This window comes from Callithrix jacchus, chromosome 13 (genome assembly GCF_049354715.1).
Source record: "Callithrix jacchus isolate 240 chromosome 13, calJac240_pri, whole genome shotgun sequence".
In the NCBI taxonomy this organism is placed as follows: Eukaryota; Metazoa; Chordata; class Mammalia; order Primates; family Cebidae; genus Callithrix; species Callithrix jacchus.
Window position 1 is genome coordinate 56728667 of NC_133514.1, and position 576480 is coordinate 57305146.

General features: G+C 39.9%; 2 protein-coding genes and 1 long non-coding RNA gene across 23 annotated transcripts; 2 read left to right on the forward strand and 1 right to left on the reverse strand.

Annotated features, from left to right (window-relative positions):
* The first annotated feature begins 20119 nt into the window (after nt 1-20119).
* Nucleotides 20120-484486, forward strand: L3MBTL4 (L3MBTL histone methyl-lysine binding protein 4). 20 transcript variants are annotated; one of them, XM_078347776.1, is made up of 20 exons: nt 20120-20201; nt 123729-123787; nt 124117-124219; nt 135384-135438; nt 175704-175795; nt 193536-193640; nt 194696-194831; nt 196686-196777; nt 198255-198409; nt 199481-199557; nt 218364-218449; nt 220865-220975; nt 259306-259420; nt 285201-285303; nt 290298-290366; nt 337391-337564; nt 350105-350175; nt 467299-467468; nt 479280-479342; nt 482817-484486. In XM_078347776.1, the coding sequence occupies exons 3-20, from the start codon at nt 124148-124150 to the stop codon at nt 482961-482963; spliced, it is 1893 nt and encodes a 630-aa protein (XP_078203902.1). In that variant the 5' UTR covers nt 20120-20201; nt 123729-123787; nt 124117-124147; the 3' UTR covers nt 482964-484486. The 20 variants fall into 20 exon arrangements, 18 of the variants coding, with proteins under 18 accessions (XP_078203902.1, XP_078203900.1, XP_035126495.3 ...); XM_078347774.1 differs by lacking the exon at nt 20120-20201 and adding an exon at nt 20245-20336; XM_078347773.1 differs by lacking the exon at nt 20120-20201 and adding an exon at nt 20628-20738.
* On the reverse strand, nt 445536-451689 carry LOC144579008 (uncharacterized). Its single transcript, XR_013525733.1, has 2 exons — nt 451598-451689; nt 445536-449881 (listed from the first exon to the last, which is right to left on the reverse strand). It is a non-coding gene; the product is annotated as an uncharacterized LOC144579008 (long non-coding RNA).
* Nucleotides 484487-547819: 63333 nt separating the features above from the next.
* Nucleotides 547820-554740, forward strand: TMEM200C (transmembrane protein 200C). Of its 2 annotated transcripts, XM_078347787.1 has the most exons (3): nt 547820-548346; nt 548732-549175; nt 552028-554740. In XM_078347787.1, exon 3 carries the CDS (start codon nt 552122-552124, stop codon nt 553976-553978), a length of 1857 nt encoding a protein of 618 aa, XP_078203913.1. In that variant the 5' UTR covers nt 547820-548346; nt 548732-549175; nt 552028-552121; the 3' UTR covers nt 553979-554740. The 2 variants fall into 2 exon arrangements, with proteins under 2 accessions (XP_078203913.1, XP_002757122.1); XM_002757076.7 differs by lacking the exon at nt 547820-548346 and having other exon boundaries at nt 548698-549175.
* The last annotated feature ends 21740 nt before the right edge of the window (nt 554741-576480 follow it).

A 576480-nucleotide genomic window follows, 5' to 3' on the forward strand; every position in this document is an offset into this window, starting at 1 on the left:
TGTTTCTGGTCACGTTGTCAATTATTTTAGTTGTTCTAGGAAAAAAAATGTGACGAGCTATGAAATTACTGGGTATGATTTGGCACAATAATCTTACTCTCTGGAACATTCTCCAAGGAAATACACATATTTAGAAGTTATTTACTTAAAAATATTTATAGTAATGCTATTTATGATTGCAAAAACAAAAACACAGCAGGGAAAAACCCAAATGACTAAGAATAGGAGATGGCAAGCAAAAAAAATCTTATTACAACCGAAGTTCACTGCAGAGCTAGAAAAATGTCAACCATGGGGTTCATGCTGATGCATAAAAATATGAAATAAAATTAATTTTGTCAAGCTGAGTTATAAAAATGTCAACCTTGAAAACCATGTTGGTAGATAGAAATATAAATTAAAATTAATTTGGAAAAGCAGCACACAGCATTTCCTGATTTTTTTTCACTATGTGGAAACAACAATCTTTGGTAAACGTAAGAGAAATATTTGGAAATACATAAATGGAGTAGGATTTATTAGATTCTTACTCATTTCTTTAATTTTGCCGAAGTTGATATGTTTTCTGCAATAAAACAACACGACAGAGCTTTTAGCAGCAGCGCAAGGGTTTGATGAATAAACAGATCTGAACCCACCTGGTGTGGTTAGTAAGCACTTGCATTCTGTCTTCTAACATCGTTCATTCTCCAGGCCTCATTTTTCCCACATGTTAACATTTTTACAACACTAACAGTTTTCTATCAACTTTCTTATTTTGGAAAGAATATGGCACTATACAATAAAATGTTCAATCCATTCATGTAAGACCAACTTGAATAGTTTATAACAAGCATGTCACCAGAAGCCACAAATCTGCATGTCATGAATAGCACCATGGGTCATTCTGTATTATAGCAGATGTTAATCTTCCACCCCAGTCAAAATACATAAGTCAAAGGAACAAATAGCCCACAGACAATCTGGCTTCAACCACTAGCCACAGCTCTTCTGTTGTAAATGACTACATGAATGAAATTACAAAGGAGGCAAAATCCTAACAGAAGGACAATATTAGAATAATAAAATCAGCTTTCTAGAGATAGACAAGATGTAAAACATAATTTTTCCAGAAGAACAAAATTATTTGTGAGGCTTCCAGTTTTATCTTAGAAATCCAGGCATATTTTGCCTCTACTCTGTAATATATCCATGTTTATTTTAATGTAAAAATAATGCTTTCGATCATCAGGTAATGATTTTAGTCTCCCACCTGAAAAGCGAGAGAATGACAGTATTTCAGGAAGTTGCCCATGAGTTTATGTACTTTCAGCACATGGAAGCCCACTCCTGGGGAAACAATTCCCTAATCTGAGAAGCATGGCACAAGATGGGGAGGATCTGAATTAGAACATTAGTCATGAAAGGAGGAGAAAGAACTGATGTTTGCTTTGCTCATAAGACTGTTTTTGCACTTCAGCCTTTTTTTTTTTTTTTCTGAGAAGAAAATGAAATCAGTAAATCTTTTCCAAGGTAAAGGATGTTTATACTTATTATTAGAAAATAGTTTGGACACAGTTTTGTAAATTGTTTTCTAAATGTTGAGTTGGACTTGCACTTAGGGAAAAACAATATATAGTATTAACATTCACCTCATAATATTACACTCTTTCTTGACCTACAAAAATTTTTAAAAGATGCCGCTAAGCATTTTGCCATCAAATAGCTGGTTATTTAAGACAGGATGTCCTCAAGGTTGGATCAGCTGGGCGCAATGGGAGACTGAGGCAGTAGGATTACTGGAAGTCAAGAGTTTGAGATCAGCTTGGCCAACATAGTAAGACCCCTATCTTTGTAAACTTTTTAAAATTAGCCAACCATGGTGGCAAGCATCTATGGTCTCAGCTACTTAGGAAGCTGAGGTGGGAGGGTTGTTTGAGCCTGGGAGCTCAAGGCTGCAGTGAGCTATAATCATGACACGCTCCAGCCTGGGCAACAGAGAAAGATGGTCTCTAAATTATTTTTGTAAAAAGTTGGATTGTCAGAAATCAGTGAAACCTAATTAATAACAATGTAGAAAATAGAAATAATGATGATTTTTCTATTTTAAAAATAAGAAAAATGACACTAATTGCATGGTGAGAGCTGATGTGAAGGTGGAGAGAAGCATTTAGAAGAAAACGCTAAAAGAGCATTGACAATACGACAAAGGGCCAACATTGGACAATTGCAATTTGCATAGTTTTCTACTTAAAATTTTCCCTTAGAGTTTAATGCAAAGACAATAAAGAAGAATCATCTAGATAAATGTTTACAACACCTCAATGAAGAGGATTATTGCACAAAAATCTTAAAAATCTGATTAGAGGCTAGGCGTGGTGGCTCATGCCTGTAATCCCAGCACTTTGAGAGGCTGATGCGGGCAGATCACGAGGTCAGGAGATCGAGACCATCCTGGCTAACATGGTGAAACCCAGTCTCTACTAAAAATATGAATATTAGCTGGGCATGGTGGTACATGCTTGTAATTCCAGCTACTTAGGAGGCTGAGGCAGGAGAATTGCTTGAAACTGGGAGGCAGAGGTTGCAGTGAGCCAAGATCACAGTACTGTACTCCAGCCTGGCGACACAGCGAGACTCCATCTCAAAAAAAATCTGACTAGAACAAAGTCTGAGTATAGCAAAATATAACTATAGTGTAAGACTTTATCCACATGCTAAGTAAAATATGGAACAATTCAATGAACATGAATCAGTGAAAGGTATTCTGGCTTATTAGTACTTGTCCACATGAAAAATTTATGTTGATTATTAAGACTCCTAGTGATAAAGTAGGAATTCCACCTTTGGATTTCTGCTTGCTGTTTCTTTTGGTGGTCGTTCATTTCCAGGTTTAAATCAGAGCCTGTGGAAGAAAGATGAGAGCACAAGACTATCCTCCAGACTGGAGTGCTATAATAGAAAACCAATGTGAGTATTGCGATGTATGTGTTCAGTTATAACCCAAGGTGAGATAATTTAAGATTCAAAAAAGTTGATCAGGCCGGGCACGGTGGCTCACACCTGCAATCCCAGCACAGGTTGGTCGGTGGATCACCTGAGGTCAGGAGTTCGAAACCAGCCTGGCCAAAATGGCGAAACCCTGTCTCTACTAAAAATACAAAAAATTAGCCAGGTGTGGTGGCGGGAGCCTATAACCCCAGCTACCTGGGAGGCAGAGGTTGCAGTGAGCTGAGATTGTGCCACTGCACTCCAGTTTGGGTGACAGAGTGAGACTCAGTCTCAATAAAAGAAAAAAAAGCAATCAGACTTTGTTTTGGAAGGTGGAGATTATCAAGTCACATGTCTAGAGCTCTATATAATAGCTCTTCTGGGATACTCTACAGCCAGAGACAAAAGAGTTGGCACTAAACAGAGGCAAAATTTAAAAGCAAAAGAAATGGAAGGTAGAAGGGAGGGGAAGGTGAGGGTCATTTACTAATATGAGACCTGGGAGTTATGACCTCTGGAAGGAATCTTGGTAAATGAAATTGTGATGAAATAGGAGACTATAAGGTCAGGTAAATAGGCTAGTTACTTGCATACATTTCACCGTAGCAATGATAAGTGAAGGCAGGCAGAGGAAGTATGAAGCTATAATAATGAACATATATGTAAGAAATATTAAATCGACTCCTTAGAGTTGAATTGTAGATGAAGCAACGCTTCTTATATCATCCTTGTTATCACCAACTATTTATTGATTATGTGATAATTGTCTATCCTAGTAATTATCTGAATGTAACTACCTTTCTTTAGAGCCACTCTATGCATGTGAACAGGGACTGAATCTTGAAATTCTTCACACAGAAAGGGTTAATTCATCTAGATCAAAATGGTATTGATGAATGGACTTCCTCCACAGTATATTTCCAATGAGACTTTACTCAGTTTCCAGTTGGTCATGAAATGGTTTCAATTCCAGAAACATTTTTGGAGACTTATGTGAAAAGAAGTAGGCAAGGTTCTGATATATCAGAGGTGAGTGGCAGTTCCATTCCTGCCAAAGAATATTTCCCAATGATGAAGGACTGGAGCCAGGCTCAACAGCTAAAACTGGGCTTTGGGTGCTGTTCTCTTATCTCTGAAAAGAGTCTGAAAACAGCAGCTTTTGCTTCCAGGGACTACTGCTGATGTAAAGTTGTATTCTTGCTATGCACTCAGAGACAGAAAGGCACAGTGCCTGGGCCAAGTTCCTCACTGTCTCGGTGGCTGCATCTGCAGTACGCTCAGTCTCACTATAGAATGAAAGGCCAGAGATGCCAATTCAAGGCCTGAAGTTGGACTGGAAGAGGCAGGCCAGGAGAAGGCAAAAGAGGGAGGGGAGGGAAGTGGGGAGAGAGAAAGCTCACTACAAGGCCCCAGGACTATAAACACTGAGGAAAAACAGTCAACAAATCAAAATGGGAATATGAATATACAGCAATAAAGCAAAAATAACAGAAGAATATCAAAATGACTTTTAAATAAATGTTTATAATCCATCCAGAAATAAACTCTACAAAATAAGTTATTATGAAAGGAAAATGAAAGTGACTTGTCTCAACAGAAGTTGAAAAAGCATCTGATAAAATCCAAACATATTTATGTAAAAATAAAACCCAAAAAAACTCAAAACTGTAACAAGAGATAATGGAACTTCCTTAACCTGAAAAAGCATCTTTACCAGAGCCCATAGTAAACATGGTAACTTTAACACATTCCCCTTAAAGTCAGGAGCAAAATAAGGCTGCCCACAATCCCCTACGATTCAATGTGTGCCAGAGGTTCTAATACACTAAGATTTTAAAAGTTAGGGTTCTCACCCGTAATCCCAACACTCTGGGAGGCCAAGGTGGGTGGATTGCTTGAAGCCAGGAGTTCAAGACCAGCCCGGCCAACCTGGCGAAATTCTGTCTCTACAAAAAACACACAAATTTGCTGGGTGTGGTAGTGAGTGCCTATAATCCCAGACACTCGGGAGGGTGAGGCAGGAGAATCGCTGGAACCTAAAAGATGGAGGTTGTGGTGAGCCGAGATAGTGCCACTGCACTCCAGCCTGGGTGACAGAGTGAGACTCTGTCTCAAAATGAATGAGTGAATGAATGAATGAATGAATAAATAAATAAATAAATAAATAAATAAATAAATAAATAAATAAATGTGAACAAAAAGAATTAGGCCAGGTGTGGTGGCTCATACTGTAATCCCAGCACTTTGGGAGGCAGAGGCCAGAGGATTCTTGAGGCCATGAATTTGAGACCAGTCTGTGCAACATAGCAAAGCCATATCTCTACAAAAAAATTTAAAAAATTATCTGGACATGGTCGCATTTGCCTGTAGTCATCCTAGCTACTCAGAAGGGAAGGACCAGGAGAATGCAAGGTGAGAGAATCGCTTGAGGCCAAGAGGTCAAAGTTGTAGTGAGTTGTGATCATGCCACTGCACTCCAGCCTGGGTAGGCAGAGTGAGACCTTATCTTTTAAAAACAAAAGCAAAACTCTAAGCCCCAAGACAAATGTGGTGGGTGAAACATTTCATGTGTAAAGCTCACAGCCTGCATCCTTGCTTCTGCCCGATCAGCTCCATCATTTTATTTCCTGCCCAACCCCACCTACCCAGGAGGGGAAGCTTTGTCCCTGAGGGCGCTGGTCTTTGGGTATTTGTAGTACAAGATCAAGAGGACAGAAGGAGGGATACTGAAAGGGACAGACTGGAGGTAAAAAGCACAGGCTCAGATTTCTTAAGAGGTAAGTTGATGTCCATGGCAAGTGCTGACTTGGGAAAGAGAATAGATGAGAAAAGAAGGAGGGAGGGAGGAGTGTTTCAGCTGGTTCGAAGGGCTGGCGTAGATGGAATATTTGAATCTCTTCTACTGTCCTTCCACAGATGAAATAATGAAATTTCTTTTTAATTACATCTACCTTTTGAATTCTTCCCTAATCCATTCCAAAAAGTAGTTATGTGGGTGTCCAAGGTAAAAATGTTCACATAAAACTGTATGTCAGGCCAGGTGCAGTGGCTCACACCTGTAATCCCAACACTTTGGGAGGCTGAAACAGGTGGATCACCTGAGGTCAGGAGTTTGAGACCAGTCTGGCCAACATGGTAAAACCCTGTCTCTACTAAAAATACAAAAAAATTAGCTCGGCATGGTGGCACAGGCCTGTAATTCCAGCTACTCAGGAGGCTAAGGCACAAGAATCGCTTGAACCTGGGAGGGGAGGTTGCACTCCAGCCTGAGTGGCAGTGAGACTCCATCTCAAAACAAACAAGCAAACAAAAAACCAACTGTATGTCAGGAGTGCTAACACAGTTCTAGAGAGACATGATCAAGGCCTGATGTAGGTAATGGGAGAGGAGGGCAGAATTTGTTTTAATAAAGTGGAGCGGGGAGAAAATGGTAATGTAGAAAATGTCAATCACAGTTGGCAATAGAGTGGGCCTGCAGGGATCAGGGAGGAGGGAATGGCTGGGATGATGGTGGTCTCAAATAAGGGCAGGGGGAGGAGGATGAAAGAAAGAAAAGGATCAGAGAGCAAAAAATGAGGGAGGATGTGGATATGTCAAATGCGGTGGAAACTGCATGCAGAGTTAGCAGGCACCAGGATGGAAGTTTGAGTGTGCAACTGCAGAGAATGTCGGGGTAAGATATATAGATTTTGGAGTAAAACAACAACAATAAACCAGTTAATGTCGTATCAATGGAACTGAAAGTTCAGGAAAAGAGCCCGGATTTAGAAGGAACGGAATCTTACCAGCCAGTTGTTGAGGAAAACGGAAGAAGAGGAGATCAGTGAAGGAGACTGAGAAATGGTCAGAGAGGAAGGTGGGGAGTCCAGACAAGAGTGCAGCATTAGTGGGAACCAGGCGAGATGCTGGAGACGTATTTAGGGATGCTTGCCATTCTATATGCTATTATGCCAGGGTGGGCATCTGTGGCATTCTGAATGTGTGTCTCTGCCCATTTATGGATTAACAGGAGACACCTGAGTCAAGCTGAGCCCATTAATCTTTCCCAAGAATGAGAGACTGGAATTCATGAAACAAATATGAGGGGCTTGAACCGGGCTTGGAGTGGCTGGGTTTGGCCATGGTACCTGCTGAGGCAGAGAAAGACAGCACACTGAGAAACAGAGAGGATAGCATGAAAAGGACTGAGAAACAGGAGCCCCTGGAGTGAGGGAGGGTAACCTCAGCCTCAGTGCGGTGCGAGCTTCCTGACTTTGTGTTTTGGGAAAGTCTTCTGATTCTGCCTGAGAAAGTTATCTTTTTTTTCTAAGCAAACTCAGAGGGATTTTGTCCCTTATCAAGTCCAAAGGAGAGAATTTAAAAATTGTGCTCGGTATCATCAAATGTTACAGAAGAGTCTGGTAATAATAATGATGTGATAAAATAAAGTTGGACGAGGTGGCTCATGCCTACAATCCCAGTGCTTTGTGGGGCTAAGGCAGGAGGATCACTGGCAGCCAGGAGTTCAAGGTCAGCCTGAGCAATATGGCGAATCCCCATCTCTATAAAAAATATGAAAATTAGCTGTGAGTGGTGGCTCGAGCCTGCACTCCCAGCTACTCGGGAATCTGAGGTGGAAGGAACGCTTGAACCCAGGAGTTCAAGGCTGCAGTGAGCTAGGGTCCTGCCACTGTACTCCAGCCTGGGTGACATCACGAGATCCTATCTCAAAAATAAATAAATAAATTTGGACAATTCAAGGGCCATCTATGACCTTTCGGAGAGCTGTTTTGGTAAAGTGCAGGGAGCAGATGTCAGACTGCAGGGAGTTAAAGTGTAGGTGTCTTCTACAGACAGATTTCTATAGGGTTCTTGTAATTAAGGGAAGAAGGTAGGGCTGAGGAAGACAGAAAGGAAGTCAAAGAGGGCTTCTGTTGCTGTCAGTCAGGGTGGAAAACATTTGCATATCTTCGTAAACTGAGGGGGGAGAATTAATAGGAAGGAGAGAATGGCTAGTTAGGGAGAACATAAGAGAAACGTTAATGAGCCGACACTGTATACTGCCCTACATTTGTACAGAACATAGCTGCATTTGCTTCCTATGACTTTGTCCCTGAAATCACAAATGTTGAACTTATACAACCTTCGAGTTTTAGGGGAGCAGAACACCTAGTTAGTTACTCATTTTACTCTAAGAGAAAAGAAATCACGTTATTTTTAAAGTTTATTTTATTTGTGTAGTGACGAGGTTGTGCTATGTTGCCTAGTCTGGTCTCAAACTCCTGGGCTCAAAGGATCCTCCCATCTTGGTCTCCCAAAGTGCTAGGAGTACAGGTGTGAGCCACTGCACCTGGCCAGAAACAACATTATTTTAATGTAATAATAAATAGATGTATTGTCTCTCCTAAATATTGTTGTATAAAAAGACATCTCATTAAAATAATGTTATTTTAATGTAATAATCAATAAACCTATTGTCTCACCTAAATATTGCTGCATTAAAAAACACTTAAAACACTTGGAGATTTAACACTGTAATCTATTATTTCCCAGGAGTATTTAGGCTGGCAGGATGGTTCTGCTGATCTGAGCCAGCTCAGCTGACATTGCTGGGCTCCTTCATTTATGCTGACCACAGATGGCCAGCTGGTGGGCTGGCTGAGCACTGTGTGCTCTCTCATATTAGAGCCTCACATGGAGCAACTGGCCGTACCCCATTCCCCAGCAGGCATGCTTATTCTTCTGGCGATCACGTAGAAGCATGGCATAAATAGGAATATGTAAGGCCTTGGGAGCCTCAGCTTGGAACTGACACACCATCACTTCCCCCTTTCTATTGGCCAAAGTAAAAAATAAGGGCATCAGTGATTCCTGCCTTATGATGGGAAGAAATGTGAAGTAACACTGGAAGGGGTATGGAAAAGGGAGATCACTAATTGAGACCATTAATTACATTGATCTACCGCACTTACAAAGACGTGGGTTATTTTCTGTTTAGACAGAGTTAAGTGTGATCTGGGAGGCCTTTATCAACTAAGATGGGCCCTAAGGTTAAAGCTGGCCTGGCCACTTTCTAAATTCTTACAACTATGAGAAAAATCACACTCTTATAAACTCCCTAACAATATGAGCCATCAGGCTGATTTACAACTCACCACAACTCTGATGGGACAGAGGACTGGCCCTACCGCGTACGTTTCTGATAAACGATTACAGACCTCATACCAGTTTCAGCGTGTATAGAGGCTGTACATAAACTGTCTTTGTGTCCTCTAGTTTACCTTTTGACACAGAAAGTGTCAAGTTCCACGTCATTTTAATACTAAAACTCTGCCCTGAAGTGAACATGGGGTGTATGCTACATATATACTTACCCATTGTACATGTGCATGGCTCCTCTCATAAATATGCATACCTGCCATAAACCTGCTAAATCTGTATGTCACCAGGCCTGTGAGGCATGAAACCTCCCCCCTCAAACCTGCTACATCTGTGTGACACCAGCTCTGTGAGGCATGAAATTCAACCTGTCCGTCTCTTGGGAAAGAGAGCACCTTCCAAGGTGGAGACTTTATCTTCCCAGCTTGCAAGCCAATATCACCATTAAAGCACTCCTTTCTGGCTGAGGTGCGGTGGCTCACGCCTGTAATCCTAGCACTTTGGGAAGCCTAGGCGGGCAGATCACAAGGTCAGGAGTTCAAGATCAGACTGGCCAACAGGGTAAAACCACATCTCTACTAAAAAATACAAAAGCTACCTGGGCATGGTGGCTTGTGCCTGTAATTCCACCTACTCGGGAGGCTCAGGTAGAATTGCTTGAACCGGAACCCGGGAGGTGGAGGTTGCAGTGAGCCGAGATCGCACCACTGCACTGCAGCCTCTGCTACAGAGCAAAACTCCATCTCAAAAAAAAAAAAAGTACTCCTTTCTACTCTCTAGCCATCCTTGTGGACTTTTGGGTGACAAAGGTCAGAAATATCAACAGAGGTTTCTTAAGGAGATCACAAGGAGCTCAGTGGTTTAGTGCTGAAATACAAGGTTGAAAAGCTAAGAACAACTTCCTTACTCATATTTTATGTTGTTAGCTCAAGTAGATTAAATTGGTGAGTTTAGTTCCATTCTGGGATATTACAGCTGGGGTGCTTTCCAATACCAGCAATGAATTCTCTGATTCCTCTAACATCAGCTGGATGTTTAACAATTCAATTCTGGCACTAACTCCATGGAGTTGATGCAGACCCCACAGCTTAGAAGTTCAGTTCCATGAGACTGCCCTCCACTCAGACACTAGTCGTAAGTCCCAGGCCTCCATACTTCTGACCTAGTGAGTATAAATCAGGGGTTCCTGTGACCCCTTCCTCAAGCTCCCATAATTTGCTAGAATGGCTAACAGAACTCAAAGAAGTCACTTTAATTACATTTACCCATTAATGATAAAGGGTACAAATGAACTGCTAGATGGAGAGGTACTGCTAGATGAGGTCCAGGAGAGTCCTCAGTGCAGGAGTTTTGGGAGGTAGGGGGAAGGGGGTGGCTCCTTATGAATACAAAATGACATTCCTATCACTCTGGAGCTTCTGAGAGTTTTAGGTGCTCTGTGCCAGAAACCAACAACAAATATATTTCTTGTTATAACACAAGACAGTCATGCATCCATTAATGATGGATCCTCAGGCAATTCGGTCCTGGAACAAACATCACAGATTATACATACACAATCCCAGATGGCAGAGCCTACTGCACACCTAAGCTTATTGCTCCTAGGCTACAAGCCTGTACAGCATGTGACTGTACTGAAAAGGCAATTGGAAAACACTGGTAAATATTTGTGTATCTAAACATAGAAAAACTACAGTAAAAATACGTTATAAAAGATAAAAAATGGCACCCCTGTATAGGGCACTTACTGTGTATGGAACTATAGGACTGGAAGTTGCTCTGTGTGAGCCCGTGGGTAAGCAGTGAGTGGGTGAATGTGAAGGCCGAGGACCTTACCATTTGCCACTGTGGACTTTATAAACACCGTACATTTAGGCTAAGTTAATTTATAAAAAACATTTTTCTTTCTTCAATAATAAATTAGCTTACTATCGCTTTTTTACTTTATAAACAGCTTTTATAACTTTTTGACTCTTTTGTCATAACACTTAGCTTAAAACACAAACACATTGTACAGCCGTATGAAAATATTTTATTTCTTTATATCCGTATTCTGCTATTTTTCCTCTATTTAAACTCTTTTCAAAATTTAATTGAGTTTAATTATTTTTTTGGAGATATGGTCTTGCTCTGTTGCCTAGGCTGGAGTACAGGGGTGCAATCCTGGCTCAGTGTAGCCTCAAACTCCCGGGCTCAAGTGATCCTCCTGCCTCAGCTTCCTGAGTAGTTGGGACTATAGGCATGTTCACCACACCCAAGTAATTTTTATGTTTATTTTTGGTAGATACGGGGTCTCTCTGTTGGCCAGGCTGGTCGGGAACTCCTGGCCTCAAGTCTCTCAAGCGATCGTCCCTCCTTGGCCTCATTTCCCAAAATGCTGGGAAGTAGAGGTGTGAGTCGATGCACCTGCTCCTTTTTTTTTTTTTTAAACTTTTATTTCTAACTTTTTTGAAAACAAAGACAAAAACATGCACATTAGGGTCACCAGTGTGACACAGGATCAGGGTCACCAACATCACTGTCTTCCACCTCCACATCTTGTCCCACTAGAAAGTCTTCAGGGGCCATAACACGCATGGAGCTGCCATCTCCTAGGATAATAATGCCTCCTTCTGGAACCCCTCCTGAAGGAGCTGACTGAGGATATTTTACAGTTAGCTTTTTAAAAAATCAGTAGAAGTATGCTCTAAAACAACAACAAAAGTATAGTTTGCTAAATACATAAACCAGTAACATAGTCGTTTATCATTATTGTCAAGTATTACATACTGTACATGATTTGTATGTGTTATATACAACTGTCAGTGTAGTACATTTGTTTACACCCGTACGGCAAACACTTGAGTAATGCATTGTATGCTACATTATGGCTATGAAGTCACTAGAAATAAGCAATTCTCAGCTCCATTGTAATCTCCTGGGACCACTGTCCTATACGCAGTTTGTCATTGACTGAAACATCATTATGCAGTGCATGACTGTATATATTTATGTATGTAATATAATATACCCTATTTTCCGGGTAATATTAATAGCTCAGTAATATAAAGTAATTAGTTGTATTCAATACAGAAAGAGGGGAATCTAGAGTATTGGAGTTCCATACAAGTGCATAATACAGTACTCTCACTGTGTATGGGTAATCTGAATATCTAGAGAAACATGCAACTTATATCTTTATGAGGATGCATAAAGCCTTTTTACTTTTTCATGGAAGTGTCATGTTAGCAGTTTTAGATCAACTCACATTTCTAAAATTAGAAATGAGTTTTAGAATGATTTACATTTTGGGCATCAAAATGAAAAAGAACAAATGCATATTCAGTCTAGAAAAATTGGACAGTATTTTTATAATGAAATATGAAATGTTAAGGTAACACACTAAGCAAAAAAAACTAGTCTTTTTTACTTAAAGGTTTAATAAAAAGTGGAACATTTTAAATTAAAATAATTTGAACAAGTTTGGATTTAGGCAGTTAGTACATAAAAGATCAGTCAGATGCTTTTGGATTTTTGAGATTGGTTCAAGAAAAAGTAAAGAAAAAGCCATCCTCTGAGAGAGCCAAAAATAAAACACAAGAGAGCTTATCATTCCGCAGAAGTAGCTCTCCCCAAGAGATGGTTTGATATTGCTGATGGAGTCTTAAAAAAAAACACCTTAATCTAACCAAGTTGGTGACTAGGGAATATCCAAAGATTAGAATGCAAAAGAACACTGGAGCTCCATGAATAGCGTAATATTCAGCTGACACAGCCCTTGAGTTTCTCGGCTGGAGACATCCCTCTGTAACTGCTGTACCAGACAAGTTGTTCCTTGTTGACGCTACCCGTTAAGAGCAACCAGCTCTCCTTGTTCTGATTTCATGGTCACTTGGCAATCTTTTAACGTAATTTGCCTTCTTTTGTACACTATGCTGGTGGGAATGTGCTGACCAGAAAACACTTATCTTCTGGGCATTTGCGTCTGTCAGGATAATTAGGCTTCTGTTTTCAGCTCCTTTCCTTAGACTGATCCCGTTTTGGAGAATTAACAAAGTTACATTTCTGGACCCTGCAATGCTGACCTTGGTGATCTCTGAAATAAGTGCTGTACCCTGAGACACATCCCATGGAGCCAGCTAGTTTCTTTCCATGATGGCTCAAGGACAGAGATAGAAATAGCAGCCAACTTTGCTGGCTCCTGGCATGTACTTTATATACAGGAGTACCTCATTTTATAGCATTTCACTGTATTGTGCTTTGCAGATATTGCCTTTTTTTTCTTTACAAACGAAGGTTTGTGTCAACTGTGGATAAAGCAAATCTATGAGCACCATTCTTCCAAAAGTAGGTGCTCACTTCCTGTCTCTGTGTCACATTTTGGCAAAATTTCAAACTTTATTATTATGATATCTTTTAGGATGATCTGTAATCAGTGATCTTTGATGTTACAACTGTAATTGTTTTGGGGTGCCAGGAACCAAGCCCGTACAAAATGATACACTTAATCAATAAATGTTGTGTGTGTTCTGACTGCTCCCCTGACCAGCCATTTCCCCCACCTCTCTCCTTCTCCTTAGGCCCCCCTACTCCCTGAGACATAACAATATTGAAATTAGGCCAATTGGTAATCCTACAATGACCTCTAAGTGTTCAAATGGAAATATAAGTCCTGTGTCTGTCAGTTTAAATCAAAAGCTAGAAAGGATTAAGCTTAGTGAGGAAGGCGTGTTAAGAGCTGAAATAGATAGAAAGCTAGGCATCTTGTGCCAATTAGCCAAGTTGTGAATACAAAGAAAATCTTTTTGAAGGATATTAAAATGCTACTCTAGTAAACACATGACTGTCAAGAAAGCAAAAAAGTCTTATTGCTGATACAGAGAAAGTTTGAGTGGTCTGGATAGAAGATCAAAGCAGCCACATCATCCCCTTAAGCCAAAACCAAATCCAGAGTAAGGCCTTAACTCTCTTCAATTCTATGACGGCTGAGAGAGGTGGGGAATCTGCAGAAGAAAAGTTTGGAGTTCGCAAGGGTTGAGCCATGAGGTTTAAGGAAAGAAGCTGTCTCCATAAAATAAAAGTGCAAGGTTTGGCAGCAAGTGCTGCTGGAGAAGATGCAGCAGGTTATTCAGAAATCTAGCTGAGATCATTAATGAAAGTGGCTACAGCAAACTACAGATTTAAAATGTAGAAGAAACAGCCTTCTATTAGAAGAACATGCCATTTAGAACTGTCATAGCTGGAGAGAATGTCAATGCCTGACTTCAAAGCCTCAAGAGACAGGCTGACTGTCTTGTTAGTGGCTAATGCAACTGGTGACTTTAAGTTGAAGCCAATGTTCCCTTTCCATTTAGAAAAATCCTGGGGCCTCTAGGGTTGATGCTAAGTCTACTCTGCCTGTGCTCTAAAAATGGGACACCAAGCTTGGATGACAGCACTTCTGTTTACAGCATGTTTTACTGAATATTTTAAGTCCATTGTTGAGACCTATTGCTCAGAAAAAATATTCCTTTCAAAATATTACTGCTTATCAACAATGCATCTTGTTATCAAAGAGCTGTATGGAGATGTACAAAGAGATAAACATTGTTTTCATGCCTGCAAACACAATATCAATTCTGCAGCCCATGGATCAATGAGTAATCTGGACTTTTGAGTCTTTTTATTTATTTAAGAAATACATTTCCTAAGGCTATAGCTTCCATAAATGGTGATGGATCTGGGCAAAGTAATTGAAAACCTTTGGAAAAGATTTGCCATTTTAGGTACCATTAAGCACATTTGTGACTCATGGGAGGAGGTCAAAATATTAACACTAACAGGAGTTTGAAAGTTTATTCTAACTCGCATGAATGAATTTGAGAGGAAGTCAAAGTATCAACATTACCAGCAGTTGGAAGAACTTAATTCGAATCCTCATGGATGACTTGAGGTATTCAAGGGTTCAGTGGAAGAAGTCACTACAGATATGGTGGAAATAGCAAGAAAAGTAGAATTAAAAGTGGAGCCAGAAGATGTGACTGAACTGTTGCAATCTCATGATAAAACTTGAATTGGTTAGGCATTGTGGCTCAAGGTTGTAATCCTAGCACTTTGGGAAGCAGAGGTGGAAGGATGGCTTGAGCCCAAGAGTTTGAGAACTTGTCTCCACTTAAAAACAAAAAAATGAGACAGGCATGGTGGCACTTGCCTGTAGTTCCAGCTACTCAGCAGGCTCAAGAAGCTGAGGTGGGAGGATTGCTTGAGCCCAGGAGATTGAGGCTGAAGTGAGCTCTGTTTGTGGCACTGTACTCTAGCTTGGGAGATAGAGCAAGACCCTATCTCAAAAAATAAACAAAAACAAAACTTGAGTGAATGAGGAATCCCTTCTTAGGAATGAATAAAGAAAGCAGTATCTTGAGATGGAATCTACTCCTGGTGAAGATGCTGTGAAAATTGAAATGAAAACAAATGATTTAGAATATTATATAAATGTAGCTCATAAATCATTGGCGGGGATTGAGAGGATAACTCCAATTTTAAAGAAGTTTTACTGAAAGCAAATTTCTATCTAACTGCATCACATACTACAGACATTTTTTTGTGGGAAAGGAAGAGTCAATTGATGCAGTAAACTTCATTTTTGTCTAATTTTCAGAAATTCCCACAGCCACCCGAGCCTTCAGCAAGCACCAACTCGATCAGTCAGCAGCCATTAACATCAAGACAAGACTTTCCATGGTCAAAGACATTAGGACTTGCTAAAGGTTCAGATGATCATTAGCATCTTCTTAGCCATAAAGTGTATATATATATATATATATATATATATATATATATATTTTTTTTTTTTTTCTTTCAAGTCAAGTCAAAGTCTCACTCTGTTGCCCAAGCTAGAGTGTGGTGGTGCAATCCTGGCTCACTGCAACCTCTATCTCCCGGGTTCAAGTGATTCTTCTGCCTCAGCGTCCTGAGTAGCTGGGATTACAGGTGTGTGCCACTACACCTGGCTAATTTTTGTATTTTTAGTAGAGACGGGGTTTCATCATGTTGGTCAGTCTGGTCTTGAACATCTATCCTTGTGAGCTACCTGCCTTGGCCTCCCAAAGTGCTGGGATTACAGGCGTGAGCCACTGTGCCCGGCCAAGAAACGTGCCTTTTTAGTTATAATGCTATTGTATACTTAATAGACTATAGTATAAACTCTATTTTTATATGTATTGGGAAACCAAAACATTGTGTGACTACTTCATTGCTATATTCACCTTATTGTGGTGGTCTGGAACCAGGTATGTCTTTATTATATCATCTGCTATTTTTAAGAGAATTTGTGTCCAGCTACATTTAATTGGGGCATATTGCTATTCAAGAATTTCCACCATCAAATTTTCAACTTTCTTCTTCTAGATCTTGCACTTTGGAGATAGCGTGGTTGTACCATCAATAACTATGAAAATAGGATTAAAGAGATTGCTATCTTTCCTTCTGGAGTTTTCATGCCTTTCTTTAAATCCCATTAGCTTATTTGGTATTGGTTGTAGTGGGAAGTGAAGTTTTTTTTTTTATTTTTTATTAACAAGAGGATTCTTATCTTCTTCAGTTTATACAGATGCTAAGCATCATCAGAAATATTATGTCTCTGCTGGATTTTTAAAAAGTCAAGGAAGTACACTGGAATGCAGTATTTTTAAGCTACTTTTTGATAACTTTGTTCAACTAAAAGAAAGCACAAATGTGCAAGTAAGTAGATTTCTATATAGACTTTAAGTCATTTGTTCAAAAAAGCATTATGCTTTTTGATATCATTTATGTAAAATTGGTTTTAGACTGGGCATAGTGGTTCATGTCTGTAATCTCACACTTTGGGAGGCCAAGGCAGGAGGATGTCTCGAGGCCAGGATTTTAAGACCAGCCTGGGCAAAACAGTGAGACTCTGTCTCTATCAAAATAAATAAATAATAAAATTTGTTTTAATTATACAGTATAATTTACACTCCTTTATGAACTAATATTTGCATTTAAATAGTACACTATGCAATTATACCTCAGTCCATTAAAGGAAGCTTAATATTGGACAGCCCATGTAAAAAAACACAACTGTAACATAGAAAACTATTAACAGTGGCATTAACATGAAAATAAACTTGATGATAAGAGTTGTTGAAGATCGTGACTAATAAAATGTTTTCAGTTGCTGTGGACAATTTGCTTGTCCAAGCAAATACAGAATTCTGTTAAGATAACTTCTCAGTTATACCAAAACGTATCCAGGAATTCACTCTGTGTTAAACTCTCCCAAATGGTCACATTCAAAGTATAAGCTAAGAAACAATTTCAAGTCTTAAAAACATAGTAAACCGCATCTCTACAAATAATTTAAAAATTGCCCTGGCATAGTGCTGCACAACTGTGGTCCCAGCTACCCAGGAGGCTGAGGCAGGAGGATCACCTGAGCCCAGAGGTCCAGGCTGTAGTGAGTTGTGTCACACCACTGAACTCCAGCCTGGGTGACAGAGCGAGACCTTGCCTCAAAATAACATACAAAAAAATCCACATTCATATCAACAGCCAATCCTGCTATTGATCAAATAATAAAGCAGTGTAATTTAGTCCTACTTAGAAACGAAATATAGGACAGGCCTGGTGGCTGATGCCTATAATGCCAGTGCTTTGGGAGGCTAAGACGGGAAGATTGCTTGAGCCCAGCAATTTGAGACCAGTCTAGTTAACATAGTAAGACTTCCATCTCTACAAAATATTTTTAAAAATAGCCAGAAGTGGTGGCTGCCTGTGGTCCCAGCTTCTCTAGACACTGAGGTGGGAGGATCAGTTGAGCTTGGGAGGTGGAGTTGCAGTGAGCTGTGATCATACCACTGCACTCTAGCCTGGGCTACAGAGCAAGATCCTGTCTCAAGAAAGAAAGGAAAGAAAAGAAATATAAACAACCAGCCAGAAAAATGTAAACAAATTTGGCAAAATTTTTAAAATGATGAGTTCCTTGAATAAAACCAGTCACTATCTTAGCAGGTGGGAAGGTTTCATTTTCATTGACAATAGATGGACACATTATAGGACTGCTGTGCCTCTGTTATGTTTTGATGACCTCCAGAAAGGGGTTCTCTATGTCACACCATCAGGAATTTCTATCCTGACAATAAATCATCCTTATCTATCTGGATGGTTTATAATAATTCAGCTGAATCCAAGCAACTCTACATGCAAACAAACAAAGTTGTTTGCATGTAGAGTTGCTTGGATTCAAGTGAATTATAAAAGTAAAATGCCTAGTAACTATGAATGTTATAAACCCCTTTGCTCATGATGAATCATTGGTAAAGTTATAAAAATCAACAACATGTCTATTTCGTTTTAATCTGCAGCTATCCTAATAAAAGGCATTTACTACAACAGCTTTTCAAATTTTGAAAGAAGTGTACTAATGTGTTCCTGCTTATTTATATTTCCATAAAATTTGAATAAGTGTAGTTTAAAACAGATGTCAGCTTCTCTGAACAGAATCCTCTTATTGTCAGCACTATGCACCTATGCATTTATGTTTAAGTAGCCATAGATGAGGCTTCCCACCTGTTTCGACCTGTTTTATCGGTGTATCCTTTTCCTTATTTAAACTCAGCCCCCGAAAACAGTGTTTCTGCTTTCATAAACTTAAACTAAATATAATCAATAAACATAAAAATAATTTCCCCCCCAAGAAGTGAAGATAAGCTGATGTAAATTCACTTTATTTGGGTTTCAATCCAGCTTTCTTCTTCGATTTCATATATTTTAACCTCAATATTCACTTCTCTGAAGGGCAAGTGAAACCAGAAGTGCACTTAACTCTTTCAGTGCTACAGGCATTTTGATATCTCTGTTACTAATATCTAGAATCTTCAATGATAAACAAACACCACTGAGATGGACCGGGGATACACTGCAATAATTGAAGCATTTTTGTGCTTGTGGAACTCTCATCTGCTGAGTCCCATTCTCATTTCATCCAATCTGGTGAGCAAGTCTCCAACCAAGGGTGGTACCCGCAGGTGTGCCCGTTATCACAGAAACGCAGCTCTACAAGGCCTCAGCACAACGTTAAAATGGCCTGGAAAGAAGTACATTCCTTCGTTAACTGTGCTTCAAATGTTTTCCTCCCGCTACTTAAGTCTTTTACTTCTTTCTTTTTTTCTTTGTCTCTAGTATCTTTATCTTTTTCTTTTTCTTTTTTCTTTTTCTTTTTTGAGATGGAGTTTCACTCTGTTGCCCAGGCTGGAGTGCAGTGGCGTGATCTCAGCTTACTGCAACCTCCGCCTCCCAGATTCAAGCGATTCTCCTGCCTCAGCCTCCTGAGTAGCTGGGATTACAGGCACGCGCCACCATGCCCGGCTAATTTTTGTATTTTTAGTAGAGACGGGGCATAATTCACCATGTTGGCCAGGCTGGTCTTGAATTCCTGACCTCAAGTGATCTTCCAGCTCCTGTCTCCCAAAGTGCTGGGATTATAGGCGTGAGCCACTATGCCTGGCTAACAACTTTTTCTTTAACTGACTAGAGCACAGAACACAAATCGTGTGTGTTTGCACTTACAAATTTCTATGATCGTTGTTCTTGATTTTAAAACTTCATTAGCAAAGGTTTATATATCTCTTTTCAGTAAGAATATGAAATTATGTTTCTACAATGCCCAGTCTTGCTTAAAAAGCAAGTTTTCATTCTCGGTTTATGGTAGTCCACGATAAACCAAAAAGATCATTTTGGATGCTATTGTTGTTAATCCTGCTAAATTATTCAATTTCTTAAAGAAAGCAACAAACTAATATTTATATTGTACATACTAGCTATTATTTGCATACTAGGGTTTATATACAAGGCATGCTATGAAATAACATTTCATTCAAAAGTCACAAAGTATAGTCCTCAGTTACCAGCTACCTTTAATTATAAGCCAAATAAACGATTTAATACAGTCCTCCGAAACCCGGCGACAATGCTTTGAGAAAGGCCAAAGCATTAAGTTCCAAGAGGGCAGGATCTGCCCAGCTCCTGCTTCCTGCTCAATCCCAAGCAGTTAGAACACGGCGAGTAAACACTTCTCGCCGCTTGGAAAGAGTATTCTTTTATTTTGAAATGGTATCCAGGTACTCGTGAGTAGCAAAGTCAAGAGCGGGAAAGGGGAATGGGGGAGGTTGCAAAATCGGAGCAGCGGGACAGGGAGGGAGATCTGGTGGAGGGAGCCTTCGGAAGGTGAACCCCAAGAGCTGGGATGAAGCAGGGTGAGCGCCTGGGACACGGCAGTGGGGGAGGAGGCTGGCAGGCAGGAAGTAGCCAAGATTTGGGGGAATCCTTCCCAGGGAACAAATGCAGAGAAGGAGGCATCTGAAAATCCAGCAGCAGCCAACCCCCTCCCACGGGAAAGCCCCGACCTCGGCGGGCCCAGCGCCACAAGGCTCCCCGGGGAGTGGAACCCGGAGCGAGGCAGGTGCGGCGGGAGCATGCGCGCGGGGCGGGCAGGGGGCGGCTCCCGCGCCCCCACCCCGCGCGTGCACCCTCGCGCCCCTCCCGCCGGGCACCGCCGGGCAGAGGCGCCGCAGCCTGGGCCGGCCGAACCTCACGCTCTGACTCGCCCCCAGCCTATCGCCCGGTAGGCGTTGCGGGCTGGCGCCGCTCCGCTGGGGGTAAGAAGGACGCCGCCGCTCGCGTGGGATGGTTGCGAGCCCGCGTGGGCGCCCACGGCCGCCGCCGCGGGGGGTGGCCCCGGTCCCGGGGCGGGCGGAGGGGCCTGTGCGACTCCCGCGGCGAGGGCCGGGCCGGGCCGGGGGACTGGGGGTGGGGTGGGGCGGGAGGTGTTGAGGATCGCCCCAGCGTCGGCCTCGGCTCTTTCTCTTTCTCTTTCGCCGCCAGGGCGCGTGCCGGGCTCCCCGCGAGAGGCGCTGCCTCACTTGTCGCCCACTTTGGACGGGCGCGGCCGCCGCAGAGCCCCGCGTCTCAGCTAGCCGCGAGGACAGGGTCGGAGTGCCAGGCGCGGCCACCCGGGCGCCCCAGAGCCAGCGCAGCCGGGGTCCCGGGCTAGGGACGGGGCGGGACTCCGGAGGGCTCCCAGCCAGTCTTCCGGCCACCGAACTCCTGGCTGTGGGCATTTGGCTTTTGTTTTCTCTGGGGGCTGACGGCTCCCTTCTGCCCCCCTCAGCTGACAAGTGTCGTGTGCCTGGACTGGCGAGCGCTGCATCCCTCCACCCGCTTTCTGCCCTATCTTCCTCTGCGAGTTCTGCCCAGACTCGGGAGCGGCAGCTCAGGGAGTGCGCGCAGGGCGGGCAGTCGCCTGGCCAGCCTGGGACGGCGGCTCTCAGGTTCTTGCCACCGCCTGGAACTGCGGGAGGCGCGCCGGCCACAGTCGCTCTTGCCTGCTCGCTGGGCCTTCTTGGGCCAGTTTGGTCCCAGGTGGACGCGAGCCGAGCTGGGCACACCTGGGCCAGCGCCGCAGTTTCCTGCGGGATTGGTGAGAGGTTTTCGCGAGGTCGAAAACTCCGGGTGGTTTTTGTCCCCTGCCTTTGATCTTCCTTAGTCACTGGTTAAAGTGCAAAGTGTGCTTTATTTTATATACGCCCTTAGACGGACATTCTTAATGTGCCAGTGCCCGGTGGTGGAACTAAATAGAAGGAAGGCCTGGTCATTGGTACTGTTGAGACTGCTGTACTTAATAGCCAGAGGAAGGAAGCCTGGTCGCCGTGACTCACCTGGCCATTCTCATGTTGAAGACTCCTCTCACTTCACTCTGGTTTGGACTCCGCTATGACTTGCTAGTGGCCCATCTCTTAGATACCCCTGTTGAAGCTGTTCTAGAAGATGCTTGTGGCAGGCTCCAGCTTCAGTCCTTCGCTGGAATAAGTGTAGTGGGGACTCTTCTGTTTTCTAGTCTCTTTCACCTAACAAGGTTAAAATGACAAACAGGTGGTGGTGGTGGGGGGGGCGGGTAGTGCTTGTTTTCCGTGCGTGGCAATATTAAAAACTTGGAATGCTTTTAGCTCTTCAAAAGATGGTAAAACTACCAACTTCAGCTCTTCCTTATGATACTACAGCATTAGGAGAAAGGGTTGAAAGAGGAGAGGCTTTTTTCTTAGAGTATACAAAGGGATTGGATTCGACCACACTGCTTCCTTGGTGTATAATGGTTGAGTAGGAAGGAAGATGAACATAACACTGCTATTCATTATGCTCCCAGATGTGAGGCAACATTGAGGATGTACTGCATGTAACCCTTGACTGTGGAATTACTTAGCACTTTGCTGCTTAATATTTCACAAGAAATATTAAGCTTGGTCAACCTCTGCAGTGTGCTCTCACTCAGTTTCCAAAGAAAGGGTATTGGTGGGAAGGTGATCTGGTGAAGACAGAGGTAAAATTAAAAAAAAATTTTTAAATTTACTTTAAAAATTTTTTATTTTTATTTTTAGAGACGGGGTCTCACTCTGTCACCCAGGCTGAAGTACAGTGGTACCATCATGGCTTACTACAGCCTTGACCTCCTGGGCTCAAATGATCCCACCTCAGTCTATTGACTGGGAGGACAGCAGTTCACCACTACGCCTGGCTAATTTTCTAATTTTTTTTTTTTGTAGAGCTGGAAACTCACTGAACTTTCACTTTAAAGAGAAGTAAGTTTGCATATTGTAAAGTTCAACATAAGAATCTTAGGTGCTCTGTATCATCTGCATAACTTCATTGCAGTACCTGTGTGGTTTATATCTTAAATTACACTTCTCATCCCTCTTGGGTGGATATAAGCCGCCTGTGGTTGGCGTGGGAATTGACACGTGGGTAAGTGCATGCTTAACAAATACTCCTAGGACCGAATCCACATGTGAGCAGACAACTGCTGAGCAGAGGCAGGAGGTGATAAAAGCAGTATCGAGGGAGATCAGGCTGATTGTGAAGGAAGATTTGCAGTTGGAAAGCCCTTGAATTTTTCCTATGAAGAACACGCAGATCTGAAAGACACCTTCAGGAGGTTGTGTAGGAAGCACCAGTACCCAGTCTGACCAAGGAAGCAGAAGCTTCAACTCCTCCTTCCCCCATCACTCCTTCAAGGGGGTCAAGGTTTCCTTTCTCCAGAGAGCTGAAGGAGAGACTGAAAATCACCATTAGATAAGTGTTAATTCTTTCAGTTAATTATTTTAAATAAGAAAAAAATGGGCCGGGTGCAGTGGCTTACGCCTGTAATCCCAGCACTTTGGGAGGCCAAGGTGGGCAGATCACCTGAGGTTGGGAGTTTGAGACCAGCCTGACTGACATGGAGAAACTCAGTCTCTACTAAAAATACAAAATTAGCTGGGCGTGGTGGCAGGTGCCTGTAAACCCAGCTACTTGGGAGGCTGAGGCAGGAGAATTGTTTGAACCTGGGAGATGAAGGTTGCGGTGAGCTGAGATCGTGCCATTGCACTCCAGCCTGGGCAACAAGAACAAAATTCTGTCTCAAACAAAAAAGAAAGAAAGAAAGACGAAAGAAAGAAAGCAAACAAGCAAGCTGCTGGTGAACTGAGAGAGTGAGCAGCAGGAGAGGGAGGTTTGGTGGGCTGGAGGCAGGGTGGAAAAGATAAGTTCCGTTTATACAACATTGGATAGAGAAAACCAAATACCTCATGTTCTTACGTACAAGTGGAAGCTAAATGATGAGCAGACATGGACACATAGAGGGGAACATCACACACGGGGGCCTATCAAAGGGTGGGAGGAGGGAGAGGATCAGAAAGAATAACTGATAGGTACTAGGCTTAATACCTGGATGATGAAATAATCTGTACAGCAAACCCCTGTGATACAGGTTTACGTATGTAACAAACCTGCACATGTACCTTGAACTGAAAATAAAAGTTAAAACAATATATTTCTCAAATTACTAAAATATTATTTTAGTAATGCTTATATCATGTATTAATATATTATAGAAAATATACTTTGGTAAAAGAAAATGGCTTTGCTTTGTGAAAAACTAAGCATATTATTTGGCTCATTCTTATTAGAAATAAACAACATAAAACCATTGAATTGAAGGAGGCCGTGTAATGGCTTTTCATTGGAGAGAGAAACACTGATGTTGGTTCAGGGAAAAGCCGGCTAAAATATACTCAGCGACTATGGGGGTGACCCTAAAAACGTGATAGGGTGAAATAAACTAGCACCCAGAGGAAAGAACTGTTCCATGACTATAGTCCATGTCCAGGAAGGGAGTCAGTGAGAGAAACTGAGAAGTGGTCCGATGGGGAGGGAAACCAGGTGTCACAGTCACAGGGAAGCCAGTGGAGAAGTAAGGGAGGGAAGAGAGGGAACGGTGTGGTAAGCCTTGTCGGTTGTTAATAAAAAATAGGAGCTGAGAAGATGTGGTTGAACTTGACTTAAAAAGAGATGATCTCAGTGGTAACGTATCAGTGCGAGCTCTGAGTAAATGTTTTGCTTTCTGTTTTAGTAATACAGATGTCCTCCTTTCATTCGGATAGCGTTTTACAGTTTACAAAACATTTCCATCTTGTAACATTGGCAAAAATATTTTGAGGATGGTTTATTACAGGAGCATACTTCCAATTGAAGAAAACTATTTAGGTCCATTAAAAAAAAAAACAATGCACTATTTACTACACTGAATAAAACAGCAAGCAGTGTAACTATCGGCATCATGCACTTAAGCAAAATAAAGCAGAACGATGAATTAGAAGATGCCTGGGGGAAATGAAGCTCTTCAGTTCACTCATACACATATAATCTTTTGTTTAAGCATTTGCACGAATTTTTTAAAGGATAGTGCCTTAGGATAATCTGTCTGTATTTTATTTTGCAAATAGAAACAATTTTTTCTGCAGTAACAATGGAAAAGAAGTGAAACCTTAACTCTGTGCCCATTAGAGTTGTCACAGCTCCATTCCCTTGACCTTTGTGTCCCTTTCGGGGATGACATTGCAGTAGTAGGGGCCCTGCTCAGTGTCACCTGGTGAACCTTCTTCATTTTGTGTTGATTTGAGCTCATATGGGAAACACTCTCTTTTTTTTTGAGACGGAATTTCGCTCTTGTCACCCAGGCTGGAGTGCAATGGCGCGATCTCCGCTCACTGCAACCTCCGCCTCCTGGGTTCAGGCAATTCTCCTGCCTCAGTCACCTGAGTAGCTGGGATTACAGGCATGCACCACCATGCCCAGCTAATTTTTTGTGTTTTTAGTAGAGACGGGATTTCACCATGTTGACCAGGATGGTCTCGATCTCTTGACCTCGTGATCCACCCGCCTTGGCCTCCCAAAGTGCTGGGATTAGGCTTGAGCCGCCGTGCCCGGCCGGGAAACACTCTCTTAATAAGGCAAGCTCTGACAATGCTGATGTATCCCTCCTGAAGATGGATATGAAATGATAAAAGTGTGGTCACTGCCACAATTAATAATTGATTAATAAATTGTTTGAAAAGTATCAAGTGGAATCCTCAGGAGTTGAGCAGCAGTGCATGCATCTCAGTTTTTTTCACTTTAGCCAGAGAGAAATGTGTTTAACTAGAGGGACAGATAGACAATACACTTTTACACCCAGTATTTTAGTTATGTAAGCTATTCTGATAGCTTTTAAGATGATCATGACATGAGCTTTTTAGATTAAATTGGCATTGCCTCAGTTCTTGTTTTATTTTTTTGAGTGAATTAAGGAACTTAAAGATGAGGCATTTTTGTCTGGTGTCCACCTTGCATCAGCTGTGTACTGTGTGTATGGGGGTGACTATGCAGACATGATGCGTGCCTTCATGGAGCTTGTAGTCCAGTGACTTTAAGTAACTCTGAAAAAGACCCACATGAGTGCCTGATGCAGACTTGTGGGCTAGAAAAGGCACCTGAGGATGAGTACCTGCTAGCCAGGTAGGGAATGGAAGCAAAAGGAAGTTCAGGCAGAGAGAAGCCCCTGAGGCAGTTTTGGGGAAAGAGCTCTGTGCCCTGGAGGAAGGAGAGAAGACCTGAGGCAGGAGGGCAGGGCCTGGGTGGGAGAGTGGCTGGAGGCCCCAGGAAGGCCTCTCTGAGGACTGTGCAGCTTATTTAGATGGGTTAGGACACCATTGCAGGTGTCTACATGGGAGTCAGGGAGGTGACCTTAGACCGGGGAGCAGGGCATGGAGATGGGTAGAAGTGAAAGGACTTGGATATATTGGAGATATAATGTATGGAATTGCTGATGGGTTAGAGGGTAGGTGAATGGGAAGAATCCAGGATTACTCCTTTGATCGCTAGCATGAGACATGGAGTGAATTTTGGAGTTGGGGGAAGAGTGGGGAGAAGTGTACCTGGTAACTCTGCTTGGCTCATTTCCTTGGTGTAAGCCCTAGGGGAAACAGGTTATTTTTAAGAGGACAACTTGGTGTAGTCATGGTGTGTGTCTGGCACTCAGCTCTGTGCTAGGCAGACGATTTTGGAGCTTACCAAATGTGGGCATTTCCCCTTTTCTGTGCTGGTGGGTTTTGATATTCTGCTTAGGCAGTAGGCCTAACGGCCCTCCTGAATTTGAACTGCCAGTGTGTCTGTACATGGGCACATGCACCCAAACACATGCAGTCTTAGAGTGTGCCATCATTTCAGTCCTGACCAGATGGTCTAAATGATTGCATATGTCAAATGGACCATTTTTTACTTGTTTTCCCCTGCAGCATGCGGCCCCAGCACTGATCCTGACATTGGGAACTTCCAAGTTCCTGAAGGGTCAGTGGTTCTGTAATTATGAGCCATTGCTTAATTTTCATCCTTCCTTTTGTGAGTACCTTCTTGAATGACAACATATAAAAAATAGTATTTGGTCATTATTGTTGTTACGATGGTTTATTTCTAAATAAAAATCAAGGACCAGATTATAGCCACAATTCCAGGCCTGTATGAATGGATGTAGGTTAGTGCTGATGCCAATCAAAGCCCAGGTCATACACAAGCAGCTTTCTGACTCCTGGCTTTGATTTTCTAATTTGGTTATACCTGGTATACTCACTTGGTACTGTGTGGTAAATGGGGTTAAGATCTAAATCCAGGGCCAACAATTTAATGCCTAAAGGAAGGTAATAAGGGAAGTAGGCAGATAGAAGAAAATTAGAGTTCTCTTGGTCTCACTTTTATTTTCCTTACCTTTGAAAACTGGGCAAGGCTGGGCATGGTGGTTCATGCCCGTAATCCCAGCACTTTGGGAGGCCAGGGCGGGTGGATTGCCTGAAGTCAGGAGTTCAAGATGAGCCTGGGTAACATGGTAAAACCCCATCTCTACTAAAAATACAAAAATTAGCCTGGCGCGACACGTCTGTAATTCCAGCTACTCAGGAGGCTGACGAAGGAAAATTGCTTCAACCCGGGAGGCGGAGAAGATCACGCCACTGCACTCTAGTCTGGGAGATAGAGTGAGACTCCATGTCAAAAAAACAAACAAATAAAAAAAAAAAAGAAAGAAAACTGGACATAAGTACTTGTCTACTATGAGAAATAGTGAGAAAATCCTCTTAGTGCTTTGGAGGCAGTAGGAAGTGGTGAAGACTATGGCAAATTGTGGATCTTATATGTTTTAAAGGAGGTGGCTATTATTTAAAAAAAAAAAGCAAAACTGAAGTTGGAAATATGCAGTTTTAAAAATGTGAAATCTCTGTATTTAAAAACACTGCCTTAAATATTTTAGGACACTGCTAAGAGAAATAGAAATGTCTGCTGACCAGATGCAGTTTGTGGTCCACAATCTATAAGCTCTCGCTGGTGGGGTCAGCTGTGTAAGTAGCTGGATGAACTCTACTTTTAGTTAGATTGTGTTTTTCTTATTTACCATGAATGTGGAGTGTGTGCAAACATACTAGCTTTTTATGCTGCTGATCCTGCCATTTAAGTGTAACTTGATTAAATCTGGGAGTTGGGAGTGGGAAGCTTGGCCAAGCCTGAGACTCAGTAAGCACATTACAGTGCTGGGTTGAAAACAACGTAGACTTTATAACACTTTCATTCATGTTTCTGTGGATTTTTTCACAGTTTTCATTGTTTAAGTCTGCCTTTTTTTCTCCTTGTCTGATGGTTTGTGCAACTCATGGACATCCTCCTTTTTGTGTGATTGGAGGGGGATGGTAGACTTTTGCACATTTGTGTCTGCTTTTCTTGTTTAATTTTGCTCCTCAAAGGAGCCTCCAAGCCTCCTTGAAAGTGGATTATATGTGCTGTGGAATTTCCTACCACGATGTACTACTGTTATTGTCCATGATTGCACTCTGAGGTGTAGAATTTTACTTTCCTGTGTTCTTCAGAAAAACTTGTCAGGTTGAGTAAAGGCTTCCTTGTTGCCATATATTTCCAGAGCCTAGCAATTGCCTGGCACCTGTTAGATGCTCAGTGAATAAAGGATGAGTAATTTGTGTCAATTAGTGACAAGCTTATTCAGGAAGGAAATCTTACAAAATTCGTAACATTTTGGGATTCTGTGCGTAGGCTTCTAAGACTTTGGGTTCTATTGAAAATGTAAGCACTGACCTTTCAGCTGTTCATTTTATTATAATTATGGTTAATATCCAAGAAAATGCAAAGAATATCCTTTAATTCCCTATCATTATAGCCTTTAGTTCTGGCCTTAGATATCATAAAGGTGAATTATTAGAGATGCCAGTATAGCACTTTCAAGTCTATATTTTATGCACTCAATTTCTGAGAATGGTTAGACAGAGATTTTTTTCCCCTTTCTCTTACAAAACTATGAGCTTGCTGTGATTTTATTCCTAGAAGATATGTGACTGTTTTGGGGCAGCTTCACACATGCAATTCAGCTTAGAAGAGGAGCTGTTAAGGTTAACAGACCAAGAACTCAAGGGTGCATCCCCACTTCAGCAGTGGCTGTGGGCTTTGTGTTTTTTGTGAATCAGTGATGCCCATCTATTTTATGGCAGTCAGTCATTAGTAATCTTTAGAGGCACTTTATTCTTTTACTATGAGGACAAGGAGAATATAATTGTCAGTCTTTTCAGAACTGGCTTGCATTCGTGTCTAAAACAAACAATGCCCATCGCTGTGGAGTAAAAAGAACAAGAAAAGGAAGCTGTGGAGGGTCCAGTTACACATAACCACCGCCATGCGCAGAGTGTGAGGTTAGTAGGCACGGCTTGAAGGGTTTCATTGCATTTATTTCCAAATACACTGTCTTTCAAGATCTTAGAACTTTCATCCCAGAGTAGCTGTAACTTCTATCCTAGGCCAGCTTCTGCTTACGGAGAGGCTTCTGATGTCCCACATTTAGCAACTTTGTAAGGTTTTTCCATTGTTACACATTTGGATTCAGCATTTTTTGAATTTTAGGGAGTTTAAAAATAATGTCATCCAGGGTTTCTCAGTCTCGGTACAGTTAACAGGGAATTTCTTGTTTTGCATGCTGTCCGGGCCTTGTAGGGTGCTAAGCAGCAGCGTGTTCCTTGCCTCACCTCAGGAGACATCTGTAGCACCACCCCCTCCTTAGTTGTGACAGCGAAAGCTATCTCCAGACACTTGTTCCAGTCCCTTGAGGAGAGGCGGAGGGGTAGAATCACCCCAAATCATGAGCCACTGATTTAATCCAGCCCGTTTCACAGATGGTACTGTAATATTGGGGTTCACTGGTTCAGGGTGCCCTCAGTTCCTCTGAGAGGACGTTTCTCCAGGTTCTTGGTCTCTTGCCCTCTCAAGAATGAGAGAGGGGATGATGGCGCAGTGCGCAGTAAGTGCGGGACTCAAAAGTGTTTGTAGAAAGTGATTTAGAGAGAGAGAGAGAGAAACAGGAGGAGAAAGAAAGAGCTAACTCTCTCACCGAGTGAGAGAATCCAGAAAGATGGAATCCAGGAGAGGAAAGCAGCTTCCACACTGAGTGGAAGGGAATAGAGAGAGATGGAGTTTAGGAGGGGAAGACAGGCTTCCACGAAGGGAGTGTTCGTGAAGGGGACTCCAGAGGGGAAATCCAGGATAGAGAAAAACAGCTTTCATGAGCACAAGAGTGTTTATGGAAGGGGACCCAAACATGGAGTCCGAAGGGGTGCGGAAGAAGGGGACTTTTAACTTGGGAGGAACCCCCACCTTCTCGAAGACCCTGGGCCAATGAAAGGAGTTCCTTAGAACTTCCGCTGGAGTGATTGACTCTTAGTTTCTTCCCGCAACCTGGAAATTTAAACATTAACTGTTAAATCTCCCGGATGGAGAGAGATGGGAGGGGGCATGGCGCTGGGAAATTCCTGCCCTTAAAACTACGCGCCTTCATGGACCCAGAAAGAGAACACATGCCCTCAGTACATCAGAGTTCTGGTTGTACTAAGCAGTGTTTCCAGGCTGAGAAGTCACTATGTCAGAATACAAATTGAAAAGCGCATTATCCACCTGGAGGGAACTTCTTATCAATTTGAAACTCCTTTTCTCTTGTAAAATGTTATAATGGTAGTAGATAGTCCCTGTTGATTCTTTCTTGCCATGCCTGGCCAAGTACAAGTGTCATTATTGTTAACCAAACTGTGTGAAGACATTAAATTATTAATAGCAGTTTGAAGGCAGATTTGCCCACATTTATCCATCTGAGTAATGGCATGGTTGGAACTGTGACTTGGCCTTCCTCTTCAGGTTCCAGCCCATGAGGTTTTCTATGATGTCATGGCAACCTTTGCTTTCAGAGCGAGGTTTTGCAATGAAGTTTTGTTTAGTAGCTTGGCAAATTTCATTCTAGAGTAATAATTAATATTTAGTGTGCTTGCACAGTTAGGAATTATGAAGCCAGCAATATAGACAGCTGCTAAGTAAAAGTACATTCATTCATTCCCTGAATGCTTACTTAGTGTGTACTTTGGCTATGGCTGTGGTGGGCCATGGAATGTAAGTGGTATTAGAAGGACCACACAGCCACCCAGACTGGACCTGTTCCAGGAAACTCATAACCAGGTGCAAATTCAGATTTGAGGCTTCTTTGCATGGTAGTACAGGAGACTCACTGGCTTATTAATAGGTTTCTTCCTTCAGCCGCATTCCTCAATATCTGTGATGGGTGCTGGCAGGAGGCACTCAGACCTTTCTTCTTAGAAATGCCTTATCATTCACAGTGCCTCTGGGAAGGGATGGAAGAGCTGTTCAGTGGGTCCTCAGGCTCATCCCCTGTGTTTAGCTGGCCCTCGGCCTCAGCCCCTGTATTTAGCAGGCACTCAGGCTCAGCCCCTGGGTTTAGTGGGCCCTTAGGCTCAGGGCCTGTGCTGCCACTGAAAGGGAGTGGGTGTGCTTTCCAAAATTTAGTGAGAGTGAGAATATCCTTGTCAAGGCCCTAAGTGACTGGCACTATTGTTCTGCACCACAGATGGTACATCAGGATCTGTTTGTGGAGGTTGCAGAGCGGCAGGACTGTGTTACCTTCACGCCAGCTTTTGTTTTTGTCAGCTGTATCATATTGCACTCCCTCCAGAGACCATGTGTTACGGAGGGAAGGAAAAGTGCAAGGTTTTAATAAGTCCCTTGCAGAGATGAGCTATCTTCATGGTTATATTATTTCCCTATTGTTTATGTGGCCACTGCTGGCATAGGGCACAAAAGAAAGATACGTTTTACTTTTTGGAAATTGAAAAATCTCTGCCTTGCTTTTGCATATCCTAGTTGAGTGTTACACTGAAAGCGAAGATCATAAATTCACCAAAACATGTATGCTTTTGTCTAAGAGCAAAAGTTCTTCAAATTTTCCCGAGCCTAAGTTGCATTTAAACATGTCAGTAAAACTAAAACTAAAAAGAAATAGCTAGCTGGGTGTGGTGGCTCTCACTTGTAATACTAGCACTTTGGGAGGCTGAGGTAGGAGGATTGCTTGAGTCCAGGAGTTCAAGATCAGCCTGGGCCACATAGTGAGACTTCATTTCTCCAAAAGAAAAAAAAATTAACCGGACATGATAGCACACACCTGTGGTCCCAGCTATGTGGGAGGTTAAGTCAGAAGGATCCCTTGAGCCCAGGAGGTTGAGGCAGTCGTGAGCTGTGTTTGAGCCACTTCACTGCAGCTTAAGTGACAGAATGAGACCCTATCTCAAATGAAGAACAAAAATAAAGAAAAAGAAATCGCTTATAAATTATTCTGAGATTATTTAATTTACTGACCTTGTTGACATTTTCCTGATTTTTATCTGATCCACTTCAAGGTTTCCATAATGAAGGTCCCCATAGTTAAATAAGAGCACAGGGCTAGTGTGTCCTTCCGTAGGATGGTGCTTTTCTACAGGCCATGACAAGCTTCTCGGACTGAAAGAAAGGGAACAGAAATCGAGCTTTTTATCTTCATCCCCAGAGTCTGAGTTCCATGCTCCCCTGCCAGGTATACAAATAAAAGCGTCAGTGAATGGCTTGGGGTGCACCTGTCCGCTATGCTCCTTTTTCACTTGTTTGTTGAACCTAATATGGAAAGAACCAATGTGGAAGGACATTCCTGAGTGTCTGTGGATGGAGGGTTCCAACTTAATCAGACTCTTTAAAAAAATTATTTCCACAGTTTTTGGGGGAACAGGTGGATTTTAATTACATGGGTAGGTTCTTTAGTGGTGATTGGTAAGGTTTTGGTGCACCCTTCACCTGAGCAGTGTACACTGTATCCAATGTGTAGTCTTTTATCCCTCACCCTCCTCCCACCCTTCCCCCTGAATTCCCAAATCCATTGTATCATTCTTATGCCTTTGTGTCCTCATAGCTCATCTCTCAGTTAGAGGTGAGAATATTTGATGTTTGGTTTTCCATTTCTGAGTTACTTCACTTAGAATAATGGCCTCCAGCTGCATCCAAGTTGTGACAAAGTGCCTTATTTTGTTTTTGTTTTATGGCTGAGCAGTATTCCATGGTATACATATGCCACATTTTCTTTTCTTTTCTTTTTTTTTTTGAGACAGAGTCTCAGTCCATTACCAGGTGCCAGGCTGGAAGGCAGTGGCGTGACCTCGGCTCAGTGCAACCTCCGCCTCCTGGGTTCAAGCAAGTCTCCTGCCTCAGCCTCCTGAGTAGCTGGGACTACAGGCATGTGCCACCATGCCCAGCTAATTTTTTTGTGTTTTTAGTAGAGACGGGGTTTCACCATGTTGGCCAGGATGGTCTCGATCTCTTGACCTCATGATCCGCCCGCCTCAGCCCACATTGTCTTTATCCACTTGGCCGTTGGGCATTTAGGTTGGTTCCATATTTTTGCAGTTGTGAACTGTGCTGCTATAAGCATGCGTGTGCATGTGGCTTTGTCATGTAATGACTTGTTTTCCTTTGGATAGATACGCAGTAGTGGGATTGCTGGATTGAATGGTAGTTTTAGTTCTTTGATAACAAGTATTTGTAACATTTCTCTAAGTACCCTGAAATGAAATTAACAGATAAACAACTCACCTATACATACCGTCAGAAAAGTGAATATAATATGCACCAATAATACAATGGAAAATATATGTAATTTATGATAATATGACATATACTTCAAAATGTTCGGATATGACTAACCTAGGAAATAAAATCAAGTAGTTAAATGCTGGTACCTGCATGTGGATTCACCATGAAAATGAATGCGAAAATGCTTTATAGGTGGACTATACTGGGGAGGGAGAGTCATTGAACAGCACTGGGTTCCATGATACCATTTTCTGAAATGGTGAACAGTATTTGCTAAAGTTCTGCACAAAACAAAGCAAAGCCTTTACTCAGTATACAGAGTTGCATTCCTGGGAGAGACAGGAACTAGTTAAATAAGCAAAAATACTTTTTGATTATATGTAAAACAGAAATAGGTTTCAGGTTTAGAGAAGCATAAATAGGTTTTTCATACACATAAATGTCAGGTGGGTTGCTCCAGCTGTGCAAAAGGCATGATGATATTTTGCTGGCAAGAACTGTCCCACATGTGGGAATTCTAGCAAGACTGGCCCTGTGCCCTGTGTCCCTTAAATGCCACTCAAGAAACACCACACATATTTTTAAGAACTCCCCTGGGGGTGATCTACTTCCCCCTTCTTTCCTACCTTTGTCTCTGTGGAGGACTACTGTTTTGATAAATAAAGTTGAATAAATTCTACTGATTATTTGCTGTGATGAAAGATGGAGGGTTTGCTGAAGGGCAAATTAATTTTGTTCAGAATTTAGAATAACTATTCTTTCCCTTTAAGAATTTTTTAAATATAAATTAACCGTTTTATTCCGTAAGAATTCTGACACTCTCAAAGTTATCATCTTAATTCTTCTAAAACCTCAGCCTTACAATGAAAATGGGAGTGGATATTCTATTTTTCAGTGAATGACTACGCAGTACTTAGCCCACCAAGCAATATTTGCATTCAGTATCGATTAAATTTCTGATTTGTGTACTTTATATTTAAACCTTGTTCTATATGGCACCAGAGGTTAAACCTTTTGTTTTTAGCTTAAAGTGAGTAAATTGAAGATGAAAGGGGCTGCCTTGTAGATAGATTTTGTAGAATAGAGATAGGTGTGTAATTGAGTGACCACTTGTATGGATGTTATATAATATTTGATTGTGTGTGTGTGTAAAGAGTTGAACTTGTTATTTAAGACTGAGTTATATTTTATTGTATTGTAGATGCTTATATTATTCCTAGAAGGCCAGAATAATTTATTAGAATTGTAAGGGTACTTAGAAACTTTCTATCTTAACTTTCTGGCCAATACAGGAATCATTTCTACAGTGTCCTTGAGAGATGGTAATGTAGATTGTGCAAGGAACTTAAACCTTATTTTTAATAGTGAAACATCAGTGGAATAAATGTGTATAGCTCCCCAAGGTAATGCTTTTGAAGAGATGAAAATAATCTGAATACATAAACCCTGGAATTTTGTTTTAAAGAAAATCCTGTTTAGACATTTTATGCTTCTATGCTGATGCAGGTATCGATCATTATGAGAAGAACAAATAACATAAATTCATGCCTTATCTGCCTAGGCTTACTGCCACTTGAAGCCATGGGCTTAGAGAAACATAATACTAGCTTGAAAGTTATCTCTCCACTTTCTTGATTCCACAGTGACTTCTTATTGCAGAGGTTTGGGTCAACGTTGTAGCCGGCCCTTGCAGGCGCTGTGCCCCTGGTTCTGGTTATGGAGCTCTTTCTGCACCCTTGCTTTACTGCACCCTTGCACACTGCACACTTGCCTTTACGTTTCTTATTGCCTTTGTGCCCACGTTAGCCTGGTCTTGGTGATGATGGAGGTGTCAGCACACGGTGTGTGTGTGCAGATGCTTTCCAAAAACTAGAGCCACCTTGCATGTGTGCACAGGGCACACTTTCCCTACTGACTCTCACCTTATTATCCCAGAGAAAATTCATTGTAATATATGAGGCTTATCCATATATAGTTTGACTGTAATACACTAGTCCTCATGTGCTTTTTGCTTCTCATTTGAACTTTACTTCTTATAAACTGTACTTTACATTCTATAAGCTGTCTTCTTGCCCAGTGCATTTTTTGCCCTGGGCACTTTTTGTGGTTCAGGAAGAGGGTAAGGGTACGATTGGATTCTAGTACATTCTTACTGTTTGAATATGCTGTAAGAAGCAGCAGGGACTTAGACTTCCACGAGGTAATATTTTAATGGTTTTTGACAACTAGTCAAAATCAGAGTCTGCAGTGGTACATATAAAATGAATATGTGGTGATAGCTATAAATGGTGCTTATAAGGTTTAAAAATTAGTATGTGCCGTGTGCTGTTATTAAACACCCACACATCCTCATATGAATATGATCATTTTATTATTGATTTGATAGTCATTATTGCCCATGAGATACATGAAGGCATATTTCTCTTAAGTTCAGTTTGCTTGCTACTGTATAATTAGAACCAAATATAATGTCAGATTGTGTTTAAAGGGTGGGTAGGGCATGTGGTTTTATGCAGTCCTTTGCTAATGATGGGAAATGGAAGTGTGAGTAGGCTAGCAGCATCGGGTAGCTTAGGATGGTGTCCTACTCCAGGAGTGCACATTGAGGGCACCTTGTGAGTCTTAGCTTTGACATTCAACAGTGCCCAAGAAGAGAACACAAGAGTCAGGTTTTGCCTCGGTCGCTGTCTGCACTGCCCCTGGTCAGCACCTGAGGCCTGTAACAGGTGGCTTGTCTCTCTCTGAACCTCTTTGTAGATTACAGTTCTCGAGGTATGCCTTGCTTGATTTTGGGAGGGGGCATGAAGCCATTTTCTTGATTATTGCCTGTATGAGCAGAGATTTTGGGATGCCTCCCAAATAGTTTACAAAAACCTGGGCCAGGCATGGTGGCTCACACCTGTAGTCTCAACAGTTTGGGAGACCAAGACAGGTGGATTGTTTGAGTCCAGCAGTTCAAGACCAGCTTGGGGAACATGTTGAAAACCTGTCTCTACTAAAAATACAAAAAAATTGACCAGGCATGGTGGCATGCTGTATTCCCAGCTATTTGGGAGGTTGAAGTGGGAGGATCACCTGAGCCCGGGAGGTTAAGGCTACAGTGAGCCACGTTCATGCCACTGCACTCCAGCCTGGATGACAAAAGTAAGACCTGGTCTCCAAAACAAAAACAAATCTAACCCGTAGATTTTTAGTCACTCTTCTTCAATATAATCCCTGGACTTTCTGTCACTTTTTGTCTCTTATTTAACTTTGTATCTACAGGATAAGTGTAAAAACACTCCGGCAAAGTGCATTCAATGGTTTATCAACTAATTTGGGCCTACACTTAAACCAGATACAAAGGGAAGAGAGGAAATTGGCATATTAAACTGTTTTAGTTTTAGAAAACTTATCAGTAGTGTAATTTTTGAAACATTTAACATAAAATAACTTCTTAAGATCATGATGCAGAACTTCTTAACTTTTAATTTTCTACCACATTTTTTATAACACTATATTGGATGTATTTTTAAAAGCTTGTTTTATATTTCTGTAGCACTTAGTGCTTATAGAAATTAATGTGAAATTTAGTTGCTTTTCTTCTTTTTAAGCATGTCCTGATATTGCTACACAGTGATTTCCCAAGGTCAGAGTCATTAGTGGTGGTGAACTCCTAACCACGAGTTTTGAAGATTTCTGTGTCTGCTTTTATTTAAGAAAATTGTAATTGACTAAAACCATTGTGTTTTGCAGGTAATCAAAAACTCAGAATTTCTGTAATAGAATAAATGGTTTGGGAAGGAGCCAAAATTATTGGTATTCTGAATATTTCATTATATCATATAGAGACTATGAAGGGTCTTATTAAGGTTAGCTGAGCAAAATTTACTCTGTTAATTCTCCATTAGCTGTATTACCTAAAAATAATTAGAGTTTGCTATTTTCTAAAATATAAGTATAGCGACACTTGACATTTTGCTGGCTTTTGAGAAGATGGCAACTGCTGAATGTTCTTTGCTAATTTATATCATCAATTGAGATGAAAATGAGTTGGAAATAAATGGTTATGGCTGACAATTAATATGCAGGTAACATACCCATAAGAACAAACCCACTTATACAGTTAGGTGCCACTGTTTCCTTTCTCTTTTCCCTTCCTCCCTCCCCCCCCTTCCTTCCTTCCTTCCTTCCTTCCTTCCTTCCTTCCTTCCTTCCTTCCTTCCTTCCTTCCTTTCTTTCTTTCTTTCTCTCTCTCTCTCTCTCTTTCTTTCGAGATGGAGTCTCTCTCTCTCTCTCTCTCTCTTTCTTTCGAGATGGAGTCTCGCTTTGTCGCACAGGCTGGAGTGCAGTGGTGTGATCTTGGCTCACTGCAACCTCTGCCTTCAGGGTTCAAGCAATTCTCCTGCCTCAGCCTCCTGAATAGCTGGGACTACAGGCGTGCGCCACCATGCCTGGCTAATTTTTGTATTTTTAGTAGAGACAGAGTTTCACCATACTGGTCAGGCTGATCTTAAACTCCTAACCTTGTGATCCGCCCACCTCAGCCTCCCAAAGTGGTGGGATTACAGGTGTGAGCCACTGTGCTTGGCCTCCTTTTTCTTTCCAAAGGTTTGGCTAAGTGTAATGAAAATATAAAGGGATGTCATGTGTCAGATTAAAAATAAATAGGAAAAGTACATTAGAAACCAGTTTGAGGTGATGTGTTTTGATATGTTTGGTGTGTTATTGAAGCATATCTTCCAACCCACCCGCAGAAAGTAACCGGTTGTTTTAGGATAGCTGAATAAACACTGGGGTGCCCCCTTGGGGTCCTCAGAGGCTGGCTTCTGGGTCTGACAGATAGCCCGAGTAGGTGAAGTGGCCGTAGGATGAGAAGGTGTGGTGGGCTTATGGTGCCTGGGGCACATGTCTTCAGGGCCTCTATAATGGATTGGTGCTATTTGGGAGTTTGAGTCCTGTGTTCCTTTTTCTTTTCCTCAACAGAAGTCTGAAATCCAATAAGAAAATACGTGTGTGTGTAATTTCCTGGGTTTTGGAATAGTATGAGGCACAACCAAAACATCTATAGGCTGAATGAGGCACGATCGCCAGCCTGAGATGTCTGGCATATGCTTTTATCAAAAGCAAGAAGGTGATAGTCAGGCAGAGGAAAGGACTATTTCAGAGGCTTTATCCATTCTCTGCCTCTGTGTTGTGCAAAGAACAGATTATGAGCTCAGCTCTGCAGAGAAGGCCCTAAGCCTGACGTGATCCCAGGCAGCCCTTTTCCTTGCTGTTGGTGTTCTGAACCTGGGATGGAATGGTGCTCCACTCTGCACCTGCTTGCAAATAGTACACCTCTTCCTGCAGAGGAGGGTGCTATCTAGCATTCCATTGTCTTAACCTGCCTACGGCCATTCATTATAGAGCCATTTCTCCCTTTTCTGTCCTCTGACCTCTTAACACTCAGTATCTGAAGCAGAGATGTCCGCATTTGGGGATTTCTATACCCTTAAAACTGTATGTGAGCCTATAGAGACTTTACAACTTTTTGTTTGTTTGTTTTTGGAGCTAGGTCTTGCTCTGTTGCCCAGGCTGGAGTGCAGTTGCGCTGCCATAGCTCACTGCAGCCTTCAGAGAGTTGCCAACTTTTCATTTTCCATGTGCAGACAAAAAACAAACAAGCGACCATTTATTACTTACCCTTAAGAAGATCACCTTAACAACAAAAATGTAAGAGGGAAACTCTCAGAATAATGGCTGTTTCTTCCAAAGAAAGGACAGGTAGCAATGTTGACTGAATAGACACAGTGAAGAGGGGTTACTATCGAACTTCTCAGACGTGAGAAACTTTTTATCTTTTTATTTTTTAATTTTTATTTGAGACAGAGTCTCCTTTTGTTACCCAGGCTGGAGTGCAGTGGTGCAATCATAGCTCACTGCAGCCTTGACTTCCTGGGCTCAAGTGATCCTTCCATTTCAGCCTCTCAAATAGCTTGAACTATAGGTGCACACCACCATGCCTGGCTAATTAAAAAATTTTTTTTGTCAAGATGGGGTCTCACTATGTTGCTCTGGATGGTCTCAAACTCCTAAGCTTGAGCAATCCTCCTTCCTTGGACTCCCAAAGTGCTGGGATTACAGGTGTGAGCCACCATGCCTAGCCTGAAAAATTTTGATATAAATTTTATAGTGATTTTTACAGATACCACACTGTGAGCAGTTGTTTTCATGATAGAGATTTTTCAATTTGGGCTCTTTGGACAGTGATATTTGAAATAAAGATTGGGTGATAGATTGTCTTGGTACTTTGATTTTTTGAAATAAAATCTATTAAAAAAAACAAGTTATAGACAGAAAAGGACAACAGTTAACATTAGTTTTTTCAGATTGTTGTACTCAGCATAATATAGGCTGCTTGTAGCTCTTAATTTTTTTTCTAAATAAGCTAATGTGCTTATTTACTTTTTTTCCTTTGAACTCTGCAGAGAAGTACATTTACTGTGTGTAGTGCTTGTCCCCGGGTCTTGTGCATTGCGTGCTCAAGATGTGACATGCACGCCCTGTGCTTTGGTCCTTCTGCCTGGCCAGTGAGGCCACTTGCTGCACTCCTTTCCTCTCTGTCTTTGGCGTCTCAGTTCATCTGCATTTCATCTTAGTCTGTATATTTGGTTTCTTTACTCGTGCTTCATCAGCATTTTTTGCTTTGTTTCTCAGAATTCCTAAACATCTATTTTTACACATAAAATGTTTACTTCTTTGATTGCATAAAGAAACATTTAATAAGTCTTGCCTGGCTTTAACTCCTTGGTTAGCCTTTTGTAGCCGTGTGAATGGAGGGAACTTAGTTGATGCGCCTCAGATCCCTGTAGAAGAGGGTTGTTTTGAAGATCAAATTACTTTATAAGCATAACATACTTAGAACATAGTATGAAGATAGCTACCATTAAGTAACTGTCAGAAACTGATTTTCAGTTGTTAGAAACACTTTTATGGATGGTAATATTACTCCAGTGGGCGATATAGTTGCAGAAATCATGTGTTCATTCCCCAGAAGAATAGACACACTGAGAGGTACATTCTTTTCTTAGGAAGACCAGTGCCACTGTTTGCCTTTGCCTGTCCACGTCACACAGGTGGTGGTTTCCACATGGTCACATGTTGCTTCCTTACTAGTTGCTGGACTTGCACACAAAATCCACACCCTCTTGAACCTTATTTGTAGAGAGAAACAATTTGGACTATTCTGGGTGGTTCAAGAGGTGCCAAGCACAGGCCAAGCACTTTCCAACTTGGTGGATGGTGGCAGAAGAGTCTCCAGGTGTCTGGGCTGCAGAAGGGGCTGTGTCATCCCGGCCAGGGGCGCCTCCCACTGGGAGCCCGAGGTCCTGCATGGTCAGTCTGACACTGTGTAGTCAAGAAGTCAGATTGGTCTACCTGACAGTGGTTCCTAGGAGCTTTGGATTACCCATAGTCTGTACAGTAACTGTTTGTGCATTGTTTGAATGAGATTAAAAGAATGATTTAATCTTTATAAGAAGAGCCCAGTTTGAATCTTCATTTGGGAGGTGTTTCTTATGACTGAATACTTAAATACCAAAAATTCAGTTTCAGAAAGTGAGCTAGCTTCGTTTCCTATAAGATTAAAATAGCATTTTCTTTCTTATTTTTTTCTCACCTATACTGGCCATGCAAACATTTTATTTCTTAATTCATGTGGATTAGATTGTTTTTTTTTTTAACCCCGGATGGAAGAAAACACGAATAAAGATGCATTGTGAACATGACAGTTTTAGTACTAGAAGTGCTTCGGTTGACTTCTCAGTCTTGCTCAGTTCTTATTATAAGACGTTGGGAAAGAATTATTTTACAGTGGTTTGTTCTTGTGCACTTCTTTACTGTAGATAATATCCATGTGAGTTAAACTGTAAAATGCTCAAAACAAAACCGAGTGTTGAACACCCATGCAATATGGTAATATGTTTGGTTGTTGTGGAGCAAAAATGATAGCAGCATCTCAATTTTTGCAGGTTTAATTGTGAATTTACTCCTCCCAAAGTGGAAGTTACTTTGGCTTTTCAAATTCTGCTACTACTAATCATATTTTCTGAGACCACGATTAAAATTAATACATCATATGGCACTGCCTGTTTTTAGGACCGAGAATAGCAAGTTGGGTATTTAGGCACGTGTTTTGTGGCAGACACATCATTTTAGCTAGTAATACACTTTTAAAATAAAAGAGAAGCTTTCTCTTCCTCTTGTTTTTTCCCCTTTATATATTATTAAAAGGGGGCAATTATTTTGGTTGCCTTTGCCAGGAGAAGCCAGAACATTTGGTGAAATAGGTGGAAAGGAAAGCAGAATGTGATGGATAGGGGTGGGACCAATGGGCAGCTGACCTGCTGCTGTGTGATGGGAGAAATGAATCTCTGGGTTCATGGATAATGATCATTTGCCCATATTGAAGGTGGTCCTAGAAGTAATAGTCTCATATATATATTATATTTTGAGACAGGGTCTTATTTTGTTGCCCAGGCTGACATGCAGTGGTGCCATTATGGTTCAATGCAGCCTCAACCTCCTGGCCTCAGGTGATCCTCCTGCCTCTAAAGGTGTTGGGATTACAGGCATGAGCCACTGCACTCAGCCTCATAATATTTTATGAAGTAATGGAACAAGATATTAGGGAAAGACATCTACATGTATGTCAAGGTATTGAGAATCATTATATTTCTAAGGAAAGATCTATATTCTTTTGTGTATTGAAGGGAGGATAAATTTATTTTTATGAGATTATATTTGCAAACTGCAAGTGAATGATCTTTCCCTCTGCCTCATATAGTCCCATGGCTGTGTGCTGAAGAAAGTTAAAAATAGTCTCATATGGGAAATTGGGGACAGTTTATTCTTGGTGGTGAGGTGGGATCTCTCTTTTTTGGGGGTTGTTTTTTGCTTTTAGTTAATGTATAAATTTTATTTATAGTGGCATTATTTAAAATTAAATCATACAGTATTTGGTGTATGATGCCTAGGGTTGACAGGGCTGGACCTATGCTTTATGATTATCACTGGCCATGGAGGCCAAGGGACATCTGCTAGGAAGATCATGTTCACAATTCGGTGGGAGACGATGTCGCGCCAGACAGGGCAGTAGCAGTGTCTACAGTGACAAGTGGCTGTATTCTAGATTTATTTTGTAAGAGAGCCAGTGGGATTTCTTGATTGATTGGCTGTGGACTCTGCCATGGCTCCAAGGTGTTTGGTTTAAGTGACTATCCTGAGAGTGTGGCCAACTGAGATGGGATAGTCTTGGGTGGAGAATGATGTAAGTTAGCCTGCAGAAAGTGCTTAGAACAGGTCTGCATGCGGTTGGTACTCAATAATGTTAGCTTCTAGTGTTAACATGAGTCATCAGAGCATTGCAGGCTTTCATTTTAAGCTTATTCCTGATCCTCTCTTGGTGTCGCCACTCAATGCTCCCTGTGAGAATTGGGTGGCATAGAACACAGTCCAGTAGCCTGGACCAGCAGGAGTCAGGTGAACTGGGCTCATCCTTTCCTCCCGCTAAATTCCGGTTTGGGGCTGTGATACTAGTAGCATCACAGAAAGCTAACACGAGATAGTACACATAGAAATTAGTTGTGTATCTAAAAAAGCAAATGTGTGTGATTCACATAATGTATGATTATATTTGGCCCACTGCTTTTGCATAAATTAAATATGATGTATGGTAAGCTCTATAGAGGGGTTATTATTTTTATGGCTTATAATTTTTTTTTGTTTAAATTTCAATCACTTTTGGGTTATAAGTGGTGTTTGGTTACATGGATGAATTGTGTAGTGGTGAATTCTGAGGTTGTAGTGTACCCATAAGCCAAGTAGTGTACATTATATCTGACATGTAGTTTTTTATCCCTCATTCCTCTCCCACCCTCCACCCCTTCTGAGTCTCCAGAGTTCTTGATACCATGCTGTATACCATTGTATACTCATAGCTTATCTCATACTTATAAATGAGAAGCTATGGAATTCGATTTCCCATTCCTGAGTTACTTCAGCTAATTCAGTTAGGTCCCATTTACTTATTTTTGTTTTTGTTGCCTTTGCTTCTGAAGTCTTAGTAAAATAAATTCTTTTCCTAGGCTGATGTCTGGAAGAGTTTTTCCAAGGCTATTTTCTAGAATTTTCATAGTTTCAGGTCTTTGATCCATCTTGAGTTTTTGTATATGGTGAGAATTAGGGATCCACTTTATTCTTCTACATTTGGCTATTCAGGTTTGCCAGCACTATTTACTTATTTATTTAATGAGACCAAGTCTCTCCTTCTGTCACCGAGGCTGGAATGCAGTGGCACAATATCGGCTCATTGGGACCTCTACCTCCCAGGTTCAAGCATTTCTCCTGCCTCAGCCTCCTGAGTAGCTGGGATGCACAGACATGTGCCATCATGCCCAGCTAATTTATATATTTTTAGTAGAAATGGGGTTTCACCCTGCTGGCCAGGAACTCCTGACCTCAAATGATCTGCACACCTTGGCCTCCCAAAGTGCTGGGATTAGACGTGAGCCATTGTGCCAGGCCCCAGCATCATTTATTAATAGGGTGTCCTTTCTCCAATTTATGTTGCTGTTTGCTTTTGCTGTAAGTATTTGGCTTTATTTCTGGGTTCTCTATTGGTTTGTGTGGCACATTTTTACCAGTACCATGCTGTTTTGATAACTATAGCCTTGTGGTATAATTTGAAGTCCAGTAATGTGATGCCTCCAGATTTATTCTTCATGCTTAGGGTTGCTTTGGCTATTTGGGCTTTTTTTTTGTTCCATATGTCATATGAATTTTAGGATTATTTGTTCTAATTATATTAAAAATGATATTGGTATTCTGACGGGAATTGAACTGAATTTGTACTTTGGGCAGTATGCTTATTTTCACAATATTGATTTTTCCAATCCATGAGCATAGGATGTGTTTCCATTTGTTTTTGCCATCTATTATTTCTTTCAGCACTGTTTTGCAGTTCTTGTAGAGATGTTTCAACTCCTTGGTTAAGTATATTCCTACTACTAGTAGTAGTAATAATAGTTATTATTGTTGTTTTGCAGATGTTGTAAAGGGATTGAGTTCTTGATTTTATTCTTGGCTTGATTGTTGTTGTTTAGTGGTGTTACTAATCTGTGTACATTGATTTTGTAACCTGAGACTTTACTGAATTTGCTTACCAAATCTCGGAGTCTTTGGAGGAATCTTTAGGGTTTTCTAGGCATATGATCATATCATTGGTGAACAGTGTTAGCTTGACTAACACTTTTCCAATTTGGATGCTGTTTATTTCTTTCTCTTGTCTGAGTGCTATGACTAGTATTTCTACCACTATGTTGATTAGAAATGGTGAAAGTGATCATCCTTATCTTGTTCTAGTCTCATGGTGAATGCTTTCAACTTTTCCCCATTCAGTGTGATGTCTATGGCTTTGCCATATATGGCCTTTATCATTTTGAAGTAAATCTCTTCTATGCCTTGTTTCTTGAGGGTTTTTATCATAAAGGGATGCTGGGTTTTATAAAAATTCCTTTTCTGTATTTATTGAGATGATCATGTGGTTTTTGTTTTTAATTCTGTTTGTATGATGTATCACATTTATTGATTTATGCATGTTGAACCACTCTTATATCCCTGGGGTGAAACCCACTTAATCACAAGGTATTATCTTTTTGATGTGCTTTTGGATTCAGTTAGCTAGTATTTTGTTGAGGATTCTTGCATCTGTGTTCATCAGGGATATTGGTCTGTAGGTTTTGTTTTGTTTTGTTATGTCCATTCCTGGTTGTGGTATCAGGATGGTAATAGTTTCATAGAATGAATTAGGGGGGATTCCCTTTTTCTCAACCTTTTGGAATAGTTTCAGTAGGATTGGGACCATTTGTTCTTTGAATGTCTTGTAGAATTTCGCTATGAATACATCTGGCCCTAGGTTTTGTTGTTGTTGGTGGTGATTTTTGAATGTTATTAGTCTGTTCAGGGTTTCTGTTTCTTCCTGATTTAATCTAGGAGGGTTGTATTTTTCAAGAATGTATCCATTTCCTCTAGATTTTCTAGTTTGTGTGCATATGGGTATGCATAGCAGTCTCAAAGGACTTTTTTGTATTTTTGTGGTGTTGGTTGTAATGTCTCCATGTTCATTTTGAATTGAGCTTATTTGAATGTTCTCTCTTCTTTTCTTGGTTAATATAGCTAATAATGGTCTATCAATTTTGTTTATCTTTTCAAATAACCAGTTTTTTGTTTCATTGATCTTTTGTATTTTTGTTTTTCTATTTCTCTTCATTCTGTTCTGATACTCATTACTTCTTTTCTCCTGCTAGCTTTGGTTTAGTTTGCTCTCGTTTCTCTGGTTCCTTGAAGTGTGACAATAGGTTGTCAATTTGTGAACTTTCCGACTTTTTGATGGGCATTTAGCATTATAAACTTTATGCTTAGCATTGCTTTTGCTGTATCCCAGAGGTTTCGATGACTTGTGTCACTATTATCATTCATTTCAAATAATTTTTAGGTTTCCATCTTGTTTCATTGTTAACCCAAAAATCATTCAGGAGCAGATTGTTTAATTCCATATTATATATATATATATATAATATATATACACACATATATATATAGTTTTGAGGGCTCCTTTTGGAGTTGATTTCTAGTTTTATTCCACTGTGATCTGAGAAGATACTTGATATGATTTCAGTTTTTAAAAATATATTGAGACCTGTTTTTTTGGCCTATCATATGGTTTATCTTGGAGAATGCTCCATGGGCTGATAAGAATAATACATATTCTGCAGTTCTTGGGTAAAATGTTCTGTAGATATCAGTTAAGTTTATTTGTTCTAGCGTGTAGTTTAAGTCCATTGCTTCTTTGTTGACTTTTTGTCTTGATGATTTGTCTAGTCCTGTCAGTGGAGTGTTGAAGTCTCCTTATTGTTTTGCTGTCTGTCTCATTTTTTAGGTCTAGTAGTAATTGTTTTATAAATTTGGAGCTCCAGCATTAGGTGCATATATATTTTGGATTGTGATAGCTTCCTGTTGGACTAGTCCATTTGTCATTATAAAATGTCCCTCTTTGTTTCTCTCTCTCTCTCTTTTTTTTTTTTGTAGAGATGGAGTGTCACTCTGCCACCCAGGCTGAAGTGCAGTGGTGCGATCTTGACTCACTGCAACCTCTGCCTCCCAGGTTCAAGTAATTGTCCTGACTCAGCCTCCCAAGTAGCTGGGACTACAGGTGCACACTGCCAAGCGTGGCTAATTTCTTTTGTATTTTTTAGTAGAGATAGGGTTTTATTGTGTTGCCAAGGCTGGTCTCCAACTCCTGAGCTCAGGCAATCTGCCCTCCTCAGCCTCCCAAAGTGCTAGGATTATAGATGTGAGCCACCATGCCTGGCCCCTCTTTGTCTTTTTAAACTTCTGTTGCTTTAAAGTTTGTTTTGTCTGATATAAGACTAGCTACTCTTACTTTTGGTTTCCATTTGTGTGGAATATTTGTTTCCACCTCTTTATCTTCAATTCATATGAATTCTTACATGTTAGGTGGGTCTCTTAAAGACAGCAGATATTTGGTTTGTAATTTTTTTTTTAATGCATTCTGCCAATCTCTATCTTTTAAGTGGGTCATTTAGACAATTTACATTCCATGTGAATATTGAGATGTGACGTATTATTCCAGTCCTCATGTTAATTATTACCTGGGTACTTTGTTTTCTTTGTTGTGCTGTTGTTTTATAGGTTTTTTGTGAGTTTTATGCTTTCAAGAGATTCTTTTTTGTTGTAGACTGAGCTTTTGTTTCAAGATTTGGAACTCCTTTTAGCATTTCCTGTAGGGCTATTCTGGTAGTGAAAAATTCCCTCAGCATTTGTTTGTCTGGAAATGAACATATTTCTCCTTCATTTGTGAAAGTTAATTTTGCTGGATACAAAATTCTTGGCTGACAGTTGTTCTGTTTTAAGGAGGCTAAAGATAGGACCCTAATCCCTTATGGCTTGTAAGGTTTCTGCTGAGTTTATTATTTTTTAAATTTATTATTTTAAAAATGATGCCTGTACCTTGTGACAAATCAGAGTCCAGAAAAGCTTATGATCGCAAACAATAGTTTCCTGCCTGCTTTTCCCTGTCCCCAGTTCACCCATTCCCTAGAAGCAAACTCTTTGTTTTAAGCACCTTTTCTGGTTGTCTCTGCTCCTCCTTCCTTTCTCCCATGCCCTCCCCTGTTAAGTAGTACTGACTTCACTGCTCCATTGCACATGTTCGGACCTTAGTAGCCTGTTTGGAAGGACCTAGGGTATCTCAACACAGCAGATGTCCATCTGCCCTGGGCCTAGCCCTTTAGTTCCACCTCTGAGCTAAGAGTCTGGCTCAGAAAAAATAACACAAAACAAATATCCATGAATTTTTTGTTCATTACACAAATAAACCCGTATATATCATGTTGCTTAGTCAGATAATTGTATGCTTATCTTTCTGTGCATTTTCAATTTCTTTTCCATTTTACCTTGTTTCCTCCCTCATCCTTTCCTTCCTCTTTATTCATACCAGCATCCCCTGGTTCCACTGGAACTCACTTTTCTCACCTAGTAGTTCTCTGAAGTCAGCTGAGACAGGTTCAGTTCATTGTTTATAAGGGCTGCTAATATTTTATGATGTGATGATGTACCGTAATTTATTCTGAAACTTCTGTATTGTTAGATATCAATTTTTTTACTCTCAAAATTTGACTTCAAATAATGCTGGCATGTCTAGTGACATATTTTATTCAGCCATTCCCATGTTGTTGAGCAGTATATTTTTTCAGATTTTTCTTCTTGAAATAATGCCAGAATAACCATCCTTAATACATTTTTCCTACATCCTAGTGCTTTTAGTTTTATGGCATAGATTCCCAGGATTAAATTTTTGGTACTTGCACTTTTTATGTTGATATATCCTTTCAGGTTGTTTCCTAAAATTACACATAAGAAAGTGCCATTTCCCTCACGTCATAGCTCTTTTTAATTTTTGAACAATCTGATGGGTATAAAAGGGTATCAGATTGTTATTTTAATGTGCATTTGCTTGGGCCTAGTGAATTTCAGCATCTTTTTTTTCCTAATTACTGGCTATTTCATTTACTTCTCTATAACTCTAGATAGTGTGTCTATACCTTTATGACTTGTTTATCAACTTTTATGCACTATCTGTTGATGTTTGCATGGGAAAGGTGCAAGTGTTTGTACTACTTCTGCTCCTCTTCTTCTCAGGATAATTGTCTATGTCTTTTCCCACCAGCTTTTGACAGCTTCTTTGGCTCCCTACTTATCACGATTAGGGGCTTTGTACCCCTCCTTGTCTTGTACCTTCCCCACTGCCACTGTCCACCTTCTCTTGGCTGCCCCTACATTGTGAAAGATGCTAACAGTTAAATTTTATTTTCCAAAATCACATCTGTGTTTTGCCAACTAGGTGCCTTTCAGGGTTGAAAACTAGTAAAATATACTTAAAACACAGAATGTTATAGCTGAAGGGCCCAGAGATATATTTAAATCAGAACATCTCAAACTCTTCCATTAAAGAGTGCCAAATGCCAGTCAAAAACATATGGGACTTGAGCTCCCATAAGTACTTCAGCTCCCATAAGTCCCTTTTGGGTAGATAGTTAGGCAGTGTTTTCTCTTTCACTCATATTATACTAGATTTTTGTTTTAATAAATATAGCTAGTGAATACAAATTACCCCTGAGTCTGTTAATATAACTAACTTTCTGGGAAGACTGGTAAGATTGTAGTGTGGCTGCTCATATGAGTATCCTAGTTTGAGAAGTACGAATCTAACCATTTACTTCATTTTGTAGACAAGGGGATTGTGGTAGCACAGATGACAGCCTTAGGTGAGGGTGGCGTGTTTCAGCATCCCCTGGAGGTTCCCAGACCTCAATTTCGTAGATGATTTGTCATCAGGCCCAGCCTGTATTTTTAAGCTAATTTTCTCTTGTGTGTGTTTTTGCCAAAAACCTAGGAGTCATTTTTCTTTATCTGTAACTCTGTCTGTCACCAGTCCTGGCTGCTGTACCTTCAAAATGTGTCTGGATTCTGGCTTATTCTCATGAGCTCTAATGCTGCTCCCTACCCTCAAGCCACCATCCTCTCTCCCCTGGATCACTGCTACAGCCTCTTGAGTGGCCACCCTTTGTCTACCCTTGCCTTCTATAGGGGCCCTTCAGAGCTTTCTTCTCTTCATAACCCTTTAGTCTCATTCTTATGTCATTTATAATAAAATGAAAGTCCTTTCCAAGATCTGCAGAGTCGCCTTCAGTCTGGCTATTTCTTGCCTTTCTGGTCTCATCTCTTGCCTTCTTCTGCTTTGCACATCCTGCTCTGCCTCATTGGCTTCTGTCGTTCCTTGAGCAGCTTAATAAGCAGCCACCTCAGGACTTCTACACTTCTGCTTACCAGGATCACGCTTCACACCGCTCGGTTTTCCACTCCCTCACTGCTTCGTGTTCAGACCCTTCTGTGGCAAAGGCCTCCCTGACATTAGCACTCATCACTACCTGGTATAGATATTATTTGTGTGTTTCCTTAGGTTCTGTCTCCAGTTTGAATGTGAGCTCTGTGAAGACTGTGACTTCGCTTTGTTCACTGCTTTATCTGCAGTGCCCAGCACAGTGACTCACATGTAGTAAGTGCTCAGTGACATTGTTGGTGAGTGCATGAATGAATCTTGCTGTGTTGCTCCTGGCCCTTGACATGTGACTTTTGTCAGACAAAACTGTTTCCAGTCAGTCATCCATTCCCCAAACATTGATGGCAGGCCATCTGCACCAAGGCCTCATGCTCTTCTCCCTGTCATGCCTTTTCTCAAAGTGTTCACATTTTCTCAAATGTTTTTTGCCTTTCTCTACTTGTTGAACTCTTTCCTATTCTTCAAGCTCAACTCAGATGCAGTGAAACCTCCAATCCACAAGTTGCAGTTCAGGCTTTCTCCCCTGTGTGCCCAGCGTGCTATCTGTCATTCTGCCTTGATTGCAATTATTTATATACACAGCTTATCTCTCCTACGGGATGGAAAATGCCTTAGGAAATCCTTATCTTCCCTCAGTGCTTGTTTTGGTACTTTTTCATGCCACATCCTCATGAAATGGTTGTTGAAATGAATTATGGATGATATTTATGCCATTATCCATGGCATTGACTCAAATTTAGAGACAGGTTCAAATTCTGATTGACTGAGGGAGATTTTGGTGTTTCCCTAAAGATAATAAGAGAAAGGGAAGGACTAGCAGATGGACCATATAGGAATTGAGTTCATTCCTCTTTGGCCTTTCAGAGAGAGATTTAGGAATAAGGAAAGGGCATTCTAAAAGTAATGCTGGGCAATCATTCTTGCCTTCAAGAGGATAAAGAATTAATTTATATGATTAATAATCAAGACTTAACATGTGTAATAACTTTGAATGATTAATTTTAAAGGTTTGAAATATTTTCTTGGAGTGCTTGAAGAGTGGTTAAACAAGTGTTGCTTTGAATAAAGGTGGTGGTAGTTTTAAAGGGATTAATTCTAGAACCTCATTGAACATGTTGCTTCTGAATGATTAAATGAGTCATCTCTGTGTCCTCTATTTCAGTGACTGTTGGGAATCTTAACCTCTTCTGTTAAGCTTGTCTAATATTAATTTTAATTATATTATTTATTTCTTTTTGACACAGGTCTTTCTCTGTCACCGAGGCTGGATTGCAGTGGTGCATTCATAGCTCACTGCAGCCTCAAACTCCTGGGCTCTCGTGATTCTCCTGCCTCAGCCTCCTGAGTAGCTGGGACTACAGGCATATGCCAGTATGCTCAGCCAAATATATATATATATATATATATATATATATTTTTTTTTTTTTTTTTTTTTTTGAGATGGGTCTTGTTGATATGCCCAGGCTGGTCTTGAACACCTGAACTCCAGCAATCCTCCCACCCTGGCCTGTCAGAGTGCTGGGATTACAAGCGTGAACCACTGTGGCCTGCCCTTTTAAGCTTTTTATCGCACCCTAATGCCACAGAAATAATGAGATCTTTTACTTTGAACTTATCAACTTCTCTCTCTTCTATATCGAAGTTTCCGTGTCATCTTCTTCTTTGTTCTTCCTTCTTTATTCTACCTAAAGGAAGACCTGTTGTCCTTCTTTCCAAGGCTGACAGAACTCCACCTTCTCCCTGTCTCTAGGTATGTCTCTATGAGTTGTCCCTTCTGTCAACATTGCCTACCTCTTGCTCTTGCTCCAGGTGAGCCTCTCCACAGGCTGCACATACTGTTGAGTGTCCTCATAACATGGTGGCTGGTTGCCCCCAGAGGAGACCATTCATGAGAGAGAGGAAGCCAGGCACAAGCCATTCTTTTATTAACTAGGCTTGGAAGTCACTTCTGCCACCTTTTCAGGAGAAGAAGCAGGTCACCGAGTCTGGTCTACATTCAAACCAGGGTTGGGAATTAGAATCCACTTTTGTTGCAAGAAATTGTTAAAACATTTGCAGACATATTTTAAAATTATCAGAGCATTGTTAGAAATAGTGTCCCAGATTCAGTGAAAGAAGAGAGTTTTTATAAATTTGTTTTTCAAAAGGTAATGCACAGGGTACACAATTCAAAGGGAAATGTGTCTGCCTTCTGTCCTGCTATGGCTACCCAATTACACTCCCTAAAGTTAGCTGTTAGTACCACTTTGTGTATTTCCTTTCAGAGAGATTCCAATTCCATGTGACTACAGGTATATGTATATGCAGGTGTTTGAATAAACATCTGTATGTATGTTTTTTGTGTATACATATATATATATATATAAGTGTGTGTGCATAGTCCTCTTAGGCATGATTATATATGCAAGAAGAAATTTTTGATGAGGTCATGGGGCAAGGCCTCTGCCTACTCAGGTAAACAGGTCCTGCACAGTAGGGCAGTAGTGGCTTCCTCCCTCTGATGAGTAAAGTGTTCCTCCCTGAGGCAGGACAGCTGTTCCCAGATATAGTTGAACATCACCATGACAAAGGAAGCTGTTTTTAAAAATTCAGTTTTTGGGCTTCCACCCTTAGAGATTCTGATTTGGTAGGCTGGGAGTAGGAATTTTTATGTTAAATATTTTCCAAGGATAAAAAGGTACACCCTCTATGAAGGCAATTTGGTAATATCTTTAAAAACTGTACCTGATTCTAAAGTCTTACAAGTTTTTTATCCTACAGTTAGAGGAGCCAGTGTACAAAATAATACTCATGCAGGATGTATGAGAAACTTACCAAAGCAAAAAACTCAGGACACTCACCAGTCAAGGGTGTGCACGTAGGTAGTATGGAGAAGAGTGGATAGGCACAGGAGAGGAGGTAAGATTTCTTCACCTGTACCTATTTATGTGGTCTTGACCTGTGAACCAGATCAGTGTATAAGTTACTCAATATGTGAATGGATGAATCTGCAACCAAACAAATAAATAAAACACAACAGGGTGCTCCTGGTGGCCAGCCAGGTTTGTGACCCTTGAGACAGGAGGCCAGGTGAGGATCGTAGAAATCCACTCCCTCTTTTTTCCTTTTCCTGTTTGTGCTCTGTGCCCTCTTCCAGAGCTTTATTTGCTTTTGGTTGATAGAACTTTCTGGAATTTGTGAGAATCAGCATTACTAGTGTTCTTGTATAGCTGGCACTTTGTGTCACCTTTTGTATTTTCACAACAATTTCAGTGGGAGGGCAGGAGAGGGCAAATTGCATCTTGCTGCCTTCATTCTTCCATTCAGATACTCATTTAACAAGACGTGATGAGCTATTAGCAAGGGTCATACATTGTTCAAGTGCTTGGGCTATGCTAGCAAAGAAAGTGGTTGAGGAACCTGACTATGCTTTTTGTTTGTTTTTTGAGAGAAGGTCTCGCTCTGTCACCCAGGCTGGAGTGCAGTGGTGCATTCATGGCTCACTGCAGCCGTAACTTCCCAGGCTCAGGGGATCCTCCCATCTCAGCCTCCTGAGTAGCTGGGCCTACAGGTACACACCACCACACTCGGCTAACTTTTTTTTGTCATTGTTGTAGAGATGGGGTCTCCCTAGCCTGGGCTGGTCTCAAACTCCTGGGCCCAAGCTGTCCTCCGGCTTCAGCCTCCCAAAGTGATGGGATTATAGGCATGAGCCACTGTGCCCAGCTGGGGCCTTACTTTAGGTACCCTGTAGATAGGATAGGCAGACAACAAATATGCAGAACAAATGAACAGAAAGTGTAAGTTCATTAAGTGTTTAGTGATGAAAGTAAAACAGACTGATGGGACAGTGAGTCATGGGGTGCTACCCTGGATGATTTTCATGACTGACATGAGGAGGTGATGTTGGAAGAGGGACCCGTGTTAGGACAAGCTGCTGTGCTCTAGGTGGGCTGCAGTGAGTGCACAGGTGCTGAGGAGTATCTTGTCAGGCACCCTGGGGGACAGTGGGAGGGCCACTGTGGCCAGTGAGGCGAGCAAGGAGAAAGCAGATGGAGAAGATGTGGTTGGAGAGCTTGATGGGCTGGGCCCGGTCCACATAATGCCTCGCAGGACTCGGTGATGAGTTTGGAGTTTACTTAATGTGCTGGGAAGCTATTGGCATCTTGAGCAGTGCAAGTTCGAGTTATTAGCCACAACCTCATAGGCACATGTCTTGGGACACCTCATGTTCAACATGTGTAAACCTAAACTTGTGCCCTCTCCTGAGTTTGCATTTTTGCCTGTTGTTTGGTGAGTGGTTCTGCTCACATTGCTGCTCAAGTGGAGATTTGATATCCAGGCCAGACTCTTCTTTCTTAATTATTGCCCAGGCCTGTTCTGTCACCAGGTCCTACTGGATTCCACCCCATTCTTTTTGGGTTCTTCTCTATGTCTCATCCTGGCTGTTGCAGTTAATGCATTGCCATCTCATTTACTTAACTGATATTTATTGATGACCTCTTGTGCCCAAGATGTTATTCCAGATGTTGGAGGTACAGTGACAAAGAGCCCTCCCAGAACCTGTAGTCTATTAGGGAAGACAGACAAGGAAAGGAACTAGGATGAAAAGTCCTGAGTGTCGTGCTGAGGGAAGAGCTGGCTGTGGAGTGTCCCTCACCTAGACTGAGATCGGGGTGGTGGTTGCAGGAGGCATCCAGAGAAATGACATTTACACAGAGGCCCGAGGGGCAGTGAGGTGGTGGGAAGGTGGCTCCAGGTAGTAGGTGAGAAGAAAGTGCACAAGGTCAGGTTGTAGCACTGTCTGGCTGGGAAGAGAGGTTGGCTGAGCAGGTGGGGAGCCAGGTCAGGAGGTGCCTCAGAAGCGGTGCCAGACTGAACTTTGTCCTTAGGGCAGGAGAGCCACAGAGGGGCTGTAAATGGGGGAGAAAGAGCCAAGTCATAGAGGCATTTTAGGGCTATATATGGACAGTAGGTTTGGGAGGTACAAAGACCGGAGTTACTGTACTGACTGGGGCAAATGCAGTGATCTAGGCAGCTGCCAGTGGAAGGCACCTGTGAGTCAGGGTTTGCGGTTCCTGTGTGGACATATGAATTACTTCTGCATATCAGACTGCGTTATACTGCAGGAGCAGCCCGAGTTTCTCAATGCACCAAAGCAGAAATTTTTTGGAAACCTACATATTTTTCATATTATTGGGATTTTCTTAAGAATATGAAGCCTTTATTGAATTGTGTCTGAAATGAATTTCATTTAAATACTGAATTAATTGAAAGCTTTGGTCTGAGGTTTTTTCCATAGATTTCACGGTGCTTTAGAAATTTCATTTTGCCTCATGTTTTAGTATTGGCAGTAATTGCCAATAATAGAAATGGCAATGTTGAGGGAAATGGTGGTGGTGAGTGTGGTCTCAGTGGGCAGCTTTATTATGGTGAGGAGAGGTGGGGATGACTGGTTTTACGGTGTCATTGGGACCAGGACTCACTGTGGAAGGGGAGGAAGCACCACTTCATGGTGAGAACAGCATTCAGGCTCCAGTTTACCATCATGGTGGTTTGAATTTAATGAAACTCTTTGGAATTTTGGCTGTAATCATGGAAGAGGTCATTTGTTTCTTTATTTGTACAACGTTTTATATCCATCTGTCCCACGAATATTTGTTGACACTCACTGCCTGTTAGGCAAAATCCCACAAAAGAAATGTAGACTTTGCTGATGAAATAGGCCTCAATGTTGCCTTGCATCTAAAAGGAGACATTGCCAGGGAGTTTATTTTGTAGCTCTCTTGATAAAATGTTTTAGCAAACACTAGTGTGCCAGGCTTGATCCTAAGCCCTTTGCCAGCATTGACCCATGTAATCCTCATGAGGGCTCTGTGTGGTTATTTTGTTATTGGCAATTTTTTTGTTGTTGTTGAGACAGAGTTTCACTCTTGTTGCCCAGGCTAGAGAGCAGTAGCATGATCTTGGCTCACTGCAACCTCCACCTCCCAGGTTCAAGCGATTCTCCTGTCTCAGCCTCCCAAGTAGCTGGGATTATAGGCATGCACAACCACTCCCAGCTAATTTTGTGTTTTTAGTAGAGATGGAGTTTCTCCATGTTGGTCAGGCTGGTTTTGAACTCGTGACCTCAGGTAATCCACCCACCTCAGCCTCCCACAGTGCTGGGATTACAGGCTGAACCACCACACCCAGCCTTGTTATTGGCATTTTAGACACAAAAGAACCAGAGAACAGAGGATAAATGACTTGCCAAAGTCCCAGCTGTTCAGTGTCAAAGCTGGATTTGAACCCAGCCACTGCCATTCCAGAACTGGATTTTCAGGAAGATGCAGCAGGGGTGTGAAGGGCAGCTGTGTGCATCTGCTATTCGTGTGTTCACAGGGGAAATGTGGGTGACCAGGGAGGGTTTTTATTTTGCTTGAATTCTTCAGAGACTACTGATACACATGGAAGATGAAAAATTAGAACAATGAAGAAAAGTCCTCTCTTAAACCGATAAGTTTTGTTTTTACTATGATTTTCTAAGACTATCCTTTAAAAAAACCCAATAATTTAGCTTTGTTAGTTTCTTTAGACCCAACACAAAATGAAATAACAGAGTTTCTGCTTTGAGTAATCTGTCACATTCAAGTTTATTATTTTTTTAACATTTTAGTTTATGGAAATGGTCAAGTGGGGGTGTTTCTTTTTATCAATTCACTTGACATTTAGGCAGATCTGATGGAGTTTGTAAATCAAGGCCTGCACTATCATTCCCTCGTACTTTCTCTGGGATTTTCCTGCTGTGATTCACTAGAAGATGTGTTTTGTACGGTGCATAATCTGTTTAATTGAGAGCTTGCTTTGCCAACACTGGGTTGGCTTCCTTGTTGTGGCAGGGTATATTAGGGCAGAGTGACTTCTCCTTGCACTTTACCAGAGCTCTACGATCTCACTCTGTGTAGGGGTGTGTGCAGGGCAGATAGGAATGGGGGTTTGGTGACAAGCTGAACACGGCTGCTGCCCCTACAGCAGATCCAGTAGAGGGGAGCCAATGTCAAGGACGGCTAGTGGAGTGTTGGCCTGCCTTTTTATGCAAGTAGGAATGAAAGGTACCTTACTCTTGTTAAACCTGTTGGAGAGCACGCACAGGGTAGCTGAAAGCCCATGCCTTCTGGCTGCCCTTTGGGAAGGTTTGATAGAGGACTACTTCATTTCAGGTTGTCTCTTTACTGTGCGGGAGATAAGCTCTCCAGTTCCCAGCATGGATGAGGTTGCAGAGACAAGGATACACAAACTGGATAGCTTCCCAGAATCTGCAGAGTCACAACTTCATGGTGCAGCCTCATTATATTTCTTAGAGAAATTTTTCCCCAGAATATTGTTGGGGAGGGAAACATGTTTAAATATTAACATAACATTTAATGAAAGATCAGCTGTATGTGATTTTTTTGCATCATTCTATTTTGGATGATAGTTTTCAAAAAGGAAAAATACAGTGCAATTTAAATGTGCTTTGCAACAATAAAGCACTTAACGACAACTTATTGTCATCTTGCTTCAAGAGGATACTGAATTTAAACTTTCTTCCCATTATTTGCAAAATATAATTATGGTGGGTTAAGTTCCTGGAGGAAAAATGCGTGTTAAGTGAAAGAACTGAAGTCAGACTGTTCTTCCTTTTTTAGTTTTTAAAGACAAATGATCACAAACAAAATACTGAAGCAATTTGCCTATTTTCAGAAATTACATATCTGCACATTGGGATATAAATAGGTGATCATATAATTTAAGGTACAGGTGAGGACACTTTGAAGAGTGAAAGGGGGCACTTATTGGATTGGAAACAGTAGGTCAGCAGGTGTGAACTGGTATTACTTTGTGCAAAACCAAGAGCTTTCACCATTCATCATACAAGAAGCTTTGCTAAAGAATAGATATTAAAAAGAGGATAATGAAATGAAGAGTTTCAAATTTTTATTCAGTATTGAAGAGAATTATAGTCAATTCTGGGATTTGATTTTACCTTGCTTTCAAACTAATAAGGTGCTGTGACAAATAAGCCTGTTATTTTTCATGGGTGCTGATAGGAGACACAAGACTCCTGGGTCAGAGGCAAAGGGTATCTAATTATTGGCACAGCAAGTATGCCATCATCGGCGTATTTATGTCAATTTCCCTTGCGCCACACATCCCATAGGGCAGCTTGCTATGGACCAGGTGGATGCTGTGCATGCAGTGTGTACGTCACAGCAGAGTTGCACCCAGGCAGGGGCAGCCACCATTTTTATAACGAGCAGTAAATAAGCCTAGTCTTTTCTGGGGACTGGGAGAGGGAGGTGGAGAAAGGAGGAAAGAAGTTAGCTCATCTCTCAAAGTTACCAGCTGCATACACAACCATAGGAAATGGCCTGGGTAGAAGGGTGGTCAGGGCCTGCAGTCTTGGCACCCCTGACAAGACGTATAGGGGTGCAAGAGCCCAGGATCACTGTCTCTCCTAACAATTCTGAGTTATGACATGTATCCTTTTTATGGTTTCAGACCTATATTAATTGCATCAAGGTAGACATTGAAGAGAGGCTATTGTAGAGAGCCTCATGGAATTCATGGATGAATTTATGGTGATATTGATCAGCTTCTTGAGAAACTGAGTCTGGAATTAAGATAATTTCTTACAGTGTTCTGAAACCAAGAACAAGGTTAAACTATTAGGCTTTCTACTTTATTATAGGTTGGCATCTATTTTCTTAACAACACTTCAGTGACCTATTCATTTGTAGCTTAATTAGGGAAGCTCTGTAAGCATCATTTATTATTACCAAGCACCAGTGCCCTGCCTTAACAATTCAGTAACATTTGGGGTGGGAAATGTGAGTGAGGCCACTTTTGGAAGATATGATCTGCAGTAGTCAGGTTTTGGTGAAATTGTGGAGGATGATTTGCCAGGCAGAGTTAGCTTTGCTCAGGATCCTGCAGTGTTTTATCCTTGAATTTCCTGGGTGTGTCGCTCTTTCCCAACATGAGGCTGGGCTGCCCTGGGCACTTAGCATCCTCCGAGAGGCTCTTTCCGCAGGGTCTTGCTTACAGGGTGACCAGCCCTGATGCTCTTTCACCCTCATCAAAGCCTGCTTTTCACAGGCATTTCTGGAACTCCACTCTGCTCTGGGTGTTCTGCCGAGTTCTCTGATGGTTTAAATTCTGGTTTATCAGCTCACAGTCAGGTGTTAAGTCGGGGGTCGCAAGGCATAGCCTAGTGGCCATATCTGGCCTGCCGCCTGTTTTGTCAGTATTATTACTAGCACACAGCCATGCCCATTTGTTTTCATATTGTCTGTGGCTCCCCTTGTGCTCTGATGGCAGAGTTTAAATAATTACTGCAGAGGCTATGACCCTCAAAGCCTAAATATTTACCGTCTGGCCTTTCAAAAAGAAAACTGTGCCGACCCCGAGTCTAAGTTAATAAATCAACTGGACAGAACCCGTTCCAAGGCTTGCTCCTGTGCATTCCCCACAATCTCTGTGCACAGAAAGATTTATCAAATGGGTCTGCATTTGATAAATGAAGAAAGATAAGTTCTCCTTGGTGAAATGTGCGTGAAAAGCGCTGACCTCCAGTTACCTAAACCCAAACATCTTTTCTTAAACATTTTTAGTTTAAAAAAACGTTTCGGACTGTGCTTGCTAGGGAGAGCCTGTACATCTTAAGAGAGCATTTGGTGGGGGCAGCGCTTCAGCCCGGTCCTTGTCAACTGGGGGCAGCGTGGCCTGCAGGTTCATCAGAGCAGCTGCGTCTATCTCCCAGCTCAGTCTCCCGACAGGGAGGACCCTTGGCCACTGCGGACCCTTCGAATCCTACGCACGTTTAACTTAGGTAACTTTATCACTTCGGCCACCGGTAGTGGGTGTGATTCTGCTGCCCTGCTGCACTCTCATGGGTGCAGGGTTCCGTAGGCCTCCAAGGGACTGTGCTGTGGTGAACAGGAGGCGAGGTTTCCCACAGCCACGCATAGACGCAGCGATTCCATCCCGGGTCCCATTCAAAAGAACCTGCACTGTCTCACCTGTTGGAACAAAAGCTGACTTTATTGCTCCTTTAGAGGCATTTATCATTTTCCAAGTTTGATTTTATGTATGTAATTTTTCCCTTTGCATGAGGATATTAGAACCTAACTTTTTGTAACATGCGAATCTGCTGTGTTTATGATTCCTGTATCAGGATTTATGCCTGCTCTCTGCTAGGCACTGTCCTGGGTGCACAAGCAAGACAGGAGGACAGCGTAAAAAAACCTCACCTACGCCTTCCCTTCACCCTTGTGTCCAATAATAAGCCAGGTTGGTGCTTTCGTGTGTGTGCGTGTGTTTGTGTGTGTGTGTGTGTGTGTGTTTTAGACATAATCTCACTCTGTCACCCAGTTAGGAGTGCAGTGGTATGATCTCTGTTCACTGCAACCTCTGCCTACCATAATCAAGTAACTCACGTGCCTCAGCCTCCCGAGTAGCTGGGACTACAGGCACCACCACACCCAGCTATTTTTTGTATTTTTATTAGAGACAGGGTTTCACCATATATTGGCCAGGCTGGTCTCGAACTCCTGACCTCAAGTGATCCACCTGCCTTGGTCTCCCAAAATGCTGGGATTACAGGTGTGAGCCACCACACCCAGCCTCCAGGCATTGCCTTTTATTAATATTAATAATTACACAGCACTGTTGGCTAGTGCTTAAAGTGAATTAATCTTGTTGCCATAATTGTGTTGTAGGCACCTAAAGTCAGGGACCACATGTATACTACTTTTCTGTGACTTTTTGGAAGTTTATTAAGCTTTCTGTGGCTTCATTTTGTCATCTGCAAAATAAGGATGATAATACCTATACCCTAAACCTCCACTTTCCATCCCCTGCTCAGTATGGAAAGCGCTGGGCAGGGCCTTGGCAGAAAGTAAGCACACAGTCAGCAGCTGTCTCCCTGCTGTGACTACTCTTCATCACCCAGTGTCTCTAGCAAAGTAGGTAACCCAATTGGTAGTCAAGTTAGTTCACTTTTACCTCTTTAGAGAAGTGACTGGAATGGGAGCATGTGGGCTGTGGCCTCAACAAAGATCTTCTGGTGTTTTCTCCCCTCTGCTGGCACCCCAAGTATTTTTATGCTGTTGACATCAGTTAAAAGTATCCACTGATGGCCGCCCCACTGTGAGTCAGGGAGGAGCAGCACAGAGCAGGTCATGGTCACTGGAGAGAGTGTAGGGGTGAGGGGAAAATGGCGCCTCCATTGGCTTCGCTGAGGGGAATCCTGAGGCCTTTATGCATTTGTATGTTTACTGTTTCATGTGGCTTTCCTGAGCGCTCCAGGGAAATCATGCTGGCTTGGTATCCAGCAACTCAAAGCTGAAATATGTTCAGCCATCTTCCTTCCAAGCGTGTTTCTCCCAGAACTTGGTTTTGAATTCCTGTTTCACTTAGCTTTGTGACTGTAACTTATAGAACGTCCATTTCTTTATAAAATGGCAATGATTCTAATATCTCCTTCCCAGGGTTGAAGTGAGGGCTAAAAGAGGTAATGCTGAATCTGTATCTGGTGAGTAAAGCTGATGGCATCTGTTAAGAGACAAATCACCATCCTCTGTGACCATTAGTACTATTTATGATGTGTTTTCCTAGTGGTCATGGGAAATCTGGAAATGGGTGGCATTCTGACAGCAGCCTTGGCCTCACAGTACTTTATCTGAGTGCTCTGTCTTTAGGTCAGGTGGCTTCTGGAGCCTTCTGAGGAACATGCACAAGCTGCTACAGCTACTGGTGAAGGAGTGTTGAAAGAGGTTGTCAGGGATTGCCTGAGAACAGGTGCAGTGTGTTTTTCTGATTCACCGGGCGAGGCCAGGTGAGAGGGGCTCTGTGTGAAGACACTCTCTGCAGGCCAGGGTAGGGAGCACCCTGAGGAGGTGGCACTGATGTGGTTAATTCTTTGGCCTCCTAGACTCAGTGGGAAGCCTGTCCTCAATGGGAGGCCACTCATTTTCCAGGAAGGACACACTCACCAAGTAGCTTAGGCCTTCGGCAAGAGTTTATTGTAAAGTGAGGTTATGGTGATGGTGACAGGAGTGTCTGTGAGGCTATCTTCTTGGCTTTCACAGTGAGGGTTTCTAGGTAAGTTTTGAAAATGGGACACATCTGTATTTTACTGCAGATTGAAGGGTGTTCTAGGCACATATGTAAGGAATAAGATTCCTGCCCACTCAGAAAAGATGGTGTGGCACAGAATCAGAGGCACCTGACTGAAAGGTTAGCTCCAGGGTTAGGCTGTTGGGCTTGGGATCCTCTTAGCTCCTGCTGGGGAGCCTCTCTTCTGGCCTTGCCTTCTGGCACCTGCTGTTGGCTCTGCTAGGACTTGGGTTTTGTGCCCTGTTTGGGTTCAGTGAGTCAGGTCACTGCCGGCCCTGCTGCTGCCTCTCTTTCTAATGCAGAGATCTGCTCTCCAGACAGTCACTTTGGCTAGAGTAGAAGGAGATCTTCCTGTAGGTATACAATAAATTCATGTATTTCCTTTAAAAGCACTCGTTTGCATCCTTGAATCTTCTAGAAAAAGGCAGGTGAATGATAAGAGAAAGTCCGGCCTTTTGATGGCTTCCCAGTCTCCTTGGCATTAAACAAACGTCTGTCTCAGCAGTTTTCCTTTCACAACATAGTCCATCAATTAGATTCTGGCTGGGAATCGTCTTTTTGGGACTGTATGAAATTAGATGCCTATTTAAAGTTGTATTCACAGCTTTGCTTTACAATACTTAATAGAGATACATAGAATTCATGAATATCAATTCCTTGTATAGATATATTCATAAGTCTTCTCTAGTCCCAATATTACGCACTTCTTCCCTTCATTTTGTAAGAACTACTCCTAGATAATATCATTATTTAAAAAGACTTAACTTTTCTGTCTTAAGAATCCAGTGATACTGTGAACACTTTTAAAGGTTGGAAGATGGCCTTAAAGTAGACGTTGATTCTATTATGTCATCATTCTTTAGACGTAGTAGCCACAATTTGTTCTCTGCCATGAGCACTTGTCTGTATTTTCTGTATGGCCACAATTTTAGGAGCTCCGCGTATTGCAAAGTTGTGCAAAGAAGAATGTGCTGATCATCTGTGGACAGGCATTTTCAAGTTAATACTCTGTCAGGGAATACAGAGTAAATTACTTATCTGTTCTATATGGAGAAATTATTAAATTTAGTTATTATGTTTATGAATTTGATACATGATGTTTACGTTTACGCATTTAGAGAAGGAGAAGACTATAGAATTAAATAAAAGGCTGGAAGTTTCTTTCCTTAATCTAGCCCAGGCATGTATATAATTGAGGTTACAGAAGTATGCTACGACCACCTTCCCATCTGTGCTCCTCACAGAGTGCACTCTGTCTGCTGTGCCCTTGTGAGGTGCCTTGGGCTAAGGCTGTGTAATTTTTTTTCAAAGCTTATGCATACATTGACAGTGTCTTTCCTTTTTATTTAATACAAGAGGGTAACATTGCTTAAGTGAATTCAGCTTAGGTAATTATTGTTCAAAAAAAAGAGTGACTTAGGGCAAACTCTAGTTGGAGAACTAGTGATAATTCGAAGATCATTTTGCTTACAAACAATAGTGTTTCAAGTCACTTTTTAAAAGCTGGCATTTTTGCAGAAGGTGGAATGGACTGTGGAGTCATTTTGCATTAGCGATAGTAGCCTGAATTTTGTTCTTTCCTTGATGTTACAAGCTCTTCTTGCTCTGTGGGTGTTGTTTTCTTTATCTGGAATGTGAGATCTGACGATTCAAACCACACTATTGTTGCTGCCTTATCTTCCTTTGAGAAACCTGAACCATTTTCTTCTTTAGATGGCTAAAATGTCTGTTTTCAAATAGGACAGGGCCAGTAGAATAAATCTTCCATTTATTTCTTTTGAGGATAAAGCAGAAATAATAATTTAGAGCATTATCATGTATAATTATGGTTAACCTACTTTTATTTCTTCTTGAGTTCATAATGTATGTCTTTATGTCACAAAGCTGGGAGGACAATAACAGCTCCGTGGACATTCCATTGAACTGTGACTTGTCCTTTTCCTCTCTGTTTTTCTTCCTCTGTTTCTTGGTCTGTGTAAAACATAATGTTTACGCATTTTGTAACCTTTCTAAAGCTTTTTGTGTGGAGAGAAGCATGTTTATTACATAAAACGTATTCATAGGTGCTTGATATGATATGATCATGTCAGCATTTAATAAATATTTTTGGTGATGATTTTAATTGCATTGATTATACATATAAACATTGAAGCTTAAATTTAAAATGATACAGAAACATATTTATAGCAACAGCATGGATAAACATTTTATTTAATTCAAAAACTTGCATTACAGTTTTGAGGACCCAAAGGTGCCTTTAGTATTATGTGTGTCTTACATATCAATATTTATGACATTAGAAATTACGATGAAAAAAATTAAGAATATTTATTAGTCTATTTAAAAATACCAATATAATCATTACATAACATAAATTATATTTTAATGAAAAATAATTAAATTCTCTAAAACAAAAATATTTAGTGACAAGAAGGGCATTGTTTCACATTTTTGGAAACGTCTTTAATGTCTGGCTTAATACAAGATATCCCAATTCTTGTATCTATTTCTGTATTGCAGTCTGTTGCAATGTGTTGTGTTGGTTGAAGTGTAAGAAGAAAATCCAGGCATGTGTAGATACAAGGATCAAAAGAGAGGATGTTGAGGACCTCTTGAAAATATCATGGAGACCCCCAGGGGCCCTCAAACCACAATTTGGGAATGAGTTTTAAGACAATGTGTAGAGTTTTAGTGATAATCTTCTTTGTTTTTTCCCAAATGTTAGAAGTCGAGAGAGTATAGTAATAATGAGAAGTCGTCTGAACTTGGAGTAAGGTATGCTGCTGTTAGTCGTTAGGTGAATTAAGGCATGTCATACCTTTGAAGCTTAGTGGCTGCTTTTGCAGTGTGATTCAGAACAGCATAGTGGTTAAATGGGCATGGGAGCTCCAGATGGAGACTGCCAGGGTTCAAAGATGGGCTTCTTCACTGAGTGGCTTCATAAGTTGGGGCAAGTTTCTTTATCTCTGTAAACCTCAATTTGTTCCTCTCTAATATGGGAATAGAAAGAGTAGTTTCTTTTTGGAATGACTGTGAGGCTTAAGGGGTTAACTCACATGAAGTGTTTGAAAGTCTGGCATGGAGTAAGCACTCAGCCAGTTAGCTGTTAGTATTTTTGCTACATATGGGTTTCCAAATGTAGTTTAATGGGTGTGGTAGGTAGTAAACACCATTTTCTTTATCTTTGTCACTTCTGACATCTTGCTTTTGGTTTGCTTTTTAATACATATACTAGAGTGGACTTTCCTTGTCAGCGGTCGTAATGTTGCAGTTTGGAGGTGGTGGGAAGTGGTTGAGAAGACATGGGGCTTCCTGGAGGGACACTGGGGCACTGGGGCACCCTCGGGGCCTGGGTGGGGTGTGTAGATGTGTTGTGAGCCATCAGGGGCTGCTCCTGGACGTTTCCTCCCTGGGTTTTCCTTGAAGGAGTTTGCTAGAAGAAATGCTTCCAAAGTTAAACCAGGTATGAAATCCACTTAGTGCCAGTTTATGAACTGAGGAAACGGAGACTTGACCGTTTTTGGGTGATTTTTCTCTCACTTTTTTCCATTAGGAATAGAAGAATGTCTGTGTCTAGCCTTTACCTTCATCCTTCATATTTGTTCTAGACTATTATCTCGGTAAGATTTCATAGAAAACAGCCTCTTCATTTTAACAGTAACTATGGAAAAAGTGTGCTGGAATGCAGACTTTTCCTCCGTGGTTCACGGCAGATGAGTGCTTTACGCAGGCATCAGTGTACTGCGACTGAAAGGAAACGCAGATGCGCGCACACTTCCTTCTCCCTGAAAAAGTCATCATAGCTGGGACTTATGATTTAACATTTCTTTCTTTTTTCTTTTTTTTTTGAGATGGAGTTTCGCTCTTGTTACCCAGGCTGGAGTGCAATGGCGCGATCTCGGCTCACCGCAACCTCCGCCTCCTGGGTTCAAGCAATTCTCCTGCCTCAGCCTCCTGAGTAGCTGGGATTACAAGCATGTGCGACCGTGCCCAGCTAATTTTTTGTATTTTTAGTAGAGACGGGGTTTCACCATGTTGACCGGGATGGTCTCGGTCTCTTGACCTCGTGATCCACCCACCTTGGCCTCCCAAAGTGCTGGGATTACAGGCGTGAGCCACCGCGCCTGGCCTGTGATTTAACATTTCTAATAAAAAACTTGCGTTTTCCCTATATCTTATATTGCTTTCATTACCACTGCTTTCCAATACTCTGTACAGAAAGTGCTCAGTAAATATTGGTTTATGAGTTATTACTCATAAGATGTTGTAAGTTACCAGGGAGGGAAAGTGTTATATTGGAAAAAGTGCACATTTTAAAGTCAGAGATACTTGGGTGCAGATACTGGCAATATCATTTCTTGGTGTTGTGATTTGTGGCAAGACACATAATTTCTCTGAGCCTCATTTAAAAAATAGTTATAATGAGATTTAACAGGGATGTAAGAATTTCAGATTATCTAAATGAAGGTAGCCATCCTCCACTAGACCCAGGTGGTTGGGGAAGGAGCAGTTTTCCAGCAGAGAAGGGTGCTGTTAGTAGAAGGAGAGAGGGCTATTGAGCAGACAAAAATATAGAGATGGTGTATGTGAGCTCTAGGGCTCATCTCTTCCTGCTCTCCTTTCTTTTCTTCCTTACTTTTTTCCTTCTTTCCTTCCTTCCTCTCTTCCTCCTCCTCCTCTTCCTTTTCTCTTTTTCTTTTTCGCTTTCTTTTCTTTCTTTCTCTTTTTTCTTCCTTTCTCTTTCTTCTTTTCCTTTCCTTTTTTCTTTTCTTTTCATCTTTCCCTCCTTCCTTCCCATCCCCTCTCCTCTTCTCTTCTCCCCTTCCTCTTTCCTTCCTTCTTTCCTTCCTTTTCTTGTTCTTTCTTTCTTACTTTACTTTTCTTTTTCTTTCTCCACTTCCCCGCCCCTCCTTTCCCCTCTCCTCTTTACTTTTCTTCTCTTGTTGGTAGTATTTTTTCCTGTCACCCAGGCTGGAGTACAGTGGCATGATCATGGCTCACTGAAGCCTTGAACCCTTGGGTTCAAGGGGTCCATCCACCTCAGCCTCCCAAGTAGCTGGGACTTGCAGGTATCTGCCACCATGGCTGCCTAATTTTTAGTAGGGAAATGTCACTATGTTTCGCAGGCTGGTCTCAAACTCTTGGAGTCAAGCAGTCCTTCTGCCTCTGCCTCCCAAAGTGCTGGGATTACAACCATGCCCAGCCACAATTTATTTCCATACTTAGGCCCCTCAGTTGCTCAGAGCAGAGGCCCATAGAGAAAGCCTAAGGAAAGAGATGGATGACATACATGGGAGGCTTTGGAGGTCATCTGTGGAACCCATGCATAGAATTGCAGCCAGCTGAATAAGCAGAACCTGACACTGGCACACTGTCCAGGACTGTCTCTTTAAAGATCTCCTTTATTCGGCTGGGTATGATGTCTCACGCCTGTAATCCTAACACTTTGGGAGGCTGAGGCAGGTAGATTGCCTGAGCCCAGGAGTTTGAGACCAGCCTGGGCAACACCGTGAAACCCCATCTGTACTAAAAAATACAAAAACTTAGATGGGCGTGGCAGCATGTGCCTATAGTCCCAGCGACTTGGGAGGCTGAGGCAGGAGAATCGCTTGAACCCAGGAGGCGAAAGTTGCAGTGAGCCGAGATAGCGCCACTGCACTCCAGCCTGGGTGACAGAGTGAGACTCCGTCTCCCAAAAAAAGAAAAAGACATCTCCTTCATTCTCCTTTCTCACAGCAGTCTGGATTCCTCCGTTTATACATGAGGAAAATAGGTTCTGCCAACAATTCTTAGCCTGTATATTACAATCCAGCCTCCCAGAAAAGGATTAATCGGATCTACCTTAGTTCCTATTACAGATTCCTTGATAAGGAATCTGATTTGTCTAGCTTGAGTCTGGAGGCCGCTCCTGGATCTGTGGCTGTTGCTGGGACTATGATCATGTGGGTACAGGGCAACTTCCCATGCAAAAACTTGCACGGTGGGAACAGGCGGCCGTGGGGAGATGCAGCACTTCCTGAAAAAGAGATGTTGGCAAGAGAGCCTGGTAGACTGTCATTACTATTTATACTGGAAAGAGAACTGAATTTAGTGTGAGAAGATCTGTGTTTGAGTCTTGGCTCTGCTGTTTTGAGCTACCGTGGTCCTGAGCATCTCTCTTAATGGGGCGTGACTCTCAGTGTCCTGCTGGGTGTCACATGTTTTACCCACCACAGTTAAAAGATCAGTGAGGCTTGTTACTATTGCTGCTGCTGCTGTTTCTGTGATTACTGGTAGTATTATAATCATTATTATTACTTACTTTGCTTACCCAGTATCCTTATTTTTTTAAGAGTCTTATTCTGTTGCCCAGGTTGGAGGGCAGTGGCATAATCACAGCTCACTGCAGCCTTGGATTAGACTCCTTGGTTCAAGCAATCCTACCTCCTCAGCCTCCCGGGTAGCTGAGACTACAGGAGTATGCTACAATGCCCAGCTAATTTTTAAAATTTAAATTTTCATTTCTCTTTTGTAGAGATGTGGTCTTGTTATGTTACTCAGGCTGGTTTTGAACTCCTGGCCTCAAGCAATTCTCTTGCCTTGGCCTCTCAAAGTGTTGGGTTTACAGGCATGAGCTACCACTGCACTCTGCCCCAGTATCATTCAAGAGAGCACCAGATCGGATAATGTATGGGAAAGCAGTTTAACCACATACACGTGCACATTAAGGGATTATGATTTAATCACCATCTCATAGTCTAATGTCATTCTGTTCATTCTTCCTGCTCAACCTTTGATCTCTTATTTTATCTCTGTGTAGCAGTAAAGTGATAAATCTCCTTTTAGAGTTAATTAGCTTTTGTAAAGTTTTTGGATGTTTGATTTATAAGATCCTAGAAAAGTGAAAACCTCTAGAATAGAAAATAGAGAAGTGACTAGTTTAATTTACTGTCTCATCTTTATTAAAAAAAATTCTTTTTGAGACAGAGTCTTACTCTTTCACCTAGGCTGGAGTGCAGTGGCAATCGTAGCTCTCTGCAGATTAGAACTCTTGGGCTTAAGGGATCCCCCCACCTCAGTCTCCTGAGTAGCTGGGACTATAGTGCACACCTCCATATCCTGTTAAATTTTGCAATTTTTGTCATGATGGGGTTTCACTATGTTGCCCAGGTTGGTCTTGAATTCCTGGCCTCAAACCATTCTCCCAACTTGACCTCCCAAAGTGTTGGGATTGTATGCGTGAACCACTGTGCCAGGCCTCAACTGGTTTAACATACTTACGGAGTTCTGTTTCTCTATGAGTACTGTAACCACAAAACAGAATTACCTTTTACTTGCCAGCTTGTTGTAGAATGTCATGTGGTGGTTCTGAATTATTAACTCATACCTAATTATGAAAACATGAAGAGAGGAAAAAAGGGAAGACCATGAATTTCCAATTCATACGCCCCTTTAAGCCATTGTGTCTGCTGCCTTTTGCTTTCCCCTCATACTAGGAGGAACATGACAAGTGAGATGCAGAGAACGTACTATCTCTTTCATTGAAAACATAAATCTGTAAAGCACTCACAGGTCTCCTTTGCATAAGGATCTACTTTGGTCACCTAGTGCTTCAACAGAGAGCTGGAATCTCAGTCTGTCCAACTCTCTGGGAATTTGTGAGAGGTTAAATTAGATTTGGTATAAAATTTCCCCCAGATATCTCTAGAACAAACAACTTATTTAGAATGCTTTAGAATTTTTATTTTTATTTTTAGGTATGCCATAGCTTCATAAGAATTATCTATGCTCAAATGAAGAAAAGGTTAATGAAAATTTATTTCTGCCATTTTCTCAGGATTATACTAAGTAACTGTTTGAGGTCATGTTTTTTGCTTTTTTTTTTTGAGCTGGAGTCTCACTCTGTCACCCAAACTGGAGTGCAGTGGCATGATCTTGGCACATTGCAACCTCTACCTCCTGGGTTTGAGTCATTCTCCTGCCTTGGCCTCCCAAGTAGCTGGGATTACAGGCACGTGCCACCATGCCTGGCTAGTAGAGACACAGTTTCACCATTTTGCCTAGGCTGGTCTCAAATTCCTGACCTCAGGTGATTTGTCCACTTTGGCGTCCCAAAGTGCTGGGATGACAGGCATGAGCCACCGCTCCCAGCCACATTTGAGGTTATAATGTATTATTAAGTGTTGGTCTGAGAATTAAGTAAGTTACTCAATTTTATACGTTTAAATCATTTCAGAATGTCTTAAATGACTGATTAAGCTCGTGTTGCAGGTCTGGGCTATGAAAATGGCACAAAATGAAAACATTAGATTTTAGTCAGTAAATATGGTATGAAAGACCCAAAATGTGATTCTTTGCAAGAACGTTTTCATAAACTGAAATTGTACCCGGGCAATCCACTGGAATATGGAACAATCCAGAAATAGGCGTGGCAAGTTTTCTACTTGGTTCCCATCTGCACAGGTCTCTTCCGAGGAGCCTCCATGCTGGCACTTCCTCTCATTCCTCTCCCCGCTGGTCACCTTGCATCAGGGAACTGGCCTCTCACTGTTTTCTATGTGCAAAAGGGGTAATCTCCTGTGCGTTTGAAGAGCTAAGTTTCCTGAGGGTGGACACCGTAAACCTAGATGACACAGACTTTCTGAAGCTTGAGCTGGTTAGATCCTAGGTCTTGGATTTGGTTCGAGGAGCACAGGAAGTTGGGCATGACCAGGTGTCACTTTCTTATCCATAAGCCTTAGACTTTTGCTACAGCTTTCTTTCTTTTTGAGTGACACCCTTTGATACCCTGTTCTAAAACTACAGGGTTTTGGAGGGATCTGCTTTGAAGTAGAGCAACATTGATCATTTGATATCTTTTTGGAGGGGACTTTTGACTATGTAGTGGGCTAAGGCGCAGGAAGCCCTGGAGTGTGGGCTCAGCCCAGAGCTATAACCCTGAGCCTGTAGTCATCTACATGTGTGACCTTGTCTCATTTGTTTGGCCTTCAGTCTTCCTTTCTGTAAAATAAGAAGGTTGGGTTAATTTGTGTCCATGTTTCAAAAAAGCTTTTTCATCAAACACAAGTTTGTTTAATAGGCACTCTTAGTAAAGTATAAGTTAGACCTGGAAAAGACCTTAAAGGTCATTTTCTAGGATAGTCTAATTCACTGATTCTACAAATGAGATTGTTGACTCCCAGAATTCTGAAGCACTTGGTTTAAAGCTGCATAACTTATGGTGTTAATTTTCTCCACCTTGATAGAGGGAAGGGTGGGCGGCAAGGCTGTGGAGGAGACAAACACTTTATGTGATGTGTGCTCTGCTTTGTCTTCATCTGTCCGAGGCTAGGTCGAAGGCATTTTCTAGTGGCTATGGTTTTGTGTCTTCCCAACGAACTGAAAGAGAACAGTGAGAAAATGAGATTATGTTCTGAACTTTGAAGCACTAAGTGAAGTCAGCATGGAGATAAAGCTTTTAATGATGCATGCAGGAGTAATTTCATTGTGATAGTTGTATCACAATTTATGCTTTTTACATAATCCACAAGGCTTAGGCAACTGACTTACCCATGAAGTGACCAGAAAATCCTGCCATTCTCTGTCATTCATGCATATGAACAACTTTTCTCTAATCATTTTTTTCAAAAGTCCTGATTGTGACAGTTAGGCCCCAATTGTGGAGGGGAATTTTCACAGTTGCTTATGTATATGTAATATCTTGATGAGACTGATTTAAAACCTGGCAGTCAGCATTTGGAAGACTCCTGCATTTCTGTTAAGAACAAGAGGAATCTCTTTTTCTCTCAAATATTCACTACATAGAATTAGAATAGATCATTGGTAGGGGATGATGAGGGTGGCTGGTTTTGTAGAAAAGATACAAAAATTAAATGAGCTGCAGAATGGAAAGAAGGTACTAGTTATTTTACTGTTCAGGATTTTTTTGTTTGGTGCTTTTACATATTACTATTTTTTTTCTTCTGAGGTTCCACCCAATAAAGACTTAGGAATTTCACAGAATGTTTCAAGATTTGATGAGAAAGTAAACAAGAAAATATACAGCAGTGACAAAAACTCCAGCCTGTTGTCACTATTTCTTTTCAAGATAAATGGAGTTTCTTAATTGCATTTTTTTGGAATAGACTTAAGCAGACTGAAACAAGGTTTCAGGTGGGAGCTAACTTGATAAGATATCAATGCTTTGGATGAGATATAGCAAAAGTCAGATACAGTCATGTGGTGCACAATGACGTTTCCATCAGTGATGGACTGCATCTATGACCCTGATCCTATAAGATTATAATGGAACTGAAAAATTCCTGTCACTCTGTGACAGTGGGCAGCTGTGGCGGGGTTGTAGCACATTGCATTGCTCATGTGTTTGTGGTGATGCGGGGCAAACAAATAATACTTTATACTTTGTAAAGTAAAAAGTTATAGTAAGCTAGACCAACTTATCACTGAAGAAAGAAAAATTATTTTTAATAAATTTAGCATAGCTTAAGTGTACAGTGTTCATAAAGTCTATAATCGTGTATGACAATGTCCCAGCCTTCCCATTCACTCAGCGCTCATTCACTGATCCACCCAGAGCTATTCCCAGTACTGCAAGCTCTATTCACTGTACGTGCCTCTACTTTTTATCTTTTACACTACATTTTTATTGTACCTTCCCTATGTTTAGAGAAATACTTACCATTGCATTACAATTGCCTGCAGTATTCAGTACAAGTTTGCAGCCTAGGAGTCATAGGCCATTCCATATAGCCTGAGTGTGTAGTGGGCTCTACCCAATAGGTTTGTGTAATTGCACTATAACGTTTACACGAAGGATGCATTTCTTAGAACATATCCTGTTAAGTGACACATGACTCTATGTTTATGTTGATCCAGACAATCAGGGAAAATACCCATCCTGGCAGAGGATGAGCACATGATGTGTAAGTTGTAAGACAAATAGAGTTTGGCAGAACGCTGGACTCAGTTATGTTGATTGCCTTCTCCTCTTTGAGGTTTGGCCTGTGAGTTCTCCATGAGGGGGAGCGGTGTCCTCTCCCTCTCCAAAGCATTATTTGGAGTGTAAATGTCATCTTGCACCAGGTGCTGGCATGCCGACTCTGTGCAAACACAGAGAATACTACAGAATTATTTTGGATTTTAAAAGGTACAGACACAGAAAGCCCAGATGACTCATAGGACTTGTATTAGTCACTAAAAAGAGAGCTGACATCATCATTGCTGCCTGAAGTTCAGGCCTCTTTTTTGAGGGCTGTGATTCAATTATAAGCAGTGGAGGCACTCTAGAGGTCTTAAGCCTGCTGCTATGGTGGCCTTTGATTGTGGTCTCACAGAAATGGAGGTGACAAGGCTGGGTGCGGTGGCTCACGCCTGTAATCCCAGCACTTTGGGAGGCTGAGGCGGGTGGATCACGAGGTCAAGAGATCGAGACCATCCCGGTCAACATGGTGAAACCCCGTCTCTACTAAAAATACAAAAAATTAGCTGGGCATGGTGGGGCATGCCTGTAATCCCAGCTACTCAGGAGGCTGAGGCAGGAGAATTGCCTGAACCCAGGAGGCGGAGGTTGCGGTGAGCCGAAATCGCGCCATTGTACTCCACACTGGGTACAAGAGTGAAACTCCTCTCAAAAAAACAAACAAACAAACAAAAAAGAAATGGAGGTGACCTGCTGGGGATGAATAATGCAAACGCCTGTGAATCACTTATCCTGGGCATAGTACTAGCTTAAGAGCTTACTACTTTGTTTTTGTATAAATTTGAATGAAAAAAGTAATTCAAATGAGGATAAAATGAGGGTGCTAAAGTTTATCTTTACTTAGCACATTGTTTACTCATAAATTATGTAAGTTAATGGGTTTATAATATTGCAGGAGGTTGACTAACATACAGTTGATAGATTTTAAGTCATTGAGATGAACTTATTGAAGCTAGCCATATGTCTTTAAAGGTAATCAAATGGAAATTCTTCAGAACGATTCTATTTTGCAGACCTTTATATTCGAATAATGGTTTCTGGCTGGTAGATTGTTCACATTGATAAGCATCTTGACAAGTCATCTATTTTGCTTAAGTTATGAAGTGCTTTGTAGACAAAGTAGTTGAAGGTTGTGGCTGTGATCCAGTAATTTGACTTTCAGTTTGGCTTTCAAGGTTTTCTTTTTTAAAGGAAAAAAAAAAAACTACCTCAACAAATATGCTTGCCTTATAGTATTATTGAAAACATTACAGGTGAATAAAGAGTTAATTGATTACAATTCTTAAATTTTTTATTTGAATTTTTGTAGGTACATTGTTGGTTTATGTATTTATGGGATACATGAGATGTTTTGATACAAGCGTGCAATGCATAATAATGACATCATGTAAAATGGGGTATCTACTCTCAAGCATTTACCCTTTACATTACAAACAACCCATTTTGGTTATTTAAAAAACATAAAAAAGCATAGTGACTTCCAGTTCCATCCACGTTGTTGCAAACGACAGCATCTCACTCTTTATTACGGTTGACTAGTACTCCACTGTGTATAAGCACCACATTTTCTTTATCTCTTCCTCTGCTGATGGACACATAGGTTGCTTCCAAATTTTGGCTATTGCGAACAGTGCTACAACAAACACAAGTGTGCAGATATCTCTTTGATATGCTCATTTCCTTTCTTTTGGGTATATACCCAGCAGGAGGATTGCTGGATTGTATGGTAACTGTATTTTTAATTTTTTTTTTGTGGGACCTCCAAAATGTTCTCTATAATAGTTGTACTAATTTACATTCCCACCAACAGTAATATGAGGGTTCCCTTTTCTCTACATTCTCACCAGTGTTTGTTATTGCTTGTCTTTTGGATAAAAGCCATTTTAACTGGAGTGACATGATATCTCATTCTGGTTTTGATTTGCATTTCTGTCAGTGATGTTGACTACCTTTTCATATGCCCATTTGCTGTTTATATGTCTTCTTTTGAGAAATGTCTATGTAAATCTTTTCTGCATATTTAAATTGGGTTATTAGATTTTTTTCCTATTGATTTTGAGCTCCTTATTTATTCTGGTTATTAGTTCCTTGTTGGGTGGTAAGTTTGCAAATATTTTCTTTTACTCTGTGGGTTGTCTTCACTTTGTTGATTGTTTCCTGTGCTGTGCAGAAGCCTTTTAACTTGATGTGATTTTATTTGTCCATTTTGCTTTGGTGAAAGATAGGGGTCTAGTTTCATTTTTCTGCATATGGATATCCACTTTTCCAGCACTATTTATTGAAGAGACTGTCTTTTCCCCAGTGTATGTTCTTGGGACCTTTGTTGAAAATGAGTTTGCTGTAGGGATATGGATTTGTATCTGGGTTCTCTCTTCTATTCCATTGGTCTATGTATCTTTTTTAATGCCAGTCTTTTGCTATTTTGATTACTGCAGCTCTGTAGTATAATTTGCAGTCAGGTAATATTATTCCTTTAGGTTTGTTCTTTTTGTTTACGATGCCTTTGTCTATTCTGGGCCTTTGGTGCTTCCATATAAATTTTGGGATTTTTTTTTTCTATTTCTGTGAATAATGTCAGTGATATTTTAACAGAAATCATTGAATCTGTAGATTGCTTTATGGAGTATGGACATTTTAATAATGTTGATTTTTCCAGTCCATGAACTTGGAATATATTTCCATTTTTTTGGTGTCCTCTTCAATTTGTTTCTCATTTATAGTTTTCATCATAGAGATCTTTCATTTCTTTAGTTAATTCCTACGAATTTAATTTTATTTCTGGCTATTGTAAAGGGGATTTAAAAAAGATTCTCTATCAGATTGTTCACTGTTGGCATATAGAAATGCTACTGATTTTTTTTATGTTGATTTAATATCCTGCAACTTTACTCAGTTTATCAGTTCTAATAGTTTTTTTTCTTGTGGAGTCTTTTGGTTTTTCTAAATATAAGATTATATATGGTTTTTCCAAATATATAATTTCCAAACAATGATAATAAAAATCTTTTAAGAAACTTGCTTAGCATGTGACAGAATTCATTTTAAAAACATATCACCGATATTTTTATTTAATCACATCTGCTTAACTAGTGTCCACAGAATTCTTGCCTTATCCATAATTTCGAAATTCTGTGATAAGAATGCTTATTGAAAATGATGAGTAGAATAATATATAAGTGATCAGTGGCAAATAAGTATATATGTTTTTTATTTTTTGCCTTAATCATGGTCTCTTGAAAGTTTTGGTTTTAGAGCTACCTCATGAAATGTCAGTTGTGTTGATTTGTGTCATACTGTATGTCAATGGCAGAAAGCCATTGTATTTTCCATAATAGTTTTTCGAGTGTGTGTTTAATAGAGATAAATATGTGGAAAGCTTAGCTTATGGAACAGAATGTGCCCTTTTAAAGAACCACTGCACTAAGTTGAATTTATTTGTGGTAAGTTATAATTTACATATGTTCAGTTTAGTTTATTGAAAAACTATAATTTTGTTCATTTAGTTTATTTTAGAAGGTTACAGGAGGTAATTGTCTTTTAAAACAAGAATTTATATAAACTGTATGATATTTAACTATTCTTTCAGATGGTATGAAAAAAATTTAGGATAAAAATAGAAGGAAAATATTTTTGACAGTTTGAGTTCCTGAAAAACCTCTCTTCAGTTTCTTCTGCTTTTGAGGCTACCAACTAGATCTCCTTTTTATTTTATTTTTAAAAGGTTCTTAGCACATAGGAAGGACAGTGAAGAAATGGAAAAATTGTATGGCCATGATATGGCATCCCTTTGCATTTTTCTGGCAGAAGCAAGGTCACTGTATGTAACCTACCTTCAGGGGAGTGTGGATGCAAGATTTTCTGGCCTATGCCTTGGGGAAGGCAGGACTCATAATGTGGTGAATGATCTAGATGTTAAGAAGCTGACAGTAACAGATAGTCACAATAAAGTTCATAGAAATCTCATCAACCACTTTTTATTTTTCTTCTAGAGCAGAAGATAGAGCTTGTGACATGGAAGTTTTCTTAGCTACCATGAGAATATTTACCATCTCCTTTTATCATAGTAGGCTCTCAAATTTAGAATGACTAATGATAAATGTTTAAAATTTATTGAGAGCCTGCTGTGGAATGGACTCTTGTAAGTGAATGCATCAATTTATAGATTTAAACTCAGCCAAAAGATTCAGCTCATAAAGATGAGGAGATTGGATTTGTAGAAGAGAAGGTAATTACTTTGAGGTGAAATGATCATGATGTGTTAGGATCTTTGGTTGTCCTTTAAGTGGCTAGGTGCTCCAGATTTTAAAAGATTTGGCAGAGAATGCTGAGAGTGACCACGTTTTGGGTAATTAGTAGGAGTGAGAAGGGAGAGAAGCAAAAAGATATAAGCCCACCTGTTTTTCTATTTTGGCAAGGGAAATTCACTTATAGTACCAGCAATTAGTATGATACCCAGCAAATAATATATAAGCACAATAAACTTTTTATAAAGAAATCAACTTTTGGCCAGGCGTGGTGGCTCACGCCTGTAATCCCAGCACTTTGGGAGGCCGAGGCAGGTGGATTGCCTGAGCTCAGGACTTCGAGACCAGCCTGGGCAACACAGTGCAACCCTGTCTCTACTAAAATACAAAAAATTAGCCAGTTGTGTCAGCATATGCCTGTAGTCCCAGCTACTCAGGAAACTGAGGCAGGAGAATTGCTTGAACCCGGGAGGTGGAGGTTGCAGTGAGCTGAGATTGCACCACTGCACTACAGCCTGGGCTATAGAGAGAGACTCCATCTCAAAATAATAATAATACTAATACTAATAATAATAAACTTTTGACTTGAGTGGCAGCTAATGCCTGTCATCCCAGCATTTTAGGGGGCTGAGGCAGAAGGATTGCTTGAGGCCAGGAGTTTGAGACCAGCATGGTCAACATATTGAGAGCCTGTCTCTTAAAAAAATCAGCTTTTAAAAATTGTGGGATAATACACATAATACAAAATTTACTTACTTAACCATTTTCAATGTATCATTCAGTGGCTCTAAGCACATTCACCTTGTTGTGCAGCTACCACTACCATCCATCTCCAGAACTTTTTCATCGTCCCAAACCAATTCTGTATTCAGTAAACAATAATCCCCCATTGCGTCCTCCTCTCCCAGCCACTGGTAACCACCATTCTACTTTCTGTCTTTATGAATTTGACAATTCTAGGTACCTCACGTAAGTGGAATATTCAATATTTGTTCTTTTGTATCTGCCTTATTTCACTTAGCATAATATTTTCAAGGTACATTCATATTGTAATGTATGCTTTTTTTGAGACGTAGTCTTGCTGTGTTCAGCGGCATGATCTCGACTCACTGTAACCTCCACATTCCTTGTTCAAGCAATTCTCCTGCCTCAGCCTCCTGAGTAGCTTGAATTACAGGCATGTGCCACCACACTCAGCTAATTTTTTTCTTTTTTTGTATTTTTAGTAGAGATGCGGTTTCACCATTTTGGCCAGGCTGATCTTGAACTTCTGACCTCAGGTGATCTGTCTGCTTTGGGCTTCCAAAGTGCTGGGCTTACAGTCATGAGCCACCAGACCCAGCCTAGAATTTCATTTTTTTAAGGCTGAGTAATATTCTATTGTATGTTGATACTACATTTTCTTTGTCTGTTCACCCATAATGGACTTTTAGGTTGTTTCTACTTTTTGGCTCTTGGGAATAATGTTGCCATTAACACTGGTGCACTAATTTCTGTTTGGGTCTCTGCTTTCACTTCTTTTCAGTAAATATCTGGAAGTGGAATTGCTGTGTCATATGGTAACTCTATGCTTCATCATTTTAGGAACCACTAGATTGTTGTCTATAGTGGCTGCACCATTTTACATTCCCTCTTGCAATGCACAGGGAATTAACTTCTCCATGTCTTTATCAACATTTTTTGTTTTCTGTGTTTTTTTTTTCTTTTTTGAGTAGTCATCCTATGTGTAAGGTGGTATCTCATTGTGATTTTGATTTGTGTCTTTTCATATGCTTACTGGCTTTTAGTCTATCTTCTTTGGAGAAATGTCTGTTCAAGTTCTTTGCCCATTTTCCAACTGAGTTGTTTGTATTTTGTTGTTGAGGAACCCTCCTATGTCGGCCTCCCAAAGTGCTTTGATTATAGACATGAGCCACCGCACCCAGCCAGTGTGTAGTCTTTCATGTTTGGCTTCTTTTGTTTAGCATAATGTCTGTAAGATTCAGCTGCACTCTTCTACATAGCAGTAGTTTAAAAAAATCTGTAGTATTTTATTGTATGAATACACCACACATTACTTATTCATTCTACTATAAATGGATGTTTTGATTATTTCCAGTTTGGAATATTAAGAATGATACTGCTGTGGACATTATTGCATATGTCTTTTGGTGAATATATGCATTTGTTGAGTTAAGAGCTAGGAGTAGAATTGTTAGGTCATAGGATATGTATATGTTCAGTTGTAGTAGTTACTTCCAAATGGTTTTCTGAACTGGTTGCACTAATTTACACGACAACTGCACTGTAGTAAATGAGAGTTCTAATTGCTTCACTTCCTATCTAGCACTAGGTATTGTTCATTTTAACCATTTTGGTGGCTATTTAACGGTGTAACTTTGTAGTTTTAATTAGAATTTCCCTGATAACTACTGAAGTTAAGCATCATTTCAGATGTTTACTGGCCGCTTGTATGCTTTCTTTTGTCAAGTTCCCATTCAAAGCTTTTGCCCATTTCTTTACTGGTAATTTGCTATGGTCAATGTCTGGGGTTTCTTGATATTTTGCAGATTAGTCCTCCATTTGACGTGTGTGTTGCAGATACCTTCCTCTACTTTTTGGATTGCCTTTTCACTTTCTTAATGGAGCCTTTTCATGAACAGCTAGTCTTAATTTTAATGTAATCTGGTGTATATATTTTTAAATTTTATGGTTGGTACCTTTTTGTATATTATTCAAGTAATTGTTGCCTAAGGCCATGAAGATATTTGCCAGTTTTGTTTTTTTCTATAAGCTTTGTTGTTTTACTTTTTAACATTTAGATCTACAATACATCTGGACTTTCTCTCAGTGTATGGGTTAGGTAGAAATTGAGATTCTTTTTATATTGTATAGGCATCCACTGGCCCCAGTACTGTTTATTCAAGATCATCTTTTTCAATTACATGCCCTACTGCATTTTCTTTTTTTCTTTTTTTTTTTTTTTGAGACGGAGTTTCGCTCTTGTTACCCAGGCTGGAGTGCAATGGCGTGATCTTGGCTCACTGCAACCTCCGCCTCCTGGGTTCAGGCAATTCTCCTGCCTCAGCCTCCTGAGTAGCTGGGATTACAGGCACGCACCACCATGCCCAGCTAATTTTTTGTATTTTTAGTGGAGACGAGGTTTCACCATGATGACCAGGATGGTCTTGATCTCTTGACCTCGTGATCCACCCGCCTCAGCCTCCCAAAGTGCTGGGATTATAGGCTTGAGCCACTGCGCCTGGCCTGCATTTTCTTATTTAAAATTATGTATCTGTTTCTGAACTTTCCAATCTGTTTCATTGGAGCTTATTTATCTTTCTATTGGTGTCATGCTGTTATAATTATTATAGCTTTGTAATATCACGCTATCTGGTAGTGCAAACCATCTAGATTTGTTCTTATTTTCAGCCCTTTGTATTTCCATATAAATGTTAGGATCTGTTTAATTAATTAAAAAAAAAACTCTACTGCACTGTAGAGTTTTGGGATTTTTAGTAGATCACTTTAGGGAGAATTGTTACCTTTGCTGTAATGAATTTTCTAATCCATGTATATGGTATATTTTTTTTACTTACTTTGGTGTTTAAATTTTTTTCTTAATGTTCTATATATTTTCAGTTTAAATTTCTCATTCATCTTTTGTTGGATTTAGTATTAGATCTTTAATATTAATCAATGCTATTGGAAATGGCATTTTCAATTGTTTTTGTTGTTGCCGATATATGGAAACAAGATTGACTCTTTGTATTGATCTTGTATCCAGCAATCTTGATAAATTAACTTATTTCTAGTAGTTAGTCAGTTTTCTTTTTTTGTTTTCAGATTCTGTTGTCTGCAAGTATTGAGAATTTTTTTTCCCCTTCCAATTCTTATGCTTGTTTTTTCTTTTTCTTGTATCATTACACTGGTTAGGACATCTAGTACAATATTAACAGAAGTAATGATAGTGGGCATCCATGTCTTTTCCGACTCACAAGAAAAGCTGTCAATAATTCACCATCATGTACGATGTTTACTGAAGGTCTATGATGGATACGCTTTATCAGAATTAGGTGGTTCTTGTCAATTTCTGTTTCATAACAGTATTTTTTTAAAAGTCATGAATTGGTGTTAATTTATGTCACTTGCTTTATTGTATCTGTTGAAATCATCTATTTTCCTCCCGTGTTTTAATTAATTTTAGAATATTGAGGTATGATTGATATATAAAAAGCTGTATATATATATATAATATGTACATCTTGATGAGTTTGGAGAATGTATACACCCATGAAGTCATTATCACCATCAAGGCCATAAACATAGCCATCACTTCCCCAAATTTCATCTTACTCTCTTTTATTATTGTTGTGTTTTCTTTTTTTGTGTGTGGTAACAACACTTAACATAAGATTTACCCTCTTAACAGACTTTAACTATACAACATAGTATTGTTAGTTATAGTAGCTAATGCTGCTATGTTGTATGGTAGGTTTCCAGTACTAATTTATTCTATATAACTAAAACTCTGTGCCCTTTCTCCATCACCTCCCAGTTTCTTCCTTTTCTCACCTCCTGGCACTATCATTTCACCCTCTGTTCCTGTGAATTTAAGTATTTTGGAACTCACATATAGGTGAGATCATACAGGATTCATCTTCCTGTTTGGCTTATTTCACTCCATGTAACGCCCTCTAGATCCATCCATGTTGTTGCAAATGGCAGGGTTTCCTTCATTTTAAAGGCTGAGTAATACAATATGTGCACCACATTTTCTTTATCCTCTCATCTATTGGTGGACATTTAGGTTGTTTCCACATCTTGGCTATTGTGAATATTGCTGCAGTGAATATGGGATTACAAATATCTCTTTGGATACTGATTTTAGTTTCTTTAAATAAATACTCAGATATGGGATTACTGGATTATATGGTAGTCATATTTTTAGTATTTTGAGGAGTAGCCATGCTGTTTTTCACACATTCCCACCTACAGTATACAAGGGTTCTGTTTTCTCCACATATTTGCCAATATTTATTTTTTAAAATTATGTAATAGCCATCCTGACAGTGTAAGGTGATATCTCATTGCAATTTTTATTTGTATTTCCTTGATGATTAGTGATATTGAGCACCTTTTTCTATACTTGCTGGATATTTGTATCTCTTCTTTGGATAAATGTCTGGTCAAGCCCTTTGCCAAATTTAAAATCAAGTTTTTAATTTTTTTTTGCAGTTGAATTGTATGAGTTGTTTATATATTTTGTATATTATCCCCTTATCAAATGTATGGTTTGCCAGTATTTTTTCCCTTGCATTGTTTGTCTCTTCATTTTGGTGATTGATTTCCTTCACTGTGTGGAAGTTTGTTGGTTTGAGGTAGTCCCATTTGTTTATTTTTGCTTTCATTGTCTGTGCTTTTGGTGTCATATAAACAAAATTATTGTCAAGACCAATGTCAATACACTTTTCCTTTATATTTTCTTCTACCAGTTTTACAGTTTCAGGTCTTATATTTAAGTCTTCAATTGGTTTTGAATTGATTTTTGTGTATTGTGTAAGATAAGGTCTTTATTTTGTGTGTATATATTCATTTTCCAACACCATTTCTTGAAGAAACTGTCCTTTCTCCATTGTGTAATCTTGCTGCCCTTGTCAAAATATTAGTTGACTGTATATACATGTGTTTATTTCTTGGCTCTCTATTCTGTTCCATTGGTCTATGTATCTGTTTTTATGCTAATATCATACTTTATGATTATTATAGTTCTGCAATGTAATGTGAATGCCTCTAGCTTTGTTCTTCTTGCTTAGTATTTCTTTGGCCTTTTGTGGTCTTTTGTGGTTCCATATAAATTTTAGGATAGTTTTTCTTATTTCTGTGAAAAATGCCATTGGAGGCCGGGCGCGGTGGCTCAAGCCTGGGTAACAAGAGCGAAACTCCGTCTCAAAAAAAAAAAAAAAAGAAAAATGCCATTGGAATTTTAATAGGGAATGCATTGAATATGTAGATCAATTTGGGTAGTGTGAAATTTTAACAGTATTAATTTTTCTAATATGTGAAATGGGAATATGTTTCTCTTTGTGTCTGTTTTAATATCTTTCATCAGTGTTTTACAGCTTTCAGTGTACAGATTTTTCATCTTTTTGGTTAAATTTATACCTCACCATTTTATTATTTTTAATGTTATTGTTAAGAGGATTGTTTTGTAAATTTTATCGAATAGTTTGTTGTCAGGGTATAAAAACAACTCATTTGTGTATGTTGGTTTTATATTCTGCAACTTTACCAAATTTTAAAAATTAGTTTGAAGAGTTTTTGGTGAAATATTTATGGTTTTCTATATATAATATCTCTGACTTGCAAAGACAGACAATTTTACTTCTTTCTTTCTGATTTGGATGCCTTTTTCTGTTTCTCTTTTGCCTAAATGCTCTGGCTAGGACTTCTAGTATCATGTCAAGAGCGGGCATCTTTATCTTGTTCCTAACTTTTCACCATTGTAAATGATGTTAACTGTGGGCTTGTCATATGTGGCCTTTATTGTTTTGAGGTTCATTCCCTCTATACCTAATTTGTTAATAGTTTTTTAAATCATGACAAATGACTTTTCTGCATCTATTGAAATGATCATGATTTTTACCCTTCATTTTGTTAATGTAGTAGTATATCACATTCATTGATTTTGATATGTTGAACCATCCTTGCATACCAGGGATAAGTTCATGGACCATATAATCCTCTCAATGTGCTGTTGAATTTGCCACTATTTTGTTGAGTATTTTTGTATGTATGTTCATCAGGGATATTGCTTTGTAATCTTTTATTGGAATGACCTTGTCTTTGCTATCAGGGTAATGCTGGTCTCATGAGATGAATTTGGAAGTGTTTTCTCTACTCTTCAATTTTTTGGAAGGATTTGAGAAGAATTAGTGTTAGTTCTTTTACAAATTTTTGTAGAATTTACCAATAAAGCCACAAGATACTGGGCTTTCCTTATTGGGAAGTTTTAAATTACTGATCGAATATTACTCATTATTTGTTCAGATTCTCTATTTATTTATGTTCAGTTTGGGTAGATTGTGTATTTCTAGGAACTTATCCATTTCTTCTAGGTCATCCAATGTGTTGGCAAATAATTGTTCATAGTAGTGTTCATCACTTAAATTTGTATTTCTGTGCTGCTTCATTCTGTGCATGCTACAACATTCCATCTGTTGTAATGCCTCTTATTTCATTTATGATTTCATTTGAATTATCTCTTTTTATCATTGTTAGTGTGGCTAAATCTTTGTCAAGTCTATCATTTCACATAATCAATTCTTAGTTTTGTCTTTTCAATTGTTTTTTATAGTGTCTATTTTACTTATTTTTGTTCTCATCTTTATTCTTTCATTCCTTCCCCTAAGTTTTGGCCTAGTTTTTTTTCCCCCTCACTCCTTGAAGTATAAAGCTAGACTATTTATTTCACATCATCCTTATTTTGTAATAGAGGCATTAATTGCTGTAAACTTTTCTCTTAGCACTGCTTTTGCTGCCTCCCTTAAGTTTTAATATGTTGTATGTTTCCATATTTGTTTGTCTCAAGATATTTTTGATTTCCCTTTTGGTTTCTTATTTGACCAATTGGTTATTCAGGAGTATGTTGCTTAAGTTATACATATTTGTGAATTTTCCAATTTTTCTCTTGTATTGATTTTTAGTTTTATATCATTATGGTTGAAAAAATTTCTTGACATGATTTACAACTTCTTAAATTTGTTAAGACTTGTTTTGTGGCCTAACATATGATCTACCCTGGAGTATGTTATGTGTATGCTCGAAAAGAATGTGTATTCTGCTGCTATTGGATAGAATGTTCTATATATATCTGTTAGGTCCATTTGGCTTATAGTGTTGCTGAAGATTGTTGTTTCCTCCTTGATCTTCTGTTTGGATGAAGTAGGCATTGTTGAAGAAGGCACTGAGGTCTTGAAGTTCCCTAATACTATTGCATTGCTTTCTCTTTCTCCCTTCAGTTCTGTTAATATTTGCTCTATATGTTTATTTGCTCTTATGTAGGGTGCATATATAATTCTTATATCCTCTTCATGAGTGGGCCCCTTTATCAATTTGTAACAACATTCGTTTTTGTCTGTGACTGTTTTTTATTTAAAGACTATTTTTTTCCTTATATAAGTATAGCTACTCCTGTTCCCATTTGTTACTATGCATGGAATATTTTTTTCTGTCCTTTTACTTTCACTTATATGTGTTATTCAAGCTAATGTCAGTCTCTTATAAACAGCTCATAGTTGGATCTTTTAAAAAAATTCATTCAGTTACTCTTTGTTTTTGGATTGGAGAATTTACATTGATATTTAAAGTAATTATTGATAGGCAAGGACTTATTAGAACCATTTCAGTAATTGTTTTTTCACTGTTTTTAGTTTATTTATTTGTTTCTTTCTTCCTCTGTTGCCATCTCCTTTTGTGATTTGATGATTTTTTTTGTGGTAGTATGCTTTGATACTTTATCTTTCTCTTTTATGTATCTAATATATCAGTTTTCTTTGTGCTTACCAAAAGGCTCACATAAAACACTTACAGTTAAAACAGTCGATTTTAAGCTGATAACAACTTTAGTTTAATTGCATTAAAAAAACTCTACACATTTACTTCACCCCACAATATTTTATGTTATTGGTGTCACAATTAACAACTTTTTTCCTTTTTTAATGTAGTAAGTCAATCTTTATTGCATTCTAACATTTTACAAAGTTTTATATTGTGTATCCATTAACAAATTATTGTAGCTATAGTTATTTTTAACACATTTTCCTTTTAACTTTTATACTAGAGTAAAAGTGATTTATTCACCTTCATTATAGTATTAAAGTATTCTGAATTCAATTATGTGCTTATCTTTACCAGTGAGCTTTATACTTTCATATGTTTTCACATTGCTAATTAGTGTCCTTTTGTTTAAACTTTGAAGAACTCCCTTTAGCATTTCTTGTAAAGCAAATCTAATGATGATGAATTCCCACAGCTTTTGTTTTTCTGTGAAAAACTTTCTGTCTCCATTTCTTAAGGACAGCTTTGTTGTATTTTTGGTTAACTGCTTTTTTTCTTTCAGCACTTTGAATATATCATCCCACTCTCTCGAAGTGCAAGGTTTCTGCCAATAAATTCATTCACAGTCTTATGATGTTTCCCTTGTATGTGATGAATTGCTTTTCTCTTACTACTTTCAAACATTTTTTTTCATTTTTGACAGTTTGATAATAATGTGTCTTGGTGGAGAGATTTTTATATTCTACCATTTGGGGTTCTTTGGGCTTCCTGAATCTTAATGTTCATTTCCCTCACCAGACTTGGGAAGTTTTCTGACTTAATTTATAAAATAAATTTGCTTTCTCTTTGTCCCTCTTCTCTTTCTCTGCTTTCTTCTAGGACTCCTATAATTTTTATAATTGTTCACATGGTGCTATTTCATAAGTCCTATAGACTTTCTTTATTCTTTTCATTCTTGTTTTATTTTTATTCCTCTGACTAATTTTAAATAACCTGTCTTTGAGTTCATAGATTCTTCTGCTTGCTTGAGTCTGACATTGAAGCTCTCAATTTAATTTTTCAGTTCAGGTGTTATATTCTTCATTTCCAGAATTTCTGTTTGGTTCTTTTTAAAGGTGTGTATCTTTTTGTTGAATTTCTAATTTTGCCTATGCATTGTTTCCCTTATATTATTTAGTTTTCTGTCATTTTTTACTCTTGTAACTCACTGAGTTTTATTAAAAACAATTACTTTGAAATTTTGTTGGGCAATTAATAGGTATCAATTTTTTTTTATTTGAGATGGAGTTTTGCTCTTGTTACCCAGGCTGGAGTGCAATGGCGCGATCTCGGCTCACTGCAACCTCCACCTCCTGGGTTCAGGCAATTCTCCTGCCTCAGCCTCCTGAGTAGCTGGGATTACAGGCATGTGCCACCATGCCCAGCTAAATTTTTTTTTGTATTTTTAGTAGAGGCGGGGTTACACCATGTTGACCAGGATGGTCTTGATCTCTTGACCTCATGATCCACCCACCTCAGCCTCCCAAAGTTCTGGGATTACAGGCGTGAGCCACCGCGTCCGGCCCAGGTATCAATTTTTTAAGGATCAATCTTTGGAACTTTACTTTGTTCTTTTGGTGGTATTCTGTTTTCTTTTGATCTTTGTTTTCCTGGAAGCATTACATTGTTTCTTTGCATTTGAATAAGTAGTCACCTCTTTTAGCCTTTACTGACTGGCTTCAGGAGAGAAAGACCTTCACCTGTGAGCTTGTCACTGGTGAGACCTTCTTTAATGAGTGTCTCTAGATTCTGAAGGTCTCTGAGACATTTTCAGTGGATGCACGTGCTCTACTGCTCTTGTTCCTTCTTATAGGAGAAGTCTTAGGATTGTGGGCCTTTTTTTTGATCCTGCAAAGCCAGGCCTGGGAGGAGGGCCTCCTATTTATTTTCCCTAGTACAGCAACCTGATGTATTCAGGTTGTACATATTAACCCAATCTAGCAGAGTTGGGTTGGCTAATAAGATCTGCACCAACTGTTGAGATGTGTGTGCTATCTTCAGGGGGCTTATGTGCATCATTGTGGGGATATATTGGGAACTGGGCATGGAAATGTGTGGGGCACAGGCCAATGGGGAGTATGAGGTGCTGGTGGTGTGGGTCAACTGGTTGCAGAGGTCCACAGGAGAGTCATTTTGAGGGATTTGTCAGTGAGTCTCTTGGTGGAGTTTGCTAGCTGAAAGCAGGATCTACGGCTGGCTGTTGTGATGTGTGCACTTGTTGCCAGTGAGCCCCTGCCCTTTTTCCATGCTCTCAGCTATTCCCAGATGATGCAGTTGTACTGATCTCCTCAGTATTCTTGGTGAGCAAGACAGAAGTGGGCCTGCTAGGCAGCATCCCACAAGGGTGGGGAAGCTGGGTGCTCACATTGCTTAGTTCTCCCTGTGGGAGAAATTCTGTGCCAAGGAGGTTTCTCTTGGTACTGAGCTGCGCCACCTTGAGGGAGAAGTAATGTGAGTAATGTGAAACTGCTTTTCACCCTTTTTAATGCATCTACTCTCAATTTTTTTTGCTTCATCAAGGTGCTAGAAACTTAGCTAGACTCTGGGGTTCTAACAAAATTATTTTTGTTTGTGGATAGTTGTCAAAATTGGTGTTTTTGTGGCAGTATGAGGGCTGGCATTTGCTATTCTGCCATCTTGCTTATATCCCTCCCTCATTTGAAAAGGATTTTTGCATCATGTTCATAAAAAATTGGTCTGTAATTTTCTCATAATGTTCTTGTCAGGTTTTTAGGCTGTTATTTTGGCCTCATAAAATTGGTTAAGCAGGTTAATTCTTTTCTGTTCTCCGGAAGAATGTTAGTTTGGTGTTACTTCTTTTTAAATATTTGGGAGAATTAACTAGTAAAGCTCTCTGGACTTGGAGATTTCTTTATAGAAAGGTTTTAATGAGGGCTTCAATTTATTTTATAGACAAAGTAGAATTCAGATTTTTAACATTTTTTTGATTTGGCATTTCATTTTTAAGAAATTTTATTCTATAATTTATTTGTCAGATTAATTAGTGAGGAGTTGTTTATGATGCTTTTATTATGTCTTTAATATATGTGTAATCTGTAGTCATATTCTTCCTTTCCCTATCTGTTATTGTCAATTTGTATTTTCTTTTGCTTTTTGTCTTGCTGTGAGTTTATCACTTTATTAATCTTTTAAAAGAATAAACTTTGGCTTTGTGTATTGTACATTTTGTTTCCATTCCATTGATTTTTTTAAAAATTATTTCCTCTTCAAAAAACTTTCTTGTATTTGATATTTGTTGTTTTTCTAGCTCTTGATAATAATCCACTTAAGGCTTTACTTTCAGCACCTGATTTAGCTGTATCTCACAAATTCTGGTTTATCATATATGAATTATCATTCAGTTCAAGCTATTTTCACATTTCTATTGTGATTTATTCTTTGATTATTTTGGTATTAGAAGCATTCAAGTTCCAAGCAGTTGAGGATTTTCTGGTTAAATGTTTCTTATTGATTTCTTGCTTAATTGCATTAGATAATATTTTTTGAATGATGATAATTAAACTTTTTTGAAGTTTGCTTTATGACCCAGCATACACAGTCAATTTTGGTAAATGTTTCAAGTGCATTTGAGACATTTCTTATTATCTTTGTTGGTGCAGTGTTGTATACATGGTCAAATTTGTGAATTGCATCGTTTAGCCCTAACGATTTGATGTTTTGGTCAGAGGTAGGGGTGGATCTGGTTGTTCTGTAAGCTATTGATAGTGGTATGTTTCAGTCTCCAGTATATTTATGGGTTTGTCCATTTATGCCTTTAGCAATCAATTTTTGCTTTACTTGTTTTGAAGTTCTACTAATAAGTACACACAAATAGAGAATTCTTATTTCTTCCTAAGGGATTATTGCCTTTATACTTATGAGATGTTCTTTTAAAAACCACTCTGGTAATATTTCTTGCCTTACAGTCTAGGTTTTCTTACATTAGTATAGTTTTATCAGTCTTTTGAAAAGTTAGGTTTTTTATTATTGTATGTGTTTTTATGTTAAAACATATTTTTCAATTCTTTTATGTCCTTACATTTAAAGCATTTGTCCTGTAGGTAAATAGGTTTAGTGTTTAGGTTTCTAACATCCACTCTGATAATTTTAGTTTTTTAATTTGAGCATTTGACTCCTTTGCATTTAATATAATTAATGACCTTTGTTCATATTTGTCACCTACTCTTTTTGTCTTCTACTTGATACGCTCTTTTGACCTGGAATTTATCTTTTTTTAACTAGCCTTTGTGTTTACTATAGTGATTAGAAATCTCTATCCTTTCTTTATAATTATGTGAAACAATTTGTTGCTTAGTTCACTTTCCTTCCTTTTCCTTAGAAAATGTCAATTTTGTTTTCCTTGTCATCTTTTGTATTATTGTTGATATGGATGTTAATTCCAGACATAAATATAACTCAGGACCAATATTATTAATCAGTATTGATTTATGTTTACCCATATATGTACTTTTTTTTCCATTTCTCTTTGCATTTCTGTGTTCTTCCTGGGAACATTTTTCTTCTACCTGAACGACTCTCTCTTCTCCACCATCCATTTTCCTTCTTTCCCTCCTCTTCCTCCTCCTCCTCCTCCTCTTTCTCCTCTATTTTCTTCTTCTTTTAGTATGGTTCTGTTATCAGTGGATCATTAACGTTTTTATTTGTTCAAAAAAATCTTCATTTAAATTTTATTTTTTGAGAATATATTCATTGTTATAAAATTCTTTGTGGGTATTTAGGTTTTGTTTGGTTTGTTTTAAAACAGTTTAACAAGGCCATTCTATTGTCTTATCACTTTCATTTTTCCTGTTAGAAATCAGCTCTGTGTCTTATTGTTGCTCTTTGAAAGTAATGTATTTCCTTCTCCATCCTCTCCCTCCCATACTCCTTTTTATGTTTTTCCTTTGTGTTTATGTTAGCACTCTTATTAGTATATGTTGAGATTTGGATTTCTTTACAGTTATCTTGCTTAGGGTTTATAGAGCTTCTTTAATTTAAGGAAACTAGTCATTGAACTTAAACATATATATGTAAAAGTCCACGTATGTGTTCAGGTTAGTGAGTTTTTACTAAGTAAACACATCTATGTGTCTGGCAACTATATTAAGAAACAGAACATTCCTAGAACTTTAAAAACCCCTTCTAAGGTACTATTGTCTATAAATTCTATTCTCTAAAGGTAACAGCTTTCTTAACTTCCCATGCTTTAGGTTAGTTTTGCCTGTTATTGAACTTTATACAAATAGAATTGTATGGTGTGTGTTCTTTCAAGTCAATATAATGTTTGCGGTATTTATCCATGCAGATACATGTAGTTATAGTATGTTTATTCTCATTAATATACATAGCTTGTTCATTCTGTTGGATGACTGTATTATAATTTATCCGTTCTTCTTTTGATGAACATTTTGTTATTATAAGTATACTATCAACATTCCTATGTATCTTTTGTTTGATATTTGTATGCATTTCTGTCCTAGGAATGTTGGTGAGAGTCTATTGTTTGGTGTTTTTCTCAGTTTTGGAACACTTTTGGCAATTTTCTCTTCAAAGATTAATTCACTAGTTTTCTCATTTTTTTTTCCTTTTTGGGATCCCAATTACATTTTATATCTTTTTATTGTGACCTATACATTTTATATTCCTTTTTTGTCCTTTTTGTTCTTCCTCTCTGTTTAGTTTAGATATGTTCTACTGACTTGTTATTGAGATTCCTGCAATGTCAATTTGATTTTAAACCATCTATTAATGAGTTTCATATACTGTATTTTCCAGAACTAGAATTTCCATTTGGTTCTTTTTACATATTCCAAATAACTGTTGAAAAACACTATCTTTCATTAATTTCATTTCATTTTCCTTAATTTTCCTGAACATAATGATAATTATTTGGTATTAGCTCTAGTACCAAATAGCTGAATCACCTATGGGTCTATTCTAGTTGTAGGTCATATTATCTTACCTTTTACTATGCCTGGTAATTTTTTATTGAATGCTAGCTTTGAGTATAAAAAGTTATAGAGGCTGTAAATGTTACAAATAGATATTATCTTCCTCCAGAGAGGTTTACTCTGTTTTTTACAAGGCAGACGAATTGGGGGATGTATCACCTTAATGTAGTTGAGGTGAGGTTAGGTTACAGTTTCTGTAAGCCCTGGTCTATCTCTGCTTGGTTCCTATTCCTCAGGCATTCCCCTCCATGAATTTACTGAGAATTCTATTGTGTTCACCTCCTCTCCTTGTTGAGTTTTCAGTGCTGATCTTTATTCTTCACAGTACTATGTGACTAGTGGGAAAGCTCTACTTTGCCTTATAATGATTATGGCTTAGCTTTTTGCTTACCTTGAGTAATTACTCAGAGTAATATTGGTCATGCATTTGAGGGTATTCAAGTCTCCAGTTTCGATCCTCTAGCCTCCTAGGATGACATAAGCTTTGCCATGGTCCTTTACCTGTGCAAATATAACCAGGAAATTATATATTGACAACTTACCTCTCTGAGTTTCTCATTTTTTTTTTTGGTTTTGGGTAATCTTATGCTTTCTCATTCTTATTTCTTTCATAGCTTTCTGATGCCTTCATTAGTTTAGTATTTTATGTAGGTCTCTTTTGTCATTCAAGAAAGTATTGGTTAGTCTGCCTTAAAGTATTATATCCTACTCAGATGCCCTCGAAGAATGTTTATTTGCAAAAATAAACAGCTTTTAGAAGCACTCGGCATCATAGGTCTGGCCTGTGACTACTTCTGACCTTTCTTTTGAACCTTTAACTACTAGATTTGATTCAATACATGAATGAAGGAATTAAGGAGTGACTACATGTGGCTGGTATTAGTCCTTTTTCACACTGCTCTAAAGATACTACCGGAAATTGGGTAATTTATAAAACAAAGGAGGTTTAATTGACTCACAGTTCCACATGGCTGCGGAGGCCTTAGGAGACTTACAATCATGATGGAAGGGGAAGCAGGCATCTATCTTCTTCACAAGATGGCAGAAGAGAATGTGAGCATGTGAAGGAGGAATTGTCAAACGATTATAAAACCATCAGATCTCATGAGAATTCACTCACTATCCAGTAACTTCCCACCAGGTTCCTCCCTAGACACGTGGGGAATTAGGGGGATTACAGTTCGAGATGAGATTTGGATGGGGACACAAAGCCAAACCATATCACAGCTGTTGGAAGAATAACCCAGACTTGGTAGGTGATCTTTAATGCATATCATTAGAGCAAAGAAGCATGCATTATTTTTAGTTTGCAAATTGGTTTTAAAGCAGTCATGACACTCTAATACCCATATAATTAGTGTGCTGTGATAGCATATTATTTTTATCTCTAAAAGAGCAATTGATTTCTGAGAGCCTTGATACCTTAGAAAGACAAAATTTGGCGAGACAAAGGTTATTAATAAATTAATTATTAATTATAGTTTGTTAATAAATAGTTCATGAGTGGTCTTGGTACATGCTTCTTTGGTGTTGCTAGAGTTATATTTTTGTTTCAGTGACTTTGGACATATATAAAGGAGACATTTCAGATATATATTTAATGATCTTATTTAAATCCAGACACAGATTTGACAGAGCAAAGATCAAAATACATAATTGTCAATAGAGAGTTAAAATTACATGGGCAATATGGCAAGAAAGTCAGCTCACATCTTTTTGGGAATCACAGATAAACCTCCTTACCCCCAAACAAACCATATCTTTCATAAACTAGAAGGTAGATTTCCTATGTATGACATTTCTGTAGAAAATACTGTATTTCCTCCACTAAACTATTGCATGTAAGCTGCTTCATTATTTTAAGGATGACTAGTAAGAAAAATGCCAATGAAACAATTACATTTTGATTTATTTAATCACCAAGAATGTACGCTCTTTTTTGAAGGAGCTCCCCTTTACTTTATAAAACATACTTTTATTATCATTTTTGTACATATTTAAAATTAAATTATAATCTTAATAAACTAGATATGTTTTTTAAAAAACTCTGTCAACTTCCAAGTCTGAATACTGAATCACTTTTGACTCAGAGTCATTGATGCCTGTGTTTTCCTATGCAGTATCAGCGTTTGTGCCCTTGGGGGTGTTGATGTTGAATCATTTCTTAAGAGGATGTTTTAATATTGCTCTGGGTTTTTCTTGCAAGCTATTGGGATGCATTCTGTACATGATGGTATCATCAGATAGTTTACCTGACAACAACTAGGACTCCTGTTCCTTTTTCAAATGGTCTGAAAATGGTTTGTTGACCTCAGCATCAAAAGATTACAGATGTTCTGTCAAGCTGCCAAGAGGCACAGACAAACCTGTGCATAGGTAGGCAGTGATGACTGCATAAGAACTGCTACCTGGTTAGCAGCACTGCAAGAACATCTTGATTTCATGTGTCAAAAAATGTACAGCATGTGCTTTCTCAGCAAATATGTCATACTTTGGAATACTTTGTGGCGACTTAGTATCTGGCTACTTCATGCATGATGTGTTCTATATTTCTGGATAGAATACAGGTAGCACAGATATATGTGACCTCTTGCAGAAAGATTGGAGAGAAATGATGAGTTTAGTGCACTTATTGGCATTAATATTTGATATTAGAGGGTTATGGGGAAGATCATTTAACATTATCGAATGACTAGGAACATAAAGAGACACAAGAGACCTTGAAAGTGGATGACAGAGAAAAGGTGTTTTTCTTTCCACTGATTTGCCCAAGAGATGTTTGTAGTTGTTCTCTGATGGCTGGGGCTGTGCTCCCAGTTATGTAAACAGGTATGTGTACATTTCTTCCCACCCTATGTGCATCCTGCTCCTCTATGCTAATCTTATTTATAAACAATGAGGTGTTTCCTTTTGGCACCAAAGCCTTACCTCTTTTTACTTCTTTGTTTTCTAAACCTATTCATTATCATTATTATTGATTTCTATCTTTGAAAGTTTTGATACTTTTATTTTGTGGCATCTCTTAATTTTCTAAAATTGTAAATGCCTTTTTTTTTTTTACATTTTAACTGATTAAAAATAATTTTGTTTTAAATTGTTTATAATTTTTTGAGGTCTTTTAAGGTAGTTGGAAGAACTCTAAGACATTACACAATGCAAATTGCATTCACAAAGTAGGGGATAGTTAATGAGTTAGAGTAACATTGGGATGACAATCCAAATCTTTCTCAGTGTTTTAAATTAGAGAACTATTTAGAGAGCAGCTATTCTCATGCTGTTGCTGCTGCTACTGCTACTGCTGCTTTCTAGCTTTCAAAATGTTCATTAGTCTGGATTCTTCTAGTTGCAAAGAACAGAAATGGCTGAACCAGAGAAGGGAAGTTATTAGGTCACAAAATTAAGCAGTACTGACTGGGGTGGAGTTGGACCAGTCATGGTTGGCTCCAGAGACTGGTCACTCCCAACACTTGGTTCCACCTTCCACTGCATTGTCTTTGGTCTGAGTGGACCTTTCTTTTACTTAGTGGTCCCTGCAGATCTAGGCTTACATTCTATGAACCTAACAGTCTTAGAAAAAAGGTTCTTTTGTATAATATTTCTGATAATAATTCTAGAATTGAATCTCTTTGTTTTTGGTTAGGTTACATGTTTATCCTTGAACCATTCGCTGTGGCCAGGAGGGTGAGTTTTATTGCATTGGCCTTTTCTGAGTTACCTGCCTACCCTGGAACCATGTGACTCAGAATGAAGCTACCCAAAGTAGAAATCAATTAGCTGGATAAAGAAAGAGGATGTTGGGCTGGCTAAACTGATAGGTTCTTCTTACCGCATTGTATGCTGTGAGCAGAAGCCCAGTGATCTCAGAACACGTAAACTGTTTGACTTGTCTGAACCAAGAGGGGATAGTTAAAATGGCAATAGCGAATCTGAATTAGATTCATCAGAGTAGATCCTTACCTCAGCTCTGACTTGCCCAGGGCTTGTAGGGTAACAATATTTCCCTGCTTTCAAATTATGTCAGTTCAAGCCTGACAGGTGAGAAGCTGATGCCATGCTATGAAGGCAGAATGTCAAGGAGGGGAGAGTTTTCTCCTGGGAATCGGGAGTCCTGAGTGCTACTTTTAGCTGAGAACATAGGCCAGTGATTTTTCTGCTGGACTGTGAACTCCTGGAGATCAGGTACTGTGCTTAATTTTGCTTTTTACATATTTCCTCTATTTTTATTTTAGTCTCACCTTGTAAATCTACTGTTGGATAAATGTTGGGGCCTCTTAATTTATCCTCTATATCTCTTCTCCTTGATAATTTTTAGCCCTTGGTCTTCCTGTGCTTTATTTTGGGTGATTGTCTCCAGTATACCAGTTTTTACTTCTAAAAAGTAAACTTGTTCGACATATCTACAGATGCTTTCATGCTGTAGTACACATTTTATTTTCAGATTTTGTATTTAATTATTTTCCAAATTTGCTCTTTTTAAAAACAAAGTTGAACAAAGTTTTGTTTTTGTCTTACTAAGTCTGTTTTTTCATGCATTTCATCAACAGTTTATACATACTTGGTTTTAAGTTCCTCTAGGCTTTTTCTATTATGAAGACTTATGGGGTATTTGTGCTTCTGTTTGTTGCTTCTTACGACACTTAGGTTGGTGATTTCTTTGTGGGCTTCCTAGTTTTACTCCAAGAGCTCATTGCAGCAAACTATTTTTTCATACAGATTTTGAGAGCATTCCAGGTTGCTGAGGTATTGCTGTGGGGTAGTATTATATTTGATTTGAGCTTTTTGCATTGCTGGGCAGGAGGAATTGGACTTCCACACCAGTGTTTAGTACAGGCTTGGGTCTCTAATTTATCAGCAATTCTTGTTCCGATGATGTTTTAGTGAGGTGGTCTTTTTCTATGATACTGCCTAAGCCAGTGAGTGAAGGTTTATTAGTCCTTAATCAAGGACAGGACATCCTTTTGGATTATAGAGACACTTTCTAGCTCAAAACCATGCATTTAGCTTATGGCTTCAATTCTATCCCCAGATTGGAATAAAAGCAAAGCCCCTAATGTGTATATCTGATTTAGTTCCTCAGTTGTTTTTGTCGTTGTTGTTATTTCTGACGTTTCTGTTTTTTAATAATCCAGAATTCAGTTGTGTAATATACATAATTTTGTTGTATTTTCCCAATATTTCTTTTTTTATTTGCACCTGCTCAGTTGACCTCTTGACCAGAAGTCACTTATTTTATATTTCGGTAGCCTCTGGTGTATTGTGTTGAGCAAAGTGGAAAATAATTACATATAGACTTACAACTTTTAAAATTTATCTTAATGTTTAGTAACTGCAAAAAGATTTTTTTTAATTAGAGAGAAGAATTATAAGTCCACCAAGAAACTAGATCTGCTACATAGAAAGGAAGAAGCCTGAGTTTGTTTTATTGTCATATAAAGTTTTTTCATCACAAGTTTTAAAAACCCTTTCAAAATATATGCATATTATGGGAGGTAGAATCTTCACCCTCAGAGATGCCCACATCTTTCTGCTTGGAGCCTCTGAATATATTATATTGAATGGAAAGATGGAAATCAAGGTTGCCAATGGAAGGAAGGTTGCTGATCAGCTGACTGTAAGGGAGATAGTCTGGATTATTCGGGCAGACCCATGTAATTGCATAGTTTCTTTAAATGTAGAAGAGGGAAGCAGAAGATTCTGTGTCTGGGTGACATCTCCTGAGAAGACTTTATCAGCCATTGCTGGCTTTGAAGTTGGAGGAAGGAGTTGTGAGCCAAGGAATAATGGAAGCCTCTGGAAGCTGCAAAAGGCAAGAAAATGCATTGCCTCAAGAAAGAACACAGCCTTGGTGAAACCTTGATTTTCAGCCTAGTGGAATCTATTTAGGACTGTTGACCTCCGTAATTGTAAGATAATACATTTTTGTTGTTTTAGGCCAACAAGTTTGGAGTAAATTGTTACAGTGGCAGTAAGAAAGTAATTCATATACTCTATGACCTGAAATTTCCACTTCTAGGTATGGACTTAACAGAAATGTACTGAATGTATGTTTCAGCAAAAGTAGTATAGTAGAATGTTTAAGTAGCACTATTTGTAATATCCCAGAGCTGGAAATCACTCAAATTACCCATTAGAAACAAAATGGATAAGTGCGTTGTACACACTACAATACAGTACAAGGGGTGAACTGTCTACATCTGAATACAACAGTATGGGTGAGTGTCACAAACATTATGTTAGTAAAAGAAATGAGACAGAGAAAACTATGCATAATACGATTTGAATGTTCATCCCCTCCAAAACTCATGTCGAAACTTAACCCCTTCTATGGGTGGGGCCTTTAAAAGACAAGGGCCTTGAATGGATTAATCAATTTGTGGATTAATAGATTAATGGGTGAATGGATTAATTGGTTATCATGGAAGTAGAAATGGTGGCTTCACAAGAAGTGGAAGGAGAACTAAACCAACATGCTCAGCCCCCTCACCATGTGATACCTTTGCCGCCTTGGGAATCTGCAGAGTTCCCACTGCAAGGAGGTCCTCACCAGATATGTCCATTCAACCTTGAACTTCTCAGCCTCCATAAGTGTAAGAAATAAATTCATTTTCTTTATAAATTACCCAGTTTCATGTGTTTTATTATAAGCAACAAAAAATGGACAAAGACAGATACTGTGTAATTTCATTTATAGAGTGTATAAGGCCAGGCGCAGTGGCTTATACATGTAATCCCAGCACTTTTGGAAGCCGAGGCAGGCGGTTCACGAGGTCAAGAGATGGAGACCATCCTGGCCAACATGGTGAAACCTCATCTCTACTAAAAATACAAAAATTAGCTGGGCGTGGTGGCATGCCTGTAGTCCTAGCTACTCAGGAGGCTGAGGCAGGAGTATTGCTTGAATCTGGGAAGTGGAGGTTGCAGTGAGCCGAGATCGATCACGCTACTGTGCTCCAGGCTGGCGCCTGGCGACGGACTGAGACTCTGTCTCAAAAAAAAAAAAAAAAAAAAAAAAAAGATACAGAAGTCATATATTGTGTTAGAAGGTAGGATGACCATCAAGATTTGCCTTGGTTGAAGTAGTGACTGAAGGGGTACATGTTTGCATGTTCTGTTTCTTGATTTGGATGATAGTTACATATGTCGAGTGCATGAAAATCTATTGAGCTGTGCTCTAAACTGTTATGCATTTTTCTGCATGTATGTTACACTTCAATTTCTAAAAATAATAATATATTTCCAAACATTTTCCAGCAGAGCTCTGCAGTGTATTCAGTGTGGGTGAGGCTTTATGAGGCTGTGATTTGCCTTGGTCTCCTTGCCAGCTCAGCTGAAAAATCAGACCCGGAACCTGTGACTGGATGACTTTTCCACTACACCATTCTGACTTCTCACTTGTCACTGTATCAGATTAGAGAAAGTTTCCCTGGTGCTAGTTTTTCATTTGCTGAATTAAAATTCTAATTAATAAATTCACACAGATCGAATGCTATCCTAAAATGCTCCTAGTAGAGACATGTTCTAGCAACAAAATGATTTTATTTTATTTATGCATGTGATGTGTTTTCATGTCATAGTATGTCATTTTGGCAGTAGTACTAGTTGTCATGATTCAAGTGCCAGTGTATTAAAGATATTCCTGGAAGGCAATTTATTTGAACAGTGCTTAGTGGTGTGGTATTAGGAACATTCAATTTTGGCAAGAGTTTAGAGAGGCATGTGTTGGAAAATCTGTTGTAATGAGTATAGTCTGTTCTTCTCAACAAGCTATGAAGTGGTCTATTGTTTAAAATTTAGATTCTGGTTCTAGCTCTGCTTATGAGCTAGTCACATGAGCTTAGGAAAGTCATTTATATACACACTTTCCCAGTATCTGACAGTCAAAAATATATGTTAATATTACTCCTTTGCCCGAAACACATGCTTTGCCACTATAATGTAGCCAGGGGCAGCAGATACATGCTTTTAGAAATGGAGCCATTACATAAGGTGTTAAATTTTGGAGATAGAAATTGCAGCTTTGCTGTTATGGGCAGTGCCACCTTGAGCTACTTCAGTGTAAAGGGGCTGTTGCCAGGCTGCCCCCACTTGCTTGGCACATAGTAAGAACTTACTTAATAAATGCGGTTACAGGGATGATGATAATTATGATTGGTTAAATGCTTTCATTGATTTTCAAGGTTCTGAGCAAATGACTGCTGTTGAGGGAGTACATAACTTGGTTACTTGATGATGGTATTCAGAGGCAAACGAGACCTCTAAAGAAGTAAATGTGAGAACAAATAAAATTCGTCCCATAACCTACCTTTAATGTTGAATTTTTGTTTTAAATATTCAAATTTGCAGTGAAGTAGAATAAGAAAATGAACAACTGTATGCTGGCTCTCCAGATTTAATAATCTCAGCATATTGCCACACTTGTCTCTGACTTTTGAAAGAAATAAAACATTGCAATTACACTTGAAGTCTCCTGTCCCCGAACCTGTGTATCTTCACCCCTTCTGAGATGGAATTGCTGTGCTGTAGTTGGTCTTATTCTCAGCAGTGTTGTTACATTTAAACTGATGTGTGTGTGTATCTGCGAGCAAATATTACAAAATGATGTATGGTATTCAGATGTATTTTATAGCTTATTTAAGTGCTATATAATATTCAGTTTTTGGATATATCACAATTTATTTATTCATTTTTCTATTGATGGGTGCTTGGGTATTATCATGTATTTCCTGTTACAGACAAAAGCCACAATAAACATTGTACCTTGTGCTCACATGCTAGAGGTTTTCTATCTATCTAGAAACAGCCAGATTCTAGGAATGCATAGTGCCAGCCTTACTCAGCTTTATTAAATATTCCTAAGTGCTTCATCAAGGAGTTGTACCAATTTTCACCTCCCCAGAGCTCCTGATGCTTGCTTCACACTCGCTTCAGCACTTGGTGAGCCTTATCTTTACTAGTCATATTCCTGGGTAGAAGAGGATATTTACATTTAGTATGCATTTCCTTGCTTTCTAGTAATCGTACGTTTCTTTTCCTGTGTTGATTATTTTTCCTTTTTCTAAGTGTTGCCTGTATTCTTTTACAGTTCTTTTCCCCTATGTATAACTGAAAGATCAGGTTTGTAGTTATTACTGTTAAAGCAGGGTCATTGGGAGGAGTAGATAAGTTAATGGACATTCAGTGCTTATAAGATGTACTGTCTGTCCTATAGCAAGCAGCAATTAATATTACCAATAATGACATTAACAAAAATAATACTTATCAGTGGAACAAGAACTTCAGACCTCGGCAGCTATTCTCCGTTCTCTTGCATTGCAGCCGTGCATGGTTATGAGAAGTGTGCACAACTAGATGATGACGTCTCATAGCCCAGAGTGGGAAGCAGCCTTTCCTCTCCTACTCATCATCCATCTCTCTTGCTCATAGAACCCTACTTTCCTTGAATTATGAGAGAGAACTTAGGGTTTTCCAGGGAGCAGATCCTCCATTTCCCCATTGTGTTATCCAAGAGTGCTGGAAGATTTAAGATTGGTCAATTGCATGCTCTTTCCTAGGACTTTTGCCCAGAGAGACTCTTGCAAGGAGCGAAGAGGTGGAGTAGTTAGTTCACTTATTGCAGGGGCATCAGCAGCAGAAGAAATGGGGTGCCACGCTGATGGGCTGGTTTGGCCATGGGTGTTTGGTCTGCCATCTGCTTTCTTGATCCTTTTGTTTCTGTCTGATCTTGCCACAGATGTTGAATCCCTGAGCCTTGGATATTCTCACAGTAGACACCTTTTTTTGCTTAAGAGAACAAGCGTCCGTTTATCTTCCTTGTGATTTCCATCTTTTATTCCCACTCAGATTTCACTCAATGGAGCTAGAAATGTCAGGGTGTAGCTTATGCTCTGTGTCAAAAAGGAGCAGTATGGAGGAGGCTGAAGCCTTGGTTCAGTCACAGATTCTTCCTTCCTTGTGAATAGTGTGATGTAATGAAGGTGGATGGGTGTAAGCAGTGCACACCCCACCTTCTGCCTTTTGCTGACTGTATATGATATATTCTTAGAAAAGATGTTTTTTTTTTCCAAAAAGAAAAGGAGTAAGTCTTACTGAAAAAGGGATTTCAAAGCAGGAAAAATAAACTGTTCAGTTAAAAGAGAATATACTGTGTCCATTCTTTTACCTGCATCAACTTTTCTTTTTTTATATTGGATGACTAGGATACACCATTTCAAAGGACTTTAAGAAATCCTACAATATTTTATTTATACAAGGCAACATGCATATTTTAATATGTAAGTATAATAAAATTATAGCTATAAAGCCACCATCCAACTTAAGAATGAAAACAAGATACCAATTTTCCTCCCCAACTGCTATGCTGAATTTTTTGTTTCCTATTTCCATACTTCTTCAAGAAAACTTTACTGCATAAGTCAAGGAGTAGTTTGCTTTATGTATGCTGCTTATATAATTTACCATATATATCTAAGTATGTATTGAGTGCTTTCTCTTGATTTTGTATTTTAAAAATTGTAGTATAAAGCTGGGCGTGGTGATGTGTACCTGTAATCTCAATTCCTGGGGAGGCTGAGTCAGGAGGATCACTTGAGCTCAGGAGTTCGACTTCAGCCTGGGCAACATAGCAAGATCCCATCTCTTAACAAAGTAGTATATAGTCTACTGGCTTGCTATGCTCATTCAACATTATTGATAATATTTATGTTCTTGCATATGTAGTTGCGGCTGATTTATTTTCACTGTGTAATGTTATATTGTCTGAATATTCCACCGTTATTTTTTCAGATTCCTGTTAATAGCTGTTTAGATTGTTTTCATTTTTTCCCATTAACATGAACTTATCTCTTAATTTTGTGTAATTGCTGGTGTCATGGGGTCATGGAATTTGCTGGAATTATCTTCAACTTTGAAGTTCATGCTGAGTTCCTTTTTATGGGTTGTAACATTTAATCTTCTACCAGCAGAGTATGAGAGTTGTCATTGCTCCTCAACCTTGCCAACATCTAGTAATGACAGACTTCTTAATTTTTGTCACTGTAATGGGGATGAATTGGTAGCTCATTGTGGTTTCTTTCTTCATTTCCCTAATTACTAATGAGGTTAAGCAACCTTTCATAAATTTCTGTGTGAAGTGTATATTCAAAGTTTTGCCTTTTTTTCTGTATAGATTGTTATATCTGTCTGCTATTGCTATAAAAAATACTGCATAATTCAATGTCTTAAAACAACACATTAGTAGATCTTTAGGCCACTCATGATTGGGCTGATCTAGACTGAACTTGATTGCATGGTTTAATAAAAGGCTTTAGGCTCGGGTGTGTTCTACCTGTGTTTATTCTGAGGCTCACTCTGAAGGAGCAGAGGCTAACTAAGGAATGGTCTTTTAATGGTAAGTAACTGCAGTGTCATGAGCTGAAAACAAGCTGCACACACACACACATTTTAAGCCTCAGCTTGCACTGTATCTGCCATTGGTCAAAACAAGTCATAGGCCAAGCCTGAGTTGAGTGCCTTTGGTCCAACAAAGAGCCATGTCGAGAGAGGATGCCTAATTCTGTTACAGGAGAGGCAAGAATTCAAATTGAGGATTCAGTCTACCATAGGTTTTTTTTTTTTTAACCATGGAAACAAGATACATTTATTAAACCTACTCTTAGCCAAGCAATTAGATACAAAGATGTCTATACAGAGTTCATAACCTGCAACACTTAACCAGAAAATGCTAGGTAAAGGCAACTTCAATTTAACTGGGTACTCCATTTCATGTGGGTAATGGGTCCTCTGGTTGCAGTTACCCAGTTTGGAAAACTGTAGGAGATGCTGTTGCTACCCAGAATGTTCTGTTCAACAAGTGGGCCCGAAGCCTGAGCACAGTGTAGCCTGCTGTGTGGTGAGCAGAGGTTCACTCCATTGCTTTGGCAGCCTCTTCACTTGACTCCTCCTCCTCCACCTCCTCATAAGCAGCTTCTTGTCAAGACTTCTGGATAGCTTCCGACTCTCCTTCATCAGTTTTTATTTCAAGAATACTTTCCAGAGGCCAGTCTGTGGCAGCAAGGCCTTCTTTCCTCTCTGACTTTGATATCCACTTATCAGTTGATGGACTGTGGATTGTTTTCACTTTTTGTGTATTATGCATAATGCTGCTACGAGCATTCATGTACAAGTTTTTGTGTGGACATATGTTCTCGTTTTTCTTGGGTATATGCCTAAGAGTGGAATTTTTGGTTTATTTTGTTTAACATTGAGAAACTGCCAAAGTGTTTTCCTAAGTAGTTGAGCAATCTATTAGGGTTCAAGTTTCTCCATGTCCTTATTACTCTCTGTCTTTTTTATTATAGTTGTCTTAGTATATGAGAAGTGGTATCTCATTGTGTTTTTAATTTCCATTTCTCTAATTACTAATAAGTGCTCACTGCTATTGAGGCATTGCTTCTCCCTGGCTTCTTGGTTGACCAAGCTGGGGAATACATGTATATACTCATCCTAGCAGAGGCTTCCACTCCTCATGTGGGGCTCCATTTGTTGACTATTTTTTCTCCAAGAATGGTTTTGACACTCTTGTTGAAAATCAGTTGACCTTAAATATATGAGTTTATGTCTGGAATTTCAGTTTATTCATTTGGTCTATATGTCTGTACTTATGTCAGTACCACACTGTCTTGATTACTGTAGCTTTATAATATGTTTGGAAATCAGGAAGTGTGGGTCCTCTAACTTTGTTCTTTTCAAGATTGTTTTGGCTATTCTGAATCCCATGCATTTCTATGAGAAATTTAGGATCAGTTGGTCAGTTTCTGCAAAAAATCTAACAGGGATTTTGGTAGAGATTGTGTGGAATTGGTACATTAATTTGAGGAATAGTGCTGTTTTTCAAATGATTAATTCTTTCAACACATGAACAAGTTACTGTCTATTTACTTCTCCATGAATTTCTTTTTATAATGTTTTATAATTTTCAGTTTATAAGTCTTACACTTCCTTTAAATTTATACTTAAGTATGTTATTTTTGATAGTATTATAAATATATATTTAAAAAAATTTATTTTTGGATTGCTAGTGTTAGAAATGCAACTGATTTTAGATATTGATCTTATGTCCAACAACCTTGCAAACTAATTTCTCATTTCAAATAGTTTTTTCAGTAGAATCCTTAGGATTTTCAAAATACTAGATCATGTCATCATAAATAGAGATCATTTCACCTCTTCTTTTCTTATCCGGAAGCCTTTTGTTTCTTTTTGATAAATAGACATCATTTCACCTCATCTTTTCTTGTCTGGATGCCTTTTGTTTCTTTTTTCCTGCCTATTTTGTTTTGCTGGAACTGATAGCACAATGTTAAAAAGAAGTGATAAAAGTGGACATCCGGCCGGGCACGGTGGCTCACGCCTGTAATCGCAGCACTTTGGGAGGCCAAGGCGGGTGGATCACAAGGTCAAGAGATCGAGACCATCCTGGTCAACATAGTGAAACCCCGTCTCTATTCAAAATACAAAAAATTAGCTGGGCATGGTGGCGCGTGCCTGTAATCCCAGCTACTCAGGAGGCTGAGGCAGGAGAATTGCCTGAGCCCAGGAGACAGAGGTTAAGGTGAGCTGAGATCGCGCCATTGTACTCCAGCCTGGGTAACAAGAGCGAAACTCCATCTCAAAAAAAAAAAAAAAGTGTACATTCTAGAATTGTTTGTGACTTTAAGGGGCAGGTTTTCAGTCTTTCATTATTGAGTGTGATGCTAGTTATAGGTGTTTCATAAATGTTTCTAATCAGGCTTATAAAATTCCCATCAATTCCTATTTTATTAAATTTTTAAATTATTAAAAGTTATTGACTTTTATCAAAACCTCTTTATGTATATTTTGAGATGACCATGTGGGATTGCTCTTAATTCTCTTAATATGATATACTATTTAATTTTTTTTATTTTTGTGGGTACATGTATATTAGTAGGTGTATATATTTATAGACTATATAAGATATTTAGATACAGGCATACAATATGTAATAATCACATAAAGGTATTGGGTATATATCACCTCAGGCATTTATCCTTTCTGTTACAAATAATCCAATTACAGTCTTTTAACTACTTTAAAGTGTAATATAAATTATTATTGACTGTTGTTTTATTTTGTTCTCACCCTGCTATAAAGAAATACCTGAGACTAGGTAATTTATCAAGAAAAGAGGTTTAATTGGTTCATAGTTTTGCAGGCTATACAGGAATTATGGTGGCACCAACTTCTGGGGAGGCCTCAAGAAGCTTCCAATTATGTCAAAGCAAGGTGAAACAGGCATGACTCTATGGCTGGAGCAGGAGGAAGAGAGAGAAGAGGGAGGTGCTACACCGTTTTAAACAATCATGTCTCATGAGAACTCACTATTGCCAAGACAGTACCAGAGTGGAATTCTTCCCCCATAATCTAATTACCTCCCACCAGGCCTTACCTCCAACACTGAGGATTACAATTTCACATCAGATTTGGGTGAGGACACAGATACAGACCATAGTATTCTGTCCCAACACCTCCCAAATCTCATGTCCGCTTCTCACAATACAAAATACAATCACCCCTTTTTAACAGTCCCCTAAAGTCTGAATTCATTCAAAAATTAACTCAAAAGTCCAAAGCCTAAAATCTCATCTCAGACAAAGTTAGTCCCTTCCACCTGTGAACCTGTAAAATCCAGAACAGTTAGTTACTCCCAAGATGCAATGAAGGTATAGGCATTGGGCAAATAATCCCTTTCCAAAAGGGAGAAATTAGCTGCAAAACAGTGGCTATAATCCCCATGCAAGTCTGAAGTCCAGCAGGGCAGTCATTAAATCTTAAAGCTCCAAAATAACCTCCTTAGACTTCATGTCTCACAGCTAGGGGATACCAGTATGAGTGTTGGCTTCCCAAGGCCTTAGGAGTCCCAGCTCCTGTGACTTTGCAAGGTTCAGCCCCTATGGTGGCTCTCGGGGATTGGTACTGAGTGCCTGCAGCTTTTCCAGGTGCACGGTGCAAGCTGTCAGTTGCTTTACCGTTCCAGGGTCTGGAGGGCAGTGGTCTTCTTCTCAAGGCTTCACTATGTAGTGTCCTGGTGAGGACTCTGTGTGAGGGCTCCAACCCCATGTTTCCCCTCTGCACTGCCCTAGCAGAGGTTTTCCCAGAGGGCTCTGCCTCTGCAGCAGGCTTCTGCATGAGCATCTAGGCTTTTCTATATATTGTCTGAAATCTAGTCAGAGGCTCCCAAGCCTCAAGTCTGTGCACCTGCAAGCTTAACACCATATGGAAGCTGCCAACACTATGGCCTGTACTTGCTGAAGCAGCAGCACAAGCTGTACATGAGCCTTTTTGAGCCAAGACTGGAAATGGAGTGGCTGGGATGTAGGGAGCAGTGTCCTGAGGCTGCACAGGGCAGCAGAGGCTCCTGAGCGTGGCTCTCAAAAACTCCAGGCCTGTGATGGGAGGGGCTGCTAGGAATGTCTCTGAAATGCTTTGAGGGCTTTTTCCCTATTGTCTTAGCTATTAGGACTTGGCTCCTCTTTACCATGTCAATTTCTTTAGCCTGCTTGAATTCTTCCCCTTAAAATGGTCTTTTCTTTTGTGCCACATGGCCAGGCTGCAAATTTTCCAGACTTTTACACTCTGCTTCTCTTTTAAATGTAACTTCCAGTTTCAGGTCATTTCTTTGCTCACACAATATGAGCATAGGCTGTTATATAAGCCTCGTCTGTTAGAAGCAGACAGGCCACATTTTGAAGGCTTGCTGCTTAGAAATTTCTTCCACCAGATACCCTAAGTCATATCTCAAGTTTAAAGTTCCAGAAATCCTTAAGGCAGGGTCATAATGCAGCAGCAAAGCTCTTCACTAGAGCACAACAAACTGACCTTTGCTTCAGTTCCCAATAACTTTGTTTCCATCTGAGACCTTTTCAGTTTGTATTTCACTGTCCATATCACTATCAGTACTTTTTTCACAACCATTCGAGAAGTCTCTAGGAAGTTCAAAACTTTCCTTCATCATCTTATCTTCTCAGCCCCCCAGACTCTTCCAACCTCTGCCTGTTACCCAGTTCCAAAGCTGCTTCCACATTTTCAGGTATCTCTGTAGCAATGCGCCACTCCTTGATATTGATTGTCAGTATTAGTTCATTCTTGCATTGCTATAAAGAAATACTTGAGACTGGGTAATTTATAAAGAAAAGAGGTTTAATTGGCTCACAGTTCTGCAGTCTGTACAGGAGGCATGGTGGCATCACTTCTGGGGAGGCCTCAGGAAACTTATAGTCATGGCAGAAAACAAAGGAGAAGCAGGCATTACTACAAGGCTGGAGCAGGAGGAAGAGAGAGGAGGAGGTGCTACACACTTTTAAACAACCACATCTCACGAAAGCTCACTCACTGTTGCCAAGACAACAGCAAGGGGGAATTCTGCCCCTGTGATCCAATCACCTCCCACCAGATCCCACCTCCAACACTGAGGATTACAATTCAACATGAGATCTGGGCAGGAACACAGATTGGAACCGTATCAACTGTAGTCACCTTGCGCTATCAAATACTAGGTCTTATTCTTTCTGTTTTTTGGTACCCATTTACCATCCTCGCTTCTGCACCATCCTCCGCTACCTTTCCCAGACTTTGGTAACTATGATTCAATTCTACCCATGTTGTTACAAATGACAGGATTTCACTTTTTTATGTCTGAATAGTACTCCATTGTGTATATGTACTTCATTTTCTTTATCCATTCATCTGTTCATGGACACAGGTTGCTTCCAAATCTTGGCCCTTATGAGTAGTGCTTCAGTAAACATGGGAGTGCAGATATCTTTTTGATATTCTGATTTCCCTACTCTTTCCCACCTCCCCTTCCCCATTCCCCTCCCTGTTCCCCTCCCCCTCCCCTCTCTCCCTCCCTCCCTCTCTCCTTCCCTCGCTCCCTTCCTTCCTTCCTGCCTGCCTGCCTGCCTGCCTGCCTGCCTCTGTTGGGTAGAAGGGGTAAAAGTGGCATCCTTGTTTTAGTTCTCAAGAGTAAATTCTTGCAACTTTTCCCCATTCAGTATAATGTTGGCTGTAAGTCTGTCATACATGGCTCTTGTTATTTTGAGGTGTGTCCCTTCTGTGTCTAGTTTGTTGAGGGTTTTTATCATAAAGTGATACTGGAATTTATAGAATTTATTATTTCTACCTCTATTGAAATAATCATATGGATTTTGTTCTTAATTCTGTTTATATGATATATTACGTTTATTATCTTGCACATGTTAAACCATCTCTCCATCTCTGCAGTAAAACCCATTTGTTCATGGTGTATTATGTTTTTGGTGTGCTGTTGAATATGATTAGTAATTTACTGGGGATTTTTGCATCTATGTTCATTAGGGATATTGATCTGCAGGTTTCTTTTCCTTTCTTTTCTTTTTCTTCTTTTTGTTTTGTTATGCCCTTTCCTGGTTTTAATATCAGAGTGTCACTGGCTTCATAGGATGAGTTATAGAGGATTTCCTCTTTCTCAGTCTTTCAGAGTAGTTTCAGTAGGATTGGTACCTTTTCTTCTTTGAATGTCTGGTAAAACTCAGCTGTGAATTTATCTGACTCTGTGCTTTTTTCTTGTTGGCATTTTAAAAATTACTGATTCAAACTCACTGCTTGTTAGTGGTCTCTTCACGGTTTCTATTTCTTCCTGATTTAATCTAGGAGTGTTGTACGCTTCTAGGAATTTCCTCTAGATTTTCTAGTTTGTGTGCATAGAAGTGTTAACAGTAGTCTCAAATGATTTTTTATATTTCTATGGTTTTGTTTGTAATGTCTTCATTTTGATTTCTTATTGAGTTTATTTGAATCTTCTCGTCTTTTTTTGGTTAATCTAGGTAATAATGGTCTATAGATTCTGTTCATATTTTCAAAGAAGCAGCTTTTTGTTTCATTGATGCTGTGTATTTTGTGTTTCTATTTCACTTAGTTCTGCTCTGATTTTTGTCATTTCTTTCTTCTGCTAGCTTTGGGTTTAGTTCTTCTTTCTGTAGTTTGATGAGGTATGACAATACATTGTCAATTTGTGAACTTTCAGGCTTTCTTATGTGCATTCAGCATTGTACACTTTACTCTTAGCATTGCTTTTGCAATATCCCAGAGGTTTTTTTTTTTTCCAGCTTCCAGTCAAGGATGTTTACAATCCCAGAGGTTTTAATAATCTGTCACTATTGTCACTCATGTCAAAGATTTTTTAAATTTCCATTTTGATTTCATTGTTTAACCAAAAATCATTCATGGGCTTGTTTAATTTTCATGTATTTGTATAGTTTTGAGGGTTCCTTTTGGAGTTAATTTCCAGTTTTATTCTACTGTGACCTAAGAAGACACTTAATATGATTTTGATATGTTAAAATGTATCAAGACTTGTTTCGTGGCCTATTATATGGTCTGTCTTGGAGAATGCTCCATATGCTGATGAGAAGAATGTGTATTCTGCAATTCTTTGGTAGAATGTTCTGTAAATATATGTTAGGGTCATTTGTTCTAGCATGTAGTTTAATTCCATTGCTTCATTGTTGACCTTCTGTCTTGCTGGTTTGTCTAGTGCTGTCAGTGGAGCATTGAAGTCCCTGGGTATTATTGTGTTGCTGTTCTATCTCACTTTTTAGTCTAGTAGTAATAGTTTTATGGATCTGGGAGCTCCAGAGTTAGATATTGAGGGGCATATAAATTTAGAATTGTAATATCTTCTTGTTGGATTGATCCTTTTATTATTATATAATGACCTTCTTGTCTTTTTTTACTTTTGCTGATTGAAAGTCTGATATATGTGATATAAGGATAGCAACTCTTGCTAGCTTTTGGTTTCCATGTGTGTGGAATATCATTTTTCACCCCTTTACCTTGAATTTAAATGAATCTTTACATGTTAAGTGGGTTTCTTGAATATGGATATTTGGTTTGTCATTTTTCTATCCATTCTGCCAATCTGTATCTTTTAAGGGGAACATTTATACCATTTACTTTCAACATTAATATTAATTGAGATGTAAGGTGCTGTTCTAGTCATTATGTTAATTGTTACCTAGATGGTTTGTTTTCTTCATTTTGTTATTGTTTTATAGGCTCTGTGAGGTTTTTTTCTTTTTCTTTTCTTTTTTTTTTTGACAGAGTCTTGCTCTGTTGCCAAGCTGGAGTGCAGTGGCAATCTTGGCTCACCACAATCTCTGACTCCCTGGTCCAAGCGATTCCCCTGGCTCAGCCTCTTAAGTAGCTGGGATTACAGGCATATGCCACCAAGCCCAGCTAAGTTTTGTATTTTTAGTAGAGATGGGGTTTCACCATGTTGGCCAGGGTTGTCTTGATCTCCTGACCTCATGATCCACCTGTCTCGGCCTTCCAAAGTGCTGGGATTACAGCTCTGTGAGTTTTATGCTTTCAAGAGGTTCTATTCTAGTGCATATTGAGCTTCTATTTGAAGATTTATAACTCCTTTTAACATTTCTTATAGGGCTGGTCTGGTAGTGACAAATTCCCTCCGCATTTGTTTGAAAATGACTTTATTTCTCCTTCACTTATGAAACTTAGTTTCACTGGAAACAGTATTCTTGGCTCTCAGTTATTCTGTTTAAGGAGGCTAAAAATAAAATCCCAATTCCTTCTGGCTTTTAGGATTTCTACTGAGAAGACTGCTGTTAGTCTGATAGATTTTTCTTTATATGTTACATGTTGCTTTTTGTCTCAATGCTCTTCGAGTTCTTTTCTTCATGTTGAATTTAGATAGCTTAATGACTATATTCCTTGCTGACCTCCTTTTTGCAGTGAGTCTCCTAGGAATTTTTTGAGCTCTTGTATTTGGACATATAAATCTCTAGCAAGACCAGGGATGTGGTCCTCTATTAGTCCATCAGAAAATTTTTCTAAACGTTTTGTTTTCTCTTCTCCCTCAGGAACACCAGTTATTTTTAGGATTGGACCTTTTACATAATCCCAAATTCCTTGGAGAGTCTTTTCATTCCTTTTGATTTATTTTTAAATTTTTTGTCTGATTGGGTGAATTCAAAAGCCTTATCTTTGAACTCTGAAATTTTTTCTCCTACTTGGTCTAGTCTATTGTTAAAACTTTCCACTGCATTTTTTTTTTTTGAGATGGAGTTTCGCTCTTGTTACCCAGGCTGGAGTGCGATGGCGCGATCTCGGCTCACCGCAACCTCTGCCTCTTGGGTTCAGGCAATTCTCCTGCCTCAGCCTCCTGAGTAGCTGGGATTACAGGCACGCACCACCATGCCCAGCTAATTTTTTGTATTTTTATTAGAGAAGGGGTTTCACCATGTTGACCAGGATGGTCTTGTTCTCTTGACCTCGTGATCCACCCGCCTCGGCCTCCCAAAGTGCTGGGATTACAGGCTTGAGCCACCGCGCCCGGCCTCCACTGCGTTTTTTAATTCCCTCAGTGTGTCTTTCATTTCCAGATGTTCTGATTGGTTTTTCTTTAAAACATCTATCTCTTTATAACATTTTTCATTTATATCTTGAATTGTTTTTTCATTTCTTTATGTTGGTTTTTATTTTTCTCTGGTATCTGCTTGAGTAGCTTAATAACCAACCTTTTGAATATTTTATCTGGTATTTCAGAAGGATGTGACTTTAATGTTTATGGTTTATTGTTATCTAATTTGGCTCTTGGTGCTTTTAGTGGTGAGGACTCTGTATAGGTTCCTTGGTTATAGTAAATCTTTGTATCATGGCTTTCCAAGATGCCTGTTGTAGGAACAATGTGCTCAGTGCATGAGCAAGTTCTGCATCTCCTATAGGGTTGGAATGGCAGAGATCTCTTGAAGCTTATCTTGTTTCCCCACAGTGTGCACTTATTTATTTATTTATTTTGTCCCCAGTATTTTATTTACTGGGTTGAATAGTTAAGGCTTCAGGTCAGTAGGGTAAATATCCCTGGGTAGAAACAGGTTGTGGCTAAAGCAGGTGGGTAAATGCAGTACCCAAAATTGGGCAAATGCCCCAACCTTGACAGAGGTGGCTGAGGGAGCTCTCTGTGAAAAATTGAGGTCTTATCGGGGGAAGGGTGGGAGCCACTGTAACTCTTCTTCCAGGCCCACAGGAAAGTGATCTAACTCCCAGATGCACTCCTGACCCAATGTTCCAACTACTCATATCAGACAGGTACCTGTTTTCATGTCTAGTAATGTTGATATTCCTTATAGAGAGGAATTGTGACTCTACTTCTTTTGCAAGCCTGAATATGGAGGGCACTCCTACTGTGAGGATACTCTCACTCTTAACTGTTCCAGAAAGGCTGTCTATATATACACCCATGTCAGGCTCTTATGGGAGAAGCCCCAGCTATGTTTGCAGTGATGGGTAAGAGAGAAAAGAAGTCTCCTCCAAGACCCTTCATGAGCACCAGCATTGCACTCATGCCTTTGCTGAGAGAAATTTCCCATAACCAGAATGTACTGGGATTGAAGATCTGGTACCCAGACTCTTTTGTCCCATGGTGTGTTCCCTTCATGTCCCATGGTGTGTTCCCTTCATGTCCTATGGTGTGTTCCCTTCATGTCCTATGGTGTGTTCCCTTCATGTCCCATGGTGTGTTCCCTTCATGTCCTATGGTGTGTTCCCTTCATGTCCTATGGTGTGTTCCCTTCATGTCCCATGGTGTGTTCCCTTCATGCACTTTTGTTTCCCCTAGGAGTTGGAGTTCCTGAGAGCCAAACCGCTGTGAACACTGCTATTCCTCTGGGTGTAGCCACCCCATAGGGCTGCTACACTTCAGACTGGTGCTAGGGATTGTCTGCAAGGGGTCCAGTGATGTGACCTGTCCAGCAGTGGGCACCAGTACTAGCTCTGATGGGGGTGGCATGAGAGTGACACAGACTCAGTGAGAGTAATGTAACTGTTTAGAACATTCAGAATTTCAGACAATCTCTGTGATATTCTTTGGACCCTGAATCTTGGGACTTATTGTTCTCTTCTCATAAAGTATTACCTGAGATGTATGGGTGCAGAATTAATACATAATTAACTATTAATATTTTAAGATTCCAAAATAAAAAATAAAACTGATAGCAATTGGCTGCCCTGACATAAGTAAAGTGACAATATGAAGCCAATATGCAGATGAGCTTCACATGATGGCCAGTGGTTCCCACAGGAAGTTTGGTGTCAGTTTCTGACTTAAATCCTTGTGTGTGGCAAGGATTTGGCTAGTGTAATGAGTGGTTAAGTTTCAGATGATGAACCTTATAAGATAATTACAAAAATTACAGCATAGTATAGTGTTCAAAGAGGGACTCCAGAATTGTACTATCTGATTATTTGTCTGTTGTATAACCCTGGACAAGTTACTTAACTCCTTGGTGTTTCCTATTCTGTGAAATGTGGGTGGCAGTGATACACATACTGTTAGGTTGTCATAAGTGTTAATTGAAATTGTATATGTAGAGGACTGATAGCTATGCCTGGTACATGAGTACTCAAGTAATGTTAGCTATTATTATTAATACAATTAAGAAGGATCAGTAATTCATGCATAAGTTATCAAAATGCATTCACTTGTAATCATTTATTAATTTATTCAAACACTATGTATTATTAACATCGAGTATCAACCAGATAAATAAATTCTAGGCTGACAATATCTTTGAAATAGTGGGAAATCAGTACAGTGATCAGATATTTGTATTCAATACTTTGATGATAAATTCATTTAAGATCTGTGTACTATCCTAGAACCAGCAGAAATGTTCTGTCACTGTGCATTTAATTGGATACATTGTCCCTCCCATGAACACCCAGGTCACTCTGTAATTTTTTAATGGCATGCACATTTCTTATTAATTTGTGTATGTTTCTTACCCGTATGGTGCCATATGATTTATTGTTTAAATTGGGACATTTTTGGGAGTGAAAGCAGTGCTGTTAATCCTTATGCTAGGATGAGTGGCAGAAGGCAGATGTACCTTGAATTATCCAGGACATATGGTTGCTGTACTTATCTCCCTTTAGAGAGTATGTGTGATTAATTGGCTTCATATTCCTCAAGGTACCTGTGACTATATTGGAGATTAATAGATGATCAATAAAATGTTTTTGAAGGAATTACCAAATAGCACCTGGACATAGATAGATAGTGAATTATTTTAGTTATTTATAGACTCCTTTAATTTGAAGTGTTCAGATACTTTCTAAGTATCAATCTAATTTATCTCCTTAGTATTTGGCAATGTGCAGACAGAGAATTTTACTATGAAGGAAAATCATTTAGAGAATTAAATTGAAAAATTAGTACACTATTTTTAATTTTTCCACATAAATACAAATCATTTACATGTACTTATCTATGTTGTTTTTTTAAACTATAAAACACTATTTAGAAGATTCCGTAATTAAAATCACTGAGCATCACCTTGTTTATGGTAGGTGGTGCTCAGGCATTGTCACAAAGCCAGAGGACACCGGATGCAGCTCTGTCTAGTTGCCACATCCCTTTACTTACCCTGGATAATGTGTTTTATAATTTGATATTCTTCTTTTTCTTTTTTTTCACTCTGAACACTTTATATATTTTTTCAAAGCTCAGCATGGAGGCATGTGGCTGATGTGACATTTGGGGCTTCCTGGGAGTAGGCCATATATCATGGACAATCATAATAATCCATGTATTTTGATACCATGCCAAGGATATGAAGTTAGGTTTATGTCAAAAGAAGTGTCGTATTCAGTTGGTTAGAATATGTTCTGAGAATTGACATTATAAAGGATTATACAAAACTTCTCTTTAAGCCTGTTTTTCTGTGTGTTAGACTATCTATCTAGCTATATGTCTATCTATCATCTATCTGTCTATCTATCTATCTATCTATCTGTTATCCATCTGTAAATCATTCATCTCTTATGTTTTGGATGGTATCTTGTATTTGATTCCCTTTTTGTCTGGCAGCAAAATCTTATATGAATTGTTAGGTGACTTTTATATTTTTGCTTTATTATTTCTAAATCCAGAGGAAATTCAGTTATTACCAAATTGTATGTTGAAATTTCTCCTCAGTGTAAACACTTTCATTTTTTTCCCCTGATATAAAATAATGTGAATTAAGGCTTTCTTGCTGTTTTAAACAAATCAAGGTTATTGAGATACTTTCCAGGGATTAGCAAGGCGGATCATTTTGATGGTGAGGAGAAAAACGTCAGCAGCCAGATGATACCAGTTTGACAAGCCGTGGGGCGTTATTCGCCGTGAAAGGCAGGCCAGCCTTGGCAGCACTTGTGTCTTGTGCGGTAATACTTTGCTACAGGCATCAAGTCTATGCTGTTCATTTGCATAGATGTTCAGAGTATTACCAGGAGCTAGGCATGAAAAATTATATTTGCATTCTATAAAATGAAGGTAATGTTACTGAATTTAGTACATAAGTGCCTGTCTTAAGGACATAAATATCATCTGACTAGAAGCAAAATGATATATGGAAAGGAAGTGTTTTTTTGTTCATTTTTTGTTTTTTATATTAAAGAAAAAGGGGAAGGAATTAACTTTGAGAATTGTGCTCACTCTAATCATACAGCATTCTAAAGGATAATGTATGGATCAAGAACTAATATTCACTGGATTTAAGGGCTTGAGGCTTCTCTATAATTCAGATAGACATGTTTATGTAGTTCAAGTCAATAAACACGTATTGAGAGGCTGCTGTGAGCTAGGTACTATCTAGACAGTGGAAAATAAGGATCAGTAATTCACAGTCCTTGTCATCAGGATGCTTACAGGCTCAAAAAGGGAGTTATATCTGCAAACAAAAACTACAATAAAGGCATGCACAAGAAATGCAGTGTAGAAAAGGCACCCTTGGTTTACTTGGAGCCAGAGGTAGGCAAGGAAGACCTTCCTGAAGGCTGTGAAGTCTCTTTTAGTGGAGTCAGAAAAGACAAGTTACAGGAGGATCCAAGATGGCTGATTAGACACAACTCCAGCACAGGACACCCAGCAAGAGAGATGCAGAAATCCAGGGATCTCCTAGCTCCAACTGAGGTACCAGGTGCATTTCAATGGGTCTGGTCTGCTGGTGAGCAAAGCCCACTCAGGGCAGACTGAGGCGGGGATGGGTACTGCTTCACTCAGAAAGTGCATTTGATACTGGTGAGTCGGAGGCTCCCCATCTGGCACTCCAGTCCAGATACAGCGCTTCCCCCAAAGCCTTAGCAATACACAGAACAGGGGATCTTTGCCAGTCAAGCTCCAGGAATTACAAGCGCGGAGTTGAATAAGAGCCTGCTGACTGAGCTATCGCCTCCTCCCCTCGCCCAGAGAGAGAGGGAGCTCTAAGTGGGAGCAGCTGGGCCTGCGCCTATCCCAAGACTGGAGAGAGAGGAAGCTGAAAGGGGGAGACGGCCGGGTGTGGCTGGGCGGGTCCCTACTCTCCCCCACAAACCCCAGAGGGCTGAAGCTCTGACTCTAGTGGGTTGCAGAGCTAGTGCCACAGTCTGAGAGGAACGCTGAATGATCCAGCCCAGTGGAGGAAGGGCACAGCCCACCACTAGAGGGGTGGGACTGGGCTACATGTTTTAACAAAAAACATAGGAAGCCTTCATAGCAACTGGACGGCATTCTTGACAACCCAGCAGTGCCTACAGGTCAGTGGAAGAGGCGGGCCTACTCTCCCAGTATAAACAAAAGAGATACAGGAAGCTTCCCTAGTAACCTGAAGGAGTCCCTAGAAACCCAGTAGCGCCTCCACAGGCAGACAAGTGACCTCATCAAGCAGCTCCCTGATACCACAGCCAGGTAAATCCACAAAGATGGGGAAAAAGCCAGCTCAAAAAAGATGAAACCGTCAAAGACCAGAATACCTCTTCTCCTTCAAGGGATCACAACTCCTCAACAACACAGGATCACAACTTGACTGAGGAGTGTGACAAACTGACAGAAACAGGCTTCAGAAGGTGGATAATAACCAACTTTTCTGAGCTAAAGGGACACATTCTAACTCAATGCAAAGAAATGAAAAACCTTGAAAAAAGGTTAGACAAAATGCTAACTAGAATAACCAACTTAGAGAAGAACATAAACAACTTGATGGAGTTGAAAAACACAGCATGAGAACTATGTGAAGCAAACACAGGTTTTAATAGCCAAATTGATCAAGCAGAAGAAAGGATATCAGAGATTGAAGATCAACTCAATTAAATAAAAAGAGAAGGCAAGATAAGAGAAAAAAGAATGAAAATAAATGAACAAAGCCTCATTTGAAAAGACCTAATCTATGCTTGAGCAGTGTACCTGAATATGATGGGGAGAATGAATCCAAGCTGGAAAATATGTTCCAGGATATTATCCAGGAGAACTTCCCAAGCCTAGCAAGGCAGTCCAAATTTCAAATTCAAGAAATACAGAGAACTCCACAAAGGTATTCCTCAAGAAAAGCAACCCCAAGGCACATAATTGTCAGATTCACCAGGGTTGAAATGAAGGAAAAAATGCAAAGGGCAGCCAGAGTGAAAGGTCAGGTCACCCACAGAGGGAAGCCAATCAGACTCATAGCAGATCTCGGCAGAAACCCTACCAGCCAGAAGAGAGTGGGGGCCAATATTCAACATCTTTAAAGAAAAGAACTTTCAACCCAGAATCTCATATCCAGCCAAACTAAGCTTTGTAAGTGAAGGAGAAATAAAATCCTTTACAGACAAGCAATTGCTGAGCTATTTTGTCACCACCAGACCTGCCCTACAAGAGCTCCTGAAAGAAACACTAAGCATACTTTGGGAGGCTGAGGCGGGTGGATCACGAGGTCAAGAGATCGAGACCATCCTGGTCAACATGGCGAAACCCCATCTCTACTAAAAATACAAAAAATTAGCTGGGCACGGTGGTGCATGCCTGTAATCCCAGCTACTCAGGAGGCTGAGGCAGGAGAATTGCCTGAACCCAGGAGGCGGAGGTTGAAGTGAGCCGGGATCGCACCATTGCACTCCAGCCTGGGTAGCAAGAGCGAAACTCCATCTCAAAAAAAAAAGGAACACTAAGCATGGAAAGGAACAAGTACCAGTCACTGCAAAAGCAAACCAGTTGTCAAAGACCAAAAATGCAATGAAGAAAATGAGTCAACTAATGGGAAAGAAACCCAGCCAGTAACAAAATGGCAGGATCAAATTCACACATAACAATATTAACATTGAATGTAAATGGCCTAAACACCCCAATTAAAAGACACAGGCTGGCAAACTGGATGAAAAGTCAGAAACCATTGGTGTGCTGTATTCAGGAAACCCATTTCACATATAAAGACACACATAGACTCAAAGTAAAGGAATGGAAGAAGATTTACAAAGCGATTGAAGAACAGAAAAGAGGGGGTTCAATCCTCGTCTCTGATAAAATGGACTTCAAACCAAGAAAGATCAAAAGAGACAATTAAGGACAGTACATAATGGTAAAAGGATCAATCCAACAGGAAGAGCTAACTATCCTAAACAAATACACCCCCAACACAGCAGCACCCAGATACATAAAGCAAGTTCTTAATGACCTAAAATGAGATTTAGACCCCCACACAATAATAGTGGGAGACTTCAACACTCCACTGTCAATATTAGACAGATCAATGAGACAGAAAATTAACAAGGATATCCAGGACTTGAATGCAGAGCTGGACCAAGTGAACCTAATGGACATACACAGAATACTCCACCCCAAATCCACAGAATATGCATTTTTCTCAGCACCACATTGTGCTTACTCTAAAATTGACCTCATAATTGGAAGCAAATCACTCCTCAGCAAATGCAAAAGAACAGAAATCATAACAAAGTCTATTAGACCACAGTGCAATCAGACTAGAACTCAGGATCAAGAAACATACTCAAACCCGAACAACCACTTGGAAACTGAACAACTTGCTTTTGAGTGTCTACTGGATAAACAATGAAATGAAGGCAGAAATAAAGATGTTCTTCAAAACCAACTAGAATGAAGACACAACTTACCAGAATCTCTGGGACACCTTTAAAGCAATGTTAAGAGGGAAATTTATAGCAATAAATGCCCACCAGAGAAGAGAGGAAAGATCTAAAATCAACATCCTACCATCAAAATTGAAAGAGCTAGAGGAGCAAGATAAAAAAAAAAAACAGACTCAAAAGCTAGCAGAAGACAAGAAATAACTAAGATCAGAGCAGAACTGAAGGAGAGAGAGACACCAAAAAACCCTTCAAAGAATCAATAAATCCAGGAGCTGCTTTTTTGAAAAGATCAACAAAATAGACCACTAGCCAGATTAATAAAAAAGAAAAAGGAGAAGAATCAATTAGATGCAATTAAAAATGATAATGGGGATCATTACTGATCCCACAGAAATACAAACTACTATCAGAGATTACTACGAACAGCTCTACTTATATAAAATAGTAAACCAGGAAGAAATGGATAAATTTCTAGACACTTGTACTCTACCAAGACTAAACCAGGAGGAAGTTGAAACCCTGAATAGATCAATAACAAGGGCTGAAGTAGTGGCAGCAATCAATAGCCTGCCAACCAAAAAAAGTCCAGGTCTAGATGGGTTCACACCTGAATTCTATCAGACATAGAAAGAGGAGCTGGTTCCATTCCTTCTGAAACTGTATGAAACAATAAAAAAGGAGGGAATCCTCCCTAACTCATTTTATGAGACCAACATCATCCTGATACCAAAACCAGGCAGAGACTCAACTAAAAAAGAAAACTTCAGGCCAATATTCATGATGAACATCGAGACAAAAATCTTCAATAAAATACTAGCAAACAGATTACAACAGCACATGAAGAAGCTTATCCATCACGACCAAGTAGGCTTCATCCTGGGGTTGCAAGGCTGGTTCAACATATGCAAATCCATAAATGTAATCCATCATATAAATGGAACCAAAGACAAAAACCACATAATTATCTTGATAGATGCAGAGAAAGCCTTCTATAAAATTCAGTAGCCCTTCATGCTAAAAACTCTCAATAAACTAGGTATTGATGGAATGTATCATAAAATGATAAAATCTATATATGACAAACCTACAGTCAATATCATACTGAATGGGCAAAAACTGGAAGAATTCCCTTTGAAATCAGGCACTAGATAAGGATGCCCTCTCTCACCACTCCTATTCAACATAGTATTGGAAGTTCTAGCCAGAGCACTCAGGCAAGAACAAGAAATAAAGGGTATTCAATTAGGAAAGAAGGAAGTCAAACTGTCTCTATTTGCAGATGACGTGATTGTATATCTAGAAGACCCCATCATCTCAGCCCAAAATCTTCTCAAACTGATAAGCAACTTCAGCAAAGTCTCGGGATACAAATGCAATGTGCAGAAATCACAAGCATTCCTATACACCAATAACAGAGAGCCAAATCAAGAGTGAACTCCCATTCACAATTGCTACAAAGAGAATAAAATACCTAGGAATACAACTAACAAGGAATGTAAAGGACCTCTTCAAGGAGAACTACAAACCACTGCTCAATGAAATAAGAGAGGACACAAACAGATGGAGAAACATTTCATGCTTATGGTTAGGAAGAATCACTATCGTGAAAATGGCCATATTGCCCAAAGTAATCTATAGATTCAACACTCTCCCCATCAAGCTACCAATGACCTTCTTCACAGAAGTGGAAAAAACCACTTTAAACTTCATGTGGAATCACAAAAGACCCTGCATAGCCAAGACAATCCTAAGCAAAAATAACAAAACCAGAGGCATCACACTGCTGGACTTCAAACTATACTACAAGACGACAGTAATCAAAACAGCATGGTACTGGTACCAAAACAGAGACATAGACCAATGGAACAGAACAGAGACCCCAGAAGAAACACCACACATCTACAACCATCTGATCCTTGGTAGACCTTGGCAAAAACAAGCAATGGGGAAAGGACTCCATGTTTAATAAATAATGGTGGGAAAACTGGCTAGCAATGTGCAGAAAGCAGAAACTGGACCCCTACCCTCACCTTACACTGAAATTAATTCCAGATGGATCACAGATTTAAACATAAAACCTAACACCATAAAAACACTAGAAGAAAACATATGCAAAACCATACAGGACATAGGCATAGGCAAGGATTTCGTGACTAAAACACCAAAAGCAATGGCAATAAAAGCCAAGATAGGCAAATGGGACCTAATTAGACTCCAGAGCTTCTGTACAGCAAAGGAAACCATCATTAGAGCAAATTGACAACCACAGAATGAGAAAAAAATTTTGCAATTTACCCATCTGACAAAGGACTAATATCCAGAATCTACAAAGAACTAAAACAGATTTACAAGAAAAAAACAAACAACCGCATTCAAAAGTGAGCAAAGGATATGAACAGACATGTTTCAAAAGAAGGCATATGTAAGTACAACAAACATGAAAAAATGCTCATTATCACTGGTCATTAGAGAAATGCAAATCAAAACCACACTGAGATACCATTTCACTACAGTTAGAATGGTGATCATTAAAAATCTGGAACCAACAGATGCTGGAGAGGATATGGAGAAATAGGAACACTCTTACACAGTTGGTGGGTGTGTAAATTAGTTCAACCATTGTGGAAGACTGTGTGGCAATTTCTCAAGGATCTAGAAATAGAAATTTCATTGGACCCAGCAATCCCATTACTGGGTATATACCCAAAGAACTATAAATCATTCTACTATAAAGACACATGCACACATATGTTCATTGCTACCCTGTGTACAATAGCAAAGACCTGGAACCAACCAAATGCCCATCAGTGATAGACTGGACAAAGAAAATGTGGTACATATACACTATGGAATACTATGCAGCCATAAAAACGGTGAGTTCATGTCCTTTGTAGGGACTTGGGTGAATCTGGAAACGATCATTCTCAGCAAACTGACACAAGAACAGAAAGCCAAATACCATATGTTCTCACTTTTAGGTGGGTGTTGAACAAGGAGAACACATGGACTCAGAGAGAGGAGCATCACACACTGGGGGAAGTTGGGAGGGGGGTAGGGGAGAGACAACAGGGGGTGGGGAGGGAGGGGAGGTTGGGGAGGGATAACATGGGGAGAAATGCCAGATATAGTATACACTGAAAGTAAAATAAATAATAAGGAAAAGACGAGTTAGAATTAGGTAAGTTGAAAAAGGGAGGGCAAGCAATGGGGAAGATGTTCAGTGGTTGAGGGACCAGCAGAAGTGTGGAGTAGAGAGATAGCAGGAACCTTGCTTTGCAAAGAACTTAAGAACTTTGGATTGACTATGACATAAAATTAGAATGATCAGAGTTAATAGTAGAGGAAGAAGGTCAAATCAATAAAGGTTTAGAAAATTAAAAATCAACAAAACCTGATGGCAGTTGGTAGGGTGTGTTATAAAGGATGAAATGATGGCAACTCCTAGTTCTCTGGCTCAGATACTACCCAGAAGGTAGCATTGTTTGAATGAGAAAAAGATACATTTTCTCCTGGGATGATGCAGCCCTGTGGCAGATGAACCGTGGGTGTAGAGCCCATGGTGGAGTTCAGCCTCCACTTGCCCCTTGGCTTGGTACTCTTCGGTGATGCACAGTCTGAACAACTGTAAGAGGAAGCTCTGGGAAAATGGGTGGCCAGTAATCAGTGCAATTAGGAGGAGAGCTTGGAATGGGGAGGCAGTGTGGAGGGAGATGGGCTCAGTTGCAGATATGTTACATTTGCAGTATCTGGAGTGTCATTGTTCAGGTGGAAATATCAATGAGGAAGTTGGATATATCATCCTAACACACTGGGGACTATAGCTGATTTAGGGTAATTAAACGTTTTAAAAAATTACATTTCAATTTTTAAAATGATTTTAGAGTGAATGACTTTTGAATGAGCTCCAGTGGAACTTGTTTGGTGTTGGTAGTTGCTTCTCCAAAACAGTTGAGCTGCTCTATTTAAAAAAACTCATTTCAAATAACTTTTCAAAGAATGCCTACCACTGCTTATTAATATACAGAAGAATGGTCATGATGAATTGGATTGGTGAAATTTTTTATTATTTTCTGTTTCAGATTGCTGTGCTATGCCTTGTGTGACTAAGACCTCTTAGTAAGAATACCTGTCAGACCATGTGAGTATAAAAGCTGTGTAGACAGATTGCAGTGAATCCTAATTGGTTAGGTCAGCTAAGCAAAAAAGCAAACATTTGATCTCAGATAAGACCAAAAGCAGTAATATAAATTCTAGATGAGGCAAAAACCGCATTTTCTCCCCCTTGTCTTATTATTATATTAAGGGCTATAAACCCAATTGCAAAAGTTTTGTCAACTTATCAGGTTTTTTTTTTTTAATAGCAACAAATTATAAGAAGTATCATTGAAAGTGTTTTCTTGTTTTCTTCTGTAATTCTGAAGGGGTCATACCCTCATCCCCAACTTCTTATGTGACCCTGTTTTACAGAAAACCACTGCCAAGGAGTGCAGAGGTGGCAATGAAACAGCCCAACAGGAAAAGGAAGCTTAGTATGGATTCCAAAGAGCGTTTGGATCAGGACAGGCGCTTGGTAAGATGTCAGTCCCCGGACCTTTCCTCACAGTGTATGTGCTACCAAAATGCACCATGGAATAGTACAGTTCACATAACCATACTGAGGGGCTTTTCAGTCACTTGAAACAATGTGCTTTTGCTTGAGTTTTATGTATAGTGGTATAGAATATAAGTGTTGTTAAAGTCTGATACATTTTAAAAGGCAATCTTACTTTTGAAGGTGAGGGAGACCTTTTCTGTTACAAAGATGGAGGTAATTAGCCATTCTCAAGTAAGAGAATGGAGGCTCTGAACTGCAGGGGGTTGTATTAGGATTCTCCAGAGAAACAGGTCCCCCTAGGATGAGTGTATGTGTATATGTATGTGATATTTTCATGTGTTTGTGTATACACACTCAGAGTGCAAGAGAGCTAGCAAGTGAGAGACAGTGAGAGAGACTTATCTTAAAAAGAGGAATTGATTGAGGCACGTTGTGGAGGCTGACACGTCTGAAATCTGCAGGGCAGCCTGGCAGGTTGGAGGCCCCAGGAAGAGTTGGTGCTGCAGTCTTGAGTCCCAGGTCAGTCTACAGGCAGAATTCCTTCTTCCTTGGGGGACCTGTTTTTTCTCTAAAGTCCTTCAACTGAATGCATGAGACCTACCCGCATGATGGAGAGTGATCTGCTTTATTTGAAGCCTGCTGATTTGAATGTTAATCGTATCTAGTAACATACCTTCACAACATCTAGACACTTAGAAGGTATAATGTTCATTGTGCCTTTAATCACCTTGCCTGTTCTGTTTCCTTATGACAGCCTTATGTATGCCTGCAAATTTCAAAGTTAGCAGAATGACCAGAAGACCTCCATAGTGACTATTTTTGGGGATGGTGGGCCATTACAGCATTCTTATCTGTGACCCTTCATTGGGTCTTAGCATTTATTTGGATTTGGATTTGGATTTGGGGGTATTTATGGGGTTTGTGGTTATACATTCACACACAATTGCTGAAGTGACATAGTAGAATACATTTTCTTTTGGTTCAGTTTCAAGTTAGGTGTGGTCTGATGAACTCCAGACATTAAATGAAACATCTCAAGGAACGATCTAGTTTGAGGTTTGTTTCAGGGTGTTCAGAAGAGGTCTATGTCAAGCCCTAGGGCCATTCATTCCCTAGGGATTAGCCTCACTGGGCAGCGAGGTGATTAACATGGGGCCAGGGGCCAGTTCCCTGGGTCTAGATTGGTTGCTTCTCTTAGATCAGTTCCAGAAGAGTTTAGAGCTGTAAATGTATAAGAGAAGAACTTGGTATTTAAGAGATGTCTTAGACCAGACTTGGGCAGGCCTACATCTGTCTTGGATTAAGTGAAGATGCCATTCTTCTTAGTGTTCTGCTGTGTCATGTCCTCTGAGGAATCAGAGCATGAGGAGATTCAGGATTTGATGTGTTCAGAGTTATTCTGGGTACTCCTCCACATGTGGTCCCTGGACCAGCAGCATCAGCATCACCTGGAGGTTTGGTAGAAATGCAGATTCTTTGGACCCAGTTCAGACGTTCTGAAGCAGCTACTCTGGGGGTGGGGCCCAGCAATCTGTGTTTTAATGATCCAGGTGATTCTGATGCCCACTTGTGTTTGAGAAGCATTGCCCTAGGGAAATGGCTAGATGCGTCTTAACTGCTAATCATGTTACAGTTAATCAATATTTTTCTTAAAATTTTTTGTTTAACATTTGAGACTATCTTCCCCCATCCAAATGTATTTTATATTAGTTATCAGTATCACTTCTCTTTAAGCTGCTGAGATTGTTACTACCCTCTCTTACCACTCAGTTATCTTGCTCTACCATCTGAGCATTTAACCTTTCCCTCTTCTGCATTAGCACAACTCCCAATTTTCTCTTAAAGACCAACTCAGTTTCTAACTTAATCCTGATGTGTTTGCCGTTATTTCTACCCATATTGGGATTTTCCCTTTATTGGACTCCAGAAGTGCTTAACACTTAGTTATGCTTTTAGTGCAGGGCCTGCATAGCTAGATATTCAAAAATATCTGTTAAATGATGTTCCTTGTGCTTAACGACATCTCCATGCAAATGAATTTTTTTCAATCAATAGTAACAAAATCATATTTTAAAGGGCCATATTCTTAGTTTATGTTTTGAGATGTTTGGGACGTATCATTATTTTAAAGGATGTTCACATAGAATTGAAAAGATGCACATTTAGTCCATATTGCACTGTCAGTTTGGGGCTCGTTGCCAGTTACAACGTTCATTTTTATTAGTCAAATGTAACAGTTTAATACAGTAGGCTGTATTCACACTTGGGGCAGCATTCACTGTGGAAAGAAGGGTTGTGTCATGCTTGAATTTTGCTAGATTTCTTGAAATATTGATAATATCCTTTATTTTGTGTGTTATCCTTCTGGTTTACAAGTGACATTTCTAATCACCTAAGTAACATCCCATTGGCAGATCAAGCACATAAATCATCAAGCAAATGCACAGGTGGGTGTTTCTGAACATTTTCTTCTGAGATGATTTCATATCTTGGATATCTAATAATTTTAGATGATAATATTAATATCTGTCAATGAACATCTTTCTAGACTAATACTGTCTATGTATTTCTATGTGGAGTTTAAAAAATATTTTGTTATGCTTTTCAGAACATAGGCATATGGTTAAAAAATCAAATAGTACAGATAGGCGGTAAGGTAAGAATTAAATTCTCTACTATCTACCCTCACCCATATACTAAACCCCTAAATATTTTCCTGATCATGTGACCACTGTTTACAGTTTCTCATATGTGTGCTTAGGAAATAAACAAAAAAATGAAAGCTGAAAATTCCTAAACCTTTTATGCACATATACACATATATACATACATCCCAGTAGGCTTGCATTCTGCTTGTTCTGTACCTTGCTTTTTGTGCACTAAATTATGTATGTCTTAGAGATACAGGTCTTATTCTTTTCAGTGCTGCATAGTATTTCATTTTATGATTGTACCATAATTTATTTAAACAGTGCCCTACTGTAAACATTTAGATTATTTTAATTTTTGTGGTTATATATCATGTTATATCTAATGTTCTTATATATCCTTGTTATATGTGAATACTTTTGCAGTTAATTCATAGGTAATATCATAGCAGTGAAATTATTGTAGAAAAGGATATGCTTGTTTGAAATTTTGATAAACCACTCAATGTCATCCTCCAAAGAGATCACCCCAGTTTATCCTCTCCTTAACAGCATCTGAGAGAATGCCTCTTTTCCTTGGGTTTTATTATATTTTTTACATCTTTGTTTCTACCACATGGGTAACTCTGGTTATGTTCTTGTCCCCCTGTAGACTCTTCAAGTTTTTTCTTTTTTTTTTTTTTCCGACTCCTTAAGGTATTTTGTCTTAACCTCCAATGCAAAGATAAGTGTCATTTTGGGTGCCCTTTGCTAGCTTTATCTGCTTAGCAACTTTAGAATTGACTAGCAAAATGTAGGCACATGGTGACTGGGGAAACGAAGTATTTTTTCCAAGGTGATTTCATTGATGTCTAGTGTGTATGTGAGTGTTCTGGGCACAAAACCCTAAAATAATATACAGGCTGTGAAATTTAAAATTTCCTACATAAAAATGCAAGTTTCACAAATGAAAAAGGAAATTTTATTTGACTATATAAGAATAACATATAAGAACTCTGTCACGGAGAACGATCCAAGATGGCCGATCGCTGACATCCCGGGATTGCAGCTCTCAGGGAAGGCGTGGAGAACTAGAGGACGCCACACTTTCAGACAAAGTCTGGTCGCTCACGGAGCAGAAGATCCCCCAGTGGTGGAAACACACGAGTCGCCAGCGCGACTCTCGTGGTCGGCGCAGTGGTTCCGCCGGCACCTCCACACGGCAGCGCTCGGCGCAGAGTAAACGAGACCAGTTCCCCTTCTGACCGAGGTTTGGAGCCCCAGGAAGCCAGAGTCACCTACTACGGAAACAAGAAGGAAGCCCGACAGGAGAATCCTGGGTAGAAAAGCACCATCAGTTTTAACGCCGCTGCTCTGGCCCTGGGAACTAACAACCTGGACGTCCACTCAAGAGACCTAATCTGAAAGTTGGTAATTTCAAAGAGGACAGGAGGATAAATTTACAATGGTGGGAAGAAACCAGCGTAAAAAAGCTGAGAATACTCAAAGTCAGAACGCCTCTCCCTCTAAAGATGATCACAGTTCCACATCAACAATGGAACAAGGCTTGATGGAGAACGAGCGCCTCCTGATGACAGAATCACTCTTCAAGGAATGGATAATAACAAACTTCGGTGAGTTAAAAGAACATGTTGTAGCCCAACGTAAAGAAACTAGGAACTTTGAAAAAAGGTTTGATGAAATCCTATTGAGAATAGACAACTTAGAGCAGAGTATGAGTGAATTAATGGAACTGAAGAATACAATACAGGAACTCCGAGAAGTATGCACAGGTTTAAACACTTGAATTGTTCAAGCAGAAGAAGGGATATCAGAGGTCAAAGTCCAACTTAATGAAATAAAACGTGAAGAAAAGATTAGAGAAAAAAGGATAAAAAGGAATGAGCAAAGTCTCCAAGAAATGTGGGACTATGTGAAAAGACCAAATTTACGTTTGATAGGTGTACCTCAATGCGACGGAGAGAATGAATCCAAGCTGGAAAATACCCTTCAGGATATTATTCAGGAAAATTTTCCTAAACTAGCAAAGCAGGTCAACATTCAACCCCAGGTAATACAGAGAACACCACAAAGATATTCCTCAAGAAGAGCAACCCCAAGGCACATAATCGTTAGATTCACCAGGGTTGAAACGAAGGAGAGGATACTAAGGGCAGCCAGAGAGAAAGGTCAGATAACCCACAAAGGCAAGCCTATCAGACTTACAGCAGATCTCTCGGCAGAAACTCTACAAGCCAGAAGAGAGTGGGGGCCAATATTCAACATCCTCAAAGAACAGAACCTTCAGCCCAGAATTTCATATCCAGCCAAACTAAGCTTCACAACTGAAGGAAAAATAAAATCTTTTATGAACAAGCAAGAACTCAGAGATTTTATTACCACGAGGCCTGCTTTACAAGAGCTTCTGAAAGAAGCATTACACACAGAAAGAAACAACCAGTATTAGCCTTTCTAAAAATACACCAAAAAGTAAAGAGCACCAACGTAAAGAAGAATTTACACCAACAAATGGATAAAACAGCCAGTCAACATCAAACGGCAGTAACCCTAAATTTAAATTGACTAAATTCCCAATCAAAAGACACAGCCAAAACCCAGCGGCATGTTACATCCAGACCTGTTTCACATGCAAGGATACACAAAGACTCAAAACAAAGGGATGGAGAAAGATTTACCAACTAAATGGAGAGCAAAAATAAATAATAAATAAATAAAAAGCAGGAGTTGCAATTCTTGTATCGGATAAAATAGATTTTAAAGCAACAAAGATATAGTGGTAAAAGGATCAATGCAACAACAAGAGCTAACGATCCTAACACCCAGATAGGAGACTTAGATTCAATGAGACAGAAAATTAATAAGGATATCAAGGACTCGAACTCAGATCCAGAACAAGTAAACTTAATAAATATTTATAGAGCTCTCCACTTCAAATACACAAAATATACATTCTTGTCAATACCACATCACACCTACCCATAAGTTTAAATGAGACATTGATTGGCCATTATTAATACCCAATTTTTTTCAAAATAAAGCAATATTTCCATTTACTCTCCCTCTTTCTCTTCCTCTTTCTTCCTATCCTTTACTTATTTATTTATTTATTTTTTTCTTTCCTTCTCTCAAAAAAAAAGAAATCAACTTGTAAACCTCTAGATCCAGGTCTGCAATGTCTCTTTCATTGCTTGATTTCCTTTCTTCCCTTCCCTCCCTCCCTCCCTCCCTCCCTGCCTCCCTCCCTCCCCACTTCCTCCCTTCCTTCCTTCCTTCATCCCTTCCTTCCTCCCTACCGTCCTTATTCCCTTCCTTCCTGCCTTCCTCCCCCCGCAAAAAAAAAAAAGAACTCTGTCACTTATTTAATTTGTATATAATCAAATAAGATATAAAAAATATTGTATATAGTCAAATATAAAATCAAAGTCAAATATAAAATACAAAAAATGTATATAGTCAAATAAAATATAAAAATATATAAAATATTTTGTATTTTATTTGACTATAACATTTTGATATTGAAAAGTATTAATTCCCATTCTCCCTCTCCCTTTGAACCTCTTGAAATCAATGGATCTTTATCTAAATAGGGAGTTATGAACTTTGAGAGATAGAAATATGAGACATTTTTCATTCTCAAAAGGATCTTAAAGTATTGCTGAATAAAGGAAAACTAACTTATGTAGAGTAATGGAGAACAACTCAGTGCATATGTAGCAGGTTAGTGCTCTAAGGTATGGTCACCCTTCAGAAACAGTAGGCTAATCGGGAGCTTGATTCTGACCTTTGAAGGATGAAGAGTATCTTAAGATATTCATACTGAATGTATTATTTTTCTGTTGTAACAAATAGCTTTTAAATCCAATCTGGTAAATCTAATCTGAGAGAATATAACTTTTAATATATGAACATCTAGGTGCTCTCTAACCTTGAAAGGTAAGAAAATTGAGGGGTCAGAGCGGGCGGGAATTATCTGGTCCCCTTAAGGAAGCAGCATGAGCAGAGGTATGGGGTTGGAAGAGAAGGTGATGTGTGTGGTATATGGCAGGACCATAATGACTTATCTGACTGGAACAGATGTTGCTATTGGCAGTGTAGTAGGTGAGCACTGGATAGGGTTGGGCCATGGGTCAGGAGATTCAGATTTTGGTCTTTGACTGTGCTGCTCATTAGCTGTGTGGCCAAGGACAGTCCCTTCACTGGGCTGAACTCAGCTTCTCTGTCTGTAGAACAGCAGTCTTAGATTGGAAGATCTTTATGGGTCATTCTATTTCACTAAGTATAAGGTTTGGTGCGCAATTAGATTGCAGGGCGACTGGGGTAGATCTGGGTAGTCACACTTGGTGACGCTTGATGGCCAAGTAGAGGAACTTGTACTTGAGGTGGTGGCCACTGGCCTTGAAGGAAATGACATCAGGGCCATGGTTGACTTCAACTTTTGCAGACGGTAATGCAATTTTTCTGTAACATCCTTAAATAGATACTGAGAAAATGTTTGGGGTAGGTTTATTTTGATTTCTATTTTTAAGTAATAGTTAATTCTTTAACATGTTATTTCTTCATACAAGACTGATGTCAGTTTGCAACAGCCGGTAAAATTCATTTACAGATGGTAAAAAACATAAGAAGGTGGTGTTTATAAGACTATGTTAGATTTTTCACTTTTTATTTTTTTGTATATGGCTTAGCAAACACTTTAAAGAGATTTCATTTGGAGACTGTAGCTGTATTATCAAGTGTTTGAACAAAATGGAAGCATTTCATTCTCCCTGAGTGTATATGAACTCCAGTAGAGCAATGGAGAAAAGTCCCACAAATTTCTGTATTTTTATCCAAAAGGTGAATTTTATTTATTTTCAGTTTATATCCCACATTGGATCAGAGGAAAAAAGAAGTTGAAAAGTGGACTTGAACCAGCAGGTGAAATTCAAATAGCAGTTTGTCACTGGGGTTATTAAATAGGATTTCATTATTTTCTACAATTTATGAAACCAATGTGTATCACCCTCTGGGGTGCAGATAGCAGGTTCTTATGGAACAAGAACAGCTGGGTTCTCAGAAATCCTTGAGTGCTCAGGAGTCTTCAGTCTGACAGCGAAGGAGAGCAAAGGGGCATTATCTGGCAGTTCCAACGTGATAAATCGAAATTGCCAAGCACAAATTAGTAGCTGAAAATCCTTTGTTTTGTTCCCTTGATTGGAATTCATAGACAGAGAAATGTAGACAGTGATTAATTAGAAAACGTCACTGTGCCTTGTAGTAAAAGCATATGATGTGTCCAGTGCCAGCAGGAGGGAACAGAACATTAGGCCTTTTTGGTTATTTTCCCGCTTCATAATCCTCTCTTCCAAAATGATGGATTTTAAACGGGTGCGTGGAAATGTACCATAGCAAAGACTTATTTTATGTTCCTTAAACCATTATCTCCCTTTTCTCCAGAACACAATTTTTTTCTGGAACTTTATTTTCAGTTTTCAGAATTAGAGTTTGAAACCTGAGAAACTGCACTAATGGTTTTATTTTTTGCAATTCATATTGATTTAGTGTTCTGTCTGGAAGGATAAGATAAAGTGCTCATTTTTTCTTTTGTTTTTTAAAATTCATTATCTGTTCATTAATAGCAGTGTATATACAATATAATCTTTTGTGTGTGTATGTGTATGTTTACCCGTCTATAACCTTGATCCACCAAAAGAACGTAGAGATGTTGGAAGCTTGGGCAATTTAAATCCAAAGTGAGAGGTAATGTTGTTTTGTGTGGAATGTCTTTTCCTTTCCAGGCAGAATTTCAATAGCAAATAAAGAAGTGTGAACCAAACACTCACTGAGTGACAGATAGCATATTATATATTTCTTTTTATTTTTGAATGATACAGTGATTATAAAAATGCTTCAGTAGCTGTAGAATGAAGATAATCACTCTCAAATGCTGTTTCCGGTTTTATAGTAGAAGAGAGTCTCTGTTTTGAATTGCATATGTAAATTTCCTCTGAATTGAGTGAATGAACAGGGGTGGAACTGGGGTAAAGTGCTACCCTGGAAAATTAGACCCAAAGCAGGAGTTCTTCATCTCACTTGCAGTAGAACAGGGTAGATATGATTACATTACTGTTCCTGCTTCCACTGCATGCCCTGGCAAAAGTTGGTAGCCTTGCCACTTACAGTGAGGGCTGTGTACTTTTGGCCATAGCATCTGCTGGGAGTTAGTTGGAATCTGTACTCTAAGGCCCTACCCTAGACCCACTGAATCAAGATCTGCATTTTAGTAAGATTCCCAGATGATTCAAATGCATGTTAAAGTGTGAGAAACACTGGCTTATAGAACATCTTAGCAGAATGATGCGTTGTTAATTTCACAAAGATATCCATGATAACTTTGGATATGAAATCTACCAGGCAGGAAAATACTCTTCCTGAACCTTTCATTCTTACCTTCATTCATCAAATATTTGTTGACCTAGACTAGGTTGTCAGGCTATGTTTTGGGGATGAAAGACAAAACACTGATACAATTTGTTACTGTACAAATGGTCTTTTATACCTTAAAGCCATAGACTTAAAAAGGGAACTAGGAAAATGGTAGGAAAATGAAATTAATAGTATTTATTTCATCAGTTAAAAACTGGTTTGCTTTTATCAAAATATTAGTATACATGATTCTTTTTCAAAAACCTGGTTTTGTGATACCATTTTGTGCAGTCGGTTTTTTGGATTTGGTTTTTATGGTTGTCAGAAGCTAGGGTGGCCAAGCCTTCTCACTTGCCTGGGACTAAGGGGTTTCCCCAGATGTGGGGTTTTCAAAGTGCTATGAACAGGTTAGCTCCATGCAGACTGGGAAGGACAGCCACACTAGCCACAACATAAAAAGATCTATCCCAAAGCTACATAAGAATAAATTGAAGAAATAATTGTTCATTGAATTTACTAAATTGTGATACTCATTTTTCAGCAAAAGTTTTTGTGTAAATCAGCTGCTAAATTTTCACATTCTCTGATGACAATTAGTTGTTCTTGGAAAGTAATGAAAACTATTGCATATTGGCTGGGCATGATGGCTCATGCCTATAATCCCAACAGTTTGTGAGGCTGAGGTGGGCAGATCACTTGAGGTCAGGAGTTTGAGACCAGCCTGGCCAACATGGCGAAACCCTTCTCTACTAAAAATACAAAAATTAGCCAGATGTGGTGGTGTGTGCCTGTAATCCCAGCCGGAGGCTGAGGCAGAAGAATCACTTGAACCTGGGAGGTAGAGGTTTCAGTGAACCGAGATTGTGCCAATGCACTACAGCCTGGGTGACAGAGCGAGACTCTGTCTCAAAAAAAAAAAAACCTCCAAAAAAACCCCAAAAAACTATTGTATATTTATGTTTCCAAAAGTAAGTTCAAAGCCTGCTTGAAACCCTTTTTTTAAAAGATTTTAAAATTGGGAAATTTTGTTCCCAATTTCTAAGTATATATTATGAATTTTTAATAGGTGGAAAACATTGTTGATGGCTACAAAGTGATGTAAATAAGACACATATCTGGATACCCACTTTCAAAATGCTCTTTGCTATCGGATTTTTCAATAAAGAAAGCCACTTTCCTAGTCTTTGTTGAATGGTAAACATTCCTTCAAAAGTCACAGGAAGAGTGTGCCTCGCTTACACCAGGGGGAGAGGCTGCACCATCTTGCTTATTGCATGTGCTTGTATTGTTCGTCATATGCAATTTATGGTTCCTTTGCAAGAATCTTTGAAGTCACTTGTCCATTCTGTGAAAATCAGTTTCGTCAAAATTAAAGTCATTTTGGCCAGGAGCGGCGGCTCACGCCCGTAATCCCAGCACTTTGGGAGGCCGAGGTGGGTTTCAAAACCAGCCTGGCCAACATGGTGAAATCCCATCTCTACTAAAAACTACAAAAATTAGCTGGGCACAGTGGCAGATGCCTGTAATCCCAGCTACTCGGGAGGCTGAGGCAAGAGAATTGCTTGAACTGGGGCAGCAGAGGTTTCAGTGAGCCTAGATTGCGCCACTGCACTCCAGCCTGCATGACAGAGTGAGATGCCATCTCAAAAAAAAAAAAAATTAGTTATTTAAACTGAACACTTACAAACTGTAGTCGACCCAGATAGGCTGAAAATAAATGTAGGATGAAGGGCTTGGTTTCAGTGTAGACTAAGCCTCTTCTGTAAGCCACTCCTGTGGAACTGTCAGGCCCAGGGATGCAGTCAGGGAAAGTACCTGTGTCAACCTCAATATTAACTGTTATTGAAGCTTCCTCTCTCTTGTATTTTAGCCAAAAGCGAGACTTTTAATAGATTCCTTCCATGTCCAAATGGACCATGTGTGCCCCTCTTGGGCACCCACTGGAAGGCTCTGGGTACTGTGTGCATTGTCCCCCTCAGTGATAAGGATCTTCACGACTTTCCTTCCTACAAAAAAGAAACATTAGTTTTTAGTGTTTCCAACAATTATCCAGAAATACCGTCTAAGCCCTATTTTCTGTATTCTAGGAGCAAGCTGAAGAAGAAAAGAAGCCTAAGGATGGCACAACTCCTTTGAGTCATGGTAATTATCACCAGTATATACAGTGTTAGTTCACAATGAACAACTTCTAAGTGAACTTTTATGAGATTGCTTAGTTGTTTTAGGTTCATTAATTTAAAGATGTAATAATAGTATCTACCATTTATTCAAGCCATTGCATACGCTTTTGTAGACTTTATCAGTGTCATCTAAGGTTTTCAAATATACACTTCAAAAACATCTGAAGCTCTTGTTATCTCATTTATTTGCTTTTTAAAAAGGCTTTAAATAAAACAACTTATTTGTAAATTTTCTCTGTGAGCAAGAAAATAAAGAGATGCTAGTTTTTAAATAATCCTTTGTGTGAGCTTTTCCCAGACTGATTTTATCTTCTAATGATTGCACTGTATTAAAGTCATGTTTTAGAGGAGATTGTGCATTTGCTCTAAAATGAATATACCTCATTATAGTTATTAATACATCAATAGGTTTTAGATAATAGCCTTTTAGTATTCAACTAATTCTCTGATGCTTTAAACTTAAACCAACAGTTGAAGATGCGATTTCCTGGGAATATACATTCCACATATTTTGTGATTATTGCTATACACGTAGACAGCTGTTACTGAATTTTCTATCAAATCTCCAACATTTCTGCTAGTCTCTATGGAAAGGAAGCATATAAATTTGATAATGCTTCTCTAATTAACCTTTAAAGTACCTTAAGTATTTGCTGAGTAAGCTTTTGTGTTTGACTTTAAATAATGGAAACACCTAAAAATATCTTGAAAAAAATGAAAGAATGGAGATTTTTAAAGACCATTTTATAAGGCTTAGTCTTGGGATGCAGTATTGAGAATGTGTGATTTTTCTCCCTAAATGATTTTAAAAATGAAAGTTATCTTCTATTTTGAACAAATGGGTGCTGCTTTATATTTCTTTTCTTCTCTTGCTGCCTCTCCAGACCTGTCATGTTCTTTGCTGAAAAATCAAAACAGAATCGTTTGATAAGTATGTAACTTGGCATTCAGCTCCATCAAAATATACTTCAGTTATGTAACACTGGGATTTTGGAAGTGAATTTGGACTGTACCTGGCCCTAACAGCAGGGGTTTTTTTAAACAATTTTTTTCTTCTCAGAGAGAGGTTGTGATTTATGATGTTGTTGTACCTCCCCTGCAGCTATATTTTCACACTAATGTAAATTGTTATGGGTTCTCTTATTCTGTGGTCGAAACATTTACTCTAGAAAAAGAAAAGCAGACTGAGGCCAACAACATAGAAATATTCAGTCCCTCAAACTCAGATTCTTTACTGATTTAGTATTTACAGTTTCCTTATATCCAGGTATGTATTTATCTCAAATAGCTTTTCAGTTTTATTTGATTTTTCTTGTTTTCAACAAGTCCGGGAAGGTCCAGCTGGAAGCTTTTCGGTTTTAACAGAAAGTAACTTTTTGCTGTGTTCTTTCATTGTTGGACTTGTTTTATAGATAATGGTCCATTGTCAAAAGTTGACACTGTGACTGACTCCTCTTCAAATTTGGTATTGTATTGTTTCTGTTCTTTCCAGTGGTAGAACATAATAAGTGTTTAGAAAAAGGTTGAGATTTGGTTTGTGTACATAGATGCTATGAACTGCCAGTTGTAATGCAAGTGGAATTATTTGAGGGCTCTTTGAGGTAATTTATCCTTTTACCATTTTTAGTGGGACAAAGGAACTAATTTCCAAATTGCTTATTGTCCAGCATTATAATGGGGATTTTTCTCCATCAAAATAGTTTAATCTTTTATGAGGTTGCTTATAAAACAAAATAAATGTAGTGTCTTACCTCATGTCTTGGAAATAGTAACAGAAGAAAAATACCAAACAAAAACCCCACAGAACTGTGTATGTACACATAACATATTTATATGTGAACAGAAAATTGTATTGAAAAATAGGTCAGGCATGGTGGCTCATGCCTGTAATCTTAGCACTTTGGGAGGCCAAGGTGGGTGGATCTAAAGCTCAGGAGTTCACGGCCAGCCTGGGCAACATGGTGAAACCCCATTTGTACCAAAAATAGAAAAAAAATGTAGCTGGGTCTGGGGGTGTGTGCCATAGTCCCAGCTACTTGTGGGGCTCGGGTCGGAGGATAGGTTGAACCCAGGAGGTCGAGGCTGCAGTGAGCTAAGACCTTGTCACTGCACTAAAGCCTGGGGTACGAAGTGAGACCCTGTATCAAAAAAAATTATTTTATAAAATAAGCCTTAATTTTTAGTGGTGATTTTTATAAAGAACGTGTTCTTTGGAAATCATTTTTAAAACATTAGATTGAGTGCCCACTCTGTGCGACTGATGCTGAAGCCCATATTACAGCTGACGAAGCTTTAAGAGGCTGTTTGACTTACTTGAGGTAAACTGAACTGGTTAGTTGTGGATCCAGAATTTGAACCCACATCTAGCAAGTTTTAAAGTCTGTGCTCTTTTTACTTTACCTCCATGTTCTTTCTATGTCAACATTCTTCTTTCTTTGTAGCTATTAACACAAAGGCAGAGAAAAGTAGAATCTCTTGCTTAGAAATGGGATGGGAAAAAAATAACTGCTAATAATTAAAGTGTTGATGGTGTCTACTACACCCCTCTGTGCTCTTGGGGACTGACTGAACGAGATTTTCCCTGACATAGTCATGCTGAGATTAAGTTTTTGATTCTTTTGGAAACTCTCTGAGATAAACTGCTCATAGTAATTCTAAAAAATTTAACTAAGATAACTCTAAGAGAAGGCTCGTTTCATTAAGTGTTGCTTGTTAATGATTGGGTGTGATTAAAGTTTTAGAATTAGTATTGCCAATCACTGTGTAATCCAGACCTATATGCCTTTATATTTGAATCTCTAAAGTAAAAACAACTGATATATTCAGTTGAACAAGTTATCTGGCTTCTGTCCTTCTACATGTGTAAGTGCTCTTTTTAATTAATGCACTATTCATATTTATTTGGTTGAATGTTGGGGCAATGAGGATTTTTTTTTTTTTGAGACAGAGTTTCCCTCTTGTTGCTGAGGCTGGAGTATGATCTCAGCTCACTGCAACCTCCGCCTCCCAGGTTCAAACCATTCTTCTGGCTCAGCCTCCTGAGTAGCTGGGATTACAGGCATCTGCCACCAGGCCCAGCTAATTTTTTGTATTTTTAGTAGAAATGGGGTTTCTCCATATTGGCCAGGCTGGTCTTGAACTCCTGACCTCAAGTGATACACCCAACTTAGCCTTCCAAAGTACTGGGATTACAGACATAAACCACTGCACCCAACCCTGACAGTGAGCATTTTATAAACATAAAAGGAATATAAGAAATTGTAAAAGAAAATTAGATATATTCATATCTAAATTAAACTCTGTACATTAAAGAACATCATAATAAACAAGGGAAACAACAAACTAGCAAATATTATCCACAACTGTAACTAATAAAAGGTCAGTAATAGATAAAGAAATTAGAGAAAAAAAAATCAGCTGCCCTACGATCTCAGTCCAAGAACAGGCAAAGGGCACACAAACAGGTAATTCAGATAAAAAGCAATCAAAATGGCTAAAAATGAATATATTAAAAATATTTAGTCTCGTTAGAATGCGAATAAATATAAATTTAAAAGTAGTGATGATATTTTTAAATTTATATTTAAAGGACAATTCAAAAAAAACTGCTAATACTCTCTTCTGGTAGGATAGGGAAGACTGAGTCTTGGCATACTGCTGCTAGGAGTAGAAGTTGGTTCTGCAGAAGTGCTGAGTAAATATTTCCTTCAGCTGGGCGCGGTGGCTCACGCCTGTAATCCCAGCATTTTCGGAGGCTGAGGCGGGCGGATCATGAGGTCAAGAGATCGAGACCATCCTGGCCAACATGGTGAAACCCCATCTCAACTAAAAAATACAAAAATTAGCTGGCCTGTAGTCCCAGCTACTTGGGAGGCTGAGGCAGGAGAATTGCTTGAACCTGGGAGGCGGAGGTTGTAGTGAGCCGTGATCGGGCCACTGCACTCCAGCCTGGCACCTGGCAACAGAGTGAGACTGAAAAAAAAAAAAAATTTCCTTCAAGTCCACTTTTTGACATTTCTCCTAATGATATCAGCATGTGCACTCCATTTATGCATATGATAGTCATTGTGGTACTATTTGTAAATAATTAAAAGTTGAAAATATTAATAATCTAAATGTCCAACAACTTAGGAACAGGCAAAGCATTGTGTGTAGATAAGTATGTAGTCACTTAAATGCTTTGAAGACATTTAAATTACATGAGAGGAAAAGCTTATGTTAAAATATTAAGGGGAACAGACCCCCAGGGATTGGTTTGAATGATGGCTAAAAAGAATTCTTATCTGTAGAATAAGAAAATATGTTAACAATGATTATCTCTAAATTGTTAGATAAAAGGCATATTTTCTGTTTTCCAATTATTTATTGCAATTAGTATTTAACTATGTTACAATCAGACAAATATTATTAAAAAATAAATTCAGAAACTCCTGAACTAAAAACTTTAATCTGTAGAATCAGGGTATTGTTGGAATATCTGTTCTACTTATTTTTCTAAGTAAACTTTTATTTTTGGAAAGATTTAGGATTACAGAAACGTTGCAAAGATAGTGCAGAAATAGTCCTGTGTACCCTTCACCCAGTTTCTCCTAACATCAACGTTTTAGATGACTATGAAACATTTGTCAGAACTAAGTAATTAACATACATTACTATTCACTCAACTATAGACTTCATGCAGATATCACCAGTTTTTCTGATAATGTCCTTTTTCTGTTCCAAGACAGCCCAGAATATCACTTTGCATTTAGCGTTGCATGTAGGTTTTTTTCTACTGCATATTCTTATTTCGTTCTCTCATGTCCAGAAGTTGCCAGTAGCCCCTAAGTTTCTCAAGAGCTACAGTATTTCCTCATCTGCCATCAACTCACCATGTCCCCACAATGTGTGTCCACACTCATCATTGCAGTGAAACTGTTCTTGTGTAGCTCACCAGCACCTCATGGATAGTCAGTAATATCGTGTTAATTGATGGAACCAATGACTTCCTAAATCAATGGAAGCTTTCATGTTCTTATTTTTCTTCATCTTGAAGATTCACTTAGACATTAAAACTGAACTCACCTTTATTCCTCAGTGTCCAGTCTGCCTCTCCTGTAATCCCTCATCCTATAGCACCATCATCAACCTGTAGTCAAGCTAGAGCCCTGGAGACATCCTTACTCCTCCCTCCCATTTACCTCTGACTTCAGCCCAACTGCCTTTTCTCAACTCGTCCATCTTGACATCTCTCAAATAATGTCTCCCCACCTTTGTTTAGTTCCTGGTCACTTTTCAGTCGTTCTATACCCTCTCTTCCCCAACCAAAATTTATCTGAAATTCTGTTACTGGAGTGCCTTATAATTTCTTCTCTAGAATATTGCTGGAGACCCCAGCATCTAGAACGTTGATGGTGACATCTGGCACTTGTTTGCCACCTGCCACCAGCATTCCTGTCTGCCTTGCTGTAGCTGTACAGAACATGCAGTCTAGAACTTATGTCTGAAGAAGTGCTTTCTCTGCCTGGAGGGTCTTTCTTCTGGCCAACTCCTTCAAAACCTCATTATCGTCTCAACTTTTCTTATTTTGCATTTTTCTCCCTAGTTTATTTTTCTCAGCATATCCTAGGGCAATTTGGTATTTTAAAAATTCAGTTACATAATATGCCAAGTCTCCTACCTAAGTTAGATGTCTTTTAAAAAGGCATGCAATCATGTCCCATCAGACCAATAAAATATATCATTTACTATACTGAAATAATAATTTACTAATGCTCTAGAGTATGAATTAGCTAAAAGACCTGAAGAAACACAGCTTCTAAAAGTGCTTAACTTATTTTCAGGGAGTAGCTTTGGTGCTGGGGGATATGGCTTATTAAATGATTCTAGAAGCTTCAAAGATGATCGCTTGAATATTATTCTGGAGTCTTTTGTTGGAGGAGCTAGTTTACTTCCTGGGTGTAATGACAGAAGCATTTTCTTGCAAAGTAATTATATGTTAGTGGATCTAATGTCTGTAATTTCTAAATTTTGTAAGGGACCTGTTTATTCCAACCGAGGCCATTCTTTATTTAAGAATGAATATCAACAATAGAAAGGGGAAAACTAAATCAGTTTTACTTTATTCAGTTCCTACTAATATAGATGCATTTACGATCATTACATAAACAGTTAAATATTTAGGCTGAACCCTCATGAGAACTCTGCCTCCATGATCATCACCTTCCACCAAGTCCCACCTCCAGCACTGGAGATTACAGTTGTACATGGGATTTTGTGGGGACACAGATCCAAACCATACCAGCTACTTTGGATCTAAACAGTTATATTTCCACTGAGCCCTGAAACTCAGTGGAGGATTAACAGGGACTTCTTTCTAAGTAAAGAACTTTTTGCAGGGGCACTTCAATAATTGAAGCCTCCACATGCATTTTAATGAAAACACTACTTTTTAACAAATAGTTTTCAGTATGTATTTTCAGATCATTTCTTTGCTCTTGATAGTGGTTTATAAATGAGCTAAGCTTTCAGTTTTTCTGATTTAAAGGCCTCCTCTATGGAATTCTCTTCCTTTTGGGTGAATTCATGCTGAGAATAAAGATGCTTATAAAGGGCAGGAATGTGTTCATTTTCTTCTTGGAGTCAATCAGAAGATGGTATCAATGAATCAGATTGTGTAAAGCACAAAGATAGGCCAAGTGCCTGTATTGAAAAGGCTGTTTTTTTGTTTGTATGTTTTGTTTTGAGACAGAGTCTAGCTCTGTCTTCCAGGCTGGAGTGCCCACAAGGCTTGAAGACTTCATGAATGACCCTGCTAGAACTAAGTGCTACTCTGTGACATTGTCTTTTGATTGAGCAAAAGATGATCTGGGCTCACTGCAACCTGCACCTCCTGGGTTCAAGGGATTCTCCTGCCTCAGCCTCCTGAGTAGCTGGGATTACAGGCCTGTGCCACCATACCCAGCTAATTTTTTATTTTTAGTAGAGACGGGGTTTCACTGTGTTGGCCAGGCTGGTCTTGAACTCCTGGCCTCACGATCTGTCTGTGTCAGCTTCCCAAAGTGCTGGGATTACAAGTGTGAGCCACTGTGCCCGGCCTCATCAAGGCTGTTTTATGAAGACAGTTTTTATGTGCCAGGAGGAATTATTTAATATATGAAAGCAAGCACCATATTAAAAACTTTGCCTTATTAAATAACTTCCTGCGACGAGATTATTCATGTTTTCATGCATCCTACAGAGGAACCCCCTCTGAAGGCAATACTAAGTCCCTTCTACATCTTCTTCATCTGCGATTAAAGATCTCTGATGGATAGTAAGAGTGCTGAACTCTGGAAAAGAGACCAAGTACCCTGTTTTTTTGATTGATTGAGCAAAAGACAATGTCACAGAGCAGCACTCAGTTCTAGTAGAGACATCTGTGAAGCCTTCAAGCCCTGTGGGCAGTGCAGTTACATAGGAAGGGCCTGGTGATGGCCAGACACCATCTCTCTTGCTGAGTAAACATCCCCATCTTCCTTCCTGTGGGTTTTGCTTATTCTCTTCCTGAAGCCAGAGGCTTCTGTTTCATTTTGAGTTTAAATCAAAGGATTCTCTTCACTAATGTACTTGATTTTTTAAAGCATATTTGATTTTTGCTCAGCATAATTACCTTTTGCTACTGAAATTAAAGCTGCCACTTTGGGGCATTTTAATATTCACTCAAACCTAAACTTTTCATGTGAAATATTTGGACCACAGGTTTATTTGCTGACTTCCTATTTTAAATGACTGCTTCATCTCCCTGTGTGCCTCTCTCTTAGCACCAGAGTGATTTTGTTCTCCTTTTCTAATTGATATTTGGTAAAGAATGGAAACCTTTTATATCAAACTTATAAAAAAGGCTGCAGGTATAGGACAAATAATTTTTTTCCTGAATTAGAGAGTAAGTTCTCAGTCTGATACCTCATCAGCACTGTACATTATTGTGTATTTCCTAACAATAAGAACATTCTCTATCCAACCACAGTACAACCAACCCTTCCAAGCAGGAAATTAGCATTGATACATTACTGCCATCCAAGCTTCAGGCCTCATTTCAGGTTTCACCAGTTAATCCAATAGCATCCTTTATAAAAAGGATCAACTCAGAATCATATGCTACATTAAGTTGTTGTATCTGGCCAGTCTTTCCAATCTGGAACAGTTCCTCAGCCTTTCCCAAACTTTCATGTTCTGGACACTCCTGAAGATTATAGGCCAAATATTTTTGTAAAATGTTGTTTAGTTTGGATTTGCCTGATACTTTCTCATGATTAAATAAATTCAGGTTATGTATCTTGGGGGAAATATCACAGGAGAGATGCTTTCCCTGGCCATTGTATCATAGCAGATGACATATGATTTTGGTATGTTCCATTTTTGAGAATAAGTTTGATTTCTTGATTAATGTAGTATCTTCCAGGTTTTTCTGCTATAAAGTCACAATTTTTTCCGTTGGAATTAGTAAGTGTTTTATACGGTATAATTCAAAATAACAAATACCATGTTTGTATTACAAATTTATTTTTATTTCTTTTATTTCTTTTTTTTTAATTTTTTATTGGATTTTAGGTTTTGGGGTACATGAGCAGAGCATGTAAGACAGTTGCGTAGGAACACACATGGCAGTGTGCTTTTCTTTCCTTCTCCCCTTCACCCACATTTGGCATTTCTCCCCAGGCTATCCCTCCCGACCTCCCCCTCCCACTGGCCCTCCCCTTTTCCCCCCAATAGACCCCAGTGTTTAGTACTCCCCTTTCTGTGTCCATGTGTTCTCATTTTTCATCACCCACCTATGAGTGAGAATATGCGGTGTTTCATTTTCTGTTCTTGTGTCAGTTTGCTGAGGATGACGTTCTCCAGATTCATCCATGTCCCTACAAATGACACAAACTCATCATTTCTGATTGCTGCATAATATTCCATGGTGTATATGTGCCACATTTTTCCAATCCAGTCTATTATCAATGGGCATTTTGGTTGATTCCAGGACTTTGCTATTGTAAACAGTGTTGCAATGAACATTCTTGTACATGTGTCCTTATAGTAGAACGATTTATAGTCTTTTGGATATATACCCAGTAATGGGATTGCTGGGTCAAATGGAATTTCTATTTCTAAGGCCTTGAGGAATCGCCACACTGTCTTCCACAATGGTTGAACGAATTTACACTCCCACCAACAGTGTAGAAGTGTTCCTTTTTCTCCACATCCTCTCCAGCATCTGTTGTCTCCAGATTTTTTAATGATCGCCATTCTAACTGGCGTGAGATGGTATCTCAATGTGGTTTTGATTTGCATCTCTCTGATGACCAGTGATGATGAGCATTTTTTCATATGATTGTTGGCCTCATATATGTCTTCTTTCGTAAAGTGTCTGTTCATATCCTTTGCCCACTTTTGAATGGGCTTGTTTGTTTTTTTCCTGTAAATCCGTTTGAGTTCTTTGTAAATTCTGGATATCAGCCCTTTGTCAGATGGGTAAACTGCAAAAATTTTTTCCCATTCTGTTGGTTGCCGATCCACTCTAGTGACTGTTTCTTTTGCCGTGCAGAAGCTGTGGAGTTTCATTAGGTCCCATTTGTCTATTTTGGTTTTTGTTGCCAATGCTTTTGGTGTTTTGTTCATGAAGTCCTTGCCTACTCCTATGTCCTGGATAGTTTTGCCTAGATTTCCTTCTAGGGTTTTTATGGTGCCAGGTCTTATGTTTAAGTCTTTAATCCATCTGGAGTTAATTTTAGTGTAAGGTGTCAGGAAGGGGTCCAGTTTCTGCTTTCTGCACATGGCTAGCCAGTTTTCCCAACACCATTTGTTAAACAAGGAATCCTTTCCCCCTTGCTTGTTTTTGTCAGGTTTATCAAAGATTGTATAGTTGTAGATATGTTGTGTTGCCTCCGGTGCCTCTGTTTTGTTCCATTGGTCTATATCTCTGTTTTGGTACCAGTACCATGCTGTTTTGATTACTGTAGCCTTGTAGTATAGTTTGAAATCCGGTAGTGTGATGCCTCCCGCTGTGTTCTTTTTGCTTAGAATCGACTTGGCTATGCGGGCTCTCTTTTGGTTCCATATGAAGTTCATGGTGGTTTTTTCCAGTTCTGTGAAGAAAGTCAATGGTAGCTTGATGGGGATAGCGTTGATTCTGTAAATTACTTTGGGCAGTATAGCCATTTTCACGATGTTAATTCTTCCTAACCATGAACATGGAATGTTTCTCCATCTGTTTGTGTCCTCTCTGATTTCGTTGAGCAGCGGTTTGTAGTTCTCCTTGAAGAGGTCCCTTACGTTCCTTGTGAGTTGTATTCCAAGGTATTTTATTCTTTTTGTAGCAATTGTGAATGGCAGTTCGCTCTTGATTTTGCTTTCTTTAAGTCTGTTATTGGTGTAGAGGAATGCTTGTGATTTTTGCACATTGATTTTATATCCTGAGACTTTGCTGAAGTTGCTTATCAGTTTCAGGAGTTTTTGGGCTGAGGCGATGGGGTCTTCTAGGTATACTATCATGTCGTCTGCAAATAGAGACAATTTGGCTTCCTCCTTTCCTATTTGAATACCCTTTACTTCTTTTTCTTGCCTGATTGCTCTGGCTAGAACTTCCACAACTATATTGAATAGGAGTGGTGAAAGAGGGCATCCTTGTCTAGTGCCAGATTTCAAAGGGAATGCTTCCAGTTTTTGCCCATTCAGTATGATACTGGCTGTTGGTTTGTCATAAATAGCTTTTATTACTTTGAGATACGTTCCATCGATACCGAGTTTATTGAGGGTTTTTAGCATAAAGGGCTGTTGAATTTTGTCAAATGCCTTCTCTGTGTCAATTGAGATAATCATGTGGTTGTTGTTTTTGGTTCTGTTTATGTGGTGAATTACGTTTATAGACTTGCGTATGTTGAACCAGTCTTGCATCCCCGGGATGAATCCTACTTGATCATGGTGAATAAGTTTTTTGATTTGCTGTTGCATTCGGCTTGCCAATATTTTATTGAAGATTTTTGCATCTATGTTCATCATGGATATTGGCCTGAAGTTTTCTTTTCTTGTTGGGTCTCTGCCAGGTTTTGGTATCAGAATGATGTTGGTCTCATAAAATGATTTGGGAAGTATTCCCTCTTTTTGGATTGTTTGAAATAGTTTTAGAAGGAACGGTACCAGCTCCTCTTTGTGTGTCTGGTAGAATTTGACTGTGAACCCGTCTGGACCTGGGCTTTTTTTGTGTGGTAGGCTCTTAATTGCTGCTTCGACTTCTGCCCTTGTTATTGGTCTATTCATAGTTTCAGCTTCCTCCTGGTTTAGGTTTGGGAGGATGCAGGAGTCCAGGAATTTATCCATTTCTTCCAGGTTTACTAGTTTATGTGCATAGAGTTGTCTGTAATATTCTCTGATGATGGTTTGAATTTCTGTGGAATCTGTGGTGATTTCCCCTTTATCATTTTTATTGCATCTATTTGGTTGTTCTCTCTTTTCTTTTTAATCAATCTGGCTAGTGGTCTGTCTATTTTGTTGATCTTTTCAAAAAACCAGCTCTTGGATTTATTGATTTTTTGAAGGGTTTTTCGTGTCTCAATCTCCTTCAGTTCAGCTCTGATCTTAGTTATTTCTTGTCTTCTGCTGGGTTTTGAGTTTTTTTGATCTTGCTCCTCTAGCTCTTTCAATTTTGACGATAGGGTGTCAATTTTGGATCTCTCCATTCTCCTCATATGGGCACTTATTGCTATATACTTTCCTCTAGAGACTGCTTTAAATGTGTCCCAGAGGTTCTGGCACGTTGTGTCTTCGTTCTCATTGGTTTCGAAGAACTTCTTTATTTCTGACTTCATTTCATTGTTTACCCAGTCAACATTCAAGAGCCAGTTGTTCAGTTTCCATGAAGCTGTGCGGCTCTGGGTTGGTTTCTGTATTCTGAGTTCTAACTTGATTGCACTATGGTCTGAGAGGCTGTTTGTTATGATTTCAGTTGTTTTGCATTTGTTGAGCAGTGCTTTACTTCCAATTATGTGGTCAATTTTAGAGTAGGTGTGATGTGGTGCTGAGAAGAATGTATATTCTGTGGATTTGGGGTGGAGAGTTCTGTAAATGTCTATCAGGTTTGCTTGCTCTAGGTCTGAGTTCAAGCCCTGGATATCCTTGTTGATTTTCTTTCTGTTTGATCTGTCTAATATTGACAGTGGAGTGTTAAAGTCTCCCGCTATTATTGTGTAGGAGTCTAAGTCTCTTTGTAAGTCATTAAGAACTTGCCTTATGTATCTGGGTGCTCCTACATTGGGTCCATATATGTTTAGGATCGTTAGCTCTTCTTGTTTTATTGATCCTTTTACCATTATGTAATGGCCTTCTTTGTCTCTTTTGATCTTTGTTGCTTTAAAGTCTATTTTATCAGAGATGAGAATTGCAACTCCTGCTTTTTTTTGCTCTCCATTTGCTTGGTAAATCTTCCTCCATCCCTTTATTCTGAGCCTTTGTGTATCCTTGCATGTGAGATGGGTTTCCTGGATACAGCACACTGATGGGTTTTGGATTTTTATCCAATTTGCCAGTCTGTGTCTTTTGATTGGTGCATTTAGTCCATTTACATTTAGGGTTAATATTGTTATGTGTGAATTTGATACTGCCATTTTGATGCTAAGTGGCTGTTTTGCCTTTTAGTTGTTGTAGATTCTTCATTATGTTGATGCTCTTTAGCATTTAGTGTGATTTTGGAATGGCTGGTACTGGTTGTTCCTTTCTATGTGTAGTGCCTCTTTTAGGAGCTCTTGTAAAGCAGGCCTGGTGGTGACAAAATCTCTGAGTACTTGCTTGTTCGCAAAGGATTTTATTTTTCCTTCACTTCTGAAGCTCAGTTTGGCTGGATATGAAATTCTGGGTTGAAAGTTCTTTTCTTTAAGAATGTTGAATATTGGCCCCCACTCTCTTCTGGCTTGTAGTGTTTCTGCCGAGAGATCTGCTTGAGTCTGATGGGCTTTCCTTTGTGGGTAACACGACCTTTCTCTCTGACTGCCCTTAGTATTTTCTCCTTTATTTCAACCTTGTTGAATCTGACGATTATGTGCCTTGGGGTTGCTCTTCTTGCAAAGAATATCTTTGTGGTGTTCTCTAAATTTCCTGTATTTGAGTGTTGGCCTGTCTTGCTAGGTGGGGAAGTTTTCCTTGATGATGTCCTGAAGAGTATTTTCCAGCTTGGATTCATTCTGTTCGTCCCCTTCTGGTACACCTATCAAACGTAGGTTAGGTCTTTTCACATAGTCCCACATTTCTTGGAGACTTTGTTCATTCCTTTTTGCGCTTTTTTCTCTAATCTTGGTTTCTCGTTTAATTTCATTGAGTTGGTCTTCGACTTCAGATATTCTTTCTTCTGCTTGGTCAATTTGGCTATTGAAACTTGTGCATGCTTCGCGAAGTTCTCGTATTGTGTTTTTCAACTCCTTTAATTCATTCATATTCCTCTCTAAGTTATCCATTCTTGTTATCATTTCCTCATATCTTTTTTTAAGTTCTTAGTTTCTTTGCATTGATTTAATACATGTTCTTTTAGCTCACAAAAGTTTCTCATTATTCACCTTCTGAAGTCTAATTCCGTCATTTCGTCACAGTCATTCTCCGTCCAGCTTTGTTCCCTTGCTGGTGAGGAGTTTTGGTCCTTTCTAGCAGGCGAGGTGTTCTGGTTTCGGGTGTTTTCCTCCTTTTTTCGCTGGTTTCTTCCCATCTTTGTGGGTTTATCCGCTTGTCATCTGCGTAGTTGCTGACTTTTCGATTGGGTCTCTGAGTGGACACCCAGATTGTTGATGATGAAGTATTTCTGTTACTTGGTTTTCCTTCTACCAGCCTAGCCCCTTTGCTGTAGGACTGCTGAGGTCCACTCCAGGCCCTGCTTGTCTGGGGTGCACCTCTAGCAGCTGTGGCGCAGCGAGGGATGCTACCCGTTTCTTTTTCTGCTATCTTTGTCCCAGGATGATGCCTGCCAAATGTCAGTCTTTTGGATATAGAGGGGTCCGGGAGCTGCTTGAGGAGACAGTCTGTTCTTTTTAGGAGCTCAATTTCTCTGAGCTGTGAGCTCTGTTGTTCATTCAGGGCTGTTAGGCTGCTATGTTTGATTCTGCTGCAACAGAGCTCATTAAAAAAACCCTTTTTTTCTCAAATGCTCTGTGTTGGGGGGTTCGGGCTTTATTTTTCGATGTCCTTTGAGATGTCCTGCCCAGCTAGGAGGCAGACTAGCCACTGTTTGCCTGCCGAGTCTCTGCCCTGCTGTTGTGTGATTCACCCTGTTCCTGCAGGCTCTGCTGTAGTCTCTGCCACGCCCTGCGGCAGAGTCTCGTCGTTGTAGCGTGTTGCCTCGGCAACGGCAGGCTGCGTCAGCAGTGGGCGTGTATCTCAGTTGGGGCGGGTTGCCTCGGTAGTGGTGGACGTCCCTCCCCCACAGAGCGTCTCGGACCGTCTGCAGGGATAGTTTGAAATCGTGGTTTTGTTCGTCCCACTGGGTATCCCGAACGCTCTGTCCCTGCAATCCCCTGGGCTGGCCTACTGTCCAAGTCTCGTTCAGTCTCAAGTCCCGCCCTCTCAAGTCTCAGGTTGCTGGTTCAACAGGGCACTCGGACAAGCGCGCCCTGTGGGGATTGCTGGGTAGGGCCGGCCGCCGCTGCGCCCCGGCTGCCGGCTTCACCAGGTAGACTTACTGCCTGGCATCCCGTGTCTTTTTTATACTTGGGAGTTTCCCCGTTCTGTGGGCAACAAAGATCAGTCTGGAAATGCAGCTCGGACTCACCTCTTTGCGGATTCAACGAGAGCTCCAATCCTGGGTTGTTCTCACAGCGCCATCTTGAGTCCTCTTCCCTATATGTCTTCTTTTAAGAAATATTTATTCAGAATTTTTTGTCCATTTTCTAATTGAAATATTTGTTTTTTTTTTGCTGCTGAATCGTTTGAGCTCCTTATAAAATCTGGTTATTCATTCCCTGTCAGATGGATAGTTTGCAAATGTTTTCTCCCATTCTGTGGGTTGTCTCTTCACTTTGTTGATGGTTTCTTTTGCTGCACAGAAAGTTTTTAGGTTGGTATACTCTCATTTGTTTATTTTTCATTTGGTTGCCTGTGCTTTTGAGGTTTTACAAAGACAATCTTTGCACAGACTAATGTTCTGGAGCATTTCTTCAATGTTTTCTTCTAGTAGCTTCATAGTTTCAGGTCTTAGATTTATGTCTTTAATCCATTTTGATTAATGGATGTTCTTGGTGCCTTTTGTTGAAGATAAGTTGGTTACAAGTGCATGGACTTATGTCTGGGTTCTCTGTTGTGTTCTGTTGGTCTGCATGTCTCTTACTATGCCAGTACCATGCTGATTTGGTTACTATAGTTTTGTAGTAAATTTTGAAGTCAGGTAGTGTGATGCCTCCAGTTTTGCTCTTTTTGCTCAGTATTGCTTTGGCTGTTCCGGGTCTTTTGTGGTTGACTGGGTTGGATTAAAGCAAACAATGACAACTCTACTAAAGGGGTCAGCAGTACAATTTGAATACACAGCTGTGTCAGGGATACTGTCAAAGTTGCCAACTAGATGAACTAAAGGATTTCTTAGGCTGGGTTTTGTCAAGTTACCTATGGCATTTACTGATTGTGAAATTTTAACTGCAGCATTATTTTTGCCAAGTCAGAAAGGTAGAAAGAAGGGGGAGAGTCTCATGCGGTAGGGAGCCTTGTTCCCACATCTTGAGAAAAGCTGTCTACAATGTGAAAAATGTCAGTTTCTCCTCCTGGTTTGTAGTTTGAATGTCTCTAGTTACAGCTTTGGGCAGTTTGGTGAACTTCCTATGTGGCCTATACATCAGGCGTGAGAGTTGTCCTTAAAATTTATCTAGTTTAAGTTTATATAGAGCTTCAGAATGCAGCAGTGCCTGTTTTAGTAATTTTATGTTAGAAAGTTGGATGGGCCGGGTGCAGTGGCTCAAGCCTGTAATCCCAGCACTTTGGGAGGCCGAGGCGGGTGGATCACGAGGTCAAGAGACTGAGACCATCCTGGTCAACAGGGTGAAACCCTATCTCTACTAAATTACAAAAAATTAGCTGGGCGTGGTGGAGCGTGCCTGTAATCCCAGCTACTCAGGAGGCTGAGGCAGGAGAATTGCCTGAACCCAGGAGGCGGAGGTTGTGGTGAGCTGAGATTGCGCCATTGCACTCCAACCTGGGTAACAAGAGGGAAACTCTGTCTCAAAAAAAAAAGAAAGTTGGATGGGATGGACCTAGAAGAATTTAGGATCTAGTCTAGCCCATAGGTAGATAACAAGAGCTTGCAGCTGGCTAGGCACTGCGGCTCATGCCTGTAATCCCAGCAGTTTGGGAGGCTGAGGTAGGTGGATTAATTTGAGGTCAGGAGTTCGAGACCTGCCTGGCCAACATGGTGAAACCTTGTCTCTAATAAAAATACAAAAATTAGCTTGGCATGGTGGTGCACGCCTATATTCTTGGCTACTTGGGAGGCTGAGGCAGGAGAACTGCTTGAACCTGGGAGGTGGAGGTTGCAATAAGCTGCGATTGCACCACTGTACGCCAGCCTGAGTGACAGAGCAAGACTCTGGCTCCAAAAAAAAATACACACACACAAAAACCAAAAATGATTCCAGTCAATTTACTTGTAAAATAACAGTCATTCATGTAGCCATAGTGATAATCAAAACACTGTAAAAAGCAATGCAGAGAATTAAGTGGAGAACATCCTTAACTCTTTTAAAGCTTAGTTTTTGTTTTTGTTGTTTTGTTTTCAAGTAATCAAAAACCTAATAAAAGCAACACAGGAAATTATATTGATAAAACACAAACTCTATTTCTTAGGCAAGCTAACAAAAAAAAAATCTTCCTGCTGTCTGACTATTCCTTTTTTACAGGAAGCTCATTTAGATAACTTGGAAGTAGGTTGGGCATGGTACCTCATGCCTGTAATCCAAGTACTTTGGGAGATCCGGGTGGTAGGATAGTTTGAACCCAGGAGATTAGCCTGGGCAACTTAGTGAGACTTCGTCTCTACAAGAAATAAACAAAATTTGTTGGGTGTGGTGGCATGTGTCTGTGGTCCCAGCCACTGAGGAGGCTGAGGCCGAAGGATTGCTTGAGCTCAGGAGGTTGCAGCTGTGAGTTATGATCACGCCATCGTACTCAACCCTCATCTCAAACAAACAAAAACAAAAAACAAACAAACAAAAAGATAACCTGGAAGTCAAACCTGATGAAAGGGTACTTGATCAAACACAGGAAAAATGTGTCCAAGGTTGTGGATGTAGCAATTCAGATACTTCATGAGGACAGAATCCAGTTATGTTGCATGAAAACATTGCTTTTCCAGGCCTTCAAGATAAATGTTTCACTGTCAGACCATAACAGCTGAGTTAGAATTGTACTAAAAAGTTACAGGATCTGAAAAAAAAAGCTATAGTAGAGAGTTATCACCCCAGTCCTTCTCAAGGGGAGAAAAAGGTGAAGGCAGTGATGTATGACTTGTAAATCACGTAGAGTGAGATACAGCAAAGAGTAACCTCTGAGATAGGAATCTGAGAACTTTTAAAAGGAAGATTTGACCCTAAAGAAATCAAATTACCATTTTAAATGAAGAGGACAACATTTTAAATCTGAAACTAGGGGAACTAAATGGATCTCATGAAGAAATATGTTAGGAATGGGAACTACGCAGTTTAGAAGATGGTCATTAAACAGATTTTATAAATAAAAATCAAAACCTCTTGTAATTTTTTGAAGAGCAGATCAGTACTTCAGAACAATCTTGTTGTTTTAAATATAGAGGACTGGAATCTGGTCCTGTATCAGCGCACCCCTCACACTATTGTTTAATTTTTGAAAAGCAAGCAAATTTGGGAAAAACAAGCACATTTTTCCCAATGTCTTCAAACCCCGTCACGCATAAAGCTTCCTTCCTAAGACCCATTCTTTATAAATCTTTTTTGACTTGTTTAGACCTTTATCATTTTTCCCAACCCTTAGTCTCAGTCCAATAATTTTTCTCATTAAAAAAAAAACGACAGTCGTTTGTAGTAAGGCAATCTTTTAGTCTTTATTTTATTTTTTTTTTTCTGGAGCCTCGTGTATCAATTGAGATGTGAGCCTTATTTGGAGTGTACGATTTTATAGCTGTGATCTTTCTGTTTAAAGAAAAACAGCCTGTTTAAATGATCCCCATAATGTTTGTACATTCTATCAGCTGGAGTCCCAGAAAATATCTTGGTATGCCTTTGAACGTTGAAAGCCCATTCTTAACTAAATTGATCTAGTTGATTCAGTTTAATGCCACATATACAAAGCCAATTAAAATGCAAGCACTGAATACACAAAAGTCAAATTAATATGCAAGCGCCTATGGAAAGAAAGTACAGAGTTAGGGAAAAGTTCCTTCACGAAAGCCTCAACCTGAAGGGAAAAATTCCTTCATTCAGCTCTCTGATGAAAAGAACCCCTGTGAACAGAGCTCCCAACCAGAGGGGGAAGGACCCCTCTCAAATAGGAGGGGGAAGACCCCTCCCCAACCCACTGGCAGATGAACGTAACCAAAATCAGGAGTTCAGTCTAAGAAAGACTCAATAAGGGTGGGGAGAGAGAGGAGACCTGGAGGGAAACAATTGTGGGTGGGTCCCTTACTCTGTGATTCCAAAGCTGGTGATTCTTCTTGGTGTTAGTCAGCTTTGGAACTTTGCTTTTGATGTCAGGTATGGTGAAATGAAATAAAATATGGAGATTTAAAGTGTTTTGTTTCGGAAGAATTGCAATTCAGGGCATACATACAGACCAGGTAGTGTCTGGTATATCTGAAGAACAAAGAGAAGGTTGGAGGTTTTATTTTGTTATTTTTATTTTTATTTTTTTTTGAGATGGAGTCTTGCTGCCAGGTGAGTGCAGTGGCATGCTCACTGCACCCTCCACCTCCTGGGTTCAAGCAATTCTGCTTCAGCCTCCTGAGTCACTGGGATTACAAGTGCATGCTACCATGCCCAGCTAGTCTTGTATTCTTAGTAAAGACAGGGTTTCACCATGTTGGCCAGGCTGGTCTCAAACTCCAGACCTCAAGTGATCTACCCTCCTTGGCCTCCCAAAGTGCTGGAATTACAGGCATGAGCCACTGCACCCAGCTTGAGGTTTTATAAGAAGGAGAAATGTTAGGTATTGTTTTGAAAAGTTCAGGCTGGGTGTGGTGGCTTAGACTCTTTGGGAGGCAGAGGCTTGCAGATCACAAGGTCAAGAGATCCAGACCATGCTGGCCAACATGGTGAAACCCCATCTCTACCAAAAATAAAAAATTAGCTGGGCATGGTGGCATGCGGCTCTAGTCCCAGCTACCTGGGAGGCTGAGGCAGGAGAATCGCTTGAACCTGGGAGGTGGAGGTTGCTGTGAGCTGAGATACACTCCAGCCTGTTGACAGAGTGAGACTCCATCTCAAAAACTAAAGTAAAATAAAATAATTTAAAAAAAGTTGATAGGCACTAATAAAGTTTTGGGGAGCTGGCAAGCTTTGACTGATGAATGATAGGGTGGGTAAAACTAGTGTTAGAGTCACAGCAGCTTGCTTCAGTATCCAGCAGGTAAAACTGGTCTCAGGTTACGGAAGGTGCTTCAGCAGCCGGGCTTGCAGAGAATTACACCTTTGGAGCGATGGTACGTGTGTCCTGAGTGCTTCTTCCCCGACTTCATGTTTTAGTTAGGAATGACAAGAATGACCCAATTTATATGATTATTTTCACATATAGTTAAACATTTATATATCTATATATACCCATACACATACACTTTATAGCACTATTTAATACAGGTGCATGTCTATATATTGAAAAAACATATTGAAATGGGAATTCACAGTGATGCCTCCAGTTCCAGTCCGATCCCACAGGATTCATTCTGTTAACAGTTCTCCCTCTTGGGATATTTGAGTCCCAGTCTTTGACAGTGAGAAGCGTGGGTCTGTTCCCCTTAGCGTATAGTTGTGTATTTGTTCAGTGCCCCCACCGCCTTTCAGTGTTGCCACCAACCCCTCCCTGGCATCCATGGCCACCTCATCCCACTCAGGCTCCCTCATCCTGCTGCCTCCCCATGGATGCCATCCTACTGTGGAGCATCCTCTTCTTTGCTCTGAGAGCTGGCAGAGGCCACCCCTCTGCAGGATGCCTTCTCACCATACCGTGCACAAGGCTGCCCCGCAGAAGCCACCCTCTAGGTGCCCTCCAGACACTGACTCCCCTTGCTGGGTCAGCCTCAAAGTGGGTGCCATCACTGCCTTGTTTAGGGCTCATTTCTGCCCCTGCTCATGCCAGGCCACCATGCCAGGCTGTGATGCCTGTGCCGACTCCTGCACTTGTGGATGTTTTCCCTCCCACTTCCAGGCTCCACCTTCCCTCGCAAGGCAGCCCCCGTGCAGATGCCCTCCTAACAGTTTGGGCTCCTCCAGCAGGCTTTGGGTCAAGGTCACTCTACCTGCCTCCATCCCTGTTCTCCTACCTTGCTCTGTTGCACAGAATGGCTTTGGCATGGTATCATAGAATTGCTCAGGAGGGAAAGGAGAAGGCTGAGAAGATGAGGTGGAATATGATACTGTCATGAAGAAGGGTACAGATGACATGGAGGAGAGCCTGATGTGGAAGAAAAGCGATGGGGGGCTTGGAAGGAGCCTGCGTGTGGGGCCTGCCCATGTGTCCCCTCCAGGTGGTGGTGCTGGGGCAGTCCAGGAGCCAGTGAGGGAGCCAAGTGCCTGCCTTCTGCCTTGCCTGGCTCTGCTGCAGGCCCTTTCCTCTGCCTGGCCCTAGTGCTTGACCTCTTTCATGTTGACTTTCCCATGAAGGACAGTCACGTGATGGGCATATTTTGAGACTGGATGCCCAGGTGGGTCTGATATGTGGGCCACTGGAGGGCGAGCCCCTTTGGGGTTCTCCTCCACAGCAGGAAGGAGATAGGAATTGGTGATGTGGCTCTGCTGCTTTGCTAAAATTGCTGTTATTTCAACATGTAAGCATCAAGCTGTGTTTGTATAGTTGCTCACTTTGTAGAATAGATTAATTCCTTAAAAATTCACTTGGAAATGAATGTTCACTGCTGGAATCTCATTTTCCCCCTGACTTCGTATGCGTAGTTGATTGATACCAAACAACAGCAACCAAAATTTTTCTCTAAGACAGAATGTAACTCACAATTTATACATTATAGTGCAATACACACAAACTTCCCTAATGTTTATGCCAATGCCTGGCTGCCACCAGATACATAGAGAATGATAGCCCAGACTTTGGGTATTCATGATTTTGTCTTCAGCCCTGGGTACATATTATCTTTCAGAAATTAGAACTTTTAGTTATTCCTTCTGAAGCATGGCTTCTTTTTATATTTGAAAGAAAGTGTAGTGTGTATGTGCTTAGAATTAAACAGACCGTGTTCGAATTTTGGTTTTGCCACTTAATTGGCCATGTGACTTCCAAAAAGTGATTATACTTAGCTTCTCTAAGCCTCAATTTTCTTGCTTGTGAAATGGGAGTAATAGATAATATATCTTACCCCATAAAATTGTCAAGATTAAATGAAAAAATGTTGGTAATGTGTTTGACCCTAGGCAGATACACAATAAACGGTGTTTTTTGGAGCAGCTTAAATAGGGAATTTATGCATTAGTTTTTAATAACTTTGAGGCTCTTTTTTGGTGCAGATGCTCATATTTTGCTTAGGAGGTTCCTATAGGACTGTTTTTAAAACTATTTAGACAATTAACATTAGGTCAAGCATTTTCTTGACTATTTTTATCCTGCTTAAGAAAGAACTTATTTTTCTATGAGGAGTAGTCAGAGTTGAAGTTTAAACCTTTAAAAACTCATTTGCTTTTTCTTTTCTTACATAACCAGAAACAGTACAATATGTTTCTCAGAAGCCTTTCTTGAACCTCTTTGGGATGTAGCTATGTGTAGAAAATAACTTTTTCAAAAAGCACTTTAAGTGAAAATAGATTTTTGCCAATAGTTTGTGACTCTCCTGATGAAAGTGAAGAGCATGGGAAAACGACAGAGGCATGTGCTTGGCCTTCAGTAAGTTGAACAGATTTAAGAGATATATGGGATTACAAAAATATACAAACTTTCCAAAAGCATGACAAATGTGTTAATTATTTTGGGATGAAAGGGCTCTTACATGCTGGATTTCAAGTCACTCTCATCTTAGGAAAGTCTGTATCCATGGGTCTTGGAGAGGAGCAGTTGTTCCCAAGTTCAGTGAATGTGCTGCCCATGAACAGCGCACACCAGGACCTCGGGGGCAGCCTGGACGTTCAAGGGACCTTCTTCTTTTTTACTTCCTTTGGGCAATCTGACAAGGGAGGCTATTGCTTCTGTTTCTGGAATATTTCTCATCTGTCCACTTATTTTCATCTTCCCTGTACCAACTGGAGTCCAACCTGTCATCCCTTGCTTGGACTAGGCAGCTGATCTCCCCAGGCCCACTCTTGCTAATCCCTAATCCAGGTGCACAATGCCAGCTACATTGTTCTTTTCGGAACTGAGCCTGATCCTGTCCACCTCCTGCCTTTTCTTTGCTCAAAACCTTTCCAGTGCTTCTCATTGCCTGTAGGATAGAATGTGGGTAAAATCCTTACTAAGGCCTCTAATCTCTGCTGCACCTGGCCCTTTCCAGTCTCCTGAGCCTCGTCTCCTGCAGTGTGCCCCCTTTCCCCTCCTGCTCCCACAGTGCTGGCCTTATTTGAGGTTCTGCCATGGGACCCTTGTATCTGCCATCCCTTCTGCCTGAAATGTCCCTCCTCTCCCTCTCTTAGTCCTTCCTTTGCCTAATTATAGGTCCATGTATTGCTAAAAGCTCTTGCTTCCACGCCCCTTGTCAGGGAAGCTGTTCCTGATTTCTCAGACAAGTGTTGGCCTCCTACTCTGAGCTCTCATGACCTTGTATTCTGTGAAAGCACTTACTTAGTATAGTTTGGAATTAAATTTCGGATTATCTGATTTCTCTCCAGTAGATTTTAAAGCTTGTGAAGGAAGTGTCATGTCCAATTGTGTTTCCTTTTCTGCCCATAGACCCTAGCACACAATAGGTCCTCCATGAGTACTGATTTAATTAGTAACTAGAGAGAACAGTGGATGAGGCTGAAAGTTGGTTTGGGCTCGTGGAGAAGCACTTTGTTTGCTGTGCTCAGCTGGTTAGACACTGTTCTATAGTTAATAAAAGGACTTTGAAGCTTCCAGCAGGAATATGATAGTGTCTCTTGTGGAGAGATAACTCTGTGTTGGTAACAGATAACCCAGAATGAATCTGTTTTGGTGATAATGGATTTTCAAGTTGAAACATATTTTTTTCCCAAATAAGCATCAAGTTATCTAAAGCCAGATTTTAAAAGTTTATAATACTATTATTTTAATTTTACCACATATTGATAAATGTATTAGTGTGGTTTGCTATTTTTCTTGCATGTCTATTTACCTGTAGTTGTCTTCATTGTGCTTAGAATTTTAGGAGAAAATATTTGTAATTTTTCTCAGCTAGTTATTGTCATAATTAATTTTTTATAATAGCAAATCTTAAAATTAAGTAGTTCAGGATTTAATTTGACCAGGAAATTGTATTTTATTGATGATTTTTAAAACACAGAAAGGATGCTTGAGAATTGAAACCAGTTATTCAAATCAGTGACACATTTATGGCTTACTAGGGTAATTGGTCCATGAAATAAGACATTACTACCACAACTAAACCTTGGGGGAAATTATCCTTTTTGTCTTTAAAATGGTTATCTGATTTGTTAAATACATTTCAGTCCTGATACTTTATAACTATATTTAAAACTATTTTGGGGAGTTAACATCATAAGTTTTATGTACAAAAATGATAGGGTAGTGAAGGCTTGTTTGGTACTGTCTATGTTGCTATCATTAATTATTTCCCTGAACATCAGCTCAAAGAGAGGAAAAAGTTAGCTATGGATGCTTTGTTTTATATTTCATACAGTGAACCTCAGTTCAAATAAAAGAATACAGTACCTACCATGTGATAACTATTGTGTTAAGCTAATTTGTTATTTATGAATTCCTTCTTATTTTTCTAGACAAATTAAATTTGACTATTTTGTCAATTTTCCCAGTTATTGAGCATTTAGAAACTTTTTGATGGAAAATTTGAACAGTTTACTAAATATCAGCACTTATTATTCCTGGTATACATTCTGTTAGTTTCCCCTTCCTGCCATCAATACAGACATAGTGGCTCAAACAGTAGAAGTATTATTATCCTACTGTTCTGTAGGTTAGAAGCGTGATATGGGTCTCACTGGGCCAAAGTCAAGGTTGAGCAGGGTGGCTTTTCTTCTGAAGGCTCAAGGGAAGGATCTGTTTCTTGTCTTTTTCAACTTTTGCATTCCTTGGCTCATGGCCCCTTCCTGCATCTTCAAAACTAGCAAGGTTGCATCTCTCTTGTGCTCCTGCCATAGTCACTTTTTCCTCTGGTCACAGCCGGGAAAGCTCTTCCACTTAGGACTCCTGTGATTACATTTGGGCCAGTGGGATAATCCAAGACACTCTCTCCATCTCAAGGACCTTAGCTTAACCACCTCTGCAAAATTATTTTGCCATGTAAGATAATGCATTCACAGTTTCTAAGGATAAGGATGTGGACATCTTTGGAAGGCCATTATCCTACCTATCACACATTTTAAGCTACAGAAGAATTACTTTAGGTTTCCTTGAAGGAAATGGGAATTATCTTGTATCTGTTGCTAAGGGAACAGTGCTATTATGGCACTCCTTTACCACGTAGTTTAGGGTTTTTAGTCATTAAGTCTATCAGCTATGTCACTTTCTTGTTACATTGACACAACATTGTAATTCAAGTCAGGACTAAGGGACTCTCATTCCAGAAGAGTCATAAAAAGCTCAGTGGGGAAAATGCCCCTGCAAACTAATAGAACTCTTCTCTGGGTGCTTCGAATGCACTGTCCAGGAATTTTATTTTATGAAACTGTTTTCAATGTTTTTACATTAAAATTTTCTTTTAGACAGTGCAAATTTCAACTAATAAAAATACCCTCCTTTTACCCTAAATGATCTGCTAGTGAACTAAAATTCAGTGTTCTTCACAGATTTTGAATGTACATTCACTGAGAATGACTAGTGTTTTGAAAGGTTAGCAAGCTGTGGAGTTGAGATATGATTTTAAAAAGAATTTATTTAAAACATTTTTCGTGTCAAGAGGAAAAATAATCTTGAATAATATTTTAAGATTGTCCATTAATTGAAGCCCACCAGGGGATGACTTGAATAGAGGAAAATCTAAATTCTGACACATAGAATTAAATTAATGAAAGTAGCAGTAATAACTGGAGCTATATTATATTTAATCTATTATATTAGATGTCTCTAGGATACATAGAGGAAAAAGGTCATGGGAAATATGTAGTTAATCACTTTATGAAGTGAATATTGCCGTCTCATATAGGTGGTTGTTAATTTGATGACTTACAGGGTGGTATTCATGAGGGATTATCTCAATATTAACCTCCTAGATATATAGAGTATATTTTATGGAGTCTCAGTGATGCAAATTATATTAATAGACCTTCCTTCCCTACATCTACTACATGGCAAGGGAGAAATCAGTTAACAGTGGGAAATCTGCACACAGATGTGCTCTTTACCACAGGCTTCACCATCACATGAATATCTTAGTAAGAAACCTGAGATTCCTTAGTTCTTGATTCCTCTCTAGTGACAGGACTGGACTCACTTAGGAATGCTAATCAGTATTCAGTCCTGTTGTTAAAGTGACCTTCCATCTGCTTGGCAGTTTCTTCTTGTCTTTATCCCTGTGTCCACATTCACCCACCTGAGTTGACCTTTCAAGTGAGGTGTTCACTATTTCCTCTTGTTCTCCTTCCCCTCTTCTTCCTCCTCCTCTTCTACTCACTCTTCTCTTGTTCTTTCCTTGTACTGATACAACAGTCTGTTCTGGCTTTTTGTTTTATCCATTCTTCACTCTCTGACTTCCATTTACATGTTGGGATTTCTTTGTGTTTCAACTATGATTTTCTTCTCATTTTGCACTTTTTCTCTGGGTGACTTTTGTTACCATCTTGACACTATTCTGGTTATGCTACCTAGCTGCAGATTTATGTCTCAACTCTATGCTGAAAGTGAATTCCACCTGGCTATCCTTTACCCATATCAAATCACTGCCTTTGCCCCCAATTTTTTCTCTGTGTTCCTGGTCAATTTTAATGCTGTTACTATTTGCCCATTCTTGCTGGCCAGAAGCCAGTATGTTCCACAAGATCTTAAGATTAATTACTAAATGAGAAAGAGAAAACCAAAGACGTGGAAGAAGTTTTTGTTTTTAAAGTAAAAGAAAGAGTAATGCATATGTTTCTATAAAAATTCATTTGAACACCTGGAAGAACCGGGTGATTTCCTAGCAAACTAAAGATTATCACAGGGGACTCAAGGAAAGGCTGAACATTGGAATAGACCAATAGAAGACATTGATAAGTGAGGTCCAGAGGGGTCATAGCAGCACTGATCTTTATCTTTAAAAGAACAGATAATTCCAATGACAGTCAAACTCTTCCAGATCACAGAAAAAGGTGAAAATTTCTTTGTGAAGCCAATAAATGAAACCTGAGGAAGATAGTACAAAAAGCAAAACTAGACTACAGATGCATATAACATATAAATACAAATATGAAATTCTAGATAGATATTTGCAAATATAATCCAGCAACATATTAGAAAAATGATATCCTAGTATATTAGTAAGGAGGTATAATGATGAGTAAGTGAAATTCAGTGATAAAACCAGGTTCAATATTATAAAATCTGCCAACATAATTTATACAGCAACAAATTAAACTACATGACTAGCCATGTAATGATCTAGATACTAAAATGGCTTTTGATAAAATTTAACTTCCATTCCTTGTAAAACAACTTATGTAAAATAGGATTGAATATTATAAGACTTATTTACCAAAATATAATAGCAAATATATAGTCAAACATTCAAACCCTTCAATTCAGTTCAGGAAACAGCTGGGGATACCCACTATCATCATTAATATTCATTACTGTCTTGGAATTTTTAGCAAATGAAATCAGCAACAAAATTAAATGAGTACTGCAAACTTTGGAAAGAAGAGATTAAAAAATACATATATGTAGTTATATATACATATATGTATTTGTATATATGTATACATGTATATGTAAACACATATATACGGTTCCTCTACTAAGCTGCATATTTACAGATGATAAGACACATATTTACACATGATAAGATTTTATATCTAGAAAACTCAGGAGAATCTAATGATAAATTATTGGAATTAATACAAGAATGTTGAGGTGGTTAGATATAGTATAAATACAAAAGTTATTATTACCTTTTCTGTATTTTAACATTCAGCACTTAGAAATTAAAAAGGGAAAATATTCCATTCATAGTAGCAATACAATATAAAACATTTACAGTATATTGAATAAGAAATGGGAAGGGCCTTATATGAAGAAAACTGGAAAATCCTACTGGAGGATAGAAATTACTATCTGAACAAATGGAAAGCGATACCACAAAAATGTCAGCTCTCTCCGAATTAATATTTATTTCACTCCTAAAATAGAATCTCAACTGGTTTTAATTTCAATTGAATAAAATGTTTTTATGCTTAAATCTCCAAAATTCTGGTGGTATGGTAATAGAAACAAAAATCTACTGGGATAGGGAAACCAGAAGGAGATATGTAAGCATGTAATATATGAGAAAGATGGTAAATCAGTTCAGGAGGACAAAGCATAGATTTTTTATTTCATTGTTATGCTTGCCCTAGTGGCCTTTGTCTATATAAAAATAAATTTTAAATAGATTAAAGACTTAGAAAAGATTTTACAAGAATATGTTTAGGAGACAGACACTTTAGGGTAAGGAAGAACTCAATCAAGAGTGGAAACTTGTACTCTAGAAATGAAATTATAGACATACAAAAATGCGTTTTTATTTAATCTGAAAATTTTGTTGTTTTACTATCATTTTTGAAGGCTATTTTCATTGGCTATATAATTCTTACTCGGCAGCTTTATGGCTTTCAGTGCTTTAAAGATGCAATTCCGTTCTTTTCTTGTCTTCCTTGTTTCTCATAAGTCACTACGTCTGAAATTTACAGAGCCCCTACTGCTATTTCTTTTGTCTGTCTTTATTTTTCTACCTTATACTTACTGTTGTCTGACATGCCATGCATTTTACTTATTTGTCTTGTTTATTGTCTGTCTTCACCCACTACAATTTATGAAGGATACAGGTAGCGTTTTTGTTTTGTTTTGTTTTGTTTTGAGATGGAGCTTCATTCCTGTTGCCCAGGCTGGAGTGCAATGGCACAATCTCAGCTCACTGCAACCTTTGCCTCCTGGGTTCCAGTGATTCTCCTGCCTCAGCCTCTTAAGTAGCTGGGATTACAGGCATGTGCCACCACACCCGGCTAATTTTTGTATTTTTAGTAGAGATGGGGTTTCACCACATTGACCAGGCTGGTCTTGAACTCCTGACCTCAGGTGATGTGCTTTGGTCTCCCAAAGTGCTGGGATTACAGGTGTGAACTACCGAACCCAGCCTTTTTTAAAAAAATGCTTTGTTTTGTGCTGGATTATAAGCTCTGAGGACATAGTAAGCATTCAATTAATATTTGTTGAATGAAAAATGAGGACTGGATGAATAGTGTCCTCATGACAATGTGGATTACTCTGTTCACGGTGTTCTTAGCCCTTAGCTCATATGTATGCAATTGGATTTTCCTTATTGTATGATAGTTTTCTAGTTCCTCCACTAAGCTGCACGCTCTTTAAGGGCAAGAACCATATCTTATCCTTGTTTGAATAATTATCACCTAACACAGAGTGTGTCTCATAGAAGGTACTGTAAGCCAAAAGGTATCGAAGACAGGTCTCAATCAATTTAAAAAATTATTTTGCTAAGGTTAAGGATGTGCCCTCAGGAGGTCCTGATGACATGGGCTGTAAGTGGTCCGGGCACAGTTTCTTTTTATACATTTTAGGGAGACATGAGACATCAATCAATATATGTAAGAAGTGCATTGGTTTGATCCAGAAGGTGGGACAACCCGAAGCTGGCAGGGAGATAGAGACAAATGGTTGCATTTCTTTGAGTTTCTAATTAGCCTTTCCAAAGGAAGCAATCAGATATTTATTTGATTTCTCAGTGAGCACAGGGATGACTTTGAGTTCTGTCTGTCCTTTGTCCACAAGGGATTTGTTTGTGGACAAATTGTGAAGGAGGTATGAAGTTTTTTTTTTTTTAATTGCATTTTAGGTTTTGGGGTACATGTGCAGAACATGCAAGATAGTTGCATAGGTACACACATGGCAGTGTGTTTTGCTGCCTTCCTCCCCTTCACCCACATTTGGCATTTCTCCCCAGGCTATCCCTCCCCAGCTCCCCATCCCACTGTCCCTCCCCTATTCCCCCCAATAGACCCCAGTGTGTAGTACTCCCTTCCCTGTGTCCATCTGTTCTCATTTTTTATCACCTGCCTATGAGTGAGAATATGCGGTATTTCATTTTCTGTTCTTGTGTCAGTTTGCTTTTTATCTTTGCATCTATCTTATTTAGGAACAGAATGGGAGGCAGTTTTGCCAGAAGTTGTTCCCAGCTTGACATGTACCTTTGGCTTAGTGATGTTGGGGTCCTGAGATTTCTTTTCCTTTCACAGGACTTAATAAGTGTTGGTTGAAACAATGAGTGCCTAGCTCAGATTTTTCTCCCTTTGTCTGGTCATACATGAATAAAACATTGATGATTTCCCTATTGATGCAATCTCATGACTGAGTAGGGCTAGGAAACATTGATGATAATGCAATGTCATGATTGAGTTTGCCGCATGCAAAGGTAGCATTGTAGTACACGTTTCCACATGCACACCTGTGAGCCTCGTTCTCGTCACACACTGTCCTCTGATTTTCTCCTGCTCACCTCCAGGCCTGCCTGCACCAGTACACATTTCCTGCTTTCTCAGTGGAAACGATCCCGAGGCAAATCCCCCTACTTGCCCCTGATCTCACCTCTCTCTCCAGCCTCACATCCCTGCTTTTTCCTGCATCTTCAGTCAACCTCTGTACCCAGCCGCAGGTAAATGCCACTTACATCTTTCCAGTTAACTGAATTCAGTGGTCTTGGTTCAGTCTTCATGTTGCTTTACTTTTTAAATCAAATTTGACAGTGAAATTCTCTACCTGAAAGTGTTTCCACCTGCATTCCTTCCGTTTCTCTGGCTGCCCCTCCTCACTCTCCTTTATGGTTGTTTTTCCTCCACCCACATCTTCGCTGCAGGTCGCTAGGCTCCTCTTCTTGGACCTACCTGCCTCATGCTCTGTACACACTCCCTGGGAAACTCCTCTGCTTTAGTGCCCTGCATACTAATGGTCACTCAATCTATGGTTCTAGCCTTGAACTTTCTCCTGCAACCTCTCTAGAGGGTTCATTCTGAATCTCCATTAGATTCCTTTGGTTTTCAAAGATTCAGCATCTCTGAAAAGGTACTAAGCCCACTCCTCTAGTTTTGTCTCACTTAGTGGCAGACACGTCATAAATTCAGTCTCCTAACTTAGAAATAGCAGAGTCCTCTTTCTTATATCACTGATTGTCCAGTTTTGTCACGTCTCATTCAGATGGCTCTCTGCATTCTTTCCACTCCTCTCAATTCTCACAGCAGCTATCTCAAATCAAGACCTCATCATATCATGCCTGTGTACGTCATAATCTCCTTCCTGATATTTCTATGATCAGTCTTCCTTTCTTATTCTATACTATCATTCCTAAAACTGCCATCAGCAGTATCTTTAAAAAAAAAAATCAAAACAGCCACAAAAGCAATAGGCAGGCTAGAAGAGAAACAAGTCCAAAACTTATGTGACATTTCTTTGCTTAAAAAGCATTCATTGGCTTTATAGTAAATATAGACTGAAGGCTGAAATTCTAAGCATGGTGTTTAATCAGATTCTTTCTTTTGCAGGAAAGAGAGATCGCTCAAGCTTGCTCAAGTAATGGGCTGTAGTGCAAAAATGCATGTTGAGGGAGTATGGAGACTCATGGAAATTCAGGAACAGAGCCTGCAGTCAGAATTCTAAGGCTGTTCTGTCTGTAGGGCCACCTGCAACGGGAACCTGGCCCTCACAGGGAGCAATCATTCTTCAGGATAGCTGCATCAGAATCACCTGGAGGGCTGCAGAAACAGATTGCTGGGCCCCACTCCCAGAGTTTTTGATTCAGTATAGGCCCACATTTTCATTGATGCTCCCAAATTTGTATTTCTAAGAATTTTCTGGATGACACTGATGCTGCTGGTTTGGGTCCCACACTCTGAGAACCTTAATCCTTAAGGCATGTAACATGGTTTGGGAAACCTTTGATGAGCTCCTTCAGAATTAGTTGTTCCTCTACTTTGCAAGTTTCTTCACGTTATAGTAGAACAATGGTTCTCAAACTTTAACATGCATTACAATCATTTGGAGGGATTGTTTGAGTGGATTGCGGGTCCCAACTACAGTTTCTCATTCCTTAAATTTGAGGTGTGGCCCCCACATTTGCATTTTTAACAAGTTTCCAGGGATGGCCGCACTTTGCATTGGATGTATAAACTGTTGAGTCACCAGATATGGAACTCTGAAATCCCCTTCTTGATCACACCCTCATGCCTCCCAGCCCTTCCCTCTCCTTCAATTCTGTGGCATCTTCTTAGAAAATCATGTTTTGTATTTTAGCTTTTCCATTCTTTCTTGTACTTTGTTGGTTGTCTTTTGACTTCCTTCGCCTCCCAGGCCAGTTGGGGCCCTTCAGGCATTTGATCTCACATTCTTATGGCTTTAGAGCCTCTCAGCCACTCGGCCATCTCCTCCTCAGCCCCCAGCTGTCCACTAACGTAACCGTCTTCTCCCACTTCCGACTGCCAGGAGCTGCTGGAGAAAGTCCCTTGGTGCCAGTTGCCTCCGCTGCAGAACCACCAGTTTAATGGAGTGGGGGTGTCAGGACTGTTCTATATTTCTTATACTCAGTCCTAACTGAATTTTCCTAACTCTTCCTTTCCTCATGCTCCTGAAGGCACCGCTGTGACCTTTACTCTTAGCAGATGCCATCTTACGTCATGAAAGAGGTGAGGGTATTTGGTGGGGTGCCTTCCCATCTTCTTCCCTAGCAGCCTAAAACGCCTCTGCTTTTAATCTCATTCACCACCTGCCGTTTTATCTCAGGGTCCTCCCGCTTCCTGCGTTCCTAAAGCCACCAGTCTGTTCTACCTCTCCTGCGTCTACTATCCCTTTCTTCTGAGAGCCTCCTTTTTCTCTCTCTCCTGGTGCATTTCCCTCAATGGAAGAATCGAGAAGCGCTGTCTTCTGCTATGCTTAACAACAACAATCAACAAAGACTTCCTTTCTCTTCTTCCCCCTGAAGCGCTTTTGTCACCTGCCTCCAAGTTCATTTGCAAAACTCTCCAGTTATTCCTTTCATGTTTTGACCTCTGAAGTCTGACTTTTGATCTCATCCCTGTGCTGAAAGCTCTGCCCCTGTGGTCCCAGTGACACCCTGGCTGTCAGATCCAGCAGCTTCTCCCATCCGCATCTTATGAGGTCTAGCAGAGCCTCTGATGGTGCGGATCTCCCTGCTCCTAGAAAACCCTTTCCTCGGGGCCTCCAGGTCTCTATCTTCTGGAAGTCTCCTTCCAACACTGCCTTCCTCATGCGCCTCCCTGACCTCACTCACATCTGAGAAAGCTCCTACCCTCACCTCGGCTGTTCTTCCTCAGTGTCATCTCCGTGGCTGCGTCTTTATGAAAAGCTTTGCATTGCCTTTTGTTGAATGTGTGGTTTTTATAGATTATTATATATACTTATCATAGATTATTCCAAATAGCAAAAGTTTAACACCTCAGAAAATAACTCCGAGTTTCCTCTGCATTCTGCACTCGTCCCTCCACCTGCTCGGCCTTTTCTGGGTTCCGGCAGCTTTGGGACTATTTTGCCTTCTCCCTTTGCCACCTCACCCTGTGCCTGTTGATTACATTTCTGCATTTTCTCTCAATTTCCTTTCTATACTGTAAATCGACAATTTATAAATTGTATAAACTTAGTGTGTACAAAGTAATACTATAATTTATAAATGCAATGTGGAATAATTAAATAAAACCAGTTAACTGGCCATCAACTCAAATACTTAACATTTTTTTGCAGAGAGAACATTTGAAATTTACTGTCTTAACAGTTTGGAAATGTACAGTACTCCATTAACTATATTCACCATGGCATGCAATAGAACTGAAAAAAAAAAACAAAAACAAAAAAGCCACCCAAACAACCGCAAACCATTGCTGTGGTCTAACAGAGACTTTGGACCCTTTGACATTCATTTTGCCGTTCCCCTCATGCCCCCCCCCACCCGTTCCCCTCACGCCCCCTCCGGGTAACCACGGAGGGCACCGCATGCCCCGCTTTGTTTAGGGCACACCCACACTGTTGTTCGTTTGGACCATTGTGTTATCCGTCTCAGTCTCCATTGCCTTTCTCTCCATCCATTTCATCCTTACCTAGTGCTGATTCGTAAAGGAAGTTCTGATGATACCATCCACCACTCAGAAGTCTCCAGTGGTTCTCTAAACCACATGCATGAAGACCAAACCTGCGAGGCTGACTTTGAGGAACCTGTGTGATCTTACGTTTGCCCCTCCAGCCCCTGCAGTGCAGCCTTCTGCTAAGTGGATCCCTGCAAGCTTTGTGCAGAACCCCTCCCAGCCTCTGGCATTTGCAAAGGCAGCTCTTTCTTTCCAGTTTCCTGGCTTTGCCCATGCTGCTTCTCCCTGGATTGTATGCCAAATTTCTCTTCCTCTCAAAGAAAGTTGTCCTCCGGGAAGCTTTCTGTGTTCAGAGTAAATCCTCCTTCGTTTTGTTTCCAGACACATCGTTTGGGTTTCTTAACTAGTGCCTATCAGCACTTGTGTCTGCTTGTTTATTCATCAAAATGCTGAGTCCCACCGTATCTCGGGTTATGGGTGATGTTTATCTGTCTACACGCCTGTCTCCCTGACTAGAGTAAAGGTGGTGTGGGGGAGAAGCTGGGTTCTCTCAGTACCTGCTTTGCCTGGGGAGATGAGCACTAAAGGAGTTTAAATTCAGTGGTGCTGAAATGAAAAACAGCCTGACTGTGCAGGTGAAAAATGCAGGGAGAGCATGGAAAGGTTCCCGCCACAGTGGCCTGGCAGAGGTACTGAGATGTGAGTCTGCAGGTGTGACCTCAGTGGAGTATTGTTCAGCAGTGATCAATTGTTAAGATTAGGAAGACTGTATCGTTTCCAGTCTGTACCACAAAAGAAGGCATTATTCATAACGGCGTGGTTGGTTGCCACTGACAGTTGTTTGTCAAATATTCCAAGGCATTTCCTGACGGAGACACATGCAGCATAACTTTTGAAATGAAATGGAAATATCACTGTGAAGGGTGGTGCTTATGACTAATGGAATTGGGATTTCTTTTTTTTTTTTTTTGAGACAGCTCTCGCTCTGTCCCCAGGCTGGAGTGCAGTGGCACGATCGTGGCTCACTGCAACCTCCACCTACCAGGTTCAAGCGATTCTCCTGCCTCAGCCTCCCGAGTAGCAGGGACTATAAGCAAGCCAAGCTAAATTTTGTATTTTTAATAGAGACGGGGTTTCACCATGTTGGACTGGATGGTCTCGAACCTCTGACCTTGTGATCCACCCAGCTCACCTCCCAAAGTGTTGGGATTACAGGTGTGAGCCACCACGCCCAGCCTAAAAGGATCCCTGATGAGTATTGTGCAGTTTCCTAGAACTGGATGTTCTTATGGCCAAGTCTTTCAGGCTTTGCCTTGCATTGCTTCACAAATCTCATCACCTTAACACATGGTCTTCATTTTCATCTTATGATTTGTATTTGTATATAAACATGTGCGGTTCTAATGATAATATACATATAAACTGTGCTTAATGAATCTTTAAAAAGTAGTATGTGATCATAACCATAATTTATTTATTTCTGTTGTTGGATAGTTAGATATTTTCCCAACTTTGTACTGTTGTAAAGGCTGCATTTATTCCTTTTGCATTTTTAGAATAAAATATTAAAGTTGGGATGAATAGATCAGTGAATTCTCTTTAATTTTGGGTTATAAATATGTATTATCAACATGATTTTCAAAAGTTTTAATCAAATTTATAAAGCCACCATCAATGAGTAACTTTTTTCATTTTCCTGCAGACTTAATTTTATGGTGATTTTAAGCTTAAAAGTTACTATTTAAATAGGCATTTCTGTTCCATTTTGACTGTGTGTGCTACAGTGAGTCAGGAATGGATAGTGGGGTTGCCCGAACTAGGGATTTTGTTTACATATGGACTTTTCCAGCTGTGTGAACCACATGATCTCTGTGAGCCTCAGCTTCTCAGAACAATAAAATAGGGTTGTTAATCTAATATTCAATATTGTAAGTAACAAGTAAAAATGTATACATACACACACACACACACACACACACACACACACACACACCCCAACCAGTGCCTGGTATGTAATAGGTATATATTAAGTGACAGGTAATGTTTAATCAAATGTATTTTGTTTATTATATAATGTTTGGCAGAAGGGTAATGATTGGAACAATTTGCTGTAGCCAGTGAATATACTGAGAAGAAATGGAATTTAGGGTTTATGAAGCTGCACAAATATCTAATATTCCATAAATGAGTGCCATATCTGTAGTATGTCTGAGGAAACTGCATAAAAATTTAATTTAGTGCCTGAAGCAGTGCTGTCTCATAATTGGTTCCTTCTCTTCAGGAAACTGAGAAATGAATTCGTCAAAATAGGTATCTTTGAATTCATATTTAAGGCCCAAGGTGCTATTCTGCTTGCCTTCCTTTCCTTTAATTTATTAAACAAATATTTATGGCCAGGCATGATTGTAGCTCCAGAGAAATAAATGATGAACAATACCAAGATGGTTTACCCTCCTTTGTAGAAGTTTATATTCTACTTCCAAGTAAGCAAACTGGTTAATTTCAGCTAATGTACTTCCTGTGAATAATGAAACAACATGGTGAGAAACCAGGGTGAGAGAATTCCTTTATAATTCAGTGACCAGGGAGGATCTGTCTACAGGCTCCGAGGTGTAAGCAAACTCAGTATTCCCTCATCTTACTTAAAGGCACCATATTACAGAGTAATCCTCTTGCTTCACCAAAAGATATAATTCAGTGAAAGTTTTTATTGTTTGATATTATGTATTCTTATTTTTGATCAATTTTAAAAGGCTCGTTGGTACGTATGTGATCATAAAAGGAAGTCTTAGTATAGTCTACTTTTGGTGAAATGATAATGTGTGACAATTGGAAATATGATTAAATTGCAAAATTACATGCAATCTTTTAAGGAACACAGCTGTTGTAGAAAATGAGATATCTGTATTTGCTTTAGAGCCAACACTGCCATAATGTTTTTTGTAAAGCACATAATTGTAATGTAGCAGAATGCTTGTGTGGAAATTGGGATGTTGAATAGTCTTCTTGGAGCATCCTCAGGGTTTGTCAGGTTTCTACTTTCTCTCTCTGGTAGACTAAAACATCTCATGTGGCAGAAACAGTGCAAACCTTTAGACGTTCTAATGGGCCAATGGAATGGGCCTCCTTGATGGAAATCACACCATGATGTCTCAATATTTCCAAACAATACAAGAAAATCTGCTAATGACAATTCTGGTGTCTTTTTTGATGATGAAAATGCTTTAAAAAATTCTCAGGCCTGCTGCAGTGGCTCACGCCTGTAATCCCAGCATTTTGGGAGGCCAAGGTGGATGGATCTCCTGAGGTCAAGAGTACAAGACAAGTCTGGCCTACATGGTAAAACCCTGTCTCTCCTAAATATACAAAAATTAGCCCGGCGTGGTGGCATATGCCTGTAATCCCAGCTACCTGGGAGGCCGAGGTTGCAGGGAGCTGAGATCATGCCATTGCACTCCAGCTTGGTCAACTGAGTGAGACTCGGCATCCTGCACCCCCCCAAAATTCTCATACATTAGCAAGTGTATTTAGCAATAATAAGTTAGTGTTGTGACAGAAAGTGAATATTGATGTCTGTGCTTTTTTGAGCCTAATTTTTAGCTATAAATTGATATGAAGTTTTTCTTTATTCGCTGACTTTAAATTACTTCCCTTTGTTGTTAATGACATCTGGGTAGCAAAAGAAATGAAATGCCTGTGGTTTATTTTTCATCTACTAGACAACAGATTTTACTCATTTCGCGGAACTGAATAAAATTTCCACATAACCTGTTCATGCACACTTGTCACGTTAACAGGGGATCAGAAATTTATTATTATTGTTATTATTATTATTATTATTTTTTTTTCTGAGATGGAGTTTCGCTCTTGTTGCCCAGGCTAGAGTGCAATAGCACAATCTTGGCTCACTGCAACCTCTGCCTCCCAGATTCAAGCAATTCTCCTGTCTCAGCCTCCCAACTAGCTGAGTACCACCATTTTGTATTTTTAGTAGAGATGGAGTTTCACCATGTTGGCCAGGCTGGTCTCGAACTACTGACCTCAAGTGATCTACCCTCTTCAGCCTCTCAGAGTGCTGGGATTACGGGGGTGAGCCACTGCAACCAGCTAGAAATTTTTAAATGACTAAAAGTTTACATGAATTATTCTAGCACAACTTGATGGATTTTGTGTTTGTTATTCAGTCACATTGTTGTATTGTCTCGAGAGGTTTCAAATGTTTGAGTGAGAGGTGCATCTTACCTCCTGTCATTCCCGTTGCTGATGCATCACTGACCTTTTACCGTCTGCATCTCCTTCTGGAACATTCACAGCAAGATAGATGCTAAAATTAAGACTCAGATAGCATTTTCTGATGAGTATTCTCCAAGGATATGTGTGTGTGTATGGCTAAGTAATAATACTTGTAGATCATTTTTAAAATGTAGATTGTGTTAAATAAGGAAAGTGTACTTACATCAATCTTGCCATCCATGTGTAGCCACTGTTAATACTCTGCTGTTTCCTTCCGATTGCTTTTCTATATAAATGTGTTTCGTTTTGTGGACACACATATGCCTGTTGCCTAGCACATAAAATGTGCTGTATAAACATGTGAATAAATGGATGTCTTAATATATGGACTAATTTGTATAATATATATGTATGTATGTTGTTATTTTATTTTTAATCAACAAGTAATAATTGTATATATTCATGGGGTACAATGTGATGTTTTGATATGTGTTTGTGGAACGATTACATAAGCTAATTAACATATCCATAACCTCACATATTTACATTTTTTGTCTTGAGAATATTTAAAATCAATTCTTTTTAGCAGTATTGAAGTATATAACATTATTAACTATAATCAACATGCTGTCCAACATATCGCTAAAGCTTACATCTGCTGTCTAACTAGAAGGTTGTATCCTTTGGGCAACACCTCCCCATTCCCAATTCCTTGCTCATCTAGCCTCTGGTAACCACCTTTCTAAGCACTGCTTCAATGAGTTTGACTTTTTTGATTGCATGACGATCAGATTGTTTAGTATTTATCTTTCTGTGCCTAACTTATTTCACTTAGCGTAAGTAAGGACACAAAACAGCAGATAAGATGTAAATAGTCACTGTTTGTGGCCTTAGTTTTTAACCTAACCCAGATAATTCTCAAAATATTCTATTAAATATGTAAAACATAAAAATATAGTTTTTGATAACCTCAGAATCATATAGGTATATATGGACAATAGTTTATTTAACCTCCTTCTCATATTAATAATACTTTGCATTTTTGCTTATTTTGTGATGTACATTTTTACCATCAACTTATTCCCGCTTTGACTAATTCGTTAGTGTGTAATCCTAGAGAAGGAATAACTGGGCAGTAGAATGTAAACCTAAGACAATATTAATCTTTTTTGTCAGAATTTTTAAATTCAAAAATGATAATTTTGTTGAATTACAGAGATTAGCTATTCATCTAGAAAATTTGGAAAACAAAGCACAAAGAAAATTGGGAAGGAAATATTTATAATTCTGGCACTAAGATGACTTACTTCATTTAAACGTTTTTGATTTATATTTTAAGTTCAGTTTTATTTAATCCATTACACATTTACCAAAAATTATCAATTCGTTTTCTTAACTGCTTCTTTTTCCTGCTTAGTGGTGTATCATTACGTAGTCCTTCTCTGCCTTTAGACAGTCGTCTACAATGCAATTTACTGCCTGGTTTTGAAAGGACATGTCCATGTAATGCATTTAATTACCTCCTCCTTTGTGGACCTTTACTTTGTTTCCAGTGTTTCATTTGACTTGGGATTTTAGGAAACAAAATTCTTGTGTTTCACCCCTTGGGCACATCTACTGTGATTGCAATAAGACAAATTCCCAGGAGAATTGCTGGTTCAACTTGTAGGAACGATTTTTTTCCCCAAGACGGAGTCTCACTCCTTTGCCCAGGCTGGAGTGTAGTGGTATGATCTCAGTTCACTGCAACCTTCGCCTCTTGAGTTCAAGCATTTATCTTCCCTCAGCCTCCTGAGTAGCTGGGATTACAAGTGCCTGCCACCATGTCTGGCTAATTTTTAAATTTTTAGTAGAGAGGGGATTTCACCATATTGGCCAGGCTGGTCTCGACCTCCTGACCTCATGATCCATCCACCTCAGCCTCCCAAAGCCCTGGGATTGATTATAGGTGTGAGCCACCGAGCCCAGCCAGGAACAATTTTTAAGCTTTGATAATACTGCCACATTACCTTTCCACAGGTTGTGTCAATTGGCATTCACAGCAAAAGAAGTATGAAAGTGGAAGATAATAAAACATTTTAGATGATTCTCTGTAACCTTAACTAAATCACTTTCCAGAAAGCCCGTGCCTGTTCCTCCTCTTTGAGAGGAGCAAGATGGTGCCTAATTTGAGAGTTCACTAGGCATTGACTTGAGGGTTGGACATATTCACTAGCCTGGTCTGAAACAGGAAAAGCTGAACATGGAGTGGTTAGGTGATTTTACTAAATGTTCACAGGAAGTGAGAGAGAAGACTCTTCTTAATTGCTGGGTCTTTCAGTTACCAGTTTAACTAATCAGCCTGCTTCTTGAGTCTATTGTCAAGTAAGTTTCATTATTTTCCTGTCACTGATTGTTTTGAGAAAAGTCATTGTGTTTTCTCTTCCAGTCCCTTCAGCGGCTGCGCAGGGAGCATGGTCTTGGGAGTGGTACTTGAAAGAACAGAAGGCTGTCGCAGCACCTGTTGAGCTGTTTTCCAAGGTCAGCCACTGAAGGACTTATATTTTTGCAAGGAAGCAACATTTAAGAGATTTAGTTAAAATGAAATGACTTTCCTAGATAGCCCACCAACTTATTTGAATTATTTGTAGGCTGTGCTGGAAAATGACCCCATAAACTTAATCAGAGCCTTAGTGTTTCAGAGTGGGCTGGAGCCCGGTGCCGCCACCTGCCAGCTCTGTAACCTGGGACAAGTCATTCAATTCAGTTTCCTCACCCATGAGGTGGGAAAAGTCCCCTACCTTTCTCCTTGGGTGGCTGGAGGACTGAAGCAGTTGTACCCATAAAGGATATAGGATGCAATGTGCACATTATACATGCTCAATAAGTATTAGGTTTTATTTTTATTAGCCTGTTTTACCTGCAGTTAGAAGGATCTGTTTAGATGAGTTGCTGAGAGTGGTGGGTTGAGCAAGATGTTAGAGAAGACAGTAAACCCTTGAGTCCTGGCATACGTGATAGAAAGATGAACGGAGCAGCCAGTGTAGACTTCCTTGACCATCTGCTAGCACCAGGGACTTACAGGGGATACTCTTTACCCAACACACCAAATCTTCCGATAGTCTTTCTGCTCTTCTTGGTGAGTTTTAGATGTTTTAGGGGAAATTCATATGAAAACTTTCATCAGATTTGCCTCATTACTTTACATTTTAACCTGTAGCAGGAAGCTACAACTTTTTATTTTCTTTACTTTTTACGACACCTGTTGAGTTACCTCTAGTATTTGTTAGCATGTGAAAGGGCCAGCATTTATAATCCTGGACATGCCAGCAGGACAGGAAGGAAGAGGTATAGCAAAGAGGAAAAGAAAGGGAAACCAAGTGCAGGCCCCTTGTGTTTAAGAAATGATGCGTGTCCTTTTGTCGTCTAGGTGGTATGCTTCACTAACAAACAGTATGAAGGCTGTACCGTAGAAAATGAAAACGTCTATGGCAGTGTTCTTAACCCATTCTTCATACCAGGTACTTTTGTGGAGCTTTGGAAAGCACAGCATGGGTCTTCCTGAGACCTTCTAAATGAGACCTTTAGGGGCTGGGCCTGGAACATGTGCAGCTTGAGAACCTCCTGCATTCTTTGTGCAGGTTTAGGGCCCATTACCATGGAAGATTTAGGAACTGCCTAGGAGTCAGGCTCCTGTTTCCCCATGTTGCTTTCACTTGATGAGTTAGGGGTTTGTTCCATCAAAATGTGCAAGTTCATTATGGTAAGGGTTTTTCCTTCATGTGTCCCGGCAGTGCCTGCTGTGTTGAGTGTGCTCAGATGATCAGTCACTGCTGAATGACTTCTAGGGAATCTCTTCTCACTTCTGAGTGTAAAGATCTTTGAAGGTGGTTGGCTTGGACCGGGACAGTTTGGTGTAGCTCACAGTCACCTTGCCCTTTCCCGCCACCCCTCCCGGCCCTTGCCGCAGGGCCACTGCAGATTGGGAGGATGGAACAGAGTGGGCCAGAACAGGAGCTGCCTGAGACTTGTCAGGCACCGTGACACCCAAGGGCAGAGGTAGAGGGGTCAAGGTCCAGGATTTGAGCCAAAGAACATTGGTGAGGCTTGTGCCCTGATGGCTACTCTGGTTTAGAAGTCAGACCTGTGCTGTGTCCTCAGCTCAGTCCTAGGGCAAGGGTCCTCTCTTACACCCACGCAGGATTGAATCAGATATTTGGGTGTTAGGGGTGAAGTGTGGACTAATTTGCAGAGCAAGGAAAGTTTTGGCTGATGGTAGCCAATTCTCTGTCCAGCTCCTTTGTTGCCCCACATCTCAGCCAGTCGGTGCATTAACGTTATTCTCAGAGCTTCTCCTCTAAGAACCTTTAAGGCCCATCAGCCAGTGCAAGAACACCTGCAGGACTGAGAATTTCTTCTTTAGATTTTCCCTCATGACCTGGTGTTAACAAAAAAAAGATCAAGGGGGCAAATTTGGGATTTCTGTTTCTGAAATAAATCCTCATGATGGTATTGAGAACTGTGTAATCATAGGCTCTGGGTCATATAACTTTCTCCCTTGACTTTACAGAGATAGGAATATAGAGGCGCTGGAAGGCAGTCAGTGGGAGGAGCACACACTGTGGGGCATAAAGACAGGAGTGGGCCCCCTTGGGAGGGTGGAGAAAGCTGGAGAGACTCTGTTGAGGGAGGTGGGTGGTGAGCAGGTGATGCGCTCTTTGATGATTCTTTGGCTAAGAACACAACTTTGAAATTGGACTTTCTCAAGCTTTTGGACTCTAATATTTGTCACCTCTGAAAGTAACAGCAAAGCATTAGTGTATGAGAAAACAGACATGTTTGACATGTTGGACTACCTTTCTCTCCACTGATAATCTGACACTCAAGCCGTTCACCTGTTTAAGGCTCTGTGTGTGCAAAGTGCTGTGTAAGACTGGCCAAAACACTAAAGAATGTGTGACATGATGTCTTAGAATCTTGCTGGCTAGTTAGGATGTGATATGCTCATAATAACACAGAAACAATCTGAGGCAGAATGTCAATTGCTCGTGGAATGCACATGTAATGAATTTACTAGGCATTCCATATGTGAGATAAGACCTCATTTGACCCTGAATGAGGAGGAGAATTAAGCTCACCAATTATTATGTCTGATTTGCCTTAATGACTAAAGAGGACACTTGTGTTCAAGATCACAGTGTTACTCTAACTTGAATTTATATTTTCAGATGAAATAAGCATTGTCTGTAATTGAAAATAAGTTTTAATATAATCAAAAAGGCAGATGGTTCATGTCAGCTTTCCACGAAGGAGCATCAGACTAGACTCAATTTTATATTGACATTGTGCTTTTGACTATTAATCTTCATTTTCATTGTGTAAATATTATTATAATGTTGTTCAGGTCAGCCAGCTGAGATGGAACCCTTCAGCTTTTGACACTGAAATATTGAAAATAAAAGTTAATTCTATGCTTAGAAAACCCTAAAGACTCTGCCAAAAGGCTCCTGGGACTGATAAACGACTTCGGTAAAGTTTCAGAATACAAAATCAGTGTGCAAAAGTCATTAGCATTTCTATGCATCAATAATGTTCAAGCTGAGAGGAAGTCAAGAACACAATCCCAATTATGATAACCACACACACAGAAAAATACCTAGGAGTACATTTAACCAAAAAGGTGGAAGATCTTTTCAAGGAGAACTACAAGACATGGCTAGGACCTTGGGTGCTTCCACCCTAGTAACCGGTGCCCCCTTTTCAGTTCAGTCCATCTGCCTTTGTGACTGCACTGGCGTAAGTCACAGTTGAACCTCCTCTGCAGTGGTGAACTTTAACCTCACCGTCTGATCTTGTCCACTGTCTTTCCAGACTTTTCTCTCCCTTATTCTCACAGCATCAGTTTTTCTTTTAAGACTTGCAGTTCCTTTGTTGTTGCCCTCCTGGCTTCATATTTTCCCTGGCCAGCTCAGCCCAGTTCCTTCATGTCAGCCATTCTCTTGCCAGGATCTTCAGTCCCTTGCTTCCCTGATGTCCTCTCCCCATCAATGCCCATTGCAATCCCAGCTCCTGACTGATGCACACTCACTGTCTAACTTCTCTACCTCAGGTGCCAAGCACTGCTGAGTAGGAACCATGAGGCCTTACAGATAGCTGGTGGCCCTGCAGAGGCACGGCCTAGCGTGCAGGCATTGTCTGGCAGTCCTTCTGTGTTGTTAGTCTGGGCTTTCCCTCCTGCGTAGGAAGGCAGGTCTATGCTCGCAGGCATCTTTTCTCCCACCCGAAGCCTTCATTCCCTTACTGCATGTGGTGAAATCTTCCACTGCCCCCTGCAGACCGTCACTTAGCATACCTGTTCCTGCCTCTTTCCTCTATGGTCCTGGAAGAGGTGTCCCTTCTCTCCAGTCTCCCGTGCCTGTGCTCTGCAACCTTTCCATTCCTGCCTTTCTAGAACTCTTACTCCATCGGTTATCTCACGGCCTGCCTGTAAGTTGATGTTTCTTCTCTTTTGAACATTTCCTTTTAGAATGTAAATACTCTTAAAGTCTGTTCCATTTTTATGAAAAAATAGTGCCCCTGGGTTCTGCATTTTCCTCCCTAATTCGTCTCCTTAGTCCAGTCTCTCTTCTAGACATTTTAGACTGCATATTCTTCTTTCTGGATTTTTCTAACCTTCTTTCCACCTCCAGCCTCTGCAACCTGACCTTTGGGTCAGTTCATCCAGCTCTTTAACTGCCATCCTACCAAGACACAACACAGCTCCTGCCCTGCTCCTGGGTCTTTCTCCTGTTGTTAGCAATTCCTCACCTGGAGGGCAGGCAGACCATAGCACATCAAGACCTTTCAGCCTTCCTTGGTGGAGCTAGCTCCTGGGGCTCCGTGTCCCTGTGAAGGGCCCTGTGCTCGGTTTCCCTGCAGTCAGCGTGCCCCACCCTCTCCTCTTCGCTGTGTGTGTGTTTGGCAATCTAATCTGCTCCAGTTTTGCCTCATAATTATCTATGGCTACTTTCACTCTGCTGCACTACTGCCTTCATTTACTGTGTGCCCTGGTTTTTTTCGACATGCATTTTTACAGCCGTTCCTTAAGTGATTTCTCTCTGTCCAGGCTGGCCCCACCCTTCACCATGCCTGCATGCCTTGTGGGAGGGATCTTCGTGAATTGTGGTTCCTCTGTATTTAACACGTCTGGCCGCTTTTTGTGCCATTCTTTGTGGTTCCACGTGGGTGTATTTTGTCTCTTGGTGGAATCGTGATCTCCTGGAAGCCTGAGTGGGTTTCTTGCTTTCTGTTTCAGTTCCTGTCTGCCCTCTGGTTCCTGGTAGAGGTTCCTGTTGCTTGCTGGTGCTTTTACCTGCACTGCCTCAGTAAGCCCTCCACTGCCTCTCCTCACTGTGTGGAGGCACCTCCCTGACTTTTAGTTGATTTAACTGAAAACAGCAGATAAATATCACCCGCTTCTCAGTGGTTTTCCTCAAGAGTTCCATATAGTGTGTATCAAGTGTCCAGCCTACTAGTGTCTGGCACGTAGATGACTTTCTTAAGTACAAGCAGTTCTTCAAATCACTCTTTCTCTCTTCCCTTGCTCTTCCCACTGCCTTTTCTCAGCCCTTCCTGATGCTGTGTGTGCTCTGACCTCCTGACCACCCGTGTATTCAGAACATTAGCCCAGCCTGGACTCCACAGACCTCATCCTTGTCAGGACTTGCCTCCCTTTGACCACAGTCCTCTCCCCTTCCAGCCTGGCCTGCTCACTGCGGGGGGTTGGGGGGGTTCCTGTCTCAGTCTCCTGATCTGCGCTTCACAGTGGGCGCCCAGTGGGAAACCCACTGGCCTTGGAGCAGAATCCTTGGTGGGTCACGTTGTTCCCAGCCTCCTCTCCCCTGCCTGATGACTCACCAACTTTATTCATGATGAAACAGAAGCAGTTCCTCATTTCATCCCCTTTCTCTCTTAACAAGGCACAATTGTGGCGTTCCCACCTCCCCCAACTTTCTTGTCCTGCTCTACCTCCTTCCCCTCTTCATAGCTATTGTTATAATCTAGTATGATTTCAGAAAGAAATACTTTATGTCCTGAAAAGGTAATTCCAGCCTTCTGCAGGATGATAGGGTTGTATTTATTTTGGTAGGGCCTGGAGGTTGTTGGAACAGGAACAGAGGCACCTTCCTGGTTTAACCTCCTAATTGTCCTAGAAACGAGACAGCCTTATTTGAACACATTCCTATTCTCTCTCTGTCTTCTTTACTTGAAATCTAAGTAAAAGGAATTCACCTTACCCCAGATTTAAGTTCTTAACCCATGCCTGAGTTATATTTTAAAAATGGAATTTTCCTATCTATGCCTATGCATCAAATGGAATCTGAAAGACGTGTACATGTGCATTTTGTTTTTGATAAAGTCTGGTATTGTATTTAGCCTTGCAGGTGCAGGAAGATGCTTCTGCAGAAATTCCTGTTTGTTAAAACTTGTGAAACTTGGAGATACCTAGAACCTTTCCAACCAAAGGTGTTTAGTCAACTATCAAGTTTTTGTGCTATGAACATACTTCCAAATTCCTTGATGGTCACTGTGAATACTATCACCATTTTAATGTAGATGCTTCTTAGTACTTTAAATATTAATCATAAGCCAAATGATGACCATGTGTGGCTTTTTAGTACTTTTAAAAACTGCAGTGAAATACTTTATGCATTCCGATATGCTTAGAACCAAATTATAGCCAGAACCTATATCCTCTTTTTATTTGCCTAAACTGTTTGCCTGTCTGCCTATTTTTTTTTCCTTTATATGTATTTTGTTGCCTCCAGTTTTAAGGTAACTTTCCTGGTATTTAACAATACTCCAGGGGAGGGGGGAAGCATTTTTTGAAAGAATACTGTTTGCATTATATTGAGGTGTTCGGTTGACGTTTAAATCGCAAGGCATATCAAGACCAAAGAAGGAATTGTATTTTAAAAATAGAGTGTGGCCTTGTGACGTGAAGTCATTTAAGATGATTAATTGCTGGGGCTCTGAAGAGCAGAAAGAATTCCCTTTCATGTTCATTTCCCATAGTTGCTAGAGGTCTAAGTTCTGGGGCGGAATTGAAGATATATCCTGATGTTGTGATTCAGATGGTTTTCCTACTCTTAGACTCTGTGTCTCTGAAACAGTGATTGAAAGTACCAGCAGTACTGGGAAATAGTTGAGCAGATCTGAAGTCTGGAACCAGACAGTCAGATCAGGATTGCTTTTTAGTTCCTGGTAGGGGTGTGAAGCCCCTGTGACAGCTGCTTATCTGCAGTTCCAGCTGGAAGCTGAATGTCAAGTTCAGAGCTCTTCAGAAGGAGGAGAAATTAAAGAGGAAAATGGTGGCATTTGGAATCAAGGGTAGACATGATTCTCGTTCAGTTAAAGGAAAACTGTATTTGAAGTATCCATGCCTTTTTTTCCCTGGGAAGAGTTTAATCATTGGGAAAAAATATGTGACTTTATTGTTTTAGACACTAGACTCAGAGGATTTGTGGAATCAATTCAGTGATGGCCAGTGAATGATCAAAGAACTTGAGGAGTCATTTAAAAAAGTTCTTTCTATGCAGTCCTGTATTACGTATGGTGAGGGCTCTTTCTCTTTGTTCATGAATGATCTTTGCTGGTCAAAGGTTGTCTGGATCTAGTAGTGTTTTACCTGCTCCGGTATGTGCTTTGCTTTTGTTTCTGAGACCGTAATTCAGTCGGTGGTTAGGATGCGCATTAAAATGTTTATTGTGCAGCCAGATTTCTTACTATCAGTAGCTTCTAGGGGAATGAGGATTTTTGCAATTGAAATTCTGGAAGAATGGATTCCCAAAAAGCCAAGAAGAACTGCATTCACTTAACTTATTAAAGTATATTTTTGTTGAGCCCTAAATTCTGTTTCTCTATTTGTAGAATGCCTCTTGCTATAATCTTGGCAGCAGTTTAGGATTCTAAGTTCAGAATTAATCTATGAAAAATGTTCGAAATAACAAGGAAGTAGTCTCTAAAATGAAAGTTTAAAAATATGCAATCAGCCACCCTTCACTGCCATCTTAACTGCAGCTTTGTAGCAAGTTCTGTTTAATTATGTAGGTGATGATTTTCCCCATCAGCCAAACAAATAGATGGCAAGAGAAAGGTGTCACTTTGAAGAAGCAGAATGCGAAGCATGCCTTGCTGCTTGGCCTGTATCCCCATGATGAACAACTGCAGTGAACTGTTATGTTCTGCTTACTGACGTCTTCCAAATGTGTATTATTTAGTCAGTGGATTGATTAATGACAAATCCCCTTGCAGGATAGCCATGTGGCTCTTAATCTGTTTTTGGGTCTTAGACCTCTTTGAACATCTAATGAAAACTATTGATAATATCCTTAGGGAATGAGGATATCCTTAGGGAATAATAATATCCTTAGGGAAATGCTTATATCCATTTGCATACAAAATTTTGTATAAAATTCAGGAGGATTCTAGAATCCCAGAGGACATCATGAACCCTACCCTACTCCACTATATATTAAGGTATAGTTTGAGCAAGAATAGAAAAAGAGGCAAATGTGCATATGTGCAGCGTGTGTGTGTGTGTGTGTGTGTGTTTTAGTGTATATAATATTTTAAGTTCTGTTTTCTGTGATTAAAACAAGAGAAAGCCAGAAGAGAATCTAACATTCTTGCTAAATGCCACTGTTAACTCAGGTAAAAATCATAAACTTTCTCAAGGAAAAAGCAAGGAAGGAGTTTCATAACCTCTCATAGTCTTCCAGTGTTTTGCAGTAAGTAGACTTTTATGATGAAAGATGCATTGCAAGATTCCTGGAAGAACATTGGAGCTATCATAATGCAACAGAAAGTTGGAAGGTGCAGTGTGTGGTTGTTCATGAGCTTCCCACGAAGTCTTTGAAAGTGTTGTTAGATATCATTACCATTGTCAAAGTGAAAGTTAGCATTATGGAAAATTTGAGAATTTCTTTCAAGCCTGAAATGGGGGTACCACCTTAAATCCTCTGCCTCCCTTGTCCTCTGCCTCCAACCAGTCATCAGACACTGCCCATTTTACCCCTTAAGTATGTGTTAAATTTGGCCACTTATTCCATTCGGTCCTGCTTGCATTAGCTGAGGTCCTCATTATCACTTGTCAAAGTTGTTGCAACTTTCTAAATATAGAAGAACGTGGCAGTTAAGTGCACAGGCCAGAGTTTGAATTTGAATTCCAGGTTTTGTACTGGCTAGTGTACAAATGGAGCAATTTTTAAACACCTGTGAGCCTTAGTTTCTTCATGTGTGAAATGCAGATTGTCATAGTTCCAGTACAGGGGGCTTTATTCTAAGGCTTATGTAGTTGACTTAATGCCCTACACGGCATATGGCAGATTGTCAATTATTGGCAGATACTTGAAGCCTTTTTAACCATCTTCTACTTCTGGTCTTGCCACCTTTATAATGGATTCCCTACACCGCTGCTAATAAGAGTTGCAAGAATGGTTCTTGCATCTTTTGCTGGTGCTTTATCAATTAAGAATGAAATAAAAGTTCCTTAGCAGGACGTACACGTCTTCTCATGGCCTGCATCCTGCCTGCTCAGTTAGTGTCACCATCATTTGATTATGTGTATGTGTTGATTTTTTAAGAATTACTATGCCATTTAACATTTTTAAGAAGACAGAAGAGCATAAAAATAAAGGTCTCTCTCTGTTCTCCTCCCTAGATGAACCACTCAAAATAATCTGAAGTAAATTTTTCCAGATCTGTTTATGTGTAGTTATGTAGATATGTAAATCCTGTTTATATAAATAGCTGTTTTTTTGATTAAAAATGACAGCACAGCATATGCTTATCTAATATTTGATATTGATCATGGCTGTCATTCTGCCTTGGCAGATCCAGTGATGTGTCTTGCCTTTTTTTTTTTTTTTTTTTGAGACAGAATCTCACTCTGTCGCCCAGGCTGGAGTGCAGTGGTATGATCTTGGCTCACTACAACCTCCGCCTCCCAGGTTCAAGCAATTCTCCTGCCTGGCTAATTTTTTATATTTTTAGTAGTGACAGGATGTCACGATGTTGGCCAGGTTGGTCTTGAACTCCTGACATCGGGTGATCCACCCGCCTTGCCTTGGCCTCCCAAAGTTCTGGGATTACAGACATGAGCTACCCCGCCAGATCTGTTTTGCTTTTGTTAACAGGTGCATTGTATTCCATGGTCATGTCTATTTCCTCTTCCTCTAAAAGTTTTTCCGTATATGATAATGTGGTAGGAATCTAACTTAATTGTTCTTCCAAATTGATAGTCGTGTGTTCTGATACCATCTTTTTGCTCTGCAGTCAACAGTGCCACCTTTATTTATATTAAATCCCTACATTTAGGAGTGCCTTTTAGAGACTCCCCACAGCACTGTTTTCACACTTTTGGCAGTTGGAAATTATATCATGGCCATAGGTGGTACTTATTCGACCACCAATTTTAGATATTTTAAAACTGTATTATATTTGTAATAATGAAATTAAAAGTTAAAAATTAAGAAGTCTTTAATTAGTAATGGAGATGCTGCTGCTTATAACTACGGCTAATGTTCTGGCATACTGACCACTCACTCAAACACGAAAGTCAGATAGACTTATGTGGTGGCCTTGGGCATATCGTCTGTAAAATGTGCATAATAACACTTAATTGCATAGGGTTTTTATGATGATTTAATCTGTTAATATTTGTAAGTGCTTAAAACAGTATCCAGTGCAGTGTTAAAAGGCATTTATATAAGGCTTGATAAAAGACAGCTTAGGCTCTATAACTCTTCCTTCTCATTCTTTATTCTTTATTTGTGTTACTGAGAAAATTTTATTTAATATTCCAGGTTTCTGGTTACAACAGCAAGTGTCTGGTGGTTTCTCATACAGTTCTCAATCATCCTGTTTATTCAGACCAAACATAAACTCAGATTCCTTTTACTTCATCAAATGCAGAGTCGACAAGACTCTCACACTTAAAACCTGGCAAGTAGTTTCTTCCTGCTTCAGAGAAGTCTGCAAATGCATTCCTAACTGTCTCTTTGGGTGTATTCATCTTGGAAATTATTTCTTCATGAACGTGATTGATTATTTTTCCCATTGAGTGAAGAAAGTCATTAAATTTTGTCTAAGAGTTAAATTCTCTGTGGTCAAGTCATTTATAGCACAGTTTGCCTACATAAGACTTCCTGATATCTCGCCCTTCAAATTTAAAATAGAACATTTTGTCCCTCGAGGGACACACTGGAACAGTTTTTTGATGTGGAAGATGTTGCTGAGATAAACCATTTGAACAGTCTGCTGAATTCATGGCAAAGGTCTTTGTGTGATAATAAATATTGTTTTTGTCATCTGCATATAAAATTCCTCGTATGGGCATCTTTCCCTTTGACAGCCGTGGTGTGAAGGTTTGGAAATCAGTGGCCTGGGGTCCTTGCCCAGTTCTTTGTATAGCATGCTAAAACGTGTGCCTCAGTGGCCAGGATTTGATCGCAGGCCCAATTTCCCCCACCTCTATCAATGCTGAATTAAAATCAGGAAAATATTGTTGACTGCCTACCCATGCCTGTGAATAAAATAGAATGTTGAGGGGCATTCAGATGGAATCTTGCAGTTATCACCTGAGCACTCTTCTGTGATACGCCCCTAGCTGATGCTAGGCTAGTACTGATGACCATGGACCTTCCCCATTTTATCATGGTTTACAAAATCGTCACCACAAAGCATCATCTCCTTGCTCTTGTAATACAGGTTCTCAGTGATAAAGTAAAATTAGAGCTTCTCACACATGTCTACCAAGTGTCTAAGAGTTCTTCCCCCTGCGTGCTCATCACTTGTTATCCATGGACTTTTCATCCATGGAGCGGCAGGCACACACATGTAATAATGATTGTTTTTATGCACTGTGTTCATAAAGCAATTCCGCCAGTAGCTTGTCTTTAGTTTCTCTAGGCATGGCAATGTTTTTTTTTTCTTTCCCTTCATGCTATGGCTCATTTTACAAGCATTTTAAATAATAGTCTATAGTTTGCACCTGCTTTTGCCAAGAGGTGTGGAACTTCGAATAATATTTATTTTCCTTTATTAGTGACAAAATAAATCAACTTCATATGAGAAAATGTTATTTTGTGGCCGTTTGGGAAAAGAAAATGACAAAGCAAAACACGTTAACTTCTGTTCTGTACTCAAGAGCACTGGCGCTTCTTTGGAAATGTCCTTGAGGACTTCATGGCATCGAGGCAGATTTTGTTTTGCCTTTTTAGTTGCCACTTCTATTCCTTTATGTGGGAACACACAGCTGGCAGGCTTCACAAGACACAGGTCCTTAGCTGTACTTGGCTGCTAAACTGGCTGTGAGACCTAGAGAAAGTTTATTCACCTTTCTGGGCTTGAGTCTGTCTATCTGTAAGTGTTTTCAGATCTCTGAACCTTATGATTTTTTAATGACTGAATTTAATGGGCCCATTGTTTGCTTTAAGTGTGTGATTCTAGCTATCTTTTCATACCATAAAGTGTAATCTTATAAATACAGCTATCAATGCTATTCATAAAATATGAGATATTTAAAAAGGAAAAAAAAAAAACTTTAGATCTGTCAGGTCACGAATACACCATTGAACAGAGAAGAGAGATTGATAAAAGGCAGTGATATTTCTCACTAAATGTTGCCTTTCAGATTGCCAAAATGAACATTTTATTTTTTATTTGAAACTCTCAAGGAATGCTGAGTCTGTTTTAGCTATATAGTGTTACTTGCAACATTATGGAAAGCTCCCAAATGTTCAATTGGGAAACCATTTTGAAAGGCTGATAAGAGGCCAGGCGCGGTGGCTCACGCGTATAATCCCAGCACTTTGGGAGGCCGAGGCAGGTGGATCACAAGGTCAAGAGATTGAGACCATCCTGGTCAACAAGGTGAAACCCCGTCCCTACTAAAAATACAAAAAAATTAGCTGGGCATGGTGGTGTGCGCCTGTAGTCCCAGCTACTCGAGAGGCTGAGGCAGGAGAATTCCTTGAACCGAGAAGGCAGAGGTTGCAGTGAGCCGAGATAGTGCCATTGCACTCCAGCCTGGGTAACAACAGTGAAACTCCGTCTCAAAAAAAAAAAAGAAAGAAAGAAAGGCTGACGAGTAACATTGATCATCTTCACTTCTGGCTGGGAATTATTGCCGGTGTCTCAAATTTATCATTCTTGTGTGATAAGAAGGTATAGTTTGCTCAACACAACAGTTTCCTTCCCACCCCTAACTGTGTAGTGTTTAAGTTTTGTTAAAAGATGAACAACGTTCTTCCAGTTTCTATGGCTTCTTAAGTTTCCTCTCAGCATTATTAATATACTTTCCCTGTGGTCTACCTTTTTCTTTGCATTTTATCAGCATTGTGTGCATGCGTATTTGTATATATGTGTGGCACTTTTGAAGTTTAACCGAAAAATTTCAAAGCAGTGAACAGGAGGTAGTCACACAAAACTTGTTAAATACAATCTGCTGGAAAACAGAGTAGATGTGAGAAGAAGGCTGGGAGAGTTAAACACACACATGACATTTATTTTTGTAGAAATAAAATATTCCCGAGAAATCATTCATTCTTGCCATTTCATTTTGGGGTTTATCATCTTTTAAGTTTTTCCTTAGAAGCTTCTAAAATGATCTCAGAATGTAAGAAAAATTTAACGACACTTTACAAGCCAATTCATAGGTTTTAAAATTATTTCATCCTTATATAAAAAAGGCTTGCATCCGAGTAGAGAAGAAGGTTGAATGAGCCGTGGTACCTATACATGGTGGAGTACAATGCAGCTTTGAAAAAGAGTGTGTCTAACAGTTGGGAACAGACAGAGTGGTTTCCAAGAGACAACAATAATGCAAAATGCCACGTGCAAAGAGCATGTATAATATGCCGCCTTTTGTGTGAGAAAGAAGGGGAAATAAGAAAAACCTACATGTAACTGCTTATCTTTACCAAAAGAAGTCTGGGAAGCATAAGACAGAAAACAGTAAAGTTAGTGACCTCCAAGAGGTGGTGTGAGGGAGTGGGGTGGATAGAATATGGGAGGAAGACATACATTTTTGAGTACCTTTTAGTAATTTTAACTTTTGGAAGCATGTTATTATTCTACATATTTAAAAAAATCATTTAGAACTGAAAGTACATTTAACAAATTTGAACCTAATTGTATTTCAAATGGATATTGTAACTTTACTGAAGAGAGAACAAAAATGAACCTAAGTAGTTCATGAACACAGTTTGTAACTACATACTCCATTCCTGGATGACAGAGGAGGGAGTGAAAATTGCAAAGAAATCTTGAACTTTTAAAATAGGTTTTCTTATTATGATAGAAAGGGGTGAGACAGTTCTGAAACTGTAAGAGACCCTGTAGGATTTGGTAAATGAGTAAATGTGTCGACTTTGTTCAAGCAGAAACACAAAGTGGATGCAGGACAGCAGAACTAACCTTTCGCGGAAGGATTAGACTTAGACCTATCTGTTTGAACTTATGATTTATAAGATATATATGTGTGTTTGTATGGGTATACATGTGTACATGTCTATGTATGAATGTATGTATATGTGCATTTTGTATGTAACTAGTGAAGAAATTGGACAACACTCTGATTGAATGATCAAAACTACCATCACCAGTGAGGGATAGAGAGACATCACGTGCGTCTGGATGTGATACTTGAGAAGGGCACAACACATCCATGTAATATTCCAGCAAAAAATGTACCACCTGAATCAAATCTTGAGGAAGCCATAGACAGCCCCATTGAGGAATGTTCTAGTTAAAAAATTAGAGGAGGGTCCTGTAATCCCAACAGTTCGGGAGGCCGAGGCAGATGGATAGTTGAGGTCAGGAGTTCTAGACCAGCCTGGCCAACATGGTGAAACCAGGTCTCTACTAAAAAAATGCACACACACAAAAAATTAGCTGGGTATGGTGGCATATACCTGTAATCCCAGCTACTCGGGAGGCTGAGGCAGGAGAATTGCTTGAACTTGGGAGCTGGAGGTTGCAGTGAGCCTTGTGCTCCAGCCTGGGAGATGGAGTGAGACTCTGTCTCAAGGAAAAAAAAAAAAATCAGAAGAGGGGTTAGACTGTATTCCAAAAAACATGTCAGTGCTATACAAGACAATGACATGGTATGCGAAATGTTTCTGATTAAGGAAGACTGAAGAGTCTTGTCAACTCATTGTAACATCTGACCCTAAATTGGCTCCTGTGCAGGGAGTGTATGGGGGGAAAGTTGGAAAGCATATTGTTGGATAAATGGACAAAATTGGAATATTAATGGAAGATTAGATAAAAGTATTGTTAAATGTTAAATTTATAAAACTTTATAATCTAGTTGCAGTTTTGTAAGAGAATGTTTTATTTTGAGGGAAAATACACTACTCTTAGGGAAAAAGTATTTTGGAGTAAACGGTCTTCAAAGTGTTCAGAAAAAAATTTATCTATATCCATATGTTTCTCTATCTATTTATATGCTCACATAGACATATGAGAGAGATGGAGTAAGTACAAATGGTAAAGCAAAGCAGGTGAAATGTTAACAATGAGTGAATCTAGGCAAAGACTATCTATGCATGTGCTCTCTATACCGTCCTGTTGCAACTTTTAAATTTCCCAGTGGAATAATTTTTTTTTTTTGAGATGGAGTCTCACTCTGTCACCTGTAGTGCCTGGCGTGATTTTGGCTCACTGCAACCTCTGCCCCCCAGTTTCAAGTGATTCTCCTGCCTCAGCCTTCTGAGTAGCTGGGATTATAGGCACGCATCATCACACTTGGCTAACTGTTGTAGTTTTAGTATAGATGGGGTTTTGTCATGTTGGCCAGGCTGGTCTTGAACCTCCGACCTCAGGTGATCCTCCCTCCTTGGCCTCCCAAAATGCTGGGATTACAGGTGTGAGACACTGTGCCCAGCCCGTGGAATAATTTTTTAAAAGAATAAATTTTAACCCCAAAATAGACATTTAGATGTTAAGCAATATTAAATAATAATGCAATCAGTGATTAAATGCAGCTCTAGATGTAATAGAACTAGATTCTAGTCATCATTTTCCATTAGTATATGTTTATTTGCAATTAAGAATAAACTGAGTAATAATGCTGAATCTGTTCAAAACTGTGTGCTTAAAGAAAACAATGATGAATGGGAGTAAATTAGAACGTCTGCTGTGAAAATATTACATTAAAAATAGAAATAAACATTCAAAGCTATCCAGAAATAATTATAGCAAAGCATTTTGGCAGTTTTATGTGAAACTTAAAAAACACTTTTACAGACAAGAATGATTAGATTAAATGGGAGAGAGAACAAGTTTCTGAATTTAAAAGACTTAATATGAAAATGATTGCTCTCCAAATAGAAAGACTCATTATAAACAAATAAAACTATATGATATAGGCAATTAAGTCAACGAAACACAAGAGAGGGGTCAGAAATAAGACCTACAAGTATGTAGAAACCAGATATGACAGAGCCGACTTTGCTGATCAATTCAAGTATGGACTATTCAGAAAACTTTTCTTGAATGTTTTCCATGTGATAAAAGTAGGCCTCTACCTCACAGTATAGAAAACTCAATTTCAGTTGTAATACAAATTTAAATATGAAGAAAGAAACTTCAACAGATCTTAAAAAATACTAGGACCAGGCAAAGTGACTCATGCCTATAATCCTAGCACTTTGGGAGGCTGAGGAGGGTGGATCATTTGAGGTCAGGAGTTCAAGACCAGCCTGGCCAACATTGGTGAAAACCCATCTCTACTAAAAATACAAAAATAAGCCAGGCAGTAGTGGCATGCGCTTATAATCCCAGCTACTCAGAAGGCTGAGGCAGGAGAATGCTTGAACCTGGGAGGTGAAGGTTGCAGTGAGCTAAGATTATGCTGCTACACTCCAATCTGGGTGACAGAGTGAGACCCTGTCTCAAAAAAAAAAAAGGAAAATACCTATGTAGCTTCAGAGTTAAGGATTTCATAGGCTGGGTATGCATAATGTATAGAAAATGATTGATAAATTTTACTATCTATCTATCTCTGTATTTTTGTTTTTTTGAGACAGAGTTTCACTCTTGATGGCCAGGCTGGAGTGCAATGGCATGACTCAGCTCACCAGAACTGCCTCCTTGGTTCAAGCAATTCTCCTGCCTCAGCCTCTTGAGCAGTGGGGTTACAGGCATGTGCCATTATGCCCGGCTAGTTTTGTATTTTTAGTAGAGATGTGGTTTCTCCATGTTGGTCAGGCTGGTCTCAAACTCCCGACCTCAGGTAATCTGCCTGCCTCCCAAAGTGCTGAGATTTACATATGTGAGCCACCGTGCCTAGCCTATATTTTACTATATTAAAATTTTAAGTTTATCTACAACAAAGTCACTGTAAACACAGTGAAGATCCAAGTCACAGTCTGTGAGTAGGTAATTAATATAATAAGCAAAATGAAGTTATCCAGGGTACAGGAAGGAAAAATGGGCAAAAGGAACAAATGGGAAGTTCATAAGACACAGAGCTTCACAGAGGTACTATTTCAAAGCATATTAACATAATGAAACCATCCTTGAGCACTAATTATATATAAGAACAGTCTTCCACCTTTAGCCAGATCACTGAGTTTCTAAACTATACAGTAAATTCTTTTTAAAAATTCTTATTTGGCCAGGCGCGGTGGCTCAAGCCTGTAATCCCAGCACTTTGGGAGGCCAAGGCGGGTGGATCACGAGGTCAAGAGATCGAGACCATCCTGGTCAAAATGGTGAAACCATGTCTCTACTAAAAATACAAAAAATTAGCTGGGCATGGTGGCATGTGCCTGTAATCCCAGCTACTCAGGAGGCTGAGGCAGGAGAATTGCCTGAACCCAGGAGGCGGAGGTTGCGGTGAGCGGAGATCGCGCCATTGCACTCCAGCCTGGGTAACAAGAGTGAAACTCCGTCTCAAAAAAAAAAAATTCTTTATGTTTTTGACAAATTATAACCATATATAATCATGGGATAGACCGTGATGTTATGCTCTATGCACAGTGTGAAATGATTGAATCAAGCATACTCACACATCCATTACCTTAACTTTTATTCTTCCTTTCTAACTGCAACTTTGTACCCTTCGACCAGCATCTCACCATTCCCCTAACTTCCAGCCTCAGGTAGACACCATTCTACTCTCGTTTCTATGAGTTCAGTTGTTTTAGACTTCACCTAGAGGTGACACCAAATGTTTTAATATAAAACTGTGAAGAAATCTCAGTGGCTAATGTCATGTTGTGGAATTCTGTAGGATCAGTCCTTTCCAGAGCATGAAAATGGTTTTCAGATTGGTATGAGATTAGAAGGCATCGACCCCCGACGTCCATCGGTATTCTGTGTGCTTTCTGTAGCGGAGGTAAGAGGTGGTGTTATTGTCTTGAGCTGATTGCATAGTGACAGAAAGATACTTTTCTAGAAAATAACAAATTTGTTTGATATTTATTATGGACAAGATCCAGTGCATTATGGATTTATTTTAGTTAGCGATGGGTGAAACTGTTTCTTAATAAATATTTTCCTTTCCCCTAAGATGAATTTTCTAGTAAGTCCTTTATCGACTAGCATTTACTCTTGCGTTAATGGGTAAATAATTTTCACTCGAGGTTGATAATAATCTGTTAATCCCAGTGTCATTTTTACCTATTAATGAGATGTACTTACTCACATTTGAGCTGAAATAATGAGAAATGCATATGAATAATATTAATGCATATGAATTATATATTTATATAAATACATGCACTTTACAAAAATTATTTAGAGTGGCAAGCTCCTGATGAATGGCTTATAAAATGTAATATTTGCTAAACATTATTAAATCAATAAAAGATCTTTATATTTCTAATAGCATTGAACGTAGCAGTCACATTTATTTACTTTACTGATTGATTATAGCTATTAAACTTGTACCACACGTCTGGAGGATGTATTTCTTAGACTGTTTTATTATTCTCTTTATTGAGTATGCTGGATACATTTGTTAGAGTTGAAACAAGGCCATGCCTATGTTAGTTTTGCTTTGTGCTTTAGCTTACACTGTCTTGGAATATGAATCCAGGCCAGAGGGCAGAAAATAGGGTTGCTGAAGGGAATATTTGACAGGTATTGAATTCATAAATAAACCAGTTAACTAATGAATACATAAACTGACCCTCAGATTCCTAGATTGGATAAAAGGGTTACTATTTTTGCAGAATGCACTAGATACCTATAAGTCATGGTCTAATTTCATTACCAATTTGTCTTAATTAGATGTCATCCATAAATTTGTCCTCTAGTGGAAACATTTAATAGCAGGACTGGCTCTTATATGTTGATAGTACTGACAAAATACATGAATATTTTGTGAATTTTGTGTCTATTCCAAATATATGACACTTAACAAATGATTGTAAACCTTCTCTCTTGCAGGTGTGTGGTTACCGTCTTAGACTTCATTTTGATGGTTATTTAAGTTGCTATGATTTTTGGACCAATGCTGGTTCCCCTGACATTCATCCAGTAGGGTGGTGTGAAAAGACCAAACATGAATTGCACATCCCTAAGGGTAAGCCAGGATACATTTACCAAGTGGAAAGAGAATTAATTGGTATTTCACTTGCGTTTTAACAACATTTTATGAAATTCTAACAACAGATCCTGGTGTGAATTGATTTCCAAAATGAGATTTTGATCTACAAAGAATAGTAAGACTATGGTGGTACCATTTTTAGAAGTAAATATCTTTAAAGAAAAGCATAAATGACTGTTTGGGTCAAATATTCTGATAATGTACGGAGGGCAGAAATAAAATATGAAAGCATTTTATTTTATATAAAGTTTATTAAACCTTATAAGGAATGCCAACTAATATTTAAATCATGGGTGGAATGAGATATCTAATCAAGGATAACACAAGGCAAGGAAACTGCTTCATTGTAAATAATTTGCTTCAACCTTAGGAATCACGGAAAACATGGAACTATGAAAAAAAATTCTCTATGTTCTTTTGATGGGAATAAAAAATATCATTGTTTTGTTATATACTAGAGGAATCTGGGCAAGATAGATGTAACAGAAACCCTTTCTATTTGCTGTGTACAAGTGAGGTGGGGATGTGGTTGAGGACAACGCTGATGGGCTCATTTCTTTGCACAGCAAATTTCTGTATACTGTCTCTGGCTTGTATGTTAGACTGTTCGATGACTGTGGCAACTTCTGGAGTCAGTATATAGTCCTTTATTCTTAGTTATCCACTCAGGGTGTCCCTTGGCATCCTCCCCTGAGGCTGATGGCAGAGTCCCTTGAGTTCGCTAGTTTCTAGGGAGCTGGTGACAGGCGACAGGCTCATTCATTCAGTAGGTAATTGTGGAGCCCTTACTGCGTGAGGCACTGGGAGCCAACAGCAAGTAAATCAATAGCTCTGTCTCCATGGGACTTCATTTCAGAGGAGAAGGGTCCTGGTGGTGGCTGCAGGGACACTCTTTTAGACAGAACGGTGGAGAAAGGCCTCTCTGTGGACATAATGTGCCAAAGAGACATGGGTGAAATGCGAGAAGAAGCAGTGTGGCGTCTGGGTAAGCCAGCTGAGGGAAGAATGGAGCAGGCATCCGGGACAGGAGTGTGCTTGGCGAGGATGAGACATCTCAGGGAGACAGCTCGGGCGGAAGGTCGCGGATGAAGAGAGTGGTGTTCCCAGGCCTGGAAGCCTGTGCAGGGAGTTTAACTCTTGTTCCAAGCCTGGTGCTCAGAGCCAGTTTTTGAGCCCGTACTGTTTGGGCCAGCACTGTGTGAGAGCCATGCTAGGGCATGCGAATGGGAGGATGTGGCAGTTTTTAATGGGAGACTTGTAAAGATGTGGTGCAGAAAGCTGGAGCTGTTGAATGGGCTTTGGATTGAGAAGGGGCTTCTGTGCCTGGCATCCTGGATAGCTGCACCATCGGGACCTCTGATGGTCTCTGTGACGTGGCTTCCTCAGGAGTGGGGACAGGTATGGTAACTCTGGTCTCATCACTTTGCCCATTCAGGAAAGCCTTAATGAGAGATGAGACTCCCATCAGGCCACCACAATACTAACTCCCTATCAGAGAATGTGAAATTGTGTCGGGAATGATGCACATGATAGGGAAGCACTATCAACAGTTTTGAACATAATACATTTTAAAACCATGAAACAAGTTGGATATTTTAATTTAAATCTTTTGTGGGTACTAAGGACATTGAATGGCAGGAGACTAATAATAATAATATTAGGTTGGTCAGAAAGTAATTGTGGTTTTTGCCATTACTTTTAAAGTAATTGTGGGTTTTTTCCATTAAAGGTAATGGCAAAAACCACAATTACTTTTGGACCAAACTAATATATTTAATATGCATGAGGTTACATCTTGCGTGTATTTTGAATAATCTGTGCTTTTTTTAGGTTATAGAAAAGATAAATTTGTTTGGATGGATTACTTGAAGGCCTGTAAATTGCAAAATGCTCCAAAGAAATTGTTCAGAAACAGGAGTCCTGTAAGTATTTTCTTTCTCAGTACAAATCAAATTTACCCCTAAGCTTAAATTTCTTAAAATTCACAGTATATTCTGTTTTATTTTAATCCTTTAAGAAATTATGGAAACTCTTAACTTTCTATGACTTTTCTCACCTAATTCGCCAGTTTCTTATGGGCATATTTTGGTTTTCTTCCTTTAAAAGTATAATTAAATACTTTAATTAGATGGGAAAAGGTAAAAACTTTATGTTTAAAGCCTAGTAAAATTAAAGTGTCTTTTAAAAATGTTTTCTTTTGCAGTGAGTTAATCCTTTAATGTCAGTTTTGATGTTTTGAAACCAGCAGATACTCTAAGTAAGCTTTGAATGTACCCAGCCTAGATATATTTAAGTGCAATGAAAATGAGAGTAGCATTTGTACTAACCGAAGGGGTGTTCTGAGGATCTGGGTAGAGCACACGTCTTATGCCGTCTGTGTCCCCAGAAATCTAGTGAACCTTCAGTAGAGAAGGAGACTAAATCGCAACCCCAGAAGTTGGCTCGCCAGCAGCAGGCGGTGTCACTGTGCAGGCCACTCACTGAATTTCTCCAGGCTTCGCTTCTGTGATCTTGAAAGCAGTGTTACACAATCGTTACATGTGTTTCATAGATTCGTATCAAGAAAAGGAGATATTAAAACAGGAAATTGCTGTAAAAATAGAATGTGCTGAAGGAAAATGAAAATCAGGGTTTGATAAAAGAGAAGTAGAGAAGAAAACACTCTTGTAGTCCCCAGATATTGTGGGTACTCCCTAAATCCCAGGACTGGCTAGTGTATAGGTATATGAAGGGTGGGTTTGTAATTGTTATGTTATTGTAAATCATAGTTCATAGTATATTTATACTAAGAAAAGTACAGATAGTAAAAAAAAGCATTCACATTTTTAAATTATAAATTTAAATTATATAAACATATATATGAATTATATATAAATTCACATTTTAAGTTACAATTTTGTTTAAGCATGTGTTTCTTAAATATTGAAAAGCCACTTATTTTCAGATTGAGTAATCAAATTAAAATGATACTTTAGTGCTAATTAGATCACATCCTCACCACTTTTTCAAATAGTGGCATTTGGAAACTTCAAAAGCCTATGGGGAACAGACAAGATTATTTGATACTATTGTGTTCAGTAAACATCACATTTTAAAATTAATACAAATTATTCTAAGAATCAAAGAGGGAAATATGAAGATGATAAGGGAAAGAAGACGACCTTGTACAACAGAAGACAAAAGCACAGAGGAAAACTAGTTTCTGGGGTCTTTGTTATGAACATAAACTATGTGACAGTCGGCAGATAGTTTTACTGGCATTTGCTGGCTTTGTCCAGAGGGCAAGTGCTGACACCTGTAGACTTTGCTAATGCTAACCATAGAAGTTTTGACAGTGGCTTAGTCCTGTTTGGTGTCCTGTTTCTTTTTGTGCTTCTTCCCCTGCTGCTGCTGCGTTAGAATGGGCCAATGCCTAAAGAATTTCAGGTTGGAATGAAGCTGGAGGCCGTTGACAGGAAGAACCCTTCCTTGGTGTGCGTGGCAACCATAGCAGATATTGTTGAAGATCGCTTACTAGTGCATTTTGACAATTGGGATGATAGTTTTGATTACTGGTGAGATACAAATGTTTGTTTTATTTTTGTGTATTCACATGTCTGGTGTTAAGAATTTGTTTTCATTCTAGCACTTTCACTGTTCTTGCTGTTCTAAAGTGATAAACATCAGGAATTTGGTGGTTGACTGTTCACTATCTTCTCTTCCATGTGAATTATTACTCAATTAAAGAGCGCTAGAATCTTCTCCATATGTGAGAAGGACCCAGTGAGGCCTCATCTGAAATAATATGACCAGTTCAGGACACTTTGCTGTATTTTTTCTAGTTTGTGAGGAAAGCATTTCTGTGAAGAGGAAGCTAAAAACTTGCAGTATTTTTTTTTTTTTTGGTCTAAAAAATGTTAAATGTACCTTGTCACATTTTTAAAAGGAAAGATTCTGGGAAAATGAGAGTTAATTATTTGAAAGCCTTTGGGGAGCAGAGAAAATGTATGCTGCCATGCCATTAGAATAACATGGCATGGGTTGAAAGGACTTTTTTGGGGGGTGGAATAAAAACCTGTAATATGCAAGAGGTCATGGCAAAAATAATTTTTATAGCATTTCTCCACATATGTCCCAAGTAATTGCCAAGTTCTTGCCTGAGACAGTGGTTCTTTATGTGCCTGATGAGCCCTGTCTTCTCCTTTGGACTCAGAGGCAAAGCAGAGAGGAATTGTTGTATATGTGTCTTACACAGAATATTCTGGGTTCCTTGAAAAGGACAGGGAGGAAAAAATGTCATCTGGAGTCTGATTGGGCTGTTCTATTAATATTTTCTCTTGCTGCCAGCAAGAAGTGGTAGAAGTTTATTAAAATGCTCGCTCACTCTTTTGGGAACATCACTGGCAGTTCAGGCCCTTGGCGACCCCCCTGTTAATTTTATACTTTTAAATTTCAAGAAGCTCATGTGAAAGAGAAGTTTGGTAACTCAGCCTACAAATACAGTATTAAAAATTCCTTCTAATTCTCTCCTGCTATGAAGTACTGTTTTCTGTGGTATCTCCTGATATCCAGAATGATTGTTAGTCTTGAATTCATTCTCTGGCATTAAGTAATATGGAATGTTAAAGAGAGTCCCATTTTTGCAGGTGTGATGTTAATAGCCCTTATGTCCAGCCAGTTGGTTGGTGTCAGGAGAATGGAAGAACTCTGATAGCACCCCAAGGTGAGTGGACTGCCTGGGTTTTCTTTGAAGTCATCTCTGTGTGAGTGGCAATCCTCATTTTTATTTTGTTTATAAAGACCATATTTTAATACAAGGTATATAATAAAAATGCTGTGTGAGATTCTGTTGACTACCAAGTGTCTGAACTCTCTATGTCCTTCCCCAAAGTGAAGATGGACTGTGTTTATAATTAGGCAGCCATTAAAACAAAGTTACTAAAAATTTTTATCTAACTAAATGAGTACTATTATTGAATACTGCTATAAAACTAGCTATTTCTACTTATGTAATTTATCTAATAACTTAATTCATTAATAGAACAATAAGATTATTAAAAATAATTAACTTTGGAGTTAAATGTAGAAATACAGAAATCTAAGCAGTAAGAACTAACTTAACGGTGGGTCTCCAGACTTACCAGCCCTCCTGCACCAAACTAAACATTTAAATAAGGACTCCATCAAGTAATTTATTTTTTTTCTCATGACAAAAACATTATGAAATGTTTAGAGACTTGCTTTGTCAAATTTTTAAATTTTTTTTTCCTTGAGATGGAGTCTCATTCTGTCTCCAGGCTGTAGTGCAGTGGTGTGATCTCCGCTCACTGCAACTTTTGCCTCCCGGGTTCAAGCGTTTCTCCTGCCTCAGCCTCCCAAGTAGCTAAAACTACATATGTGCACCACAATGCCCAGCTGATTTTTGTATTTTTAGTAGAGACAGGGTTTCACCATATTGGCCAGGATGGCCTTAAAATCTTGGCCTTGTGATCCGTCCACTTCAGACTTCCAAAGTGCTGTGATTACTGGCATAAGCCACTACCCCGGGCCTGTTTTTGAATTTAAAAATGAATTAGACATACAGGCTGTATAATCTTAGTATTTTTAACACAAGTGTCCAAGTAGACATATATTTTCTTTCAATAAAAAATGTACAGAAAGAAATGTGGAGTAAGGGATGTGCCATTCTAGAATGGAGCAAATGTTGTTTTGATTCAAAAGGTTCATAGTTTTGCTGTTTTACAATCTTTTTTTGCCATCAGTATAGAAAAATGTTAGAATTTCTCATCAAATTCTTGAATATGAAGATAATTTTAAGAATTAAAAACAATAAAAAAGCCAAACTAAAATTACAAATTATTCAAAAATATGTACTTGGTCTAGAAAGGTTTTATGAACTATGTAACACCTTAAATTCTGATTTTGATATATATATAGACAGATTTAGAGCCATTTGTCCTATTTTTCTGTGAAAGTGACCAAAACCAACTTAAGAATAATGTTCCTTAAGAAGAAGTGAGGCCAGGCACAGTGGCTCATGCCTGTAATCCCAGCACTTTGGGAGGCCAAGGCAGGTGGATCATGAGGTCAGGAGTTCGAGACCAGTCTGGGCAACATGGTGAAACCCTGTCTCTACTAAAAATACAAAAATTAGCCGAGTGTGGTGGTGGGCTCCTATAGTCCCAGCTACCCAGGAGGCTGAGGCAAGAGAATCGTTTGAACCTGGGAGGCGGAGGTTGCAGTGAGCCAAGATCGAGCCACTGGACTCCAGCCTGGCAACAGAGTGAGACTCCATCTGAAAAAAAAAAAAGAGATGAGGTGAAATGCTTGTCAGATCTCAGAATATGTGGGTTGAGTTGGTATGCCTGGAATGCACATGGAATGCCTCTTCCGATTTTCACCTAGTAAAATAACTTACTGCTTCCAGCTTGTTCTCACTAGACTTCATGAATAGCCTCAGTGTATAAGTCTCTTGGTGTTGTGTGAGTCTAGAAAAACTCTGTGCAGCACATTCAGAATGAGAGATCCAGAATCGTGCCATCATTAACATGCTAGTAGTGTCTAAAAAAGCATTGCCTAACCTAGGGTTATAAAGATGTGTTACAAAAGGCTATTATTTCCCCATTGTCACCCTTATTGAAAATTCGTTGCTCATAGAGTATGAGTTTATTTCAGGACTCTCAGTTCTTTTTGTTGGTTTGTATGTCTAATTTATACTAGTACCATGCTTTGATTACTGTAGCTTTGTAATAAATTTCCAAATTGGAAAGTATGAATACTCCAGCACTGTTCTTTTTCACGATTGTTTTTTGCTCTTCTTAGTCCCTTGCATTTCCATCTGAATTTTAGAATTAACTCATAAGTTTCTGCAAAAAAAGTCAGCTGGGGTTTTGATAGTGGTGCACTGAATCTGTAGATCAATTTGTGGAGTACTGCCATCTTCACAATTTTAAGTTTCTCATCCCATGAACACAGAACTTCTTTCCATTTATCGAGGCTGCCTTTAATTTTCTGTCAGTGGTAATTTGTAGTTTTCAATTTACAAGTCATGTACTTACTTTATTAAATTTGCTATTAAATATTTTACTCCTTTTTTTTAAACTGAGGTGAAATTCACACCGCATTCAGTTAACCATTTTAAAATGTACAATTTGGTGGTATTTGATGTATTCACAATGTTATGCAACCGCCAGCTCTCTCTAGTTTCAAAACTTTTTTATTCCCTGTAAAAAATCCTGTGCTTATTTAGTAAACATTCCTACTTATTAAGTAGGCACTCCGTAGACATTCTCAACACCCCTACTACCCTGACGCCTCTAATCAGCTTTCTTCCCCATGAATTTGCATATTCTTGATATATTACATGAAAGGAATCATACAATACATCTCTTTTTGTGTCTGGCTTCTCTCATCTGGTATTGTGTTTTCAAGGTCATCCAAGTTGTAGCATGTATCAATACTTTGTTCCTTTTTACGGCTGAATAACATTCCATTGTATGCACATACCACAATTTCTTTATCCATTGATCCGTGAATGGACATTTGGTTTATTTGTATCTTTTGGTAATTATTAGAAATGCCATGGTAAGCATTTACGTACAATTTTCTGTGTGGACATATGTCTTTATCTCTTTTTAGCATATACCTAGGAGTAGAATTGCTTGGTCATATGTTTAACATTTTGAGGCAGTGAGAAGTTGTTTTTCAAAGTATGAACACCATTTTATGTCCCACCAGCAATGTATTACAAAGAGGCTCCTGTTTTACTATGTCCTGGTTATTTTCTGTTTTCTTGATTAAAACCATTGTAGTGGTTATAAAGTGGTATCTCATTGTGGTTCTGATTTGCATTTTCTTACTGACCAATCATGCTGAACATCTTTCCGTGTGCTTGTTGGTCATTTGTACATTTTCTGAAAGAAATATCTATTCAGAGCCTTTGCCCATTTTTCAACTGGGTTGTCTTTTAATTATTGTTTAAATATTAAGTCCATTTATCAGTCTTCATTATATTATCTATATGTTAATTGATAAATTATTACTGTATATCTTTATACATTCTGAATATTAAACCCCTATCAGATAGATGATTTGCAAATGTTTTTGCCCATTCTACAGGTTGTATTTCTACATTCTTAGTAAGGTCCATTGCTCTACAATAGGTTTTAATTTTGATGATATCCAATTTGTTTATTTTTCTATTGTTGCTTGTGGTTTTGGTATTAAATCTGATAACTTACTGCAAAGTCGGAGTTATGAAGATTTACCACTATCTATCAGGAGATTCTTCCACCTCAGCCTCCCAAAGTGCTGATATTGCTGGCGTGAGCCACCACACCTGGCCCATAGATCTGTTTTTATTTGATTTTTGTGTATGAAATGAGGAAGAGGTTGAACTTAATTCTTTTGCTTCTGGTTATCCAGTTTTCCAGCACCATTTGTAGACTGGTCTTGGCATCATTGTTGAAAATAAATTTGCCGTGGGTGTTTAGGTTTGTGTCTGGACCCTCAATTCTGTTGCATTGGTCTCTGTGCCTATGCCTGTTCTTATATCAATATGAATTGGTTGATTATTGTAGATTTGCATTTTATAAGTATTTTATAATTGTAGTTTAAGTTTCATTTTATAACTTCAGCTAAAACTTCAACAAAGTTCTCCAACTTTGTTCTTCAAATGTTAAGACTTTGTTATGAGGATTTTCTGAGTATCTAACATCTTTTTGTCATTTTATAACTTCAACCAAAATTCCAGCAGCTTGCTTCTCCTAAAGGAAGAAAAGGTTCTGGCATGTATTTAAGCCTTCTCTAGAAAGACACTGCAGAGAGTAGCTAACACCTGGAATTTGGAATTAGTTTTATATCAGTGAAATGATCTTTACATTTTATCATTTACATGTTTTAAAAACTGACCTCTATCTCTGAAGAAGCTCTTTTATCTGGAAACTATGAGACTTAGAGTGTACACCAGGGGCAGCTCTACAGATCAGCACATGCTGTTCTACTTTCAAGCACTTTAATTGCTCTCAGAAGTGCAATTACACACACACACACACGCTGCAATTACACACTCAAACACACACACGGTATAGCAGATATACCAAACACTTTTTTCTGACAACAGTCGGAAACAAATCATTGGAACGAACAATATTTGATCTATTTATGTTTTACTATATTTAAACACATACTCTGTCTCTCTACATGCGCACACGTGCGCGCGCACACACACACACACACACATACACACACACACAGTCAAGGAGCCCAGCTCTAGACTTGTCTTAGGAAAGAGAGTATCTGAAGATCATATTAGTTTTCCTTTCTAAATCTCATGGTTAAGCTCCTGCTTGTGAATCACCTGAGTACACAGCATTCTATCATCCTGTCTCAGGGGCCCTTCTGCTTCCTGTGGCTCCAAGTATTTCCCCTCTTATGCAGTTAGTAGGGGCCTAACATCTTTGGTGCACTCATGTTTTCACACAATCCCAGAACACATCATGATCATTACTCATCATAAACTTTAAGCAATTTCATTTATGGCTGAGCTTTAATCGTCTTCACCTCAAATTTTTACTCATAGTTCCTTTGAATATATTTTTGTTACACTCCACTATCTTGTTCATACCTTGATTAAATGGCTGATCTATTACATTTTCATTTTAAATATCATCTAGCAAATGGGGAGTTGCCTGGAGTTCAATGAAGGCCTCTGTGAAGGGTGAATCCCCTTGCAATACCGTAAGAAGAAACTCTTTTATGACATGCTTGAGTCTGTCTTAAAGACAAATAACATCCTGTGGATAAACATGTTAAATAACAAAACCTTTCTGCTTATTGTTCCTTCTGTTTTTGGATCTCATTTTTCTTAATGCCCAATATGTCAGTTAACTTCACATACTTACCTATTTTCATGGCAACTTTGTGAAGTGGCCAATTATTTTAGTTTCATAGCTGAAGAACTGGTATCCAGAGAGTCAGGTCCCTTGGCCCAGGCCTCCCACATGTGTGCTGACTTTGTCCTTTCCCCTTCACAACACTGCCTGAAGTCCTATACATGGCTTCTGAGAAGGAAGGACAACTTTCAGTGGAGCTGCAGTAATGCAGGGAGGGAGTTGTTAATTCCAACTTCTTAATTGGACAGCTTCACATTGGAAGTCGTGTTTGAATTGGTCTTTGAAGGACGTGTAAAATTTTAACTGAGAAATGGAGTGGAAGAGAATATGAGGTAGAAGGAACAGTATGCACTAAAGCAAAATGGCATGAAGTTGCCACCACACTTTGGAATTATGAAAATTGTGAGTGACATGCTGGGCTACAGGGTGTGGATGAGGGAGGGAGATAAGAGGTGAGAAGTGACTTAGAACACATTAGGCTCCGACTAATAATGATTGACTTTGTGAATATTTTTACCTTATTTAAAATTTGAAATGATTTTAATGATTCAGAAGAGTTACAAGAGTAGCAGACAGAAAGCCTCCCTGACAAACCTTATGAGATTAAGTTGCCAAAATGAAAGTTTTGCCCATCACCCAGTAATGTTTTGTAAAATAAAACAAGCAAACACAAAAAAACCTACAGATTTAATTCATGATCACATGTTGCAAGTATTAGTCATGTCTCCTTTGCATCCTTCAGTCTGTAACAGTTCTTCAGTCTTTCTTTGACTTTTCTGACGTTGGTATTTTTGAAGATTACAGACCAGTTCTATAGCATGCCCCTCACTTTGGGTTTGTCTGATATTTCCTCGTGATTAGATATGGGTTATGTATCTGTGGAGGGGTGTCCCAGAGGCAAGGCTGAGTTGTTACTGCACCGTATCAGGTGGTTTGCAAATTCCATCATTCCCTTTCCTGTTCGTGGTAAATTTGGTCACTTGATTAAAGTGTTGTGTGCCAAGCCTCTCCACTGTGAAATTACTCTTTTTCCTTTTGTAATTAATACATATTTGTTCGGGAGTTACTTTGAGAATATGTAAATACTCAATTTCTCATCAAATTTTCACCTACTAGGTTTTAACATCCATTGATTTTTATGACATGACTTAGTAATGTGATGTTTGCCAAATGGTGATGTTCTAATTTCATTATTCTCTCTATATTTACTAGTTGGCTTATCCCCTTCCTTCCTTTCTTTCTCTCTCTCTTTCTTTTTCTTTTCTTTTCTTTCTTCTCTTTCTCTCTTTCTTCATACAGTGTTATGAAGTCCTGGATCCCTATTCACTGTTATTATGATAATGTAGAACGTTGGTAGGGGAAGAAAGGTTGGTGGGACAGAAAGGTTGGTGAGCCACCTTCTTCTGTGACTTCAGCAAGCTGACAGTCAACTGAGGACTGTAAGCTAAGACATAACTGTTATAGAGTTAGCAAGATAATTAAAGAGGTAACACCTGGCTAGAAAGCGTAAGAAATGCTTCATGGAGAAAATTACATGATGGCATACTGCTCTGTAGCAAATTACCAAACTTGGAAGCATAAAACAATATAAATTTATTATCTTACAGTTCTGTAGGTCAGGAGTCTGAAATGGGTTTCATTTCAGTTTTGGAATATTAATAAGGAATCAATAGGTTAGGGACTTCGACACCATATCATGAAGGGTCTTTAAAAGGAATAATGAAGAATTGATGGTCAAAGCTGTAATACAGCTGTGTTTAGGGATGCTTTATTTGGCAATAGCAGGCCAGATTAGGAATAAGGACTGGGAAGACCATTAGGGATATTCATGATACATAGAAATGAGGGGCAGGGACCTTATCCAGGAATATGAGAATGGGTTTAGGACAGTGTGTGAGACACTTTGGGATTGCTACTTACTTTATTTAGAAAGTGTCTGAAAAGGATGCATGTATGAGCTCTTTTGTTCAGTTTTCTTCAGTCTTGAAGACTCTATGAATTGATGGGCTAGGGAAATAAATTTAGTTCCTGACCTTGTAAGGCTCTCTTTTCTTGCAAATACCATTTTGTTTCACAGTAAATGCATTTTACTATGATAGCAAAAAGCAACCCGAAACAGGAAAAAGAGTAAACTCGCATATTTTGCTAACTGGGGGAAAATTTTCTGTGGCCATTTGATACCACATGCAATATTTTTTATATTATTGTGTTTATGCCTCAGGTAGACATTCAGCTACCAGAAGTCTCATAAGACAACTTTACTGCAATTCCATCAATAGGGGATACCTGCAGCTGCAGCACGATGTATCATTGTCTTCTTTGTCTTTAACCTGATTGCGAATCATGTCACCCAAGGCATTTCACAGAAAGCGAATACCCTATACATTTCGTAGAAACACTGTAAAAAGAGACTGTTCTCTTTCTCTGTGAAGGGTGCTCAGTCAGCCAAGTTCTACTCTTTAAGGATCAAAGTTTATTTTACCTTTACAGTCTTATACCAGTGAAGTGAAGCTGTGGACTTCACATAAGTCAAACTTCTTTAAAACAGAAGTGAAATACATTTTTATGTAAAATTGCAGGAAATTTATCAAATATGAAACATTATAATGAGTAAATTGAAAATATTAATCCCATCGCCAGATAGAGCTTACCATTATCATACTATTATATTTTTCCAATTATTTTATCTGTTCATTCGACTATATATAGGTAATTTAAAATTAAAATTGTGATCCTATAGTTAATACTGCTTTTATAACCAGTTTTCTTTACTTGGAAATCTAACATATTCTCTTTCTTTAAATAGTCTCTGAAAACATGGCTATGAATGACTGCATACTTATGTTTTATGAGTACTTTTTCTAGTTCTTATAAATAATGATGAGGAAATTAAAAACAATTATATATGTTTGTTATTTTTTGTGACTATTGAAGTAGAATTACTAGATTACTGAGTATAGAAACAATTTTTAAGTATTTTGTAAATATTTTCAGATTATCCTCCATAAACTTTTGTCTTTTGATAACAGTATTAGAAAATTCAGAAATAACAAAGAAAATAAAAGGAATAAAACTCTCTTAAGTGTAGGCACAATTTTCTGTGAACATTGTGTGAGCAAGAACTATGTATTTTTGGTTGGTTGGTTTGTTCTTTGAGACAGAATCTCACTCTGTCACTCAGGCTGGAAGTGTAGTGGCACATTCTTGGCTCACTGCAACCTCTGCCTCCCGGATTCAAGCGTTTCTCCTGCCTCATAATCCTGAGTAGCTGGGACTACAGGTGTATGCCACCACTCCTGGTAATTTTTTTGTATTTTTAGTAGAGACATGGTTTCACTGTGTTAGCCAGGATGGTCTCGATCTCCTGACCTTGTGATCCACCTGCTCAGCCTCTCAAAGTGCTGGAATTACAGACATAAGTGACTGAACCCAGCTAAGGACTATGTTTTGCTCACATTTTATTCACAACTTCTGGTTTATAAAATACGCAATATATCATATATATTTTATTAAAATATTCTAAATAAAATAATTCATAGATTGAATCAGTAATATAACAATCTCCTGGCAAAGAAAAGACCTGGACCTGAAGACTTGACTAGTGAATTCTACCAAACATTTTAAGAACCAGTGCCACTCCCTCTCAAACTTTTCCAAAAACAGAAAATGATGAAACACTTTCTTATTTTATGAGACCAACATTATTACCATAACACCGAAATCAGATGAAGAAACAACAAAAAAACTGTAGACCAGTATTTTTCAGGAACATTGATGCAAAAATTTTCAATAAAATACTAGAAAATCCAAAAGCAATAGTATATAAAAAAGATTACATACACGACGATCAATTGGGATTTGTTATTGAAATGCAAGGATGGCTCAACATATGTAATATACCACAGTAACAACATGTAGAGAAAAACCACATGCTATCTCAATTAATGCAGAAAAGCATTTGACAAGATTCAACACCTTTTAATGACAAAAACCTTCAACAAGGTAGAAAGAGAAGGAAACTACCTCAACATAATAAAAGGTATATATGAAAACTCACAGGGAATATCATAATGGTAAATGTCTGAAAGCCTTTCCTGTAAGATCAGGAACAAGGTAAAGATAATCCACTTTCATCACTTTGTTTCAGCATAGATCTAGCCAGACTAATTTGGTAAGAAAGTGAAATAAAAGGCATCCTAATGGAAAGGGAGAGATAAAATCATATCTGTTAGAAGCCAAAATGATTATATACGTAGAAAACCTAAGATTTAAAAAAAAAACCTGATAGAACGAATAAACCAATTCAACAAAATAGTAGAATACAAAATCAACACACAAAAATCAATTGCATTTCTTTACTCTAACAATAAACAATTAGAAAAGGAAATTAAGAAAACACCTCCATTTGCAGTAGCATCAAAAATAATAAAATACTTAGGAATTAACTTAACCAAGGAATTATACTTGTACACTGAAAAATATGCAACATTGCTGAAAGAACTTCAAGATGACACAAATGAGTGGAAAGGCATCTCATGGTTATGTATTAGAAGATGTGACATTGTTAAGACATCCCATTACCAGACTTCAGACTATACAAGTCTACAGTAGCTGAAACAGCATGGTACCAGTACAAAAACAGACACAGACCAATGGAACAGAATAGAGAGCCCAGAAATAAAGCCACACACTTACAACTATCTGATCTTTGACAAGCAGACAAAAACAAGCAATGGGGGTAAAGACTCCCTCTTCAATAAATGGTGCAGTGATAGATGGCTAGCCATATACAGAAGATTGAAGCTGGACCCCTTCACTTTACCATGTACAAAAATCAACTCAAGATGGTTTAAACACTCGAAAGTAAAACCTACAACTATAAAGATAGCCTCTGAAATACCATTCCGGATATAGGCCCTGACAAAGATTTTATGACAAAGACACCAAAAGCAACTGCAGCAAACCCAAAAATTGACAAATGGAAGCTAACTAAACTAAAAAGCTTCTGCACAGTAAAAGAAATTATTAACAGAGCAAACAGACAACCTACAGAATGAGAGAAAATATTTGTAAACTGTGCATTGACAGAAGTCTAATACCCAGAATCGATAAGGAAGTTAAATTAGCAAGCAAAAAACAATCCCATTAAAAGAGTGGAAAAAGGACATGGGAGGGCCAAACTTGGAGGTAGCTTATGACATCATTTCTACCCATGTGGGTTGGCCTGAACTCAGTCAGAGGATTACATGTAGCTGCATAGGAGCCTAGGAAATACAGCTCAGTCTTCTTTCCAAGAGGAAAAGGAAAACAATTTGAATCATTAGCCATCATCTTCTACTGTACATAGTTTGTGGATTCTCATGATTGCATATCCACGTGCACATACATGCTCATATCCATGTGTTGATGAGCCAGTGTTCTTTTTTTGTCATTGTGCTGTAAAAATTGGATCATATTAGGTACATATTTTACATCTTTTTTTTACCTTGCTCAACTGTGACTCATGGCAAATTCCTTCCAACTCATTTGTATTGTTCTAATTCTTTCTTTATAATAACTGCATAATATTTCATAATGTGTTATATCAAAATTAACTCATTTTTTTGTGTTAAACATTATTTAAAATGCCTTTATTGATACTCTGATGGCATTTAGAAGGAACACAGGTAAATGTATGTGTTTATCTCTGCATTTTAAAGCTGGAAATCAGGCATTCAAACTTGTTGGATGAATGAACATTTATATTTAGAGAATAAAGCTATAATAATTGGTATTTTGGGAGAAATATTTCTACAAAATTGGTATTTTGTAGAAATAATGCAGTTGGTTTCTTTAGATTCTTTAGAATCACCAATTTGCCAGACCTACTTAGAAGATATTCTAGATGCTTCATGAACACATAGAAATATTTAGCTTAGCAAATTAATGTTTTGATACCCAGTGACCACTTAACCTCATAATTTCCTTGCAAAGCTTAAATTACAATAGAAAAATTTACAGTCCAAATAAATCCTTCATTTAGTTGCAATCTTAACCATTAACTTTTTTTAGCCAAAGAAAATAATACTATTGTGCTAGTTCCTATAGATAGATTCTGTTGGCATAAGGAAGATAAGAGTTCAGAGAAGAATATAAATTATTAATTAGTAAATTGGACAGATATTAATTGAGTACCTACCAAGTGTGAGGCATGGCTAGATGCTGTGGATGTAACAAAGAACGATCAAGATATAACGTGAGGATTGCTAGGGCTGTGATAGAATATTACTCAGTGAAATATTATACAGTCAGTGAAATATTATACAGTCAGTGAAACTGAGAACAACAACCATAGCTTTTTATTTTAAAATGTTAAGTACTGACAGACAGAGGGAAATGGAACTCATTACACTGCCTTGAATACCTGCCAAAACATTGGGTTAGATTAGATCTCGCAGGAGCCGTGGTATTGAAGACAGTTCTGCCGGGCACTCAGCCAGTGCAACACGGTTAAGTTGTTTTCTGGTGATCTCACTAGATACAAGAGAAGAGTTTGTTTCTTTAGGTAGTGTATTCTGGATTTAGTACAGCTCAGCCATACATTGAGCAAAACAATCAGTTATAAAATGAGCTCTTTGACAAGCTCCTGAGGTGTTGATATTCCATACTGTAGATCAAAGAGTTCTCCCTGTGCTTTAGAAACTAATTAATGATCAAATAACTAATCTGACACCCTGTTGTAAATATTGGGGAGTGTAACTTATGTTATTTTGCCAGAAAGATATTTTAACTTTAATTGTTGTGAGCTGAATAAAAGTCTAAGACTTCTGGTGTCTAAGGTACCGTAAATGTGAGATCATTTTCAACATGTTTTTTGAAACAATAAAGGGTGAACCTGAATTAGGCTTAGCTGTGATTGAAGTGTCTAATTTTCTTCAGGTATTGTACTCCTTTAGTCATGTACTGAACAGCATGCACTATGTAATACAGGACAATTAGTAACCACTTGGTCCTATGATTGTTTCCATAAAGAGCCCTTCTGTATGTCCAGAACCCACCAGCAGAATGGCAGCGTTCAGTAGTGGTACCTCAGTCTCTATCATTGGGAGGCCTGGAATTTGCATGATTCACTGCCCTGCCTTGTGAGAGATACCTGAAACTAATGAATAAGTGACTTCCAAGGGGCTTTCTTAGATATTTCAGGTCCTTAAAATGATGGTTGAAGCGAGCCAGGGCTGCACTGGTGCTAGTCTCATAATCCTCATTCTTCTCTTGATGCTTTCTCTTAGACTTCAGGCCCAGCAGTCTAGAGCACTCAGTAGACTTCGAAGTAGCTCTTCAGAAGTTTTGATTTCTACAGATTGCAAGTCACACAGGCTCTAGCTTTGACTTCATTGCTAGTTGTCTTGCCTTTTATGAGTCACTTAAAATGCTAGGTCTCAGTTTCCTCATCAGTAGAATTGGTTTGATGAGGTGTCTATCCAGCATGGGTGTTCATGCTGAACATTCTGTCTATTGTGATAGAATCTTGGCAGATTCAATAGACAGATCAATCTGTCCATTTTGATAAACCTTTAGCAGATCTCTTTTATTGCTGGTTATTAATAAGACTATTGGCCACTACTTAAAACTCGTTTGTCATACAGCCATGATTTTGTTTCCTGAATTGGCTACCAGTATAGTTATGGTTGTTCTGCTTCTCCAGGTCCTAAGGGACAGGTCGCCCCGACTAGGATGTCAGGAACCTTTAAGGACTTGTGCTATTGATTCATTTCTCAATTCTTTAGAAAGGATGTTCCAGTGGAAGAAATAAGTTGCTGCTTAGGCTATTGTTCCTAGAGGGAAAATAATCAAGGGTTCCTTTTAAAACATTTCTGAAACCAGTATCACACTTTCTTACATGGTCTTCTAATATGGAACCAAAAGCTGAGGAGTATGATGTTTGCATTGTTTAGATGCCACAGATCAGATGGCTTTTTCTTGGCATCACCTAGTTTACAGTGCTCTTGGAACAGTAGCCAGTATTGAAACACTAGCACCATTTTGTTCGAATGGTGCTTCTGATGCCACCAGCACCAGTAGGTGAAGAAATTTGTATCAGAGTTCTTTTCAGAATTTTGAGGCTAGACTGATATCAATTTGGCTTAATCTCTGTCATTCTCAGCCACCACAATATGAAATGCAAATGTTTCAGGAAATATATTTGAGTCATTCAACAAATATTTACCAAGTACTTACTGAATACCAACTGTATGTTGTGAGGAAATAGCAGTGAAGTGAACACATTCCTGTCATAAGACAGCCTATGTTCCAATGGCTCAAGGGAAACAAGAAATATGCAAAAATATACACTGTGGTAGGTGGCAGTAAGTGCTGCAGAGAAGAATAAGGCAAGTAATGGGGTTAGGAAGGACACATAGATTTGGGAGGGGGCTCCTTATATAGAGAGTTCAGGGTGGGGACTGAGTGAGAAGTGACAGCTGAGTGGCATTTGAGATGAGGTGGCAAGTCTGGAGGATATCTGCGGAAAACTCTATAGGTAAAGGAACAACAGGTACAGGATGTCTGCAGTGTTCTAGTTACAGCAGGAGAATAGTGAATGGGAGATGACACCAGAGCAGTAGTGGGGTCAAGTTCTGTAGGGCCCTGTAGGTCATGGTAAGCATTTGCTTTTCCCCTGAGTTATGGAGGAAGCCATTGGAATGACATGGTACAGAATGTTTTCACCTTAGTTTGGCCCTTAAGTGTTTCCCTTTTGGCTTCCATATTTGCATCCCTCAGAGGAACTTTTTTACTGACTCTGAATGTGTTCCACTCCAATCTTCCTGAATCCCTGTTTATTTTTCTTTGTTCAAAATTTTATTTTAAAATAGAGGTGAGGTCTCGTTATGTTCCTAGGCTGGCCTCAAACTCAGTGGCTCAAGTGATCCTCTCACTGCAGCTTCCTGAGTAGCTGGGACTACAGGTGTGTGCCACCATGCCAGGCTGATCCCAGCTTTTTCACACACGGCTTCCTCCATTGTCCCTTTTGAGGCCACCACTTCCCTGCAGCCTGTAAAGGAGATGGCTTATTCTGTCGTATCCCAAGCAGTTCTCTTCTCCTTCTAAAACAGTTCTCAGCTGTTTGGAAAAACCCTTCTTCCTGATGGCTCAGGCTGCTCTGCTCTACCACATCTCACCCCTAATTTTGCTACCATCTAGATGATTTTTAATTATTCTTCATCATTAACTGAAGATATTTGTCATCCAGATCTACCTTTTTACCGGAGGAATTGCTGGCATGGTGAGGAAATCCAGGGCTGCGTGGCGGACGCCCTAGCTTAGTAATTCCTTGATCCTGATTTCTGGGACACTTTTTCCATGCTTTGGTTCAGCCACCCATGCCCACAGCCACAGCTTGAACCTCAGTTTTATTCAAAGAATGAGGTCCAGGCTGTGGCTGTGGGTATGGATGGCTCAACCAAAGCATGCAAGTTTTAAACTCAGTATGGCATGGAATGAGGTGGGACATGAATAAATAATTTAAGTAGTGTAGTCCAGTCTCCAATCCAGCTGTCTATATTCCCGACTTCTCGCTGCCGCAGTTCTACGCCGTGGCCTCCAGGGGGAGCTCGGCCTCTCAGTCCTGTAACCTGAAAGGGAAAGGGGCTGCCTTGGACCATGGATGCGCTGGGTTTTCAATTTTAGCAGGTCTTAGTGATAAGCAGGAGGGTGATGGAGCCACTTCTCATTGTTCAGATCCCATTTCTTCCGCTTTCTAACTGCATAGCACTTGGCAGGCTGCTCAGGTCTCAAGCTCTAACCTGCAAAACGAGGATAAAAAGTGTACCTCACAGGGAATAGATGAGGAATAACTGACTTAACGTGAGTACAGTGCTTACCAAAATGAGGCCTGTTCGCGGTGGGTTTTCTTTTTATTTTCCTTTTTTTTTTTTTTTGAGACGAAGTTTCGCTCTTGTTACCCAGGCTGGAGTGCAATGGCGCGATCTCGGCTCACCGCAACCTTCACCTCCTGGGTTCAGGCAGTTCTGCCTCAGCCTCCTGAGTAGCTGAGATTACAGGCACGCGCCACTGTGCCCAGCCAATTTTTTGTATTTTTAGTAGAGACGGGGTTTCACCATGTTGATCAGGATGGTCTCGATCTCTTGACCTCGTGATCCACCCGCCTCGGCCTCCCAAAGTGCTGGGATTACAGGCGTGAGCCACTGCGCCCGGTCCCTTTTTATTTTTATTTTTTTTTCTTTCTTTTGAGACGGAGTCTCGCTCTGTCGCCCAGGCTGGAGTGCAGAGGCATGATTTCCGCTCACTGCAACCTTCACCTCCTGGGTTCAAGCAATTCTCCTGCCTCGGCCTCCTGAGTAGCTGGGTCTACTATAGGTGCCTGCCACCATGCCTGGCTAATACTTTATATTTTTAGTAGAGATGGGGTTTCACCGTGTTAGCCAGGATAGTCTCGATCTCCTGACCTCGTGATCCACCCGCCTGGGCCTCCCAAAGTGCTGGGATTACAGGCGTGAGCCACCGCGCCCAGCCTCGAGCTGAGTTTTCATTGAGAGGAGTGAAGAGGTTAAAGGCTATTCTTGTTCCATGGGGTGGTCTCCTGTATTCTATTCTTGTCTCAAGTGGGAGTCTAAATCGGTGAAAAGCTTCTGCCCTGATATTGCTGCACAGCTGTGGACATGGAACAGCCCCTCCCACTCCCCACAGCCCTACGTCTTGCTTCCCAAGGTCTACAAGGACTCAGGGTGGGGCTGGAGGAAGAAAGTGGGAGGACGTGGCTTTTGCAAGTCTCCCTGGGCCATATGACATTCTTCTCTCCTTGGGTTCATTGAACAGGGAATATACAGGTTTTCCCTTTTTTGCATGTACATACTTATTTCTGGGAGTGGCATAGAGGCAATTGTTGCTTAAGAAGCATTTAAAACGGTCATAGCCTTTTTCACTTGTTTATTACAAAAAGGGGAAGAAGGATAGTGCCTCTCACAGTAGCATGCTGAATTTCTTTACCAGGCTGGGACAGGACGGGTGCTGCCTCTCTCACTCAGCTCACATCCAGTCCTTAGTCCCCTGCTCAGGTTTCCTTTCACTATATCCAACCCCATGTTCCAGTCAGGTGCCTAGGTGAGGAAGCCCAGCATGGAAGGGGCGGGATGTGGGCATGGTTCAAAATCCACACAGAAACGTGGAGATCCAAAATGTAATGAATGGATTTGGATGAATTTAAAAAATATCAGCTATAAAAGTAAATGCAGAGTTGGGTGTGGTATCACGTGCCTGTAGTCCCAGCTACTCAGAAGGCTGAGGTGGGAGAACCACGTGAGCCCTGGAGTTTGAGGCTGCAGTTTTCTATGTGTGAATGTACAGCCACTTCATTCCAGTCTGGGCAAACTAGCGAAGCCCCATCTCCTGAAAAAGCAAAAGCAAATGCAACTGCAGAAATGCTTACTGAAACATAAGATATATAGCATAGCTCATAAAGGAAAGGACAGAAAGCAAAGGAAATCTCAAGAAAGCTTAAAAAAAATCAGCTTAAAACATGTTTACAGATATTAGATGAAAAAAACTAGTGATGAAAACAAATGTAAATTAATTTAATTTTAAAGTCTATTTAGAAAGTGTTTAAAATAGATATGTTGGAACAAAATAATATAGAAGTAAAAATGATGGGCAAACTATCATCAGCAAACACAAACAAAAAACAGGGTGACAATATAATTTTTAGTAAAAATAATTTGAGACAAAATACATAAGTGTATCCAAAAGAGAAAGGGAAATTTTCACTATACTAATAATAAATAGAAACATTCATGACAAACATTTTATATACAGAATGGTGTAACATCAACATATGAAGCAAAGTACTCCATGATCTAGCAGTTTTACTCCTGGATGCATTCCAGCATAAATGTATATTTCGTATCATTAAAAAGAATATAGTAGAATGTTCATAGTAGCATGTTTAGTAATAGCTCCCAAACAGAAACCACCCAAAAAACCACAATCAGTAGAATAGATGCATTGTGAAATATTCACATAATGGAATATTATACAACAATGAGCATGAATGTTCTGAAGGCAATAATCTGCCTGACTCTCACATTCAGAATGCTGAGCAGAACATGCTCACCACAAAGGAGCACATGCTGTGTGATTCCATTTATATAAAGGGTAAAACAGAAGAAAAAAATCTCTGTGGTTGGAAGCCAGGGTAGGGATTTCTCTTTGAGGAGGCTGGTGTTGGGCCTAGAAGCCAGGATGATGGGAGGGGTCCTAGGGCTCTGGAAATGTTCTGGTTTAGATCTGGGTCTGGTTATATGCAGGTATGATAGTTTTTTGAAAAATGTTCAGTCTGTTCACTCAATTTGTGTACTTTAAATATATTTTAGTAAAAAGTATAAAAATGAAGGAAAATGGTCAGAAATACGGGAGAATTGTAAAAAAATAGAGACTTTAACTTATTGCTTCAGACTTTCTGCTTAAATAAAGAACAGATCTTTGAATAATATAGATTGTATTATTGCAAATGGTACCACATTAAAAAAAATATATGTGTGTATATGTATATACTCTATTTGTTGCCTCTATTTTATACTAAAAAGAAATCCTGAAGTCTCAAAAGCAGGAATTGCATATATCATGTGACGTTCTGGAACCACAGTGTGGTAAACTAGATATTAGTATTACTATTTTAAACAAAAATGAAAATTACTTGGAATATGTCAAATAAATATTTAAGGATTAAATTAAGACAACACAGATTACAAATATAATTGGTTTTTAAAAAGTAAAAAGTGAGAAGAATGCATATTTTTAAAAAAATACTGTCCAGCTGTCTAAACCTGAATTTAGTGGCAACAGTGGCAGGTTCGTTGTCTATTATTTTTTTAAATGAAAATAAATTATATTTATAATTTAATTTGATGAAACAAGTATAAAATAAACCTGAGAGGTAGGAGGGAGGAAGTAATAAGAGTAAAAGCAGTGAACAAAATAATTAGAAAAGAAAAAAGAAGAAAAAAATAGAGCTGATAATAAATCTAAATACTTATTGCTTGGAAAGATAAAGAAAACTATACAATATAGACCTCTAGCAAATTTAATTAGGAATGAAAGAACACAAACATAAAGAGAAACAAGAAGGAATTTTAAATAAATAGTTATTTATGTCATGTTTAATATACATTTTAAATTGTAATTACAAAGATTTAATAATGAAACTAAAACTCTAATAGATATAGAATGATTAGAGAAATTTGAAAGATTTTCAGTCTTTTTTTCCAATTTATGGTTTGACATCAGATGGTTGCTTGTAAGCTTTTTTAGACTTCTAAGGAGACTTTTGTTGGAGCTTGGGAGTCAGAAACCTGGGTGTCACCTGGTTCTGCAGAGTACTCATGTGACCTTTGACCTTGTGCAACCCACTTAACCTTGTTGAGTGAATGAGAGTACCAGTGAGTAAGTGCTTGAGTGCAGGCATGCCTTAGCCTTCTCAGAGGTTATGGTGAACTGAATTAATATATGTGAAGTTCTTAGCATCAGGCCTGTTAAATGGTGAGCATTCAATTAACATTAAGTGTTACATCATCCAATGTTTTGTAGAATATGGGAATCAGAGTATCTATGAGTAATCTTTTGATATTTATATATATATTTTTAGGTTATCCTGATCCAGAAAATTTTTCCTGGACAGAATACCTGGAAGCTACTCAAACCAATGCAGTTCCTGCCAAAGTGTTTAAAATGGTAAGTTATATGTGGGTATGTACTCTCACCTTTCGTTTCTATTGAGTCACGCCTTCATTTGGCAGTTTAAATTATTCCAGTCTTTTCTTTCTAAATTCAAGTAGTAGTTTTGTAACCAATATGCTTTTCTTTTAGTTAAAAATACAAAGTAGGTGACTCATTGCTGTTGTTCTAATATACAAATGTAGATGACTTCCTTCCTTGAAAAATGGCATATCAGAGGTTCAATTGAAAGTACTTCATCAACTGCTGATGATCCATTCCTTACATTTTTGTTTCCTTTATTCTGCTCAGTGGGAACTCTGAATTTTTTTAGTATCACTCTCTCAGGGACTACTTGAATATCTCTGATGCCATAACAAAATAGTTGAAATGCATAGCTTTTGTGTGAATAATTTTACATATTTTGAGGTAAACGTTTCTTTTAGCACTTGATAGAATACTAATTTTTAAAGTTCAAATTTATACTTATATATTTATTGCAGGCTTGAACTAAGTATAAATTAATTTCTAAAATAAAGTGCATAGGTAGTACAGTTAAATATATTTGTATCCTAAACCAGTGGTTTTCAAACTCTATTCCCTTTCAGTTTTCTGTGTGTTTGAGACTGAAAGGTACATATTTTAAATTATTATGTTATTATGTCAGTTTCAAGTTGTTCCCCAACTTGTCTTTAATCAGAATTTTATATATTGGGCTTCTACATATGATTTCATTTATTGAAAGTTTTCTAGAGATCAAGAGGGGTTTGAAACAAAATATTTCATTTTTTGAAAAATTGATTATAACTGACTGCATTTGAGGAAAGATGTCCATATGATAAAATCAGGAGGGTAGAAGCTCTGGAGCACTAAGAAGGGCTTTAAGAAGAGCAAAGATTCAGTAAGCAAAAATGCTTACTGTACTTTACTTTTCCAAAAGGAAACCGACCAGGAAATAAAATTCTGAAAAGTAGCCAAGAAGGCAACTTTCAGGCTCTGTTCTGGGTTATTGTGGATTCAGCTCAGGTAGGTGTCTTAGGCATCCATGATACTAAACCTTTGTTGTTCAGGACAGTGACCTCGGGGAGAACAGAAAGATTCTGAGATCAAAGACCTAACTATAGTCCATATACTCCATTTGGTAGATGTAATAATGCATCTTACAAAGAAAATGTGTTTCTATAAAAGCTGGTGAGAAACATTCCAGATAGTGCAGAAAGATTTGACTGTTTATTACTGATGTATTAGAAGGGTTTTATTTTCCTTTAGCCATTTCTAGACTTGAAAAATTCAAAACATTTTTGTTTCTAATAAAACCAGTTGAACACTTTTATGTGCAATAGCTTTCAAAGTGAAACTTCTTGCCAACCTATAGAAACTATCAGAGTTGCCTTTGACTTTGATTTTTCAGAGTTGAATTTCCTTAGTTTTCATGATTTGATAAGTCCGGTGTCTTTTTTCTTACTCCATCATGATGACTCCCTGTGTGTCTGTGGTTATAGACTCTTGGTTCCTAACATTGTAAGACTTGAAAGAAACCTTAACACAGATCACCTGTCTCATGTTACAGATGAAATGACAAAAGCATAGGTTATGGCTTTGAAGTACATCATAATATGATTTTAAAACAGTTTAACAGCTGAAATTATACAGCTTTTATCTAAGTATATTTTAGATTTGTAAAGGATCATGTTTATCCTTTCTGAGGATTTATTAAATAATTTTGCCTTCTGGGCTATACACTTTAAAACTGGGCAGTTGAGAATAGTCAATAATTTATGAAATTATAAGCTCAGTATTAGAAAGAATAAAAAAATCTAAACTAACATAGGAACTGTAATAAGATGCTTTTTGAACTTTAGTGTAATCATTAACAAATTTATGATGTAATCTGTCTTTGAATTTTTAGCTATCTTTAAAATGGCAGAAAAAAATATTTTCTCATAGGTTTTTGTGAAATGAATGAAATAATATGCATGCAGTCCTATGAGCTCTTAAAACTAAATTACAGCCAGGCACAGTGACTCACGCCTGTAATCCCAGCACTTTGGGAGGCTGAGGTGGGTGGATCACCTGAGGTCAGTAGTTTGAGACCAGCCTGGCCAACATGGTGAAATCCTCTCTCTACTAATAATATAACAATTAGCTGGGCATGGTGGCGCATGCCTGTAATCCCAGCTACTCTGGAGGCTGAGACAGGAGAATCACTTGAACTTGGGAGGCAGAGTTTGCAGTGAGCTGAGATAGCACCATTGCACTCCAGCCTGTGTGAGAAGAGCGAAACTCCATCACAAACAAAAAGCAACAAAAAACTAAATTCCAGTTGTATTAAGATCTGCATACTAAAACGAAAACAGTAGTATTTTAGAAAAAAAAGAAGGATATCTGAATTACTGAATTTTGCATGACTTGTTGCACTGATGATGTTTACAGAGGTTGCCTCATGGTTTTCTGCCAAATATGAAACTTGAAGTTGTGGATAAACGAAACCCCAGGTTAATTCGTGTTGCTACAATTGTAGATGTTGACGACCAAAGAGTAAAGGTACATATTTTAAATTATTATGTTATTATATCAGTATTTTTCCTACATCATTTTTGTTTCCTCCACCCTCCCATTATCTGACCCTTCCTCATTTTTAAATTCATCTGCACAATAATTTTTTTTGTGTGGGGGAAACATTCTGGATTTGCCCTTGAAGATTGACCCTGGCCAAGATGAGACTAGAGGAACCCAAAGAAAAGGAAGGGGTGTAACTCACACCTGAAGCTGGCTACAAAGGCTCTGATTTTTTGAATCAGCAGAAAAATAAAACAGCAACTGTCTTAATTACTAGTCACATGTCTTTGGATGGAGAGATTCTCAGCTTATGTGTATGTTTAGGGGGAAATCTGTAGATAGACATGACTGTTTTGAGAGATATTCTAATACATTTCTGTTTGGATTTGTTGTTTTGACTTTTACTGTCAGTTCTTTTTTTAAAGCTTCTTTTTATTGACATTATATTTTTCTTGAAATCATTGTTGTTAAACAGCTTACCAAGAACAATTAAATCTTTTTTCCTGCTTTTCTTCACCAAATAAAAAAATTAAAAACACTATATTCACTGTAGCTAGAAACAAAAGGTTAGATTTCAAATTAAAGATTTGATTACAAGATTTCTATACTGTCCTTTATTTTTCTCAGAGAGCTGAAAGCTCTGTAGAATTTATTAAATTTTCTACAACATATAACAGTTCAAAAATTATTTTCCACACAAGCATAATTTCTTTTCATAGTAATAAAGATTGAAGTCAACTAATTTTGAAAGGGATTATCTTAAAAGATAGATTAAGGTTTGATATAATTTAAAAGAAATCTTATTTGCTGTATCCCTAATTTGAAAATAATATCTGATTCAATTTATACAGAATAATCAGTACACACATTTTAGTAAAAGTTAGAGATGAGTGTCCAACTTGGCAATAGATTATCGAGAGTGTACACTGTTCATTATTCTTCTGATGAATGAAAGCAGTAAGTGTGTTAAATAATACTCAGGAATAATATAGACATTTTTCCATATACCTTCTTACTAATGGTTTAATTTTAAATGTATTGCTTTAATTCATATTTATTTGTGGCATTTTCAATGGAAATGACTTTTGCATATCATAATTGCTTTGTTAATTCAGTGACATTTTATTATTAACTTTTGTTTTAAAAGTATGCCAGGCATGGTGGTTCATGCCTGTAATCCCAGCATTTTGGGAGGCTGAGGCAGATGAATCACCTGAGATCAGGAGTTTGAGGCCAGCCTGGCCAACATGGTGAAACCCTGTCTCTATTAAAAGTACAAGAATTAGCCAGATGTGGTGGCATGTGCCTGTAATTTCAGCTACTCAGGAGGCTGAGGCAAAAGAATCGCTTGAGCTGGGGAGGCAGAGGTTGCAGTGAGCCGAGATCGCACCACCGCACTCCAGCCTGGGCAACAGAGCGAGACTCTGTCTCAAAAAAATAAAAGCATTGCATTTCTAAGATAAGCTCAATCTTAATAGCACATCAAATCTGACTTACATTTTTAGATGACAGACTTCTCTTATTATTCAAAACATAGATCCTATAGCATTGATTGATCCTTCATTGCCAGTGTATAAGCTGCAATTGAAGTTTTTCTGCTCTTGGCTTTGCCCAGTACATTCTTCTATTTTTCAGTTAATGTGTTGATCATATCATTGTTTTGATTATATTGTTTATATTGTTCTATTATTCTCTAATATTTTTTTAAAGTCAGTATTTTTAAAAGAAATTTTTTATCCCAGTACATAATAGATGCTTACTATATGTGTGAGTGAATTAAGGAGGGCGTGGAGGAGTGAATGGCACTGAATGCACTTTGGCACTCTGTCAATCTGAATATGATTATTTTGGTCCACAAGCACTCTTATCTTATTTTCAAATTTACTCTTCTATTAGACGTCTGGAGTAACAATGTATTGGGAAATGCCCTCGGACAAGACTGATCTGGGTTCAAATTCCAGCAATGACTTATTTGACTGTACAGTAACTTGGTGAAATTACTCAATATATTTGAACTTTCCTTATCTGTAAAGTGTTGGTGTCAACAATACCTGCTTCACAAGCTTGTTGTGAAAATTCAGTGAGGTCATGAATGTACAATTCCTGAAACTCTACCTGGCTGTTTATACTATAGGTACTTCAGCAGTAGCTGCTGCTGTAATTAGTTAATGCAAATACCCTGTGCTGCTCTCCCTGGGTGTATTATTTTCTGTGTTAATGAAGAGACCTCATGGAAGCAATTGTCGTCAGTAGATGGGCAAAGCCTACACTCCTTGGTGACAAAAGTAGGAGGTTTGATTGGAGTTATGTGGGGGATGTTAATGGGAGCAGATGTTACCGTGCTGCATGCCTATATTTGACTGTGAGAGCAGAGTCAGCCTGTTCTAACAACAAGAGCTACATTTTCAGCAATGCCTGTGGTGGTGATTGCACTTAGCCTTGTCAGACACTGTTCTAAGGGATTTCCATGTGTTAATATATCCTCCTGCCACCATGTGAAATAAGGTACTATTGTTACACCCATTCTGTAGATGAAGAAACTGAAGCCCATAGAGGTTAAGTAATTGGTCCAAGGTCACAAGTTAGTATACATGGGAACAGGGTTTTAAACCCCAGCTTTCAAACAGATGTTTTCAACTCTAGAGCTTATAGCAGTCCTACTCTTCCTACTCTTGTGTTCTAATTTCTATCCTAAATAACTTGCTTCCTAGTGGGGAAGCAGATATATAGGATGAGGAGTAGTGAAGGCCCATGACCCCACTTGCTTTGTCACTTGCACCTAAGTCCAGATTGCCTGTCTTGCCTATGGTCTTGTATGGCACTGGTAGTCCTTGACAGAGCACAGCAGATTCACTCAAGATGACTTCGTTTCCTTCTGATACTCCCCTACTAAAAATACAAAAACTTTATTTATTTTATTATTTTTATTTTTATTACACTTTTTTAAAGATACAAATCACATACCTTAAAATTCATTGGTCTTAGGTATATTCACAAAGTTGTGCAAACATCACCACTAAGTTTAAACATTTCATTACCCCAAGAGCAACCTTGTCAACCTTGTACCCATTAGCCGTCACTCCTCATTCTACCCTCCTTTTACCCAACAACCCCCCTGGTCATCAGTAATCTACTTTCTATATGGATTTGTCTAGTCTGGGCAATTAATATAAACACAGTCCTATAATATGTGATCTTTTGATTGGCTTCCTTCACCTGGCATAATGTTTCCAAAGTTCATCGATATGGTAGTGTCAGTACTTCATTCCTTTTTATTTCTGAATAATGTTCCATTGTATGGATATACCATATTTTATCTCCTTATCAGTTGATGGACATTTGGGTTGTCTATTTTGGGCTATTTTGATTACTGCTGGTATCAACATTCACATATGTTTTTGTGTGGACGCATGTTTTTATTTCTTTTGGTTATATACCTAGGTGTGGAATTGCTGGGTCATATGGTAACTCTATTTTTGAGCTTTTGAGGAACAGCCAAAATGCCTTCTGAAGTGGCTGCACTGTTTTACTTTCCCATTAGCAGTACATGAGGACTCCAACTTCCCCACATCTTCGCCTCCACTTGTTATTTGTTTTATTTTGTTTTGTTTTTAAATTATTTATTTATTTATTTATTTTTGCTAGTTTAGTGGTTCTTACGGGCTTTGGGTCTAAAAAAAATCAGGATTATTATTATTTATATGGGCTCACTAATAATATCCCAGCTAAGAGAATTGGGATGAAATGACTTGCCTATTTGTAGTAGTAGAAGCAGTAGCAGTCAGTAGTGGATGTAGTGGTGCAGGGATCAGAAGCAGTAGAAATAGTAATAGTAGAGTAGGCACTTAGCAAGTATGTTATCTATCACGCTTTTGGCTTCTCAACAACTCTTTTAGGTAGATGTTATTTTATCTGTACAGTTGGCATGGAGAACTTAAGTAATTTGATGAAGATTTGAAGGATAACCATGTTTCTAATCCGAAGCCAGTATTCTCCACATTTTAGCAATTGCCCTGTAGCTGTGATAAGCCATTGGAACTGGAGATCATACATGGTCAGTGCTGGGGCATAGGACCATGAGCAGTCTCATCCAGTATACTCTACTTGCTCACCCTTATAAATCCACCTGGACTAGTCGGGCCAGATTTTCTGATTTTCATACTGAAAATACTCATTTGGTGATGTGTGATTCATTGGAAGGTGAGTGGTGAAGTTTTTCTCACCATGGCAGTGTTTTAAGATGCTAGGTTTATTAATGATGATGGTTGCTCTCTAATAAATATTTATGTTGTACTCACTGTATCTTGTTCAATTTATAGCCAGGGATTATGTTTAATAATTATTCTTTTGTTTGATTGCAGAGTGTATGCTGTTATATCTGAAAAGCCCATGACTGTCACCTTATCAGAAAATGCACATTAAATTACAATAGATAGATGGATGCTTTTAGGAAGGTTAGCCATTATTTGGGGGGAAAAGTATTCTACAAATAAATATAAAGGAAGGACTTAAAACAGAGTAATGTTTGATAAATATTTGCCATGTGGGAACTGCAGCTAAGCTGTGAAATGAATTATAAATGAATTTCAAATAGATGCTTTACGAAGTTCTAGTGAATTGTTAATAAATTGAGTCTCTTCAGCAAGTCTTTTCATGTTTAATATGTTAAATGGACATATTCGTGGCATTTCACAATGAAATTAGAGCATCATGACCTAGAGAAATAGTTATGACTGTCTAATTATATGACTAGAAACTATTTTGGATTTTATGTCAGATCAATAAGTTCAAAAGCTCTTGTTTGAGAAAAACCTGCAGGAGTATTAATGCAAAGCAGAAGTCCAGATACGAGTCAGTGATGTTCACCTTACTAAGGGTCGCCTGTGCTTCCAGAAAGCCACTTGTCCTCTGTGAGTCCTAGTTGGAAGATCAGCCAAAAAGGTTGCAGAATCTGGAATATACCATCCTGCTTGCCAAAGTCTATAAGTGGCATGCATTTGTTTTTAAGACAAGATCTTGTTCTGTCGCCTAGGCTGAAGTGCAGTGGCATGATCTTGGCCCACTGCAGCTTTGACCTCCATGGGCTCACACAGTTCTCACACCTCAGCCTCCGGAGCAGCTCAGACTATGGTGTGCACCGGCACATCCAGCTAATATTGGTAATTTTATTTTCTTTGCAGAGATGGGATTTTGCCATGTTGCCCAGGCTAGTCTTGAACTCCTGAGCTCAAGTAATCTACCTGGCTCGGCCTCTCAAAGTTCTGGGATTATAGATGTGAGACATTGTACCTGGTCTGGGATATCTTTTTGAAAAGAGCTTTGAAATATGAGGATAGAACAAGATATCAACATTAAAAATAACTGTCCTTTGAGCTAAGCTTGTAATTAATGGCCATCACAGTGTCACAGTGATTGATGGCTATCTTCACTTGGGAAGGAGACTGGGACAATTTTCAGAAGTGTTATGACCAATCAATGAAAAGATAATTTTTTGAGTAGGTGAAACTATAAATTAGTGTCAACCATAAATTCCAGAAAAGTTGAAGCAGGGAGAGTGCTCAACCAGGTAAATGTGCTTCAGTAAATTCCAGGTAAAACGAAGAACAGCAGTGACAGGACTAGAGCTGGCTCACTCAAGCCCCCGTGCTGCCGTATCCTTGCCTTCCATTTTCTTACTCTTATTCCTCACACTAACCCATAAAGTAGAATATAAAAGGAAATAGGCACAGAGAGCTTGAGGGACTTGCCCAAGGTTGCACAGCTTGTAAGTGGTAGAGCCAGGTGGGAACCAGTTGGCCTGGTTCTTTGACCTGAACTCTTAAACCAGGTGGTAAGGCCTTTTTTTAAGGAGCCAGAGAGTAAATATTTCAGGCTTTGTGGGTCATGTGGTCTCTGCAGTAACTGCTCTGCTTGACTCTGCTGTTCATCACAAAAACAGCCAGAGACAATATGGAAACAAATAAATGACTCTGAGATTTGCATCTCACATACTTTTCACATGTCATGAAATAATCCTCTTTTGGCTTTTCCCCAGCCATTTAGAAATGTCAACACCGTTTTTAGCTCATGGGACACACAAAAACAGGTGGTAATAAGGGTCTTCTAGGCCTGTGGGCTGTAATCTGCCAACCCCTCTCTTAAGAGATACTGTACTGGTTAAACTATTAGATGAATTTATTTAGTTGTCACCTTTAGCATAAATAATTTTGTATCCTTGTGTTAGTTTTTTCAATATTTGATTTTTGAACCAAACCACATCTACATTTGATTTTCAATCTAGCTTTAGATAAATTTTAGCTATTCCATAAAAAAAGGTAGAAGAAATGAGGGCTGCCTTGTAATCAACAACCTCTAGATTAAAAAATAATACCTATATTTTTTCCCATATCAATTGATAACCCTCTATTTATTTGGTTTTCACTGTGAATGTAGCCAAACCCCTGAAAGGATGTATAGTCTCTTACTATATTTGTATTCTCCAAGAACTGTAGTAGGGACTTACCTTTCACATTTTTATTAAAGTCAGTGTATCAAGAACTCAAACACGTGCCTAGCAGCACCACAGAAACACGTGGCCTTGGTAATGAATTGGAGCCTGCTCTAGAACTCCTTGGATAATTCCCCCACCCTATGCCCATCTTACCAGCCTGACCTGTGAGATCTAATGAGATCCTGACATGTGATTATTTGGCTAGAGACATCAGCTTAGTCATGAGCCAGATAGAATAGAAATAGAACATTTCACAGTTTTCTACGCAGAACACTGTAGAAACTTCTTAAATAAAAGGTGATGATGTAGCCCTAGTTGTTCTTAATCCTTCTTTTTTAGGGTTACGTATTTCTATGAGTGTCTGAGGGATGCTACAGTTAGCCCTAATGCAAAATGTACATATACTTGTACTTGAATACAGGATTATATTTGTGCTTCAAGGGTTCATGGGCCTTGGAGTAAGGACCTCATTTTAGACTAACAGTTCTTGATAAAGCAGGCTCTCCATTCTACATACTCTTGGCCCATCATTCAAAGCTGCATATTTGCTCAAAAAGTAGAAGACCCCTGACCTGCTGTGATAATGAAGCCCCCTCATTTCCCAGACCTTCAGTCAGAATGTGCAGCAGGTACTCACTCTATTTTTTCAGAGCAAACAAGAGTCTGTGGGACTTGTCTTAGCTTTGGAGGAGACCTACCCATTCTCTGCTGTTTTCCTAAACAGAAGTGTACGATTTCTGACCAGCTGCAGTTCTGACATTCCCAATGCCCTTACTAACACTGATACTCAGCTACTTATGCCAAACATCGTCTCTTCTGCTCACATCCTGCTTTGTGAGCACTCTATTTTTAACCACTGGAAGCATATCTTTTAAAAATAAATAAGTGAATAACGGACTAACTAAGCAAAATGGTTACCACATTCCTCCCCCACCCCTATTCCAAAATCTATGCCATTTCTTGTGAATACAAGAAAGGATGATGGACTCAGGAAAAGGAGACTTTTCTTTGAGAAGATGATAAGTAGATTTTTATACGAGATTAATTTATTTCCAGAAAGTTAGTTGTATTACTTTCCTATTACTACTTTACCAAATTTACCATAAATGTAGTGGTGACGGGTTGATGGGTGTGGCAAACCAGCATGGCACATGCATTACCTGTGTAACAAACCTGCACGTTCTGCACATGTACCCCAGAACTTAAAGTAAAATGCAAAACAGAAAAGTGAAAAAGCAAAAATTTACTATGTTACATTTCTCTAGGTCGGAAGTATCTCTGGGCTAAAATGGAGGTGTCTGTAAGGCTGGTTTCTTCTGGAAGCTCTGGAGAAAAATCTGCTTCCCTGCCTTTTCTACGTTCTAGAGACCACCTTTACTCCTTGGCTCCTGGCTGCTTTCTCCATCTTCAAAGCCAGCAGTGTAGCACCTTCAGACCTCTGCCTCTGACACTCCTGTTTTCCTTTTCTAAGCACTGTTGTGATTTCTTCCAGCCTACCGAATAATCCAGGACTCTCTCTCATCTCAAGATCCTTAACTTGACTACTCCCAGAAATCCCCCTTGCTGGGTAAAGGGACATACTCACAGGTTTCAGGGATTAGAATCTCCACCTTTGGGAGCCTATTATTCTGTCTTGTGCAATTGTTTTGGATAAAATTAAGATATTCAGTAAAAAGAAGTGGAAGAAAGGAGGTCTACTGTGTAATCAACAGCTTTTATTTACTGCACACTCCTAAGGTAGAAGAAAGAGACCATCCCAGGAGCTGCAGACCTTACAGATACAATGCTTACCTGCATGCTGCCCTCACCGGCTAGTTGGAGAGAGAGGATAGCGTGACAGTGCACTGTAATTGTGCATAGCACAAACCCTCAAGTGCTTAAAAGCCATTGCAAATGAAGGGAGCATTGTGTGCAAAGATGCTGAGGGGCAGATGGCTTCTCAAAAACAGTTTTTCTCCTTTTAGAAAAAGTATATAACATGCCTTGTTTTATTTGCATTTCCAAACACCAAATGCTTTTATTTACTATCATGTAGAGACAAAAGAGACTTTGGGTTTAACTCGTTTTATTATGTGCATCTGTGTATACATACATGTATGTATGGATGGATGGATACACATTTTTTTTCTTTTAAAACTATTGAAAGCCCCTTGGACAGGTGGTCTATGCAAGATATTTATTTGGATTGTGACCAGAGAACTCGTGGGGAGTTGCATGGCTGTAAGAGCCATCAGGGAGCTGTGGGAGAGAGAACGGGGGCCCCAGCCCCAGCAGTAGCCACAGAGCTTTTTCTTTTTCTCCTGCCACTTGGTAAAGACTCATCCCCAACATCTCCATTCCTGGACTTCATCTGGAGTGTGTGTTCTTGCATCCTTGGCACTGCCAGTGCTGGACCATGGAAACAATAGGACCAGGACATATTCACAGGGAATGGTCTTCCTCCAACCCCAGGGGCTGTGGCAATAGAGAAAAGGGGGTGTGTAGATCCTGTAAACACAAAGGATGGAGTGGTGTTTCAAGGTGGTTGGACCAAACCGAGGGGACAAATCAAAGCTGAACCAAAGCTGGGGTCCCGAGGAGCAGGCTGGGCAGCATGCCAGCCCCAGGAACGAGTGGTGATGTGAGGCAGGCTGGGCGCACACCCTAGACAGGCACAGCAGAAGGTGTTCAGGCAGATTTCACCGCCAGGCTCAGGGCAGGCACGTGGCAGCTGAGGGTCCATTCCAGAACTGAATGTGGTCTTGGAAAGGCTTTGTACAGGTGAGGGCTCTCTAGAGACTTCCAAGTCAAGATCAGCAGAGTGTAGAGTCTGCATCATCTGGGAGCTGGTTGAAAATGTAGAATCTGGGGGTGCACCTCAGACCCCAGAATCAGAATCTGCATTTTAACCAGATCCCACCTGGTTTATATGTGCACTGAAGTTTGCATTGCCTGTTCTTAAACAGGAGCAAGGAATGCCTGTTTTCTCCTAGGTCAGGGTGGACTGGCTGTTCATTGCTCTGGTTTATAATACCCTTCTCTAAGTGAACCAAGGAGGGTGGTAGGTGTTTGCTGCCCTCCAGAGTGAGTCAGGTATGAGTGGCTTCTTTTGGTTCTGAATTCAACAGACATCAGGCCCTCCCTCCTCAACACTGTTATAAGGTTCTCTGGGAAGCCCTCCCACCTCAACAGTGTTGTAAGTAAAGGAAGTCTAGTCAATTTTATAAGCCAATTACTCCCTAATTTTGGAATAAACTTGAGATAAGCTTGAAATGTACACTCCCTACTTTGGGTTGGAATGTGAGGCTCTATGTTAGGATCTGGAAGTCTGAATCATAGTCTTTGAACTCTTAATGTGTTGAATTATGTGGGAGGAGTCAGCTATCCCACCTCAATCAGTGTGCCACTATCTAGCCTGTTTATTTTTTTTGGAGGGGAGAAATGGGAACAGTAGTTATTATCGTAGATTCTATGCCATTATGTTTACTTGTTTTCTTCAACCTCTTTGTTCCTTTTGAGTACTCTTGTTGGCTTCTCTGCTCTTCTTAGACTCTGATTACTGGCATTGGCCAAGGCGTTGGTCCTGGGCCTTTTGCTATTTCCTCTCCATGTTGTGTACTCAAGCCTGACCACATGAAGTGCCTAGGAGGCATCAGCATTTTGTACAACTCTCCCAGGTGATTTGATACATGCCGGGGCTGAGAATTTCTGCTCAGTTCTCTTTCCCTAAGTGAGGTAATCAATTCCCTTGGTTTTCAGCACTTTATATTAGCCAGTAACTTTAAAAATTGTATCTACTGCTGTAACCTCTCCCAGAGCTCCAGGGTTAGGTATGTAAGTGTTAGTTTTGACATATTTTGTGCGTCTGTGTAAATATTTCCTGGACTGAACTCCTCAATACACAACTTTTTCTTCCCTAGGCAGCCTCAACTTTAGCAAATGGTAGTCTTGATCTACCAAATTGCTTAAAACAGAAACCTGGGAGTCATTCTTGCAATCTACCCACCTCAGAGCTACCACACACGGTCAACCACCATAGTCTATGGACACCATCTCCAGACAAAATGTTCCTAGTCTCTTGACCTCTCTTCATCCCTATGACTGCTGTCCCCCTGACGGCCACCCTAATGAAAGGCAGCAACATTTCTCACCTGGGCCACTGCAGTCACCTCCTAGCTTGTCTCTCTGTACCCGCTGCAGACCTTCTCAATCTTTGCAACCCAAAGATGCCAAAGTGATCTTAAACATATGGGCTGGACCATGTGACTCCTTTGCTTACATCCTTCCATGACTTCCCATAGCATTTAGGTAAAAAAGAATCAGCTCTTCAGTGTGTCCTACTAGATCCTGCGTAAAATCAAGTCCTGACTTACTCCTCCAATCTGTTGTTCAAAGACAAACTTTAAGCAAATTTAACAGCATTTACTTGAATGAAGAACGATTCACAAACTGGGTAGCCCCAGGACCAGAAGAAGTTCAGGGTGACTGTGTGCTGCCACATGGTCAGAGATGATTTATGGACAGAAAATGGAAAGTGATGTGCGGAACATGGAAGGGAGGTACAGAAACATCTGGATTGGTTGCAGCTCTGCGTTTGCCTTATTTGAATGTGGTTTGAACAGTTGTCTGCCTTTGACTGGCTGAAAGTTGGTGATTGGCACAAGATGAGGTTACAGTGTATTTACGTATCCAATGAGTTGCAGTACAGAGAAACCTTTAGGCTGAACATAAACTATGTAAGGAGGCAGCTTTAGACTAAACCTAGAGCTGTCTTATTTAGCACTGTCTTATTCCACACTTTTTCGGGATACATTATGTTTGTACATATTTATGGGATGCATATGAAATTTTGTCATATGAATAGAATGTGTGATAATCATCAGGTTATTGCACACTTTATCACATTGAATATAAATTTGCATTTCTTTTTCCCAGTTGGCTGTCTTTTCCTTCTTTTTCAGTCCCTCTGTAATTCCTCACTTCATTGGGAATGTAATTTTTGTCTAATAAATGTCCGAAGTTTAATCTTGTGGCTAGAGAAACACAAAGAGCCATGCTGAGAGATTTGCCTTCAAATTTATCTCCATAAGTGTCCAAGAGAACCCTAAGCCCATTCCTGGCATTCTGCTCAGTTGTCCTATTTGTTTCATGTTCTCGTTCTCCAAAAGAACCGTTTCACACACCTTTGTTCCTCACAGCCTTCTCATTCTCTTCTCGTGATCTTGCTTTTCATTCACTGGGAAAAGAGAAACTCACAGTAAAATTGCCAATATTCCCGTGACCAAATCCACCTCTCAATCCATGTCTGAACATGCGCACTTGGGGTTTCTACTTGTTTCAGTGGGAGAATTATTCCTGCTGCTATTGAAGCAATTCACTGTCTTCTTACATGAATTTAGTTTTCATCATAGGTATTTATGGTTATCTGACATTAGGTTACATATTTGTTTTATTTATTTATACTTCATTTTGCCTCTAGAATATAAGTTAGTGGAAGGAGCATTTTCATCCCTTGATTACCCAAGTACTCTTGATATCCCTACTGCCTGTAGAATAGCACCTGGCATTTCATGGGTACTCAATAAATATTTGCCAAATGAATGAAGAAAGGAGTGAATGTGAGCTGCAAACAAAAGTATACTGATAGGTTATTTATCAGTGCAAATTACTGTTTATTAAGGATTGTTTATTTATTATGCAAAAGAAATGTGCATTAGCCCTTGGTATTAACTGAACGCTCTCTATGTGTTCCTTAAAAGAGGAGCTATCTCTAACATTGGCTAGAATATTGGATTCATTGGTGTTTCTGTATTATGCATATACCTTTAAGAAGCAACTGCTTACTTTAAGCATGGCAAAGAATTACATAATATTTGAATAATTTAATTCATGTATTGTTTCATTGTATATGATGCTTCCTCCCTTGAAATATTGACAGAGTAAACCATGGCAGAATGGTAATAGTGTCAAAGAAGCATAGTCCATTATGAGGCCATTATATTAATAACATCTGACAAACAGTGGGAGTGTGGAGTAGTAATGGATGGATAATGGATAATAAATGTCTGGAATTCTGAACAGTAATGTTTGCTAATGATTTTCCTCTTCTCTTAAAATAAATGTAATTCTAATGGCAAAACCTGCCAGTAGCATGAAGGATTCAGAATTCAGACTGTTTTTTGAGTGTGACATACTTCACTTGGCTTAAGGCATCTAGAGAACCAAGTTAATCTCTCTGCTTCCTGGCCGACTAGGAGAGTTCCTCCTACAATGTGTGCCCACAATGACTCCAGTGTATGCCTATCAGTGTATGAACATGGTGTATTTTAATAAATGGCAAATCCCCAAGTCCCAAACTGATATACAAAATATTGTTACATCTTATTCACTGTGTTCCACGGTGATTATTTCTTATTTGCGGCTAAGATTCCAAAATGAAGAAACAGGTTTGTGCCACTGTGCTTTGCTGCTGCCTTCAGGAAATTTGCAGCAGTGGCCTTTGTGAATATACCCCTTAACCCCTCTTGTTTACCACCCTTTGCTGTCATTGAGCTTCTATCAGTGGCTTCTGCTGGCAGCATCCTTTTTCTAGGGGTGTTGTCCATCACTGTGCTGGCATTCCTGCCTGTTCTGCCTGACAGCTTCCTGTGGGACACTTCCAGAGCTCTTTGACTGCTCTTGGCCCTGGATATTGCAGTGAGAGCCCACAGATTCATACTTTGCTCTGATCATTCTTTGTATAATTATCTGCTATCACTCATAAGCAAATTTGGTGCTACAACAGTGACTCTGCTCTGTTTAAGCTTATTTGAGTTTTTTCATTTCAGTTGCCTCCATAAACTACATTTATTCAAGAACAAGGTCATAGAGGTCTCTTTCTGACTCCCAAAGCCATCTTTCTCCCTTATCCTTCAGATTTCCCCTTCTGCCCAGAGCCATGGATAGCATAACTGCATCTTGCGCTGGATCCTGCCATTCTTTCTGTCTCGTGGCAACAGGACTTAGGATCTTAGGTTTTTACCCACTTGTCCAGGCAGTAGATTCTACTTACATGTACTACTGGTGGTCTCTGTACAGTAATCCCATCACCTAGGCCAGTGCTGTCCAGCAAAACTTCCTGCAGTAATGGGCATGGCCTCTCCCTGTTCTCTCCAGTGCACTGGCCACTCGACACATGTGGCTGTTGGGCACTTGAAATGTGGCTAGTGAGGCTGAGGAACTGAAGTTTCCATTTCAGTTGAGTTTAATGAATTTAAATGGAAATAGCAACTTATGGGCAGCAGCTGTTACATTAGATGGTACAGCTAATGTAGAAATAGTGCAAGTAGAAATAGTGGCCAGTGCATATCTACCTTAAGAAAACCCCTGTAGGCATGAGGGGGCTGATTGCCTGCTCGTAGGAAGCTGATGCTGTGTTGCATTGGGGTTAGCCATAGTTTATTTCATTTGTCTTCTCAGTCAACTTCTGTCTTTAGGTCAACTATTTGCTATCTCTTAAACATTACTAGTGAAGATTATAAGCTTAAAACGTTAAACAGATCTTTACCTCTTTGGATATCAAAAATGTAATTTAAATGAGTGGGGAAAAACTGGTTAAACACTTGGAAAATCAGTAATTGCATAGTGATTAATACTCAGGCTTGAAAATTGTCCAAATATTTAAATTGGCCTTTCTATTTCTACCCTAAAATATGTTTTCAGGATTGTGAACATCATAATAAATAGATGCTACCTCATCAGACTAAGAGAACATGTCTGAGGTTCACTAGTTTAATAACTATTCTCTAGTATCACATGTGACCAGCCTATCATTGCCAACATTTAAATTCCTTGTCAGTTAGACAGTGATTACACTGTGCACTTTGAATAGGCTGAGAGATCTTCATTTAATAATTCTTACAACACATAGTCATTTCTTCTCATCATTTTAGACTGATTTATAGAATTTATAATTTAGGTTTTTCAGGGGATTGATTTTGATGAAGCTCAAAGCGGGTGGCCTGGAATGGAGAAACAGATGAATGAACATGAAGAAAAATGCACCCTAGAAACTAACATCTTTAAATCCATGGTTATTCTTTACACACACATATATATATATATATTTAATTGTGTTTTAGGTTTTGGGGTACATGTGAAGAACATGCAAGATTGTTGCATAGGTACATACATGGCAATGTGGTTTGCTGCCTTTCTCCCCATCACCTATTATCACAGTTATTCTTTTTTTTTTTTTTTGAGATGGAGTTTCCCTCTTGTTACCCAGGCTGGAGTGCAATGGCGCGATCTCGGCTCACCGCAACCTCCGCCTCCTGGGTTCAGGCAATTCTCCTGCCTCAGCCTCCTGAGTAGCTGGGATTACAGGCACGTGCCACCATGCCCAGCTAATTTTTTGTATTTTTAGTAGAGACGGAGTTTCACCTTGTTGACCAGGATGGTCTCGATCTCTTGACCTCGTGATCCACCCGCCTCAGCCTCCCAAAGTGCTGGGATTACAGGTTTGAGCCACCGCGCCTGGCCTATCACAGTTATTCTTTAAAAATATGTGTTATACAGTTGGTATCAGACTATGGTACAAGATGCAGAAATAAGGCAAAAGATTCCCTTAGACATGAAATCTCACCAGAGATTAGGATAAATAAAGTATGTTGAGAGTGGTGCAGAATTTCTGGGTTTTGATACAGGGTTTTTCTCTGATAAAATCAGAAATCTTATTATCAACAGGGAATATATCACATTAGCATGTGGGGAAATAAAACAGACAAATGGAGCTAAAATGACTGCTTCATTGCTGTGAGAGTGAGTTCTTGCAACCCTGAGATGAGCTTGGTGCAGGTATTATGCTATATTCAAGTTGTGTTATTCGCATTTTCATTGTGAAGATGTGTTGATCACCAATAAGATAATTTTTCATCAGCAGTAAAATAGCCATAAGGAGAGACTGAAGAAAGATGAAAGCAATATTTAGATTAGCTTAGGTGCTCACAGTGACATCAAGAAAGGGAGAGGGGATCAAAGAAACAGGCTGAATTAAGAGGCACTGAAATGAGTGGAGAAGGGAGAGAAGGTGCGTCACCCCAGCCCCAGTTCCGTCTGACCTGCACCACATAACATAACAGATTCTTCCAGACTGTGGGCTTAACCATGTCAAATCTTTGCATTACTTCCTGCAAATGCTTCCGAGGGCAGCAGTGATCACAAATGAGTTTGTACCTGTAGAAATCTGGGTGTGGGAGGAACCTTGGCTAAATGGAAGTCTGGGTCAGCAGGATGAGTGAATGACAGAATCACAGATAGTCTGTAGCTTCACAGATGAAGGCTGCCCAGGAAGGCCAGTATTGGCAAAAGGCAAGCTGTACCTGGAACCAAGTAGGGGCCTGGTTAGCACAGTCAAGACTGGATATATATTCAAAGGAACAGAAATTATTCTATTAAAAAGACACATGCACACATGTGTTCATTGCAGCACTATTCACAATTGCAAAGACATGGAATCAGCCCAAATGCCCATCAACGATAGACTGGAAACAGAAAATGTGGTACATATACACCATGGAATACTATGCAGCCATGAAGAGGAATAAGGTCATGTCCTTTGCAGGGACATGGATGGAGCTAGAAGCGATTATTCTCAGCAAACTAAAGCAGGAACCGAAAAGCAAACACTGCATGTTCTCACTTATAAGTGGGAGCTGAACAATGAGAACACGTGGACACAGGGAGGAGAATAGAACACACTGGGGCTTGTCAGGGGTTGGCTTGGGGGACCAAGTAGGGAAAGTATTTAGAAAAGTAACTAATGCATGCTGGGCTTAGTACCTAGGTGTAGCAAACCACCATGGCATGTGTTTACTTATGTAACAAACCTGTACATCCTGCACATGTAACCCAGAACTTACATAAAAAAAAAGAAATAGTTGAAGCATGAGGGCTTTTAGTACCAATGGTAGCTATCTGGTTTAGGCCCACTTTTCTAGTTTTATCTGTAAGCTACTCAGGGCCTTGCACGGCCTTGTCTTTTGGATAGAACTTCAGATTATGGAGGAATTCAAGGTTCTTCTGTTGCAGGTGAGAGAAATCCAGGTCTAACCTAGCCTAGAAAGGTTAACTGGCTTAGTTTATTGGCTCCCTGAATAGGAAGACTTGGGTCTGTCTACAGACATAGCTGAATTCAGGGTCTCGGTCAACATAGTTGTGGCTTCCTCCTGCTTCTCCAGCCCTGCTGGGACATCTTAGGCTTGTTACTGAAACAGTAAGGTGTTCAGAATATTCAGGCTTTGCATTTACGTCACTCAGCTCCTCTTTGAGCATTTTTCACGCTGAGAAGGGGATCAGAGTTTTATAATTAAAAGGCTTTGGACATTTTCTTTTGGATAGCTCGCCCCACGGAAGCACGTAGGTTTCATAAATGTTGTGACTTTTCTAGCGAATATTCAATTCACAACTTGAACCAAAGCCCCAAATTTTAAGAGTAAGAATTATGTGTGTCCAGAGTCAAGTTAAGATGATAGCGTTGTATTTACGAGGAACTCTAAATAGGCACAAATTAGGCTGTTTCTTGGCGTTGTGGAGAAGCAGATTATCAGTGGAGCTGTTGGTGATTAGACGTTCTTCTGGGGATGTGGCGGGCGCTCCGGCTGGTTACTGTGTGAATGGGAGGAGAGTGTGGGACAGGGAGAGGGGATGAGGGGTGAAGAGGGCTGGGGGAAAGGGAGCTGTGAACGAAGAAGATGGAGAGGAGTGGAACTAAGCCAACACAGCTTCTCCTCTACTGACCTCAGGGTCCACCAAAATATTACATTGTCTGCTCTGGGGTGGTTTGCAAAGAGTTGTCAAAAACCCTGCTCTGTTATTCTGGTACAGGGAAGCAAGGTTTATGGGACAGCCAATGGCCAATCAGATAAGCAGCACACTTCTACAGAAATTAAATTGAACAGGGGTAGTGATTGCATGGGGTTCTAAAAATGTTTCCCATCAGCCACAAAATATTTTATCCTTAAAATAATGTTTTCATAATAAAAACAAATTTCTGCCTTTTTCAACTGCAAAAATGTGGCGAGGCTTTCTCTGAGTGTGCTGTTTGCAGACATTTGTGTGCATGTTCCTCAGACAGTCTGAAGCTTGTAGTGGAATGACTCATGCCAGTCTATCCACCCAACATGGAATTCATGTCAGAAAATATCCTGTGGCTTCCGTGAGCCACGCACGACTCTACCACTGAACAGAAAACCTTGCAAATCAGAGAGCTCTCAGGATTTACAAGTAAGTAATCAAGTACCTAGTAGTGGGTGGGATATTAGACAGCCCGTCTTCAGAGTGCAGGGGCACAGGGTAAGGGGCGTCCACGAGTGCAAGTGATGGAGAATTCTGTGGCCAAATGCAAACCTGCCCCCCTCTCCCCCTCCAGAGCATGGCTCATTTGGGTTTGTTCTCTCAAGACCAGGACAGGCAGCTCAGATCATGGTCTCCTGATGAACTGTATTGCTCTCAACCTAACATGAGAAGATTTCTTTTCCTGCCTTTATGTGATCATTCATGATCATTACCTCCTGAGTACCTACTATACACTTTTGTATGTTACACCTATTAGTTAGACACTTTACACTTGTGGGCAAATTTGGTATCATTCCCTTCATTCTACAGGTGAGGAAAAAGGAAGATCGGGTTGTATAATCTCTTGCTCATGGTCACTGAACTAGCAAGAGGCAGCACTTGAATTTCATGTAGGTCTGTCTGTTTTGAGCAGACTTTTCCTGCCTTGTGCTGGGAGGAGCTGGTCCCTGGCAATGGCATTCCTTCTGCTGTGGCGCTGAGAACTCTTCTCCACCCTGAGGACCTCAGCAGGGCCCCTCAATGCAGGACAGTGATTCATCAGAAGTGCTGCTATGCCTTTCGTGTCATCTGTGTCTTCATTGCTGATTTCTTGTCTGTATTCCAGGGAGGATGGAGTGCTGGGCTCTTCTGATCCTTCGGCAACCTCTCTGACTGTGACTTGCAGTTCACAGGGAGGGGAGAAAGGGAGCTTTTTGTTCGATGTTGTTATGTTGGGGTAATTGTGAAGTCTGCCATTGTTTGGGCTGCACCACACATGGGTTATAATTAATTAAATGGGCCACTTCCCACGGTGCTTTCTTTTAAATTGGTAATAACTGTGATTCCTTAGTTGACACTTCACTGAAAAAATATTTTAAAAATAAATGGTAACGATGGCTGCGATGGCATTTAGCAGCCTATGTGTTGTGTTCATTCCAAATGTGGCTTCTCATCGGGCCAGTTTCCAGAGGCGGGAAGGCTGCCATGACCATCACCACCCCCATGGGAGAGTGGGCTCATTCAGACTCCCTCGCTGAGTCACTGTCCTCACTTGAATTCTGGGATATTTACTTACTTCAGTGGCGATATGGGGAGGTGTGCTACTGAATTTTAATAATGCAGGAAACTGATCACTGTTTGGTGGGAGTGTAACATTCACTGGTGCCTGAATTTCTTCAAAGTTAAAATTGTAGTTTTGTTGATTTTTTTTCCAATGGGGAAGGATTTGAATAGGCTCCAATCTTTGTTCACGTCCTTGAATTAATTTTGGAAAGCTTGACTGGAGGATAGTTAATGCATGTACTTCTTCCTCCTCGATCCCACAAAGTGCTGCCGTGAATGCTGCAAGTTCCTGCTGGGTTTTATTATATATTAGCAAGTTGGAAAAATCATTTGTCCTGTTATTCCCTGGTGTGCCTTTGGTCAAATAGCTCGAGTTAGGAGGCGTACAGTGAATTTGTGCTGGTAAAAGAACATTTAAGCATGTTCAAGAGAGTGGCCCGTATGTCTGGACTATAACTCAGTCCCTCCAGACTGCCTCACTTTCATCCACAAAAGCCACAGGGAAGATGCAGGAACTTACTCCCCACTGACCCCTCAGACTCACAGCCTGGCATCACCTGCTCCTTTGATACCACCAGCCCAACTGTATCTCACCCTTTATCCCCAGTGATGTCAGTTTCATCAGGAAGCCCAGACTGCAAGGTCACTGCTCAACTCTGCACCACCCCTGCTCTCCACGCTTTGCTCTGTCCCTCTGGACCCTCTTTTCTGAACATTCTCTTTACTTTCTTCTCTACCTGGTTCTCACTGAGGGCATTGCTGCTCTGCAGTTCTTGCAAATGGTCCCTTTGGGGGCTGGAGGTGAGAAGATGGTAGTCTTTGTTCCTTGTGGTTATTTCCAGACCTTCTCCCTTTCCCTCCCTGAAGCCTTCCGGGTTTGACTCTCCTGTCTTCAAATTGTATTTGCCACTACTCTTCATATTTATAGGCATCTGCCCATGCCCTTCTTGGTTACTTTAATTGTTGGCTTCTGTTCACTCTCACCAACATAACTCTGGTTTCATTCTTGGTGGTTTTAATACACATGTAGGTGATCCTTCGAGTACCCTGTTTCCTCAGTCCCTTGGTCCTTCTTTCTTGGATGTCCTTGTCCTACACCCAACCTCAGCCACTGACCCTGTTGTAGTACTTTGGGCCACACCATTAGCAGTAATGTAACCCTTTTTGTGATTGCAGTTTCTCACATCCTCTCTACCACCAATCTTCTTTCTAGGTAATTTCTGTGAATATCCCAATTCTGTCAATCTGCAGCCCTCAGGGCCTCTAATCTGTTGATCCTACTGCATTTTCATTTTCACCACCCCTCACCTTGTTTTCTGTTTTTCCTCTTTAAACAGCATGAAGTATACTTCAGCCAAACTAGACTTCTCGATTTTTCTACACGTCTGACTGCCACCGCAGAATCTCTGCTCTGGCTGATCCGTTTGGCTGTAATATTCTTTCCCATACACCCAAATCTCTAACCCCTACATCTCTTTTAAGCCTACCTTTCCCACTTGATTTTAAATTTCAGCAAGTCGCTACTGGCACACTCCTACTCCCCCTAGCTCTGCTCTCACCTTTACAGTTTTTACCACCTTTTAATACGTGAGAACATTCACTTATTAGATAGTATTTGATTATCCATACTAGAATTTCAGTTTCAAAAGGCCAGGAGTTTTTTTCCCTGTTTTGTTCACTGATATATCCCTAATGCCTAAAATAGTCTCAGACATGCAGTGAGTATGCAATTAATATTTGTGGCTTAATGAATATATGAATGACTGTTTAGAACTCTGCTGATAAATTCTGAATCAATCTCATTATGACTGGCAAGCATGGGGTAAATATTTGCAGACCCATTCCTGTTGTTCTATAAAGGAAGGAATGATTTACACATAGTTAAACATACACAATTTAAGTGTACAGCTCAGTGAATTTTTACATATGTGTCTACCCATAACCATCCTCCAGGTCAAAACAGAGAACATTTCTATTGTTCAAAACCTTCTCTCAAAGCCTCTTCAGTCAACACTACAGCCCTTTCCTGTACCTCTCCAGAAAGAACCACATTCTGTTTTATTATAGATTAATTTTACCTGTTCTTATGAATTAAATACATTTATATGTGTTTCATATGAATAGAGTCATACAGTATGTATTCTATTGTGTCATGTTTCTTTTCATGCTTTTTTTTTAAATTCTGGCAATCTCTATATCTTTTATTTTTGACATTTTGCTTAATGTGCTGAGGTGGGTTTTTCTTTTTCCTTTAGGTTTTTCTGCTCCCATGTTTGGGATTGACTATGTATCTTGAATATGTGGGTTGATGTTCATTATACATTTTGGAAAATTCTCAGCCATTATCTCTTCAGAAATTGATTCTGCTTACTTTCTGTCTTCTCTTCTTGTGGGATAATAGTTGCATATCTCTTAGAGTATCTGAGAGGATCTCGCATGTCTCTCATGATCTCTTCTATTTTTCCCTATTCTTTTTTCTTTTTGTGTTTCAGATAATTTCTACTGATTTGTCTTTTATGCCACATGCCTTTTTTTCTGCTATTTTTAGTCTGCTGTTAAGGTCATTCAATGAATTCTTAATTTCAGATATGGAATTTTAAATTCTGGAATATCCATTTGGTTCCTTTATAGATAGTTCATTTTTCTGTTAAATTTCTCTAACTTTATATTCATTTTTCTTCATCTTTTAAAAATTTTAACATTTATAGTAATTAGTATTCTTTTTTTTGCTTATTTTAATGTCTGGATCATCTGTGGGTTTGCTCCTACTGGTTGTATTTTCTCTTGATTGCAAGTCACATTGTCTTGTTTCTTTTTCATGTATGTTGTATGTTGTGTATAAAGAACCATAGAGACTACAGTAGGCATTTTTTCCCTCAGAAAGGGCTGTGCCTTTTCTTCGATTAGGTGACTAGTGTGAGGACCTATAGTGGGTTGAATAGTGGTCCCCAAAAGATTCATTTACCTCTTGACCTCCAGAACCTGTGATTGTGACTTTATTTGAGAAAATGATATTTGAAGATGTGATTAAGTTAAGGGTCTTGAGATGAGCTCATCCTGGGTTTCATGAGTGGGTCATAAATCCAATGACAAGTATCCTTATAAGAGAAAAAAGAGGAGAAGGCACAAAAGGAGAGGAGAGGCAATGTGAAAACTGGAGGCAGAGATTGGAGTGATGCAGCCTGAAGCCAGGGAGTCAACTGCAGCCACAGGGTACTGGAAAAGGCAAGGCGTAATGTTCTCATAGGGAGTGTGGCCCTACCATGCTTTGATTTCCAGTTCTGATCTCCAGAACTGTGAGAGAATAAATTTCTGTCTTTTGAAGACACCTCAGAATTTTGGTAATTTTGTTATGGTGGACCTAGGAAACAAACACAGAGATGGATCCCTTTGATCAAGTCAAGAATCAAGCTGGTCTGGGGCAGATTGCAGTTTTTGCTTTAGTTCATCTCTGGTTTCAAATGTTTTGATAGAAAGGACTTCCCTGTACTCCCAGTCTCCCTGGGCCTTCCATGCCCTCCCTACAGCCTCTGTTCTGGTAAGTGACAGCCAGCTCAGGGTCTAAGGTTTCTGCAGATCTCAATGCAAACAGCCAACCCCTACTGCTTCTGAAACTTCACTAGCTGTTGTCTTCCTCTGACAGAGTCCATCCTCCTGCATCAGGTTTGATCTTCTGCTCCTCCAGGTTCAAACTCAGCACAGGCCCCTCAGCTGGAGGAAACGGCTGATCTCTCTGCTCACTTAGGAAAGCACCTTCCTTCCCCATTAGTCAGATCATTTAGACTTAATTAGACTTCTTGGTATCCACAATGAGTTCCGAAATTATGGCTTTATGTATTTGTTTCTAGACATTTTCTAGTTCTAATATTTCTAATTGGCCTGTCTGGAAGTTTAACATCCTAACTAGAACTCCCTAAAATATCAGTTGTAGAGTTTAATTTATTAATAACTAAACTTTTAATGTTACATTATAGAGTATATATAAATTTTTATATAATTGCATTAAATTATACTTGTAAAAAGAATTTAGCTGGAAATATAACTAATTTAATTGATTGTCAGAACCATCCTACATGAACTGTGTGGAGGTTGGTGGGGTTGGTGTGTTACCTTTGTGAAGGCCAATCGTTTCTCATTTCAGATTCCAGACTCTGGGATTCCAAGGTAGAAAAGTGAGAGAGGCAGGGAATGAATGGATAGACTTGAAATACTCAGGGACATACATGCTGAAATATTGGACATAGCATCCAGCTGGACAACAATGAATTTTTTGTTTCTGTCTAAAATAAATTAAGTAGAAAACTAGTCCTAGATAATTAGATCTTTGATCATTTTAATTTATGTTATGTTTAGCTTTCACTACATACAAAATTGTAGAGAGCAGACGCCAAGTTGTGAATGGGTCCTTTTGTGGGATTTTTTGTGTTTTTTTTTTTTGGTACCAAGAGCCTTGTGGACAATAAGTGTAATTTCAATGGGAATAATTTAGACTTCTGACATTGAATTATAGAAAGAAAATTAAAACCATGAACAAACATGTCAATTCCAAACATTCATTCTCCTCCATTGCTTGAAAATTATTCGCTGGCTTGAACATTATTTATTTTCTTTAGAAAGTCAATCCATTTTCAAAACGCCTCGTTCTGGTTGAGGTAATTACTCAGTTATACATGAAAAGGATGGGAAGGCTCTGCAGTCAGCTGGATGAATTACCTGTTTTAGAGGGTGCAGTACATGTAAACACGAGCCATTTGTGCAGAATTTTAATTCACAACACAGTTTTAAGCTCAATTTTCTTACTCCTTAGAAGCAACATGCATTTATTTTAATGATCCAGCACACTTCATAAAAGGTGAATATAATGTAAATAGAATCATAGATTTTATTGTTGAAATAGAGCCAAGACTTTTGTCTGCTATGATGTGATATTTTAGATGAAAACTTTAGAATTTGAGTAATATTGGATATCTATAGGCACTTGAAATTGTAACTTTTTTTGTAAAAGAAACCACAGCCATCAAAAAGGTCAAAACTCAAATATATATGCTAAAAACAAGCATCTACTCGGAGTTTAAAACTCGTGTATGCTAAAAACAGCATCTACTCTGAGTTTAAAACTGAAATATATATAGTAAAAATAAGCATCTACTCTGAGTAGGAATAGAAGTTCATATCAATTTTCTAAGTAGATCTCTGTTTTCACCCATATCATCTATGACTGAGATAAGCAAAGAATTTTTGATGACCAGACCTTGGGCATCGTCCCATCACTGCTCTTTGCCGCATCTCCACGTTTGGGACCTGGGCACCACACAGCACAGCTCCATCTCTAAGATTCTGAGCTCTGAATCTTGGTTTCTGAGCAGAGCCTTCTGTCTGTGTAGCCCTCTCGGTTGCTTGTCTTGCTCTTCAGCCTCCTGCAGTCCCCCATGCTGCCTTCACAGCCCCCACATCTGCTGGCCTCCCAGGCTTCCCTGCCTAGAGCACTTGGGAAGCCATCACTGGGCACACACCCTCAGTGCAGCTCTCTGTGTGCCCTGCCCTTCTTCAGACCTTCATCCACCAACTGGAAGGAGGGTGCCTTTGCTGGTTTATGATTTACTGCCACAACTTGCCTTCTGCCTTTGGACCGCCCTCCACCTCCACTGGTAGCCTTGCCTCCTCTTTGCCTGAGAAACTAGAAGTTGCCTTGCGGTCTCCTCCCTCCGGCTTTGCCATGCTTATCGTGTCTTCCTTGCCTCTGAGAGAGCTGGCGCTTTTCATTTCCGAAACTCTTTCTCTTGTTTACCCCACGTCCTCCTCATTTCTTCAGTCTCTTCGCTTCTTCCTCATGGCCACCATGACTCATGCCTGTAATCCCAGCACTTTGGGAGGCCAAGGAGGGCAGATAACCTGAGGTCAGGAGTTCAAGACCAGCCTGGACAACATAGTGAAGCCCCATCTCTACTAAAATATAAAAATTAGCTGGGCATGGTGGTGGGCACCTGTAATCCCAGCTACTTGGGAGGCTGAGGCAGGAGATTTGCTTGAGCCCGGGAGATGGAGATTGCAGTGAGCTGAGATTGTGCCACTGTACTCCAGCCTGGGCAACAGAACTAGACTCCCATCTCCAAAATAATAATAATAATAATAATAATAATAATAATAAAGTTCCCTTTTTGGTTTCCATTCCTGCCACCTATTCACTCTTCCAGCTGAGTCAGCCTAAATCCGGACCCCTGGCGGTGGCTGCCTTGCTCAGCTTGCCATTTCTCATGTGTCACGAGTCATTTCTCATGTGTCTCATGTGTCTAAACCAGCAGGCACATCATATAGACTTTAGTAGAATGACATTTGGGCAGGGTTGAGAGGCTGAGGGATGGGACTGGGAGAACCTGGGAGAGCTGAGTGCAGGAACCAGCCACAGGCAGGAGCGCCACCCTCTGGTGGGACCTTAGTCACTGCCAGCCTGCAGCCTTCAGCCAGGCGACCTGAGCATGACTTCCCCAGCTTCTCTCTCCTCCTGTCCTCCTATGAGTTCTTTTGATACCTCTAATTGGCCAAAACCAAAGGCTACTGATGCTGTCCATAAAGGGCTGTGTCCTAGATGCCCTGTGGATCTGGGCAGAGGGGAAGGGAGTATATTGGGTCCAGCACTGCTCATTTCCCAATCAAGTCCTCACTCTTTTTCTTTGTCAGCATGTTTATGGCCATGGCCCCGGCTGCCCCCTGTTTGTTTGACTCCTAAATCTATGCCTTAGATTTTTCAAGCAAGATCCAGGAATGACTTTTCATTTGTCTGCTGGACATTTTGACCTGCACATCGTGTAAGCACTTGGAATTTAATATGATCAAAATGGAATTCATTAAATTTCCTCTTCAGCAACAAAATTAACCAAACAAAAAATCAAAACCCTGCTTCTTTTCCTGTGTTTCTCATCTGGTGATGACATTAACTGGGTTGCCCAAGTTATACTGGCACAAAGTGCAAAAAATAATGCTACAAGTTTTGTTGGGGAAACACTTGTCCCAAGACTCTCTTCTACATTTTTTTCTCTGCAGAGACAACTACTTTCACTTATTTTAGCTGATTTCTGTGGCATTTATCCTTAAGACTCTAAACACAGGCTTGTTTTGCAACTTCCTGACTTTTACGTGGGGTTCTGACTATCTGAGCTGTGGGTGGAGCACTTGTTTCTCCCCTGGTCTCTTCCACATATACACTCTTCTCTCCATCCATTCCTCAATATGGCTGGATCGTAATTGTAGTTAGCTCCAAGTCCTTGTTTACCCACCACATCTTAGTCATTATAACAAAGAGGAACATGTGCCTGTTTTTGTATTCTAAAAGAAGAAATGGCTTAAAAGAATCTCAGGAGCTTTCATGTTTCAGAATGTCATATTTCTTGAAAAACAGTGTTGGTAGTTGAAAAGATAGATGGGTCTGTAAAAGAAATGGATAAATCAGTCGGTTTGGACTTAAATAAATCCTTTAAACCTATTTGTTCGATAGTGTTTACATAATTTGAATAGACATATTTGGATTTATACATTCATTTATTTGTCCAATGAGTGTTAAAATGCTTCAACAAATAACAAATATTGTATGGTATTGGAAACAAAAAAATATAGAAAATACAGTCCTCAATTATTATTTCCGTCCTCAAATAATAGTCAAATTACTGTGACAGATGTAAAATCAGAGTCTAAATGCTCAGAAGTAATCAGGAAATTATTTATATGACTAATTTAAAAATTACTACTAACAAGATGAATGTTGTACTAATACATAAATTATTAGAATGGATAGGAAAAATGTGAACCTGCACATGACTTTGAAAATTTTAGAAATAGTGCTCATGATGCATTCATTTCCTAAGTATATCTCTGTATTTATATATTTCCATTTTGCTTATATTACCCATGTAGATATTATGTAAATACAGAAATTTTTGTGCAGGCACTATATCATGTTGTCCATTGTGTTGTTCAAAGTTCCTTATATAAGTGTTTGTACAGTAAATTCCTATTGGGGAAATTTTGCAACATTAGACTAACGTGCATTTTTTAATGTTATAATGAGAATTGTATGATATTTCCATTTTGTTGTTGGCTTACTGCGAATTGAATGTTTATAGCAAGCTCATCCTTAGAATACTTAGGGTTATTGAATATCCTGTATTACATGGTTAGTCCTGGAGTACGCCTACTGTAACTGTCTAATGATTAATAGTGTTCCCTTTTACTCTCAAAAATATCCCATTTGGACAATAAATTATATACTCTCTCTGTATAACCAACTTTTCTTAGTTTGACATTCTTCATGAAGTCTTACTGTTCTTATTTAGAAATCTTATATCTTCTTTTATTGTAAACAGTGTAAGTCCTTTTTCATGTCATTTAGTAGAAAAACTGAGATGATTTACTATAGGATTCTAGGTAGAAATTCAGAATCTCAGGACAAATTGAGAGTACATATTGAAACAATGTCCCCTGAAAAGGCCTTTGTCCTGGGTGAACAGTCACAAAGGCGACGGCCTTTACATCAGCAGTGAAGGTGCAGCATCTGCCACCGAGGTCCAGTGCACCGATTCTGTGCTTCAAACTGTATAAGCTTTATGGCAGAGATTGTGGAAAGATTTATGTTAGTTATAGCCAAAAACTGATTTGGAGATCATTTGTCCTTAACACTGGTTATGAAGGAGGTTTTTCTTCCGAAGATATCACCCACAGACATATAGTCACAGAACCCAGGAGGGGCTGGTATGCCTAACTCTGATGAAATATTTAAGGATTTCTTAACAGGAATTAAAACCCTGGGGATTCTGTTAGAAATTTGACATTTTTTATTTCTCATGGTAATCTTATCTGAAAAACACATCTTATGAGAAAAACTAATTCTGTTTCTGATAACTGTAACCATAGAAATATAGCAATGGAAATTTACATAGATATATTTGTCACAAATGGAAACCTTTAGAGTTGAGCGGTCCTCTGCATTCAGCCTTCAACCAGATTTCTCTTGGGTTCATTGCCTTACAAAATTAAGGATGGTTTATGACTTTTTAAAAAGTTATTTTTGTGGCATTAGATAGAACTGTGGGCTTAATGGCAGTCAGTTGATAACCCTAAAAAGCATTTGAAAAAGTTTTATCTAAAGGACTCTCTATTCAGTCAATGGTGCTGGGATAACTGGCTAGTCATATGAAGAAGATTGAAACTAGACCCCTTCCTTACACCATGTACAAAAATAAACTCAAGATGGATTAGAAACCTAAATGTGAAATCTAAAACCACAAAAGTCCTGGAAGACAACCTAGGAAATACTACTTTGTATATACAACCTGGCAAAGATTTCATGATGAAGACACCAAAAGTGATTGCAAAAAAAAATTGACAAATGGGACCTAATTAAACTAAAGGGCTTCTGCCCTGCAAAAGAAACTATCAACAGAGTAAACAGATAGCCTACAGAATGGGAGAAAACATTTGCAAACTATGCATCCAAAGAAGGTGATATTCAGAAACACATCAGCAAGCAAACAACCCAATTAAAAAGTGGACAAAGAATATGAACAGACACTTTTCAAAAAAAGACACATGCAGAGTTAACATGCATATGAAAAATGCTCAACGTTACTAATCATTAGAGAAATGCAAATCAAAACCACAGTGAGAGACCATCTCACACCAGTCAGAATGGCTATTTTTAAAAAGTCAAAAAATAACAGGTACTGGTGAGATTGTGGCAAAAAGGGAATGCTTACACACTGCTGGTGGGAATGTAAATTAGTTTAGTTATTGTGGAAATCAGTGTGACAGTTTCTCAGAGAACTCAAAGAAGAATTTCCATTCAACCCAGAAGTCCCATTATTGAGTATATACCCAGGGGAATATAAGTTGTTCTGCCGTAAAAACATATGCAGGTGCATGTTCATCGTGACACTACTTACAGTAGCAAAGACAGACTCAACCCAAATGCCTATCAGCAGTAGACTGGAATGTAGTGCATATACACCATGGAATACTAGACAACTGTAAAAAAGAAGTAGATAATGTCCTTTACAGCAACAGAAATGGAGCTGGAGACCGTTATCCTAAGTGAGCTAATACAGGAATAGAAAACCAAATACTGCATGTTCTCACTTACAAGTGAAAGGTAGAGGTTGCAGTGAGCAAAGATTGAGCCACTGCACTCCAGCCTGCCAATGGAGCAACACTCCATCTCAATAAATAAAAAATAAAATAAAATAAAAGTTTTTAAATAAAAGAATGTAAAATACAAAAAAAAATTCCTCACCTGAAACAGAAAGTCTGTACCCCAAAATCAGTAAATCCTCTTTCTTACCTCCCTGCAGCCCTACTAACCTCTGATCTCCTTTTAGTCTTTATGAGTGTGCCTATTCTAGATATTTTATATAAGTAGATACTAGCAGGTATTTGTCCCTTTGTACCTGGCTTACTTCACTTATAGTGTTTTTAAGGTTCATTTGTGTTGTAGTATGTGTTAGAACTTCATCCCTTTTTGTGGCTGAATAATATTCCATTGCATGTCATACCATATACCTGTTCATCTGTTGACACTTGGATTGTTTCCACTTTTTGGCTATTGTGGATGTTGTTGCCATGAACATTGGCATATACACATGGAAAAACAGCAAATAATCTAGGGTTTGTGGTTAAAAAATACAGATTTTGACCTTTATTCTTGACCCCCCACTGAATTAGATTTTGGTTGGAGGAGAGGATGATTCATATTTTGCTCACTAAATTTTGAAAAGAATTGCTCTAAGAAACCTGAGGAATCTGGGCAGTGGCCTTACAAATAAAAATAGGTTTAGTGAAAAATCGCTATAGTGAAAATGACTATAAATCACTAAATTTTCCAGTTTCGTGATTAAAAGTTTTCCTATGATATTTATTGTGGGAATGGACTAAATGGAAGATGGAAGCAACTGAATTTGTGGAAGAGCAGATGCATTTGAGGGAGGTTATTAGCAGAGACAGGAGTTGAGTTAATTGACCAAGAGTGAGCGTGGAAGCAGTGGTAAGGAAAAAACCTAGAGCAGCCAGTTCCAAAACCACAGAATAGTGTGTCAGGCATGAGGCCTGGGGGAGAGGGAGGACTTGGGAATCACAATTATTTGGAAACTATGGGCATATTTCATAATCCCTGTGTATGTCAGCAGCCTTATATGTAAAATTGGGATAATAACATGAGAGTAAAATGTCTTGAAGGCGTATATACATTTTTTCTTCATGCTGTGTCCTTCATTACCCTTTCCTGGAAGCAGATGAGCTGAATGTGGAGTTAATGTTTAGTGTGGAAAAGTAAGGTAGCTCTGGACTATATCCCTCAATTACTCAATGTTATATTGTCTTCCTAATTTATTTTCTTTTATGGTTTTCTCAGAAAACTGTTCTGAGGTTAAGTCTGCTTTTGCCATTGACTGGCTTGTGACCTTGGCAAACCTCTTAATGTCTGTGAGGCCCCTATTTATCTGTTAAAGTAACACCTGTGAACATTAAATGAGGCAATACACAGGGCTGCATTCATTGCCTCCTGCTTGTAATCCAAGCGCTATGGAATGCTGAGGCAGGAGGATCACTTAAGAACAGGAGTTCAAGACCAACCTGAGCAGCATAGCAAGACTTTGACTCTACAGAAAAACAAAATAAAATAATTGACCAGGTATGGTGCATGCACCTATAGTTCCAGCTACTTGGGCAGTGGAGGCAGGAGGATCACTTGAGCCCAGGTATTTGAGGCTGCAGTAAGCTGTGGCTGTGCCATGTGTGTGTATGTGTGACACACACACAACTATGCCTGGAATATATAAGCACACAATAAAAGTGTCCCCTGCCATACCCACCACTCTTGCTCTTGGATTATGATGTTATTCTGGAAAGGCATGGTGCAAGCCTTCTTGCCCCACAGCAGAGCAGTTGTCTTGCCTCAGTACTATCCCTGAGTGCCCCTTTGCCATCCCTCAACAGAGCCCAGAGCCTGGCATCACAGGAAGTAATGAATCAAACTTATACAGGAAGTAACATGAACCATAATCTTGTTAGCACCAATGGTTATGAGCAATAGGTATCAGGATAAGATATTAAAACCCAGTTCTCCTTTGTAGAATGAAATTCAAGCCTGTTTAACTCAAAATGTATCAAATTAAAGCTAGAAGAGTTTGGGCACAATAGAGGCCTTTTCTGAATAAGTTACCATCATATCTGTGGTTACCATCATATCTGTGCTTACCATCATATCATATTGCCATAAGCAGGTAAAATAGATTTGAGGACTCTGACAATAAAATAAACATATCCAATAAGCCGGTTACAGTGGAAATTAAAAATTTAAAAACCATATAGCAAAAGAAAACAAGTGTAATAATCACTTAGGCTAATAAAATTATTGTGATTGAGCATTAAATTTAGCCCCGATATTCCTAAGTATTATGACAACTGCCTTATCTTCCAACTGCCCAAAAGAACAATGAAGAGATGTGATTGCGTGAAGGTCTTGCATCTTATTCAGACGATGGGCCTTGAGCCTTCAAAATCTGTGAGACACACTGCTAAGTGCCATGGGAGCAGCAAAGATGAGTGAGGCGTTGGGGTACATTTAAGGGGCTCAGGGCGAGTCTTGCTGTGGGCATTGAAGTAAAGATAAGGAAAAGCAGAGACATTGTTGGTGCAGATGGTTGGAAGTGTTGGATTTGTGCTAAGGAGTTTTTCTTTCTTTCTTTCTTTTTAATATGCGGATCTAATTTTTAAATGTCCAAGTTAGTTCTTATCACTTTTAATAACTAATGTGTAATGTTAATACCGTCAGGAAGCATTACTGTCTGTTTAAGGATAAGAACTTGAGACCGTGGTTGATTCAGTGATCTGACCTTTGTTTTCTAGTTTACCAAAGCTTGAGCAAGAAGGGTCTGCATTTTTATTTTATGCAAACCCAGATAAGCAAAAATCATAAATGTATGAAATACAATGCTGGAGATGATTTGGTTTTCAAAATGAGGCTTTGCTTTACAAAAGGACTCTAGGTAAATAGACTTAAAATGCCAGTCTCTTCTATTAACTTGACCATCTGGTTAGAATTTTTTAAATTGGATTTTTATTCCACAGATTCAAAGATATGATCCAAAGATACATAAATATCCTTCATAAAGATGTATTATATATAGGCACAGATTTTGACTATAAACTTGGAGAGTCACACCATTGGATTGGGGGGCTATTTTTAGTTCCCATGGTTTCATTGTAAACAGTTATATACAATCCTGGAAATGATAATTTAATACTTATTAATGAACATTAAGAGGAAAATGTCGAATAGGGTACATAAAAATATTGTACTTGCTGTCAAAAACAAATTGAAAAAGATTTTTTTTTCATTTCTTCAGTCGAGGCCTAATTCTGCAGTCGGATTCCCAGGTCCACCCCAATAGTTAAAATAAAAAGGCCTCACTCCTCGAAGCAGGATTTTGCTTGGGTGTTTGGCCTGCCTATCCCGTTTGTGCTTTGACAGGACTTCCTCACCTTCAAAATGTTAAAAAATTGCTTGGGAAATTTATTTTATTTCTTCTTCACTCCCTTATATGAACTTACACGAACTTCTTTCTGTTGGTAAATCCAAAGCAGGAGGCATCATTCCGAAAAGGAACATTAGTGTTGCCTGTTCACACCTCGAGTATTCACTGGCCTGGTACTGACAGTCCTAGGGTGTCTGGCTATGTCTTGAGCACTGCAACATCACCATTAGTAGAAGATAGTAAGAGACAGAGCAGCCACATGTGACAGAAGCTGAATGTAGAAATGTTTTAAATAAAGTAACTGTATTGAGATGTAATTTGCAAATGATAAGATGTACAGATTTCACGCATGCATTTTGATGTGTGTTGAAAATGTATAATATATCCTGCATAGCCACCATCCCAGTCGAGATGCAGAACACTTCCAGCAACACAGAAGCTTCCTTTGCACTCCTTCTCAGCCAGTCCTGCTACCACCCTCCTCCCAGACAACCATGGACCTGGTTTCTATTGCCTGTTGTCAGATTTCATATCAGTTGGGTCATACAGCATGCACTATTGTGTCTGCCTCCTTGCTCAACATGAAGTCTGTTGATCCCATGTTCATGCATGTGTAAACAGTTTATCCCTTTTTGTTGCTGAACTAATATTCATTTTATGGACATAGAACATTTGTTTGTGAATGTATGTTCACTGGTTGGGCATTTGGGCTGTTTTCAGGTTTGGGCTATTATGAATAAAACTGCAAGGGACATTTGTTTACACTTATATTTTCATCACTTTTGTTGGAATTACTAGGAGTCACAGGGTAGGCACATGGTTTAAGTTTCTTTAAAAAGCAGCATAAAATTATTCAAAGTGGTTGTGCAATTTTACACTCTTCCCAACATTGGCATGAATGTTGCAGGAGCGCCACAGCCTTGGCAATAACTGATGTTGGGAAATTTTGTCTGTTGTTTAAGTCAGTCGAGTGGGTATGCAGTAGTATTTCATTTTGGTTTCTTTGATGAAGAGTGATATTGAGATTAAAAGTTTGTTTATTGATAATTCATGATTTTTTTTTCAAAATGTACATTGAGTCTTTTGCTCATTTTTTACATTGAATTTTTTGTCAAGTCCCTTGTCAGATAAATGTATTGCAAATGTCTGTGGCTCGCTTCTTATTTTTCTTGATGATTTTGATAAAAGTTTTTGATTCAGGTAAAAAATAAATTTATTAATTTATTACTGTATGGGTAGTGCCTTCTCTGTGCTAATAAATTCTTGAATATTCCAATATCATGAAGACTTTATCTTAAGTTTTCTTCTTGGGTTTTGTAGTTTTAGCTTTTATGTTTTACTTATGTTTCATTTCAAATTCTTGTGTATGTGGGATGTGATGTGGAAGTCAGCTGCTCATTGTTTTTTTTTCACATGTGACTGTCCAGGCATCTAGTGCCATTTATTGAAAAGACATTTAATACTCATTTAATACTCTTGTCGTATTTTTGAAAATTGATTGACTGCACATATATGGATCAATTTATGTACAGTATTTTTTCTATTAATATGTTTGCCTATCCCAAGCCAGCACAACACTGTCCTAATAACTATGCCTTTGTAGTAATTCTAAAAATCAGATAGTATCGATCCTGCAACTTTGTTAATTTTTTTCCCAAAATAGTTTTGGGTAAGCTAGATCATTTTTCATTCCTTTGTAATGTTAGAATCAACTTGTCAAATTATGCAAACAAAAGGCCTACCTTTTTGAGTGGGATTATATTGACTTGTGGAACAATCTGGGAAGAGATGACATATTAATAATAATATTGAGTCTTCCAGACTGTGGGCATGATAGTTCTCTTCACTTATATGGGATCGTCTTTTAATTTTCCTTAAGAATGTTTTCTAGTTTTCATTGTGTAGGTCTTGCACATTTTCTTATTTTCTCAGATGTTTTGCTAAGTTCTTCATTTTTTGATGCTATTCTAAAGGAAATTTTTTGAAAATTAGTATTTTTCAGTTTTTTGTTGCCAGTATATATTAATACAACTGATTGTTTTATATTGACTGGTTTTGGAATTTTCATGCCTTTTGTTAATATTTCTTCCTCTTGCCTAAGTGCACTACATTACAATGTTGAGTAGAAACAGTAAGAATGAATAAATTTGCCTTATTCTTGATTTTGGTGACAAAGCAATCTAAAGTATTTCGTAGTATGATACTACCTGTAAGTGTTTCACAGATGCCTTTTATCAAACAAAGAGAGTTCCCTTCTATTTCTAATTTATTGAAGTATTTATCATTGTGTATTGAACTTTGTCAAATACTTTTTCTATATCCATTGAGATGATGTAATGAATTAATTGATTATAGTTAGAATGCAGAACTAGCCTTGCATATTTCCCCATGTATTTGCCATTGCTAGTGCTCTTCACGTAGATCAGAGTTTCCATCCGGCATCACTTAGCATCAGTCTGAAATACTTCCCATAAGATTTCTTAGAGTATAAAACTAAAGAATATACGTGCATATTCTTCTGTTTTCGTTTATTTGGAATTTTCTCTATTTTACTCTTTTTTGAAGGTTGTTTTCGTAGGAATTGAAATTCTGTTTGACAGCTTTTTATGTTTCCTCTTAGTGTTTTAAAGATGATATTTTATTATCTTTTTGCCTGCACTGTTTCTGGTGAGAAGGTGGCCCACTTTCCCATCGTGGCTCTATTCTTTGTAATGTGTTGCATTTCTCAGGTTGCTTTCAGGATTTCCCTTTATTTTTCACTTTCAGTGGTCTATGATTTGCCTAGTTTTGATTTCCTTTATGTTTGTTATGCTTAGGTTTTGCCATTCCTAAGCTTGGAAACTGGTATTTTTGGCCAAATTAGGGAGTTTTTTTAAAAACCTTATCTCTTCTATGTTTATTTGACAACTATTCCTGCTCCATTCCCTCCGTGTCCTAAATATGTGTATGTTGGATGAGTTGATGTTATCAGGCTCTATTCATTATTTAAATCTTGCATCATCTGTTCCTTCTTCTTCTTCTTTTTCTTTTTAGACAGAATCTTGCTCTGTTGCCCAGGCTGGAGTGCCGTTGTGCAGTTTCGGCTCACTGCAAACTCCACCACCCACATTCAAGCCATCCTTGTGCCTCAGCCTCCCGAGTAGCTGGGATTACAGGTGTACACTACTACACCAGCTAATTCTTGCATTTTTAGTAGAGGTGGGGCTTCACCGTCTTGGCCAGTCTGGTCTCAACCGCCTGGCTCAAATGATCTGCCTATCTTCGCCTCCCAAAGTGCTGCAATTACAGGTGTGGGCCATCACACCTGAACATCATCTATTCTTTAGATTAATAACTTCTAGAAGTCTGTTTTTATATTATATATGTAATTTCTATGAATCTTTTTTTCTATTTTATATTCACTCATCTGTTTTTCTGCCATCTGCAATCTGCTACTATTGCCATCCAGCAATATTTAAGATATTTTGCTATTGAGCTCTAGAATTTCCATGTGCTTCTCTTTTATAGTTTCCATTTCTCTCCTGAGATTCTCTGTTCACTCATTAAGACCATGTTCTATTATGTTTTTTAACATATTTCAATAACTGCTTTGAAGTCCTTGCCTGCTAATTACAACATCTGGGTCATCTCAGGGTGTATTTCTGTTGACAGCTTCCTTACAAATTGAGTATGGCTCACAGTCTCCTGCTTATTTACATGTTTAATAATGAATGTTATAGTATCCAGTAGGAATATTTATTTTCTTTTAAGGAGAGTAGATTTGGTTCTCTTGGGGAGTTAATTACTGGTAATTCTTCATCTTGCTGAGCCTCGATTTTATCCTTCATTTAGGGCAGTTCATGAGTAATGTTTAATCTACGACATCTTTCTTTTCCCAAAAGTGTGAACTTGGTAGTATCTCAATCAAATTGTCAACGTGTTATTGAGGTTTCTCCACATTGGTCTCTACCCTCTCCCAGGAACGTGTGACCTCTAGTATCTTTGTTTCATTTTCAGCCTCATATTGGCTACTCTTTCCTTGGTTTCAGAAAGTCTCACCTGGTACCTGGGTAGTCCAGCCTTTGATCAAGGTCTTGTGAATAACCACACATGGGCTTTTATGTCTCCCCCTTTATTGAGAAAGGGTCTTACTGTGTCGCCCAGGTTGCAGTGCTGTGGCACAATCATGGGTTGCTGCAGCCTCAACCTCCCTAGGCTGAGGTGATTCTTCCACTTTAGCCTTATGGGTAGCTGGGACCACAGGTGCACACCACCACACCTAGCTAATTTGTGTATTTTTTGTAGAGACGAGGTTTCACCATGTTGTCCAGGCTGGTCTGGAACTCCTAGGCTCAAGTGATTCTCCTTCCTTGGCCTCCCAAAGTTTTGGGATGACAGGAATGAGCCACCACGCCTGCCTTTGGTTTCCCTTTTTTGTAGTTCTGTCTTCTCCAGTACTTGTCCTTTAACTTCCAGCTGCATCATCAGCTCTGATCTGCAATCTGTGTCTCTCTGACTGCAAAACTGCTTTCTTTATGTTTCTCCTCTCTGTGCTGCAATCAGGAAATTGTCTCCAGGCTGATGTTAAGGGCTCATCTGGGATGTTTTCCTTTATGTAGGGATTTCATTTCTGTGCTGCCTGCTGTCCAGTGTCAGAAAACGTTGCTGCGTATGTCCAGTTTTATGGTTATTACTATGAAAGGACACTCTGTTGTGGTCAGAAACCTAAGTTTGGTAGAAATACACTTTTGAAAGTTATTACTGTAATCTCTGGTTCTCACATTTAGCATATAGCAGACTCACGTAGGAAACCTGTTAACACACACTGTTAGGCTCTGCCTTTAGAGTTTCTGATTCAGTAGGATGGAGGTAGAGCCCAAGAATTTGCATTTTGAAGAAGTGTCCAGGTCGGTGATACTGATAGTCTGGGAATCACACTTGGAAAACCACTTGCTTAGAAAGATGACTCTTGAGAAAAAATATTGGGACTGAATTTATTTGGGACTCAATACATAGAATTTTGCTTTTTTGGTCTTATGTTCTGCATAATGGATTTATGTTTCAGGTTGGCTTATTATAGCACTAAGCATCTTGCTCTTTTTATTCAAATATGATTTTCAAAAACTTAAGTGGGCTTCTTTGGATTGGAAAGGATATAGTTTTTTAAAAAGGGATAATTATTTTTATTTTAAGAAAGAATTAGATTTTTGTTTCAGAAATTGGGATTTATTTAGTTGTTCTTATATATGTGCATGGTATATAGTTGTGTGTTTTGTAGATAAGATACAAGATAAATTATCCTTGTAATAATTAGCCTTACTTGAGCCTATGCTGGTAGGATGACTAGACCTGGGCCCTACCTCTTCTTTGGAAGATTTCCTGATAGCTCACACTTGGTCTTTCAATAGCTCTTATGGTAGCTACTAAAATCTGTCTACCCTGTAGCATATTTTGTCTACTGTTTTTGCCTCCTTGTTCCAAAGGTGCCCATCTCTCATTTGTGAGGTTTTAGCAATTAATTGTTTCTTTATATTCTAATCTGTGTATTTCCCATCATTACAGGCCTTGTACTAATATCAAGCTGGTGACTTTTACTGTTGATGATGCTGACGTGGTTCTTGAAGTGGTTACTAAGACAGTTGCCCGGGACAAAGAGTGTGCCCTCAACAGCATTCCAGTATTTGTCTTAGTTGAGAAAATAGATTGGTCTTACTTCTTCAAATTCTGATCAATCCCTGACAAATGTTTTATTTACCAACTTCTTTAATTTTATTTTTTTGACAAATTGGTATAGTTGCCTTTGTTGGCTGGATTAGGAGGCTGTAGAATGACACATTTTAAATATTATTTCAACTGCAAGGTGTGATTAATAAAATTTTAATCTCAACTTCAGAGATCTGTATTCAAATATTTCAATGCAGCACTAGTGAAATACTAAATACTAAATGCTAATCATTGAAAACTCTTTTTAACAGGTTCATTTTGATGGTTGGGACCATAAGTATGACTACTGGGTGGAGGCGGACAGCCCCGACATCCACCCGATCGGATGGTGTGATGTCACAGGACATCCCCTGGAGGTGCCGCAGCGTGAGTACTTTGCTCTTTGTCGTTGCTCTTTAAATACTTGGCCTGATTTCCAGCCATAATGTTTCTTATTCATGCCATTATAGGCATTTGAAAGCTAAATATCACAAAGGCGAATTAATCATCACTACAGCTACACAGAAAGCCGATTATTTACAATTTAGCCTCAAAGGGCATGCGTTATGTTAATGAAAAGTGATAATCATTAAAAAATTATTTTGATAGTGTTTTCCATGGGAATCTTCATGTTCTACATTTTAGTTTGGAAAACTGAGCTAGCACATCTAAATCCATCTAATTTTGGTCATTGCTTTGAACAAGTGCATCTTATTTTTTTAAACATCTGATCTTAATTTTATTTTATAGAATAGACTACACAAAGTCTTTTTGAAAATTAAAATGCTTTAACTTCCAACAATTTTCAGATTTTTTTTTAACTTGTAAAAAATTTTTAAAATCCTCTACTTTACTTGCATCTTTATTATTTCTGACTTTCTAGCTACTTAAAGTTAAGTAGGAAATTAACCACTCTAAATTTTAATGAGCAGCAAACCAAATTGCCATATTTTTTTGTCTGAAGGAGTCCGCTGATCTGATTAGGCTGACATGACTAATAACCAGCTCCAGATGCAAGTGCAAATGTTCTCCATTCTCATGTTCGTTTTGTTCCCTCACTGCTTCTCTTTCCCTCCCATTGGTTTCTTAAGGATAAGCTAGAATGCTTTTCTATTAATGAGGATGTCTTACATGGAGCCAGCCTAATGATGCTTGAACCTTAGACCTTAAAGGACTTCTTGTAAAAATGAGAAGAATCCCTGGCTAAATAATTGGAGAAACAATTTTACATTGTGCTAGGTTCTTCAAAAACTACAAAATCAAAGAGATGAAGGCCCTTATGGAGTCTACAGCTTATTGGCACACGTAAGACCAGTACCCCAAGAGTGTAAAATGAAGGGGACCACGGTCAGCACCATGTGGAGGACTCCAAATGGGGAAGGGTGCCAGCATTTGTGCTTTGTGGTTTCCTCCATCTTGCTTTTCATTCTATCTTGTTTCACAGCCCAGCATGTCAGGGAGATGGTTCTCGCTTTATGTGAACCCCCCCAATACACCCTGTACATCCATCTCTCATCCAGGAACTTTATCATGTATGAACCAACATTGTAGGTACAGGGACAGCTTTCTTCACTCCACTCCAAGCATTGCCTTCTCCTTTGTCACTCTACCCGCCTAGCTTTTCTACCTGAATGTCTCAGAAGCATCCCAGAGTCTATGCATCAAACCCAAACTCCATCCCAAGCCAAAAACTTACTCTTTCTACTGTAGTTTCTGTTTGCTTCCTGAGTTGCCATTCCAGATGCTGCTCCCTCTTCGCCCCTTCCTTAACCCATACATATAAACAGTCACCAAGTGCCCTGCTGGTTCTCTTTCTTAATTCTCTGGAGTCCATCTTCGACCCCCAGTGCATCTTTTCAATGCTATTGCACTATTTTGAGGTGTCATCATAGTTACAGATGCTTCTCAGAATATGGTTTGAGGTCTGCTGGTGAATTGCACAGTTTCTCCTGATGAGCCTAGAATGGATCTAAAAATACAAGTTCTAGAGCAGTATACACTAGTTGTTAAAAATGAGATAACTGGAGTCAGAATGCTGGGTTTTGAATATCGGTTTAAAGCTTGCTTAGTGTGTATCTCTTTATGCCTCAGTTTCCTCATCTATAAAATAAAGATAATATTAATCTCTACCTCATGAGTTTACAATTATTAAGTGAGATAAATGAATGGATATAATTCAAAAACTGCCTGCCCCATAGTATGTGCTCAATTAATATTAACTGCTCTCAGGAAATAATGTGACATTTTCTAGATTTTCATTCTTATGTAAGTTATTAAGTAGAAGTTACTAAGAGTTCCAGATTTGAAATCGAGCTAAAATGAAAGTGATTAGGGTTTTCCAAATACTTTAATTCATTTTTTCTTAAAAAGTTTGACTTCCATGTGTTGTTGGCAGTATTACAAGATTAGTATTTTGTGTATTCACAGGTAGGTAATTAGAGTCCCTAGAAGTGGGGGGGAAGACCATAATATTCAAGCCCTAAGGCCCAGTGTAAGTTCTTGAAAAGTTAACTGAGAAAAGCCTCTTGAGAATGAAAATAAATGTTCCCATTCAACTAGGAAGAGTCCAATTTGTATGACCAGGTAATGACAGCTTCCTCCTAGCTGCCATTCCTAACTACGGATGATCACCTGCAATTCACCTTGGTGCCCTGCTGCCTGGTTAAACTCTCCTTTCCTTATCCATGAGGACGTGATTTGTCTGTTTTATTTGACATGTAGTCCCTCATGGTGGGCTTTTCCTATAGTTGGAATTGAAATTGCATACTGATGACTTAGCCCTGTTGAGTTGTCAAAATCTTTCTATCACGCTTGTGTTTCCTGAATGTCCTTAAAAAATACGAAAATATCAGAACCTAAAAGCCATGCCTGCTCTGGTCATCTAACTGGGTCGCGTTTTGGCAGTCTTTGTAGTCACATCATTTGGAGCCACACTTGATGTGAACTTTCTTTACGTGGAGCTCATTTCTTTTACTATGTTATTAATTATTTACACACAGATTACCTACTCTATTGGATAATGTGATGTACAGTTTTTCTTGCTTTGGAAAGTAACCGAGTTTCAGAAGCTAGATGGTAGACTCTAGAGTTAGGAGGACTTGGATGTACATTTCTATTCTGCCCCGACTAACTCTGTGCCTTTTTTTTTTAAATTTTGAGATGGATTTTCACTCTTGTCACCCAGGCTGGTGTGCAATGGTGTGATCTTGGCTCACTGCAGCCTCCTGCCTCAGCTTCCTGAGTAGCTGGGATTACAGACCCCATCACCAGGCTTGGCTAATTTTTGTATTTTTAGTAGAGACTGGGTTTCACCATGTTGGCCAGGCTGGTCTCGAACTCCTGACCTCAGGTGATCCACCCGCATTGGCCTCCCAAATTGTTGGAATTGCTGGCATGAACCACCACACCTAGTCAAGTCAATGCCTTTGGATGAGTTCCTTGATCTCTGGAACTTGCAGTCCTGTGAGATTGAACACGACTTTGGCTGCTTCTGAGCTGCCTGACACACAGGGACCCTAAGGAAATGGCTGTGCTGGGTGAGGAGCACAGGCACATCTGTGTCCCATGCTGACAATTCGCTTCAATGAGCTGGAAAATTAGGAGCTGACTTTGTTTCCTAAAACATATACAACCATCGTGGTTTTCCCTTAGATACTTGTTATAATTGTACCATGCTGATTGCAGAGTGGATGTTGAATAACATTTAGGACAGTTCACAACATTCAGAATTATTGAGTCAGACAGAAGATAAGCAGGCCCTTGAAGCAGAATTCAACTGAGAACTGTTTGCTGTTCTTAAAAAAAAGAGAGAGAATACATTTTAAATATATCACAAGTGAAATAAAATCATCCTTACTGGGTTGTTATGGAACTTTCTAGTCATAAACCAAATGGACATAACCAATCTTTACCTGAGCCTTCCACTAGAGTCTCTCATTCTTTTATTTCTGATTTAGGTAACAGAATGGTCTTTCAGCCTCTTCCTACCTCTAGTCATAGTCTATGCTGACACCTCTTCTTCTGCTGGGTGGGGTCTGTGCCCTTGTGCCCAGTGCCAGTCCTTTCTAGTGTTAGAGCAGAACAGATAAAGTCCTTTGCATGCATGCATCACTTCCTCTCCAAAACTTGGTCTGATGTCTTTGGGGAAATGAATTGCCCCTTCATCCTCATCATCCCACAGTAATTTATCCTCTCTTCTGTCATATCACAGTTACATTTTTTCTTAAGTCAGAACCTCCTAGTGGCATTTCCCTGTCTCACAGAATTTGTTGCAAAGTGCTGATCTTCACGCGAGGCCCTCCCCAGCTCAGTCTCCGTCTTCTCGCTCAGCCCCTGCCGCACTGGCCTTGTGCAGGGACTGCAGCTCACCTGCAACACTTCCACCTCTGCAGCTGCTGTTCCCTTCGCTTGGAGCTTGGTGCCACCACATGTCCTCAGGGCTCTGTTCGAGTGTCATCTCCCAGAGATGCCCCCTCTGACCAAGCCACCCATAAACAGTAACCCTGCTAATCTCTAGCCCCCATCCACTTTTATTTTTCTTAATGGTGGTTCTCCCAGGCTGACCTGATAGTGCATGCTCTTTGTTTATGTTCTCATACCCTGCACCTTGTTCCATGGCGGTAGGACCTTCTGCTGCTGTTGGCTCTCCCTCTCCCTATCTGGAACACCTCTGAACAGTGTTGACTTGCAACGCAAAAGATAGTCACTAAATCACCCCGGCTCATCTTTTAGACCAGGAGATCCCCTAGGGTGGGGTCCTTGTATTTTCACCCTTGCTCCTCACTCCATGGAATCTTTGCAGCTCTTGCAGGTGCTAAGTGCATGTCGGGAAACACTTGATGAAGGGTCCAGAATGGAATGTGCCAGTCCACCAGCAGGGCAGCCCCCAGGACTGCATGCCTCTCCACGCTGTGGATGGGAATAGCTATACTTAATTCACCCTCCCTGTCCCTTCAGCTTTTGTTTTAAACATTTTCAAAAATCAGACCTAAACAATGCAGAATAAAATATTTGATTACATAGAAATACTTTGTAAATGTTTTAAAGTAGGAAAAAATGACAAAATAAAAATGTGACAGGTCCCAGTGCTTCCAATAAGGTAGATATAGCTTGAGACACAATACTCACTTTTTAATTAAATGCAGATTTGGATGCACCACTTGGTAACTAATAGACTTTTCTCACCAGGGTACATATAAAGTGTTTGCTATGAAATGACAAAAAACTGACATGCCGTGACAAGGGTTGGTGAGGTATGGAGTGGGCTGGTGGCACCCGGCCCTTCAGGGAGAGCCATGTGGCATTCCCTGGAGCCTCCCAGTCAGGGACCATCTCAGCAGATTAGGCTGGGCTCTTGTTTAGGTTGGCAACACCTTGCCTCTCCAACTTAAGAAGAACAAAGTTGCTCCACCAGCTTGGGTATAAAACTAAATAGATGCAGGAGAGATGTTTCGATTCATCTTCTCTTACCCTAGTCATCAAAGATAGGTGTGTGGAATATAAAACTGATGGAATCCTAGGAGCTTATGATGCAAACCTCTCATCCAGAGGCCAGGAAATTAAATGATTCACACAGCTTGTTAGGGACAGAGTTGCGTCTCTGGCCCTGGTCAGAAAGCGTCCTTACTTGCCTAAACCCTGCAATATGTACTTTTCTAATCAGATTAGTCTCCCTCTGGTTATCCCCTGTCTGGGCAGGAAAGTGGGTAACCCAGCCAGTGAGAGGTCACAACCTTGGTTCAAGCCTATGGAAGTGCTGAGTTTGGGTTTCCAGCAAGGGACAGCATCCTCTGCTTTGCAGCATTAGCAATGCTGTATGAAGCATGAGGGGAAGAGGGTGGCAAAGCCCCAAAATAGATGACATTGCAGCATAGCCTCATACCTGGAGCTCCTGCAGTGACTTCATATCATTCCTCATCAACAGCAGCTCACAGGGTGCACTCTTCCCAGGGAGAAGATGGAGCTGTACCTTTTCATAAAGAGACATTCCTGCTGGGCCTTGCTCAAGATCCTTCCTCCAAGGAGTATGGTCCTAGCTGTTTGCTCTAGTCCACAGACTTCTGCTCACCGACTAGCCCCTTTAGAGACCCTATGCTTCCTTACTGAGGCATGTAAGAACTTCTGGGTTCCCTCCATGTACCACATAGGCCATGCCAAAATGGAAGTATAGCCCTGGGCTCATTAACTTGGCCACTGACCTTCTGCCATGTGGAAGTAGCCATGTGGGATCTCTTTCTAGAGATATACAGCTGCCCCTTAGTATTGCTCCAGCCTTGTTTTGAGGCCTTCTATTTATAAATAGATGCCCACTCCAAGGCCAGCACAAAGAAGAGGTAAATGGAAACAGAGGGGGACTCGTGAGAAGAGAGGAGTGTGTACATATACACCTCTCACCTCCACCTCTCACCTCCTTGTCTTCTCTTAGCCTCTCGTTCACACACTTACTCCTTTCTTTCAATTGGTGAACACAGACTCTTTCCACCTTAAGGCCTTTGTCTTCTCTGTTCAGAATGGTCTATCTGCTCTTCTAAGGTATGGCTCTTTCTCACCTTTTATAATACATCTTGAATGACCCCTTCTTAGGCCTCCATGGGCCATATTATGTAAAGAACAGCAATCACTATTATTTTTCTTTCTTCTTTCTTTTTTGAAACAGAGTCTCACTTTGTTGCCCAGGCTGGAGTGCAAGGGCACAATCTTGGCTCACTGCAACCTCCACCTCCCAGGTTCAAGAAATTCTCCTACCTCAGACTCCCGAGTAGCTGGGATTACAGGCATGCACCACCTCACCCAGCTAGGTTTTTTTTGTATTTTTTGTAGAGATAGGGTTTCACCATATTGGCCAGGCTGGTCTCGAACTCCTAACCTTGTGATCCACCTGCCTCGGCCTTCCAAAGTGCCGGGATTGCAGGCATGAGCCAACACGCCAGGCCCACTATTATTTTTCACTTCACCACTTCCTTTTCTCCACAGTGCATATCACAATATGTAATCATCACAGTTGTCTTTAGCTCTCATGAAACTGTAAGCTTCATGAATGGAAAGACAGTGAATGTTGTATCTCTTAGTGTTTTTCATGGTTTGACTTGCAGAAAACATTTATCAATATATTCATCTCTCTATGATGTGTTGGTTAATCATTTAATGCAAAATCAGCATTTCTAGAGGCCACCTTGGGCTCTTGCCTGTGACCTTCATGACGTGAATGAGTTCTTGAGTAGTAGCCCTGAAATTGGTCTAGTCAGGCCTAGTAGGAGAGACACAGGCCAGAATAACCCTTCCTAAATGGCAAAGGAAATCTTTATAAATAGGAAGTTGATTGACAGAAAAATAAGATTTCTTAGCTGGCTTCCATGTCTAAATAATTGTGTCATTATTCTTTCTTTAGCTTCTGTTTGATTTGTATTTAAGAGTAATTATAATGCTTGATTACAAAGTAAATTAAATTATCCATCATTATGAAGTTAAAGTGTATATTAATAGAGTAATAATACAAACTACAATATAATATATGTAACCTTTATAATTTACATTAATGGCCTTGAGAACATTGTTAATTTATTTAACGGTTAAACATAAACAAGCATAATAGAACATAACTTGATAAAAGGTATAGTTCATTTTTATCCAGTTTTATTTATTACATTGCACATGTATAAATACAACAGACTGACTTGTAAATACACCATATGGCTGGTACATTGTTTATCCTGATAAGTGAGATAAAATTCTTAATCTACACTAAGCAATGAATGATTAATAATGCCATCCTTTATGAGCATTGAAACTCTGTGGGATTAGAAAATGTTATTCAGAGATGGAAATTCGCTTAGATTATAAAATAAAAGTTAATGCAATTTTTTGGCCAGATGTTGAGCAATTAATATGATGATGGATGGATGTCATTCTGAGGAAAAAATATTGTTAGCTTATCCAGGTAATAGCACATTTTCAATTTCATTCTTTTTTAAAGAGAATTTCACAAGGAATCTTTAGTACTTGTTCTTCCAAATTACAGCAGGCAAGTAATCAGCAGTTTTAAGAGTCCCTAAGTACTCATTGACTTAATAGACAATTATAGCATATTGTGTTTAAAAAAAAGGTAGCTATTTTCAAAGTCCCTAATTACAGATCTACATGATAGACTTATCAAGAAAAAATAATACATTTCAAAATGTACTTACAGTCATAATGATATTGTCAGTTTTAAATGTTCCTCGTTGAAGCACTTATCCTGTGTCTCTACCTTCTGGAGGTGTCAGAGCAGAATCCATTTGCCTGGTTCTAAAACATAGTCTTTGGATGCCTAGTGCTAGCTCAGAACAATTCTGCAGATTATTTGCTCATTCTAGCTTGATGACTTTGTTCACAGTTGAGATACAATGTGGCACAGCGGTCTTTGTCATCACATGCACAGACCATCATAGATTGTATTAAACAAGGCACAGCTCTGTGCAAATTTACAGACCTTTAAAACAGGTATAATAGCCAGTCGCTTCTAAAATTGATGAAAAAACTCAGTGGTTTGACAGTAAGTCTAAGCAAATTTGCATCCTGTCCCAATTTATGCCTTATTTCTGGCTATAGATTTATGCAAGTCAGCATACGGATGTTGAGTGGAGATCCTGAGTTTGCACACAGACCTTTCAGGATTTTCCTCAGCGAGTTTTCACCTTTTCAGAAGACAATAATGCCTTCGTGGCAGGGAAGGGAACTGGATGCAATTATTACCTATATGTATATCTACATCACCCTACGATACCTAGTTAATGAAACCCTTGAGCAGTTGAGCGATCAAGTTACTGCCTGAAAATATTACATGAGGAAGGGTTGTATCATCTCAGTGTTGTTGTGGTAATTGAATAGAGATTTCTTTGGTATCTCTAATGTGCTAACCACTGTGCTAGGATTTGCAAAGTCCTGTGGGACGTAGTTCTACACTGGTGACCATGATGATAAAGGCACCAGGAAGAGAGAAAGTCCTGTGAACCCGCATGGTGTGGTAGTGCCGTAGTGAAGAGACTCACAGAGAAGTCAATGTCTGGCTCTTTTGACTACTGCATGCACTAGTATTTAGTGTTAAGAGATTAAAATTTCTCCTCTTAAAGATGCTTTTTCTTATTTATACCAATATCTTCTTTCAAAATTGGGGTTAAGGAGAATGGAAAGTGAGCAAGGGCAGCTCTATGTGTTGCTTTCAGGCCAAGCTTAGTGGTATCAGTACCTTGGAAAATCGTTTTTTGTCTTTCATGGTATAGAAAGACTTAAAATACGTCATAGTTTTATTTCACAAGTAGAGGTATCCTTAAATGACTCCCAGGAATGAACATAGAATCAAGTATTTTTTAATGTAAAAGAAACATTATATATTTGCATTCTGAAAGAAAGCTGTGTAAAGATGATGATGTTTTTCATTTCACTCTGCATGCTAAACAACCAAGAATCAAGAAGTTGAAAATGTACATAAACCTAAAATTCAATGAGCACTAAATGACAGACTTAGAGAACTGAAAATTTTCCAGCATATTTAAGAACTAAGAGCCTTTGGCTTTTGTGTTACTTTTCATTTATGCTTTGGTATTCATTTCAAACCAGAAAGTAAAAATTGGAATTTGTTTTCCTTAGCGAAGCAGTAAGTTTCACTTCAACACATAAGTTTACCATAATTAGAGGGGATGGGAGAATACTTTATCCAAGCCTTTGGGATAACAGCTCTGTGCACCTGTCCATCCAGCCATCAGAACCATAGATCTTTTCCTCCATGACCCACACACAGGATTACACATTTAGGACCTTCTCATTCTAGGTGTTGCAGATGCAAAGTCAGATCTACTTTGAGCAGCCAGTAGCCTCGCCATACTATATTTTAAGTGAACTTCTAGATTTCTGGCAATTCAGTCTTCTGTTACATCTCACTCACTCTATAGCATTCTTTAGAATACTCTTAACTTGCATTAAATTCTTCATAAATAATTTTCTATATGTAGTTTTATTTCTGTAATTACCAGTGAGCTAAGAGCCATTTAGGGGAGGTTACAGCTACTGACTGCATACCGCCCTCTTTTTTTTGCATTACCAACCCTCTTCTCCAAGGCATTATTCTTTTTGAATAACCCTCATTCTCCTTGTTGCTATTTTACTTGACTCTTTTCTTGAACATTACAAGTTTTTATTGTTCCAAGGAATTGTAAAGCAGAGTAAAAGAAATATGGTTATGGAAGTTTTTATACTTTAATGAGCAGTTTATGTTTTTTAGATTGACAAGAACATTTTCCATAATTGACTTTGAAGTCATCATTTTTCTTTTCATGTCAATGGACCTATTTTGTAATGGAAGTTATTAGAAAAAGAGAGGAATCTTTTATGTAATCCCTCTGGCCAAATTTTGTCTAATGCCAGACAGCCAAGGAAAATTCTTTAACACAATGGAGTCACGTTTTATTCTAGGGTAGGGTCTAAATTCAGTGAGTAATACAAAAATCATGTTTAATCACAGTTACTGAAATGTATGTCTCAGTAAGTCCACCAGAGTGTATTACCTCCATCATGAACTGGACAGTTGGCATTGCCGAGCATTAGTTGAAGTCACTGGTGTGAATTGAGGGTCATGCTTTATGATAATCACACTGCATTTTTAAATACCAGGTTGTTTGCACATTCAGAAAACTGCTCACATTGCAGGAACATATTGAGACTGCGGAGAAGAGTAGTAGTCTCTGACTCCTGTCCCACACTTGTGTCCAGAATCCATTCTTGAGTACTGTGGTAGGATCACCCATACTTGTAGCTACTAGAATACCTTTCTTTCCCCCTTTCTCATGTATATTTGTACACATGGTGGAACTCCATTCTATTCATTTCAGATATTTGACTGTCTTGATGTGCGTGACTACCCTTGCCCTCTTTTAAAGCTAGGAATAGTTGAAATAAAGTTTTGCATATAAATACATTAAAAATTTGATTATTATGTAAGGCAAATATTATTAGACATGACTAGAGAAATAGACAGCTATATACTAATAGTGTTGGACTTCAGTACCCCACTCTCAACAATGGATAGATCATCCAGATAGAAAATCAGAAGCAAGACAAGGGTGTCTACTTTAGCTCATATCTATTCAACATGGTATTGGAAGTCCAAGCCACAGCAATTAGAGAAGAAAAATAAATAAAAGGCATTCACATTGGAAAGGAACAAGATACATTGTCTGTTTGCTGATAACATTATCTTTTGTGTATATAGAAAACTATGTTAGTCTGATCTCACACTGCTATAAAGAATCTCTCTGAGACTGGGTAATTTATAAAGGAAAGAGATTTAATTGACTCACAGATCCGCATGGCTGGGGAGGTCTCAGGAAACTTACAATCATGGCAGAAGGGGAAGCCACCACCTTCTTCACAAGGTGGCAGGAGAGAGAAGAGTGAAAGCACAGGGAAAACTGTCATTTATAAAACCACCAGTTCTCCTGAGAACTCACTTAGTATCATGAGAACAGCATATGGGAAGCCACCCCATGATCCAGTCACCTCCCTCCCTTGACACATGGGGGTTGCAATTTGAGATGAGATTTGGGGGCAACACAGAGCCAAACCATATCAAAAACACTAACGATTCTACAAAGAAACTCTTAGAGTTAATAAATGAATTCTGTAAAGTTGTGGGATATGAAATCAATATACAAAAGTCAGTTGGGTTTCTATACACTAACAATGAGCTATCCTAATTCCATTTACAATAGTATCAAAATGTATAAAGTGCTTAGAAGAAATTTAATCAAGGAGGTAAAATATCTGCAGGCTGAAAACTATAAGACATTGAAAGAAATTGTAGAAGAAAAAAAATAAATGGAAAGATATTCCATATTCATGGACTGGAAGACTTAATGTTAAAATTCATACTACTCAAAACAATTTACAGATTCAGTGCAATCTCTATCAAAATTCCAATAGCATTTTTCACAGAAATAGAAAAAGCTATCTCATGGAGCTACAAAAGACCCCAAGTAGCTTGAGCTGTTTTAAGAAAGAAGAACAAAGCTGGAGACATTACATTCCCTGATTTCAAACTATAGTACAAAGCTATAGTAATCACAATAGTATGTTAGTAGCATAAAAAGAGACACATAGACAAATGAAACAGAAGAGAGCCCAGAAATAAACCCATGTATATGGTCAACTAATCTTTGACAAAGGCACCAAGAATATATAACAGGGAAAGGAAATCTCTTTAATAAGTGGTTCTGGGAAAACTAGATATTCACATGCAAAGAATGAAATTGGACCCTTGTCTTATACATATACAAAAATTAACTTGAATGGATTAAAGATTTAAATGTAAGGTCTGAACCCATAGAACTCCTAGAAGAGAACATAGGGAAAAGCTCTATCAAGTCATTGGTTGTGATCTTTTTTAAATATGACAACAAAAGCAAAAATAAAGAAATAAGACTATATCAAACTACAAACCTTCTACACAGAAAAGGAAACAGTCAATAGAATGAAGAAACAATCTATGGAATAGAGAAAATAGATAGAAACAGCTGATAAAGGGTTAGTATCCACATATATGTAAGGAATTCATCTAACTCGTAGCCAAAGGAAAAAAACTGATTAAATAATTAAAAATGATCAAAGGACCTGAATAGGTATTTTTTTTTTCTGAAGAAGCCATACAGATGGACAGGAGGACCATAGCTATATGAAAAGGTGCTCAGCATCACTAATCATCAGAGAAATGCAAATCAAATCTACAATGAGATATCACCTAACACCTGCTAGGATGATCATTATCAAAAGATGACAAGTAATGGCCAGGATGTGGAGAAAAGAGAGAACCCTTGCATACTGTTAATGGGAATATAAATTGGTACAGCCATTATGGAAAACAATATGAAGGTTCCTTTAAAAATGAAAAATAGAATTACCATGTTATCCAGCAATCCCTCTTTTGAGTATGTATCCAAATGAAGTGAAATAAGTATCTCCAGGAGATATATATCCCCTGTGTTCATTGCAGCATTATTCACAATAGCCAAGATAGGGAAACTTCCTAAGTGTCCATCAATGGATGAATGGATAAAGAAAATATATTGTACATAAAGTGGAATATTATTCATCCATAAACAGAAAGAGATCCTGTCATTTGTAATATCATGGTTAAACTGGAGTGTATTATGCTAAGTAAAATAAGCCAGGCACAGAAAGACAAATACTGTATGGTTCTACTATATGAAATCTAAAAATGTTTAACTGATAGAAGTGGAGAGTAGAATGATGGTTACCAGGGGCTGAGGGGTGAAGGAAATGGAGAAATATTGGCCAAATGCACAACTTTTAGCTACAAAACGAACAAGTTACAGGAATATTATATACAGCATGAGTGTTGATGTCTTAATTTGATTGTGGTAACCATCATACAATGTATATGTTTATCAAATCACCATGTCACACATCTTGAATATATATTATTTGTCAATTAAATATTTTAAAATTAGGCTGGGCGCAGTGGCTCATACTTGTAATCCCAGCACTTGGGAGGCCGAGGCGGGTGAACCACCTGAGATCAGGAGTTCGAGACCAGCCTGGCCAACATAGTGAAACCCCGTCTCTACTAAAAATACAAAAAAATTAGCCAGGCATGTTGGCGCATATCTGTAAATCCCAGCTACTCTAGAGGCTGAGGCAGGAGAATTGCCTGAACCCAGGAAGCAGAGGTTGCAGTGAGTCAAGATCGTGCCACTGCACTTCAGCCTGGGCAACAAGAGCAAAAACTTTGTCTCAAAAAATATATATATAAATTTTAAAAATTCATCGTAGCAGTTGCTTATTGTGCAGCATAGCAGAGTAAAGAAGTACATATCTGCAAGTCAGGCACCTTGAATTCTTGTCCTAAAGACCATAATGTGACTTATGAGCTGGCACAAATTATGTGACCATCTAAACCTTTATTTTGTTATTTACAAAAATAAGTGGGCGGACTAGGTCAGTGGTTCACAACTTGAATGGGGAACGCAGAAATGATTCAAAGGCTTGCCACAGGAGTTCTGATTTTGTGGGACCTGGAAGCTGTGATCTTTAAGTCTCTTCCAGTTCTGTATGCCAGTAAGGGGATCTCTCTTCTAGTAGACTCCCAGGCTCCCTGGTCCTGCTATGTCTGTGGCCTCTGACCTCATGGAGCCTGGTGCTGCTGTAGTCTGTACTGGGATGGCACTTCATGTGGTCCCTAGCACTGAGGCGCTCACTCAGGCATGGGAAAGTTAAAATTTGAGTGATTAGACTGTATCATAGGAGCTTTCTCTCCTTCTCTGAATGGAATGCGTTTATACCCACAGTGCAAACGAGCATTGTTACTTGCTGATTTGGCCAGGCAGCAGGTAGGAGGTCTGGTCTCTCACATCTCTTTGCAAGGAGCTCCCTCCGGGCAGCACTAACCCTTATACTCAGTGAGGGCTTGTTCTCTCTCAGTTCTACAGTGTAGACAAATTCAAAGTCACCAGTGAATAAACTAGTACAGGCGGGTTGGAGGGAAGGCAGTTTGCTCCTTTTACATTATTGAAGCATCTGTTACAGGCATCAGGTGGAGGATTTTCCTTCTATTTAGAAACTTGGCAATTCTGCCAAGTCTATTCAAGTGAAATTCAATAATGGAATGTCATTAATTGTAGAGTTAGATTTCAAGCAGAAGCCATGGAGAGGAATGTAATTAGAATTATACATTGTGTAATTGTGTGTGTGTGCACGTGTGTGTATTCTCAAACATTCAAACATTTTCTGTTAAGAATGCCCAAAAGCAGTGGCCCACGCCTGTAATCCCAGCACTTTGGGAGGCCAAGGTGGGCGGATCACGAGGTCAAGAGATCAAGACCATCCTGGCCAACATGGTGAAACTCTGTCTCTACTAATAATGCAAAAATTAGCTGGACATGGTGGTGTGTGCCTGTAGTCCCAGTGGAGGCTGAGGCAGGAGAATCACTTGAACCGGGAAGTGGAGGTTGCAGTGAGCTGAGATTGTTCCACTGCACTCCAACCTAGCAACAGTGAGATGCTGTCAAAAAAAAAAAAAAGGAAAAAAAAAAAAACAAACCAGAATGCCCAAAAGCTTACTGGCATGAAAATTTTTAATGTGGCCCTGTTAGGCTAGTTTGAGAAGGGATTATGGACACCATAGTTACTGCTTTAGATGTACTTTTCAGGTTACTGGAAAAATGGTATAGCCACTCCACTGGGAGTATGTTTCATTCTTATAGGTAACTTTTATATTTATACATGTTTGGTTATAAGAACAATGACATTTTTATCAGCAATGATAGAAATTTGGTTTTTTAAATCAGAAAATTGTATGTGACACTGTCAATGAAACTAGAATGTACTAAATTTCTCCTTTAGTAAAAGAGGAGAAAAGCAGTTCAAAGGCTATTGCTTAAAACCAATACATAAGCTACCTTGATATGCTTATAGCTTTTGACCTGTCTGTTACCTTCCTTCATATGAATAAGAGCAAGCCTAGGGCTAAGGAGTGTACAAGTTATCATCCTTTTAGCTTGAGATTAGTGTCACTTTGCTTAAGGCAATGTGGAGGAAGCGGGGAAGAGAAAGAGAGAGAGAATGAGTGAATGAATGAGAGAGAGAAAGAGAGAAGGGGGATGGTTTTGCCGCATTTTTACTTGGGTAAATGGGAATAATTCAATCATATAAACCAAGTGCCAAATTAGGTGGCTTTTTTTTTAAAGGCTGATTTCTCATAAAAGGCTAAAGGAGGTTTAGGGCAAAAGAAAGTAAAAAAGTCATCTTAGCTCTTTATAATTTCTTTGAAAGATAAGTTTTACAAAAGGTAAAGTTTAAAAGATAAATCTATTTTAATTACTGTCTTATTTCTTAAAAACAATGAAAAATGGAACAGGGTTATCTAGTGAAGTGGTGTTTGCGTTCAGTACTTTTAACTGCCATTTGACTCTTTAGTTCCTCACAGTAAGTCTGTTAGTTAAGGGCAGGCTTGATACAATTTAATTTATTTATATGTAAAACATTTTTGTGTGTATGCCAATAACCATTAACCTTTCTTCTACTCTTAAAATTCTTGCTTCGTGGCTGGGCATGGTGGCTCACGCCTGTAATCCCAGCGCTCTTGGAGGCTGAAGTGGGACAATCACTTGAACCCCAACAAGCCCTTGCTGCTTTTTCTATCCTCATCAATTGGTAAATAACGCATAGACAAATTATTTATATTGATGATCTAGAAACATAACATATGGGTTGTTTGAGAATTAAGACTATCCTAGGCAACATAGCAAGACCCTCCCCCGCCCCCACTACAAAGTAAACAGAAAAATTAGCTGGGCATGGTCGTGTGCACCTGTGGTCCCAGCTTCTCAACAGGCTGAGACAGAGGGATCGTTTGAGCCCTGCCACAGTGAACCGTGATCACAGTGCTGCAATCCAGCTTGGGTGACATCAGCCGATAAGTCTCAAAAAAAGAAAAAAGAAAATCCTATGCTTCTACATTATCTGTGTGGACCTCTCACAATTTCATCCCTTCTGTAAATCAGCAAAAAGGTCATTCTCCTTATTTTTGAAAGGTTAAAAACTGAGTAATAAAACAATCAAATAAAACAAAGTCCCATTCTGTACTATAAAAAGAAGCTAGTTTTGTTGTATTTAAGTGCTTATGGTGTAAATACTTTAAAATACTAATGTTTGAATGGGGTGATATATAAAATCGAATCTACATTTTTTGCTTTCCTCTTTAATGTCATTTTATGCATATATCAATTAAAACTACATATATATACCTTCTTCACTTTCTTGTTCCTAATCCTTACAATGGCTCATACCCAACATACAGCCAGATCTCAGATGCTTCAATCAGAGGCTACAGGTCAAGTCATTCCATTTTCCACCATCTCCCTGACACTGTACTTGTATTTAAATATGAGGTCATCTTTTTCTGGGTTCCTTGAATAATTAGCCAATTACCCACTATATTATTATATCTTAATTAAAGCTCAACATATGATAAATGCATTTTACTATTTTTTGTTAAGAAAATATTTGCCAGTTCTTTATGAAGGAAATGGTCTTCTGTCTCATTTTAAATAATAAACAAAGGCAAGTACAACATGTTTTCCTTTTTGCCTTGACTGCTCTGAAGCTCTGTCAGATCTGGAAAGAGACTTTCAATGTTTGCATTCTTTTCTTACTGTATTATTATTTCAGAGTGGAAGATAAGTATTATTATTATTATATCGACTCATCTCTTTCAGGACTCTACCACATTTCTAAATGTATCCCTATGTCAGGCAGATGGTTAGATTGCCTTTCTCTCCTAATATTGACATTGTAGTACTTTAAAGATTTTTCTAGATCACTGAGTAACTATAAAATTGACATTTTTAGGAATGTTTTACAATTTTTTGTTGCATTTTTATTTCACAAAATTATTGTTCTATTTTATTTAGGTATCATGAAATATGATATCCAAACACAGGTAGAAGCAACCATAGTGTTTGGTTATACTATTTTCTTCTATTTGAGACACTAATTATTATAGCACAATGAATATTTATTTTCCCAAATTTCATTAGGAGAGGAGAATAGGTATGATTAACCTATAATTTTAGTTTGAAATACCACTTATTATTTGCATTCTCCCATGTTCAGGGGTAATTATTTCATTAGATCTTAGCAAACTGTAATATAAATTTCCTGGGGGTGGCGTGGAAAAAAACCAAGATACTAACCAAAAAATTTCCAATCCAAAATAAAGATAGTAAAAGCTTGATTATTTGAAACAGAAACGTGTCATAATTGAACAGTTTGCTTTACAGATTTTTAGTTCACTTTCATACCTTGCTCCCTGCCCCATTCTCAGATTCAGCTGTCGAGCTTACTGCCTGTTTCAACAAAAACAAAAAGCTGTCAGTGGAGAAATTTGTCTTCCTCCGCCATGGGTGCCCCTCGTTTGCACCATAGGCTTTGCCTTCATCAGGATTCGGACTGGCGACAGTCCTTGATTGCCCCACAGCCTATCCGTAGTGGGATACTGCTCTGTCACCCCAAGCTCACTCAAGGACTTTTTCCCACAATTAAACCACTTTCTACATGATTAAATTTTCCCTGTACTGAAATAGTCTCATCATCACCCAAACAAAAACAGTAATAGAAATGCCATTTGGGGCATCAGCCCACTTTTTATAACTACTTTGTACAACCTTTTATATAAAAACTTCTTAAAAAGTTGTTTAAACTATAGCTTCTCCCTTTTTCCTCTTGCACTTTCCCTTGAACCTCCATCAGGTTTGCTCAAACCTTTTCATTGAAAACATTCTTGCCACAGGCACAGTAGCCCAGCAGGTTGCCAAGCCCTGCGGCCAGGCGCAGGTGCAACCCTGGCTGGTCTGCGCACCTTCTCCACAGCTTCCTCCTGGCTCTCCCTTTACCCGCTGGGCTCCTCCCTCTCAGCCGCCTAGTTCGCTCTTTCTTTCTGGTCTCTACATCTCATTGTTCCCAGAGTTTAGTCCTCAGACGTCTCTTTTCCATGGACATGAACTCACTGTGGGTCTCATCTAGTACCGCTGTAAATACCGGGTGTGGATCTTCCTGTATGGGCTCTGACGGCCTGATTCCAGACCCAGCCACGATGCAGAGCTCACAGCAGGCCTTTTATGAGATGCGGGGAGAAGTTAACTGCTCACAGAGGAGTGCGGTAGACGTGTTCTCACCGATTCTTTCTTCACTCAGTGCTGGCCACTGTCTCCCAGCCAACTCAGAATAAACGGGAGACTGGCTCACACGGTCTCATTTCCCACCACTCTTCCCCTTGCTCAGGCTTTCTGGCAGTTGTCCCAGCATGTCCCATGCTCTCACTTCAAGTAGAATTCTGCTCAAATATCAGCACTCCTTCCCTGCCTCCTCTGCCTTAAAAATCTCCCCAAGTGCACCGCTCACTTTCTCTTCCTTACCCCACTTCATCTATCTGCCTAGCTCCACCTGACCTACTGTCATGCTTCTTATCTGTTGACTTATTCCATCTTTGGCACCAGAAGGTAAGCTCCTCGGGGGGCAGGGTCTTTCTGTTTGTTTTGCTGCCATATCCCTAGCAGAGGAAATACCAGCATCTAATTAACCTGCAGAATCTCTTTACTTGAATGGATAACCCTCAGTGATTAATTTTATGTTACAAATAAGAAAAAATAAAATCTTAACTTACCTGTTATCAGCGACATTTAAATCTATTTCCCTTTTCAAAGAAGCAGTGCTTGTGCATCTTCTAGTGGGTGTTATCACCCAGTGCTAATGTCATTTCTCAATTACAAATAAAAATCCTTGCTAAATGAATCAGGTTGAACTGAGTACTTTATCAGCTGTGAGTAATTAGCATTGAAGTAGAGACAGGAATGCTCCTGATTCTTATTTGATTCTTATTTTTTTTATTCTGGCCAACATCAATCCATAACTCATCTATATTTTTAAATGAATAGATCATCTTACTTTGCTTCAGGGTCAGCATTACCTGTGCTTCAGGGTCAGCATTACACTGTGCTATGGGCATCTGTATATTAAATAAAATTACAGTTCTGAAAAGAAAGTACATTCTTAGAAGGAGGATGATGATCTCAGTCCGTAACCCATTCTGGGTAGAATAATAAGTGTTTTCATTTACATCACTCATAGTCACCAATTTGGGTCATTTTAGAATAAGAAAAGACAGTTCCCTTTCTCATTTTCTAAGTACAAAAGCACAATCTCTTTTATTCCTTGATTTTTGCCTTGATCTCTTATATCATTTTTACATGACAACATATCTAAAATCCATATGCAACTTGAGCGTTTTCTTTTAAGGACAATTGCTTGATTTCACAAAAGAAAAATCAGAATAAAATTGCTGTTTTATTCTAGGAGTTTTTATCTGCTAGTAACACAAAAATTAAACCACTGGATTTAATCAAAGAGAGGGTTATTTTTCCCGCATGACAGATCATTGGTGTAGCAGGTCCAAGGCTGGCGGTGTTCTGGGCCCAGGCTCTGTCTTCCTTTATTCCCTTCTTCCCTTGACACCTTTGCATTTGTCTCTGTGCTTATCATCTCATGAGCATTAACATCTGCATTCCAGGAACTCCAGTGAAGGGGGAAATGGGCAAAGCAGCACCAGTCTCATCTTCATCCTTTTAACAGGAAAGAAAAGCATTTGTCCTTACGGTGCCTTTCCCTTTGGTTCTGTTATCCAGGACAGTGTCAAGTGACCATGACCAGATTTAAAAGAGACTGGGAAAGAGGATTTGTGTATCTGGGCACATTGCTGCCCTGAGCTAAATCAGAGTTTGGTTGGCAAGGAAAGAGGGCTGCATGCAGTAACTATGCAGAAATGGGGAATACCACAAGGACATCTTAATATAGTATCATGTTAGGGTAAAGCATTATTTATTATTCAGATAATTCCTAGTTTACAAGCATATTTTCTTTCTTTTTTGTCCTTTCCTAAAGAATCTTGCCATTAGATTTACTTGTCTAAGTAAAAGTTTTACTTGCCATTACTTTTACTCCTGCCTGAGTAAAAGTTTTCATAGAAGACTTGTAACAAATTAGGAGTTATTCATGCTGCTTGATATAGCAAGCAGCTCATAGGATTTAGAAATAAAAGATCAGAGAGGGGTTTCAGACCACTGAGCTCTTAAAGAAGAATAAAATAGTGATGATCTCACAGCACTGATAACATAATGCTTCCAGGTATTAATTATTGCTGTCTTTATTACTATTTTTGTATATATTTCCCACTCATAAAACGTACTTATTGAGTATCTATTACCTGAGACTCGCTGCTCTGGAAGATACTGGGGATACAGTGGTAAACAAGTTTGATAAGGTAAATATCCTCACTCCAGTGGACGGAGACAGGTGATAGAAGCAGACAAACTACAAAACTAATTTCAGGAAAAGTGGTAAAAAGAAGGCAAGCATAGGTAATATGGTCAGGGATAGTGTTTCTGAAAAAGTGATTTAGAGCTGAGAACATTTCTTCTTGAGACCTAATTGTCGTAATATCCAAATTATAGTAAGATATTCTTGGCAAAAATATGATTATTTTCTGAACAAAAACATTCATTTGTTGGTAGGTTTCCTTTATCTTAGAGGAATAATGTGAACTGCTGCAGAATTTCTTTTTCCCAGTGGATGGCTCCTTGTCTTATTTGCCATTGATTCAACCTATTATACTTCATCATTCACAATTTAATGAGGAAATTGCTAGATCCCATGCATTTTTATTTCCCGTTCTTCTTGACTCTTTGTTATGTATTTGCTGCAGTTCTTAATGTGATGGTTCTTCTCCCCCAGTTGAGGTCATGGCTTTCCTTCCAGCTCTACCTAGGAGAGAGTGATGGTATCCATCAGGATATGGAGATGAATATGCATTGATAAATATTAAAAACATTGGTTTAAACCTTAATTTAATAAAGTACATAAAATAGTACTGAAAACAATATTAAGTAGCATTCATTGAAAGGTCACTATTGTGTGTAAAATGTCCATGCAGAGTTCCATCTGGGCTGGCTGACAGTATTTTTTGCTTTTTTGTTTGTGGGTTTAATATTCTAGACCTTTATAATGATAGCTTGGGTAATATATTGTGAGATGCAGTTTAGAGAAAACTGTTTATATACTCTATGTTTCTTTTCTCTTAGATCCCTTTACTGAAATACTATATATTTTTAGAATGACAAAAGCATATTTCTTAATGATTTGTTTATAATTTTTTTTGAGATACAGTCTCACTGTCTCCCAGACTGGTTGAACTGCTGGGCTCAAGAGGTTCTCTTGTCTTAGACTTCAGAGTAGCTAGGACTATAGATACATGCCATCATGCCCAGATAACTTTCTAAACGTTTTATTTTTTTATTTTATCTTTTTAGAAATAAGGTTTCAAATTCCTATGTTTCCCAGACAGGTTTCAAATTCCTGGCCTCAAGAGATCCTCCAACTTCAACCTCCCCAAGTGCTGGGATTACAGGCATGAGCCACCATGCCTGTCCTGTTTACAGTTTTTAAACATCACTTCCTCTGATTTGTTTAAAAGTTGTTTTTTAAAACGCTGTTTCCAAAAGCTGACTTTGAGTAGGGTAGCTCTTTTTTTCTCTATTTATGCCTCAATGTGTTTCACAAAGTCATGAGAGCATAAGATGTACTTAAGACATACTTTCCTATGGTTCAGTAAATGTAATGAAAATGTATTTGAGGCTTAAATATTTGTTTTAATATCACCACACATTGGGACCTAGCCTCAGTGAGTATTTCCATGAAACCTGATTACACTGTAATGCAAATGTATTGCTAATATATAAGCTGCCTTTCTGGACTATGAGTGTCTCTCAAAGGAATACTCACCTATTCCACACTAACTGAGCACTATCAATGTGTCATGCTGGATACCGGTGGCATCAGTGGTGAACTAGACTCATGCCTGCAGCTGATAGTCCAATAAGAGAGATAGACATTAAACAAATTATTATTTAATTTGTAATTGAGGTAGGTGCTATATAAAATGGGGACCTAACCTCCTCTCAGCAGTTAGCCTGAGGAAGTGAAATATAAGCCAAGACATAAAAGATAAGCAGAAGTTATCCAAGCGGACAATGGAATGCTTTTGCCAATATGCAAATGTCCTGATGTTTGAATGAACCTGGCATGTTTAAGGAACAGGAGAATGCAGAATCCTGAATGAGGAGAAAAATCAAGTCCAATCATACATCAGCTGGGCCAGGTTAAGAATTTGAAGTTTCATCCTAACAGCAATGAGAAGCCATTGAAATGTGCTAAGAGAGAAGTGATATGATTAGATCTGTGATTTTAGAAGATTACTCTGGTTGCAAGATGGAAAAGACATTAGGATGAGTGAAGAATCACTATTGCGATTCTTCAAACAGGAAGATGGCTTGGATTAGACCAGTCACAGTAGTTATGAAGATAAGTTGGTAGATAAAAGAAATATTTGAAAAATTGAAGACAGATTGATAGGGTGCTGTGAAATGAGGGAGAGAGGATGTAAAAGATCCAGGCTTCTTACTGGAGGGTAACACAGTCATGGAGATGAGCTGCTCTAGAGGAAAAGAAGGCTGGGGGAACAAGACAATAGGTTCAGTCTGAACATGTTGAGTTTGAAATGACTTTAAGAAATAACTATGGAGACATCAAGTGGAAAGATGGATAAATTGGTCTGGAACTTCAAGAATGCCTGGGCTATAGTCTGTGAGCGTCTGTAGCATACAATTGGTAAATGAAGCTGTAGAAATGGATGGCCCAGGAATCAATGGATGTTGCCTGACATTTCAGGTTGATTAGAGGAGGAAATGCAAAGGAGATTACAAAAGAATGCTCATATGCAGAAGGAAAACTGTCAGAGTGCGATGCTGCCAAAGCCAGCGGACAACAGCAATTCCAGAAGACTGCCAACTATATTCTAAACTTTATGCTGTAGCATATGGTACAGTATACAGTTTCAGTAAATACCTATTCTGCAAGGCAGTGATCAGTAGCTCAGTAAGTGCTTGTGGAATATGTGAGTATTCCATAGTTCTTTTGAGAGGGACTCAGAGTCTAGAAAAGAAGCTTGTATATAAACTATAAATTTGCATTACAGTGTCATTAGGTTTCATGAAAATACTGACTGAGTCTGGGTCCTAATGTGTAGAGATAGTAAAACAAATGTGGCTCAGGAAAGGAGCCCTGAGGAGGAGGAGATAACTACTTTGAGAAGTTTCCTCTGAACAAGGATGGGGAACAGCAGCTAAGAGGGGATGTGGGATCCAAGTTGAGTTGCAAACTTTTGTTTTCTCTTTTGTCTTTGTTTTTATGATGGAAACTGGAGCATGTTTAAACGTTGGTCAGTAGTCAAGGAGTGATTGAAATATATCATGGCTTGCAGATGCTGGAGAATGGAGGGTGATGAGATCAAGCATAGATGGTGAGGGATTTGCTTTGGAGAGGGGAAAGTGCATCCCGCACTGCAGTGGAAAGGAAGGAGGGGAAGTGCTGGGCCAGCGGTGAGGAGTCGCTCTGTCCACGGGCGCCTGGTCCTCAGTTAGCAGCAGGGAAGTTCTGCTGTGGAGGACTGAGGGCGCAGGTCAGTGGCAGTGTGGAAAGCTGGTGTTTTGGTAACACCTTGTCTGCATGATGTGCGTTTTTTTTTCTCCAGGAGAACTTCATTATGCAAAACACAGAGCAGCAGGTTGTTTCAGGTGATCTGTCGTTGGCTCCTTCTTTTTCCTCCACAGCCAGACGTGATAAAAAAGTCAGAGAGCAAAGGAGTTTAAGATCCTTGCAAGAGAGGGTTAAATAAAGTTGACAGAATCTAAGTTAGACAAGGGAAGGGATTATGGCCCCTCAGAAGGGGCTGAGGAAGAGAAGAAGGGAAGTTAGTGGCCTGGAAACTCCATTGGCATTGAAAACATCAGCAGCACTTGAGGCACCTGAGCATGCGGTATGGACAGATATGGTTTTGTGGTCAGGTGGGATTTTAGATGCAAAGCCATTTTGGGTGATTACAAGACCCAGAGGGTTTTCTTTGTGTGGCCCAGATGGATTGGGGACCACTAGACCCAGGAAGTGACTGACTGAAGTGTTCCGGTGGCAGAGCCAGCAGGATGAGTGCATGGGACCTGGGCATGCCTGAGTGATTGCCAGACTTGGGACAGAGCAGAACACGGAGAGCCAGTGCCAAAGTCTTCCCCGCCTGATGTGGAAATAGTGGGCAGACAGTGGAAGGCTAAGGTGTCAGACTCAGAAGAGGAGACTTAAGAGGCATGGCCTTGAGGCACAGAAAGGAAGACCGCCCTGACTTCCCTGCAGCTCTGGAGTCATGTGACCCCTGTGGAGGGCTGTGGGAAGCCACATCTTCAGGTCGCTGCCCCATGAAACCAGAACTGGGAGATGGGGAATATTGAGATGAGGATGAGGAAGCAGGAGTTTGTTGAACAGGAAATGAAGTCTGAGAGCTTGGAGGGGAGAAAGAAAGTGTGGGATTGTCAGGGAAGTAAGGCCCAGAACAGTAGGAGGTATGGGATGGGACATTCCAGGAACTGATATGTGTGAGTGTGCATGTGTGTGTGTACCCACGTGTGAATGTGTGTGTTTAGGGGTAGAGAAGACTGAGGAAAATAACAGAGCAGGGCATGAAGGTTTTGATACTGATAATATTTAGATTTACACTGCCTCTTGGGCTTGACAAAATGCTTGGCATAGAGTACAATGCAGTGCAATGCAGTACAGTACAGTATATAGTACAATATAGCACAGTGTAGCATATAGTATGGTGTAGCATAGAGTATATAGTACATGGTAGCTTAGAGTACAATGTAGTATATAGTATAGTATATAGCACAGTGTAGCATATAGCATGGTGTAGCATAGAGTATAGTATATAGTACATGGTAGCTTAGAGTACAATGTAGTATATAGTATAGTATATAGCACAGTGTAGCATATAGTATGATGTAGCATAGAGTATAGTATATAGTACATGGTAGCTTAGAGTACAATGTAGTATATAGTATAGTATATAGCACAGTGTAGCATATAGTATGATGTAGTGTATGGTATAGCATAGTATTAGTATAGAGTAGCATAATGTCAGTTCTTTCTTTGCCTAGCTTTGACTGCCACTTGAGTAAGTGTGGGCATATGTGCCATCTTCAGCATGCCCCCTTTGCTAGCCCAGTTTCTGTCCAGTATTCCAAGATCCTTGTTCTGGTTGAGTGGAGGCTTCACTGAGGACCCCACAGCAGACCTTACATGCTCGTGTTCTCAGCTTGTGGCTGTATTGCCTTTGCCATTATTAATCTCTGAAAGAAATAAGTGAATGCGGCTGTATTGCCTTTGCCATTATTAATCTCTGAAAGAAATAAGTGAATGTTCTCATATCTGTTTTTAAAAATTTTAGTGCCTATTCATTTTCCTCTCTCTCTGATATGGGTTGTGCTGTTAGTGTTATTTATTACAGCACTGGTATTTTCTGCTAAATCATTTAATATTAATAAAACATCATAAGTCACCTGTAAGTGGTTTTTGGTGATGGTTTGTTTAATTTGCAAAGTCTTAATTAGCATCATTTACATATTTCAGATTTGCGGTCTTCTTTAATTGAGGGTGTTTTCAAGGCATGTTCTTTTACTTCCTGAAGGAACGAATGATGTGAAAATCCTTCCAGGTCAAGCTGTCTGTCCTACTCCCGGGTGCCGAGGAATAGGCCATATCCGTGGTCCACGTTATTCGGGACATCACAGGTAACATTTTTCTTATTTAAGTTATTTTCTGGATGAATGGAAACATTTTGCATATTAGCGGGTACATGGAGGATCATAAATGAGTCTCATGGAGCCAGCTGCCCCTATGACACTCCCACCTCTGTGTTACCAAGGCCTTTCCTGGACATTTTCCTCTGCTTGCCAACTCGGCCCTTCTAGAGCTTTCTTGAAATTATGAGGCATTTCCCAGACCCACTTCATGTCCCAGAATCTCCTTTCTCTAACAATTTTCCTACCAAATGCATACTGTCATACACACCCACCACCCTGTCCTGAGACTTGGTTTCTTCTAGAGAAATTCCAGAGCCTCTTGCCTTTTCTACTCATTTTCTATTTACCTTGCCTCTATTTCTTTTTCTCTCTTTCTTATTCATTTGGAGATAATTCTATAAAAGAATAGAAAACTAGTGTGAAGTTATGTTGCAGAATATGCCCATGTTTTAAGTACTTGATAATATGCATATGAACAGATGTTGCTTTTAAAGAAAAATAATACAAATTAATATGTAAGCCCTTGCTGCTTTTTCTATCCCCATCAATTGGCAAATAGGGTATAGATAAATTATATTGGTGATCTAGAAACAGAATATATAAATTAAAACTGAAAAAGTTAATATCAAATTTGTTCAAATACACAAATTTATAAACAAACATTATAGAAAAGTTTATTATAAAGAGAAAAGAGTAAGTCATATAATACCTGAAGCAAGAAAAGATTTGTTTGAATAGAGGATCTAAGTGTAGTACAGGAAGTCTGTGCTTTATCAGGGGCTTATCTGGTGATCCTGGAACTAACACCTAAAACATTTTTAATTGAATCAAAGGAAATGCCACTATAAGAATAATGATAAGCACTCCCAAATAGCACACATGAATATATATGTGATAAGTGAGAACCTATTAACACTTTAATAGAGGTGCAAAAGGAGTAGCCTCTGGTCCTTTTGTTACTTATGTAACACTTCCAAGAAAAAATATAGTATCCATGAAAAAGAAATAGACATGAAAACTGCTTGGTGACTTGTGCAAATCTGTGGGACTCGTATTGTGAAAGTGGAGCTGGACCCAGTGAAGACGTCTTAGTGTTAGCAGTGTTAAGTCTGTGCGGGTCTGCAGCAACTCAATTCTTGCCTTTTCAGAGGACAGAATTTGTCTGAGGGGCATAAGGCAGAGTGAGAGACTGAAGCAAGTTTTTGAGCAAGAGTGAAAGATTATTAAAAAGTTCTAGAACAGGAGCAAAAGGAAGTAAAGTACACTTGGAAGAGGGCCAAGAGGACAACTTGAGAGAGTCAAGTGTGCCATTTAGACCTTGCCTTGGGGTATTTATACACTGGCATAATTCCAGGTGTTGCATTTCTTCTCCCCATTTACTGGTGGAGGGTGAACAGCTTTTTGGCATCTTGCACAAAGAATTGGACAAAACACACAAACAAAGCAAGGAAAGAATGAAGCAATGAAAGCAGAGATTTATTGAAAATGAAAGTACACTCGCAGGGTGGGAATGGGCCCGAGCACAGGGGCTCAAGAGCCCCATTACAGAATTTTTTGGGGGTTTAAATACTCTCTAAAGATTTCCCATTAGTTACTTGGTGTACCCTATTTAGATGAAGTAGTGGGCCACAATCAGTCTGATTGGTTGTGGAAAGCAACCAATCAGAGGCTGAGTGATGCTACAAGTTACACCCCTATGCAAACATGTGATTGGTTGCAAACAGCAACCAATCAGAGATACTTTCAATTTTCCATCTTTCATGCAGAAAAGCAGGGGTGGGAGGTGCAAAAGGAGTAGCCTCTAGTCCTTTTGTTACTTACATGTGGGAAGTTGGGGTTTTTCTTTTGGTTTAGTTCTAGGAAGTCAGCATGAAGCAGCCTTAGGTTCTCTGGCTCCAGACCCTATTCTCCTGCCTCACCCTGATTCTTCTGGAGTGGACTGTCCACATGTGCAGTGGCCTGCCAGCATTTGGGAGGGGCTGTGATATGGTTTGGCTGTATCCCCACCCAAATATCAACTTGAATTATATATTCTAGAATTCCCACGTGTTGTGGGAAGAACCCAGGGGGAGGTAATTGAATCATGGGGGCCGATCTTTCCCATGCTATTCTTGTGATAGTTAATAAATCTCACTAGACCTGATGGGTTTATCAGGAGTTTCCACTTTTGCTTCTTCTTCATTTTCTCTTGCTGCTGCCATGTAAGAAGGGCTTTTCACCTCCCAATATGATTCTGAGGCCTCCCTGGCCATATGGACTGTAATTCTGATTAAACATTTTTCCTTCCCAGTCTTGGGTATATCTTTATCAGCAGTGTGAAAACAGACTAATACAGTAAAATTGGCATCAGTAGAGTAGAGTGCTGCTGAACAGATACAGGAAAATGTGAAAGCGACTTTGGAACTGGATAAAGGGCAGAGGTTGGAACAGTTTGGAGGGCTCAGAAAAAGACAGGAAAATGTGGGAAAGTTTGGAACCTCCTAGAGACTTGTTGAATAGCTTTGATTAAAATGCTGATAGTGATACGAACAATAAGGATGAAGTTGTCTCAGATGGAGATGAGGAACATGTTGGGAACTGGAGCAAAGGTGATTCTTGTTATGTTTTAGCAAAGAGACTGGTGGCATTTTGCCCCTGCTCTAGAGATTTGGGAACTTTGAACTTTAGATGATTTAGGGTATCTGGCAGAATAAATTTCTAAGCAGCAAAGCGTTCAGAAGGTGACTTGGGTGCTGTTAAAAGCATTCCGTTTTAAAAGGGAAACAGAGCATAAAAGTTCATACAATTTGCAGCCTGATGATGCAGTAGAAAAGAAAAACCCATTTTTTGAAGAGAAATTCAAGCCTGCCACAGAAATTTGCATAAGTAGCAAGGAGCCTGATGTTAATCCCCAGGATCATGGGGAAAATGTCCCAGTCCATGTCAGAGTCTTTCACGCCAGCCCCTCCCATCACAGGCCCAGAGGCCCAGGAGAAAAATGTGGCTCTGTGGGCTAGGCCAGGGTCTTGGTGCTGTGTGCAGCCTAGGGACTTGGTGCCCTGTGTCCTAGCTGCTCCAGCTGTGGCTGAAAGGGGCTAACACAGAGCTTGAGCTGTGGCTTCAGAGGGTGGAAGCCCCAAGCTTTGGCAGCTTTCACATGGTGTTGAGCCTGTGGGTGCATGGAAGTTAAGAATTGAGGTTTGGGAACTTCTGCCTAGATTTCAGATGTATGGAAATGCCACCTGGATGCCCAGGCAAAAGTTGGCTGCAGGCACGGGGTCCTCATGGAGAACCTCTGCTAGGCAGTGTGGAAGGGAAATGTGGTGTCAGAGCCCCCCACACAGAGTCCCTCCTGGGACACCACCTAGTGGAGCTATGAGATGAGGGCCACCATCCTCCAGACCCCAGAATGGTAGATCCACTGACAGCTTGCACCATGCACCTGGAAACACTGCAGGCACTCAACACCAGCCCGTGAAACCAGCCAGGAGGGAGGCTGTACTCTGCAAAGCCACAGGTGCAGAGCTGCCCAAGACCATGGGAACCCACCTTTTGCATCAGCGTGACCTGGATATGAGACCTGGAGTCAAAGGAGATCATTTTGGGGCTTTAAAATTTGACTGCCCTGCTGGATTTCAGACTTGCATAGGCCCTGTAGCCCCTTTATTTTGACCGATTTCTCCCATTTGGAACAGCTGTATTTACCCAATACCTGTACCCCCGTTGTATCTAGGAGGTAACGAGCTTGCTTTTGATTTTACAGGCTTATAGGCAGAAGGGAGTTGCCTTGTCTCATCTGAGACTTTGGACTGTGGACTTTTGGGTTAATGCTGAAATGAGTTAAGACTTTAGGGGACTGTTGGGAAGGCATGACTGGTTTTGAAATGTGAGAATATGAGATTTGGAGGGTCCAGGGGTAAAATGATATGGTTTGGCTGTGTGTCCTTTAAAATCTCAAATTGAATTGTATCTCTCAGAACTCCTGTGTGTTGTGGGAAGGACCCGGGGGTAATTAAATCATGGGCTGGTCTTTCCCATTCTATTCATGTGATAGTAGACAAGTCTCAGGAGATTTGATGAGTTTATCAGGGGTTTCTGCTTTTGCTTCTTCCTCATTATCCCTTGCTCCCACCATGTAAGTGCCTTTTGCCTTCTGCCATGATTCTAAGGCCTCCCCAGGCATGTGGAACTGTAAGTTCAATTAAACATTTTTTTACTTCCAGTTTCAGGTATGTCTTCATCAGCAGTGTGAAAATGGACTAATACAGGCCATATATGCAGTGTGTTTACTGAAGTTGTGTACATGCTCATTGGAGGCATTTTTCGCTTACCATTCGAGTGTTCCTAGAGAAAGATCATATACCAGTTAGACTTCGACATTTGCCTCTAAGTGAACATGCTTGGGCCTACTCACCCAGCTCCTGAGATCTTATCAGGAAGCTGCTGATAACCAGTTTCAGGTGTTTTCTATCTGTTGGGAGGCTGCCTTTCCCTGGCACCAGCTGTGACCAATTATTATTTTAGCGAGACAGTTTAACAACCACCTGACCATCACCTAACGGTTGCGTGACATTCCTGGGGTAGGGGGCCTCCCCTGCGTTGCTCATGTCTGCCTACCTACCTACATTTTTTTTTCTTTTTTGCTTTACCAGATAAATACATTTTTTGACGTTCTGTTCCATGTTTTAGTACCTACTATAACAACAGTGCTGTCTGAGGCTAGGAGGAAATGAGGAAAAAGGAAAAATGAGGGAGGAAGGGGAGAGGAAGGGAGAAGCCCATGATTAGGAGGATGCCCTGCTGGAGTTGATGGAGCCACCTTCTAGACAGCAATAGGAGGATATAGCTACAGAGATCATCTTCCTCAGGCCTTTCGTTTGTGTGTTGGAGAGTGCGCGCACGCGTGTGTGTGTGTGTGAGAGAGAGAGAGAGAGAGAGAGAGAGATCTAGAGCTGTGAAGCCCACTATGATACTCACTAGTCACCTGCCTCTGTGTTCCTTAGGCACACTTGGTCATATTTCACATGCTCAGCAGCCGTTGTGACTAGCAGCTACTGCATTGGACAGCAAAGGTATGGAACATTTCCATCATCCCTGAGAGTTCTGTCAGGCAGCCCTGAGAGAGTCTGGCACACTGCGCCCTCTCATTGTAGTATTTTGAGTAACAGGTACTTCCGGTGAAATGACTGGCCATCTTAATGCCTCCTTCAGAACTTGAACCATTATCAAAGTTAGTCATACCACAGTGTTACAGTTGGTCTGTCTCTCAGAGCTCTCTGGTGATGCCTGTCCTGTGGAGCTGGTGCTAAAATAACACTGATCATTCTTGGACCGCTCTGAGAGGTGGTGGAGCATCCCACACAAGCCTCTCCTTCCCCTTCAGCAAAGCCAGCTTGCCTCCTGCACTGGGCCTGTGTGTTGCTGACTGACCTCTCCCTGCTGAATTCTGAGAAGGCTGTGGACACAGACAGAGTGGCCATGCTGCACTTTGTTCCAGCAGCTTCTCTGAACTTTTGCTCATCTGATATAATGTAAATGGGGTCTAGTTGATGTTCTTCTTTGTATTATCTACTTATCAAGGGAATATTTTACTTAATTTTATCTACCAAGTAGCCTTTAAAGGTTGGCCTCAAAATTTCTGTATGAATGAGAAGGATATAAACGTAAGGGTTTAGAGAAAAGCATTCTATGAAGCTTAGAGAAAAACATGAAATACTGAAGATGTGATAGTGAAAAGAATGGGCATTTTTAGGGAGACACCATGCCTGAGAGGCGATCCTGTCTCCAGGCCTCATGCATGTGCAGGACTGCTGGGGTGATGAATTCTCATTGCTCTTCTCAGGTTAGACCTCATTATTACAGAGCACTCAAGTAAGAGCAAGGTCTCCCACTGCTTCATGATTCCAGGGTCTCAGAAATGAAAATGAAAAGCAACGGGTACCTGCATCCAGCATCTGTCTAGAATGGAAAAGACAAAAATGAGAGAACTTGGTGTTCTTGACCTTGCATTTTTGTTGAGGAGTTATAAGGCATGTAAACCATTAGGTAAATGCATTTTAACTTACCTGTGAAAGGAAATGCAAACAGATTTTATTATATTAAATACTATTTTGTCTTAATACGAGGAATTCAAAATTCCTTGTATTCAAGGAATGAGGATAAATCTTTGATGGGTTACTGTTGGCTGAAAGGTGTCATTGAAGAGTGGAGGTCATTAGTAATGTAGGTTATTTCTAGTAAAATGCTGGATATGTCTCTCTTCGTTTAATCATTTAATCATTGTTGGTTTTTTTTTTTTGTTTGTTCGTTTTTGAGATGGAGTTTCGCTCTTGTTACCCAGGCTGGAATGCCATGACGTGATCTCGGCTCACTGCAACCTCTGCCTCCTGGGTTCAGTAATTCTCCTGTGTCAGCCTCCTGAGTAGCTGGGATTACAGGCACGCACCACCATGCCCAGCTAATTTTTTGTTTTTTTTTAGTAGAGACGGGGTTTCACCATGTTGACCAGATGGTCTTGATCTCTTGACCTGGTGATCCACCCGCCTCGGCCTCCCAAAGTGCTGGATTATAGGCATGAGCCACCGCGCCCAGCCCTAATAATTGTTTTTTACCCAATCAATTTATGAATGTAACTATGCGTATAGCTTAAGAATTTACTAAAATTATCTTGCAATTAACTGTAAAATATCGATACCATTCATAATCCTTGCATTTTTCTATTTTTACATTATTGTAGTCTAAATTTTATATAGCTCTGAAAGATTGAAAGTATTGTTCTTCAGTACTTATCTTGGGTAGTCTCTGTTGAGAATACTATATACATGCACATGCACACACACAAACACACATATACACACACACACACACACGCACGTGCCTGATAGAAATTCGCCTTAAAACACCTGAGATGATCACTATACATTTTGTTCATTTATGTCAGAGATGGTAAGGAAGAGATAAGATTTTAAAATCTTTGCTGTATTCTCTCAGATTCCTAGATGCACTATTAATATAATCATCACTTCTAGCTTGAGTTTCCTAATGAATTTAAATGAGTAAAGTTTGCATATTCCAAAATAAAAGGTTTTTTCCTTTTGTCATAGGTATGTACCTTTACCAGAGAGGCACCACTTTACAAGATGTTTCTTGCAGTCTCTGGTCCAGAAAAGTCTTAGGCAAATATTCTTATATTTAAGAAAAAGAAAAACAGGAAAAAAGAAAAGAGAAAGTGCTTCCAGTTTGGCTAGGACTGGTATAAAACAACTTGGTTGACTTCTGCTTCCAAAGCCTGGGGGAAAGAGTGAAAATATAGCTCCACTTTAAGGAAGGTAGCAATTTCAGCTGCTTTTCTATAAAGTGCTCCCAGGCAGTGGAGCACATGCAAGTAGAATGTTGTTTTTACCCTTTCAAATCAGAATTTCTGATTTTGATATTGAAGCCTTGGTGTTCTGAAAGGAAGTAAACAGTGTTCTTAAAATAAGTTGTCAGCATCTTATTCTGTACAGCTGACAAGGAGAACGATGACATCAAGATATCACTAAGGACATTTGAAAATAATACATCACTTTAATAGATCAGGTGGACCCTGAGTGTCCTTTTTAGATGGATGTCAGACACGTTTATTTTAGTTTTTATTAAAATAAGGGTTAACAATAATACTCAAACTTGTGTGGAATTCATATAGAATACTCATAAATTATTATTTGAAATCAATTGCATCAGTTCTTATCTTTATGAAAATAGGACCCTGGCACACAATTATCACACAATTTACATTTTATTTGAATGAATTTACATAGTGAATAAAATGAAGTAGGTGTATTTGTTAACATAAGAATATTTAGAGATGACAATATTGGGACTACAAGATGTAAATTTACTTTTGAGCCTAGGTCCAGGATTAGATATGAAGGCTTTTTTATTCAAAAGAGTAGCATACAGACTCCAGAAGACTTGATCTACCTCTATGTCATAAAACATACACTGGAAATTTGTTTAGGAAACAATAATTATATCATTTATGTTGAGAGCCAGATATTGTTACAATGTGTAGACCTCTTGCTCCAGGACTCTTGTGTGGGACACAGGGTCAGCACACATGGTTAAAGTGTCAAACTTTAAACAGTACAAATAGAAGAGGAGCATTTGCTGCTTAGAAGGTGGGGGGTGTCACATAAATCTAAGATATTTTTGGGTGCTCTCAGTGGAAACTTATAGGACAACTCACCCTCTATTCAGGATTTCCCTGGAATCGTTATATCAGCTCAAAAATAATGATGGAAATTATTTCAGATGTTTTCTTCTTTTCACATCTGTTCTTCTTTTTAAGTGTGTGTGTGTGTGTGTGTGTGTGTGTGTGTGTGGCGGGTGGGGGGCATCAGTCTCACTAGTTATGTTCAAGGCCTGGAATGCACCTGAATTGAACATCCAGACTGACCATTCACTATGTAATATGAGGCAAATCGTTCCACTATTCCTAACTTCATTTCCTCATCTGTAAATGATAGCTCTTTAAATTACAAAAGATTTAATTTCATGATGAGATTCAAACAGATATAGTCTTTATTCACTGTCATGTTTTGGAAAGTATAACTGTGGAAAATATAAAAAGAAATAGAAGAATATAAGGAGACTTTAATTCACCCATTTCAGACAGTGATGGAGTAAACAGGCAAAACAGACCTAAGAATATACAGAATCTGAATAACATGATTTAAGAAAAGGAAGAAGAGTGACTGTAGATATTCCTTAAGCTGAAAACAGAATAAATCTGCCCAAAAGCACTTTTCAAAATTCTACTGTTAGGCCACACACAACTCAGTAAATTCTCAAAACAAAACATCAGACCTATTCTCGATCAAAATGCAATGAAATAAGAAATTGTTGAGAAAAAAAATCCAGTCACTTAGAACGCATGCAAAAAATATATAACTATAATTTAAGCAATCATGGGATCAAAGGAGAACCCAGACCTGAATCTCAGAAAATCTAGACTTAGTGTAATGAGAACACTAAAGAGATAAACTTTTAGGATATCATAGTACATATATTCAGAGAGAAATCTATACCTTTCTCAATAAGAAATAATGAAAATGAACTAATTCAACATTCAGCTCAAAACGTTATAAAATTTTTTTTAAATGATTACAAAAAGAGAAGAAATATCCAACTGAATGATGAAATGAGCGAATTGAAACACACACACAAAAACCAGTAAATGGTCAAGAGTATCCACGCATTGATTTTTCGAAACAAAACAATAATCCTAGAGCAATAAAACAATAGGCACCAGTATAGCTGATAAACTATTTTGGACAGTCCATGCATTATTCTGAGACTTAAGACACCCCTTCTGGATTTCAAGAGGTGCAGCTCTTGAAATTCTTGCTCAGTTGCTCCGACTTTACCTGTCGTGGTTTGTTTTGCATTGTTGATCTTCCTTTTAATTGATGCCTGTGGGAACCCCTTCTGGACCCCTGATCTCTTAGGCATGTGTCTCTTGTCATCCTTAGAAGTAGCCTTTCCCATTCAAGGAAAACATTTCCTCAGCCATTGTCCTGCCCGTTGGCTTGGCTTTGACTGAACACCCTCTGGTTGTATCACAATGTGACCTAAAAATACAAACTTCTCCATCTAGCTTTTGACTCAGCTAGAGCCAGACACTTCAGGGAGTCCATTAATCCCCCTCTCACCCCACAGGTAGCCCTCTATCCTACCTCCATCTGAACTGCTTTCTCTCCAGACCTGCTGCATATCTGCCTTCCAGGTCTCTCCTCCATCCTGGAATTCCTTTGCCTCCCTTCCCTTTGAGCTTCTATTCCTGGCTTGGAGACTTCTTTTCACCAATTTAAATTCTCGATTTCCTGACTTTTTGGGATAGAGTTTGTGGGAGGGAGTTACTTTGCCAACTAAAATAGCTTGTGTGTCTCCTCGGCCATGGGTGGAATTCCCGTTGGAGATCCTTTTCCTTCAGAATATTGAAGGCATCATTCCATGTTATATTTACTTTTCTGTGGTTGAGATGTCTGCTTTTGTTCAAATTTCAATCCACCCATGGAATTCTTCCTCTTCCCATGCTCCATCCACCCCACTCCCCAACCCTCTGCAAGAACCACACCTCCCTGGGCATTTTTAGAGCTTTCTTTTATCTGTGGTGATTTGAAATTAGCCTTTTGTCCATTCATTGTTTCAATCTGGAAACTTACCTCTTTTATTTCTGGGAGATGTTCTCATTTTATTTCTTAATAATATTCTGTTTTCTATTTGCTCTGTTTGCTTTCCTCAGCTGATGCTCAGAACTTTTATACTCCTTGTCTTGTATTCTCTCTTTTTTTTTTTTTAATTTTTTATTGGATTTTAGGTTTTGGGGTACATGAGCAGAGAATGTAAGACAGTTGCGTAGGAACACACATGGCAATGTGCTTTTCTTTCCTTCTCCCCTTCACCCACATTTGGCATTACTCCCCAGGCTATCCCTCCCCACCTCCCCCTCTTGTATTCTCTTTTATGAAACATTTCCTCAAATTTGTCTTTTAATCCTTCAGTTGAAGTTTTTGAGTATACTGTGTTTTTTTTTTTCAGTTTCTGAGAACATATTTCTATTCTTTGATTTGTTTTTTATTGTATCCTGTTCTTGCTGGATAGATTGTGTATCTTTTCTTACCTCTCTAATAATGTTTGCAGTTATTTTTCTGCTCCCTGCACTGACTCATTTTTTTTTAAATATTTTTGTTTTGATTTGGTTTTGGTTAGGTTGGTCATCTTCTTCCCATTATATTAAATGCATTTCTCAAATTCTGGTAGTCTTTGTTTTGTTCTCTTTTAAGAGTGAGGCACCAAAAATGTTGGCATGAGGCTTTGTGTGCACTCCTGGAGCCCATCAATGATGAACTCCTGGGAGGGGTGGCTGGCAGGACCCAGGCCCACTGCAGAGGAGATTCCCCTCTGCCACCTTCAGGAGACCTTGTCCTTGGGGTAAGAAAGTTAATTCCATCAAAGAAGATGGTTCCAAACTTTTCCTGGTGCGTTTTTATAGCATCCTCTGTCCGCAGACTCTTGGCTCTCAGCTTATCTGTTTTCTATCTTTAAAAATGTGTTCACTTCTCTCATCTGCTAGCATCGTGCTTTGTCCTTATGAATTGATACTCTTTTATTCATTTATTGCTATTTTAGTAGGGAGAGAAGGGAGAAAGGATGAAATCAGTTTCCAATCTGCCATGTCTAACTCATTCTTAAAACTTTATTTACCCACCAAATAATGATTCGGTTAATAGTTTATGGTTTCATTTCTTATTCTCTCTAGTTTTTCTACCTTATCACAGTAGCAGGTTTATCAGGGGTGTCTGCTTTTTTGGCTTCCCTGGGCCACACTGGAACAGGGAGCATTGTCTTGGGCCACACATAAAATACACTAATGCTGATGACAACTGATGAGCTAAAAAAAAAATTACCAAAAAAAAAATGTATAATGTTTTAAGAAAGCCTACGAATTTGTGTTGAGCTGCGTTCAAAGCCATCCTAGGCCACATGCAACCATGGGCCACAAGCTAGACAAGCTTGACATAGAAAGTAAAAGCTGTCATAAATTTACTTTTTGTTTAGTTAGGCTCTGTAAATTTTGTGAATTTACAGTGGCTGATTGAAACACTGTGTTCAAAAGGGTTCCCAAAGGCATGGCTCTAATTTTTATGCACACTACTTCTTAATTTCGTGTCACCTTCAGTTAAAACTTTTAACATGCCAGGAAAGCACCTCAGTGACATGTGCTTACATTTTTCTGATTCCTTTGTCACTTGGTCTGTCATTTTCCTTGACATGGTGTTACCACACAGTGAAATCGAACTGGGTGGAAATTTAAAAATAAACTTGCAGATGTATTTTTACTTTAATAAGCAAAAAGAAAAAGAGTATCTGATTTTAAAGACCCTTTTAATTCTCAAAATGACATGATTAATTACCCAATTTAGTAAAAGCATTGATAATGTAACCAAAGATCAGTCACGGGTCTTTAAATCAATTCTATCCATTACTATAAAATCCTTCAAGGTTACTGTATAGGTCTGATTTTACTGAACTGGGAAATAATTATGTGAGAATTTGATGGCTTTTCCTAAATTCTTTAAGAAAGAAATTGCATATGAAATGCTTAATTTTGTAGCAACTAGGGCACTGGTTTCTGAAGGACCTGTATTATTTGATACATTCTAAGGATTTTATTAAGTGCAACATTCCAAATTACATAAATCGCCAGGGTTGTGGGAGCTGTTAACCTATGAGGAAAGCAGGTATGGCTTTGATTTATTTCTGTGTGAAAAGAGCAGTATATGATTAAGGCGAAGGTGAAATGATGAAATCTGGTAATGTTAAGTAACCTTGAGAACCAAAATCAAGGTAAAATATAGACAAAGAAACTTCATTCTCTTTAAAAAGTTAGAAATATTGCAATAATACATTATTTTAAAATGACACCATTTTATTACAAGATACTGAAAATTTAGACAATATAAAGAAGCATTTAAAAATAAATAAAAACCATTCATAATCCAGCTACAAAGTTATATGCCTTCAATCTTTGTCTTTTTGGGTTTTTTTCCCACATATATACATACATATTTTTTCACAAGTAGCATCGGATAGAATATACAGTTTTTTGTTGTTATTTGTCCTTCAATAAAATATAAAATAGTTTTTTATGTTGTTAAAAATTCTCAAGTTACATTGACCACATATTATGTTATTTGGTGCATGAATTTTAAGACTGTTGTGTCTTTAGTCTGGATTCTATATTAGTTAGAAATGACTTTTAGTACTTTATTTTCCCTTGACTTCTTTGTCTCCTTATTAATAGTGCCAAGCCAAATTCATGTGTGTGCATGTGGATGTTGAAAAATTATTTGCCTGTTCTATTATTTTTAGCCTTTCGTGGTATTTCATTTAGGTTTGCTTTTTGTGAAAAGCATACATAACTGTCTTAAAAAGAGGGCCAGGCACAGTGGCTTATGTGTGTAATTCCAACACTTTGAGAGGCCATGGCAGGAGGATTGCTTGAACCCAGGAGTTGGAGGCAAGCCTGGACAACATAGTAAAACACCTCTCTCCAAAAAATAAATAACATTAGTGGGGTGTCATGGTATGTGCCTGTAATCCCAGCTACTCAGCAGGCTAAGGTGGGAGAATTGCCCGAGCCCAGGAGGTCAAGGCTTCAGAGAGCTGAGATAATGTCATCACACTCCAGCCTGAGCAACAGAATGAGAACCTGTCTCCAAAAGAAACAAAACAAAAATTATTTTAATAATAAAAATATTTTTTTAAAAGAAAGAAAATCCCATTTAAGAACATTTTCCTGTTGATAAGAATTTAACCTATTTGCAGTTATTGTTAAAATTACTACGTAAATTGTACATATGCCAACTTGCTTTATGCCTTAAATATTTTGTTTCTTTTGTTGTGTTGTTGCTGCTAGTAGTAGGACAAAGAAGGAGACCCTGCTTTCTGTACCTTTCCTCCCTCCCTCCCTCCCTCCCTCCCTCCCACCCTCCTTCCCTCTCTCTCTCTCTTCCTTCCTTCCTCCCTCCCTCTCTCTCTTCCTCCTTCCCTCCCTCCCTTCCTCGTTTTGTTTGTTAATAACTTCTAGTTTAGAAGTAAGGGCATCTGTCTATTCAGATTTTTTTCATTATTCTATTGGTTATTCTAATGTTTTTTTCAGATGCATTTGTAAACCCACATTTACGTGCTTAGCAAAGTCATTAGAGAACACTAACCTTTGGCTTTGTTTTGGGAAGGAGGCAATGCTAAATGTTTATCTTTTCTTTTCCTAATTCAGTATACCTAGTTGTGTTAATTAGCTTTGAGGTTACATACCTACTCTTTTTTTCTTCTATTTTTAAAGCAATGGAGATCAACTATTGGAAAGGATAAAGAAGGACACAAACAAATTTTGCCATCATATTTAAAACTATTGTACACTTTTATTTCTATATAATTTACTGATTCCAGTGGTAATCTCTACCTTTCCAGCCTCAATTTCCTCCTTATTTCTTTACTTAATATCTTGTATTCCTTGTTCTAGCACACTTCTTTTCAAGGGTTATTTTGATTTGTCTAGGTACCTGCATATTGCATTTAAAACCTTTGCATTTTAGAAAATGCAGTTCATCCTTTAAAGCAATTTGATGGGAGACAGGTGTTTAAACCCAGACGTTTTCTTTCACAGCTCTGTCCTGTTGCTTGCTATTATCTTCTAGTTTTTACCATGATAACAAAGTCTCCTGCTACCATATATTGATAGTATATTGCATGTATTGATGTGTATACTGTATATGTAATTTAAAATCACCCCATATATGTGTATATTTAGTTTTCTTTTATTACATTTACCTCTAATACTGTTTTCAGTTTGAGGCGAATGTCCTCCTTTGTATGAGACCATTTTTTTTCTCTCAGTATTTTTTCAAGTTCTATTTCTATTCTGTGTTCTCTCTAGAATTTCTATTAAATGACATTGGATCCTCTACATCTATCCCTCATGACTCTCATCTTTTCTCTCATCATTTTCCATTCTTCATACTGTCCCTCCGAGTACTAGGAAAATTGCTTGAATGAATGTTCTAAATTGCTAGTTTAATCTCTCGCGCCTCCACTGAGATGTTTTCATATGGGGACTGTGTTATGCCTGCTGGACAGCTTTCCTGGCCTCTGTTCTTACCATCTTCATCACCGTTTACCAGCCTGATGTGGGTCTTCCATACATTGGGGATGATGGAAGACATGGCAGCTATAAAGTCTGGACCCCAAGGAGTTCACACACTTGTTGATCCTAACACATAAACATCCCTGAAATGGAAAATGTCATTTCTTCACTTATTTTTTCTAAGGAAAAGCAATTTCAAGTGGACCTAGCCATTAATTAAGAGTAATTTAAGAATAACCCTTGTAAATGCCAGGTAGTAGACCAGAGGACAAATTCACATAATCTCTGGGCCTTGGTTTCCTTATCTGCAAAACAAGATTATTGGATTAGGTGATTTCTTACTTCCTTTTTAGTTAAAATATCTGTGATATTTGTATTAGTCTGTTCTCACGCTGCTAATAAAGACATACTTGAGACTGGATAACTTATAAAGAAAAAGAAGTTTAATGGACTCATAGTTCCACATGACTGGGGAGGCCTCACAATCATGGTGGAAGGTAAAGGAGTAGCAAAGGCACATCTTACATGGTGGCTGGCAAGAGAGCTTGTGCAGGGGAACTGCCCTTTATAAAACTGTCAGCTCTCATGAGACTTATTCACTATCACAAGAACAGCACAGGAAAGACCCACCCCCATGATTCAATTACCTCTCACCAGGTCCCTCCCATGATACCTGGGGATTATGGGAGCTACAATTCAAGATTATATTTGGGTGAGGACACAGCCCAACCATATCAATATTGTTTACAATTAGAGATGTATCTCAACATAATTATCTAAGATCTACAGCATACTGCCTGGATAGGACTTATTCCAGTTGCAAGAAACTTATTCATATGTGCATTTCACTGTTTAATGAAATGTAAATATCATGAGTCCAGGATCTGTATTACAAATGTATGGTCCATAATTGCAAAACGATTGCTAGCATGAGGAACTGGGTTAGAATAACCCCCTTTCCTAAAGATGCCTCAAGAATCAAGATTAATGACCCTTCCATTATCTACTAGGTACAGGAGAAAAGAAAATATAATTCTTTAATTAACTTGCTTTGATTTCCTGGAATTACTCAAATCATGGAATAATTTATCCTAGCTAATCTGAATGCATGGAAAACTCTGTAATGTGAATTAAAATGAATTATTTTTTCCTAAGAAATAACATTTGTAAACTTAGGAAGTTTATCACTTTCTATAGATTTTTTCTTATATATAAGTTAGATTTAAATACATAATTCTAATGGAGATTGTTTTCTTAAATTTTGGAGTAAACACCATTTTTTAAAGATAATGGCTGTAATTCAAGGAGATAATGCAGCCATGGCCAATCTTCATTTTATGAGTGAGGTTAAGGTTGTGTGGTAGTCCATTTTCATGCTGCTGATAAAGACATACCCAAGACTATGCAATTTACAAAGAAAGAGATTTAATTGGACTTACAGTTTCACATGGCTGGGGAGGCCTTACAATCATGTTGGAAGGCAAGGAGGAGCAATATTATGCCTTACGTGGATGGTGGCAGGCAAAAAGAGAGCTTGTGCAGGGAAACTCCCTCTTATATTACCATCAGGTCTCATGAGACTTATTGACTCTCATGAGAACAGCATGGGAAAGACCTGCTCCCATGATTCAGTTACCTCCCACTGGGTCCCTCCCACTGGGTCCCTCCCACAACACATGGCAATTGAAGATGAGATTTGGGTGGGTGCACAGCCAAACCGTATCAAGTTGAGAGTACAACTTATTTTTGGAAGTTATTTGTATTGCAGACAATAGGATGGGCGAAATTTGATTCAAAGTTTGAATGTTGATGTTTTTTTCCTTTAGAATGTATCTATTATATAAGCTAATAACAACAACCATAATATGTCATATTTGTGTATTATTTAACCACTTATAGAATATTTTCACACATATTTTTAATACACAGAGTAGGCTTATGATTTATTATTTCTATTTTATGAATTAAAAAAGTGTGTCTTGGACAGATAGTGTCTTCTCATCACTGTACAACTTATAAGTGGTAGATTTTAAATTGAATATCTCGTAACTACTCATCTGATACTCTTTTCCCATTCCCAGATGTATATGCAGAACTGGAGTGGTAGTTAAAATTATGCCTCTCACTTGTAGATTAGGAAGATTTTAGGTCAGAAAGGGAAACTGATCATAAATGACCAGCAAACTTACTGCATCTGGATAATCAGCTGTTAAGGAGACTGTTAAGAACAGTTTTCTCACTTGAGACAAAACCAAGACAAATGATCCTCAGAATTATTTTCAATCCATGAACTTTTGCTTCCAACTTCAAAATACACACACACACACACACACACACACACACACACACACACACACGACAATGGTAGCTGTTACAATTTGTTTAAAAAATAAAGCAACAGCAGCTACTTGAATGTCTACCTCCCCTTTGGTGTGTAGGGCTGTGAAAGTGCTCCTTGTAAGACATGAAATAGCAGTAAGAAACTTACAAATCAGCAATCTGGAATAAAAGCTTTAGTTACAAAGATATTAAGCTAGGTAGGATGTTTTAATTATCCCTTTGTCTCAATTATTCTCATTTTGATGGTATAATAATTACAGCATCATATTCCAATTTCTGTTATTATAATTCAGTGCTTGCATATGTCAGATTTAATATTCATTTGCCTGTCTTTATGTGGAGCCAGATGGAAGAGGTGCATTGCCTATTTATAAGAACTTGCTGTTTTTACTGAATTTTCTTAATTTCTTCTTGATAGCAGTGGCTGAGGTGGAGGGTGATTTAGGATTGCGTTAGAAATGCCTAAATCAGGGCAATAATCCAAAGTAAATAATGTGGTACTATGCATCTCAAATGATCATACTGCTTACTAAAATAGATATGGTGGCATTGACCTCGGTTATAATAGTACTACATGCTGCAGAAAGTTTAGGAATGAATGGACAACAGATGATTCTGTGTGTCATTAATGGAGACTTGACCTTAGGGCTTTTTTTTACAGAATGTTGTAAACATCAATTATCTAGTAAATGCCAAAAATAACTTTAAGAAATATAGCAATCCTACTCCTAGTCATATGTCCAAAAAATATGTGCGTCAGTTCACTAAAGGACGTGTAATGGAATGTTCGTCACAGCGCTATTTATAATAGTCTCTACCTGCATCTACCCAAGCACCCATCAACAGTGCCTGGATAAATTGTGTCTGACTCACACAGTGGGATGCGTCCAGCAATGAGAATGAGTGACTCTTAACTACACACAACCTGGATGAAGCTCACAGGTGTGAAGCTCACAGGTATAAAGCTCATTGAAAGAAGCCAAACACAAATAGTAAATTGAAGGACTCCATGAATATAAGGAACAAAAGCAGGAAACACTGGTCTCCTGTATTAAGATTCAGCCTACTGGTCACCCCTGTGGGGAGTGACTGGAAGAGGAGGCATGGAGGGGCCTCTGGGTTTATGTTCTGTTTTCTGACCTGGCGGTTGTTGTAGAAGCATGCTCGGCTTGTGAAGAAGACAACTTAAAATCTGGGCAGTCTTTATTAAGTTCTGTTTCGATTTTAAAAAGGATTTCAAACAAAAATGATCTCAAGAAAATCAAAGTAGGCTTCCTAACGTTACTCACAAGTTTCTCTACAAGCTGACCCTTGCAGCCCAGGCAACAGTCTGACGTATTGGCTTCGTAATGCCAAGCTGGGAGGAGGCATCCAGTCTTTCTTTCCTCTTCATAGCCACCTCGTGACACTCCAGAGGAAACAGTGATGACTGGTGTAAAGGCCATTAGTGAGCAGGCACCGGGCCCCCAGGCTTGTAGACCACCTTAGGAGGCACGTGGCCAGTTCCGAGGCTGACTTGGCAGGACCCAGTGTTGCACAGTTTAGTGAGGTTGAAAACGCCCCTGTGCTGTTTTAGGCCCTTGGTGGAGATTCACAGACTGCAGGACTCAGCCTGGGCTTTAGTCTGCTTTGCACATCTCAGTCATGGATTGCAAATGAACTAAAGAACAGAATGAAATGTTTAAATTTCTCTGAATTAGGAATTAGGAGACCTTACTTTTCATCCTCGTGTTCTGGAGACCATTATCCAGTTGGTGGTCTGTTTTTACTTCCTTTAGGCTTAGCTTTTAGTCTTCTAACTACTCATCTGATACTCTTTCTCCTATTCCCAGACATATATGCAGAACTGGGGTAGAGAAATGATTTTTCTTTCTGTGAGACAACAGGTCTTGCAGAGAGACATATCAGAAAAAACCCTGCTCTTTTCCCTTGAATTAAGCCTGGTACACATATGCTTCTATATATATGAGGAGGGCAGTGGTCTTCTATCAAATGGTTCCTTAGGCCGGGCTTCGGTACTGTTTAAACTAGATTACAAAATAGATGATACAAATCTTAGGAGGAATAAAATAACAGATATCCCTATTTTGAGTATTTCCTGAACAGTGATCCATACACATTCAAGCCTAACACCCTGCCTCTTTTTCTCATCCCTACCACCCACACATTTATCTAAGAATTCTTTGCTGCTAATTTACAAACGCTAAAAAAGACTTTTTAAAAAGGACTAAAAACCATGTTGTGTTAAGCAGCAAACTGATGTTACATCCTGAGCACGAGGAAAATCTCTGTTAGACTGTGCCCAGCATTTATGTGCCATCTGTAATTGGTCAGCTGTTTGCATTTTCATGGTTCCTTTTGACAGTAGCTCCAAGCAGCTCCTAATTTTTGTTCACAGAGTTAAGTGCGAAGGATTCTGGTACAGTGTTCCTGGCTATCATATTTCTAAACAATCAAGTCAGCAGCTGGTGGCAAAGAAACCAGGGCTCTCTCTTTCATTACCCATGACTTCGTATAATTGTCATTGTTAATAACTGGTTAATAATTCAGGGATGAGCTGGCTGTGAGCCACCCAGCAGAGGTGGAGTTCAGCCTTGCAAAGGAAGCTCTTTGAGGGGAGGGATACTGCCCAATTTAAAAAAAAACAAAACTGTACCAAATCTATTAGGAAGTCCTGGCTAAATTGAAATGCGCAATTTTACCTTGATGTGAACATTTGGGCTGAATGATCAAAGTCTGCTCTTCTATGATACATGCAAACACATTGCAAGTCCCTAAAAGAATAAAACACTTGGTGTTCATTTAGTTAACCCCTTTGGTGTTACTTCAGTATTTAAAAGTAAGGTCAAATGAGTAGTTAATGAAATTTTTATGTTGTGTTTTAAGGGCTTCATAGCTAGGTACTTAAATATTGTAGAAACTTAAGATTTGTGAATAAGTGAAGGAGTTTGCATGAATATCTTCAATAAAATAATTACTTAAGTCTTCAACAAAACTATATCACCCGGAAATGGTTTATGTTCCTTTCTTTTCTCAGTTTTTGTTTTTTCACTGAACAAGCATGTATTGAATGCCCTTAAGCAGCCAGCACTGTGCTAGGTGTAAGACCCAGCCCTGTTCCCAGAAGCTCAGTCGGGAAGGAGATGAATGATACCTAGAAAGTTAATTTAGTGGTACAGAAAGGTATGTTCTGAGAGCCATATGTGGTCATGTGAGTGTCTTTGGATCCAGTTGAGGGATTTCTGGAAAAGTTTCCAGGAAAAGTTGGTAGCTTTGCTGAGTCCTGAAGGATGAGTAAGATTTAACTAAACAAAGGAGAATAGGAGGGATATTCCAGCAGTGCTTGTGTGTGTGTGTGTGTGTGTGTGTTTGTGTGTGTTTGAGAGAGAGAGAGAAAAGAATAATGCATATGGTATAATGCAAAGGAGAGAGAGAGTTTGCATGCAGTTTCAAATACCTGAAGCTTGGGTTGGGTGGTGGTAATAGGGCATGGGGAAAAGGCCACAGATGGGGCAGAGGAGGTGACAGGAGCCTCTCTGACTGTGGATCTGAGCCTTTGTAACCTTTTACCCTCAGGGATCAGAGGTTGGAAGTGTGGCCTTAGTATGTTCAGCCTGGCTGTGTTTTTAGGCACCTGTGCCTGTGGTTGACAGGTGGCCTTCCTGGCACATTTTATGCAGTAAATGTAAGGGCTGGCATTTCCATCTTGAGTTATTAACACACAGAATTGGAAATTCTTTCTGTGAGTTTATCCAGCATTAGTCTAATATGTGAATATTAAGAATATGTCATTTCTAACAATGACATTGTGGTTTTATTGTTAATAATCCACTAAGAATTTTTTAATGATACTTCAAATATTGGGTTTCTGTTATGTGTTAAGATTTTGACATAGGATGCTGTACTTATCACCACAGATGTTTTACAACAGATCTTATGTCCGCTTTTTTAGATGAGGAAACAGGTTCAGAAGGATCAGCTATCTTGCTGGTTCCTAGTAAGTAGCAGACTCGGCATTTGAACTTACATTCTTTAACTTCACCAGTTTCACAGCTTTTCCCGTCCTCTTGCCCTCCTATTAAAGCTGGGATGCTGATGGCCGCCTGAGGGAATTATCCACTCAAATCAGTTGCCGTTGGCAGCTGAGAGCCATGTTCTGTGACTGCTCAGGCCTCAGCTCTCTCTGGGAAGTCTCTTAACTTCCCTTACAGTATCTATTTGGTAGAATTTTTATGTTCTTTCCCTTTCCCACTTCACAAGGTTGACCTCACCTCCTACTTCACTGAAAAAATAATTGCTATCCAGTCATGACTCACTCGTCCTGGCACGACAAAAACAAGTCCTTCCTTCTGTTTCATGCCAGTCTCTGACCTCACCCCACCTTTGCCAGTCGCCTGTCTATAAATTAGTCCCACGTATTGACCTTCAGTCTCTTCCTTTCTAAGGGAATCTTATGCAAGACCTAAACATCTCCCAGTATATTTATACAAAGGAAAACTATGCAGCCATGCAGAGGAATAAACTGCGTCCAGACACAACGATGTGCGTAGATCTCACAAAGATTGTGTTGTGTGAAAAAGAATACAACATGAAAATAATGCATATGGTGTAATGCCAAGGATAGGAAGTTCTGGAACCCACAAAATAAGCAGTATTGCCTGGGCATACATGCATAGATGATAACAGTATGAGCGAAAGCAAAGAAGTGACCAAGCAAAGGTCAACACAGGTTTTGAAGGCACATGGGGCTTTTGTAAGGCTGGAAGTATTTAGTTTCTTGACCACCATGCCAGCTACACAGGTATTTGCTTTATAAATTATGTTAAAAACAGCATACGTAAGTATTACGCCCCTTTTATTTGGGATATACTCAACAAAAAATAAAAATTTAATCATGCTCTAATCTCTTTAAAAACAAACAACTTTTTTCTTTTTTTTTTTGTTTTCTTCATATGTTTAATTCTAGTATAGAGACATTTAGATGAAAAGGGACTTGAAAACAAGGCATTGGATTTATTCCATGTTAGTCATAAAGTTTCATTAATTTTCCCCCATGAAACTTCTGAAAGTGTGACCTATGTAATTCACTCCCAAAATCATGCTGTATTTAAACTAGTGCTTTTTGTGAATCAAGAATAATTTTTTTAACTCAAAAAGCATGAAAGAGACATGCAAGTTATATCCAGATAACACTCAAGGTGCTGCTAGTGTTCTCTCCCTGACAGAAAGGCCATTCTCTTCCGAGCTTGGCATTCTCTTTTTCACTGAGAACTGAGATTAGACTGTCCCTTAGTATATACTGCTTTTATCGTTGAGGGGTAGGGGTGTGTGTGTGTGTGTGTGTGTGTGTGTGTGTGTGTGTATGTGTGTGTGTGTGTGCGTGTGTGTGAGTTTAATGTTATATGTATCCAATCTCTCAAGGGCAAATTGCAAACACCCTACCAGCCTAGCATCCACTCAGAGACAGTATATCATCAACATATGTCCTTAAAGTGTCATTTCGAATCCTGTAATTCTATGTTTTTGCTTGCTTTGTTTCCTCCAAGATTATGCTACCTCCTTTTTTTTTTTTTAAAGATGTAGTCTCCCTCTGTCACCCAGGCTGGGGGGCACTGGTGCAATATCTCAGATTACTGCAACTTCTGCCTCCTGAGTTCAAACAATTCTCCTGCCTCAGCCTCCCAAGTAGCTGGGATTACAGGTGTGCACCACCACACCTGGCTAATTTTTGTATTTTTAGTAGAGACAAGGTTTTACCATATTGGTCAGGCTGGTCTTGAACTCCTGACCTCAAGTGATCTTCCTGCCTTGGCCTCCCAAAGTTCTGGGATTATAGGTGCAAGCCACCATGCCTTGCCTATGCTACCTATTTAACTGTAGTCATGACTTCATTGTAGTCAGGCATTGGTCTTTAATTATTGCAACACTTGTTCAATTTAAAATATCAAAACTTTTATAATTAATCAACACTGATTGAATCATGATGGCATAGGTCATCCAGGAATCTTTACTATGGAGATTTTTTAAATTTTTATTTATCTATTTATTTTTATTTTTTAAAAAATATGCATATATTTTATTGCACTTTAGGTTCTGGGGTACATGTGCAAAACATGCAAGATTGTTGCATAGGTACATACACGGCAATGTGGTTTGCTGCCTCCATCCCCCGTCACTTATATCTGGCATTTCTCCCCATCTCCCCACTGCCCACTGCCCCTTCCCTGCCCCCCACCAATAGACTCCAGTGTGTGATGCTTCCCTCCTTGTGTAAATGTGTTCTCATTGTTCAACATCCACCTATGAGTGAGAACATGTGGTGTTTGATTTTCTGTTCTTGGGTCAGTTTGCTGAGAATGACGGTTTCCAGATTCATCCACGTCCCTAAAAAGGACACGAACTCATTGTTTCTTATGGCTGCATAGTATTCCATGTGTATATGTGCCACAGTTTTCTTGTCCAGTCTATCATTGATGGGCATTTGGGTTGGTTCCAGGTCTTTGCTATTCTAAACAATGGTGCAATGAATATATGTGTGCACATCTTTATAACAGAATTATTTATAATCCTTTGGGTATATACCCAGTAATGGGATTGCTGGGTCAAGTGGAGTTTCTATTTCTAGGTCTTTGAGGAATCGCCACACTGTCTTCCACCATGGTTGAACTAATTTACGCTCCCACCAACAGTGTAAAAGTGTTCCTATTTCTTCACATCCTCTCCAGCATCTGTCGTCTCCAGATTTTTTAATGATTACCATTCTAACTGGCATGAGATGGTATCTTAATGTGGTTTTGATTTGCATTTCTCTAATGACCAGTGATGATGAGCATTTTTTCATGTGTTTCTTGGCCTCATAAATGTCTTCTTTTGAAGAGTGTCTGTTCATGTCTTTCACCCACTTTCGAATGGGTTTGTTTGTAAATCTGTTTTAGTTCTTTGTAGATTCTGGATATTAGCCCTTTGTCAGATGGGTAGATTGCAGAAATTTTTTCCCATTCTGTCGGTTGCCAGTTCACTCTCATGATTGTTTCTTTTTCTGTACAGAAGCTCTGGAGTTTAATTAGATCCCATTTGTCTATTTTGGCTTTTGTTGCCAATGCTTTTAGTGTTTTAGTCATGAAGTCCTTGCCTATGCCTATGTCCTGGATGATTTTGCCTCGGTTTTCTTCTAGAGTTTTTATGTTGTTAGGTGTTGTGTTTAAATCTTTAATCCATCAGTAGTTAATTTTAGTGTAAGGTGTCAGGAAGGGGTCCAGTTTCTGCTTTCTGCACATGGCTAGCCAGTTTTCCCAACACCATTTACTAAACAGGGAATCCTTTCCCCATTGCTTGTTTTTGTCAGGTTTGTCAAAGATCAGATGGTTGTAGATGTGTGACGTTGCTTCCGAGGCCTCTGTTCTGTTCCATTGGTCTATATCTCTGTTTTGGTACCAGTACCGTGCTGTTTTGATTACTGTAGCCTTGTAGTGTACTTTGAAGTCAGGTGGCATGATGCCTCCAGCTTTGTTCTTTTGGCTTAGAATCAGCTTGGCTAGGCAGGCTCTCTTTTGGTTCCATATGAAGTTTATGGTGGTTTTTTCCAGTTCTGTGAAGAAGGTCGTAGGTAGCTTGATGGGGTTAGTGTTGAATCTATAAATTGCTTTGAGCAGTATGGCCATTTTCACAATACTGATTCTTCCTAACCATGAGCATGGAGTGTTTTTCCATCTGTTTATGTCCTCTCTTATTTCCTTGAGCAGTGGTTTGTAGTTCTCCTTGAAGAGGTTCTTTACATCCTTTGTTAGTTGAATTCCTAGGTATTTTATTCTTGTTGTAGCAATTGTGAATGGGAGTTCATTCTTGATTTGGCTCTCTTTAAGTCTGTTATTGATGTATAGGAATGCTTGTGATTTCAGCACATTGATTTTTGTATCCTGAGACTTTGCTGAAGTTGCTTACCAGTTTCAGGAGATTTTGGGCTGAGACGATGGGGTCTTCTAAGTATACCATCATGTCATCTGCAAATAGACACAACTTGACTTCCTCATTTCCTAATTGAATGCCCTTTATTTATTTTTCTTGCCTGATTGCTCTGGCTAGAACTTCCAATACTATATCGAATAGGAGTGGTGAGAGGGGGTGTGCTTATCTAGTGCCAGATATCAAAGGGAATGCTTCCAGTTTTTGCCCATTCAGTGTATTGACTGTGGGTTTGTTGTAAATAGCTTGTATTATTTTGAGATGTGTTCCACCAATATCTAGTTTATTGAGAGTTTTTAGCATAAAGGGCTGTTGAATTTTATCGAAGGCCTTCTCTGCATCTACTGAGATAATCATGTGGTTTTAGTCTTTGGTTCTGTTTATGTGGTGTATTACATTTATAGACTTGTGTATGTTGAACCAGCCTTGCATTCCCTGGATGAAGCCTACTTGATCATGGTGGATAAGCTTTTTGATGTGCTCTTGCAATCGGTTTGCCAGTATGTTATTGAAGATATCTGCATCTATGTTCATCATGGATAGTGGCCTGATGTTTTTGTTTTTTGTTGAATCTCTGCTGGGTTTTGGTATTAGGATGATGTTGGTCTCATAAAATGATTTGGGAAGGATTCCCTCTTTTTGGATTGTTTGGAATAGTTTCAGAAGGAGTGGTACCAGCTCCTCTTTGTATGTCTGGTAGAATTCTGCTGTGAACCCATCTGGACCTGGGCTTTTTTTGGTTGGTAGGCTCTTAATTGCTGCCTCAACTTTAGCCCTTGTTATTGGTCTATTCAGGGTTTCGACTTCTTCCTGATTTAGGCTTGGAAGGGTGTAACGGTCTAGGAATGTATCCATTTCTTCCAGGTTTACTGGTTTATGTGCATAGAGTTGTTTGTAATCTCTGATGGTAGTTTGTATTTCTGTGGAATCAGTGGTAATATCCCCTTTATCGTTTTTTGTTGCATCTATTTGATTCTTCTCTCTTTTCTTTTTTATTAATCTGGCTAGCAGTCTATCTATTTTGTAGATCTTTTCAAAAAACCAGCTCCTGGATTTATTGATTGTTTTTGCATCTCTATCTCCTTCAGTTCTGCTCTGATCTTAGTTATTTCCTGTCTTTTGTTGGCTTTTGAGTTTTCTTGATCTTGCTCCTCTAGCTCTTTCAGTCTTTATGATAGGATGTCAACTTTAGATCTTTCCTTGCTTCTCATGTGGGCATTTAATTAAATGTGTTCCAGAGATTCTGGTACATTGTGTCTTCATTCTTGTTAATTTTGAAGAACATCTTTATTTCTGCCTTCATTTCATTGTTTATCCAGTCAACATTAAAGAGCCAGTTGTTCAGTTTCCATGAGTTGTGTGGTTCTGAGTTAATTTCTGAATTCTGAGTTCTAATTTGATTGCACTGTGATCTGAGAAACTGTTATGATTTCCGTTCTTTTGCATTTGCTGAGGAATGATTTACTTCCAATTATGTGGTCAGTTTTAGAGTAGGTGTGATGTGGTGCTGAGAAGAATGTATATTCTGTGCATTTGGGGTGGAGAGTTCTGTAGATGTCTATTAGGTTTGCTTGGTCCAGGTCTGAGTTCAAGTCCTGAATATTCTTGTTAATTTTCTGTCTTGTTGATCTATCTAATATTGACAATGGAGTGTTAAAGACTCCCACTATTATTGTGTGGGAGTCTAAGTCTCTTTGTAGTTCATTAAGAACTTGCTTTATGTATCTGGGTGCTCCTGTATTGGGTGTGTATATATTTAGGATCGTTAGCTCTTCTTGTTGCAGTGATCCTTTTTACCATTATGTAATGTCCTTCTTTGATTCTTTTGATATTTGTTGGTTTAAAGTCTTATTTTATCAGAGACCAGGATTGCAACTCCTGCTTTTTTTTTGCTCTTCATTTGCTTGGTAAATCTTCCTCCATCCCTTTATTTTGAGCCTAGATGTGTCCTTGCACGTGAGATGGGTTTCCTGGATCAGCACACCAATAGGTCTTGACTTTTTATCCAATTTGCCAGTCTGTGTCTTTTGATTGGAGAATTTAGCCCATTTACATTTAAGGTTAATATTGTTATGTTTGAATTTGATTCTGCCATTTAGATGCTAGCTGGTTGTTTTCCCCGTTAGTTGATGCAGGTTCATCATTGTGTCGATGCTCTTTACCATTCGGTATGTTTTTGGAGTGGCTGGTACTGGTTATTCCTTTCCATGTTCAGTGCTTCTTTCAGGAGGTCTTGTAAGGCAGGCCTGGTAGTGATGAAATCTCTCAGCAATTGTTGTCTGTAAAGGATTTTATTCTCCTTCACTTACGAAGCTTAGTTTGGCTGGATGTGAAATTCTAGGTTGAAAGTTCTTTGCTTTAAGGATGTTGAATATTGGCCCCCACTCTATTCTGGCTTGTGTGGTTTCTGCAGAGAGATCTGCTGTGAGTCTGATGGACTTTCCTTTGAGGGTAACCCGACCTTTCTTTCTGGCTGCCCTTAGCATTTATTCCTGCATTTCAACCCTGGTGAATCTGAAGTTTATGTGCCTTGGGGTTGCTCTTCTTGAGGAATATCTTTGTGGTGTTCTCTCTATTTCCTGGAGTTGAATATTCGCCTGCCTTGTTAGGTTGGGGAAGTTCTGGATAATATCCTGAAGAGTGTTTTCCAGCTTGGATTCATTCTCTCCATCACATTCAGGTACACCTATCAAATGTAGATTAGGTCTTTTCATATAATCTCATATTTCTTGTAGGCTTTGCTCATTTCTTTTCACTCTTTTTTTTCCTCTAATCTTGGCTTCTCATTTTATTTCATTGAGTTGATCTTCAATCTCTGATATCCTTTCTTCTGCTTGGTCAGTTCAGCTATTGAAACTTGTATACACAACTTCACAAAGTTCTTGTTTTGTGTTTTTCATCTCCATAAGATCACTTATATTCTTCTCTAAGCAATTTATTCTCATTAGCATTTTGTCAAACGTTTTTTCAAGGTTCTTAGTTTCTTTGCATTGGATTAGAACGTGTTCTTTTAGCTCAGAGAACTTTGTTATTACCCATCTTCTGAAGCCCATTACTGTCAATTCATCAGACTCATTCTCGATCCAGCTTTGTTCCCTTGCTGGTGAGGGATTGTGATCCCTTGGAGGAAGAGAGGTGTTCTTGTTTCGGGTGTTTTCATCCTTTTTGTGCTGCTTTCTTCCCATCTTTGTGGATTTATCTACCTGTGGTCTTTGTAGTTGGTGATGTTTTCAGATGGGGTCTCTGAGTGGTTGTCCTTTTTGTTGATGATGAAGTTATTTCTTTCTGTTTTTTAGTTTTCCTTCTAACTGTCAGGCCCCTCTGCTGTAGGACTGCTGGAAGTCCACTCCAGACCCTGCTTGCCTTGGGATCACCTGCAGCGGCTGCAGAACAGTGAGGGTTTCTGCCAATTTCTTCTTCTGTTATTTTGTCCCAGAAGGATACTTGCCAGATGTCAGCCTGAGCTCTCCTTTATGAGGTGTCTCTTTGTTTATATGGGGGTCAGGGAGCTGCTTGAGGAGACAGTCTGTCCCTTACAGGAGCTCAAGTGCTGAGCTGTGAGCCCCGTTGTTCATTCAGAGCTGCTGGGCAGGTACATTTAAGTCTGCTGCAGCAGAACTCATAACTGCCTTTTTTCCCAGGTGCTCTGTACTGGGAAGATGGGGTTTTATTTATAAGTTCCTGACATGCTACTGCCTTTTTTCAGAGATGCCGTGCCCAGCAGGGAGGTAGCCTAGTTACAGTCTGCCAGCAGAGGTGTTGCTAAGCTGCCGTGAGCTCTGTCCAGCTGTGGTGTGAACTTCCTTGAGGTTTTGTTTATAGACATGTAGTTATAATTGCCTCAGTAATGGTGGTCTGCCTCAGTAATGGCGGACTGTCTCTGTAATGGCAGTCTGCCTTGTCAGTGGCGAATGCCTCGGTAATGGTGGACTGCCTTGGTAGTGGTGGACTGTCTTGGTAAGGCTGACACCCTTCCCAATGACAGAGCTGAACAGTCCTTGGTCCAGCTGTGCTTGCTGTGAAACTCTCAATCCAGAGTGGTTTAGATTGCTGGTCTTTTTAAGGGTGGGACCTGCTGAGCCAGATCACCTGGCTCCCTGTTTCAGCCCCCTTTTTTTCAGTTGAATGGGCAGCTCTGTCTCCCAGGCATTCCAGGCACCAATTGAAACTGCCGCCCAGGTTTGTGTGAGTTTTGGTGCAGAGACCTGCAGCACTGGCTGAAACAGACATGCTGGAAACTTGTGGCACTTTTCAGCCCAGAGATCTCCTGGTCTGTGGGTAGTAATAACTCATTTGGAAATGCGGTGATCACTCACCCTCTAAATTCTTCTCACTGGGGACTACACTCCAGAGCTGTTCCTATTCGGCCAACTTGGATCCCTCCCAAGCAACTTTTTTTCTAATTCAAGATAACTTTTGCAGCTGGCCATGGTGACCCATGCCTGTAATTCTAGCACTTTGGGAGGCTGAGGCAGGTGGATCACCTGAGGTCAGGAGTTTGAGACCAGCCTGACCAACATGGTGAAACCCTGTCTCTACTAGAAATACAAAAATTAGCTAGTCATGGTGGTGCATGCCTATAATCCTAACTTCTCAGGAGCCTGAGGCAGGAGAATGGGTTGAACCCAGGAGGCAGAGCTTGCAGTGAGCCGAGATCACGCCATTGCACTCCAGCCTGGGTTACAGAGTGAGATTTCATCTAAAAAAATAATAATAATTTTTTAAAAAGATAGCTTTTGCTGTGTCCCTCCCCTGCTCTTCATCACACATCCTAGAGGGATGGCCTTTCCTCCCTTTCCCGTGCTCTAGCACTGCTTGGAGCCCTGTCACATGACTCCAGTCACAGTTCCACTCCCAGCTCCAGCCAGGTCACCTTGAGCCTCCCTGTTGCCGAGCACTGGTCCTTTTAAAATCCCTTAATGTCCTGCTCTTCTGCGGCATGGTTGGTGTTGACTTTGCTCCAGTTTCATTGGCACTTTAGTTGTTACAGCATCTCTGTCCTGGTTTCCATGACCTTGCCTTCTCTTGTTCTTCTCTCTTGCTCCTTAGTCTGCCTTGTCCCATTTGACCCACTCCCAAGATGTTGCTGCTTAGGTTCTTCCTGATACTCCTCTCAGCCCAACCCACACAGAGGTTTCTCACACTGGTTGCATATGGGACCACCAGGATGGCACTGAGCAAACACAGAGGCCATCTTGGTGGTCCCATATGCAGGGACCCAGGTACTGAGGTTGCTTTAATATTCTCTGGGTGGCTCTACTGTACATAGTTCTGAAAACCACTTCGTCGCCATGCTTACTCTAAAGTTCTCTGAGTGATTCTAACAGGCATGAAGGAGGAAGACTACTTCCCCTCATGCTTACTCTGCAAACCCTCTTTGAGTCATCCCATGATTTCATTTGTGACCATGGCTTCGGATACATTTAAATAGACACTTCTGACACAGGCTTCCTGGAGCAGAGACCCATATATTCAACCGCCCAATGAGCATCGCCTCATAGGTCCTTGCTGGTAGTTCTCAGCACCCAAATGGGTGGGGTGGGCATAATCATGTGTCCAGTTATGAAGCTTATAAAGTGAGATGTCATTCTTAACCCGTTTCCTGTCTTACCCCTGAATAATCCAGTCTTATCAACAGATTCTGATTATGACTAAATTGTCCCAGATGTGCTGCTTCTTTGCCATATTCACCCATGCTTTAGTTCATGCCCATTCTGCTGAATCACTCAGCCCCTCCCTCATTGGGCCACCAGATAGATTTTCTCACTGCAGTCAGACCAATCTTTCCCAAACGTGAATCTCACTATCCCACTGTTCTGGTTTAAGAACCTCCCAATGGCTCCCCATTCCTCAAAAAAACTATGAAAGCAGCTTGTAAGGCCTATTGATGCTGTAGCTGCATGGAGACTCTGAAATGTGCTACACGCCATTGCCTTCACAATGAATGAGCTGCTTCTCTGGCTGCTGAAGAACCTGTCACTGTCCTGCTCTCACAGACACTTCACTTGGTGAACCTCCACCCGTTACAATCAACGTACACATCATTCATCGGGTTTCCATAGCTGCTCCTCAGCTGCATTCCGTGTGACCTCCTCTATGCCCCTCTGTGTCCCCACCTCCAAGTGTACCTGCACCACCCTTACAGATATCCTTTGACTCCTCCTCTTCCACTGCTGAAGGCAGCAGTATGTAGTGACCATCCCTGGATCCTGCATCCTCACAGAGTGCCTGGCATACCTTTGGATGGAAAGCAATAAGGTAGCTTTTGTAAGCTGTTTTAAAAAATAGATTTGAGAATCCTAATTTTAGGAAAGAAATAATGGAAGAAAGTTTTCAGATAAATCAAATGGCAGATACTGAGCAAGGAATGATGCAATTCTGGAAATGCAATTTTGCTTCATTGATATTCTTGACTGATTATTTATTCTGGAAACATTGGTTAAAATATTGCTGTGTCCGAGGCACTATGACAGAATCTACAAGAAATGATAAAGGGAGTATACATACTATCAAGGAGCTTGTTTAATAATGTTGAAAGTATACAAAATATATGAATACAGAGGACTTAATACAAAAGAGAAAATTATGAGTATTTTAGAAGAAGCACAGAAAAAGATACCTAGGGATTTAGCACTAAGGAGGGAAAGATTAATTTGAAGTGGACTCATGACAGAAAGCTTCCTAGAGGAAGTGGTGGTCACTGTGGCATGTGAGTGGAGTCAGCCAACTGCGTTAAATTTGAAGGTGGTGGGGAAGGGCTGCTTTTTGGCAGAGGGGTGGCCTGGCCCCGCTCTCATCTCCTTCAGGTTCCCTCGGTGCCGCCATCAGAGCATGGGCAGGTTTCTCCCTGCTTTACTCACTGTCATCTGAAATATGCATTTTTACATGTTAATCTTATTTTATGTATAAGTCTGTGTGATGTGTGATGTGTGTGTGGGGTGTGTGTGTGTGTGTGTGTGTGTGTGTGTGTAGCTTACCGCAGTATCTCCAATGCCTGCAACATTTCTTCACATCTAGCAGGTGCTCAATTAATATTTTTGGAAGAAAGCGAAAGGAGGAAGGAAGGGAGGGAAGGATTTCATTTGGATTAGGTCTTAATCTCCAGGTAGGTAGATTGTGGACAAACATCAGTGATGACACTGTATTCCAGATGAAGAACAATTTCAGACATTGTATAAGTGTGCATTGGAACAGCTTAAAACACCTTGTTTCATGTTTACTGTTACTGCACTTTCAATATCCAGTGTTTGAAGAAATAAGTATAGCCATGAACTCAAGTTATCTTTGAATTGTTCATTATTAGTAGGGCATGAAAGAAAACCACCCTGGGAGTATAGTAGGGGAAGGCAGTGGGTTAGTCATCTTGAAGCATCTGAATCGGTAAATACGTTTGAGAAAACTTTACTGTCTGCATTTACCAAATGCATTCTTTACTGTCTGTATTTACCAAATAGAGCAAAATAAACACTTAGAGGGTTCAAAGGAACCTACACAAGCCACTGTCAAATCATTCTGTGTAATCTTTCAGCATTTTGAAAGTGAAGTGTTATATTAATACAAATTGCTACTTTTTGTTTTTTATTTGCTTTTTTGGCTGACATTTGCTTCCAGTTGATATGTGTCACAGGTTTTCTTTAATGCAACAAAGCTTTATAAGGTTGGTTATTCCATGTAGCATTTTCACACTATTTCGAATATGCCTTCTTTTTCAGTCTTTGTTACCCTCTATCACAGTTTCTGAAAACAGAAGATGCAGTTCCCGTTTTCCATCAATGAATGTGTTAGTCTTTGATACTAATTAGATACGAGTTAGTTGTGTACAAAACATGAAGAGTAATCTGTGTTTTTCCCAAGTCAGTATGTCTTCTTTGTTTTTGTTACCAGTATATCAAGTTTCATATTTGCTTATAATGTTATCATCCCTGAAATTGCTTTTTGGGAAACACTGAGTGAAAGATGCAGTATATAAACAAATTGGATTAAATATGGAAGACAGATGATATGGGCTCTGTTCTGTGATGTGTCGGGGAGTTAACCAGGCACAGCTCATTAACACTAATGGAAAAATTCATCACTTACCATGTGCATTCCCAGACACCGTAGAGGCAATTTCTCCCCCTAATTTGCTATATAATTTGATTAATTCTAAATGTACTGAAAACTGAAAAGAAGCTATTGTATCAATCATGCATCTTAAAGATTACCTCTCATTAATTTAAATTTGAATTCCTTTGAGAAGAGACTTCCTCTCCAAAACTCAACTTCTTTTTTTTTATACATATAGCTGTGACATCCTAAACACTATATTCTTCTTTAAACTTCCAAATAATGAATAGTATATATATGCCATATTTTAAATGTAACTGACACTTTTATTGTATTTTAAGTATTGCTTGAGATTCAGACAAAAATTGGGTATTCTCAATTTCAGGTTCAGAATCTGAATACGGAGCAGAGATTTTAAAATAGGGACATCCTGCCCTTATCCAGAGATTAGTTATTCACAGATCTATGTATGTAGAGCAAAGCTGAGACATAGGGAATGAGCCAGAAGAGGCCTCTGTGCAGCCAGAGAATATGCACAGCATCTTTGTGCCTTCCTTACAGGCTATAGTTGTGATGCACTCAATTTGAATATTTGTAAAAACATGGTTATTTACTTTCCTAGTTAGTCAGTATGCCATGCCAGTGCAGAAAAGGGAGAGATTTCATTGGAAGGTAGACTAACTATGGAGAAAAGATGTGATCCTCTGTTATCAAATGAAATGTTAGGATCAATTCTTTTTTATAATGGGTTTAAAAGTATATACTGTTATTTTAGAGACAGAACAGGACTGTTTTGACAGTGACTTGAGGTCTTTAGTTCAGTTACACACTAGTGAGTGTGTGTGTATTTGCAGTAGTCAGGAAATTATTTAGCCTTATTAAGCAAGTGGGCATCTCTACTAGTTAATTGTCTATTTTCACCTAATAAAATTTATTTAGGAAAAATCGAAACTGCATGATCCCACTTTATGGGATGCAAAAAAGTTGAACTCATAGAAGCAGAGGGTAGAAAGGTTGTTACCAGGGACTGGGTGGGGTTGCAGAGACATCGACACAATATTTCAGTTACAGGAATAAGTCAAGGAGATCTGTTACACAATATGTTGACTATAGTTCATAACAATGTGCTGTATTCTTGAAAATTGCTAAGAGAGTAGATTTTAATTATCACCGTAAAAAATAAGTATGAGAGGTAATACATATGTTAATTATATAGATTGAGTCATTCCCCAATGCATCCAAATTTCAAGACATTATATTTTGCACAGTAAATATATGTATATATACACTATATATAACTTTTGTCAATTATAAATAAATAAAATGTGTTCCAGCACTCAGAGGAGAAGGGCAGATGCTCAGTCATTCACACACTGGAGAGACTGAGCAGGCACCCTTTGCAGCAGGCTGTTTCTTGTCTGCTGTCTCTCTCTTTCACATTTTCAGCTTCCTCTTATGTGTTCTCCATCTCTGGTGACAAGGAAAGGCCATCTGCCATGGAACCTCAATATGCAAGTAATATCATGGGCTGAAGAGGGGCTCTTAGCAGAGCAGCTTTGCTCTGCATAAAGTTGGCCCAAGGACTAGTGTACTCTGAAATAATAATAATTTTTTTAAAATCCTAAGTCACTTTTATTAAAATTACAACTTTATTATATTATAATTCAAATACAATGCAGTCCATTCATTTAAAGTGGTTAATCACTCCCATTCGTTGGTTTTTAATGGATTCACAGAGCTGTAGAACCATCACCACAATTTTACAATACTCTCAGCCCCAAAGGAAACCTTTGTCCATTTGCATCTTCCTTTCATTTTCATTCCTTTGTAACACTATTTATCTCATTTCCCTTTTTCACCTCTTCAGTTCCATCTTATTCTCCTTTTCTGATCCTTCTCTTTCTGCTTGCTTCTCTTTGTAGGTTCTTTCTTTTCCTTGAAAATGTTGAACACAACCCTTGGCCTAGGCATTGTTCATTGCTAAGGAAGGAAAGAAGGGGAGAAGAGAGATAGGACCTGGGGAGGTGAGGGGAAGGGGAGCAAAGGGGTGTAAGGAAGAAAAGAGCCATTGATCCATAGGTGTGAGACCAGCCGGAAATGGACATGAACAAAATTCCATGAAAATACACCCAATTGGAAAATGAGAATGCACCTATCCAGCAATTTCCTCTTCTCTCACCCCTGTTCTTTTATTATTCTACAAAATAGTAACTATAGCCAGACAAGTGATGCTCATGTGTTGCTGTCATCAACCATGTTCTCTCTGATTCACACATAAACCACACATACACATGTATACCCACATGCAAACATACCACATACATACACATGTGCACCCACATGCAAACAAACCACACACATGCACATGTGCACCCACATGCAAACACATACCTACCCATGTCACACATATAACCCCCCACATACACATGTATACCCACAAACACATACCACACATACACATGTGTACCCACATGTACACACCCACCCACCTATGCCACACATACAACCCCCCACATACACATGTACACCTACACCACACATACACATGTACATTCACTTGTGCACAGCCATACACCCCTGCACACATACACATGTACACCCACATGCAAACACACCACACAGTAAACATGTACACCCACATGTTAACACACCACACATACACATGTGCACCCAAATGTACACACCCACACACCTATGCCACACATACAACCCCCCACATACACATGTACACACATACATATCCACATGTACACACATCCCACACACATTGTCCACTGATATGCATGCACACACAGAGACACCACACACACAAGAGAGAAATATAAAAGCAGACAAGGTATGTGAATAATGGTAAGTGCAACATATTTTCACTCTATTACCATAGATTACATTTTGAAACTCAATAGGGGTCTGGGATATACATGGCATTAGAATTTCCCATTAGAAACAGGCACTTCAGCCTGTGAGGGAGTTTGCAGACCGAGTTATTTTACTTCACCACAAAGTTGCTTTCCATCATTTCTGTGGGCCGTTAGTAAATATTTGTGGTAAGGCACATCCCTGGCTCTACAGACTGATGCCATCAGGTCACTCCTCCTTTGCTCCATGTGAGAGTCCACTTCGGCCTGCCCTGGTCCAGATCCAGAGTCTATCGGCCCCCCTGACTGTGGGCTGACAGATGGCTCAGTGCCTAAAGGGTGCACGGTGACCTTCCACTTCTCTTTTCTTTAAGGGAAAAATGAAATACTAGAAGACCCAATGAAAGTTTGAAGAAGTAATAAAAATCTCCCTTATTTTTAAAGAAAGAGAAAGGAACTGGGATGCATACTTGTTAGGGATCTTCTGCATGTTGAGGCTTTCCCTGGCCAGGCATCTTCTGGGGTGCGTGGGGAGCTTCCAGGGGGATGTGAGTTCACTGACACATCTGCTGCTTTTGTGTAGGTTTGCACGTGGGCATTTGTTCAGCCAGGGGATTCACAGTGTTAAGCTGATTCTCACAAGGATTTTGTCCCAAACAGGCTCTGGAATGATATTAATGAATCATTCATAAAGGGCCTCCAAGAAGTGCATGTAACCTATTAGAGCAGTGCTCAGGCCAGCAGAAGGGCAGGGACGTCCTAGACAGCTGCTATGTCACCCACAGGGTGCCCAGGAGTTTGGAGTTGATTATCCTAGAAACAAGAAATGCAAGCCTCATGACAATGGTTATGACGGTGACAAAATCCATCTACATACATACACATACTTGCATAATGCCTGTGCACATGGTATAAAAAAAAATCAGAAGAAAACAGAAAAACATTTCTTCAAAAGTGGTTCACTACTGATTTAAATTCATGCTTAAAAAGTGGCCTACTACTGATCTAAAAGACATTGATCATTTTTCAGAGAAAAGATGATGTGATCTACTGAGAAAGAGACTGCATCTTATAAAACCAAAAAGAGAAATCCTGATTTACCTTCACTAGTTTTCTTCGTCCAGACCACCCCACCTTAAACTCTCTGCAAAGGTACAAATTTGCATAGGCTCACCGTCTCTTGAAAGTCTCAATTTAGTCATTCCTTGGCATCCATAAGGGATTGGTTCCAGGACCCTGGAGAAAACCAAAATTTGAAGATGCTCAGTCCCTTATATAAAGTGGTGTAGTATTTGCCTATAACATATTCATATTCTCCTGTGCACTTTAAATCATCTCTAGATTCCTAATACCTAATACAAAGTAAATGCGAAGTAAATAGTTGTCATACTATGTTGTTTTTTGTTATTTTTTATTGTTGGAGTTTCTTTTCCAAATATTTTTTGTCTGTGGTTGGTTGACTCTGAGGATATGGAGAGCCACTTGTACCCCAAAAACCAAAAGAAGAGGTCCTCAGAAGACTCAGAGGAGGGAAAGTGGGACAGCCATTGAGCTAGTGCTTCCGGGTTCTAGAAAACATTGAGATTGACTTTTTCAATTAATATTTTTTAATAGATGGACTCCTAGTCAGTGACTCGAGCTGTGAAATCCAATTCTATAAAATCATGATGAGAGCAGTTTATGGTCCTGAATAATCTGTATTGTTGCAAATTGGATGTAGTTTCAGTTTTCATAGATTGTGTAACCAACACATCTGGAGAGCTTAATATGCCAGTTTACCTACACAGATTTACCAACAACACATGCAACTGAAAAATTTCTACTGAAGCTGTTTTTCACGAGAAAATTTTTTAAAAAATGATAATTGACAAATTTAAAGACAGAAGAAAACTTTTTCTGTTGTTTTGAATATTATTTCCCCTCAGGGCCAGGCACAAGTCCCACATCCTCCTGGAGTCTTCCCCTGGCTGCAGTGATGTTGTCCATGTCTGAAGGACTCTTTAGACTAAAGCACGTGTGCTTGATCATTTATGGCTGTCATTAACTATCCCCAACCTGAACTGAAGTTGGAGACCAGGGACCTTGCGTGACACTCCTGTTTTAGTTAGTGTAGCCAGGGCTGAGAGTCTCCTTGCTCACATTAGATGAGAACCGCACTCCAGGAGTGTGTTGCAAGTGAGGTAGATGGGGGAGGAAACCTCTTCAGACCATGTCCTTCCTGTTGGCGTGGTACGCGATTTTTGGGGGCACTCAGGTGGTTAATTCTGTTTCTCATTTGCCACTTGGGTAAAGTAAACCAGGTGAAGTGGCGGTCGGTAAAACCCTTGGAGATTTCCTGGCAACATTAAGCAGATAAATGAAATGTGCAGTAGCCAATCTGTGAGCAGGCTGAAACTTTGAGAATGCATCTGTCCTCTGTTTCAGCCACAGCCACCTGCTGGTGGTACCCTGAAAGTCATCTTCATGTCCAAGTTTTCTGCCTCTGTTCACACTTGCAGAATGAGTCCAAAATTATACTGCCAGTCCTGTCACATAAAATGTTAGTGACAAGTTTATTATCTTAGCCCCCCATCAGCATCTCTGCCCTCCTCATGCTTTTAAATTTTATTTATTTTTTCAAAAAATTTATTATACTTTAAGTTCTGGGGTACATGTGCAGATCGTGCAGGTTTGTTACATAGGTATACACATGCCATGGTAGTGGTTTGCTGCATCCATCACCCCATCATCTACATTAGGTTATTTCTCCTAATGCTATCCCTCCCCAATCCACCCACCCCCTGCTATTCCTCCCCTAGTCCCTCACCCCCCAGGTCCTCGTGTGTGATATTCCCCCCTCCGTGTCGTGTGTTCTCATTGTTCAATACCCACTTATGCCCCCCCCATCTTTATCATCACACTCATGAGTTTCCATTCTGTTGTTTTCTTTAACAACTCCCCAATTTATTAAGCTTCCAATTACCATTGTTTTTGTAGAATGTGTTCAGAACCAACATCTTCTGTTCTAGCCAGACCCACCTGCTTGCCGTCCAGGTCCTGCCCCCATCCCTCAGGCTGCTCCTCACAGCCAGTGCAGAAGGATAATCTTCCAGACCTCTGTCTAGGCACTTTCCCAATTCGGTTGAGCTCTTAGCCTGATATTGTCCTCCAGCACCCATCACAAGGAAGGGTCCTTCCCAGGCCTGCCCCTCAGCCCACGGGCTCTCCCCTCTCAATCTTCCTGTCTGTCTCCTCCTTTGAACTCACTGAGGCCAGTCCTATTTTGAGAACCTTTCTCTGTCTCCTCCTCTGCAGCAAACTAGGAAACTGTAAGGGTGGCAAGAGGAGCAATTTTATGAAAACTCAACTTTTCTATATTATATCTACTTAATGAAATAATGTTTACTATTACTGAAATAACATGCACTATTCTAGTTCCCAGTTTTATATTAAATGCTTAATAAGTATGCATATTGTTTTTATCATTTTTTAACATATACATAAATTGTAATAAACCTCAACATTTGCCTACGTTTGCCTTTCAGGTTTTTATTCACTTTTTTTGTAGCCCTGGGTCAAAGTCCCTTGAGGTGGGACCCTTGCCATATTTTGGGCACCACATCCCTAGTCCAAAGCTGTGAGTACAGTGGCATTCTATAGAGACTTGTGGATGGAGTTAAATGGCAGAGGCTTTTGCCTCCTTATCCTGGCTTTAACTAAAATAGGATACTATTTGGATGCTTGTAAAGCTGTGTTAGGTAAAATGTTGTATTTGACTATGTACGTGCAGCTTTAGTATGTGTGTATGTGGGTATGAAATATTTAAATTTCCATTTAAAACTTGCGAGGATAGAGCTTTAAAGTCTTTTTCTGGCAGAAAGTCAAGGCTCTCTTCTCTATTTTCTTCTCTTTTCTCATGGTTTTATAAATTACAGCTTGTCCCAATAAAAAATCATCCAGATGGCCAGTTCTCCGCATTACATTTCATCCCATGCAGAGAATGTGCCTTTGTTCTAAAGAATTCCTTTTTCACCACGTTTTATTCTCGTAGCAACTCAGTACATTTGGGAATGAAATTTTAAAAACACTAAACAGCTTAAATTCCCTCAAAGTACTGTAAGTTCCCTACTCATTCTTCTCCTTATACAACCAACAATACCAAGGGTATTATATAAATTTGTTAATATCATCAATATCCATTTGGCAAAGCACCTAGTGTGTACAAGGCATTGTGCCAGGCGTTTCATCATTTTTATTTTCTCTAATGTCTTCAGAGAAAAATCTAGCTCTAGAAGCAGTTTGGCAGAGTAGTTAAAAGTCTAGACCCTGGATTCAAGCTGCCTGGGAGTCAGTCCTGTCTGTGTAACTTCTTAGATGTTTGGCTTAGAATGACTTCTTTAACCTTTCTGTGCCTCGGTTTCTTTACCCATAAAATGCAGATAATAATAGTCTCTACTACACAGGGGTGTGTTGAGAATTGGATGAGCTAATATATAAAGGAAACTGATTTCCAGGTATTATGCATAGTAAAAACTGTGGAAGTATGGCCTGTTGTTGCTCTTAATATTAGACTAAGCAAGGTGTGTTTTGATGATACCTTTCTTTGATTTTTCTATAACTTTTCTACTTAATTTAGTAGAAATTAAAATATCCATTCATATATGTTAGATTAGACTGATAGTCTTTTTTCTTTTCTTCCCTTTTTTTTTTTTTGAGACAGTTTTACTCTTGTCACCCAGGCTGGAGTGCAATGGCGCCATCTAGGCTCACTGCAACCTCCACCTCCAGGTTCAAGCAATTCTCCTGCCTCAGCCTCCCAAGTATCTGGTATTTCAGGCGCCTGGCTAATTTTTTGTATTTTTACTAGAGACAGGGTTTTGCCATGTTGGCCAGACTGTCTCGAACTCCTGACCTCAGATGGTTCGAGGGCTTGAACCCAAAGTTCTGAGATTACAGTTGTGAGCCACCATGCCCAGCCTACACTGAAGGCTTTTATAAAATATTGGCTTGGTTTAGTGGCTCAAGCCTGTAATATCAGCATTTTGGGAGACTGAGGCAGGAGAATCACCTAAGATCAGGGGTTCAAGACCAGTCTGGCCAACATGGTGAACCCCATCTCTACTAAAAATGCAAAAATTAGTGAGGCGTACTGTCATGTGCCTGTGATCTCACTACTTGGGAGGCTGAGGCAGGAGAATCTCTTGAACTCAGGAGGCAGAGGTTGCCGTGAGCTGAGAGCATGCCACTGCACTCCAACCTGGGCTACAGAGTGAGACTCTGTCTCAAAAAAAAAATTAGGTGTTGTTCTCAACAACATATAGTTGAAAAACTAATTATTTGAATTATATTTTAGAAGAGCATATGGTAGAAAAATTAATATTGATCATAATCTCTTGAAAGAAATAGTAGATGTTTATCCTTATCACCAATTATATTGATGCCCCCAATCTTTAATATCTCAGGGTTGTTTTGTCTTTTTAAAACAGCTGGTTTTAAAGAGCTCCCTTCAAGATTTTGTGAAGGTTTCTAATTTGGGTTCCTATTTCTATTAAGGACAATATTGCTTTACAAACTGTAAATCACAGAATACGTTTGCCTTTATGTGTTAATTAATTTGGAGAGAATATAATTGGCAACCAACCCATTTAATATGGAATATATCTATATATATTTGAATCTACAAATCAGTGTTTATTTGAAGACTATGGAATGATAAAAGATCACCTTTGTCTTTTTCTCAATTGTGGTGAAAACACTTACTATGAGATCTATCTTCCTAACAAAATTTTAATGTACACATACAGTATTGTTTACTATAGATGCAATACTATACAGCAGATCTCTAGAACTTAATTATCTTGGTAAATAAAACTTTATACCCATTGAACAGCAACTCCCCATTTCCCCTCCCCCAGTCCCTGGCAACCACCATTCTACTCTCTGCTTCTTATGTATATAAGATACCTCATATAAGTTGAACCATGAAGTATTTGTTCTTCAGTGACTGGCTTCTTTTATTTAGTATAAAGTCCTCATGGTTCGTCTATGTTGTCACATGTGGCAGATTTCGTTTTTCTTAAGGCTTAATAATATACCATCGTCTGTATGTACCACATCTTCTTTATCCTTTTGCCCATCAATGGGCATTTAGATTCTTTCCACCTCTTATTTGGTCTAGTACAAATTATTTGGTCTAGTACAAATAATTCTGCAATGAATGCAGGTGAACAACTCTCTCTTTGAGGTGTTCATTTCAGTTCTTTTGGATAAATATCCAGAAGTGGGACTGCTGGACCATATGTAATTTTTTATTTTTTTTAGGAACCTCCATACTGTTTTCTAAAGAGGCTGAATTATTTTACATCCTCACCAGAGGGTTCCAATTTTTTCATATCATCACCAATACTTGTTATTGCCTGTTTTTTTTTTAATAATAACTCTGACCCAAGGAGGAGCTGGGCCGCCTTGTGAATCGAGATCCAAAACTTGTGCTTCAGCAGCACCCCACAGGACTCTGCGGGGCGTGGCTTGTTGTGGAGAGGGAAGCAGGACTTCTGCAAATCCTCCTGTAGCTGTTAGTGTTTGGGAACACTCAGCCCAGGCAGTGGAAGGATAGGCTAGTTTGGCTTTTCTTTTTCTACCACACAGACTATACTCCTAATCTCAGTGCATAGTTTGTCAAGATAACTGTGAATTTATCACACTGAGAAAGAACTTTCAAAACATTTTAGTGTGCTGTTGACACTGGGTCAATATTAACGTTTAACACACAGGTCAGATGCTTGTGGGTATACATAAATACAAACCAGTGTAAATATAGTCTCATGCATATTCAGGTTAACTGTTTACAATTTCATTTAAATTCAATATATTGAACTTAAAGGCCTTCCAAAGATGGAATTATGATTCATTGCCAAAATTCAAACTTTTAATTCATGAATAATTTTTAAAATTATGCTTGAAGGCATTTTGAGTTATTTTCCAGGTGTCTTTTGAACAACTTTCCAAGAAAAATGCTTTCACTTCTGTGACATTTTCTTTAAAAACAATGCACTTTTTTAAAAAAAGAGGAAAAACATACTTTAATGGCTTTTGCAGGAACTAAATGTTTTTAAAACTGGAATATTCCAATTAAAAATAACCTTGACATGTTCATACCACTTAACCAAAATATTACAATTTAAAAGGTGAAAACAATTTGTATATAATAACAAAAATGTTTATTGTAATAACAGAAACATAAACTTATCACTATAATTGTTTTGATTGAGTTAATAATGTAGCATTTTAATCACTTTGTTTGTTTTAGTGCTTAATGTTAAGTGTGTCGATAGAGTTTTGGAAGACATTTTTAAACTGCAGATTCTATTCGTTAGATCTTCATGCATAAGTTAGACAAATTACTTACATAGTACATTAAACTGGTTTCAGCAAAAATTTTGAAAAGGCCATTAGTGTTGCTACACAGAATACTATTACATTCCTTGAATGTACTTTATACCTTGAAGTTTCTAGTAATCATACACTAAGATACTCTAGAGGAAGGGTTGTATACACACACACACACACACACACACACACACACTTTCACCCTTAATGCATTTTTTCCTTCCCGTCTAGTTTACTGAAAATATTACCAATAACAAACAGCATAGATAATGTACAAGCTCAATTAAAGGGTGTCTCCTAATGAATACCAATTAAATGTCACATCTTGGGTTTGACTCGAGTAGACATTAATGAAATGACTAAGCTCATAGTTCAAATGAAACAAAAATAAATGGAGGTTACTCTTCATGTTCATCTATTTTCTGTGTGCACCACCTGCAGAGTTCATCTTCTTGCCATGTATGCTAGTCTTTACATTTTCAAATTTGTGAATATTTTCAAAACTGTATCAGCAGCTCAGTGGGTTAAATTGTGATAGAAGATAAATCTTCTCCGGGATGGGACTAGTTCTCCAGTTTTGCAGTTGAGCTCATGTTGTTTCTTCTAGAAAATGAGTAAAGGTGTCAGAATGTGAGAAACGCTTTATTAATCTTTCTAGAAGGACAAAGGTAGCGCCTCAGAGGAAGAAGTTGACCTGGGATGGCTAAATAAAGGGACTGGAAAGAGAGGAACCAACATGAGCTGAGTTTGGAGATACTGATTAAGGGAGTGAGATGATCAGACTGAGAACTGTGCTGATGGAGATATGGGAAGGCTTTTCTCTAGATGTCTAAGCTTGAGTCCCGCTTGGCATAAACTTGAGTGACATCAATAAATGAATAATTTGCCATATACCAGATACATGACCTGTATTTCTTTAGACACCAGTGTGCTGGTGAGCTGCTGAAGCATGAGATAGCCCACTTTTACTCAGTTCACACTGATAAACAATTATAGCTTCTGATTTCTAGAAATTTATAGTAGAGAAGATAGATATGTACAAATAATAGTATAATGAGGAAAATATAATAAAAGGTGAAAAGTGTGTCTTAAAACTGAAGGGCAGTGATTATTTTGATGTGATCGTAGCTTAGGTTTTATGGGGAGTGAAGATGGAAATGGTTTGAGAAGGTGGCCTGGGGTCAGGTGGAGGGGGTCTTTGTATGCCATGCAGAAGAATTTCAACTTAAGTCTAAGGACACGCATTTATAACAAGTGGAAGGAAAGGAATAAAGAAATAATGACTCCTCCTTTCTGGAATGCATCTGCAATGTGAAAATTGAATACCTGTAATCAACAGTAACATGAATTAGAGAAGGATACATTAGAGTTGGAGAGAAATCACGTTTATTGAGTGCACATATGCCATAAAGTGTACTAAGCCCTCTCCATTCAGAGTAGCTCTTACAGTGACGCATGAGTGGATTCTAGTCTGCAGGTTGCAGCTAAGGAAACTGTAAGCTGGAGAGAGTGAGGACTGGGGTAGAAGCAGGATTGACTCAGTCTGGCCTGTATTGAAGGCCTCTTTTGCTACTGTGAGGCTTCATGGGTGCTTTAGTTGAGTAGAATGAGTTCTTCCTTTAGAAAAAGAAGTAGAGAGAAGGTGGTTGTTCAGGAGGAGTCTTCAATAAAGTCTTTAACATTAGAAGGATCATTAGGGGACCTCTGCTTCCAAAAAAGTGGAATAGACAGACTTTTCTCCATTCCTTCCACCTGAACCTGGACATTATACATAATATGAACAGAGGAAGACTCTGAAAGGTAAGGAGAGGGATGGAGACCAGCCGAGGACCTGGAGACCCAGGGAACAGCACAGTGGTGACTTCCTGTGTTTTCTCTCTCCTCATATATCCTGGACTGGCTTTTGGAGAAGCTGAAAACATGGAAAAGACAAAAATAGCCCCAACCAGAGCCTTATCTCTCTAGTTAAAGGACCAGGAAACAGGCAGTGTCACAAGATGGAAACTTTAGACAATAACCACCTTTCTCTAGCCAAACACTCCAGGAAACACCCTTATTCCCACAGAAGATTGAGTGTGGAGCTGGAACAAGGGGCCCCAACTCCCCTCCCCCAACCAAGGCAGTGTCAGCAGAGACTGAGTGGGAGACGGGGCTTTCATCCATGCTTAGTGGTTACAGCCTGCCCTCAGCAACAGTGGAGATCACGTTGGGAGCCTGGGCCTAGGCCCTCATCCAGTGGTAATGCAGTGTTCCTCCCCATCTGCTAGGGTATTGTTACAGAAGGCCATTGGAATCAGGACTTTCCTCACAGCCCAACATTAATAGGGCTACTGCTCCCCAACTTTCCCCCTCCCCTGATGCCAGTGGAAGCCACATGGATCTGTGTCCTCTCAGCTAGGGTGGCATCCGTGTGTGCCTAGGGAGGATGTTTACCTCCACATGACAACTACAAGGCTGTGCCCCCCTTCCCCTACTGAAGTAGTGTAAGAGGAGGCCTGCCACAACAGAAGACTGAATAGGACCTAGAGTCCCACAACACAATCCCCAAAATGTCCGGGTGTCAACCCCAAATCACTCATTAAACCAAGAACCAGGAAAATTTCAACTTGAGTGAGAAAAGGCCATGAACAGATGACACGGATGTGACAATCATCTCACAAGAATTAAAACAGCTGTTATAAAGATGGGCCAAGAAGCATTTTTAACACATGTAAAACAAATGAAAAAATAGAAAATCTTACCAAAGAAATAGAAAATAAAAGAAGAACCAAATGGAAATTTTAGAATTGAAAAATGCAAAACCACAACAAATGGGATAATTAGTATTTTGTATCAGAATAGGCCTTTTGAAAATGAAAAACTCATGAGCATTTAATCTGTGCTTGTCACTATGTGAGGACTTGCATGGATTATCTCATTTAGTTTTCATACAAAAAATCCTATAGATATTATTATCACCATTTTATAGATAAGGACATGAAAAACTGAGGACTTCAATGACTTGCCCAACATTATAGAGCAGGTAGCTTACTTCCAGTTTTCTCTAATTCTCAACTCCACACTTTCTACCACTGTACTAAACGGATTAGAATGCTTACTCTAGGTAGTAATTATCTTTCAGCTTCCTAAGTGGCCATATTCAGAAGACTCTAATATCTGGGATTTCACAAGCTGTGTTAACCCAAGGAAATCTATTTTTAGAACCAAATGCATTTTGTCCAACTCTTTGAACTCGATGAGTCATATTTTGTCTCTTCTTATGAAACTTTAAAAAATATTTATACTTTTTTTCTTACTCTGTGTGTACTAAATTTTTGAGGACATGAAGTGACAAATGACACTATCAGCTATTTTGTGAACAAAAGTTAGTTGCAATAAGAGATAAATATCTTGGATAAACTCATTTTAAAGCCACAGGAATCTGAAGAAAATGGACGCTGAAACCTGAAAATCTTCCATATATGTAATATTATTTACTTATTTATTTTTGGAAAGAAGAAAAGAAAGAGAAAAAGAGGAGTGAAGGACAGGAAGAAAGAGGAAGAAAAAGAGGGAGAGAGAATGGGAATACTGCTGTATTCTAAAAATAGGTATTAATAATGGCAGATCAATATTTTGTGTATTTAAAGTAGAGAATGTATATTTTGTGTATTTAAAATGGAGAGCTCTATAAATATTTATTAAGTTTACTTGTTCTGGATCTGAGTTCAAGTCCTGGTTGTCCTCATCAGTTTTCTGTCTTGTTGAGTCTAAATCTCTTTATGGGTCTTATGTATTTGGGTGTTAGGATCGTTAGCTCTTATTGTTGCATTGATTCTTTTACCACTCTATCTTTGTTGCTCTGAAATCTATTTTATCAGATGTGAGAATTGCAACTCCTGCTTTTTATTTATTTATTTATTTTTGCTCTCCATTTGGTTGGTAAGTCTTTCTCCATCCCTTTGTTTTGAGTCTTTGTGTATCTTTGGATGTGAAATGGGTCTGGATGCAGCACACTGTTAGGTTTTGGCTGTATCTTTTGATTGGGGGATTTAGTCGACTTAAATTTAGGGTTACTGCCATTTGATGTTAACTGGCTATTTTATCCATTCGTTGATATAAATTCTTCTTTATGTTGATGCTTTTTACTTTTTGGTATATTTTTAGAAAGGCTAATACTGGTTGTTCCTTTCTATGTGTAATGCTTCTTTCAGAAGCTCTCATAAAGCAGGCCTGGTGGTAATAATATCTCTGAGTACTTGCTTGTTCATAAAAGATTTTATTTTTCCTTCAATTGTGAAGCTTAGTTTGGCAGGATATGAAATTCTGGGCTGAAAGTTGTGTTCTTTAAGGATGTTGAATATTGGCCCCCACTCTCTTCTGGCTTGTAGAGTTTCTGCTGAGAGTTCTGCTGTAAGTCTGATAGGCTTCCCTTTGTGGGTAACCTGACCTTTCTCTCTGGCTGCCCTTAGTATTTTCTCCTTTGTTTCAACCCTGGTGAATCTAACGATTATGTGCCTTGGGGTTGCTCTTCTTGAGGAATATCTTTGTGCTGTTCTCTGTATTACCTGGGGTTGAATATTGACCTGCTTTGCTAGGTTGGGAAAGTTTTCCTGAATAATATCCTGAAGAGTATTTTCCAGCTTGGATTCATTCTCTCCGTCGCATTCAGGTACACCTATCAAACGTAAATTTGGTCTTTTCACATAGTCCCATATTTCTTGGAGACTTTGCTCATTCCTTTTTATCCTTTTTTTCCTATTCTTGTCTTCTCATTTTATTTCATTAAGTTGGTCTTTGGCCTCTGATATCCTTTCTTCTGCTTGAACAATTCGAGTGTTTAAACCTGTGCATACTTCTCGAAGTTCCCATATTGTATTCTTTGGTTCCATTAATTCACTTATATTCCTCTAAATTGTATATTCTCATTAGGATTTCATCAAACCTTTTTTCAAAATTCCTAGTTTCTTTACATTGGGCTACAGCATGTTCTTTTAACTCACAGAAGTTTCTTATTATCCACCTTCTGAAGCCTGATTCTGTCAATGGAATGCATTCGTTCTCCATCAAGCCTTGTTCCCTTGTTGATGAGGAACTGTGATCATCTTTAGCGCGAGAGGCATTCTGATTTTGAGTATTCTCAGCCTTTTTACACTGGTTTCTTCCCATCATTGTAAATTTATCCACCTGTCGTCTTTGTAATTACCAACTTTCAAATTAGGTCTCTGAGTGGATGTCCAAGTTGTTAATTCCGAGGGCCAAAATCTGAGCAACCCACTGCGCCAGCCAAAAGTCTGCGTTAAGACTGATGGTGCTTTTCTGCCCAGGAATCTCCAATCTGGCTTCCTTCTTGAGTCTGTAATAGGTGACTCTGCCTTCCCGGAGCTCCAAACGTCGGTCAGAAGGGGAACCAGTCCCGTTTACTCTACACCAAGAGCTGCCGCGCCGAGGTGCAGGCAAAACTGCTGTGCCGGCCACCAGAGTGCTGGCGACCCGTGGGGCTCCTCCACTGGGAATCTTCTGGTCCGTGAGCGACAAAAATTTGTCTGAAAGAGTGGCGTCCTCTCATTCTCTGTGCTTTCACTGGGAGCTGCAATCCCGAGATGTTAGTGATCAGCCATCTTGGATCGTTCCCCATATATGTAATATTTAGCTTCTGCCTATCTCTGTGTTTGAAGACAATATACTAAAAATCATGTCACATTCTCAGCAGATGTTAAAAACTCCTGATGGCTCTTACTTCCTGGTCCACATCTCAACATGTATCATCTGTACTTGCTCTTACACTTCCTAGAGGTAAAACCAGCAACCATTTCAGTCATACAAAAAGTATTATCACTGTTCCGTAACTTCAATAATCTGCATTTTGACATTTGTTATGTCTATTGGTGTCATTTGGCCAATCAGTATTTCGTAAGAATAAAAGATGTTCACTTAACATCTCTATACTATGTAAGAGTAGACCACGGCATACTAAAGACAATACAGTTCTGAAAAGGGCCGGGTTATTTTTATGAAGTGAAAGGGCAGGGAGGGAAATAGTGTGGCAGGAAGGCGTTGCTTTCCCAGGGTGGAAGGCGGCCATGGTGCGTGCAACTTCCTAGAATCTTCCGCAGGAGCCCCCTGCCTTGGGACAGGCTCTTGCTGCCATCAGGACCTGAGGCCACATGGTGAGACAGGCAGCATATACCTCTTCCTTCTCATTTCCATGGCTGAGCCCCTTTCTCTGCCAAGTCTCAGTGCCCTCTCTTGTTATCTGACAGGCATGACTACTCATGCTTCCTCCTGTCCTTTGGTTCTGGGAGGCCTCTGACCTTCTTCTCCATGAAGACTTCCATGTGGAGATGCCCCCCACCCACCCAGACGTAGCACCTTTTAGAATCTGACCTCTCAGCTAAGAGAGGACTCTTCAGTCTTATCTCATCTGTCTCTTGAAGGAAAAGAATATAATTGGTTAGCAAAATAATTGAGACTAAAATATAAAATAATGTAGGCTTCATGGAGGGGTGAGTTAGCTGCCTTTAGAGAACCCTTTACCATCTGACTGTGTCTAATTCCTGGGCTATAGGAAGCCACATTTCCACATCTGAACCCCTCTTGGGAGAGACTTGCCTATTTCAGGTGACTTTATTATTCAGGATCCCAAGAAATGTTGTCAATAACTTGACGCCCTTCCTGAAATACTGCTGACTTCTGGGTTATTTAGTTATGTTTTGAACTACAGCACTCAATAAGCTATTTCCTCTTTGCCATTTTGCTTAAATTTGTCATGCTTTCCAACTTTTTAAATGTCATGTCACAGAGAAAAAATGATCATCCGTGTTTGGGAACAAGATGGGGCTTAGAGCCTTGAGGCTGCTGGAGTTCTGGAAGGGCTCATCTGGGACTCTGGTACCCCAGAATCCCCTGGTCACCTGAGGGTGTAGCTGCACACAGGCTGGGAAGCCACCCTTAGGTAAGTCATGGCAACTTTGTTATAACCTCCTGCTGTGAACTGCCCATCTCCAGGATGTGACAGAGCACTACCCACCATTTTAGCAGAGCAGGGCAGTCAGAGAAGTGGGAATCAAATCTGCTTCTTGGGTCTGAGAAAATGAAACATTGTTGATGCAAGAGGAGAGTATAGTTGAAGAACAGAACCTGGTATCCAAGGGGGTTGGCAACAGTAATCATTGTCTAGACTCTTGGAATCAGAGCCCCTGGGAAGAATCCAAGAGGAAGGGAGGGTTCCCAGTTAGCGGGCACAGCACCTAGCAGGGAATAATTCAGGGCAAGAAGCACATGGAAGACTGGCCAGCTGGCATCTGGGAAGTGGAGCCTTACATCCTATGTTTAGGATGTGGAGGCGATAGTCATGTCATGGGAAGGGGATGGCAAGAACAAAGGAGATTAATAAACCAATAGATCAATACCAATTATTACAAATTATAGAACATGCATGTAAAGTGGGCCCTTTTCTCTGTAGTAAAGGTTGCTGATACAGGTATAGATCATGCTGAGCCAGGCTGGTATCATCTTAACCATCCTGTCCCCAGTTCCAGAGTCCACTCTAGATATTGGTACTAAAGTCCTTTTGGGGTTAGAATGTGTATGGCCTTCTCCAGAAAAATCCAATCTATTTTTATTATGTTCGCTGGGCTCATGATAAAATTGTGGACCAGAAATCTGTTCTGGTCCACAATTTTAGCATGACCTTAAAATAAAAGAAAGCTTTCACGTATTCAGAATGGACTTATTTTGTACTATGTATCAGCAAATTTACAGTGAGTAGGAAGTGAATTCTCAAAAAAGAACCAACTGCCTTGATGTTGATGAATTTGACCACATGATCCTCTAGATGTAGCCGATTTAACACTGTGATGGCGATAACAGCTACCATTTCATGACGTGCATGTATGAGTGCGTGTGTGCGTGTGTGTGTGCATGCATGTGTTTGTGATTTCTCAGGGTCACAACAACCCTTATGAGTTGGATCTGCTTTTCTCAATTGACTGGGGAGAATCTCTGAAGCTCTAGCATAAATATCTTCCCCAGGGTAGTGTCCAAGTAGCCTGTCTTATGTGTGTCTTCCCTGGTGTGGCTACCGCATTTCTGGCAGTGGGAGAGGCTTAGGGCCTCCTTGGAGACAGGGATGCAGGCAAAGGGATCCAATGGAGACAGCCTATCAGCCTGCAGAGGGAACCAGGTCACTGGCCCTGGAAGATCCTTCTGCCCATAGCCTGCTCTTGGGCTCTGACAACATCCAGGACTCAGGACTCAGCCTTGTCTTTGAGGGGAGAGAAGACACTCAGCAGACCTGGGCTTGGGCCTCTCCTCTCTCATCTACAAGGTATCCTTTCACACCACAGCACAAAACTTCCCAGCAAAGCTCTGGAGGATTAAGCAGAACAGCAGATAGAGTGTTTCTACATACATGAATATTAAGAAATGAAAACACAACATTCTCTGATACCAGCAAATATGCTTAGTTACCCATAGTCTTTTCTGATATAGTCAAAGCAGGGAATCCGTATTGACAATATAAACTGAGTCAAGTGTTATGTGACATTTTTATTGTTCCATTGGAAGTACATCTCTATGCTATTCTTAGATTTTTAAGTTTCCAAAATTGTAAACACCATATGTACTGATGAATCTGTGTATAATTCTTTGTGGACCAGCGTCTGTGGTTCTAGAACCTAAGATTTTCTCAAAAGGCAATATGAAAAGAAACTGTTACTTTGAGTGTGCTTAGGGAAACAGGAATGTTTCTATGCAATTTTTAAATATTAGATGTAAGTCTGCTCCAATGACAGTGGATCCTTGATTTATCACTATATACTGACGACGGTGCTTTCATTTTTATACAAACCAGTGCTTTTGGCTGCCCGTATTCGGACATGAACTTGAAAAAGGAGGCAACACTTCACGATCGTTTGAGAGAGCAAACACAGGCAAATTTGGAATCAGACTCTTCACATTCAAAATCAAAAAACCTCTGTAGTTTGAACTTCAATGGAAAACATGAAAAGGTGAACAGTCAGCCAAGGTAAGAAACTTCTTGTAAATGTGAACTGGAAAGTAAACCATGTAGAATAGTAAAAGAACAATTTTGTTAATAGTAATAGTTCCTTATCTTTCTTCAAAAGAATTATTTTTATTTCTGGATATCATTATGTTCGCTGGGCTCATAAAATTCATCTAAGACTTGACCTTCATTACAAAAATACTTTCTTTTGCTTCATCCTTAAATATTTGAATTTACTTTTTTCTAAATGTAGATATTGTATGTAAGAAGTAGAGAGTACAACTCATTTGTGCAGTTCCAAAAGATTCCCTTTTATCTTAGAAAGTCTTTATTCTTTTGAATCGTTTCATAGATATTACCTCTTTCAGCACATGGATGAGTAGCTGTATCTTCTTATTCAAATCGGGATTTCCTCTATTATCTGTTACTTGTCTTTGTCATCTTTAATAAAAGTATACCTCAGATATGATTTCTTCTTACACCATATAGTTTCCATTTTGATTTGTTGACAACACATCTTCCTTTTGTTCCTAAATGTAAACTTGTGATTCTAAACATCAGTTTTCAATTTTTGTTTACATATAACTATATTCTAAGGAGCTGTAGGTACAGCCTTGTTTGATGTTTTTTAACTTAAATGAGTAGAACAATCTAAATAACATCTTTTCTCCAAAGAGCTCCATACTCCATGCTGGGAATTATAAATATAGAAAAGTCTAACACTAAGTAAATGACTGGACACCAGACAGAGATTGAGCCAAGAAAGGCTAGACAGAGAGATAAGAAATGGGCATTTCTCTGACCCTGCTGCAGGCAAAAGGAATCATGTTCAAGACCTTGAACACCCTAGACCCTGACTGTGCAAGATTTGAAGGGACAACTGGTTGCTCCTAACCTCAGAGCCTTGCTCTTTGCATTCAGCAGGTATAAAACAAAGACACACAGGCCTCTCTGTGGGTGCAGAATTTCTACTGAAATCACTGTCAGCCCATTTGCACCTCTATTACAGGTGGGGGTGGTGCTCCTTCCCTTCCAAGGGGGCACCAGTTTATTCGGAGAATTTGGCTCATAGGATACACTTTTCACATGGGTTTTACATCCTGGACTGTGGATGTTCTTTTTATTCATGCACATGTTATTTGAGAGTGTTTGGGTGACATTTCATTTTTGTTAAATTTTGAATATTTTGACTTGATTTCTGTGCAGACAATTGTAGATGAGTACTTCTCTCTATTGCATGATCTATTTCCTATGGATACACACACTTCTCTATTTTTATAGCTGTATCTGGCATTTTTATTATTTATTATACACCCACCCCTCTTGTTGAAACTTCACAGGGCCTCGTTGTTCTTTACTGCTGTTTCACACCCACACTGTTTACAACTTTAAGTAGTTGAGAGCTTGAACGTCCTTTCCATCTCCTGGCTGAGAGAGCATTTTTTCTTTTTTAACTATTTTCCAAGAAATAGTGTTTATTTACACCAGAATCATAGAGACCAGTACATCCATTTGCCCTTAATCTTTTTGCTATAATCTGTTGTATTTTTTAAAATAAAAACCTAGTCAGTTTCACTTGTAAATATTTTAGACACTCATCCTCAATGTCAAAAATCACAGAAATGAAACATCTTTGAACTGCCTTAAAAATATATATATTGCTCTCAGAGGTTAGCTGACTTTTCTTTCCAGCAAACACAGATATGTTGCCTCCCTATCTTGAACTCCTCTTAGGAGTTTAGCCTTTAAAACTTATTATTATGTGTTTACCATTTATTACAGGGCTTTGCGCTGAAAGATATCAGGTAGGAATAATTACTACAGACTAGAGAATGTTAGTTGATAATTAAGCAGACAAATCAAAGATTGTCCTGTTCTACCAAATCCTATGTCACCTGTAAACAGCCAAAGGGAAGGAATTGTATGATATACATCATGAATCCTCAAGCCTACTTTTGCTTTTATATCTCAAGACCAAAGCCATCCTTGCATTCCAATATCTGTCCTCTGTTTTTCCTAACCAATCATCCTAATGATGTTTGGATAAATCGTGTTAGCAACCCTTTTGAGTCTCCTCTCATCTCTGTGGCATCTTGTTCATAGTCTTAAATTCCAGGGTGAGGGAAAAAAAGAGAACAAAGGAATCAACAAGGGATGATATGTAGGTTAATTATGTACAGATAAAACGTATTTTAACTCTCTCCACAGCTTACTTGTAGTTGTTTCCTGAGGCTGCTTTTTCTCTAACCCAAATATTTGCTCTTAAAATCATCAGTTGTCAGATACAGAACATGTAGAATATTTAAATTCTCTCTCTCCTATTCTGCATGTTGAGGAGAAATAACCTTTTCTTGGCTCTTGTCCAAAAATAGGAGTGAGGGTTAAGTTGGTGAAAATCTGAGCTATAATTTCCACTGGCCTTCAGTCAATCCATCCACCACTGAGCTCTGGACATGTCTTCTGTAATTTTTTATTCAAGCAACATTTGTCATGCTAGAATATCCAGAGTTCCAGCCTGGGCAACAACACGAAAACCCATCTCTACAAAACACACACACACACACACACACGCACACAAACACACACACAAAATAGCCAGGCATGGTGGAATGTGCCTGTAGTCCCAGCTACTCAGGTGGCTGAGGTGGGAGGATCACTTGAGCCTGGGAGATAGAGGCTACAGTGAACTGAGATCACACCATTTCATTCTAGCCTAGGTGACAGAGTGAGACCCTGTCTAAAAAAAAGAAAAAAGAAAAAATATATATATCCAGACTTCTTGTAATTCAAGTGAAAAATTTACAATTAACTTTGATATGGTTCCAAATTCAGTTTGATATTGCCCAACAATTTAGCAAATTTTTTTCTATTCCTTAACTGCATCACAATTTTTTGATTATTTTTAAACAACATGTTTGCTCTTGGATTATCTTTGTATTGGGGTTATAAGTAGTAAATGTATGACTCTACTACCTGATTTAGTGGTAGAAATAGTCTGTTTATATTTACATTTTTAGTAGTCATGTTTTAATTTTGAGAGATTTGTATATGTACTGCTAGTTGTTTATACTTTATAACAGTAAGATACAGATGTAATATTAACTGTAAAGAGTCATACTCAGAATATGAGAGTAAGTCACCATTACTGAAAAACTGAATATATTCCTTTTTTATTTGTGCTAATAGAGTGAATAGTATTATATTCATGGTGCACTAAAGGCAAATGGCTTTACACTTGAGTTTCTTTCATTTGGATATATACAGTAGAGGAGAAATTACCTTAATTCATTTAACCATGTACAGTTTGCACATACATTACCTTTGGAGCCTCCCATAATTTTGTGATTTAGGCAAAGCAGACATTATTATCATCATAATATTGCCATTTATAGATGAGGAAATAGTAAGCTGGTAAGCTTATCTGGGACTGAAACATAGGGCTTCTGACTAAATCCAGCATATTTCTAGTACAGTAAATTAATAATCATATTGCAGAAATATCAGTGATAATAACTATCTACTATTAATAGCCCATCCTTACTTGGGGGCTGCAAAGTGTTATGCTATACAATTTATATACATCATAGTGTTAATTTCATTTCATCCACCCTGTATATGGTAAGTTTTCTTATTCAGATTTTATGACATAGGCACCTAAAAATTCAGAGAGGTTAGGCAGTGTCTCAGATCATGCAGATGATAAGTCAAAAAAAAAAAAACCACGTGCAATTCAACTACGTTAGACTAGTAAAAGAATGACAGCTTAAGGCTTTGGAGAGGCCCAGCCAGGTTCATATTTAGTCTATTTCTACTGATGTCTAGGATTCTCAGAGTCACCTTGTAATGCATCTGTTTATTTTATAAAAATAGAACTACTAAAGGGAAGAATCTTACCCTGTTTTCCCCAAACTGTTGGTTCTTATTTGTACTATATATAATACAAAATGTCCATGTTGAGCACATTTGATTATAATATACTAAAGGCTTCTACCTGCAACAAGAGAATAAAATTAGTCATTAAAACATTTTCAGTCATAAGGAAAATTACTTTGGAATGCAGCTCCCATCTACTCCCCATATTATCTATTAGCTGGTTTCCCCAGGCCCAGGGGAACATTTTTTTTCAGGCTTTTTTTTTTTACCCTGCCTAAGTATTCTTTAATAACCTCCTTTGCCTCCCAGAAGCATTGTTTAATATATTCTAATTCACACAATTGATAGCACCACCATTCGTTAAAATACTGTCATATTCTATCATTACTATTAAGAAAATCTAAGAAAATGCACAATAAAGCTTACTTTGTTTTTCCTGATGTGTGCCATATTATAAATGTCATGCACCTTTTGAAGACCAATATTGGTATAAAAATGCCTGGGGAAAATTGTGGTAATCAGAAAGAATGGCATGTAGTCGAATAGTTCCTTAATAATCTTGATGATAAGCTGCACAGCCATGAGCCAACTGGTTTATTTCCACTAGGCAAATTAGCTGCGGTATAAATACCTTCTATGACATCCATCCTCAGAATTATAACAATGTTAGTCGGATGTCCCACACATTCACCTTCCAAGTGAGTAAATAGGTTCTTTAATCCACCAGCCTTTTCTCTGGCTTCTTACTTTCACTTTCTCACCGCTCACTTTCACTTTCTCTCAATTCTTTGCTTTGGGAGGTAGCATCTCCTCAGTGGCCCACTCACTCTTCATCATGGCCTGCAGTATTGTTTCGTTCCTGCCCTTGTGCCTTTGTTTCCTTTCTTGGTACCTCCTTTATGCCTGCCTACATCCCCTTCCTTGCCCATGGCTCACCTCTCTCTTGGAGTTTTCTGTGGCAGTTCCAACCTTTAAGAACTTCTTGAAGTTGGAGATTGTGTTTTATTTGTCTCTGTATTTCTCATACTTCGTGTAATACCTGACACATAGTAGGCACTCAACAATTTAAATAGTTGAGTGCCTACTCAACTAAATGTTGAGTAACCTACTAGGTGCCAAGGACAGTGGCCAGCCCTGAGAGGCTGAGTTGCATCTAGCCAGTCCCTTCCCTGCTCTCAGCTTTCCTCTGTCCTTTTGGTCTACACCACACGTCAGCAACTTACTTGTGTGTCTGCATGTACCTTTTTAATACTTTGTTGTGTGTATGCTGTGTCTTCTTAAAAAAAAAAGGGAAGAACCAATTTATCTTTTTGCTTTTTCTTCATTATGGTTCCCATTATAGGTATTTAGTGTACCTAAGTTGATTGATTTCATTATATACATTTGTTTTTCTCTTAGAGTCTCAATTCCTTCACCTTTGAAATGGTCATAAATGTGAGGCATATATAAGATTTTGAATATAGGAATATAGCTATAGGTAGATATAGACATAGATACATGAATGGGCCTGGCACATAGGAGAGACTATTGAAATAATCATTCCATATCTTTTTTCATTTTTATGAAAATCATTGATTTTAAAGTCTTGCAGTTGGACCAGTTCTAGTGGTGTGTACAACACACACCTCAACACCAAGCATAGGAATTTAGACCTTTACTTATTCTGAGATAATGCTCAGCATCTGTAACTAAATTAAGCCCCTTAGTCAAGTAAGCAGTGTTCAAAATACCATGACAAGCTACAGTCCTTCTTGCCCTTTAGGGGGTTTTGGCTGGACAGGAAACCCCAAGGCCTTTCAGAGAAGCCCCCTCTGGCCCCCTACCTCCAATCAGACTCTGAGGAACCACTAGCCAGGCATGACAGCTTAGGAGCTCTACAGCGGGAAAGGACTCAGGAGAGTCATTCAAATTCTCCAATGTTGAGACAAGGGTATCAATGCCAAAGAATTCTGCTATTTTATCAGCATACTTGTCGGTGGCCCTTCGAGCCTCTGACACCCAGGTCATCACTCTCCTTACTATTTTCATACCACCACCTGACCCAGAATTAAGATGCAGTCAGGTTGAAATTCGGTTTCGGTATATAGAGAGCTGACTAACATTTACCTTGCTGAATTCATTACCACCACCACAGCCAGGTCCTGAAATTAGACATATTCATTCATTCAACATTTATCTGTTGAATAAATATTTAGAAAATACTGTTCCAAACTCCAGTGATACAGCAGTGAATAAAACAGACAACAATCCTTGTTCTTATCAAGCTTTTCCTTGGTGATAAGAAAATCACCCAACTAGTAAGTGGCAGGACAAGGATTAGAACTCAGGTGGGATGGCTCTTGTTTGTGCAGACTTGGCAGTAGGCATGCTCACTTGCTCACAGCATCAGTATTCATTCATTCAGCAAATATTTGTGGAACTGCTGCTGTTGCCAAGTGGTAGGGACGTGGAGATGAACAAAACAGTTTCATCTTTGTATGGAGCCGATTTGCAGGTGGGGGAGATAGAGGAGGAAGAAAGAAAGCAAACCATTAATGAAAAGAAAATCACAGATGGTGACAGGTGCCATAGGGAAGTAACACAGAGTAGAAAGGGTGATGCTCGAAGGTTTTTGGTAATCACCTAGGGTAAAGGGCTCGGCCATGAAGGGAAAAAAGGGTTCTGTTGAATATTGTGCAGGTTGAAAATGAAATGGGTCATGCCTAGATCAGCTCAGGAGCATGGAGAGGATCTGGGATGAGATGGAAAGGCCCAGCCCTTGCCAGGCTCCACCTGCCTCACTTCGTGGGCACCTCACTCCAGTCCCATGTTTCCTAAATGAATGTACAGTTATGCTGAAACAGTATTAAATAACCCATGGATGCCTCGCTAGGTCTTCAAATTATTTTTCTGAGCTGATTCTCATACCGAATTTTAAAATTTATTCTAAATCTCTGGGTTTCTGGAATCCTGCCTTGGCTCAGGCTCTTGGTGACTAAATGCCACAGAACAGTGTGTCCAGAGCGCCTTGCATAGAGGAAATATTAGTGTTCCCGCACCCCAGAAAAACAAAACCTTGCTGCCTGAGCGCCAGCAAGCAATTTTCTTATCTATATACTTAACCTGGCTTTAAAATAATTATTGCTCATTCATCGTAAAGAGTAAAGTTGGGACTTCAACATGATATTTTTTCTCATTATTATGGCAGTACTTACTTATTATGGGAAAAGAAAAAATACAGTTGAGTAGAAAGAAAAAATTAAAAACATGAATAATAGCTACACTTTTTTCTATCAAACAGCATAACATATAGAGGTTTGGGAAAATGTAAGAATATGTCCACCTTAATAATTCCAGTAATGTAAAAGTTTTAAGAAATTAAGAATTTCTCATTCTTCACTCCTAACTCTGATGCTGCATGCTTAGGTCACTAGGGTTAACAAACTGCCACCTGCTCTCTATACCTTTTTGGTGTTTGTGTATGCACATGTGGATGTATTAGTCTATTTTCATCTTGTTATAAAGAACTGCCTGAGACTGGGTAATTGATAAAGGAAAAAAGTTTAATTGACTCACAGTTCAGCATGGCTGGAGAGGCCTCAGAAAACTCACAATCATGGTGGAAGGCAAAGAGGAAGCAAGGCACCTTCTTCACAGGGTGGCAGGAAGGAGAATGAACATAAGAGGAACTACCAAACACTAATAAAACCATCAGATCTTATGAGGACTCACGTGAACAGCATGCAGAAACTGCCCCCGTGATTTAGTTACCTGCACCTGGTCTCTCCCTTGACACATGGGGATTATGAGGATTACAATTCAAGATGAGATTTGGGTGGGAAAGCAAAGTCTAACCATATCAATATATATTCACTCTTTTAAAATGATTTATATTAACATTTTATGAATGAAATGTGTTTTATTTCATTTAACAATACTTCATGGATAAATTACCATATCAACACAAAAGACCCAATGCATTATTTTTAACAACTGCATCGTATTCCATAGTGTAGGCATACCATAACTCATTCAACCATTCCCCTAACAACCATGGTTTCCAGTATTTCTCCTCTTGTAAATAATGCTGCAGTAAACATTTTCATATGGATATTATAGATCTTATTATTTGCTGATGATTTTTACTGCCATATTTTAAAAGGGTTCATTACTTCTTATGTATAAACTCAGCATATTGTATGAATCCTTCAGATAGACAGAATCTCACAGGTCCTTGGTCCATTTTGCTTGACTGTGAGTAAATAAATTCACATATTCAAACCTACACACATGCATGGGAACACAGAAAGCTTGTGCAGGCCCTATAAGTTGTCCCAGCTCCACATCTTACCTCATCACATACCACATCCCATCACTAATTATCCGCACCCCACCCACCCTCCACCTGCAGTGGCCCTCTCTGCGTTTCCTATGATAAAATTTGTTTTGAGGCCAAGTTCAAACTCTTCTCCTGAAGTCTTTCTCTAATATCTCCCACCTTGTATGCAGAAAATGTCCTCCTGCTGTATGATCACATAGCACATTCTCTGTCTCTCTGATGTAGCCCTTTCTGGGTCTACTTTGTGCAGAATCTGCCCTTGTACAAGTCTGCATCCCCTAATAGGTTATGAATCTTTTGGTGGTAGAAACCATCTTGGCTGAATGCAACACCTGCAGGCAGGAAAACCTCAGAGAAATGTCAATTGAGTTTCGAGAATTTGCCTAAAAAGTCAGAGCCCAGTGTCTGCCTTTTAAGCCTTAAGTTATAACTAAACACAGTTATTGTGGCAATTTGGGGAGCAGCTTCCCAGATAAGACAATCACATGCTTTGTGTGTGTTTTTGAAGTTATGGACTTTTTCTTCCTCCTCCTCCTCCTCCTCCTCCTCCTCCTCCTCCTCCTCCTTCTCCTCCCCCTCCTCCTCCTCCTCCTCCTCCTTCTCCTCCCCCTCCTCCTCCTCCTCCTCCTCCTTCTCCTCCCCCCCCTCCTCCTCCTCCTCCTCCTCCCCCTCCCCCTCCCCCCTCCCCCCTCCCCCTCCCCCTCCCCCTCCCCCTCCCCTGAGCTTTATTTTTGTAAAGAGCCAGATGGTAAATATTTTAGGTGTGGCCAGCTATAGGGTCTCTGCTACAACTAGTCAATTCAACCATCACAGTGAAAGCAGCCCTAGAGAGTAAGTAAAGGAGTGAGTGTGGCTGTGTTCTTGTGAAACTTTGTTTACAAAAAGAAGCAATGGGCAGGATTTGACTAACTATCATTCTAGAAGGTGTGTAGGTGCAGTTAGACTAACAGGAACTAAATTCAAATCCTAGTTTTTCTACTTATTATGCGACTTTGAGCAAGCTTCCTAACCTGTCTTTTTGAATACATAAATAGAAGATTAATATTTCCTCCTTCATGTTAGGCGTCTAGTTCAGGGCCTAGCACTTAATCAGCACAGAAATGATAGACACTAGTATTGTCTTGTTAAGGGGAATGGAAGCCTAGAAAGAGGGTCAGAGGGGGCCGGGCACAGTGGTGCATGCCTGTAATCCCAGCACTTTGGGGCTAAGGCGAGTGGATCACCTGAGGCCGGGAGTTTGAGACCAGCCTGACTAACGCAGTGAATTTCCATCTCTACCAAATACAAAAAAAAAAAAAATATATAGCCAAGTGTGATGGCACATGCCTGTAATTCCAGCTACTTAGGGGACTGAGGCAGGAGAGTTGCTTGAATCCAGGAGGTGGAGGTTGCAGTGAGCTGAGATTGTGCTATTGCACTCCACCCTGGGCAACAAGAGCGAAACTCTGTCTAAAAAAAAAAAGAAAGTGGGTCAGAGAATATGCAGGTCCCTTCGTCTAACTGGAAGTAGAAAATCCTAAATAAAGAGCACTTTGAAAAACCATGGATATCAGAGACTCTTGGGTGACAGTGACAGCTTTTGCCTTTAGGTCATGTGCACCTCTTTATAAAATCAATCAGGTATAAGCAGATACACAGGTCTCTTGACACTTGCCACAGCAACAGCAATGTTATTAATAAAATACTTGGAAGATTGTTTAGGATGCCTGGAGCTATTATGACTATATAAAAGCTATGGGCCAGGCTTGGGGAGGAATAATTGGTGAAATGGTAGTACATCCCTGGAGATTGAGGCAGAGACTGTTTTAACTAAAACACAAATGAAATACTAATCTTTGGCTCCTGACTTGATTAGTCATTTCCAAACATGTCTACTGGCTGTATGCAGTGGATTCTTTTGAGATGCACACTCCTCTGTGACTTTTCCTACTGCCCACAAGATGAAGCCCACATCCTCGAGAACCCATGTAAGACCCTCCATGGCTGGCTTCAGCTTGTTCTGTCAAGCTGCCTTTCCTCTCATGGTGCTTCAGCCACATAAGTCAATTAGCTTATTCAGGTTCTCAAAACACTTCCCCCTCCCACGTTGCTTATGCTCATTCTATTCAACCTTAAGTCTGTAGACCTTTAGAAACCCATCAGTCACCCCCGTCTCCATTCTCTGAAGATCCCACTGGCCCTTTATCCATGCCTTCCATAAATAATCAGTAAACCCTACATTATTGGAAGGTGATGATCAAATCAGAAGGAAACCTGGATTTGGAGTCCAAAAACTTGAGATTGAACTTCATTTTGGCTCCATTAAGACCTAATTTTGACTCCATTATCGACCCATTGTGTGTCCAAGGTGGAGCAGGTTGTTGAATGTTTCTGAGCTCAGTCTCTCAACTTGTAAAACAAGAGTGCTGTCCCAACCTCATAGAGAATGCAATGTGAAATGAAAAGGCTAGGAGTCCTTAGTAGGCACCTACCTCCGGGGAGTTCCTAGGAAATGCTAACTGAATCTGAACTGCTCAGCGTTTGGCTTGGCGTAGCTCCCCAGTGATGTAATCATTTGAAAGCAAGCCTGTACTGAAATATGATTAATTACAGTATTTCACATTTAAAAAAAACTCAACAAATTTATTTATTTTAAAATGTTTTTTAAAATACCCATCGAAGTTTTACATGTGACAGACTGGCTTCTACTTTTTAACGTTGTAAGATAGAAGCAAGATCTTGATTAGCATATATTGCAGAAGGGTGCTTTAAGATGGCTTGAAAATCAACTTGAAGTTTCATAAAATTGGTAAAATTGAAGGGAAAGTACCTACAGATTTGCCCAAAAACATGTAAGCAGAGCTAAAATTGTTCTTTCCCCCGCTCCAAATTATTCTTTGCAAAATGGCTACACTGCACTACTTAGTGCCTGAGTTTCTCTATCAGAAACTCAGTGCTTACATTTAAGCCACATTTCTACAGTTTATATTCTCTTCTACAAGAATATGCATATCAAAGCATGATACAGGAAAAAAAATGTAAACAAATCCTGATGATACATATGTTGAATATAATGAAAATTACACATACTGAATCAATGAGAATAGTATACACATTTTTATGCATGTCCATGATGCATAAGCATTTTTACACTGGTTTTTAACATGTGATTTCACTATTTACTCTGAACAACCCAGTGAGGCAAGTACTGTGCCCATTTAACAGATTAGAAGCTAAGACTGAGCATTTAAATATTCACTCTGGATCACAAACCTAGGGTCTCCTTCCTAGGCATGAACCCAGGTTTTCTCACGCCTTATGTACTGTCTCTGCATTGCCCCCCCAGGTGATTTAAGTACATGTGTTTAGTATGCTCCATAGCAGCCTTGGAGGACCTATGGTAAAGTTCGAAGTTGAGGGTTCCATAGAAATTTTCTCAATTTCTTGCCTTTTTGATAAAAAGTCTTGATGATTGAGACATATCTAACTGATAGCATGTTTCTGCCAGGATACACTTTTGTAAACATACAAATAAACATATAGATAAAATTATCTTGTTTCTATGTAGGGTTTTGGTAACTGAATCCGTTTCCTCATCTAACACAGAAATTAAAACAGTACTTCCATGACCACCTCGAAGGCTTGTAAGTGAAAATAAGATGAGAGGCTTGCCATTCAAATATAGTAAGAAAATACATGTGTAAAGCAAGATAAAAATTTTTATTGAAGTCATAAATATGTACAAATAAATTACTTGATTATCTCACAAGCCTATACTGCCTAAAATTAATTACTGGCTAATTAGCAACCCTGGAAAAGTTTTATTGTAGAAACTTCCATATTCATTATAAAGTGTGAGCCTCAAGTTTTAATGAAGTTCCATGATGAAAGAATGACAAAATTAGGCCGTACTACATACTGTAGCATTTTAAAAGTTAATTAATTCCCTGACATTCAGCAGTGTAACTAAATTACTTTATACAGTTGTTTGAGCACAGTGTCTATAATCTTCTGATTAAAATAATGAGCCCTAAAATCGTCAGCGGCAATTATTATTTACTCACCGACCATCCCATCACCCACCATCCTGCTAGCTCCTTCTCAGAATCTGAAGAGATTATTCTCCAGAGAGTTTTAGGAACTTTTTGCTGTAATAGAATGAGAGGGGGAAAGCCTTTTAAATATCAGGGTTCGAAGTCAGAGTTTCTGAACAGAAGTGTGTTTTTAAAATCTTAAACTGAAGAAAATTCTAACAGGGCTCTGTGCAGCAAAACACCTGCCAATTCACTATTGTTTATCCTGCGGTTTCTATTTAAATTTGTGCTGCTATCATGATTTATTCCTACCTCACAGGATAATGAATCTAGATTTTATTTCTGTTCTTTGCCCAGACTTGTACAGCAGGCAAAGTGTTTGAAAATCAAAGGAAAAGAAGATATTGACTTGGATAATCTCTTCAGAGGTAAAAAAAAAAAAAAAAAAAAAAAAACAACACTAGCAAAAACACAGAATATACTTTTTGTTATGCAGAATGTCTTGTTTGTTTGTTTGGTTTTATCCTTCCAGCAGGGAATGGTGGAAAAAGCCTGACCAGAAGTCAAAAGAGACTTGGGTTCTAGTTCCTGCCCTATGAATGAGTCCCATCACTGCACTAACTCAAATCTTAATTTTCTCCTTCTAAAAGGAAAGGTCTGGACTCTATCCTCTCTATGGTCCCTGATAGGAAAAATGTAACCCTACAGAAGTTAGTTTCAGTTGAATCCCCCTCTGCCATCTGTAGAGGCCATGGAGGGAAACCAGGTGTGTCTCACTGTACTTGATAAGGTGGGAGACTGTTAGATGCACCTCATTAATAAGAAAGGCTAGAAGGGTATTGGGCAAAAAGTTGAACCATCAGAGCTGAGGAATCCATTGGAGTCTAGGAAGAAGAATTGCATGTGTTCTTTTAGTTATGTTTCTTTCCAATGAAGGCTCAATATAGACAGAATTTTGAGGTTAGATTATATTGTAGCAAGCTAAGGAATCAGTTTCCCCTGGGCTGTGTTTTGATTTAGTCAGATGTAAACATTGATAATTTCTTGCCAGTATCCCACCTGCATCCTTGGTAGCTCTGTACATTTGTATCTCCCAGAAGATGCAGGAGATCTGTCTGCCTTCTAGAGGAAAGGAACATTGCTGAGCTTTCTGCTGACCTGGTGGAAGTCCAGTGAATTAGCACACTGTGCTGGACTGCGCCATTTCCAGTTACCTATTGGACTTAAGAGAAAGAGAGGGCGCTTAGCAGTCATTGAACAAAAGGGCCAGGTCTTTGAGCAGTGCTGAGCTGCCCACCGCAGACAGAGATAGAGCTCTTGCTTGTGTTGGAAAACCTGGATTTCATCTTGGCCACGCAAAGCCTTTTCCTCAGAAGAGAGAGGGCAGTTGAATTACTTTGGATTCATTGTGCAGCTACATGTTTCCCCCTCATCAGAAGAATTTCTATCTAACATAACCAGAGCTCAAGCTTACTTTAAATAAAATAAATCACTGATATTTTAGAAACTGTTCCATACAAATGTTCTCATCCGTCTTACCAAGCCTTCATACTGTAAACGACATGTTTTGGAACCATGTAAGAAGCCTTAAAAAATGTGACAGTGTTTTAATTCATAGTTTGACACTTTTGAAAATATCTCCACAGAGTAATTATGTATATGTTCTTGTTCAAACAGATACAAAATTTTGTAGTTCTTATCGTAAATGTAGTAATGAAGATCATCCCTACAAAAATAGAAAATGTCATAGCAAAATGCATTCGCACACTGTGAAAGATGAAATCTCTTCCAAGTTGCTCAGAATGCACTTGTTCTTCTCTGCATCATGTATAAGACGTTTATACCCATACGCTTTTATTTATTCATGCATTTACTGTGCTCTTTAATTTAAACATATCCGTTTCCTCACAGCGGAGGTCTGTGCTATCAGATGTGGCATTTATGTCTGAAGAACATGCAGTGGGAGGAGCAGTCTACCCTAAGTTGATCACACAGACCACTGTGTGTTGGGGAAATGCAAGTAGGGTCCATTTCATCCCATGGAAATTGGCAGGCTGTGGTTAGCGCCTGCTTTCTAGTCTAGCCTTTTGTCACCCAAAGTGCCTCTTTTTTGTATGTTTGGGGTCCCCCACACATAGGCCATGGACCCGTCTGTGGCCTGTTAGGCACTGGGCTGCACAGCAGAAGGTGAGCAGAGTACAGGCAAGGGAGCAAAGCTTCATCTGTATTTACAGCTGCTCTCTGTCACTCACATTACCACCTGAGCTCCGCCTCCTGTCAGATCAGCTGCAGCATGATTCCCATAGGAGCACAAACACTATTGCGACCTGCACATGTGAGGGATCTAGGTTGCGCACTGCTTATGAGAATCTATTGCCTGATGATCTGCCACTGTCTCCCATCACCCCCAAATGGGACTGTCTAGTTGCAGGAAAACAAGCTCAGGGCTCCCACTGATTCTACTGATGGTAAGTTGTATAATTATTTCATTATCTATTACAATGTAATGATAATAGAAATAAAGTGCACAATAAATGTAACGCACTTGAATCCTCCAGAAACCATCCCCCACCCCCAGTCTGGAAAAAAATTGTCTTCCCCGAAACCAGTTCCTGGTGCCACAGAAGGCTGGGAACTGCTGAACTGTCGGACTAATCCCCACTATTATAAATCTCATGTGCTTTGGTTCTAACCTGGATGAGAAAAATAATGAAAATAAATATGTTCTTATGGTCATATTAAATGATTATTTAATGTTTTATTTTTCTTAAGCCTATAAATCTGAGCATTATGTCTAGTATTCATGCCCTTCCATTTCTTTTCTGTTTTTTTTGAAGATAGTCTCGCTCTGTCACCCAGGTTGATTTGCAATGGCCCAATCTCGGCTTACTGCAACCTCTGCCTCCAGGTTCAAGTGATTCTCCTGTTTCAGCCTCCTGAGTAGCTACAATTACAGGCATATGCCACCATGCCCAGCTAATTTTTTGTAATTTAGTATAGATGGTGTTTCACTGTGTTGCCCAGGCTGGTCTAGAATTCTTGAGCTCAGGTGATCCACCTGCCTCAGCCTCCCATAATGATGCTGGGATTACAGGTGTGAGCCACTACACCCGGCCAGTTTCCTTTTTTTTTTTTTCAGTTCTGGGCATTGATTTGAATGAGTGACTTCTTCATTCGTCAGGAGTTATTTATTTATTTAATTTATTATTGAGACAAAGTGTCTCTCTGTCATCCAAGCTGGAGTGCAGTGACATAATCTTGACTCACTGCAACCTCCACCCCCTGGGCTCAAGCAATTCTCCTGACTCAGCCTCCCAAGTAGCTGGGATTATAGGTGCATGCCACCATGCCCAGCTAATTTTTGTAGTTTTAGTAGGGACAGGGTTATACTCTGTTAGCCAGGCTGGTCTTGAACTCCTGACCTCATGATCCGCCCACCTTGGCCTCCTGAAATGTGCTGGAATAACAAGTGTGAGTCACTCCATCTGGCCAGGAGTCTTTTATTTTTTAATGAAAATGGGCTAAAATTTGTTCTCTATTTTTTCTATGAGGGGAGGTTGTATACACTGGATTTTTGGAAATTGTATACACACATGTAGATGCACACACAGATTCTGTTTTTTTCTTGGGCATGTTTTCCATTTTTACTTGAAAAAGGTCTTTATTCACCATATATAGGCTTGGCATATATAATGAAAATATTTTAAAGACTACCCATTATTTTCAAGTATAATTCTTAGCTACTGAACCTTTTTTATCAACATGTAAGCATATATAACAACAACAATATGTAAACAGAAGATTGGATTATTAGAAATTTTAATTACTTTGTAATGATAAAAATCGGTTGAGGAAAGCATGATTATGTTAGAAGGTTGTTTGGTTGTGCATAACAGGAATAGGTTGGAATTTATTTTACTAATCTAAGGTGTACAGGTAAGCTTATTGAGTGTTACTCCTATGACCTGACAAGTGGTAATTATTCTTTGTGCCTTTTCTGAAGTAAAACAATGCATGAACGTAGAGTTTATGTGTTTGGCGACACCACAAGTCCCTTCTCCAGGACAGAGCTGGGCCTCTGTGCCTTTTGGGTTGTTCCTTTGCTTAGAGAATGAGACAGAACTTGCTCCCTGAGCACAAGCTGAGGGAGGCAAATTAAAGTGCATTCACATTCATGAGGAAGGCTCTGCCCGTCCAGGTGCTCTGTCCTCTCCTCCGTTAGACACTCCTTGGTCCCTCAAAGAGATATCACTCTCATGGCCACTGCCTGTGAGACACCTTTGGAATTGTAGAAGTTCAGCTAGAAAGTTGTTTCTTTTTAATATTTATTATTTTGGTCTCAAACCTATAACTAATGCTCATTTTAAAACAACAACAATGAAATTTCATAAAATGAAAAGTAAAACTTCGAAGAGATAAGCATTGTTAATAAATCCTTAATGGATTTATTTTGGATATAATAATTCACATTTTTTTAACCAGTGCAGAATCATATTATATTCAGTGATCTACAATTAGCTGTTTCCCACCTCACTTACTGATATATTGTGGTTACCTTTCTACTTCAGTACATATGCATCTTCTGAGTTCTTTCCATTTCAAGTAAAAATTTCAGCCAAGTACACAGAGATCGGACCCATTTAATCATTACTACGGTCAAGAAACTAACCTAACCAGAGGTTCACCACGTGCTCCCAACTCCTATCATTCCTTTACCAGGGTAACTGTTCTGATTTTGCTCACTCTCAGTTACTTTTACTGTTTCCAAAATTTTATAAATGGAATCGTATGTTATGTACACTTTTATCTCTGACTTCTTTTGCTAACATTGTTCATAATAGTCATTCAAATCATAGCTTGCTTATTCTCATTGCTACCTAGTATTCAATTTTGTGAAGACACTATAGTTTATCCGTTTTAAGGTTGGTTGGTTTCAATTTTGCAGGCTTTCCACTAGGAACATTCTAGTATGTGATTTGGTAGATATGTGTATCCATTTTTGTAGGGTAAATATATATGAGGGGAATTTCTAGGCAGTTGAGTTTGTATAAATTCAACTTCAGGAGCTAGTGTCAAATACATTTACAAAATGGTTCTACGTTCCAGGACGTTCCTACCAGCACAGTATGGAAATTGCAGGTGCTCTACATCTTTGCCAGTAGTTACTATTTGCCAGTCTCTTTCATTGTCGCCATTCTTTTGGGCTTACAGTGGTATTTAATTATGCTTTAATTTTGGTTTCCCTGAGGCCTAATGAGCTTAAACATATTTTCATGTTTATTGGCTATTTGAACATCCTCTTTTATGAAGTATCTTTCCCATTTGTTTTTCCATTGTCTTTTTCTTACTGGTATGTAGGAGTTCTTTGTATCATTATATGAATTCACCGTTGTATAGAAGTATCACACATATCTACTCCAGTCTGTCATTTGCCTTTTCACTCTCTTAATGGTGCTTTGCGATGAATGAAAATTTCAGATTTTAATATAGTCCATCAGTTCTCTCTATTTTGATTAATGCTTTTAGAGTACTATTTACAATTTTTGTCAACAACATATTCATGGGGATATTTTGCTGTTTTTTTATTCTAGAATATTTATTATTTTTATCTTTCACACTTAGATCTACCATGTATTTGAAACTGATTTTACTCATGGTTTAACATAAGGGTGAAGATTCACTTTTTTCTGTGAATATTCAGTTGACCCAGCACCATTTATTAAAAAGTCATTTCCCTATTGCTCAGTAGTAGCGCAAGTAGTGCCTACTTGTCATAAATCAAGTAACCAAATATGTGTGGGTCTGTTTCTGGACTCTGTTCTGTTACATTGTTTTACTTGGCTATTCTTGTGCCAATCCTATGATGTCTTAATTACCATAACTTAAATAGTAAATTCTGATGGCTAAGAATGTCGCTCCTCCACTTTTGTCCTTTATCTTTGAGGTTTCCCTAACTATTTTTGTTCTTTTACATTTCTTATCAGCTTGTCCACTTACACACACACATGATACAAACTACTCTGATTTTAATTAGAATTGCATTGAATGTATAGATTTATCTCAGGTGAATTGTCATCTTCTAATTCATGAACATGATCATCCTTCCATTTATTTAGGTATTCTTTAATACCTAATTGACACTTGATGTAGTTTTTTTATAATGCTTGATGTAGTTTTTTGTAGTAGATTTAGGAAATTGCCTCCGTTTAAGTTTTTTTTTTTTTTTTTTGAGAATGTTACTGAATTTTATCAAATGCTTTTTCTGCTTGTATAGAGATGGTCATGCGAATTTTCTCTTTTATTCTTTTAATGTGCTAAGTTATATTAAAATGGTTTCCAAGGAAATTTTTAATTGAAATATATCATAAATTTGGAAAATGTAAAAATGATACTGTATTGCTCAATGAATTTGAAAACACAAACATCTATGTACCAGCACCCAGCTCAAGAAAGAACCACTGTCTTTACTTGTGTAGGTAGGGCTCACTTTGCACGCTTCTAATATGAACGAATTTCAGTTACCATCATTTAGTTAAATCACATCAGTCTCCTAAGAATATAGTCAGGCTTCATTTACCAAGCTACTTTAACTGTGAATGATTGATTGCACAAAGCACTGGCTCTTTAGTCTACAAATCATCACATAAATAACAGCTCTCGTCATCATCAGGGAACAATAGCATTACCTCTTCAAAGTCTCTTGGTTATTGGTCACAGCATCGACCAATCAGTGTTGTTCAGTTCACACTTTGACAACATGACAGTCAAGTAAATAGTCAAGTGTATATGTAGGCTGCTTGTCACCCAATAATAAACCCACATAACATTTTACAAAACTGGACACTCCAGAGAGGGCATTGGCCAGCAAATTTGAAAGTACAGCAAAGAAAGAAAGGAATAATACTAGAGTGAAATTCTAACAGAATGTAAACATATTCTAAGGAAAAATAGCCAACCATAGAAATGCTGACCTTGCCTCCATTCAAGATTCTAGACATGCAACCAGGGAACTTAGTGACAACAAGTTCATTGACATAAATGAAGAAAGGAGTTGTGATGAACAGCATGAAGATGTTCCACAGAAAGTGATGCTGAAAAAAAAAAATCCTTCACATTAAAGGAACACTCAGATATTTCACAACATTGCAAGTGCAAAGGATAAAATGTTAGAAGTGAATCTAACTTAAACTTAGGAATATGACAACTTACCAAGGAATGGAAAAGATGCTCACTTCATTTCACAGTTACAGGACTAAAAGGAAGCAAATACTCCTCTGAAAACTCTTGATAAGTTTTTTTTTTTTAAGAAAGAAACAAAACCTTTTATCTCAATGTATTAAATGTTATAAGCCACAGCATATTAATTATTACTTTTACTAGTTTTAATTTTTTCCTAAATATTTATGATAGACAATAAAAGAGTTGTTAATGTTTTGACCAAAATTTTGTGAAGGTCACGAAAAAAGAATTGCAGTTTTCCCATTGATTATTAAGTACAGTTTGTATGACTTCAGCTTGTATCGTCAATTTTATAGCCCCTGACTACCATGTCAAGTGAGAATTCTCTTTATTTTATTAAGGACTATTTCAAATATGTTCATAGGAGAAGCTGGTCTGTAATTTTCCTTCTTATAATGTTTTGGTATTCCCTCTTTCCAGTATCACCGAGAGTTTATGTAAGATTCACAACATTTCTTTTTCAGCTGTTTGGATGAATTCACCAGGAACTCTATCTGAGCCTAATATTTTTATATTAGGAGAATTTTAGCTGTAGATTCAATTTCTTTAATAGATTGAGGACTTCAGATTTTTAAAATTTCTTCTTGTGTTAATTTTTCTAGGAATTTGTGTATTTCATTTAAATTTTCAAGTCTGTTGCTGTAGAGTTGTTTATAATACCCTCTGATGAGCTTTTTAGTATCTGCAGATTCTATAGTTATGTCCCTTTTTCGTTCCTGAAATTGATGTTTATGTACTTTTGCATTATCTCTCTCTCTCTTTCTTTCTTACTCTCTCTTGGTTTTTACCTCTGTCTCTCTCTTTCAATTAATCCTACTAAAGGTTTAGTCATCTTTACAATGGACCAATTTTTGCCTGTGTTGATTTTCTCTAGTGTACATTTCTTTTCTCTTTTATTAATTTCTGCTATTATATTTCTGCCTTCCTGCCTTCTGCTCTCTTTGGGTTTAATTTACCGTCATTTTTCTAACTTCTTTAAATTATTACTTAGATCATTTTTAAATATATTTTTTAAATATATATAGTTTTAAAATATATTTTAATATATGTACCTAAAGCTATATTAATGCTAATTTAAGCATAGCTTTCCCTGCACTCCATGAGTTTTGATTTGTCAAATTTCATAATCATTTAATTAAAATATTTTCTCATTTACATTGTTTTTCTTTTATATGTGGGTTGAAGAAGTATACTGATTCATTTCCAGATATTTGGGGAATCAATAATAAAATCAACAACAAAAAGATGTTTGTATTATCCACTGTGGATATTAAAAAAAAGATATTTTATTCCACTGTGGTCAGAGAGCATACTCTGAGCAATTGTTAATCATACTGTTAGATTTTTATTATTTTTACTGATACTTTTTTCCTGCTTGTTCATTTGATTCCTGAAAAAAAAATGTTGAAGTCCTCTGCTGTGATTGTGATATTATCTGGTTTTCCTTTTATTATACATATTTTTAAGCTATATTACTAGGCTCATGTAAAATTAGAACATTAGAATATTCCTAATCAATTGACTCTTCAACATATTGAAATGTATCTTTTATTTCTCCAAATGCTTCTTGCCTTTAGGTTTACTTTGCCTGTTATTAGCAGTATTATTCTGATTAGTGTTTGTACATTATATTTATTTCCATCCTTTTACAGGCTCCATAATTGTCCTTATATTTAATATGACACTTCTAAATAGCATGTGATTTTTCCTTCCTTCCTTCCTTCCTTCCTTCCTTCCTTCCTTCCTTCCTTCCTTCCTTCCTTCCTTCCTTCCTTCTTTCCTTCTTTTCTTTTTTTTTTTTTTTTTTTGATGGAGTCTAGAATACTGCAACCTTGGCCTCCCAGACTCAAGCAATCTCCTTACCTCAGCCTCTCAAGTGCTGGGATTACAGGTGTGAGTTACTGCACCCAGTCAAGACAGTAGTCTCTTAGTTGAAATATTTAATACATTTACATCTAATGTTAATACTGTTAAGTTGGATTTATGGCTACTATCTTTTTTTTTTTGAGACAGAGTCTCACTCTGTCTCCCAATCTGGAGTACAGTGGTACAAACCCAGCTCACTGCAACCTCCACCTCCTGGATTTAAGCAATTCTGGTGCCTCAGCCTCCGTAGTAGCTGGGATTACAGGTGTGAACCATCATACCCAACTAATTTTTGTGTTTTTAATAGAGAAAAGGTTTCGTCATGTTGGCCAGGCTGGTCTTGAACTCCTGGCCACAGTGATCTCCCTACCTTGACCTCCCAAAGTGCTAGGATAACATGTATGAGCCACCATGCCCAGCCTATTGCTACCATCTTTGTAATTGTTTTCTATTTTTCTCAGTAGTTTGTATTCAGTTTTATATTTTTGCTTTATCTTTTTAAACCAAAATTCATGTGAGTATACTATTTTCCCTCTATTCATTTGTTATTTATCCATTTTTAATATTCTCTTAGTAGATGTCCTAGCTACTACAAAATATATCTTTATCTTTATATGGAATCATTATTCCTCTATCTGAAAAATTATCTCTTGCATTTCACTTATAGTATCTTCTAGTTATTTTTTTAACTTTAATTAATTTAGACAGGGTTTTACTCTGTCACCCAGGCTGAGTGCAGTGGTGTGATCACAGCTCACTGCAGCCTTGACCTCCTAGGCTCAAGTGATTCTCCCACCTGGGCCTACAGGTATGTGCCACCACACCTGACTAATTACTGTTCTTGAGGATTTTTTTTTGTAAAGATGAAGTTTCACTGTGTTGCTCAGGCTGGTATTGAACCCCTGGGTTCAAACAATCTGCCTGCCTTGATCTCCCAAAATCAAGGGATTACACACTTGAGCCACTATGCCTAGCCTAGCTGATTTTTTTTTTAAGTAACATTTTCTTTATCTAGAAATGTCCTGTTTATCCCCAAATGTTTGAAGAATATTTTTACAGGTTATAGAATTCTTGATTGGCAGTTCAGTTTTTGGAAACTTTAAATATAATAATCCATTGGCTTCTGACTTCTATTATTTCTCTCAAGAAGTTAGCTGTAACGTTATTGTGTCTTTTTGAAAGAAGTACGTCTTGGAGTGTGTCACATTTTATCTGATTATTTATAAGATTTTTCTGTTATCTCTTGTTTTTAGCAGTTTTACTGTGAAGTGCCTTATATTTGTCTCTTTAGGATTTATAGTACTTAAGTCTGTGGGTATATGGCATTCTATCACTTTGAAAAACTTGACAATATTCTCCTCAAATACTGTTTATGCTCCATTCTCTCTCGTTTTCCCTATTGAGACTCCATCTGCAAATATATTAGACTTTCTTATTTGTATGTCTTAAGAGCTCTTTTGTTTGTTGTACTTTAGGTTCTGGGGTACATGTGCAGATCATGCAGGATTGTTGCATAGGTACATACATGGCAAGGTGGTTTGCTGCCTCCATCCCCGTCACTTATATCTGGCATTTATCCTCATGTTATCTCTCCCCAACCTCCCCAGCCCCTGCTGTCCCTCTCCTAGCACCCCCAAAACAGACCCCAGTGTGTGATGCTTCTCTCTCTGTGTCCATGTGTTCTCATTGTTCAACACTCATCTATGAGTGAGAGCTTGCGGTGTTTGATTTTCTGTTCTTGAGTCAGTTCGCTGAGAATGATGATTTCCAGATTCGTCCATGTCCCTGCAAAGGACACACATTCATCATTTTTAATAGCTGTATAGTATTCCATGGCATATATGTGCCACAGTTTTATTGTCCAGTCTATCATCAATGGGAATTTGGGTTGGTTCCAGGTCTTTGCTTTTGTAAACAGTGCCACAGTGAACATATGTGTGCATATGTCTTTATAATAGAATGATTTATAATCCTTTGGGTATATACCGAGTAATGGGATTGGTGGGTCAAATGGAATTTCTATGTCTAGGTCCTTGAGGAATCACCACACTGTCTTCCACAATGGTTGAATTAATTTACACTCCCACCAACAGTGTAAAATTGTTTCTATTTCTCCATATCCTCTCCAGCATCTGTTGTCTCCAGATTTTTTAATGATTGCCATTCTAAGCAGCATGAGATGGTATCTCAGTGTGGTTTTGATTTGCATTTCTCTAATAACCAGTGATGATGAGCATATTTTCATATGTTTTTTGGCCTCATATATGTCTTCTTTTGAAAAGTGTCTGTTCATATCCTTTGCCCACTTTTGAATGGGTTTGTTTTTTTCTTGTAAATCTGTTTTAGCTCTTTGTAGATTCTGGATATTAGTCCTTTGTCAGATGGGTAGACTGCAAAAATTTTTTCCCATCCTGTTGGTTGCCGGTTCACTCTAATGATTATTTCCTTTGCTGTGCAGAAGCTCTGGAGTATAATTAGATCCCATTTATCTACTTTGGCTTTTGTTGCCATTGCTTTTGGTGTTTTAGTCATGAAGTCCTTGCCTATGCCTATGTCCTGAATGGTTTTGCCTAGGTTTTCTTCTAGGGTTTTTATGGTGTTAGGTCTTATGTTTAAGTTTTTAATCCATCTAGAGTTAATTTTAGTGTAAGGTGTCAGGAAGGAGTCCAGTTTCTGCTTTCTGCACATGGCTAGCCAGTTTTCCCAACATTATTTATTAAACAGAGAATCCTTTCCCCATTACTTGTTTTTGCAAGGTTTGTCAAAGATCAGATGGTTGTAGATATGTGGCATTGCCTCTGAGGCCTCTCTTCTGTTCTGTTGATCTATATCTCTGTTTTGGTACCAGTACCGTGCTGTTTTGATTACTGTAGCCTTGTAGTATAGTTTGAAGTCTGGTACTGTGATAACTCCAGGTTTCCTCTTTTTGCTTAGGATTGTCCTGGCCATATTGGCTGTCTTTTGGTTCCATATGAAGTTTAAGGTAGCTATATCCAGTTCCATGAAGAAGGTCATTGGTAGCTTGGTTGGTATAGCATTGAGTCTATAAATTACATTGAGTAATACAGCCATTTTCTCGATCTTGATGTTTCCTAACCATGAGCATGGAATGTTTCTCCATCTGTTTGTGTCCTCTCTTATTTCCTTGAGCTGTTGTTTGTAATTCTCCTTGAAGAGGTCCTTTACATTCTTTGTTAGTTACATGCCTAGGTATTTTATTCTCTTTGTAGTGATTGTGAATGGGAGTTTACTCTTGATTTGGCTCTCTGTTAGACTGTTATTCGTGTATAGGAATGCTTGTGATTTCTGCATGTTGATTTTGTATCCTGAGACTTTGCTGAAGTTGCTTATCAGTTTCAGGAGATTTTGGGCTGAGATGATGGGGTCTTCTAAATGTGCAATCATGTCGTCTGAAAATAGAGAATATGATATCCTCCTTTCCTAATTGAATACCCCTTATTTCTTTTTCTTGCCTGAATGCTCTGGCTAGAACTTCCAATACTATATTGAATAGAAGTGGTGAGAGAGGGCATCCTTGTTTAGTGCCAGATTTCAAAGTAAATGCTTCCAGTTTTTGCCCATTCAGTATATTGGCTGTGGGTTTGTTGTAAATAGTTTTTATTATTTTAAGATACGTTCCATTGATACCTAGTTTATTTAGAGTTTTTAGCATAAAGGGCTGTTGAATTTTGTCAAAGGCCTTTTCTGCATCTATCGAGATAATCATGTGGTTTTTGTCTTTGGTTCTGTTTATGTGGTGAATTACGTTTATGACCTTGCATAACCAGCCTTACATCCCCGGGATGAAGCCTGATTGATTGTGATGGATAAGCTTTTTATGTGCTGTTGCAATTGGTGTGCCAGTATTTTATTGAAGATTTTTGCATCTATGTTAATCACGGATATTGGCCTGACGTTTTCTTTTTTTGTTGAGTCTCTGCTGGGTTTTGGTATCAGGATGATGTTGGTCTCATAAAATGATTTGGGAAGAATTCCCTCTTTTGGATTGTTGGAATAATACCAGCTCCTCTTTGTATGTCTGGTAGAATTTGGCTGTGAACCCGTCTGGACCTGGACTTTTTTTGGTTGGTAGGCCATTAATTACTCCCTCAACTTCAGACCTTGTTATTGGTCTATTAAGGGTTGCAACTTCTTCCTGGTTTAGGATTGGGAGGGTGCAAGCGGCTAGGAATTTATTAATTTCTTCCAGGTTTAGTGGTTTATGTGCATAGAGTTGTTTGTAGTAATCCGTGATGATAGTTTGTATTTCTGTGGAATTGGTGGTGATATCCCCTTTATAGTTTTTTTATTGCATCTATTTGATTCTTCTCTCTCTCTGTTTTTTTTTTTTTTTTTTTTTTTTTTTTGTTAATCTGGCTAGTGGCCTGTCTGTTTTGTTGGTCTTTTCAAAAAACCAGCTCCTGGATTTATTGATTTTTCAAAGGGTTTTTTGTGTCTCGATCTCCTTCAGTTCTGTTCTGATCTTAGTTATTTCTTGTCTTCTGCTAGCTTTTGAGGTTTTTAATCTTGCTTCTCTAGCTCTTTCAGTTTTGACTATAAGATATTGATTTTAGATCTTTTCTTGCTTCTCATGTGGGCATTTATTGCTATAAATTTCCCTCTAGACACTGCCCTAAATGTGTCCCAGAGATTCTAGTTTGTTGTGTCTTTGTCTCATTGGTTTTGAAGAATATCTTTATCTCTGCCTTCATTTCATTGTTTATCCATCAACATTCAGGAGCCAGTTGTTTAGTTTCCATGATGTTGTGTGGTTCTGAGTTAGTTTCTTAATCCTGAGTTCTAGTTTGGTTTCACTGTGGTCTGAAAGACTGTTTGTTATGATTTCCGTTCTTTTGCATTTGCTGAGGAGTGATTTACTTCCAATTATGTGGTCAGTTTTAGAGTAGGAATGATGTGGTTCTAAGAAGAATGTATATTCTGTGGATTTGGGGTGAAGATTTCTGTAGATGTCTATTAGGTCCGCTTAATTCAGATCTGAGTTCAAGTCCTGGATATCCTTGTTCATTATCTGTTTCATTGATCTCTCTAATATTTACAGTAGAGTGTTAAAGTCTCCCACTATTATTATGTGGGAATCTAAGTCGCTTTGTAGGTTGTTAAGAACTTGCTTTGTGTATCTGGGTGCTCCTGTATTGGGTGCATATATATTTAGAATCGTTAGCTCGTCTTGTTGCATTGATCATTTTACCATTATGTAATGCCTTTCTTTGTCTCTTTTGATCTTTGTTGGTTTAAAGTCTTAATTTACTAGAGACTAGGATTGCAACTTCTGCTTTTTTTTTGCTCTCCATTCGTTTCGTAAATCTTCCTGCATCCCTTTATTTTGAGCCTTTGTGTGTCCTTGCACATGAGATGGATTTCCTGGATACAGTATACCAATGGGTCTTGACTTTTTATCCAATTTGCCAGTCTGTGTCTTTTCATTGGGGCATTTAGCCCATTTACATTTAAGGTTAATATTGTTATGTGTGAATTTGATGCTAGCTGGTTGTTTTGTGGATTAGTTGACATAGTTTCTTCATTGTATTGATGGTCTTTACCATTTGGTATGTTTTTGGAGTAGCTGGTACTGGTTGTTCCTTTCTATGTTTAGTGCTTCTTTCAGGAGCTCTTGTAAGGCAGGCCTGATGGTGACCAAATCTCTCAGCAATTGCTTGTCCATAAAGGATTTTATTTCTCCTTTGCTTATGAAGCTTAGGTTGGTTGGATATGAAATTCTGGGTTGAAAGATCTTTTCTTTAAGGATGTTGAATATTGGCCCCCACTCTCTTCTGGCTTGTACAGTTTCTGCTGAGAGATCTGCTGTGAGTCTGATGGGCTTCCCTTTGTGGGTAATCTGACCTTTCTCTCTGGCTATGCTTAGCATTTTTTCCTTCATTTCAACCCTGGTGAATCTGAAGATTATATGTCTTTGGGTTGCTCTTCTTGAAGAATATCTTTGTGGTGTTTGCTGTATTTCATGGACTTGAATGTTGGCCTGCCTTGCTAGGTTGGTGAAGTTCTCCTGGATAATATTCTGAAGAGTGTTTTCCAGCTTGGATTCATTCTCTCTTATCACATTCAGGTATACCTATCACATGTAGTTTAGGTCTTTTCATATAATCCCATATTTGTTGGTAGCTTTGTTCATTTCTTTTCACTCTTTTTTCTTTAATCTTGCCTTCTCATTTTATTTCATTGTGTTGATCTTCAGTTTCTGATATTTTTTTCTTCTGCTCAGTTGATTTGGCCATAGATACTTGTATGTGCTTCATGAAGTTCTTGAGCTGTGTTTTTCAGCTCCATCAAGTCCTTTATGTTCTTCTCTAAGCTGGTTATTCTGGTTAGCATTTTGTCTAACCTTTTTTCAAGGCTCTTAGTTTCTTTGCATTGGGTTAGAACACGTTCTTTTACCTCAGAGAAGGTTGTTATGACCTATCTTCTGAAGCCTGTTTCTGTCAATCCATCAGACTCATTCTCTGTCCAGCTTTGTTCCCTTACTGGTGAGGAGGCATTCTAGTTTTGGGTGTTTTCATCCTTTTAGCACTGGTTTCTTCCCATCTTTGTGGATTGATCTACCTGTGGTCTTTGTAGTTAGCGACTTTTGGATGAGTTCTCTGAGTGGACGTCCTTTTTGTTGATGATGAAGTTATTTCTTTCTGTTTTTTAGTTTTCCTTCTAACAGGCCCCTCTGCTGTAGGACTGCTGGAGGTCCACTCCAGACTCTACTTGCTTGGGAATCACCCACGGGGCTGCAGAACAGTAAGGGTTTTTGCCAGTTTCTTCTTCTGTTCTTTGTTCCAGGAAGGTACCCACCAGATGTCAGCCAGAGCTCTCCTTTATGAGGTGCCTTTTTGGATATACAGGGGTTGGGGATCCACTTGAGGAGACAGTCTGTCCCTTATAGGAGCTCAAGTGCTGAGCTGTGAGCTCCATTGTTCCATTCATAGCTGCTGGGCAGGTACATTTAAGTCTGCTGCAGTGGAATTCATAACTGCCTCTTTTCCCAGGTGCTCCTTCCTGGGAAGATGGGGCTTTATTTATAAGTTCCTGATGTGCTGCTACCTTTTTTCAGAGATGCCGTGCCCAGCAGGGAGGTAATCTAGTTACAGTCTGCCAGCAGAGGTGTTGCTGAGCTGCTACAGGCTCCTCCCAGCTGCTGTATAAACTTTCTTGTGGTTTTGTTTGCAGAGGTAGAGTTAGAACTGCCTTGGTAATGGTGGACAACCTCCATAATTGTGGAGTGCCTCAGTAATGGTGGACTGCCTTGTAATGGTGGACTGCCTCAGTAATGGTGGACTGCCTCGATAATGGCGGATGCCCTTCCCCCCGCAGAGCTGGACCATCCTGGGTCCAGCTGTGCTTGCTGCAAAACTCTTAATCCAGAGCATTTCCGATTGCAGGTCTTTGTTGGGGTGGGACCCACAAAGCCAGATCACCTGGCTCCCTGCTTTCAGCCCTTTCTTTTTCAGTTGAATGGGTGGTTCTGTCTCCCAGGAATTCCAGGCATCATTTGAAATGGCCGCCCATATTTGTGTGAGTTTTTGTGCGGAAACCTGCAGATCCAGCTGAAACAGCTGTACTGGAAACTCATGTCACTTTTCAGCCCAGGAGTCTCTTGGTCTGTGGATGGTAAAAACTGTGGGAGAAGCACAGTATGTAACCAGAGTGCTGGAGATGATGGAAGAGCCCCCGATAGTCTCTGTTGGGTAGGGAGGGTGGTCCTCCAGGGACTGCACTTCCCGGGTGAGACAGCACTCTACTCCCTTGGCTTGCCCTTCTTGGGCTACACCCACTGTGCAAACAGTCCCTTTGAGATGCACCTGGTACCTCGTTTGGAAATGTGGTGATCACTCACCCTCTGTGTTGCTCTCGCTTGTAGCACTCTAGAGCTGTCCTATTTGGCCATCTTGGATTTCCCCACCAAAAGCTCTTTTCTTTACTTCCCCTCCTGTTTGTACTACATGCTTCAGCCTGTATATTTTTCTAGTGGCCTGTTTTTAAGATCTCTTCAGTTGTCTCCAAACTGCTATTACACCCATGTAACTAATTTTTAATTAAATTATTATATATTTCTTATTTTTGCAATTTACCCACTTTTGATTTTAATACATCTTAGTTCTTGAGTAAAATTCTCTATCTTGACATCTAATTTCTTAAACACATTAGTTACAGTTATTAATTATTTACTTTAAACACCAGTATCTCAATGATCTTTGCATTTGTTAGTGGAGCACCAAGTGAGTGAGATCAGCCTCACCAACTGCATGTGAGCTGGGTGAGGCTTACTGCTGCCTGCTGCTCCCCCTTCCCTTTGTGAACTCTTCTGTGCAGCAGAGGCAGTTATATTCCCTTCTGGAACATTAGCCCAGTGGCCTGAGAACCACCTCCCAACCCTCACAGTGGCCGCAGCTAGCCCAGCTCAAGAAGAATTGAAGCACAGACTGCCTAACCCTGCCCTCACTTGGTTGTACCCCTCCACTCACCCTGTTAGCTTAACACAAAGGACATAAACTTTGGGGAGCTTTATAGCCCTGCCTATCACTATAGAAACAAACTTTCCCACAGCACTTAAATCTCATTGCTACTACTGCAGCTGGATGCTTTTACAAATGCCACCTCCTGGCAGGAGGCCATCCAGCACAGTCCATTAAGCACTTCTAGGTAGAATGTGCCCAGGAAGGAGAAAATTGCTGTGTGACCTCAGCTATCACTGCTGTTACAGCACCCTGACTAATCAGAGGTCTTGAGCCTGTCCATGTGACAAGTTTACTGCAATTATAACTATCATTTGAGAAACCCAGCAGAAAGCTTGTCTCCAACCAAGAAGTCTCACAGAGTGTATGTAACTCCCTTCTAGCTCCATCAGAGATGGTGCTGCTATACACTGCTGGGAGACATCCTGAAGTCTTAGTTCACATTTCTGGATCCCTTGCAGACATTCCCCAGCACCAGCTCAAAGTCTGGTAGTTCTACTGGGTATCTACACCTAGAAAAGCAATAAAATCGCTGTGGTCTGGGTTTCAGGAAGTCCCATTCTCCATTCCTAGGGAAAGGGGGAGAGCATCACATCAAGGGAAGACCATGGGAAAAAGAATCTGAATGGGAGGTCTTGAGTCCCAGATTTTTCTACTAGTGGGATGTTTCTTACAGCAAAGACACAATTGCAGTGCTGGGTACAATAGAGAAAGTCTGCACCTCTACTCCAACAATCAGGAAGCATCTCTGATCATAAAGGGGCTTTGAAAGGGGGTCCTTGTTCCTCACTGGTACACTACTACACACACAGGTGGGACTTCTTCCACAGGAATGCAGTGTACATTCACGTATAGACAGCCTTCCAGGAACAATTTGGGGTGATGGCATTGCTGCAGGAGGAGCACTCCTCAGATTCAGGCTTGCAGAGTCACAGCTTCTCTCTACTTGGAACATCAACATTCCTACAGATGAAAAGAGGTACTCATCTGATCTAAATAGCTGGAATACTGGGATAGGAAGGTAGATAGCTTTTCTGCTGGCCTGGCAGTGGAGCTTAGGTAGCTTCCACCTTTCACCCTGATAAAATCTCAGTACATCTAATTTAGAGCTCCCCTGGGTACCTTTATCAAGGCTGGGACCTCTACCCACCATTAGGTATTACAGCTACCCACCTCTTTAGCTACCACCAATGCCTACCCCAGGGATACCTCCCCTGCTGGCCTGAAGCCTGAATCATCAACTCAGTAAATAAAATACTGGAAAATATTAAGTAAATAAAAAAGTTTACACCATGGGAGAATGAGATAAACTTCAAGAGATTCTTGCCATTCCAACCCCATAGGAAACAGTGAATTTGCCCACAGGCCAAATGCATGACTACTGCCACCAGCATCTGGGAAAGCCAGCACACCAAAATTCTGTATAACTAAGGAAATCCTACAGAGTCTTCCCCACTAAAAGCATCAATAATCAAATTAGGCTATAATAAACTGTAAACATTAAAGTGAGATCCTTAAGAGGGAAAAGAAGAAATTAAAGAAAAGACACAGTCAAATCAAAAATAAATTTAAGAACAATTTGAAGAAATAGTCTACCAAGTGGGAAGGAACCAGAAAAGTAATTCTGGTAATATGACAAAATGGGGTTCTACAACATCCCCAAGAAATCACACTGGCTCCCCAGCAATGGATCCAAACCAAGATGAAATCTTTGAAAAACCAGATAAAGAATTCAGAAGGTTGCTTATTAAATTATTCCAGGAGATACTAGAGAAAGGTGAAAAGTAACATGAAGAAATTAAAAAAATAATTTAGGATACGAATGAAAATTTTCCAGAGCGATCGATATCATAAAGTAAAAACAATCAGAACTTCTAGAAATGAATGTCACACTTAGGGAAATACAATGGAAAAGTTTCCTCAATAGACTAGACGAAGTAGAAGAAAGAATCTTGGAGCTCAAAGATCAGGCTTTTGAATTAACCCAGTCAAAGATAAAGAAAAAAGAATCTCAAGAAATTAACAAAGTATCCAAGAAATATGGGATTTTCTTGGATACTTCAAATGGCCAAACCTAAGGATAATTGGTGTTCTTGAGGGAAAAGAGAAGTCTGAAAGTTTAGAAAACTTATTTGAGGGAATAATTGAGGAAAACTTCCTTGGTCTTGGTAGAGACATATATGTCCAAATATAGGAAGCTCAAAAAACTGGAAATTCATTGCAAAAACTTCATCACCAAAGCACGTAGTCATCAGGCTATCTAAAGTCTACATGAAGGAATGAGTTTTAAGAGTTATGAGGCAAAAGCAAAGGTGACCTATAAAGGAAAACCTGTCCAACGAACAGCATATTTCTCAGCAGAAACCCTACAAGCCAGAAGGGACCCTATCTTTAGCTTCCTTAAGCAAAATAATTATAAGCCAAGAATTTTGCTTCCAGAAAAACTAAGCTTCATAAATGAAGGAGAGATAAAATCTTGCTCAGACAAGCAAATGCTGACAAACAAATATCCACCAAAATAGAACTTCCTTAAAACATAAATTTCACAAAGCATAAACAACACAATGAAAAAAGCAAAGTATCTAGGCAACATCTAATATGATCACTAGAACAGTACCTCACATCCCAATAATAATGCTGAATGTAAATGGTCTAAATGCTCCACTTAAAAGACACAGAATGACAGAATGCATAAAAAATCATCAGTCAAATATCTGTTATCTTCAGGAGATCCACTTAGCCACATAAGGAGTCACATAAACTTAAAGTGAAGGGGTGGAAAAAATATTCTATGCAACCGGAAACCAAAAGTGAGCAGGAGTAGCTATTCCAATATCAGACAAAACAGACTTTAAAGCAACAACAGTTAAAAAGAAAAGACAGTTAAAAAAAAAAAGAATAACACTACATAATGATGAAAGGATTAGTCCAACAAGAAAATGTTACAATCCTAAATTTATATGCACCTAACACTGGAGCTCCCATAGTTATAAAATAATTACTACCAGGCACAAGAAATAAGGTAGGCAGCAATATAGTAATAGTGAGGTACTTTTAAGACTTCACTGACAGCACTAGATCATCAAGACAGAAAGTCAACAAAGAAACAGTAAACTTAAACTATATCCTAGAACAAATGGACTTAACAGATGTTTACAGAAAATTCTTCCCAAATACAGAATATACATTCTGTTCATCAGCACATGGAACATTATCCAAGGTGGACCATATGGTAGACTATAAAACAAGTTTCAATAAATTTTAAAAAATTGAAGTCATAACAAGGGTCTTCTCATATCACAGTGGAATAAAACTGGAAACGAACTCTAAAAGGAACTCTCAAAACTATACAAATACATGAAAGTTAAATAATTTGCTCTTGAATAGTTTTTGAGTTAACAATGAAATCAAGGTCTAAATTAGAAAATTCTTGGAAATGAATGATAATAACGACAGAAATTATCAAGACCTTTGGGATACAGCAAAAGCAGCGCTAAGAGGAAAGTTCATAGCATTAAATGTGTACATGAAAAAGCCTGAAAAAGCACAAATTGACAACCTAATATCAATCCTCAAGAAACTAGAGAAAGAAGAACAAATTAAATCCCAGGAGAAGAAAAGAAATATTAATGATCAGAGCAGAACTAAATGAAATTGAAACAAAAAGAACATTACAAAAGATAAATAAAAAGCTGATTTTTTGAAAAGATAAACAAATTTGATAGACCATTAACCAAGAAAAAAAGAAGATCTATATAAGATCTATATAAGCTCAATTATTCAATAGAAATGAGACCGGCTGCAGTGGTTCAGCACTTTGGGAGGCTGAGGTGAGTGAATCACAAGGTCAAGAGATCAAGACCATCCTGGCCATAATGATGAAACTCCATCTCTACTAAAAATAAATAAAATTAGCCTGGCATGGTGGCACATGCCTGTAATCCCAGCTTCTCAGGAGGCTGAGGCAAGAAAATTGCTTGAACCCAGTGGGCAAGAGGTTGCAGTGAGCCGAGATTGTGCCACTGCACTCCAATCTGGTGACAAAGTGAGACTCTGTCTCAAAAAAAGAAAAGAAATGAAATGAAACTGGATATATTACAATTGATACCACAGAAAAACAAAAGATAATTTGAGGCTACTGTGAACACCTTTATGCACACAAACTAGAAACTCTAGAAGAAATGGATAAATTCCTGAGACATACAACCATCCTAGATTAAATCAGGAAGAAATAGAAACCCTTAATAGACCAATAACAGGCAGCAAGATTTAATCAGTGATATAAAAATTGCCAACAACAACAACAACAGCAAAAGAGTCCAGGACCAGATGGATTCACAGCTGAATTCTACCAGACATTCAAAGAAGAATTGATACAAATTCTACTGAAACTATTTCAGTAAACAGAGTAAACAGACAACCCACAGAGTAGTTTCAGGAGGTAAAGAGGGAATCCTTTCTAAATCATTCTATGAAGCCGGTATCACCCTAATACCAAAACCAGGAAAGAACATAACAAAAAATGAAAACTGCATCATCCTTGATGAACATAGATGTTAAAATTATCAACAAAATACTAGCTAACCAAATCCATAGCACACTGAAAAAATAATACATCATGATCAAGTGGATTTCTTCCCATGGTTGCAGGGATGTTTTCACATACACAAGTCAATATGTGTGATACATCATATAGATAGAATTAAAAGCAAAAACCAAATGATCATCTCAATAGACACAGAAAAAGCATTCAATAAAAGTCAGCATCCCTTTATTAAAACCCTCAACAAAATAGGCATAGAAGGGGCTTACCTCAAAATGATAAAAGCCATATAAGGTAAACCCACACGCAACATTACACTGAATGAGGACGAATTTAAAGCATTCCCCCTGAGAACTGGAACAAGACAATGATGCCCACTTTTACAACTTCTATTCAACATAATGCTGGAAGTCCTAATCAGAGCAATCAAACAAGAGAAAGAAATAAAGAGCATCTGAATTGGATAAGAGTAACTCAACCTGTCATTATTAATCAATTATATGATAATATACTTAGGAAACCCTAAAGACCCATCCAAGAAGCTCCTAGATCTCATAAACAAATTCAGTAAAGTGTCTGGTTACAAAATCAATGTACACAAATCAGTAGCACTGCTAGATGCCAACAATGACTAAACCAAAAATAAAACCAATAACTCAATCCCTTTTACAACAGCTGGAAAAAAAAAAGCCTAGGAATATACTTAAACAAGGAGGTGAAAGATTTCTGCAAGAAAAATGACAACACTGCTGAGAGAATCATAGATGATACAAAACATGGATGGGAAGAATCAATATTGTGAAAATGACCATATTGCCAAAAGCAGTCTATAGATTCAATATAATTCCCATCAAAATACCATTATTATTATTTAAGGAACTAGAAAAAAGCTATTCTAAAATTAATATGGAACCAAAAAACAGTCAAAGCAATGCTAAGCCAAAAGTATAGCCAAAGCAATACTAAGCCAAAAGAACAAATATGGAAGCATCACATTACCCAACTTCAAATTATACTACAAAGCTGTAGTTATCAAAACAGCATGGTAGTGGTTTAAAAATAGGCATGTAAGACAGTGGAACTGCATAGAGAACCCAGAAATAAAGTCAAATACTTACAGCCAACTGATCTTCAACAAAGCATACAAAAACATAAATTGGGGAAAGAGCACCCTATTCAATAAATGGTGCTGGAAAACTGGCAAGCCACATGTAGACTAATAAAACTGGATTCCCATCTTTCACCTTCTACAAATATCAACTCAAGATGGATCAAAAACTTAAATCTAAGACCTGAAACCATAAAAATTATAGAGGATAACACTGGAAAAACTCTTCTGGACATTAGCTTAGGCAAAGAATTTATGACTAAGGCCCCAGAAGCAAATACAACAAAAAAATAAATAAATAAATGGGACCTATTTAACTAAAAAGTGTGTGCCACAGAGTAAACAGACAACCCACAGAGTCGGAGGAAATATTTGCAAACTCAGCATTTAATGAAGGACTAGTATCCAGAATCTACAGGGAACTCAAACAAAACAGCAAGAAAAGAAAAATACATCAAAAAGTGGGCAAAGGACATGAATAGACATTTATCAAAAGGAGATATACAAACTGCCAACAGACATATGAAAAAATGCTCTACATCAGTAATCATCAGGAAAATGCAAATTAAAACCACAATGAGATACCACCTTACTCCACAAGAATAGCCAAAATTAAAAAGTCAAAAAAGCAATAGATGTTGGTACTTCACACTGCTTGTGGGAGTACAAATTAGTTCAACCACTATGAAAACAGCCATTATATGAAAAAGGCATGCACACGTGCACGCGCACACACACACGCACACACACACACACAGATGTTTATAGCAGTATAATTTCAATTGCAAAGATATGGTAACAACCTAAGTGCCATTGATCAATGAATGGATAAAGGAAATGTGGTATATATATGCATATATGCGTATATATATATATATATATTCAGTCATAAAAAAGAAATGAAATAATGCCTTTTATGGCAACTTGCATGGAGCTGGAGGCCATTATTCTAAGTGAAGTAATTGAGTAATGAAAAACCAAATATCTCACTTAAAAGTGGGAGCTAAGATGTGAGGATAGGAAGACATAAGAGTGATATAATGGACTTTGGAGACTCATGGAAGAAGACTGAGATGAGGGTAAGGGATAAAAGACAGACTGCATATTGGGTACAGTTTACATTGCTTGGATGATGGGTGCTCTAAAATCCCAGGAATCACTACTAAAGAACTTATCCATGTAACCAAAAACCACCTGTATCCCCAAAACTACTGAAATTAAAAAAAAAAAATGGGAAGTGCTGGAAATTAAAAATAACATAACAGAAATGAAGAATGCCTTTGATGGGCTCTTTAACAGACTCAACATGACTGAAGAAAGCATTAGTGGGCTTTAAGCTATGTCCATAGAACTTCCCAGTCTAAAAAGCAAAGAGAAAAATAAAATAAAAGAGACCTTACAGTATATCCATGGACTGTGAGACTGTGGGATAATTACAAAGGGCATAGCATGTGGAATGGGAATGCCAGAAAGAAAAGAGAGATGAAAAGGAGGAGAAGAAATATTTGAAATAGTAATAGCTGAGAAGTTTTCAAAATTAACAGTGGACACCAAAATACATAAGTAAGCACAAGGAATACCAAGCAGGATAAATATCAAAACATCTGAACCTGGATATGCTATACTCATGCTACACAAAATCAAAGATGAAGAGAAAATCTTGAAAGAAGCCAGAGGAAAATAATCACCTTCCCATAAAGGAACAATGATAAGAATTACACTGGACTTCTCTTCAGAAACTATGTGAGCCAGAAGGAAATGGAGCAAAATGTTTAAAGCATTGAAAGAAAATTCTGCAATGTATAATTCTGTATGCAGTGAAAGTTTTCTTCAAAAGTGAAGAAAGAATAAAGACTTTCTCAGACAAACAAAAACGGGGAATTTGTCTCCAATAGAACTGCCTGTGAGAAATGTTAAAATAAGTTTTCCAGAGAGAATAAAAATTATATGGGTCAGAAACCCAGAACTACTTAAAGGAAGAGCTTTAGAGAAGAAAAAATAAAGGTAACACAAAATATTTTTAGAGTCTTAATTGATAACAGTTTGTTCAACTATTTTTTAAAACAATTGCAAAACTTAATTAGGTGATTATAGCTTATGGATAGGTGAAATGAATACCAGTATTAACATAAGGGATGAGAGGGAGGATTTGGGACTATTTTGCTACAAGGTGCTTGCACTATCCCGTGAAGTGGTATAGTGCTAGGTCAAAGAGGACTTAGATAAGTTGTAAGTGTATAGTGCAAATTTCAGGGCAATTACTAAAAGTATTCTTTAATTCAAAAATATAATTGATATGATAAGTGAGAAGAGAAAGATGAATCATGCAAAGTGCTCAGTTAGAGAAGAGGGAAAAAGAGAGGAAGACTAAAAAAAGAAAGAATAAGTGTAACAAATTCAAAATGAAGCAAACTCAGGATGGATCATGGACCCAGATGTAAAATGCAAAACTATGAAAGAAGATAACAAAGGAGAAAATCTAGGTGGTCTTCAGTTTAGTGATGATTAGAATAAACACCAAATGCACAAACCATGAAAAATAAACTAGATAAGTTGGACTTTATTAATAAACTAAACATGTCTGTTATATGAAAGACATCATTAAGCAAATGAAAAAAAATGAGTCACAGGATAGAACAAAGATTTTCAAGACATTTATCTCATAAAGGAATGGTGCCCAAAATGTACAAAGAACTGCTAACATTTAACAGTAAGGAAACAGTCCAATTTTTAAAAGGCCCAAGGTCTGAACAGACATATCGGCAGACACAGATGGTAAATAAGCATATTAAAAGATCAACATCATATATCACTGGGTAATTGTAAATTAAAATTAGATACCACTACGAAACCGATTAGAAGTGCTAAAATCAAAACACTGAAATACTGATAAGAAGCAACAGGGATTCTGTCATTCATTGCTGTTAGGGATGCAAAATGGTACAGCCACTTGGGAAGATAGTTTGTAGTTTCTTCAAAGTTTCTTACAAAAGTTGACACAGTCTTAACATATGATCCAGCAATCACATTTCTAAGCATTTTGGTAAATGAATTTTAAACTTATATTTGTACACAAACCTCCATATGAATGTTTACAGCAACTTTATTTATAATTGTCAAAACTGGAAACAGCCAAGATATCCTTCAATAATCTGTGGTTATATTCATACAAAGAAATTTTATTCAGTGATAAAAGGGAATTAGCACCAAAAAGGCATGAAGGAGCCTTAATTGCATGTTGCTAAGTGAAAGAAGCCAGTCTGAAAGAGCTATGTACACAATTCCAAGCCTATACAATATATGTGAATATGGATATTTTGTAAAAAACAAAGCTATAGAGATAGCAAAAATATAATAGTGAACACATGTCATTATGCATTTGTCAAACCCATAGAACTGTGCAATATAAAGTCCTAATATAAACCAAGGACTTTAGTTAACAATAATAATAATGTGTCAATATGGTACATTAATTGTAAGAAATGTACCTCACTAATGCAAGATAATAATAAGGGGAAATATGGGATTAGGGAGGTAAAGGGGGCATATAGGAACTCTCTGTACTATCTGCTCAATTTTTTTATAAACCTGAAAACTGCCCTGAGAAATAAAGAATCAATTTAAAAAAAAAAAAAGAAGAAAGAAAGAAAAGCTGATTGTGAGTACTTGGTATGACTCAGCAGTACCTGAATTTGGTATTTGGAGTACCTGAATGCATTTTAGTGTTTTAGGTATAGAGGAATAGGATAAACTGGAGTTGAGGGGAGAGGAAGGGAATTATTTGCAGTGAGCTGAAAGATTATTCTAAGGGAAGGAGCTTGAAAACCACATAGCTCAAAGAGGCACTATACTGACAATTAAGACAAAGAAACTGATGGTATAATAAGAATATGTAATGAGTAGTCTCCATTTTAGTCTAGAAAAAAATTAAACATCTATTATAAATGACAATAGTATTGTAAGATGACATAAACGAGATACTGGTTCTTATGGGGCATAGATACTGCACACATTCTTGATAAAACTCTCCTGCAGCACACTACTACTTTCTTTAGATGTCAATTACAATATTGATAACAACAGCTTACAGGATAGAATAGAATGTAGTACATTTCTCATTACAAAGGATAGCTGTTAGTCTTACTTCACTTAGAAAATAAATACTAGGGGACTTTATCACAATTTAGAGACCAGCTGGGATTAGAGACTTGGAGGTGCTAAGATTGAAATGATTAATTTGTTTCCCTGCCAGATCTTCTGAAAGACCTACACTCACAGGTCTGCTAGAAAGCATCATTACAGCAGCCAATGAGGCTTTAAATGAGTAGATGCTTGGAACTGAGTGGAGTGGTCTGGGTGCCCTCTTAGTCTCCTTTCTAGGATATCTGGAGTTTTTCTTTTTAGCTTGGTTTTTAATACATTCTGTATTATCCTTCAAAAAATTCCATTTGCCCTTCTTTTCATACAAAATTTTTTCTTATCAAATTCCAGAAGTACATGAAAATGAGAAAGCCAGTTTTCTTGCTGGAATACAAGATTTTAGTTTATGGTTTATGGATTTTGATTTATTGATTTTTAAGAATTATAAGCACTATTGACAAAAAATTTTGAATTTGCAAATGTGAAGAAAAGTTATACTGCATGAATAAGAAAGTCTGAGTAAAAATAAATCTACTTTAATAAGTAGATACTTATTTTTAGGTACAAGGCTTGAGGGAGTGACAACTCTGAACACCACATTCCACAGCAGCAAGTCTGGTGCATGTGGGCAGCCATGCCAAAGGCTTCCTTGGAGTATTCCGAAAATAACCCTCTCGAACTGGAATCTGTCTCTGACACATCCTCTTCTCCATGCTGACACTATCTCTGGTTATAATAGAATGCAGTGTCACCTTTCCACATCACTCCAGACTAGATGAGTAATCAGTCCCTCTGATACCGCTGCTGGAATAGTAGTCTGACACCCGTCATCACCTGAGGGTCCTCAAGTATTGACTGTCCAGAGCTGTGGAAGGGTGGACAACCCAGAGACAACCAGGGAAGCAGATCTTATTACTGGAATAACTGCACCTTCGCATTCCAACACTGCACAGTATTTTTTCTCCGGAGCCAAAACTGGTTTTAAGATTCTCGGATTCCAGACAAGGTGATAGAGAATTGTAATAACTTCACCTTATTCCCAGTATCAGATTAACATGCATGCTGGCTGGGATGGATGTGGATATTTCCATCCTTAGATTCTGTGAACACATAAGGATTACATGGGTGTAGAGGATGCCCCCCAAAGCAAAGCGGTTCTCTCCTTTATTCGTCATTCCTGCCAGGCTTTGTCTTCTTTTTCTCTAATTTCAGTGCTAAAGGGAAATATCCCCAGGCTAGAGCAAAGAACCTTTATCTTCAAATATACCTTGCATCAAAGAGAGAAAGCCCTGCATCCCTCCATCAGATTGATAGTGTGAGACACTTTTGCTTGATTATAGGTACTGTGGACTTAAAGCACTTCCCTGATTCATAGTCTCCTTGTGGAGACAGGAGTGTTTTGTATGAAAAAGTTTTCTAAAGTTGGGATTTATACTTCATAAAGACACAGACAATGAGGAAGAATTCAAGGCTTGTTCTAAAGGATGCAGCAAAATGGTTAGGTGGAAGATTCAAGATACTGGAGCAATTTAGAGAATGAGGCCATGGAATTCCTTTTCTTAAAAACCTTCAGACAAAGATTGCCTTGGGATTCTCTACCAAAGACAGCACTGCTATTTTGACATTTCATTAAATTTCTAAGAGAAAAAACTTATAAATAGTAATGTCAAGCATCTTATGTATAAGGGGAAGAATCAGGATTTGATGTCTTGATTCTCACCTGTGTCACTGAATAATCTATTTCAGTTCAACTGAAATTCATTACTGAGTAGAAAAGGAGAGTTGTTGCTGGCCGCAGCACACATGAGTTAAGTCATGTTGATTATTACTGAAGTTAAGAGGCACAATAAATTTTTATCTATTTATAAATGAAAGGAATAGCTCTATGAGCAATTAGATAAGGAAGGGTGTAAAATATTTCAGTGCCATATGAAAATAGGCTTAGGAACTATACATTACATATGTCAGATGTTTGGTTGGGTCACTGTGAGTACACTGCCTGTCTTGTTGCCATGGTTACTGTTGCCTTGTGGGGGTACACCATGTATCGTTTATGTCATAGACTTTATTTTTTAGGATAGACAACTCTTTCTTCTATTATTTACATGGTTCTCCCTCATTCATTATTTTTTAATGTTCTTCATTGTTGATTTGTTTTCCTTTTTTGAATACTTTTAGTTGATGCATTTCTTTCTTCACATTTTGACTGCCAAGCTTGCAGTGATTTTGATGTGCAGAAAAATCCAATTAAAAAATAATCACAAGAAAATTAATAAAGTAAATAATAAAATAATTATTTAAGGAAACTAGAAACTAAAAAAGGGAGAGAAGTATCCCGAGTTTTCTAGATATAGCTATTTTGATAACATTTTTCTCTTTTACTTCCCTTTAGAAAGAGATAATTAAAAAATAAAAAACAATTTTCCCCAGTGGTGATAGATTGTTATACACTCTTGCCTAGTTTTTATTCTGTGATTATGAAAAACATACTTTTGGCCAGGTGCGATGCTTCACACCTGTAATTCTAGCGCTTTGGGAGGCCAAGGCAAACGGATCATGATCACCTGAGGTCAGGAGTTCAAAACCAGGCTGGCCAACATGGAAAAACCCCATCTCTACTAAAAATACAAAAATTAGCCAGGCATGGTAGCACATGCCTGTAATCCCAGGTACTCAGGAGACTGAGGCAGGAGAATCGCTTGAGACCGGGAGGCAGAGGTTGCAATGAACGGAGATCGCACCACTGCACTCCTGCCTGGGTGATAGAGTGAGACTCCACCTCAAAAAAAAAAAAGCGTACTTTAAAAAACATTCCAATAACTGTTTTCTTAATGCGTTCACTGTGATAGTAATAATTCCAATAACTGTTTTCTTAATGCGTTCACTGTGATAGTAATAATGATGATAACAATGTGTTCAACTAGCACTTTTCGTTTATAAATCAGTTTCACCTGCCCTGTTTTCCCTCTGAAAGATTTTGGTTACCGTGTTACTGTTGAGGCAGGTGATATGCAAAGTAGATGATTTACCCAAGGTCACTCAGCTCACAAATAACAGAGTTGCAGCTTAGAGTGACCTCTGCAAACAGAGCTTTCTTCCCATGGCCCACTGTTTCATCAAGACACCCACAGAGTTAACTGACTGTGGCTTCATGGGAAGTGCCATTAGAAGCAGGGTTGGAGACCTGACTTTAAGCCCAGCCACAAACTTTCTTTGTGGCTGCGTCTCCTTGCCTGTCACATGGAGAGCCTTTCTCTAACTCTCAAAGCAGCTGAGTGGATAAGAAAAGTCATTAAAAGTAAGGCACGCTATATATAAAGGTCTGACCAGCACTCAGACATTTCTCCATAAATTCATCGAAAGTAGACATAACACTTCAGAGGGAGCCTCCAGCCCAGTGCCTCCTGCCCAGCAGAAGCCCATGTGGTATGTGTGCTCAGGATGTAGTAACTTTTGCTTCCTGTCTGACCATTGTTGAGTTCTTGCTCAAACACAAAAGCAAACTTCTGCAGAAACTTTGAGAATTTCGCTTTGTACAGAATTATTGGTGTTGAATTCTGAAGGCAAAAGCCATTTCAGTGTCTCTGACATGCTTGTTCTGTTTAGTGACAGTCTCTTTTTTCTTAAGAAGTATGCCTTTCTGCTTGGCCAGAAATTTCGGCTTGGAGATGACAGAATTGCTGCCTCACTGTTAATGAATTTTACGGCCCAGATTCCTTTTAGTTTAATGAAATATGGACATATCTCCCAAAGCCATGCTTTAAAACAAAGTAGAGGAAACCGGCATTCCCTTGAAACACGGAGGTGTTTTCAGCCTGGCTGGCCAGTGCACCTTTGAAGTCATCGCCTTCTGGCCACTGGCATAGTGATTGGATTATGGTTCACAATCGATATTGGTACGCTTTAAAAATAAACACAAAGTACCCGTATACAGAGAATAGGCTGAAAACAAAAGCTTAGTCATCTGTGATTCACATACATATCATGAAGTATAGCAGAAGGATCCTTCCCTAGCGGTCTGAGAATCTGAGTTTCAACTCAGTCACTGTTTCTCTGGCACTGGGCACCCCTCTCACTGGACCACTGTCAGATGATGCCTTGTGCTTGGCTAAATTGCAGGGGTTTTTAATTGTTTCCTTGTTACATTGTATATCAAAAGATCTTTTTTTAAAAAAATCACTTCTGTGAACATGAGGGTTGGAGAATAACAAGTTTTCAAAGTTGTAGCTCTTTTTTGAGTGTTGTTTTCTGTTTAGCCTTAATATCAAAAACCTTTGCTGACCAATCTGTCTAGATCATCCCCATCCCCGCCCCACGCCGCCAAAAACAAATCTCACCTTTAAAACCTACTGTTGAAGAAAGCTTACTTTCAAATATATCTGCTCAGGTGAATGATTCTTCCTCTTAAGGGTCAGGGTATTGAACCCTACACCTCTATCCTAGCCTTGGCAACTTTTAAGCCTACTGCTTTGAAAGATAAAAAGAGCTGAGCACAGTAAACCTGGTCATAATACCAGATGTTATTAACAATATAAATTAATCTGAGAATGAATGGGACTTCATTGTGCCAAAGGTTAAAATCTCTTTAAACATCATGAATGTCTAGGAAATTCCTAAGAATGGCTAAAATGGTTTCTCTTTCATATGTATCTCAGGATGATATGACTAGCCACAAATTGTATGAGATGCAATTTGAGTTGCTTCTCCAAATAGACAGTGCTGAGATACCTAGTCATACTGTCTCACAGATTCCTGAGGTTAAAGGTGCAATTCCTCTGAACGAGTCTTAAAATTAGGTGTTCTCAACTGTATTTTAGTGTCTTCCCATGGAATCATGTGGAGTAACCTATAAGTGAAGCAGAGGGAAGCTGAGCTTCAGGGAAAGGGGAAAGAGCCCGAAGCCCAGCCACGTGGTGCCGCCTCCCTGGCCATGCAGGGACCTTGCGGCATTTCCACAGAATCATGTCTATGGTCCCAGCATCATTCATGGGTTCATCCAGCACATATTCTTTACACATTCAGCATTATTCTAGCCACAGGCCGTACCACAGTAAACAAGAGCAGCGCTGCTCTGAGCTGTTGTGGAACTCCATGGTGAAGAGTTAATCTGTGTGAGGTTACAGCTGAGATAAGTGCCAGGCAAGGGCAGCATGGAGCTGGGAGGTCAGGGCCTGTCTCTGGGAAAGTGACACAGCCTAGATCCAAAGGGTGAGGGGAATACAGTGTCAGGAAAGGTGCAGGGGCCAGGGCAGAGGGCCTGGATGTTTGCTAAGTGTTTTCATTCACCAGCAGTAGGAGTGTTGGGTATGCTAAACCCCTGCAGGGAGTATCTGATTTGTTATTCTCACAGAGAGAGGAAACTGAGGTATGGGAATTGGATTTCATACCCCTGCCTCTACACCTCAGGAATGGAGCCAGGGATTGAATCCAGGTCTTACTAGAGCCTGTACCTGGGCTGCCATCCTGCACTGCCTCTTCTTTTTTTTTTTTGAGATGGAGTTTTGCTCTTGTTACCCAGGCTGGAGTGCAATGGCGCAATCTCAGCTCACTGCAACCTCCACTTCCTGAGTTCAGGCAATTCTCCTGCCTCAGCCTGCTGAGCAGCTGGGATTACAGGCACGCGCCACCATGCCCAGCTAATTTTTTGTATTTTTAGTAGAGACGGGGTTTCACCATGCTAACCAGGATGGTCTCGATCTCTTGACCTCGTGATCCAACCGCCTCGGCCTCCCAAAGGGCTGGGATTACTTACAGGCCTGAGCCACCACACCCGGCCTGCACTGCCTCTTAATGTGAGCAGGTGGGCACATTGGGGGACTTAGGTGACAGTGATGTATGAAACAGTCTGTTTGCAAAAAATAAAAATAAAAGCTGTGACCATGCAGGCTGAGTCAGGTGTCTCAGTCCATCACTTCTCACCAAGCTCTACAGTGCTGTAAAGATGGAGTTTGGAGAGTCTTCAGTGGGGAAGATGTTATCACTAAGAATGGGCAAACACGCAAAAGCATTGAGAGCCTTTATCTCCCAGGTGGGAAAGAAGCAGAGGGACTTGAAGAGCAACATCAGAAGAGAGGTGATGTGTTTGCTAGCACCTGGTAAAAGCAGGCAAAAAAATGATTTTTATAAATTCTGAAGTGTAGAACTTAACCCAAGCATGTCAGTTAGACTTTGCAAAAGCATTTGCATGCCATGATTTTTTTTTCAGTGGCTTTTCACATAATATTTAGTTCATCTGCCTTTTTTAAACATATCATTTATGCTCCCACTAGACTGTGAACTTCTCATCAACTTAAAATAACAACAGAGAGAGACAAGCTTTCCAAAGAAAGAGGTTTACTGGGGAATAGCAAGAGATTGTCATTGGGATACACATGCCGGGGTGGACCATATGCATAACCAGGGAGGCAAAGGAAGGTAAGGGTTTTTAAAGGGGAAAGAAGGGTGGTGGCATTCGTCGTTTTGAAGCCATTATCCTTAGCTACGAGGATTAATAACAAGGGTGAGTCAGTCTACTAGTAAACAGGCCGTTCGTGTGCAGGCGTCCTCATAGAAGTTGTCTCTGTGTAAGGTTGTGATGGCCTTTGTGAAGGTTGTGGTTTGGGCAGTCTTGTGATAGTTCCAGTTATCAGGCAAATGTGCATCCTCCCTTCATGGCCTCCTGGATCCGTTTTGTTTGGATTTGACATAAGTGACTCCATTTTGGTACCAGCAACTTTCACATTGTCATAAGGAGAAAATCTTCACTTATTTTTGCATCCTCTTGGTCTAACCCAGTGCCAGTCCTACAGCAGAAACTCAGACCTGAGAGAATCCTGTAGCATTTCTGAAACCAAGACCCTTGCCTCTTTCTCTGTGTTTATTGCCTTTGCAAATTTATATTTTAGCTATGCAAGCAGATGCTTTACTAATACACCTAACTAAATTAGAAATTGTCTACTGTCTTAGTGTAGTGTATTGTGAAGAGCCAACCCTAGCTGGAAATACATAAGACACTCCTTTCACCATTTAAAAATAGAAAGAAACAATGAACAAGGATGGGTTGATAATAACATGTTTGTGTATTGGATTTGTTCTTCCAAATGATGAATTTGTTCTGGCAAATAAAAATTAATAGGACGTCCTGCTGGAATCCTCTGAATTGGAATGTTTCTGCCTTGCCAACAAGTGTGCACTATAGTTTAGGGATTTGCAGCACTCCATTTGTACAGCACTATTTTGTCCACTGCAGTACATTTTCCGGTTTGCTGGCCTGTTCTTTCCCTGAGAACTAGCAAGTTGGAATTCTTTATGTCCATTAGCCTACTAATGCACTGAGTCTTGAAACAGAAAATTCTCCACTATTGGCGAAGTAATAAAAAGTGAGCCATTTGCAAAATGTGAATTCAGATTCTCTTTCTTTCCTCAGAGGATTAGACAGAAAAAAATACATAAGAATTATGTAACTTGCCTTTTCAGCTGCAAAGGCCAAACAAGGATATTTAACATTTATTTGCATTTGCTTAAATGTTTGAAGACTGATATTTGTTATTCCACAAGAGGCATAGAAGTGCAGTAAGCCCCACCGTTCACTGTAGCCAGCATCTGGCAGGGAGTAGGTACTGATTCATAGTTATTGCAATCCAGTATATTGATTTATTAAAAGTTAGCTCTATATAAACTTCCATATTCTGAAAATGTATAAGTACTTTGGTGCTGAAATGCTGAACATATTTGTATTGCTTTGTGATTCAGAAAGCACTCTGTAGACTTACCGTCAGAGCTATTAACATCACTTTAAACTGTATTGATCCATGCGACCATGCCAGTTAATAGGAAATTCCAGTTGGTAGCATGCTATCAGTACCTATGTAAATGTGTCATTTTAAAAGCAAAACAACAGAGAGAAAATGTTTATGAAGTCGACTTAAAGGAAATTTTTAATCATTGCCAAATCTTTCTCTAAGTTCTTACAAAGCCTTTGGAGCTGCTTCCAGTTGCTTTTCAAAAATCTCATTTCTAAAGTAGAAGTGTTCTCACTGAACAATCAGTATTAGGTAAACTGTGAGGAAAACACCTCAGAGCTCAATAGCCAAAGATGCACCATTAATGTTGAATGAGACAGAGTCTCTACTGACGGGAAATATCACAAGACCCCTCTGGTGTTTTCTGCGGTATCTGTTTCAGCACCACAATGGCCACTTTCACTTCATCCTGCCAAGACAATGATTCTTAATGTAATATAGTGAATGCCATGCTGAAAAATAGGCCCTTACGTTGCCAGGGTCCATGAACATGGTTCACCACACAGAGGAGGAAACCTTTCCTCAGCACAGGCACCACCTCCTCAGACAGCCCTGCAAATACAGGAAGGTAGTGAGCTCTACCCAGGGCCATTGTCATTGTCTCCACCACAGTCACAGAACACATCTAATCTACTGCAGACATTTTGAAGAAAGGGACAAATTCATCCACTGAATCTGTCCCACCAAGGAAAGCAACTCCAGCACCAGGATTTGCTGCCCTATTCTTGAATGAAGATATTCGTGCAGACTGTCATGGCCTCAGCAGCATCTCATTGCTCCAGGGCCAGCAGAATTTTAGTAAAGGTCCTTCTGGACTGGCAACCAAATTAGCTTGGTGCTCTGTATTCTGTTGACTAGCAGACACTGAAGACACTGTGGAATGTGAGCAAAAGGAGTCTGCAGGGTGTGCCTCTGTCAGGCTGAGAAGGTGTCCATGCATCAACATCACAGGCTCTTGCAGCCCATCACTGACCTGGTGGCAGCTGCCACCAGCACCTCTCATATCTGCTTCCTCAGAGACCTGAGGCCGGAGAAAAACAGGATCACAAACTGTGTTGATATCATGGGTCCAGAATTCCTGAATATGTAGCACATTGAGAGCAGATAAATATACATTATCCAACAAAATTTGCTTTTTATTCTATTTTTCCCATTATGAGCTGGGAGAAAAACAAAATCTTCCCCTTTATATTGTCTCCCTCTCTTCAGAACTCATTTCAGATCCATGCTATTTCCCTAAAAGAAGAAGAAAAACATTCCATTAAAAACCAGAAGTCATACACTTCACAGCAGCAGCCCATGGAGCTACTGAATTTTATTCAAGTAGCAAATATAAGAGCTATAGTGCACACTGGAATCAGATTATATTTGCATTTTGGAAAATATTAGGCATTGATTTTTTTTAGTTGCCCTCAGTTATATGCTTTAGAAATTACTGTGCACAGGTGATAATAAAGGGTACAACCATTTATAAAGACAATGGAACTTTGCTCTTAAATTGTAAAAATTGCACAGTGAATTTATTAATATTTTTATCACCGTAAAGTCTACAAGGTTAATTGCTTTTCAGAATGGTGAGTGTAACTAGTTTTTGCAGTTTCTATTTAAAGGAAAAGGCTAAAGCTAAATCAGCCAGGATTATATATTGTCCTAAAGCGTTTCTCTGACATAGTGTGGGAAAGTATGGGGAGAACAGGATTTGGTGGGAAGTCAGATTATGCAAGTTCATTATCCAGTTGAAAGGGATACAGAGAATTAACTTTGTACCTGTCTTTTGACCCAGTGTCCTCCCATGTCATTTGTCACTATATCACTATGATGTTTTTTTTTTTTTAATTTTTAACTTTGGTCTCTTATTATGCCAAATTGAGTAGCACAAGTGTTGTGGATAATTACTTACTTATAATACTCAGAATGCTTTATTTACTGCCTTCCTGAACTCTCAACTATGTTTTGCGATTGCATTTTGCTAGCTCACATCCTGAATGGTTAAAAATTTGTATTAACAAATAAAGAACATGATAGAATTGCATAGGTGTGCTCTGTGCAGTTACAAACTGAGCTTTGTATATTGTATGTGCAGTTACTTTCCTTTTTCAAAATAAGTTCAACTTTTATTTTTGATTGAAGGGTTACATGTACAGATTTATTATATGGAAATATTACATGATGCTCAGGTTTAGGATTTGAATAATCCCATCTCCCAATTAGTGAGGATAATATCTAATAGTTTTTCAACCTTTGCCCCCTTTCCTCTTTCCTCCCTCTGTTAGTCCCCAGTGTCTATTGCACCTTCATGTCCATGAGTACCCAATATTTAGCTTCCACTTATAACTAAGATCATGCAGTATTTTATTTTCTGTTCCTGTGTCAATTTACTTAAGGGCCTCCAGTTGCATCCATGTTGCTGTAAAAGATATAATTTCATTTTTATGGCTGCATAGTATTTCTTGGTATATATGTACCAGATTTCCTTTATTCAATCCACTGTTGATAGGCACTTGTATGTCTTCTTTTGAGAAATGTCTGTTTATGTCTTTTGCCTACGTTTTAATGGGGTTATTTGGTTTTTGGTTGTTGATTTGTTCAAGTTGCTTGTAGATTCTGGACATTAGATCTTTGCTGGATGCACAGTTTGAGAATATTTTTTTCTATTCTGTATGTTGTCTGTTTACACTGTTGATAATTTCTTTCACTGCACAGAAGCTCCTTAGTTTAATTAGGTCCCACTTATCAGTTTTTGTTTTTGTTGCAATTGTTTTTTAATCAAATTATTACCCAAGGCCAACATTCAGAAAATGTTGTGTCCTAGGTCTTCTTCTAGGATTTTTTCTATTTTGTCTTTTTTTTTTTTTCTTTTGTTTGGAGAATGGAGTCTTACTGTGTTGCCCAGGCAAGTCTCAAACTCCTGGGCTCAAGCTATCCTCCCACCTCTGTCTTCCTAAGTGCTGGAATCACATGTGTGAACCACCATGCTGAGATTTTACATTTAAATCTTTAATCCATCTTGAGTTAATTTTTGTATATGGTGAAATGTAGTTGTCTAGTTTCATTCTTCTGCATGTGGCTAGTCAGCCATCCCAGCACCATTTATTGAATAAAGTCCTTTCTCCATTGCTTGTTTCCATTGACTCTGTTGAAGATCAGATGGTTGGAGGTGTGCAGCTTTATGTTTGTGTTCTTTATTCTATTCTGTTGGTCTCTGTGTCTGTTTTTGTACCAGTACCATGCTGTTTTTTGTTTGTTTGTTTGTTTGAGATGGAGTCTCACTCTGTTGCTCAGGCTGGAGTGCAGTGGCATGATCTCAGTTCACTGCAACCTCCACCTTCTGGGTTCAAGTGATTCCCCCACCTCCATGTCAATAGCAGATGGAATTACAGGCGCCCACCACCACACTCAGCTAATTTTTAGTAGAGACTGTGTTTCATCATGTTGGCCAAGCTAGTCTCAGACTCCTGACCTTAAATGATCAACCGGCCTCAGCCTCCCAAAGTGCTGGGATTACTTTGGTAATCCCAGATGTGAGCCACCACACCCAGCCAATGCTGTTTTGATTACTGTTGCCTTATAGTATAGTTTGAAGTTGGGTAATGTAATGCCTCCAGCTTTGCTCTTTTTGCTTAAGAGTGCTTTTACTATTTGGGCTCTGTTTTGATTCCATATACATTTCAGAATAGTATTTTCTAATTATATGAAAAATGACATTGATAATTTGATAGGGATAGCATTGAATCTGTAAATTGCCTGGGGCAGTATGGTCATTTTAATGATACTAATTTTTCCAATCCATGAACATGGTATGTTTTTCCATTTGTTTATGTCATGTATGATTTCCTTCAGCAGTTTTTTGTAGTTCTTTGTAGACATCTTTTGCTCCTAGCTTAGAGATATTCATAGGTATTTTATTTTTATTATAGTTATTGGAAATGATTGACTCTCAGCTTGAATATTATTGGTGTGTACAAATGCTACTGATTTTTGTATCCCGAAATTTTATTGAAGTTGTTTATCTATTCTATAAGGCTTTTTGTGAAGTCTTTAGAGTTTTCTAGATACAGAATCATATTGTCAGCAAAGAGAGATAATTTGCCTTCTTCTTTTCCTATTTGGATGCCTTTTATTTTTTTCTCTTGCCTGATTGCTCTGGCTAGGACTTCCAGTACTATGTTAAATAAAAGTGGTGAGAGTGGGCATCTTTGTCTTCTTCCAGTTCTCAAGGGGAATGCTTCCAGCTTCCAGCTTTTGCCTATTCAGATATTGGCTGTGGATTTGTCACAGATGGCTTTTATTATTTTGAGGTATTTTTCTTTGATGAGTAGTCTGTTGAGTGTTTTTAACATGAAAGGATGTTGGATTTTATCAAAGACTTTTTCTACATTTATTGAGGTGATCATATGATTTTTGTTTTTAATTCTGTTTATGCTGTGAATCACATTTATTGATTTGCATTTGTTGAACCACCATTGCATCCCAGGAATGAAGCCTACTTGATCCTGGTGAATTAACTTTTTGATGTATTGCTGGATTCAGTTTGCTAGTATTTTGCTGAGGATTTTTGTGTCTATATTTGTCAGGGATATTGGCCTGAAATCCTTTTTTTTTTTTCATTGTGTCTTCGCCAGATTTTGGTATCAGGGTGATGCTGGCTATGTAGAATCAGTTAGGGAGGAGTCCCTCCTCCTCAGTTTTTTGGAATAGCTTCTGTAGGATTGGTCCTAGCTCTTCTTTGTACATCTGGTAGAATTTGGCTGTGAATCCATTTGCTCCAGTGCTTTTTTTGGTTGGTAAGATTTTTATTACCAGTTCAATTTTGGGACTAGATATTGGTCTGTTTAGGGTTTCAATTTCTTCCTAATTCAATCTTGGGTGGTTGTGTGTTTCCAGGAATGTGTCAGCTTCCTCTAGATTTTCTAGATTGTGTGCATAGAGATATTCATAATAGTCTTTGAGGACTTTTTTATTGCTGTAGGATTGGTTGTAGTGTCATCTACATCATTTCTGATGGGGATATTTGGATTTTCTCTGTTTCTTTGTTAATTTAGCAAGCTATCTATCAATCTTGTTTGTCTGTTCAAATAACTAACTTTTGATTTTGTTGATTCTTTGTATGTATGTTTGGGTCTAACTTTTGTTCCATTCTGCTCTGATTCTAGTTAATTCTTTCCTTCTGCTAGCTTTGGGTTAGTTCATTTTTGTTTTTCTAGTTCCTCTAGATGAGATATTAGATCGTTGGTTTGAGATCTTGCTAACTTCTTGAGGTAGGTGTTTAGTGCCACAAACTTTTCTCTTCACAGTGCTTGTGCTGCATCCCAGAGGTTTGGGTATGTTGTGTCTCTGTTTTCATTTATCTCAAATACTTTTTTTTTTTTTACATCTGCCTTAGTTTTGTTATTTACTTAAAAATCATTCAGGAGCAAGTTTTCTTATTTCCATCTAATGTGTGGTTTTGGGAGATCTTGGTTTGATTTCTATTTTAATTCCACTGCAGTCTGAGAGTAAGGTTGGTATGATTACTATTGTTTTTTATTTATTGAGACTTGCTTTATGGCCAGTCATGTAGTTTATCTTGGACTGTGTTGTGTGCAAATGAGGATAATGCATATTCTATGTTGATTGGTGAAATATTCTTTAGATGCCTATTAGATCTACTTGGTCAAGTCTTAAATTCAAGTCCAGAATTTGTTAGTTTTCTGCCTTGATGATCTGATGCTGTCAGAGGCATCTTAAAGTCCTCCAGTACTATTGTGGGATGGTGTAAGTCTTTATGTAGGTCTAGAAGTAGTTGTTTAAAGAATCTGAGTTCCCCAGTGTTGGGTGCATATGTGTTTAGAATAGCTAAGTCTTTTTGTTGACTTGAACTCTTTATGATTATATAATGCCCTTCTTTGCCCCTGCCTTTTTTTACTGTTGTTGATTTAAAGTCTGTTTTATCTAATATAGGAATAGCAACACCTGCTATTCTTTTTTATCGTTGTTGTTTTCTGCTTGCATAATAGATCTTTCTCCACTCTTTACTTCGATTCTGTTGGTGTCATTATGTGTCAGATGGACCTCTTGAAGATAGCAGATGGAATTATCGTGTTTCTTTATCCAATGTGCAACTCTGTGCCTTTTAAATGGAAAGTTGTAGACTGTTTGCTTTCAGGGTTAATATTGAAATATGAGATTTTGATCCTACTGTGAAGTTGTTAGCTGGTTGCTTTGTAGTTTCTACTGGGTGGTTGCTTTTTAGGGTCTATGGTCTATGTACTTAAGTGTGTTTTGTGATAGAAGATATTGTTTTTTAATTTCCATGTGTAGACCTTCTGATGTGGTTTGGCTGTGTCCCTACTCAAATCTTATCTTGAATTCCCACATGTTGTGGGAGGGATCCTTTGGGAAGTGATTGAGTCATGGGGATAGGTCTTTCCCATGCTGTTCTTGTGATGGTAAGTGAGTCTCATGAGGTCTGATGGTTTTAAGAATGGGAGTTTCTCTGTACAAACTCTCTTTGCCTGCTGCCATCCATGTAAGATGTGACTTGCTCCTCCTTGCCTTCCACCATGATTGTGAGGCCTCCACAGCCACATGGAACTGTAATTCCAGTAAACTTCTTTCTTTTGTAAATTGCCCAGGCTCAGGTATGTGCTTATCAGCAGCATGAAAACAGACTAATACATCTTTCTTAAGGATCTCTTGTAAGGCTGGTCTAGTGGTAATAAATTCCTTAGCAGTTGCTTATATGGAAGAGATTTTATTTCTTCTTTGCCTATGAAGCTCAGCTTGGTGAGATATGAAATTCTTGGTTGAAATTTCTTTTCCTTAAGAAAGCTGAAAGTAGGCCCCCAATCCCTCTTGGCTGATAAGGTTTCTGCTGAATGGTCTGCTGTTACTCTGATGGGGTTCCCTCTGTATATGATCTGGGGCAAAGTTACTTTTCTGAAACTCCACTTTAATAATGCAAACTGGAAAGCTGCTATTGTTTCTGCTTTCTCCTTTTCCAAGTGCTAATCAGAAAAATGGAGAAAGAAAGGAAAAGAAGGATGTAAAGCTTATGAGCTATAGTGGTGGTTGTCAACTAGAACTTTGTCCACCAGCTGGTGGCCTGAAGGCTTATTAAGACCCTTAGTAAGTCTTCTGGGGAGGTGTAATGTAAATGCACAGGGAAATAGATTGTGGAGAGTTGAACTGGAAAAAATGATTTAGTTATTTGGAAGCAAAATTCTATGGTCTTCAGGTGCAAAAGTTACTCTTCTAATAAACCACTTACAGATAGGAAGAAGACATGGTAAAGGCAGGGCAGACCCCCTCTGTGCTAGGCTTCATGGTGCTTACTCCCACAGCTCTCCAAGATGAGTTATATTTTTTCTTCCCCTCCTCCTCTTCCTGTTTTTCTTCCTCATCCTTCCCTGTTTTCTTCTTCTTTTCTTTTTACCATGGAGAAACTGCAGTTCAGAGAGCATAGATAACCTTCACAGGCCCACACAGCTCATGACCGGCTGCTGGCACCAACACCTGTACTTCTCATTCACCATAGAAGCCAGCATGTTGAGTTAGTGTCCTCTTTGGCAGCAGAGGCTGAAGTCTCCAATGTGAGTTAACTCTACGTGAGAAACACCTTCCCACATGCTAGTTTGAGACAAATTAAGAGACAGATAGGCCAGTTCCATACCACGTTCATTTGTGGCCATGGCATGAACACAGACTTAAATGAAAGATGTGTATTTTCATCAGAGGATAATGAATCAGCAAAGTGTTTTCAGTTTGCTTCAGAGAACTAGTGCTGCATATCAATATTAATGTTCCTTTAGCACATTTTTATACAGATTATTCTTAAAGCAGTTATCTGAGGACTTGTATTCCAAACACAATTCAGAATCCCGCCTTCTCTCACCTAGAAACAAAAGTAGTTATCTCTTACTAATGCTCTTGAGAAGACATCCATATTTAACTTTTAGTCAATGAATGTGCATTATAAAATAATGAACCTACTAAAGGATTCTTTTACTCAAAGATCAGCCATTCAGCATATATTTTATGGAGCAAGTACTCTGTGTTCAACACTGAATTTCAGACAGTCAACCAAACTGCCATGAGTAAAAAGAAAGAAATATAGAATTGAATGATTTTTTAGCGGATTAGCTCTTGAAAAAACTAGTCATTAGAAGTGAGATTTTAAAAATCGTTTTCCTATATTTTAATTCAAAAACTTAGATCTCTATTTGCATTTTGTTTAAGAGCACTAGTATTGGAACTCATTTATTTATTTAATAAACATTTATAGACAATCTACTACTTAGTAAATACTGTATTAGGCATTGGGGTATGTTGCTTACCCAAACCAGGTATAGAACCCATCTTCACTGAATCTTACATTCTAGTAGGGCAGACAGATTAATGGAATGACTGTATTGAAAGACATCAACCTGCACCTGTGGCAGTGCTATGATGAAGCTTGCATAGGAGGCTCTTAAGAGCCTATTTATTCGAAAGATATTTAATATAATTGAGGAACTGAGATGAAATTGCTGGAGGAAGTGATATCTGATCTAAAACATAAGGGATGAACAGAAGGTGATGAGGCCTGGGGAGGGAGGAAAGAGCCTAGTATGGAAAGCAGCATGCATGGCCTGTCAAGGTGAACAGTAGAATCTCAAGCCTGGAATACTGGCTGTGGGAAGAGAGTGGGTGGCTGTGAGGGGAGCAAGTCTCAAGTTGAACCAAGAGAAGATGAGTCTTGCCTTTGTTATGAATGCAGCGGTGAGGCATGCACAGGTTTAAAGCAGGAAGAATGGATGATCAGGGAGTAGGCAGAACAGATACACATTGATCAGCCAGAAACCCACTAAAACGTCCTAGGATGGAGGTAATGATACTCAGACTTGTACATTGGCACAGAAAAGATGAAGAGGATACATTCATGATGTATTTCAGAGGTGAGCATTGACAGGACTTGGATATTGGGGGTATGAGACAGGAAGTATTAAGGACAGCTTGGACAACTAAATAGATAAGGGTGCTTTTCACTAAGATAAGGAACCTTGAAAAGGATCAGATTTGGGATTTGGAGACAGCAAGAGAAAGGATGAGAGTATTGAGTTATATCTTAATATGTACCATTTTGAGAGGACTTTGAGAAAGCCAAGAGAAAATGTCAAGTAGCAAGTATATTGGTCAAAACCGCAGAAGTGAAGTTTGAGCTGGAGATTAACATTTGCAGATAGTGTGCAGAGTGTTGTCAACTGAACTTCTGCATCTGGATGTGATTGCTTAGCTAAAGGGTGTTGCAGAAAGGCCTAGACCCAAGTCCTGAGAGACGGACACTCAAAGGGTACCCAGTGGAAAAGGTAGAGGAAGCAGAGGTCCCAGTATTGGACAATGCTGAGGGATCATGTGGGACTGAAACATCGTGTTGGATTGAATGACATTGAGGTCTTTGGGGACACTAGTGAAAGCTGTGATAGAGTCATGGGTCAAATTGGAGTGATTGAGGGTGGGTGGGTGGATGGGAGACATGAAAGTGGCTGAGAAGCTCAGGAGAGAGAGAGTGAGGACTGGAGGCAGATGGGATTTATGTGCTTGTGCGTGTGTGTGTGTGTGTGTGTGTGTTTTGTAAGTGAGGGCACTTGAAAGTGTTCCAGTGGCAGTGGGAAGGATCCTGGTAAGAAGGAGAGGCTGAACTTACCCAAGACAGAAGGGTTATTGAAGTCATAAGGTTTCTGAGACAGCTCAAGAGATGGGATTAACTATGGGTCGGAGGCTTCTGTAAACTTTGAATTATTAAGGTATTTCAGTTTAGTGGCTTCTGTTTTCTCTGTAAAGCATGAGGCAACATCTTCTGTGGGGAGGGCTTGAGGAGGATGGCAGTTGGGGAAACCTCTATGGGGACATTGAAGGAAGTGGAAGTTTGAAAGGGTTCACAGATGACTGGGTGGTAGTTCATGTCAATCTCACCACTTTGGAAGGCCAAGGCAGGAGGATCACTTGAAGCCAGGAGTTTGAGACCAGCCTGGGCAACTTAGTGAGACCTCCATCTGTACAAAAAAAAAAAAAAAAAAAAATTAGCCAGGCATGGTGGTACACACCTATAATTTCAACTACTCAGGAGGTCAAGGTGAGAAGATCACTTGAGCCTGGGAGGTTGAGGCTGCAGTGAGCCGTAGTCGTGCCACTAAACTCCAGCCTAGGCAACAGGGTGAGATCTCATGTCAAAAAAATAAAAGAAGAATGAAACAGCCCACAGAGCACATGGAAAAGCAGGTGAACCAAAGCAAGGCTGTGGGGTGGCTGCTGGTGCTGGACATCTCTGAGCTTGGTGAGCGGGAACCATTGGTGGACACGTTCTGCCCTCTTATGACCGCCTTTGCAAGCACAGGAAGAGCAGGTAGTGAGGTTCTTTCTGACTGCCATTTTTGCCAAATGATCCCAAAGGAAAAAGAGAGAAATAAGGAGATGTGGAGCATTAGCAAAACAAAACAAAACAAAAGTCAATTTCAGCCTAAGCTTAAGAAAAGCATAATGAAAAAAGAAGATTAATAGGTTGGAGAAATTGGGGCGGGGGACAATCCATTGAAGGCCCCGCACAGATGCTTACCTGTTAGAAGCTAGTTGGCGTAAAGCAGGTGGCAGGTGTGGCCTCAGAGTCACTCTGCTCCATGCTCCCCTGGGCAGTAAGGTGGATCCAGAGGCGGCTGGCTCCAAAGCGGCAGGTTCGGTGACAGGGATCTCCTGGTTCCACCACTGACAGCTGCATGTGCTGGGCAGTCCAGCCCCATCTCCAGACCTCAGTGTCCTCAGCTGAGAATTGGGGTCAACCATGCCGTCTTTTCAGGTTGGGAGGATTAAATAAGGTGATGGGGGTAAAACAGCACAGCACCTGACTCCTGTTGGGAATCTGTCAGAAGTGTCAGTCACTGCTGTTTCTTTGTTGTGACACATTTTCTAAACAGACTACAGGTTTTGCTGATGTTATTGTTGTTTTACTTTTTTTAAATTCTAGGAATCAAGGCAAAAAGCAACTCAAATTTTATAGAAATGATGTGATTTGTAAATATGTTATTATGTGACTCAATCTCCTCCCCTGTGACCCTACAACTTAGAGTAAAGAGCAGAAGGCCAGCAGTGGGAGTGGCGGGATGACCGTCTAGTGGATCCAACAATAGGGTGGTTTGGGGCTTGCCACCTTCAGGTGTCTCTCTTTATCAGCCTAGGACCAAAGTAGGTTCTTTTCATAAACCCTGAAATGGAAGTTTCAGGGACATCTTTTTACTCACATCTCTTTTGAGACAAGGAGTCCTTTGAGTGGCTTAAGTCACTCAAAGGACTCCTTGTCTCAAAAGAGATGTGAGTAAAAAGTTTATTCATTTAGGTTTATGTACTTGTCTGTCACCCAAGTCACAGAAAACAGAGACACTCAATAGAGTGTCAGACACACTCAACAGAGATGGGACTGAATCCTATCTATATTTGTATATACAGACCTAACGGCAGTTATTCAATAATTGTTTACAGTATGTAGTTGACTGTAATTAGTAAAGATTTGGTTCTGTAATGGATTTGTGCAGGATTTCTCAATCCCAATGCTACAGACATTTTGGGCCAAATAATTCTTCATTATTGGAGCAGGATATATAGCAGCATCCCTGGTTTCTACCCATTAGATGCCAGAAGCGACCTTACCCCAAGATGTGACAACCAAAAGTACCTCTGGACATTGCTGAGTGTCTCCAGGATGAAGGGGACAAAATTGCCTCTGGTTGAAAGACCACTGGTTTAGAGGAAACCTTTAATGTGATCTCATGTGCTGAAATTTTTAAAGTTTATTGTATTGATTTGCACAGGAAAAAACAATGAACTACAACTCATAAAACTTTGCAGGATATATTTCTGATAAGTAAGACTCCAAGTATTTTTAAATTTCTTTCTGTATCCTTCTGGCCTTTTGAAATTTCTCATGTTTCCAACTATATATGCATTACTTTTATAAGTTAAAAGGGAGATGCTAATGTTTAATAGTTGAAAATGATTTTTTGAAGATGCACAATTTTTTCTGATATCCTGACATTCCTAATAATCATAATACTTGAACTAATGAGCACTGTTATTTTTATTATTATAAGTTTTATTTTGTTATCTAATTTTTCAGAAACATTTATTTAGTATTTCAATTAGCAGTATCATAATCTACTATTAATTCTAGTTCTTGGTAGGGATACATACTCATTGGTTAGGCAGGCACTGGAATTTAATCTCAAAGACATTTCATCCTTTTTTCGAAAGGCAGAAGCTTATCCAGCAATCCAGCATAAAGTGACTTTGAGATGACCACATTTGTCAAGTGTCGCTATGAGAGGCTTAGGGCCCAGGAAACATGAAGGAAGAGGGTATGTGTGTATGTGTGTGCATAGTGCATTAATAAATTCACCAGCATACTTAATTTTTTTTATGTCTATTTTTTTTTCTTTTTTTTTAATTGCATTTTAAGTTTTGGGGTACATGTGCAGAACGTGCAAGATAGTTGCATAGGTACACACATGGCAGTGTGTTCTGCTGCCTTCCTCCCTTCACCCACATTTGGCATTTCTCCCCAGGCTATCCCTCCCCAGCTCCCCCCCACAGCTGTCCCTCCCCTATTCCCCCCAATAGACCCCAGTGTGTAGTACTCCCTTCCCTGTGCCCATGTGTTCTCATTTTTCATCATCCACCTATGAGTGAGAATATGCGGTATTTCATCTTCTGTTCTTTTGTCAGTTTGCTGAGAATGATGTTCTCCAGATTCATCCATGTCCCTCCAAAGGACACGAACTCATCATTTTTGATTGCTGCATAATATTCCATGATGTATATGTGCCACATTTTCCCAGTCCAGTCTATCATTGATGGGAATTTGGGTTGGTTCCGGGTCTTCGCTATTGTAAACCGTGCTGCAATGAACATTTGTGTGCATGTGTCCTTATAGTAGAACGATTTATAGTCCTTTGGATATATACCCAGTAATGGGATTGCTGGGTCAAATGGAATTTCTATTTCTAAGGCCTTGAGGAATTGCCACACTGTCTTCCACAATGGTTGAACTAATTTACACTCCCACCAATGGTGTAAAAGTGTTCCTATTTCTCCACATTCTCTCCAGCATCTGTTGTCTCCAGATTGTTTAATGATCGCCATTCTAACTGGCGTGAGAATACTTAATTTTTAAAATATCAGTCCACTAAGGAATCTGCAAAACTCCAAATAAAAGAATTATTCAAAAGAAAGGATCTAGGACACTCTTTCTTTACCCTTTCATTTACTTTGACTTAAATTGGGGGAAACTCAAAAAGTGAAGTCTTTCTTTTAGCACAGACATTCAGAAAGGGAGCGGGGTGAACAGTCCTTAAACAATCTGTGGGAAGATAAAGAGCCAACCCTAGCATTAAAATGTGGGTGGAGCAGAGTATTTTTTTTTTAAAGCAAGGGGAACTTTTCTTATTTTTCCTTCAGTGTTTTAATCACAGGAAATCTTAGATACTATTAGTCAGCTCAGGCTGCCAAGACAGAATAGCATAGACTGGGTGGCTCTAACAACAGAAATTTACTTCTCACAGTTATGGAGGCTAGAAGTTCAGGATCACAGTTTTGGCCGGGTAGGTTTGATTCTGGGGCATCAACTCTTGACTTGTAGATGACTGCCAACTGTCTGTGTGCTCCTGTGACCTCTTCTTTGTTTCTGCATGCATAGATCTGGGGGAGGGAGGATTGGCAAAGAGTGGGGCGTGGAGAGAGAGAGAGAGAGTAGGTGCTCTGTGGTGTCTCTTCTTATAAGGGCAATAATGCTATCATGAGGGCCTCACCTTTATGACTCCATATAACCATAATTTCCTTCCCAAATCCCCATCTGCAAAATCCATAGGGGTTAAGATTTCATCATATGAATTTTGGGGGAACACAGACATTCAGTCCATAATACCTAATTAATGGTGACATGCAAAAATAGATGATAAAATTGCTAATTATTTATGAGGCAGAGACCATCAAAAGTTCTCTCTTGAATAATATTTGCAGTTCAGTGGAACGTAAGCATTGTTGTTGTTGTTGTTGATTTTTTTCTGTTAGGTGCCTCCTCACATTGCTGCACTGTACTTCTTATCAGATATGTCACTCTCACCCATCAATGTTGCTGTCTTTTACTAGGATCACCAAGTCAGGTTAACAGTGAAAACATGATCAAGAAATTGATTTCTAGTATCCTCTAGAATATTTTTCTGGTGTCTCTGTTAAAAATTTGTCCAGGTAAGTTATTTCTATCTACATCAATATTGGTTAAATCTCATTGTGACATAAATATTCAATCAGTATCCCTGCCCTTCTTCTCCCTCTGTCATTAAACTAGAACATTACACAGATACTTCCCACTCCTTCTTTATCCATTTATCTTAACCTGTTCCAAAGTATTAATTCTCCTGTCTGTGCGTGCAAGTGTTATTTCAGAGTTATTTCAGCCCCTCATCCTCTCTCCAAGTTATCCTGTCAACTTCTTTCTTCCCAGTGCCAACTATTCCTCAGGAGCCTACTCTTCCTTTTATTTCCCTGTTCAGAGCAACTGGCACTTTAATACATTAGCTAAACATTTGTGCTCTCCTCACCTGGGAGATTACTAGAGAGTTGGGGGAGCAGGGGCAGATGGAGATGAGTAGCACACTGAGATTGCTGGAGAACTAAGTATTCCCTAATATTTATTATTAAGCCTCCCCTCTATGATTTCAAATGTCATTATGCAGAAGAATAGAGTAAAATTTTCTGAACCATAATCCTTTAAGCCTGTGTTAGCAGAGGCTACAGTTGTTGCAGTTGTGTTGGCTATAGTTACAGATTTGTGTGCTGCCAGTTATCTGTTTGCATACTACAAGCAAAATACTTCACCTGTTACAGATGTCAGCCTAATTTAACCTGAGATTTACAGAAACCAAATTTCTAGTCTTGCATTATACTTCCAAGGGAAGTGCCCTGCACAGATGTCTGTGTAGAATATGATGGCTGTATTTCAGTGAATTTCTCCACTGCAAGAATGAGATGCTTCTTGCAAGAAGATTCTGGAAGATACTGGAATAGGAAGCACTAGGAATCCTTCTCCAAACTACACTGGCAGAATTTGTTTGATGTAATTGTTTTGGAATTCTGGAGTCTTGGAGTCTATCAAAGCCTTGCAACTTCCAGAGAAAGGCTTGCTTGGACAATAAATAGTGGTTAACGTGGTAAACTGCAGTTCCTTTCAGTCATTCCACTTCTTATCTTAGCACAATAGTAGTTACCCATTTCACATTTCCACCCCTGTGGCAGGCAGGTATGCATGAGTTCCTGGAGCAGTTTACACACAGTTTGTGGGAGAAAGGGTAGGTAAAAAGTGTCTTGTCCTCCAAATATCTGGGATCTGTGCTCTGACTGCTGATTGCTGCTTCTGATCACAGAAGTGCAAAGAAGTGGTGAGTATTTATTGTTGCACCTTCCCTCATTGTTGCAAGCCCCATCCCTCCAGCTAAAGTGACTCTCAGAGAATAAAAAAAGGCCAGTGCACTTTTATTTTTGACCCCTTTCCCCTCATTTTTCTCTTTTCCTCTTTTGGGATCAGACATTAAAGACTAAAATATCCAAAAGCAACCATGTGTATGGAGAAGTTAGAAAATGGCTTTGTAAGCACAGGGAAAGGTGCAGGCAGGAAAGACCTAAGAAGACCTTCTGTTTATACTTCAGGGTAATCGTTGGCACAGATTGCCTACAACAGTCAAACAACAGCAATTTTAAATACAAAAATAGCAAACTCTGGGGAAGGATCTGATTTCCAGAGTCACCACATTATTAGATTTAAATGCTCAGTTTTCAACAAGAAATCACAAAGCTTACAAAAAACAGGAAAGTTTGGCTCATTCAAAGGAATAAAAATAAGTCAACAAGAAAATATGCCTGAAAAAGAACCTGATGAGATTTCTACCAGACAGTCTAAAGTAACCATCTTGGAGATGTTCAAAGTAAAGGAAGATGTAGAGAAATTCAAGAGAACAATATATTAATGAAATGGAAATATCAATAGAAAAATACAAAACCTAAAAAGAAACCACAAAGAAATTCTGAAGCTGAAAAGCACAATAGCTGACGTGAAAATTTTACTAGAGGGATTCAAAGGGAGATTTGAGGAGGAGAAAAGAGAACAGCAAACTTGAAGATAGGAGAGTAGCATTATTGAGTCTGAGGAAGAGAAAGAAAAACGTTGAAGAAAAGTAAACAGAGTCTAAGGAGCCTGTAGGACACCATCAAGAAATTCAGCTTATTTATTATGAGAATTTCGGAAGATGAAAGACAGAAAAGGGTATAGAGAATGTTTAAAGAAATAATGGCTGGGAATTTCCAAAATTAGTAAAATACATGAATATAAACATCCAAGAAGCTCAATGAACTCTAAGATAAACTAAGAGATCCGAACTGAAACACATCATAATTATACTTCCAAAAGTCAGAGAATATTGAAAGCAGCTCATCATATACAGGAATTCTTAAGCTTATCTTCAAATTTCTCATCAGAAATCTTGGTGACCAGAGATAATGGGCCAATATACAGTGCTAAGAAAAACAAAAATATTGTCAACCAAGAATTTTTTGTCTTTCAAAAGTGAGAAATTAAAACATTCCCTTATAAACAAAACTGAGGGAGTTCATAACCACAGAACCTGCCCTGGAAGAGATGTTCAAAGAAGTTCTGCACATTGAAATGAAAAGACACTAAAGAGTGATTCAAAGCCATGTGAAGAAATAAAGATCTCAATAAAGGTAAATACATTAGACAATTATAATAGCTAGTATTATAACAATGGTTTGTAACTTTGTATTTTTCATAATTTAAGAGACTATGACTTTAAAATAAGTATTAGTTTATGGTTTTGGGCATACAGTCTATAAAGATATAATTTTGTAACATCAACAACCAAAAGGGTAGGAGCAGAGTTTTTGTGTGCCATCAAACTTAAGCCAATATAAATTTAAATTAGAGTGCTGTAACGTTAGTAATCCCATGGCAACCACAAAGAAAACAGCTGTAGAATATACGCAAAAGAAAGTGGAAAAAGGTTTTTTATAACATTTCATTACAAAAAATCAACTAAACATTAATAAGAGTAGTATAGGAAGTAGGAAAACAAAACTATAAGTCATATAAAAAACTAATAGCAAGATGATATAAATCTCTAATTAATCATAAGTAATGATTTTAGATGTAAACAGAGTAAACTCTCCTGTCAAAAGACAGACATTGGCAGAATAGGTTTAAAATAAACAAACAAAAAATATGGGATCAAATTACATCCTTTTTTCAAAAGATTGACTTTAGATCCAAAGACACGAGAGATTAAAAATAAAAAGATGGAAAAGATATGCCATGCAAATAGTCACCAAAAGAGAGGAGAGGTAGCTATACTAATACTGAAAAAAAAAAATGGATCACAAAAGGTTACGATAGGCAAAGAAATTATATATTAATAAAATATTTAATAATGCAAAAGGATGTAACAATTATAAACGTTTATGCACCTAATAACAGATCATCAAAATTTATGAAGCAAAAACTGAAAGAATGGAATGGAGAAGTAGACAATTACACGATAATCAATAATGGATAGACCAACCATACATACATAAGGAAATAGAGGACTTAATGAGAACAAGGAACCAGCTATCTAACAGACATATATAGGACACTACCCAACAGCGGCATGTACAGTATTCTTAAGTGCACAAGAAACATTCTCCAGGACAGAACATGCATTAGGCCACAAATTAAGTCAAAATGAGGTATATACATACCATGGAATATTTTTCAGCCTAAAAAAGGAAGGCAATTTGGACATATGTTATAAAATGGATGAACTGTGAGGTGAGATAAGCCAGTAATAAAAAGACAAATACTCTGTGATTCCATTCATATGAGGTACTTAGAATAGTCAAAAGCACAGAGACAGAAAGTAGAATGGGGCTTGTCAGGGCTGGGAGAGGTGAGAATGGAGAGTTGTTTACTGGGTCAGAATTTGAGTTTAACACGTTGAAGAGTTCTAGAGATGGATGGCAGTGATGGCTGCATAACATTATGGATGTATATAATATCACTGAACTATACACTTTAAATGGTTAAGAAGATAAATATTGTGTGTATTTTACCATAATACAAAAATACGATAAAAACCAAGTCAACAGAACAGTACGAAGGACCCATGTGCTGATTACAAGCCCCCTCAATCACCAAGCCCCCACAATCACCAACTCCTGGTTAGTTCTGCCCCGTCTATACCCCTGCTTGTATTATGTTGATGCAGATTGTGTGTGTGTGTGTGTGTGTGTGTAACACGTTTCATGAAAATAAAGGTTCCATTCAGTGATATAAAACAACACATCACAATGCTTTTCTGCACATAACTTGTTAGTTAGTTTTTTAATTATTATATTTTATTTTAAGTTCCGGGATACATGTGCAGGGCCTGCAGGTTTGTTACATAGGTAAATGTGTGCCATGGTGGTTTGCTGCACCTATCATCTCAACACCTAGGTACTAAACCGTGTTGGTGCAGATTTTAACCTTACATCATTTTATTCATAAACAATTACATATGTAACTCTAAGAAAAGCATTATTTTTAGCATAACCACAAAATATCATTATCCAACCAATAAAATTAATAATAATTTCTAAACATTACCATCTAAACTTCCTGTTATCTAATAAATGGCATTTTTTCACTTTGAATTAGGATCCAAATATGATTCACACTATGATTACCTGACTATGCTATGTGTCTCTCAAGTCTCTTTTAATCTGTAGTTTCTCCTCCATTTATTTCTCTTTTGCACGATATCTGCTGAAGACACTGGAGTTTATTTTTTAGTTGCTTTTTAAAGTAGAAGAAGAATAAATAGATGAATTAATAGATGGTTTTAGCCCGACATCTCCCAGCCACTGTAACACTTTCCCTTTCCCTCTGCTGTGTTCCTTGCTGTGTATCATTGGGATTATATGTCACCCTGTTCCTTCCTCTAGGCAGGGGCCCTTAGGGCCAGCAGCTGTAGCTTACTCATTTCTAGATCCCCAGTAGCGGTGACTGCTAAACATTTTCCTGGTAAAATACAGTCAGACATTCCTGCACTAGTGGAACTCAGTGACCCAACACAGAAACTGAGTGGGTCTGGGAAGAAGGTTTGTTTGTGTGGGACTTGTGGGTAAGTGGTTTTCATCCAGCAAGGTGGGTTGTGGGAGAATCAGAGTGTGTTCCTGTGGCAAGAGGGAAGGATTTTGTGTGTGGAAATTAGAAAACGTTCCCAAGGTAGCTTGATCCCCACCCTCACAGAGTGCTGAATCACGTCAGTTCTCCACCCCTCACTCTATCTAGGTCCTCTCCTTGGTGACTTTTCGGTTCTTTTCTTGAAAATACCAGTTTAACTGGAGACTCAGGTGGAGGGGCTGGACACAGTGTCTCATGCCTGTAATCCTAGCACTTGGGGGCTGAGGTGGGCAGATCATGAGGTCAGGAGATCAAGACCATCCTGGCTAACACGGTGAAACCCTGTTTCTACTAAAAATACAAAAAATTAGCCAGGCATGATGGCACGCACCTGCAGCCTCAGCTACTTCAGAGGCTGAGGCAGGAGAATCGCTTGAACCCAGGTGGAGGCAGTTGCAGTGAGCTGAGGTCATGCCACTGCACTCCAGCCTGGCAACAGAGAGAGACTCCCTCTGAAAGAAAGAAACAGAGAGAGAGAGAGAAAGAAAGAGAGAGAGAAAGGAAAGTGGGGGGGGGAGGGAAGGGAGGGGAGGAAAGGGGCAGGGGGTGGAGAACTTCCCTAGTGGGTACCATCCACGCAATGCAGGTGACCATTACTCTAAAAGCTCAGGCTTCATCACTGTGCAATGTATCTGTAACAAAACTGTACTTGTGCCTCCTAAATCTATGAAATTTAAAAAAGAAAAGAAACATGAATCTGATTTGCTTTGGCCACCAGATGTCTGTAGAAAGGCACACAGAGGTGTGAGATAACACTTTCCATTTTTCCATTTGCCCTTCCTCTCTTATTCCTCTGCCATCCCCCATGAAGACATGCTGGGGCTGACCTGTTGAAAAATGAGCCCTGTGAAGCCGAGTCAGCTGTCTTGGTCATCCCAGCCAAGGCCATGTCCCCTCTGCTCAGCCAACCACTATCCAACAGACATGTGAATGGGCCCTGCTGAAATCAGAACTGATCAGCCCACTTGAGTCTAATCATCCACCCACAGATGGGTGAACTAAGTAAATACTTCTTTTTAAAAAAAAATGAGATGCTGATGGTCCCTGAATTTCTCAAGAGGCAAAGAATGTTCCTGCCTAGCAACTTATAAATGTTCAGAAGCTAGATGGGCACGGAGAAGTAGCACCTTATGTATATTCTCTGCCTATCCGCAATAAGGTGAAAGAAGGCATTTATCTTCTCTGCAACCAGAAAACCTATAACCCAAATGCACAAGAACACGGTTCACCATTCTGCTGTGCTTATCAGCAGCAGATATATCAGCTCACAAAATCCCCTTTGAAATAGAAACTAAAATCATGCTCAATGATCACTCTACTCCCATGGGGGATGAGGAAGAGGAACAGAAATCAGGACAAGAGCTGGGTTTAGAACTTGGATCACATGTGGCTTTTCTCAATGATCACAAACCCCAGCCTGCTAATAAGTAATAATTGGATTTATTAAGTATTTTATGGTGCAGTCTAGCCAGAGAGCATCTATAAAATGGAAACATGGAACCAGCTTAGTAAAGGGAAAGATGAAATTGTAGAATTAATTAGTTTGTTAGTGCCTTGAGTATTTCATAACAATAAGCTTATTGCATTTATAAAGGAGAAAACTCTGGGTTTAATTTAGCTGCCTGGTTGTTTATAACCTGTTGTGCAATTTCAGTATGTTTCATCTTCGTATGCCTGTTTTAAAATATTTTACTTCATTATTGTAAGAAGTTTTTAAATGCAATGAAACTTCAAGCCAGAAAAAACTTAGAGAATTAATGAAATGGGGAGTAGAGAAAAATGGAGATAGCATTAAGCTAAATACAAAGAAAAAATGGAAACAAATTTTTTTATTTGACAGAATTCAAAGTGGTGGGGGAAGGTAGAAGCAAATGCATTGGACCTGCTTAGATAAGATCTTAGTTTACAGGCTTATCTGAAACTTTGGAATCGAAATGATCATTTTTCTTTTCTTCCTTTTCCGTGTCCTCTCTGCAATGCACTTCCAGTGGTACTAACTGATGTTAAAAATCAGGTTAGTCTGAGAAGGCTGGTCCCCTAAACAAAAAAGTAAAGAGTATTACCTTCCTCCCTTGAAGAGTCTCTTCATTGGCCGGGTGCAGTGGCTCGTACCTGTAATCCCATAACTTTGGAAGGTTGAGGCAGGTGGATCACCTGAGGTCGGGAGTTCAAGACCATCCTGACCAGCATGATGAAACTCCATCTCCACTAAAAATATAAAAAGTAGCTGGGCATGATGGCAGGCACCTGTACTCCCAGCTACTCGGGAAGCTAAGGCAGGAGAATCACTTGAACCCAAGAGGCAGAGATTGCAGTGGTCAGCCAAAATTGTGCCACTGCTCTCCAGCCTGGGCCACAGAGTGAGACCCCATTTCAAAAAAGTAAAATAAAATGAAATAAAATAAAATAGTGTCTTTATGAAAATAAACCTAATACTTCGCTTGTTTAGTAAAGTAATGCAAATTACCTAATGATAAAGTCAGAAGATGTATATACGTATATGTTCCTGCTATCTTTCCTTTCACAATCTAATTCTCCCAGACTAGGATTTTTGCTAGCTATTTGTTCTATCACCCAGAATTTTTGAGAAGGATGAAAATCTTATTATTGATTTTTGGTTAGGTAATACATGCACTTGGTGCAAAATTCAAAAGGTATAAAGGTATACAGTAAAAAATAAGTTCCCTCCCTGTACCTGAACCTGATCCTTAGCCTTCAGTTTCACCCCTTGGAATAATACTGTATCCTTTTCTTGTGTGTCTCTCCAAAAATATGTTCTGTTTATTTAAATGTATGTGTGTATGTGAATTTACACAAGTGATGGCATACCACATATATTGCTAAATAGTTTCCTCATGTCCTTTAGCAATAAAATCCAACCAGCAGTTCTCATCAGCACAGATGAATCTGTCCTGCTTTTTCTACCACATGGAGCTGCACACTGTAAGTGACTAGTCCCTGCCCATGGTCACCTGGGTGATTTTCAATGTTCGCTATAAAGGAGGCTTTAAAGTATCCTCTATAGGTGTCAGCTTGACTGGAAAATGAAAAGTGTCTTCTGTGCTTGTCACTCATGCTTGTGAGAAACTACTGTACGTGAATCTGTGAATCTATCCTATTCTAATCCTTTTCAGCATCTCCCCAGCTACCATTACTTGTTCATTTTCCAAATGAACTTTATTATCAGATTTTCTGGTACAACTTTTTTTCATTACAGTTGGTTCATTTTGAGATTGCAATAAATTTATGATTTAACTTTTAATTTTACCCCTTATGAACTTAAGCATAATAAGCTGCTCCCATACTCAGATGTTTCCTGTCCTGTAATTGCATTTAAAGTCTTCCTTCGTGTAGACCTTGCACCCTTCTTTTGAAGTTAATTCCTAAGCACTTTATCATTTGTATTGCTACAATAGATGGAAGTATTTCTTCCTTGATGTCCTCCACCTAAGATTGTTTGTATGGAAAGGCTGTATATTTCTGTCTATTAATTTTGGTCCTGCCACTGTAATCTCTTCTTATTTGTAATGGTTTTCATTTAATTATTTGGGTTTCCAAGGAAATAAACACGTTACCTACAAATAATTGTCATTTTACCTATTGAAAGTTGTTTTATTCCAATTTTCCCCTAACTGAAATACCTTAATGACTTTAGGACAGTATATTTAAGCATCCTCCCTGGCAGACAGGGTCAGGGTCCCCTGCGACGGCAGGTAACTGTGTCTCCTGTGTGTGACCAACAGGAACCCCGTACTGCCTTTACTGAACTCTACTTTTGCTTTTATTTTAGTTTTATTGGTTGTTCTTTTATTTGCTGATAAAAATTACAGTAATTCAATTCTCATATTTGTTTAGTATTAAAGAACAATGGGTGGGAGCTGGTCATGGCTTCAGTGACTTCAACTTTCACTTCTTAGGTTTCCTTACAAATTCTGTTTAACATTCAGAGGAAGCAAAATAAGTCACAGCAGTTTAAAATTACCCAGTTTAAAGGGCATGGAGTATTATTTTAATATTGAGTCTATTTTACTATAGTCTCATTATCAGAAAACTGGTAATCTTGTGGAGAACCAAATTAATTCTTTTTTTTTTTTTTCTATGACTTAATTCAGTGGTTACTCCAGTATCACAATGCTGCTAAGTCTCGTTAGGATAAACGCTATTTATGAACTCCCATTCACAGTTGCTACAAAGAGAATAAAATATGTAGGAATACATTACAAGGGACGTGAAGGACCTCTTCAAGCAAAACTACAAACCACTGCTCAAGGAAATGAGAGAGGACACAAACAAATGGAAAAAAAAATTCCATGCTCATGGATAGGAAGAATTAATATTGTGAAAATGGCCATACAGCCCAAACTAATTTATAGACTCAACGCTACTCCCATAAAGCTGCTATTGACTTTCTTTGCAGAGTTAGAAAAAATACTTTAAATTTCATATGAAAAAAAAAAGAGACCAGTCCTAAGCAATAGGCAAGACAGTCTTAAGCAAAAGAACAAAGCTGGAAGCATCATGCTACCCAACTTCAAACTATACTACAAGATTATAGTAACCAAAACAGCATGGAACTGGTACTGGCACCAAAACAGATGTATAGACCAATGGAACAGAACAAAGACCTCAGAAATAAGACCGCACATCTACAACCATTTGATCTTTGACAAACCTGACAAAACAAGCAATGAGGAAAGGATTCTCTTTTTAATTAATGGTGCTGGGGAAACTGTCTAGTCACATGCAGAACACAGAAACAGGACCCCTTCATTACAGCTTATGCAAAATTAACTCTAGATGGATTAAAGACTTAAATGTAAAGCCCAAAACCATAAAAACCCTAGAAGAAAGCCTAGGAAATACCATTCAGGACATAGGCATGGGCAAAGACTTCATGACTAAAACACCAAAAGCAATTGCAGCAAAGGCCAAAATTGACAAATAGGATCTAATCAAACTAAAGATCTTCTGCACAGCAAAAGAAAATATCATCAGAGTGAATAGGCAACCTACAGAATGGGAGAAAAAATTTGCAACCTACTCATCTGACAAGGGTCTAATATCCAGAATCTACAAGGAACTTGAGCAAATTTACAAGAAAAAAAAACAACCCCATCAAAAAGGGGGCAAAGGATATGAACAGACACTTCTCAAAAGAAAACATTTATGTGGCCAACAAACATATGAAAAAAGCTTATCATTACTGGTCGTTAGAGAGATGTGAATCAAAACCACATTGAGATACCATCTCACGCCAGGTAGAATGGTGATCATTTAAAAATCAGAAAACAACAGATGCTGGAGAGGCTGTGGAGAAATCGGAATGCTTTGATGGGAGTGTAAATTAGTTCAACCATTGTGGAAGACAGTGTGGCAATTCCTCAAGGATCTAGAACCAGAAATACATTTGACCCAGCAATCCCATTACTGGGTATATACCCAAATAATTATAAATCATTTGACTGTAAAGACACATGCACATGTATGTTTATTGCAGCATTATTTACAATAGCAAAAACTTGGAGCCAACCCAAATGCCTATTAATGGTAGACTGGATAAAGAAAATGTGGCACATATTTACCATGGAATACTGCACAACCATAAAAAAGAATGAGTTCATGTCTTTTGTAGGGACATGGATGAAGCTGGAAGCTATCATTCTTAGCAAACTAACACAGGAACGAAAAAGCAAACACCGCATACTCTCACTCATAAGTGGGAGTTGAACAATCAGAACACGTGGACACAGGGAGGGGAACATCACACACTGGGGCCCATTAGGGGGTGGTGTCAAGGGAATTAGAGTATTAGGACAAATACCTAATGCATGTGGGGCTTAAAACCCAGATGACGGGTTGATGGGTACAGCAAACCACCATGGCACGTGTATACCTGTGTAACAAACCTGCGTGTTCTACACATGTATTCCAGAACTAAAAGTAAAAACAGACAAGCAAACAAACAGAACCCAAGCTGTTTTACTGATGAGCGGACATGCAAGTTAATTTAAGACTCCTGGTTGCAAGAATATTAATAATCTAGGTTTTATTGTTGTTAAATTTAACATAATGTGAGGAAAATTAATGCAATAAATTATAGATTTGATCTTAGGTGAGGAGCCAATTCATTATAGGACCTTTGGCAAACTATTTAACCTCTCAACTTTGATATTTTCAACTTATGAGTGTGACTATTAAACATTTAATAATAAAGTAAATGTTAATTAATATTCAACCCCTTATGTTTGTAATCATACTCTCAGTCACTATATTATGAGTCCTCACTAAACAGTCCATAGTGTTGATAATACTGCTCACTGTGGTTATTCTGATCCTCACGTGACATCTTAGTTGGGGAAACTGCGTAGGTGTTCATGACTTCTTCCTTAGCACTTTGGCAGATGAAAGGAGTGCCTGGGATTAAAACCCACAGCCACAGGTTTGTAATTAGCTGCTCTTGAGCTCACCGTAAGTTCATCAGACTGTCTCCTGCAGTTTATTGTCTACCACTTTCTCAGGAAGATGGTAAAGATTAACTCTTACCTCTTGCTAAAGTCATTGCAAATTGGAAATGTTGAATAATATAAATGCAAGTTGAGCTCCTGGAGATAAGACACTGCCATTGTAAAACACAGCGATTATATTGTAAAATATTTTAACTAAGGAAAATAGCCTCATTTGAAATAATGGTCAAAAGGGGCACCAACCTAAATTTTCTTTAAATTCAATATCCAAGACTTTTCTTCTCTTTTAATCTAGCACACCAGTATTTGTCTTTTGTTCTAACCATACTTTGTTATGATGTAATATATATATTAGATAAAATTTTGCTCTTGTTACCCAGGCTGGAGTGCAGTGGCACAATCTCAGCTCAGTGCAACCTCTGCCTCCTGGGTTCAAGCGATTCTCCTGACTCAGACTCCAAGTAGCTGGGATTACAGGCATGTACCACCATGACTGGCTAATTTCTGTAATTTTAGAAGAGACAGATTTCACCATGTTGGCCAGGCTGGTCTCAAACTCCTGACCTCAGGTGATCCACCCACCTCAGCCTCCCAAAGTGCTGGGATTACAGGCGTGAACTACCATGCCCAACCCTATTTTTATATTTCTAAGGCTAAAAGAATGTTCTTTGCAGAAAGAGTCAATGGGAGGAAAAGACACATGAGAGAAGTCAGTCATATGATGAATCTGCCAGTTTACTGAGTTCTTGTTCACCTGCAGCTGACTTAATTTAAGTGGTAATGTATGACCAACATTTTTTATCCTAACAGCCATGAGACAGATAGAAGCAAAATATTCACTAACATTCACTAACGGGTACTGGTCCATGACCTGTTAGGAACCAGGCTGCTCAGCGGGAGGTGAGCAGCAGGTGGGTGAGCATTACGCCTGAGCTCTGCCTCCTGTCAGATCAGCAGTGCCGTTAGATTCTCATAGGAGCGCTAACCCTATTGTGAACTGCACATGCAAGGGATCTAGATTGCACACTCCATATGGGACTCTAACTAATGCCTGATTATCTGAGGTGGAGCAGTTTATCCCAAAACCATCCCTGACCCAAGCCTCTGTCTGTGGAAAAATTGTCTTCCACCAATCTGGTCCCTGGGGCCAAAAAGACTGAGAACCGCTGTTTTACAATATAGAGCAGCATTACTGAAATTAATCAGCAATACGAAACTACACATAGTTAAGGTTTGGAAGAGTTAAACAAAGTGAATGTAAAACTGAAATATATCCACACACAATTGCATTAACCAGTCACTGGTAGCATGAAAAGGCATAAGCATGTCTGAAGGTTAGAATTCATTTTGAAAAGATGAGACGAAGCTTGATTTTCATTTGATGTGGTGAAGTCTGTAGGGTTTGGGGCCAGTGGATGCGCTGTCTGAATTTAGAGACCTCTCAAAGGAGAGGCAGAGGTGACTCTTTTAACCAAAAAGAGAGTGGCTTTAGATCTTTTTGTCACATTTACCTGGGTGATCAATGAATGCTTAGCTCTGTGTTCCTGTTCTGGAATGTTCTTTTACCAGGATTATGTCTTGTTTTGTTTTTACCAGATCCAGGAACCTTGTTTTCTCATGCTCTCTGCAAAATGGTAATTTTACTGAGGCATTTGGAGGCATCCTATCAGTATGATCTCCCTGAGGGAGAGAGGAGGTGCTTATGGGAAGTCACCAGTAAATGGGGAAAAGAAAAGAAGCCACTTGGAAGAGAGGGATATAAATTATTTTTAAACACCCTCTGTGATTATTTAGCTAAATACAGGAGGCGTAATGAACTTTATTTTCAAGTATGTGACCTTTTCACAACCATAAACTGCATACCAGAATGTGCAGTGGTTTTAATTAACCATCCTGTTGTGTGAAACCAAAAACCAGACTGAATATGAGGGTTTTTTAAATACCCATTGATTTGAGTACTTAGAAAAAAGAATCATTGTAAGCAACATTCTGCAACTGAATTTATCCCTGTCTTTTTACTTTTAACTATAATTAGAGAAAAAATATAAATTACACTATTTGATTTCATTTCTTAGTTTAGAAAAATAAGTATGATTAGCACGAATTAATTAGCAGAGGCACTATTTATGTAACAGTGTCTTTCAGATAGTGCACCTTGAGGGGGAAAAGTAGGCAGTTTGCATGTTCTGTGGGCTTTAGTAACTATGATTTAGCAAATCAATATCCGGGAATGTATAAGGAAATAAAAAGGACAGATTCATCTTGCTGTATTTGCAGCCTTGAAAAGCCATTTATGTAAATATAAATGTTGTATTTGTACTGTAGTACAAAGCTGTAAAAAATGGGCTCCTCAGTCACTGTTTTTGAGTGACAGTAAGACGAGGAAAACCAGGAAATCACCACGTGTGTTGTGATTATTAACGCCATACAAAATATGCCTGGATACGCCCTCATTTTAAGAAATTCCAATAGATGACCATCCAAACTTCAATATGCATAAGTGAGAATAGTTGTGAACATGACAAAAGAATGCTGTCAAAGAAGTAATAAGGCCTCTGCGGTGGCTCATACCTGTAATCCCAGCACTTTGGGAGGCCAAAACGGGCAGATCACCTGAGGTCAGGAGTTTGAGACCAACCTGGCCAACACAGTGAAACCCCTGTCTCTACTGAAAATAAAAAAATTAGCGAGGCTTGGTGGTGGGCGCCTGTAATCCCAGCTACTCGGGAGGTTGAGGCAGGAGAATCGCTTGAACCTGAGAAGTGGAGGGCAGTGAGCCAAGATCACACCATTGTACTTCAGCCTGGGCAACAAGAGCAAAACTCCGTCTCAAGAAAAAAAAAAGGATTAAGAAGTAACTTAAAGCAAGGTAGTGAAAATTATCAGTTTTATATAAATGATAAATAGAGAGTTCATTTGAAAATCTATGTTACATAGGGACAAAAAATAGGACCTTATTAAGAAGATGTGGATTTATAGACAACTTTTCAAGGGCACATCTACTGTGTGAAGTGGGAGTACCTTTATTTTTAATCTTGGTAGGACTTTTTCCAGTGTGGGAAAAACAATCAAAGAAGTCACACAGTCAGGTTTTTAAAAGGAGACTAACAGACTAGTAAAAATTACGTAAAATGCCTCTTCCAGGCAACTTCAATTGTTTACCACCCCCTCCCCTTCTTTTTTAGTGTTTCCCACAGTGTCCTGCATGGTGCTTATCAAAAAGGATACTTAATAAATGCTTGTGGCAGGTTGAATTATTTGATCCTGATTTATTTATTTTTATTTACATTTCATAGAAAGCCAAATTACTCCACAGAAAATTTGCCATGTATGTCTGCATTTTCCACTGGAATCTTCTTCATTGTGTTAAAAAGAAAGAAAAGCTGGCTCACTATCTGTAGATTTTTACTTTTCCATTTGAGTTTTAAGGACTATTAAATAAGTAGGACTTTCTTTTATCTTTCCACATGTCATGAATCAGTACACTCAGATGCAAAGATCATTTTCCACTTTTCTTATCTTTTCCAGTTTTATTGTCATCTCCAAAGCTAACGAGAGCCTCTGCTCCGTCTATTCTCTGCTACAGAAGTCAGTATGTCTAACCACATAAATGATTTCTTTTAAACTCTTAGCATAGCCACACCTTTACTGGGAAGGAGCAGGAACCAACCCCCAGGGAGCGACCTCACTGTATTGAGCTCTGCCCTCCTGCCAGGCTCACTGTTCATCCTGGGGCCTTGCATCTATAATCTCATTTATCCTCACAGCATCCCACAGGCCCTTGTGTTACCAGTGAGTAACCAGAGGCCTAATGGGATTAAGAAATTGACGCAAGGTCAGGAGGCTAGAAAGTGAGGGTGGGAAGAGTCCAACCCATACCTCCAGTATGACAAGGAGGCAGCGATCTTAACCACTGCCTGAGGACTAGAGCAGCACCTCTGCCTTTGTACAGAAAGCACAAGTACCTACATAGTGATACTTCTTGATATATAAAAGTAAAAAAGAAAACATTTTGAAATGTATAAACTCTGGATTTCACTCCTGCCTCACTTGTGGCTGGGTGACCCTAAACCAAATCACTTAACCTTTGTGCCTTAATTTTTGCAAATCAACAACAAATTAAAATATCCACCTTACAGAGATGTTATTGGGATTTGATGTGATAATCCTTATAAAAGCAAGCAAGTAGCACTATGCTTGGCACACAGGTGGATGACGAAGCTGTAAAGACTGATTTTTAAAGGCCTTTTGAGCAGTGCTAAATTAGAGCATCAACTATAATCTGCTGGCATTGAGAATTCACTGAATGTGTATAAACTTGTCCTGAAGGTACATGATCAGATTTGTGTTGTTGAAAAAATGAATTTAAAAGCATTGTGGAGGCTGTAATGAGTGGGAGCAAAATCAGAAATAAGGTACATGGTCAGAGGCTTCCCTGAGGTCCAGGCAAAAGGAGACGCAGGTTTGAGCAGAGCGGTGGTCATAGACACAGAGGCACAGCCCCATGGATATGGCAGAAGGGGAGTTAAAGACAATGAGCTGCTGCTTGAAGATAAGGAAATGAAGCGGTTACACATGACCTCGTAACAGCAGCTGGGCAGATGGTGAATATGGTGATGCTATTAGCCACAAAGAAGAAATACTTGAGGAGAAATAGATTGTACGGTGAAGATCATGAGTTTAACTTGAGAAAGGCTGAATTTTAGATTGCCCACCAAAAACCATGGAGAAGAATGTTTATGAGAAATTGGCCCATGGTACAGAAGTTACATCTGAGATGTAGACCAGCATTTGGGATTAATACAGAGAATGGCGGAGGATGCCTGGTAGTACATGACTATCAGCAGCATCACCATCGTACCGGCGCTCCCAGCAGTGCTCAGCACATCTTTATGGCAGGAGGGTGAGGAGGTAGAAGGGCAGGACTACAGAGGGTGTCCAATGCCTGAAGAGAAAGAGCCTAGGAGAGGAGGGAGGCAGGGGAGGCAGGAAGAGCTGGCCAGGAGGCTGAGAAACCACCTCCCAGGAGAACCGGGACTAGAGGTGCGCCTTGCTATGGCTTCTATTCTCAACTTACCTCTGTTTGTCTATGTTGAAAAAGATTTAACAGAAACCCTAAAGATCAGTGTCTTCCCTTTTGTTCACACCTCTCGAATAGTCTGAATGCTGCTATTTAGTCACTTCCTTGCAGGGAGGGCCGCAAAAGGCAGTTGTCGCACTGGAGAGCAGTGCCTGTTGCAGGTTACAAAGGGGACAGGGCGGCACGCCACGGTGCTTCCAACAGACTGTGTCTGGAAATAAGTGACTCACAGTCTTAACTCTTTGTCTCCTTCGGTCTATTTTCCCATTGTCCTTTTCTGAATTTCTTCACCAAGCTTTATTCAACCCTTCAGATATACTCACTGGCAGTGTCTCCCACAGCTACATGGAAATACACCGAAAAAAGGGAAAAAAAAATGTTTTACCATGCTCTGCATTTCAATGAGGACTCTTGGGTTCAAGATGTGCCTTAGACCCTGCAGAACTCCTTCCCAGTCTCAGCCTACAGCAGGTGGGCTCCACTGTCCTCGTGGGCTGACCCTACTGTTAAGGTCCCCACTGACCACCTCATTGCAAAACCCGTGGACTGTGTCCAGGGCTTCACTTACTTGACCATAGAAAACTGTTGGGCCCCATAAGACCATTCCCACCTTCTTGAAATCTACTCTGGCTTTGCAGACATCATCCTAGACTCAGTTTTCTCCCGTCTGGCCTCTCCTTATTTCTCAGGTTCCTTTGCTGCCTCCTCTTTCTCTATCTGACTTCAAATATTCCATGGAGCTCTCTTCTCTCCCAGACTCTGAGTGATCTCACTCAGTCTTATGGCTAACGGCTTCCAAAGTTCTGTCTCCAGCTTCTATCCCCACCTTGACCTTCCTCTGCTTAGTGAACACATCCACCCCAGATATTTGAAACTAGTCCAAACCAAATTTATTATCCTGTCTTCCAAGCCTAGATTAGAAAATGGCTCCACCATCTAACCAATTGCCCAAGCCAGAAACCTGGGAGCGTCCTTGACTCCTCTCCTTCACAAATCACCTATATCCAATTAGAGACCAAACCTATTGATTTTGCCTCTGAAGTCTCCTCTCCCTCTCTGCTTTTGCAGCCTAGTGCAGACCACGAGACTCTGTCACACTTTGACTACAGGACTGTGTCCCCTTATCTGCTCTTCCTGCCGCTCTGCTTACTTCCCTCCATCTTACTCTCCTTGTTGCAGTTAAAGCGATCTTTCAAATCTAATCATGGCACTGAATGCTGAAATCCCTGCAGCAGCCTGTCCGGCAGCATCAGAATAACCAACTTTCCAGGACCTTCGTGACCTGGTCCTTGCTCACCTCTCCAGTGCCATCTGTCTCTTCTGCCGGCCCTCTTAACCTCTTGCCTTTCCACATGCTGTTTACTCTTTCCAGAACCTGCTTTCCCCCTTCTCACCTCTTCCCTCTTTAGTCTGAATCATTCCTAGCTTTCCTCCCTTTCTCCTCACAATAGGAAAGGGAGCTTTGCTGGTTAATCTTAGAAATCCTATAATCCTATACTTCTCCCATCATAGCATTTGTTAGACTCTGTTTTAACTGTTTATTTAACTGTCTCTCCTATAGATTGTGAGTTCCATGAGGGCAGAGACCATGTGTGTCTTGTTCCTCCCTATATCTTCAGTGCCTAACTTAGTGTCTGGCACACAGTAGGTATTCAAGACACTTCTCTTGAATGAAAAATGTAGCTTGGCAACACAGAGATGGACAAGAAGACATGCCTCCTATCCAAGGACATGAACTTTTAAGAAAAAAAACAGTAATAATTATCACATCACAAGTAGAAAAATACATGATCCAAATTTGCACAGAAAAGGGAGTGGCTGACTTTGTCTGAAAGACGTGAGTTGATCTTTAAAAGTGTGAGGAGTCAATATGACATTCATCTTTGGACTTAGCTCTGCTACTAATTAGCGTTTCATCTTGGGTGAATCAACCTGACTTCTCTGAATTTTAATTTCATTCTCTACTAAAGTGGCGATAATACCTCACTTTACAAAACCATAGGGAGGATTAAATAGACTAATTTAAATGACATATACAAAGCCTGGCACCTCGTAGATGCTCCATAGATAGTAGCTGTTTTATCATTTGATTGAATTTCATTTACACAATGCTTCTTGAACTAAGGCACCTGAAGACGAACGAGGCAAAAAGAATAAGTTCCTTGAATGTGACTAAAATTACAACTTCAGCTGGGTCAACATGAGGGAGTTTCTAAACTACAGACTAATATATAATTTATTGTTTGCCTCCATTAAACTGTAATGAACTATTGAGAACCAAGGGGAGAGTCCTTACCAAAAAAATCTTCTTTTACCACAACCTAGGGAATTATTTGCACTGTTGCCTTCGTGCTTGGAGTAACTTACTAGCTCTGGGTCATCTTTATTCATCCGGATATTGACTCTACGTAATATCACATAATAAGCTTTCACCTCATCAGCCTAGTATTCTAAGGGAGGTATACTTTAAAGATATAAAATCTGGCTGTCTGTGCAACAGCAAAAATGTGTTTGAAGGCGCTGGCAATGAATATAATTCTGATCAAAAGCTCTAGGTAATATCCATGCATCTCACTTTATTTCCTTGGGGAAACACTCATGCACTATAAGCCTATTCTTTATGATGTCGATGATTAATAAGAGATAACATCATGACATTTTTATCAACCACTTTCACATCACTTTCAGGATGCCAACAAGTTGATTTCAGTTAGTTTGGGGTCCCTGAGATAATGTTAAGTCATTAATTAACTTGCGTAGCCTGAGGCGTCTTTGCTGGAATCTTGCTGCTGTCTCTTACTGAGCTATTCAGAATCTTTGATTGCTTCCAGAACTTAATTCTTTCAGAGCACAGACATGTCAGTGGTTTGACATTTCCTAAAAATTATCTAGTTATCTAAGAAGTAATGCTACTGTTTAGATATTCAGAAGTCATTTGCTTACGAGAAGAACCAATTCCAACTGGCCCTCAGAATTCAGAGTAGAGCGGAAATGGTAGGGTAGAGCAGAAATAGTAGGGCTTTCCCTGTTTTCGAACATTTAAAGAATCGCATTGCATGCTCACAACATGTGGAACATATCTGACTTCTGGATAGAGTTCATTCCACTAAAGTCTTCAGTACACAGTCAGTGGTAATGGCCATTCTAGAATCTACCAGGCTTTCCATGAGTAGGAGAAAAGGTTTGGTCCTTCTGAAGAGAAGTCCTTCACTTCAGAACTTCTCATGATTCCAGCCTGTGCAGTGGGGCTGAGCCCTGCAGAATCACCAGTGCAGCCTTTGCTTACGTGCACATGCTCAAGCCTCATGTAACAGACCGACTCTGGAAACGGAGCCAAATATAGGTATATTTTTCACTTCCAGGGGCGATTTAGACAAACAGGTATGGTTGGCAATCACTGTCCTTTGCGTGGGCAGCCTTGGTTTGACTTTCCAGCTTTCTCTCCAGCGGCACTCAGGACTCTGCCCCCTTGGTCACTTGCACATCCCCATCTTCCTGGTGTCACCTGTACTGTGAGCCTCCTCTTCCTCTCTACTGAAATCCAGAGCATTTCTTAAAATGGTGGCTCTTATACCTTACTGTGCATAAGAAAAACCCTGGAACAGCTGAAAAAGTTGTGTTTCCAGCTTTCCCTGCCCTAGAGGTTCCAATTCATTGGGGCCGGGATAGGGTCCGGACAGGACATGGTTTGTAAGCTCTTCGGTCAACTCCGAGGCAATCGTGGCTCCGCTCTGAAAACAACTGCTTTATGCCTTTCTCAGTACAACTTTCCCAAATCCAGCTCTCAGAATTAATTGCTTTCATGCTCTGGTTTCTTGTCAGAACAAAGAAATCTTTGACCTTTAGGAAAAGTCCCATGGAAAGGGACAGTTGTGAGTTTGTAACCAAACTTTTTAAGGCCTTGCTTAGGTAGGGCTAAATTAAAAGTGAAAAAAAAAAAATTTATTTTAAACTAAGTGCTCTTTTCCTCTGGTCAGAGCACTTCTCTCGTCCCACTGGTGTGCACTCTCTGCATGATATTATGGGCTGTGACCCAGGGGTCTGTCTCCGTAGTTAACAGGCAGTCCTCAAGGGCAGGAACCATGCTATCCTCGTTTTTGTGTTCCTGATCTTAATTCAGTGTCTGGCACAATTCAGAAAATTATGTCAAATAGACAGTAGTGTTTTATGACATAAAATGTATTTATAATTTAAAATTACAGTGTAAAATCTAGAAAAAGTAAATATTCCACAGCTGCTGCTCTGTGACTCACTGTCAGTGTCAAGAGGAGACTGTTTTCTTCTCGATTTGGGGCAGCTGCAATACCAACTCCTTTCATGCTGTCACTGCTCGAGAAGTGTCTCCAATCAGCAGCAGGCCCAGACTGTCCACTCTCATTTCAACTGCATTTAAATCTATTTTGCATGTTTCTTTCAGAATCAGCTTTTGAAATCTTTTTCCAAGAAGAAAACAATGCAGTCTTCTACTGGCGATACTGAATGCTTGTGGTCATTTTCTTTTTGCTTTCTGCCAGGTTTCTGTCTGTCATGGGCAGAACCAGCATCCTGTGAAGAGTGTTGTGTTCACCTGATGCCCACAGACTCCAGGGAGACAGTGGGCTTTACACATGAGCTCACAGGGGCCATTACCACCCGCTCTGCTCTGGGCCTCAGCTCTGCCCTGGGGTGTGGGGTGTCAGGAGGCCGTGGTACCCCTGGCCTGGCTTCTTCTTCATGCCCCTTCCTCCACAGGCTCCCTCTCCACAGGGGCCTTTCTCTGCCTGCTGCATCCCTGCCCTCTGCCCACTGTTGACTGTTCACTCTTGAGGTCTCCATTTAGCTATTATCCTCACCAGGAAAACTTCCCGATCCTCCTAAAACCGAGTCAGGGCCTCCCATGTTCTATTTGTTTATCATACGTATTGTAGACTTAGCAAATCATGTTATCAATAAAATTGCCTGTTTGCCAGGCATGTGGAGTGGGATAATGGACTTTGGAGACTCAGAGGGGGAGTGGGAATAAGGGATAAGGGATATTGGGCATAATGTACACTACTCATTGTGTCTCTTTGCACAGAGACTGAGCTATGTGCCCTCATAGGCCACAAAGGTGTCTGCAGTTTCATTCCTATGAAGAATATTTGAGTTAAAAGATGCCGAACTAGTCCCTGTGAAACAATCAAAGGATAAAAAGGCATGCCCCTTCCCCACAGATTGCTTTCAAAGAAATTAGCGCCATAATCACACAGGCAAGATTACACAAATCGGAGCCAAACAGTACCTAAGGAGTGACCATTGTGATGGGTGCCCTGCAATTTGCAGCATGAAGTTCGAAATTCCAGCCATCTCTCAATGCCCACCTCTATCTGACCCCTTCCAAAGACTCCACCCGTGCCCCTACTGCTCCCCTAGAAAAGTCCTTCTTTCTAAACACATGGTATGTTCCTTGCCCTCCAGATAAACCATGCTAATCCCACTTCCACACCTTTCAAGCAGTGAGGCCCCACCTGGAATATTCCCCTTGCTTTGTCTCCTGACATGCCCTGTCCTGTAGGGGGTAGGGGGGGTGGGCCTGCCCTGACCACCCAGCCAAGAGTTCGTCTTCTTCAGCAGTTACAGGACACTCAGTAGAGACTACACCAAGTTGTGATGAATTTTTATGTAAGTGCTTTCTCCCCTCAAGGACCACAGTTTACGTCTTTTAAAATTCCCAGTGCTCAGTGCAGAGAGTACTAGCTCAACAAATATTTGGAGATGGTAGTCGCTTCTGGTTGGAGAAGTCAATGAAGATTCCTAAAGGATGCAGCATAAAGGAAGTGTCATTCTAGATCCCCCAATGGCTCCTGGGACCTAGAACTACAAGTTTCACGTTTTTGGCATTGTGGTGAGAAGAGCCTCTGGGTTTAGGTCTTATCTCTGGATGGCCTCTGAGTGCTGACCATGGCTGGCCATCCACCCGCCCCTTCTTCTTGGACTCCTTAACTCAGTTTGATTACTGGGAGCCCTCTCATTTCTCCAGACATAATGTCTTCTCTACACAGTCCCTCTGGGGGATATCATCTAATCCATGGCCTCAGTTAGCAGTGTTTGTGCAGAATACTTTGAAATCTTCTTGGGTCTTCAGCCCTCATCTCTCTCCTGAGCTCCTAACTCACAAATTCAGCCTCTTGCTAAATACTCCATTTGTATGACCCTCATCATCTTTCCTTCCCGCAAACTTCCCCTTCCTCCCTGATCTCTGGGTCAGTAAAGGCATCCCTTCATATTCACCCACTTCAGTCCACTCCTACTGTAACTGCCTGAATCTAAGCCACCAGGATTTCTCACTTGATTGCTATAAGGGCCAGTCCTCCCACTCATCCTGTTTCCACCTATGCCCTGTCTAACTAATCCTTTCTTCACAGTGCACGCCAAAGTGACATTTTTGAAAGTCATATATAATCAAATTATATTTCCGCTTGAGGCTCACCAAAGTTTCCCCAATATTCTTGGAGTAAGGTCAAGTTTTCCTAACAAAACCCTTCGTAGTCTATTCCCTTCTAGCCTCCTCTTCCCCTGCTCACCATCTCCTCTGCTCCCCACCCCACTCTGAGCCCCAGCCATGTGGACCCTCTGTGCTGTTGCCTTAGTCCTCCAGGCACCTCTCACCTCTGGCCTTGGATCACGTACACACCTGCCCCTTGCTTTGCCATCCCCTGCTAATCAAGATTTGGATTCCAGCACAGACTTTACTTACCCTGTAGCCTTCTCTAACCTCATGATCTGGATGGGTCACCCTTTTCTCCTCTGCCTGAGCAGCCTCTATTTCTCCTCCCCAGGATCTTACCATTCTATATCGTAGTTGCTTGCGTAATTGTGTGCTCAGTAACAATTGGCCTACAGGATGGATGATTAGATGATCTGTTTACTGAAAGGGCAGCTTCTCTGAAAATCAGCTTCTTCAAAGAAGAAGGCCTACATTCTAGAGAATTCATCAATGGTACATGAGATTTTCAGAGATGATAGAGAAACACAACAAAGCATTTTGCTTTAAGGATACATAATGTTTGTGTAACCATTATCTTTATATGGCACCTTTCAAACTCAGTTTTGTCCCAATAGCCCCATATGAAGCAGAAGCAGCAGAAAATATTGACTTTCATTTACCAAAGAGAAAATCGAGGCCCAAAGTAATGAAGTATTTGGCTAAAGGTCATATTGGGCTTTTGGCCTTCAACTGGAAGAAAAGTCTTCTCATTGCCAGCCACAAGCCTCCACAGACCACTTCCCAGGCTGCCAGCTCTCAATCTGGCTATAAGGAAATGGAGAGACTTTCCTCTCTACCAGGAGAGAAGGAGAAGGTAACAAGAGAAGGAGAAAAATAGTTGAGAACGCATGTCACGAGAAAAGAACAAATATCAGATCATTCCGTTTTTTCACTCAGTCATTCAGCAAATACTTCTGGTTGCCTAATACGTGCCAGAGCTGAGGATCATCGTAGACAAAATTAGAAGCTATGTCTGCCTCGTGTGTACAGTAGGAAAGGCAGACTAATCCAAAACATGGCAAATCAGGCAAAATTCGAAATGCGAGAAGACCTCTGAAAGGCAGGCATATGCAGCACTTCAAGAGCAGACAGCAGGGACATTGGACCAGTCAGGGAGGGCCGAGGACACACTTAGGAACTGTAGGTGTTCACTGGGCAAGGGTGGGGCTGGGGCTGCCCAGGGTATGGGCAGAGTGAGAAGATGGGGAGAGACCATGAGCAGAAATCTGTGAATGTCTTGGAAGTTGAAGGATCAGAAGAAGAGCACAGCAACTCATCATCATGGAAAAGTGAAGGAAGTATTTAACTGAAAGTTTTTTACACATTGCATTCTGAGTCAGCCCAAGAGTGTTTCCAGCCAATTGTAGCTGACAAGTGAGGGGAAGAACAAGGCAATGCAGGAAGCTAGAAGGAGAGAGAGCTGGCACGGAGATGAAGCGGGTAAGTCTTCCCTTCGCTATGATGTTCTGATTTTAAAAAGCTGTCTCCCATTGCCAGCAGCTGGGGTTTGCCTGCCAGTGCCTGTCTCTAGGTCCTCATTGCAAGTCAGTCCAAACCAGGACATTCCTCCTGGCATCAGAATTGGACCTACAGGGACCCTGCAGGCAGTGACTGGAAGGCTTGCTAATTTGATTCCCCTTAAAAGAACGAGCATGTGTTTGAGGGAGCCACTTGGACACACTGCTCCATTAGGTCAGGAAAAGAAAGCCCAGACCTGAGGAACTATGCAGTGATGGGGACTTCTGGCTGCCCCCTTGGAGCAGAAAAATGGGAGAAGAGGAAAGAAGAGAGGAGAGGTGCCAGGAGCAAATTAGAGATGGAACAAGAGAGACAAGCTTGCACAGAGGGTAAAGACACAGCATGTTTAGTACACAGACCCACAAGAAACTGCATGTGATCCCATGGATTCTTACAAAGAATTTTTATTTGTTTCTGAGAGACAGTGTCTTGCTCTGTCGCCTGGGCTGAAGTGCAATGGTACAATCATAGCTCACTGTAGCCTCAAACTCCTGGGCTCAGTCGGCTAATTTAAAAAAAATGAATCTGTAGAAACAAGGTCTTGCTATGTTGCCCAAGCTGGTATTGAACTCCCATCCTCAAGCAGTCCTCCCACCCTGTTTTCCCAAAGTGCTGGGATTATAGGCATGAACCACTGTGCCCAGCCTCTTACAGAGAATTTAATACAGAAAATTCCAGGGCACGCCATCACCACTAATCATTAGAGAAAAATGGTGAATCCTGTTGATTTCTGACAAAACTGACGTAAAATCTGATGCATGTATATGCTTTTAAAATTATTTTCTACACCAGAGGTTTGAAACCTGCAATTCTTCTTTATCATCTTTTTGTCAGCTTGCTTGTTTCCTGAGAGATTTGTCTCCTCCTTGATATTTACTTCATCAGTAGGCAAATGTGACTTCACATTTCTCAGTGCATTTGCTTTGGCCCTTCCTGACAGCGCTTAGGATACCCCTTCCTCCATTCTTCATCTTGATGGTTTTGTGGTCTTCACTCCGCATTTTCTGCTTTTCCTCTAATCCGCGTCCAGTGTCTAGATGTTAGCTGTGCCAGGCTTTATACCGCAGGTACCCGAGCTGACTCTTGAAACGTTCCTTCTCCCATCTTCCATCACCCAGCAGCCTGCAGATTTGAGGAGTTATTTCAAATTTTATTTTTAAGGAAAACTTGAATTTAATGTGCTTCAAGCCAAAGTTTCTGTCCAGAAGCAAAGTTTAGTACTAATGGGAATTGGAAAAACAGCCCAGGTCATTGTTTCCACGAACAGTGATGACTTTTCCTTTACTTAAAAATATCCCTTTAACAATTATACTTCAGCCAAAATTCCTGTCACTTATTTGTGTTATTATAAGAAACCATGGACATAGGGGAAATAGGCCTCTGTCCTCCATGCCTCACAGGTCAGTCGTATGCCTAAAAGCCACCGTGTTTCCTTTGGGCTGGTCTGATTGTTAATGAATACTTACTTGTTGAGGATGGAGGAGTGGAGAGGCACCAAAGGGTATGATATGTCTGTCACTGGCGTCACAAGGGTAAATAAATGCTGCCAGTACCTTGGGGTGGAGAGTGGTTCATTTTGAGTAGATTGAGAGAAAAGTAAAAAGCCTTGGTTTCCAGGAAATATTAGAATGGGTAAATAAAAATTCAGATGGGCTCAGTCAGAATAGTACCTGATGAACACCACACACTGAGCTTGTCACCTGTCCCCTCCCCTAATTTTCCCTTGAAGTCCATAGAACTGTCTTTGTCAGAGATCTGTATACAGAAACTTTGACCTCACCAGCAAATACTACAATTATTTCGAAGTCATGGGAGGATCTACCTTTATCTCTTGATCCTTTTTTTATTGTTTACCTTTCTGAATATGCTACCTTGACTGACAGACTAAATAAGGACTTGTCACATGCCACTTTAGCTTGCCTTCTTGTGTATTTTCAGCCAACATTAAAAACACATATAGTAGTAATTAAGTCTTCTTTAGAAATCATTTCTTGCTGGTGATGTGCTTTTTAGTTCCCTTGATGAGACCTGCAAGTTGATAAATTATTCTGTTGGCAGCAGTAACAACAACAGAGTCTGCATAATTATAAACCCTTCCCATGCTGGCACTTAGCAAAGTCATTATCCAGGTTGACTTCCTCACTTTGGAATAAGGAGACCAACATTAGCAGATTATCAGAAATATTCTTGCATTCTGTCTTTTGGAAGGTGTCACCAAGTCACTTGACATGTGAAAGGTGATTCTAAAGTCGTGGGCATATTAAAGAAATGGTCTTGTTGATGTCTAGCCCTGCCTCATACTGGTTTTTCATTGAATTTGCTGCTGTAGTGAGGGCTGGTTGTGTATAAACTTAAAAGGAAGATCCTACGTTTTATTTCGTGAGGAAAGACTTTCTATTTATTTTACTTCCATTTTGCTTTTGTGTTTTTTTAAATTAGACTTCTTCAAGGAAAAGATGTTATATTATGTAAATAAAAGGAGACAGATGGGTTAAAGCGGGTTGGTGGGGAGGATATTTCCATTTTCACTTGGCTTTGGAAATCTAGGCCAACACTGATAAAAACTGAAGAAACACAGATTGAAACCAGATCTGTCACGCAGGAGAAATGCTGCAGTCTTAATAACCCACATGCAAGTGACGCTGACGACAGTGATCATTCATGCAGGAGGTGGGGAGGTTGCTTTCCAGTCGTACTTGTTGAGGCTTCATTTTTTTTAATAAGTTGAGTCATCACTGATCAAAATGAATCACAAACAATTTTTCATGTGAAATTTGCAGGACATTTTGAAGGCACAGCACAGATCCTCTCTGAGCCGCCTGACCCTTCACATTCATCCTGGATTTCTTATTAGGTTAGCAACATGTTATAATCTAAACTCCAACTTGGTGAAATTTTTATTAGCACTTCTTATTTCATGTTCTGGCTTTTAAATTTTAATGCCTATCTTATCAAGTAAGAGAGAACAGAGGCTTTTTAATCAGAAATGTATTACTTTCAGCTTACCATCTTAAAAAAAAAACACTTTGCACCTTGTTGAATAGCTAGTCATAGCTAGAATTTAAAAGTGTCGTGGAAAGCATGACAAAGATAGAGAAGGCAAACATCAGTTTTAAAGAGCCAAAAAAAAGACTGGTGATGGAGGGTTAAAGTACGTTAGTCTAGGTAAGGAATGACTAAGGAACTAACTGAAATATGATTCTTAAATCCACAGCTGACTCATAAGAGATAATAGGATACTTTGTTTTTAGTCTCAGTTAAGGCTAAATAGAATAGAACTAAATTAAATTGACTTAAATATCAAAGATGGAAGTTGTAGGCCGGGCGCGGTGGCTCACGCCCATAATCACAGCACTTTGGGAGTCATAGGCGGGTGGATCACGAAGTCAAGAGATCGAGACCATCCTGGTCAACAAGGTGAAATCCTGTCTCTACTAAAAATACAAAAATTAGCTGGGCATGGTGGCGCACGCCTGTAGTCCCAGCTACTCGGGAGGCTGAGGTAGGAGAATTGCTTGAACCCAAGAGGCGGAGGTTGCAGTGAGCCGAGATCGTGCCATTGCACTCCAGCCTGGGTAACAGCAGTGAAACTCCATCTCAAAAAAAAAAAAAAAAGATGGAAGTTGTGCTAAGAATTCTCGCACACATTTACAGGAAGCATTCTGTGTCCTCACCCACAACCACAGCCTCAACCAACTTCTGATTGAAAACATTCAAGATATGTAAATAAATAAAAGTAATAATACAACAATAACAATAAAATAAGTAAAAAACAATACAGTATAATAACTATTTGCATTGCATTAGGTATTATTAGTAATCTGGAGATGATTACAGGTATACAAGAGGATGTGCATAGGTTATGTGCAGATATACACCACTTTATATAAGGGACTTGAGCATCAGTCAATGGATTTTGGTAGCCAAAGGGATTCTGGAACCAACTCCCTCATGAATACCGAGAGACGGTGGTACTGAAATTGGCCCTTCAGGACCTTGACTCCTCCATGGACTTTGGAAACACAAGCATTATAATGTTTCAAGTTAGAAAATCTTGAGTTCCTGGAGGAAAGAGGCAAATTCAAGGCTCCTGGGCAGCCTCCTGGGCAGCCTCCTGGGCCCTGACCCTCAGGTCTTCACCCAGTCCATCCTTTACTACCTGGGGACCAGCTCCTCCAGGCACATGGTGCTACTACCACCTACCTGTACTGACAGCCTAAGGCCCCAGCTTTTTGACTCACTCTCTGACCTTCACGTTTAGGTTGCCGTAGACCTCTTGTCCTGCCTGCTGAACTCCCTTTTTGTAACTAAGAACCTTTGTCTGCCAGATGCTCACCTTGCTTGCCACCCCCAGCCAAAGCCATTTTATTTCTGAGATCTGAACCCACCTCGTAACTCACCCTCCCAAGGTCTCTGTGGTTCCTCGCACACCTCAGTGCCACTTGTGCCAAACGAGAATCACCAGTATTTATAGCTGGACAATAAGTAATTCCCATCCCACTGAGAGTGTCACACCCTGAATGGGTTCCTAAAGGAGGTCTGTTGAAATAGGAGGGGCTCTCCATTTGTCTGAAATGGTTTATGTCAGTCTGTCAGACAACACACAGACTGTTGCCTTGTTCCTGGACTTAACAAACATCAGGTTTTATAAAGGCATTGGCAAAAGAAAAGGGCCACATTGTAATAAACAATACCCAGTTTAGGAATTTACACAAAATGCAAAACCGTGGTACTCTGGACCGAATGTTTATCTTTTCCCAAATTCATGTGTTGAAGCCCTCATCCCCAGTGAGGGTAGTAGGAGGTGGTGCCTTCGGCAGGTATTTAGGTTCAGATGTGGTCCTGAGGGTGAAGCCCCCAGACATGATTATGCCCTTGTAAGAAAAGGAAGAAATACAGGAGCTCTTTCTCCTTACACACACACACACCTAAGAAAGGCCACATATGATGCAAGAACATCCATCCCGTTAGCACAGCCTCTCCTCACGGGGCTTCCTCACATGGTGTTGGAACCACCAATCTATAGTATTTTGTCATAGCCCAAACTAAGACACCTGGATAGAAAGTCGTACTATCTCGGATTGTTGAGGAGCACACAGACATCTCATCAGATACAAATCAACCTTCCTTGAGCTGTAACATACCTCTAGAGCAGCAAAAACCAAGCCAAGGCCAAGGTCACAGGCTTCCTGCAGAGGAAGAATGGGGGCGGTGATTACAGAGAGGAGTGTGGAGGCGGGCTTAGCATGCTGGGCAGGAGGTCTCCCATTCTCACTCTGCAAGGATAGATCTCCCGTAGCCACTCACCACTGAGATCAAGGAAAAGTCACATATCCTTACGATGTCTCCAGATCAAGAAATGAGATAACAGAAAAAGAAAATCCGCATCTTACAGATCCTCTGGTAAAGCAAAACATAAAACACAACTATCTTAGCATTTTCTTTTGCCTTTTTAATCTGATTTTCGAATAGGTAGCCTGTTCACGTGGTACAAAAGTCTTATGTATTCTTGAGTTTCTTTAGGCGTAAACAAGCAAACATAATAGATTTTCTTATCCTCACCACTTTTATAAACACAATAAGTAGTATGCCACATGTACTGTGCTCCCTGGAATTTTTTTCACAAAACAGATTGTTTGTAATAACAGAAGACTGGAAATACTCAAACGTTCCATTGTGAGCATTTGAGTATTTCCAGTCTTTACAAATAGGTTGAAATCCACAGGATTGTAAAAAGGGAGCCTCTTCTCAGTGTCTAGAGGGTAGTTCTATAGCTCTATGGTATTGTTCCGCTGGATGGATATAACATTGTATTACCACTCCTCCATTGTGAGCGTTTGAGTATTTCCAGCCTTCTGTTATTACAAACAATGCTATGGTGAATAACTGTGCACATATGTTATTTTGCACATGTGCCAATAGGCCTACAGGATAAATTCCCAAAAGTGGAATGGCAGAATGGAGCAGAATATACATTTGTTACTTTAATAACCAATTGCCCTACATATGTAATATATTGATACACATTATTTCCAGCAATTTTTAAGAATGCCTGTTTCCGAGTACCAATAAAATATGTTACCTAACATTTGAATTCTTTTCCAATATGGTAAATTGGAAAATGTTGTCTTGGTATAACTTTAATTTGCATTTTCTTATCATGAGTTATTTTTTTAAAATTATGAGTAATTTTATATTATGAGCATTTTTTCTTATGTTTAAGGATCATTTGTGTTTGTTTGGGCAACATTTCTCTTACCACTTTAGTCTTTTTCTTATCAATTTCTAAGAGCTCTTTATGCTTTAGGAAACTAGATCTTTCTCCATGATATAAGTCACACTTTTTTTTACCCCCCATTTTGTTGTTCTGCTTTTGACTTTGCTTTTTTTATGAGCGTTGTGTCTGTTTATTTGGTTGGTTGGTTGATTTTATGAGCGTTGTGTCTGTTTATTTGGTTGCTTAGGCTTCATTTGTCTTTATTTATCAATTTTTCATTTACTCTTGGATTTAATAACATAGAGATATCTTTCCCATGCTGTGACAGGATTCTGCTATATTTTCTTCAGCTTCTTTTATGGGTTTTACTGTTTACATGAAATCTTTTAACCATTTGGAATTTGTCTTGGAATATCACGCCAGTTATGAACCCAACTTAATTTTATGTTATTTATTTTTTGTTCAGAAAGCTACCCAGTTGACTCAACACTGTTTACATCATTTCCTCACTAACTTGAGATGCCTCCTTAGCATGTACTAAATTTCCGTAAATACTTGGTCTATTTATGAACTTCCTATTCTGCTCTGTTGGTCTGTCTGTGTATGTGTGCCTCTTTATTTAAGTATTGAAGTTTCATAACATGCTTTAATATCTGATGGGTCAGTTGTAGGGGTGAAGATAATTTTCCTTACTCTCCCTTCTGGAGGTTTGATAATTTGAGCCTATAAAACATCTGGCCCTCATTGGGTTATGGGGTAGTCATTTGCCTGTAATTCCTTCATGCTTCTGCATGTTACTAAATTTGTATGCCAGTTTTTTCTATTAGTGGAAAAATGATGTTTTCTTCTCCCCTTCACACCAGATTTTACTCAATAATATTGCCTTAACTGATGTTTGCCTTTATACTATTAAATTTCTATGTACTTCTATTGCTTGTTTTGTTGGCTTTATATGATATCCTTTGACTCACAGTTCTTATGTATCTAGCAGTCCAAGAGCATATTCTGTCTTTGACCTCATGCCTCCCTTTTTCTCCGGTGTTCTCCATTGTCAGAGCACATGTTCTTGAAGTGTTCTGTCCCCTTGGTCTTCTTTGTGTTTTCAACTTTATACATATTCAGTGTTCAGCACCAGCCCTCTTACTGCAGGGCTTCCCCTCTGGGGATATCTTCCAGAAGCGCTAATGGGAACCATATTTCCTGAGTTCTTTCATGTTTAAAACTGTCTGTAGCCTGTATATTTGAAGGACAACTTAGACATCAAATTATTTCTTATGGTTTCTTTCTTTGAGTATGTTATAGATGTAGCTTCAGTGCTGGGTTTTTTTTTTTAATTATGGCAAAATATACACAATATAAGATTTTACCATTTTGAACACTTATACACTGCTGGTGGGAATGTAAATGAGTTCAAGCATTGTGTAAAGCAGTGTGGCAATTTCTCAAAGAGCTTAAAACATAACTTCTGCTCAACCCAGCAATCCCATTATCAGGTATATACCCAAAGGAACATAAATTTTTCTACCATAAAGATACATGATGCATATGTTCGTCACAGCACTATTCGCAATAGTGAAGATAGTGATTCACAATAGTGAATCAACCTAAATACCCATCAACAGTAGACCGGATAAAGAAGATGTGGCACATATACACCATGGAATACGACATGGCTGTAAATGAAGTCACATCCTTTGCAGAAACATAGATTAAGCTGGACACCATTACCGTAAGGAAACTAGCAGAGGAACAGAAAACCAAACACCACATGATCTCACTTATTAGTGGGAGCTAACCATCGAGTATATATGGACACAAGGAAGAGAACAAGAGACAGCAGGGCCTATTTGAGGGTGGAGATAGGAGGAGAGAGACCTAAAAACTACTTATCGGGTACTGTGCTTATTATCTGGGTGATGAAATAATCTGTACCCGGAACCTCCATGACATGTAATTTACCTATATAACAAACCCATACATGTGCTCCTTTTTTGTGTGTTTGTTTGTCTGAGATGAAGTCTTGCTCTGTTGCCCAGGCTGGAGTGCAGTGGTGCAATCTCAGCTCACTGCAACCTCCGCCTGCTGTGTTCAAGTGATTTTCCTGCCTCAGCCTCTGGAGTAGCTGGGACTACATAGGCATGAGACACCACCTGGATAATTTTTGTATTTTTAGTAGAGACGAGGTTTCATCATACTGGACAGGCTGGTGTTGAACTCCTGACTTCAAGTGATCCAGGTACCTCATCCTCCCAAAGTGCCCACACATGTACCCTGAACTAAAAAGTTAAAAAAAATTCCCATTGTAACCATTTTTATATGTACAGTTTGGTGGCATTAAGTCTATTTATGTTGTTGTGTGACCATGATCACCACCCATCTACAGAAGTTAGTCATCATCTTAAACAAAGTCTGCACCCATTGAACAGTAATTCCCCATTGCCGCTCCCTGCAGGCCCTGGTAACACTGTTCTACTCTCTATGAATTTCGCTATTCTCCCTATCTCATATAAACAGAATCATACAGTATTTGTCCTTTTGTGTTCACTTAGTGTGATATCTTCAAGGTTCATCCATGTTGAAGTATGTATCAGAATTTCATTCCTTTTTAAAGGTAAATAATATCTTACTGCATATATATGACAGTTTATCCGTTCATCTATTAACAAACATGTTAGGATTTCTTCAGTTTTCTACATATAAAATCATGTCATCTGTGAAGAGAGATAATTTTACTTCATTTTCTATTTGAATGCCTTTCTATGAATTAGCAAATGTTCCCCCTTCAGTTTTCTGGAAATGTTTGAGAAGAATTGATGATAATTCTTTAAATATTTGGTAAAATTCACTAGTGAAGGGGTCTAGTCCAGGGCTTATCTTTAACAGGGGGGTGTTGATTACTAACTCAATCTCCTAACTAGTTATAGGTCCATTCAGATTTTCTATTTCTTTATGAGTAAGTCTTGGTAGGTTTTGTGTTTCTAAGAATTGGTTCATACTGTCTATTTTATCCAGCTTGTTGGCGAACAGTCATTCACACTATTCTCTTATATTCCTTTTCATTTCTATAGAATCAGTATGAGTGTCTCCACTTTCATTTATGGTTTTATTAATTTGAGTATTCTCTTTTTTCCGTAGTCAATTAGCTAAAGTTTTGTCAATTTTGTTAATTCTTTTTGAAAAACCAACTCTTGGTTTCATTAATTTTCTCTACTATTTTTCTCCTCTTTTTCTTTTATTTTTCTCCACTATAATAATCTTTAATTCCCTTTCTTTCTGCTAGCTTTGGGCTTAATTTGTTTTTATTTTTCTGGGTCCTTCAGGTATAAAGTCAGGTTGCTGATATGAAATGTTTCTTTGTTTTTAATGTAAACATTTACACCTGTAAATCTGCCGCTTAACACTCCTTTTGCTGCATCACGTAAGTTTTGCTATGAGGTGTTTTTATGTAAATTTGTCTCTCAATATTTTCGGATTTCCACTGTGATTTCCTCTTTGACCCATTGATTATTTTAAAACGTGTTGTTTAATTTCCACAAATTTGTGGATTTTCCAATTATCCTTCTGTTATTGACTTCTACTTTCACTTAATCGTGGTCAGAGGAGATACTTTATATGATACCCAGCTTTTTCAATCTATTGAGACGTGATTTGTGGCCTACTATGTGGTCTTTCCTGGAGAATACCTCACGTGCAATTGAGAAGAATGTATATTCTGTTGCTGGATAAAGTGTCATGTATATGCCTGTTAGCTCTCATTGGTTTATTGTTATACAAGTCCTTTGTTTATTTACTTGTCTTCTTTTTGGTTGGTCTATCCATTATGGAGAGTGAGGTGTTAAAGCCTTAAGCAATTATTTGGGAATAGCTTATTTATCTCTTCAATTATGTTCATTTTTGTGTCCTATATTCTGAGAGTCTTTTATTAGATGTATGTTTATAATTGTTATATCTTCCTGTTATATTGTATCTTTTATTAATATATCATGCCCTTCAGTTTCTCTTGTGACCTTTTTTATTTAAAGCCTATTTTGTCTGATAGTAACGTAACTGCCCTATTTGTGTTCTTTTGTGTTTGGTGAATTTTTGTTGTTACAATTTTTAATTCCTTTTTCAATTCCTTTTTTGTATACTCTACAGGTATTTTCTTTGTGGTGACCATGTAAATTACACTTAAAATCCTAAAATTGTAACATTTTAATTTGAGTTTCTACCAGTTTAGTTTCAATAGCATAGAAAAATTCTGCTTCTATATAACTCCATCCTTACTACTTTTCAGTTATTTTTATCACAGATTACATCTTTATGTCTTATGTGTCCAAAAACATAGACTAATTGTTTTTATACATTAGTCTTTTAAACCATGTAGAAATAAGAAGCAAAGTGACACACCAAAATTACGATAATACTGTTTTATAAATATTGGTCTATGTAGCTTTGTTTACCAGAGGACTTTATATTCTCATATGCCTTCAAATTACTGTCTAGTGTCCTTCATTTCAACTTGAAGGACTCTCTTTAGCATTTTTTGTAAGGCAGATCTACTGAAAATGAATCCCTTCAACTTTTGTTTGTCTGGAAATGACTAAGTTTCTCTCAAATTTTGAAAGAGAATTTGGCTGATACAGTGTTTTCAGTTGATGGTTTTTATTTTTATTTCATCACTTTAAATATATCATTCTACTGCTTTCTGGCCAGCAAAGTTTTGGCTAAGAAATTCTTTGATAACTTTTTCGAAGATCCCTGCAATGATGAGTCACTTTTGTTTTGCTGTTTTCAGGATTCCCTCTTTGTATTTGGCTTTTGAAAGTTCGATTATAATACGTCTTGTTTTGGGTATCCTTGAAGTTTACCTTACCTGGAGTTTGCTGAGCATCTTACATTTGTAGATCTGTGACCTTCCTCAAATTTTGGAAGCTTTCAGCCATTATTTCTCCAAATTATCTCTGTGCCTCTTGCTCCCTCTCTTTTTTTTTTTTTTTTTTTTTTTTTTTTTCAGAAACTCCCGTAGTATGTGTATTGGTCTGCTTAATGGTGTCCCGCAGGTCCCTTAGACTCTTTACTTTTCTTTAATCTTACTGCTTTCTATTCCTCTTACTCAATAATTTCATTTGTCTTATCTTCAAATTCACTAATTCTCACTTCTGCTCAAATCTGCTTTTGAATCCCTCTAGTGAATTTTTCATTCTAGTTATTTTTCTGCTGATTTTTTCCCTTCAAGTGGGTCATACATTCCTGTTTTTATATACCATGTATTTTTTTTGTTATTGAAACTGAACGTTTGAATCTCATAATATAGTATCTCTATTAATCAGATTCCCCACCTTCCCCAGGGTTTGCTGCTTCTGTTTTTGGTTTCTGTTTGTTTGGTTTTTTAATTGTTTTATGGTAGCTCCATGCCAGACATCAGGATGACGTGTCAACTTGAGGCCTTCTCAGGTCTTTTCTGAGGCCACTGCTTTCCTTGGTCATGCATGGTGACTTAATAAATTCCCTTGTTATTGCTTTTAAATGTTCTAATCCGTAAAGGTTTGGCTCCCAAAATGGGGAAAATGGGGAAAACTAGGGGGGAAATTTTTTAAGGCAATTATCTTCACATATCCTAGAAGCCACGTTAGGCAATGGGGATTGTTACAAGGGCCTCTGGACTGCACCTTTTCAGTTAGTTATAAGGACACTGATCCCCAATATTTGGGGGACGAGGTATTTATTGCCCACCCTGGTTCTTGCAAGCCACATTCAAGTTTCACCTGAATTGTTGGCACAGCTGCCTGCCACAGGGCTGGAGGGTGGGAAGTGAGTAGTTGCAACTGTCCTAAGAACTGAAACTGACCAAAATTAGCCATGATTTACCACGATCTAAACCATCCTTTGGAAGCTGCAAGACTCTAGAGTTCCCAAATAGTTCTGTCAGTCAGATTCTGCCAGTGAAATTGTTGTCTAGGTAGAGAGACAGGGTCCTGGCACTTCTTACCCACCATCTTCCCTAACATCACTCCTGTCTTTTATTTTTGAAAGTTTTGAGACAATGTGTGATGCTTGACTGGATGCTCAAATGAGTGTTTATCTTTAAACTCCAATAACTTTACTCAGATAGGTCTTGTTATTGCATTCCAATTCACTGAATGTGGCACATAGTATTCCCTTATGATATATATATTCAAGTACATTGACACATACAGATTTGGGAAAGGGTTGTTTTTATTATATATTTAAATATTTATTCTGTTTCATTGTTTTGATTTTTCCTCAGACACACTAATTATGTATTTGTTAAATCACCTTCTCTAATATTTTTTAAAATTCTTTCCAAATTTCAATTTCATTTTGGTTGAGTTTCTCATTTTTATTTTTTATGAGTATAATCCTTAGTCTGGATTATACAAAGTCCATTCTCCCTTTCTGCTCCTTTAAGTTCCATCTTTATTCCTGTGATGATTTTATTTTTCTTCTCTACTTCTTTCTGGAGTTCTGCATTGCCTTCTGCCGACTTGCTGTCTCTTCCTCGAATCGTCATGTCTTTACTTTGTTCTCTTCATTCCTGGAGATAATTGCCTCACTAAGCTTTGTTTTGTGTTTCCAAACTCGTCAAAATGTCTGATCACTCTTTCATCTCCTCAGTGGCAACATTCTTTATGTATGCATTTTAAAAATATAATAGAGTTTACTGGTCTCATCCATATTTTTCTCATGGCATCTTCATAACAATACCATATCAATTTTTTGTGTGTTTTTCTTCATTCTTTTTTCTGAGATCACTCATTACTTAATGAGTTCAATTTTCCTGGACTAACTATTCACACACATCTATGTTGACAGGAAGTGAGGGCTAGGCTTCACAACGAAAAGGTTTTTCCCTCTTGCCTGACACTGAGACAGAGTGCTTCCTGCAAATATGGCTCCTGTGGACTATTCTTTGTGTAGCCCTGACTGCTCTAACTCTGTGAACCAAACTAAGTCCTGTAGGGTTCTTTTATACCAACCCTGCTCACCCAAGGTTCTCCCCCATCTGTACAAGCAAGGAATATGCCTTTGAATTCTGGCACTGTGCACCGATGGAGATCTGCCACCACTGGCACACTTCTGGCCAATCACAGTTGCTTCTGACCCTTTTTGCAGATATATTGAATCTGGGGAATTTTTCTGCCTTCTAGTTTCACTGAAAATGGAATTTATGGTGTTTCCTTTATTTTCTTTGTTGTTTGTTTTTGTATGATTCCAGGAGGATGAGGAGCATATTTCTTGCTGATTAGCATGTTTTAAATGACCACATGTTCTTTTCTTGCATTCAATTCAACACATTTTTATGAAGCAGAGCACATTTTTGCACACTGAGGAAGGTAAGGCATGCTTAGAAGAAGGAGTGAGCCCTTTCTTAGTGCGGGCATAATGATGGAAACAGCTATTACAGATGCAGGGTAGCTTACAGTAAGTGCTGCTTTGCAATCTCAAACCAAGACATTTGGGAGAAGGAAACCAATTCATTCTCTTTGTGGGAATCAGACTTTTTCAGAAGAAGGTAGCATTTGAACTGGACCGTAAATGGTGGGTGGAATTTCAATAAATATAAATATGAGAAAAATGTTTCTGGTAGGCAGATTTGATCATCAAAAGCATAGAACTAGGACAGCGTAGGCATCCTCAAGGCAATGTGGCTATCTGGCTGCACTGCAGCCAGGGTACATCTGAGACAGAAAGGAACTTGTTGTGAGGCACTAGGTGGGACCGTGAGAGTCAGGGGTCTTGGACACCATGCTAAAGAGTGTTCCTTCATCCTCTGCTTAATGAGAGAAAGTTCGGGAATCATCTTAACTGAGCATCTGATTTGTTTGTCATTTCATTTTGTTTTGATTTTGAGGAGAATAACTTCATTAGATTTATGACAGAGAAAAATTCTGAGGGCAGGTTGGAGGAGACTTGGAATAGAGGAGCCTGAAGGCAGAGACTATGGCAGGTAACTGCAAGTGGCAGCTGGCCAGGCTGCTGACAGCGAGGACCGAAACGAGGGGACAGGGATGCACAATGTTGATTTTTATCTGATGCATGGATCCTGGAAAACAGCAAAGGTTAAGAAATTGCCCCAACCTTTGTGTCCTGGAAGATGGCTGTTTGCAAAGAACCCCCCTTCCTCATGTGACTTAGAGAAATCTGGCCAATCACCCCTTGTCTGCCTCAGACAAGGCCAGGCACAGCCCTTCCAAATGCCTATTCTTTGGCCATAAATGATTAGCTGACCTCTTTTGCCTAATGGGGACAAGGTACCTGTTAACCACCCTTTGGCTAAGTGACTCTCCTTCCCCCAGGCCCACCCTCAGCCTAGCAAGCAGACAGCCCTCCTAAAGGGGCCCTCCAGGAAAATATGTTGGCCTCAGGCAAAAACATTCTCTGAGGCTAACAGACCAGCCTGTTTCCCCAGGCCTCTCCTTTCTACACTGTTTTGCTCCCATCTAGCCATAGAACCTCTGCAGATACAACGCAGGGGGCGGGGCTTCTCCCTATTCCTAGTCTTTGTTCCTCTATGGCAGCAGTTTGTCACACCTTGCGACAATTTTTTCAGATGAAGTGCCTTTTTTTCTTGTCTTTTATTTGACAGTAGCAAGTATTTAGGATGCAGCATTGGCCATCCCTGGCCACTGATTTGATGAGAGTTTGGGGCTGAGAGGAGGGGGCAGGGGCATCAGGCAGGACTGAGATTTGAAGCCAGGGTGGCCCTGAGAGAGGAAGCACCATGAAAGCCCATGCTGCTGCTGTTTCGTATCTGGTTTTACTTTGGTTTGTTGTGGGGAGAGGCTAAAATCTCTATTTTAACTTTTGGAAGGAAAACACAACTGGGGAAAAAATATTTGTGGTTCTTACATCCCCTAGTATCCCTGGGGGATTGGTTCCATGGATTTTGTCCATGGATTTTGGTATCTCATGGATACCAAAAGCAGCTACTCGAGTCCCTGATATAAAGTGATACACCTATAACCCATGAACATCTGCCATTATATTTGTGAACTCAAAATATCTGAGAGAGATCTTGACCAATTTAGAAAGTTTATTTTGCCAGGGTTAAGAACATGCTTGTGACGTAGCCTCAGGAGGTCCTGAGGACATGTGCCCAAGGTGATGGGGGCACAGTTTGGTTTTATACATTTTAGGAGACCTAAGACATCAATCAGTATGTGTAAGATTGACACTGGTTCCGTCTGGAAAGGCAAGACAACTCAAGGTGGGGGAGGAGGCTTTCAGGTAGATAAGAGTCAAATAATTGCATTCTTTTGAGTCTCTGATTAGCTTTTCATGGAATACACAATTTACACATGAGAGGAAGGTAGAGGGATAGTCACTTACGCCTTATTCTGGCCCAGTGAAACAAGAGGGCCAAGGAAGCAATCAGGTCATGTGATTTATGTCACATGTCATAATCATTTATGTCATGTGAGCCATACGGGGATGACTTTGAGTTCTGTCTGTCCTTTGTGCACAAGGAATTTCCTGGTGGGCAAATTATGAGGGAGGTATGTAAATCTCTGTCACTATTTCATTCAAGAATAAAATGGGAGGCAGGTTTGCCTGACTTAGTTCCCAGACTGAATTTTCCCTTGGTATAGTGGTTTTGGGGACCTGAGATTTATTTTCCTTTCACATACTTAAAATAATCTTTAGGTTGCTTATAATACCTAACGCAGTGTAAATGCAAAGTTTGAAGTTATTATATTAATACTTTATTGCTTTTTTACTTGTAGTGTTTTCATTATTGTATTGTTGTTTTTTATTGCTTAGTTTTTTCCCAAATGTTTTCAACCTGCAGTTGGTTGAATCCACAACATGGATACTGAGGATCAATTGTGCTTCTAAAATGCCCCTGACCTGAGTTAGTCTCCTCCCCACCTCTCTTTTAAGTCCCTAAAAATCAAGCATCCAAATAGACTGGATCAGGAGGGAAAGTAAAACTATTAGGAGCTGCTTTTGATATTGGTGATTTTAGCTTCATGTCCTTTGATCCATGTAAAGGATTCATTAATTTAGTATCTAGATAGGGCCTAAGTCCTACCCCTTATGAAGAAACTCCTGCTGCCCCTCAGTCCCGTCCTCCAATGCTCCACTGCTCCACAGGTGTTTCTGCCGCTTTCCGGATTCTCAGTCATTATCTTGAATTACTCACTCTTGGCAGCATCTCCTTTTTTTTTTTTTTTTTTTTTTCCGAGACAGAATCTTACTCTGTTGCCTGGGCTGGAGTGCAGTGGTGCAATCTCGGCTTACTGCAACCTCCACCTCCCGGGTTCAAGCGATTCTCCTACCTCAGTCTCCTGGGCTTCTTCTGTGTGCTTCATTATCTGCCCTGATGGTGTGATCAGGCTCAGTCTTTCCCATGGAAAAGCTTCACTGGGCTTCATGTTAGGGACGATGATGGAGAGAGCAAGCACACTGAGTAGAACCCCAGAGTGCACCTACCATAGCCACAGCTGCTGGAGTGCTGCTCTCCTGTACCGGCGTCTGACCCAGATCGGTGTTTCTTGTGGTGTCTTAGCCCAGACCCCCTTTTAACCCTTTTCTTGATTTGAAAAAAAAAAGTACAGCTCACTGCCAGCTCTCATTTTATTTTGCATAAACATGCTCTTTGAGGCTGAAGCAAATCTTACTGATTTTCAATGTGAAAATGAAATATACAAACTGTTCTTGGAGTTATTGCTAAACAGAACTAACATCAGCATCATCTGAATCACCAGAATCATCTATTTCAGAAAAATCAGATTCATCTAGTGAGTCTTTTGCCAACCACCGTTCCAGAAACGAATTAGCATCACCGATAGGAATGCTACGTTTTCTAGGATTTGACATTTTCAGCGATCGTGAATTACCGTATTTTGTAAATGAAGATATCACTTCTTAAAACAGAATGCTAAATGATGTCTTTTGTTTCAAAAGTCAGTATGCTAGAGTGATGCGAAAATGATAATAAAAGCAAGATATTTGCCACAAAGTTATCTCGAGGTCAACACTGCAGCCGCTGGCACCTCCAGCTGGCGAGTATTCTCCAGGCAAACTGGAAAAGGGTTAATAAACAAAAATCTGCTGCTCTTTTTTCATGTAAATTGAAAACTCAAAATAACGAAAACAACATTGCTAAGTAGTAGGAATCAGTGGACCCAGCCTGACTCCTCCCTGCCAGCCATGCCCTGTAGGGTGGCATTTTCCTGCCCCTCCTCCTCTGCTGTCATTTTACTGCCTGTGTTCTTACAACTCCCAAATCTGTCTCCTGAGTATTCCCTCAGCTCTATTTACAGAGTTCTGTCTACAGAAGTGTGAAGGCTCATTCTTGGTCGCATCAGTAAAATGATCATTCAAACTGCCCTGAAAACAGAAAGAAAAGAGCAAAGCTAGGTACACATCTAGCTTATATGAGAACATCTCCCTTACAATAAACTTGACTGGATTCAGAGTTTCCATTTTCTTATTTTCACAAATAAAATTTTCGTAAATCAGGAAGGCTACCTTGTAAATAACTTTTCCAATATAGCTAGTCTGTAGTATGTTGAATAAGAAAAAAGAAATGGTTCAGGCTTTGGCCCCCAGCATGGCTTCCCAGGGCAGTAAAGCTAGAGACCAGTGTCACCATCACTGTCACCATGTAGGGACACACAATAGCGGGAATGTTCAGATTTAATCAACCCATGAGCCCACCGCTGTGTTATTTTATAAGTCCTTGATTGCATCTTTACCTTGCGTTATCCCTGCATGGCATGGTCATTGCTGTGGAAAGCACAGATGGTGACTGTCAGACCCATGCATCAAACACATAGCCCTCCTGGATGCTCAAGTTTTCTCTAGCTGGCACTCTGAATGTGTCTTTTTTCCAACCATTTTGAAAATTAACCTTAAATATGCTTTGGAAAAAATCACATTTCTGTATGCACCCTCTTCTAGTAATTATAAAGTCTCACTAAGTCAGAATGATGAACAAAAGGGAGACTTATCTCATGGTAAGGGGACAAAACACCCTGGAAAGCTGTACAGCGTTTGTAAAGGCATATAAATGTGTGACATCTAAATGTGCAAAATTTTATGTGAAAGAAAAAATTTACCATTTCAAGGGTATTACTGAGAACAGAACTAGGACAAAATGATAGAAGTTGAAGGAGACCGTTTTACTTCAGTCTAAGGAGAACCCAGCTAGTATCAGGGGCCCTGCTTGGGTGGAGTGGCTAACCTCCTGGAGGTGACCTCGTGAAGGTGACTCTCTGTTGTTGGAGGCAGTCTGGTCCCTGTGTTTCCAAGAGGACAGTACAATGGCATGGGAGCCAGCGTGAGTAGAGACTGAGCCCGCAGAGCCTGGCTTCAAAACTTGCTTTTACTATTAATACTTATTATCTTTGCAGCCGTAGGCAGCTTAACCCCTCTGTGCCTGCCTCACCTGCTTCCCCTGATAATTTTGAGTTGATATTTGAAAAAATTAGAACAAGGAGTGGTAGGTACATATTAAGTGCCATGTGAGCATCTATTTAAGGTAAGTAAGGGAAATATTTTCTAAGGTGTCTGAGAGATGGCCAAGAAGGTTTTTTTTTTTTTTTTTTGAGCACTTGCTTTATACTAAGCATTAAACCAGACAATGAAGACACAGCAGTAAGTGAGATGGACACAGGCCCAGCCTCCGCACAGCCCACAGTTGTGCTAGAGAAAGACAAAAAGCAGGTGCCTGGCTGGTAGAGGCACTTTCGTGATAGGAGATGCCTGGGGTCTGGGGCTCACTGTGCAGTGCCTAGGCTCTCTGGAGGAGGGCTTCAGAGGAAGTACCTGGATGCCCCAGGAGCAGACGGCCTGGTGGACTGGACAGTAGACGGTGCAGATCATGTTCCTGGAAGAGGAAGGGGTGTGAACAAGAGGGGCCGGGGCCCAGCATCCGGGGGGCTGCAGGCACTTTGAGGCTCTGCTGATTTTGTTTAGGACCACTGTTCCTTTGAACCCCTGGCTTATTCATTCGTTCCTTCATCTAACTTTACTAACATAATAGAGTCTAAAACTTAGTGGAAAAACATGTGTTTTTTCAACCTTATCCAGGAAGAACTTTATTAAATATGTAAGTTGTCTGCATTGTTACAAATTCCATTCCTATGCTATTTGAATAAAACTATTGGGGAAAATACAGTATTTATTGACATTGTGTCCTTGTAGGAAATAATGGCTATAACCACAATTCAATTTCTTCATTACTTTTGCTCCATAGGCTGCAATAACCAAAGGAATTGTATAATGATGATTATTATAATGCACAATTTTGTAAAATTTTTGCTTGAAGGATCTCTTAGTGGAATTATTTTCTTCGGTGAGCAACAAATGGTAAAAGTCATTTGGTATAAATTAACAACTCTGATTATGCCTAAACCTAAAATAATAGGGAAAAAAAACCTTGCTCTACAAGAGCTTGTCCAGGTTAGCTCATCATATTTCAATTCAGAAATAAAGACTGAAATACCAAAAGCTGTTTCACGACCCAAAATAGTGGGCATATGCTCTGTCAGTTCAGTGAAATTGTTGAAGCTCTTCTTAGTTTAATTTGCAGAGACCTGTGACTTGCTCAGTGACACTTAGACAGACTATTCCTGAGCCCATGTTCCCCAAGCTGTGCTTTGTGCCCAGATTTATCTGGAAAAGTCATTCCATTTGGAAAGAAAGGGTTATTTCTTTGGAAAGAGTGACTTGGAGACATGGACATCTCTATCCAGAGGTTTATATGGAAATGATCTGTATGGAAACAGAGGGTGGTGTTTATGGGAGGCCCCCTCCCTCCTCACAGATGTACTTGTGCTCACTTTGGTGGGAGTGCAGGAAAGAGAACATGCCACGAGGCCACCAGGGCCACTGTCTCAGACCTTTCAGACATGGCTGGCAGCATGCTCAGTTTTCTCTCAGTCTTGCATTCCACAACCCATCATCTGTGCCCCCAGGTGATCTTTCTGGAATCTAAATCAGATCGAGTTCATTCATGTAACTCTACCTGGCTCCTTGTGTTAGGCTGTTCTTGCATTGCTACAAAGAAATACCAGAGACTGGGTAATTTATAAAGAAAAGAGGTTATATTGGCTCATGGTTCTGCAGGCTGTGCAAGAAGCATGGCAATGGCACCTGTGTGGCTTCTGGGGAGGCCTCAGGGAGCTTTTACTCATGGCGGAAGGCAAAGTAGAAACAGACACATCACACTGCAAAAGCAGGAGCAAGAGGGAGAGAGTGGGGGTGGAGGGTGCCACACAGTTTTAAATGAACAGATTTCGCGTGAACTCAGAGAGCTCACTTATCACCAGGGGGATGGCCCAAGCCACTGATGAGGGATCTTCCTCCATAATTTAAATGCTTCCCACCAGGCCCCACTTCCAGCCTGGGGATTATGTTTCAGCATGAGATTTGGGTGGGGACAAACATCCAAACTATCTTGCTCCCCTTGAGCTTCTGGGAGTTGTTCAAAGTACTAAATGTTCTTGGGGGATATCCTGGTCTGCACCCACCTCACTCTTTAGCCTCATGCCCCACATTGTTCCCGTATAGTGGGGGATATGATAATGTGAGGCACTCTATCAAACATTGTATCATACTACAGGTTTGATACACCCTGTGGCCCAGGCCCCCATAACCAGGTGCCATGTGTTTCTCTGCCCAGAAGAAGACCCCAAGCCCTATCTGCCTAACAAGCTTCTGTCCACCTGAGGGCCCAGCTCAAGCCTCCCTTCCCGGGGCTCCCCATCATTCCCTCTTGTCTCAGCCTAAACTCAGCACATCACCCTCCTCGCAGGTACCTTATTGCTGCAACTGATTCTTTCCACATATGCCTTTCCTGCCGGACCATGAGTTCATGAGGGCAAAAAATGAGTCTTGTTCATCTTTGTGTCCCAAGCACCTGGCATAACATCATACGGATGGATGCAGTGTTGGCCAAAGTCTACAGCCCAGGGCTGCACAATAGAGGTTTCTGGGTAAAAGTTGGGGGAAAGAGGAGGAGAGGTGTGCGAAATCCCTCCAGGGCAGTGGACACTCTCCTCTGGGGGTTGGCTGGGCTCAGCATGTCAGTAGGTTCAGCCTGTGTTGATTTTTTCAGATGACCTGGTATTTTACAGCTGAGCAGGACTCCATAGACCAGAAGTATTTCCCAAACATTCTAATGTGGTTAAACTTTATATATTAATATTTGATTACAGAAATTTTAAAGGTGGGGCTGGCTAATTCCTTGCTCTTTAAATTCATTTTTTTTAAATCCTTGACATGGCAGCTGTGAATTTTTTGTTATTTTACATCTAAGATCTTCCTCTTTCCTCACTCGAAGATCTAAAATCTTCCTCTTTCCTTCCCTCTTGTCTCAGCATGAACTCAGCACATTACTAGTTATAGAATAGTGTAAGTGTGAGAATAGTTAACAGGTTACTATTATAGCTGCTCTAATGTAGACAAAAGATACCAGGTAGCAAGTGACCAACCTGCCGTGTGACTTGAAGGGAGTCATTTAAGCGTCAATCAACAGAATGTTTATGTGCCTCTTAAAGGCAAAGCCATGTTCCTCTTGAGGACTGAATAAGAGATAGACTCTTCCCTAAGAAACCGATCATTTGCTTAGCATGTATTTATTAAGCCCCTATTGTGTGCAAGGCACTGACACAGTTTACAGTAATGGGAATACAGACAAACATGCACATATTAAGTACTGACTGTGATAGGAAAAATGATGAAAAAAACAAATGTGCTTTAGAAGGGAATGAAAGTCACATATGGGCATGAAAGGAACCTCTGTTGTATTTGAGGGTCAGCATGGGCCTGTCTGTGGAAGTGCCGTTTAATCTGAACTCTTAGGAGTCAGCCAAGCAGAGAGAAGAGGGGCAGGCACTCCAGGAGGAAAGAACAACAGAGACTACCAGCAAGATGCATTCAGGGGACCAAGAGGAGGCCTGCTGTGGCCCGCACACAGAAACAAGGCGGACCGGGCATGAGACAAGATCAGAGTATGGGGAGACAGATGAGTGAATCAGAGAGGAAGAAAATGATATCCAATCCTAGACAATGTGTGCTTTCTACATGTATCTTGCTTAATCTTTGCAACCACCCCTTACTGCTGCTGTCATGTAAAAGGTACCATTGGTGAGTATTGGGATTGAAGAGGAGCCCATTTTCATTCATTGTAAAACACACACACACACACACACACACACACACACACACACGAACCTACTAAAGTTTGAAAGGAATTCCTTTAGGGTTCAGACTTTGTAATAACTCTCTGGGCTGAGCTGGTGTCTATATTTGCTCTCTAAGTCTAGGTAATGTTTTATAGAGGAAACATGGGACCCAATTACTATCCATGCACAAAAGCAAAATTAATATTGATGGGGTATAGAGAGTAGAACACATTCATTCTCTTCATCCCAGCTCTTTTTCATACATATGATACCGATGATTCTGGGTTTGTGACTAAATTCCATTTGTTTGGAGGTGAAATCGTCCGCTTTTAGTAAAGTGTAAGACATTCTACAAGATGTTTTTAGTGTATCCTGCAGTCCCCCATGGGAATTAATAACATGCCAAACATTTTCTCTCTGCACTATTGCTTTGTTCGGGTTTATTTTGTAAGGAGATGTAGATTTCTTTGGGTTAAAGGCTCTCAGAAATCTATATATAACTAGGCACTTAAAAAGAGCAGAGTTATAAAGTAGTTGCCATTTAGAAAGATTTGTTTTGTGTGGCAGGTATGGAAAACTGATAGTCTGGCAGGACATGTAACCTTCCTATAGAACAAAATCACCTGATTATACCCCTACTTCATCTTATTTCCCTGCCCAAAGGCCTTCCCTGGTTCCCCACAGCCAAAGGGACACAATGCAAGCCCTTCTGAGTGAGTGCCACTCAGAGACCTTGCTTTCACCCTGTTTATTTTGCGGGTGCACTCCTATGGATCCCCTGAGAGACTGCAAGCTCATCTCACTGCCACCCGTTACCTGGTTGTATCCTTGCTCCCACCCAGACTGTAAGACCCATTCTACTTGGCTTGTGTCCTCGCCCTGTCACCCCCACCTCCACTGCTGCCTGCCCAGCACTGTGCTTGGCCTGCAGTGGGGAACATCGAAGTGGATTCATTCCCTCAGTTGCTCGGGACCTACCTGAAATGGTGAAAAAAGACAGGGTGCAGCCTCCAGGAGTGAACAGTTCTATTGTTTGACATGTGGTGTGATTGTGGCCAGTGACATGAGCCTCACCTGACAGCTCATGATAACTGTGGAATCTCAGCTTTGCCTCCCTGCCCCAATTCTGCATGAACAAGATTCCCAAGTGATCTGCGTTGCATGGCAGAGCTTGAGATCCTCTTTAAGGCCCACAGACAGTCAAGCTGGTGGGGTGGGTTGGTTGATCTGTTTTTGTTTGCATGTTTGCTCTACAATGGTTTTACATCTGTGGATTTAAATTATTCTTCATTTAGCACACTGCTTTTGAGGGCCTGTTAATATGTTCTGCCATTAGGTTCTGGAGAGCACAACTAAATTATAAGTAAGCAAATCTACAGAGTTATCTATATTGTTTCTAAATATAAAACTTTCTACATACTGCTCATGCTGCATTCTGCAAACATTTCTTTTTAATTTATGCTTTTGTTCAGGATATTGTGCTAGTTCAGAGGTAGTAAACTAGCATTTTGTAGGCCATATTTTGTCACATATATGATTATTTGGACAACACAGTTTTGATAAATTTTTAATTCATTGTACGCATTTAAAAATCAAGAGGTTTTCACATAGAAAGCAGACTTCTAGCTTCTCTTGAAAAGCAGGCAGTCCTGGGCCCACATTCTTGATGGCACAGTGGGCTGGAGCTAGGAGGCTCTCCTAGAAGTGGGGCATGTGATCTCCAGTGCCCCACAGGCCCCCACCTCACTGTCTCCTTACTGGCCTCGTAGAACCTGTGCAAGTAGCTGGAAGTCCTCAAAGGTGCACCACCAGATGGCTTGGCGGAGTTTGCACCTTTCTAGTTCCCTTCAGGGTCTTTGTACAGAAGCACTCCTCACAGAAGGAGAGGAGAGAATGAACTGGTGTAAGGACAAGTTACAGGACTCTAAGTTACAGTGTCTCAACCCTGGTTAATGGGACCTTGTAAAACTACCAGTTCCCGCTTTCCGTCCACAGCCTCCAGGAACTCTCCTTTTAATCTGACTTGACAACCTAGATCTAGCCCTCCTATATTACTTACAAAGAAAAGTGAAATGTGCCAAAAAAAAGTGATTTTTTAAAATGCATATACACATACGTATATTGACTCATTACTCTGGACATTGGTGATTGAAGATACATGGTAATTTCGGCTAGTGGCCTAACATTTACCTTACTTATCTACAGAAAAAAAGAGTTAGCAAAGCAGATGAGTATTATATGCAAGATTGCTCCAAAATGCTTTATAGAAAGTAGTTTTTTTAGTGATTTAAATTCAAACATAGACTTAAGCTAAATATAATTTACATTTCTATTTTTAAAAAACAAAGATTTGGAAGAAACCAGCAAGAACTGGGAATATATCATACAGGCCCCTCCAACAATTGTAGAATTGTTTTTGTCACATTATCTGTTATCAAGTAGCCTAAAATTTTATTTGTATTTTAATTAGTCTAGAATAATTGTTATGACTATTGGAATTTAGCTGTGTATGATGTAGAAGTATTCATCTAAGAATGACTTCAGAGGGTAACTTTCTGTGATGCTGCAGCTTTAATGGAAAATCACCTCCCTCCCAAGTCCACTGATTTGCTAGTGGACTGCGGAGTCCTGGTAAGTGAAATCTCTGCTGTCTCTGGCAGTTCTTCCTGATTAGGGGTCTGATAAGCACCAGAGTAATTCATGCAATGACTTTATGCAAGAAATTTCATTATTTCTAATAACTTACAGTGTTTTAATACTTTAATGTAATTATGCTTAATTATATATTATAATACGCATTAGCTGAGCTTTGTCTCTGGATCTAAGTAAAATACAGCGAATGGAAAATTTTCTTCCAGTTTTTTTTAAACAAGGCTTTAAGTCCTAAAGTGAAAATACACGCAAAGCAAGCAAGCAATCTCTTTCCAATCTATTGGTGTAATACATTTGAATGTCCTAGTTTATCAGTTCACTTTGCTAAATCCCCAAATCATACACTGGTTTAAATTTTTTTTCAGAAGTTGTATTGCTCACCTTTCCACTAACCTATCTTTAGTAAATTCTGTTTTGTTTTATGAACTTTTACTAAAAGGTAATCTGAGCAAGGGAGATGTTGAGAAAGACATATCAAAGAATGCGATATATGATGTAGGCTACGAAAGGTGAAGATGGGAGGAGTTGGAACCAGTGACAAGGTGAGGTTTGGGGATTTATTTATCTGTGTTGCTCATTGTGGGTGGATGCTAAAGACAGATACAAGTAGCAAGGACTGAAATCCAGCTGGCTCCTGTTGAGTGCATCCACATGCGGCCGCAGATCCATGCGGGGTTTGCGAGCACATTCTCACACTGTGGGACTTCGCCCCACGGTTAGGGCTGGAGTGAGGGAGGGCACAGCAGAAGTGTTAGATTAGTGTGAATTTGTGAAGCGTTATGTGGCTTTTGAGAAATAAACCCATTTTAGAAGACCCTCCATTCTCTCTGCTTCCTTCATGCCTCTTCCAACTTCATAGTACCTTTTCCCTTCCCTAGGGAAGTCAAAAAAAAGACAATAGAAGGGAACAAAGTGGGGGTTTTAGACCCCTCTCCATCCTGATTCTCCTGCAAGCACCACTGAGGCAGCTGCTCCTTGAGGTCACTAGAGGCTTGGTCACCTGGGGCTGTGGGCCAGACCTTCAGTGTCAGCGAAGCAGCAAGATGCAAAGGCATCGCAGACAGCTCAGCCATCCCACTGATCATGAGAGAGACCTGCTTGCTTTTTCATTTGGAGTCATCTGCTTCCTGGCCTGGAAGGAGATGGAAGAAAACAGAAAAGGAAGTAATTCCTAACATTTGCATAGCACAATCCCATACAAGAGATTTAATTTCCTTAGCAATCCAATGTTGGTAACTGTGAAGGCCCTGAAAAACTGAGGCTCTGGGAAGTCAAGCGTCTAGATGAAGTTTCACGGCAAAGGCACAGTGTGGTTGGATTCAGGTTCATGCCCAGTGCTTAAGCCTCTGTATGTTCCTCTAGGCCACTGCACGGAAGGCACAGGCTCGCTGGCATCGGTTCCAACCACACAGACACACTCAGCCTCCGATATAGGAAAGGCTCGCTCTGGCACAGAGCTATTGGTTTTGTTTTTAGCAGAACTTAACAGTACCTATTTTGAAATCTTTGCTTAAAGGCACATTTTAAAGTTTAAGAAAGGAAAAATTAACAGCCATCAGAGGCAATGAAGGGAGATGAAAGCTCCAAGCTAGAGGCTCCCAGAGAATGTTTATTAAAGGTGACCTCATCTTATGATGTTACATGCACGCATTGACGTATAAACTTCATAGAGATGAAAAAACAGAATATTAAGTTAATGGAAAGAACAGTGAAATGGAAGTCAGGTTCCAGATTTGATTCCCACCCCATATCATTTGCTAGCTCTGTGGCTGCTGACAGATTATGAGGCAATCTGCATATCAGTTTCCTCATTTGAAAATAGGAGCATGCTATAATATCTCACAAGACTATTGGAGGCTGAAATACCATCATATATGAAATGGCTTTTAAACCTCTAGGTGAAAAGTATTCTCATTCATACGTGCTCACCGGTTAGGAGTCTGAGTGGAACAAGTCAAAAGCATGCATCTCTTTCAGCCTGTCAGCACCTTCCTATTTTATTCTCAGGTGATCGACCCTCTCCAGCATCCCTCCCCAAGATCTCACCTCAAAATACATCCTTTGAATCAGCTTCTCTCCCGGTCCATTTGTAGCATCATCCCCATCCCTCTCTTCTACTGTGATCTCTGGTTTTTTTCCTCAACGTAAGCTCTCTTTCCCTAGTCTCCTGTGCTCTAAAACACTACCCCATAGACATCACACCTTAAGACTTTACGCCTACTCCCAGGTAGGTAGGTAAATCATTCCCTCAGCATGCCCCCTCCCTAAGCCCTCATCTCCAGACCAATTTTTGCCTATTTGTTAACAACCTTCCTTTGTACCTTAAACATCCTTCGGGAATATAACATAGGGTCTAGAGCACAGACCTGAGAGCCAGGCAGCCTTGTTAGGAATTCCGACTGTGCTACCTTCTGGCAGATCCCTTAGGCAAATTCCATTCCCTTTTTGTGCATCCTTTTCCTCACTTAAAATCCTTACAACAGTGCCTGGCATGTAGTAAGCACTGCCTGAGTGCTGGACCATGTAGGACGTGTTCAGGCTTGAGCAGACAAAGGGAAGGTGGACTGGATTTAGTCACTGAAAACAGAACAAGCAGACTTTTTACCCCAATATTTAATAATCTATTCTTTACCTGCAACATTATCTTACCTGCAGGGCTATTCAGGTCAGCCTTAGCTAAAATCTGCCTTCCGGTTTCCCACTGATTCCCTGGTATCATGTCTCCCATTCTTGCCTCTGATTCAATCCACTATGCAATTCTTTCCTAGCTTGTGTTTCTCCTTTGTGTCTTCATTCGTTTCCTAGCACTCTTATTTGAACCTTGAGTAGGTAAGAGCTTTTTACTTACATTTTAGAGCTGTTTATAAATAGGCTGCTTAGTTTCAACCAGCGGGTACAAGCTTCATTAAATTCTTCCTCTTTCCCATAGTGCTGTTATCTGGAGCTCCCAGAAAAAAATAAAAAAAGAAGCTGAGAATGATGTTTTTCTAGTCATTAGGAAAGCATAGTTTGAGGCCCAAGCAGCAGTTTTTCTTTTCTTTGTCAAGAATTGACCAATGATTTTGACCAATAATCTACACCTATAAAAGACACCTAGATCATTAGCTATGATTAAGAAAGCCAAAGTCCAAAAATAATTCAGAAACAAGGTTCAGATCCACTCTGGATGCAAATTACTCTAGCATATCAATTAGTTTTCTCACCAAGAAAGAAATAAGAATATGAGCAGCAAAGCTACCTTTGATGGAGATAATGTATCAAGGTGGGGAAGCGGGACTCCCTTTTCTGTTCAAAGCCTGAAATGGAATTGCCTCTGAAATACTTTAAAAGGCTTTCCCCCCGCCAAATATTCAGGTATCTGAAGAATTTCTTGCATTCTTACAGCAGCATAATTAAGTATGCATAACATTTTTTATTTATATTCATGTCATTATTTTCTGTTTTCAATAGCATATTGGAAGCCGCTAAAAAGAGGAAGCTATGAAAGAAACCATTTTTCTGTGGTATATAAAAGCTGTCCCCATAGTTTTAAGGCGGGAAATATTCTACAGTAAAGTCTAGCTCAAGAATAGGACTCAGCAATATTATCCTACTTCAGAAATGTGGCCGCAATCACTTATCCTTGCATTTCTCCAAAGAATTACAACAGTATGTCCTAATAAATTTATATGGCCTTTAAAAAAATTTAGATGGGCAGGGCACAGTGTAATCCCAGCACTCTGGGAGGCCCAGGCAGGTGGATCACCTCAGGTCAGGAGTTTGAGCCCAGCCTGGCCAACATGGTGAAACCTCATCTCTACTAAAAGTACAAAAATTAGCCAGGCGTGGTGGCGGGCACCTGTGGTCCCAGCTACTTGGAAGGCTGAGGCAGGAGAATAGCTTGAACCTGGGAGATGGAGGGTGTAGTTATCTGAGATTGCAGCATTGCACTCTAGCCTGGGTGACAGAGCAAGTCTCTGTCTCAAAAAAAAAAAAAAAAAAAAAAATCAGATGATCTTGCCATTTCCAGGTTAGAATATAAAACATGTCACAATGAAGCCTCACTGTATCATTGAAGAGTATTTAATATGAGGAAATCAGCCTACAGAAAGACTGAAAATCAGGGGCAGTAAGTTCCTTGAAGAGTCCTGGGCTATTTGAGAAGTAGGAGGGGTCATCTGGCCTCAGAAACTTGCTGTGTCTCGTTTATTGCAGGCACATTTTCCGTCACTGCCATTATGTTCTGTCACCGCTCAGCCGGTGCTCTTTCAAATGGTTTATTAGAAGCTCTGCAGAATGTTCCTAAATATTACCCATGATAACCAACGGGAACTTGAGAGTGTGGTGACAGCCTGCCTGAGTCAGTCTTCTTCAAACGCTACTTCAGGAAAATCATTCTATTTCCTAACACTGCTTGTTATTTAATCCCCACCCATAGAAATACACACGTTAGCAGCTTGCCTTTTATAGTTGATACTTAAGAAAAGGTTTATGTTGTGGTTTCAAGTGTTGGTGTTACCACTGACTTGTCTATTTCACTAACAGTGATTCGGTTATCTACGACTGGGTAGTCTTTAAGCATTTGCTCCTTAAATCGTTGACTGCATTCACACAACCACTTCCACAATGGCTATTCCTCAAGTAGAAAGTAGACATGTAGAGAAAATTACTGATTCCAAACGCAGTTATTTTCCACAGCAGTGTAAAACAGGGTTTGATACAAGTGTCGTGTACTTGAGAAAGAGGCTTACCATATCGTTATAAGTAAGGGGTTCCCTTCATACTGGAAACAAAGGCCTTAGTTTACAAGACTGTGTTTGCTTGTGACATGAGCAACTTGAGGCCCCCCTAACAACATCGCATCAGTTTTCATATTACTGTCCATGGTAGCAGTAAAAGACCCGAGGAAATTGTCATCTTTTTGCTGAGGTGTTGAAGCCTTCAGCCTGTTTCTTCAATGGCTCCTTGGTACTGGAATTTCTGATGTGATAGCTTCAAACCAGTTGCTAAGAAATAATTACTTAGTAGTTATATTTACTAATATGGATAAAAATATAATTTTCAAATTCTGCATCTTTTGATATATTCACATACGTAGAAAACCATAGTAAATTAATTAATTTCAGAGTAAATTATATCATCTCTTATTCCTTTTAAGTATACGTGTGATGAATGTAGTAGCTTTGATCCAGTCTCTAGGACTTTTTTAAAAAAGCAATGAGATAGATGTCATTTTGAAAGATATGAGTATAAAACTAGCATCTGAAACCAACTAATTTACAGCACGTTTCTCAATGTGTATTTTCTAAAAGTATGCCATTGACTCTGTACTGGGCATTTTCCATGACCTCTGGAAGTCTTTATGAAACCCAGGTTTCTGAATGGCTCTGTCTGAGATTCCTCTGCTTCTGTGCTTCCTCAAAAAATTCTAATTGAAAGGTGTGAATTTCATGTAACAGAGACCTTGCTTCAGACTAATTGAACGTTCTTGGCTCCTACACTGACATGCCATGAAGAAATAACCTCTGGCTGTGCCGCAGCTTGGCAGACCTGGGAAGTCTATTCTGCAGTGTAAAGAAAGCCAGCGGCTAAATGAAGAGACCGATTGTTTAGGCCGTCTATCAAGTATAAGAAAAGGGCGGGTGGCAGGAGCCCTGCCAAAGTGCAGAGGAGTGGGCATCCTGTGTGGGAAGCGGGAGCGAGGTCTCACTCAGGTGGGAGCGCATAGCTCCACTGGTGGGACTCTCTCTTTTTAGATAGGATTGAAACACAACATGTAAGGGCTAATTCCATTTCTTCATTATCCCTTTGCTTTATAATTTGTTCTTTAATTTGTGCAAGTTACTTGTTTCTGCCATTTAAATGTTTCAAGTGTTTTGTTTTTGTTCCTTTTTTCCCCCCAAAACACACACACACACACACACACACGGAGAATATTAAAAGTTTTTTTCTTTTGAATATTGATAAATTGAAAAAAGAGAAAGTGTCTGTGCATATTGGCATCAGGAGATATTTATTCTAGAAGAGAATAATAGCTGACTGAATAGAATAGCTTTTGTGTGACTTGGAACTGTAATTTCTTTTTTAAAAAATATGTATTTTTTTGAGATGAGCTCTCACTTTGTTGCTCAGGCTGGAGTACGATGGCACAATCACAGCTCACTGCAACCTCGAACTCCTGGACTCAACTGATCTTCTGCCTGTCTGGGACTACAAGCAGGGGCTATCAAGCCTCGCTTTTTTTTTTCAAAGATAGGAATCTCACCATGTTGCCCAGGCTGGTCTTAAACTCCTAGTTGCAAGGCATCCTCCTACTGTGGCCTCCCAAAGCCCTGGAATTACAGGTATGAAGCACTGCACCTAGCCCTTGGCACTTAGTTTCCAGCAGGACCTGAATCCCATAATGAAGAGCACAGAGCCTTTTGCATGTTTGATCTTACTTCAGAGCAAGTCAATCTTCTTAAAAGTTGGTGTCATTTACTGTTTCTTTTTCCTAATTCTAATAATTTTTAAAGACAAGACTGAAATCTATGAAATACTAAGAATATTCATGTCTTTTACTTGTATAACAAAGAACTTTTCATAGTTCTAATAATTTTTAAAGAAAATACTGAAGTCTGTGAAATACTAAGAATATTCATTTCTTCTTTTACTTGTATAACAAAAAATACTCGCCTTAATTTTATTTTCTGTTTGACCCATGTATTTTCCAATCATCACAGCCCACTGTGCTTACTGTATGTAATTATCATGAGGTGAGACCAGGCCAAGGAGCCCAGAGAACACCAAGGGGTCATTGGTGGGAGGGCAGTGCATGCCAGCATGTGTGAGTACACACATTTGATTTGTGTGAACAGAGGGAAACCTGAAAAACAGGCAGGCAGGAGGCCTCCTCAGAAAGCTAAGCAGTGGGAAATCTGGTGTGGGCACAGACACCTGGGCATGCTTCCCCATGCAGCACGGCCAGCCATTGCCGTCCTCCACCTCACTAGTCTTGGTGTGTGCGGGAGGGAACACAAATCAGCCCAGGCCAACTCATCCTGTGTGCGCTGCTGCGTCTGGCTTCTCTGCAAAGCCAGGAAAACGCTGGAAATATGCACAACTCCTACAAGAAGAAAATAGCCCACGAGCTACTTCTTCATTGAGTTTGCCCAAAAGTGAAATGTGAAAGAAGTGCACAGGCCAGGTGTGGTGGCTCACGCCTATTATCCCAGTACTTTGGGAGGCCAAGGCAGGCAGATCACCTGAGGTCAGGAGTTTGAGACCAGCTTCGCTAACATGACGAAACCCTGTCTCTACTAAAAATACAAAAATTATCCAGGCATGGTGGCTCATGCCTGTAATCCCAGTACTTTGGGAGGCCAAGGCAGGCAGATCACCTGAGGTCAGGAGTTCGAGACCAGCTTGGCCAACATGGTGAAACCCTGTCTCTGCTAAAAATACAAAAATTATCCGGGCGTGGTGATGCATGCCTGTAATCCCAGCTACTCTGGAGGCTGAGGCGGGAGAATCTCTTGAAACTGGGAGGCAGAGGTTTGCAGTGAGCTGAGATTGTGACATTGCAATCCAGCTTAGGCAACAAGAGTAAAACTCCTTCTCAAAAACAAAAAGTGTACAAACCAATTTATTTATATGTTTTCAACAAAAGAATCACAAGTAGACAATGTGATATACACCTGAGATGGGGGTGCTTGGTTTCAGTTCCTGGAGGGCAGCCTGGCCTCTTACTCTCCCAGAGTGGGAGGGACGACACATGGCCTTAGGCCTAGGAGAGTTTCTGCTGAGAAGCAGGAAGAGCTGTCTGCAGGGTGCAGGGAGCACATAAGCCTGTGACAACAGGTGGCTCCCAAGACAAGCCACTTGGCCCTGAGAGCACCCCACGACGCAAGCTGACTTCTCTAACTGTCTGTCAGCACATTAGCCCCTCCATAAGGGGAGCCCTTGGCGGTACCTGGGAACCAGCATCTGTGCTGAGCTGTGTACCAGGGACAAGGCAGCTTTCTGTGCCAGGGACGAGCAGGGTGAGCAGCAGCCCCGTTTTCCCACAGAGGTGGGTGTGGCTCCTGGACGGGTGCGTATACCTTTACTTCCTGCTGGGCATTGCCGAGGTGGTTATCATTCCTGTAGCCTAAGGTGCTCCTTTGACCAGGTCTCCAAGGGTCCCATGTAGAATCCCTGGAAGCAATGTTTATTTTGAGGTAAATCTGACAATACCTCCAGGGACCTGTCTTGAGATTCAGATGCTGAGTATTGCAACACAGAGGCTTGCCTTGCTAAAGGACAACCCTGTCTTTTTAGGATGATCAGGCCACACCCTGCCCCCAAAATGTGACTTCTGCTTGTCACTCTCTAAACAGGAATGTACAGGCAGTGTGAGAAATAACCCACTCTTGAAGGACTGGAGGAAAAGAACATCCCTGGTGTGGCAGGCTCTAGGATCAGCACCCCAACTCCACTCTGGGCTGCCGAATAGCTTCTGTCAAGTTACACCGGTGTCTCCGAGACTGCCATGTTATTTGCCAGAGAGGGCTAATAGCACCATCTTTCATGAAGTCACGTGGCGTGAATTAAACAGATGATTAAGAGTGGCCCCCCACAGGCTTGTTCCCTGGCCCCTGGCAGGGATCATTCCATTTGATACCATCCTTGTCATTCTGATTGTGTGCTCCTGGTTAACAGGTACGGTGCTGTGCCCCGGGCTGGCTGTGCGTCAGCATGAGCCCGGGAATCTTGGAGACACACTGGACCTCAGGATTCTTTTCAGTCAGGGCACTCTCTGATCAAGTTGACCCCTGCAGACCCTCTGCTCAAATGTTGTGTCCAGGGGTTTGGAATGGGGCGGCCCAGAGAGAAGGGAGTCACAGTCCATGAGGCATTAATTCATAGCATGGACAGAGTGGGGAGAGCTTCAGGCTTTCCTTCATCCAAGAACGATGTGCTTTTTTGCCCCTTTCCAAGAGTTATTCCCACCCTGTTGGTTGTCAGCAAACAGCTATTGAGCACCTCTATGTACCAGGTGCTGTGCCAGGGAGTGGAGGTTACCAAGACAAATAGAATATGGTGTCTGCCCTCCCAGAGGTAGGTTGTGCTGTGATTTTAAGGTTGATAATTTACATTCGTTCACCTGCCCCTTCCGCTGTGGGAGCTGGGAGACTGGCATGCAGACCTGCTCAGGCTTTTCACCAGTTGCACAGCACTCCGCCCTAGGCCTGGATGCCCACATAACTGCTGTGAACTCAGGGCTTACTTCCATATCCATCAGCTCCTCTCAACCAGTGCTACTGTCGGAGTTGAAGGACAATTAAACCATGTCCTCGGGCACTGTAATGTCTTCTTTTGTGTCCTATTCACAGGTGTATAAAGCGGTAGGGCCTTTCAGTTTTGTGAATGTCCAGTCCAGCAGGGCTTGCTGCTCAGTATCTGCATGTGGAGAGCAGGGTAGGAAGTCACCAGGGGGAAGGATGCCTACAAAGAAGAAACTTCAAAAGAGGAGCCACTGCAGGCGCCTGGTCAGGTTGATGCTGATGTCCATTCAGTGATGGTCTCTCCTCCGCCAGTAAAGGAAACTGGTCTTGCAAAAGGTCTAAAAGTACATGCTGGTTGATTGGGTTGTGGTATCAATCAGAATAAGGTAATTAGTGATGTCTCAAGCCATGGGAAGTAGATATTAAACTAAAAGGTTGCTCTCTGGAAGTCTTGTATTGGATGACCAACCTATCAAAAGTTACTGTGGATTTGTCTGCACTTTTGTGAAGGCGACACCAGGGATATCTGCTCCTCGAATATCAGATTGAGGAGTGACGAAGATTTCATGTCACAAACAATTTCCAGCCTTTCAGCAGTGAGTATATTTGGCAAGTAAGACACCACGGGATAAAAATTCATTGTTTTCACAGGCGCAGAATAAGTTGGCATTTGCCACTGCCTTATCTGTCCCTGTAGTAAAATTCCTCGGAAGGTGCCACAGTCCCCTTATGTGTTAAGCTCCCGTGCTACGCTGCCCTGTGTGTCAGGTTTGCGCTCTGCCGTGGGACTCTGGGGATGAATTAGAAATGGCTGCCCTTAACTTCTTACTCTGTTCATGGAGGCTGAAAAAACAAATGGACAGTTTCCATCAAGGGCAGCCAGTGGCAGGGTACTCAGGGGCAGCCCTGGGGAGGCAGGACTTACCTCCTCCCTGTCTGAGGGAGGCCACGAGGGTGATGAGGCCTGAGGGTGGCAAGGAGTCTGCGCCCAGCCCGAGTGCTCTGGCCAGGGCTCGTGCCCCCAGAACACTGAGCCTCTGGGTCTAGAGAACCCTAAAGATAGCCTTCCTGGGGCTGGGGATGCCTTAAAAGAGTGCTTGCCGGAATGGCATCAATGACGGACTCAAACCCTGCCCTCAGGAATGACACCTGGAGGCTGAGCCCCTTCATAGAGTCGTGACTGCCTCCTGCTCTGGAAAGTGTCTTATCTCCACTTCCCTGCATATTAACTGACTTATTCTCTCAAGATTCTACTGTGTTTGGCAATCAGCCCCTTGCAAGAGCCTGTGTGGGGGCAGCAAGGCGCAGGGATCCGGATGCTCTGGGCCAGTCAGCCTGAATGGGAGAAGCACAGAGGACAGGGGAGGCCATGGCAGCCCCTGGGAGAGGGAGGGAGCAGGCTCAGTTCCTGGATGGAGCCAAAGAAAGAGACGTGCTTGGGAGAATGGAAAACTTTGGGGCCTAGCTTGGGTACCCACTGAGGAAATCATGAGGAGAGGGAGGCCCTCCTGGAGGAGTAGCTGCAGCTTTCAGGGAGGAGCGGGGCACCACAGGGCACGTGCCCACCTGGGAGGGGTCCTCTCAGTCCTCAGAGATGCCACCGTGAGGAGGAGGCAGCGGGGCAGAGGCTGGCCTGGGTGCAGCGGGACCACTTCTCTCTGGATGAGGGAGCAGGACTGAGGTGGGAAGTTTACCCACTGAGAGCTGTTTTACAGCCTGACACCTGGAACCCCAAAGAGCTGGCTGCCCCTGGAGGTTGGAGAAGAATGCCTGAGAGATGTCCTCCGGAGTCCAGAGACTCCTAAGCTTGGCTCCCTCAGTCCACCCTGCCAGCACTCAAGCCCTGGTAAGGAAAGAGCAGTTGGGTTGCCACACACTCCTGTAGCATTGAGTGATTTGGGGTTGGGCAGCCACATGTTTAGAGAAAGTGGCTTTAAATCTGAACAGTTCCTAACCTAGTTTTGAAAGTCATTCTTTGCTTTTGTAGTAAATGAAAAATGTCCCTGCCTTCTGGCATGCATGCGTTCATTCAGTCATTCACTCATCCACTCATTCATGCCTCACTCAGTCATTCACTTATCCACTCAGTAGTTACTTGTTGAGCATCCGTTATAAGCCAGACAAACACATGGCTCAGAGTCTCAGGGCCAACGAACCACAGAGCCAACACAAGCACCCAGGTCCTCCCCCAGACAGTCCCTTCCACTCCGCTAGGCTGTCCATGACCTCCCATCTTCATGCCTTCTCTTATGGGGTTTTTGGGGCAGGGTGAAATCCAGGCTACTCAAGCCCTATTATCATTATTCCACAAGAGTCATGTTAGTTGGATCCAGCCACCCAGCCTCTTCCTGCTCCCGGGGTGGGTCTGGAGAGAGGCTGTGGGCTCAGCATTCTTCTGGACACACACTGTCCCAGTAGAAACAGAATGCCGGCCACATAGGGAGTTTAAAAGTTTCTACTGGCCATATTTAACATAATCAGAAGACATAAGTAAAATTAGTTTTAACAACATATTCTATTTCACCCAATAGATCCAAAATATCATTTCAACATGTAAATCAAGATTCAAAAAAGTATTAAGGAGATATTTCACACTCTGTTCTTTGCTACTAAGCAATCAAAATCCGGGACGTACTATAGCACATCTCAGTTCGCAGGTTTTACATTTCAGGGGCTCCGTCGTGTGGCTAGTGGTTACTGTTATTGTACAATATGCAGAGCAGGGCGTCCAACGCTCTTCATTCAACTTCTAACCCTCTTGATAGCCCACTGGGCAGTGAAAAATCTCTGACTCTTGTGTGCGTCATCTCCCATATTTATATAAAATCAATTAAGAGACAGCTGGTGATGAGGGAAGACCAATAGCTAAAATTAGAAAACACTCTGCAGATATCCATGTATGAATTCTGAACAATAAGGGTATGAGAAATAGAAGACAGTGCAGCAGACAGGCCAAGCACGTGTCTGAGGAGAAATATGATTTGGCAACTAAGAAACAGCATGTGCTGAGTGCCTGCTGTCAGAGAGACGAGCGTTCCCGAGGAGCTCCTGTTCCCATACGGAAATAGACAGTTGTGCTGCCCATCATGGCGAGGCTGCTCTTGTTCTGCTTTTTACTTTGGTTTTGGAGATAAATAAATGGAGAAGAAGAGGGACTGAGTAGACTCAGAAGCATCAAAATCCAGAGAAGATGATGCAGCTGAGAAATGACAGCTCGAAGCATGTTCAGTACACAGGGCATGAAAACAGGTGATCATGGGAAGAAAACAACGTTCCCAGGTGAAAAGCCATCTCTGAACATTTCCTTGCTTCTCCAGTGGAATTCACTATGAGAGCACAGGACCTGGACAGAGTGACTTCTCAGTCAGTGCCAGACCAATTGATGGGACTCGGTCAGTGACTGCCACAGATTACACAGTGGGTAAGAATAATCACATAATTGGATTTGGGGACTGACTGCATTTGTAAAAAATTTCCTCCTTTTTGCAACAGAGAACACAGTAGAACGGTTACCCCTTTCATTCAAGAGAAGGTTACTTGTGAAATGGGTCTCTGTTTTTAGTGGGATTAAAAATAACTCAAGGCCCAGTCATGCAGACTGTGGTGTACCATTTATGACTCACTTGCTTCAGTTTTGTTTTGTGAGGCTTTTGTGAAGAAACAGCCATATTTTTAAAGAACATTTCCATAAAGGATTTTCCTTCTCATTTGTCAGGGTAGAGTAGAAGTGAGAAGGATGAATGAGAGGGCAGAGAAGAAATCAAGGACCCACCTTTAAGTTATTTTCAGACAAATTAAAATCCTTTAGTCTTTAAAAACTTTTCTTCCTCTCCTTTTTTTAAAAAAAGATAGAAACAGTGTCTCTCTCTCTGTCATCCAAACTGGGATGCAGTGGTGCAATCATAACTCACTGCAGCTTCGACCTCCTGAGCTCAAGTGATCCTTCTGCCTCAGCCTCCCAAGTAGCCGGGACTACAGGTGCATGCCACCGTGCCCAGCTATATTTTTTTTTTTTTTTAGAAATGGGGTCTCACTGTGTTGTCAAGGCTGGTCTTGAACTCCCGACCCCAAGCAGTCCTCCTGCCTTTGCCTCCCAAAGTGCTGGGATTACAGGTGTGAGCCATTGCACCTGGTCGAATACTTTCCTTTTTAAACTGTGGAATGGAAAGTACTGTGCCTCGTGTCACAAGTCTGTTTGGTCATTTCACTGGAAAGGCAGCCCTAGGTCACACACTGTCCACTACTGGCTGGTCTGGCTGTTTCAGGCCCTCTGGAAAAGATTGGCCTTTTCCTGGCTGTGGAGTTCTGACTTTTAAAGTAGGCTTGCCTCTCATCAGGGAATCATCTCATCAGGGATTCCAGCGTGTTGTTTATTGCCTCTGCAGGAAGGGTAATGACTTATCTTTGGAGATGGGTTACTCCTCTCTGAGTTTTGCTAGACTCAAGAACCATGGCCAAGTCTTCCAGTGCTGTGGTCCATAGCCTCTTGGGACTTTACAGCTGGACACAGAGCTGAAAATGTTGGCCTTGGAAACTTGAATGTACAGTTCATCTCTGAGCATCTTGAATGAAATCATTAACACTTTGTCATTCATATATATATGTGTATATATATTTTTCTCAAATGGAGTCTCACTCTGTTGCCAGGTTAGAGTGCAGTGGCACAATCTCGGCTCACTGTAACCTCTGCTTCCCAGTTACAAGCGATTCTCCTGCCTCATCCTCCCAGTTAGCTGGTCCCACCACCATGCCCAGCTAATTTTTTGTATTTTTAGTAGAGATAGGGTTTCACCATGTTGGCCAGGATGGTCTCGATCTCTTGACCTTGTGATCTGCCTGCCTTGGTCCCCCGAAGTGTTAGGATTATAGGCATGAGTCACCACACCCGGCCTCATCATATATTTTTTAAAGGCTATGAAATCCAAAAGAAACACCCACTGCAAGAAAAATGGTAGGAAAAAAACTCTTTCAACCAAACCCCCAAATCACAAATCACTGAAGTTACAAGTTTTGTGTATTCTGTTTTCTGGAAGGAGAAAGCATCCTACATGTAAGGATATCTCTATTTATTGTCACGTTGGTGTTAGAGGCAAAGGCAATATTGCATATACATTTCATTTTCTGGTACAAAGGACATTTTGATTAATTAAAACGTTAAAGCCTCCAGTAGGAGGGCTGCTTTTGCTGGCTGACTTTTAGGGGAGCTGGGCAGGAGTCATGACTGCAGGAGGGCATGCAACTGGGAAGCATCCCATGTCCCTCAGCTGTGTTAGGTGGAAACAGGGCTGTGATGCCAGCTCTGGTGGATGAAGTACACAAGTGACCCTTCTGCCCTGTCATCGTGGCAAACACGCTTATCAAATCTGGAAGCTTCAGTTTACTCAAAGTGCCCCAAGATAGAAGAATCTGATTCATCTGATTTATGAGAATGGTTTCTGGGAACAATATATGCCTTCACCATCAGCTTATGTTCTTTAATTTGTTAAAAACGTTTTAGTGACTATCTGATATAACATAAACCATGCTGGGCTTTGTAAAAAGTTAAAATCAGTGTATTTGCATGTTACAAAAATGTATGCAAATTTTAAGTGAATGTTTTCAAAAGTCTAATTTTATGCACAGAATTTAAAATAATGCAAATCACCCTAAATTTTAAAAGCCTGTCAAGAGTCACATAATTTCCAGGCTGGCAGGCCAAGAGCATTTTAGCATCTGACACGGTTGCCACACGTTGGCAGCAGGCTGCCTGGGAAGCAGGTGTCCACCCTGCAGTGGTGGATCTCACTTCCTTCCGCTAGGACTTAGTGATTTCACTGACCACTGCACGGTCATTCCAGGACCACTCAGGTGCGAAATCTGAACATGGCCCTCAAGATCCTGAATCTCAGTCTGGACTTCGGATTTTGTAAGTTTCAGGCACATCCAGCCACATTGGCTTTGGAAGTGGTGTATGTCCCCACCTTCACTATCATTACAACTTAAAATAATTTTGTAATTTATAACAGTAACATAATATCTGACACATAATGAACACGTTATATACTGGGAGTTGTCCAAATCACAACAACTCAATGAGGTATAAGTTCTGTTCTTATTCTATTCTTTTTGTCCACCTCCTAATACCTTATTTTAGAGCTAGAAAATTTTGATACATAGAAATTAAGTACCTCATCCCAGGTCATTCAGCTATGATGTGAGGAAATCACTAGGCCATGCTTCTGAGGCAAGTACATGCAAACATTTTTTTCAGCTAGACCTGACTATCCCACCCCAAAATTGTACAAAGAAGGCAACACCACCACCACAAAACACTCTCCAAATGCAAATTAGTCTTGCATTGTGTTAATTTAGAATTAGGCCTCTTCCCTTTATCAATCCTGACCTCAAGAGGTTTACAGATTGCAGTTGAAGTAGTACCAGCCACTGAGTGTTCACAGCACGCTGGGGACCTTGCTAAGCACCTCTGCACCTTTTCCTTTTCCCTCACACCAGCTCTGCATGGCAGACACTGTCACCTCCAGGCATGTCTTAGAGAGGACAGACTGATTATTCCAGATTCCCTATCCAGGGACTCCCTCCCTAGACTGACTCATACGTTTTTTAGTTTTCAAAAGCTCAGCTTTCATCATGAGACTTTCTGTCTCATGATGTACAATGGATACAGTAAAATTAATAATCATAAATCATCATCTGTAATCAGCATATAACAGATTCTGGCAAGCATTTCCCAAAACTTGAGGTTGCAGATAAACAGACACAAGCCCTTATGCCCAGGGAAAACTCTGAACCCCAGGTAGGAGATCTGTAGCCAGCAAGTGCCTGCAAGTCTATTCCCACTGCCCATGGGGGACTCCCTTTGGCATATAGAGCCTATTCCCCACATCATTTGTGGGCTTTCAAATTCAGTTTTATTCAGGCTTCTCTTCAAATAGTTTGATTTAGTAAGTACACAGGTAACTGTATTCAAAAGCCACAGATAATATAAAGCCAGCCTGAGTTCAAATGAACAGCATAAAGCTAGAACTCCATCTCTTTTGTTGTGATCTAAAGGCCATCTTGCTACTTGGACTAACTGAAGTCTCCAGCTGTCATCTTCTAGAGCCCAGAGCCATCCCTGAGAGTGGCAAGCAGTGGGCAGAGGAGCCCCAGAACTACTCAGCCACACATTAGGTGTCTTTCCAAGGGTCTGTCCCAGCACCCAAAGCAGATAATTTGCTTCCAGAATTATGGTGTGGACAATTTTCTTGTTGGGAGCACATAGATTTCCGGCTTTCTTGTGTCTTTTTGTCTTTTACATTTTTAATGACTTCAGCCTTTATTTGTGAATCACAGAAACCTAATCACTATCATTTGACATCTTTGTTCTTCTAATATATATGATTCATTAATTGTGTCTTTTCAGAGTCCTATATATTTTGGAAACTATGCATGATTAATTTACCCAGGACCTGAGTTTGAGATACATATATGTTGGGTTTAAGTCCACACTATTTCAGCAAAAACAACTGATAAAGTGATATGATTATTCTTTTCCAGAATAAAGCCCAGTTTAGGCCCAGATCTTAATCCCTAAGAGTGTAGGGCTTTAACTCCTGGCTTCCCAGAAAAGCTCTTGATCATTTCTGTGTCACTGCAACTGCCGACTGACCCTATGACGTTCCTACTATGGCTTTCAAGGGCTTGTTTTGCACATGCCCCTTGTCCAGCCTGACAACTTCATTAAAGAACATTCACATTTGCCAACATACTGCCTTTTCAAGGAAGATTTGAAGTTTCCTTTCAGAAGCTGCAGGCTTACATACTGTTGGCTGAACTACACAGAAGAGATAACCTATTTACATACTAAAAAGGTCAGTGTTGGACGATCCACAGTTAGAGATGAATTTGCTGCTGCTTGCACCTGGAGCATAAAAACTGGGGAGAAGCTGGCAATTTTGCTGTCTCTTTATCTGTGTAGACAGCAAACGCTGGTAAATATGAGGATGACTGTTCGGATCCACGAGTGTGGTAATACACAGAGAAGCCCAGTGATGGACAAGCTTGCTCATAGTTTAGAACCCTTCTGATTACTAACAAGTACGTGACTGTGACCATGCAGGTCAGCCTCACCTACTAAAAGCTGTAATTAATTTGAGGTGGGAATATTTGCATAATGGTTTTTCAGATTTTGTTAGTAAAACACAAACCATCATAATAGACCTTAAATTATGTGACAGCTTATTTAACCTTCTCTTTGCATTACTAAAGGTAGACTTCTGGAGGGCTTAAAACATTTCCTTTTGTGATCTTTTCAAAGTCTCTTCTAATATCAGCAGATTTATTTTGCTAATGTGTGTTGAAAGTATCTTAAAAGACGTCATTATAATGGCATTGGTTTCCTCTGAAATCTCTATACTATTTTTGCCCCTCATCCATTTGTAAATTTAAACTAAATAATTAGGGAATTGAGATCCATGCCTTTCCCTTAAATGTTAGAGTATAACATAAGAGTAAAGTCACTTTTGAAGATGGAAAACCAGCACAGAAAACTGTTGAGAAGTGTGAAGCTGAAGTGCACTGACATCCTACCGAGGTCTCACTCCTTGGTTGCAGCAGCTAATCTTGTGCAAACAGCCATTGTCGTCTGTATCTTAGAACCATGGTACATTCAGAGCTGCTCAGAAAAGAGCACCCCATCTAAGAGTGCCTGTGTTAGGGAGGTCATGTCTCAGCTTCAGCTGCTTTCCAACGTCCCTGGCTGCCACAGGATGTCACCCCAGCTGAGGTCATGGTGCATTTCTGGGGATCTGCAGCAGCAGCAGCTGGTATCACCCAGCTTCTCATGGGGACCCTTGCTACATGGCATGTTCAGTATCACCCAGGGGATTTATGAAGCCAGATGTGGATGGAGGCTTATTCTGTCTTTAGAGACGTGTGAGGCTGCTTCCAGGAAGAAATTATTCTTTGTGTACATACACATCCCAGATGGTTCGGTGTGCCAATCTGCTTAGTAGTCAAATGCTGCCTGGTCTTTGATTTCTCTGACTCCTGATTTAAGGAGAGATAAGCCAATGGCAGTGATAAACCAGCCCTTCCTTGGCCATCAAACAGCATCTCATAGAGATTATTTGAATGTGGCTGGCACACAACCACAGTTTTCTGGGCACAGGTAATATCTGTCTTCTATGACCACTGCTCAAAAACGTACTGGTGGCATAGGGTATGCTTGGGAGTGATGCTGTTCAATCAGAAGACCCGGGTTCTGGTGGTGTCTGTACTTTCCCTCCCCCGACTTGTGCTTGCTCACTGGGAACCTGAGCCTCATCCCGCCCCACCTCTCTTGCAGAATACTCGGCGGAGCAGGCACAGCAGGCGCTTCACCAGTCAGTGTTCATGTCCACGGTATCAGCCCACCCTTTCCGGGACCTTCCCCTGGGAAGAGAGCAACACTTCAAGCTGCTTCCAGGCGTGGCTGACATCCGGGCCAGCCAAGTGGCACAATGGACTGTGGATGAGGTGAGTGGAACTGCTGGGGGCCAGGGCTGGGGTGTGCCTGCTGCTGAGAAATAGGCAGAAGGTGCCCACTGACCGTTCTCTGATGCCTGGGACAGCACCCTTTTTCTCTTAGGCATTGCATCTGCTATGTAAACTTGAAAACCCAAATTAGAGGGAGAAGCCAGGCATGATTTTGAGGAGAATAGGACAGGCCACCGCTTGCCAAGTTAGTTTTATAACTCCCCTCTGCAGCCTTATTCCAGTGCCCCCTGAGTCCCAGCACCATCAGCGGGGGCTAATTCAAGCAGAAGGGCTGAAGCCTCCCATTCCACATTGCAGATTTAATTTGGGAAAGCAAAAATGTGCAAGCATCTGAAGCTTGCATCCCAGGCACGTGTGCTCTGGGAGAGGTACCCAGCACAGGACATCCTGCACCTTAAAGATCCATTTGCCAGTTGCCCTGTGGTTTCGTGGGATATAGGCACGCTCATGGCAGAGCAGGGCTCTGCTGTAGATTTGCTCATCCAAAGCTACAAGATGAGCAGGCCCAACTTTGGTTCATTTAGAAAGTATATTTGGTCACACATTGTATAAAAATGCACAGAGGGGACAATATTGGTTATTTCAATTTTATTTTATTATTTTATTTTGGGACAGGGTCTTGCTCTGTTACTGAGGCTGGAGTGTAGTAGCATGATCATAGCTCACTGCAGCCTTGAACTCCCGGATTCAAGTGATCCTCCCACCTCAGCCTCCTGAGTAGCTAGGACTATAGGCATGTGCCACCACACCTGGCTAATATTTTTTGTTTTATAGATATGGGGTCTCACTATGTTGCCCATGCTGGTCTCGAACTCCTGGCCTCAAGGAATTCTCCCACCTCAGCCTCCCAAAGCCCTGGGATTACATGCAGGAGCCACCTTGCCTGGCTTCAATATTGGTTATTAATAAGGATCAGTTAAGCCCTGTTGCTTTACAATAATGTTGTAGAAATGCTTCATATTTAAAGCGGTATTATTTAAGGAATGTACTGCTTAACTGTAATTTCTTTTGATAAAGATACTGTTTTCACTAGTTAGGCCTTAGAGACATTGTTTTTTAAAGGAAGGAAAACCCTGTGTCACTCTGAGGGCAAGATTAGAGTTACAGCTGGAGTTAAATTAGTCACACAGTATTTCTGGGGCACTTACTGCAGTCAAGTTAATCGCGGTTTAAGCCCTCCTTCCCAGCCTTGGGCCAAGGAACAGGCGGGCCAAACCCCACCCAGAAATTGGAGCCATTCATTTGAAGCACCACCTTTTTAAAGCAAGACTGAGAGTGTCTCCTCTGCTCTCCTGTGGCTGGACTCATGGCCCCTGGCATCTTGCTGTCCCACACAAAAGGATGCCCTGGGAAAAGCAGTGCCAGATTCCAGCCCAGCTCCATTCCCACTGGCATGTGCAGAGCAACAGCGTCCTGATTGTGAGGAATGTGGTGGAGAAGGCAGAATTCTGGACATGTCTCTGACCAATTTACAACAATCCCTGGATCCCTGTCATGCCCTTTGCATACCCTGAAGTCCTTCTTTCCATCCCTCCCTGCCCTGCCATTCTCACCCTCCCCTCGTGCCCCAGGGAGTCCTGCCTGTTTTCATACTCACATAGTCCCTCCTTCTCCCACTCTCCCCACTGCCAGCAGCAGCCTGGGCTCCATGCTCACCTCCACCTCCTGCAGCCCCTCAGTCTGACCAGAGGTCTCCTCTGGCAGGGCACCCATACTCTGACCTGACCCCTAACTCGCTTGGCACGACATCTTAAGAACCCCTCACTACACCCAGTACTTAGGAGATGCCCAGTAAATGTTTGTTGAATGAATGGTGAATGACAAGGAAATCAATTCTGAGCTGAATTTTGAAACAAAAGTGGAATGGATCTAATCAGAAAAAAAGAAGAGAAGCCATTCCAGTTGACGGGGAAGCAGAGGAGGTTTTGAGGTTCCATGGAAGTGAGTTTCACCAACTCACTAATGGCAGATGTTCACTATGCCCCATGCAGGCATTAATCATGAAACCAGCTATATTAATAGAATGACAGGAAGGCAGATACTCACTTTCTCATTTTACTCATGAGGAAGTTGAGATACCCACGGATGAAGTGACTTGCATAAGACCACACAGTCAGAACCAGGCCCTGAGCTGACTTCCTGCCCTCCATACTCACTGTGGCCCAGAGCACAAAGGAAAGTGACCCAGGACTGGGAGATGGGCCCAATGTGAAAGGCCTCAGAGGCCAGGCAGAGGATGTGCATGGCCCACAGTCTGCTGGACAGAGCCATTCCGGGTTCTTAATGCAGAAAGTCACTTTGTGAAAATGGTGTTTCAGGAAGACAAGAATTGCAGAGATTTGCAGAGAGTAAGGTGAGAAGTGGAGGAGAAGGAGACACCCAGGAAGTGGAACCATTAGGGCCTGGGTGGGGTGCTGCCTGGAGAAGAACCTGGATTCAACAGACATTTCAAAGGCACAGGCAGTAGCACAGGGAAGGTTAGACACAGAAGAAGAAAACATGAGATGCACCAAATGCGATTCCATTTATAGTCTCGGCGCTAAACGGTTTAGTTCTGAATTGGGGTAATAATAAGTGAGAGCTGAAGGCCCAAAGAAGTCATCTGAAAGAATAGGGAAAGAGTGGTGCCATTAGAAATGAAATTTGGGGACAGGGTCCAGTTTGGGGGCAGGGGGGATAACATGGTGACTTTAGTATTGGACATGTGACTCATGGTTAGCAGTACCTGTGAATCACAGTGGTGGATACAGAGATGCCCCAGTGGACATAAACTCAAGATGGGTGCCCTTAAAGGCTGCAGGCAGAGGTTACCAAGGGGTATTTCCCAAGGGTGTGAGTGTCCAGAGATAGGGTGAGGATGGGTCGACAGGGCCACAGTTAGAAAGAGGAAAGGGGCTGCAAAGGGGCACTGACTTCCAGGGAGTCCCTGGAAGCCAGACGTCAGGGGAAGATGAAGCCAGAGCATGCAGTGCAGCAGGACAGGTGTCACAGCTGGTCAGGGTTCAAGGCTGGGTTCACAAGAGTTGTGCCTCAGGGAATTTGGAAAAATTATGTACAGTATGTGCATTTTTAATGGATAAGGGCCAGAGCTTGTATCACCTTCTCAGGGGTGCCGTTATGCAGAATAGACACCACTGTTAGGGACATTAGCCATGACTAAGAAACGGGAGAGAGCTCTGATTGGACAGATTTCAAGTGTGGCACTTAACAGAAGCAAAAGCACGAGATTGGGAGGTGATTCAAGGGAAGTAGCTGGTCTAGGTGAAACTGTCATTAGAACTGGGAAGACGTCAGCAGGAAGACCAGAGAAAGAGAAGGTGTTAGGAATATGAGAGCCCTGGCCCTTGATTCTCTGTTGTGGGTACAGGTGGAATCTCAGTCCCTGCTGCTGGGAGAGGCCTTAGAGCTTTTCTAGATTGAAAATAGCCACGGGAGAGGCTAAGTGCCTGACAAACAACACTCCTGCTCCTGCCTCTTCCATTACCATGACTTCTGTCAGGGTTGCATTCCAGGGAAAATCATTTTCATTTTTCCCTAGTGCTGAGCATTTCTTAGTCTTGCTGTCTCCCGAACTAGATGCCCTGAGGACAAGGACCGTATCCTGAATTTCCTTCCATGTCCTCACACACTACAACACATTTCCCAGTACCAACAGCGGTCCTCAGAAATAATCTTTGATGGGTTGAAAATGCGGTCTTTGTGATTGCTATATTTGTATCTTTGAAAATAAGGGAGCTACTTAGAGGTCCCCAGTGAATACCTACCCATGGCAGAGTGTGAGGCTGCTTAGAAAAGCCACAATAAAAATGATGAGCAGGACAGCAATGGTGTGAAAGCAGTTCCGGGCTGAGCTGGACTGGTTGCGGCTCAGGGGTGCTTTTGCATTTTGTTATCGGAGAGGAGCCTCTACAGCCAAGGACCGGGCGTGTTGGAATGAACTGGGCATCCTTGTATGAAGTGCCCTTCTGCGAGACTTAACATGGGGTGTCAGCAGCAGAAGGTGAAGTGAAAGCACCGCCTCTTTGTCTGCCTTCCTGGCCTGGGAGGAAGACCTCTGCTCTGTTATGACACCTTCAAAGAGAGGCCAGCACGGAGCCGTTGTAACACTCCGCAGAGCAGTGAGCCTCCTCTTAACTCCTTTGTTACTGTGCCCATGACTCCTAGAGCACCGTTTTTCAAAGCTCAGGTAGGCTGTGAAGTCAACTTAGTGATTATAAAACAAAAGACCAGACAAGATGAGAGCACATCATAGGTTATAAGGGTTGGTTGTTGGCTTGCTAAACTTTGGGGAGGGATGCATGTGGGTGTGTGCACATGCGTAGTTATAGAGGTGTCAAGTGTGTGTCTTACTCTGGGTCATGAAACTATCTTGTACAAGAGTATAAGCTTTTAAGAGTAGGGACTAATAAAGTTTCATATATTTTTATATCTTTTAATCTTCTGCTATCTTATAGCAAAGCATCCTGCAGAGAATAGGTATTTGACAAATGGCTGAAAGAGTAAATGAGTTCATGAATGAATGAGCAGGTGGGCTTCATGTAGACTGTTTCCTCATTCTGCCAGGTATATATGTCTAGGCACATGCAGGCAGGCAAGGCGAGATATGTGGTATGCACATTTACCACCCTAGGTATGCCTCAGTTATGCTCAGTGCACGTATGGGTACTTTTATTTCTCTTATTAAAAAATGCTTCTTAAAGCGCTACATATAAATTGCCCTAGCCTTAACCAAGTGCTCCCTAAATGTTCATTAACTTTAAAAGATGACAGTCACTTTAAAAGCAGCCTTTACACAGGCAGGGGTGCTTTTGAAAAATTCAGGGTACTGCTAACTAAGCAGAGCAGCCTTATAAAATTGAGCCCTTAAAAAAAAGGGCAAATAAACTCTACTGTTAAAAAATAAGACCAAGGCTGGAAACATGGTCCCCGGTGGACGATTAGCCAGTATAGTCAGGCACATATCTACAGGCTCAGCGAGATAGAGAACACCAGCATTTAGAAAGATTTAAGGCAGCAGCAGCCCCACGAAGAACACGAGGCCTGCTGAGCTCCAGCAAGGATGCCAGGGAAAGTAGGTCGTGGGGGAAGTGAGGTCAGCTGGAGGGATGGGCTCCTCTCAGAGCCCAGGCAGTGTCATCCCTCCCAACCTCCCCAAACTGCTGTCTCATACTCAGAATTAACTTCCTCAGTGTCCTTCCAAAACAAAGCAGGGAATTTAGCTGTAGGACACTGCCTGCCTGGGAATGTGGGAAATGCCTGTGTGTCAGCGGTCACAGCACCGTGTGGGACACTTCCCAGAGCCAAGACCCAGGGGAGACACCCATGTGGCAGCCCTCACACCACAGGGCGCTGCCCAGAGCCAAAGCCAAGGCCCAGGCCACCCACTGGCCTCCATTCCCTTTGAAAAAGCATTTCCTTTGAAAAAGCAGATGCCCCCCACTGCTATGGCCTCTGTGGGCGCGGGACAAGTGGATGGCCATCTCCTCTTTCACAGAGGTCATGCTGTTCCAGACAACTGTCCATGTTTTATCACAAACTTGAAGGAAAAAAAAGCAATCTCTTTTAAGAGGAGAATGAGAGGGAAACTTCTTGATATTTCCATATTCTGTGCTAAAGCTCACCACTTTGATTGAGAAAATCTGTAGCAAAACTTCTTACAAAAGCTCAACATACAATTTCTTTGTAGGGGAAGTATTTATCGACTAATAATATTGAATCAAGGCCTTTGCATATTTTAAAATTCTTGGCCAGAAGTCTGTCTTAATAGAGTTCATGGAACTTTTTGGAAAAAGAAAGATAGGCTGAATCGAATGGGAATCTCTTTCCAAAATGGCAGAGCCATTTGGTGTGAAGCCAAGGAGGGTGGCCGGGTGGGAGGTGAGGCGGAGACCACCACGGGGCAGGGCTGTGTCTGCTCTGTTGACACTTTGGTTTAACACATTATTTATTCCCTTTAAGAAAATCCAGTTTACCTTTCACACATGGACAGTGATTTCTTGGCCAACGATACTGAGAAGGGAGAATGTGGTCCTTTTTTGTTTGCTCAGAAAAGGACAGTTTAACATAGGCAAACCATCAAAACAACTGGCAACACTTTTGCTGTGAACAGTTCTCTGAATCAGTATGTAAAACAGACCATGTTTCTAACCAACAACTTCTTTCCCCTACCAGTGGGGAAAACACTGTCCCCCTGCTGACTTGGCCTTCCCACTGCAGTGAGTGATTGAAATTGGACAAAACATGGGTCGTCGCCTAATTACTGGCCCCTCTTCTCTATTTCTATTATTTCCTCCTATGATACTCAGCCCTCCTTCCTGTGGAAAAAGTGAGCCCAGCAAAACTGGGGCAATTTTGCGCCCCCCTCCAGGGGCATTTGGCAACATCTGGGCACATTTTGCGTTGTTACAACTGGGAAGGGGACTTTGCTACTGGCACCTCTTAAGTAGAGGGCAGAGATGTTGTTAAATAGCCCACAACACCCAACACCCTCAGAGCAAAGAACTACTTGGCCTGAGGTGTCAGTATAGGGGTTGAGGAACTTGGTTTTATTTATTTATTTATTTTTTTTAGGGATGAAGGAAGGAAGGAAGGAAGGAAGGGAGGATGCGGGGAGGGAGGGAAGAAGGACGGTAGGGAGGAAGGAAGGGATGAAGGAAGGAAGGAAGGAAGGGAGGAAGCGGGGAGGGAGGGAGGGAGGGAGGGAGGGAAGGGAAGGAAGGAAATCAAGCAATGAGAGAGACATTGCCGACCTGGATCTAGAGGTTTACAAGTTGATTTCTTTTTTTTTGAGAGAAGGAAAGAAAAAAAAAATAAGTAAAGGAGAGGAAGAAAGAGGAAGAGAAAGAAGGAGAGTAAATGGAAATATTGCTTTATTTTGAAAAAAATTGAGTATTAATAATGGCCAATCAATGTTTCATTTAAACTTATGGGTAGGTGTGATGTGGTATTGACAAGAATGTATATTTTGTGTATTTGAAGTGGAGAGCTCTATGAATATTTATTAAGTTTACTTGTTCCGGATCTGAGTTCGAGTCCTTGATATCCTTATTAATTTTCTGTCTCATTGAATCTAAGTCTCGTATCTGGGTGTTAGGATCATTAGCTCTTGTTGTTGCATTGATCCTTTTACCACTATATCTTTGTTGCTTTAAAATCTATTTTATCTGATACGAGAATTGCAACTTCTGCTTTTTATTTATTTATTATTTATTTTTGCTCTCCATTTGGTTGGTAAATCTTTCTCCATCCCTTTGTTTTGAGTCTTTGTGTATCCTTGCATGTGAAACAGGTCTGGATGTAAAATGCCATTGGGTTTTGGCTGTGTCTTTTGATTGGGGGATTTAGTCAATTTAAATTTAGGGTTGCTGCCATTTGATGTTGACTGGCTGTTTTATCCATTCGTTGGTGTAAATTCTTCTTTATGTTGGTGCTCTTTACTTTTTGGTGTATTTTTAGAAAGGCTAATACTGGTTGTTTCTTTCTGTGTGTAATGCTTCTTTCAGAAGCTCTTGTAAGGCAGGCCTGGTGGTAATAAAATCTCTGAGTTCTTGCTTGTTCATAAAAGATTTTATTTTTCCTTCAGTTGTGAAGCTTAGTTTGGCTGGATATGAAATTCTGGGCTGAAGGTTCTGTTCTTTGAGAATGTTGAATATCGCCCCCCACTCTCTTCTGGCTTGTAGAGTTTCTGCTGAGAGATCTGCTGTAAGTCTGATAAGCTTGCCTTTGTGGGTAACATGACCTTTCTCTCTGGCTGCCCTTAGTATTTTCTCCTTCGTTTCAACCCTGGTGAATCTAACGATTATGTGCCTTGGGGTTGCTCTTCTTGAGGAATATCTTTGTGGTGTTCTCTGTATTACCTGGGGTTGAATTTTGACCTGCTTTGCTAGTTTAGGAAAATTTTCCTGAATAATATCCTGAAGGGTATTTTCCAGCTTGGATTCATTCTCTCCGTCGCATTCAGGTACACCTATCAAACGTAAATTTGGTCTTTTCACATAGTCCCATATTTCTTGGAGACTTTGCTCATTCCTTTTTATCCTTTTTTCTCTAATCTTTTCTTCACGTTTTATTTCATTAAGTTGGACTTTGACCTCTGATATCCCTTCTTCTGCTTGAACAATTCGAGTGTTTAAACCTGTGCAAACTTCTCGGAGTTCCTGTATTGTATTCTTTAGTTCCATTAATTCACTCATACTCCGCTCTAAGTTGTCTATTCTCAATAGGATTTCATCAAACCTTTTTTCAAAGTTCCTAGTTTCTTTACGTTGGGCTACAACATGGTCTTTTAACTCACCGAAGTTTCTTATTATCCATTCCTTGAAGAGTGATTCTGTCATCAGGAGGCGCTCGTTCTCCATCAAGCCTTGTTCCATTGTTGATGTGGAACTGTGATCATCTTTAGAGGGAGAGGCGTTCTGACTTTGAGTATTCTCAGCTTTTTTACGCTGGTTTCTTCCCGTCATTGTAAATTTATCCTCCTGTCGTCTTTGAAATTACCAACTTTCAGATTAGGTCTCTTGAGTGGACGTCCAGGTTGTTAGTTCCCAGGGCCAGAGCAGCGGCATTAAAACTGATGGTGCTTTTCTGCCCAGGATTCTCCTGTCTGGCTTCCTTCTTGTGTCGGTAGTAGGCGACTCTGCCTTCCCGGGGCTCCAAACCTCGGTCAGAAGGGGAACCAGTCCTGTTTACTCTGCGCCGAGCGCTCCCGCGCCGAGGTGCCGTCACAGCCGCTGCCGGGCTCTGGTGTCCTGCTGGGGACCCGGGCCGGTCCTCCGAACCTGTTTACTTTGCTCCGACAGCTGCCGCGCCAAGGTGCCGGCGGAACCGCTGCACCAGCCACGAGAGTCGCGCTGGCCACCCGTGTGTTTCCTCCACTGGGGGAATCTCCTGCTCCGTGAGCGACCAGAATTTGTCTGAAAGTGTGGCGTCCTCTAGTTCTCCGCGCCTTCCCTGAGAGCTGCAATCCCGGGATGTTAGCGATCGGCCATCTTGGATCGTTTTCGGAACTTGGTTTTATAGCATTTTCCTGCGCTTATCTTTGATCCCTCTTGCCACCACACCCAGCCTGTCATTAGAGCCTCAGGATCTTAACCTTGCAGCACCTCCTGCCTCAGCTCCTTGCTGTGCCCCATGCAGAGTGTCCAGGCCCTGGTGCTTCCCACTGGATTGCTGCAAACACCTCCCAGCTGATGCCCTGCCTAGCCCTGAGGCTCAGCATGAGTCCTTCCAGACCCTGCTGGACCGTTTCTCCAGCTTCCTGCAGCACTGTGGTCCTTGGCCTTCAGTGTACACTGGAACCAACTGGGAAGCTCTAAAAACATCTACCTAGTGCTTGGACACAGTCCAGCTCCATTAATTTGTCATCTGTGTAGCATGAGACCTGGACTGCAGTCAGGGTGAAAGCTCTGCCGGGGATTCCAGTGCCTGGCCAGGGTCGAGCGCCAGGGCTCAGGGCTTCCCGCTGCAGCACAGGAAGTGCAGGCCCACACCTGGAACACATGGCCCTCCCCATCTCCTGCCACTCCCTGTGGATGACTCAGCTCAGCCAGACTACGCTCCTGCTGCTGCTCACACCCACCCTGTGGCCCTGCACTGTCCTGCTTTGGGGTTTGCTCCTGGGATTCTCTATGCCTTGAATTTCTTCCCCGCTCATCCACTCCAAATCACCACAGTGGAAATACTGTGTGTCGCACAGTGACCCTCTCACAGACCTCCTTCTTCCTGATGTCCTTCCTGAAGGCCCACCTAAGCTTTATGCATTCCCTTCCTAACACCCAGAGCCTTTCCACCTCTCTCAAGGGTGTTAGCACATTTGACCACACATGTTGCAGTGAGCGAGAAGCTTTCCTGTTCTCCCTGTTCCCCTCAATCCTCCCACCACTAATCAAACCATCAACTAATTGAAAATACCAGCGCAACCAGCTCCCGAGGAAGCTTTTCCAGCAGCCAGCTCTAGGCCTCACACATAGCCAGTGTTGAAGTATACATGGCCAGCAGAGCAGTCTGGGGAATGATGGAGCCAGCCACCCTCAGTGTCCTGGGCCCCAGTCACTTTCCACCAACAGCACTGCCACTGCCATCACCTGCCACAGTTGTCCTGTCTCTGCAGCTTGACCAGCGGCATTGCACAGCTTTCCTCAGCTCCCAGCAAATACTGAACATGTGCTCTATATGCTTCCTCCTCACCTAGAAAAAGAAGACCATATCAGTCCAGCAAACAGACTCAGCTTCCTCCACCTGAACTGCCAGAATGTCGGGTTCTCAGGTGAACCAACTCATAATGCTAAGAGCCCGGGCCAGCAGAGGTACTCACTAGCACAGGTGCTCCTGGGGCTTGGAGGTGTCCTTGCATGCCAGCAATATGGCTGGTGTGAAAGGTTTTTTTTTTTTTTTATCCTTATCACTCCAAACTTTAAAAGAAGATTGCAAAATGACTCATGAATATATTTGCAGCACCAGGGGTGAGTAAAGCAGACATGGACATGTTGATCACCCCTTTAAAAAAAAAAGATATTCTGAACTCTTCACATTTGCACAGACTAAATATAGCTGTGAGACCACAGGGGACAGAGCTCAGGAGGGGGCACAAGTGTTCAGCCCTAGGGTATGCCCCGTGGGAGTTGACCCTGACTGCTCTGTCACCTGGGATCAGCAAACACCTGGTGCTATCTCCTGTGTCATTAGAGACAGCATCTGCTGACTTCTCCTGGAGAGGCTTGGAGGGAGCTCTCTGTGGGTGGGACCTGTGGATACCCTGTGTTCTCCAGCCTCAAGAACCTTCCCCATGAAACCAGGGAGAGGAGAAGGGCCAGCACACACAATTCAGTTGACATGAGAGGCAGAGAGCCAAAAAGAACAAAATAAACAAGACAGTTCCCTAGAAGTATCACCTCCCAAGATAACGTTTACTGTGGCACTCCAGCCTGCGTTTCATCCCCCGCTGAGACAGGACCAGAGCTAGCCAGTAGTGCAGACCACCCAGCTGTCATATCTGTTGTTGGAGTTTACCCTTTGCCATGTTTGTTTAATCAGCTTCACAAAGGTATCTATTAGGAACACTCAGTGGCTTCCTGAGCTGATAGCCAGATCTTCGTCTGAACTCTTTCTTATGAAAAGGAAATCTGGGGGCATGTGGGGGCACGGTGAGGGTGGGAAGTTGAAGTGAAGAGACTGATTCTCCAGAACGTAGGGTCTAGAGATGGCAAAGTTGAATTCCAAAATGTCTCTGCTATTTGCCAGCCATATGTGGCCTTGGGTAAGTGCTGAACTGCTTTGGGCTTCGGCTTCATCGTTTATGTGGGGATTCAGCTCCACATAGATTCATTGATCTCCTGTGGTTCACCAGGCCCCAGGTAAGGCACTGAGCTGAAGAGATGATTAGGAGGAGGCCTTGGCTTCGGGTCTGCCTAGATGCAGGTGAGCACGTCCTCACTCCTGACTGTGCTGTGATAACTGCTGCCCAAGACTCACTCTCACTGACCCCACAGGGGAGTCAGGAGAATCAGATGCAGAAGCTTCCAGAATGCCAGAGCTTCACAGATGGAGGCTGTTACTGTCATCATTATAACCACAACCCTATGCCAGTCAGCCCAGTAATAAGAGGGCAGAAAAGATACTGGGGGGCTGGTCTAATTTCTGAGTTGATGAATGCTAATACAACTTGATAGTTACTGTTTAAGTCCCAGGTGTTTGAGAGACTTGAAGTATATTTAACTCAAATGTTAAATGACTACAACCCCAACATTATTTCAGGTGCATGTATTAAATAAGGCTTTTCATCTTGCACTGTAGGTGACTGAGTTTGTACAGTCTCTTCTAGGCTGTGAAGAGCATGCCAGGTGCTTTAAGAAAGAGGTAAGAGATGCAAAAATTATATGTGTGTGTGTGTGTGTATGTGTGTGTGTGTGTATTTTTTCTATACTTCTAGACTCAGAAGTGTTTTGTTTTCATTTACTTAAATGTAAATAAGTACAGTTTGGAGCAGCAAGAGAAAGGAGATCCAGCAGGAATAGAGCTCAATGGTACAGTGTGGGACCAAGTGGGCTCAGTCTCTGCCTTCAGTCCTCTTATATTTTGCTAGGTTTTATTGCAGAACATCATGGCACTTGGTGCATACAGCATGCTCAGCACATATACTATTTGCTGGAAGAATAAATGAACAAGATAATTAATACCAATGGCTGTCATGAAGCCTCTCCATTGGCAGCATGAAGCCATTTGGGGGAAGGCAGGAATCCTCCCTTGGGATTGCACTTGGGAAAGAGAGGGGATTTGTCTACTCCAAAGTCAGAGTGGGACTATCCTCCCTATCCCTGCCATGCACTTGCTTCTAGAGAAGCCCCAAATCCTTCTATGGGGTTTCTGTCTCCCGCCCTCTCTCGGTTGGGAATGCACTGAACTGCTTCACATATTTCCTGGAATTAGTATCCATAGCCATAGGGGCCCTGGAAGAGACTGGATGTCCACAGCTACAAAATGATGCATGTAGTAATTCCCAGTGACTATGTATCACGGGCTTGCTACGTGCCAGGTGCAGTGCTAAGCATTTTACAACCATTGTCCTTTGCTCCTTACGACATCTCTACAATGCCAGTTTACTGATGAAGAAGCTCAGGCCCAGGAAGTTTAGGCAGAGCAAGGAAAGGGCAGAGTCAGATTCCACCTCATATCCATGTGAGAGCTCAGAGCCTCTGTCGTTGCTCTAGAACCCTCCAAGAAAACCATCCTCCTACAAACGGAAAGGCAGCACACACCTCTCCCTCTCAGGTTCAGAGCATGCATGGGTTAAGGGACGTGCTCACCGAGTTTTGGGTTCTGGACCCCTCTGAGCACAGTACAGGAACTCAGCATCAAGGTCAGATGGCCTCCGTCTGGGTAGCTGCCACATGTGGGGTTCACCTGGTTCTGCCTGAACTCAGCACAGCTTGGGCATAGTTGGCCATACTGACTGTATGGCTCACCCGTACAGTCCACTCTGCAGGTATCGATGCCCAAAGCCTGCCTTGTCCTCAAGTCTGTCCACACAGGGGAAGTGGGAGTAGCTCTTTGCAGATTGAGTTGCTCACTTTGCAGATTAGCACTCGCTGACCAGTTCTGTCACTTTAGGCAGTTTGCTGAACCCCTCTTATCACTCCTCTCTGAAACACAGATTTGCAAGATGGCCCCTTAAAGACTAGGATTAGTATGTTTGAAGCACTGAGCCCTGTTCTTTTCCCAAAGTACAGTATTAATAAAGGCAGAAGTATACAGCAGAGTGTCTCCTCTGGGCTCCGATAAGCCCTGTCAGAAATCCCAGCTTTGCCCCTTAGATGCTGTGTGAGCTTGGACAAGCTTGCAATTGCGTTTCCTCGTCTAGGGTTATCAGGAGAATCAAACCCATATAATAGATTTTGATAGCTCCATAAACGTTAGCTGTTATCATCATCACCGTCATTACCTTATTCTTAGGACAACTGGCTATTTGGACAGCAATTTTTGCCTGAAAATGCTGACGCTGAGCTCAGGTCAGGGTGTGGATGCAGGCTCATTCTCTCTCCTCTGCCTTGAGGAAAATGCCCTTCATCCCAGGGTAAAAGTGTTTCCTCATCTAGATGGATGAGTCCTTATCAGGCAATATATCATAAATGCACAGGAAGATTTTAACTTTTTTAAATGTTAAAACTTTGAAACCCTACCCCTGGGGTCCAGGGTAATTCTATCGGTGAGAGATTGACACTATAGGATTTGTATTATTGTTAGGGTTTTTTTTTTTTTTTAGGCGGAGTCTTGCTGTCACCCAGGCTAGAGTGCAGTGGAACGATCTTGTCTCACTGCAACCTCTGCCTCCCTATTTCAAGCAATTCTCTTGCCTCAGCCTCTTGAGTAGCTGGGACTATACACACATGCCACCACACCTGGCTAATTTTTGTATTTTTGGTAGAGATTGTGGCAGGGGGAGTGGTCTCACTATATTGGCCTGGCTGGTCTCGAACTCATGACTTCAATTGGTCTGCCCACCTTGGCCTCCCAAAGTGCTAAGATTATAGACATGAGCCACTGTGCCCAGCTAGGATATGCATTATTAAATTTGAAAAGGTTTAGAACCACGATACACTAAGTTCATGGAAGAGTGTTTCCATAGAAAACCCTTCCATTCCTGCCTTCTTGGTTCTGGAGCTGGAATCATCTGAGCTAGGCTGTGTCAATCAATGACACTGCAGCAGTCCCACAAGTCGTGTTAAGGTCACTGGGGCCTCCAGAAGCTGGGAAAGCAGCATGCATGGTGGCCACTACCAACCTGTGAGTCTCGGGAAACCTGTTACATTTCATGCTATAATATTTTTTTAATTGAAAAATATTTAATTGTCAAAACAAGACTGAATATATTCAAGGTGTATAATGTGATGATTTGATATACATATAAAATGCGTGATGATTACCACAGTCAAATTAACTCTTTCCATTACCACCGCTATACATTAGAGCCCCCAGGTCTTGTTCATCTGGAGCCAGGAATCATTCTGTGCAAGTTTTGAAATATGTTTTAAAAGTTGAATAAATAAAACATTTATTTTGTATGTATTTTTGCTTATACTGCTATTTATCCTTTAAAAAATTTAAACACAGGAAAGTTGAAAGGATTAAATAAAAACTAACCACTCTTCTACCATCCAAAGATAATTTCTGTTAACATTTGGGGTAAAGACTTCAAATATTTTAAATATGCATATATATACATGCAGCGATGGGTGTTTAATTTTACAAAGTAAAGCTGAAATCTTTCTCTATCATATACCATGTTCTGTTGCTTACTGACTTAAAAAAAATCCTAAATCCTTAAATGTTTCATAGAGACTTGATTTTGGGTGACTGCATAGAGGTCCTCTCTGTGACTATAGTATTATTTACTTCTGCTATAATTGGGAACAGTGGATTACTTTCAAATTTCAGTATTATAAATAAAACCAGAGTATACACATTGCACGTTATTCTCTTGGGAAAAATTCCTGGAGATTTACTTGGTAATGTTTTTAAGGCTCTTGATATAAATTCAAGCTTTTTAAAACCTAGCAATAGAAATTTAGCCTGGGAACAGTTAGGGTATATCAAATTCATATTTAACAGAGTGAGCATCTTTTTAATTTAACTTCAAAGTTCTGAAGAAAGAACTGGAGTGGAGCAATGGTTGAACTAAGCCGAGTGAGAGCTACCATCATTCTCTTTCACTGCTGAGCTCAACAGGGAGGCTGTGATGAGTTCAACGTCGCGCTCAGAACCTAAGAGTTACTGGTGAGTAAACAGGCTTCCCTGACAAAACATTTTTATTTGTGTCTATTTCCATATTTGCAGCAGATTGACGGCAAAGCCTTCCTGCTTCTGACACAGACAGACATTGTCAAAGTGATGAAGATCAAACTGGGCCCAGCACTGAAGATTTACAACTCTATCCTGATGTTCAGGAATTCCCAGGACCTCCCTGAAGAAGATACTGTCTGAGACCCAGAAGTCAAGGGATGAATGCGCTCCCTGAACTTCCTCTGGCACCAGGACCTGCGCTCTTTCAGCAATAAAATTGGAGCACATTAATTTGATGTTAATGTCCCCATGGCCATATCTAAATTGAATCTGGACTTTTTTAAGTGTCTGTGATTTGTTTATATGTTAAGAGGATTTTGATGACTGGTCCAGTGCCAGTGACTCAGAGGCTTAGGCCCATCTGTGGGTTTGGTTTACAAACATTGCTATCTTTGGTGGTATGCGCTCAGCTCTGATGTGTTTGCAAGACAGACCAAAGAAGCCCACACAGCCACCTTTATTCTTCTCCGTCACCATGAAAGAAACCATTTTCCATTTTATAAGCATACAACTCTCAAGTTGTAAAATATTAGAAAAATAGTATTCATGAATATATTGCTAATGTTTTTATCAGAACACCATGGAGCTTGGCTCAGATCTGCCATGGAGCACAGTTAGTCTAAGAGCTAGAGGCCTGGTGCTTTCAAAAGACTTCATGCAAGATTTTTGTGTACTTTACTCAGGAAAGTGTGAATCTCTAAAAAATAATAATAATAAGCACATGTTTTCATGATTCATTAATTCTCCTTTTGTTTCATTAACCATTTCTCGGTTGTGCTCCCAAGGTTTCCTGGAGCCTCCACAAAGGAGAGTGGCCAGGAGTCACAAAAGGAGAGTCAGGTGGGCACTTCCAAAAGCTGGAGGGGCCCTTCTGAGGACCCTCCACCAGCAGCGGGGACTTGGGGAACCCTGTCCTAACACTGGTGTGGCTGGTGGGCCAGACACTCACCTGCACAAAACTCCTCCTAGCTCCCACTCTGAAGGGCATTTCAGAACTGACTAGTTTCCCTGCAGTCTGCCAGAACCCCTGTAATAAGGAGCTGTGTTGTAGTACATCTTGGACTGAGTGTGCATCTTTACAAATGGAGACACACTATTCAAAGGGAAGATCTCTAATGTAGGGAGCGTGGTACTTACTCGTTTGAAACATTTCTATTTGTTGTCAGGCCTTATTTGTTTTTTCTAAGTGATTATATTTGAAGCTTAAGTTGTGTGGAGGCAGTCCCACAGTTTTGAAAGACAAAACTGACACTTCTTACTACTTTTACAGGTAGCAACAGCTACAAATGCTCTCCCGGAAATGGAGAGCCACCATTTTTGGGTGGGGAGGAAGAGGGAATAGATTCAAAAAAGAGATTCTGTGTCCACTTGCTTCATTAAGAATGTTATGGTTTAAGAAAGCTGATTCTGCTTGGAGAATTTCTCAAACTTTTTCACTGAAGAAAATAAACTCTAAGAGGTGTGCATATATAACATTTCTTTAGATCCCTACCTAAATGGAATTTTAATAAATTATTGGTTGATGTAAATTTTGTTTCTGTGGAGTTTTGTTTATTGTTTTGCTTTTTGTAGACTGCCATGTGCAATTAAAATTCCCGCTTCTGCCATGTTAAAATTTTAATATATTTTAAATGATAATAAACAGAGAAGACAAAATTTATACCTGACTACTTTGATGCCTGTGTTGTGAAGACCCATGCTCATGCCGCAGCCTGGAGTCTGGGTTTTCTCAGCCATGGAAGAACAGAGGTAACTCCACCCACATTAGCTAACAAGGAAGCCAGCCATTTTGGAGTGCTGTCTTTCTTGGGATACATTTCCCAAGGGAAGCAAGTTTAGGTGTTAATAATTTGAGACATTAAATTGGAATTTTAAAAATTAACAAGAATTGCTCATCTCAAAATTATTCATTGTTTAGGATTTGTAGTTCGTATATCAAACACCTGTCATTTCAACAGAAGGGCCTTGAACAGGTCAGATAATACCAAGTCAAATGGAGTTGAACTATTGTGCTCCTAGGAGATAGTGTGATGAGACAGAAAGGGATCAATCCAGGTATCTAACTGCCTGCCAGACATCCCCACATTGTCACCCAAGTACCTCAACCTGAAAATATTCAACAGGGAGTTTTGTTCCTCACATTCTAATCCTTCTCGCCAAGTGAACCATGGCATATCAGAGCAGCTACACAAGCCAGGAGCCTCAAATCACCACCTCTGTGTCCCTTTCTGTGGTAGAATTCTTCTTCTACCAACACAACATCACTGCAGTTAGGAGGAGATGTGTGGTCAGTGCTGGAGAGCTGGCCTGGGCAGGCCCTGGCACAGTGCAGACACCACAGCCCTGCCAGTGCCCACCTTTCAGCCATCCTCTGCTCCTGTTCACATCCAGGCTGGATTTGCACTGAGCTTTATTTCTCCAAACTCACCCTGCTCCTAGGCCCCACTTTGTATTTGTGGGTCCCCTGCCTGAGGCCGTCTCACTCCTCCTCTTCCCACTTCTCCGTAGGCTTTCTGGACTCCCTCGCTGTTGGGTTCCTGACTCACCTAGGAGCCCCACGGCAGCCTGCACCTCCCCATCGCACTGTTGTTCACTGTTGTTATTACTTGTTTGTCTCTCACCCTTAGCCTAGAAGATCTGAGCAGAAAAAGACTGGGTCTGGCATGCACATCACTTATGCTAAGCACCTAGCATAGGATCTGACACTCACTCAGCACACAGCAAGTGATTTGTTGAATCAATGAACAAAGCAAGCCAACCCAACTCAATGCAAATCCCAGCTCTGCAACTTCCTAAATAGGTGTAAGCTCTCTATAAATGAGAAAATAACGCCTTCTCCAGGGGTTTTAAAATTTGATTTTGGGAAGGTGTGCATGAGTGTGAGTGTAAACAGCACATAGAAGGTGCTGACACCTGACAGCAGCCATTAAGTAGGCTCAGGAAAACAACCAGAATGATGGATCAGAACCTAAACAATGATCCATTCCTTTAAGTCAACAGAGGACCAGACTTCCAGGAATCTCCTGGAACAGACCCCTTGAGTTTGCATCAAGCCTGACGCAGCCTTCAAGGATCCTGCAGGGCCGCTTTTCTAGGTGCGGCTCATGTTTGGAGGAGCCCCTGGGGTGCTGTCAAGGGGCTGCCGCTGCCTTGGACTCAGCCACCTACATCCAGCTTCCTCCACTCAGTTCCCTTCTCCCTCTCCTGATGCTCTGCAAGAAGGTTTGGAACATAAGAGTTGAGATTGTTCACTCTACCAGGAGGGCCCCCACCACAGTCAGGGGCCAAGCAGCATCCAGAAATGACACAAGTGGCGTGAAGACCTTGCTGCTCTTGGGCACAGCCTCAGTCTCTGACTCTGCTCCTCTTTTCCTTATCCCCCAGGAATGTGAATTGAGTCAGGGACAAAGGAAAAAATTATCAACAGGGCTTCAAGAAATACAAACTTCCAGGTTATTAGAAAGAGTTCCCCCCAAGGACCATTTGTACATCACAATCATAAGTACACACCATGAGGCTGGAAATTAGATAATTAGCATGAATCCTAAGGGAGCTTAGGACTTCTGAAACTAGAGTCTTTGAAAGCCTGTAATTTTAGATAACTCTTGCAAAAAAATAAATTTCTCTCACTTCCAACAGCCGTAGGATTAAAAAAAAAAAAAAAACTCTATCATTCACAATCTTTGAACACTTTCTCTCTCCTGTTACTAGAATTCCCGACCTTGTAGAACCCACATACCAAAGCATTTCTAAGAATGACAGAAAAGAGATTGACTCCTTGTTAACACAGGATTCCAAGTCATGACAGCTTCCTTTTGCTGAGCACTGACTTTCAACACACCTGGGATTTCCTGGACAAGTCATCTTTATCCAAAGAATCTCCATCTTTTGAGTAAGAGTTGGAGGCAGTGAAGGGTAGTGGAAAGTGCTGAGTCTTTGGAGTGAGGCCCAGGTTGAACCCTGAGCCCTACACCTTGTCTATTACATCCTGCAGAAGTCAGTCTTGACCAACCCAGCACATTTACTTACTTCTTTTCAGATGTTGAGTTTTGTTTCATTTTAAGGAATATTCAGTTTGTCTCTGCAATTCCTAAGGCTGAAGAATATGTTCTTGACCATGAAGTGTTCCTATGAATATATTCTTAATTATTAAATATTTAATATTTGAGAATATATTCTTTGTGAATATTTTCTCTTATAAATATTGTATTCATCTTAAAAACATTCTTATAAATATATTCATGAAGAACATAATTGTTGATTCCTGAATATTCAGAATTTCTATATATTCTTCCCACGAATAAACATATTAATGAATAATATATTCATAAGAAATTTTTCTTCAAAAATGTATTCCTACTAAACTTTCTCAGTCTCTTCTCTCTCCACCCTTCAATTTCCAGCTGCAACAGGAGCTGGGACAGCTCAATGCCTTGACATTGATGCTGTGAAGATAAAACAAAAACCAATTAATTGAAACTTGAGGATATTCAAGAATTCCCAAGTAAATCTGCTGACTGAGTTAACAAGTAAATTTTCTGACTGAGCCATTTGGTGAATGCCTGGCGATCAACAATTTGGTTTCTCAGTGAAATTGCCTGCTTCCAAGTCTTTGCACAATATATTCCTTTCAGGCAGACAATGGACTTTGAATCTAGTGATCAATAAAACACACCCCTGCTGCCACTGACAGGCTGGAATGCACAAATGTGTCCAGAGAGTGGTCAATAGGCTGTGAAGGCTCAGCTCTTGAATGAAGAGAGCAGAGGACTAAGCAGCATGCTAACAGCAGGTGTGTCGCTCCCTTGGGCTCACAGTGAGCTGAGGGACAAAGCTGCAGATATCCCAGTCACTGTGTGTGATGCTGGCACATAGGAATGACAGGGAAATCAGGCAGGTCAGGGAGAAGGGTGGCAGGGTAATAAAGTTTAAGAACAACCTTTAAAAAGGGAATGAAGAGTAAAAAGTGGCAGAAATGGGACTTTGAGTTTAAAATATTGAGTTTCTTTTTCTCCAAATAGTTTTATTTTATGTGATCAGACTAGTTGCTTTGTGCTATGTTTTACCTATAAGGCAATACCCATCGATTCCTCATTTACCTCAGTTTGAAATTAGATTATGTTCCCTTTGATTTAGGAATCTAGGCATCAAGGAAAATTGATGCATGAAGAACACAAAGTGCTGAAAAATCCCAGGTTAAACCCAGATGTTCCTGCAATAGATTGAACTGCTACCGTTGAACTGCAGTAATGGCTGTTGTATTAAATATGCATGGATATTATTTGGATATGCAGGAGCCTGTATTTTACTGTGAAATGCTGGGCCCTGAAAGATCTTTCAGTAGGAAACAAACCATCAAGAATTATTAGCTAATATCAGCTCAGTTTCCTTGAAAAAAAATAAATAAAAGGTGTCTTTACAGGATCGCTACCTGAAAATGCACAGGTGTCTCCACCAGCTAGTTGTGTGCATGGGTCAGATAAGGGTGGCCTCTGGCTTCCGTGGAGGCAGTTGTTTATAAATTGTTTCATGATTTGAGGTTAGGATCTTCTCCACAGTTTGCCTCAGAAGGGAGTAAAGGTTTTGTTTTGTGTTGTTTTGTTTCCAAGAAGAAGCAATTTGAATTTCATTTGGTCTGACTTCTCCAGCAAGAGTCAACAAGCCAGTCAAAAATTCATTAAAGAAAAACTCACTCAGACAGATTACTTGATGTCGGTGATTGAATTCTTCTTCCATTCATTTTTTTTCAACCAATTTGCAATGTTATCCTCCAGAGCAGCCAGGTTTTCCTTAAAATTTTTTTAAAGGTCTTTGATAAGCCCCTGTTAATTATTGTTTAAAACCAGATATTGTCCTTCCAGAACCTTCAAAGAGATTTAGCCCTGTGCCTTTTAGGCTGGGAAAATTAAATCTAAGAATAGATGGAAAATACCATCAATACACATCCACGTTGATTCTGAAATTTCCTTCGAACGAATCAGCAAATTCATCTGAACAGATGTCCCCATCTGTCCATTGTAGAAATACTTAAATTCATTCATTCAGCAAATATTTATTGAGAGCCCACTGTGTGCCAGGGTCTATCAGCATTTGGGATATATCTATCAACAAATCACGTAAAAATCCGTCCTTTCATGAAGCTTAAATTCAACTGAGAGAAGATAGAGAATAAGTAATAAGCATAAAAAATATGAGGATGAACAGATGAAGGATAAATAGGGCCTTATGTGATGGGTATATGACCTTGCCGGTCTACAGATCATAGAAAACATGGTCAGGTGGTTCCATTCACTGCAATCCCTTGGCCCCTAGGTTCATGATTCACAAGGCAGGTAACTGCACATCCCCAGATGTTGCTGTGGTTCTCTCAGGATCTTGCACACGCCCTGCAGTTGTAAACTGTGGAGAGGTTCTCCTATCTCCCCAGAGGACCTAGAACAATCCTTCACACAGAGGTGCCTCTCTGCACATACTGCTAACCAACTTGCTCATGGATGTGAATATTATTTTAAATACCAATTGGAATGTTAGCAATTAAGTAACTTGTTACCTAGAAATTTCTAAATCTTTTTCCCGCTGGATTGTAAGAAGTAATTAACAAGAAGTAATCAGACAGACTCCTAATGTGATTAACTAAAATTGTCATCAGGCAGGTCATTTTAAATACTGCCATGCTTTAAATACAGAATCATTAATTTAACTCAATGATATTCTAATATTTATTATGCATACATAAGAATTTTAAGTATGAATATGTTTTCACATAGCTGTGCTTGGTAATCTTGCCACCCCCAGAAATTATCCAACTAACACTTGATTCTCATAGCCCCCCAGTAGGGTATCTACAGATTAATGATATGATTTGAGAGTGGATATGATACTGAACTACAAAGGATAACATCTTGGATAATATCTGGTTCAAGAAGGTGAGAAGACTGATCCTTTATGGGAATCAACAGTGAGTACCTAGAACAGGTCCTGCATTACAATTCCTTTCAGTGCCTCCTACAGAACACACTTTTCAGATTAGTCATTTTGCTGCAAGTTAATTTGAAAATTGCTTTGCCTTATAGGACACACAATGTTAGCCAAAGCAATTTATTTTTTAAAAATTTATTTTGCTCTCGGCAAGTCCTCTTAAGTGGAAATGTCTGTAAGTGATAGTCATTTGTTAAGATCTGAGCTTGGAGCACACTTCTAGTCATAATCTTTTGGGGAAAAGATCAATTTTGCAAGTCTTGGTAGTTGTTTGAAACCTGAGAAGTCATTTGGAACTTGTGACAACTCTTAGCAGAGCTGGGTTGACAGAAACTTATTTCACAATTCAATCCTTGTAATGTGCAGACAACTGGAATGTCTGCCTTCAGGAGGAACCAAAGAAATAAGACTCTGAGTTTAAAATTTTAAGCTCCAAGTTCTATACTTCACTTTTTATTGGTTTTAAGCTGGTTAGAATGATTTGTTCTCACAAATCCTTTTTCTTCCATTTCTCCATAGACAATAAGTTATTATGCATACCCTCCTCAGAAGAAATGTCACAGCGTTCTCGACCCTGATGAAGATCTAAACATAAAGTAACAGAAGAATAGAACATGACTGGAATCGTTGACTCCTGTGGTTATACTCATTTTCATTATCCCTTCTCCAAAAAGTCCCCAGGAAAAGCAACTATATGAGCTCCTTCAGGGACTCATTCAATGTAGCACCTTGAAGAGAAAGATTATGTCTTGTAAACTTTTCCACCGCTTTAAGTACTAGCACAGTGCATTGCACAAGCTGGGTAGATAGAATTTTATAATGAACTACTATATGGTACAGAAGAGGCACTCAATAAATAGTTATTGAATAAATAAAGAAGAAATAAAGATGCACTTTTTCCAATTCGGTTTCTATTCTTCAAACTTCTGCTTAACATGTAAAACAGCTGGTCTCTCCTATTCCTATGAAATCATCTTTTAGATATTTTGGAGACCCTAATGAAATCATCCCTTAGTCTTCTGTTTTCTGGACCAAATTCTCTTTTATCATTTAGTCTGGGTTTGTTTGTCTTGTTTTTAACTGTAATTTTCGGATTTTGCCTCTACTATTATTTTTACTTGTTTTCTAATCTTCATCTCACTTACCTTCACAGCTGTTTGCTCCATTAGAAACCCTTCTCTATCTTTGAATGGTCCTTTACAAGCCAGTTGTCATTTTGACTGGTGTCTTGTTTCTGCCAACAATGCCATAGATATTTTTAATTTCAGTCCAACTCTTGCAAAGGTGGAATCAGTGGCACAGGAGATGGAAACAGCCCAGAAACCCACTGAGTCATGCAGCAATGAACATACTAAGCCTGCTAATGCTCCCAGACAAATCCCAGAGACTGTGTTGATAATGATTTGCTAAATGTTGCACCAAACAAGCTCTTTAATGAAGAGGCTTTAGGCGAATGAGAATGCAGCTTTTAGGCATTGAAGAGGTCACCTGAGCGCTTCTGCATTGCCTGTGTTTGGTGTCCTATGTGTCTTGCTATTTGAAGATTTTTCCACTGAACTCATTTCATGTTTTTTCTGCCCAATCTGAACATCTTTCTCACTTATCATTAGTATTGCATGATCTAAGCAACTCTGGTACTTTAAAAATATTTCCTGCAGCACCTTGCCCAAGGCTGAGAACATAGTAACTCAATAAGTAATAGCTCAGTTACATAAAGTTGGTTATGTAAAGAATTAAAATGATTTTTTTAAGATCTGACTTTCAATCTTGGAACTGTCAATGAAATAACTTGCTTTGAATAAGGCTAGCCCATATCAGCCAAATTATTTATGATTCTATCTTTTTTGATACAGCATGGCAAGTCACCCAGGCCAGTGTGATCTGTGACAACATAGATGTGACCAGAATCTGCATGGCCTAATCCAAACCAAGCAGAGACCTCACTTGGATGAGTGCATTGGCAAAGGAGAAAGTCCTGTCTTGATTGCCACTGAACTTAGGACATCCATCTAAGTATTCTTGGTTGATTCTACTCAATGTAATCATTTAATTAGGAGCTTAGGGATAGGTGAGAAAAAAACTAGTTTATAAAGATAACACTAGGGAAAACTAGGCAAAGCACTATTTATTAAAAAATTTAATCATTCATTCATTCATCACATATTGAGCATCTACTTGCATCAGTCACTATGCTCATCCGATAAGCATAAATAATTACATGGAATTTTCTACCTTTGACTATGTAATGAATAAATAATTGAATCACCAATTAAGTGAACAAAAGTCAGAATTACAATATAATTTTTAAACAGTAAAAAGCCTTTAATATTTCACAGAAATTCTGATAAAGTGTTTCAGAAGGGCTGAAAAATCTGAGTCACTTAAGGTAAGGTTTTTCCAATATTTTGGATGACATCCAACGGAAAGAAATGTGTCTTAGACACAACAGGCACACACAAATTTCTGCTCAATTGTGTTGGTTTTTGTTGTTGCTGTTTGCTTGTTTTTAATTCTGCTCCCAAGCCATTAAGTTGATTTCCTAACCAAAGAGTTGTGACCAAAAGTTGGAAAATGCTGCCATGGGTTACTTGACAGTGGTGGCTCTCAGTCCTGGCTCCACCTCAGAATCAGTGGGAACATTTTTTAAAAAAATGCCAATGCCTGGGCCCTAACACAGCCAAATTGAATCAGAATCTGGAGGCAAGTCCAAAGCTCCCTATACTATTCTAATGAGCAGAGAGGGTTACGAGTCAGTACTCAATATAATGGAAATGTTCTTTAAAAATAAACAACTACCATTTTTAAACATATAAGTATTATTTGCACCTATGGAAAAATTCAAATGGCATAGCTGATTATAAAACGAAAATAAGTCTTCGGCTCAACCCTCTTACCCTTCACGTCCACTTCCAAGAGGTGAACATTATAAACAGCTTCTTGTGTATTCTCCCCAAGATTACTGGGTTATTAATGGATTATTGGGTACAGGATTCTATGGAGTTTCCTCAAGCTTATGTTTCCAAGTAATTTAATTCTTTATCAAGTTATAAAAGTGCCTGTTTGTATTTTGATGAGGATTGAATTGGATTTATGGATTTAATTTAGGGTAAATTGCTGTATTTACAGTATTGACTCTTCCTATTCAAGAATATAATAGGTCTTTGACAGGTTTATTTATTTATTCATTTTTATTATTTATGTCCTTCAAGAAGTGTTACAGGTTGTTGTTTTATTTAATAGCTCACCCCCATTTTTTTTTGGAGACAGGGTCTCACTCTGTCACCGACGTTGGAGTGTAATGGCACAATCATAGATCACTGCAGCCTCAAACTGCTGGACTCATGAGATCCTCCTGCCTCAGTCTCCAGAGTAGCTGAGATGACAGGCACACACTCCATGGTGAGCTAATTTCTTTGTTTTTTATAGAGTTGGGGTGTCGTGGTCTTGAACTCCTGGGTTGAAGCAATCCTCCAGTCCCCTAAAGTGTTGAAATTATAGGTGTGAGCCAATGCAACTAGCCTACATTTTAAATTAAATTTATATCTAAGCATTTTATATTTTTATGCTATTATAAATGAGATAATATGCTCCATTACATTTTATAGCTAAATGCTATTTGTTTGTCGAAATGCCACTGAATGTGGATATTCATTTTGAAACCAATACACCTAACTGAATATCTTCCATTGGTAATAGAATTCCTCCATTTGATTATTTTGCACTTTCTAGGTAAATAACTACATTGTCTGAAAATAGTAATAATTTTGCCTCCGTAATTGAAGTGTTTGTGTCTCATTTTCTTCCTTATGTAATTGCACTGATTAGTACTTTCAGAACAATGGGTTTTAATTTGAGAGGCTTGCAGAAAGTAACATCTATTATACAAATGACTTACAGCTAAGAATAATGTAGATAATAGATATAGGCATGTTAAGCCTGAGAAAAAAATACAAAGAACTTGGTAAAATCACTAATGGTAATTTTCTTCAATTGCTTTTTTTCCCTAAAACGTCTGTCAATTTTAAAGAAAATATCATCCCCCCATGTTTGTGAATATCACAGTAAGATTTTATCGTGAATATTCACTGTTTTGTACACTTTTTAACTCTCCTTGTCGGGTTTGATTTCAGTGTTTGTAGCTTTACAAAAATATTTAGAAACTGTTTTTTTAAAAATACTTTGGAATCATTTAGATATAGCTGAAAATATTGCTTGAATTTAATTCATATGCTTTACCTGAAACATCTGATCTTAATGTTTTTAAAGATTTTGACAAGTTCCTAAAGGTTCTCCATAATAATTTACTTGTTTTAAGAGATGTGCCAGTTAAAATGCAGGATTTCCAATGAAATTTCAATTTCAGAATACCAATGATTTTTTTTAGTAAAAGTATCTCTTAACTATTGCATAAGACATACTAAATAAATTATTTATCTAAAGTTCAAATTTCTATATGTTAATTCTGGCAACTCTAGTAGTAGGCTATCTTGTAGAATAAATCTTTGTCATAAACATTTTCCTGGAAAATTTTCATTTTTATTTATGTTTTCAAATTTTTAATATAGCATTGAGCAGAGTGGCCTCTTGAAATATTTTCTCATTCTTAATTTTGTGTGACTGCTCCCGTTTTCTTTATTGGGTCAGTTAAGTGTTTGTAATTTTATTGGTTAAATTAAAAGTAGCTCTTGGAATCATTATCTTTTCTTTCTACTTTTTAAATTAACAAAATAAAAATGCCTATGTTTATGTCTATTTTTTCCTTCCTTGTACATTCTTTAGGTTAATTTGCCATTCCTAGGAGAGATACCAGATGGAGATAAAATTCTGGAGTTTCCAGAGAGTGGTTTATACTGTCCTGAGGAAGTAGATGGTGAAAAGAGAAGGGGACTCAACTGGAGAACATTCCTTTAAAAATTCTAACATTTACAGATGTGGTAAGGGAAGAAGAAACTCAAAAGGAAGCCTGAAGGAGTAACCAGCAAGGCAGACAGATCCAGGAGAATATTAAATCCCTCCAGCACTCTGAGTCTGGGCTCATTCATTCATAAAATGGGAATAATATTATCTGCATGCAAAATATTAAATGCAGGCAAAATCCCCAGCACATAGCAGATGTTCAATATCATAATTAACAGCCAGTCCCTCTGCAAGTCGGGATGAGATCTTCTGTTGCCCATGCCCAGGTCTAAGCCCTGTTTTCTCCACTCTTCTTGCTCATGATCTCAGGGGCTCTCTGCCTGCCCTCTGCATTAACTTCCTGTTCCATCATCGTTCTCAGAGCCTGCAACCCATAACTTGGAGACTTCATTGCTGCCACTGTTACTGCTGCAGTTTCTGCCCTGCTCTTGGCTGCCTGCCCATTTCTCTTCAGAACTTGGTTTCCTGCAGGCTCATTTTCATCTGCTGTCCTTGCATCTCTCCTCGAGGTTTCCCTTTTTCTTTGGTCTTCTGACTTAGAACGACTACTGAGCCTCTCGTACCTCCAGTGAACCCCTGCCAGGAGCATGGCCACATTTACATCTCCTTTCTGGACTACACTGATTATGAACAGCAGCCCAGGGACCAGTCCAGTGTTGACCCAACACCAGCTCCCAACGACTCTGTCTCTTTAGGCTCTAGGGTGACTCGTGGGTCTGACATCCAAATAAACCCCATGGTCACCACCTCAGAAGCCGAGAAAAAATTGTTATCTTTTCCTTTGATTTTAGACCTGAAGAAAGAGCTTCCAGGTAGAAATATTATCTACTTCAGGAGACAACATACTTTTTGAGATAGGATCTTCATCTCATTCCTCTTTAAGAAAGTAGACTGAGCACGGCATGGTGGTTCATGCCTGTAATCCCAACATTTTGGGAGGCTGAGGAAGGACGATCATGTGAGGCCAGGAGTTCAAAATCAACCTGGGCAACATAGCAAGACCCTATCTCTAAAAAAATTAAAAAGAAAGAAAGTAGACTGCTACTCCCACAGCTGAAAAATGAAATAGAAAATGGTATCCCAAATATTCAGAAAATATCATTGCCACTGACATGTAAACTGCTCCTATAGAAGGGGGACATCACTCTTCAGAACTTTAAGCCACTTCCTTTTCCATCTTATCTGGGCAATGCATACAGTCAATATTTGTGGATGCTACTTATAGTATGTTTTGCTATTGCTCTCCTGCACCCGTCAATACCGTAGCCAGCGACCACATGTGGTCATTTAAATTTAGATTTTCAGTGAAGCTAACTCAGTTCCACTGTCACAGCAGCCCAACTTCCAGCCCTCAATAGCCACATGTGGTTTGTGGCTGCCAGATGTGCAGCACAGATTAGAGAAGCCTTCCGTCATCACAGAAAGTTCTGATGGGCAGCTCTGCCCTCAGCTATTACTGTGGATGCAGAGCCAAAGAGCTTTATGCTGTCACCCTTGGAGAGCAAAATCAGGCAGATTAGCCCCTTGAGTCTTGCCATCCTTATTTCCAGAAATGACAACAGTTTACTGCTACTGGAGATTGGAATAGCCCAGAAGTGTCAACCCAAAGAACAGATCTTTTATTCAAAATTTTTCCATGTGGAAAGAAAAAAGTCATACGATGTCAAGTGAACTTTGGTTTCAGAGTTCCTTTTATATTTTTTAAGCAAAAACAAAAGAGACAATGATTCTTGTTTTCCTTTCTATTTTCTTCCTTCTTAGTCTTTGAGCATTGAAGCAGACTTAAGAACAATGCTCTTTTCTCTGCATCCAGCCCACTTCCTAGCTTCTGGGATCAGAGGAGAACAGGTGAATAAAGATGAAGTCATCTTGTCCCTTATGAAATACTTATGTAAGATTGCATGAATCCAATGTCCGTAACAGGGCAGGTTTCAAACGCAGCCAGCTCCATGAATGCCAAGATGGAAGGAGGCATGTCAAGGAGGCATCTCCCCTCTCCTCTCAGTCCTTTACTCATGCAAGTGGAAGCTGGCAAAGCCTCCTGCTCCTTCTCTGAGCAGTGAAGTCTTTTGCTCAGTGGAACATCATCACTGCACTGCAGCGAGGGCCACATGGACCGGAGCCACCATCTGCCTTGTGCCTGGGAAGGGTTCCCTCTCTGGAGGCAGCGTTTTATGGTAGCAGGGAGAGTTCTGTGGAAAAGTTTGGCGCTGAGATCAGGAGAGCTGGAAATCAGAGCTGTGACCTCCTGGAGTTTTACAATATCATCTGCCTTCTCTTGGAGATTCTTAGGTTGGCATGTGAGGCCTGGCAGCTGCTGCCACTGATGCCTACAGTGGTAATAATATCAATAATACAAATATTCACCACCTTTTCTCTTGCCAACTTCATTCTCATAGCAACTCTATGAGTAGGTCCTTTTACTACCCTCATTTTACAGATGCAGAAGTTGGCACAAGAAGCTTATGTCACCTGCTCAAGGTCACACAGGTAGGGAGCAGGATTTGAACCTAGGTATTCTGGATGTACAGACCACATAAACCACTATGCTGGTAGCATGGAAGCAAATGGTGCTGAACAAAACCCTGATAAAAATAGTCAAATTTGCCACCATTCCCCATTCCGCATTTCCAATTGTTTTCTAATGATCTGGCCCAGCTAGCTGCTAACAAATCCCGTAGGGTCAGTCAGCTTTGTGCAGGGTAAACTTCGCAGGACATGTCACATGGTGCACTCCCAACCTCCCTCTGTGTGTTTGTTTGTGCTGCTATAACAAAATGCCACAGATTCAGTAATTTGTAAAGAATAGAAATTTATTTCTTGCGGTTCTGGGGGGTCTGAAGGCCAAGTTCAAGGCACCAGCAGATTCAATACTTGGCGAGGGCCTGAGCCTTTTTGCTATGTCCTCATGTAGCTGAGAGGCAAAAAGAGTCGCATGCTGTGTCTTCACTGTAAGCAATAGAAGGGCCAGGCTATTGTCTGAAGCTTTTTTTTTTTTTTTTTTGAGACAAAGTCTCACTCTGTTGCCCAGGCTGAAGTGCAGTGGTGCAATCAGAGCTCAGTGCAGCCTCAACCTTTCAACCTCCTGGGTTCAAGTGAGGCTCCTGCCTCAGCTTCCAGAGTATCTGGGACTACAGGTGCACCCCATCATACCCAGCTAATTTTTTACTTTTTGTAGAGACAGGGTCTCGTAATGTTGCCCAGGTTGGTCTTGAAACCCTGGGCTCAATGGTCCTCTCATCTCAGCCTGTCAAAGTGCCAGGATTACAAGTGTAAGCTACTGCATCTGGCCTGAAGCTTCTTTTATGAGAGCACTAATCCCATTTGTGATGGTAGAGGCCTCATGACTTCCCGAAAGTCCCTACTTTTTAATACTGCTGCAGTGAGGATTAAATGTCAACATGAATTTTTAAAGGACACAAATAGCCAAACCATCACCCTTGCCCAGCTGGGTCACCCTGACCCATACCTTTATGGTGTACAGAGAGAGTCAAGAAAGAGTGTGGATGGTGCAGTCCAAACCCTTGTGCTAGTTGGAGAACAAAAGGTGCACAGCTGATGAATAGTCCAGTGTTTGGTTAGAGAAAAGACATCCAGGTTTATTCCTTTATTGCTCAACATTGGTTGAGGGCTCAGGATGTGCTAGGTGCGGTGTTAGGCTCTGTGAGGTAGCACGTCCACTGTCAAGTGACCAGGCCATGGGTGAGCCTTCTTTCAGCCTCCTGGACACCTACACAGCTGTAAGGGTCACATCCACCTGGGTGCTCCTCTCATGGTTCTTCCTTAACACAACCTCTTCAGTTTCCTCCCCTAGATGACACCACGTTGTTCTCAGGTGCAGCAACAGTGAAATATACAGGGTGGGTGCTCATTGAACAATTTCTAAATGACTGAGTGACCAGGTGAAGGCAGCTGTGTCCCAGATGCCTCCACTGAGACAAAAAGTATCCTGAGGCTTTTGGGAACAACTTCAGTGGCCTCTGTGCCCCGGCCTCTGTTGCCCTGCCTCTTCCCTCCCACAGGAAGCACACACATGGCTAAGCCTCTGGATCCTGGCTTTGAGAACTGCCTCTCAGAGTCTCTCATCTGCAGGCTGCATCCCCTACCAGCCAAGGGTCCCCAGGTCTGTCTTTAAGGGGATGAACATTCAGTCATTCATGGGCCTGAGAAGCAGGCCTGCAGCTGCAAGATCACGTGGCTGCTGAGGGCCCGAAGCCGTAAGTCTGGCTCCATCTACATGCTCACTGCCTTCCCAGCACAGCACTCCTCCTTGCTTCTCTGGGCCCGCATCAGTTGGCCCTGGGTAGTCTGAAAGCAAAAGCCCATGATGGTTTTCAGTCACAGGATCTCAGCAAAGCTTTCTTCCTGCTAAGGCATGGCTGGTTTTCCGAGCCTGCTAGGTGTTCTGCAAACAGTGCTGTGGTAAAATCTAGGATGCAAGTGGAGGTCATGCCGTCCCCCCAGGGAGTCTCCTCTTCCCCAAGGGACTCAAACTGCTGTTGCTCACTTTTCCATTAAAACTCAATAGTCCACTGAGAGATTTTATAACATAAAGTCAGGAAAGAACTTTATGTGTTATAAGCAGTAATAAAATTGATACTGGGAAAAAGTGTTTGTCTCAAATATAAATGCAAAGAGGTGATATAGAAGTATGTCTTCAAAATGAATACGATCATGGTTAATCTAACAGGAAATCAGGCAATGAACATAAATGACATAAGAAAAATTACACATTGCCATAAGAGAAGATACTCTTGCTCTGTTGCCCAGGCTGGAGTGCAGTAGTGCAATCTTGGATCACTGTAACCTCCGCCTCTTGGGTTCAAGTGATTCTCCTGTCTCAATCTCCCAAGTAGCTGGGACTACAGGCACGTGCCACCACACCTGGATAATTCTTGTATTTTAGTACAGAATTCTTCTTCACCTTTTCAGTCAGCCTCATCCAGCACGCATGCTGGTGCTTCCCAAGTTCTTGAATTGCTCCTGAACTAAACGCACCTTTTTATCCGATTTTTACATTTCTTTATTCAATAATGCAGACAACACCAGCCCTGAGCCTACTAAGCAGCTAGCTGTGCTGCTGACTCAGGGGAGGTGGGCACTTAGAGCTGAAAGGTATGTTCTGCATCATCAATATCACTCCCTTATTTCATAAATGAGAGAACTAAGGGCACACATAGCAAAAAACAGTGAAGCTTAGAGGAGATGATGTGTCTGTGGGTTGTATCCGATATATATATATATGTGTGTGTGTGTGTGTGTATATATATATATACACACACACACGCACACACACACACACACATATGGCATTTTTTAGGAGGGGATGGAGTCTTGCTCTGTCACCCAGGTTGGAGTGCAGTGGCCCGATCTCGGCTCACTGAAACCTCAGCCTCCTGGGTTCAAGCAATTCTCCTGCCTCAGCCTCCTGAGTGCCTGGGATTACAGGCGCATGCTACCATGCCAGGCTAATTTTTATATTTTTAGTAGAAACAGGGTTTCACAATATTGGCCAGGCTGGCCTCAAACTCCTGACTCCATGATCCACCCACCTCAGCCTCCCAAAATCCTGGGATTACAGGCATGAGCCACCAAGCCCAGCCTAATATGCTATACATAATATGATGGTCTATCATGGCCTCTAACCTATGTTTTCCTTTAAAAAATTATTTAACTCTTTTAAGAACCAACCCTTTAACATGCTGATTAACTGTATGTCATTTACCCAGGGTGAGCCTGAGAGAAAAAAATCGAGCATTTGAGCCACTCATATTGAGGATACATTCTAGAGATACTCATAAAAAAGATATAAATGGGAAGGTTGAAAAGCAAGACCAACAAATTACTCAGGGATCTCAACAATTCTCCTCCCCTCTAGAGCTCTCCTGGGCATTCCCAGTGAGTTCTGTTGGCTATTTTGTTCTGTTCAGTTCTGTTCTAGAGCACCAGCCATTCGGCTCCTCTCTGGCCCCAGCCTCCATCACTGCTGACCCTAAAACCATCAGTTATACTTCCAGTGCCTGCCAAAGTTGCAGACTGCCAACCACAGCTGGTACCATCCAAGGTCTGCCCCAAGCATGCTGACATCTGCCTGCACTGAGGATGCAAAGCCTGTCGCAGCAGGAGCTGCTGGCACCAGTCCTGATCATTCCCTCCTTTTGCAATGCCTCGGCTCTTTTAATTCCATCTGTTCTTCTATGATAGGCTGCTCTCCCCAGGTTTCCGATATGAGTGCCCACGACCCAGGCTCAGGGACAATGCAGAGATGGATATCTCACTCTCTTCAGATACCTCCACCCCTCTAAAATACCCTCTTTAGATACCTCCACTCTTCTAAAATACCCTCTTCAGATACCTCCACCTCTCTAAACACCTCTAGAGGATGGAGGTAAGATACTTTCCATGACCTCAATCAAATGTATCATGCTCAAAGACTCTTTCTCTCTGTCTGCCTTATTTTCCAAGGTTTTCCTTGGTTCCTCATGCAAATAAACCCTGAGCAGTCCTCCCCTGCTCCAGGATTCCAGTCACACCCAGACATGGCTAGATCCTGAAGCAATTCAAGTGAGAATTTTCGCCACATCTTGATACCAGTGATGGGTCAAAAACTCTGAATATATGAGTATCCCTGGCCTCCTTCTCTGTCTAGTCAGGTTTCCCCCTCTTTACCTGCACTCGGCAGAGCTCTGCTTTGCTAGTTTTGTTCTTAGGCTTGTTTGATTCAGACTCAGAAGAAGCAAGAGAGAAAGAAACAGGAACCCAGGTCAGAATTGGGAAGAACTTCCTGAAGGTTGTGAAAACGAGAAACAGGAAGAGTGACTGTCGGCCACCTGAGTTGTTTTTTTAATTTGTTTGTTCTCATGGTGTGCTTCTTTTTTTCTGGGCAATCTCTCTTACATTGGATCATGTGTGCTTCACATGAATCATGGCTTTAATAGAATGCCATATTATTTGTTGAAAATGTACTGGTGACTTAGGGAAATGATGTATCTCTATTTTCCCCCATAACACATGTCAAAAAAGCATAATAAGTGAGCCGATTGCAACAGCACATCAAAAAGCTTATCCACCATGATCAAGTAGGATTCATCCCGGGGATGCAAGACTGGTTCAACATATGCAAGGCTATAAACGTAATTCACCACATAAACAGAACCAAAACCAAAGACCACATGATTATCTCAATTGACACAGAGAAGGCCTTTGACAAAATTCTACAGCCCTTTATGTTAAAAACCCTCAATAAACTAGGTATTGATGGGACGTATCACAAAATAATAAAAGCTATTTACGACAAACCAACAGCCAATATCATACTGAATGGGCAAAAACTGGAAGCATTCCCTTTGAAATATGGCACTAGACAAGGATGCCCTCTCTCACCACTCCTATTCAATATAGTATTGGAAGTTCTAGCTAGAGAAATCAGGCAAGAAAAAGAAATAAAGGGTATTCAAATAGGAAAGGAGGAAGCCAAATTGTCTCTATTTGCAGACGACATGATAGTATATCTAGAAGACCCCATCGTCTCAGCCCAAAAACTCCTGAAACCAGTAACCAACTTCAGCAAAGTCTCAGGATACAAAATCAATGTGCAAAAATCACAAGCATCCCTCTACACCAATAACAGACTTAAAGAAAGCGAAATCAAGAACGAACTGCCATTCACAATTGCTACAAAGAGAATAAAATACCTAGGAATACAACTAACAAGGAACGTAAAGGACCTCTTCAAGGAGAACTACAAACCACTGCTCAGTGAAATAAGAGAGGACACAAACAGATGGTGAAACATTCCATGTTCATGGTTAGGAAGAATCAATAGCGTGAAAATGGCCATTCTGCCCAAAGTAATTTACATACAATGCTATCCCCATCAAGCTACCAATGACCTTCTTCACAGAACTGGAAAAAACTACCTTAAACTTCATATGGAACCAAAAGAGAGCCTGCATAGCCAAGTCAATTCTAAGCAAAAAGAACACAGCAGGAGGCATCACACTACTGGACTTCAAACTATATTACAAGGCTACAGTAATCAAAACAGCATGGTACTGGTACCAAAACAGAGATATAGACCAATGGAACAGAACAGAGGCACCGGAGGCAACACAACATATCTACTACCATACAATCTTTGATAATCCTGACAAAAACAAGCAAAGGGGAAAGGATTCCCTGTTTAATAAATGGTGTTGGGAAAACTGGCTAGCCATGTGCAGAAAGCAGAAACTGGACCCCTTCTTGACACCTTACACTAAAATTAACTCCAGATGGATTAAAGACTTAAACATAAGACCTGGCACCATAAAAACCCTAGAAGAAAATCTTGGCAAAACCATTCAGGACATAGGAGTAGGCAAGGACTTCATGACCAAAACACCAAAAGCATTGGCAACAACAGCAAAAATAGACAAATGGGACCTAATGAAACTCCACAGCTTCTGCACGGCAAAAGAAACAGTCATTAGAGTGAATTGGCAACCAACAGAATGGGAAAAAATTTTTGCAGTTTACCCATCTGACAAAGGGCTGTTATCCAGAATTTACAAAGAACTAAAACAGATTTACAGGGAAAAAACAAACAAGCCCATTCAAAAGTGGGCAAAGGACATGAACAGACACTTTACAAAAGAAGACATACATGGGGCCAACAAACAGATAAAAAAATGCTCATCATCACTGGTCATCAGAAAAATGCAAATCAAAACTACATTGAGATACCATCTCACGCCAGTTAGAATGGCGATCATTAAAAAATCTAGAGACAACAGATGCTGGAGAGTATGGTATAGAAATAGGAACACTTTTACACTGCTGGTGGGAGTGTATATTAGTTCAATCATTGTGGAAGACAGTGTGGTGATTCCTCAAGGACCTAGAAATAGAAATAGAAATTGTTCTACTATAAGGACACATGCACACAAATGTTCATTGCAGCACTGTTTACAATAGCAAAGACCTGGAACCAACCCAAATGCCCATTGATAATAGACTGGACTGGGAAAATGTGGCACATATACACCATGGAATATCATGCAGCAATCAAAAATGATAAGTTCGTGTCCTTTGTAGGGACATAGATGAATCTGGAGAACATCATTCTCGGCAAACTGACACAAGAGCAGAAAATGAAATACTACATGTTCTCACTCATAGGTGGGTGATGAACAATGAGAACACATGGACACAGGGAGGGGAGCACTACACACTGGGGTCTATTGGGGGGAATAGGGGAGGGACAGCAGGGAGCGGGGAGCTGGGGAGGGATAGCATGGGGAGAAATGCCAGATGTGAGTGAAGGGGAGGAAGGCAGCAAATCACACTGCCACATGTGTACCTATGCAACTATCTTGCATGTTCTGCACATGTACCCCAAAACCTAAAATGCAATTAAAAAATATTTTATAAAAAAAGCATAATAATACAGCATGTCTACAATGCTACTTGGATTTGGGAGCAACATGTTATATATCTGGATATCTAAGCTTCTTAAGATACCAACTTAAGAACACCACTACCACTTTTGTGTACTAAACATCCTAGAAATGCTATAGAATAATGTGAGAATTAAACTTCGGGTCAGGTGTGGTGGCTCACACCTGTAATCCCAACACTTTGGGAGGCTGAGGTGAGTGGATCACCTGAGGTTTGGAGTTTGAGATCAGCCTGTTCAACGTGTAGAAACTCTGTCTTTACTAAAAATACAAAAATTAGCCAGGCATGGTGGCAGGCACCTGCAATCCCAGCTACTCGGGAGGCTGAGGCAGAAGAATTGCCTGAACCTAGGAGGTGGAGTTTGCAGTTTGCCAAGATTGTGCTACTGCACTCCAGCCTGGGTGACAGAGAAAGACCATACCTTTAAAAAAAAAAATCAGTGCTAGCACTCGGGACCAGAGTGTGAAATTCCAGACTTAACAGCAATCTTCCTTTTCTCATCAGACAAAAGGATATAAGTCATTACAATATTATACAGATCTTTAGAGTTGCCAAGTAATTTCTTACATATTAGCTAATCTGGATGTTCAGAACAGCCTGGAAAGAGATGGAATATATAACTAACAACTTGAAGATGAAAATACTGAAGTTCAGAAAGGTGTTAAATAACTCAATCAAGGTCATGTGGCCAGAAGGAGCTGCTGCTGATGATGGAAAAATTGTTCAGAATGGAGATGAGCCCTCCCTGAAGGGCTGATGAAATTCTGCTGAATGACTCAAGTGCCTTTGATACCGTCAGAAGAGTGGGAGTACTTGTTAGTTGATTGGGAAAGGAGAGATTGAGATTAATGTCGATGTTCAGACATGAAAATGAAGAAAAGCAGGTTGCCGTTAGTTTAACGACTTCACACAGCAATTATATAATACTCTGTGCTCCCCATGCCCCGTGCTGACAGCTCTATCAATGGGACATGGGAAAGTGTGCAAATCCTTGCAGTAACTTTGGGTTTTGATAATGATTCATAATGATGGAGTGAGATTTCTGAATTTATCAACCAGACTGGAAGAGGAGGCTGAAAATTCTCAAGCCAGGAACTTTGCAAAATTGCTGACAATAGATTTTACAGCCAAACTGTCTTTTTACATCAAAGTCATTTGAATCTGCATTGACACGAGGGGAAACCTGTCCTAAAACTTTCTTCAGTTGATTGATACAAAAATACATGCCAAAAAAAAAAAAATGCTATGAGGGTGGTGGCTGATATTTTCTGACCTGAACAGCATGAAAGAACCAGGCTCTAGTTGGATATTAGGTTGAACGTGTATAAATGTGTGTAGCAAGGGAAAACAGGTTTTTCTCTTGGAATAAATTATAATCTCAAAGCTACTTGAAAAAAAAACTGTCCCGTTAAATACATTAACAGTCAGAGTCTTTGTTAAAATCTACATATCTTAGGAATGACTGGGACCTATGTCCATACTAACTTGCAGCATGACCTTGGAGATGTCCTAAAAATCTAACTGTACTTCACTTAGCCTGCCTGATGCATGGACTCCTCCTCCTTTTTGGAGAGAGAAAAAAAGGCTCTCTCTCCCTTTTTTTCCATTGGGGAGAACTAACAGTCATTTGGAGAATGTTGAAGGACATGATAAGATAAAAAGCAAGAGATGACTATTGGCATTCCCTGGGGACACTCACTACTCTCTTCACAAGGTGGCCTTGAGCCTATCTCCATGACTTTCCAGGGAACTCCATAGGTGAAGAAGCACTAAACTACTTACTCCACTCCCTTTCTCTACATATTAAGACCATCTACTCACCTGCCACTTCCTTCTTCTGAAAGCTTTTCCGCTCCCCAAAATGATCTTCTCCTGTTTCATCCCTCTCTGATTTTACAACTCACAACCCTTTGCCCCTAATTTAGAATATTTCTTATGATGCATCTTGAATTTTCATCCTTTATTGGTGGCGAAAGCACATAGAATCATAGGAATTTACCAGCTTTTCCTTCTAATGAGGGTGGGTCTCCCATAAGATCCTTGTTTTGCCAAACTCTCAAGAACATCTGAAGAAATGGGAACACAGAACTCACATGAGGCATGAGAGGAGAGGATAAAGAAAAAAGGGACAGAGGGAAAGGGAAGAGATAAGATGCATGCTATGGGAGAAATAATTTGGGGGAGAGAAAAATATTCAAAGAGGATTTTTAGAAAGTGTTGCTATATAATGTGCAAAGCAACTTCCATCCTCGTCTTCTGGCATTCACCCTTCAGAAGCCTCTAATAAGAATCTTCAATAGGTTCTTCGTGTGTGTTTGTATTTTGATGCAACTATGTGCTGAGACTGAAGTTAAGGGGAAAACATGACTGCCTGGATATGTTCAAATTCTACACTGTCACACATTTTCTTATAGAACTTTTAATGTGTGCATGTTTTCCATCTCTCTCTAAATTACACAATTATTGAAGATAGTAATTCGAAGGTAGACAATCATTCTTTGTTATCTAACAGATTGCCTATCACCATGTCTTATATGTGATAAATATGCATTAAATATTTTATTCCTTGAGTGACAGAAAATCATGTTTAGTAAGAATTATAATTTGGCATAGTAGGAGCCAACAATGGCAAATCAAAAACTTCAGCAAAAGAACACACTTGTGTTGGGATCTTTTTAAAAAGATCCTCTAATGTCAAGGCATAATTGTATTCATAATAACCTGGAAGAAAAAGCTTGGTACTTGGTCTTATGCTAAAAGAAACACAAATGCCTATAAGCCTCTAAATGAAAACTGATGTCATTACTTCCCAGTCAAACTGTGCACTGCAAACAGAGCAGTCTCTGACATGACCCTGCTTCAGGCTTTGGCAGGTTGTCTGAGGGGAATTAACTGTGGACTGAGTATTCTGAGCATTGGAATGCTGGTAAATCTTTAACAACTGGCTTTTCAGAAGGAAAAAAAAAAGCCCTAGTCTATAGCATTTGCCAGCTACCATGGTGTAAATACTCTCGTCATGGCTGATTTCAAGCTCCCAAGATGGCATCACTGAATATACACTTGGAAAAAGATGCCCCAAACCAGCTCTTCCAAGCCAGTGTAAATCAGCTCCAGCACATCACTGATTCTAAGCTGTCCTTTTGTGGACATCCTAAAAGCAAACATACAAACTGCAGAGGAAGATGGCTCATGTGTGTATGTGTGTGTGTGTCTGTGTGTATGTGTGTGTTTACGTGTGTGTGCATGCATGCTTCTTTCAGAAACATGAGGCCAAGATTTAGAAAAGTGACACAAAACACTAAGAATTATTTTTAAAGCATGGCAGAAAGAAAATTTATATACACATATAAAGCGAGTCAACTTTCAGTACTATATTTGCAAAACCTTCTTAAGTTTCATTAGGCAGCCAGGCTAATGTGATTGTACCAGGAGAGCCAGAACCCCAGAATTATAGACTGTGAAGCCCTCAGAGGTCATTCAACTAGCTCTTTCAAGGTGTGAGATTTTATTAAGATAAGTATAAAATGAGAAATGTGCCAGCATCTGAACTTAGGTCAAACACCTGAAGATTTGTCTTCTGCTTGATACAAATCCTTTTGCACCCTATTCTTCATTAGCACTCTTTGCTGTGCTTTGTTTCCCTCAGGGCCTAACTAGGAAGTGCTAACATGCACAGGTCTGGTGACTCACAACACTTGGAACAAGCTTAAAACAATTGGGAGCTTGTTGCAAGTCGATTTAGTTTGTCTTTTAAAACAATCTCTTTCTGGTAGGTGTGTTGCAAGTGTTGTGCTTGTGTGCATGTGTGTGTGTGTGTGTGTATGTGCAGGCACATACCTAGACATCTGTACTATTTCACCAAGGCCCTGCCACTCCCTCCTCCCCAGCCTAATCCCCGTACCTACATCAGAGAGAAGAGGCATGGGTGGGGGCTTGCTAAGTGTTCTCCTTCATCATGAGAAGACTGATCTTTTTAAATTAGTTAATGGGAAGACCTACTCTAAAAGATTATATGTACCTCATTGCTAGGATTCATGCACAATAATAACTCCAACAAAACCTACAAGAAAAGCTCCCAGGTTTGACTTTGTAAGCCCTGTGAGAAAAGGTGCACCATAGGCTCTTTTCCATGTTGGACAAAAGAGGTCATGAACTGTGCTGTGTGAGAGGCACTGTACCCCTCCTTCCAAGTGTCTCTGTTATCCTGACCCCAGAATGTCTGTCTTTGATCCAGAACTCATTGGGCTTTCAGAATTCAGCCTCTCAGAAAAGACAGCTGGATTCATAATAAGAATACCAAAAGGTCTGTCTTACTCTGTTTGGGCTGCTATAACAAAATACCACACACTGAGTAGCCTACAAACAACAGAAATTTATTTCTCACAGTTCTAGAGGCTGGGAAGTCCAAGATTAGGACATTGGTAGATTCAATGTCTATTGAGGACCTGCTTCCTAGATGGCAGTCTTTTAGCTACAACCTCACATGGTAGAAGGGGAGAGGTAGCTCTCTGGGGTCCCCTTTTTTTAGAGCACTGGTATTAATCACAAGGGCTCAGCCCTCATAACCTAATCCCTTTGCAAAGGCTCCATCTCCTGATACTATCACTTTGGGGATTAGAATTTCAATGTAATAATTTTGACATGAACATAAACATTCAGACCATAGCAAGGGTCACTTTGAATAAAACTTTGCAGTTCATACTTTCATTGCAAATTAGATGGCCTAAGAAATGTCTATGTTGTTTCAGATAAAAAATCTAGAACAACCTGCTGACCCTGACACTGGAACAAATAGGTAAGTTAAAGAAGAGCTTGGTCACTCCTTAAATCTAACCCTAAATGTTAAGGATATACATACAAAACTTTCTTAAAAACAAATTTGGCTTTGTATTCCATTTATCTAGCTAAAAATTTTAGACAACACTAATTTTTTTAAGCCAAGATGAACCATGTCAGCCAAATTTTAGCTCTGCATATAAATAAAACAATTTCCTAAGTCTAGCTTTTAAAATTTCAAGGGAGTGCTGAGCTAAGAATTTAATATAATTTATTGAATTGAATAAAACTAAAGCCCATGAACATAGTTTTATAAATTATAGGCATGTCTTTCTTTCAGCCCTAATTTCTATATCAAAAAGTTCACAATTGTTACAGCTTCTTATCTAATTATACATTTTATTGCTGTTTTGTTCTGTTAATAATTTCCTTTTAAATTTATTTACCTCATATTAATGCTGTTACATCAACTGCATTTTAAAATTTGGTATTTACCCAGTATATCTTTTTCCTTTCCTTTATTCTCTACATATATGTATCATTTTGTTTTATATGTCTTTTTAAAGCAGCATATGGTTGGATTTTGTTAATTCATTCAGATAGTCTTTATCTTAAGCTAATGGATAGACAGAATCCATAATTATAATTCCTCTTATATATGAATTTACATCTACATTTCAAATTGTGTTTTCTGTTATCTTTTTCATCCGCTTCTTTACTCCACCATTCCTGTCTTCTGTTGGATTGATAGGATTTTCTATATCCCCAACTTTTGTCTTCCATGGAAACTTTGGAAACTAGAGTTATACTTGTATTATTTTAAACTTTTTGTTTTGTGATAATTGTAGATTTACATGCACTTGTAAGAAATAATACAGAGTGATCCTGTAAACACTTCAGTTAATTTTCCTCAGTGCTAGTGTCTTTCATAACTGTAAATATATTACAACCAGGATATCAACATTGTTAAAATCCAGTGACCTTATTCAGATTTCATCAGTTTTACATGCATTCGTGTGTGTGTGTGTGTGTGTGTGTATGTTCAGTTCTGTGTGATTTTATCCCATGTGCAGATGCATGTATTTTTATAATGACTTTAATACATAACATACACACCAAACTATAAATTTAGCATATTTAATTAATTAGAGTTGTGGTTCTTTTGCTTTACTGAAATCATATGCTCCAGTTATTTGTACTTTATGATCTATTGTTAGTTACATTTACTAGCATATTTTATTAATTCCTATATTCATTGTTCTGTCATTTGAATTTCTTTTCTTCTTGGTTAGATACAACCTTTAACAGTGAAAGTCTGTGCTTGGTTAACTCTCTTTTTATTATGCATAAAAATGTCCCTATTTTGCATTCAATCTTGAATAATAATTTAGATGGGTATAAAATTCAAGGTTGAAAATGATATCCATCAGTATTTTGAAGCTTTAAGTCCACTGTTTTCTGGCATTTATTGTTGATGATAAATCTTAGTACCACACCTTTGTCAATGATCTGTCTTAAAGGTTTATCCCTGTGTAATTCACACACCAATGATGGATCATTTCCATCACACCAGAAAGTTTTCTTCTGCCATGTGCTGTTTACTGTGTCCCCATCTCCTGCTCTCAGTAAGCACTGATCTGCTGTCACTGTAGATAACTTGTTCTAGAATGTCATATAAAGGGACTCATATAGCACATACTCATTTGTGTCTGCTTTACTTTACTCAGCATAATGCTTTTGGGATTCACCATGTTGTTATATGTATCAGTAGCTTGTACTTTTTATAAATTGTTAAGTAGTTCTTCATTATGTGGATGTATTGCATTTTATTTATCCACCAATTAATGGATATTTGGGGCAAATATTAATAAAGCTGCTATAAACAGTCACATATAAAAAATAATGATAATCTGTCTTTTCTCCCTGATAGTTTCTAGTATTTTCTTTTTTATTTCTGATAGTCTACATGTTCATTCTGACATGTTAAGTTACAGATTTATTTTAATTTATCTTTGTCAGCATTTAATAAATGCTTGCAATTTGTGGACACATGTCTTTCTTCAAGTCTGGAAAGGTTTTAGCCATTATCTCTTTCAGTATTGTTCTTCTGCCATTCCCTCTTGCTTCGCCTTTGAAGTTTCAGCTGACATTTGTTGGAGCCTATCAGTCTATCCACCACGTATCTGAAACTCTCTTTCACATTTTACTCTGGGCTCTCTATGCTGCATTCCAGAATAATTCTTTCAGCACTACTCTCCAGTTCATTGATTCTTCATTTGTGTCCAGTCTATTGTTTTAATTATTACATTTGAAAATATTAATAACTTTTTTATGTTCAGAATTTCACACTGAATGTTAGTCATATTCACAGCTAGATGACCTTGTTTTTATTTCTGCCTCCTTATTTCACATTTTGTTCTTTTTATGAGTATTATGAGCATACTAAATATACCTATTTTAATGTATTTCTCAGACTGATAGAATATTTTAACTTTTGGACTTAATTGTAAGCCAGCTGTAGTTATTTGCCTTTTTCTTTTATTATTTTATTTATTTATTTTGGAAACAGGTCTCTCTATGTTGCCCAAGCTGGCTTCCAACTCCTGGGTTCAAGCAAGCCTCCCACTTCAGCCTCTAGAGTAACTGAAACTACAAAGTGCACCACTGCAAACTTCTTCTATTTTATCAATCATTTCTATATGCTTAGAGCACAGAGAATACTTCAAAGTCTGAGTTTACTGCACCATCCTGCCCATTTACAATAATGATAATTAACATTTGCTAAATATTTATATGCCTACATTGTTCTTAGTCTTTTTATATCTTACTTCACTTAATCCTTAAAACACTTCTGCAAGGCAGGTGATATCTTATATCAACATTTTATATGAGAGTAAATAAAACCTCTCTTGAATTTAAATAGCTTGTTTAATGTAAGTATTCTGTAAAATGGAAAAATGGGCTTCAAGTCCAGGGATGTCAGACTCCAAAGTCTTAATATAATAAAGACATGAAAAGTCTCATCATAGTAACCTAAAATTACTGTCTTTATGACCCTACAGAAGAATCTACAGAAGTAAGAATGGTATGAGCTGTGAATCTGCATTACTGGTTTCTAGTAAGAGTTTGATGTTCCCCCCCAAATCTCATGTTGAAATGTAATCCCCAATGTTGAAGGTGGAGGCTGGTAGGAGCTGATTGAATCATGGGGGTGGATTCTTCCCGAATGATGTCGTATCATCCCCTTGGTGCTGTCCTCATGATGGTGAGTTCCTGTAAGTTCTGATCTTTTAAAAGTGTGTGGCGGCCGGGCGCGGTGGCTCACGCTTATAATCCCAGCACTTTGGGAGGCCGGGGAGGGTGGATCCCGAGGTCAAGAGATCGAGTCCATCGTGGTCAACATGGTGAAACCCCGTCTCTACTAAAAATACAAAAAATTAGCTGGGTATGGTGGCGCGCGCCTGTAGTCCCAGTTACTCAAGAGGCTGAGGCAGGAGAATTGCTTGAACCCAGGAGGCGGAGGTTGCGGTGAGCCAAGATTGCACCATGACACTCTAGCCTGGGTAAAAAGAGCGAAACTCCATCTCAAAAAAAAGAAAAGTGTGTGGTACCCTCCCCCTCTCTCTTGCCATGTGACATGCCTGCTCCCTCTTCACTTTTCACCATGATTGTCAGTTTCCTGAGTCCGCCCCAGAAGCCCATCAGATACCAGAATCATGCTTCCTGTAGAGCCTGCAGAACCATGAGCCAATTAAACCTCTTTCCTTCATAAATTACCCACTGTTAGATATTTCTTTATAGAAATACAGCTTAACACAGCGTTCTTTTACTAACTACGAGATCAGAAAGTCACTGAAGCAACTTGGGTCTTTACTTTTTTATAAAATGGGGTTAGCAACAAGTAATTTTTCTCCTTAATTCCTTATGAAGGTCAAAAAATAATGAATTTAAAGCATCTTTTAAAAATACACAATATATTCATAATATTTTACATTGATTTCAAGGTTTTTTTTCCTGTGTTGAAACCAAGAGATGTCATCAGCAAATTTTATATTATTTTTCCCAACTATATTGCCTTGCAGTTGCCCACGCCAGAGCTCATTTTCTGCTTCTCTACCCACTCAGAAAATCTCATGAGATCTTACTATGGTTTATCCCTGTCAGTTTGACATTTCACTTCCATCTTTAATTTTGGAGATCTCACTGTGTACTCTCCCATCCAAATCACTTATACAACTATTAAATAAACTCAACATTTTTCTGTCTAGAGAAATAATCTTTTTTTCTACCTTGGTTTCCTATTAAGTCAATTCTTTATCTATAGCAAAATAAATACTACTCCCACTTCACTCTCTGACTGGTGGTTAATATCCTGACTATTCCACAGATTTTTTTTTTCAGCATTCCTTCCCTTATCAAGGGAGAACATCATAGGAAAAACCAGATTATCAAGTCAAACCCACCTGCTCTATCATCTACTGGTGGCCTGACCAGGGCCAGGCACTTAGCATCCTCAATCTTTAGTTCTTTTTTTCATCTATAAAGTGAAGATAATATGACAATGCTAAAGGAAGGATGCAATGGTTTTATAAGGCAAAGTATACCAAGTGCCACATAGAGTATCTGGCACACAGTAGGTTTTTGATAAATAAAAGTCATCCTTATCAGAATCTGAAGCCTGAAAGCACTGACTTGCTGCAAATCCTGAAAAAGCATGTGTTGACTGCATTAACCATAATCCAAGGATGCAAATAACTTGCTTTTTTTTCATTTTTATTGTACTGTCAGGTTCAATAAAGCAGCAACATACTCTAATTTTCAATGTTGATAGATGATGATGACCCATTTCAAACTCCAACAAACATGTAGGCCACATTTTCCACATAGGTAGTGGTTCTTTTCTTTTCTTTTTTTTTTTTTTTTTTAAATTTTTTATTGGATTATAGGTTTTGGGGTACATGAGCAGAGCATGCAAGACAGTTGCGTAGGTACACACATGGCAGTGTGCTTTGCTTTTCTTCTCCCCTTCACCCACATTTGGCATTTCTCCCCAGGCTATCCCTCCCCACCTCCCCCTCCCACTGGCCCTCCCCTTTTCCCCCCAATAGACCCCAGTGTTTAGTACTCCCCTCCCTGTGTCCATGTGTTCTCATTTTTCATCACCCACCTATGAGTGAGAATATGCGGTGTTTCATTTTCTGTTCTTGTGTCAGTTTGCTGAGGATGATGTTTTCCAGATTCATCCATGTCCCTACAAACGACACGAACTCATCATTTCTGATTGCTGCATAATATTCCATGGTGTATATGTGCCACATTTTTCCAATCCAGTCTATTATCAATGGGCATTTGGGTTGATTCCAGGTCTTTGCTATTGTAAACAGTGCTGCAATGAACATTCGTGTACATGTGTCCTTATAGTAGAACGATTTATAGTCTTTTGGATATATACCCAGTAATGGGATTGCTGGGTCAAATGGAATTTCTATTTCTAAGGCCTTGAGGAATCGCCACACTGTCTTCCACAATGGTTGAACTAATTTACACTCCCACCAACAGTGTAAAAGTGTTCCTTTTTCTCCACATCCTCTCCAGAATCTGTTGTCTCCAGATTTTTTAATGATCGCCATTCTAACTGGCGTGAGATGGTATCTCAATGTGGTTTTGATTTGCATCTCTCTGATGACCAGTGACGATGAGCATTTTTTCATATGATTGTTGGCCTCATATATGTCTTCTTTCGTAAAGTATCTGTTCATATCCTTTGCCCACTTTTGAATGGGCTTGTTTGTTTTTTTCCTGTAAATCTGCTTGAGTTGTTTGTAAATTCTGGATATCAGCCCTTTGTCAGATGGGTAGACTGCAAAAATTTTTTCCCATTCTGTTGGTTGCCGATCCACTCTAGTGACTGTTTCTTTTGCCGTGCAGAAGCTGTGGAGTTTCATTAGGTCCCATTTGTCTATTTTGGCTTTTGTTGCCAATGCTCTTGGTGTTTTGTTCATGAAGTCCTTGCCTACTCCTATGTCCTGGATAGTTTTGCCTAGATTTCCTTCTAGGGTTTTTATGGTGCCAGGTCTTATGTTTAAGTCTTTAATCCATCTGGAGTTAATTTTAGTGTAAGGTGTCAGGAAGGGGTCCAGTTTCTGCTTTCTGCACATGGCTAGCCAGTTTTCCCAACACCATTTGTTAAACATGGAATCCTTGCCCCATTGCTTGTTTTTGTCAGGTTTATCAAAGATTGTATAGTTGTATGTATGTTGTGTTGCCTCCGGTGCCTCTGTTTTGTTCCATTGGTCTATATCTCTGTTTTGGTACCAGTACCATGCTGTTTTGATTACTGTAGCCTTGTAGTATAGTTTGAAATCCAGTAGTGTGATGCCCCCTGCTGTGTTCTTTTTGCTTAGAATTGACTTGGCTATGCGGGCTCTTTTTTGGTTCCATATGAAGTTCATGGTGGTTTTTTCCAGTTCTGTGAAGAAAGTCAATGGTAGCTTGATGGGGATAGGGTTGATTCTGTAAATTACTTTGGGCAGTATAGCCATTTTCACGATATTAATTCTTCCTAACCATGAACATGGAATGTTTCTCCATCTGTTTGTGTCCTCTCTGATTTCGTTGAGCAGTGGTTTGTAGTTCTCCTTGAAGAGGTCCCTTACGTTCCTTGTGAGTTGTATTCCAAGGTATTTTATTCTTTTTGTAGCAATTGCGAATGGCAGTTCGCTCTTGATTTGGCTTTCTTTAAGTCTGTTATTGGTGTAGACGAATGCTTGTGATTTTTGCACATTGATTTTATATCCTGAGACTTTGCTGAAGTTGTTTATCAGTTTCAGGAGTTTTTGGGCTGAGGCAATGGGGTCTTCTAGGTATACTATCATGTCGTCTGCAAATAGAGACAATTTGGCTTCCACCTTTCCTATTTGAATACCCTTTATTTCTTTTTCTTGCCTGATTGCTCTGGCTAGAACTTCCAGTACTATATTGAATAGGAGTGGTGAGAGAGGGCATCCTTGTCTAGTACCAGATTTCAAAGGGAATGCTTCCAGTTTTTGCCCATTCAGTATGATATTGGCTGTTGGTTTGTCATAAATAGCTTTTATTACTTTGAGATACGTTCCATCGATACCGAGTTTATTGAGGGTTTTTAGCATAAAGGGCTGTTGAATTTTGTCAAATGCCTTCTCTGCGTCAATTGAGATAATCATGTGGTTTTTGTTTTTGGTTCTGTTTATGTGGTGAATTACGTTGATAGACTTGCGTATGTTGAACCAGCCTTGCATCCCCGGGATGAATCCTACTTGATCATGATGAATAAGTTTTTTGATTTGCTGTTGCAATCGGCTTGCCAATATTTTATTGAAGATTTTTGCATCTATGTTCATCATGGATATTGGCCTGAAGTTTTCTTTTCTCGTTGGGTCTCTGCCGGGTTTTGGTATCAGGATGATGTTGGTCTCATAAAATGATTTGGGAAGGATTCCCTCTTTTTGGATTGTTTGAAATAGTTTTAGCAGGAATGGTACCAGCTCCTCCTTGTGTGTCTGGTAGAATTCGGCTGTGAACCCATCTGGACCTGGGCTTTTTTTGTGAGGTAGGCTCTTAATTGCTGCCTCAACTTCAGACCTTGTTATTGGTCTATTCAGAGTTTCAGCTTCCTCCTGGTTTAGGCTTGGGAGGACACAGGAGTCCAGGAATTTATCCATTTCTTCCAGGTTTACTAGTTTATGTGCATAGAGTTGTTTGTAATATTCTCTGATGATGGTTTGAATTTCTGTGGAATCTGTGGTGATTTCCCCTTTATCATTTTTTATTGCATCTCTTTGGTGGTTCTCTCTTTTATTTTTAATCAATCTGGCTAGTGGTCTGTCTATTTTGTTGATCTTTTCAAAAAACCAGCTCTTGGATTTATTGATTTTTTGAAGGGTTTTTCGTGTCTCAATCTCCTTCAGCTCAGCTCTGATCTTAGTAATTTCTTGTCTTCTGCTGGGTTTTGAGTTTTTTTGATCTTGCTCCTCTAGCTCTTTCAATTTTGACGATAGGGTGTCAATTTTGGATCTCTCCATTCTCCTCATATGGGCACTTATTGCTATATACTTTCCTCTAGAGACTGCTTTAAATGTGTCCCAGAGGTTCTGGCACGTTGTGTCTTCATTCTCATTGGTTTCGAAGAACTTCTTTATTTCTGCCTTCATTTCGTTGTTTACCCAGTCAACATTCAAGAGCCAGTTGTTCAGTTTCCATGAAGCTGTGTGGTTCTGGGTCGGTTTCTGAATTCTGAGTTCTAACTTGATTGCACTATGGTCTGAGAGGCTGTTTGCTATGATTTCAGTTGTTTTGCATTTGTTGAGCAGTGCTTTACTTCCAATTATGTGGTCAATTTTAGAGTAGGTGTGATGTGGTGCTGAGAAGAATGTGTATTCTGTGGATTTGGGGTGGAGAGTTCTGTAAATGTCCACCAGGTTTGCTTGCTCCAGGTCTGAGTTCAAGCCCTGGGTATCCTTGTTGATTTTCTGTCTGGTTGATCTGTCTAGTATTGACAGTGGAGTGTTAAAGTCTCCCACTATTATTGTGTGGGAGTCTAAGTCCTTCTGTAAGTCATTAAGAACTTGCCTTATGTATCTGGGTGCTCCTGCGTTGGGTCCATATATGTTAGCTCTTCTTGTTGTATCGATCCTTTTACCATTATGTAATGGCCTTCTTTGTCTCTTTTGATCTTTGTTGCTTTAAAGTCTATTTTATCAGAGATGAGTATTGCAACTCCTGCTTTTTTTTGCTTTCCATTAGCTTGGTAAATCTTCCTCCATCCCTTTATTCTGAGCCTTTGTGTATCCTTGCATGTGAGATGGGTTTCCTGGATACAGCACACTGATGGGTTTTGGATTTTTATCCAATTTGCCAGTCTGTGTCTTTTGATTGGTGCATTTAGTCCATTTACATTTAGGGTTAATATTGTTATGTGTGAATTTGATACTGCCATTTTGATGCTAAGTGGCTGTTTTGCCTGTTAGTTGTTGTAGATTCTTCATTATGTTGAAGCTCTTTAGCATTCAGTGTGATTTTGGAATGGCTGGTACTGATTGATCCTTTCTATGTGTAGTGCCTCTTTTAGGAGCTCTTGTAAAGCAGGCCTGGTGGTGACAAAATCTCTGAGTACTTGCTGTTCGCAAAGGATTTTATTCTTCCTTCACTTCTGAAGCTCAGTTTGGCTGGATATGAAATTCTGGGTTGAAAGTTCTTTTCTTTAAGAATGTTGAATATTGGCCCCCACTCTCTTCTGGCTTGTAGTGTTTCTGCTGAGAGATCTGCTGTGAGTCTGATGGGCTTCCCTTTGTGGGTGACCCGACCTTTCTCTCTGGCTGCCCTTAGTATTCTCTCCTTTATTTCAACCCTGTTCAATCTGACGATTATGTGCCTTGGGGTTGCTCTTCTTGCGGAATATCTTTGTGGTGTTCTCTGTATTTCCTGCAATTGAGTGTTGGCTTGTCTTGCTAGGTGGGGGAAATTTTCCTGGATGATGTCCTGAAGAGTATTTTCCAGCTGGGATTCATTCTCTTCGTCCCCTTCTGGTACACCTATCAAACGTAGGTTAGGTCTTTTCACATAGTCCCACATTTCTTGGAGACTTTGTTCATTCCTTTTTGCGCTTTTTTCTCTGATCTTGGTTTCTCGTTTTATTTCATTGAGTTGGTCTTCGACTTCAGATATTCTTTCTTCTGCTTGGTCAATTCGGCTATTGAAACTTGCGTTTGCTTCGCGAAGTTCTCGTATTGTGTTTTTCAGCTCCTTTAATTCATTCATATTCCTCTCTAAGGTATCCATTCTTGTTATCATTTCCTCGAATCTTTTTTCAAATCTTTTTTCAAGGTTCTTAGTTTCTTTGCATTGATTTAATACATGATCTTTTAGCTCACAAAAGTTTCTCATTATCCATCTTCTGAAGTCTAATTCCGTCATTTCGTCACAGTCATTCTCCGTCCAGCTTTGTTCCCTTGCTGGTGAGGAGTTTTGGTCCTTTCTAGGAGGCGATGTGTTCTGGTTTCGGGTGTTTTCCTCCTTTTTGCGCTGGTTTCTTCCCATCTTTGTGGATTTGTCCGCTGGTCGTCTGCGTAGTTGCTGACTTTTCGTTTGGGTCTCTGAGTGGACACCCAGAATGTTGATGATGAAGTATTTCTGTTGCTTGGTTTTCCTTCTACCAGTCTAGCCCCTTCGCTGTACGACTGTTGAGGTCCACTCCAGACCCTGCTTGTCTGGGGTGCACCTCTAGTAGCCGTGGCACAGCGAGGGATGCTACCAGTTTCTTTTTCTGCTCTCTTTGTCCCAGGATGATGCCTGCCTAATGACAGTCTTTTGGATATAGAGGGGTCAGGGAGCTGCTTGAGGAGACAGTTTGTACTTTATAGGGGTTTAATTGCTGAGCTGTGCACTCTGTTGTTCATTCAGGGCTGTTAGGCTGCTATGTTTGATTCTGCTGCAACACAGCTCATTAAACAACCCTTTTTTTTTTCTCAAATGCTCTGTGTTGAGGGGTTTGTGCTTCATTTTTGGATGTCCGATCAGGTGTCCTGCCCAGCTCAAAGGCAGACTAGCCACTGTTTGGCTGCCGAGGCTCCGCCCTGCTGTTGTGTGATTCGCGCTGTTCCTGCTGGCTCTGCTGTGGTCTCCGCCACGCGGCGGAGTCTCTTCGTTGTAGCGTGTTGCCTCAGCAACGGCAGGCTGCGTCAGCAGTGGGCGTGTATCTCAGTAGGGACGGGTTGCCTCGGCAACGGCTGGCTGCGTCAGCAGTGGGCGTGTATCTCAGTTGGGGCGGGTTGCCTCCGTAGTGGTGGACGCCCCTCCCCCACAGAGCGTCTTGGACCGTCTGCCCGGGATAGTTTGAAATCGCGGTTTTGTTCGTCCCACTGGGTATCCCAAACGATCTGTCCCTGCAATCCCCTGGGCTGGGCTACTGTGCAAGTCTCATTCAGTCTCAAGTCCAGCCCTCTCAAGTCTCAGGTTGCCGGTTCAACAAGGCACCCGGACAAGCACGCCCTGTGGGGATTGCTGGGTAGGGCCGGCCGCCGCCGCCCCGGCTGCCGGCTTCGCCAGGCAGACCTACTGCCTGGCGTCCCGTGTCTTTTTATACTTGGGAGTTTCCCCGTTCTGTGGGCAACAACGATCAGTCTGGAAATGCAGCACTGACTCACCGTTTGCGAATTCAACGCAGGCTCCAATCCTGGGTTGTTCTCACAGCGCCATCTTGAGTCCCCTCCGGTAGTGGTTCTTTTCAAAGCTACTTTGATGTCTTTGAAAGGAAAGAAGAGTAGGATCTTGAGTAATGATGGTGAGTATGATGAATCCTGCAGAAGTGTCCATTCCAAGCCTGGGGACCATGTACAAGCTGTTGATTCATTGGTTGCTGGAATGTTTTGTCCAGCCAAATGCAAATCTCTCCTTGAAAAATCACTGATCTCCTCCATTCAGACAGGGCATTTTATTTGAAATGAGTTTCACATTCTTTTGTGATCATTTTCATAACCTCCATGAGTACAAGATAGAAAGAGTTTCAGCCTGAATAGAATTTTAAACCTTTGGTTTAAGTTTTCCTAGACTGAGCAAATACAGGTGTGGGGTGTGTGTGTGTGTGAGAGAGAGAGAGTGAGAGAGACAGAGAGACAGAGAGAGGGAATTACTCAGGGAAATACTAAAATAAATGGACGGAAGGTAAAGAGACAAGGGAAGCAAGAGAAAGGAGAGGAAAGAACAGAGAGTCTCATCATTGTCTCTTTTTATCTTCCTCTTAAATAAATGTCCCCACCACCACGTTACTTTTTTAACTGCATATTTCCAAAATGTTGCTCTGTAAGGCTCAATTAAGCAGCAATATACCCTAATTTTCAACACTAATAGATCATGATGACTCATTGCAAATTGCAACCAACATGCAGCCTTCATTTCTCACATAAGCAGTGTTCCATTTCAATGTTAACTTGTTAACTGCATATTTCTAGAAAGTTGCACAGATTGCCATTATTGCCATCATACACTATAGGACGTAGAATTATTTCTTCCTAGAGGAAAGGAGATATAATTGCAGCTCGTTTTTTCATAACTATCTATATTTGTTTGCTCAGTAGATTTCTCTCCAAGTCCCTGAGTCATATCTTCCCAGAACACAAAACTTAAACCTTCTTTGCATTTTATCAGGAGACTGACATTCTCATATAACATTTCATAATAATATATTCAAATGACACATTTAAAATATATGAAATGTACATGAAATAAACTTGTTGGAAACTGGAGATATTACAAGCCTCAAGCTAACAAGTTAGCTTAATAAAGAACCACATTAGCTCTCAGAATCAAAATTCAGACTAAAGCCCAGGATGAAGTCTCCTTTCCACTTTTCATACAGTTGGGTTTCAGTATTTTCAGGTGATGCCCCAGGAGATGATTTTTAATCAGATTACTTCAAAACTGTTTCCCCCTACTTAAATAAAATGTGCTATGTGAAAAAAATGTGCTATGGGAATAATACAATCAAATTTAAAATATGATAACTTCATAGCTGCCATTTTTATTCCTCTGAGCTTGGCATCAAACTGAAAATTCCAATAAGTTCTTGAGATACTACCATCTCTCTGCTCACCACTTACTGTTATTTCTCAAATGTTTGTGAAGCCATTATCCTATTACATTTTAGGGAATTTTCTTCAGTGAAACTAAATTTATGTTTCTATTATCTCTGAACATATGTACAGGTAGAAATTCTGTAAAACCATAGTGAAAAGTGTTCTGGTATTATGTGCAGCATTAAAGACAGTCTGTCTTCCAAATAAAGACATGTATAACAATAAGATAAAAGCTATGGCTTTCCAATTAAATATTACCCTCAGCTGAAAACGAACAACCTTCACGACTAGAATACACTAAAATTAGTACTTCACTGTATCTTTGCACCCACCACCCCTAGAGGGTTCTAAGGAGCCATAATCCAGATGTCGCTGTGACTTTGCTCTGTAAAAGTTGTATTGGATTAGATTGAGGTCCCTGTGCACCTCTAAGCCCTTGTATTCTCATGGCCACTTTTCCCCTTGTTTTGTTAAACAGACATGAAACTCAGGTCTTTCCTTGGTGTACATGCACCCATACCCACACACAATTATGTAAAACCAACTCTATTGAAGGTTGGAGGACCATTAAGAAAGGTCACATATTTAGTGTATTTCCAACAACTTAGTATCCCACAGCATGCATTCCCATCCTTAAATATCTTTTGTCTACCCATTGTCCACCCTCTCCTATCAAGGTTTCTCACTGACCCCTTCCCCATGCATTACCCAGCTTCCTCTCCTCATTCCCACCTCTTATACTTCCTGAACCACCATTCAAATTATTGCCCCCAATTCTTTCTGCAGGTTTGCAGAGCAGTTTCACCCACTCCATGTCCTGCTCCCAAATGTACTGACATGCTCCACACACAATAGCACCACTGGATCACAGGGACACGCTCCCTCAGAAACACCATGGGGTTATACACATCATTTTTCCATTCTACAGTAGACATTTCTTTTAAGTTTCGGGTTTTTCAAATCATTTTATTTTTCTACCACTTTTTCATTTATTGTCAGAGACCATCAAATCTTTTGCAGTGTATAAGGCTTCTGCCTCACATTCTATTGACATTACAAATAAACTTATTTGCTCCCCAAATGGAAATTTTAAAGAATGATACATTTTGTCTCACAAGTTGACTGATAGTTAAATTGCCTGCAGTGGGACTGACAGTAAATTTTCTCTTTTTTATAGGTCCTATTTGTGTTGCTATGAAGCTTTCTTTTTTTTTTGAGACAGAGTTTAGCTCTTGTTACACAGGCCGGAGTTCAATGGCGTGATCTTGGCTCACCGCAACCTCCGCCTCCTGGGTTCAGGCAATTCTCCTGCCTCAGCCTCCTGAGTAGCTGGGATTACAGGCACGCGCCACCATGCCCAGCTAATTTTTTGTATTTTTAGTAGAGACAGGGTTTCACCATGCTGACCAGGCTGGTCTCGATCTCTCGACCTCGTGATCCACCCGCCTCGGCCTCCCAAAGTGCTGGGATTACAGGCTTGAGCCACCGCGCCAGGCTGAAGCTTTCTTAAGTCGTGATGAACAAATGCAGAGTCTCCTGTGACTTTGAGAAGCTTAGAAAAACAAATTCTCTCATATTCAAGGAGTAAGGAACTACCATTAATCAATGCCTGACTCTATACTAGGTATTTACGTCATTACCGCATTAAAGTCAGTATGTAGTTTTGGGAAATGTTCCAGAAATGTGTGATGAACAACTATCTTAGAATCCACTAGTGGCATCATTTTTGTATCGTGTAGCTTTTTAAAAAATATAGTGCACCCATTTAATAGTTATTTTCCTTTCAGATGGAATTCATCCTTTTCACAAACTTTCAAGTATCAGGACCAAATTTTAACATCAAACACTTTCATAGACCACTGTTAATTGGAAAAAAACATTCAAAATGACCAAAACCAATTATGACTTTGGCAGCATTTTCAAATTAATTTTCATTTTATTAGTCACAATGGTACTTTCTATTAGCTACCCAGTCCCTGTAGATTGGATTGCTAGGAGAGGCCTCTCTGTGGAGCTGACGTGTAGCTGAGACGTGAAGGAGCTGTCGTGGGAAGATCAGAGGAGTATCAAGTGAAAAGGTCCGGAGATGAGTACAGGCCTGGGGCATTCAGAAAAAAGGAAGAGGCCAGTGTGGCTGGATGTAATCAGTGAGGATCAGCATTCAGGAGCCTGGCAGGGTCCTGACACTGCAGGGCTTTGAAGCTGTTGTAGTCATTGGGGGTACTATAGACTAAGTGGCTTTTAAGCAACAAACATTTGTTTCTCAAGTGCTGGAGGCTGGAGTCTAAGATGGGGTGCCAGCATGGTCAGGTTCTGGTGAGGGCTCTCTTCCAGGTTGCAGACTGCTGTCTTCTTGATATATCCTCACATGGCAGAAATAAAAGCAAGGGAGATCTCTGGACTCTATTTATGAGGGCATTAATCCCGTTCACGAGGGCGCCACTCTCATGACCTAATCACTCCCAAAATGCCCCATCCATTTCCTAATACCTTCACATTGGCGGTTAGGTTTCAACATAGGAATTTTGGGGGGACGTAAATGATCAGTTCATAACAGAAGTGAAGGTAAGAAGAAGCTTTACTGTAAGATAAATGAAAAATCATGATGGGATTGAAGCAGAGGAGTGGCATTGATCTGACTTAAGCTTTTACAAGATCACATTGGCTGCTGCTAGGAGAAACTGGCGGGGGTGGGGGGGAGGCAGCAAGGGAGAAAGCAGATACATCAGGAGTTCACTGCCTGAGCCCAGGGGAGAAATGGGGCTTGGCCTAGAGTGGGAGCTGCTGAAGGGGAGAGAGGAGGGTGTAATGGGGGTACATGGCATGCACATATGTGGCACACAGCATGGGGACCAAGTGCACACTCTGATGATGCTGCACAGACAGCGAGAAGCAGTATCCACTTGATGTATTTGTATGCCTGGTTACACAGGTGCCTTTTGATAGCACCAGGTTCCTCTTGAGAACCACTGCTTTCATATACTGCAGTAGGTATGGCAAGAGACACAATTCCTTCTTCCCATCATCAGGTGAATTTTCTGAAGTATTGCATTAAGTATTTTCATCTGCAGAATATTGAAGGTAATTCTTTCACATCAGTACCTGATGAAGCTTAATTAGTTAATGCTTACAGGGTGGTTAAAAATGAAAAATGTTTAAATGTCAACTATGGCTCTCACTGTCTTATAAGCACTGAGCTCCAACACTTGCTGAGAATTTCCCTTTCCACAGCTATGCTCACAAGATGGTAGAAAGGCAGGAGCAGTTTTTTCTAACTGCAATAAACAGTCCATTTGTCACTCCACATTATTTTCCAGGAAGAAAACAGGAATCAAGTCCCTTGGAGGAATTCTTCATTGTCTTCTAGAAAAGCACATACAGTGCTCATTTTCTTCTTTTTTTGAGTCTCACTTTGTTGTCCAGGCTGGAGTGCAGTGGCACAGTCATGGCTTGCTGCAGCCTCAATATCCCTGGTCCAAGTGAGCTGGAACCTGTCATCCCAGCTACTCGGGAGGCTGAGGTGGGAGGATCATCAAGGAACACTGTAGCTTTCCTTGGCTCATGGCATCCTTCCATCATTAAAACCAGTGGTGTAACATCTTCAAGACTCAATCTGACTCTGACAGTCTGATTTTGGCATTACTTCTCCTTTTCTGACTTCTTTAGAGACCCTTGTGATAATGTTGAGTCTTTGTGATGACACTGAGACCACCAGAGAATCCAGGATCACCTCCCTATCTCAGGTCTTTCACCACATCTACCTTGCAAGGGATCCCATTCACAGGTTGGGGCGGGGGCAAGGATTAGGACCCAGATGTCTTTGGAATTATTCTACCTGCCACACTCACCAAGCATGAGACTGCAGTATTGTGTTGGACATGGAAACAGGTAGTTTATAATTTTTAAAAAGTTACTCAGTTCTTTAGAGCTCAAAAGGAACCAAGAATCTAATCCACCTAAGGAAAGTAGAGTGATCTCCTCTATGTTTAAGTAAGAACTCACCTGTACTTCCTGTCAGAGCATAGAGACTCAGAGGGCTCTCTTACCTCTTCTATACCCAGAGAGGCCCATTCAGGAGTCTCCTTTCTACCCAAGTGGACACAGTGCTGTTTGGGTGGATCCTGGAGACAAGCCTGACTACACTGCGGGGAGCACTGGGTGCTTGGCATGAGCTCCATCCTCCCTGCGATCAGCTGGCTAGAAGCATCTACACTAAAAGTCCATCTGGTTCCTTGTTTTACCTGTATGAAGTACAGAGTAGAATGTGTATGCCTGTGTTAATAATCTGTGTTAACTGCATAAAATAATTCTTCTAAAAGTTGGTTAATTGAGTTAAAAAGTATTTCAGATTTACACGGAAAAAGAGGAAAAAATTATCAAACTACACAAATCCAGAACTACACTTGCATTCAGTCACATATTTGTAGGGAGCACAAATAGAGAAATAGAGACAAATGAGAGACGAAGTCTCAGCCCTTCGTGTGATTGGCCATTATCATCAGAACCATGAAGTACATCAGAACGCTGGGGTTGCCTGCTAGTTGAACTTCGGGGAAGGCCTCCCTAAGTCAGCACAGTTACTCTGGGCTCTGAAAGATCAAGAGGCAACCATGTGAAGAGTCAGGCAGACCATTCTAGACAGTTCTAGACCATTCTAAGGAATAGATGCAAAGATCCTGAGGCAGAAAAGAGACGAGGAAGTTGAAAGAATAATTAAAAAGTCAGTTTGGTGGAAGATGGTGGGCAATGGGGGAAGAGGAAAAAACAATAGGACACATCAAATAGCCTGATCATTTCAGTTTCATTTGAAAATAAATAAGAAATCATTAAAGTCTCAAGCAGAGGAATGACATGGAGAGACTGACATTTTTCTAAGACCATTCTGGCTGCTACGTAAAGATTACCTTGGACATGAGGAAGGGTGGAGGGAGGAAGACCCCGTAGGTGGCCCGCACAGTACCCCAGGCAGGATGGTCATGGTGCCCATGGAGACAACCTGACGGGGATGTAGCCCCCATCCTAGTCTGAAGGTGAAACTGATAGGGAGCACTCCTGGATTACATGTGGTGGGTAGGACAGCTGAAGACTCCAGAATCAGTTTTAAGTTTTGGCTTCTTAACATGGCAGATGGTAGTGTCATTTATGAAAAAGAGGAAGATTAGGGAAAAACCGATTTGTCTGAGAAAGTTAACAATTCTCTTTTGGATGTTTATTATTAAGAAGTCTGTTAGACACACAGGTTGAAATGTCAAGTAGATTGCTGAATAGACAGTCTTTAGCACAATTGGACACCGATGCAAAACTAACATTGTTCTGGCTCAGAGTTCCACCTTCCCTGGGCATCACTCTGTACCCAGAGGAGTTTCTTTTTCTCTCTTTTTTGAGGCAGAGTTTCGCTCTTGTTGTCCAGGCTGGCAATCAACAGTGCAGTCTCAGCTCACTGCAACCTCTGCCTCCGGGGTTCAAGCAATTATCCTGCCTTAGCCTCCTGAGTAGCTGGGATTACAGGCACCTGCTACCATGCCTGGCTAATTCTTGTTTGTATTTTTGGTTGAGACAGGGTTTTACCATGTTGGCCAGGCTGGTCTCGAACTCCTGAACTCAGGTGATCCACCTGCTTCAGCCTCCCAAAGTACTGGATTACAGGTATGAGCCACCGTGTCTGGCCCATAGGAATTTCTAACAAATTTACCCCTCAGTCATCTGGAGATGACCCAGGTTTACTAGTTGATGAAGGAGACACCCCTGAGTATTACAAATCTGTCTGGCTCTTAGGCCTTAAGAGCCTTCAGTATGAAGTCACTAGAACTACTGAATATCCAAAACTGTCTTTGGCCACTTATATATATTTAGTGTGTGACTGAAACAAAGTTTCTAGCACAAGAAGGCACACAAATGTTAGTTTTCTTTGTTAGGAAAACCACACAAATGTTAGGAAACCACGCAAATGAATGATTTCCTTTAATTGCTTTATTTTTCATTGGAGTGAGAATGAGATTGTCAAGTATGAGTCTGATTTTCCCTTAAACAAGAAAAGTGGCTGGGCACGGTGGCTCATGCCTGTAATCCTAGCAACTATGAAGGCTGAGGCAGGAGGATTGCCTGAGCTTAGGAGTTTGAGGCTGCAGTGAGCTATAATCACGCCACTGCATTCCGGCCTGGGTGTGAGAGAGAGATGTTGTTTCAAAAAAGAAAAGTGACTTACAATCTACAGGACAGTCCAGTGCTTCCAAGACTTTAATGGGGAAGCATTGGGATCTTGTTGAAATGCAGATTCCGACTCAGTCAGTCCTGGGTCGTGCTTGCGATTTTGCATGTCTAACAGGCCCCAAAATGTTGCTGAAGTAGCTGGCTCTTACATCACACTCAAGTAGCAAGGAAATATACTTACCCCACTGTTCTTTCATTTCATCAGGCAACCTTTCATGAAACAAACAACATTCTGTGGGCAGGACTTCCACAACCAGCTATGACACCAGACTGCTGTCGCCTGTGGACTTCTACAGCAACCGTTTCTGATGCTATAATTTGACAGTCAACATTTATTGCCTTATGTTTTTAATTATCATTCTATGCCTATATGTCTCATTTTTCAAACAAAACTAAAAGTGTCTAGAGATCAAGGACAAAGCTCTGTGATTTTTTGTGTACCTAGCTCCAAGGCTCCTTTCTCATACCTTTTACAAGGTGACTTCCCAAGGAATATTTGTTGACTGACTACTGATGAATTCCTCAGGTAGGAACTGTGGATCCATGAGCGTTAGACTCATGCAGAAATAGAAATACGACTTTTGCCGTGAAACTTATAATTTAAATCCACTAGATTTTCATTATCCCCACTTGCAATAAAGAAAGTATATGTCTGTGAATAATTGGCATGCACTGTGTAACAAGAGTCTTCTAAATGTTGGGTTATTGAAAAAAAGCATTTCAGAGCGCTTGGACCTCTAATTTCTTCTCAATTACAAAAGGATTACATAAAGCTGTACATTCATATTAAAAACACATTAAATAATCATCATGAATATAATCTAAAATAATAAAGTAACTGTAAGTAGGTGCTTGTGAATTATCTGTAACATTTTCACGATTATTCCTTAATTTATTGCTCCATTATATGGAAGCATTTCTGCCTCTCAGTATGCATGGCAGCCTAATCTTATATTTCCTTCCCTTGACCTCACAGCTGAACAGTTTGCTTGTAGACCATGGCAAGGAAAAGAACATTGAATTATGTGGGAAGACAACCTCAGTGTGGCTGCCGCTTGGAACTCAGTGCTGAATTACATACTGCAATTAAGATGAAGACCATTGTTGGAGTGACCAGCATCTCTCGAGGAGCCAGCACTTTCCTTCTGTGCTCCCTGGGAAGGAGCTCCTGGCACAGAACTCAGGATGGCCAGCTCTGGTCTCGGTCTAGCTGCGCAGATCAGAGGGGCTACTCCTAACGGTAGCCGAGTCCCAGTAACGGCAGAGGGGAAGCAACCACACCTGACTTTTCTCCCCACTTTTTAGGCATGTCACTTACCCAGTCATTCTTTAACAGCATTTTGAAAGGATTTCTTCTGGGTTAAGTGCTGCTCCAGGCTCTACCTGAGATACAGGGACAGAATCTCCCTTTCTAGGAGCTCACAGTCCACCAAAATGAGCTCTGAGAAGGCTGGGGCCTCAGCTGGCTTGGTCTCACTGTATCTCCAAATCCCAGAAGGTGCTTGGCTCACAACAGGTCTTCAAAAATATTTCTCAATTGAGTAAATGAATAAGAGAGTGGATGAACAAGTTTAGTGGGTAGCTGAGATATATAAATGATCAGCTTCTGCCTAATAGAGTGCTCAAGCAAAATAATACCAAAGCTACAAGTTGTGGAGCCCTCGTTAAGCCACATGCCACATACTGTTCTATGGAACTTGCACATTATCTATTTTCATCCTTAAACTACCTCTGAGTAGTTGTGATTTTTACACCATTGCACATGTGAGTGGATGGCGTGAAGAGATGGCAAGCATTGTGCCCAAGCTTTCACTGTTAGTGATAAAGTGGGAACTCAGATTTAAGTCTGCTGATGCTTGAGGTCCTAACTGCACTCTGTTGCTCTCTCCAGACTTTATTAATAGCCAGAGATTCCAAGTGGAGGGTCCCAGTTTAAGAAGGAAAAACAGTGGGTAATTTTTAGCCATGGGACATGATAACAAAAGCAATCTTTATCTCGTTGTTAGATTATTCTGCTTGCCACGGGGCTTCCCACAGTCCAAGCCCAAGGAAGATGCAGAGAAGAGGCCCTGAGCTCTTCCACTGGTTAGAAGAGTCCAGATGACAGGACTTTCCTCAGAGAATTCCAATTTTCATTAGTAGGCAGAAGACAGGTGGTACTCCTTCAAGACAAGCTATAACAGAATACCTTGCTTTGAGCAGTTTTTATATTGAGAATCTCCTAATGACAGTATCTTTAAGAGTGGGTACAAAAATAGTCAAGATTTTTAAAAAAGTAACCTTTTTTCAGTGCATGAATTTCTATATAATATTATAACAGGGAATTCTATATCATATGTCAAAGGAAGCAGTCATATAGTCATATGTACCATGAATATTTGATATAAGTCACAGACTTATAAAGATTTATAGTCAGATTACTTATCCAGCATTTGCTTGGGGCATGATTGAGGAGCTAGCTGCAGATACAATGAAGCAGGTTTGTCTGGAAAACAGGAGTTGGAGACACTGAAGAGTCAGAGAATCCCCAGAGTCCCCAGCATCTGGGATGGGAACAGTTTAGAATAGAGGTGGGACGACACCCAGAATAAATGTTACTTCCCTTATTGCACTGAGGCTTACCACCAGATATTTTGGAATCTCCTTTCTCTATACCGAGGCACTGGCTCATATTTTTAGACCCCACAGCTAAGCTCCCTGGAGGGGAGTAGTGTAGACTGAGGGGTGGTGCCTCTCTGTCAGCCTTGCGTGATAGTCCAGGACAGTTGGGCCTGTGGAATTGCATTAAATCAGTGGAAGGTGGGTTTAGCACATGTAGTTTAGTAAATGGTTTATGTGGTTCTCAAAGTTATCCCCAGATCAGCAGCATCAGCTAGACCAGAGTTCTGCAATTTTTTCTTTAAAGGTCTAGAGAATAGATACTTTAGGCTTTGTGAGCCAAGAAACAACATTTAGCATATTATCTGGGTACTTATTACATAACAAGAGAGAAAAACAAAATCCACTAAGTTTTTATTGATGGAATTCAAACTACTATTGGGTACAATTTTTGCATAATGCAGGTCTACTAATGAAAAGAATGTAATTGTAAGGGGAGACAGAGTTTTGGTTAATTGGGGTTCAAAGTTAGTGTTGCCTCTCATGGAATCATACGCAAAGGTTCATCTGCGAAAGCTATTATTAACTTGCAGACCTTACAAAAACCAGTGAAAGCACGGATTTGGCCCTAGGGCTAGACCTGGAGACTGGTTAGAAATGCAAATTATAAGGCCCACTCCAGACCTACTAAATTAAAAAGTCTGGGGGTGGGCCTGGTAACTTGTGTCTTAACAAGCCCTGTAGGGTATTCCCATGCACGTTACCATTTGAGAACTACTGGTTTAAAATAAATGTGGCAGGGCCAGAGTTAGCCTTGCCCACCCTTTTATTACCATGGTAACATGCATGTCTCAGTCACGGTCTTCAGCCCAATCTTCCCATTACCATTATTTCAATGAGTTTGGGTGTATATTTATATTTTTAAAAATAACCTTTCGAGTCTTAGACAACTCAAGAAACATGGCACGTCCACACCCACTCTGCGCTTTCTAAACAGAGAAGCAGGAACTCCTCTGGGAAGTGGCTCAAAGCCAGGAAGGAGAAAGCACTTCTCTCCAATGCTGGGAGGATAGCGCTCAAGCAAGTAGCCTTCAGTAGGTATCCTTAGAGATCAGTAATAGAAGCTGTGACTTCTCACCTTTACAACTGCTACCTCAGCACTACCTCTGGCCAGTGAAAAATAAACAGAGCTACAATATAGAGGCAGTTTTTGGATTGAATTGGTGGGCTCAGTGCTATCACCATTTCACATGATTTATAAATAATGTTTTTTGTAGCAAACTCAGAGGGAAGAACTATAGGGACTGTCCCCTGGGTTAATTCCCTTTGCTCTCTGACTCATCTTTTCCTCTCTAAACCTCTGCCTCAATTTCTCCCTGTATATGATGGAAACAATCAATAAAACCTCAATGACAGGTTTGTCTTGAGAATAAAATTAGGTTTAGGAAGGACTCAGCAGTTGATGAATGTTGAGAATTATTCTTAGATAGATTGTCCTAACAAACTGACAAGCTGATGTTGACCTTGACAAAAAGAGTGTAGAGAACGTATTATCCATGCAGCATCTCTCCTGTGGCTAAACACAACACTTCCTTGTCCAGCTGGCATCTTTTAGGCATACTAAATTTTTTGCAAAAAAAAATTCAAATGGCTTTTTCAACTCCTTGGGCAGTAAGCCAGTGAAAACATTTCAAATAGGTTCCCCACCAGCCTAACCCTAACTCTACCCAGTCTGAAATTCAGATCCCTTGAGTCACTTTGGGGGTTAGACAACAAAAGGAGAAGGGGGAGGCCGTTGTCTGTAGAAGGGCTTGGCAAGTCTTTTAGGAGCAGCTTCTGGAAGACTCCTCTTAATATCATTAATTGATCAAATTACCTGGATAACACTTAGAAAGTCCTACAGAGCCAGGCCCAAGTGAATGAGATGTGGGATTTTTACTATTCTTGTTTTAGAATTATGGGGTAAAACCAGGAGGCTGCAGACATTAGAAAAGAGCTCTATATTCTTCTACTTTAAAATGTTGCCTAAGATAAACAACAAACTCAATGTACTTTGCCCCCTGAGAGAGCTCAGAATTCTTGTGCTCAGGAATCATGCAGTCAATGCAAAGGTAAGATACAAACTGCCAATTGGGCAATGTCTAAGTGAGGATTGATAGAGGCGCTTTTAACAGGAGATGGAAACTGAGGAGGTGGAGGAGAATTTGGAAAATGTATCCTGAGGCAAATATTCAGCTCTGCATCTACTTAAAAAATCAAACTAGCTAGAGTACAACGTCTTTTAACTGGCACTGAAACCGAAGAAAACAGGAGGGAGACATAATAATGATTTGAAGAAAACTAAGCCGTGAAAAGAACTCCATAGAACAGGACTATAAAATATTTTTCAAAAGAATATACTGGATCGGGTGCGGTGGCTCAAGCCTGCAATCCCAGCACTTTGGGAGGCCGAGGCGGGCAGATCACGAGGTCAAGAGATCGAGACCATCCTGGCCAACATGGTGAACCCCGTCTCTACTAAAAATACAAAAATTAGCTGGGTGTGGTGGCGCGTGCCTGTAATCCCAGCTACTCAGGAGGCTGAGGCAGGAGAATTGCTTGAACCTGGGAGACAGAGGTTGCAGTGAGCCGAGATTGTGCCACTGCACTCCAGCCTGGCGCCTGGCAACAGAGTGAGACTCTGTCTCAAAAAAAAAAAAAAAAAAAAAATATACTGGATTTATGGATGAATCTATAATTGTCTTGAAAACTTTTATCTTTTAATAGATGACACTATTAACTGTTAGTTTTGAATCCCCACTACATGCTAAGCTTGGTACTGAGGTTGTATTTATGGTGTATATTTGTTATCTTTGATTCTTTTATTATGAAACTGAGATGAAGCAGGGACTCCTGTTTTCAAAGGAAAATCTTGCAAGGAAAATTCCAGGTACCTAGCTATCCCTGAGAAATAAATGAGCAACTTGATAAGTGAGAAGGTAACAGTAGCTTAAAACAATAGCCAGAGAATCTAGAATCAGGAGATATTGGCTCCCTACAGAAACTAAAGATAACATATTAACCTATGTCCCTGAGTTGCTTTTCAGAAACTCAGACCCTTACCAAATGGATCCACAGGCACAGAGACCTAAGATGAGGGGGCACTGAGGACTGAACTCCGACTGCCATGCATTGTTCTAAGTTTCTTTCTGAGGGGCGTGGAGCAAGTCACAACCACGAACCAGACCTCATATTCTTTTCTGCTGATTTCAAGTCTTTAGACAAAGCTTCCCTTCTTTAACCAATTGCAAATCAGAAAATCTTTGAACTTGTCTATGACCTGTAAGCCCTCATTTCAAGGTATCTTGCCCTTTTAGGCCAAAACAATGTATAACCTCCATATATTGATTTATGATTTTGCCTATAACTTCTGTTGTCCTGAAATTTACCCCTTCCTTTAAGAACCCTTATCTGCAACCCATTGGGATGTTTGAGTCTTAAGCGTTAGCTGCTACATTCTCCTTTCTTGGCACTCTGCAAATAAAACACCCTCCTTTGTCCCACTGCATAACCTCAGTCTGCATGTTTGGCTTTACTGCACTGGACATACAGGCCCCAGTTCAGCTGGGTAACAAAAGCCAAGAATTTTAAAACAGAAAGCATCTCAGTCTATTCCCATAAGTAATTCAAGTGGCTTTTAGATGTTAACTTATTCAGGCCTGTATTAGTCTGTTCTCACACTACTACAGAGAACTACCAGAGACTGGGTTATTTATAAAGAAAATTGGTTTAATTGACTCATAGTTCTGCAGGCTTAACAGGAAGTGTCACTGGGAGGCCTCAGGAAACTTACAATAATGGTAGAATGCAAAGGGAAAGCAGGCACCTTCTTCACACGGCAGCAGGAGAGAGGGAGAGAGAGTGAAGAGGGAAGTGCCATGCAACTTTTAAACTGTAAGATCTTTGAGAACTATTGCTATCACAAGAACAGCAAGAGGGAAATCTGCCCCCATGATCCAATCACCTCGCACCAAGCCCCTCCTCTAATTTGACAAGAGATTTAGGTGGGGACACAAATCCAAACGATATCAAGTCCTAATTGTATCAGAAGCTAACTGATTATGAGAATCTTCTAATCTCAAGCCTCTGGTAAGCAATGAACATTGACCACTGATGATAAATAATGTTTTTGTTCTAATTTGTTTCCTAACTTGCAAGCAAGTAGTGACAAGAGGAAATGGACAAAATTGGAGTTTTCAAAAGTAAGTTCTAGCCATGGCGTAAGTCAGTCTTGCTTTCTCCTCAGCTTCAGAATCCTTAAATGACTTTGGCTAAACTTCAAAGTTTCAGGTGGCTCCATTGCTTTATTTGCAAATGGCTTTGGTATTTTATATCTTGTAGTTATATATTTACAATCTTTTTGTTAGCTCAAGAGTTCTCACTGTTCTTATTAACATTTTCTTTTTTATTATAATCACAAAAGGTATCTATGGTCTCTTTAGTAATGTTTGACAAAAGAAGAAAAATACACAAAGAAAATAAATTTTTAAAATGTTACCCATGAAGTCCCAACACCCAAGAAATGTGTGCCATGCAATTTTTAAATGGGTTTCTTTACTGTCTTTTTGATTCTGAGCTCCAGCAAATGGAAAACTAAAGTTCTGAGAAGCCAGAGCTTGTCTGAGGCAACAGTGTAAATGTGGAATTTTCTTTCTATTTTATTTGAGTTAAGGAATGCGTTTGGGTGCAAGTAACCAACAAAAAACCCTACCAATAATGACTTAATCAGAGAAGGAGCAGTTGCTTCTCACATAATAAGAAATTGGAAATTGGCAGTGCAGGATTGAGACACTGACTCAGGGATGCACCCGGAACTTTGGCTCTTTTCTGTGCTGTATTATCTTAAGCAAGCTGGAATTTATTCCCAGGCTAGTAGGTATCCTTTTATGTAAAAACAAATAAATAAATAAAAGCTTTTTCAGAAGTCATTCCCTGCAGACTTCTGCTTCCAACATGTAGTCAGAAGCGGGCAACACAGCCCAGTGATGTGGTTCAGGATAAAGTGGCTATCTGGCTTCCCAACCTCTAGAGTAGAAGACAAGGAAGGGTTTAGCAGCAACTTTTAGGTAGCCAAACAGCAGTGTCTGCTGCACACACCTACCAGTTTCCAATTTTCAAAATCATTTATATTTGAATTATAAATTTTTGTAATTCTGATGTTCTTTTTTTCACTTAGTATATCATGAACATTTCATGTCAACATTATATGTAGTTACTTTACAGCCGAGATCAGCTAGCTATGACCCACAAGGCAAAGCCATCCCATTGCCTAATTTTGCAAATAAACGTATTGAAACACACCCACACATCACTGATTCTTACACATTGTCCATGGCCGCTTTTGCACTACAGGGGCAGAGTTGAGTATTCTGACAGAGACCATAGGGTGGGCAAAGCCTAAAATAGTTACTGTGTGGCTTTTTGCAGAAAAAGTTTGGTGACCTTAACTCTGCAGCATTGTTTTTAATGGATACTGATTTTTTTCATACAACAGATAGAAATGGATAGCTTATAAATGATCTAACCAATTCTCTACTTTTCAAAATTGAAGTTGTTCAAGTTTTCACCATTTTAAAGAAAGCAATGATGAACATCAATGTACATAACTTTTGCACATCTAATTATTTTGAAAGGAAACAAGGGATATAGTTCAGTTAACAGTGTGTTATCTAGAGTTTGACTGCTTATGTTCAAATCCTGACTCTACCAATTTGTTAGCTGTGACCTTGGGTAAATTATTTAACTTCTACGAACCTCAGTTTTCTCTTTTGCTGTTTTAATAGGTATATAGAAACAGCTCATCATCATCTGAATTCACATTTTCCTAATGGCTAGTGATGTTGAACATTTTTTCATGGAGTTATGTGTCATCCATAAATACTCTCTGATAAAAATGTTCATTTTATAGCCCATTTTCCTATCAGATTGATTTTTCTTTTACTATTGAATTTTAAAAGTTCTTTATAAGGGCCAAATATGTGGTTTACAAATATTTTCTCATTGTCTGTAACTTACCGTTTGTAACTTTCTTATTGTCTCTTTACAGGGTCTCCTGCAAACAAATGTTTTAAATTTTCATAACGCTCAACTTAGCAATTATGAATTGTGTTTTTGGTGTCATGTTGAAGAACTCTTCATCAAGCCCCATGTCCCACAGATCTTTTCCCTATCTTCTAAACATTTTAGTTTTACTTTGCTTTTAAATCTGATTCATTTTGGTTATTTGTTTACGCTGTGATGCTTTTGTCTAGATTCGTTTGTTCATTATTGCTAAAAAAAAAAAAACAAAGACTGTGGAGAAGAAAGAGCTTTATTTTCTTAAAACATATCTGCAGACTAGGGAGGCACAGCTTTCAGTACAAGTGAAAAACATGCTCTCCTAAGGACAAAGAGAGGGTCTGGCTTAAACAGGGAAAGTTTCTTGCCCTGGTTCTCAATCAGGTCCACTTATGCAAATAAAGGATTTAAACTTGTTCGATTCTGATTGGGTGGCTTTGAAGCCCAAAACTAGAAGTCTCTGTCAGATAGTTCTTTGGCTAAGTTGTGGGGAGAGGGTGTTTCTCGCCACAGTTTATCTAGGCACCACCAGAAACTGGTTTGGCTTAATTGTAGAAAGGGAGGTCTTGTGACACTTCTGCAACACCTTTCTGAGAACACTGACTATATTACCACTCCCTCACCCAGCCATGGCTGCCTGATTTTAACTTTGAGAACCTCTGTTGGTTACAGAGAATCCATTTTACCTGTTGGCTGGGAACGTATCTTAACACTATCAATATGAATTCATGGACTTTTATTTTATTCAATTACTTTTATTATTCATTTTGTGTACACCTTTAATCCAGAAAGTCTCCTTCTAAGACTTTTCCCAGAGGGAATAATTAGTATCTCATCACTACTTTTTTTTCCTCTAAAAGTGCCTTGGCTACTCATATCTCTATATTCTTCACATACGTTTTAGAATATTCTATTTTGCCTTGTTGAGACATGATTTAAATACATAAAATTCATCAATTTTGAGTGTACAACGGTGTATTTAAAGACTTGTGTAACCATCATCATGGTCTCATTTTAGAACATTTCATCACTCCCCCCCGCAAAAATGGGGAAGAACCTTTTGTGCTCACTTGCTGTCATGCCTCAATCCCACCCAACCCCTGGGCAACTACTAATCTAGTTCTGTCTCTCTAGATTTGCCTTTTCTAGGCTTTTGCTATAAATAGAATGATACATTCCAACATGTAATTTTTTGTTTCTGGTTTATTTCATCCAGCATATACTTTTGAGATCATCCATGCTGTGGCAAGTAATCACATTCCATTTATCTTCATTGTTGAGTAATATTCCATTGCATGGTTATGTCACATTTTGATGACCCATTCACTAGTTGATGAGTATTTGAGTTGGTTCTACTTTTTAAGCTACCATGAATAATGTTATGAATATTCACCTACAAGTTTTATGTGAAAATTTGTTTTCATGTCTCTTGGGTAGACCCCTAGAATGTTGACAAGTTAAAAGATAAATCCAGTCAGATATTGATTGGAATTGCATTACACAAAAGGAATAATTGACATATTTACAATATTGGTTTTCTATTCATAAATAAGGCATTTTTTCTGTATTTATTCAAGGGTTAGAAACTTCTTCTACTTCTTCTTACTTATATGGGCTCCTTGATTAACGGGATGCTGTCTAAGAATTTTAATGTATTTTGCATACTCCTTTTGCCCACCAGTCTGTTCCCTGTCCAGTACATGGAAGGAGGGCAATAGATACTGGCCAGTCACTTTCTTTCGGGTTAAGGATGCAGCAGTGAATTAGATGATGTAGCTGCTCTTAGTGAGCTTACTTTCTAGCTGAATAAAGGAAGAATTTGCCTGAAATCTTAAACTAAAAGAAAAGTGGTGAAGCAATGGAAGTAGTTAGTGAATGAGAATGAGAAATGGTGGAATTCTAGGTTCTAGGTAGGCAGTAGGGGCTATCTTTCCAATCTAGAATGTCTCTGAGATACAAATCACCCACATTTTTTTAGACTAGCATGCAACTAAGGTTTTGTCTGGGTCTTCAAGCTCACAGTACTAGGAAGATCTATGACAAAAATCTATGTACACTTTGCTAATTGTAGGACAGGAGGGAAGATGACCCACACTCTCAGAAATAAAGTTAACTGCAATAAAGCCAATGCAACTTCTATTTACAACCTCATCAGGTTGTAAGATCTTGTAATCCCTGTAATTCCTCTGGTGTATTATTTACATTATGCAGGCTATTGGTTCATGAGACTGACAGCAAAACTCTAAAAAATGTTGTTTCATTTAGTTGGAGGATGTGAGAAAAGTGGTAGCCTAGCCAGGAAAATATCCACAGAGGAGAATTTATGGTGGGGTCTACCACGAGTAGAAAGCTAGCACAGTTCCTGGGCCTGCTAGAAGAAGAAAGGGAACACCCAGAGAGGCTGTGTAGAGGAAGATCAGGGTCTGGCATGAAAAAAAGTGCTTCCCTTAGAGGCACAGGGTTGATAACCCTTCTGCCTGAGAATCCTACCAAGAGCGGGGGCTGCAGGAGGAACAGCCTCAAAGCCTCCTAGAGTTCTGCAAACAACTAGTCCATCATGATCAGCCTCACACAGAGATACTGTGTTGAAAAAGTTAGATAATCTATCGAATGAACACTAATGATAAAATGCTGAAGACAGAAATACAATAGAGGTGTTTGAACTAGATGTAAGCATATCACCTGGCTTATGTAGAGCAATATTTCATAAAATGTTTCTTCAAAAATAGACTCAAAGTGGGTTAACCTCTTTCTCTGTCTTGAAGCAAGAAGGCCCCTGGGTACTTGTCCCTCTGCAGGTAATGAGATCTTGAATACAAATAACTAGAAGATGAATTCCCCTGGTGATCCTGAGCTTCTGCAGGTTCACTAATGATCAGGAGAAGGGAGTACACAGTACCCTAACAAATGGTGAGACAAAATGAAGAAGGTGTCAGAGACACCGTAAGGATAGAGAAATGACAGCAAAGGGTTTGCTTGCTTGGATGAAGAAAATGCATTCATGGAAAAAATAAATGACATTCAGCTGGGAAAAAAAATGCCAACTAATTCCTCTGGGTTATTATCCAGCGAAACAAGGTAGTTAATGAGCTAAATAAACCTGAAAAGCCATGTTGCTGAAAGAAGCTAGAAAGAACAGTGACTAAGAAAGCAGGTAGGTGTTTGCAGTGTGATTGCAAAGGTCAACATGTTAAGTGGCAAAACCAAAAATAATGGCCAAAGACAGAGATTCTTAGTAACTAACCATCCAATAGCTAAGACTATGTTTTTTTAAAATTATATTCTTTGAGAAATACCAGTTTTCCATAACTAGGTCAAGATGTCTCACGGCTCAAATAGAATGAATGTGTTCTTTTCCAACTTTTAGGAAATAGAATGTTATCAGACAAAGGTCCATAGACTTAAAGTTTTTTCCTATAAGTATTCCTTACATATTTGATGCCTATTACATTTCTATGTAAGAAATGAATGTCAGACGATTTGTGATAGATTCAGTCAAAATCATATGTGAATTTAAGTTTGATAACATTCCAAGAAGCACTCTGAGATTTTCAAATGTCCCACCTCCCGAAGAGATCTGTGAATCACTGCTCCTACCGGGGGCAAAGTACAAATCCAAACCAGTAGTTTCTATGTGTTGTGGGACACTGTAATTTTACCATGTTTCGTATAAACCAATGTTTCTGGTTGCGCAAGAGAAGCAGAAAAAGTGACCTAATGAGCATTACCTGAAGGACCTATTCCTAGTTTCCACAGCCTTAAGTGAGAATATGAGGGCTTAGAGAACAGGAAGGAATCTTAAAAGCCATCTAGTACTTTTTTAAACCACATCATTCAATATCAACTATTCAACATTATGCATCATTTAAATAGTGCATTAATATGTATCGGGCCTAACAGGTTATGCAATATGCCCTTGAGATTTTCATGACTGAAAAAGCAAAGAAAGAATGAAATTATCTAGTTTGACTTTCTGCATCCTTTAAATAAATAGGACATTTCAAGTCTCTACCTTACCTGTGAGGTGGAGAGATCACCCAGGGAAAAGGCTCAGTGCTTTGACATGGTTTAGAACCTGTTTTGCTTAGAGACAGAGTCTAGCTGACATTTTGATATCTCCACAGCCCAGAAGAGACAGGAACAGAAAATCAGAGCACCAGCTCCACTGATGAAATCCTGGAGTCTTGTAACCTCCTCAGAGGTGACCAGCATGGCCCCTGACCTGAGTCCAGCCAGGATTCCTCACCTCATCATTGGCTGTGACAGGCTGCAGGGCAATTCCTTCACTGCTTACAAAACTGAAGTTGCGGAAATTCTCTGAGTTACCACGTTTCTAGAATAAGGCATTAAACAGATCTGTGTTCTGATGAATAAGCTCTTGAAGTAACCGTTGTAAATTACAATCTTTTCTCATTCTCCTTCCTTAAGTTGTGGATTCTTAGTCTCGATCTCTATATATTTATCTCTGTAAATTGAAAAAACATTTCCTTGAATCCCTCCCTGCCCTGAAGAAAATGGAGCTATAACACTGATTGGTATCAAGTTTCCAGAAGGTGTAATCTTTCTATCATTGCATTAATATTAATGTCATCAAAAGTCAGAAGCTGTAAGTGATTGGGAGGAATTTGGAGGAATCTGTGACACAGCCTCTTTGTGAAGTGACTGTATTAAGCTCTTACACAATTTGCTGTAAACACTTACTCCTCTCTCTCTCCCTCTCTCTGTAGACATTTCAATCATCAAGGCCTGATCCTTGTGGGGCGTGGCTTGGTAAAATAATAAAATTCAGAAATATTTTGAAATATTTGCTCTGATTTTTCTGCCTATAATTTTCCAATATACCATACCATTACTTTGCCTCTATAGAAACCTGTGTAATCACTTTGCTTTGCCTGTCAACAAGTGACCCTGGCATTTTTCTCACTAGAAAAGAAATATTTGCGATGCTTTTCCAATGTATTGATACTTTAATCTTCTTTAGCATAAAGAAGCCAGCTCATATTGTAAGAGTTGATTTTCTTTAGCATAAAGAAGCCAGCTCAATTTGTAAGATTTTTATATAAATTCAGGACTAAATTTAGTGTGAAAAATGTGTGCATTTTTCCTTCAGAGAAACTACGTGTGTGTGCACATATTATTTATTACTTTAGTTCATTTTAATCATTTGGCATATCTTTTATGGTTGGGATAAGATCAGAAGAGTTTCATTGGATAAAAACGTGTCATCAATGTTGATTTATTGATTTTATATTTTAGACATATATATGCTTTGTGATGATAATTTGGGTGAGGAGTTTTCACTTTCACTATGATTCTATATTTACACCCCCAAATAATATAAACGTCTTACCCATGTTGCCATGGGGTCTCCAAACGCTGTGTGAAAAAAAAAGAATTGGTGGCACTGCCTCAAATGTGAAATTTCATGCCACACTGTGACCTTTGGTCCCTTACACCTTAAGTTACATTTAATAACTCAACAGTGGAGATTTCCAAACTGTGTGGGGATACTAGAGGCCACTCCGATTCCTAAATGGTGGGACTCACAGGATGCTCCCACGGCATGAGTGTGAGATATAAGGAAACCTAAGCCTATTGCAAAACACAATTGCTCTTGGAGTGTGAGGCTCAGAAGATAAGGAGGTGAAAGAGTGGAGACCAGGAGGCCACTGTCACCTGACTGGGACTCATTCAGTACCACAGAGCATTTTAGGGAACCCTCCCATGTCTTTCAGATCTGACCCAAACTTCACAAGTAGCACTTGTGCTCGACTGCATCTCTAGTACCCAGTGCAGTGCCCAGTAGGGAATGGCCACTCTGTGACTATTCCTCATCATCATCACACCACCACTAACATCTGAAGAATGCTTTACAGGCCTCATTGCCTATACCCCAAGCAACATGACGGTGGAATAGGCTTAGAGACAGTGATATGTACCTAGCCAGTACTCATCTTTTACTTCCATCTATTCACTTGGGGGGATCCTGTAGGGACGGTAGAGATGATGCAGGACCAGACTGCCCCTTCTCCACAAATCACTGATGCTGCCACCGCCACTGATGATCTCATTTCTTCCTCGCAACTACCGTGAAAAAGAGTTATAAGTCACCTTTCATAAGCAATACTATATGCGGAGACTTAAGTAACTTGCTTGAGGTCATATGACTGGAAGGGGCTTGATTACTTGGGTACAACTGCTCTAAAACCCAAACAGCAATCCCAAAATAGAGTAAATTTGATTTCCTGGAAAGCTGAATTAAGGCCCCAAATTTATCAAGCCTGCTTCCTAGACAGATGTATAGACCTGAAAAAGCCACCAAATTTTAACTTTCCTCTTCTTTTTGAGCTAAAAAATCATGCTGCTGCCCTATGTAAGAAAAACACATTTAGCCCATAGGTGCCACAGACCACCAGGTTTACCGTTTGAAATACATATTTAAAAGCAAAATATTCTCTTTCTTACACATACACACTCTCCACAAACCTAAGATGGTAAAGATGGGGATCATGTAAATTCTGTTATGCTATCCCTAAAATGAGAAGATAAGAATACAGCAGGGGTTCTCAAAGTTTAATGTGCATGCAATCACCTGAGCATCTTGTGAAAAGGAAGATCTAAAACCATCAGGTTTGCAATGGAGCCCAAGATTCTATACAGCTAACCAGCTCCCAGGTGACACTGATGCTGCTGGTTCTTGGACCACGATTTGAGCTCTAAGTACCTTAAAGTCCCTTCCCACTCTAAGTTTCTTGCCATCTCTGTCAATGGCACCCTTAGCTGCCTGCTACCTGGGCCATCGTGTCTCACCTGCCATCTTGTGTGGCCCCATACACTCATCAAAGAGGTTATGCCCCATCCTATCCCTTCCTTCCAGTCACCCAAATCCATGCCACTTCAAGCTGGGGGGATCCAGATCATGAAGTATTCCCTAACTCGTTTTCTGCCCTCAGTGATCTTTTTCTTCTTTTTTTCCTAAGGTGCACTGATGACTCTAATTAGATGATATGCTAATAAGACTCTGTCCTTTATTATTTTTTTCCTCAGGAATACTTTCAAATCATCAGCCCCCTTTCAGCTTTCAGCTCTCAGTGAAATGACACTCCTTGGTGATGCCTTCCCTGAATTCCCAATCTAAATTGCTGTCTCCTGCTGCCCACCTGACCAGTCACAGAAGACTTTGTTTCTTTGTACTACTCACAAGATTTGAAATTTTCTCACTTGTTTACTTGTTTATTATCTGACACCCCTGCCATTAAGAAAGAGTGCCTGTGTTTGCATAGATCACCACCACTCTATCCCCAGTGCCTAGAACAATAACACAGTAGATACTCAGTAAATACTTGTGGAGTGAATGACGCAGGAATCATAGAGTGGGGTACACAGAAGCGTTTAAGAAAATCTTTACTGGACGAATCAGGGCTCTGCCACCCAAGTAGCGATCCTGGAATTGCTACTTGGAATTCTTACGATTCTTTCTTTACTTTTGAAAACTAGTTCTTTAACTGTGTGTTTCCTTTTTCTTGTGGTGTACACGCAGCAGCTCATATCACAATTAATTTTGAAAGCAGATCAGACATGTGAGCAGTTAGCTCTGAGTAGGACAAGTCATCTCTCCATAGTGCTTGTAGATTATACAAAATGATATGAATGACATTAGTGTGGACATTTAGGATTAGGTTTTGGGAACATAGGGCACATTTAACCATGGGTCTTGTCTTAGCTCTTTCATTGATAGAGCCTTTCCTGCAAAGCTTTTTCCAGGCTCAGCTTTGATCTGCTTTCAGGCCTGCCAACAAACTCTAGTTTCTCATTTCAGACCTCAATTATTTCGTAAGGCCCAGAATCCAGCTTTGATGGTGTACCTGAAAAATGATAGAAAATTCAGCCTATTGGGGAAAACTGAACGTATAAAAATGAACCCCACTTACTAGAGACAACCACCCCTGGTAGTTCTCTCACTGAGAAAGACAAATGAAGCTGTCATTGCTACATGCTACTGACCTGGAACGCAGGGAGCAGGACCTGTCTGCTGTGCTCTAAGGAACACTCTTGACATCTTGCACCATTTCTTTTTTCCACTGTTTCTGTGGTGGAAGCGTTTGGGCTTAAATTGCTTTGATTCTTCTCAGAAATACAAGAAATGGGTTTGATCTTGACCTTGACACTAGCATGAGTTTACTCTTGGTTTCAAAACTGAAGTTCTTGAAAGTGAGTTGAGCTCTATGTCTTCAGAAGTTCATTTGTGGAACCCTGGGGACTGGAGGCAGGGCAAGTGCCTGTCCCTCTAGCATGGCAGCGTTCTATAGCAAAGGCTAGAAACACAAACCCAGGACTAAGCCCAGTCCAGGTTGGAAACACTATCCTCAGACTTTGAAGCTCTGTTGTTCCATCCATCTTGTGTTTTCTTTTTCTGCCTATTCTGCTCCAAAATAAATTTAATGTTGCATTTCATGTTTTCTGCCTATCAGGCTCTTTTGTCCTTTGCATGTTCCATGAGAAAATTTCGAGGCTATCAGGTACATTGTGGTGGGGTTGCAAATAAAATGTAGAACGCCCAGTTAAGTCTGAATTTTAGGTAAATAACAAATTGGTTTTTTGGGTAGTATATCGCATGCAATAGTTTTATTTGCTAAATCTAGTGACTCTAGTTGTATGCTTATTGTTTTATTTTGCCATGCTTTTTTGTCATTTTGTTTTTTATTGGCAGAGGTATGAAAAGGGTAAGGAAGGAATAAAGAGAGGGGTGATTTTATCTTGTTTTTGACCTGGGGTTGACTGTTTCTGTTTTCTAATGTAGAGATGTCATACAAAGGCTATGAAATCTTCCACTTTCTGGTCTGAAATGTCTCTTGGTTGTGTTTTTGCAAATTTCTAATTTGACTACAGAGTGTCACGAGTTTGAAATCTTAGTTCTTGAACAAACTGAAATTAAAGGGTCCTGGTTAATTGCAAAATGAGCAAAGTAGCAATGGAGAAAGTGTTTTCACTCTCAAACAAAGCAAACTTTCTGGAGTGGCACTGGACCTATGTCATGTAGGTAGTGGTAGTTCAATCACAACAGCTGACCTGGTAACCCTACTTCAGAGACAGTAAGTGCAGATACAGTTCCATGTAGATCCCGGAAAATATGAATGGAAAGGAGAGTGAGGGTATCAAGCTGAGAGATGTTAGAACCAATAAGGTGATGGGTAAGTTTAATGAGTGCTTACTACGTGCTAAGTATTAGCTTACACTGACTAAACTCTTCATCTTTACTACAATGCTATGAATAGGGTATCAGTGTCATTATCCCCATTACAGAATGGGAAACTGAGGCAGACAAGATTAAGTAATTTAGTTAGAGGAGGAGATAAACTGGTTCCAGAACCCACAACACTAACGTACCTATTTCTGCAGCCTGTACTATCCGTGAAGGCAAGGTGTGTGCAGAGGCAGGAGTTGCTGAGCTGCTGGTATAGGCAGACTTCCCTTCTCTGGCACACTCCTGGAGACCAAGAAGGGCCCATGTGTGCCAATGGCAGGCGAGTGTCTTCCCCTGTGCAGCCCTGGAAGCACTGGCAGGCAAGTCAAGCACACCAGGCTAGGTTGGTGAAATGATCTGGGAAGTAAATGAGTTCTGAATAAATTATGAGACTGAATAAATTATATAAGGATTCTTTTTAAGAAAGAGCAAATGAAAGGTTGCAGGTCAGAATTTAATACAACTAAACTAAGCTAATCTTTATCCTCTTCTCTTTTTTTCCCAGGGCCTTCATTACGCTCCCTGCTACAAGGTCAGAACCTGTGCTGAGCTCCAAAATCTGGAGGCACCAGTGAATTATAAAGATTAGGTAGCTATAGCCCCTCAGTCCTCAGCATGGTGAAAGTGGGGTCCCACAATCTCAGAAATCATCCAGACTGAAATGGCCAGTGAAATTAGAAGGAAAATAACTCCAGAAGGGCCAAGAGCATCCTTGTTCCTTTAAAAACAGCTCTCCCTAACTTGAAAACCTCTGGGAATGTATGTTGATTCCGAATTACAGAGGGATAAAGTACTCCACTGGAAACAGATGGCATCTGTTTGATTTCCTCTGATACCATGAGCTGAAAATAAAGAAAATTACTCAATGTGACAACACTCAGGTTAAATAGAACAGTTCAAAGTTCCAAAAAGCTCAGTTTGGAAGGAAGCCTTAGAGTAATAAACCATAAATTCTCTTGCAGTCATCAACATGAGAAAAAACTAGCTATGTCCCAAGGCCCTTTGTCTAGAAAAGAATTCTTTTCTTCTCCAAATCCCTCAAATGAGTTTTAAATGTGTAAATGATGGCTATAATTTACACAGAAACTTGAAACTATTAGCAGTTTAATCCACCTAAAATCCTAATGAAGTTCTGCAGTATCATTCCTGTTTGTACAGCCCAACAAACAGAAGATAGGAGCTGCCACCCACAGACACTGGCAGCTAGCTATGCAATGAAATGAGACTGTAGGTCCAATCTTTGTACAGATTATTATTGGGATTCAAGAAATCTGGAAGTTCAGGGCCGAAAAGGCTTTAGAAAACAACTAGATGTTATTTCTCCTTTGCAGCGATTTCTCTAAAAGGAAACAACCCAACGTGGGATTTAAAACTTTCCCTTCACTATGGTTTGTTTCCTGATAGCCTGAATCTGAGGAGGAATAGGGAGGGAGAAGGCGGTGGTTTCCGGACACCCTGATCATCCTTCAGATTCCTTATTTGCTTAAAAAGGGTGACAGGGGCCACCTTTCCAACAGGCGAATGCAGGGTTGCCTTTTAGAGCACACTTTTGTTTTGTTCCTCCTGTCCCACACCATCTCTATCCCCACCCTTTAGATCACCGTCCGCATTTATATCATCGAACTTGTAAATTTGTTGTCGTTATTGTTCCTTTTGAAAAGTGTGTGTTCTAGATTTAAGCACATGTGAATGCTGTGCATGTGGGGAACAATCTTGTAACAGGAGCTGTGGGCAGTAGAGTCCTCTTGTGTGGGTTTTGTAGATCCCTAAGCCCCAAAACTCAGAATATATACAACACCCGCAGCACCAAAATATTTGTCTGGATCCAAAATTTCAGACAGCACTTGCTTCATCTGCTCTTCTGTTCCTGAATCCTGGATGCCTCATTTCAATAGATAATTGAAAGCTTTTTCACGTTCTCAATAGTCTTTGGGGAAATTCCACTTTGAAATTCTCTTTTCCCTGTCATTTTTACTTTACAGTTGAGAGGACAGGGATGAGCTAGGAAACAGAATCTCTCTCTCTCTCTCTCTCTCTCTCTCTCTCTCTCTCTCTCTCTCTCTCTCTCTCCTTCCTCTTTTTAAAATGACGTAGGAGTTTGGACATTCTCCCTACCCCCACCTCCCCTCTTTGATTCTAACCCTGATTCCTGAAGAATTGTAGTTTTCCTTTTAATGCTTGCTGATTATCACACCCGGGAGGAGCAGGAGGGGCTGCCCAAGGAAGTGCTCCGGGGCCGATTCCCATCACCGAGGAGCCCCAGCTGCCCGCGGAAGTCGCCGGGTCCCGGTCAGGCGGGTCACGAAGCCCGGCGGGGCTGAAGCGCGAGCACATCTGACAGAGGCTTCCACGCGTCCCGCGGTGCGCCCGGTGCGGCGGGGGCACCTCCACTCCGCCGGGGCCCGAGTTCGCTGGGGGACAACTTACTGCGCTCGCCGAGCGTCCACACTGCAAACTCACAAGCGGGAGGGGGGAAACAGCCCAGGCTGTGCGGTGCCGAGGAGTAGAGGCAACAAAAGACCGAGAGACGAGGGGAGGGAGGCAGAAACGAAGGGAACCCTGGCTCTGGCCCCTCGCTCCCCGAAAGCGCCCCTTGGATGCTGCTGGGGAGGCCCTCCGGGCTTCTCTTTGGGGCTTCTGGGGCCCGCGGCTCAGACAGGTAGTTGGAAGAGAGAACAAAGCTGCTCCCGGAGGCAGGAGGTGGCCTCCGGGCGCCCCGGGGCGGGGAGGGCCGAGGCGGAGGAGGCGCTGTGCGCCTGCCCTCTCCCCGCTCTGCCCCGTGGCCCGAGCGCTCAGCACCGACTGCCTCCGCCGCCTCCCCTCGCGCCTTCTCCTCCCCGGGGAAGCGGCCAGCTTCCGAAGGGGCGGGTGGCAGGCGGCTGAGGACCCGGGGGAGCGGGGAAGGCCGGCGGCGTCGGAGGGAGGGTGCGCCGGGGGAGGGGGCGGGGCGGGGGGCGGGGGAGCCCCCCCTACGCCGCCGAGCCGGGCGGGCCCCGACCGCCACCCTGCCGCAATTTCCCTGTGTCATGGCTCCGGTCTCTTAGCAACAGCCGCCAGTCCGGCCGCCCCGAGCCGCCGCCGCGGGCTCAACTCCACCCGGCGGAGCCCGGCGCGCCGCAGCCACACAAAAGAGGCGCGAGGGCCGGCGGCGCGGCTGCAGGGGCCCGCCCGGGAGCACCGCGCTAGGAGACGCCGCCTGCGGGAGGAGGAGCGGCGGAGAGGAGGGCTCCGAGACGGGATGCGGGATGCGGAGGACCTGACACTTCTTGGAAACTCTTGGAAATGGCTCCCGCCACGGCGCCGGAGGGGGCTGCGAGCCTGGGGCGGGCGCTCGCCCCCGCGGGGCTGCTGAGCGGCGCTCCGATGAAGGGCCCCGGGGCGCTGTCCCTGCGCTCCGCCGTCGGCTCGGGCTGAAAAAGTTTCTCCATGGTTCCTTTGTGTTGCCCGAGCGCCCGTTCGCCGGCCCCGACCTCCCCCGGTCTCCCTGGGTAAGTGAGCGATCTTATGTGCGGAGAGTGCTGCCATTTTGAGCAATTCTGCCAGTCCCCAGCCCCCGGGGCCACTCTCCGCCCCTCAGGTCTCGGAGCCCCCGCGACCCGGGCTGGTGTTCGGGGACAGGCTTTTTACCGGGAGGGCTACACAGGATGCGCTGCCCAGAAAAAGCGAGTTCAGGATTGCCCTCACTTCGCTCCTGCCTGTCTTTCCAGAAGCGGACGCGCAGCTGCTGGACTCATGTGACTCCAGCCAACATCAATAAGCAGACCACAGCCAGGGGCCAGGGGGTCGCCGCCCTGCCAGTGAGGGGCCGGGGGTCTAGGACCTGGGTTGGGTGCCAGACACAGAATAGCGCTCCCAGCCTGTGGGCTCCGAACCTCCGAGCCTCAGAGTGGGGCTTAATCCATCATGAGCTGAGAACTTGAATGTCTCTCTTGGAAGCAGTTGTATTTTTAGACATCCCTCCTTTGCTTCCCCCATCCTCCATTCCTTAACCACGGTAAGACCAGCTCCAGGCAGTAAATGGCGAGGGCAGCCAAGCTTAACAGCTAGTTTGTTATCTTTCATTGGGTATAAAGGAAAACCTCAAAGGTGGGTCTCCCGTGGCATCTGACCTTTGTCTGTATGTCATGTCAGATGTTGATACATTGAAAGGGAGTACAGCCTTCTACAGAGCTGAAGGAATAATAAATGAGGGAGTTAATTACTAGCTATTAAACCCATTTTAAAGATCTGCTGTAAGGACGGTTGAAATCCATTCCAACCTTCCTTACATTCTACCGGAGCCAAAGCTGCTTTGCTGAGGAGAAATCCAAGTGGGTGCCCCCCTCCCTCAAGACATCCAGCATCCCGGTGCACCTGATCGATGCCACACAAAACATATAGCCTTTCTCCATTGGGAGAGCCACCCTGCCAACCGAGTTCGCTTCTAAAATGTCTGGTCCTTAAAGCCTTCTTTGAGATAACTACGGATCTCCAGATTATTTAAGATGCTGAACTCCAGGGATCACTTACAACAGTCTATACGTTACAACCACATCGTAAATGAGCCTATTTATTTGAGATGAGAGATGTAGACAGTAAGCTATTGTTTTTTTAATCTGTACTTACTGGTGTAGCTCATTCTTATAATAAAATTTAAAAGCTGTATAGATGTATTCTCTATACTGAGCCCTCTCTAATCTACCTGGTGCTTCTCTTTACTGAAACCCAACTAAGTTCCAAAGAGATAATGATTTGCAAACATTGTAAAGAACTGATTACCATGTATCCCCACTGATGGAGAAAAAAGATCCTGCCTATATTGGTATAATGGAGGAACTCAAGGGCCAAAGCGTTGCACCCAAACACCAGTGAAAAGCAAAATTCTGCCTGCCACACGTTTTCAAGGGACAATTTATTCTAAAACATGAATTATTTGATAAAGGATAGAATACCAAAAGGTTTGGGAGTGATAGCTAAATCTTTCCGTTCATACAATGCCCTTAATTTTAACATCTCATAGGAGGGAACACAATCAATGGAACAGAAAATGTTTTACTCTGGGGATACAGCAAGACAGAAATTTTTAGAGGCTGCCGAATAACCACAAATATGCATTTGTGAATTTACCTACCCAGGCTTTATTACTAACGGCTAAATAAACTTCCTAAGAGTAGTCCATTGATTTTTGCCACCCTCCCTTCCTAAAAATGACTTCATGAGAAAAGGATGAGAAAAAACAAAACAAAACAAAACAAAAAACCTTAACTTTGGCTTGGGGGAAATGTCATTCTACAAATCATCATATTATGCAGACTGCTTTACCTAGTTAATTGCCTACTCATTTGAATACTGGAATTCTGTAGCATGCTTATGGCACTTGAATAAGGGGTCAGAAAGCTATTATGGCAGAGTGGTTTTTTAACTCTAATTTTCCCATGTGAGAAAAAGATCTTTCTCTTGGAGATTCCAGGGAACATCTTAAATTCCCTGATGAAATCTGGCACATGATACCTTTAAGGGAGTTCCTCTAGGGAGCAGAGAAGGCCAGAAGGAAGAGCTCAGTTACATAAGCAGTTACCTAAAACTAAATATTCCACCCCAAGAAGCTGTCCAGATGTTGCCGAGAGGAGAGAAGGCTGTGCAAGGGATCTGCTTGCACTTAGCTATAGGAACAGGCATAGGTGGGAGACAACTTTGTGAAGGGATTTATTGTCAGAGTATTGCAATATCTCTGCTGCTTCCCCAGTGATGAACTCTCTATTAATTATCTGAAGTAAATAAACTGCCTGACTGCCATTATATGACCTTTAATTTTCATCCAGTGAAATAAATTCCTTTGTCTTCATACGGTAGTAACTTTTGTGACTGTTTTGGGCCACACATTGACAGATTCCCCAGCTTAGGGAGACTTGAAGCTCTTGTGGCAGCTCCCTTGAAAAATCTTCCAATTCCAGTAGGACTAAAGGAAAGAATCTTGCCAGGAAAGTCCTTAACGTTCCTACATTTAGTTTTTACTAATGGCTGGAACTCCGTTGTTCATTTCAAACCCTCATATTACCCATGGAATGTATGGGGGAGATGGACGAGGAGTGGGGAGAAGAAGGCATACTCTCATATTGTTTTCTCACCACCTATTAGTTATTGCAATGTTTTATAACAACCTATTAGTTGTTGCAACAACATTTCCCTTCCCTAATGTCTACCTGGCCCCAGCTTCTGTACACGGCCTTCGTTTGGGTTAGCGGATAAAGTCCCTGGGGAGGGACACATTTGGAGTGGGATCTGGGAGCAGGGCAGTTGCAGCGTGAGATGTCACTGCAGCCAAGCCAACACCTTCTGATTGTCTTCCTCTGCTTTGCAGCAGGAGGAGGTGGCTGAGCAGCTAGTGGGCAGTTGGCGCCCTCCCTGCGCAAGCCTCCACCCCAGAGGCTAGTCCCGCACTCCACGAGTTCGCCATGATCGCCACCGGAGGCCTGTTGAGAATTTCTGCCAGAAAGCAGGATCCACTCCGCCCCCCAAGCCAGATCCCCAAGCGCAAGCGGAAAGCCAAGAAGAGGCGCAAGAACGACGTGGTGGTGGTGAAAGGCAAGCTGAAGCTGTGCTCCATCTCAGGGCTCATTGCCCTCTGCGGGATCCTGGTGCTGCTGGTGGGCATAGCCATGGCGGTGGTGGGCTACTGGCCAAAGGCCAGTGGGGCCAATCGGGAGGGGGGTAACCAGCTGCCACCTGAGGGCAGCCGCCACCGAGTCCCGACCACCGCCAACAGCAGCAGCAGTGGCAGCAAAAACCGGTCCAGGAGCCACCCTGGGGCTCCAGGGGGTGTCAACTCCAGTTCCGCGGGCACGCCGAGGAGCACGCCTCCAGCGCGAGTCGCCGCCCCTTCCTCCTCTTCCACGTCTGTGGGCTTCTTCTTCCGAATCTTCTCTGGCTACCTGCACTCTGACAAGCTTAAGGTCTTCGGGCCCCTCATCATGGGCATCGGCATCTTTCTCTTCATCTGCGCAAATGCGGTGCTCCATGAGAACCGGGACAAGAAGACCAAGATCATCAACCTGCGGGACCTCTACTCCACCGTCATCGACGTGCACAGCCTCCGCGCCAAAGACCTGGCGGCCGCCGCCGCAGCAGCGGCCGCAGCCGCCTCCTCGTCGTCGTCTGCCCCCGCCGCGGCGGCCCCCGGGGCCGTACCGCTCAACGGCTTCCTCAGCTACGTGCAGTCGCGGGGCCTGGAGCTGAAGCCCGGGAGCTGCGGTGGCGCCGGGGACGCCTTCGGAGCGGCGGCGATGCTGGCCAAGGGCTCGTGGCAGCTTCAACCCGCGGCGCTGAGCGGCGGCCGACGCCGGGGCGCCGCGTCCCCGCCAGACTTGGCCTCTTCCCCGCGCTGTCCGCGGGAGCCCCCGAGTCTGGCCGAAGCGGTGTACAGCGTCTACCGCGAGCGCTCCGGCGTGGCCGGCCGTCGCCGGGCCGCCGCCGCGGCCGCCAGCAGCTGCAGCAGTCCGGCTCCCTGCAGCCCACCCGAGAGCTGGGGGCGCCAGAGCACCGCCAGCTCCCTCGTGGGCTCCTCGCTGAGCGCCTTCGCGCTGCTGCCCTTGCAAAGAGACCGCGACAGGGACAGGGACGGGGACGCGGAGGGCGCTAGCTGCAGCTGGCAGATGCCGCCGGGGGAACGCGGCTCCCTAGAGATCCCGAGGGGCGAGCTTGACCTGAGCATGACCAACCTCCGCGGAGCCAAGGGCAGCGTGCGCCTGGCGCGCGGGGAGCTGGAGGAGCCCGAAGGCGCGGTAGCTGCGCGCGCCACCAGGGGGCAGGGCGGCCGCTTGCCCAGGACCGGCAGGTACGCGGCCTTGCGGCGCCGCAGCACCAGCGGGCTCCCGGACTACAGGGCGCCGCCGTCCCCCGAACCCCCGCCCTCCCGGGGCAGTGCGGACCCTGACTCCAGCCCTCTGGCCAAAGCCGCCTCCACCTCGCCACCCCTGCGGCTAGAGGACTCGCCCCCCACCAGGCGGAACTCGGGGAGCTCCCAGTCGGATGACCCATCCAGCAGCAATAAGGGCTACGCCCCCCTGCAGGAGGCCGGCACCTCCTCTGAGTCGGTCTTGGACGCAGTAGCGGGTCAAACGCCAGACTCTGTGGTCGCCCCTTCTCCGGATGCGGAGCAGAGTCTCCCGGAGGGTGCCACTCAAGAGCCACCCACGGCCGAGCAACCTCAGCCGATGCAGAGGCAGTTTACAAACAAAGAGAAACTCTTCATGATTTCCAGGTCTCATACCACAGGGGTAGAAGAAGGAGAACTGGAAAGCACAGACATTTAGAGAGGGGGAAGAAGGAGAGAAAAAACGGGAGAAACGCCTACTTGAATCAGTGCATTAACAGGTCCCTGTTTCTTTTGTGGACTTATCCGAGGACATCATTCAATATCCAAAGAGCTGCAGAATGTTATCCTTGAATTGCGTCCACAAGATTCCTGTAGATAACGCCAAGGAATTTTTTTTAAAGCGAACTAGTCTTTTTATGTCCGATGGTGATTGTATGTTCAATGAAAACCAAATGTGTTAAAAGGTCAGCAATCTAGTCCATTAGATAAAAATTCTTTTAATTTTCTTAGGATCAAAATAATATATTTTTGACGGCAACTGTGCACTTTACTCCAATTTTTTTTTTAATCTCTAATTTTCCGACCCCTGTACTCTGCGCTGGTTTTGCCCATAGCCGCTTGCAAATGGCAGGCTTTTTTTCTCCCTCCCTTTGCGAAACATAGAAGAGTTTGTCTCAGTTTTCATATGTTACTTACTGAAGTCAAAGCCAAAAGTGTGAGTAATTCAGGAAAGAACACTTTCCTTGCCCCACCCTACTCTGCTCACCCAATGCCCAAAAGCTTCTTTATTTTTTAAAAAGGTGCGTATGTTTTGCTACTAGGGTATGTGGTGGAGACTGGAGGGGGCCAGGAACTAGATGGACTGTTACATTCCGAAATTTATATCAAGTACACTATGCTTTATTGAGTGTTATCACACCTGTATTGAAAATAGCATTAATATTTAAAATCTTTTTAATAAAAGAAGTTTCCAAACAAACAGTTAAACATAATATTGCCTCATTTTGCCTTGGAGCTAGCTCATATGGTACATTTAAAATATTTTGCTATGACACTGCTACCAGGATTGTTGTGATCTTTCCCTAAAGTACTCAACACCATTGTCAAATGTCCAGTGTAATTTTAGGCTTAAAATGTAGGGTAGTATTTAGCATTTGGGAATTTCTCTTTCAAATAGAATGAAAAGTTAAGTAAATAGTAATTTCCTATGATACATCTTGTTTACCTCCAAGCATTAATTTGCAAAGCACCAGGCTTAATATTCCCTTCCCATCCTCTTGGATATCACTGATTATAAGTTCATGGTCTTGAATCCATGGCCTGCATAGGCAAAAAGATAATGTTTTAATAATTTGATAGATTGCTTACACCTGATGTCATTAAAAGTGAATTTGTTAATTTTCAAAACCAGGAGACAAGATGTGGTCATTTTGGTCCCCGTGGGCAAAGCAGCTAGTCCTGTAGAAAGAGTGCAGATTCAGAGCTGACCCAGCTGGACCCAGCTGTTGACATCTCCTAGCTGTGTGGCCTTGTACAAGTTGCAAATCCGGAGTCGACATCTGTCTGTAAAATGAAGAGAACCAGACATACCTCATGGGCTACGAGGGGAATAGAACAGGGTTGGGGTCAGAGAAGGGCTTATATGTGTGGAGTCCAGCAGAACCTTTGGCCCAGAGGATGTATTTAATAAATGGTGGTTATTGTAATTATTATTACCATTATAATATGTTTTCTGAATGCATACTTTAGAAGAATGGACCTTCCTTCAACTTGAACTCAAGAAAGTCTAGCCTGAAATCTGTGATATCCTCCTATTATCTGTATAACCGTAGACAAATCACTTAATCCCTTTGGGCCTCTGATGGATGATAGACTTTCTGTGATCTCCTTCAGCTCTAAAAGCCTTACTTAAATTCAGGGTCTCATCCTGGATGTAATCATATCACATTTGTACCCACACAAAGAGTGAATATACGTCATCAACTACCATTAGTGCAACATTCTGTAATACATTTTAAAAGGGCCTAATTTATTCTCAGATTGGATCTACATTAAACTAATAACTCACTTTAAGGCTATAGATTAATATATTGGGCTCTTCTAAAAAGCAAAAGTGAGTTTGCACTAATGAGTGACAAGCAAGTGTAATGAGACCTCAAGGTAGTGTTAAATTTAAACAGTCTCAATTGCTTTATCACACTTCCAAAATAAACGTCAAACTTCCTTAGGTTTTCTTCTCCATTACCTTAGGTACTGGATAATTTATATACTGAGATAGTGTGTTACTTAAAAGGGAAAACAGGTTCTGGTGTTCTACAATACCGTTTCCAGTCCTCGGAGAATGCACTGTAAATGCTACATTTATCAAATGCTAAGTGACATATAGCAAATAATAAAACTAATACCTCTTAGCTTAACTAAGGGGAAATGGGCAGAATAATGTCTATATCTCACAAACTTTAGACAATTCCTATAACAAACTGACTAGACTTGATGATACCGAATGCCTAGCTATATTAATCAGATTAAATGAAATCTAGCTCATGTTGATATTGTACACACAGTCCCTCTGAAATTAAATAATTTTAGCAAACTAACTCAGTTCCAGATCAGATATTATCTAACTTAACTATTGAACAATTTAACTACAATTTTTTTTCTGAAGATAGTAAAAGATCAATTTTCCAATCTCAACTTTCCAAATCTTGGGAGGAGTCTAGGATTTCTTTATACTTCAGAGGAAGTATATGTAAGTCTAGTAATTCACAATCTTAATTTTCATAGGAGCAGAAATCTGCAATAATAATGCTAATTTTCACTCAGTACTTACTGCGGCCTAAATACTATTGTACGAACTTTGTACATATTACATCAGTGAATCCTCACAGCAACTCTAGTGAAGTGGGATTATTATTATCCTTGTTTTACAGAGAAAGACAGTGAGGCCAGAAAGATGAAGTCGTTGTTCAGGGTTACACAGCTGGTAAATGGTGGATCCAGGATTTACACGGAGTTTGGAGGATTAGCTAGACCTGTTGGCAGATGCTGAGTTGAAGTTGGCATTTCTGGAGACCATCAAAATACTTTCTACATTCTTCATTTCCTGCTAAATCTCTTTCCAGACCACTCTCAGAGAAATACAAAAAATTGTCAGAATGAATAGTCAGATAAAAAGCTGGAGTTTGTGAATCTTCAGACTGGCATGAACAAGCTTTTTTCTAAGTGACTTTTCAGGGGTTTTTGTACTGAATAAATAGGAGTATTTGAAAGGGCCTTATAGATCATGGAGTCCCCCCACCTTTAATTTATAAATGAGGTTGCTAAGATTTAGAAAGATGGAGCACTTTATTCAGAGACAAACAGCAGTAGCAGGACTCGAATGTTAAATTAAAATAATTGCGATAATTGGTGTGATGTTATTTTTCCCCTGAATTTCTTTCATGTACCAGCTGCATGACCATGGGCAAGCTACTTAGTCTCTCTGTGTCTCAATTTCCTTTTCCACACAATAGGAATAATAATGTCCCTGCCTTACAAGACTTGAGTAAAGATTAAATAAACTAATATTTGTTTAAAGTACTTATAATGGGCTTGACACATAGAGAGTATCATAAAAAAGTTTGTTCATTTTATTTAAAATAGAATCAATTGCTAAACAGTTACTTCATGTGACCTTCCTTTTTATTAATAAAATAATTTCTGGCTTAAAAATCTAAAGTGTAAGGCAACATAACATAGTGGCTCAAAGTGTGACTTGGGGGCTTATATAAGATTATAGTTGGGTCTTCACATCTATTAAATGGAGATAAATAGCATTTGACTCATAGAACTAATTATTTAAGTGAGGAATAAATAAACTAATATAATTAAAGGACTTAGAACAACTCCTGGCACATAAAAATATTCAATAAATGTTAACTACTATTATTAAGGCAAAATACAGAAAAGCAATTAGTAGGCTAAATTTACTACTCAGTTGCTAGGGATAACCATAAACTTAATGTACTAAAAAGTCGTTATAATTTAGATATATTAGCAAGAAAAATTAGACCTTAACAAATGAGGGCTTATTCTGCTGCAATGCCTCCTGATAGAACATAGAACTATCAAGAACTAGATATATGCTCCTTATGGTCCCAGGATTACAATAGGATTATAATATTACATAACAATGAATGAATGCCCAGGCTGGTACACATGGCTGTATTTAGCCACAATTATTCCATTCTATTTATTGAGGCTAGACATATCAGAAAGCCTAGGGGCTTTCTCAGATCCCTGAGATCTCAGCCCCGTATCTATTAGGCCTTAAGTAAAGATCAGGGCTCTATTGATTTATTTAAATTGTCTAGACAAAAGCTTTCTCTATATTAATTTTTTATTTAGTAATTTTGAGTTATTTAAGACACAGTTTTGAAATTTTTTGAGCTAGAGAACTTAAAAAAAAAAAAACCCTGATGTATAAAATTAGTACAAACTAAGTATATGATCTTATATTTTAATGAGGAAAGTATTTTTGCCAAGATGTAAAAATACATTTCATAAACAAGATCTTCTTGTGTTAAAGGTTGCAGTTTAAGATTGATATTTTTCTCATTTATAACAAATAAAGAATAGGTTGATGTTTACAGAGTTTGTTCTCTGTAGACCAAAATTATTTTTAAATTTTTATTATTATTTGGAAGGGAGGAGTAAAAATCATTGGGGAAACATTTAGACTAAGTTTTTGAATGACTAACTCTGAAAAACAATCTAAGACACCCTGTCCCAATGCAGGGAAGTTGTCTTTGAGGTTTTTTCTTCAAAAAGGAATGAGACTCTTCTTTAAATTGATATGAAAATTCTATGTTTTATCTGTTAAGCTACCACCAGTTAAGAAATCCAAATTTAGTCAAACTACCTGCAACTCTTCCAAGCCCTGAGGAGCTCCTTATTTTCTGCATGACATCCGTTTATGTATGACATCAGAAAAGCACTGTGCTAATGTTGAGTCCACATGAATATGAACTGCAGTCGGAGTTACAAATGCCAGACATCCTTAGGACTTAGTCTTCATCCCAGAGCCAGAGGCATTTCAGGATTTCTGCCACCTGGAAATATATTGTTATTCCACTTGAAATGGGCTCTTATCCCTTGCCCCTTTAATAATGCTAGCTATGACATGGCTTTGCATGGCAAACAGGATATTGGCTGATTCGTTACTAAGATAACATACACTCATTGCTGATGAAAGACTGAAAAAGATTATGCAGATTCTCCTGGAGCATTACAAAGTATGTGCCTGTCTCAGTAACGTGCTTTCTGATGCAACATTGTCACCAAGTCCCGTAAAGGCCTCAAAGGCTGACTGTCCATACCAAAGGCTGAAAATAGGCAGGCCCAGTGGTGGAAGAAAAAGAGCATCATGCCAAAAGAGAAGCAGATAGGTGAGAATCACTAGGGAAGCTTTTTGCTTCATAGAAGAGCATTTTGTTACTCTTGTTTGTAGATCATTTTGTATTTAAAGTGTCTTAAAAATTATAAAAACTTTGATTCCTTAGCAAATATTCCTTTTGCAAATGCATGACTAGACATTAATTTGTATATTTTTCAATATTTAAGAACTTCAACAAAACACTGTGTTATTGATGCAAACCCACTTGATGCTAGTAAATGCTGAACACCTAATAATTTTAATAATTGGAAATAAGTTTACAGGCAAATTTCTGAACAATTTATTTTAGAAAAATAAATTGTTTTTATTTATAAATTGTTCTCTGTAGACCAAAATTATTTTTAAATTTTTATTATTATTTGGAAGGGAGGAGTAAAAATCATTGGGGAAACATTTAGACTAAGTTTTTGAATGACTAACTCTGAAAAACAATCTAAGACACCCTGTCCCAAAAAAATCTGAAAATTATTAATGACTGATATAATTAGATCAATCAAAGCAAACCAGATTAGAAAATGACTTTGTCTCAGTGTAGGACTTATGCCATTGCCTTATGTGGTTAATTGCCGTATCACTTCCTTTTGTATAGAGATATAACCTAAAAAAAAAACCAATTTCACCTGTAGGAGTAAGCAGCTGTGTTTCAAGCTGCTGCCCTTTTGGTAAAATACACAAATTGCTCTCAGATGAGTTTCAGGTATATTATACTCTGCCTATAATGAGTCAGGTAGGCACTGTGGTAGGTAGAAAGGATACAAATATCCTTTTTGTGTGTGTGAAAGACACAATTTCTGACCACAGAATCTTGTAATAGTATTGTTTCTGAGACAGGCACAGAGACTATAATTTTACCATAATGTGAGTGTTACAAGAGAGTTATGATACAAATCTTCCAGTTGAGTCTTGAGAAATGGAGAAAATGTCAGATAGGCACAAAAACCTGGAAAGGTGTGTTGGCCAGTGGGGCCAGCATAAGCAGAAGGCAAAACACAATTTAACAAGCTAGATTTCCATAAGTTAATTGATTTTTAACTATTCCCTAGTATCTCCATGACATAGAGATGTTTATTTTGGAAACAACAACAACAACAACACTATATATGTCTGTAACTATAGAGATAGATAAATAGATGTCTCCTTTATCAGTAGCAGAAGGATACTTGAAATTAAAATTAAGATGGTTTTGGCATTAAAATAATCAATTTATATACACCTACATTCTATATTTAATGATTCATTTTTAACTGACCTTCACTAGCAGGGCTTCTTAACTGAGAAGTATTGGTACCTAGAACTAACAAACTAAATTCTCATTGGACCTAAGCTATCTTTATGAGCAAGAATGTTTTTTCCTGAATTATATATTGCTTTAAAATTACGATTTAATTTGAAATTTCAAATTCTGGAAATGATTTCTCCAGATGTGTGTCTAAAGAGACAAAGCTGAGAGGAGACTCTGTCACTTGATAACATCGTTGGGATCATACATCATGGATTAAGTGTGTCGGTTCATGTGCCATGGAGACTGGAGACAGCATAAACTTGGGGGTTGTTCTATCAAGCCACAGGTCATTTTTCAGAATCTAGACATGATAACCGAAAGTATTTCTACAGATTTTGACATCAATTTTGCAGCATCATTTGTATCAGAGGAAACACAAATAATTTATCTTTGTTAATAATAAACATCCTTTTTTATTGTTCCTCGAGTTTGTGTTCATAGCAAAAGGAAAGGTTATTTAAGACCCAGACATACTGTTGCAAATGTGTATGAGTATTCTTTGTGAACTGGCACCAAAAACACTATGCCTTTTGATTTCTAAACAGCCGGTCATCTTGAGATAGTCACTGAAAACAGATTTGGTCAGAATAATAAAGTATGAATGCGGCTTAATACTTTGTTTACCCACAAAGCTGCGAACAAAAAGATATATAGGCCAAAAAACCTGATTTTCAGTATACATGTTCTATTAGAGTAAAAAATATGTAATTTTGTTAACAAAAGTATAATTTTGCTAGTTTGAATTCCCCACATAATTACTTGATTTTGTCAAGATCTTTTTAGTGCATAAACACAGCCAAGGCAAACATAAAATGTGTTTTCTAATCCAGGAAAGTGAGAATTCTGCAAAATCACTTTGCATTATAGATAAAATTTAATAGATACCATCAGTTGCCGTTTATTGTCAGAGCCGCTAATAATTCTTCCATAGAGTTATATTTATTGGTAAGAAGTTTAAAAATTGGAAATACTGGTAGATAAAGTGTTGTGGTTAATACGGCATGGTAAATGTTGTCAGGAAGCAAATAAATTCTTGATAAAGAGCAAGAAAATTCAAAAGACTAATTTAATGACCTAAATACTAATCCTTCTGCTTATGTAACCATGCAACTCAATGTGTATGGAGCACTAAATATGACTTGAGTGCTTGCTCATTTGATTGTACAATTTCTTCTATTTGTATCCCTGATTTTATTTCAGCTTCATGCCTGGGAACATTTCTTGATTTATTAGTCTTGCTTGGAATTACTACTCTAGAAAAAAAGAATGCATTTATAATCATAGTAATAGTAATTAATAAAAGTAATAATAGACTTTAAAAAGACCAAAAAGTAATTTGAGTACTAATAATGTATTAATTATGCATCCCAATTTTTTTATATCTTCTCAAATAGAGAATAAATTGACTGATATCTTCTTGAAACACATGCTGCAAAAAGCCAAAACACAATTAAAGTGCATGTTTGTAACCTCCTTATTCCTCAAATCCCATGGATGTCGGACACTAGAACCTTTCTTTTATTCACAGAGGATATTCTGACTAAGTCAGAGAGATGGTGGTGAATACTTTCCAAGATTTTTTTATTATAAACTGAATGCAAAGGACATTTAATAATGCTATACCTGTCTGGAAAAAAAATGCTAGCTTTCAATAAGTCAGGGGCAATTAAATGCAACATTTGAAAAATAAATTGAACAAAGCATCTGGCTAGCCTGTAAGTATGAATCATCTTAAATGGAAGACCAAATTATAGTTAAAAAAATAAATAAAGGGATATAAAAAGGAAAATAAAATTCAGACATGATTAGAGCCGTGAGTAAAAATAATCCAGGTTGATATGTGGCAACTTTTAATGGAGCATAATTTTAGAAAATTATTTAGTGCTTGTATAAATGTGACATGCCTGAAAAATGTTAATTAAACTGGTTTACACAATGGTGGAGATGTATAATTATTTAGACGTGCTCCCACAGTCCTTTGGAAGAAAATTGTAAATTCCAGCTCCAGAAGGCTGTTTGGATTATCACCCCTGGTGCTGAGGGTTGAATGCAAAGTGTTTTCTAGCCACTGAAAATGATGAGATCCCGGAAGTGTCACAGGCTTGCCTCATTCTTCTCTGATTTCATTCATGAAGATTAGAAAGGGCAACTTGAAAGGTAAGAAACATCTATCCTTTCAATGCTTTCTCTTTTACCAACATCTTTCAGCACATTTAAGTCATGGAGGAAAGATAGCAATAAGATACTAGGTTGGGTCTCAGAAGGAGTAATCCAGCCATTTTATCTTTTAATTTATATGCACTCCTTATAATTTTAAAGGCAGAAGAAGGGGAAGATTGTCTGTTAAAATCCGGAACATTCTTGCCATCATGTCTAAAACTAATATGTCTGCTTGAGATTGATTTCTGAGTCTTGGCCTGAATTGCAGATTTGGGAATCAGGCTGTTGCAATGAAAATTAGAATTCATGATAGAAGTATCAGGGGAAGGATACTTGGGATTTTGAGAAGAAATGTTATGGGCTGAAGGAGATCCTGGAGGTGTGATTAGTGTGTGTTTATGTGCACACATACATATGTATCAATGAATGAACTATTGAAACTTAAAGCAAGTCAACTTTGTAACTACTTACTGATTTATTTTGAAGTCTGTGAACAAAACTAAATACTTTTGAGAATAAATCACACAGCAAAGCAAGAAAACCTTCGCTTCAAGCAGATAATAGGACTGACAAGCCATGTATGCCATAGTTCTAATTACACAGGCTGTGACCTTAAAAAAAAACGGAAAAATTCAAAAACAAAAGTGTATATGTCATAAAATTTGGACATGGTCCAGGCTTAGAAATGAAGTTGATTATATTTATACTAGCAAAGAAAATACAGAAGACTTGATGAATTCTATATTGAGTTTTTATATTATATTTTGGTTTTCATGTGAAGTTGTTTGGAATCTCATTATGCCTACCATAATAGTATTATGAGCCTAAGTGAACCAAACAAATGTCAACTGTTAATTTAGGTTAAAAAACTACGTATCCTGCTCTATCCTTATTGAACACCCATACTGATCATTGCCCAATTTTCCCTTGACTGTGCGCTAGAATACTAGGACTCTACTGAGAAATTTCAAAACCCATTTTGATTTATTTTAATTTTTTATTCATATAAATTTAAAGGGTACAAGTACAATTTTGATACATGGATATCTTGAATAGTGGTGAAGTCTGGGCTTTTAGTGTGTCTGTCACCTGAATAACGTAGGTGGTACCCATTAAGTAATTTCTCATCACCCATTCCCTCTCATCCTCCCACTCTTTCACGTATTCAATTCAAAACTATTTTAAATTAAGGGGTCAGTATTTAAAATATATCAATACTCCATTTCAGACTGCTTTGTGTCAAGTCACTTTCCCATGCTTTTATCCCTAGATGCCTCAGTTGTCTTCACATTTTTATGTCCAGTATAAAATTTTAGATATCCCTGCATCTTGCTCCCCCTACTGCCAAGTAGGTGTATGCACTCCTTAAAAAACAAATGCCACGTTCCAAGGTTCTACAGGCTTTTTCTATAAAATGGATGTCCTTCCCTGCTGTTCCCGACCTTCCATCAATTGTGAAGTGATCTGGATAACAAACTTTTCTTTTTATCACCATTGTTCCCATCAATAGCATAAGTTTCCTCCGTATTCTTTCTGAATTATTTTATGTAGCTAGTCTCCCATCCTGGAAATGTGAACAAACGTCAGTCGCAAGATTCACTGTCAATTTTTTTTAACCGGAAGTACTAACACCGGCCACACTTCTCACCACTGTTCCTTCTATTTATCAATTTAATTAGCAAACATTTATCATAGAACTTCTGATTTTCATACCCTGTCTTTAAGACCGAAGATATTAAAAATAGGTTCTTTCTGACCTTGAAATGTCATATTCTAGTAGAGGACACCGATATGTAAACAGATAATTTCAATGTGTGACATGTGGAGGAGCATTTTATGAAAATAGCATAGTCAAGAATATACATTTTCAGCACTGAGCTAGCTCTAAAAACCTTCTCACCTGCAAAATAGGACAAATACCTACCTCAGAAGGTTTTTGTGAGGAGTAAATGGCACAAGGCATATATAGCCCTGTGTCTGGCATATAGTGGGTACTCATTAAATGCCAGCTGCTATCATTACTAGTTAATAATGACATGATAATAATCAGCAACTATTTGGTTTCCAGGGGTATAAACTATTCTCTCAATCACTCACCACTTGGAATTTTCTTCCCTGGGGTGGCATAGCATTTTGAATCATTCAGAGTTCACTCAGAAAACAGAAGCACTGTGGGCTATCTATAGAGCAAGGGATTTAGTTCAAGAATGGGATGTTGTCTGGTCATAGGAGGATCTGGGGCAAGTGAAAATCCAGGAAGGAAAGTGGAGTTTCAGGGGAGTCATAAACCTGAGAAACTAAGCACATCCAAGCACCAAAATGAGGGTGCAAATTGAGAGGGCACAGGTAAGCCATCAGAAGCTGTGCTTCGGTATCATTCCCATTTCTGTGGATCTGCCACCTGGCGTGAGGTCATGGGCCTGGGGCTGCTCTTACGCCATGTGGCCATCCTTCAGAAGAAGAGCTGGCTGTGGAGAGGGGGAGAGTGAGGACAGGCTGGAGTCCTTTGGTGCCACTGCATCTGCTGTAACCTCATCTAATGCAATGGCCCTCCAAAAGCAACAACTGTTGCGTTGCTTCCTCTTTCTTCAAGTTGGTCTCTGGCCTACTCTAACTCAGAATCATACAGAGCAGTATATTCTGAGAAAATAGGTCTAACCTAACCAAGTCCCAATGGGACCAGAGTCCATCTGTTGTCAGCTTGCATCCATATGCACCCCTTTAACTATATTTAATTTCTAAATAAGGACATAAACAACATCGTGCTTCCACCTAACGTGGAAGTAGCTGTCTCACCACATCTGAAAACATAGCAATACCCTGTACAAAAGAGGGTACGAACTCAGTTTTCTTTAGTGATGCTCATTCTTGTAGCTAGTTCACCCCCATCCCTTTGTCATCCTGTAGTTTAAATATTGAGGTATATAATCAAGTGAACTACTATGAACATATCATAAGTTAGACAGCAGAAGAGCCAGAGTAAGGAACAAAGAAATAAGTTTTCATATTTTTTATTCTTTTCACTTTGAGCAAGCACATTGGCTGGTTGTGATTCCCTTTCTGGCAGGTGACCCAATCCTTCCTTTTTGAAAGGTATGTGCCCGGAACTGTTCTGCCTGTATGGGGTTGGTGAACATTTTTCTTACAGGATGTAGTAATTCTACAGGCACTATCAGGATCTCCTGCATTCCAGACAACCTCCTAACCCACACCGCGGAGTAGCAAACTAATTTCTACTTGATAGAATAGTCACAGCAGCTAGTACAGATGTTCCTTTCTTTGCCCAGATGGCAATCGCAACTTCCAGTTTAATCGAACCAACACTGTGTGCTACATGGAAGCATTCCTCTCTTGGAAACTAAGATCTTTAGACTACAGAGCCCAGAGTTGCAGTCACTAGAGGCAAAAATTTCACATAGCAGTGCATTTCACTTACTAGTCATTAGAGATAATAATTGGAGGAATCACTTCCATTTCTACCCCTTCATCATTAGACACGTGAATCATAACTATGGGAGAAGCGTCAAGGCATGTTGCTTGCTGAAAATATACCATATTCTAGAGAATGTTGCCCCAGCCTGCAAGTGTTACCACACAGGTGGTGTTAAAACTAAGTCTTCAAAAGGCCATTCTATCATTCCTTCAGGCTAGCTGTTTAGATGACTGAAACTGGTGAATTTCATGAACATGAGCCCATTGATAAACTGCATTTACTGTAAAATTAGTTCTATTGGCAGAATCAGAACTATGTGGAATATCATCATGTGAAAAAGACATTCTGAAATCCACAGATGGTGGTTTTGGCAGAAGCATTTCAGAAGGCAAATCTATATCTAGGGTAGCTGTCTATGCCAGTGAAAATAACACACTCCCTCCCATGATGGGAGTGGTTCAATGTGATCAACTTGCCACTGGGGGCTTATTATTTTCTCCACTGCTATGGCAACTTTGTTCATGAACCTATTAGGAAAACATATATAGTATGCATACCTCCATGTTCAACAGCGTTATTCATAATAACCAAAAGATAGAAACAATGCAAGTGTCCATAGATAGATGCATAGATAAGCATAATGTGGGATATACCTAGAGTGGAATATTATTCAGCCTTTAAAAAGGAAGGAAATTCTGACATATGCTACAACATCAATGGACTTTCAAGACATTCTGCTAAGTGAAATAAGCCAGTCATAGAAGGTGAAACCCTGTATTATTCCAGTTATATGATGTCTCTAGTGTAGGCAAATTTATGGAGACAGAGAGTCAATCAGAAATGACCAGGAGCTGCGGGGAGGGAAGAATGGGAATTTGTTTAATGAGTACAAAGTTTCAGTTGGAAAGGATGTAAAAGTTCTGCAGCTAGATGGTGGTTGAGAATTGCACAGCAGTGTGAATGTACTTAATGCCACAGAACTGTACACTTAAAAGTGGCTAACAAGGTAAATTTTGTGTAATGTACTTTTTACTAAAAATCTACAGATGAGGTCTCATTCTGTCACGCCCAGGTTGGAGTGCAGTGGTGAGGTCATAGCTTGCGGTATCCTCGAACTCCTGGGCTCAAGTGATCCTCCCACTTCAGCCACCCAAGTCACCAAGTCACTGAGACTACAGGTACAAGCCACTGTACCAGGCATTTTACCAAAATGTAAAATAAATAATTAAAAATACAGGAAACAAAGGGCTGTCAGCCATTCACTCCTCAGTATGAATTAAGCTGGATACATTCATGTAAATACCTGTGCACTAGGAAGGAGGGTTATGATTAAATAGGAGAAAACAAACTCTAGGAGAGCACTTTAAGAGGGGGAAAAAGTGGAAGGGGATGCTAAATTATCAAAGATTAAGATTACTTTATCAAAGTCTTGCAGAGTAAAATGGCAGAGGAGTGGAGGAGCATAGTAAATACCACCTGAGTCAGCTGCCTGACTTGCAGTTTCTTCCTCCATCTGTCCACACCTGCCCATAGCTAATTGACCCAGGTATTGCCACTGAACCTGAGCTTTCTTTCCCACACATTTGACATGTGGAGGAAGGAGAACCAGAGACCAAGAGCCCTTCAGGTTGGGTCCCACTGTGTTAACCACAGTGCTTCTCATAGTAGGTCCCCAAAATCTTGTCACTGAGGTTCCTGAAGATTTCCTGGCTCCTGCGAGGGTAAGCGAGATTTTGCTGTCGTTGCTGTTGTAATTCTCCTTCCCCCCAATTTCTGTTTTGTTCTGTTTTTGCTTATTAGCTAGAGTGAGTTATTGTGCTTACAGTGAAAATACCTGAAACTTACAAGGAAGCACAGGAGTTCCTTATTGCCAGAGTTAAGTGGGTGTCTCTCTCCTTGGTATTCCATGTTAGGAGTGCAAATGAGTGGCAAGTGTGCTCAGCACCCAATTAATAAGAACTGTTTATTACTTTTCATTAAAGTAAGATACACATATCTACCTTACTGTTTTAACCATTTTTAAGTGTACAGCTCACTGGTAATAAATACATATTCCTTCTCTGGCCAGGAATTTTTGACAAATTGATATCACTTGCTCTCATAACAAAGAATATACATTTATTATCTTCACACACACAAAATACTCCCAAGTGACAATCAATGATCACTCAAATAGTAATTGATAAAATTCTTCTAGAACAAAATACTCTGAACAGTCTCATCAATTTTACTGTAAGAAGATTCAACACTGCTAGCCCTTTTTTGTTCCAATGGCTCAATATAAGTTCAGTGCTTCTAATTTGCAGAATAGAAACCCTGTGTAAATTTAATTATCGTCATTAGCTTCCAGATCACTGTAGTACTTACATACTTTTCTTCCATTTGAAGGATTTTTAAGGGAAAGTAACACAATAAGAAAAAACACAATAATAAAATTTAAGTGGTATGTTTGTTGCTCATTTGCCTTAAAGACAAACTCTTGCTAAATGAAATGTTTTTACAATATCTTTTTGTGGGATAGAGTTGGCCTCCTCAGCATCTTCATCTGAAGAAAAATTTAATCACAGCAGAATACCTTTTTATTTAACCCTCTAAGATAACATCTATCCCAACCTAAGCCTAATTTAAAATTCGGGTACAACAGGTACAACACACACACACACACACACACACACACATCAATTTTGTCTGCTGTGGTGAGCAAAGATGGTTAGAGCTGGAACCAGAGAAATGTGAACAAATAATAATTCCTTGTGTTCCAGTGCCCTAGGTGATGGTTCTCAAAATACGGGCTCTGAAACAGCAGCACCAGTGTCACCTGGGAACTTGTTCAAAGGATTTCATGATTAAAACACCAAAAGCAATGACAACAAAAGCCAAAATAGACAAATGGGATTTAATTAAACTTAAGAGCTTCTGCACAGTGTAAGAAACAATCATTAGATTGAACCAGCAACCAACAGAATGGGTAAAAATTTTGTAATCTACCCATCTGACAAATGGCTAATATCCAGAATCTACAAACATCTAAAGCAGATTTACAAGCAAAAAACAAACAAGCCCATTCAAAAGTGGGTGAAGGAGATGAACAGACACTTCTCAAAAGAAGACAAATATGTGGTCAACAAACATATGAAAAAATGCTTATCATCATTGATCATTAGAGAAATACAAATCAAAACCACATTGAGATACCATCTCACACCAGTTAGTATGGCAATTATTAAAAAATCTGGAGGCAACAGATGCTGGAGAGGATGTGGAGAAAAAAGAACACTTTTACACTGTTGGTGGGAGTGTAAATTAGTTCAACCATTATGGAAGACAGTGTGGCAGTTTCTCAAGGATCTAGAAATAGAAATTCCATTTCACCCAGCAATCCCATTACTGGATATAGACCCAAAGGATTATAAATCTTCCTGTTATAAAGACACATCACATGTATGTTTATTGTGGTGCTGTTTACGATAGCAAAGACCTGGAACCAACCCAAATGCCCATCGATGATAGAATGGACAAAGAAAATGTGGCACATATACACCATGGAATACTATGCAACCATAAAAAATGATGAGTTTATGTCCTTTGTAGAGACATGGATAAATCTAGAAAACATTATTCTCAGCAAACTGACATAAGAACAGAAAATCAAACACTGCATCACTCATAGGCAGGTGATGAATGATGAGAACACGTGGGCACAGGGAAGGGAACAATACTCACTGGGGTAGGTGGAGAAGTGGAGGAGAGGGACAGTGGGGGGCTGGGAGGATGGGGAGGGATAACACTGGAAGAAATGCCTGATGTAGGTGACAGTGGGGGATGGAGACAGCAAACCACCATGGCATGTATGCACCTATGCAACCATTCTGCAGGATGCAGGATGTGCACATGTACCAGAGCCCAAAGTACAATTAAAAAAATATATATATATGTACATACATACATACATATATACACATACATACATATATACACACACACATATACACATACATACATACATATATACACACATACATACATATATACACACATACATATATATACACATACATACATATATATACATACATACATATATACACATACATACATATATACACATACATACATACATATATATACACACATACATATATACACACACATATACACATACATACATACATATATACACATACATACATACATATATACACACATACATATATATATACACATACACACATATATACACACACACATACATATATATACACATACATACATACATACATATATATACACATGCATACATACATATATACACACATATATACACATACATACATATATATACACATACATACATATATATATACATACATATATATACACATACATACATATATACACATACATACATACATATATATACACATATATACACATACATACCTATATATACACATACATACATATATACATACATACATATATATATACACATACATACATATATATACACACACATACATACATATATATATACACATACATACATATATATATATATATATACACATATTTCAAAAGATGCAGATTCTCAGGCCCAGCCCTAGGACTCTTGAATCAGAACCTCTGGAGGTGGGGCCCAGGAATCTGTGTTCTAACAAGTTTACAAATGCTCCAGGCAATTCTGATGCATGCTGATGATTACGAACCACGACCCTAGACTCTACTATGAATGTTGATCAGTCAGTTTTCAAAAATGTCACATTTTGGTTCCAAAAACTCTGACAAGGGGATATGCATGAATGAGGAGATAGGTCACTCTGAGTGGACAATAATATCAACAACAAAACTGAATGTGCATACCTTCTTGAGGGGGTGGGAGGGCAAGGAAAGTGAAGGGGGAATCACCTTAATCCCAATGTACCTTAATCACAGTGATTCATGGGGAAACTCAGACTTACCTGAACCGCCAGGGTGCTAAAGGGATTTCAGAATCATGTAGTTTATCTCTGCCTTCTTGGTTCAAGGTTAAGATAGCCTCATCATAGCCCCTGTGGGTGACTTCCTTCCCACTTATCCCAACCCCTTGAGTGTGCAAATATAAAGTAGAGCATACCCAGTGCATAGGCCTGCTAGGGCTGCATAACAGAATATCAGAAGTTAAGTGGCTTAAACAACAGAAATTTATTTTTTCATAGTTCCGGAGGCTAGAAACCCAAGACAAAGCATCCGGCAGGTTTGCTTTCCCCCGAGACTTCTCTCTGCCGCTTGCAGGTGGCCATCTTCTCCTGTGGCTTCATATGGTCTCACAGAGGCATGGTCTCTGTCTCTGTGTCCAAATTTCCCCTTCATATAAGGACATTGGTCTGATTGGATTAGGACCCACCCTAATTACCCTACTTTAACCTAATCAACTCTTTAAAGGCCCCATCCCCAAATATGATCATGTTCTGAGGTCCTGGGGGTTAGGACTTCAGCATGTGAATTTTGAGGAGACAGAATTCAGCCCATAACACCCAGAGAGAAATAAGTTTTCCTGGGGCAGCCTTCCATGAAGCCTGCTGCCTAGCTACCTTCTGACAGAAGACACCCAAACTGTCCCTATCCCTGTCACTCATTTATAACAATATCTGAAGGAGTTCTTTAACTCAGGGCTTTATAAAGACAATAAAAAGATTGAAAATGATCGATCAAAGTCAATGCTATGAGAATGAAATAGACTTTCCAGTTTTCATATGTATAATTATACTTACATGTACACACATGAAAGTGTTACACAGTACAATTCCAGTATAAATATAGCTTAATAAAAATCGGGGAAATTCTAAACTGTCAATCTAAAATGAGTGACAGAGACCAGCTCTCCAAAGCCAAGAATTCATTCAGGAATAGCAAAGGATTGCAATGAAAGATATGTGTGCTGTCGGGGACCACAGGCACATCAAAGAAAACTGGGGAAAGTGAAAGCTCTTAAGATAAAAAGGAATCGGAGGAAGCCGTTTTGAAACAAAGACCATTGGTTACAGGCTTGTTGCAGAAGCTGGCATTAGCTCCTGGGTGCAGGCAGCGTTGTGAGGCAAGTTTCTTTGTGCAACAGGCTTATCTGGAACACTGCAGTTTTGAGGAATTCCTTGCACAATTCTCATCACAGGCAGGCATGCGAGAGATCGCTCCTTCATGGCCCCCTGGCTTCATCTGTTAGGGCTTGACATTGGCAATCCACTTTGATACTGATAATTTTTCCAAAACTATTTGTGGCTAGGTAAATTGTTTCTCTCTTAATTCTTTTTTCATCATCCTGGTGTAGTGCCCACATCTCTCACTACCAATGGCCAAAAGGACTTTGCCTTTTGTCTTACCATTGCTTCAAGCACGTAATGCAAATCTCCCACACTCATTCATTGCTAAAAAGTTTTGCTTCTTCCAGGAAACTCAACTTCTTCCAGTAGACAGAAAGCAAAATGCCTGCTGTCCGTTGCTTATTACCCAGCAAGTGAGCCTCTCTGGCTGGGTGTAAATCAACTGCTTTCTTTATCTTTGTTTTGCTGTAGGGGTGGGAGGGTGATATAGTCCACAGCTTTTGGTTGGCGGAGTGACTATGACTATCTTCATTTTGGTAACCCCTTGAAAACGGAGCCCGAGATAAGGATTTGCATGCAGATTGTTCATCGCCTTCTTTCACAAATGCCTTCTTGGCCAAGTGTTGAGGGCTGGTAGTATGAATGCCTTAGCCTGCTAGTTTGGCTGAAATAACCTCAACCAGCTAAACGTTAGACTCCTTACCTGCTCGAAAAGCACACAGTGCAAAACTGAAGCCCACACTTTGCTTAAAGATCAGGGACTCTGAATCAGCCTGGAGATCTTTAAATGTTAACTTAATTTTAATCAACATATTTTCATTGGCACTGGGTCCTTGAGTTCTGCAAGTATTATAATAGTATGTGAGTTTTGAGGATCCACCTTTAACTCCTTTAACCGCACACACATATATTACAGCCGGGTGAATGGCATGGGGTGCAGCACAGCACCCCTGAGAAGGTAAAGAGCACCTGTTTAGCAATTTCAATACACCTGCATGCTCTGTCCCATGGAGTTAACCTAAACCAACATGTTACTGGAAATAAAGTTTTGAATCACATGAGCCAGAATTTCTGAAAACCAAGGCAAATGCTGCCTAAATAGACTAATATTGAAAAAGACAGAGGTGAGCACATAGTGTATGGACAGAATGGCAAACCTAGATTTGGAGATAATTCCAGGTGTAAGGAAGCAGAGAGATGAACCCACAGGAAGAGTTGATGAGAGGGTGAGGTGAAAAGAGAAAGAGAGAAAGAAAAGAAAAAAAAAGCCTGCAGTTTTCAAAGGGAAGTTCTTATTTTCTGTAACTATTTCTGTAGCTGCTGCGTTTCTGCTGTTGTGATTATTTATAGACAGTCAAAAGAGTCTCTGTTTTTCATGTATACATTCCAATTAAACTCTGGCAGCAATGCATCAGACCTGTGAAGGCAATACTGTAACTGTGTCAGCATCAGAGACAACTTGTGCGACCTGGTGCCAGCTCCTCAAATTCAGTTTCTTGTTCAGTAAAAAAATAAATATTTGAAGCCCTTTATTGATAAAGTAGGCAGTGAAAAGATGTGGCCATGGGATGAAATATTTGGACACAGTCTTCACGGTGGTTTTCATTGTTGGTCTCTCCACGTGTATCCAGTTCCATAAACAAAAGTTCTACCCCAATACTGTGCTTCTGCTTTCAGCAAAAATATTGTTTTTCTGTGGAATATGAATTTTCTCTCAGCTTCTCACAGTTCAGTGATTCCTGGCAACATCAAAGAACTGAGACAACAAAATGGGATGCTTTCTGAACATAAAGAAGCCGGGTTCTTCAGTCTCTTTCAAGAAATAATGGTGTCAGCAACACCTCTCAGCTGAGATTATCATCATCACAAATGGCCCCAACCAGATGGAGAAATGCCAGGTGGTTATAGCATGGGCAGACATGACATTTTCAAGCCAGAACACATCTGGTATTTGAAGATATTAAGAGTTCTTGTTATTTTGTAATGATTACTGCATCTCACATCTTTGGGAGAAAAGAGCAATGAAGTAGAAGAAAAACCTGAAAATGAATAATTGCTGGGAAGAAATGATTGTTTAAATAATAAAGAGCATCTGTGAGGAATGCTGCTCCACAAATATTACACCAAAACTGTGTGATTTGAGGAATGGCACAGATGATAGATTTTCCTTTTCTTTTTTTGAGACAGAGTCTCACTCTGACACCCAGGCTAAAGTGCAGTGGTATGATCTCGATCTCGGCTCACTGCAACCTCTGCCTCCTGGGTTCAAGTGATTCTCCTCCCTCAGCCTCCTGAGAAGCTAAGATTATAGGCGCACACCACACTGCCGGGCTAATTTTTTGTATTTTTAGTAGAGACGGGGTTTCACCTTGTTGGTCAGGCTGGTCTCGAACTCCTGACATTTTGATCCACCTGCCTTGGTCTCCCAAAGTGCTGAGATTACAGGCATGAGCCACTGTGTCTGGCCTAGATTTTTCTACTTTGTGTGAACAAAAGTGAGATAAATCCCAACAAATTGCACAGTGTCTCTTCCATCCCCATCCACATGTGGAAACTCTTTTCCTTCTCTTTGGAACTGACCACCACGACCATGTCCCACCTTCATGGAGGCAGATGCAAGTCAGTAAATGTAACTGTGGGAAACAAAACAAGAAAAGTTGACTGCTTCCCAAGGCCCATGAGTGTCCACATTCAGTGATGGGGGACTGACTTCTTATTCCTCAGCAGAGAAGTATGGAGTCCACCCGCAAGTCGGCATGTGAACTTATTATTCCAGCCAAGTAAGTTAGTCCACGTAAGGTTATAAATTTATCCAAGCAGATTTGAGTCAGTGTTGATCTGAAAAGGCGGGTGTTGATACCAAGTACCAGAGTTCCCACCTAAAATAAACCCACACTTACTGTACATCAGTGGTTCTCAATGAGGGGTGATTTTTGGTTCCCCAGGGAACACTTGGCAATGTCTGGAGATATTTTTGGTTGTCACAACTGTGAGTGTGTGTGTGTGTGCATGCATGCACTTGCTCTTGCTTCTGGTGTCTAATTGGTAGAGGCCAGGATACTGTTAAATACACCATAATACACAGGACAGCCCTCTCCCCTCCACCCAACAAAGAATTATTTGGCCCAAAATGTCAGTTGGTATTCAGGATGAGAAATGCTGTGATGTGTTAAAGATAACCACAAATGGTTTTCAGCTTCCTTTATCAGGAATGAAATCTATTCTTGCCTGTGACTTGCCCTGACTACTAGAATGCAGTGAGTGTCATGTTCAAATGCCTTTTACTTTCTGCTTTTGCCCCCTGGGGATGCTGCCCTGAGACTGTCATATCAGAAAGAAGCCCAAGATGAAAGTCCAAAAGACTGAAAGACCTGTTTGTCCAGATGCACCCAGAAGGTTAGCAGACTGACCCCCCCCCCCCAGCCAGCCTGCAGCATGGTGAGAAAGAATACATGACTACCTTAATCCAACAAAATGTGGGCCGTTGTGCTACACAGCAAAAGATAACCAAAACAGTTCTATTAAAATATAATTTGGGTATGCATAGAGCTTACTTTCCCCATTGTTTCTCAAGTGGTGGGTCATCATATATTTCTAATAGGCTCAATGGAAGTGGCCCCCAAGAGTGCATCATCTGAAGTAATTGCCTCCTTTTTCTCCATTGATGCAACCAGTCACATTGTGCGGGGATTTCTGGGAAAATCTCTCTTCACTAATTCTAACTACCACTGCGTCTTGCTTTCACTTCTTCCTCTTTGTCTTAGTCAGTAGTAACCGGGATGTGTTTAGGGGAAGAGAAGAGAATAGAAAAGCATCGCAGTACAGAATGGAAATCCCTGTTAAGTCATTTTGTGGTTGTATCCTTCTTGCATTCCACATTCGGTCCTTTGAAAACTCCCAAAGAGATTGTGATTCCACCCCAAAACACTCGGAGAATGAGGGGATCACATTCCTCAGGACATTTGAGCTGTCCATGAGGATAATCTTTTGCAGTCACTCACACCCGGGTGAGCTGTAAACCTGGCAAGATGCCAAGGACCCGCCCGAATGTGGCCTGAAGGACATTGGGAGTGAAGAGGAGCAGAGACATCTGACTCTCGTTGGGCAGAGGATTCCCAGTCCTGCAGGGGCTGGCAAAGCTCTCTCCTCTCCTCTCTGCTTCCTGAGAAGCTCTAGTTCTCTACTCCAGCCCCCAGTCGTGCAGCATAAGAAATCAGGTGCAGAACTCCCTCCACCCCAACCTCCTGTCCCACATAAGCAGACCTTGTTGAGAGCTGGCTGCAGGGAATCTTGGGGTGTGGTGCTTCATCATCAACACTGAGCGTCCTCCAGC

What these genes read in the sequence shown, in the direction of transcription:
- L3MBTL4 (XM_078347776.1), top strand. Translation starts at nt 124,148, where the DNA reads ATGAAACAGCCCAACAGGAAAAGGAAGCTTAGTATGGATTCCAAAGAG. An exon ending in TGTTCAGAAACAGGAGTCCT is followed by an intron (nt 196,778 to 198,254) that starts GTAAGTATTTTC and finishes CTGCTGCGTTAG; the next exon opens with AATGGGCCAATGCCTAAAGA. An exon ending in CACAATGGACTGTGGATGAG is followed by an intron (nt 467,469 to 479,279) that starts GTGAGTGGAACT and finishes CTTGCACTGTAG; the next exon opens with GTGACTGAGTTTGTACAGTC.
- TMEM200C (XM_078347787.1), top strand. Translation starts at nt 552,122, where the DNA reads ATGATCGCCACCGGAGGCCTGTTGAGAATTTCTGCCAGAAAGCAGGAT.